Source organism: Mustela lutreola, chromosome 6 (assembly GCF_030435805.1).
Source record: "Mustela lutreola isolate mMusLut2 chromosome 6, mMusLut2.pri, whole genome shotgun sequence".
Lineage (NCBI taxonomy): Eukaryota > Metazoa > Chordata > Mammalia > Carnivora > Mustelidae > Mustela > Mustela lutreola.
The window spans coordinates 77,241,484-77,812,147 of record NC_081295.1 but is presented as its reverse complement, the minus strand read 5'-3'; the positions used below and the strand labels follow the sequence as shown (position 1 = coordinate 77,812,147).

The 570,664-nt window shown below is 35.2% G+C and overlaps 2 protein-coding genes and 2 long non-coding RNA genes across 18 annotated transcripts; 2 read left to right on the top strand and 2 right to left on the bottom strand.

The window, feature by feature from the left end:
• Positions 1–107,822: 107,822 nt before the first annotated feature.
• Positions 107,823–497,839, bottom strand: TRDN (triadin). Of its 13 annotated transcripts, none has more exons than XM_059177681.1 (38): positions 497,555–497,839; positions 447,448–447,657; positions 423,911–424,075; positions 422,804–422,836; positions 402,862–402,921; positions 388,760–388,813; positions 384,849–384,899; positions 377,227–377,397; positions 370,268–370,327; positions 345,690–345,767; positions 324,577–324,636; positions 323,483–323,542; positions 269,342–269,371; positions 260,331–260,360; positions 259,572–259,589; positions 256,188–256,220; positions 256,045–256,071; positions 253,932–253,958; positions 244,624–244,671; positions 229,739–229,786; positions 213,131–213,181; positions 189,394–189,432; positions 158,678–158,704; positions 158,160–158,189; positions 154,333–154,362; positions 152,452–152,499; positions 150,416–150,463; positions 149,145–149,162; positions 147,125–147,169; positions 144,538–144,558; positions 142,742–142,768; positions 141,941–141,979; positions 141,545–141,580; positions 140,736–140,780; positions 137,511–137,534; positions 114,535–114,576; positions 112,415–112,450; positions 107,823–109,018 (listed from the first exon to the last, which is right to left on the bottom strand). In XM_059177681.1, the coding sequence occupies exons 1-38, from the start codon at positions 497,574–497,576 to the stop codon at positions 108,879–108,881; spliced, it is 2,031 nt and encodes a 676-aa protein (XP_059033664.1). In that variant the 5' UTR covers positions 497,577–497,839; the 3' UTR covers positions 107,823–108,878. The 13 variants fall into 13 exon arrangements, 11 of the variants coding, with proteins under 11 accessions (XP_059033664.1, XP_059033653.1, XP_059033657.1 ...); XM_059177670.1 differs by having other exon boundaries at positions 269,342–269,368; positions 497,555–497,827; XM_059177674.1 differs by lacking the exon at positions 112,415–112,450 and having other exon boundaries at positions 497,555–497,827.
• LOC131833843 (uncharacterized) lies at positions 182,543–218,917 on the top strand. 2 transcript variants are annotated; one of them, XR_009354664.1, is made up of 6 exons: positions 182,543–182,627; positions 184,369–184,468; positions 191,686–191,757; positions 213,532–213,580; positions 215,293–215,429; positions 218,190–218,917. It is a non-coding gene; the product is annotated as an uncharacterized LOC131833843 (long non-coding RNA). The 2 variants fall into 2 exon arrangements; XR_009354663.1 differs by lacking the exons at positions 213,532–213,580; positions 215,293–215,429; positions 218,190–218,917 and adding an exon at positions 192,276–192,890.
• On the top strand, positions 325,112–374,088 carry LOC131833844 (uncharacterized). Of its 2 annotated transcripts, XR_009354665.1 has the most exons (5): positions 325,112–325,393; positions 340,927–341,034; positions 342,273–342,316; positions 366,146–366,240; positions 373,762–374,088. It is a non-coding gene; the product is annotated as an uncharacterized LOC131833844 (long non-coding RNA). The 2 variants fall into 2 exon arrangements; XR_009354666.1 differs by lacking the exon at positions 366,146–366,240 and having other exon boundaries at positions 325,150–325,393.
• A 3,618-nt stretch (positions 497,840–501,457) lies between the features above and the next one.
• LOC131834614 (malate dehydrogenase, mitochondrial-like) lies at positions 501,458–569,704 on the bottom strand. Its single transcript, XM_059179293.1, has 2 exons — positions 569,622–569,704; positions 501,458–501,970 (listed from the first exon to the last, which is right to left on the bottom strand). Exons 1-2 carry the CDS (start codon positions 569,702–569,704, stop codon positions 501,517–501,519), a joined length of 537 nt encoding a protein of 178 aa, XP_059035276.1. The 3' UTR covers positions 501,458–501,516.
• Between the last annotated feature and the right edge of the window lie 960 nt (positions 569,705–570,664).

Below are 570,664 nucleotides of genomic sequence, written 5' to 3'. Positions count from 1 at the left end.
GAATGGTCTCTCTCCAGAATAAGAAAGTAAGAAATTACATAGACCAAATCCTTTGATTCTGGATATAGCTAGATAAGTGATATAAGGAACAGATCAGATGGAAAAGTACCTAGAAAGATGTTCTGTATGGAACAGCAAAACATTACCTACATAAACTGGAAACATTTAAGTTGTCCCTGCTCTCAGTTTCAAGTGGTTGAGAACAAGAACAAGAACAAGAACAAGAACAAGAACATTTCTTGTTACACAACATGTCGGTTGGACTTTATTTATTTTATTTATTTTGCAATTTGCTTGACAACAGAAATTTGGCAGCCGGACATAGCCAGTTGAAATTCTGAAAATAAATAATTCATGATACCATACTGTTTATGGGAAATTAATCTGAATTTTAAACCCTTTGCTATAACTCCAAGTGATTTCTGAATAGAAAAAAAATGTATAAAAATGCTGAAAAAACTGGAAACTATAGGACAGTTATTTTTTTTTTAAGAGTATAAATCCTGCTTTCCCCAATTAAAGTGAATCATGAAGTAAATCTATTTGATATACAATATTTATAAATAGAAAAGCATAACATCAACTTAAAGCAAAACTTAACAGCAACAGAATAACTAGAATGATCACAATATTTTTTTAATCCTTTTAAATGCATAGCTGAACATGCAAGAAAGCAAGGGAAATATTCAAGATAAAAAAGTAAAAATACCGAAGCTCTAGAATCATACTGCGTGGTGGGTTTGTGGAATGAGGAAGGGGATAAGAAGTGGATGGAGGAGGTTTCTATCTTATTTTGCTCAGGTTTTCAAAGTTGAATGAGTGTTGGGTCCAAGAAAGAGATGGTAAGTCAGAAATAAGATCCTGTACTCAAATAAGCCCCTTAGAAGGATATACCATCATTAAAAGAATAGAATGGCTACTTTACCAAGGAAAATTTCCCTCATAAGGAAACTTATAAGTATTACTCTGGGCACAGGTGGAGAATAAGTATCTCTGCTGAAAATTCATAACTGTGTGGAATTACGGTTCCAACTTAAACTACATGAGTGGTCTAGAAAACCATAATCAGAAATAACGTCTAAAAAGGAATCTTAGGTATGGTACCTCTGGAATGCCTGGCAGAAGCAAAAGCACAACCATTCTGGAAGGACATGCCAAACCTTTCTTTTCCGGGACTTCCACATACAAAGGAATCTTTGTACAAGTTCGTAATACACAATTTAAAATCCACAAGGAACAAATATACCATGAGCAAGAATCATCAGATACAACAAACAGTAGCAAGTATATCACCTCCCTTAAAATTTCAGATATTAGAACTAGCAGATAAAAAATGTAAGTACATATGCCTACTCTATTTATTATTTAGTATTCTTTGTAAAGTCACACAGCTTTTTGTTTTTAATTTAATGGATTAAAAATTTAAATGTGAAAAGAAAACTTTAAAATTTTAGAAGAAAAATATAGACGAATATCTTGATGCTAGGGTCAGGAAGGATTTCTTAGCCTCTTCTCCCCCCAAATTTTAAAGAAATACATATATCCGATTATATTAAGATTAAAATTCTCTGTATAGCAAAAGATAAACTTATTCAACCTTAAACCATAAATGAATTTATTTATGATGATCTAGAGACTAGTAAAACCTATTTGCAATGAATATGTCCAACAAAGGATTTGAATCTAGAGTATATAAACTCCTAAAAATCAATAAAAAAAAGGCAGATAATGCCATTGAAAAATGAGCAAGAGATTTAAGATAAAAAGAAGAAACCTGGTAACCTAGAAACCTAGGAAAACTTTTTCCTCCCCTACAGTTTCTAGGGAAACTTTTGAACATGCACACAAGATTAGAAACAAAAATTGTCCTTCAAGGGTTACTTGTAATAACCAACAAATTGAAAACAATGTGAATGTCCATCAAGAGAAGAATAAATAGTTACATTGTGATATATTCTACCCTGGAATGCCATACAATAATTAAAATAGCTGCAGCTCCATGTATAAAAGGAATTTTGGGATTGATACCATATTCTGATGCCACTTATAAGAAATTTAATAATGAGAAAAACAACAGTCTATTCATATGAAGCAAAAGTATAAAAATATAATAGTTGAGGATGAAAATTACCAAATTCAAAATAACGATTACCTCTAAGAAGAAAAAAGAAAGTATGATCAAGTAGGGATTCACAGGGACTTCAAATATATCTGTAATATATTTTTTTTAGAAGAAGAAATATGTTTCTTTTAAAAGAATTATCTTAAAATTTCTTCTAAGTTTTGATTAATTTGGATGAGTGCCAAAGTTCCATTTTATTATTCTTTACATTTTCCTGTATGTTTGAAGTATTGTTTTAGTATAAAAAAGAAAAAAAAAAGGTTTTTTTAAAAATTCAACTCATTAAATAAATATTGGTTTTATAATCAACTGGTGTGTTTTCCAGGCCCTATGTAATTTGATTACATTAGGCCCAGGTCTACTCTTGGGATGAAAGTTATATTTCTTGGAAGCTACATACAGAATAATGTCCAGCTATTTCAATGTTCCACTAGACAAAGTCAGGGAGGTTGATCTTTATCAAATGAATACTCTGCAAGGCTGTTAATGAGTGAAATGTATTCCTCCAGATTTCTTATGTTGAAGCCTTAACCCTGATATAACTGTATTTGGAGATAAGACCTTTAAAGAAATAATTAAGGTAAATAAATGAGATTGCAAGTATGGATCTTGCTAGGACTACTGTCCTTATAAGAAGAGGAAAGAGCACCAAAGAAGAGGCCATGTGAGGACACCACAAGAAAGATGTTGTTTGCAAGTAAAGGGGAAGGTCTTAAGAAAAACAAAACCTACCAGCACTTTGATATTGGATATCCAGCTTCCAGAATTGTGAGAAAACTAATTTTTGTCGCTTAAGTCATGTGGTCTGTATGTTCTGCTATGGCGGCCTTAGCAAACTAATACAGCTGTTAAAGCATGGGAATATATGACATTACAAACCCAGAAATTGATTGAAAACCAGAGGTAGAAAAGTTAATCTAAGAAACTTCAAAAGCCAGAAGAACAGCAAATGGCCACTCCAATAAAGTTGTTAGTAGTATTGGATTGGCTAAGATAGAAATCGACAGAGACATCCAAGTGGGCCATAGCCTTCAAACATCAAGTGAACATGACTGAAGATCCAAGTGTGGATCCCATTTACAGGTAGAAATAGATTTTGTTTCAGCTGTTATATGAATGGGGGCTTTCTTTGACTTTTGCACTGTATTTGTATTATTTCTAATATAATACCCTATGAATTTTGGCATATTAGTAAATACTCTGTGGTTTAATACTCACTGACCTAGTTTGAATCCCACTTATATTTTTAGAAATCACAAACAAAAGCAAAAGACAAATGAGTAAACAGAAGTGAACACCACATCCAGGTTTTAGGTAGGACTTGGTAAAAGTTAATGTCAAAGAAGTCAGTGTTTGAGTTTTAAAGTAATATTTGTATTTTTCATTTACTGCCTCTTCTTAGACATGAATAGTTTCCTATCTTTATTCCTTTGGGTGACTGGATTGTTCTGAGGTGAAAGGGAAGATAAGGTGTAAAATTTTGTGCTATGGAGTCAAAGGAATGACTAAATAGAAAGAAATGATGCTAGCAATAGCTTAAAGAACATTGGATTATTATGGAAACGGACAATGTATAGAATACCCTTAATAATATTACTGTTTTTTTTTTTAACTGTCATCCTGTGCCTGGTCCTATGTTCTGCCTTTATATTCTATATCCCATTTAATTCTTAAAACCACTCTACGGTAGAAACTAAGGTAAGACAAAATTCTCAGAAGAGGAATCTGATTTTGTGACATCAATTAATGAGCACAAGGTCACTTATCCAGTAAGTGTCAGGATCTGAATCCAACTCTGTCTGATACATAAACCTAAGTCTTTAATTACCACAAAACCACTTCACAAAGGGCAGATGCTACTTATAAAGAATTACAGTGTGACCTTTATATTCTGAATCTCTTGTGCGTTGTCAGCAATCAGGAGAGAACAAACCAGAAGCCTGACTCTGTTCTGTCCTGCATCATTGCAGGACACTTTGTACTCCAGCTTCTGTTGCTGATGACTCAGAACGGCTCACAGCTCCATAATACACCAATTAGAGCAGAGCAGCAGGCTTCTCACCAGCTGACGCTGGTCCTCAAGGTAGTATACACCAATCAGACCTATCCTCAGGGAACTCCAGAATCAGATTTGGGAAGTCTGGAAGGAGGCCAGACTTTCTATTCAATAGGATTGGGCTAAGATTCAGATGGAAATAGGAGAGAAAGTCTGCTGGAGCAGTGGAAAATAACTATGTAGCCCTGGATTGTCGATTTAGCATAAATGCTGCAATGATTCATCTCTGAGTTGATAAACGTGTTTTCCAAAGTGAGAGGCAGACAGACAGGATGCAGTTCCCAGCTAGAAGGCCTTCATTGCTGGAAGGTTTGTAGAGAGAAGCCACTGTGCCCTCGCCTCCTCCATGCTGGAAATGGATTGGTGCTAGGGGCACAGTTTTTCTTTTCAATGAAACACAGAAAAAAGGAACTCTTACAGGTTGTTTTTCATAGAATAGTTTGAGGTGGGTCCTTAGACTTACTTTTCTTGTAGTTCATATAGTGACCTTGCTTCAGTGTCATAATTAAGGCCTGCTCTGATGATAGTATTCAGAAAATGTTCACTGACTTACTGGCCTGGTCACCAATGTATTCTCAATTCTAAAAGGGAAAGAAAGGACCATGGATTCTGAATTTGAAAATATAGCTGGCATTGTTTACTCATGATCTACATGCACACAGAAATTAGGCACCTAGCCACCAGGTAGATACAGGGAAACTAACATACCTGAGTTCTTAACACATCAAGTTTACAGGTTCTCACTTATATGTTAGTGCAACCCAAGTTCACCACCACTACCACCCCCAGGCTTTCAAGAATTGCTTTATAGTTCATGGGAGAGAAAGAATGTTGCACTCACAAGTAAATACATTTATAAAGTCTCTTTGAAAGGGAAAACTAGCAATATGCATTTGAAAGGAGGTCAATTGCATTTGAAAATAATGAAAAGCAGAGTGTTTTTCAGAAGAACAAAGAGTATTACACACTGAAGAACTCTACAGGGGGTCTAATAGTGGTTTGGGGAAAAAAAACCAATATTAAGACTATTTTGTTAATGTAGTTTTTAACTTTTGAATTTGTGACGTGAAATTCTATTGATTTTGCATAAGCTAATCTCTTTTTCATTACCCAACAGTGGCAGACAGAGTAAGGTGAATTGTTAAAATAAATAATTAAATACACAGTTTAATTATGAAATATCCAAATGGCATATCATTTAGGCATTGGCCATATAGGTAAGGTTTAGAAGAGAGGTCAAGATATAAATGTACTTTATATTTATGATATTTTAAAAAAAGAGGAGGAGATGGGGCACCTGGGTGGCTCAGCCAGTTAAGCATCTGCTTTTAGCTCAGGTCATGATCCCAGGGTCCTGGGATCCAGCCCTGCATTCTGTTCCCTGCTCAGCAGGGGAACCTGCTTCTACCTCTCTCTCTCCACAGCTTCCCCCACTCAAGCTTTCTCTCCCTTTCTCCCTCAAATAAATAAAATCTTTAAAAAAATAGGAGGAGATATAAACACTTAAGGAAAAAGGGTAAATTCAAATATGTACATAGCCTAAATTGGAGCCTACAATATTCTGATATTTAAAAGGTCTTACAGCAGAGAAGGAATGGATGAGTGCCCCTAGAAGGGGCTGGCTGAGAAATAAGAGGAAAACTAGGAGAATGCCCTGTTAAGAAAGAAAAGAAAAGAAGGTATTTCAAAAACTGGAAGTTGGTGGCCAGCTTGTGGAGTCCTAAAAGCCAAGTAAGTTTTCCTGTGATTTAGCCCTTTTGTGGCACTGGTGTCCTTTAGAAGAGGAATTTTTTTCCAAGTGGCAGGGCCAGAAACCAGACTAAACTGAAGAGTGAGGTGAAGGTGAATAACTAAAGAAACATTTGCAAGAAGATTTTTTAAGAGGAAGTTTACAGTGAGATTCATCTGGAGATGTAGTTCGCTATACACTGAAGATGTGTAGCGAAAGGCATTAAGACAGAAAGGCTGCCAGATATGGTAAAAGTAGGTGACTTTGTTGGTGATCTTAGAGTTACATGAACAACTGCTTCAGGGGATAGTGCTTGATGAGTAACTGGAAGAATGGAAGAAGGGGATGTTTTGGTCAGAGTAGGATATTTGAAATGGGTACTTAAGGTGTAATTTGAGTTTCTTGAGATAGCGGGATTCAAATTGGGATTGAGCGAGTTGGTAGCTTAGGTGAAGTGGAAGATATCTTAGGAACTTCAGTGAACACAGTCAAGATTGTTGGGTGGTTCATCCACGTGGCTATTATGTTCACTGCGATGGTTATAGCAGCTAAGGTAAAGATGGAGATTGTGGACAGGTGTTGAAGTCTTCAAGGACCTGGAGTTTGGAGTTGGGGAGAGTAGTAAAGCTGGGTGATACAAATCACAAAGTTCTAGAACTTTGGATTTAGGTGTTTCTTGATGAAAACCTGGAGGATACTAATCCTACTTCTTAGCCCAACACTTAAGCATTGTGGGTGTGGGAGGGAAACGGACAAAAACACCTTGCCTGAGAAGGATAAAGAGGAAATTTTGATTTTAGGTTTCAGTTAAAGTAATTTTAAATAACAAATAATTTGGGGGAATATCAGTGGCAAATGTAAAAGGTTTAGGAATGAATGTTAGAATGAGAAATTGGGTTAGGAGAAAATACACTGACAACATTATGGAAATGAGAATTGAGGAAATGATTGAATGATCTGAGAGGTCTAGATTCTGGGCAATAACTCATATAAACAAGGAAGAGGGATATCATGCTTGGTTCTGATCTTGATCTTAGGAACTGATGGACTTAGCTGCAGTCTAGAAGCAAGGCTTTACAATTGCTGTGTAGGAGTAGGGTTCCTGGCCCTGGCTATTGTCAGTGCACTGGGGATATTAGTGCTGGCCAGCAGTGAACAATGATGCTGGAGTCAAGTGAGTCTTCACTGGGGGAAGGCTTGGTGTTATATGTTGGCAGTCGGCCTAAGTGGGTCTGGCTAAATTTCTGCATTGTGTGGACATTCTCAAGGACTGGTCAGAATTTCCCATGCCTTTTGAATGGCTAGAATGGCTAGGGCCAAATACTCTTGAGACAGCCTGAGGGGTTCCCACCTCATCTGGTTGTGATGATTGTTTTCTGGCATCTCCAGCAGTGTGTGGGTCAACGAACACAGGTTTAGCACTATGATAAAATATACCCTTAATTTTATATGCTGCAAAGCACAATTTTATGTTATATGATGAATAAAGTTTGGAGAGATTTTGTGTAGTACCTGGAACATAAATTTTGTTTGAGTTTGAAATCCAGCTGCATTACTTAGAGTATGACATGGAGAAAGTTACTATCTTTCCTCAGGTTCACTCTCCCTATCTTAAAATGAGAAAAAAAGAATAAATCTATAAGGATGATCTAAGAAATCTATAAATTTCTGTGTGTATACACATAAATACATACACACATTAGTTATGCATGCATAACCTTGTATAGTTTGTGATAAATATGGGACAAATATAAGTCTTATTTTGATACGATGCTATTCAGCGGTAATATTCAAACTACTTAACAATTAGTGAGGCAGAGGGAGAGAGGCTATCTGACTGATGAGAATGCCTATTGGCCAGTTTGTGGGGTTGAAGCATATCATGATGTGTATTGGTTCTGACACTAAGTACATTGAAATAGCAAGAACAGCAGACAGCAGTCCATTCTATCTTGGCCACATGGTCTTGTGACTTTACTCAAAATGATCTGGCTTCTCATTTCACCCACTGAATTAGTAATGATATAAAATGCAAGAGGCAGTTTTTCCTATTGACAGAGTCATTATTTCAAATGTATATCATAATAGTATTTAAACAGTATTTTTTAAAATGGTTTTATAAGTGAAGAAATAGTACTTTGCCTTCTACTAACAAGTTAGAATTACCTAAAACAAGTAATGATTAAAAGCAATTGTTTTTAATATCTTCTTTGGAGAGGTCAATATATATATATTTTAAGATTTTATTTATTTATTTGACAGAGAGACAGAAGAGAGGGAACACATGGGGCTCGATCCCAGGACCCTGGGATCATGACCTGAGCTCAAGGCAGATGCTAAATGATTGAGTTACCCAGGCACCCCAGGAGAGGTCATTATTTTGAAGAGGGGAATGACATTTATTTTTCTAAGGTCTATTTTAAAAATATACTTATTTCAATTTATAACAATTTAGTTTTTTTCAGTGGGTTAGTATTTGAACAGTGGGTCTGTCAAACTACTGTGTTATTAAACACATAGTCCTTATTTAAAATTCAAATGTTATTGTGTCATGTTGTATTTATATTATATTAAAATAAAGAGTTTAGACAACTAAAAGAAAGCAAACAAACAACAAAAAAAACCTTGGCCTTCCATTTGCCCTATCTTATCCAAGGAAAGGCACTTAGACAATTGAATTCAAAGGTCAGTTTTAGACTTAGGTAACTCATTGGTTCTCCATAGCAGTTTGAGTATAAAAACAACACATGTCTATATTGTCCCTCAAAATATTGGAAGACTTTGACATCAGAGTTTCTCTCCAGACTTTGATAAAAATTTATTAAGATTTATCCAGAGCATTATTTAATCAGAACATGATTTTCATTTATATTGTTTGAATCATTTATCAGAAAGGCCATACACAGATAAGTTGGTTTATCCTTTTGTATATGAATCCTTAGAGTTTGTGGTCCCTGACCTTGAAATATAGGAAATTTTTGTCTCTACCTCCCAAACTAAGAAAGTATTTTTTTCTAGCATCTAGAATGTCACTCTAACTTTTGACTGAAACCATTTTTATTTGATATCATAATTCCAAAAAACTTTTTACATATGACATTATAATAAAACTGATTATTTGATGATATCTATCAGATTACTTCAAATAATTTATTGCCATGATTTCAACAATTTAGTCCATGAGGAATTAAAGAGAGCAAGTCTATGCCTCAGCTATTGAAAATCTATACTCAATAAATATTTGTTAAGTGAAGAAAGTTTTTAGCAACAGTTATCATTATTTTTAAATCTTTTATTTAATTGTAAATACCCTTTAAAAAGCTATTTTATCCAAATTGTGGGGAAATCACAATATTAAATATGTAAAACCAAACCAATGTAAGTAACTTGCACTTCAACTCTTGCTATCACTTCTATCAAATGACAAGAACACTGTAAGGCTGTACTCCTTTGGCCTTCTTTGTGATTCTTACAAATTGTTACAAGATTGATTGCTCTGTAGTCTACCTAGATAAATAAAAACCAATGGGCATGGAGAACCAAATTCACTGTTTCCTCTGTGACAAGCTTTTATTTGATATCACCTTAGCAAATATGTCTTGGGCATCTAATATTTGGTGGGCTTCATCTAGCTGCTAGGAATATGAATAAGAAATAGTTTGCATCTTTTAGGACCTTACAACCCACCAAGGGAGATAGACACACAAGCACAAGTGTGCGTCAAGCTTCAGTGTCATGTAGAAAAGTGGTAGAGTTATAATGTTATAATGTAAAACGGTAGACTGATGAGGAAATGATTTTTTCTGAAGAAGATAAGATAGTTGGGAGTAAAAACATAATTACAGAAAGCTGCAGGTATGAGGTCATGTTTCTGTTTGTTTTTGAAGCCTGAGAAAATCATTTTTCAGGTTGACTAGTAGAGGAAAACATTCTAGATCTAGGGAAAAGCATGGTCAAAGTCTGAAAAAAAGGCCTATGTGTGATAAATTTTAGCAATAATGACTCGCCAGCAACAGCTAAGGAATAAGACTTTGTGGGGACAGTGTGGAGGCAAGACTGTGGCCAGGTCATGGAGTTAGTGGAGCAGGTAGTGGATGAGGTAGGGAGGTGGGAGTAGTGGTGTTGCCTTTCATGCAATGGAAAGTAGAAAGCAAGCAGATGCTTTTATTCCAGAAGCTGTTCTCAGCTTTGTGATAATTCAGATTGCTATATATCTAGCTAATACATTATTTAGAGTTTATCTAGGTAAGGTATGTCAGAAAGTTGATTTTTCTTTCTCTTTTATTAATTAGTTTAGGGGCATTGGGAAACTGAATCTCAATCCAAAAGCAATTAGCAACATTTTATGAAATAAATATAAGCTAAGTTATTTTGGGGATGTATAACTTAATAATATTCCTTTGGAAAATAAAGACCCAAATATAAATACATATTTACTAATCTTTATCATCATCTTTATTTATTATTCATTATCTTAGACGTTAGATAAAATTATAATTCACTACTTATTTATGAACTATGTAATACAGTAACTTTAGGTCTTCTTTTTGAAGTAGAGTAAGATTGTTTTCTTGAAACTCTGAGATAATAACTTCTTGAGGGAATTACCTTTGAATTGCTTTTCCTTATTAATTCATATTGACTTTTACCATTGCTCTGATGTCCCATTAAATTTGAGGTAGATGTTATTATCTGATTAAATAATCCAGAGGACTAAGTAACATTTCATCATAATTCATAATCACCAAAGTACCTCAAAGTTTTTCTTAGGATGTATGTGTAAAATCACTTAAGTTTTAAGGAATGATTTTGAGGCCATACTCTGCACCATTCAACAAAGATTTATGTTCCCTAGGCAATGTTCTAGGTTCAGGACAAAACCACAGAGTCCCTGCTTTCATGAAGTTTATCTTCTAATGTGAAAACACTGTCTATAATCATGTAAACAAGTAAATGGGATAACTTCAGGTAATACTAAGTGCTATAGAGAAAATAGAGGCAGCAATGGCAAAAAGATTGACTTGGTGAAAGGAGGGTCCACTTCAGTGAGAATGGTTAGGAAGGGCTGTCTGAAGAGGGGACAACTGAGCTGATTCTAGACAAGGCAAATATGTGACAGTATGGGAAAAGAGAGGAGTGGGGAGTGTGATCTAAGCACATGGAATAGTGTGTGCCAAGTTCATGATCCAGAAAAACATTCTGGTCTATTTAGAGATCAGAATGAAGTCCAGTATTTCTGGAGAATTATGAGAGATGTGGATAATACTAGGTGATCAAATCAAGGGATGTCAGGATTTGGATTTTGGTCTGGTTGCAATCAGATGCCACTGAAGGGTTTTAAAACGACACTAAGAAGATATAAGAATGGACTATAAGGCATTAGCATAGAATTAGAGAACTCTTAGAGGCCACTAATGAGGTCTAGGTGATATAATTATCACTTACATTAGCAAGTAGCAATAGAGATGGTAAGAAATAGTAGGTAGTAGCTGGAATGTATTTTGGATGTATAATCAATAGAACTTTACTATTCAATGGAAAATGAGGTGAAAATCATCATAGATAAGGTCTAGGTAAGGACCCAAGCAGGTGGTAGTGTCATCAATCAAGATAGAAAGAATGAAAGAAAAGCACTTTGGAAGTGATATGGAATCAACAGTTTTCTTTTGATATGTTGAATTTATGATAGCTACTAGACATGTGAGCCAAAATAGGCAGATAGGTAAAAGTGAACTCACAAGAGCAATCAAGGTGTGACAATAAAAATTTGAAAATGGTGGGACATAATTTTTTATTAACATATAATGTATTATTTGCCTCAGAGGTATAGGTCTGTGAATCATTAGTATTACACAATTCACAACACTCACCCTAACACATACCCTCCCCAATGTCCATAACCCAGCCACCCTATCCCTCCCCTTCCACCCCCTAGCAACCTTAGTTTGTTTCATGAAATTAAGAGTCTCTTAAGGTTTGTCTCACTCCCTGGTCCCTTCTTGTTTCATTTTTTCCCTCCCTATCCCTGCCAGACCCCCTGCCCTTCCTCTTAAATTCCTCATATCAGAGAGATCATATGATAATTGTTTTTCTCTGATTGGCTTATTTCACTTAGCATAATACCCTCTAGTTCCATTCAAGTCATTGCAAATTTCAAGATTTCATCTTTTTGATGGCTGCATACTATTCCATTGTGTGTGTGTTTGTGTGTGTGTGTGTGTGTGTGTGTGTGTGTGTGTGTGTGTGTATCTCACATCTTCTTTATCCATTCATCTGTTGATGGACAGCTAGGTTCTTTCCATAGTTTGGCTATTGTGGACATTGCTGTTATAAACATTCAGGTACATGTGTTCCTTCAGATCACTACATTTGTATCTTTACAGTAAATACCCAGGAGTGCAATTGCTGAGTTGTAGGGTATCTCAAATTTTCAACTTTTTGAGGAACCCCCATGCTGTTTTCCAGAGTGGTTGCACCAGCTTGCATTCCCACCAATAGTGTAGGAAGGTTCCTTTTTCTCTGCATCCTCACTACCTGTGGTTTCATGACTGGTTAATTTTAGCCATTCTGACTGGTGTGAGATGGTATCTCACTGTAGTTTTGATTTGTATTTCCCTGATGCTGAGCAATGTTGAGCACTTTTTCAGGAGCATAGATTTTTTTAATGCTCTGGAGGTTAGATGAAATCTTCTAGAGACGGAATGTAGATGGAGAAAAGGAGAAGATATTTCTCTTTCCAGTTAAGATGGAAGTTGCTGTGCAAGAATCATCCTATTTGGGGCTGAGATAAAAGAGTAAGTTTATACATTGGTACTTAGTTGAAGTGGAACAAACTGAAGAGGAAATGATATGGTAGGAGAGTATCAGGTTCTTGACAAGTTTTGGTATGTTTAGTTGTTCCAAGCACTTGGGGAAGGTTCCATTTGTCTTCTCTTTGTTGGTTTCTTCAAATTGACAATCTTATTTACTAGGTTCACATACCACATTTAGGTACATGGGACGTGGACCTTCTGAGAGATCAAGCACTTAGATTCTTATGTTTGTCTCCAGCAATCCCATCTCAGGTGTTGCCATGTCAAGTCCATGATTACCAGGGCTTTGCAATTTCAATCTTGGATTTCAGGCTCTTTGGTCCTGTTACACATATATTCTCTTATATCTTTCCTTGAAATAATCATTGAATTTATACTTTGAAGCTTTTTGAATGTTGATTCCAACCTCTAAATCAAATCTCAGTGCAGAGCACCTCATTACATCATCATGTTCTTTAATCAATCAGTAGTGTTAACTTTCTGAGATGTAAGGAAGGATAATATCCACCACAGACACAACCCAAATCTTGGCTGCTCTTTTATCTTTTGTTGTGGTGGTAATGACAGTTTTCTTTTTTCATCACAGCAGATAACTTAAATAGTTAAAAAGAGGGGCCAGTATATGATGAAGTAAATGACAATGTCAGTAACGGAAAACGGTTTATATGTGCTTGGCAGAAGGGGTCAGTTGTAAGCATAAAGTCTATCAGTGACCCATTCTGTGTTTCCAAGAAGGGAGCATCATTAAAGTTTAGGCAGGGAACCTAAGATAAATGTCTCTGTTTCTCTCTCTCTCTCTCTCTCTATATATATATATATATATATATATATATAGTCCTCAAAACCTTAATTAAACAATGGTCACTCCATACAGAAAATGTTGAAATTTAACAGTAAAGAGGCTTCTCAGGTGAATCCAATTGGTCAAAGGATGTTTGCAATCACTTAGAAAGAGAAATTAACATGGATTTAAGCCAGTGACAGAGGCACCTAGACGTTTAGCTCTTACACCTCCCTCTGTATCATCCTTGCATCCAGTCCCCAAGTCATAATGGTTTGCCTTCTAAATAATTCTCAGATCCATTCATTTTTTTCTATATCCTCTTCCTCAATTCTAGCTATATGAATTGCTTCAATAACATTTTAATTGGTTTCCTGTATTTAACCCTTTCTCTTTTTTTTTTTTTTTAAAGATTTTATTTCTTTATCAGAGAGAGAGAGGGGGAGAGAGCGAGCACAGGCAGACAGAATGGCAGGCAGAGGCAGAGGGAGAAGCAGGCTCCCTGCTGAGCAAGGAGCCCTTTGTGGGACTCGATCCCAGGACGCTGGGATCATGACCTGAGCCGAAGGCAGCTGCTTAACCAACTGAGCCACCCAGGCATCCCTAATCCTTTCTCTTTTCTTTCTTCCTTCTCCTCCCTCTTTCTTTCTTCCTTCAAGATTCTATTTATTTATTTGACAGAGAGAGAGAAACCAAGAAAGGGTATACAAGCAGGGGGAGTAGGAGAGGAAGAAGCAGACTTCCCTTTGAGCAGGGCCCCCGATGTGGAGCTCAATGTGGGGCTCCATCACAGGAGACTAGGCATGGAGACTAGGGAGTGGGGAAACATATTGACCAGAGGACAATGAGGGCATAGTGATGTTGTCTACAGAGCTCCTTCTTTGCCTCCCACACAGAAAGTATAGAAAAGGAGCTATTCCCTATAACCAATAAATATCTTTAATTTTTTAAAAGGTTTTATTTTTTTATTTGACAGGCAGAGATCACAAGTAGGCAGAGAGGCAGGCAGAGAGAGAGGTAGAAGCAGGCCCCCTGATGAACAGAGAACCCGATGCAGGGCTCTATCCCAGGATCCTGAGATCATGATCCAAGCCAAAGGCAAAGGCTTTAACCCACTAAGCCACCCAGGCGCCCCACCAATTAATATCTTTAAAGAAAATGAAACTCAATTTTTTTCTCAGTGCTATATTCCATAAACGTTAACAGGAAGGGAAACCCTTATTGTGCATGGTGGCTGGTTTAAATTCTGAATTTTAGTAGTATGCTTTTTTCAGGAATAGTTATAAACATTATATATAAGCAATTATAGATAGCTTATAATTTATTATTAAAGGGTGACAAATGGAGATATAAAAGAGAAAACCTATGTTTTCCTTTAAGATAATGAATTATTTGTTAAAATGATAAGATAAACCCACATTAGCAAAGAGAAAAAAAAAGCCACAAGAAGCAGCTCTGCAGAAAGATCACTCCAGCATTTTATAAATATCCAATGTTATTTTCCTTATTTCATTTTTAAGGCTTTTATTGTGTCTACCATGAAAGCTATTTTATTTTGTTGTACATTAGAAGGAGACGAGAATGTGCTTAAGGGAATTTGATCCAATTAGTATTACATTACTGACCTTTAGTAAAGAACACACCGAATGAATTCAAGAGTAGGATTGAAATAGATAGGTTATACACTGCATATATTCTAAAGGATCAAAAGTGTAAAAAATTTTACTTTGTGATTATAAGCAAGTGCATTAGAAGGTTTTATAATCTGAATTGTTCATAGCTGTAGGACATCATTTCAATAAACTATTCTTAAGGGAGAAATATAGCCAAATGAAGCTGAACAATGTAACAAAATTAACAATATGCATTTGGTAACTACTTCCTTCTAAATGTGTTGATATCATCAAGTCTGATCTCTCCTTCTATCTGTAGAAGCAGCTAAATCCTAAAAGAGCAAATTTCTTCTACAGTTCTCCGGTTGGTGTTTTTAAAAAATTTGTGAAATTATTTTATAAATCACTTAGTAAGACATATCTTCATAGTCATTGTTACACTGCTATCTGGTATATTTTTTTAAAAATAAAATTTTAAGTGTAGATGTAAGCAAAAAAAAATCTGTCTGCAAAGTGGAGCAAATTAATTTCTCCTTCTTATTTTTCTCAGGTTCATGACAATTCAATTTTTATCACTTGGGAGTATTGTACTTGAATGAGGCCATGAAAAATAATTTTGAGTACCTAAAATAAAGCAGTTCTGGAATGAAGAGATGCAGAATTTAACAAAAGTGGACTTTATTTTACCTAGTAAATGTATTTCCAAAATTATATATGCAAATAGGGAACGATTTTTGCATGTAAGTGGTATCTAAACTTTTCTAAGTGAATGCTATTGCCAAGGGAATAATCATATTCATCCTCATTCCCACTAGCATGTCCAAATTAATCCCATAGTCAGTATCAGGAGATGTATCTACAGTAGCCCTTGCTTTACTCATAATCAGGTTGAAAAAATATCTTTGGCTGCTTTAACAATATCTTTGGCTGCTGGTTATTTGGGAACCAATCTCAGGGGGTAAGTCTTTGAAGCCCTTTTGTGTAGTGGCCTGTCTACACTCACTTCTGCTCCAGTGGCTTGAAAATCCAGCACTTACTTATTCCCTGGTGTTTTTGGATTTCATCATCCATGCTCTTAACATCTTTCCGTGTGTGCTGTAAACCCTGGAATCTACTACCCTACTCAATAACTTCACTTCAGCCATTCTCCCTTCTTTTTGCTTCCTTACCGTTGCTTCTTTACTGGATTATTAGCATCAACAAACATATATGTTACAGTTTTCCCCATTTTTAAAAAATATTTTATTTATTTATTTGAAGGGGGGAGAGAGAAAGAGCTCAACCGGGAAGAGTAGCAGAGGCAGAGGGAGAAGCAAGACCTCCTGCTGAGCAGGGAGCCTGACTTGGGACTCCCAAGACCTTGGGATCGTGACCTGAGCCAAAGGCAGAAGCTTAACCAAGTAAGCCACCCAGGCAATTTTCCCCATTTTTAAAACAAAACAAAACAAAACAAAAACAAAAAACCTCCTTTGACCTCACATTCTCTTCCTGCTGCTGCCCAATTCTTTGCTCTCCTCTTTAGCAAATCTATGTATTTCTTTTAAAGTATTCTTTGTTTTAGTAGGTACCACTTCATTACCTCCATTCTCAAACTTATTCCAGTTTTTCAGTCTTCAACTCTCTATGAAAACTGCTCTCACCAATAGGTCACCAATAACCTTCACAGTAATAAATCCCAATTCTGATCCTCATCTTTCTAGATTTGTCAGCAACATTTGAAGAAGTCTTTCTCTCTGTTTGAAACATTGTCTTGTCTTCTGGAATATCATTCTTGCTTACTTTCAATTATTTTTACCTAGGTCTGATTCATCTTCCCCACAGCTAACCCCGACATGTTCCAAGTTCAGTTCTAAGCCATCTTCTTTTCTGTAACTGCAAAGCCTCTCCTTCCTTCTCAGGGTGTTAATCTCATTTATATGCTGATGGCTCTCCCATGGCATTCTCAGCCCTGACTTTTCTCCTAATTTTGAAGGAGCAGGAGGCTGGCTGAGGACAAAGCAAAGGCTGGCGCCTTGCACCCCCCCTTCACCCGCTCCCCTCCATATGTGTGGCATTCCTCAGGCACCCCTGACTGCCATAAAACGATAAATGGTTAACTTGCAGAGATCACAGTCCTGCAAGGTAGGAGTCTCCCTTGGTTTGCAAATGTCCTTGAGATTTACAACCAAGAAGTTACCTTATCAATAGCCCTAATGTCACCCTCCCCTCCGTGAAAAACGGAAGGAGGCAGAGGTAGAAGGAAAAGTAAATGAAGTTAAATTTCTTCTGAACCTGAATCTCATTGACAAGGATGCTTGATGGCAGGAATGTGACATTCCACCAGGAGACTCCCAATTGTCTTCACTTGATAGTAACCAGGCCTTCAATATCCTGATAGTGCTTTTTTCACATGCGTGGGCTAACCGGCCAGTTCTGCTTCTGTAAGATTGCTTTGTCTGCTTTCGCGGGCGGGGGGCAGGGGGGTGTCCCCTGACCCAATTCACTGATGCCAAGTATGCCTGTTCAAACTGTCAATCAATCAGCTCAGCCCCACCCGAAACTTGTTTGTACCTGTCTATAAAAACCCTGCACCAACCCAGCTCTGGACCTCTCGGCGTTATCGGCAACGAGCGGCGCAGAGGTCCAGGTTCGAACCTGCAATAAATGACCCTTGCTAATTGGCTTTGACTCACATCTCTGGTGGTCTTTTAAGGTGGGGGTAATACTCTATTGGCATTTCAATTTATATATTTGTGCCCACAAATTCCAACTTGATATCTCCTTTAGGATACATAAAAATTATCACAGATTAGTGTATTTTAAGACAAAGTTTTGATAATTCCCTTTTGAATCTTCCTTATACTAACACAATGGCTTTAAACCGGAGGTTATTTTATTCCCAAGAAGACATTTGACAAAGACTGGAAATATTTTTGGATGTTCCAATAGGGGATGCATGCCAATGGCATTTACAATGCTCGGATGGTCACCTACAACAAAGAGTTATCTTACTTTAAGTGTATGCCTTCATTTTGTTTCCCTTTTATTTTCACACTCAACCTTTAGCACACCTTATCAACTCCACTTTCAGAAAACATGTGCAATTTCTCCTCAGTTCCCATGCTATTTCTCCAGTCTGCACAACTATCACCTTTTACCCAGAATAACTCAACTCCTGCACTAGTTCATCTCTTCTGCTAATAGAGATGAAATTCTACACATCAGCTATAATGGTCTTTTTAAAACAAAATTAGAGAACTTCAAAGACTTCCCTGCCTCAGAATAAAATCCAAAGCTTTTACTTCTATTTGTAATCTATTTATATTTGTTTTCATTTATCTGTCTCACTCTGCTAAAGATAATCCCTAAAAGAGCAGTCCATTTTTTTTTTAATTGCAGAATTCCAGAGCCTAGAAGAGTATGGTGTACATAGTAGGTTCCTAATACATATTTATGAATTGAACGAATGACCACAAATTTAGTCTTGATGACCCAGCCAGCTAGTAAGGATCTTTTAATTACCACTGTGTGGACAATATTAACTGCAGGGTAGGTCATGATGTTATATCAGAATATACATTTTTTTAAGGAGGCTCTATGCCTGACATGAAGCTCCAACCAGAGATCAAGAGTCACGTGCTCTACCAACTAAGGCAGCCAAGTGTCCCCAGAATTTACATTTAAAATGTCCTTTCTTAGCCAAATAGAATGTTTGTAGTCCTGATGTAGGGTTTTGGAATATAGGTGAGGTTCAGTGGGGTGGAGTCCAGAGCCATGACCAAGAAAGAATTCTTGAGACATCTTTGGTGCAAAATGGTGGTTTACTAAAGCATGGGGACCTGTGGAGAGAAAGAGCTGCTGTCCTGGGGTTGTAAAGGGTGACTGATTATATACTATGAGATCCGGTGAGGTCAGGAAAAAAGGAGGTTTAAAAAGGATGTTCATATGTTAAAGAACGCTCATAGGAAAGAGTTCTTGCCATTGTCAAGTTAAGGTTAGGTTTTCCCTCTAGCAAGGCATTAACATGAAGATAGTTGGGAACTTCCTGGAGGAACTTTACAATCTGGCCACTTCAAGTACCTGTCAATGGGCTGCATATTATAAGGACTTAAATTTTATCTACATTTCCTTCTGGAAGCCATTGCTAAGGCTTTTGTAAGTAAACTAAGGGAGACTCAGGTCTTGTAGGATTATGGTCTCTACAAGTTAACTATTTGTTTTTCCTTTCCTTAGCTTTAGGGCAGCCAGGAGGGCATGAGAAATGTCACATATATCCCATCTGGGGTAGGGGGTGTTGTGGAGTGTCAGCTTCTGTTTTGTCCTCAGCTTGCCTTCTTTTTCCTCATCAGTCCTATGTTAGTCCTCCAAGAAAAGAAATTATGAGTGGTTTATGAAATCAAATTCCCATTTCCCTTTCCAATATATTGAATTAGGTCCAAATTTTTTCCTATCTGAACTACTACAAGATCCCTTCACCCACCATAAGGTCCCATCTTTTCTTATTCAGATTCACCTTTCCCTGCATAAAAATTATTTAAAGGTAACTCATTGTTTACCGAATTAAGGAAAAGTTTTTATCTTCTTGGTATTTATGTCATTGACAGTATATGTTCAAATTATTTTTCCAGTTTTAGTTTTAACTATTCCTTCATACAGATTCTAAATTTCAGTCACTGAGCAACTCTACATTGGCTTTTTAGTCCATGTTTTTGAGACTCCCTGCTTTCATTTACCTTGTACTAGGTGGAATGATAGGATTCCTTTCTCATTTGCCACAACATCCCACACTTTGATATTGTACTCAGTCCTTGAAGTCCATCTCAAATAGCACTCTCCCTCATAAACACCCTCCTCTCTACCCTGAAAGTAATTTCTCTTTCCCTTGAGTGCCATTGAGCTCTGTTAGTACATATTGCATGCTCTTATCTTCCTTTACCAAGTGTTAAAATTATTTATATATTTGTCTTTTCTCTCCTCTTAGATGAAAAATTCTTAAGGAAAATGATGAATTAAAAAAATTACAACTTTTGTAAAATTTACCACTATATACTTAGACTCAATATAACCTTATAAAATGTGTGCAAGCTTTGTGTTTTCAATAGCATTTAAGTTCCTTGAGGTCTACAACTGTGTCTATTTTCTGTGGGGCATTTTACATTATATAAAATAATTTTGACTACCACCTTTCTTAGATCCATAATAAAAGCTTAAAAGTAGTTATTGAACAAAATTTCATCCAAAAGATTTTAAATGTATGATTAAGATAATAGTATTACAAATATATGTTCTTACATTTATGCTGAAGTAAATTTTGAGCTTTATTTTTAAAGAAAGACCTACCAAATACATGAGCTTACTGTCTTTACCTTTGAAAACAATTTAAAATAACATTGCTATCTTTGATGGTATTAGTTTTCCTTGTAATATAGCCAAACAAAACTCCTTCCTGGACTCAAAAGTTATCATTATCCTGATGAATATATAGAGATTTTATCCTTCTCATTTCTTTCATTTTCCTTTCCCTGCTGAGATAACTTCTACATGTTTTTAAGAACAGTGTAAACTGTTTCCTGCAGGAAACTTCTCCTGACCTTCCCAGTGTAATTCTGATTGAAGACTTTTCCTACCTTGTAATTACAATAATCATAAAATACTGTTTTCTAATTTTTCTTTGTATCAGATCATCATTGAATTTCTTACATAACTAACAAAGTTAGCACATTACAAAACCAGCAGAAGTCACTGCTTGAATATATTTTAATCACCTTGATTATATATTTAATCACCTGGGTGGCTCAGTTGATTAAGTCTCAGGTCAGGATCTCATGGGTGGTGAGATGGAGACTGCTAGGGGCTCTGTGCTGTGGGGGTGGGGAGGAGACTTCTTAAACATTCTCCTCCTCTGCTCCTCCCTTCACATATGCTATATTAGTGTTTTTCTTTCTCAAATAAATAAATCCTAAAACAAAAACAAAAACCCACAAAAAACCCCCCCAAAACAAAAATACCCTGTGTATTTGAACTGATTACCTGTTCAGAAGTGGAGTAATCATTATACCAGTCTCAAGGTTTCATTCCTGCCTGAGGGGTCTGGCCCCAAAACACATACCCTTATTCTGATATCATCAATCTTTCTCTTTACTGAATATTCTCTCCTGGTATACATATGCCAAGTCTCACCTATTTTAAACAACATACTACTTTTATACATAATTGCCTAATTGTAACCCTACTGTTCTTTCCTGCTTTCCCTTCTTTTCAAAGCCAAACTTTCCAAAAAAGTAGTTAAATTTTCCTGTTCCCTGACCCTAATGCTCCTCAAACCAAGAAATTCTGACTTTGGTCTCTGTGATGATTAATCTTATTTGTCAATCTAGTTAACCCTTATGTAAAGGTATTATTTTTAAAGATCAGACTAACATTTGAATAGTAGACTTTGGGTAAAGTAGATAACCCTCCATAATATAGATGTGTATCCAATCATTTGATGACCCTCATTTAAAAAAAAAAAAAAATGACTAACCTCCTATTGATGGCGGTGGGTGGGGGGGATCTCTGCCAGCAGACTGCCTTCAAACTCAAACTGCAACTCCTCCTTGGGTCCCCAGTTTACTTGCCTATCCTGCAGATTACTTGCTAGCCTCTAAAATTGTGTGAACCCATTCCTTAAAATACATCTCTCTAGACAGATTATAAACAGACAAGTAGACACAAAGATATGGATATACATACATGCACGTCCTATTGGTTCTCTTTTTCTGGTGAATCCTGACTCACACAGTCCTACATTACCTCTCAAATGGCTCTACTCTGCTTACCAGTGACCTCCTCTCTACCTAGTCCTTTCATACTATTTTAAACTTTTCCTACTATTTAAGTATTTTCAGACTCTGTTATCTTTTACTTCCCATGATTTTCATCAAGTCTCATAACTTCAAGTGCTACATACATATAGACAATTCCAAGATTCATTTGAGATCTCTTTCCTCAAACATATATATCACTTTATATGCTTTGGTGTAAAAAATCGAGCTCCTAATCTTTCTCTTCATTGTATCCTTTCTGTTTAAAGAAATGCTCTCAACATTTACTTCAAAATTGCAGTGGAAAACCTGTTAGTCACCCATAATTCTTCATCAATGTCTACCTCCAAACAGATACCAAATTCACTCAAGTATGTGTATGCGAGAGTGTGTGTGTGCATGTATGTGTGTTAGGAGAATTCTAGGTTTGTAGTTGTTTTTTCTCATTACTCTAAAGATATCATTCCATTATTTTCTGGCTTCCATTATTTCTGTCGAGAGGTAAAATTTTATTCCTATTATTTCTATTGAAAATAATTCAACAATTCTCAGGCTACTTTGAAGAATTTTTTTTTTTTTTTTTTTGCCTTTGGTTTAAAGCAGTTTTCCTCAGATTCTCTTAAGTATAGTCTCTCTTCTGAACAAAACTACTGTCACATTGTCTGTCCCATTCTCTCTCTTTCTACAACCTATTAATATAGGTCTTATACATTTTAATGAAATCCCATATATACGTTTTATAGCCTCTTTCTTACATATCATAACTGTTTCCTTTTCATGTTTCAGCTTGATTATAGTCTATTGACCTGTATTTTAATTTATTATTTCCTGACTAGAAAGTTGTTATACCCATCTGCTGAATCCTTAATTTTTGTGATAGTATTCTTGTTGGTTTAGAATTTATTGCATCTTGATTCCAGGTTTCTGATGACATTTTCCATTTTATTCTCTCATTACTTGAAAATATTAATCACATTCATTGTTAAGGTTGTGTCTGATGATTCTAAGTATTTATCCCTTGTGATCCTTGTTTTGTTGTCTCATCTTCTCCCTTGTTTTTCTTACATTGGTTTTCCTGATAGATCTTAATTGACTACTAGCAACTGTGTGTGAAAAATTAGGGTTTCTGGATGATTTACAGATGATTTTCTTTGAATCCTGGTAGAAAGATAGGGTAGATTACATTAATCCAACATGAAGCTGAAGTGATTAAATTCTGGGCAGTTTGTTTTTGTGTAGATTGATCTATTTCCAGTTTTCCCTTGCTTCCATAGTACTTTTTTTTTTTTTTTCACAGTGACCCTACTGATAGTTCAAGCCCACTGCCCTCAGGAATCTCTTGAATTAAATTTTTACTTTTAACAAATTGGAAGAGTGGTGTTAGATGTTTTTCAGAATAGTAAGTTAAGAATGGCAGTAATGATTATGAATGCCTTCTTTGAAGACAGCCATGAAAATAAGGAGTAAAAAATCAAATAGGGGCACTAAATCAAAAGGTTTTTATTTTCTCCTGAGAGTAAGTAGGATTATGGGGTGCTGTGAGCAGAAGGCAAAGGACTGAGGGGACACTTTGATGGAAAATTTAAATACAGGTTAAAGATAAAGATGATAACTTTTATATCCAGATTTTGGACTACCACTATATTTCCCCAGACACCTCTTGAGAATTTTGATTACCAGAACAGTCCCAGGAAAACAAATCTTCTACATTGCATTATTTCAGAAGTAGTACAGCGATATCTCTGGGTCTTGTAGAGCAAACGACAGCTGGTTTATAAGGTATTTCTTTTTTTAGACATGAGCCTATTATTCTGTTTTCTTTCACAAAGACGTGTGTGTGTGTGTGTGTGTGTGTGTGTGTGTGTGTGTGTTTCATCTGCTTAGGATGGAAAGAAAGCTAAACATATGAGAAAAAAGATACTATTAGACATGGCTTTATCAGTATATAGTATCTATATTGTAGGATTTCAGGGATACTAAGAAAGTTTCTCTGCCCAAAAATACTACATAAGCACTCGTGATAATGCTAACTTGCACTTTTGGAAATGTTTTTCTATGGGAATTGAAGATTCTTTTGGTCAGCAGGAATCTTTATAATACTCCTGGGGGAGGTTACTACTGAACAGTTGACATTTTAAGGAAAATTATCTTACTTTCTCAATTAGTGACAGTAAAGAGAGCCTGTTCTGGGACTAGAGAGAAATATGCTTTAGGTAGAGAGTGGAATTATTAGGAAAGAGAGGAAAGTAGCAAAGATAACTTGATCTATTTCACAATTTTGCTTAGGGCTGGCTCTGAAGGATGGTCTCCTATTGACACACTGTAATTTTTCAGCCTTAAAGTACAGTTCTGGAGAGAGGACCATCATACATCTAAGAAAACACCACCTCTGTATTTACACAACAGAGGTAGAGGGCAGGTCTTGTCCTGTCTTCTGTCAGAGTTTGGACTCATCTGATTCTCCAATCACACTTACAGAAGGGGTGAGTCCCTGGTAAAGACCAGGGTGCCAAAAACCTTGCCATGTTTTCTACATTTTATATTGAAAAAAGAATATAAATAGTAAAGTGATCATGACAGACAACACTCTTCTTATATCCAGTAAATACAATCTCTTCTGTAATTTACTTAATATTTTTCTCAGATTTGATTTTAAATTATCTCAGCTTCTTTACATGATCTCACCTTAAAAGTTAAAGTCTTAGTGATTTCCATAAAATTTTTAATGTGGTAAGCTGTATATAATAATACATAACTAGAGATAATTAAAATACCTAGAATATATAAACCAAGAAATTTTCTTCTATGAAAGCATAGAATATGTCATACTGTGTCCTTCAGCAAACACTGGACTACAATAGAATATATTTAAAATATTTTGTTCTTCATCCTTCATATGTTTAGAAGATTAACATTTTCCTTAAAATATGTGTTGCCCTTAACTGCTCTTTATGGCTTACTTAGCTAAATTTGATTAGTAATTGAAGCAGTGTATACAAGTAATTGGAGTTTTTGGATGTAGCTACAACCAAACTTCTCCATGACTGTTTCCCTCATTTTATTTAGCACAATAGGCCAGACACTGTGACCAACACTTTATATATTTTATTGACATATTATTTTATTGATGGAATAATCCTACAGAATAGGTCCTATATCACCTATTTTAGGTGAGGAAATGAGTCCCAGAGAATTTGAGTAAATTGCCCAAAGTCAAACAAATAACCAAAAGCAGAGTGAAATGTCTATTCTAGATTTGTCTAATTCCAAAGTTTGTTCTAACTACATTATTCTTTAGATAGAACTTAAATGAGTGTCAGATAATTTCCTTTTATTTACTTGTAAAGAGTTTTCTTCTCATCACACAGAATAATCTGGAAATAATGTGAAAAGTCTTCTCTCAGAAACATAAAGCAATGACAAGACTGTATTAAAACGGGTGCGGAGGAGTCAAGATGGCAGAGGAGACAAGAATGTATTAAAACAGGGGGGGAGGAGTCAAGATGGCAGAGGATGGCAGATATCAGGTAACAGGAGATCAGCTAGATAACTTATCAGACCATTCTGAACACCTACAAATCCAACAGAAGATCAAAGGGAGGAAGAGTTGCAATTCTGGAAACAAAATTGACCGCTTTCTGAATTGTATGACCTGCAGAGAAGTGAATCCAAAGCGAAGGGAAGATAGACTGTGGTGGGAGGGGCTGTCTCCTGGTAAGCGGAAAATCAGCAAGAAATCCTGCCCAGACAATGCTCACTTATCAAGGAGAACAACAGAATTCAAGAAGAGGAAAAAGCAAAGCATGGAATTCATAGCTTTCTTTCCATGATTCTTTAGTTTTGGAAAGTTAATTTTTTTTAATTTTATTTTTTTCTTATTCTAATTTTTTAAAAGTTTTACTCTTTCCTCTTTTAATGTTTTTTAACTAGTTTATATTAAGAATGCCTTTCATTAAAAAAATCTTTTTGAACCTTCATTATTAAAGTCATATTTTATCCTTCATTGTATCTAACTTTATTTTTTGTATACACATAGGGTTTTTTCTTCTATAAAATTCTGGAATACAACTTCTTCTAATAGGTCAAAATATACCTTAAATCTAGCACAGGGCTTTGTTCTAGTCTACAGCCTGAGCAAATTCTCTCCACTTTCTTTTTCTTTCTTTTCCTGACCAACTTATCTTATCAACTCCTTCTTTAGAATTTTTTAAAAAAATTTTTATCTTTACAGTCATATTCCATCCCTTCATCATGTTTACCCTTTTGTGTGTGTGTGTGTGTGTGTGTGTGTGTGTGTGTAGTTTTTCTTTCTTTAAAATTTTGGGAGGTAGTTTCTTCTAAGAAACCAAAGTCCTCCCAAAATTAAGTGGGTGGCTCTGTTCCATTCACCAGTCTAAAACCTGTATTTCCTTTGTTTAAATTTTTTAAATTTTTTTAATTTTTTAAAAAGATTTTATTTATTTATTTAACAGTCAGAGATCACAAGTAGGCAGAGAGGCAGGCAGAGAGAGAGAGGAGGAAGCAGGCTCCCTGCTGAGCAGAGACTCCGATGCGGGGCTCGATCCCAGTACCCTGGGATCATGACCTGAGCCAAAGGCAGAGGCTTTAACCCACTGAGCCACCCAGGCGCCCCCCTATATTTCCTTTTTTAAAATTTTTTGGAACTTCTTTTTACCCACTTTCTTCCCTCCATGATTTGGGGTCTCTTCTGATTTGGGTAATGCACATTTTTCAGGGGTCTTTGTCAGCCTTTTAGTATTTTTTTTCTCTCCCATATATTCTTATCTGGATAAAATGACAAGGTGGAAAAACTCACCACGAAAATAAAAAAAAGAACAAGAGACAGTACGGAAGGCTAGGGACCTAATCAATATGGACATTGGTAATATGTCAGATCAAGAGTTCAGAATGATGATTCTCAAGGTGCTAGCTGGGCTCGAAAAAGGCATGGAAGATATTAGAGAAACCCTATCGGGAGACCAAATGACAAAGAATAAAGAAGCCGAGCAAAAGAGAGATAAACAACTACTGGACCATGAGGGAAGAATTCGAGAGATAAGTGATACCATAAGATGAAACAACATTAGAATAATTGGGATTCTAGAAGAAGAAGAAAGAGAGAGGGGAGCAGAAGGTATATTGGAACAAATTATTGTAGACAATTTCCCTAATATGGCAAAGGGAAAAAGCACCAAAATCCAGGAGGCACAGAGAACCCCCCTCAAAATCAATAAGAATAGGTCCGCACCCCGTCATCAAATAGTAAAAAGTACAAGTCTTAGTGACAAAGAGAAAATCCTGAAAGCAGCCTGGGACAAGAAGTCTGCAACACACAATGGTAAAAATATTAGATTGGCAGCAGACTTATCCACAGACACCTGGCAGGCCAGAAAGAACTGGCATGATATATTCAGAGCACTAAATGAGAAAAACATGCAGCCAAGAATACTATATCCAGCTAGGCTATCACTGAAAATAGGAGAGATAAAAAGCTTCCAGGACAAACAAAAACTAAAAGAATTTGAAAACACCAAACCAGCTCTATAGGAAATATTGAAAGGGGTCCTCTAAGCAAAGAGAGAGCCTAAAAGTACTAGGCCAGAAAGGAACAGAGACAATATACAGTAACAGTCACCTTATAGGCACTACATTGGCACTAAATTCATATCTCTCAATAGTTACCCTGAATGTAAATGGGTTAAATGCCCCAATCAAAAGACACAGGGTATCAGATTGGATAAAAAAACAAAACCCATCAATATGCTGTCTACAAGAAACTCATTTTAGACCCGAAGACACCTCCAGATTTAAAGTGAGGGGGTGGAAAACAATTTACCATACTAATGGACATGAAAAGAAAGCTGAGGTGGCAATCTTTATATCAGATCAATTAGATTTTAAGCCAAAGACTCTAATAAGAGATGAGGAAAGACACTATATCATACTCAAAGGGTCTGTCCAACAAGAAGATCTAACAATTTAAAATATCTATGCCCCTAACATGAGAACAGCCAACTATATAAACCAATTAATAACAAAAATCAAAGAAATGCACTCAAAATAATACAATAATAGTAGTGGACTTAGTATCAGGATATAAAATCAATGCACAGAAATCAGTTGCATTTCTATACAGCAACAGCAAGACAGAAAAAAGAGAAATTAAGGAGTCAATCCCATTTACAACTGCACCCAAAACCATAAGATACCTAGGAATAAACCTAACCAAAGAGGCAAGGAATCTGTACTCAGAAAACAATAAAGTACTCGTGAAAGAAATTGAGGAAGACACAAAGAAATGGAAAAATGTTTCATGCTCATGGATTGGAAGAACAAATATTGTGAAAATGACTATGCTATCTAAAGCAATCTACACATTTAATGCAATCCCTATCAAAATACCATCCATTTTTTTTCAAAGAAATGGAACAAATAATCCTAATATTTATATGGAACCAGAAAATACTTCGAATAGCCAGAGAAATGTTGAAAAAGAAAGCCAAAATTAGTGGCATCATACTTCCAGACTTCAAGCTCTATTACAAAGTTGTAATCATCAAGACAGTATGGTACTGGCACAAAAAAAGACACATAGATCAATGGAACAAAATAGAAAGCCCAGAAATAGACTCTCAACTCTATGGTCAACTAATCTTCGACAAAGTAGGAAAGAATGTCCAATGGAAAAAAGTCTCTTCAACAAATGGTGTTGGGATAATTGGACACCCACATGCAGAAAAATGAAACTGGACCATTTCCTTACACCACACACAAAAATAGACTCAAAATGGATGAAGAACCTCAGTGTGAGAAAGGAATCCATCAAAATCCTTGAGGAGAATACAGGCAGCAACCTATTCAACCTCTGCCATAGCAATATCTTCCTAGAAACGTCACCAAAGGCAAGGGAAGCAAGGGCAAAAATGAACTATTGGGACTTCATCAAGATCAAAAGGTTCTGCACAGCAAAGGAAACAGTAACAAAAGCAAAACACAACTGACAGAATGGGAAAAGATATTTGCAAATGACATATCAGATAAAGGGCAAGTATACAAAATCTACAAAGAACTTATCACACTCATCACCCAAAGAATAATCCAATCAAGAAATGGGCAGAGGACATGAATAGACATTTCTCCAAAGAAGACATCCAGATGGCCAACAGACGCATGAAAAAGTGCTCCACATCATTCAGCATCCGGGAAATACAAATCAAAACCACAATGAGATACCACCTCACACCAGTCAAAATGGCTAAAATTAAAAAGTCATGGAATGACGGATGCTGGCAAGGATTCAGAGAGAGGGGAACCTTCTGATACTGTTAGTGGGAATGCAGGTTGGTGCAATCATTCTGGTAAACAGTATGGAGGTTCCTCAAAAAGTTGAAAATAGAGCTACCCTACGACACAGCAATCACACTACTGGGTATTTACTGTAAAGATACAAATGTAGTGATCCGAAGGGGCATGTGCACCTGAATGTTTATAGCAGTGATGTCCACAATAGCCAAACTATGGAAAGAACCTAGAAGTCCATCAACAGATGAATGGATAAAGAAGATATGGTGTATATATATACAATGGAATACTGTGCAGCCATCAAATGAAATGAAATCTTGCCATTTGTGATGACGTGGATGGAACTAGAGGGTATTATGTTTAATGAAATAAGTTAGAGAAAGTGTGATCTTCCTGATACAAGGATATTGAGAGGCATCATGGGGTGTTTGGGGGGTAGGAAAGGAATAAATAAAACAAGATGGAATCAGGAGGGAGACAAACCATAAGAGACTCTTAATCTCAGAAAACAAACTGAGCGTTGCCAGGGGATACCGGGTAGGGGGAGGGTGGTTGGGTTATGGACATTGGGGAATGTATGTGTTGTGGTGAGTGCTATGAAGGGTAAACCTGGCGATTCACAGACCTGTACCCCTGGGGCTAATAACACATTATATGTTAATAAAAAACAAAACAAAACAAAACAAAAAAGAAATTAAACCAATTAAATAAGGGGAAAAAAATAATGTATTAAAACATATTTTCTTAACCAGAAGGTTTTTGTTTGTGTAGCAGAATGAACTAAGATTCATACTTATTCATTTAGAAAAATAAAAGTCACTGAAGTAAAGAGTAACTTTGTAAAGTGGTGTTTTTACCAAGTGAAAATCCTCTTCAGCATGCTTAGTTATTTCTACTTAATTTTCTAAGAAAAGTAATTTCATGAATTTAGTGCTCTATAATTAATGGCCAACATTTTTCTCAAGGTGCTAATTTTTCATTAATGAGCAATTGCTCTGCTTGACTTGCTTTAAAAACTGAAGTATATTCTTTTAAACAATTAGGTAAAATATCTAATTGCAGTCCTACCAGAAGGTAACACTAGACATCTCTCATAATGATCCATAATTTTTGTACTAATCACCAAGGGTCATATTATACATATCTTCTACTCACTAGGCAAAATCTATACTCATAGGTGGCATTTTGTTTCTAAGCACTCTTTTTGCAAATTAATAGATTTTTCATTGTGGAATTTAATGGAATGAGGTTGATTCTCATATGTTTTTACACACTAAAAACCATTTCAGACAATTTTTTGAAAACATTTCTATATTATGTTCAAGCTTTAGAAAGCATAAACCACAGACAGCTACAAGCATATCTGCTATATTAGAACACAAAGCTAAAATAATTTCCTGATTTAATGTTTCCTTCCAGATGGAATTACTACACTGCCTCTCTTTAACATTTTCATTGAGTATGGCTGAAATTAATAGTGACCAGATCAGAATCCCAGAGTAAGAAGGATTATAAGAATCTTCAGTTTCATGCTCTAGTCCATGAAGTATGGACTGCTTCAAGTCCCTCTTGATGTGATGGTGTTTAATTCTCAAATGTTTCTTCTTCCCATATAGAAGCATGACTGAAGACTGAAATGATCCATTGTAGGAACATCCCTTTATATAAAATGTTGAAATAAAATAGAGATTGACACCCCATATCCTTTTTGGGGAGGTTGGGGAAGGAAAATTCCCTATGTTGAGCTTCTCTATTTGTAGAGGATCTCTGGTGTTTTTCTTGCCCAGGATCACTAACTCCTCTTCTGTTATTACATTACTTCACTTGATATTACTTGGGTGGGGTGTAGTTCCCATTCCCACCTCCTCGACATGAGATGTGAGCATAAGCCAGGCCTAGAAAACAGATGCTTGGCAGATAAGCCCGCATCTGGAGGATTCAACATTTGGAGGATTCCAGATCTTATATCCTTGATCACTGTCCCCCTCAGGGGCCTAGACTTTAGTCACACGCCACCTTCAGGATATTCTCCACAGTAAAATACCACCTGTTCTGTAACTCACTTGTAATTGGATATTATTAAGTAAACTTTTTATTTTGAGATTATTTTAAATTCACATGCATTAACAAGAAATAATAGGTAGATCCTGTGTACCCTTTACACAGTTTCCCCCAATGGTAACATATTGCAAAACTATTGTATAGTATAATATCATAACCAGGATTTTAACATTGAAGTAATCCATCAATCTTATTCAGATTTCCTTGGTCTTACTTTTGTATGTGTATATGCATTTAGTTCTGTGCAATTTAATCACACATATAAATTTGTTTATCCACAGCCACAGTCAATAGAACATTTCCATCATTATGAGGATCTTTTGTGTTTCCTTTTCATAACTACCCGTACCTTCACCTTACCTCTAAACATTGACAACAACTAATCTGTTCTCCATCCCTATAATTTTGTCACTTTAAAAATGTTATGTAAATGATATCACACAGTAGTACCTTTTGCAGTTGGCTTTTCTTTACTCAGCCTAATTCTCTGGAAGTTTATCCAGGTTAATGCATATACCAATAATTCATTCTTCTTTATAGATGAATAGTATTCCATTCTTTGGATATATTATTGTTTATTTAATCATTCACCTGTTGACAGACATCTCCCTTCCTGTGAGTAACTTTGAACATTTTCAAGGTTTCATTTATGATTTTTTATGGTGTTTTTGATTGCATCATTTTGTATAGTTTTCTTCGTGGTTGCTGTGAACATTATAATATGTGATTTATCATAGTCTGCTAAGTATCAACATTTTACAGTTTTGAGTAAAGTATGGACATATTCTTTCCACTTTTGCCCCATTACCTTAATCATTTTTAAATATTACTGTCTTTAGTATTAAAAGTATTATAATTTTTAATCTTAAATATGATTTAGAAATTCCAAGAAGGTAGTTTATTATATATCCTCAAATTTTCCTCTTTCTTCCTTCCTAATGCCCCAAGTTTTCTTCTTCTATCATTTCCTTTTTGTTTGAAGAAACTCTTTCAACCATTCTTTAGAGTTTGCTCTGCTAGCGACAAATTCTTTAATTTTCTTTTATAAGAGAATGCTTTTATTTTCTCTTCTTCTCTGATATATACTATGGCTGAGTATAGAATTAATGGTTGACAACACTCATCTTTCAGCACTTGAAAAATGTGATTTCCTCAATGCCTTTAGTTGAGAAAATGTAGAGTCACTCAAATTAGTGTTTCCTTATATGTAATGTATCAGTTCTTTCCTCTTTCGTGATCTTTTTTTTGCCTTCAGGTTTCGGAAGTTTAATCATGATATATCTTAGTGTGGCTTTGTTAAAGATTTATTGTGTTTGAATTTATTCAGTTCCTTGATCCTATGTCTTCTGGCAAATTTTTCCTGAAGCTGGGAAGTTTTCAGCCTTCATTTCTTTTCTTTCATTTTTTTTAGTTTTGTTTTTATTTAAAAAGATATTTATTTATTTATTTATTTATTTATCAGAGAGACAGTAGCAGTACAGAGAGCTAAATTCTTCTGATCGCTGATCACTGATCCTATCCTCTATCATCTCATTCTACTACTAAACTCATTAAGATGTTTCTTTTTATAGTTATTGCATTTTTAGTTCTAAAATTTCAATTCTGTTATTTCTTATAGCTTCTATTTCATTGTTGAGATTTATTACTTTTTTATTTGTTTCGAGGGAATGCTTGTTGAAGTATTTTTATGATGACCAAAGCTTTGTCAGATAATTCCAACATCTGGTTTGTCCCAGCATTGGTATTCTTCCTCAGGTTGTGATTGTCCTGGTTCTTGGTATGATAGGTGATTCTCAGCTAAATAGGTGAAAGGAGTCTCACAATTGGTAGGGAAGGAGACTATTTCCTTTGGCTGCTTATTGTCAGTAGGGTTCCCTGTTGATTCCTTCTTACTGGTACCATTTATTGGTAGTCGTGGAATTCCAGTTTGAGTTGGAGGAAAATTTGCATACCTGAAATGCCTTCAGTTGCTATAATGGAAGACAAGAGACACTACTCTCCACCCCCCTTCTGGTTTTGGAGTTCCTAATTAGACCATCTTCTTCCTTTCATCTTTGAGACTCCTCATGTGGTTGCTTCTTGTGTTATTTCCAGGAGCTAGAGTTGTACTTAGTGGGAAGTAGCAGGGAGAAACAAATCTATGCCATCTTCTTTGGACCAGAAATCTCTAATTTTATTTTAAATTAATTCAATTTCTTTACACAGAGTCATAGTAAAAGATAAGGTCTAAGTGATTTCCACAAATCTATCATGATGTTAACATTGATATTATATATATAGTATCATATATGTAATTTTAAATATATGAAAAGTTATAGAATAAGAATTGTAAACTGTAGTATGCATACTACATTAAGAAATATTGTGCTATAGTACTATGCATCTAAAATATTTTGGAACTTTCCTACATTATGTATTTAAGAGATTAATATCTCCTCTAAAATATGTGTATTGCTTTCCAATGATATTTATGAGATAATTAAAATTCACTTAGTGTTTGAAGTTGCAAAAGCAAGCAATTAGGTCCTATGGATAAATACATACTAGTTGGGGATGCCTGGATGGCTCTATTAGTTAAGCATCTCCCTCGGCTCAGGTCATGATCCCAGGGTCCAAGGATCTACACCACATGGAGCTCGTTGCTCAAGAAGGAGCCTAGCCTGCTTCTCCCTCTGCCTGGAGCTCCCCTTGCTTATACTTTCTCTATGACAAATAAATAAATAAAGTATTTAAAAATGCATACCAGCTGGACACAAGAAACAATTTTCTCATATGACATTGGATATGTGAGACATTAGACTTTTCTCATATGACATATGACACTGATTTTTGAAATATCTCTGAAGGAATTTTTGGGTTTAGATACAAAAGTTTGTATTCAAGTACCTTTCCTTTTCAAAAGAAAAGCAAGTCACAGAATTTTAGAATCAGAATTGTCCTTGAAGATCATATAATTAAGACATCTCCTTTTTTAGATGAGAAAATTGAGATTAAGTTAGATAAAGTTACTAGACCAAATAAACCTCTAGTAGGTTCAAATTATATCTTAATTTCAGTGCAGTTTTACACAAGCTTTAGATACTAGATACAAAAATTGATGTAATCATTTGCATAAAATTGGGATTTATTTGTCATAAACCTAGAAGTTTTGCTCATGTTTAATCCATTTCTTCTAAGTCAGTTCAATGCATTGCATATTTTTAATTTTAGATTTCTGATTTCCAAGTTCTAGTCCAAATGGTTATCCTTTTCACTTTTTACTTTCTTGCAATTTGGTAACTATTGATCAGCCCATAAATGGTAACTTTGCAAAAAATTAAAAAACAAAAACAAAAACATTTCCTTTCTGGTCAAGAGTGGGGACAAGGTGTGGCTAGCAAAGAGTGACTGGTTTCAGCCTCTTTGCCTCCTCAGCCGGTTAGCATTGTAATGAACATAGCTTTCACAACTCTATGCGATGATAGTGGGGTTAATTCTATTTGGTTGACTTTATCTTGTTTCCCACACATTTTAATATGTAGTTTTTTTTTTTTTTTTTACAAAATTCAATTCTAATTTTTTTTAAGATTTTATTTATTTATTTGACAGAGAGACAGCAAGAGAAGGAACACAAACAGGGGGAGTGGGAGAGGGAGAAGCTGCCTCCTGCTAAGCAGGGAGCCCAGGATGCAGGGGTTCATGGGACCCTGGGATCATGACCTGAGCAGATGCTTCATGACCTGAGGCAGATGCTTAATGACTAAGCCACCCAGGGCACCCCTAAGTATTTTATTTTCTTTGTGATCTTTGATCCATCAGTTTCTAAACAGTATAATTTTAAACTTCCAACTGTATAAATATCAATTTCTTTGTTAACAAAGGTTTCTAACTTAATTATGCTGTGTCAGAACCTGCTTGGTATTATACTAATTCTTGAAAAGCAGTTTAGTTTTGAAATATTATAGTACATTCTACATCATTGAAATTTTCAAGTACTGGTATGAGCTGATAAAAAATAGAAAAAAGAAATAAGAGCCGAGGCTAGGTGGCTCAGTCAGTTAAGTGGCAGACTCTTGATTTTGGCTCAGGTTGTGAGGTCAGGGTCATGACATAGAGCCCCACATTGAAGGGGCCTATCCATCTAGCCCTGCTCCTCCCCTCATCCTCCCCCTCTCCCTCTCGCTCAAATGAATAAAGATTTTAAAAAAGAAGACATTTAAAAAAATTAAAAATTCAATACTTATCAACATTTTTTTCATTCATTTGCCATAGTGGTGATGCAAATACAAATTTGGTTCAAATGTACATAATCTCAAGCAACAATGCTCAGCCTTTCCTTCATCCTCTATATTAAGATATAAAAAAGTTTAAGGCTCAAATAATACCAAATATACAGATTTCAAAAACCATCTGAGTTAAGTTATCCACTAATTTTAGCTAAGCTACATCTGAAATACAGACAAGTGATCACTATGTACAATAATGTGAAGTAAATTTTTTGAAAAATATAACTTTAGTAGAATAATCCTGAAGGACACAGAACAACAGATTGTCCGGTTAAGATATCAACCAATTTAGTTTTGCCACTTCGAGTCCATGTCCTAGAATCTAAAATTTAATTATTTTTCACTAAGCCAAGAGTTTGCTATCTCTGAAAATGTTTTTAAATTTCAAATTCTTATATCTCTATTTATTTCCCTTTTTTTATTGTATTAGCATGTTCTTCAAGATTAATGTGACATTAAAAACAATGAATGCAATCATCCTGTTTGCTGTTGTTCTTAAAGAGAATTCTCACTTCTTCACCAGGTATACTTATTATTATTATTGTTATTTTGTAGGTACTTTTTGTTATTTGCAATGAGTTATTTAAAAAATGAATGACATTGAATTTTATTCACATTTTACTGCATATATTTTTCCTTATTATTGAAATAAACATACCATTTTTACATCAGTTGATACATTTGATTATGCAAATAGATTTTAAAAAAATACATAGCTAGCTAAGTAGTTGATAGTAATGGTGGTGGTGGTGGCATGGGTGTGTTTTTTGAGCTTTAATCTTTTTTTGATTTTCTTTAATTCCACTGTATGGATTCCCTGAAAGTCATTTTCTATTTTCTATTAGTTATGCTTCTTTTCTTTCATATAATCTTATTTCCTTTTGTGTCTTTTATTTTATGCTGATCTTTTATCTTTTTTAAAATATTTATTAGATTTATTATTTTATTATATAGAACTTTTCTTGATAATTTGTATAAATTATTTGAACCTAATGTTATTTTTTTCCATTGAAGATTTTCTTTTCCTTCTACCAATTCTTGTGGGCATTAGCAACCAAGGATCACCATAATTCAATTTTAGGACCTGAGCTTATGGGGTCCACCCAGCTGACTCAGAGCTCAACTGTGGTACGTATGAAGCCAGCCAGCTTACAATTATTTTTTAATCATTGGGATGCAATTAAAAAAAATTTTTTTCCTTTAGAGAAATGAAGTTCATGATTTATACTCATTTCTTTTTCTTTTTTTTTTTTTTACCATTTTGACATATAATACTTCCCTTTTTCTTATACAATATATGTTTGATTACAGGTAAAAAGAGAAAACTCATATTTAAAATGCACTGATTGTAAATAGTTTGTAAATGTCAATATGCAATTGCTCGGAAAGAACATATACATCATTAATGGTGTCAAGTTAAAATGGATAGGGAAAAAACCCTACTCGAATTGAAACAGAAAGGTAAACCTTAACAGCTTAATGTTTTCCATAGTAATGTAAAATTCTCCCTATTGACAGATTTCATTATGGTGAAACTTCTTAAAGTACTCATATCTAGTAAAAGTTATTTGAGAACTATATTTTGTTAAACTCTTGTATTCACACGCAGAGCCCTTTGTATCTTCCATGATATTTTTATAAAGAAGTTTTGTTATTTTTTATTTAGCACAAAATTTTGTGATAATTGTCATCACGTGTTGATATTAATAGTTAAATTACATGTACTCCCTTCTGCACTGACAATTTGCTCCCCTTTGCTTCTGCACACAAAACTTTCTCCTGGAGCCCTCTTACTGAGGTCAATCCTTGTCTGGTGGCAAAATCTCTTAAAACTATTTGTCTGATATCATCTTTAAGAACTCTGCTGCTATGTTATGAGAAAGCCAAGTACATAGAGAAACAGCAAGTTGGCACCCCAGTCAACAACCTTAGCGAGGCCAGGATTTAGAGTTATTCCAGCCCAGGCATCAAATAAGATAATGAGGCTTCCAGCCCAAAGCCAGGTGAGAACCAAGTCACAGTGCAGCAGACACAAGCCACCTGTACTTTGCCCTGTCTGAATTCTTGGCCCACAAATCTGTGAGCATAATAAAATGACTGGTTTTTATTCTACTGATAATTGATGTTGCTTATTATGCGATAGATAGCAGGAACAGTAATGCTGTATATTTGTATTCCTCTAATGATCTTGATGAGATTTAGGAAAAATGGAACAAATTATCCTCTAATTACATTTGGCTGTTGAACAGTGCTTTTGAAAGTTTTGTAGCTTGGAGATTGCACCACTCAAACCGGATATTAATGTAGTGAACTTGACTTTTAGTTCAGTTCAGCTAGCATTTGTTTAGTGATAAACATGTAAAAAGCATTCTCCAAGCACTCTAATCTTGATATTATCATCTATTTAAAGGGCAAGTCTCTAGCCAAAGCAATGTTATTCAAATAATGGTCTTTAAAAGGCCACCTTTGAGTTTTAAAAATTTTAATTTCTAGAAAAAAAATGCTTTATGATCACATAAATGTCCTTTTGATGCAAACTCATTTTCAAAACCTGTGACAAATTATTGATGGAAGAATAATGCTAAATATATCTCAGAAATTTTTAACAACTTTGATCCTCCTATTATGCATGGAAGTGTAATTTGTGAAAAATTTAAGTGACTATGTAAAAGTACCTTCTATTTTTATCTGAATGCTGTTTTTTATTAAAATATATTTGTGATATTAGCAGTATTTTCCCATAGCCCTTTTACTTCACTGGCATATATTTTATTTCCCCACAGCTTGCTGTTTATACTTTCTAGCAGTTGGTCTTCTGTTACCGATTTAACTTCCAAAGGTGAACTTCCAGAGAACTTCCTTCATTGCCTTTCATAAGAAGGTTATCATCCATGTCTAATGGAATTCTGATTGAGGAAGTTTGTCCTGATAATAAGTCCAAATTGGACTTTATTCTTTCAGAAACTCAGAGGGCACTTAGCATGTCACAGTAAATTCTGTAAGTCCTGTTAAGCCCAAGGGCCCCATAAATAAAATTTTCCAACAGTATACTCAAAGAATAAATGGTATATTACTACATTTTAATATATCCCAACAGACACATCAAGAACTAAATATGAAATCACTTTATTCTGCCTGAGAACATCAAGATGAATCAGGAACCAGTCTTATATGACCTTGGAGACTGTTAAAGAAAGTTCTTTCCTCAAATGAAAACATATTTCTTATCTGTATGGTAAAGTCAAATATTCTATAGAATATAAGCTGCTTTCAAATGAGACTTAGAGAAATACAAAACTCCTTCATCAAATAAATTTAGTTCTTTCCACCAAAGTTTTTGTAAAGCAAGTTATTAACAACTCTTTGAAAACAAGGATCATGACATTACTTCAAAGTAGCTTAAAATCTTGCCCTCACATGGCATATGGTAAACATCAAATAATTTTTACCTTGAAATGAATTGAATTTCACATAGAACTAAATCCTGAGATCCACACATATCCCAATCTAATAACAATATTAATTAATAGAGGAGCCCAGATACTGCCCCACATATAAATGAATAAATCCCTCTTTCACAAGAACTTACCAAACTTCTAGGCATCTGACAGAGTACCCAACAGTTTACATCGAAGAATCTTCCTACACTGCAGTAGGAACTCAGAAGATCCCTAAAATTACACTGTTAATATAACTAATTTGGGAGAAGAAGAGAGAGAGTCTTTTGGTTCAATCTGATGTGAGGATGGCCCAGCATTTGAAGTCATGAGAGTGGCACTAACGGTTTTGGAGAATGGGACTAAAAGATGAGTGCCCAGGGTCACCTATGCATTCATTTATTCACAAATATTTCTTTAAAAAATGTATTTTACTTATTTAATAATTTATTTTAGAGAGGGGGAAGGAAGAGCAGAGGGAGAGGAACAAGCAGACTGTGCTGAACGGGGACCCAGTTAGGGGCTTGATCTCATGACCTGAACTGAAATCAGGAAGTGATTGGTTAACCAACTGAGCCATCTATGCATCCAAATTCACAAATGTATTTTGACCATCTACTATACATCTATGTGGTATTGGGTAGGGTGAGTAACAGTGGAGGTGTGGCCTTTCCCTCACAGGCTTGAAATTAATAGCTGTGATCTGGTGGGGCAACAGATACCCTACAAAGAAAGAAGCAAATAAATACAATAGTGAGGTGATTAAGATGTGAGTTTCGATAAGGACATAAGGAAAGCCTCTGTGATAAAGGATAAGAAGTAGATAACCGGGGCGCCTGGGTGGCTCAGTGGGTTAAAGCCTCTGCCTTCGGCTCAGGTCATGATCCCAGGGTCCTGAGATGGAGCCCTGCAATGGGCTCTCTGCTCAGCAGACAGCCTGCTTCCCTTCCTCTCTCTCTGCCTGTCTCTCTGCCTACTTGTGATCTCTGTCTGTCAAATAAATAAATAAAATCTTAAAAAAAAAAAAGGAAGTAGATAGTCATGGAGAGGGCCATGAAGAACATGGAGAACAACATGTGCAAAGTGCTTAAGAGTAACTTTTGAAAGATTTAAATATTTGGAAAATGATTTCAGAGTATAAGTTTTAAAGAAAGACCATAATAGAGTTTAACTTAGAATATAGTCTCTCACTCTCTTGTTTTTTAACCACTGAAAGATTTGATCATTATGCTTTAGATAATCTCTTCTCAAGTTATTTCCACCCCATGGCTTCATCAAATGACAGTGAGCTAGGAGCCAGAAGATCCTATTTGTTCTTTTGTCTTATGTGAGTTGGTTTTTGTAGAGTCAATATTGTGGAAATAGACCTAAAGAATTTATTCTGTGTAATGCATTTGGTGGGGATATTCAAATTGCAATATGTAGTATATCTATATATATGAACATATTTATAATTATTGATGTTAATTTAAGTATGTTTTGTGATACTCTTGAACAGTTTGAGAGCCTCTCAAGCAATAACATATCTCTTTATTCAAGGGAGTTCAGAACTAAATTGTCTGCAACAAAAAAATAATGATACTAACAAAATGATATAAAACAGAGGAAAATTATGAAAAAGAATGAACTGAAATAGTAGGAATGAATTAGACAAAGCTACATTGGGATTTCAAACAAAATCTTAAGAACCAAGTCTGGTTTACATCTCTCTGCTTTTTATTAGTATTTTTGTCAACATTTGGTGTAGGGGGAATCTTTTAATGCCTTATAATTTCCTTTTTTTAAATCAATAGAATTGATTTAAAAAAAGGAAGTCCCATGCAGGACTTGATCCCAGGACCCTGGGATCATGACCTGGGCCGAAGCCACACACTTAACCAACTAGGCCACACAGGTGTCCCTAACTTATAATTTCTTAGAGTTATTTTTATTGGGGAAATAGAAGCAGTGTGTGTGTGTATGTGTGATCTCAGACAGTTGGTTATGTTCTCAGGTGGTACAGATAACAAAGATCATCAGGATTTGTGCAATTTTGAATCAATTTCAGAAATCCTGGAGATGGAGAAAAATAGAAATGAAAATTGCACTGTGAAAATTGGGGTTCAATATTAGAATTTAATAACATAATTTAGTGTAACAATATGTAACATGTTCAGTCATAAAATATTCTAAGCAGGAAACTTCATATTAGATCAAGTAAAAAGAGAGATTTTTAAAGTAAAGATCAAATGGAAACATTAACATGAACTCATAACCTTTATAATAAAAAAGGATTTCTTACTTTATTGATAAAGTAATTTAAGTATTCCCTCCTCTAAGTTCACTTATCTAACATCAGGATTTATCCTTCACTAGTGCCTAGATCTGGATCTCTAACACTCTCTTTTGACAGCTACTTGGAAAATAATTGGTTCCATGTCTTGGTACATGAAAAATAAAGATCATGCTGGTACATTTTGTTTTAAGAAACAGGGAGACTCTCAGTAATTTCTGGGTTAGAGTTAAAATGCACAGTTTGGTCAACCCAAAAAAAGGGCTTTTAGTGGACAGATTTTGACCATTAGAGCATCAAGTGAAAACAATGATTATTGCCAACTGAAACATTTCCAGTTCATAAGATACTTATATTGTTGAAAAAAAAATACAGATTTTCCAAGTATGAACTAGAAGTTATTTTGCCCATATGAGTTTCCAATATTTCTCCCAAAGTCCATAAAAAGACCCATACAAGTTATGAGTTCAAGAGTGGAGCTCTGGTTAACCAGGTACATATTGAAGATACAAACATGGGTTTTTAATACAGGAGAAGAAGAGATTTCGATTGGAGGGGATGCTGTGCAGTATGTCTTGCTTTATTGTGTCTTCTCTACTGAAACTCCTGTAGCTCACTTGGCTTTTATTCGTGGATGACTATAGAACTTGTGTTCTGATTGCTTGGTCAGTGCTATATGGGAAGCCATGAGTCACAGATGGAATTGTTTGTGATAAGATGAAAGAAAGAGAGTGAGAAGGAAAGAAAGGAAGAAGGAAAGTAGAAAGAAAAAAAGAAGGAAGGAAGGTAGGAAGGAAGGGAGGAGAAAAAAGAAAAAAGGCACAACAAGACAAGACCAGGATTGGGATCAATTTTGGGAAACTGAATGTAAGTCATACAGGTTTGACTCCTTCCTACATTCCCTAGATGGTTCTGAGGCAGGGTAGGCTTTGATATAGAAGTACTGGTTCAGGCTCTGTGGATACAAACTCAAGTGTTTTTTAATCGTAATGGGGTATGGAATTGGACTAATTGGGAGTTAACTCATAAGAACAGAGAACTATCCATGAAATAAATACTATCGTGATCACTTGGGCAGGAGAGCTTTGGAGGGAGAAGAAAGTATAGCAATTTGATTTGAAAAATGTATTGTGAAAGAACCTGGTAATTTGGGGGTTTCCTAAAATATAATAATTCCTTGATAATATATTATATTAAGGAATTACTAAAACGTTTTATTGTCAACTGGACCTAAGTGAAGGTGGGGCAAGATGCTACTTAGTTTGGAAGGCAATTATTAGGGAGATGTATCTGTAATTAGATTTTCTTTAGGCTAGAGATCAATTCTTCCTTTACTTCACCTATCAAGTAGGAAGTTGACCCTAAAGAATAGATTTCAGGTGACTCCAGAAAGAGATCAATACTCCTGAAAAACACATTATGAAAGCCCCTTGGTCTCAATGTACGTATAAAGTAAGCTGATTTGTCCTGTAATGTTTTGTGTATGTACTGTGTTTTAAAGGAAGGAATGGGTAACAGATCTATTGAAAACATCATTCTGCTGATAGCAGAGCTATATTTATTGAAGTCACAATATATGCAAGTCACAAACTATGAGTAATATTTGCAACATTAAATGTGAAGAATAAATGCCCAAAATGAATAAAGACTTCTTTAAATCAACAAGTAAACCACAAATGCTCCAACAGAAAAAGGAGAAATAAAAACATGTTTGTGGAAGAAACAAAAATACCTGATAAAACAAGAAAAGTAATCGGGGAAATGCCAATTCAAATGATATTTTTTTTCTCAAAATGTTAGGAAAAATAAGAGATTGTTAGTACCTATTGCTTTTTATGGTGAGACAAAGTAAATTGGTAGGAATTTTTGTTGTTTTATTCAGGGTCAGTGGGTGGTATTATAATTGAAATATGCCTTTCTTTCAACCCAATATTTAATTTAAACTTTAAATTAAATTTCATTAAAATTTAATTTAAACTTTAAGATACTGACCTCAAAGAAAGGAATTTATAAGTTATAATATAACTATAATATAATACTATATAAGAACTTCTATAAGCATAGGAACTTATAGAAGCAGGCACAAAGTTATTTGTTACTAAGGGGAGTATAAAGTTTTAATATGTAGTCTCATCTTTGTGAGTTTATTTGGCTGAGGAGTTAAGACACGTATCTAAGAAAGATGTAAAAGCAGAATACTTAAATGTTCTAATTCAAACAAAGTGTAAGTGTTTAGAAGGAAAAAGATAAATATGATCTAGGCTTCTCAAGAAAAATTTTATGGAGAAGGTAAACTGGTTGATAAAATTGTGTCTTTAATTATTATTAAGAAGTGAGCATTTATTAGGTAGAACACAAGTTCTATGAAGGCAGTTTTTGTTTTATATGTTGGTGTTCCCTAACTCACAGCAGTGACAAGCATAGAGGGTTCAATGAGTACATGTTTCTTAAAGAAATTAAATGATATAAAACCAGGTAAAATAATGGAAACTCTTAAATAAGAAGTTTCTAGACTGAATAGAATGACAATAGAAAATCGGGAAGGAAATGAGGGAAGAAAATCGCCTCATTTGTTCCATTATAATATAGGCAGACAAGAGTAATAATATCAGCTGAATAATAACAGTGTATCATTTTGTTTCATTTTCTGTGAAATACGCCCCTAAAGTAATCTAAATGTAATAGATTAAGTAATCTAATAGATTAAGGTAATCTAGGTATTCTAAGGTTAAGGTAATCCAAAATGTCAGAGAATTTTGTCATTCTAAAAACAAAGTAAACTCAAAATAATCCTCAAGAGATCCTTTAAGGTACTATGTCCATGCATTAAAATAATGTTTATCCCCCCACATTCTAAATTAATTTCATTGTTTGCTCTTTTTATAAATAGAACAATCAAATCTGTGAGTTTACCGAATGAAACACAAAATCATCCTGTTAGATCCAAAAATCAAACTTTGCTGGAAAATTTAAGTCCATTTTTGCTCTATCAAAAGGTGGTTCAGATTTCTTTTCTGTGTTTGTAAAAGCATCGAATAAAGAAGTTTTTGTATGTGCTAAATAGAAAGACAATTACTGAACTAAAATATTGAAGTCCTTATAAATTATTTACTCCTGCCCATTTTTATTTATCTTATAAATGGGGAAGCTGAGGTCTAGAAAGGATGATTCACAGAGGTTTTAAATGAACCAGGGTTTGTCTATGAACTAGTTCTGAATATTAATTGTTGGACCCTGCAAAAGTTTATAACTTCTCTGGGCCTCAGTTTTTCCATCAATAACTAACTTTTCCTCAGTAATATTAATTACTATTTTGGTAACAGTGACACAGGGTGACACACTGTACATTGAGTGACTGGTACAGTTGGAGGTTGAGCCTCAGTTAACAACTTAGCAACAACTAATCCATTCATTTTTTCAATAACTAATAGTATTAACAAAATATTTATAAATGGAATAAATGCTTATTGTCCCAGGATAAATATTAATAATGCCTCCTATTAGTCTCAAAATTTCCAGATTAAATAATAAACTATAGAGTTATCCTAAGCTTAAAACAAATATATGTTCTCTGACGTACAAGGTTTTATTTTATTTTTTAAAATTTCTAATCAAAAGCATGTCACAAGGAAGAAGGTATATTAATACAGCCTTAAGATGGGATATCAAATTCTGTCTACTATGTTAGCCCAATTTCCAGGCCAAATCTCCATTGAATGGATAGAATCTGAGAAGTAACATGTCATCTACAACAAACCATGGAAATTTGTTAATGACAGAACACCCTGAAGCATCAAAGCTTAAGTGATATTCTTGAATAAACAGAACTCTTTAAAATCAGATGGCTAGTTGCTATGTAGGCACCATAAGCCCAAATGTCAACTAAACAAGAATATTTATTTCCTATTAAAATGGGAGTTTACTGGTTGCATATTAATATTTGCTGAAAGCTATAAAAATTGCCTAAACATACCTTAGGAATAAAATTTATTATTATTTTTAAAAGATTTTATTCATTTATTTGACAGAAATTACAAGCAGGCAGAGAGGCAGGCAGAGAGAGAGAGAGGAGGAAGCAGGCTCCCCACTGAGCAGAGAGCCCAACACGGGGCTAGCTCCCAGGACCCTGAGATCATGACCTGAGTGGAAGGCAGAGGCTCCAACCTACTGAGCTACCCAGGTGCCCCAGGAATACAAATTTTTAAGTGAAGTGCTGTCAAACCAAGATAACCTGTCATTGTCAAGTTGGCTGTCTTAAATACTTTATTGCTTCTATACGTCCATGGTCGGAGAGATAAAACCATTTTTTTTTTTTTTTTTCTGAGAGATTAGAGCCCTGCGTCCTACTGCCAGGTTCAAGTTCACAACTTAGAACAAGTTTCAGTTGTCTTCTGTATGTGGAAATGTGAATACTTTTTTGGGAAAGTGCTTTGGAGGGATTTTGTGCTAATAATTATTCTGTTAGCAGTCTATATTTTAAAAATCATCTAAAGAAAACTTTCACCTTTATCCTTCAAAAATCCATTTCTCAAAAGCAACTTTGTCCTGTTAGATTTTTCTTCTTCATTCTCAAGTTCATACTCTGATACATGGGCTAATGAATAATGATATACACAAAAGTTAAAAGAAAACTGAAGATAAGCAGAAGCTTTAAATTTTCTACATAGTTAATACTAATAACAATTACAATAGTAGCAATACCACAGGCTGGAACAACCGCATTATTGCAGAAGTCTTCATAGTCAATAGTCATTTCTTACAAAATCATTCAGAATTTAATTTTCTAGAAGAGGCTGAAACTTATAGGCACAGGGCAATAAAGGTGGAGACTAATAATATAACTCATTTTTATATGGGGCTCACTGGATATCCACAGTGAAGGTATTTCCTCATTCTCTTTCCAGAACTGGCTAGAATAAGCCTATTTGTTGCACACAAGGATTGTGAAGCTACATTTCCAACCTTTTTTACAAAATGTTAAAACTCTCTATGTCTATAAGCTTCCTAGTCCCCTTCATTTATTTAAGACTCTATGCCTCTCAGTAGAGCTGTCAGAAGAAGTTAGATTTTTTTTTAAAGGACTACACAGAAATCAGAAGCAAGAAGCCAAAACAATCAAGTTACCATCAGTTTTTAAGCAACCACATGAGGTACTGATATTGCTAAGGATCTTAGAATATGTTGACTAGAAAACAGGGAGAAAAGCATTAGATTCTGCTGAATTATTAAAAAAGGAGGCATTGCCCTCTTCTTCCAGCTAAGGGATTCACCTACACCTATTTTACAATTAAAACTTGTTTTGCAATGACAGATTTTTAATGGTAGTGAAGTTACATTATAATGAAGTACATTATTTAAAAATAGTGATTGAAATAAGTATGCACGCATAACCTGGGGATTCTCTTAATAAAACCTATGTGGTATGTGTCAACTGTGAACATTGTAGTTGCAAATCTTTTGTGTTCCTCTCTTCTTTAATTGTCACTCCCATCTTTGGAATTTGTTCTTTTTCACAAGACTCATTTCTCTCTAGTTGGAATCATTTCTTAATTAGAGGAAAGGTTGGTCAGTCCAAACTCGTATTTTAGAGAGGTCCCAGAAGGGTCAAAGAGAATTGATGAGAGAATTTCAGCCAACTCTCCTGAGGAGAACAGGCAGCATGCAAGCCTTTTCTTTTTGAAGTCTTCTCTGACTTCCCCACCTTCCTTTAGGTGATTGTTCTTGAAGACTTCCAGGACATATTCCTGTTACAGTACTTCTTGTGTAATATTGTAATTGTTTACTTATTCATCCCTCTTCCTCTTAGATTTATGGCCCACAAGGGTAAATGTTCTTCATTAGAATATTTGAAACCCTGGTACGTATTTGTGTGAAACACACAAATATTTGTTAAGGGATTAAAAATATTGATTAATCAACCCACTAATAAGGGGTTGGGGATGGAAACTCTGGTACATTTTTTTTCTCTCCTTTAAAAAAATATTTAATTTTATTTTTTTGGTGTTCTAAGATTCATTGTTTATGCACCACACCCAGTGCTCCATGTAATATGTGCAATACTCTCCCGATGTATAATTAGGGACCAGTTGAAACTATTACTAGATAATTTAATTTGCTCACTGACATCAAGGTATAACATTCTACCGTATATTCATAAGAAAAACTATTGAGAGCTTACTAATCACGTATCAGGCACCATTTTAGATACTGGGGAAAGAATGGTCAACAAAAAATTCACTAATGTCAAGGGCTACAAAATGATAGGAAATAAAGAAAATCAGGATAATAGTATAAAGGATGACATAATATGCTGTTTTTGGATTGTGAGTGAGGTGAGGTGTCTCAGAAAAGATAACTGCTAAGTAGAGACTGAAATGAAGGAGTAGACTATGTGAGTACCTCAGGGAAGAGAATTTTTAGCTTTTATTAAGAGAATAAAATGGGGAATCGTAGCATTTTAACTGAAGGCTACTGTAATATGATTTCCAGTTAAATGCTGTGGAGAATAGATAGGAGTTAGGCAAGCAGAGGATCAAGAAGACCTCTAGAAGGCTACTACCATCCTTCAGAAGAGATCTGATTGTAGCTGCGGAAAGATGGTGTGGGGGAGTAGCAAAATGTTGTCAGAGTTAAAATACACTTTGAGAATAGAACCAACAGGATGGACTGGATATGCAGTGTGAAAAAAATGAACAGTCAGGGCGCCTGGGTGGCTCAGTGGGTTGGGCCGCTGCCTTTGGCTCAGGTCATGATCCCGGAGTCCTGGGATCGAGTCCTGTATCGGGCTCTCTGCTCAGCGGGGAGCCTGCTTCCCCTCTCTCTCTGCCTACTTGTGATTTCTCTCTCTGTCAAATAAATAAATAAATAAAATCTTAAAAAAAAAAAAAAAATGAACAGTCAATAATGCCTTTAGTCCACAGCCCAGCCAAGCAACTGGGTGAATTTTATCAGTTTTATTGTAATGAGTAGTGCTGAGGAGATAAGAGTTTGGTTACTTCTGCTTAAGTCCAAGATGCAGATTAGACATCATAGTAAAGATGCTGAGTATGAAGCTGATTATGAGGCTTGAGTTAAAAATTTAAAAATTTGGTCTGAAGATAAAATTCCTGGTATCATCAGTATACTAATATTACTGGATCAGAAATATCACCACCTAGGAAATGAGTGGATAGAAGGAAAAACATCAAAGCACTGAAGACTGAAGTTATACACATGGTGATGCAGACATCACTTCCTCTGGTCATTTCTAGCCTCCTATTAAAATGCTCTGTTTTGTCTTTGGATATTTTCAATTTATTTTCTTAGCACCACTTTCCAAATCTTACTTACTTAACCACAGCTTAAATATCAGTTCCTGATGGCCTGAGGCCTTCCAGGACCCTCTAGAGAGATCACATCATCTCTATAAACTCCAGGACCACTCCTGTTACTACTTAATCTTTGTAATACATATCATATTTCTAGAATTTTTAAGTGATATTATTTTTCATGATCCATGAGGTCAGGTTATTATATTTGTCTTATTTTTAGTGTACCCAATTCCTTATCCAGTGCAAGCATATAATGGGTTCCCAAGATCTTATTTGTTAAACTCTATTGAAATGTTAACCAGAAACCAATCTCTTCTGACTTCGGAGTAAGTGGTCCATTATGACACTAGATTGATCATCAAATAGCAGTAATTGCAGATCTAATGTGTGAGTCTTTAAAAGAAACCGCAGTTCTCTGTATTCACACTTCCATTGCATTGCCATCCTGATTGAACAGTGCAATTACATAGAGTATTAATTGTCTACTAATAGGAGGAATAATGATAAAATTACATAGTACATTCATGTAATAACACCCAAATTACTGTTTTAGATTCCTTTCTAATTTGTAACCAAGTCAAGTGATGCTGGTCTAATTTTTCACAAGCACATTAGCAAATAGTGCTGGTACAAAATATTGTATTCAAATGATGAATTTAAAATATATGTTAGAATTCAGCAAAGTAGCAGGATACCAAGTTAACATACAAAAGTCAGTTGCAAAAGGAGACAGTTCAAGATGGCGGTGTAGGAAGATCTGGACGTCACCTCACCCAGTGCAACACATCTAAGCTACATGTTAAGTAATTCCAGTGGAAAAAGACCTGAAAGCTAGCTGGCCAGCTCCTTCACAACAATGAATAGAAGGGCAACATGGAGACAGGTGGGACAGAAAGACACAGTCCAGCTAAAAACCCCATACCCCACCACAGCACAAGTATGGAGTTTCTCTTGGAGAAGTGAGGGTTTTGTGCCCTGCATCAGGCTCATCAACCCTTAGGACCTGCACCAGAAAGACAAGCCTCCAAAATGTCTCGCTTTGAAAAACAATGAGGCTTCCATCCAGGAGAACCATGAGGCTGTAGGGAACTGAGATTCCACTCTTAAAGGGCTTGCCCCCAGGAGTCAGCACATAAGCGGCAGTTTGAAAAGTGCCTGGACAATCTGTGAAGTTTCCTGTGCAAATCTCAAAGCATCTGCAGGAAGAGAGGATCCTGTTAGGACTCTCCTAGAGAGGGAGTAGTAGCACAGGCTGTTGCCACTTTTGCACTACCCCTCTAACTTGTCTGTCCCACCCTTAGACCCCAGAGTAATCTAGGTTGAAGTGGAGAACAAATACCCACCCTAGCAGCCCTTCCAGAGCCAGATGGTTGACACGCTTCTCCCGCACCATCTCTGGGCCCCACCAAAGCCAGCAAACGTGCTCAACCCACAAAGGGGATGCTTGTTGAGTCCCTGGTTCTAGGGGGCAGGAAGGATTACATTTCCGGACCCCCAAAACTAGAGGGAAAGCTCTTGGTAAGTTACTGCCTCCGGGGTACTGCAGAGACAGCTGACCAAAACACACCCCCAAAACAATTAAATAGGACAAGCCTATTTACTTGTCCTAATGCTTTAGGCTGAGGGGCATGCTTCAGAATTGTCACACAGAGACTATGGAGGTACTCAGAAAATGTAGGCTGGGAGAAGCCATCTTTGCACTTTCCCTTGTTATGGTTCATTGATGCTCCCAGGGTAAAGATCATACACTCATCTGGAACCCCAGTTTTGCAACTGTTGCCAAAAGAATTTGAAAGGCAGCAGGGTTTAGAACTGTGCTCCCACAGGATTGTATCTATCTGCATAATTTAAAAGCTGCTGCCTGAGGGTCTCCCTTCCTATCAGCCTCAAACCAGAGGCTAACTGAGATTCCTCTCTTTGGAACATTTCATAGGATTTGGCAATTCCTCAACAACCAGGACCTCTCAAGAATAAATAAAGCTGCTTAGACCATCACAAGGGTGATAGAAACAACAAAAAGCTAGGGGAAAGTTAAACAAGTTTCATCTTCTACACAACTCCAGTCCTTCAGGACTGGGAAAGATAGCTCTTTAGTGTAATGTCTAGAAACAGACAGAATCAAGCAAAATGAAGAAATAGAGGATATATGGAATATATTTCTCTATTTCCATATGTGACAAGCCCACCGATAACATACTCAGTGGTACAAAGCTGAGTTTTTCATGAAAGATCAGGGAAAAAATAGAGATTACACTTTCACCACTATTACACAGCATAGTATTAGAAGTCCTAGGCTGAAAATAGAAATAAAAGGCATCTAAACTGGGCAGGAGGAAGGAAAACTGTTTGTACTATTTGTACTATACTATTTGTAGATAGCATGGTTTTATATACAGAAAACCCTAAAACCACACACACACACACACACACACACACATCTGATAAAACTAATAAAATCAATAAACTCTAAAGTACTATGAAAAGTTATGCAGTTGTCATGTGTAAAAAGAGAAATGAAGCAAACAGGTCATGAATATCCTATTGAAATTGCAGATGTTCTGTGTCCAAACATTATGATAAGGAGTTGAAGGTAAACTAAGGACAAAGCCCCCAAACTTTGGAAAATGATGTACTATTTATTTCAACTGTTAAGTGACACCAGCTTTTCAAATACCACGTTCTTTTTGGGCTTATTCTGATGTTGTTTCTGAATCTTGCAATTCCTGTTTTGGCAAACCCACTAATAAAGTAAAAAAAAAAAAAAAAATGAATATAAAGAGGAATGCAAGGCAAGAAAAAATATTAAAGTTCAAAACATGTATTTGCCTGAGGGCAGGAAAGCTTAAGCTTAAATATGTAAATTCAAACCTGCTCTAAGGTTCAACTGTGTTTTGTAACATCACAAATGGATAACTCTGATTTGCATCATGCATTTTCTTCTGTACTCTTAAGAAAGTAGCATAATTTAACAATGGATGATCAATCTTATCTAGGAAACAAAAGAAATCCATCATTTATTTATACTAAATCATCAGATCAAATACCAAGGGACTTTGTGAAGTCATTTAACCCCTCTCCTACTTTCTGGCAGAAAATGCCAGAGTGTACTCATAGTACAATAATTTATTTACTCACTGGTGTTTCCATTTCTACTTCAAAATAGTCCCACAAGTGTGCATTCCATTGTCTTCTGATGTAACTTATATTCTGAGATCATTAAAAATGTAAGCTACTATCTTGATTATTTTTGTCTTCTTTGAGTTTACAATTGTGATTGTGTAATAAAAGCTAAATTTGTTTTATCTCTTCACATAATTACCAATGACCTCGTTCCATTATAAAATTGTTTAATATTTAATATATTTAACATTTAATAGAAATATAAATAATTATATAATATGTATATGGTATAGTTTTTATGCTTAAAGTTATACAGTATACAGTCAAATTAAAATGCCATCACTATAGGAATAAAGACAATAAGTCAATTGCTAAATATTCACATTTGAAATCAATTTGACAAGTAGTTCTGTAAATAAAAGATAATATTTAATATTTTGTGTAAGGTAGCCACATAACACTCTAAGAGGTACAAATATCTGTCACTGTCTCCAGATGGTGAGCTCCTTGAGGTTGAATCCTGTCTCATTCATTTTGGTTCTTTTTCTGCCTCACCATGCCTGGCACATAGCAGGTGCCATATGAATATATATTAAATGAATGAAGGAATCTTAGATGTTGTAGCCAACCTTACTTTACAACAGGCATTGCAATCAGAACTTAATTTTTTCTGAATGCCAATTTTCCCTGCATTTGATCTAAATCAAATTTGGCTATAGATTTTTCCCTTCTGACGCTGATTGCTCTAGGAATGAATATATGACCTGTACCAGTCAGTAAGTTATGAAGGAGAATCCACAAAGATTCTTTGGGGGGAGATTTTCTTTCCTAATGAAAGAGATAGCCATATGGGCAGATTACAATTTGTTCCACTTGGTTCTTTCTTGAACTTGGGTAAATGACAGCTGAAAATGTGAACCTTGGGTGCCCAGGTGGCTCAGTCAGTTAATCAGCTGCCAGTGGCTCCGGTCATGATCCCTGAGTCCCGGGATTGAGTCCCCATAGAGCGCTCCTTGCTCAGCAAGGAAACTATTTCTCCTTCACCCTCTGCTGCTCTCCCTGTTCATGCTTGTTCACTCTCTCAAATAAATAAATAAAATTTTCTATTTAAAAAAAAAAAAGAAAAGGAAATGTGAAACTTACACCTCTGGTGACCCAGAAGGCAAGACCTCTCTGATACGCTGAGGATGACAGAGTAGCAAACAGATGGGCACTGGAGATAGTAAACGTAGGTGCTCCATGACCATTTCACCTTTCTGCACAAGCTGGGCCTTAGAAATGAATGGCAAAGAAAATAAGACTATATTGCTCCAGAGACATTTAGAGACTCACCTCCCTTAGAGTTATTTGCTCACATTTTAGGATAATAAAACTAAGGGACACCCTCCTCCCCTTCTCAGGGAGGGTGTGTTTCTCTCCTGTGGTGCAAACCCTCACTGTATGCCCAGGTGGCATCAGCTCTCACTGTGTTGCCTTATAAGGAACTGGGACATGAGAAGCTCATGAAAGATGCTGTGAGTCAGCCGTGTGCTTTCTCATCCAGAACCCCCACATTTCCTGTAAAGATAAGTACGTCTATATAGACATAACACCTAATACTGGCTCTTCTAGACTATTGCTTATACACCATATTGGTATACCAATCTTGGAGTCTTTTCTGTGAGAGATTTAGATGCCTTCATATTAAAGACATTTGTGGACAGGTGTTCTGTTACTTCCAGTTAAAGTTATTCTAACAGAAACAGAATAAATCTACTTCTCACCCAGACTCATAGGGTAGGGTAGTTTTCTTAAACTCTTCCTGTAATTACTTTAAAAAGACTTCTACCTAATTTAATCCTTTGCTGCATAGTTAGAAAATCCATAATATTCAACCAAATTGTACCCTGTTTATGCTGCCTTCGGCATAATGTTTACAAGTATAAGGTTTGTATTCAGATAGTTCCAAGTTTTCACTCCAATTCTAAAATTTATTGGCTGTAAGATATTAAATCTCTGTTCTAAGCTTTAGTGCTACCATTCGCAAAGTGAGCAGAACAATACTTACATTGTAGGGTTTTAGGATGAAATGAGATAATTTACGTGAGGTGCTCAGCAGGAAGCTTGGCATAGAGTAAGACCTTAAAACAGATTATTTTAGTGAGTGAAGTAGAAATTACACCACCACTGTAATCACTGAGAACAATGCGTCAGTTTATAATTTAGTTGTGTTTTTCAAACTATAAATGCTTAGCCCCCACCCCAATTGCTCCAACAAGTAGAGATTCTAAATTAATCCTTCAGGTATTAATTTTTACCAGTGGAAGTCTCAGTTACTGGTGGAAGTATGACATACAGCTTAGGTATACTGGGCCAAGGCAAAAGGCAAAGAATCACATGCATTAGGAAGTCTACTTAGTATTTCTAGTTCCTCTTCAGCACAATGCCCTTTAGCTATGTGTGGTAATCATCATGCTCCCATGAGGTCATTCTTTTTTTTTTTTTTTAAAGATTTTATTTATTTATTTGTCAGAGAGAGCGAGCAAGCACAGGCAGAGTGGAAGGCAGAGGCAGAGGGAGAAGCAGCAGGCTCCCTGTCGAGCAAGGAGCCCGATGTGAGACTTGATCCCAGGATGCTGGGATCATAACTGAGCCACCCAGCTGTCCCCCATGAGGTCATTCTTGTCATGTTTCTTCTTCTGGTACCTTTCTTATTTGACTTTGTTTCTAGACTTTTCAGTTTTCCTGTAATCTAATGGGGGGTACACTCTAGTTTATAAATATACTTTCAAAATATAGTACAGAGAACTAAAACCAAGAATTCTTCTCTAGGCATCATCTACAGTGAAGATAATAAAACCTAATATTTTTCTTCATCTAAATATCATACTTTTGGAAATTTGCCTACGACTTTAGGCTCTCTTTCAACACTGTCTACCATTGGCTCATACTATGCTGCTTGTATATATGCCTTCTTTAAGACAAGATCCCATAATGCACTTCCGGTATAAAACTTACTTTTATTTTCATTATGATTAGTCTTATTAGTCATTATTTCATCTTATTTAGATATCTTGTCCTGGTTCTTTTTCAAAACATATCTCTGATTACATAAATAATATTTATATAGTAGAAAATTTGTGAGAATGCAAATATAGTAAAGTATGAAAAAGGTTTTTTTTTTTCCTCAGAATAGTGATGAAACACATATCGCTCTATACATCTTTCTGTTGTTGCTGTTTTTTTTTTTTTTAAGATTCTATTTATTTTTTGACAGAGAGAGAATGAGAGAGACAGTGAGAGAAGGAACACAAGCCAGGGGAGAGGCAGAGGGAGAAGCAGGCTTCCCAGAGAGCTGAGAGCCGGAGGTGGGCTTGACCACAGGACGCTGGGATCATGACCTGAGCTGAAGGCAGGCGCTTAAGGACTGAGCCACCAAGGGCCCCATTTTTCTGTGTTTTAATGCTCATATGTATATATGCAATTGACTTAAAAGATCATATAGTTTTATTAGTTTTTCCTTTTTTTTGAATTTTTTATTTCTTTTCAGTGTAACAGTATTCATTGTTTTTTGCACCACACCCAGTGCTCCAAGCAATCCGTGCCCTCTCTAATACCCACCACCTGGTTCCCCCAACCTCCCACCCCCCGACCCTTCAAAACCCTCAGATTGTTTTTCAGAGTCCATAGTCTCTCATGGTTCACCTCCCCTTCCAATTTCCCTCAACTCCCTTCTCCTTTCCATCTCCCCTTGTCCTCCATGTTATTTGTTATGCTCCACAAATAAGTGAAACCATATGATAGTTGACTCTCTCTGCTTGACTTATTTCACTCAGCATAATCTCCTCCAGTCCCGCCCATGTTGCTACAAAAGTTGGGTATTCATCCTTTCTGATGGAGGCATAATTCTCCATAGTGTATATGGGCCACATCTTCCTTATCCATTCGTCCGTTGAAGGGCATCTTGGTTCTTTCCACAGCTTGGCGACCATGGCCATTGTTGCTATAAACATTGGGGTACAGATGGCCCTTCTTTTCACTACATCTGTATCTTTGGGGTAAATACCCAGTAGTGCAATTGCAAGGTTATAGGGAATCTCCATTTTTAATTTCTTGAGGAATGTCCACACTGTTTTCCAAAGTGGCTGCACCAACTTGCATTCCCACCAACAGTGCAAGAGGGTTCCCCTTTCTCCACATCCTCTCCAACACATGTTGTTTCCTGTCTTGCTAATTTTGGCCATTCTAACTGGTGTAAGGTGGTATCTCAATGTGGTTTTAATTTGAATCTCCCTGATAGATAGTGTTGATGAACATTTTTTCATGTGTCTGATATCCATTTGTATGTCTTTATTAGAGAAGTGTCTGTTCATATCTTCTGCCCATTTTTTTATCTGATTGTTTTGTGTGTGTTGACTTCGAGGAGTTCTTGATAGATCCTGGATATCAACCTTTTGTCTGTACTGTCATTTGCAAATATCTTCTCCCATTCCATGGGTTGCCTCTTTGTTTTGTTGACTGTTTCCTTTACTGTGCAGAAGCTTTTGATCTTGATGAAGTCCCAAAAGTTCATTTTCGCTTTTGTTTCCTTTGCTTTTGGAGACATATCTTGAAAGAAGTGACTGTGGCTGATATCGAAGAAGTTACTGCCTATTTTCTTCTCTAGGATTCTGATGGATTCCTGTCTCATGTTGAGGTGTTTTATCCATTTTGAGTTTATCTTTGTGAGTGGTTGAGTTTCATTCTTCTACATATAGCTGTCCAGTTTTCCCAGCACCATTTATTGAAGAGACTTAGTTTTTCCTTTTAACGTAATTTTTAAAACATATTTTTGGTACTATGTATGGTTATGTTCCAGCTCTGTATTAAATAAACCTTGCGTTAAAGGCAAACCATCCTTTTAACGTAATTTTTAAAACATACTTTTGGTACTATGTATGGTTATGTTCCAGCTCTGTATTAAATAAACCTTGCGTTAAAGGCAAACCATCCTTAATTTATCAAGTTCAAAGTTAAGAAATGTTGAGAAAATAGAATCACATACAGTGACTGTAACACACAGTAGACTCCTTTATTCCAAGTTGATAACACTCTATTAATCAACGCTGTTCGAACACAGGTGTGTTTTTGCATAATTAAGCTATCTTTCAACATGCATATCTCCATCATGTCCACAAGAGAGGTTTTTTTTTTTGCTGTTGTTCAATCACTTATTTGTTGATTAAATTGGTTTATCAAAAAGGAATTTAAGAAAAGTCTATGTATAATGAGAGGCATTGTACTCAGGTCCTCGAATACAAATTTATTTATTTATTATAAGATTTAATTTTATTTATTTGACAGAGAGTGAAAGAGAGAGTTCACAAGTAGGTAGAGGGGCAGGCAGAAGAGAGAGGAGGAAAGAGGCTCCCCATCAAGCAGAGAGCCTGATGTGGGGCTCGATCCCAGGACCCTGAGACCATGACCTGAGTTAAAGGCAGAGGCTTAACCCACTGAGCTACCCAGATGCCCCATCAAATACAAATTTAATAAACAACATTCTATACCTTGCAATACTCACAGTCCACTGAGAAAGAGAGATATTTAAACAAGTATCTCTGTGGCATACTAAATTCTGAAGGTATAAAATGTAAAGGTGTTAAGAGAAAAGAAAGCTGCTATTCCTAAAGGGAATCAAATTTCAGTCTGAGTTCTGGACATAACTTGGGAGAAAAGTAATGGCTGAGTAAACTATTTTAAACTATTATTATCTTGGATGACAACTGAAAGCAAAAAGAAAATGAAACATAAAATATAAAAACTCTATTGTAACCCTAACCGTAACCTTTGAAGAATAGTTGCCTAAAAAAATCAAATTTGGATCAAGTTGAGGACACTGAAATCTGAATGTACCTGACTATATCTGCAAATTGTGGTCAACAGAGAGAGGTTTCCAAAATCAAGTAACAAGCCCTAGTTTGCCAGACTAATGATGACTGACTTACAACGTCAAGGTCTGGGCTAAAAAGAACATCTGAGCTCCTTTAGCTGGCCAGGCAGGACTGAGAAATAACAACAGGGATATACCATTTTTCAAAATATGGGCCTTTATTTACACAGGGTGAAGCCTACATGGGAGTCCAAGTTGCCTTTACAGCTGTTGATCACTATCAATGAAAGGGAAGTTTGTGCTAATTTATGCAGATTTCTATTAGGAATCTAGTAGACATTCTGGTACCCTGGAAATGAGATATACTTACACATCAGAATTTTTTAAAGGAGCTCTGAAATTAAACAATCACAACCAGGCTGACATGACTCTTTAATACCCACAGTCTTAGCAATGAAGAGTCTAAAAAAGAATTGCAATCATTTAAACATAATCATCAAACAGCAGATAATACAGGAGCCTTACAAAAGTATTTAAAAGAAAAAGATAAAAATTAACTTTTAAAAGCAGAGCAAAAGAGACATGAGGAAACTTCTGGGAGGCATAGAAAAGCTCTAAATCTTGTTTGTAGTGTTGGTGGCTTCAAGTGGGTACACATATGTTAAAGCCATTTCCTACTTGCACAGAGTGTTGAAGTCAGTCAGTAGTTTAGGGTCTTATTTTTGGAGCTTACAACCCTGGACATGTGTATATGGCTACATCTGTGTGTGGCTGTGGGGCTTAACCAAAGAAACATAACTAGTAGGAAATTCGCATATATATCATATACGTCATATACATATATAACATATATATATGCTATATATATATGAATAGAATATGTACCATTCTCTACGTTAAGTGATTTATTTACATTACATAATTCTCACTACGCTTAGTGAAAACTTACTTTTGAGGAAACTAACATGTATAGTGATGAAGTTACTTGCTCATGGCTACATAGCTAATAAAAAGATTTGGGATCTATACTCAGCCTCTATGATGTTGGCAAGTACCTCCTATACATGATACCCAATCACTCTGTAGCACTTAGCAGCCACATTATAACTAGAAACAGTCTAAACTTGCTGAGGAAAGAAACAATGTAAGCCTTGTTCATATCTATTTTGTATTCTGACAAAAAAAGAAATACACAGTTATTATTTTCTCTGATGTTATAGTTGAGAACTCTTGTGTGGATTCATTCTTGGTTTTATCTCTAGAGGCCTAAGCTGTTTGGACATTCTTAAGAAAAACCTTCGTCAAAAGATTTTCTAGATGCCTGGGAGTCATATATAATACATTTGTCACGTCTAGAGCTTTCACTACTTGGTCTTCCTTGCTAAAATATTTGTAGCTCAGCTGCAATTCCAAATGGACCCTTAGGCAAACAGAACCTGCTGAATGTCACCATAAATCTCACTACTTGGCACTGTCGTGGGACTGGAGGATATGCCCAAATTGTTAAATGCGGTTTTTTGTCTGTTTGTTTGTTTTCTTTTCTTTTCTTTTCTTTTTTTTTTTTTTGAAGAGACTATTTTGTCTTTGATCAATTGTCGTAGGAACAGAAGAGAAAATAATAACGGTGTTTAGAAAAGGAAAGCGTAATCCTCTCCTTTGGGAAATGTGACCAGGCTTGCTGTGGGAAGGAGGGGTTTAGACTGGGGAACCCAGGAAAAAACAACCGCTTTTAACACGCAGTGTTTTCTGGCAGTGGTGACAGTAGACTGCGCTGCAGATAAAGTAGTCAAATTAAATCATCTCTCCTGTGACTGGACTAAATCAGGTAGGTGGCACAAATAGCAGACTTCTCTTAAGGGACGAAGCACCTTGGTGTTTCAATAAGCAAGGAACCCAACACTGGAAGACATGGGTTCAAACCTAGTTCTCCTGATTTAGCAGCCTGTGACCTTGCAATGGAAGCATGGATGCTCTGAGCCTCATGTGGTCCTCCGAACAATGATAATAACTTCCCTACCTCACATGATCTCATGAGATAAGGTATGTGAGAACACAAGGCTATAAATGACTACGTAAATTCTAATTATCAATATGCTTATGATGGGTTTCTATATGGAATGCTAATACATTTCTAGATCTCTCCTAGTTCTAAAACACAAGACTTGGATGTTGGATTCCAGATCGGTATCTAAATTTACAAGCTGAAGGTCAGACTTTATTCTATAATTTACTTTTTCATCCTTTTTAAAGTTTTACAAACTTGTATCAAATGACTGCATATTTCATAACTTATGAAAATAGCATTTAATGAAAAAACTAGGGGTTTTTTTCCCTATTCATTATTATAACAAATAAATTAGAACTTGCTAATAACCTTTGGATTCTGTATGAAGAAGGACACTGAGGACCAGGCAAACATCAGCTTTGTTGTATGACTAAAGCTCAATCATACATTGAAGATGACAAAAACTGACTTTCCTTTCTCAGAGAAATTCATGTATAATATCTGAGAATGAGTCACAGACAGACGCCTTGATGAAAACTTGGAGCGATTCACTCATTATTCAAAGACCTACTAATTGTTTCCTATGGAACAGGCCCTAGAAATTTCCTTGATTATTAAAAAATGGGTTTCATTGGTGGTCGCTAATAGATTTTACAATTAATTTTCCTTTCCTTCAGGAATTGTGAGGTCCTCAATCTGTGTGGAATCTGAACTACTTAGTTTTACCAAATTTAGTCTGTAAAACAGTACTACAAATCAAAGTTCTGTACCTTTAGATCCCATATCCTGATCTGTTTCCAGTGGTAATAATGATGATGATGATAAATACCAATTATAGCTTTTAGAAACATATGAATTCTTGAAAATATGTGGAATCATGTTGTGTAAATTATGAAATTCAGTTTATGATTCTATTTATACTGAGATTGTGTACCTCTTCTCTGAAGATAGGAAAAGATAAGCCACAAATATTCTGGGAAATGTAGTTGATTGCACTACACCTGTCAGGCCCTCTCTCCCAGGGGGTGTTTCGCATGACCAGTTGCATGCATGGGTTAGATGTGGCAGATACTGAGGAAATAGTGTCTGCCAGAAACTCCTTCATACTAAGAGTGCAGCAAAAAACCCATTGAAATGGTTCCGAAGTTTATGGGAATTATATTTTGGAGGATATAGTAGACAGACAATAAACTAATTCCAACAACTTGCTCAGGTTTCAATTTTTTAGGAAAATCAGCCAGTTTTTTTTTTGGGGGGGGGCAGTTATTACATGAACACTAATGATATGCAAACATTTTTTTTTTTTTTCCCCTGCCTGGAAATTTCTCAGTGGCTATATAATTTTGAAAGCTTTTGTCTATTTATCTTTTCTCTTTTATTCTCTGTTTTCTTTGTTTCTTTCCCATTACATTTCCCTCTTCTATTTTCCATAACACCTAGAAGATATTAGCTATCTCTGAAGTAGGAAGAGGACAAAGAACTTGCTCAAGTCAACACAAACATATCGATGTCCCCATATCTTAGCTGGTGATCTAATGTCAGGTGGGTGCAAACCTAAAAGGGCGGCCAGAGATCTGTGTGGTGGAAAGTAGAAGAGAACTTTTTTCTCCCACATGGGGAAGCTTCAGTGCACCACTGTCTTGTGGTTCCATGTGCGCCTGCTAATGTCTTCACAAAGTACAGTTAATAAGCGAGTCAACACCTGAACAAACATACCTCTAGTAAGAAAAATGAAATGAAACAAAGAAACAAAAAAAAAACACAGTAAAATCAGTGAATACATTTAAAGGAAAGAAGTAACACAATTTTTGAATTATAGGAACACCGAGACACTGATAACCCGGTGCTTTAACTATAGAATGTTTTCTGAGATACCTCTGTGCAATCCTGGTGAATACAGAAAATCAGACTGGCTCCATTAGTAAACTGGTGATAGTCTAGGAGAAATCAGTGCTTCCTTTGTTTTGTGGCCTTGGTGAACACTCAGGAGGCAGACTGGAAAAAAAAAAAAAAAAAGTCAACACCAGATGGCTCCTAACAGAGATGTTCCTAATCATTGAATTGTCTCAAGGAGAAACTCAAGGAGAAACACTCTTGAAGGAGATTGTCACTGAGATTCCAATACCCCATCTGTTCTCTGAGTCTTATGTATATGACATAAGCTTCATGACTTCAATTATAATGGCTGGAACCTAGAAATCTATAGTCCAGCTCAGCATCTTGGTTTTATCACAATCAAATTTAAGGCCATGCCTTGCAAACTACACTCACACACACACACACACACACACACACACACAGTATATATGTGTAAGGTGTGTGCATTCTACATTACATATGGAAGAGGAGAGCAAATGAAGCAGTTTGTATGCATGAAAATTTGAAATACTGGTTTATGGGTGATAGTTGTAGTGTTATCCCTGCAACAAGATCACTTCTTAATATAAGAAAACCCTGAGTCAGGCAGATCTGTAGCAGCAAACAATAATGGCTTTTTAGCAGTTTACTGTGCTGCTTCAGGGTACTTCTGTCTAAAAAGTGACCTGGAAAATTTGAAGATAAGTAATAACATATATTTGGTTCAAACTTCAGGAATGCCTATTTATATTCAGTCCCCAAATTCAAAATGTCACTAAGAAGCACTCAAAATATGCAATAAGAACTAAAACTATCTAATTTAACCTCATCCTGTGGTATAATATCACATGTCTGCATGAGTTGGTTTGGTGGACTTACTAGAGCATGGCCAAAAATACACCGAGCAATTCTTGTCCAGTTTTAGTGGATGGTGGCTCAAGCATACTATAAAGTAGTAGTGTCCTCAGTAACATGAGGAACTGCAACCTTTTTAATGAATTAACCTTGGCTGCAATAATGAAAATAAATCTGAGCTTCACTAATTATTTTCTCTTCCAGTGCTAAGTTAAAGATTTACATGCATTTTTAAATTTAGTCCCAACAATAACCCCATACAATGGCTTTTGTTGCTATCCGCATGTTTAGATGAGGAAATTGAGGATGAAATCAAGCATCTTACTTCTAGCTACACAGCTGGCAAGTGGTGTAATACAGCTCCTGAACAAATGCCCTAGCCATTGCCAAACTGCTGTATCAATTAGCATACTGATCATCTCAAATGCTATTCAATTCATTCAAGTGTATTTAATCCCATTATTTTTCAACGTTAGACATTAATTTTTAAAAAAGGAACTTTGAATCAGAGTTATGTCTTATCTTTAATGTACATCCACTTTCCCACTGTTCATGTGACTATAGAGCAACAGACAGCAGAATTTCTTTTAGGAATTTTTTTCTTTTTTAATTTTGGAATGAAGGATTTAGTGGTGTTTTCATTCAAGAAAACTTTATTGAGTGCCTATTCTGTGTATGGAAATAAAAGATACAAATATGAGCTAGATACATCAGCCCTGCAGAAACTTTCCATCCAATATTGGAGCCGACATAAACACAAAACAGTTTAGAAAGCAGGTATAAGAGAGAAGTACCAATAAAATGCCATAGGGTTTTAGAAGATGAAGAAATTCCTTTCACAGAAGGGATTTAGAGATCAGCTGATGAGGAAAGAAGACATTTGAATTAAGATTAATGGTGGGTCAGATTTAGAGAGACAACGACAGGGAGTGCTTTTTTTTTTAAATTTTTTCTTTTTTTAAGATTTTATTTTATTCTTTTTTATTTGACAGAGAGAATGTGAGAGAGGGAACACAAGTGGAGGGAGAGGGAGAGGGAGAAGCAGGCTTTCCTCTGAGCTGGGAGCCTGATATGGGACTCCATCCCAGGACCCTGGGATCATGACCTGAGCCGAAGGCAGCGCCTAACGACTGAGCCACCCAGGCGTCCAGGGAGTGCCTTTCTATGCAACAGCAACATATGAAAAAATATAGAGGCTGGAAGATATGACTGTTTATGGGTTTCTCAATATTACCAATAGTCATCACTCATGAGTACTTCTGTGATACAGACCATGCTGTTCACTATATACATTCATTGCTCCTAAACTACACGATAACCTTGTATGATAAATATTAAGGATGTGGAATTAGAGTTTAGGTTGCTTTAGAGACTTCCCCCTAATAGTATTATTCAGCATTAGTCTGGATTCCAACCAAGCTCTGATTGGTTTGTTATATTACACTGTTTCCACAAATTACAAAAAAGCAATTTCATTATTTTGGATAGAATAGTTGAACAGGAATAATGAAACAAAATTTTGAAAAGGTACATTAGATCCAGGAAATAATAGCAAGTATTTAGATGCTAAGAATTGCTGGAAGCTCATTTGACACTCTAAGAAGTAGATATTGTTATGACTATTACAACAATCCCATTTCCAGTTGAGAATTCTGAAACATGGAGAGAGTAAATAAATTTTCCAAGGTTTCAGAGCTAGGATTCGAACCCAGGACTTTAGAATCAACCTTTTGGCTCTTACCTAAGATTAGCTGCCTCTTCAATGTTGGAGGATTGAAAATGTTGAAAAGCTGAGTAAGGAATAGGATTGCCTTTCAAAATAATAAGAAGCCCATAAAGACGTTTGACCAGAAAGGTAACAAAACCAAAGTTTATGCTTAAGATAAGTTAATCTATTATCTCTCTCTATATATAAAGTGATTGAATATTGAATTAGAAAGGAGTTTTACATGAAAATAAATTAATTTGAGGGACTATTATATATATATACACACATATATATAAATAAAATAATTTTTATATTATATAATATATATTTAATATGATTCATATATATTTATGTGAATATATGTACACACATATATATATATGCCCATATGTATGCATCTATGTATCTGTCTAGAAAAAGACTTTACCCAAATAGGATCCAGGGAAAAACCATATCCACTATTATTGCTGTTACTACATTGCAGTATTAATCACCTAGAAAAAACTAGATACCACAAATAAGTCAGAATAATGTAAAAACCTAGAATTCACTGTGAGGCAGAATCATATTCAGTAACAATATAACAAATACATGTGGACGCCTAGATGGCTCAGTTGGTTGAGCATGTGTGTTCTGCTCAGGTCATGATCCCAGAGTCCTGGGATCAAGCCCCACATCAGGCCTACTGACCAGCAGGGAGCCTGCTTCTCCCTCTCCCTCTGCCTGTTGCTTTCCCTGCTTGTGCACACATACACTCTCTCTCGGTCAAATAAATAAATAAAATCTTAAAAAAAAAACAAACCCAAACAAATATATGCTATTTGATTTAAGAGGACATGAAGTATATTAGAAATAAGACCAGAATTTCCAGTGACCCAGAAACTGAGAATTTTTAAAAGATAATGTAACTACCCAGAAGGCCACACAAACCATGAGATGACGTCTGAGGACCAAAGAAGAAAACCCCTTCTACTTCATGGCAGGGAAACCATGACATGACTCAAGAGATGAAGGTCACTGCTGTTACTCTCTAGATGCCTTTTTACCTATTTCATATTCATGCAGTGATGACTTAAATTTATTAACATTACAATTTTACAATCACTGTAAACTCGAGGAATATACAGTGGTGTAAAAAACAAAACTGGCAAAATATCTTAGAAGAAAATGCAATAGAAGAATATACTCATTAATCATTTCTGTTCCACAAATGAAGTTAACTAGAATGAAACAATCATCCTTCAAGAACTCTTAAAAATTCTGATGCATTTATCTTGGGTTTATGAATATGATACAGAAATAACCCAGAGAACAGAATGCTAAGTACTAAGAATGACTACAAAAGGTGCTGGGCTTTGTGCTGATACATCTGAGTACTTTATTCCCTCTAATCTCTTTCTTTCCATGCAATAACTGCACTCTAATTCACCATTCAACATGCAGAGCAGAAGTGATGAAAAAGTAGACTCTGCATGCCTTATGTTCTACTGACCCAGTTGGAAATAATCTTTTGTTGAAATTTCTAAACAGACAAAAATAAATGAATTGAAAAATGGCAAGAGGAAAAAACAAAACAAAACAAAGGTGGGACTGAATTACACAATCCAGAATGCAGTTATATACAGAACACAAGCCGTGAAATCCATGTTCCTGATAAGGATAGTTACCAAATTTAATTACAAGCTTTTCAAAAGTCAGTGTGACGAGAGAAATACTACCAGCTATGCAATGCACAGTGATGAAAAGATAAAAACTATCCTATTGCTTCAGAGAATTATAACCATCACTTATAAAATGTCCAGAGAAATTTCTCACAGGAATTGTCATACAAAAGGTATTGGATAGACTAACACAAAAACCTTAACATCATCTTTATAAGTGGAATATATATTACAAAATCTCCTTTTCACATTTCAAGTCAAGGAATGTAAAAATGCTATTAAGTGAGGCCTTTTATTAGCCTGCATCAAAGATATTTAGTATACTAGAAGCCACTTAGAACATTTACCAAGAAAGCAAATATAAGGTTATTGTGAAACATGTAACCTTTAAAACCCTGAAATCTTGCAGCTGAGACAGATGTCAAAGCTCTGTGATGACTGCAGAAAGGCCAACACAGGGCACTTGATTTTTTTTATGAAAATACAATTTCATAACAGTGACAATCACTGTTGGTGAAAATGTCTTTTTTTGTCTTCTTCAGCAGTGACATAACTTAGTGTGTCAAATTTAGGGACGCAAAAGAAATTTTTTTAGCACAGCATGGTTTACTACTTTATTGCTATATAGTAAAATGAAATAAAGGAACAGACTGTCTAGTATTTTAATCATACGGCCTGCTTGGTTCCAAGTACTCTTTTTGCTTATTAGCTGTCCTCTCTCTCTTTTCTTTTCCCCCCTCCTCTCTCCCTCCCTTCTCTTCTTCCTCCCTCTCTTCCTCCCTTCTTTCCTTCCTTCTTCCCGTGTCACATCATTCAACTAACATGATTTGAATGTTTAGCTTGTTTCAAGTAAGTCTTGAGAAAAGTAACTAATTAGAATAGCACGGGTTATAAGCTGAAAAAAATTGCATTTTGTAAAAGGAAGGAAAGTGGGATTTTCTAGCTTTTTCTGGGACCATCAAGAAGACATGACAGATGCATCTTCAGAGATAAATAATGGCTCACCAGAATAATCAGATGGAAACAGGATGTGATAACTCAAGAGGTTTGAAAGAACACATGATGTACTGGAAACTGCAAGTATTTTCAGTGTCTGGAGAACAAGAGGCATATGTGTAATTGCAAATGATGAAACATCATTTACATATTATTGACCTTCAAATTTAGTTTGTTAATAATGGGGGGTGATTAAAATGCTTAAAGCAGGGTATTGACATAATAATATTTCTGTTTTTGATGGTGGGAAAGTGTAGGGCAATTGGAGGGATCAAATCTGGAGGGAGAAAATTCAGATAACAAGCAAACATAGAAATGGCATGTGATGGAATGGAAGGAGCTTGGGTGTTAAAGCAGATGCTTAATTATAAATCTAGCAAATAAAAATAATAACTAAGGTTGCTATGGCACTTCAGAAATTATAAAATATTTTACATATATCATTTAATTAAGTTATTCGACTACATTTAAGAGGTTCTCAGCATCTATGGAATGTGTTATGATCTAGCTATTACCTTCAATATACTATAAAATTCTGTGTTCCAGCCAGACAATATCCTCCAGAAGAATTTTTTATTTCTTTATAATTCAACCAGGAAAGGATATTAGCTTTGTTCTCTTGGACAAGAATAAAAATATCAATCTGATGAATAAAAATTAATGTATTGATTTCTTTTTTTTTAAGATTTTATTTTATTATTTATATGACAGAGAGAGATCACAAGTAGGCAGAGAGGCAGGCAGAGAGAGAGAGAGGAGGAAACAGGCTCCCTGCTGAGCAGAGAGCCCGATGCGGGACTCGATCCCAGGACCCTGAGATCATGACCTGAGCCGAAGGCAGCAGCTTAACCCACTGAGCCACCCAGGCGCTCCTATTGATTTCTTTTTAATATAGAGTATAAATATGTGAGAAATAATCAATGTAGAGTTTAGTCTTTTTAATAAGATACTTGAAGATCTTTGTATCTTCCCTAGAACCTTAATTAACTTTTAAAAATAAGTACATCCTTAAAAGCCTGGTATATAAGGATAGGAGTTATACAAGGGAAGATAATTTAGGCCAGAAGTTTCCTTAGTGAGCAAAGAAACAAAATCAGGAAGAAATTGTATGTTTCAATTATTTTATGCTGTTGTATGAAAATAATCTGCTAACTCTATCTTTAAAATAGAGACCCACCACTGGACTAAAATATGTGTTTTCTTGTGACTTTATTTTCATGTAAATTAAGATTTGTTTTTTCATGTGAATTGAATAGGTTTTAGAATATATAATTTGTGGGAAAAGATTTTAAGGATTTGAAGTTAAAATGAGGGTCTCCAATGACCCTTAAATTTTAGAACTGATCTATTTATTCAGTGAAGAGTGACTTTGTTGTTAAAGAACAAAAGATATGGATTTCTGGTTCCAGCCAAGATGAAGAAGCCCACTGCTCCCAATTGTAATTTAAGATTCTGAAAGAAAAAAAAAAAAAAAAAAGAAGTTCTGAGAATTTGGAAAAGTGAGGAATAGCACGCAGATTAGGGCAAGAAGGCAAAACTTGAAGAAAACCCATATAGCAAGCAGTTTGGTGTTTTTATATTTTTCCACTTTTTGAAAATCCCTTTGCTTTGATGCAAGAGCAGTCAAGCTGAGGAATTGTTTAGCAGGTGCACACAGAAAACTCCAAGAGAAATTTTTTTTCTGGCTGAAGGTCTCGGGTATAAAGGGCTACTGTGAACTAGAGAATGTGGGAGAGAGTTCTTGTTTTTTTTTCTCCATTTTCTTTTGCAGCCCTGCTCTGAGGTCAAGCTCACTTGTGGACAATAGTGCTGTGTTGTTGTGGTAAAGATGTGGGCAAAGCCCTGAAGAAAACCCTTTCCTCCCAAAGAAGAAACTTGGAAAAGTGACCCCTGTTGTGCAGAACATGAGGGAACCCACATTAATTATTTTCTTTTTCACTCATTGCTCCACTCCAAAGGCTGACTCATGTGTACACAATTGCCTTACAAAGTGGGAGGGCTGAGAAAAACTTGTATTTCTGGCCATTGAACCAAGCAAGGAGGCCTCTCCCTAGAAGCCAGAGAGTGTGAGGGTAATTGTGTATGAACTGATACAAGTCTTGGGCTCACTTCCAGGCTGTGTATGTATAGAACACACTAAGGAATCACAATACAAAATCTGGAAATGAACTAAAACGTAACTCAAAGAATTGAGTTGCAAGATAAGATCCAAATAGCATAGTGAAGGTTTGAAGACTGATCTGACACTGGAAGCACTGCCCTTAGAAAGTGCAACAAAATTGGGGGTCTATATATCACTGGGCTGATTGCCTGCTAAACAAACAGATGATCTATGTTTTACAGATGTTTCAATGGGACCCAAAGCCCCATTAGTACATCATTCAAAATGTCTAGGATAAAGTTTCTCGATAGACACAAAAGTATGAAAATATGATCACTCCTCAAAAGAAAAGTCAATCAAAATACACTAACCTCAAAATAAGCAAATGTTCAAATGATTAAATATACTTCAAAGCAGCTATTATTACTATGCTCCAGGTTGTAGAAAACTATAAAAAAGAAACCAGTGGGAATTTTAGAGTTGAAAAAAAATCAGAAATAAAAAGTTTACTAGCTAGGTTCAATGGCAGAATAGAGATGAATGAGAAAAAAGTCAGTGACCTTGAAAATGGAGCAATAGAATTGATCAAATTTGAAGACTGGAAAGAAAAAAAAGAAAAGAGCTTCAGGGGCCTGTGGGAAATAGTAAAATGTTTAACATTTGTGTCATTTACTTCTCTCAAGGACAAGATAAAGAAGTGGATGCAGAAAATATCTTTGAAGAAACAATAGCTGGAGGTACCCTGAATCTGGTAAAAAAAAAAAAAAATATATATATATATATATACTTACAGATTCAAGAAGCTTAGTGAATATAAAATAGAATAAACTTAACTATATCCATATACATGATAATCCAACTCCTGAAAATTAAAATGAAAAAAAAAATCTTGCAGCCAGAGGAAAATAACACATTATGTATCAAGGAACATCATATAGAATTGATAGGCATTTTTAATTAGAAGCCATGAAAATCAAAATATAGTAAAAATAAAATAGAGTGCTGGAAAACAAAATTTTCAATCTGTACCCTATATCTATTGAAAATATCCTTCAGAAATAAAAGAGAAATAAACTTATTCTTAGATTAAGGAAAACTAAGCAAGTCTGTCATCGATATACTTTCTTTAAAAGAAATACTGTAGGAAATTTTTGCTATGATGGGAAATATCCCAGAGGGAATTTGAAACTTTAGAAATAAAGAAAGAGTAAAAGGATTGTTAAATATCTGGGTAAATGTAATGGGGAATTTTTCCTCTCTTGAATTTGTAGACATGTCAATGACTGTTGAAAACAAAACTTAACAGCATTATCTAGGGTCATTTATAAGAATATAGATGTAATACATAAAATAAGTATAACATAAATGAAGGAGTGTAAAGGGAGGAATGACATTCAATAAAAAACAGGTATAGAATTTGCACCCCAGTAGCTATTGATGTGTAAGAATAAATTGGGATTAGTGCAGTTTTAAATTTAGCCACTTATGATGGGTGTTAAAGAGGGTACTTGTGATAAGCACCGAGTATCATATCATGTGATGAACCACTAAATTCTACACTTGAAACCAATTTCACCATATATCTTAACTAACTAGAATATAAATTAAAACTTGAAATAAAAAATGGAAGCAAAAAAACACATAAATAAATACAACCAATTAAATTCTGCAGAATATCTACATGTCTCTGGAGGGACATGGATGCTAAGCCGCCAAAATTTCACTTTTGATTAGGCTTATACTCACTGGTTATGTGGACGTTTTATATTTTTGGCTATAAACTAAATGTCTTTATATTTGAAAGCATAGCAACTGCATAACTGATTGTAATTATTCCTAATCCACAATATTTTTAAAATAGCCTCTGTGTGAATAATTATTCTCTCATTGTCATTTCTTATTTTTATGCTCTGGCTGTCTCTTTTTTTTCCCCTTTGATAAGTCACTATTGGTTTGTCTCTAATGATTTGTTAAGTAGCATTTTGATGTACTTATTAGTTCTGTTTTCTATTTGATTTCTGCTTTTAACTTTGTTTCCTTTGTTCTGCTTCCTTTTGTTGTTCTTTTTCTACAGTTTTGAATTCAAATTTAAAAGATTATTTTAAATCTTTCATTTTTAATTGATAGAAGTGTTTGAACTAGAACATTTCTTTGATCATTGCTTTGCTATATCCCACAAATAGTCTTTTTCTTTTTTAAATCATTTTGGGACTGAAATATTCTAGTTTATATTTTCTCTGTAGTTAAACTTTTTTAAAGAATTTTTGTTAATTTAGGAGGAGACTTTCTAAATATTTTTGTTGTTAATTTCTAGTTTTCTTATACCATGATTAGAGAACGCTGTTACTATTTTTGCTTCATGATTTGTCAACTTAATATATAGACAGTTTTCTGAATATTCCAGGTACACCTGAAAATAAAAAGCATTCTTTATTTTTAGTGTAAAGTCTGATATGTATTCATAAGATCTTTATTATATTTATGTTTTCCACATTTCTTGGTATTATACCCTCTTTTCTTAATTGACCTTGCCTTAATTTGAGAGTTTCATGGATACCTGTCTAGTTCTTATGCTTCCTGAATTTCTGCTTTATGAAGGTGACTGCTATGTTACTTTATACGTATGTATTCATAACAAACATGACTTTACTGCAAATTATCAAGTGTCTGACTCTGCCTTTTTTAATAATTTTAGTCCTGAATTCTGCTTTTCCTCTACTGGGGACATTCTAAAGGATTACTATTCTATCTTTCTTGTTATTTAACTGGTATATCTCCTCATCTCTATTTTCAACCCTTTTGTATCACTTTGTTTTAGGTCTGCCTCATATAATCAGAATTGAGTTCAGGTTTACTTTGTGAGCCAATCTGAAAATGTTTCTTTGACTAGTAAGTTATAACTGTATATATTTATTGATACAGTAACAGCTAGTTTTAATTCTCATATTGTTATATTTACTGCATTACTTTATATTTAGTGTTATTTCCTCTATATGGTCTTTTACTATTTGATTTTTAAATTTATGTTTTTGTTAAGTAGGAATATTTACAGTGTTTATTCTACTGTCATTATTTTAAATATGGTTAAAATGCACTTATTTTCTTGTTTCCTTACTGTTTGAACTGTAAACTTTATATTGTTAGACATCTATCTATGCGCAATAATCAAAGTCATTTTCCTATTTTTTTCTTCTCTGTTTTTCTCCTGGTGAATTATATTATTTTTCACCAGAAATAATATTATTTATATTATGTTATAATATAAATATATATAAATAAATAATATAATATGTTATATAAAATATATAATATGTTATATAAAATTATATATAATATAATATATAATATATGTATTATATATATTTTATATTATATCTAATATAAGGTATATATTATATATAATATATATTATATTAAATATATAATTATATAATATATAACATTATGTATTATATTACATATAATATAATATATTATATAAAATATATAATATGTTACTATAAATAAATAATATAATATGTTATATTATGTTATAATATAAATAATATTATATTATTTTTCCATCAGAACACATAACATTATATACTATTCTTCCACCTATGCTCTATTTTTGTTTTAGCTGTAGTTCTACCTTTAAATATATTCAAGGCTTACAATAACATTTTTGCTTAATTTTTTGCCATCAGTTCTTGGTCAAATAGAGCTTATCCATTCAGAAATCAAGAGTACTGTATTTCCTAAGTTAACTATTTCTTTCATAGTCTTTATTCCTCAAATACAGTTTTTCTACCTGTAAAAGTTTTCCCTTGTGCTATTTTCCTGGGGTTTCCTTTAAATGATATTATTTTCTTACCATGTTGTTAAGTCTGATGCCAATCAACCTGATTTTTCTTTACTTGTGACTGAATTTATCTTTTCATTTCAAGTCCCAGAGGATTATTTGCAATCTTTAAGTCAAATAGTTTTGCTAGGATAAGTCTTGGAGTTGATTATTCTGAATCAATTAACTCAGGTATATGGCAAGTCTTTCAATAAGTAGATTGGTTTTCTTTTACTTCCAGAAAATTTTCTTAGTGTATACTAAAATAGCTCTGTTCCATTGTTTTATTTTAAGTTTTTAAAACTCTTCATGGACATTAGATCTTTGCCTGCTTCCCTATATATCAATTTCTCCCTGATAATATTACCTCTTACATTTTCTTCCTTTTATTTTTCCCTCTTGGGTTCTTTTTCCTTTTTTTTTTTTTTTAACAGAAGAATTTAATAGATTTTTTTTATTTTATCACTTTCTTTGGGCACTTTATAATTGAGTCTTCATTTCTAAAATAATTTTTTTGTCCTTTAATTTCGCTTATGAATTCAATCTAGTCTTATTTTGTTTAAAAATTTTTATTCTGATTTTTAAATTTTTGATTTAAACTTATTTTCATATCTCCCAATGCCTGCTCAAGGGTATTTAATTCAGATTTAAGTATGGTATTATAGTTTCATGTACTTCATGATTGCTTTGAGGAAGGCAATTTTCAGAAACTGAAATGCTTCGATTGTTTTTTTGTTTATTTGTTTTCTTCTTTTAGTAATTATGAGTGGACATTGTATGTCATTTTCTGGTCAATTTAAAATGTCTTCTGTTTTCTTGTACTAGCTATAATAGATGACATACACAGAAGATAAGGGTTTGGTTGGCTTACCAAGTTCCTGTTTCCTGAGTACACATCTGGTCTGTATATAGCAGTGCAATTTCTTTACTTGACAAGGTTTGTTTGTTTGCAGAGTAAAGATTTGGTGTGTTTTCTGATATTGTGATTCTGGTTTTGTTTCTTCAAATTTATCCCTTTCCCTGTCAAGCTAGTGCTAAGGGTTGACTTCTCTTCCTAACTCAACACCTCTTTCCCCCAGGGGCAGTGCCTTCTAGAGCAGTGTCTTATCTAGTTCTACATACTTTTTTTTTAAATTTTTTTTATTTTTTATAAACATATATTTTTATCCCCAGGGGTACATACTTTTATTCATGTCTTTTCAATTCCCCCATAGCTGGTTCTCTGGTCTACCAAGTATCAGACATGTTCTCAATAGCTAGGCCATTAGTGTGGAACTTTCTTTTTCTGGGTGGCTGATCTATGTTCCAACACCTCTGTGGCCACCTCTTCTCTTGTTTTCTCTGCAATAGAATCCTGACTCTCCAATGAGTTTAAGAAATTGGCTCTACTTCCTTCTGATATTTACTTTTAAATTTTCATGTAATTTGACTTTGTGCCATTTTCTGTCTCCTGGTTTTTCTAGTGTGAAGATTAAGGTTGGTTTTATTTCTTTCTCTTGTTTATATATTTGATTTCTTTTTTTGGAAGATGTGTGGAAAATCCACTTAGTTGCAATTATATTATAAATGTGCTGTTTATGAAGTGATGTTTTTAATATATTTAAAACTCAGTAATTGGGGTACCTGGGTGGCTCAGTTGGTTAAATGTCTGCCTTCAGCTTAGGGCATGATACCCCAGTCCTGAGACAGAGCCCTTCAACCATCTCCCCACTCAGTGGGGAGCCTGCTTCTCCCTCTCCTGTTCCCCCTGCTTGTGCTTCCTCTCTCACTCTCTCTTTCTCGCTCTCTGTCAAATAAATCAATAAAATTAAAAGAAAATGAAACAGTAATTTCCTCTTACATAAAACGCTGTTAAAACTATAAATCTGAGGAAAAGGATGAAGAGTACAAATAGGATATTTGCATTTCATTCACTTCTTCACTCCTTTGCATTTCTTGGAGAAAATATTTTTCATTGGGTGTGCTAAGTTTTTGTGAAGTGTGAACATTACTGCTGTACTAAGGTCATGACTTTTTTTTTTTTTCCCTGAGAGATGAAAAACTCCCCATGTCTTCTTTATTAAGCCTCAAATCCCTTTGATATATTGGAGTTAAAGAAATTGTAAAACAGATGACAAATGGGGCACAGGTCAATGTTAATAGAAAGGTATTTTTCTAAAGCTAATGAAGGGAGGAGGAATAAATGGAATGACTTATTCGGAAGTATTATGGAGGAAATTCCATAATTAACTGATAAGAGGGAACACAAATATTTGTTTTGAATTTTGAAAACCTTACCCACTATTTCATTCACTGTTACTATACTTGCGAGTATATGCACTGAGTATAAACGCAATAATCTTTACCATAAGAAGCTGGAACATGTCTGTCTATTAATTAAAGTTTTAGGGGCACCTGGGTGACTCAGTCAATTAAGCATCTGCCTTTGGCTCAGGTCATGATCTCAGAATCCTGGGATAGAGCCCAGCATGGTCTCCTTGCTCAGTGGGGAGCCTGCTTCTCCCTCTCCTACTCCCCCGGCTTGTGCATTCTCTCTCTTTCTCTCTCTCTGTCAAATAAATTAAAAAAAAAAAAAACACCTTTTAAAAAAAGTTTTAAAATAAAGCTGATGTTATACTTGTACTTTAATCATATATGTATGTTTAGTCAATCATATATATATATTCAATTTAAGTTCCACATCCTCATTAAACTACTACAAATCCTTAAAAAAATTTTTTTTGTTTAAACATTAAGCCACAAATAAAGAAGAAGAGAAAGAACAACAGAATTTTGGAAGCTAGGAAGCAGATGAAGAAAGAGGAATTAACAAAACTGAGAAGATAAATCCTAAGTAAACAGGGGAAAGTCAATAAAACTTAAAGTTTAAATAAAACTTAAAATAAAATAAAAATAAACTTAAAATAAAAATAAAGTTAAAATAAAACTTAAAGTCAATAAAACTATTTTTTTTTCTGAAAAATTTTCAGAAAGCTCAGAAAATGCCAATCCCAAATACCTCCAGAAATTGGAGAAGGAGAGACACTAATGTAAGGAAGATTCAGGTGAAGACTATTTGAATGAGTGGTAGAACTCTAAACCACATCTGACTGAAGCCCTATGATAATTGTCTTTTTCTGATGGACTTATTTCACTTAGCATAATACCTTCCGTTTTCATCCATGTCAATGTAAATAGTAAGTATTCATCCTTTCTGATGGCTGAGTAATAATATTCCATTGTATATATAAACTTCATCTTCTTTATCCATTCTTCTGTTGAAGGATATTTTGGAACCTTCCACAGCTTGGTTACTATAGACATTGCATGATTTAACACAAAAGATATTTGTTGAAGAGATGGGGAAGGATTAGTGTAAAGGATAATAATGCTTGTGAAATTTATAGCCATCCCCCCAAAATCATTTTCAAGTTCTCCCTATTACTTTGACTTATTATTATTGTTACTATTAGTATTACTTCATTTCTTCTTTTTTTTAAAAGGTTAATTAATTAATTAATTAATTTATTGAGGCGGGGAGGGCCAGAGGGCAAGAGAGTCTTAAGCAGACTCTCCACTGAGTGCAGAGGCTGATGAAGGGGCTTGATCTCAAGACTCTGAGACCATGACCCTGAGATCATGACCTGAGCGGGAACCAATAGTTGGAGGTTTACCTGACTATGCCACCCAGGTCCTCCAGTATTACTTTCTTTCCAAGAGAATTCTAATCATTTTTTTTTGTTTATTGCTTTTGCAATTAGCCTCATAATATCACTGTCAATAGCAAAAGAAGACAGCAATATATTGATATGCTTTGACATGAAACTGACAGAATAATTAATAGACCAAGACATTCAAAGATTAATGGTGCGATTATAAATATTGTTTATTCATGTAACATTTATTGAGTGTCTACTATGGGCTGGGTGCTGTTCTAGATACTAGAGAGAAAAGAAAACAAATATCTTATTGTCAGGCAGCTTATATACATACAATTGAAGAGAAGAAAAACAATAACTATAAGTCAAAAAAAGTCTTTATTTCTTTGTTTGTTTGTTTGTTTCTTTCTTTTTAAAAGACTTTATTTATTATTTGACAGAGAGAGACAGCAAAATAGGGGACACAAGCAGGGGGAGTGGGAGAGGGAGAAGCAGGCTTCCCGCCAAAGCGAGAGCCCAATGCAGGGCTCGATCCCAGAACTCTGGGACCATGACCTGATCCAAAGGCAGATGCTCAATGATTGAGCCACCCAAGAGCCCCTGGACTTGATTTCAGACTCACTCCCAAATATCTCAGGAAGCTGAGATCCATCAGTATCTTAGGCCAGAGTCCATATCTGTGTAATAGCATGCATAATGCTGAGTCAGTGTAAAATGATGCACAGAGATTCTAGACAATATTTATCTGTAATCACTTTTTAAAATCCAATTCAGAAAGAAATACTGATTTATAGATATCTAAAGTATAGGAATATTCATGCATATTTTCTGTTAGGATATAATAATAATTATACTAAATATGGAAAAAATAAAATTGAAGGAAGAAAATTTACCTAACACTATCTAATCTCATCTCTTAATTCAAGTAGGTTTCTTTCAGTATATGCAAATGCCCAAGGCTTTCTGATTTTCTTTCCATCTGTACTGCAGCAAGCCTAATACATGTAGAGGTTAAGTATTTATTTTGTATTAAAGGGATCTTATACTTAACTTCTCTCATCTTCAGAGGATTTATTACCATGATTTCTCATTTCATCTTATACCACTGTTATAGGTTGCATTGTGTTTCTTCAAAATTCATTTTGAAGCCTTAAGCTCCAGGACCTTAGACTGTGAATGTATTTGGGAATAGAACCTCTAAACAGATAACTGAGGTCAAATGAGGTCATGAGGATGAGGCCTCAGTCCAATATGCCTGGTGTCCTTGTACGAAGAGGAAGATGCACCAGGGATTTGTATGCCTAGAGGAAAGGCCACGTGAGGACACAGCAAGGTAGCCATCTGCAAGCCAAGGAGAGAGGCTTTGGGAGAAGCCAAACCTGTGGACAGCCTGATTTTACACTTTCAGCCTAGAGAACTGTAAGAAAATATATTTCTGTTGTATAAGCCACCCAGTCTGTGGTATTTTATCACAGTATCCCTAGCAAAACAAAACATCACCCAAAGGCTATTTATAAAGAAAATCACCTTTCTAAATAGATATCCTTTGGGTTTTGATTTTTCCCAACTTTTAAATTATATTCTGGTTACAAAAAAATTAAAGACTGTTCTGGTCATATACTCTCTTCTCATATCCCTTTACTCAGACAGTTAAAATACATTTGTGGGTGATTGAAGGCATGAACAGAATTTTTTTTTACAGAGTTCAATGATCATTAATTCAATTCTTTAGATATGATCATTCTTTTTTCTTTTATTTTACTCAGTCTCCTTTCACTCAGTCTCTGCAAGCTCTCCAACCTTCTGTGGTATTAAATAGCCATCTAAATTTCTATGGTTTAAGGTTTTTCATCTTGTGATGAAGTCATTGTCAATGTGGGATAAAGGTGATCAGACACAGGACAGATAAAGAAGCTGTGATGTATCTCCTCCAGCAGGCTGGCTTGGAAGGCTCAGTCCTCCACTGCCACTCAGGGAAAATCCTTAGTTTTCTGCTTCTCGAACTTTAATATGCTTATGAATCATCTGGAGATCTCAGTTAAAATGCAGGTTCTACTTCACTAGGTCTGGGATAGGTCTGAGATTCTGCATTTCTTTCTTTTTCTTTTTTTTTTTTTTAAGATTTTATTTAGGGGGTTCCTGGGTGGCTCAGTGAGTTAAGCCTCTGCCTTTGGCTCAGGTCATGATCTCAGGATCCTGGGATCGAGCCCTGCATTGGGCTCTCTGCTTAGCAGGGAGCCTGCTTTCCCCCCTCTCTCTACCTGCCTCTCTGCCTACTTGTGATCTCTCTGTGTCAAATAAATAAATAAAATCTTTTTTAAAAAAGATCTTGAAAATTTTATTTATTTATTTATTTGACAGAGAGAGGGAACACAAGCAGGGGGGGTGGGACAGGAAGAAGAATGCAGAGCAGGGAAACTGACGCAGAAGCTGGATCCCAGAATCTTCGGATCATGACCTGAGCCAAAGGCAGACACTCAACAACTGAGCCAACCAGGCACCCAGATTCTGCATTTCTAATGAGTTAACTGATTATGCCAGTGCTGCTGGTTTGTAGACCACACTTTGAGTAGCAAAAGATTAGGTGTTTCCTGGAGGCACAGCTTCTACTTCAATTCTCTGAGCTATCAATGAGTAAATTCCTACTGGCCCTAAAGAGCGGCCTGACAACCTGGCAGAATTAATGCAACCTTTCAAAGTGAAAAGATTACAGGTAGAACGCAACAGATCTCTGACGTTAAGTGGTGGCAACATCTTTCTCCTATCTGAAAAAAAAAAAAAAAATTGAGGGTAGTCGATTGGAACTATAAGTACATTCTCTCTCTACATCCTAACTATGGATTTAAAATTAGTGTTTGGGATGTAATGGTTGTCTAACGCTCAACAGTAAAAGAAACTTATGGTGAGGACAGATTTCTTAATTTTTTCATAAAATACTGAGTTTCAAAGTCTAGCACAGAAGCCTAGAATAATCATGGGAGTTGGTGGCTTCTGTATACAGGAGAAAAATGATCAGGCAAAGGGTGGGGGTACGAACTTAAGTCAGGCTAGGAAGAGAGATGAACTTGGCTTCCAAAAAGTGGAACCTCCATTGTTTACAGCTGAGAAGAGAAAAGGGCTAACTGCTCAGAACTATAGGAATTATTCAGGATAGCAAGGGTTGCGATTATTTTGTCCAAGTCATATATTTGGGAGCTAAAATAATTTTGAAAATTGCTATTTTCACTGGAATTTCACTGGTTTCCAGGAAATCAAAAAATGCTTCTCTAATTTTCCATCTAAAAATCAAGGTATGCTGTAAAATCTCATTTGAATGGAAGCCCAGAGCCATAAGAAAGAATTGGTGGTGTGTCTCTGCATAAAGGGTAAGAACTATGCCCAAATCCACTACTTAAAATGAATAAACAGTTATTTCATGAATATATACACATATATATTATATCATATAATATATTATATATATACATACATATATAATATTATATATATTATCAATCACTGTGATAGGTCCTAGGGGTATATTTTTATGAGAAAGATAGTTCCAGTCCTAAAAATTCATAAGGCAGTAAGAGGAGTATATCCAGCAAGTTAAGTGCCATAGGTTGTAGTTAAATTAACTATATTGAGGAGTCAATTTTTTCATTTTGCGAGAAAAAGGAAGGCTTCTTTGAGCATTTAGCTAAAAAATTGATTCTTAAAGGATAAGCAAGAATTAAGCAAGGGAAGATCTGATAAAGTTATTATTGGTTGAAAGGTGTGCTGGTGGAAGTGTCCCAGCCTGGCAAAGACACTGAGTAAGAGGAAATGGCCACAGGGAGTTGTGACAGATGAGTCTGAAAAGAAAATCTGAACATGCACAGAGAAGGGTGGTATATTCTATGATAAGCTTAGACTGTATTCTAGTGGCAATGGGAAGCCACCAACAGAAGTGAAACAGCAGTAGAATGACATAATTAGACTTTTGGTGACAGTATGGGAAATGGACTAAAGAGTCAAGACTGGAGGAAGAGAGATCACTTAGAACACTGCTATATTTACTAGGTAATCGATTAAGTAATTTGAGCTAAGGAAATAGAAGTGAAGGTGGACAGAAGTGGATGGACACTGGGAAGATAGAGTTGTCAGAACTTGGTGTGGAAAGTTGTGGCTCAGATGGAAAGAAAGGTGATAAGGAAGAAAATGTGGACACAGATTCCTGGCTTGAGATTCAATATCTGTGTAAATAGTGTTCTTTTAAAGACTTAGTTGGAACTATTAAGCCAGAAAATGGAAAAATCAAGGTTTTGAGCTATTCAGCTAAAAAATAGTAAACGGCCCAACAGTAAAAAATAACAGCACTGTTATGTTTGAGAAGTTAACATTTGCATAAATTACACCTTAGTGGAGTTGCTTTCATTCATTTTTCCAAGTCAGTCTAGCTCTGTTTGGTAGGATAGGAGAACATCTGCACCCCCTTGAGCAATTATATGAGATATTATTTGAAAGAAATAAATGAAGACATAGTTGTTTGCAACAATCAGGAATTAGGGAAGAAAACATCATCTGGAATAAAAAAAAACAACTAAATCGTGTCTGTTTCAGTGTGATGTGAACCCTCCTTTCATGAATTTAAGTCTTCAGTCTGGGTAATCAGGCAATGAATATCACTTGGTTAAACATTTTGAATGATGCTGTGTAGTCTTTTTAAAGTTCATATGATAATATGTTGTTCTCTGTTATGAGTTTCATACTCCATCACTAAACAGACACGTTGGTAGCATCTTTGCCTATCTTAGTGTCCCCATATCCTCACTGCCCAGCCTATACTTTTGCACAGTGTTTCTTGGATGTCACTTAAAAAAGTCATCAAATTACCCATTTTCACAACCCCAGACTTTTGCTGATACTTCTCCCTTTCTCCAGCATTCTGACTTCTACCGCCTTGCCTACCATCAGGTCTCTCTAAATGTTCCCAGTCCTTCCTTTTTTTATCACATAGCATAGAATAGAATTTAATACATCCTCCTCCAGGATCCTGTCACAGTTCGTGTGACCATTTTGTAGGTTTCATATCCTTATTTTACTTTGTTTACAGATCTGTCTCTCCCTCCGGACTGCAGATACTTGAGGGCAGGAACTACAGCTTCCTCATTTTGGGGTATTCTTAGCCCCTAACAATTAGTACTTTGGGTCTGGCATATAATTTATGTTTACCAAATGTTTATAAAATGAATTGGTGTAAGATTATTGCCTAATATTCTTACTGGAAGACCTACATTATAATGTATAATCTGTGAATTTTATTCCCCAAGCAACTAAAAACTAATATAGGAAATGTGCAATGGTATCTTTAAAAAAAGAAACAATGCTTGGCTTTTGCAGATAAATGCAGTAGGGCAACTATTTTAGGCATAATTCTCATAGTTAAAGCTACCTGCTAGGGTTAAAACTTTATAGCCCTCTAATGGAGAGACAAGCTGAATCACACACTCTCTTATTACGCCACCTTTCAATTTAAGGAAGTTGACTTCAACCAATCAACCATTAATCCTTCGGATGGGACCTTTATAGCACCGATGAAGTTTTCTCCAAAGAAGGGTAATAAATAAATAAATAAATAAGTAAATAAGGTCTTATCTCCTCTGTACTGATAATGAATTTTCTTGTTAAGTTCAGAATGGTTGCAGAGTAATTGGCTGTTTGCTAATTTAATTTAAGTAAACCACTTATCTGCCTCATCATTAGCATAATAGAGTTTCCCCACAGCTCTGTAGAAATCAAACTAAATGGGGAGGAAAAGGTGTTTTTAGGAGATGGCATCAGAGGCAATGAATTGTAAGAGAGCAGAAAATTACACATGCTGATTAAATTACTTTTTCTTTAAAAAACATCAGTAGGGAAATGTTTCACAATGACACCTGCTTTTTAAAAAGAACATAATAGACAAGAGATCTCCTGGACTTAAAAGAAAAATGAAGTAAAGGTGCAATGCAGAGCTTCTAAGACTGAATAAGTAGATGGATGGGAATGGATGGATTCTCTCAGGGAATTCTTGAGCTGACTGAGAGCCTTGACTAGAACCCAACCTAAAGCTGACTACTATACACTGCTGTAAAAGCAAAAGTCCAAGTATATTGGGTAGGGTTGTAGGGTTCTATGACCTATCTCCTTGTTTTGTTTTTGTTTAAAGATTTTATTTACTAATTTGAGAGAGAGAGCATGTGTGTGTGTGTGTGTGTGTGGAAAGAGAGAGAGAGAGAGAGAGAGAGAACAGGGTGAGAGACATAGTGAGAGAGGAGATACCCCGCTGACCAGGGAGCCTGGTATGGGGCTTGATCCCAGGATTCCAGGATCATGACCTGAGCTGAAGGCAGATATTTAACCAAATGAGCCACCCAGGAGCCCCTGACCTATTTCCTGTGACAAGGCCACTTCCAGAGGAAACTGAATAGGGATTGCCTAGGGAATACACTATTTCTGAAAATTCTGAACCTTCATTAAAATAATTCATTTTTCCTGGGCTTGATTTTTGTCAGAGTTCTTAATTCCTTACCTTTGGAGAAAAAATACAGATTATCTCCAAGAGGATAATGTCCTTAGCATTTTCACCTTTCAAGGCCACCAGAGCCAAAGAATAATTGTGGAGGACAGAGACAGGAAAGGAAAGTGGACTTGGGAGTATGAAGATGGGGCTGGGAAAGATGAAGAGTGGGCAGGTATAAGCATTGGCCAGTCCCCAAGAGAACCTAAAAGGTGATGCTGAATGCTGGGAGTCTCATGACCAGCTAAAGTCAAGGGTGATCATAAGAATCCTACGACTAAAGACTATCAGTGAATCAAATAGCAACTGATGGTCTTAGACACTAAAAAACAAGGCAGGATAGGCAGGTGTTTTGAGCTGGTCTCAGCCTATCAATAATCAGTGCTGTAGTTGGACTGGCCCTTGTGGTTCTTAAGATTGCAAGATGCCCTTTGGTAACAACCATTACTAAACTACACTTGGAGCCAGACAAGGAGGTTTTTGGGGTGGGCATTGGGGTTTCCTAAGGTTTCCCAGGCTCATTCTTTATTGGTGAGTTTAAAACACAAGAGCAGGAATTTCAAGCCTGTGAAGAAAAAGTCAGTTATGGCAATCAAGTTGGTTCCCTAAAACAAAGGAGTTTCAGTGCAGAGAGATTATCTGGTCCTTATTGTGGCTAAAACTGTGTTTATTTATTTGTTTGAATAGCTGTTTGAAGCAGTTGCCTCTTTGAAATAGATGCCTCAACAATCAAAATTTAAATCAGGCTCTTCTTCTTTCCAAGAAGAAGAAGAAGAGGAGGAGGAGGAAGGAGAAGAAGAGGAGGAAGAAACAACAATTGTTAAGGATTTATCTTATAGTGTGGAATTAGGATCAAAAGAAGAAATGAAGGGTAGTGAAGAAGCAGCCTTCACTGAATACCTGTAATGTGCCATACATGTGTTTTCTCATTTAATCTTCCCTATAACTCAATAAGGTATAAATATTACTAACATTCCTGTGTTATATAAGGAAATTGTTTTTCAAAGAGATTAAGTTAATTTCCCTAAGTCAAAAGGCTAATAAGATTCAGAACTAGGATTTAAACTTTGAAGAGTATATGACTTCAAAGCCAAGTGCTTTTTATTACCAGCTTTTCTGAAGTAATTGAGATCTACATTTCTAAGTGGAAGAAAAAGCATGGCCTAGTTGAGGCCTACAAGGGCAAATGGGTATATCCCGCTAGAGGGAAATAAAGGAGTAAGAGTAGATTTAACAATTATTATGCCTGTAGAGTAAATAAATGATACATTAGGTTGTTATATCAAATGCTGGCAGGAGATAGAGAAGCATGAAGACATTGACCAAGTAAGATGGAGAAGACATGAAATGCACACACACATATACAGAAACTACTTTGAAGTAAACTGCCCACTTTTTCCAAAAAGTGATTGAAAAATTAGTGATTGAAAAACTATGCATTTTATACTTAAAATAAATTAGGAATGCCTTTAAAGTAAAAATGTGTTCTGTGACTTCTGAAAGAGAAATCTTGTAAGGAAGGACTTTGTTGTGTTGATCTGTAGATAGTTGAAACCAAAACAGATAGTGATAGGACCAGGAAGGAAGGTCAAGATGGAGGAACTCTTAGTTACTCTCTTACTGGCTAAGAACCAGCCATGTATGTTTATCTCAGGAAGCCCAGGCTGGTGATAAACCAGTATGAATTAGCTATTTTTTCACTAAATATACCACAGAAGGGTTGTGTGCTTAGACTCATAGTATTTTGCATCCTGGAGATTCTGGCCTATTGTCATGTTTGAATTCTAATGCAATAAATACTTCTGAATGGTTAGTCAAATCATTTTTTTCCTCAGCACCTTCTGTCTAGCACATAACCATAAACTGTTTTATTATTTAATTTATTATCCTGGAGTTAAAATTGCAATGAATGCATTGAAAAAAATAACCACAAAGAAAGTTTTTTCATAAAATGTCATATTCAAACCAATTTTAATTTCTATTACACATTAAATTATAATAAAACCCATTATAGTTTTTTTTAGCATTCTAATTTCTATATGCTCTTGCTAATTAGGTTATTCCCATTAAGTGAATATTCTTTTAATCAACAGTAATTTCATCTCAGGGTACTGATAGTTACCCCCAAGTGACTTTACCTCTTAATTTCTTTTTTTTCCCTATGAAACATATTTTAATATGTTTACTTTGGTTTTGTCTCTAATTACACACCTAATTTACACTAAAACTTAAGGGTGTTGTATGAAGAAAATCCATTTTTACTCCTATTTCACTCATACCTTAATGACTTGGATAGACTCAGCCAGAAAAAGAGGATACCATGCCTACTTCCTTGGCCCTCAAGTCTTATACTCAACTCTCATACCACTTCCTCTTTGTGACCCTGTTAACCAATTATTTCTTTCCTTAGATGGTTTCATAGGTCTATGACAAGACAAATTTAGGCCTGAAGAGACTGGTGGTGTTGATAGACATTCTGTAAAAAAAATGTAAATGAGTTTTGGGAATTCCACTTCAACATAGTGACATCATACTTGCTCTTGAACCATAAACAACTAGAAAACTGATAAAAATATATGACATAGCTATCTTTGGAAATTGGAGAACAAGCTAAGCAGAACATCAACTCAAAAGAAAAGAAGCAAAAGATATGAGAACAATGATCACCACATCATTTTGCCTGGAGAGACTTTTCAAAGGAGGAGGATCTCAAGAAGAACATGGCAGACTTGCAGCATTAAGGAGAAGAGAGCAGATTCAGGTAGACAGAAAAGACAGGACTTTGCCCAGTAGAGTATTAGGAAGGAGGAGTTACAGAGAAAGAGTTTCAGTAAACATGCATGGAGTCAGCTGGTGAATATTAATCTATGCGTACTTAGAATGGAATTCCATGATGCAAGACAAGTAACACCTGGAGCGTTATAATCTGAGCAATTCCCTGAACATTATCTCTGTGCATTCTAATCAGACAGAGTGGAGACTCTTCACTAAATGCCCAGAACGTTTGGTGGAGACTACAGTGGGTAAAAGACTAAAGTAATGGATAATAAAGGTTGAAAGAAAAAAGCTTGAAAGAAAAAACTAATTCATAAATAACTTGATTGATTTATAGAAACAACTTGAAACACTTTTTAAAGGGAGACAATTCCAGCATTCATTGAGGTAAAGATCTAGCATTAATTCAATGCTATTAAAAATATTAAAAAATAGGGATGCATAGGTGGCTTAGTTAAAGTCTGCCTTCAGCTCAGGGTCCAGGGATGGAGTACCACATCAGAACTCCCTGTTCAGTGGGGAGTCTGCTTCTTCCTCTTCCTGCTGCTCCCTCTGCTAGTGCTCTCTCTCACTCATTCTCTCTCTGACAAATAACTAAATAAAACATTTAAAAAATATTAATAAAGAAGTAGAAAAATGTGCCCATTTTAGAACATCAGTCAATAGAAATAGATCCAGAGATGACAGATACAATGGAATTAACAGAATAGTTGAATAATGTTCATCATTAGGATGAAAATGTAAAAAATAAAAAATAACAACAACAAAAACATTTAGAGAAGAATTATAAAATATCTGAAGTGAAAAAATTCATCAGGTATGCTTATCAGCAGATTATGTATTCTAGAAGAAAAGATCAGCATATTTGTACACACCGCAACAGAAAAATTTCAGATGGAAGCATAGTGGGAAAAAGGACCTAAAAGTTATGAGTGAACCACAGTGATATGTAGGAAAACACCAATTGATCTAAATATGTGTAATTAGAATCCCAGAAGGATGAAGGACAGTAAAATATTTGAAGAAGTAATGACTATAATTTTCAAAACTGATCAAAAATCATAAATCTACAGAGAAATGTCCTCAATAAAACTGAAGCATGACAAAAACATAGACCATGATACAAAGTTATATGAAAAATCAAATTGTCAAAACAAATGATTGCAAAAAATTCTTAAAGGCAGACAGAAAATACATATAGCATATGAGAAACAAAAATGAATTCTGAAACAGAAAACAATAAAATGGCATATTTATAATACTTAAAGAAAAAATGCCATACTATAATTCTATATTTAGAAACTAAATCCTTTATAAATTAAGACAAAACAAAGATATTTGTTTAAACAAATAAAACCTGAGAGAATTTGTTGCCAGCAAACCAGCACTTAAAACTCTTCAAAGAAAAGTAGTAAGAGATAGAAGCTCAGTTGTTTTTTTGTTTGTTTGTTTAGTTTTTAATAAAGATGATCTACACTTTACATATGATCCAGAAATTCCACATCTACATGTTTACTGAAGAGAAATAAAAACATGTTCACATATGACTTGCACATGAATGTTCTAATAATCTTCTTTATTCAGTATAGCCAAAAACTTTAAACAACCCAAATGTACTTCAAAGGTGAATGGAAAAACAAATTACAGTGTAAACAATGAAATATTGCCATTCATGGACTGCTGATGAAATATTATTGAAGAATTTCAAAACAAAACATCCCCAAACAATCTGGTGTCACAGACCTTGTATTGTCTGTCATTTTTTCGTGGCGCTCAGGTAAAAATAAAGAAAGAAAGAATTGTTTATGTGTTTAAGTCAAATGATTCATAAGTATTTCTGTGCTAACATACACTTAGTGGCTGTTTGGGAAATAATATGTATTAGTTGAAAGAAAAATAACATCTTTATTTTACTCCATGAAAAAACTACATTGGATTTGTGCACCCAATGGGCACTGCATAACTTCTCAAGATGGAATCAAATTTAATATCACCATCCAATTACCTCTTTCACATTGACTTTCATGTAGTACTTACTTATTATTATTTTTTTAATCATAACGAAAAACTCAACTTCACAAAGACTTGGTGTCATCAAAAGGAATGTAACTCAATTTAATGTTGAAATTTTGTATTACTTCAAGCTAGTAGCCCACACAGCTTTTGGCAGATGTCACTATGTTTCCTTAAAAATCTGAAATATGTGATATCCTTGTGAATTCTCCAGTGTCCCTGTGTGACTCTGCATGGTTTTAGATCTACGATCCAAAAAAATAGTCAAATAAAGAAACCCAAAAAAGTATGCATGTATGCATTATATGATTACATGTATATGTATATGTAAAAAAAGCAAATTTCACTTATAGTGACAGAAAGCCAAACAGTGTTTGCTAGGAACCAAAGATTGGCACAGTTTTCACAACAAAGATGTTTGAAAGACATTTTGGATAATGTTGATGTTCTTTATCTTGATTAGTGGTGGTTACACTGTTGTGTACAATTGAGCTCTTCTCTTAAAATAGGTGTGTTCTATTGTCACATATTATGTCTCAAAATATATGTATCCCAAAAAATATATCCTAAAATATGATTTAGGGGAAAAAAAGCAGTCTTTTGAGAAAATATATAAAGTGTCTATTGGAGGGCAGTTTCTTTTAGAATAGCTAAAGATAGATTAGAAATTAGGACAACAGATAAAAAAAAATGCAGGATGTAGATATGTATATATATATAGACATATATATACATACATATAAAATCTCTTTTCTTTTACAAAAATAGCAGAGATAAAAGTAAAAGTAAAAATGAGATAATTATTTTTGGAGAAGGAGTTAGAGAAATTCATAATAGGAAGGTTTTTGGATTTTTTTATAAGACCGAATAGATAGTCATAAGCTCGGTTAAAGAGCAGCATATTTACCAACAATTTAATGTATGTTCTACCAGAGTCCAAATGGAATCTTTTCTAAAATATGGAAGATATTGTTTTTGAAATTAGCCGTTGTTAATCAAGGAGATGGTCAAAATTATTTATTCAGCCAAGATTGGACATGAAGGTACTATATACAAGTTATACGACACTTTAATCTGGTGGCTGGATCTACAAACTAAAATATTGCAACATAAACCAATATTTTTGAGCACTTTCTTTATTCTAGGCTTTTACTGTGTTTTTATTAGACTGTCATTTAAATCCTACAACAACTCCACGATATAGGTACTTTTACTGCAATCTCCATTTTACACATGATGAAATTGAGTCATGAGTTTATATAATTTGTTAGTGATCAAATACTATTATATGACTTAAGCATAGGTAATCTGATCCCAAGGTTCATTCTACTTATCTCTATGCCCAAACTTTGCCAATGATCTGTGCATGGTTCTAGAACTATGACCAAAAAATTATGTCAGGGGTGCCTGGGTGGCTCAGTCATTTAAGAATCTGTCTGTCTCTCTCTCTCTCTTATGATTTTATTTATTTATTTGAGAGAAAGAGAGAGAGATAAGGAGAAAGAGCATGAATGGAGAGTGTGGAAGAGGGTGACAGAGAAAGAGACAATCTGGCTTTATAGTCAGTGGGGAGCCTCTCCATCTGCCCCTCCTATCCTCACTCTCTCTCTCTAAAGCAAACAAGTAATTACATCTTTAAAAAAATTATTTCAAATGAAAACAAAACAAAACAAAAGGGTATTCATGTATGCACTCTATGATTCCATGTATATGAATTCAATCAGAAGACTTGATTTATTTTAAAGATAGACTGAGATGTAACACTGAATGTGGACCTGATACCTAGCTGTCAAAAATATGAAGCCCTTGAGATCTTTATCTTCTATGATTACAAACACACTTTTTCCTTGCATAGTTTTTTCTTAGGACCCTTCCTTTGTTGTATAATCTTGGCAAGGAACCTGAAATGCATAAGAGTATAATGCTTATAATGTTTCTTAAAATCAGGGCATGACCTTTACCAAAGCACTGAATGTCTACTTCAAGAAATCATCAAATATGAGGTTATTAAGACATCTTTTTAAAAGGTCATTTGATGAACTATATAAATTCAAGTATAGGATAATTATTTTTTAAAAAGGTAAAATAAGAGGGCAGATAGCATATGACAAAGGCTAATGGGGTATATAAAGGACTAAGATTTATAGCATCAAGGTTTGGAAAAAGCAAAATTTTTTCCTAGATTAGAGATATTACCAAATAAAGAGAGGTAAGAAGAAGATAGTTATTTGGAAAAGAATTTTTTTAAAAAAGGGAAAACCCCAGCAGGCAATGAAAATAGAGGTCAAACATGCTGTTTGAACTTGAGTACAGAGGTTTTTAAAAAATAAATCCAAATTCATTTTCCAGAATCTTTATTTTTATATAGGGTCACATGAACATTTTCACAGACTAGAGAAAGGGTTACACTTATTTAGGAAAAGTTATAATGGGAATGAACTATTTCTCTTCTTATGAGATGTGATAATTAACATTTATATAACTTCATCCACTTGCTTGACTGCCTTACTTTTTTTTAGAAAAAGAAGAGTGAGCAAATATAAAATTAAAAAGTAAAAGCATCTAATACTGAATTTCTATAGTTTTAAACAGATTTATTTGTTGTAAATGTGCTTATCTGATATGGAGCACTGGGTATGGTACATAAACAATGAATTCTGGAACACTGAAAAATTAAAAAAAATATTTTAAAAATAAATAAAATTATATTCTGGACCATTTAACTTCTAATGGTCCTGACATTATGCAATAATGGCTAAACCATTCCAATTGTATTCTATCATCAAGTTAAAGACTTAATAATCTGCTTCCAGAGAAATTGAATTATTTTCTTCTAGTATATAACACATGCTGGACTAGCAATCATGTAAAGAAAACATGAGGATTTTTGTCCTATGCCTAGAATATACAAAGCTAGGGAGAATGTTGCTCCACTCTAATAATAATAAAATGCCAAGAATTCTATAGAATCATAGCTTTTCTTGAACCCATAAGAGAGCTGTGGTTTACCTGCAAAAACTAGCAGGTAATATAAGGAAAGATAGTAAAATATCTCCAAGTAGAGATGAGATGTAAATCCTAGCTCACTGTGGCTGTGAGGAAATAGGGCCTCTATACCAGAGAATAAACAAACATTGCCTACAATTGCAGTGAATTGGTACCATGAATCAATAAATAGGGGTTCCATTAAAGTATATAACACCTAGCAGCCACAAACACAAGGAGAATTCATATCCCTTCATGGGCTCTTATTCATGGATCTTACATGGTGCTCTTAGAAAGACTGGGAACAGGATAAGAGACTGGACAAAATCTCTTATAGTGAGGCAGTCCTGGAAGAGAGAAGGCAGGAAAAGTATATAGCCTTACTTGGTTGTTTTGTTGCTAAGAAAACAAACAAACAAACAACCTTAAGACATAGGCAGGTAGGGCTGAAACTCTAACTTTGCCAGAGCAAAGATGAAGACAGGCTGTGGTAGAGGAGATAAAGAAAACAACAACAACAACAAAAAAAAAAAAAACAAACAAAAACAACTCACAATTCTACCCCTGGGGAGGAGGGGGGCAGGATTTCTGAGAAAGCCCACCCTGAAGCCTAGGAAAACAACTGAGTCAGGAAAAAGAAATTGTCCTCTTCCACCACCACACAGGCTAGAAAACACCAAGTAACAAGCAATAGCTGACTCTTGGTTGGGGAAGAACAAGAGCATATAGAAAGATAAAGCATTTGGAAAAGCTTAAAGAAGGTATACATGAAAATCAAGATAATCCTGCATTTAAGCAAAAATTGCACCAGAGGAATATGAAGCTGATGATGCACTGAAGGTAATCACAGCAATAACACACAAATCCAGTTCAACTGTTGACTAGGATGACTCAATCCCCCATCCTAATAGTATCAGAACATGAAACACTCCCATTTCCAGGAAAAACTACAATTACCTAAATGTTTAGGGGTGCCTGGGTGACTCAGTGGGTTACAGCCTCTGCCTTCAGCTCAGGTCATGACCCCAGGGTCCTGGGATCCATGGGCTCTCTGCTCAGCAGGAAGTCTGCTTCTTCCTCTCTCTCTGCCTGCCTCTCTGCCTACTTGTGATCTCTGTCTGTCAAATAAATAAGTTAAAAAAAACTGTTTAATACTTTATATAATATGCTAACAATCAACAAAAATTAAAAGGCATATAAAAGATAGAATGGAAAAAAAATTACTGTTAGGAGACAAAGTAATTAACAGAATCAGACTTACAGAAGAGCCAGATATTGGAAATGCCCGACAGGGAATTTACAATGAATCTGATTTATATGATAAAGAGTATAATGAAAAAGATGAACAACATGAATAAACAGCAGGGACCAGAGAAATGTCAACAGATACAAGAAAATTATAAGGAAGTCAAATAATAATGTTTGAATTCTTCTTTAAAATAAATGTGTAATATATAACAGGTAACAGAAAAGAAGAAGCCTTTGAAGGTCTTATCATAGATGCACATAGCTGAAGAAAGAACTAATAAACTTGAAGATAAGGCAACAAAAATTATGCAAATTGAAATTTTAAAAAAAGGGGGGGGGGAGAAACCCAGAACAAAACATCCAAGGCCAGAAGGCAATGTCGAATAGTTGAACCTATATACAATCCTCAAAAGGAGAAGAGAGGAAAAATATTTGAAGAGATAATGGCTGAAAATACACCAAAAATAATGAAAAACTGCAAAATAAATCACAACTAAAGAAGTTCAGAAAACAACAAGCAGGGTATATAACAATAAACATTCTTGGACACACCATCTTCAAATGCTAAAAATCAAAGTTAAAGAGTCATTCTCGAAGGCAGCCAGAGAAAAAAAGTCACTTTCCACACAGAGGGGGTAAATAAAGAATTAAAACAGATTTCATTAAGTTTGAAAAAGAGAACAATAAATATGCAAACTTTCAACCCAGAATTTTATATACTGCAAAAATGTATTTAACAGTTAGAAGATAATAAATACTTTTAAAAACAAACATACTAGGTTTAGGGAGGAATTGTATTAGTCTAAGTTTTTACAATATGCAAGAAGTGGGAAATACCTTTTGAGTATAGGTTATGATTAATGAAATATCTTTATTATAACCCAGTTAAAAGATACTAAAATAATTTTTAAAATATAAATTATACATCAATAATGAAGATAAACTGAATCATAAGAAATACGTAATTACTAAAAAAAAAAAAAAAAAACAGGCAGAAAAGAGGAGAGTAACAAAACTCAGCTGAAACAAATAGTCAACAACAGCCAAAATGCCAGGACCCTGAGATCATGACCTGAGCCGAAGGCAGCAGCTTAAACCACTGAGCCACCCAGGTGCCCCGAGAAGTCCATTTTAAATATAAAGAGATTGATAAGTTAAAAGTAATATATATATATATATATATATATATATATATATATATATATATATGTAGAGAGAGAGAGAGAGAGAGAGAAAGCACGCACACAAGTACTAATCAAAGGAATGCTGTATCTATATGAATATCAGATAAAATAGATTTTTAACAGAAGGAAAGTTAGTGATGATAGAAACATTACCTAATGTTAAATGGGTCAATTCAATCAGGAAGATATACATAGCCCAAATGTGAATGCATTTAACAACAGAACTTTATTCTTTCTTTTGTTAATTATTTTTATTAACATATAATGTATTATTTGCCACAGGGGTACAGGTCTATGAATCATCAGGCTTACATATTTCACAGCACTCAACATATCCCATGCCCTCCTCAATGTCCATAACCCACCACACTCTACATACCCCTATTCCCCCAGCAGCCCTCATTTTGTTTTGTGAGATTAAGAGTCTCTTATGGTTTGTCTCCCTCCCAATTACATTGTGTTTTATTTTTTCCTTCCCTAACCCCCAACCCCCCAGCCCTGCCTCTCAAATTCCTCATATCAGAGAGCTCATATGATCACTCTCTTTTTCTGATTGACTTATTTCACTCAGCATAATACCCTCTAGTTCCATCCATATTGTTGCAAACGGCAAGATTTCAAATTTTTGATGGCTGCATAGTATTCCATTGCCTGCCTCTCAAATTCCTCATATCAGAGAGCTCATATGATCACTCTCTTTTTCTGACTGACTTATTTCACTCAGCATAATACCCTCTAGTTCCATCCATATTGTTGCAAACGACAAGATTTCAAATTTTTGATGGCTGCATAGTATTCCATTGTGTGTGTGTGTGTGTGTGTGTGTGTGTACCACATATTCTTTATCAGTTCATCTGTTGATGGACATCTAGGTTCTTTCCATAGTTTGGCTATTGTGGGTGTTGCTTCTATAAACATTCTGGTGCATGTGCCCCTTCAGATCACTACATTTGTATCTTGAGGGTAAATACTGAGTAGTGTGATTGATGGGTCGTAGGGTAGCTCTATTTTCAACTTTTTGAGAAACCTTCATGCTGTTTTCCAGAGTGGTTGCACCAGCTTGCATTCCCACCAAGAGTGTAGAAGGGTTCCTCTTTCTCCACATCCTTGCCAGCATCCGTCATTTCCTGACTTGTTAATTTTAGCCATTTTGACTGACATGAGGTGGTATCTCATTATGGTTTTGTTTGTATTTCCCTGATGCTGAATGATGTGGAGCACTTTTTTATGTGTCTCTTGGCCATCTGGATGTCTTCTTTGCAGAAATATGTGTTCATGTCCTCTGCCCATTTCTTGATTGGATTATTTGTTCTTTGGGTGTCGATTTTGATAAGGTCTTTATAGATTTTGGATACTAGCCCTTATCTGATGTGCAAATATCTTCTCCCATTCTGTCAGTTGTCTTTTGGTTTTGTTGACTGTTTCCTTTGCTGTGCAAAAGCTTTTGATCTTGATGAAGTCCCAATAGTTCATTTTTGCCCTGGCTTCCCTTACTTTTGGTGATGTTTCTAGGAAGAAGTTGCTGCTGCTGAGGTCAATGAAGTTGCTGCCTGTGTTCTCTTCAAGGATTTTGATGGATTTCTTTCTCACGTTGAGGTCTTTCATCCATTTTGAGTCTATTTTTATGTTTTGGTATAAGGAAATGGTCCAGTTTCATTCTTCTACATGTGGGTGTCCAATTTTCCCAACACCATTTGTTGAAGAGGCTGTCTTTTTTCCATTGGACATTCTTCCCTGCTTTGTCGAAGATTAGTTGACCATAGAATTGAGGGTCTATTTCTAGGCTCTCTATTCTGTTCCATTGATCTATGTGTCTGTTTTTGTGCCAGTACCTTACCGTCTTGATGATGACAACTTTGTAATAGAGCTTGAAGTCTGGAATTGTGATGCCACCAACTTTGGCTTTCTTTTTCATTATTCCTCAGGCTATTCGAGGTCTTTTCTGGTTCCATATAAATTTTAGGATTATTTGTTCCATTTCTTTGAAAAAAAAAATGGATGGTATTTTGATAGGGATTGCATTAAATGTGTAGAGTGCTTTAGGTAGCATAGACATTTTCAAAATATGTGTTCCAATCCATTAGCATGAAACATTTTTCCATTTCTTTGCGTCTTCCTCAATTTCTTTCATGAGCACTTTATACTTTTCTGAGTACAGATTCTTTGCCTCCTTGGTTAGATTTATTCCTAGGTATCTTACGGTTTTGTGTGAGATTGTAAATGGGGTTGGCTCCTTAATTTCTCTTTCTTCTGTCTTGCTTTTGGTGTATAGAAATGCAACTGATTTCTGTGCATTGATGTTAAATCCTGACACTTTGTTGAGTTCCTATATGAGTTCTATAAGTTTTGGAGTGGAGTGTTTTGGGTTTTCCACATAAAGCATCACATCATCTGCAAAGAGTGAGAGTTTGAATTCTTTGCCGATTTGAATGCCTTTAATTTCTTTTTGTTGTCTGATTGTTGAGACTAGAACTTCTAGTACTATGAACAACAGAACTCCAAAATATGAAGCAGAACTGTTAGAACTAAAGCGAGAAATAGACAAATTCCTTATTATAGTTGGGAATCTTAAAACTTTTTTCAGCTAATAGAACAGGTAAGCAAAGCATCAATAATGAAAGAGAAAATCTGAACAACTCAAGGAACAAACATATTAATTGAAATATATAAAAATAGTTCATTAAAAAACAGCTGAATACACATCATTTCCAAGTGCACATATTCTGAACCCTATAAAAAAACATCTCAAGATACTTAAAAGAATTGAAGTCATAGAAATTATCTTCTATGAACATTACAGAATGGACGTAGATATAAATGACAGAAAGATTTATGAAAACTTCCCCAATATTTAGAAATTGAACTTCCAAACAAACCACAGATTTAAGGAAAAGTAGAAGGAAACATGGAAACTATTTTGGATTGAATAAAAATGGAAAACACACGTGTCAAAATTTGTGGAATACATCTAAGGCAGTGCTAAGTGGGAGACTTCTAGCATTAAAGCCTTAGAAAAGAAAGTTCTCAAATCAATGACATAATCTTTCAAGTTAGTTAACAAGACATAAGCACAGCAAGGTAACAACAAAGGAAGCAGAAGGAAGGAAATTATAAAGGTTACAGTAGAAACCAATAAAATTGAATATAGAGGAAAAAATCAATAAAATCAAAAGATATTTTTTGAAAAGCTCAAAAAATTGATAAACATCCAGTCAGAATGAGAAAGAAAAAAAAATTGCCAATATTAGGAATGGAAAATAGCTCATCACTACCAATACTATAGTCATTAAAAGGACAATAAAGAAATATTGCAACTTTATGTCCATAAATTCAACAACTTAGATACAATGGGAAAACTCCTAGGAAGACACAAACTTGCAAATTTCATACAGAAAGAAACGGATAACCTGGGAAATCCTGTATTTATCTTAAAAATAGATTTTTAGTAAAAATTTTCCAGCAACAACTGAACTCACAGCCCAGATAACTTCACTGGTGAATTCTGAGACAGAAATAAGAAAGAAATAAGACCAGGGGCGCCTGGGTGGCTCAGTGGGTTAAAGCCTTGGCTTCGGCTCAGGTCATGATCTCAGTGTCCTGGGATCGAGCCCCATATTGGGCTCTCTGCTCAGCAGGGAGCCTGTTTCCTCCTCTCTCTCTGCCTACCTCTCTGCCTACTTGTAATCTCTCTCTGTCAAATAAATAAATAACATTTAAAAAAAAAAAAAGAAAGAAATAAGACCAATTATACAGAAGAAAGAAAGAAATAAGACAAATTATGCAGAAATAACACCAATTCTGTATAAATTCTTCCATAAAATAAAGGAAAATGACATACTTCTCCACTCATTTACCAAAATTAACCAAGGACATTACAAGAGAGAGAGAAAGAAACCTAAATATCAGTAACTTTGATGAACCTAGAGGCAAAATTCTTTAACAACATATTAACAACTCAAATTCAGTGTGTTTTAGTGTAATGGAAAATATAGATATCAACAGAAGAGGAAGATGTTCCAGAAGTAGATCCACACAGGTATGATCAATTGGTTTTGGAAAAAATTTAAAAAAATTATATGTGGAAAATAATAATGTTTTTTATTTTTTAAATAAATTTAATAATAATAAAATAATAAAAATAAATAAAAATAAGAAATAAGAAATAATAAAAATAAATAAAAATTTAGTAATATTTTTATTTTTTAAAATAAATTATAGACTAATTCGCATTCATATTACATACTGATTCATATATTGCAAACATATGAAAATTTATTCAAAATGGATCAAAGACTTAAGGGAAAACTCAAAATTGTAAAACTTATAGAAGAAAAGATAGTGGGATGTCTTTAGGACCTTGGGCAGGGCAGTGCTTTTTTTAGATATGATTGCAATGCATGATCCATAAATGAAAATACTGACAAATTGAACATCTACTCTTGACACTGTGAAATGAATCAAAGGTCATGACACAGACAAAGGGAATATTTGCAAAATACTTTTCTAGTAAATGACATACCTCTAGAATGTTTATAAACTACTCAAAAATCAATAATGAGGAAAATCTATTTTTTTAAAGATTTTTATTTATTTATTCGACAGAGAGAGATCACCAGTAGGCAGAGAGAGAGATAGAGAGAGGGGGAAGCAGGCTCCCTGCTGAGCAGAGGGCTCCATGCGGGACTCGATCCCAGGACCCTGAGATCATGACCTGAGCTGAAGGCAGCAGCTTAACCCACTGAGCTCCCAGGCACCCAGAAAATCTAATTTTTTAAGTACAATGTATTTGAATAGACTGCTCACCAAAGAATATATGTGAATGGCAAATAAACATATGAAAAGATGTTCAATGTCAGTAATCATTAGATTAATCATTCAGATTAAAACCACAAGGAGATACCACTACATAACTATTATGATGGCTATTTTTTTTTTCGAAGTAAAATTCATGAGTACTAATTTCCCATCTGGTTGATAAATTAGAGTCACAGGGCTGACCCCTAAAGCAAAATATCTTCCTTTATAGAAACAGTGTTAAATATAAAACCATAATATAAACTTGACAAATTTCTTAAACATTTAAGTTTTTTTTATAATGTAACAATTATTACTGATAAAATAAGTTTTTATTCATAATTGAAATTATGTTCCTTATACAAGTCTACTTCATTGTATTGTGCTTTGCTTTATTGCACTATGGTGTTTTGTTGTTGTGTTTTGTTTTGTTCTTACAATTTAAAGTTTTATGGCAGCCTTGCATTGGCCAAATCTTTTGATGTCACTTTTTTCCCATAGCATTTCTTTTCTTCCTGTCTCTGTGTCACATATTGTCAATTCCTGCAATATTTTAAACTTTTTAATTATTATTACACTTGTCATGCTGATCTATAATGCTATTATGTTATTATTGTAATTGTTTTGGGGTACTATGAACTGCACCCATGCAAGATGGCAAAATTAATTCATAAATGTGTGTGTTGACTGCTCTACCCATCAGCCATTCTCCCATCTCTCCCTGTCCTCAAATTTCCCTAGTCCCTAAGACACAACAATATTGAAATTGAGCCAATTAATACCTGTACAATGATACAATGGCTTTTAAATGTTCAAGAAACCAAGAGTTCTATGTCTCTCACTTTAAATCAAAAGCTAAAAACGATTAAACTTAGTGAGGTAAATATGTCATAGACCAAAAATTAGGCTTCTTGGACTAAATAGTTAGCCAAGTTGTAAACTCAAAGGAAAAGCTCCTGAAGGAAATTAAAAGTGCTGCTTCAGTGAACACATGAATGATAAGAAAGTGAAACAGCCTTATTGCTGTTATGGAAAAAGTTTAAGCTGTCTGTATAGAAGATCAAACCAGCCATAACATTCCCTTAAGCCAAAGCACCGTCCAGAGCAAGATCTTAACTCTCTTTTGATTCTTTTATTTTAATTAAGTTTTTAAATTTTAATTACAATATAGTTAACAGTGTTATATTAGTTTCATCTGTACAATATAGTGATTCAACAGTTCCATACATTAATTACTCTGTATTCATAAGTGTACTCTTTTTTTTATTAAGTTCGATTAACCAACATGTAGTACATCATTAGTTTTTGATGTAGTGTTCGATGATTCCTTAGTTGTGTAATACCCTGTGCTTATCAGATCACATGGCCTCCTTAATGTCCATCACCCAGTTACCCCATCACCCCACTCCCCTCCATCCTGCAACTCTGTTTCCCATAGTTGAGAGTCTCTCATAGTTTGTCTCCCTCTCTTATTTCTTCCCATTCAGTTTTCCCTCCCTTCCCTAATGGTCCTCTGCACTATTCTTATATTCTACATATGAGTGAAGCCATATGATAATTGTACTCTTTAATCCCTATCGCCTATTTCATCCACCTACCCACCAACCTCCCCCCTGGTAACCATCGGTTTGTTCTCTACACTTAAGAGTCTGTTTCTTGGTTTGTCTCTCTTCTTTTTTTGTCTTTGCTTATTTTTTTGTTTCTTAAATTCCACTTACAAGTGAAGTTATATGGTATTTGTCTTTCTCTGACTGCCTTATTTCACTTAGCATTATACTCTCTAGCTCCATTCATGCTGTTGCAAATGGCTAGATTTCATTCTTTTTTATGACTGAAAAATATTCCGTTGTATAAATAGACCACATCTTCTTTTGCATTCAGTAATTGATGAGGACTAGGGGCAGCTTCCATAATTGGGCTATTATAAATAATGCTGTTATAAACATAAAGGTATATGTATCCCTTTGAATTAATGTTTTTGTATTTTTTGGTAAATACCAGTTATGTGATCACTGGATCACAGGGTGGTTCTATCTGGAACTTTCTGAGGAACCTGTTTGCATTCTCACCAACAGTGCATGGGGGTTCTTTTCTCTCCACATCTTCATCAATACTTGTTGTTTCTTGTTTGTTTATTTTTTTAAATTTTAGCCAGTTTTTATTTTAATTTTAATTCTCTCTAATTCTGTGACAGTTGAGACAAGCAAGGAAGATACAAAGAAAAAAAATTGAAGTAAGCAGATGTTGGTTCATGAAGTTTAAGGAATGAAGCCATCTCTAAAACATAAAAGTACAAAATAAAGCAGCAAATGTTGATGTAGAAGCTACAGCAAGTTACCCAAAAGAACTAGCTAAGATAATGAAGGTGGCTAGACTATACAATAGACTTTCAGCACAGATGAGAGGGACTTATAATGGAAGAAGATGGCATCTAGACATAGCTAGAGAGGAGAAGTCAAATGCTTGATTTCCAAGCTTCAAGACAGGCCAGCTCTCTTGTTAGGGGCTAATGCAGCTGGTGACTTTAAGTTTAAGCCAACATTTATTCATCATTCTGAAATCCTAGTGCCCTTCAGAATTATGCTAATCTACTCTTCCTGTGCTCTATGAAGCCTAGATGATAGTACATCTGTCCACAATATGATTTATTGAATATTTGAAGCCTGCCCTTGAGAACTATTGGTCAGAAAAACAGATTCCTTTGAAAATTTATTACTGCTGACTGACAATGCACTGATCACTTCAAACCTCAGAGGGAGATGTACAATATTCATGTAGTTTTCATGCCCACCAACACATCATCTATTCTGCAACTCATGTATCAAGGAGTCATTTTAACGTTCAAGTCTTATTTAAGAAAAATATTTTGTAAAGCTATAGCTGCCGTAGATAGTAATTCTTCTGATGGATCTGGGAAAAGTAAATTGAAAGCCTTTGGAAAGTATTCATCATTCTAGATGCCATTAAGAAAATTTGTGATTTGGGTGCCTGGGTGGCTCAGTTGGTTAATCAACTGCCTTTGGCTCAAGTCATGATCCCAAAGTCCTGGGATCAAGTCCTATATCGGGTTCCCAGTTCATAAAGAGTCTGCTTCTCCCTCTGATCTTCTCCCCTCTCATGCTCTCTCTCACTGTCTCTCTTTCAAATAAATAAATAAAATCTTTTTTAAAATAGCTGTGATTCATGGAAAGAGGTCAAAATACCAACATCAGCAGAAGTTTGGAAAAGCTTCATTCCATCCCTCATGGGTGACTTTGAGAAGTGCAAAACATCAGTGGAGGAAATAAATGTAGAAATGGTAAAAACAGCAAAAGAACTAGAATTAGAAGCAGAGCCCAAAGATGTGACTGAATTCTTGCAATCTCATGACAAAACTTGAACATAGGAGGAGGGACTTCTTATGAATGAGCAAAAAAAAAAAAAAAAAAAGTGATTTCTTGAGATAGAAACTACTCCTGGTGAAGCAGTGAAGATTGTTGAAATGACAACAAGGGATTTAGAATACGACATAAACTTAGCTAATAAAGTAGCATCAGAGTTTGAAAAGATTAATTTCAATTTTGAAAGAAGTTCTACCATGGATAAAATGCTACCAAACAATATAGCATGCTGTAGAGAAATTGCTTTCAAAGGAAGACTCAACAATGTAGCAAACTTCATTGTTGTCTTATTTTAAGAAATTGCCACAGTCACCCAAACCTTCAGCAACAACCACCCTGATAAGTCAGTAGCTATCAACAACAAGAGGCTCCACCAGAAAAATGATTATGAGTCTCTGAAAGCTGAGATGGTCACTGGCACTTTTGACAATAAATTATTTTTAAATTAAGGTAAGTATATTGGTTTTTATAATGCTACTGCATGCTTAGTACTACACAGTGTAAACATAAGTTTAATGTGCACTAGTGAACAAAAAAGCCATTCGATTCACTTTATTGTGATAGTCATTTTATTGCAGTGGTCTGGAACCTGAACCTACAACATCTCCTCAGTATGCCTGTATAAAAGAAACTGTGTCTTCATTAACTGTAAGCTAATAGCATTATAGTTTTGATTATTAGTTTGATTACTAATATGTTCTAGTTGTTAATCTACTATGGAATGATTCTGACATTTTTTATTCTAACCTGGTTAGAGTTTTATTCTCTTAGATACTCTAAAAATATCTTTGTATATCTTCAAATTGGCCTAGTGACCAAAAGATAAAAATCTTTCATTCTGGGGTGCCTGGATGGCTCAGTGGGTTAGGCCTCTGCCTTCAGCTCAGGTCATGATCTCAGGGTCCTGGGATCGAGCCCCACATCAGGGTCTCTGCTCAGTGGGGAGTCTGCTTTCTCCTCCCTCTCTGCCAGCCTCTCTGCCTACTTGTGATCTCTGTCTGTCAAATAAATAAATAAAATCTTTTTAAAAAAATCTTTCAGTCTGTTTCAAAATTTTTTTTCTATTTCAAATGATTGCCCATTTCTTTACTAAAGGTAGTAACACTGATACTAAATTATAGAAAATGTAATGGTGTTGTGGTTTCATATTCCATAGTAGATATTCCAAAACATGTAAAATATGCTATTTCTTTGCCATGTCATATAAAATGTAAAGCACAATTTTATATTACTTCTCAAATTGTGCTCTAAATAATCATCACACTAAATAATGCTTTATTTATTCATTTTTGGTTTTAGTATTATGTTATAGTAAAAAAGTGTTAGGAAGTAACCAATAAGGCAAATAACATTTACCAATTCCCACTCAACTAGCTAAGAGTTTGTAGTTAAAAGTAAAAAATATATTTTTAAGCTGGACTTATAATAGCAAATTTCAGTAAGATGGATATCAACAACACATACTGAAGTCATTTTAAGTCTTCATTTAAACAGATTATAGCAAGGCCAAGCAGTCTAGTTAAGTCATTTTAGACCTGCATATGATTAAGTTTCCTTCTTACTACACAGGGATTATAGGCTCTAACAAAACTGAATAAAATAGAATGTGAATAAGATTTATCATATATTTCAGGAAAAGTCTTTTGAACTAAGGGGAACTAAGGATTATTTCTCATCAAAGGTTCAATTATAAAGCTAAAGATCATAATGTGAAATGTGATCTTTTGATTAATATTTTTCATATAACTCATAATCAGATTAAAAGTTGGCATTATTTTTAGATATCTGAAATGTAGGCCTCAGATTTTTGTTATTTAAAATGATCAGTTAAAAAAAAATCTTTGCTTAATCTTATCACATTTCTGTAAGTAACTGTTACAAATGAAAATTTCTTCCCCATTGCTCAAAAAAGTATGGTTAGCTTCCTAATTCACATTGAAATTTTATTTGAAAAGAAACAAATGGTTATTATTGTAAAAGTCTGTGTATTTCAATCATCCAAAACCTTACCAGTAGACTGATATTAGCAAAAGAGTGTTGCCTTTTAGAACTTTCAATTTAATTCAATTTATTTTCTAGTTTTAAAAATATATATTTTTTTTTTTTGGAAATGAATGCTATTCTGGTTCTAAGGGAAATATGGCACTCAAATTTTTCTACTTCCTGGAAGTTGTATAAGACAACAAAAAACCAAACAAATGAACAAATTAAAAAAAAATCCAAAATCATATATCTTAGGTGAAACTTGGAAACAAACAAACAAAAACTCAAAACTATGTTTAAGTGCAACCAAAATAAGTGAGATCAACAAAATATATACAAGCCATTACAAACAGTGCTCAGAATCAGACTGTGGAAGAGCCTAACATTATCAGAACTCAAAACCCAGCAGTGAATATTCATTTTTCATAAAGAGATACCCTCATCCTAAATGTTAGCCTTAATTATACAAAATAGATAATGGACAAAATATGTAATTTATGATTTCATTCATATGAAGGTCAAAACAGTCAAAACAATTATTTGGTGATAGAAGCCATAGTAGTGGTTACCCAAGGGATATTTATTGACTGGGTAAGACATGAATGAGACATTTAGAGTGCTGTTAATGTTCTATATCTTAACCTAAGTGATGGTTTCATAGACTCATCTAGCTCTCCACTTGAGGTTTGTGTTTGAGATGTGTCTCTCTCCCTATATTTATTAATAGGGAAGGTGTGTATGTCCTTGAATAAAAAAAAATAATCCAGGATACATTGTTATGTGAAGAAAGGAAGGTACAAGATGATGTTTATGACATGCAGTGTTTGTGTAGGAAAGTAACAAAATGAGAATATATGTTCATTTTCACTTGAATTTGCATAGGATGGATACATAAGAATCTATAAATGTTATTAGTTGTAGGAAGTAGAGGAGTGGATGTGGAACTGAGGCAACAAAGAGATGAGATGACACTTGCCATGTATTGCTTTAACACCATTTGACTTTGAACAAGGTTAATATATTCCCAATTTTAAAAATATTTTTTCATACATGCATGTTGCAAAGATGAAAACAATAGAATTATTTATTTGTTACATTTGTTCCTCAAAATTGCTCAAATTCAAAGTTGTCTTTTCTTTTGTGTAAAATGTTGCCTTCTTTGTAAAGAATGGTGCCCTCCATTTAGATCATCCCAACCTGTCCCTAATGGCATTAAATATATACAAATTTGTCATTAAGTTCTGAACAGGAGAGAGAGAGATGCTTCTCTAAGAAAAGACATGGGCTAAATGTTTTGAGATGCAACACTTAGTATTTATTTTGACACTGCCTAGCTGCCACTGCTGAAACACCTTCATACCTTCTAACGAATGTTCAATTCCATGATCACTTTTCTGGTGGGGTTCATGAGCCACTTAGAGTTCCATCTCAGCTTTCTATTCAGAGCATCACTTTTCCATAGACCTCTTACAAGCTCTGTGTTTTCTAATTCAGTCATTTGAAGGATATTTTGCTGTCAATGATTTATAGTAACTTCACAAAAATGATGCAAAGTAGTGGACATTTTCTAAAACAAAATTATTTTTGCCAGTGGCAATGTTTCCATTTTTGTGGTTAGTTCATGTGAGTCTGACTTTCATTTGCTGCTTTGGCTTCTGCCACTTAGCAACACTCGGTCTTCAGGTTCAGGTGTGCCCATATCAACTATTTAATAACAAAACTGGAAGGGAATTTGAAAGGTCTTACCAATATTTACATGGGGCTTCCCCATAACTTTCTTCACCAAAGATGAATGTCCTTGTGTCACAGGAACTTTTATTTTTATTTAAAGATGAAAAATTGAGGGACAGAGAAGTTAAATGATGAGAAGTACTCCTGGAATCAGAATCTGACCTCAGGTTTGAGGGCCACTAGTCCACTGAACTCTACCCCGGCATATTTATTCTGAAAATACATCTGGCCTAGCAACTCTGCTCAGAGGCCTGAAGTATACTCCTGTTAAATGTTTTAAGAGTGACTTAAATTTGGTAGGGAAGAAAGTAAAATAACACCACTGACTTGATGCAAGCAGTTAATTCTTGCTGAAAGTTGATCACAGAGCATGGACATGGCAATTGACAATCTTGCAAAGTGCGCATGACCACGAGCTTACGTGATTGTGTTAAGAAACCAAGAACTTTCTTTTTTGCTATTACTATTTGCTAACATGTGTTTCTTACTGAGTTTCCATTAGAGTGTAAATGTGTTTTGGAAAGCATGTTTTTTTAATTTTTTTTTTTTTTTTATAAACGTATAATATATTATCAGCCCCAGGGGTACAGGTCTGTGAAGCATGCTTTTTAACTCTCATCTTTGGGTGACTCATGATTAATTTAAAGAGTTGTTTTTTGTTTTCTTTTTATTTCGGGTAAATATTTGAGGTCTTACAGTGACTTATAACATTTTTGCAGTTAAATAGCATGGGAAAATGAAGCTATTTATTTTTGTACACAAGAGAAAAGATCTACAGGGATGTCTAAAATGTCTTATGGACATACAGGATTAACAAGGGGAAAAGGTACAGGGTAGCAGTTACATAAGCCTGAAAGGAGTGGAGCACTGTTGTCAGGAGGCCAGTTTCTGGAAATCTATCCTGAGTTTCCACGCTTTAATAAATTTGCAAATTACAGAAGGAAGCTTGTAATGGTGGAGGCATTACATGGAGTCATGCAGAGTAAAGAATATGCAGGGAATTAGAAAAGAACACTTGAGTTTGAGGTTTAGTTCTGCTACCATTAGCAATGTGACTCTGGCCTGTCATCTAGATTAAGATTCCTTGTCTGTATCTCTAAGGCAAGTGAATGTGAATCATTCTTATGGTCCTTTTCAGCTCTTGTATAGGAAAAAGCAAGTCTTTCCACTTACAGTTACATATCTGACACTGATTATAATTAAAAAACTGGATTTTGAGATGCTGGATAAATTAAGATTGGTATTAACACACTGAGGATGTAGTTAAGGGCATTTAGGAGCTAGCAGACCAAGGATCTATAGACACCAGGCTTTGAAGCAGTCAGTGAACTTTGAGCAAATTTATGCCTTTCTCTAGGGATTAGGTTTATTTTCTCCATATGCCAGGTGAGCTAGATGGTCCCTGAGTTTTCCATCAGCAATAACATTCATTATTCTCTTTGCCTTCTTCCAGTAAAATAACCCAAGGAAATACAACTTCAGTTTCTAAAAATTTCTATGAGTTTTTACAAGGATATACCAGAATAAATCAATTAACAAGGACTTTCCATTGAAAATATTCTGAAAAAGACCTGTCTCTTTTGAAAGATGATTTATCAAACTTTATGAAAACTAAACATAAATTAAAAACCTCAGGTAGTTATTAATTTTCTATAGACCATCATCTACCAAGAGCAAGTGAAGTTTGAGGAAGAGCGTATGGTTGGGATGGGTAGCTCATATTAATTGGACAAAATGGAGGACAAAAACAATTATTAAATGCTTACATATTTATGACCATTATAACATGAATTGTAAGTGCTCTATTAAAGACAAAAACCTTTTAACCCAACCATTTATCGTTTCCTTTTAAAATGTAATGCACAAACTTGAAAGGGCTAGAAATACTTTATTTGATAGAATCATTCAAACAGATGACAGTTTAGTTATTGTTTTTCAAGTGCTATCATCATTGTATCTTTAAGCAGATAAACCTTTACAATCATCATTAATGTTGTTTACATCTTAATTGGTTTGTTTAAATTCAAATGATGACAAATTATCATTTTTTTAACTTTTTATTAAATAGTTTTTATAATGACAAAGAAAGAAACTATCATATAATGTAGAAAAGCACTCAGAGGAAAATTAGTGCCACATCCAAAATAAATCATTTCAGAAATTTATTTTGACATCATATTTGTATTAAGATATATTGTCATTGTCCACAGTACATCTGTGAGGTATCAGGTTGTTTGTCTTGATCCCTATTTCACAGATAGGGAAACAAGCATAGTACATTTAGGAAATGTTCCAAGGGCACACATGTGTCAGGACAACACGGGATATTTTCTTACACAGTCCAATGCCTAACATAGTACCCTAGAAAAAGTAAGTACTCAGTAAATATCCATTGAATATAAGAATGGATAAATCATATGAGATCTAAAAAACTGCCATATTTGCCTTTCTTCATTAAATCAGACAAGTTGTAGGAGCAGTTGAGCAATAAACGTTATCCACTTTCCCACAAGTTTCCATTACTATATGAAGGGGGTAGGCAAGATGATACCATCTGGTCAGTCCTGAGGGTGTACACTCTAAGTCCCCCAACAGAGTGTCATTAATCTTGGTTCATTATAACATTGGCTTTTGTGGTGTGAGTTAGCACACTCCAGCATGTGCCGGAGACAAACTCTTTTCACCAAAGTCACTGAAAATCCATCATTGATACTGAATGTGTTACTGATGCCCTAGCCTAATGTTATTTGAGTAAAACAGTGTTCTACATTGGAATTAAAGAACTTAGATAGTTGCAGTCCTTTAAATAAATCACTTGGCTAGTATTGGCTCTGGCTACCCCACAAGAGGGCAATTACAATTCCAGAAAAGATAACTTATTTCCTGAGTTAATTTGTCATAGGTTGAGTTGCGACTGTAAACATGATAATGGTCACATTGGCATAACTTTTAACATAGGTGTTCATATCACCAGGAGACAAAAAAGATGACAAAACCAAAATAGTCATTCTCAGTGATGCATCATCAAGTAAGTTAAAGATTGTCATTCATTTCACTTACCTAAGAAACAAGTAAGACATCTCATGAAGCACTTGTGTTTAAAATGCATTTCTTTAATTTTGATGACATTCATTTATGTATGTGTGTGTGCATATATATGTAGGTATATATATATACACAAATATATTTTTTTTGAGAAAGAAAATGTACTTAACTGTACAGAATGATCCTATTAAAGTGACATTAAATACTTTGCAACTGTCACCTGAATTTAGTGACTGATCTAAAATTTCATCCAGGTGACATTTTCATTAGGCCATAGTCTGGAAAAATCTGAAAATACTACATCTCATTTGCTTTTATTTTAAACAAATGATTCATCAGACTTGCCTAATTGGATGGTATATTTCCAATGGAGTGAATGTCCTAGTTGTAATTCAAGACAAATCAAAGATATGATTTATCAAACATTTCTACTCCATCTTACCATGTCCAAAGTTCAGAGATATTTTGAATTCTATCAAAAGGAGCATTACAAGGAACTTACAGCACTTTTTGGTTCAACTATTACCCATTCTTAGAGCATTACCACAGCTAAAATAGAAAGAGACATAAATAAAATCAAACTATTGAACATCAACTTAGTGGGCAAATTGTGTTTAGAGAGCTACATGATAAAAAGTAGTTTTGTATGCCCATAAAGGGTAGCTCCTATACTCTTTAAATTGAAAGCACAGTCTTTGTTGTCATTTAAAAATATACCTGACATCAGAATTCCATTTTGTAATTGTGTCAGTTATGTTTAAAAGATCATGATTAAGGAAACTTTAAATTAACCTGTGAGCAACCCTACAATAAGTAGAAATAGAAAAATATAAGCATCCATGCCTAGCAACAAACACAAATAACAGGTTCTTGAATGCCAGATCTTTCAATATGTTTGCTTATCATTCATTGCTTTTGCCCACCCTTTCTCTCTAGATCAGGCAGAAGAGTAAAACATTTTCAGAGAAATTCCTCAGATTCATGATTTCAATTGCCTATGCCACTGCAGACAAACAGAAGATCCTATTTTCAAAGTCTTAAAGCACTTGTAAGGGCCCTGCATGTGTGTCTATTGTCCTTGTTGCTTCTGACCTGGAGAACTTGGTTGGTCAGAGCTCTCTGAAGGACGGTGTGCAGGAGTGACAGGAAACTGAAATCCATAGCCATTGTATCCATCCAAGTAGACACATTGGAAGAAACTGATGGGGCCTATGGAACAGAGCATGATAACTTGTTAAAACAAGCAGAATACAAGCAGTAACAATGGTGAGACCCAGACAGATACAATGTAGGTGGACATGGGTTCTTCAGTTACATACCCTTGACAATAACCAGAAACTTAATAAACCTCATTGTCTCTTAGATTCCTTACATGTAAAATCAAAAACAATAACAAAAGCATCCTAGAAATGAGGTGGAAATTAAATCAGTAAATATATGTGAAGCACTTGAAATCTTTCCTGGCACATAATAAGCCCTTAATAAGTGATAATAAAAATGATCTGGCATAAGAAGTCCAAGTATGTACATTATAAGACTCTACTGATGTGCACTGAACTCAGAAGAAGTGTTAGCTAGTAATAGATTTTAAAGCATGAGCTTATCCATATGCAAAGTAACTTTTTTTCTTTCAGTGTTTTAATAAAAACCACAGAGAGCCTTGTGATTCCTGGAGTCTTGAGGTTTTCCACTCTCTCTTAGTCTAGAGGTAAGTGCTCTCCTGAGATGGCATAGTTACTTTTTATTAATGCTTCCAGATAGCAGCTCTGCCTCCAGAGCAGAAAGCAACACAGAAAAGGTGTTAAAGACAAGCAAGGCAGTGTAGCACAGTGGGTATGAGCTTGAGCTACCAATGCCCGTCCTGCTCTCAGGTAGCAACTTTGTTAAGAGTTGGTGACTCTTGGTGACTTTCACTTCTCCAAACAGTCATGGACACCTACTGACTCTTCAGTGTTTTCCACTTTATCTATTTGCCTTCTGTTAATGAACCACTTTTCCCTAATGGCTGAGAAACAGAATGACTGTTGAAATGTCTACTATGTGGAATATGGTAAATTGGCCAAATCCATAGGAGCCCAAGGGCTTATGAAGCAGAATCAAGCAAAGCATGGGTAGAAAGCAGCTGAAGGAAACAACAAGAGATTATTTTGATTTCATCTCCCTGGGTGTCAGCTGACTTGAATCACTCATTTTCACGGATAAAAGTAGTTTGTTGAAATCTCGAATTTAGTTCTTTCCTTTCTACTTCAACTCAGAATTATTATTATTAATTATTATTATTACTATCACTATTATTATTTAGTTCTAGCTTCAGGGAGAGGCAGTAACACAACCTGCTCCAACCCCCAAGGTTGTGAGTGCTTGGGGATTTGATGGGCTACTGACATGGATGGCAATAAAGCTGGGCTGCATCTAGAGGAATAGTTAATAGCTATTAGCTATTAGGAATTAGCTAATAGGAATTAACAAATATCTAATAGCTGAAGAGTCTATCAGAGACAAACTACCTTCCAGCTGGACCTTACCAGACATGGGCACAGTTCTGACACATCTACTTAATTGATGTTGATGGCTGTTAATGAAAATATCATCACAGTAGCAAATTTTAGAGCTCATTTAAAGACTCAGGTATCAGACTATAGGATTACTTTATAGTAAGATAAAAATAGGAATTTTTTTTCTACTATAAATCCCCCAATTGAACTTAAATATTTGATAACTTTTTTTAATTTTTTATTTTTTATAAACATATATTTTTATCCCCAGGGGTACAGGTCTGTGAATCACCAGGTTTACACAGTTCACAGCACTCACCAAAGCACATACCCTTCCCAATGTCCATAATCCTACCCCCTTCTCCCAACCCCCCTCCCCCCAGCAACCCTCAATTTGTTTTGTGAGATTAAGAGTCACTTATGGTTTGTCTCCCTCCCAATTCCTTCTTGTTTCATTGATTCTTCTTCTACCCACTTTTTTTTTATTAAAAATATTAAATTGACTTATTCATTCATTTATTCTTATTTAAACTTTTTATTTGGAGATCAGTATAGAGTTGCATGCAGTTGTAGGAAATAATACAGAGATTCCCATATATCCTTCACTCAGTTTCCCTACAATGGTGACATCTTTGCAAAACTATAGTACAATATTCCAAATAGAAACTTGACTTGATACGATCCACCTATCTTTTTGTATGGTGGTTTTTGAATTATGTTTTAATCTTTATTTATAAGATAAAATATTTCGACTGTTTATGTGACATAACCACAGATTTATTACCAGTAGATTAACAATTAGGAAACTACTGTTTAAACCAGAAATATGCCCAGTTTGATTTTATAGATTTTGAAATAATATGGAAAGATATTGTAAAGACTGCTTATTTCCCCATACTTCTCACAAGATGATGGTGAGAGGGGTTATAATGACTAACCCCTTTGCCTGCTGCTATGGTCCAGGCATCTAACGCAGAACTTGAAACATAGTAGGCACTTAATAGTTGTTCAATGAATCAAGTATTAATGCAGAGTAGGAGGCATTTGCTATTAAAGTGGGCATTTAGTAATTTCCTGCAGAAATACATTAAAGAAACATTTAGAATCTAGAGAATGTTCTTGATGCCATTTCCTCAGATAAATGTCTATTCTTTACTTTAAAATCATTATGTGAGTCTCAGTTGGTTATGCATCTGCCTTTGGCTCAGGTCATGATCTCAGAGCCCGTAGGTCATGGCTCAGGTCATGATCTCAGCTCCCTGCTCAGTGGGGAGCCTGTTTCTTCTGCTCCTTCTATCCCTAACCCCCATCCCTTGTGTTCTTTCTCTCTCTCTCAAAAAATAAATAAATAAAACAAATAAACTCTAAAAAAAACCCAACAACAACAATACCAAAATTATGTGAAATAAACTTCTGTTGTATCTATTTCAAACATTGCTTCCTTTAGTCTGACTAGCAATGACTTTAATGCAAATGTGAATGCAAAATGTATTGCCTTCCATTTGAAGGAAAATGTCTAATTTGGAAGTACCAGAATAATGAGAATCTTGGATATTGAATTTTGTAACTGCACATGAATGTTGATTGTGTTCTAAAATCAACAATCCTAAAGACTGAATATTAAGAGTCTGCCATATATCTGGAAAAACCAAGAAGGACTTTCAATCTTAGAAGAGAGTTTATAAGCCATTGAATTGTTGAGTCCTATATATATATATTTTTTTTCTTTTTGGTATAAAGAGGTTCAGCATATCACTTCAGCAGTCTTCTTACAAAGCAGACAGTAACATACATTTAAGAACAGGTTCAGTTAGAGTGCTCAGGGTCAGAGCCACATAGAACGTTTTGCAAAACTGCCACTTCAATCAGTATGTTGTAATTCTTCCCAACATGTGCCTGTTGCCTGCCACAAAAAGGAATGAACTTCTTTTTGAAATATAAATGACTTACTTTATGTTATTCTCCATGTCTGTGCCAAACATCCTTTTACTCTACTATTGGTCTTCTTAAGAGTCTTAAAGGGTCAAATTATACCCACTATCTTTAATAGAGAATGATCCCACAGTTTTAATGTGATTATTATCACATTATTTATTATTATAAAACTTACTTTTTTGCCTCTTTGTGGAAGACACATCTTCAGCTTCTAGTGGATACAAAAATATGAAAGTAAATGATGAGTACATCCCCAGCTATCACACACATATATAGGGAACTGAAACTGTCTAAACAGGTGCAGGATATCAAAGAAGCAGGAGTTAATGCTCCTCTTATAATATACACTAGGTTCTTATTCAGATTCTGCCACTTTCTCACAATAACATTTTATAGGTAAGAGCCAGTGGCAGAAGAGGAACCAGTGGAAGAAAAGATTGTGGTGTTCGACTGGCAGTTGTTCAAATAGGAGAACGGGTGCTGATGTGTTGGATGTTAGTGGAGGAGAGCTAGTTGACACACATTCCTTTCTTCAGAGAGGTCTTTGATGTTCAGAGTTCTAATATGGTAACAGTGAGCTGGCTAAAGGATGAATATTACAGTCAAAATCATTCTAGATTTTTGAGGGACTTAAATGTTTTTGATCACTCCTGCCAAGAAAGAACATCAGCAGACTGGTGTCCTGTATCCTTGCCTTTTCTCAACTGGCTCAAGGATTTCTCTGCTGTAGTGATACATAGCATGTATTTATCCAGTGCTGGATAAATTGAACTCATGTTTTTGAACCTCTTTCTCCAAGTTAGAAGTTCCTAGCTGGTGTCCATATTTGGGGTTTGGCGGTGGGGGTGGTTTCCTATAAAACCCTGAAATGTTAGGAAGATGTAAGTATGTGTGTGTGTTTCATCAAAAGTTGGGTTTTAGATTTCATCACGTTCTTAATGAGTTTAAAGACCTTTCCTCTCAAAGGGTGATCCATATACCAAGTTTCACTATTACTTGGAGACCGATATAAAGATAGTTCTTGGGTTCCCACCCAGATTTATTCCATTCTAACAAGATTGCCAGAAGTTGTTTTTTTGTTTTGGGGGGTTTTTTGGTCAGAAGATTTATACATAAAATAGTTTGAGAATCTCAGCAATAGTCAAGACACTAAAAAATATTGAGTTGTTTTTAATAATTCAACTTTTAAAAAACCCTAAAAATTCAGTATTCAAAAACTGTCTTAAGTGTAAATCATTTCATAAGACTCAGGTATCCATTCCTTTGTGTCTTTCCTCAAAGCACTATTTTCTACACTGTTAATTAATTCTGAGCACTACTATAGTACTTGTATTTTTATGGTAAGAATAGCTCTTAGGTAAACTCTATTGTGTACAGGAAAGTTTGAAAATAGAATAGAAAATATCTACTATATAACAAACCAAACTAGAGAGCCAGGAAACACTTCAGGGTAAACACACACACACACACACACACACATCAAATTAGTTGAAATCTTTACAATACAGGCAAACAAATCGAGTCTGGAAAGACTTGATCCAGATTATGTTTCTGGTTGTGGCATATTTTTCCAAGGTTTGTTTTTCTTTCCTCCCTCCTTCCCTCCCTTTCTCTATGTCATTACTGTTAGTATAGGCAAATTATTTCAAATTTTCTTTTTTTTTTAAAGATTTTATTTATTTATTTGACAGAGAGAGACCACAAGTAGGCAGAGAGGCAGGCAGAGAGAGAGAGATGAGGAAGCAGGCTCCCCGCTGAGCAGAGAGCCTGATGCGGGACTCGATCCCAGGACCCTGAGATCATGACCTGAGCCGAAGGCAGCGGCCTAACCCACTGAGCCAGCAAGGCGCCCTATTTCAAATTTTCTTAATAAAAATACATTTTTATTAAGGTTGTGACCTTAATAAAACACATAAAATCTTTTAAAAAAATATGTAGCTTCATCTTTGAACACTAGTGTGGTCCTCTTCCTGTTAAATAGCATCCCCCAAATTCTTGCAAAATGATAATTTTGAAATATTGTTCCTGTAAGCAAATTGGACAATACATGCATCTAATAATTACTTTTAAGTAAGCCAGTATCTAACTAGTTCCTTCAGTATGTGCAGATATACATATATATGTATTTTTTCCAAATAATGTAAAAAATCTCTTTGTTTCAAAAATAGGCCTACCATCTAAACATTACTTAGGAAAAGATGAGGATTAGATCAAGAATAGTTTAATAAAACAGACAAAACATTACATGTAGCCTTAAGAGAAAATTCGTATATATATTGAAAATCACAAGCTCACCTTTAGCTTTCTTTGAAGCTGGTACATCTTCCAAATCTTCTCCTAGAGAGTAAAAAAAGGACACATCAATCCACAGTCCATTTTCCAGATTTCCCAAAGAGGAAATTTTGTATTTAAAGATTTCTGAGTCATAGGATATCTTACTCTATGAGCTCAGCATCTAGTGTCTCTATGAATAAAAACTTCCTGACAAATAAGGCAATTTCTCTGACAGGGAGGAGGTAGGGAGGAAATGGATATCCTGCTGGGCTGTGGTCATCAGGCTGGCAAATGCTGGCTATGGAAAGAAGGGCCAGCAGTGACTCCCAAACGTGTTTCTCCTCTCTGACTCCTAAACCGCCTTGCCCAAACCACCAGTGCTTCTGGAATTTAGGAAATTTGAGGTAAATAGCTTCATATCCACAAGCTGGATCCTAAACAATCCACCCATATATTTTATTAGTAGACTGATTATAGATTTTAGTTTTGGACAATTACAGAAGCAATTAAAAGACGTTAAAAGTTGAACCAAAACTCAAACATATAAACAATGACTCTTAAGGTACACTATGTGCATTACTTGGTGTCTTCTGTACAGCCACATATAGAATAATGTGGAAGAAATTTTAGGTCAGAGATATTTCTAACATAATACAATTAAATGATCTTTAAATATTCACATCAACTTTTTAGCATTTGTAATAACTTGAAAGAAAGTTGGTTTTCTATCATTTATGCAGATTTTGTACACCAGCTGCTCACTAATAAATAGGAAAGGGGTAAAATAGGTCAGTATGCAAATTTTCTCTAATAAGAAAGAAATGTGATCTTTAGAAAGAAATGTTATTATGTAAAATAACAAAATGGGAAAAAGAAATAAAATTACTAGCGTTTTTTACAGTGAATATTTTTAAACTATTTATTTAAAATTTTATTCTTTAATTAACAACCTTGGGGGAAAAAGTCGTATCAGGACTCAGAAGCAAAGACAGACCCCGAAACAGCCATTTTTGTTTTTGTTTTTGTTTTTTTTCTTTTTTCTTTTGTTTTTTTTTCTTGTCAGGCTGGAGCAGAGTTTCCTTTTTAAATTTATTTTTATTTTTTAAAAAGATTTTATTTGTTTATTTGACAGAGAGAGACACACAGAGAGAGGGAACACAAGCGGGGGGATTGGGAGAGGAAGAAGCAGGCATCCCACCCCGAGATGTGGGGTTTGATCTTAGGACCCTGAGATCACGACCTGAGAGGAAGGCAGATGCTTAATGACTGAGCCACCCAGAAGCCCCCCGGTGCAGAGTTTAAACCAGGCAAGAACCACTACAGCTCCCGCCACAGCTTACTCTCTACATCTGGATCTCATGTATGTTGGTCACAAACTGGCTTCACTTCATGCAAGAACCTAGTTCATGGCATGATGACTTCCTCAGTCTGAGCATTCCTTGCTCCTGCCCTTGGCAGGGTCACTGAACTGTGGACTGGAGCATCCACTTGGTTTGCAGCCGTGAATTATTACAATTTCAACCTGATTAGTTTAGAAATATTTCAATATAAGCATAACTCAATTAAATAGTGGAGTAAATAGCCATGGTCTTAAACTGCCCAGTTAGCAGCTACAAATAAAGAAACGGTACAAATGGATACATGATATTTTAAAATAAGTTAATAATGATATTTTTAAAATGATATCAGAGTTTTTTAGAAGAGTCAAATAATAGTTATATTTTCATTGCATAGCGAGAATCTGCTAGCTTTTATGGGCGATGTTTAAAAAATAAAATAACACCAGGTTTTTATACACAAGAAATATAGATTTTATTTTTGTAGGTTATAGCACACTTAAGACTAAGATACTTATTCCCTGGATCTATTTGTTATCGCTAGAAAAATAAATATGGGTAGAATAAAAACCTTAGCTGCTTCTCTTTTCCAAATTCTGTACTCTGACCCAGCATAAACTAGCTACAAGTGATAAAAGCTGATAAGAAGTGAGTCACAGGTCAATTTCTCAGGCTAGCAGGGAAAACAGAAGCACAAGAAGACACATTGCAAACCCAGGGCAGTTGCTATAGAGATGCAGTCTCTGTGTATGCAACTTAACAGGAACAGAAATTTACTGAACTAAGGATAATGAATGTACTGGGATTGTCACTGCCCAGAATACAAAAAAGAAATAACATCCTTACAGTTCATTTACTTTGATAATTTGTGCATTGATTAGGTGCGTGTGGTTTGGATAAAACAAATACTTGACTCTAAAAAAGTTATAGTCATTACCATAAAGAAATTTCAACAAGTGCCAATGGAATTTTAAGGAGTGACCTGCCTTTTTGGGACGGACAGTCAAGAAAATATTTTATGAAGGACGTCTAATTTATATTTTTTTTTATGATCATCCCTTGGAAGATCAACTTGAGGAGATATATTTAAGATGAGATGTGGAAAAAGTCAAGAAATGTTGATAGGAAACATTGATAAGGCCATCCAATCTTGGAAAAGAATAGGAAAGATGCTTTGATTTTTTTCTTAAATTTGCACAAGAATAGGGAATGTAAAGTTTTACTTTTGTAAGTTTTTAGGGTCAGATCTGTGCAGATACCCCACATGAGTCTGAAGAATACACAATTCAAGCTGCTAAGAATGAATAATTTGATATTTGTTGCCTTAAAAGTCTCTGAGCTAGACAGTGCAGCCTCCAAGTCAAATAGGGAAGACAACGGTTCTTAAGCCTAAGGACAATGACTGGGAAGCAGAATCAGATGATGAGTTAGAGGCCTTGGGATTCTGTGATAAACTGAGTAAACCTGCATCTTATTTGTGAAAGGGAAGGGAAGGAAGAATTACCCATATCTTATCATTGAAACATCACAGCCATTAAAACACTGATTTTTAAAAAATGATTTGTATGCCTTGTATAATTTTAGAGCACAATGAATTTTTATTTTCACAATGAATTTTATTTTCTGCACAGATCCCTTAATAAATGGTATCTTTTCATCTAAAAATTGTTCAATAGGGAAATAATATTTTAATGTACTTTGTAAAAATAACAAGACCAGGATATGAGAGAATGAAAGAAATTGGGAATGTATTTTAATAGTCAGCATAGAAACAATGATTTCTGTGATTGGAAGTCACTGAAGGAGTTGGGTATAAATGAGGCTTTGTAGGTAGAGTTAAATGGGACTGAGTACATGTGAATGCAAAAGCTTACTATATAAGGGATAACATTAGGCTTTTTTTTTTTTTTTTTTTTTTAAGTTTGGAGGAAGATAATGGTGCCATTCCCGGCAACAAGGAAATCCCAGGAAACACTCATTAGCTGGGGATGATGAAAAGTTTAGTTTTCTAGGAGTTCAATTGTGGTGTTGGGTGGTCATTAAATTCCAAGTGTCTAATTGGGAGAAAGACAGAATGCAGGATGTCTGGAAATGTTTAGAAATGACATGCATTGGGCGCCTGGGTGGCTCAGTGGGTTAAAGCCTCTGCCTTCGGCTCAGGTCATGGTCCCAGGGTCCTGGGATCGAGCCCCGCATCGGGCTCTCTGCTCAGCAGGGAGCTTGCTTCCTCCTCTCTCTCTGCCTGCCTCTCTGCCTGCTTGTGATCTCTGTCTGTCAAATAAATAAATAAAATCTTTAAAAAAAAAAAAAAACAAGTGACATGCATTGAGGTAATAGGCAAAACTGAGTGAGAGGTCATTTTTAATGATAGTCATGATATTTAATATTTCATAACACCATCTGCTCTGTCTTATTATTTCATATGTGTTAGCACATTCAGTTCTGACAACTCCTTTGTGAGATAGGTCCTCTTACTTTAAATCTCCTGTACAGAGGGCCAGAGAGAGGTTAAGTGCTGTCCACGGCCACAGAGTGAGTTAAGTGGCAGGGCTGAACCACAGACTGAAATCTACCTGAATCAGAGCCAATTGAATGAGGATCTATATTTATTTCACAAATATTATTCCTGTTATGTGCCAGCCACTGTTCAAAGCACTTTATGGAGAATAACATATTTCACTTCCTTGGCAAATCTGTGAAGAGGGTACTATTACTCTTCCCATTTTGTACTTAGGACAATTGAAGGCTGAGAGATTCAAGTGCCCAGAGCTAGTTAGAGGGGAAAACTGGGATTCAGACTCAGGCATTCTGGCACTAGAGATTGCGTTATTAATCACTGTGCCATTCCACACCTTGATAATGATGGTCTCCTAAACCCAGTTCTCTCTGATCCTTGAACCTATGCCTTATATTGTTGAGTTCATGAACCATGAACTTGTGCAGAGCAGAAATGAAGGAGTGTCCCTTTTACAAAAATCCGTTCTCCCTCAGGGATATGAATAGAAGGGTTACTTAGCTGTATTTGAGAATGATAATGACAATGAAGAGAAAAATATATCTGTTCTGTTTGCCTAAACACTATAATTTAGGCAATCATATTCCAAAAATTAAAAATGAAAATATTATCCTGACTTTCAAATTGTAGACTCCATCCTTTACTTATATAGAAACTTAGATTTAAGAAAAACTTAGATTTAAGGAATCACAAGTATTAATGAATCCATTCTCTTATCAAATTCAGACATCTCTACTATAACAGAGTCACATGGGAGGTCTTGTTTCTGTGGTTATCATTTCAATCTTTTAAACATTTTGACGTCAAAGTCTGGCTTTTGTATAATTCTTTTATACTTATTGAATTAAGGCTACAGACACAGGGGTTCTTACAGAACTATTAGTTTATGAAAACAATAAAATTATCATGATAAAGAGGTCTAAATTTTGTATTTTCAAGCAGTGCTTGGATCTTCTCATTAACTGAAGGACTTTGTCTCAGTTCCACAATCTGTCTCATTTCACATGTCTGTTCCACTTCTTAAAAATATGTATATAAATTTATAAACATATACATTTATAAATATAGTGTGTGTGTGTGTGTGTGTGTGTGTGTGTGTGTGTTATTCTGTGACAGAGTGTAATGCCCTGAAAAAAATTCAGAAATTCTCTTTTCCCTTTGCCTGAAATTATTTCCTGAGTTCCAAGTCTGATCTCCAGCATGGATCAAAAAGAGAGTCAGAGCAGGACAGGACTTTAGGTGAAGTCCAGGAGATTAGTCTTTGTCTATATGGAGTCAAGGGTAGCTTTGGTTCTATGAGGCTGAGAACAGATATAACTTAAACAGCCAATATGTTGGCATTAAGAAGACTGTGTGTGTGCATGTTTGTATAACATAAGAACATGTATGGATATATATGGATATATATATAGCATTGATATGAACACTAATTAAAATTTGACAGGAGGGGAATTCTAAGAACATGAAAAAATATGGAGTCTAGTCTCATTTCAATGATAGGTATGGTGTATAATTGCATGTATTTTTATTTTTATTTTTTACTTGTTAAAAAGATTTTATTTATTTATTTGACAGACAGCGAGAGAGCCAGAGCTCACAAGCAGGGGGAACAACGGAGGGGGAGGGAGCCCAACATGGGCTTCATCAACCTGACCTGAAGGCAGATATCTAACTGAGCCACCCCGATGCCCCTACATGGATTCCATATATGAATTAGCAAATTTTATACTAAAAATTACAAATTTACCATTCTCCACAAGCAATTTTATCTTGTCTCCTTTCTTATTCTCCATAATGGTAGTTTGCAAATTTTTGGTTACAGAAACCCTTTACAATCTTAAAAATTAAGGACTCCAGAAAGCATTTTTTGTGGATTATGTCTATTGACAATTAATCGAATAGGAATTAAAACAGATTTTTTTTTTAACACAAGGATCCTCAAGCAAACAACTCCTTAATCATAAGAGTGATGATATTCTTACATGACATTAAGGCTTCGGAGAATTCCACTGTATACTTGTGAAAAAAATGAGAGTGACAAAGGTAAGTAATGGCCGAGTATTAATATGTAAAATGTTTCAGATCACCTGAGAGGTTTTTAAAGGTCTTACAGACCCAAACACTATTACATTGAGAAATGCTACTCTAGATGAAGAATTCTATCTCTATGAAAAACCAACATATTACCAGAGGAAATAATTAAACATAAACCTGTCAAAAGGAAAGGTAATTATTTTAAAAAGTAAGTTCATTGGTCATATAAATCAATAACAAGTCAAAGTATTTGAGAAAACAAGAAAGTAGAAGTTACCTTTTCAAGAAAACAAAATAAAACCTTATATCTCTGACACAGATACAGGGACAAAATGCAAGATAAAAACAGGATAGAGACAGAAAAACAAAAAACAAAAAACAAAACTAGACTTTTCAAAATAAGAATTATTACAGAGGAAATACCTGATTGTATTTCCAGTTACCTTTTTATTTTGTGGAAAAATTATTACATACATAACAACTGTTTGTCAAATAACTAATGCTAATTCTGCCTTAAAAGATAAATTTTAAACTAAATTGAAATATATGATGAATGTAAAATTTTTAGATTTAGGGTTAGATATCAATTTCTTGCTTGCTGGCTTGCTTCCCCTCCTTCTCTCTCCCTTTTTTCTTTTTTCTGTATTAAAACCATCCTTCCTAAATTTTAATAACTGGAATAAATATAATACCACTATCACACATATACATATTAATTAATTAGAATATTATATTTACAGTGGTTTTTAAAGGTTGATGGAGTTTTAGTTTCTTCTTCATATAAAGGGTATTATTCATCATGCATATTTTATGATATATCCTACGTGTTTATAATATAAAAATATCTGAAACTGAATCAGCAATCAAAAAACTCCCAACAACCAAAAGTCCAAGACCAGACAGCTTCACAGGGCAATCCTACCAAACATTTTGAAAAATGTTAAACTTCTTGAACTATTCCAAAAAATGGGAGAGAAAAGAAAATTTCCAAATTTATTTTATGAATCTAGTATTACCCTGATACCAGAGTCAGATAAATATACAACACACATACACACACATACACATACACACACACAGAAGGAGAGCCACAGGTCAATATCTTTGATGAAAATAAATGCAAAATCCTCAACAAAATACTAGCAAGCCCTCCTCCTCCCATATTAGCAAATCTGAATCCAACAATACATTAAAAACATTATTCACCACAATTAAGAGAACAGAAGCTGGCATTGAAAAATATGAAACTAAAGGAGAAGCAGACTCCACTAAGCAGGGAGACCAAATGTGAGGCTTGATCCCAGACCCTGGGATCGTCACCTGAGCCAAAGGCAGATGCTTAACTGACCGAGGCACTCAGGTGCCCCAAGAAATAAATTCTTAACTATAGAGAACAAATTGATGGTTACCAGAGAAGATGTAGAAGGATGGGTGAAATAGGTGATGGGAATTAAGAGTACAGTTATCATGATGTGGGGGATTTGGGTAGCTCATTCAGTTAAGCGACTGACTCTTGGTTTCAGCTCTGGTCATGATCTCAGAGTCTTGAGATCAAGCCCTACTTCTGACATTGATGTGGGGCTCTGAGCTCAGCAGAGGGTCTGCTTGAAGATTTTCTCCCTCTGCCCCTCCCCTTACTCATGGGTGCACTCTCTTTCTCTTCTCTCTCAAAGAAATGCATATGTCTTAAAAAACAAACAAAAAAAAACAGTACACTTATCATGATGAGCAGTGCATAATATATAGAATTTGTTGAATCACTACTGATTCAAGTGTTACACACTTGAAACTAATATTACTCTATGTGTTAACTACACTGGAATTAAAATTCAAAAATTAAAAAAAGACCCAAACACAAACATTTCTAAAGGAACTTAAAGTAAGTAAGAGCAATGTATGTAACAGCAAAAAAATTAATTGAAAACAGCAAAGGAAAAATAAACTATTAAGTAAAGAAAAAACAATATAAAAATGTCAACATTAAAACATATTTTAAAAAGATCAGTTTAGTTTTACAAAGTATGTATTACCTTAAACTTTTCCTGCATTTCATTCATTTAGGAAATAGTTACTCTTTCAGCAACAATAATGACAATGAGCTCTTTTTCTGTACAGGTGCTGTCCTAGGTACTTTACATATTTGCTTGTGTCTCAATATGCTAAAAAATAGGTGGAATATCCTAATTTTTCAAAAGAACACTGAGACTCAGGGGATTTAAAAGGTTTTAAGCAATGTACTTTCAAGGTATTAAAAGAAGATATAAAGCTAATATTCTAGAACTTCTAGACCCTCCCTCTTTTAACTAAACTTATTATCTCTACTCTCAGAGCACTTGGCTATGTGCCCTGGAAAAACCAATGCAGTGCTACCTGGAAGTAATTTACAGTCAAGTGGAAAAAATGGACTAGTATCCAAACAGAGAGAAAATATTATGGGTTGCAAGGTAGTAAATGACGATCAGCAAAATAAGTGTGAGAAGTTTTCCATGGTGGAATGGTCACTTCTTCCTACAGAGATCAAAGAAATTTTCTGGAAGCCATCCTGTGGGAGATGGACCTTGAGGAATCAGGATGAATCAGAGACAGACAATAAAGGATCCTATGATCAGAAATGGGAAGAAAAGTCCAGGAAAAAGGAATGACAGGATCAAAGGATGGAGGCAAATCAGGAACATGGAAAGTGGAACTGGTTTGGTATTTCCCATAGATATAGACAGTGATTATAGAAAAAATATATAAAATGTAGTTTAAGATTGGATCATAGAGGATTTAGACCCTCAGGCTAAGAAATGTAGACTGTATTGTAAATTTGCCATGAGGAAATATTAAACACTTTTGTATAAATGGCCTAATCAATTTGAAATTTTGGAAAGCTTGATCTATTTCACAGACATGAAATGGAGGAATGACAGAAATCAGTATGGGATGGGCTGAAAAGACACTGCAATTGTTCAGAAGAGAAAGAGTCCAAGCTAACATGATTTGGCAACTGAATTAGAGCCAGAAATGAAGAGTAATTAGTCAAAGTAGAATTTGAGGTTTTAGGTTTAAGTGACTGAAGAACGGAAATCATATGGCAATTCCCCTTAGGATTTGCTGGGGTTGAGGGATAGTGAAAGAAAAAAGGTAAGATAGGAAGGTCAGTTGTAAACCTGTGCAGACAACAGGTGAAACCGGGAGTTGAAAATGTGGGGCCAGAGATGATAAGGCAGGTTAGGCATCACAACAATTTGGAGTCTTATTCACAGAGGTGGATAGCAAAGTGGGATGACCTCGTCGAGGAAGACTGTGAAGAGGAGGAAAGGGAGTTCATAAGTGAAGAAGTAATCCTCTGGAAAAAGAAAAAGCCACAGAAGCCCATACTGAGCAACTATGCTCAGACTGAAGAAAAGACTCTGGTATTACGAAAACCGAGAGCCAAAACATTTCAAACAGGACAAGAGACCAACAATGTTGAGTTCATCAGAGAATGGGGGAGAAGTGAGAAAGATAATTAAGCTCAACAATGAGGACTTCTGGCTTGAGCTTGAAGCGTGTCCTTTGAGAAAAATCTTGGAGTGCAACATTCGGGTTGCCTGAAGGACAGGTGGGAGACTTATTTCAGAAGTGTGATTATGAATGAAAGCAAAAGTACAACAACTTCAGGAAGCAGAAGGAGCAAGGAAAATTTCCTCTGAGACAAAAGTCTGAAGATATCTGCAGGGGAAGAGAGGAGGGTTTCTTAGAGCAGGAACTGAAGTTGCAGGATGGAGGGAGCCAGAATAGGGGAAGGCAAGAAGGGAAGACGTCAAGGAGAAACAGAGTGATAAATCTTGGGTGAGAAGCAAAGCTTCCTCATCTGAGCACGGGAGCATAGGGGTGGGTAAAATAATGGGAAATGTTAAAAGAGATTGTAATTTGGAGAGAAGAAAAATTTCAAGGAATCCACATTGATGGTGTAGATTGTGAATTTTATTTTTCTTATTTTTAAAGATAAAATCTCCTGTGTAGTGCCCAGCCTGCTCTGTGTACTCTTAGCAAGCATGATAAATAAATAAGAACTACCTAAATAATGCATGCATGTGTACCAGCAGTTACTGCGTGTTTATTTCTACTAGCAATCTATTCTGATTTTTGCAGATTTTCAAGAAATACTTAGAGGTAATATAATGCTGGGATCCTAAAGCGTTGACACAGAAGAAACTTTGCATGGATTTTGTTTTTCATTTTGCTCTTATTTTATCTAATTCACTGCATCACTTTGTCTCTATAAAAATACCACAAGCTTAAGTTATTTTCTCAATGGATTTGCTTAATTATGCATGAATGGTTTAATGGAATATTACATTCTAAGAGTTAACATATTTTCAAGAAATCAAAAGAATCCATGGTAGTTCAAAGCAGCAGTTGATACCCTGTTTATTTTCATTTTCAGGTGTGAAAGTTTCCTCTATACTATTTTTTAAAATGATCACCTGAGTTTTAACAAAATTAACTACTTCACTGAGCAATATCCACAGAATTCTTGAGATTGACCTCAGGGGGTAATAAAGAATGCGGAGACAGTTCACATTTGAAATTTTGCACACAGGGAAGCCAAGGGTGTTCAATAAATGTATGCAATCCTCTCTGAGTGTCTGTCCTGTCAGTCTGAGGATGAGACATGACTGTCTTGAGGGCAATGTCAGAACAACTTAACATCACCAATAAATGAATGAGGCCACATGGCTGGTACCCAAAGACTAATAATCAGCAGTGACAAACATTTGACCAAGTGTGCCTTATACACAGACTTTCTCTGAGGTCTAGCAAAAGGAGTAATCAGAGTTGGTACCTCTTCAAAAGTTTCAACCAAATTACTGCTCCATTTTTTTTTTCCTCCTGAAGCAAAATTTCCATGAAGATAATCACCTTACTCTAAAAAGCAAAATTGTTTTAAATCCACCCCAAATTGAGTAAGATGTTTTTTTCTCATTATGATTTTACCTTACCATGTTATCCAGTTTGATAAGCTTAATAAATGAAACCTGTTCCTAAGTAGGAAGAATAACTGAGCATGGCATAATCATTACCATCACCATCATTATCCTCATCACCCTCAAGGATGGCAATGAATAAACCACTTATTAGACACCAATTATTATTTATGCACCTATCATTTATCTTCTTTAATCACCCCCAAATTTCTATGAGGTAATATTATTAATCCATATTAAAAAAAATAAGACTACCCAGCACAGAGATGTTCTGTAGCTGTCCCAAGTGTACACAGCTTTTAAACACTTTCCATGTTATCAGCCACTACCCAATGATGACTTCAGTATTTCTATCATGAATTTGGTGCTGATTTGTTTTTAACAAACACTACATTGATGTTAGTATTCATTAGCATTCTATTTCAGCAAGTGATCTCCAGTAGTATTTCACCCCAACAAGGGTTGCCCAACAAAACAAAATGAAACAAAAGTCATTGTATAAAATGATCACTTTTAGGGACAAAAATATATATCCTGAAATAAGCTTTAAACTAAATGCTATAGGAAGGTATATTTTCCTTTTTCAAAGGTTTGTGCATATATGTATTAAGTGAGAATGGATTTGTTTTAAAGAAGATGAAAGTTAGGATTCTATGATTAAAGATTGTCCAAAGTCTTAATATCACATTCTATACAATTGCCTGGAACTAAAACATTAGAGTTTCACTTTTTAATTTAGACAGGCAAGGCATGAATCTTGTTAAAATAAGGTTTATGGATAATATTCAAAAAGCAACTATTGGACTCTAATTCTACTGATAAAATAATGGACAATATTAACTACAAAATCATAGTTTTTGTTTCAGTGCTGGGCTCAGAGTACATAAAGGAACCCTCCAGAATCTTCCTTCCTGCCCTGAGAGGGGAAAAAGAAAACCTGCTGATACATGAAAGTGTAGGTCACCCTGTGGGCAAGTGGTTATATTAAAACTGGAATTCAGAAACTAATTGTGCAAAGAACAAAATGGGGGCACAGACCCTGTGAACCTTTGCTAAGCCAGGGATGGCAAGATGAAAATGTAACTGCCTCTTGGGTTTCTGAGAAGATAGTGACAACACAGTATTTAAATCTTTTCCAAATCCCCTTGTAAAAATAGATAGTGAGACCTGTGGACAACATTTATAACAAAACAAAATGAACCTTAAAATGCATGTAGATTGGAACAAATAGTCAAAACCTACCAAGTATTAGTGTCTATAGGAGAGGAAGTAGGAGGAGACAATAGGGAGAGAACCCTTAAACAGCCAGTAGGTATTTTCTGAGAAGTGAGTATTGACAAATTGTTCAAGAGCAGGTGAGCAAAAAAGGTTCACCATGAGGTCTGATTGCAGGTACGATGAGGTACCCTGTGACCATGGGAAACCTAAGAGCCAGGGCTCACTTCCAGGACAGGATGCCACAAAAGGTAAGAAACTGCTAGGAGTGGAACAAGAGTTGTGAAGGACAGGGAAAACAGAGACAAAGAAAAATTCGTTTAGCTAAAAGTGAGTATGAGCTGGGATGCCTGGGTGGCTTAGTCAAGTATTTGCCTTTGGCTCAGGTCATGATCCCAGGGTCCTAGGATGAAGTTCCACATTAGGTTCCCTGCTCAGCAGGGGGGTCTGCTTCTCTCTCTGCCTGCCGCTCCCGGTGTGTTCGCTTTCTCTCTCTAACAAATTAATAAAATCTTTTTTTAAGAAAGTGAGTATGAGCTCATAATCAATGTTCCAATCACAAAAAGAAAAAAAAGTCACGAAGGAGAGTCTGAAAAAACAATAAACAACTTTATATAGCCAACTACTTCACATACTGAAATTTTTATGCTCAAACTTTAATATAGGTATAAAATATTTTAAGAAATGAAATATGAATTCAAAATAAGGCCAAGGAATAGGATATTATGAAAATAACCAGTAAAACTTTAAAATTAACTATTGTAATAAAAATATAAATTATATAAAATCTCACTGGATGGGTTAAATAACATTATATAGAGCTGAAGAAGTAATTAGTGAATGTATGTTAAAAAGTGATCAAATTACACTAAAGACAGCATAGAGAAACGAGGAGATGAAAAATTGAAGAGATCTTGAAAGAAGAGCAGGTGTGCATACCTAACACATTAATAATCAGAAGAAGGAAAAAACAAAGAGATAATATCTGAAGAAATAATGGCTATGAATTCTCCAAACTGCTAAAAGAAAAAAAAAGACACCATGTTTTCTGGAGGAGTTTCACTATAAAAAGAAGCCCTCACTCCATAAACTATAGTGAATCTGCGGTGGATCAAAAGCAAAGAGAAAATATTTAAAGAAGAGAGAGAAAGGATAGATCACAGGGGAAGAAATGACAATTCAACTGGTAACAGAATTCCCCTGGCTTTGTGGAGGAAGAGAAATCAATACAGTGAAAAAATATATCAAAAATGCGCAAACCACCTAACCAGTGACCTAGATTTTGTGCCTCACAACAGACTTGGGAATAAGGGTGATTTAAAGACATTTTCAGATCAATAATGACTGAGAATGCTTTCCACCAATAGGTCTTTGCTCATGACACTCCTAAAGCAGATGCTGCTAGAGAAGCATGATGTTGAAACCAAGTGAGAGATGCAAGAGAGACGGTAGCATTGGTTCTGAGGAACTTGTAGGGGAAGATAGACACATATAGAATGAAGAAATAATACTAACAAAATCTGACATTCAGAATCTTTGAAAGGTTAGAATTTAAATATTGAACAAAATTGGCATGAAAATCAGCTATCAATGAGATTCAATCTAATCTAAATACTCAAACAGCTAGGGTAACTGAGGCAGAAGATAGAATTAGTGATCTAGAGGACAAACTGATAGAGAAAAAGGATCAGGAGGAAGCCTGGAACAAATAGCTTAGAATCCATGAAAACAGAGTTAGGGAAATAAATGATGCTATAAAAGTTTCAGCATCAGAATTACTGGGATCCCTGAGGGGGAGGAGAAAGAAAGAAGACTAGAAGATGTAGTTGAACAAATTCTCCATGAATTTTTTGCCAATATGGGAAATGGAACCAGCATTTGTATCCTAGAGGTAGAAAGGACACCCCCCAAGATCAAAGAATCTAGGAAGACCTTGAGGCACTTGATTGTAAGACGGATGAAACATAATTTTAGACAAGGGCTTTTGAGAGAAGCTAGAGGAAAGAGATTCCTTACGTACAGAGGAAGGTCCATCAGAATAATGTCAGACCTGTCCACAGAAACCTGGCAAGCCAGAAAGGGCTGGCAAGACATATTCAGGGCACTAAATGAGAAGAACATGCAGCCAAGAATACTTTATCCAGCAAGGCTGACATTCAAAATGGATGGAAAGATAAAGAGCTTCTAAGATCTATAAGTTTTAAAAGAGAATGTGACCACCAAGCCAGCAGGACAAGAAATATTAAGGAGGGTTCTATAAAAGAAGAAAGAACCCAAGAGTGTCATAGGACAGACTTACAGAGACAATCTATAGAAACAAGGACTTCACGGGCAATATGATTTCGACAAAAACTTATCTTTCAATAATGACTTTCAACGTGAACGGCCTAAATGCTCCCATAAAACAGCACAGAGTTGCAGATTGGATAAAACGACAGGACCTGTCCATATGTTGTCTACGAGAGACTCATTTGGAACCTAAGGATACATCTAGACTGAAAGTGAAGGGACAGAGAAGCATCTTTCATTCCAATGGGCCACAAAAAAAAGCCGGGGTAGTGATTCTCATATCAGATAAGTTAGATTTTAAACTAAAGTCTGTAGTCAAAGATAAAGAAGGACACTACATCATTCTTAAAGGGTCTATCCACCAAGAAGATCTAACAATTGTAATATTTATGTCCCCAAAAAGGGAGCAGCTAACTACATAAGACAACTGTTAATCAAGATAAAGAGTCATATTGATATGAATACATTAATAGTAAGATGTGATGAAATTTAAATGTTTTAGCATCTTCTCTTGTTGAGAAGAGGGGGTTTCGTAGCAATTTTATTCTTTGTGTATAGTAAAATGTTAAGGGTGACCATAAAGGGAGAAAAATAGAGTGTCATCTTCCAGATAAATAGAGACTAGAAAATGGAAAATAAAAACACATTTAGGGGAAAATGTTCAATTTGTAAAAGACAAGAAAGAATATAAAGAAGTGTTGAGGACATGAGAAATCTAAAACAACAGGCAAGATGGTAAAAACTAGTTGAAATTCATCAGACTAAAAGTGAGGGTCATTTGGACTGAGTAAAATAAAAAGTAAATTTTAACTATATGTTATTGACTGAAGACATATCTGAAACAAAATGTCATGAAAAGACATAAAAATAAAGATTTGTAAAAAAAATTCTGAAGGAAAGAAAGCTAGGATCATTGTAATACTATCAGACACACTTCACTTTAAAAAAGGTCATTTTATTTACAAAAGGATCATTATATGGAATATAGAAGTTACCATGGGGCACCTGGTGGCACAATCAGTTAAGCATCTGCCTTTGGCTCAGGCAATGATCCTGGTGTTCCAGAATTGAGCCCCATATCAGGCCCCTGCTCAACGGGGAGTCTGTTCTCCCTCTTCCTCAACTCTACCCTTGCTCCTGTTCTTTCTCACTCACTCTATCTCTCTCAGATAAACAAAATCTTTAAAAAAAGAAGTTATCATAAAAAGATAAATGTTTAGCTCACCAGAAAGATACAATGAAGCTTGTATAGAACTTATATAACAGCTCCTGATATAAAAGTTGATAACACTACAGGGATAAACTGATAATTTTCCATGATAGTGGGAGATTTCAATATAGTTTATTCAATTATTGATACTTCTAATATCCAAAAAATTAATGAAGATACAGGGTAATTGAAAAACAATGAGCTTAACTCAATCAGTATAGAATCACGCTTCTGACATTAGAAAATGGCCATTCTTCTCAATGACATGGAATATTTACTAAAACTAATAGTATATTTGTTCATAAGATAGAGCTTAACATATTTTAAGGAGTAAACCATTTTCTCACAGCACTATATAGTTAAATTTGAAGCTGGTTAAAAGAGGATGATTTTATAATTCCCACAGGTTTGGAAATTAAAGAATAAGTTCTAAAACTTTCATGTAAAATACTATAGAATTTGTTATGATGCAATTAAGATATGCTTGCAACTGAATGAGAATGAAAATGCTACATATAAAAGTTGTGGGATCCTCTGAAGTAGCATTTAAAGTTACTACCTTGTAGTAAAGCTTGAAATCAGGCAATGTGATGTTCCCAGTTTTGTTTTTCTTTTTCAACATTTCCTTAGTAATTTGGGTCACTGTGATCACCAAGACAGCATAGTACTGGCCCAAAAACAGACACATAGACCAGCAGAACAGAGTAGAGAGCCCAGATATGGACCCTCAACTCTATAGTCAAAAAATCCTGGACAAAGCAGGAAAAAATGCACAGTGGAAAAAAGACAGTCTCTTCAGTAAATGGTGCTGGGAAAATTGGACAGCTATGTGTAGAAGAATGAAACTCAACCATTCTCTTACATCATACACAAAGATAAACTCAAAATGGATAAAAGACCTCAACATGAGACAGGAATCTATCAAAATCCTAGAGGAGAACATAGGCAATAACCTCTTTGACATTGGCCACAGCAACTTCTTTCAAGACATGTCCCCAAAGACAAAGGAAACAAAAGTGAAAATGAACTTTTGAAACTTCATCAAGATCAAAATTTCTGCACAGCAAAGGAAACAGTCAACAAAACAAAGAGGCAAACCATGGAGTGGGAGAAAATATTCAAAAATGACGCTACAGACAATGGCTGATATCCAAGATCTATAAAGAACTCCTCAAACTCAACACACACACACAAAATAATTATGTCAAAAAATAGGCAGAAGACATCAACAGACACTCCAGACACTCCAAAGAAGATATACAAATGGCTAACAGACACATGAAAAAATGTTCATCATCATTAGTCATCAAGGAGATCCAAATCAAAACCAGATTGAGATACCACCTTACACCAGTTAGAATGTCCAAAATTAACCAGAAAGTAAACAAGAGGATTACTTGGAGAGGTAATTGGAGAGTATGTGGAGAAAGGGGAACTCTCTTACATCATTGGTGGAAATGCAAGTTAGTGCAGCCACTTTGGAAAACAGTGTGGAGATTCCTTAAGAAATTAAAAATAGAGCTACCCTATGACCCTGCAATTGCACTATTGGGTATTTACCCCAAAGGTACGGATGTTCATAGCAGCAATGGCCACAGTTGCCAAACTGTGGAAAGAACCAAGATAACCTTCAATGGACGAATGGATAAAGAAGATATGGTCCATATATACAATGGAGTATTATGCCTCCATCAGAACAGATGAATACCCAACTTTTGTATCAACATGGACGGGACTGGCAGAGATTATGCTGAGCGAAGTAAGTTAAGCAGAGAGAGTCAATGATCATATGGTTTCACTTGTGGAGCATAAAGAATAACATGGAGGACATTGGGAGATGAAGCAGAGAAGTGAGTTGGGGGAAATCAGAAGGGGAGACAAACCATGAGAGACTGGACTCTGAGAAACAAACTGAGGGCTTTGGAGAGGAGGATGGGGGGGTTGGGCGAGCCTGGTGGTGGGTATTAAGGAGGGCACATATTGCATGGAGCACTGGGTGTGATGCATAAACAATGAATTTTGGAACACACACACACACACACACACACATTAAATAAAAAAATAAAGTTATTGCCTTATGTGCTTATATTAGTAAAGGAGAAATGTAGAAACTATTAACATAGGCTTCCATATTAAGATATCTAAAAATAAACACAGAAAAACCTTAAATAAATTAGGAGCAAAGCAAATATCTATTGATAATATAGATTAAAATGTGTATATTCATAAAGTAACATACTATACAGTAGTAAAAATGAAAAAGCAATAACTACACTAAAACACTGATGAATCTGAGAACATAACATTAAGAAAAAAATATCAGAATACGTCCTACAATTTGATATATATGAGAGACCAACATGTGATGAAATTAAAAAAAACAATCACCTTAATTAGTCTGAAAGGACATAAATAAATTGATTTAGACATGAATTAACCATTTGTTGAATTCAATCATTTTAGAATAGATCATTAATTTAATTATTTATGAAAGGGAATTATGGATAATATCAACATAAAGCAAAGCATGCTCTTCTTGTGTTTAAGAATTTATGAAAATTAGTTCTTTTTGCCACTACATTATAATTTTATAATTCACAGACACATTAATAGTTTGTCTTAAAAAGTGAAATATTCTTTCAAATGGGAAGTACAGACTTATTAGTAAATTCTGGCTTTTTCAAATTCTTGAAAAGTTTCAGTGTAGGGATATATAATCAATACAAAATAGGTAACACTTTATTATGTCAAATGATATGCTTTGGTTATGTTTAATTATATTCTTTCAAAAGAAGTCTTTAACCTAAGTTATATCAAATGTGTAACTTAAAAAATGCTATAAAACTTTACCTCCTTGTTTAATTTTATTTTCCTAAAATATTTATTTATTTATTTTGAGAGAAAGAGAATACAGGTGGGGAAGGGCAGAGAGAGAGACAGTCTTAAGCAGTTACAGCACTGAGCTTGGAGCCTGGATGTGTGGCTTGATTTCAGGATGCTAAGATCATGATCTGAGTGGAAACCAAGAGTCATAGGCTTAATGGACTGCACCACCCAGGTGTCCCTCCTTGTTTTATTTTTAAGCATCTTGTGCTTATTTAAATTTTCCACGCAAATTTCAAAATAGCTTAATTCTGATATCTAAAATTTTCACCAAACTTTTAATGTTAATGCAAATTGGATATTAATATACCATATTTATGCAAAAAGAAAGAAAATGTAGAACCAAAAAATGAATGAGTGTTTTAAAAGTTAGAAAGCTTTACAAAGCAAATAACAAATATAAACTATAAAGGAAGTTGTCTAAAACATGGAAATCCTTAGTAGTCCTCTGCTGGGCTTGAGTTTCTTTAGAAAGTAATTAACTTCTAGAAAAGATTCAATTTTAAGTATATCCTTAAAAAGTTAAATTCATATCTTTGATATCAAAATTAGATCCCAGGGGCTTTATGATGATTCCAAACCTGTCTATGCAGATAATTTTGGTGAGTTATTAATGACAAAATTCTCACTGTTCACATTCTGAGACTCTCAAGAATGTTCTTACTGTGCCACTTCTTTTAAAATACTCATTTTAGGGGCATCTGACGGCTCTATCCGTTAAGCATCTGACTTTGGCTCAGTCCTGGGATCAGCTCCACACTCAGCTCTCTCTCTCTGCCCCTTCCCCTGTTTGGACATGCTCTCTCTCTCTCTCAAGTAAATAAGTAAAATATTTTTAAAAAGTACTTATTTTTAGGGGAAAACCAACCTATCTTTACTTAAGTTTACTTAAATGTTGACTACCAGACAATAAAAATGAAAGAACTATAGGTTTCCATAAAATTTTTTTTCCTCAATGCCCCATACCCACTGTTGTAAATACACTGTCAATGTCTCAGCTATGTCAGGAGCCCTGAATTATTCTGGGTGCTAGTCTTCCCTTGGCACTATTTACCTTTTAATAATGTATGTTTTCATTCTTTTGTTTTATTTCACATTTTGCCTTTGGGCAACTTCCTGGGAAGTAATGTTTTTGGATGTACGGTTATTATTTTTTTTTTCAAAAAGTTTTCAGGAGACTTAAAATATTAATATAAAATAGGTGTGCCATTTAAAATTCAGAAATGTGTTCATTTTGCTTTTAATTTTTAAGGTAATGTATCTAAAATATAATACAGTCTAACATCCCTTGGTGTCTTCCTCTGAATTCCATGGAAAGCAAATTATTCACTATATATTTACCATACCTACAAAAAATTCAGAATGAAAATCAAATGGACATTTAGAATCAGAAAGCTACATCCTTTTAAAAAAAGAAAAACACCCACAAGAACAAGTTATCAATTAAACCGTAATTTTCTGTGAATTATGGAAAATTTGATTTTGCAATGTCACTTTCACTAGGACAACAGAGATGTTTGTGTATTGCTGATTTTCATCAGTATCCTCTTTATCCCTACAATAAAACCTCAGGTAGTTGAGAATCCAATCCACCCGGATGGTTTCAAGCATCTCAACCAGAGTGAACCAGAATTCAGGAAACGATACCTCCATTCTGTTTTATACTGATCCTATCCCACATATTAACCTTCTCTTCCTTCCCAGCCAAAAAATCTGGGAATGAAGTACAGTATCTGTACATCTAGTACGAAAGCAGAAAAACCAGCCTATCAGAGGTAGAGGACTTTGTCCCAGTCTAGAAGACAAGAGATGCAGTCACTGGAGTAGAGTTAGAGAACATGGGTGGAAGGGAACAATGGGCTCAGAGCAAAAGCTATTTGTGAACCTCCTTTATGAACGAAAAATAATGACTGAAAGATAAAAAGAAGTCTGGCCAAAAATAAATACACATGTACATAATGTTGAAAAGAGTTCAGAAAAAGGACAATGGATCTTCAGCTTAAATGATCTTGCAGTATGTTTTAATTTAGAAATATCTGAAGGTTTTGATGATTGTCTCCAAAAAGGTATGATAAAAAAAATATGCTATGCAGAATATAATCTTCCTGTGTGCAGCAACCAATTTACTAAAATGTATCATCTCAAAAAATGTTTAAAAAAACTAAAAAAAAACCATAAAATGCATCATCACATGATATACTTCGATATTTATTTCCTATAATCCATAAGAAAGAGTAGACCTTTTTTTGGTCACACTTTTCTCTTTTCAGTTACAACTCTCATTTCTTTTTTACTTCTTATTTACCTTATTTTTTCCCAACAATCCCATTTAACTCCCTTTTATAAAGTAAACTACAGTTTTCTGTGGTGGTAAGTCTGAAGTCCTCTGGCCTGCAGGATCTCTACCTCATGGACGTGTTTCCATTACTGCTCTTCCGCTCTCTGACACTAGCCCTTAACTCCAGCCAACTCTTCTTTTGATGGCCTCTTCACACCATGGTTGTTGTGGTTGCTGACTTTGAAATAATAGAAAAAATATATATACTGGCATCTGCCCTTGGTTCCTGGCATAGAGCTTCTAAAACTCCTGAGTGATGGAAACATTTTTGTTCCAATGAGACAATGCTTGGCGGGCTCCTGAATGAGGGCTGGTCACCAAAAAGCCATGATTAGAAGCTGGAAACTTTTATTCCCACTCCTCATCTTCCAGGAAGGGGAAGGGAGCTAGAGATTGAGTTAATGATCAATCATGCCTATGTAATAAAACTTCCATTAAAAAATCTCAGACATATGGGGTTCAAGGAACTTCTGGGTTGGTAAACATATCTACAAACAAGGAAAGTGTCTCACCCTAAATCCTATGGTATCCTTTATCATATCACTTATTATATAATAAACTAGTAAATGTGATTGCTTCTATGAGATCTGTAAGTTGTTCTAGTAAATAATTGAATCCAAGGGAGGAAGTCATAAGACTCTCTGATTTGTAGCCATTTTGGACAGAAATTGTGAGTAACTTGGGGACCTTCTACTTAAAATTGGCAACTGAACTAGGGAGCAGTCTCAACCCTAAACACAAAGGTCTGAGCCTTTACACTATGAGGTCTGTGCTAACTCCACGTCAGTGTCGGAAGCGACTGAATGACACCTAGCTAGTGTCACAAAGAATTTCTTGATGTGGAAAACAAAAATCAAAACACAAAAAAACCATACATCTGGTATAGGAAGTGCTGGGAGTGTGGTAACTGCTTTAAGAGTGAAGAGACAGGAGAAGTGAGTTTTTCTTTTACATCACTTCTCTCTTTCTCCAGTTATTCAAAGCTAACCATTCTTCAAAGTACAAATTCTGGAATCATGTGCTTCATGAAGTATGCCCTGACTACCTTTGGCTATAGAGGAAGAGTGTAGAGTGGGATTGTTTCTGAAGGGCTTACCTGAGGATCAAGTGAGAGCTTTGCTCTGCATCAATAAGACAATTCTGGACCCTTGTAATCACTCTCCTTTTTTTAAATCCCTGAAGCAAGTCCTTGTGGGGTTCTATTGTTTTCAGTTAAAGCGCTTTGAATAAGGAATTATGGCAAGTACCACATTTAACCATTGTCTCCTACCGTCCTCAATAGTGGTGGGCACAGTGGAAGCACTCAATAAATATTGAGATCTGCTCTGTCCAACACAGTAGCCACTCATCACATGAGGCTTTTGGGTACTGCAATGTGACCAGTACAAACTGAAATGTGCTATACATGTAAAACACACACGCAATTAAAAAAATAGTGTAAACTATCAATATATTTCTGTATTGATAGATATTGAAATAATATATAAGGAGTTAAACATTAGAATTATTTTTTAACCTTTTTAATGTATCTAGTAGAAAATGTAAAATTACATGTGTTGTTTACATGATTTTATACTAGACGGCACTGATTTAAGATGGTGCTTTTTATAAAATCAGGAAATATGGAAGGAAGATTTCTATTTCCCAGAATTTTAGGAGCTTATAGGAAAATTTACAGTTTACCCTGTATATTTAGAATGCCTATCTGTATGTAGATATTGGTATTTTAGGGGGTGTTTTCTGAGAGTTTTGTCTATTTACAACATACGAGCTTAGATCCATTCCTAACTATGTCATTTTTCTCAGATATAAAATTATATCTAAGTTAACAAACATTGGAAAACATCAGAAAATAAAACATCGTAGCTCAACCATATATGCTCTACAGCAAATCTTCAGTGATTGAAGGTTTAAAGCAGAAACAGGATTATTTTATTTCATTCTACTTCAATCGCTGAAAAAAAATCATGTATTGGAATGCAAGTCACTTTAATCTTCAAGCTTGAGAACATGATAAAATTTTTCTGTTACAAGTCATTTCAAATAACATAGTTTTTAAGTTTCACATAACTAAGTTTAAAAGTTAAATGCCTGTCAGAAGGCTTAGTATGAAATAACTCAATCTCTGAACACATTAAAAACATAAATATTTTATGAATTTCAGCTGGAAATTTATACTGCATGCCAAAGAGAATTTATCATCAATACAAGAAGTACTTACTTGATACTCTTGCAGGTTTTCCTGCTAAAAAAAAATAAATAAATAAAAATAAAGAAAACCAGTTTTGTTTAACTCAGATAAAATGCAAAGACATTATATGTTGATGGGCCAAATGAAAGTACCTAACATCTTTTGACTTTATTATTTAAGAGTTAATGAAAGAATACAATTGCCTGAGAACATGCATCTTTGAATATATTAATTGCTTTTACATGAAATATCAGAAAAGCTGTTAATCACTGTAGATGTCACAACATATTATGCTTTTTAAAAACTCTTGCTGGGACACCTGGGTGGCTCAGAGGGTTAAAGCCTCTGCCTTTGCCTCGGGTTGTGATCTCAGGGTCCTAGGATCAAACCCTGCATTGGGCTCTCTGCTCAGCAGGGAGCCTGCTTCCCTTCCTCTCTCTCTGCCTGCCTCTCTGCCTACTTGTGATCTCTGTCAAATAAATAAATAAAATCTTGAAAAACAAAACAAAACAAAAACAAAAACAAAACTCTTACTAAAATCAGCAGGATCTTTTTTAAATTAAGTGTCTTGGTTCAACTCAAATTATAGTTAACTTGAGTAAAATTATTTTGTGTGATGTAATTAATCTAAATATTTGTTTAAAGTTTCCAAATTCCATAAACTGTATTATTGAGAATTATTTTCCTTTCAAAGATAATAAGGACGAATAACTGAAACTTAAAAACAGCATGCAAAACCGGTTTAATTTTTCATAACCTTTTGTCTGTTAGTATCAATGAGAAGCCATAATTCTTCAAAGTCTTGGGCTTTTTTTTTTACATTAAAGTATATGTACCTAGGACAAAAATATAAAGTAAATCTTTTTTTTCTTGAAAAAAAAAAGATCGGTAACATCTACTTTCCACTAACATTAGTCTAACTTTTTTTTTTCATATAGTTGACACATAATGTTACATAAGTTTCAAGTGTATAACTGAGTTTATACTCACAAATTTATACATTATGCAATATTCACTACAAGGGTAGCTACCATCCCAACATTAGTCTAATTTAAAGGGCTGGTCTTGAAAATACATATTTTTAAATGCATCTGCATTACATGATTTATTTTGAGACTTACAGAGTTTCTAATATAAACCCAAGAATTACAAATTGACAAAAAATTTATTGGCATTAGTTAATGCCGGTATTTTTTTTTCATTTGAGATATTTATGGTTTGAGTGATAATACAGTCACATGCCTCATGTATGAAATTACAAAACAACATGTTATTTTCCTTTAAAAATACTATCATTGGCTAAAAGACAAGAACTTAAAAAAGGAATACAAAAAACATTTATTGAAATATAATAACCATCTTTTGAATGAAAGAATGAATAAGAATGTGCCTGTATTCTCAACTAGCTCAGGGTTAGTCTTGTGCTTTCATATATAGTAATTTGTCCTGTGTATTCATAATATGAAAACCTTGGAAATGATGGACTCCAGATTGGTAAGAAGGTACTGTTCATCCAATATCTAAGTCCCTTGTAAAGCCCTCTAGTTATAGTTCGAACAGACTACTCCTTTGGGGATAAAGTTGGGTACATTTACAGTTTACCTTCGGGCTGCTCTGATTAGTAGAAAGCTTCTCCTCTCTTATGTGAGCCACAGGGTGATGTGGTAGTGAACTGTGATTGAATGAGCTCGTTAAGTCTTTAGTGTCATACGTGGAACCAAATCCTTTCCCTACCATGTAAACATTCCGAGATGTTAGACTTCCTTCATCATGCTTTAAATTGGGCATTTGTAAATTGGGCATGATTATTGGGCTTGCGCTGAGGAGTAAATGAATTAATTATAGCGAAAGTAAGTGCCAATGAGTTTTTTTAAGTAACTGGTATCTTCTCATTCTTCTGGCTAATTATCTTAAAAGATCCTAAGCGATATCTTAAAAGTTAAGAAAAGAGAAATAGAAAATCTATGCCCCTATCTGCTCCTACAAATTTGGTTTTTTATTCTAAATTTTATCTTCTAATATTACTGATATTTATATGTCTAAATTACTAATGAGTATATGTCTAAATTATATGTCTAGGTATGTCCTGCTATTGCAGGTATCCATAATACAGTAAACAGAAAGAAGGGACCAGTGAAAAAAATAAGCCTCATTTCCCCTTCCCACACTGGAGTTCTATACATTTACTATGAACGAAAACAATTGTTCAATTATGGCATGTTTACTTAGAGTCTTAAATTTTTTTTTTTGTGACAAATAGCATTTTAATAATTTTTTATTTTTATAAACATATATTTTTATCCCCAGGGGTACAGGTCTGTGAATCACCAGGTTTACAAACTTCACAGCACTCACCAAAGCACATACCCTCCCCAATGTCCATAATCCAACCCCCTTCTCCCAAACCAGAGTCTTAAAATTTAAAACATTTAAATTTTATTACATTTTGAATTAATTAGTTTAAAATTATATCTCCCAGGCTATAAAATTCAGTTGTAACATCCATTTACAATTTTTTGATAGTCAATATCACCAAAAATGGTCATTCTCATTTTAGGTAAAGGACATCTTCCTGCCATGCACATGCAGGCATTTTCCCTCTACCGACCACTTTTTGTTTAGGTGGAATTAATTTAAAGGGCTAAATTTAGATAATAAAAATATATTTATGATATTGGCTATGTTTTTGTAAAACATAAAATAATTCTCAGCTATATCTGTTTTTGCCACTCTATCATTTTTGTCCTTATTATGCATACTATGAAAGTCTTTTGTAACAGAGAAATTTATGTTCTGGTATGTACTGGATTAGTTTATTGACTGTTTATGTTGTTAATGTTCCAACTTCTTCACACTTGCTAATTTTCCATTGAAATGTAAACTTCCTGCTAGATTTCCTACCTGTCCACTTCCTCTACTATTAGCAGAAGTGTATAAATGCTAGACTTCCTTGCTTTTAAAAAATTCAGTGTTAAGGGACGCCTGGGTGGCTCGGTTAAGCAGCTGCCTTCGGCTCAGGTCATGATCCCAGCATCCTGGGATCGAATCCCACATTGGGCTCCTTGCTCAGCAGGGAGCCTGCTTCTCCCTCTGCCTCTGCCTATTATTCTGTCTGCCTGTGCTCGCTCTCACCCCCCCTCTCTGATAAATAAATAAAATCTTTAAAAAAAAAATTCAGTATTAAGTGCAAACATAATTTAGACACTGCCATACCAACTTAGCATTTGAATATTTACAGAGTTAATTCAAGATTACCTTTTGTCACATTGTGTGATTGAAGATTTTCTTTTCTTGTTGAGACTGTCGATAAGGAAAATGTAAATTAAACTACGAAGTTTTAAAGGGAACGTTCATGAAAATTTTGACTGACTTCAACTAAGATTTGGGAACATGGGAATAATTTAAATATTGTAAATATTTTCTCAGGGTGTTTTAAACAAATTTTCTCTTCTGCTAACACTTAATAAAAATAAATATCAAGAGTAGAGATTGTTTGCTTGCATAAACAGAGATTAACATCATTGCAGGGATTATAATATTAAATTAAGGACAATCCATGTATAATGGGTCATTCCAAGTGACTGAATTCAGGTATAAACCAAAAAGACGGAAACAAACTAACAAAAAACCCAACCTTATTATTAACAGTCTTTATGATATGTCTACAAATGCCTTCCTCTTGATCAGTTAGAATATTTCTTTGATAAGTAAGGCCTTTGTAAATATTTCAGATAACTTCATTATCATATTATATTTTGTAGTTTACCAAATAAATACACCCAACGTCAAAAACACAAGCCACTTTGTGATGCTTCTAAACTTGTTGTTCACCAAAGGCACAACACGTGAATGCACACTTGCTGGGAAAGGCCTGCTATCCACTTGTCCTTCGACATGGCCATTACCACATATCCACTGGCTATTTTCCACATTTCTTCTTTTAATCATACTAGCACTCCTCATGTACACAAAAGTTTTACTTTAAAGTGATATAAATAAGCCTCAACTCAACAATTTTGGCCTCAGGGCTTTGCATTATGCTTCTCCATCTTTTAATAAATTACCTTTTTCTTCTTTAAGATGTTTCATTTCCCCTTTTTCTGTAGAGAAAAATAAAAGGTAATTTTGAGTCACATAACATTTATTCATAGGTCTTCCTGAGGTCTGGAATTAAACTTTGGTTAGTCAATATTCACATCAGGCATTATATGAAAAGAATTCTACATTGTTAATTTAGAAAGATCAGAACTTATGTTTTTATTCTCTTTAGCTATCTAACAATAAGTGATACCTACACTCTTGCATGGAAAATTCTACAGTGAACTGCATTTCTGATATGTGTTTTAAAATCTCTAGCTACATTTTCCAGAATTGTTTTTAAATGATAACAATTATATATTTTTTTATTATTGTGTTTTTACTGTTAGTTTGGTGTACATGTCTTTAAGTGTCATCTTTACCTTTACTTTCTTTTTCAGATTTTTCAGTTTTCTTCTTCCCTGGGTGGGGGGAATATAACAACAAGAAATCATCAGTTCAAAAAACATGACTTTCTTACTCAGCCTTGAAGTAAACAGTTGGAGATGGGACTTAATCCCAGAAATGGAGGGGGTTATTTTCAAGATGTGGCGGAAGAGTATACCTCCTGTGTGTGAGGACATATATATTTTTGTTATGATTGGTTATTTGGCTTATACTCAGTCACCAGGATGGCAGAGCCCCCTCCCCTTCTCTTTCTGTCTTTGTTTTTATGTGCTTTGAAGGAAAGCTAGAGCAGGCCCTGCATTTATTAAGTGTAAACTAGTAACAACAGGAGAAACATCTACATTTTTAATTGTTTTCTTTTCCAAAATGAGAATTAAACTGATGCTCTGAATGCTCAAAAAGTAAGGTATGGGGAAAAAACAATGAGAGTCGCAAAATATCTTGAAGCAAAATGTGGACACACACTTTTCAAAAACAGTTTCAGTTGATTAATGATTTTCTTCAACTGCAGTTATCAGACAAGAGTGAGAAGAAAACCAATACGTAATGAGTAACAACCACGTACGTAGTGGGAATGTGGCCTATATTATCTCATCTAATACCCATAACGAGCCTTTTGGGAAATCATTTTCTCTGTCCTACAGGTGAAGAGACTAGGAATCTGAGCTGGTTAAGGGATTTTCCCAAATGTAACACAGCCAGACAGAGACTCAAATTTACATACAGATCTGTTCCCACAGATCTGTGTTACCTCCTTTGGGAAAGTTAATATTTACCTGATTCTGTGACTTCTGATGTTTCCTCTTTCGGAGAAGAAGAAAAAATATTGTAGAAAAAGAAAAGGAAAGAATAGTTTTATATTTCAGTAGCAGACAATTGAGCTTTATCTCAAGGTATTTCCTATTAAATGCTACTAGTAATGACAGTAAACACATATGCTCAAAATGTCAGAGAAATGCACTAATAACCAATATCTGAAAACTGTAACTAGAAATCTATTTTGAAATTAGAACTACTCTACATACCAATCTAAAACATTCTATGCCCGTACAGTAGAATTAATCAGTTTGAAGTCCTTCAGTTGATTTTCTTAATTACAAATTACAAATTATTAATCTTCACAGACTTGATCTTCATATATGCATGCATGCAAACATTCATTGAATATTTATAAAGCAACTTCATATATAAGACATTACACTAAATGCAATTGGTGGGGTTGTGGGATGAGGGGGAAAAATATCACAGAAAGAAACTCAACTCACAGTGACTACTGTCAGAGTAGTGAGACAAGATATAAAATGCTACTTATTTTTAGTCTATGATAATCAAAACTAGCCTCACTTTTTGTTCTTTTAGTTAATGCATACACCAACGATATTTTAAAATATAACATGGCAGGTTTTTAAAAATATATTCTTTCTCACAGTTCAGTTCAAGTGAGAACATTTCTATAAACCTGATCCATTTAATTATCAGTCTTCTGTAACTTCTCTGGAAGCTATATCCAAAATTCAAGAAAAATTGATTAAAATATTTTATAATAATGAAGATGAAAATGAATAGCATTTCATAAACAGAACAGTATTTACAAGAGATTATAGTGTTACATCATGTTAGCATTGTAGCTTTGACTTTCAATCCTTAATTTTTGCAATACTTTTCATATCCATAGCAATAATAAAAACTAAATGTACTAGAGATTTTCTCCAATCCGAGGGCAACGTTTAATATTTTAACATCAAATTCAATTAGAAGAAAATTGTAGCGGCATTTGTAAGAACTCAGTCATAATGCTCTTAAAGAACCAGGTTATTCCTTGGCATTTAAAAATTTTAGATGCAACTCTAGATATACTTTTGTTTGAAATGCACATATTTTTACTCCATGTTAAAGTCTGAGTCATAATTTAACCATATTAAACAATAATTTCATTTTTATGAAATTACATTTTTATGAAATTTCATTTTTATGAAACTACATAAAACTTCATAAATTTTCAAAAAATGTTGCATTCGTATTACTGCTTGGAATGTCAAAATAAAACAGAGATTCTGAAATACTAAAAACAACTTACCTTTAGGCTTTGAAAAAGTAAGATAATAAAAGACTAATGTGCTAAGATTCAATAATCAGAGACAGGTATCATGTATTCTGAATTTTTCTTAACCCAGTAATGACTATTAGAGGACTCTCCATACTGTGTTTACTCAATACATCTTAAATCGAAGTATGTAAAAGAGAGATGAAACCACTTTTTCCACACAGGCATTAGTTATCTTGGTAAATATATTAATTACACAGGCGTGAAAGCAGGAAACATTTTTGACATTCCCTCATATATCCTGGTACAGTGTAATATATCTAATAGGTGCTCAATAAAGTCATGTTCAGGGATCAATGAATACAATAAACACAGTATTCTTTGTCAATCAGAATCATTTACATAGGTAATGGCATACTGGCTATTGCATTAATAAACATACTTTTTTGGGCTGCATATACAATGTAAAGTGATAAAATTAAAGTAATTAAATAGAAAATTCTTAAAATTTTAAAGTGGTACACTTACTTGAAGTTGGTTTAGGTTTGTCTAAAAAGTAAAGAAGAAAAGAAAACCAGCAATCATTTTCTACCTATAGGTAAAATACCAGCCCTTTATATTTGTATTTCTGTCTGTTCAAGTTAAAATAGGAATAGGCTAAACATATTGAAATGAGCAATAGAAAATGAATTTTGAATAATTTTAAAGTTATATTCCTAATGAATTCCCTATAGAAGAAATTATACAGCTTTCAAATATAACATCTTCTCTGATTTGATGCAATATGAAAGCTCACAATAATTTGAATGCCTTATTATTTCTGAATAACATAAAATGCACATTATGGCATCTTTTTAGAATACATGTTAATATTAATATTAATTATTTAAGTCTCCCAATCCAGCATTTTAAATGAAGAAGCTGATTTTATAAAATGTCAGGAAGAATGGGGGCACCAGTGTGGGGCAGTGGGTTAGGTGTCTCAGTAGGTTAGGCATCAGATTCTTGGTTTTGGCTCAGGTCATGATCTCGTGTTCCTGAGAACTGATGCTGCACTCAGTGGGGAATCTGCTTCTCTCCTCTCCCTTTGGCCCTCCCCCTGCTTGCATGCTCTCTCTCTCTCAAATAAATCTTCAAAAAAAAAAAAAATCCTTTTTAAATAAATGAAATAAAATCTCAGGAAGAATAAATGAGTGGTATGTGAAAAACACAAACTGTATTATCTAAGTATATGATCTCTTTATCTGATATTCTTTTTCTTCTGAAATTATTAACTAAAAACATTGATTATGTAGTCATACACCTAAAGACCCATTTATTCATAAAAAAATGACAACATATGGTCATGATTGTGAAGAATTCAAATCATTCAAAATTGTGTCAACTAATTCTAATTCATTAACTGTGGCAATATAAATGAATCCAACTTATATCAGAGAACAATTAGAAATACCTATAAAAATTACACTGGATATACCACTTCACTAAAAATTTTACTTTAAAAAATTTTACTCCAAAAGTAAATTTACAAAACTAGATTGGTAGACATATTTATTATTGAGTATCATTACAAAAGCTTGTTAGACAACTTAAACACACCAATCAGAGATTAGTTAAGTAATTTGTACAATTTTACAATAGAATACTATTAATGTAGAAATTCTTCATGTGCTGAGATTAAACAATCTTCAAAATATATTAGGGACAGGGTAATTTACAGTATTTATACAAATCTTTGTGTAAATAAAAGTGGGGATATATATGTTTATTTGTGTGTGTATATATATGTGTGTATATGCTGTGTGTATGTATGTATGTGTGTGTGTATATATATATATATATATATATATATATATATATATGAAGATGACAAGAAATAGCAGCAATTACCTATTGGATATTTTGGGAATGGGAACTGGTAGAATAGAAAAAGAGAGAGGAGAAGGAGGAATATTTTCACAGCCTCTTATAGTATATGCCTTAGTGTTTGAACCATCACAATGATCATATTTTTAAAAGTCAAATAGTAGGGATGCCTGGGTGGCTCATTTGTTAAGCATCTGCCTTCAGTTCAGGTCATGATCCCAGAGTCCTGGGATTGAGCCCTGCATCAGGATCCCTGCTCAGCAGTAAACCTCTTTCTCCCTCTCCCATTCTCTTAGCTTGTATTCCCTCTCTCACTTTCTCTCTCTCTGTCAAATAAATAAATAAAATCTTTTTTAAAAAATCAAATAGTGAGTGGTGCCTGGGTGGGTCAGTTGGTTACGCATCTGCCTTCGGCTCAGGGCATGATCCCTGCATCCTAGGATCGAGCACCATTTTGGGCTCCCTGCTCACTAGGGAGCCGGCTACTTGCTCTCCCTTTGCCTCTCCCCTTGCTTGAGCTCTCTTTTCAAATAAATAAATAAAATCTTTTTAAAAATCGAATAGCAATTTTTTAAAGAATTAAGCTAACATTTTTCTATTTTATATTTAAGAAAAGATATCAAGTTGAAATTCATAATTAGTTTTCAGTAAAATGGAATTTGTGTAATTTGTCAAGATATTTTACAATACTACAGTGAATCAACTTAATCAGTATGATGAATGATATTAATATTGACAACAGTGAGAGGGGCTTGTTAATCATGAAGGCAATACTATTTTATTAATAGTGCTATATTATAACCATAAGAGACTCTTAACTATAGAGAACAAATCGAGGGTTGTTGGCAGAGAGGTTGGTGGGGGGATGGGCTAAATGGGTGATGAGCAAGGCCCTTGTGATGAACACTAGGTGTTGTATGTAAGTGAAGAGTCACTGAATTCTACTCCTGAAACAAATATTACAGTATATGCTCACTAACTAGAATTTGAACAAAAACTCAAAACAAAACAAAACAAAACAAAAACACTGCTCTATTACAATAGCATGATTGACAATCCTATATATGTTGGTTATAATATTTAGCAAAATGTTTGACTGTCAACAATAACATGACCCTTATGTCAGATAAACTAGATTTTACTAGAAAACCATAAGACTAAACAGTACTAGAAATAAGATGAAAAGCGCTTGTATGTTTTAATTTTTACTTTAATAAAAATAGTGAATTCAGACAGAATATAAAAGCACCTGTTTTTGTAGATGGAGATTCTTTTTCTTGGTGTTCACCTTTTTCTAGAAAGAGAAATTAAAATTAATTGGCAATCTGTGGATTGTGTAGCAGACATTTCTTAGTTATGTCTTTGCAAGTGATCGTCAGTTTCTGCGGGAAGCATGCCCTCAAAGTCATTTGCATGTTGGAACACAGAAAGAACATTGCCATAGAAACGCATTATAAACATGGTTAAGTTCATCCTCAGGGTAACCTGTAAGATAGTACATAAGGTTCTAGCCCTCTTGGGGCCATGTGGTGTAAGAAGAGGATAGAATATGACAAAGAAGAGAATAAAAAGAGGAATTTTCTTTCTCTTTCAAAGGTAGAGTCATTCCTTGCGGATACTTAAAAATAAAAAAATGACATTCGCCTTTGGCATCTTACAAATCCCCATTTTTACCCTTCTGATTCCTTCTAGTTCCTTTCCTGCCAGGTCAGAAGCAATTTGTGCTGGACACTGGTTTCTTGTTGAAAATTTAACCTGAACCAACCCTATATCACAAAGTATCACATTTTGTGTTTTCATTTCCCTGGACCACCCTCTCTTTCCAGATTAATCTCAACTGAGTCTAGAAAAGTCAAATGGAATCAAATGTGTAATTAATACTCCTCTTAGACCTCTGAAAAATATTTGAAATAAAAATAAGAGGGCTTTCTCTTTCATTAAGAGTGGAATTTCAGATGGAGCCAATACAGACTAGAACGTATGTTGAGAATAATTGGAAATAGAGCCGATCACTGCCAACAATTAGTTCTTTCTGATCACCCCAGGGTTAGTCCCCTGAGCTATTATTGATGTTTACCTGTCCTTTTCTTTCGTCACTCCTGAATTTGGAGATTCTAAAAGTACTACTATTTTCCCCCAACATCATGCACCAACAGTGAAGTAGGTGGCAAGATGCAGGACCTATGTTGTTATAAGACTAAACTGGATATTTATAAATTATCCAGAATAAAACGTTCATAACTCAATTTGCATAAATATTAATATTAAATAAGCATGCAAAACAAAATAAAATTGAAAAGCTGATATTCAACTTTTTAAACTGGCATAATAATAGCACTGCAAAAGCATAATTATTACAATAACAATAATAATATCAAATCCATCTTTAAAACACATGCAATTGGTTCTATAATGTGAATATATTCTATTAGGCTCCATACATTTGCACCTTCTCTCTTGAAACCACTTATATGGTCTCCTAACTGGTCTCACCAAATTCATCTTTGGCCTGTGCCAATCCATTTTGTCCTGAAGGATCTAGGGAATATTTGACCAACATGCTTTCACTGTAGTTGTGTTTCATAAATACACAGCAGTGGAGGACCAACATCACAATCTAGACACAATTTTGGACTTAATTACTACCTGTGTGACAGTGAACCCATGTTTATGCCTTTCTGAGACCAAGAGTTAGCTTTTAAACTCTCTGCCACTGTAATCTCTGAATCATTCCTGAATAGTAAAATGGATGACCTTTTTACATTCATACTCATGCGAGAAGTCCATGATTCTCAGGAAAAAATGGCAATATGATTATAATCTCATGGATTTCTAACTACCGAAGTCTACCTACAGTACAATTAATGCTACTTAAACAAACCAAAACCAATATGGGGTTCATAACACCGATGATTGAAATGATCATTTCATTTTCCTTTGTTATTCATTATGAGTGTTTGAGAGCTAGCCGGTTCACTCTAACCTCTCAGTGGTATTTTATAGTCTAGATGGAGTAGCTCTTTTAGGAATAGTTACATAGTGATACAACTTCCAAAGATTTCTTCTGTATAACTATAGCAAAGTATTAATTAGTAGTGAAAAGCAAAGATGTCAAGTCAAAGCCATAGCAAAACATTATTTTATCATCTATACAGGTATTTTAGGTTAAGGCAACACTAAAATCAGCAATTAAAGAAAAAAACAAGCAAATTGTTAAAGCTGAAGTAGCCAAGCCAAGCTTTTCAGACTTTATTCTTTTCATCTCTTACTTGCTGGTTTGGGCTTGACTGTGGATAATGGAGAAAAGTAAATGGCACATTGATGAGTGCAAACCATTGAAAAAAAAACTCTTTAGCTTCTGTATTTATTTCTTCTTTGCTTTAGGTTCTCATATTAAGCTTAAATTAAGCTTATTCCATTCTCTCTGAGCACTATTATTTTACTCTCAGCAAATACATCAATCACACTGCTTGCTGAAAAATTATGACACACAAAAGGTATGCAAAATTTAAAACAATCTGTATATTGGCACACAAGTACATTGGGCTAGCTTCTTGATAATCCCCGAATACCCATATATCTAAATGAGATCCTCAGTGAGCCATATTAAAACCTTAGAGAGCAAATTAGAGGAATGCTGAAATTATGAGCTTTGACAATGGCTTTAATAGAGTACAAGGAACATGTCAGGTGATGTGTAAATGACCTTATAAGGTTTCTTTCTTTCCTGTGTGTTAATAGTCTATAATTTTATAAATAATTAGTTCTTTCCTGAATTCTATTATATTTTCCTCCAAGAAACTGTATTTAAATCCTGATTAGCATGATTATTTTAGTTAAAGTGAAGAAATTACTTCACAGACTTTTTTTCTTTGGAAATGATTTTTTAAATAAGGAATGGGACTCCATAAACTGCCAGTTACCCAGGTAGATAGAATTTCCACCTTGGAATTCAATGGAAGAGATTCAGTGGTTTAGGATGTCAGTTGAGATGACATCCATTCATCCCTATAGTAAAGAACTTCAGAATGTTAAGTGTGCATTACTTTTTTCTTCTCACATAAAATACTGAGAGATAGACTGTTTTAAATATTATATGTTCTGTATGTTCATACAACCACATAACTATCTGTAGAGCCCTCATTAAAGGATATTACTCTATCTAATGCATGAAGAGCAGATCTCATAGTTTCAGATTCCTGTGATTTTACTATTTGAGGAAAGGTGGTTTTAAAATAAGATTAAACACCTAGCAGTATATGATTATCAATGTATTACTTGGATTACCTCATGAGTTATGTGTAAGTTTAGATCAATCACAAATAATTGAATTACATCATGCTAGTACTTCACTGTTAATTTTATTGACTATATTTTTCAGCTATTTACAAGAATTCACAGTCTTGGAATTTATGGCACTAAAACTTACACACTTCAGTGATGATGATGATGATGATGTGTGTGTGTGTGTGTGTGTGTGTGTGTACCCACATAACATAAAACTGATACACAGAAGGAAAAGATGAAATATTTTATTTACCTGTTTTTTCTATTGTGGTAGCTTTTACCTGCTTGACAACTTTTTCTTCTGTGATAGGAAAAAATGTTAACACAAGTAGAAAATTTAAATGCCTCGGTATAAAACAGTGACATATGTCAACTTTGATATTTTGTTTTCTCTTTGAAAGAACACCGATCATGAGAAAAACTTAGCTGTGTTTTTTTTTTTCCCCCAGTAAAGCAGCAAGTGATATCTTCTTTTCAAATTGGATGGAGCACAAAGAAAACGTGTTCAGCTGCAGACATTCTTGGCAGCTGTCCTTCATAACAGTCTTCCTAATTGGAATTATCCCCTGTTCTGCCAATACATATGCTACCCCTTGATTTCCCTGTTTTTCACTGTATTTATCTACACAGGGGTTGTTTTATAAAACAATAATCCTTTTTTAATAATCGAATTTGAACAGGAAGAAGCAAATTTTTAAAAAAAATTTTCCTGGGCAAGAATCCTTCCTGGGAACCCAGGGTTAGCGTAGTGACCCAAGTTTTATAGTACAAAGCTGGGGAAAGGCAAAAGGGATACATTTATGGGATGTCTTCTGTCCTCTATGCCTTTATAGATGTAGTCAAAGAGATTTGGGTCAGCGTAGAGAGATGATTGCAGTGATCCTATGTAAAATTAAACTTTTCAAAAATGCAGCAGTGGGAGTGAGTCCATGAGAATGTTTCCCTGAGAAGCAGAATGTAGAGTATGAATATTACCATTAAAATAAAAGAAAATGTGCCCGGAGGACACTGTGCTTGCTGTGCTCTCAAGACTGAACTCTCTCACTCTGTATTTCAGCTCAAAATGACTGACACTTGGGACAGTCAGGAGAGTAACAGGGTTTTATTATTCATTCAACGAGGAGGTTCTAAAAGTTCTTTCTAAGATTCTGCTTATGTCAATGGAGACAGTTATCCTGGCTCTTCATATTCCAGGTCTGCTTTTTCTATCCCTATTGGTGTCTCCTATACTTTAAAGCATAGGGAAATGAATCAAATGGACTCAAACCCCTTTTAAGCAGTTTTTCTACAGTAAAAATTTTGAAAGTGTAATAAGATATGCTTAGAGAAAGAACTTTTCTTTTTTTAAAGATTTTACTTATTTATTTGACACAGAGAGAGAGAGAGCAAGAAAGGGAACACAAGCAGGGGGAGTGCAGAGGGAGAAGCGGACTCCCCACTGAGCAGAGAGACTAATGCAGGGCTCAATCCCAGAACCTTGCAACCATAACCTGAACTGAAGGCAGACTCTTAATGACTGAGCCACCTAGGTGCCCCCGAAAGTATGTTTTTAACTTATTAAAGATTCTGATTAACCACATTCATAACTTTGGGTAAATATTTCAGCCTGGAATGAAGGACAATTTTCTATAGAATAACTGAGGCTTGGGATTGCCTCCAAATTAAACTCATATTTAATTAGCGTAAACAAAAAATTAAAAGTTTTTATTCTTAAATAAAAAACAATTTGTAAATTTGTCTTGGTGAGTTCTGTATGTCTTTTTATGACATACATAACACACTGGCTTACCTTTACTATCTCCAAAGTATAATTATGACCAGGAATGAAAACCAAAGGAAATGAGGCAAAGATGGAAGAAGGAAGGAGAAAAGGAAGCAGGGAGAAATGTTGATTTCTTTTTCATGGGGTTTTTGGAATACAAGATGATCATGCTTGCATGAGCCATTCTGGATTACAAGTTTCCCAAGGATGTCTTGCTTCAAACAGGACAGAACAAAACAAAGTGTAGGACTCATTCATTCACCAGAGTGCTGGCAGTGATGGTTTTCATGCTCAGCTAAATCTCTGATGGGAAGGGATAGACTAGCTGTCTAGTTATACCTGACAGGTCAAGTCCTCAGTTAAAACACATTGTGAAGATGACTAAAATTGGAGATGTTCTAGAAGTTGGATGACTTAAGACACGAATCATCCCTGAAAAACTTTAGGTTACACATTAAGCTCTTCATCCTGTTGAAACTGGAACAAAGAGAAACAATTTGATAGTATGGATACCACCTGCATAATACCTGGTTTTGCATGAGAAACAGTCTTTTCTGGTTTTGCTATGTCTTGTTCTGAAAATAATAATAAAAAAACTTTTCAGATGTTTAGAAGCTTTGTAAGTTAACATATGGTGATTTTTTTTTTTTTCGTTTCATAGGCTAGTTATTTATTAAGCAGAAAATAACAGACAGATTTCAACAAATGTGTCCATGGAGAAAAACTGTTTCTAAATTTTCATGTCATTTTAATTTGTATGAAAAAACCTGAAGGTTTCGGTTGCATGAAACAATATACCAAGAATTCTTATTTACATTTAAGCACTTATAATTCCAAAACATAGGCTGTAATAAAGCATAAATGCCAAAGTAGAGAGAGCAAATATACAATACTGAAAATATTTAAAATTTTCTTGTGAAGATTTATTTTGACAACATGAAATTAATATATAGATCCTATGTATTTGAGTTTCTTTTAGATGAAGTTCAAAAGGAAACATTCATGTATGAAAGAAAAAACTAAACTCAATCAAATTACATGCAGAATTGTGATATTTTATAATAACAACTAAAAGCTTTAAATGGCATGAGGCCTAAGTAGAAGTTTTAAATGGTGTGCAGCTTCTGGTTTTAAAAAAATATAAGGAAAATGCAAAATGTTTCCATCTGGTAACATTCATCTGCAGGAAAAAAAAAAAAAAAAAAAAAGACAAAAAACAAAAAAAAACAACCAAAAAAAGAAAAACCCAAAAATAAAAAAAAGGAAATCAGGAAAATAAATCATAAGGTAGTATTTAGGGAGTGTCTGGCTGACTCAGTCCAAAGAGTATGCCTCTTGGTTTCTGGGTCATGAATTTGAGCCTCATGTTGAGTGTAGACATTATTTAAATAAATAAAAAATTTAAAAAATAAAAAAAAATAAGACAATAGACATTTATAAGTCTTAATACATTAAAAATATGTTATTTATAAGAGCAACTAGAATCTAGCTTATGATCAGTTGCTAGGTATGTTTTGGTGAGAATTAAAGGAGCAAGATAGTATGGTACATATACCTTAACTTGGATTCTTGAATTTGTTGATTTTGAGGAATTCTGCTGTGTAATTTTTTATAGTGAAGAAATAGTTTCCATAGAGCCTGAGGGTTTTTTTTTAACTTGCCTCAGGTCAGTAGCTAGTTGGTATCAGAGCGATGACTTAAACACTAAATAGCAATGTAAACTTGGAAAGATCATCCTGATTTTAGCTCAACATTACCTCTTAATAAAATGATTGTTAGTCTGGAACAATATCTTAGTGGGAGTTTTGAGTAAATCAGACATGGGCAGAATCCTAGCTCCAACATTTATTCGCTTGAAAATCTTGGAAAAATAACTTATTTTCTGAAATTAGTCTATTGAACAGTTTCCACAGACATTAAATATGAAAAGTAATTGACCTATTGCATGTCTTTCATAATGGTATATTAGAAATAAAAATAGATAGTATGGGCTAAACTCATAATAGATGTTTAGTAAGTTCTTGTCATTTTTCTCTTCAAATCCCAGTAGCCTATGATTCTGTGATTTTATAACTCTGCTATGTCATTGGAAATAAGTCTACAAACTAAATATGATCACATTAGGGTTTTAAGGACTCCAAGAGATGTCTCCTGAAACCTAGAGTGTGTGCTGCAGTCCATTAAAAAATATATTCTAGATGTTCTCACATCTCACATCTCACATCACAGAATATCCCCATTCTCAGCTAATCCAGTCCTATAAAAGCATATTGAGCAGCAAAGTAGGAAAAATAATGAGGCTCTGGGAGACTCTGTAAATCTCCAATGGTGAGTGGTAAGCCTTTTTTAGTTCCAAAACGAAGGCGATATCAGTTCTGTATCTATTTGAGAATAAAAAATATTTTTACCTGATTTTGCTTCCTTTTTAACTTGTGACTCTTAAGGGAAAACAAAAAGCAGAAATTTCATAATCTGGAAAAATAAACTAAAGCATAAACTCATTTCTGGAAATTATATTATTTTGCTTACCATAATTAAAACGGCAGAATTTTACTAAAAATTATTTCAGTTTCCTGCTGGTTTGTTAGTGCTGGTCTATTAAACACGCAGTAGTTAAGTTCATGCAATGTACTTATCTGCCATTAAGCTGTTTACTACTGCTAATTGATTTTAAGTTGAATTTTCTATGTTTCTTTAAGACGATTATTGTGGAGTATAGTTTCAGTGTCAATGTAAATGATTTGATGGCAAGAATAAGAAGAGTAACTTTGAAATATATTTCAGTGAGTACTCATAGGAGTTAGAAATTTAGACACCTAGTGTTACGGCTTGAATTGTATCCCACAAAAAGCTATGTCGAATTCCTTACTTGACATACCTCAGAACATGATCTTATTTGGAAATAGGGTTGTTGCAGATGTGATTAATTAAGGTAAGAAAAGGTAAGAGCAGGTCCTTAATTAAGGACCCTTAGTGGGTCCTTAATTAATCTAATCTGTCTGGTGTCCTTATAAGGACAGGAAAAGAGAGACAGAAATAGAAATACAGAGGGAGAAGAAGCCTACGGGACGATGGAGATAGAGCTTGGGGTGATGGATCTACAAGCCAACAAGCTTCAAGGATCACTCACAAACACCAGAAGTGACAAAAAACTGGGGAAGATTCTCTTCACATGTTTCAAAAGGAGCATGGCTCTGCCGACAACTTGACTTTGGGCTTTGAGCCTCTAGAACTGTGTGAGAGTAAATGTTGTTTTCAGCTATCCAGTTTGTGGCGCTTTATTCCACCTACCCAGGGAAACTAATAAATTTGATACCAGGAGATGGGGTGCTGCTGTAACAAAGACACATGCATGCAAAAGTGCCTTTGGAATTGGCTGATGAGTAGAGGCTGGAATATTTTTGAGACACTTGATAGAGAAACAAACAAGCAAACCCTACATTGCCTTGAAAAGGATATTGGCAGCAATACTGACAAAGTCTATTCTGCTGAGAACTTAAGAAAGTATTAAGAACGATAAAGAAAGTTTCTGACAATTTAGAAAATATATATACCCTCATCAAATACATATATCAACAAATCATTGCTGGAAGTAGGAAAGTTAAATGTGCTTCTGGTGAGGTCTCAGAAGGAAATGGGAAACATGTTATTGGGTTGTGCAGGGGCGATTTTTGTTATAAAGTAGCAAAGAACTTGGTTGAATTGTGTTCCTCCGTTAAGTGACAGTGGAACCACGACACATAGGGTCAATGAAGTTGAAACTAGCAGAAGTTTTGAAACTTGTTTTTCAGAGAATGGTTTCTTCTAGTTAGCTATTATGTTTTTCAGACTCCACTAACAAATCCACTAGCTGTCTCAATAGTTGACTCAAGGTCAACTGAAAAGGTTCCAGCCTACGAATAAGCAAGGCTCTGAACTTCTTCCTTAGATAACAAGACTAAGACCCCATCCAGGTTATACCAGCACTCAGAGCTTGCCCACAGTTCTTTTTCCTCATGCTAAGAGGACCTCCTAATTTCAAAGGCTGAACTTTGCCTTGTTCTGGTGTTTTCTCCACCCCAAAGTGAACATGAGATGACGCTACATATATGTTTGCTCAGTGCACATGCTCCAACTTCCCTCATGAATAATCATAACTTTCCCCATCCTCTTCAACAATATGTATTTAATCTACCACCCTGAATTTCCCCTTTAAAACCCACTGCTTCTTAACTAAGAAACTGGGAGATGGTCTTTGGACCTCAGTCTACCATCTCTCCAGCCCCTTGAATAAAGCAAAGTTTCCTTTGCAACCAGCATTTTTTCTGGAGTATTGGCTTTCAAGTTGTGAGCGCTGAGCTTGGGTTTCAATAAGACAAGGTAGAATTTTTAAGTGAAGAACATAGATATTTAGCCAAAGAAATTTCCAAGTAAAGTGTGGAAGGTGCAGCCTGATTTTTCCTTGCTGCTTATCATAAAATGTGAAAGGGAAAATAAATTTAGGAGTGACTGTTAAGCAAAAGGAATAAGTACTTGATGATTTGGAAAATTCTCCACCTATCCAGACAGCGCACCCCAGACACAGGACCAAGAGAGTGGCTGGACAAACTTGCAGATCCAATCTGCCACCTCAGCAGAAGGCAGGAATGGAGATATAGTTGATGAGGAAGGATCTGTGGAGGACCCTCTTGTCCAATGGCTTGGGTCATCCTGAATTGAATGTAGAACTGGTCATGTTTTTGAGAATTCCATACAAGTAAAAATTATGCTGCCTGACAGAAACAAAATGAAGGAATAACAAGTCTTAAGAGCAGAGTTGCAGATTCAAAAACCTGGGTAGATGGGAACTCCTTGGGTAGAGAGGGCAGGGCTGCCACCCAGGTGAGCTAGAAAGGCAGACCCATCCCACTACCAGGCCCAGAAGACCATGTATTCAGCAAAAGAGGATATCCTCAGATCCTGACATCTAATGGAATTTTCCCTGCTATGTTTTGGATTTACTTGGGACCCATAACCCCTTCTTTTCCTTTCTTTCTTTTTTTTTTTTCCTTCCTTTTTTGAAATAGGAATGTCTATCCTAGCCTGACCCACTGTTCTGTTTTGGAAGCAGATAATTTGTTTTCTGATTTTGCAGATGGAGAGGAATTTTCTGCAAGAAGAATCATACCCTGGGTTTCACCCAAAAATGTTTAAGATAATGAGATTTGGGACTTTGAGTTGATGAAATGTTGGACTTAGTTGTTGCTAAAATGGTTATGACTTCAAGGGATGTTGGAATGAGCTATATGTATGTGAAGGACATGCATTTGGGGGGGACCAGAGGATAGGCCTTTACGGGTTGAATTGTGTCCTCCCAAAAGATAAGCTGAAATCCCAACCTCAGTACCTCAAAATGTGACGTGATTGGGAAATAGAGTCTTTATAGGTGTAATTAGTTAAGATGCAGTAATACGGGAGTAGGCTGGGTCCTTAATCTAAAATGACTGGTGTTCTTACAACAAGAGGAGAAAAGACACAGCTAAAGACACAAAGAAGAAGATGTCCATGGAATGATAGAGGCTGAGATTGGAACAATACAATTTCAGGCCAAGGAACACCAAGAATTGCTCACAAAGACCAGAAGTCAGAGGAGGCAGGGAAGGGTTCTTCCTTACAAGTTCAAGGGAATAATGGCCCTGCTGACACCTTGGTTTCAGATTTCTCCCTTCTAGCACTGTGAGAGAATACATTTCTGCTGTACTGTAATACCTAATTTTCTGGTATTTTATTTTTTTAGAACAGCCCTATAATACTAATGGTTGGGAAACATGAACCAAAGTTTAATTGTTTTGAGAATCAGATTACTCCGTGTTCTTTTAAAAAAAGTTTCTACTGCATACTGTAGCCCTCAGAAATATTTGTCTCATTCAGGAGCTCCCAAAAAAACAGAAAAACAACAGGAGCTGTTTTTCTGACAGGATTTTGTGTCCTGTAGGAATCCGCAAAACTAAGAGGTTCTGTGGGACTCAATTCAATTAGTCAATTGCTTCTTCTGAACCAGATCAAATTCTCTCAGCAGTTTCTCCTTTATGAGTAGAATTTTTTCTAGGAAAAGGTGGCATAGATAAATATTATGTTCATCTTATTTTAAAGAGCTGACAAAGGATAATATTTTTATATAATATTTGCACTAGGACACAACTTTAGCAAAGAGGTAATATGCTACTCAGTATAAATATGGAATGCAAGTATGAATCTATACATAAAATATACATACCTGGTTTCTCTTCCTTTTTTACTTGTGGCTCTAAAAATATAGGTGAACATTAATAATGATGATTATATAAAGATATTTTTCTGTACTCATGCATATTTCTTTTTACATATTATTCATTGTTTTTTAATCTGCCACATTTTCTTCTTTTTATAAATGCAGTAAATTGATACAAACAGACAAATAAAGGTTCTCATTATCAATCACAGTAAGAATTATTTTGAGATAAAATGAAAATGTTAATTAAGAATTTTATGAGAAGTTAACAAAAGGCATTGTTTTATACCTTCAGTGAACAAAGATTGAAGGAAAATTTTAGCACAGCATGTTCTCAGAAACACAAAGGATATTAGAAATACAAAAGATATTAGAAATATGAGGATTTGAAGCACATGGTCTACACAAAATAGTTAAGCTTTTGGCTTTAAGCAAAATACTCAACTATGAAATCAGGGGATGAGTAAAAGCATGCATTTAAGATTTATTTTATTTATTTATTTTTTGGCATGCACGTAACATACGTGGAGTCCTAGGCTTGACTTCTTTGCCTAGAAAAAGTTTTAAAATGATTAAAGATCAGGTCAGTAAATTGTTATTGAATTGACATTGAATTTGATAGAACATTATATATTTGAAAATCAAAATAAAACAATAAACTCCAACTGTTTTTCTTTATTTAAATTCTACAGGATATGTAATTTAATGTCTACACAAAATCACTAATTTAAAAAGTCATTTTTGAATAATAAAACTCTTAGTTTAATTTTATTGCACCATTAAAAATAATTTGCTTGCAAGCTCTTGCTGTGTGCAGTGTTAACTTTTATTTTTTTTTATTTTTTTTAATTTTTTTTTTTTAAAGATTTTATTTATTTATTTGACAGACAGAGATCACAAGTAGGCAGAGAGGCAGGCAGAGAGAGAGAGGAGGAAGCAGGCTCCCTGCCAAGCAGAGATCCCGATGCGGGACTCGATCCCAGGACCCTGAGATCATGACCTGAGCCGAAGGCAGCGGCTTAACCCACTGAGCCAACCAGGCGCCCCCAGTGTTAACTTTTAAATCTAATATTAAAATAGAACACAGAATTTTATTTTGAAAAATTACTCCTAATTCTTTAATATTGAAGATAAAAAATATAAGAAATACTATTTTCTTTTCCATTAATATTATTAATGTTATCTGTCCCAGTATAATATATTAAAAATGATTGCTACTGAATTTGAAACTCCAGATGACTAGAAATATATGCTTTTATTGCTTGTTGGATCCCTAGTAAGGACTGGCAAATTTTTTATTAAAGACCAGATAGGGATGCCTGGGTGGCTCAGTGGGTTAAGCCTCTACCTTCAGCTCAGATAATGATCTCAGGGTCCTAGGATGAAGCCCCACATGGGGCTCTCTGCTCAGCAGGGAGCCTGCCCCCTCTGCCTACCTCTCTGCCTACTTGTGATTTCTCTCTCTGTCAAATAAATAAATAAATAAAATCTTAAAAAAAAAAAAAAAAGACCAGATAGTGTATATTTTTTAACTTTAGGCCATATGATTTCTTTCACAACTATTCAGCTCTGCTGCTGTAACACAGAAGCAACCATCAACAATACGGAAACGAATAGGCATAGCTGTGTTCCAATAAAACTTTATTTACAGAAAAGATTGGTGGTCAGTCTGTAAGCTGTTGTTTGTCAACCTCTGCCATCTCCATAGTCAGTTTTAATTTTCCTTGTTTTTTTTTTTTTTAATCTCAACAAAGATTTCAACAGTAAACAAAAGCATCTTCCTTCTATCTATATTCCTCTATAAATATCATCCAGTACCTTTCCAGCATTGTTCAACTCGGGTTTTTGGAAATGTCATCTTTATTTGCTTTTTCTACTTCCTGACTCCCATTTAATTAATCCACTAAATTCTAGCTTCAATTTCCACCATTTTATTTATCAAGTCTCTCTGGTCATCAGTTCTGCCCCCACCCTGACTGCCCCACTTGCCAATACCAATAGATAAACTAACTTCATCAATCACTTTTTCCTCTTTAAATTCCTATTCACTTGACTTATTCTGATTAGTCCTCACACATAAAACTATAGAAAGCAGACAAAAGTGTAAAACAGTGGCTTTAAAGATATTGGACATAAACAACAAAGGACAGCTATTTTTAAGTGATGGGAAAAAAACGAGGTTTGTCCTATGATTGTCCCAGCTTAATGCCTTAAGAGAATAATAAGGCTTTAGCGCAGGAATGGAGCTAAATTGATGAGATGGAGCTAGGAGTCTGGAAAGGCCAAGACAGCTAGAGATCACAGGTCAGAGTCATGTAAAGTAGAGAACTGCAAAGAAAAAAGGAGATAAAGTTTTGGGGATTTGTGAAAGACCCCTTAAATCTTCACATGAGCACTAACCAGCATAGGCTTACAAGGAAATTACTTAAAGGCAGAGAATGAAACAATACTGTAGTTCTTTACAGTAAGGATTAATGTTGGGTAGTGTCAGTCTTCCAAGTTTGATCTTGAACTTCAGTATTGTGTTGGTGGCTGTGAGTTATTTTTTTCCATTCCACATAAGTTTTAGAATCAACTTTTCAGCATTCACAAAATAATTTGCTGGGATTTTGATGGAAATTGTATTGAATCTATAGATCAACTTGGGAGCAACTGACATCTTAACAACACTGACTCTTCTACTTCCCAAACTTGCAATATCTCACAATTTATGCAGAGGTTTTGATTTTTAATTTTTTTTCATGGGGTTTTGTTCTCTTCACTTTTTATTTGGCTACCCTCTACTTAGGCCTCAGCTCAACCATTTCTTTTTCAAAAAGCCTTTTATCTAAGGTGGTTGGGCTGCATTCCCTTTTATGCACCAATATGATTTTTTAGAACTTTTGATCATTGTTAATCACAACCTACTATATATATTAACTTGAATGAATACCTTCCCTTCTAGCCTGAGATATCTGAAAACAGATAATGTTTATTCATCACTGAATCCAAGGAACTGGTACAATACCTAATATATGATTACATAGTGTGCACTCAATTATACTTTTTTTCACTAGGTAAATAAATGAAATAATTAATGAGAACAGGAGAAGGTAAAAAAGATGGAGAAATGAGTCAAGAAAAATGAAGTTAGGGAAATGTATGAATTCAGGAATTACATTAGAACACAAAATGCATGTTAAAATTATTACATACTTTCTTGGACTTGGCATAACAATCCACCTCTCAGCTTTCTAATACTCAGGCAAGGATAAAAAGTGCAATCAGTTATAAAATTCAAAATGTTTTAAAACATAAATAGTTTTTAAGGAGAATTCCTGGCATAGCAATTTCTGGTACTGTTACCTGAGATAAATTTGTTTCATGTGCTCTCGGGGGGGGGGGGGGGAAATAGTATAATGTAGTATAATGTAAAAAATAATATCTTTAAAAAAATCCCTATCATAAATATGTAACAGTTTTTACAAGATTCCACCCTCTGCTCTCCTATGGACCAATTATACTATACCAAGCACACTCTAATAAGAGAAATGTTATTTTGGGCCTAATCAGTATGGCTTAAGTGTACAGCCATATACTCTGCCTAAATGCAAGCATAAAAGCACAGTTACATTAAAATCACAAACATGCAGAAATTGTATGCAAATATAAGGTTGTCCAATTATGCCCTTGAAGCCAAGCCAAATTAAGAAAATCTTCACTTGTAAGTTCTACTCATTCCCATAATCAGGTTGTGATAAATACTGGACAACTATTAATTCCACAAAGCTGTTTAATTAGAGATCATGAACAGCAGAGAAGGTCAGAGGGAGAAACATACTCCCCCCTGAGCAGGGAGCCCAACATGGAACGAGTTCCCAGGCCCCTGAGATCATGACCTGAGCCAAAGGCAGACTTAACTGACTGAGCCACTCAGGTACCCTCAGGGTTGTTTTTTACATATGTGTGTGTGTGTGTGTGTGTGTGTGTGTAGGTTAAAAAATATATATATAGGGGTGCCTGGGTGGCTCAGTGGGTTAAGCCGCTGCCTTCGGCTCAGGTCATGATCTCAGGGTCCTAGGATCGAGCCCCACACTGGGCTCTTTGCTCAGCAGGGACCCTGCTTCCCCCTCTCTCTCTGCTTGCCTCTCTGCCTACTTGTGATCTTTCTTTTTCTTAAATAAATAAATAAAATCTTTAAAAAAAATAAATATATATATATATATTTTAAGTCAACTTCAGTTGCTGCTTGTATTATCTCTCTAATTATTCTACTCTTCCCTTTACATTCTGCCTATATTTCATTGTGTTCCCCCAAAAGTTATGTTGAAGTCCTAAGGCTCAGTACATTGTGAATGTGACCTTATTTAGGAATAGGGTTTTTTCAGATAAAATAAGATGCTGTAATTAGGTAGGATAGGTCCTAATCTAGTATGACTAGACTTCTTATAAGAGAAGCAGAAGAGACACAGAAACGGACATGCAGAGAGGAAAGGAAGATAATGTGAAGACCCAGAGGGAGAATACCATGTAATAACAGAGGTGGAGATTTGACTGATTATTCTTCAAGTTAAAGTACACCACAGTCTGCTGGCAATTCCAGAAGCTATGGGAAAGGTATGGAACAGATCCTCCACTAAACCTTCAAAGAGACCATGGCCCTGCCTACACTTGGTTTTTGGACTTCTGTCTCTAGAATGATGAGATAATAAACTTGTTATTTCAAGTCACCCAATTTGTGGTACTTGTTACCACAGCCCTAAGAAACAGATACACTATGCCAGTACTTTAGTCCAGCCCACCACTGCCTCTCCCCATAATCCCCATGAACATCCAACCTGACCATGAAAACATAGGCTTACTCCCCTCACTCTTCTTTCAACATTGGAGCCAGAGAGATTTTCCAGAATGCATGTGCAATCATTTCACATATCACATCTCAGCCTGTAGCATGGACCATCTTTGTGAACTCCAGCTGCCTCTGCCTGGTCCGTGAGGTTATTAATGAACCAAATCTCTGTATCTCATCACCCTCTTCTCTCTCTTCACCATTTTGTACTCTACACTCAAGACATACCGAAGTAATGTGTTTCTAAACACTCTCTTAAGGTGTCTTTTGTCTCTGAGCTGTCTTTTATGTTGATCTCCCTGTCTAGAACATTCTTCCTCTTTTTATTTATTTATTTTTTAAAGATTTTATTTATTTGTCAGAGAGAGCGAGCACAGGCAGACAGAGTGGAAGGCAGAGTCAGACGGAGAAGCAGGCTCCCTGCGGAGCAAGGAGCCCGATATGGGACTCAATCCCAGGACGCTGGGATCATGACCTGAGCCGAAGGCAGCTGCTTAACCAACTGAGCCACCCAGGCGTCCCTTCTTCCTCTTTTTAATCTGACTGAATCTCATTAATTATTCAGATATTATCCAAAAAATAAGCTACTCTATATAGCTTTCCTTTAATCCCACAGAGTGATTTGGGTGCACCTTTCATATTCCAATATTATTCCCTCTCTTTATATATATTTTAACACTAATAATACTGTGTTGATTTGTGTTTACTTGATTATCTCCTCCAATATCCTATAACTTCCATATAAACAAGAATTATAGTGCTTTGAAAGCTTAGCATGCTTCCTGAAATATTGGAATTTGTCAATAAATTCTAATGAATCAACTACATTAAATGAATATCTACTATGCAAATATTCTATACCCACAACTGAGTGCAAATCAGGACTGTAAGCCTCTCACCAGAAGCCTGCTAGGGCACATGCCTCACTGTGAGGCTATGAGACCATTGCTGCTGCCAAGTTAGAGGCTGACCTAAGGAAAGACCATTAATGGGTTATAAATGGGTAGATTAGCTAAGGGAACAAACTTATACATTCTAGAAAAGATACCTTAAATGCAAAAAAAAAGTAACTGGATATAACCAAATGTACAGTCTGCAAAGTCCTAATAAATGGAATTGCTACCTTTAAGTCACACCTCATTTGACATTCTCTTCAAGATTAACTTGTTACTTCTAAATAATTGAGGTGAATGCAGTAAAAGTTATTTACTGATAATCCTATTAAATATTATATGGGATGTGAAATAATAAATCTTAAATTATTCATGCAATGATTAGGTAACAGTTCCAATTGCTCCTGATATCCAACTCTAGGTCGTGACCCTAGCTATGTCATCTTCAGGAGTCACATACGTTTTCTATGTTTTCTATAATAAAAAGCAAGTGTGCCTCCCTCAATGGGGATCAATTCCTTAAGATACAAGCAAAAACAAACAACAAAACAACAAAAACAAAGAAAAGAAGAACAATATACATCCTTGTGTTATGTCATTGGATATTATATTTTCTGATGTATCTAATTATTATTTGATCAGAAATAAAGTATTTCTGACACAGTAATATATTATTATCTAATACACCAATAAATTGTACAGACTTTTGACTCTCAAAGAAATATTAACAGTCAAGTTTTATGTGTGCATCAATAGCCAAGGGTTTATATCGAACCCTTAGTGTAGCTTAGTGTAATAACAATTCTGGGTCAAGAAATGGGCCATAGTAATGTCAATAAAGACTTTTAAATTATCTGCATTTTAACATATTTTTATCTAAGTTGATTAATTATTAATATTGATCAATAATGGAATAATTTCATTAAAGGACTTTTTAAAAAAAATTTATTTATTTATTTAACACAGAGAGAGTAGGGAGAGAGCACAAGCAAGAGGAGAGGCTGGCAGAGGGAGAGAGAGAAGCATGCGCCCAGCTGAGCAGGGAGCCCAATGAGGAGCTCCATCCCAGGACCCTTGGGATCATAACCTGAGCTGAAGGGAGACGCTTAACTGAGTGAACCACCCAAGCGCCCATTTAATGATCTTTCTAATTCACATATCCACAAATACTTAAACATCTCTTAAATATATTATCAGATAGCCATCTTAATTCACTAATGAAGTAGCTTTATCTCTATGCTATGTTTATCTTAAACACTCTAACCACCTCTACAATATGATGGATATACAACATAACCAATCAAAAGCCTACTCATCATGAGGTCATTTTGACTTTGAATTTCAAAACTAAGAAAAATAAAACTCACAAGCAGAAGTTGGAAACTGCACTTTCATGAATTTATTCAAAAAATTCATAATTTGATTAATATCACAGAAACTGCCTCGTTATTGGAGCTAATGAGGAAATTAGATCCCTCCATATGGATTTACTATAATTTTAGTCAAGACAATTCAGTTAAACATCATAACATTTGAATTTTGTGAAATGCTTAAATGTAGTATTATTTTAGACATGTAAGTATGAAGACTTCAGAAAATTGTTACTTACATAATCTAATTGAGTATCATTAAATAGACCATTAAATTTTAATATGAGATAAGAATTTGATATAAAATCAGTAGGAGCTTATAAATTTTACAACATGTAATGAGAAAGCCTTTAAAGTGGAGGGATCTTAGAAATCATCTCAACTACTTTCTTGTTTTCCAAAATAAATACACCAGACTTCACAAAATATACACGGTGTATGTGTGTTATGTTTCTGGGCATTTTCCCTCTGAGATATCCTTGTCAGTCTAGGTCCTAGAGAAGCAGTTCCCAAACTGAGTTTCCTGGAGCAGCAACAGCAGCAGCAGCATCCGCAAACTTGTTAGAGGTACAAATCCTTGGGCTTTACCTTACACTCACTGAATCAGAAACTTTAGGGGTAGGGTCCAGCAATTTCTCTTTTATCAGCTTTCTTGGTGATTTTAATGATCACTTAAGTGTGAGAACTATTATCCTACAGGGATAAAGTAAACATTTCAAGATATTGATGAGGGAGCAGGAGGCTGGCTGAGGACACAACAAAAGCTGGCGCCTTGCACCCCCTCTTCACCCACTCCCCTCCATATGTGTAGCATTCCTCAGGCACCCCTGACTTCCATAAAACAATAAATAGTTAACTTGCAGGGATCGCAATCCTGCAGAACAGGAATATCCCTTGTCCTACAAGATGTCCTAGAGACCTAAACAGGGAGGTTACCTTATCAATAGCACAAATTTCCAGAGGCAAATAACTCTTGGTTCCTGAAGCCCTAATGTCCCCCTCCCACCATAAACTGGAGGAGATTGGGGTAGAAAGGAATGTAAATGATGGCCGGATCATAATGCCCCACCAAGAATCCCCCATTATCTTGATGTTAGTGCCTGACCTAAAGACGACATTGATCAAGCCATAATGGCAAAGACTCCCCCCCCCCCGGCACCTTGTAGACCCTCCCTAGCATGTGAGAACTCTGTCGAAATCCCCCATTCCTTCACCACCTCCCCCCCAACCGTGGGGTATATAACATGCCCACCTTCATAACCCGGGGCAGCAGCAGCTCTTCCTGCCCACGGGTCCTGTCCCCGTGCTTTAATAAACCACCATTTTGCACCAATGACGTCTTAAGAATTCTTTCTTTAGTCGTCGGCTCCGAACCTCCTCACCCCACCGAACCTGACTTAGGTTCTGGGACTTCATCAATATGAACCCAAGATAGAGTGCATGCGAGACTGATTTTTTTGAGAGCAGCAGTGAGGAAGCTCACATGCACATGTGCACGGTGGGGGAAGGGCAAAGGGAAAGGGAGAGAGAGAGAATCTCAAGCAGATTCCCTTCTGAGCTCCAAGCCAGATGTGGGGCTTGATCTCACAATTCTGAGATCATGAACTGAGCCAAAATCACATCAGCTACTTAACCAACTGAGCCACCAAGAGGCTTAAAGACTGATTTTTTTAATGACTTGTAGTAGTCAGTGGACACAAAGAACAGAAGGATTAGTGCTAAGAAGTCTTGATAGTTAAATCTCACCACTAAACTCTAAATGTGTTTTCAGCGTTATTGAGATATTATTGCCATACTACATATGTAAGTTTAAGGTGTAAAAATCTTGATGGTTTCATACACATATATGTTGTAAAACAGTTCCACAACAAATTTCAGTAACATGTCTATCACTTCACATATTTATCTCTTTTTTGTGTATGTCATGATAACATTTAAAATGGACTCTTTTAGCAACTATGAATTATATAATACAGGATTAACTGTACTCACAATACTATATATAATATCCTCAGAAATTATTCATCTTATAATTGAAAGTTTGTAGCCTTTGACCAATATCACACCAATTCCCATATTCCTGAACTCCTGGCAACTGCCATTCTACTTTCTACTTCAATGAGTTCAGCTTTTTCATATTTCATATGTGAGTGAGAATATACAATACTTGTCTTTTGCATTTTTCATGTATAAACTTTATTACATTGAGGTACATTCCTTCTATACCCAACTCATTGACAGATTTTTTTTTTTAAGATTCTATTTATTTATTTGACAGAGATCACAAGTAGGTAGAGAAGCAGGCAGAGAGCGGGGGGAAGCATGCTCCCCGCCAAGCAAAGAGCCCTATGTGGGGACTCTGGGATCATGACCTGAGCTGAAGACAGAGCTTTAACCCATTGAGCCACCCAGGTGCCCCCTCATTGATAGATTTTATCATGAAAGATATTAAATTTTGTTGAATGCTTTTTCTGCATCTACTGAGATAATTATATAATTTTCATTTTTCATTCTATTAATATAGTTTACCACATTTATTTATTTGTGTATATTGAACCATTTTGCATTCCAGGGACAAATCCCACCTCCTCATGGTGTATAATCCTTTTAATGTGCTGTTGAATTCAGTTTGCTAGTACTTTGTTGAGAATTTTTGTATTATATTCATCAATGTTATTGACCTATAGTTTTCTTTTCTTAGAGTGGCCTTATCTGACATTGATATCAGGATAATATTGGCCTCATAAGATGAATGGGAGTTTTCCCTCCTTTCAATCTGTTTGTAAAAGTTTGAGAAGGATTTTCATTAAATCTTTAAAGGTTTGATAGAATTTATCAGTGAAACCATGTGATCCTAGGCCTTTCCTTGTTGGGAGGTTTTTGATTACTGATTCAACCTCCTTCTTATCAGTCTGTTCAGATTCTCTATTTCTTTATGATTCAGATTTGGTGGTTGTATGCATGTAGGTATTTATCTACTTTTCCTAGTTGTTCAATTTGTTGACATATAATTATAGGTGTCTCATAGGATTCTTTGTGTTTCTGTGGTATCAGAATAATGTCTGCTCTTTCATTTATAATTTTATTTGTGTCCTCTCCATTTTTTTCTTGGGAAAGATTTGTCAATTTTGTTTACCTTTTCAAAGAACCAACTCGGGCTTGTTCATTTTATCCCTATTGTTTTTCTGTTCTCTATTTTATTTATTTCTATTCTAATCTTTATTACATCTTGCCTTCTGGTAACCTTAGGATTAGTTTATCCCTTTATTTCTGATTTCTTGAGGTCAAAGTTAGGTTGTTTACTTATGATCTTTCTTTTTTCTTAATATAGATGTTTATGTCTATAAACTTCCCTCCTAGAACTTCTTTTGCTGCATCCCTCACATTTTGGTTTAAGTGTTGTGTTTCCATTTATATGAACTTCCAGTTCATTTGTTTCAAGATATTTTTTAATTTCCTTTTTGATATCTTCTTTTTTCCATTGGTTGTTCAGGGGTGTGCTGTTTAATTCTACACATCTGTGAATATTCCAGTTTTCCTCCTGCTGTTGCTTTCTAGTTTCATACTATTGTGGTTGGAAAAGACACTTGGTATGATTTCAATCTTCTTACCTTTTCTAAGAATTGTTTTTTGACCTAACATGACCTATCATGAAGAATGAACTTGAGAAGAATGTATAATCTGCTGCTGTTGAGTGGAATGTTTTCTATATGTCTATTAGGTGCATTTGGTTTAGGACACATTTGACATTCAATGTCTTCGTATTGGTTTTCTCTCTAAATTATTTATTCATTGTTGAAAGTGGAATATTGAAGTCCTCTCCTAGTATTGCATTGTTGTCTATTTCTCCTTTCAATTCTTTTAGTATTTGTTTAATATATTTTGTTGCTGCGATGTTGGGTGCATACATGTTTACAATTGTTTTATCCCCTTCAAAAATGACACATTTATCATTATATAATAGCCTTCTTGCCTTTTTATAGTTTTTCTTAGTCTATTTTGACACAGCATAACTACTTTAGGTCTCTTTTGGTTTCCATGTGTTTGAAATCTCTTTTTCCTCTCCTACATTTTGAGCTTATCTGTGTGCTTAATGCTGAAGTGAGTCTCTTGTTGGCAGGCAGCATATACATTCTTTTGAATAAAGAATTTAATCCACTTCCATTTAAAGTAATTATTGATAGGTAAGGACGTAGGAATGCCATATTTTTGCTTTCTCTTTTTTGTATTTCCTTTGTTCCTTTCTTTCTTGTTTGCTGCCACTCTTTGTGAATTCATGATTTTCTATAGTGGTATGCTTTGAATCTCTTATATTTATCTTCTCAGGTATTTCATGTAGTGTTTTGCTTTGTGGTTACCATGGGGTTTGCATAAAATATCTTATAAATATAACGGTCTTTTTAAAAGTGATAAAAGCTTGCCTGCAATTGCATATAAAAACTCTCCCTTTTTATTCCCCATCCTCATATTTTATGTTTTTGTTGTCACAATTTACCTTTTTTTATATTGTGTATTCATTAAGAAATTATTATAGCAATAGCTATTTTAATACTTCTGTCCTTTAACTATTTGATATAGTTACTTGTACCAGTATGTTTTATATTTTCATATATTTCCATGTTACTAATTAGCATCCTTTTATTTCAGCTTGAATTCCTCTTTTCAGCATTTCTTGCAAAGCAGGCTTAGTGGAGATAAACTCCCTCATTTGCTTTTTTTTTTTTTTTTTTTTTAATATAGGAAAGTCTTTATCTCTTCTTCATTTCTGAAAGACAACTGTGCCAGGCAAAATATAAGTGGTTGGCAGTGGTTTTTCTGTTAGCACTTTGAATATATTATCTCACTCTCTCCTAGCCTGCAAGATTTCTGCTGAGAAATCTGCTGATAGATATAGAGGTGTCCTCTTATATATAAATTTTTTTTTCTTTTTCTGCTTTTAAAATTTTCTTTATCTTTGATTTCAGACAGTTGCATTATAATGTGCCTTGGAGAAGATCCTTTTGGGTGGAAATTGGTCTGTCCTATTAGCTTCATGAACTTAAATGGTCAAATCTCTCCCCAGATTGGTAATATTGGTAATATTTTTAGCCATTATTTCTTTAAATAAACTTTCATCCTTCTCCTTCTCTTCTCCTGAGATTCCAGTAATGCATAGATTGTTGTTTTTTAATAGTGTTCCACAATTCACATGGGCTTTCACTGTTTTTCATTCTTATTTCTTTTTGCTCACCTGAATGGATGATTGCAAATGACTTGTTTTCTAATTACTAATTCCTTCTTTTGTTTGGTCAAATCTGTTATTGAAGCTCTGTATTGTATGCTTCAGTTTAGTCACTGCATTCTTCAACTCCAGGATTTCTGTTTGTTTGTTTTATAATGGTTTTTATTTCTTTCTTGAACTTCTCCTTTAGTCCGTGTATTGTATTCCTAATTTCATTTAGTTGTCTTTATAATTTGTTGTGGTTCACTGAATTTCTTTAAGAGGATTGTTCTACATTCTTTGTCAGGTAGTTCCTTAGGGTCAGTCATGGAAGCTTCATTAGTTTCTTTAGGTGGTGTCGTATTCCATGTTGTATTCATGATCCTTCTGTTTCTGTGTTGGTATGTGCATATTTGAGCAAGAAGCTACCTCTTTTGGTCTTTACAGATTGGCTTCAGCAGGCAAAGCTTCTCACCAGTCAACTCATCCAGAGATTCTGGGTATGATATCTCATGGTGTCCGTGGGCAGGATTACTACTGGAGTCTTTGGGCAGGCAGATCTGGTATCTGGTTTAGCAGGTGGGCAGGCCTTGTGTTTGGGTCCATTGGGAATAGCCTGGTGCCGGGATCTACAGGGGGTTGACTATGTGCCAGGGACCACTGGGGTGGGTTGGCATCTGAGTCTTGGGGACTGGGCCAGGGCTGGGATAGTTTAGGAGTCTGGTTTCACAGAAGCCAGCCTAGAGGCTAAGGTCATGTGAGCTGGCCTGGTCCTGGGCAGGACAGGAGCCTAAGACTTTGAGATCCAGTCCAAAACCCAAGACCTCAGAAAGCCACCCAAAATGACCTGGTGCTTAGGGAGGGCAGGAGCCTGGGGTTATAGGAGCCCTGTTGGGCTCTGTGTCTATTGGGTTTGCCTGGCTTGGGATTAGGCTAGGAGTCTTGATCTATGGGAACTTGCATAGAGCCTGAGGCTGCAGGTCCCAGCCTATGCTGGGGCAGGCTTGGATCCTGGAGATTGTGGGAGTTTGCCAGTGCTGAGATGGGCCAGCAGCAGATTCATGGGATCTTCTAGGAGTCTTGTGCCTGGGTTGCTGGCTTGAGGCTGTGGGAACTGGTCAGGTCCAGGGTGGTCTGGGTGCCTAGTACCATGGCAGCCACCTGGGACCTTGAGAATCAACCTGGTGCTGGCACAGGCCAATGCTGGTGTCTGTAGCAAAGTTGAGTACTCTCTTCACTCTTCTTCTTCCATGGGGAGGATTTCTCTTTCTGTGCTAAGCTGACTAGGTATGGAAGAGGGGATGGTATTCCTCATCTGGAATACTTAGCTCTTGTGAAAGTATTTTTGTGTATAGACAGTTTTCAAATTGATGTTTTGAGGAGGGAAGGGACACCAGAAATTTCTATACCATCATCTTGCTCATATCATTCCCACATGTTCTTTTAGCTCTTCTCATGATCTCATACATTTAGTTAAGAGACAATATTGTATCAGTTTAAAATATTAATGTAACTTCTCGGGAAAACACATGTGCAAATACATGAATGAAGTACATGTGTATGTCTGTTTGTACATTGTCAGAGCCTATATATTCCCTAAGGTCCATATTTAGAGAGCAATAAGTGTAAGAACAGTGTAGATCATTTGTTGGAGGAGAATTCTATAAGGCAGTGGTTCTCAAACAATAGCATAATCTGGGAACTTACTAGAAATGTACATGCTGAACCCCACCCCTGACCTCCAGAATCATAACCTCTGGGGGTGAGCCCAGCCCTCCAGGTATATCAGACACACATTGAACTTTGAAGTTGCTGATAACCATGAGTACATTTGTTAATACTATTCATTTAACAAAATCTGTGGCTATTTTTTTTTTTTTTTGCAGTTTTGAGTTCCAGCTAATTGTGTATGTTACATTTCAGTAAATAAGGCTTAATTAGAATCAAAGAGAAAGGTTTCAATCTACTGAGACATAAATGGATAAAGCCAAAAAGAGAACATGCTTATGTGTTTCAACTTTTCAATATATATGACAGTAATATTCTACTTAGATGCTTGCGATTGAGATCTATAAAAGATGTGATATGAAATCAAATTCATATGATGCCAGAATTTTTTATTTTTACAAAGAAAACAAACCATTGTAATTCTGATGTTTTCATGGAGATAGTAACTGGCTCCATATCACAGAATATGTTTCAAATAGTAAGAAGCAATATAACAGGTATCTACATACATGTATTTATCTATTTACAGGAATTTTAGTTTTCTTATAATTTTATTATGGCTTTTATATTTTTGTATTTTTTCTGTTTCTTGAATTTTATTAAAAATGAATGAAATTATCAATGTAATATTTCCCATTTCTACTTCTACTATGCATTGACTTTAAAAAATGGTCATATTCAATGAATAAAAGAGAAAGTAGAAGGAAAAAAGGAGTAAAAAATATTCTAAAATATAAGACACATGAATGATAAAAATCAAAGCAGTTTCAAATTACATAAAAAAGTAAATAGCACATCTATAATTATAAATACTAAGGAATTTTTAAAGTAACATCTGACAAAAAATAAAATCTTGACCTAATATAATCAGAAACTCTAAATGCATAGTGTGCTGGGGCAAGCAATAGATAAGAGGTCTTACGGGTTGGGTTTGGTTCTCACTCAAATACTCTTTTGCTGTGGAAACTTGACATGGCCATTTAACTTCCTCGGTTTTTCATTTACAAAAAGAAGAATGGAGGAAGTTAGATTAGATGGTTTCTAAGATCTCATTCAGGTAAAGTGATACAATTATGTTAAGTATTAATTTAAATCTAAATAGTAAATCATTTACAAAGGAGACACAATTTAGATAATCAACTTGAAAAATTGCAGCATTAATTTCTTCTGAGCTTATTGCTCTTTAGTAAATCTGTTTGCTCAATTCCTAATAAATTTTCTGCTGTTGAAAGCATGTTTAAGTCCAAAGAGAGAAGAACAAACTTTGTTTCTAAAACCAGTGCCTCTGTTCCAGATAATGTATCTATTTACACAGCTATTTATTAGTACAGAGCAAAAATTGACCCTGATGTAGATTTACATCTTCACCAGAAAGAACTATCAGACAGGCACTTTACCTTTTCAACTGAGTTGAAGATTAATATCCAAACTTTGTACCATATATATTGAATAAGCAAGCCATTTGGAGGAGAATATCATAACAACACTTACAGAATGCTTGAACCCGTTCAGTAACCTTATTATATTTTACTAGAAGCCAGTGTTACTCAGCTACATGTTTTATGAGATTTTGCAATCTTTTAACTAACAAAATTAAAATGGAAGTTTAAACGTTAAATATATTATAAAACTCTAAAAGAAATTGCTGTCTGACTTGTTTATGAATTTGAGTAAACAATCTTCTTTTATCAGTGGACATGTTTACATACAGAGGTGATTTTTTTTTAATCAAATATACTATTTAAGTACTTGGCTAAAACAATACCATATTGTCATTTATCTAATATTTACAAATATATTTTTAGATATTTAATGTAAAATTGTGTGAAGCTTAGCATCATTTATGTAGTACTATAAATCTGAAAACTAAATTACAAATAATGCTTTGAACATTCACCTTTAATCTTCTAAAAGCCACTTGGTAAGCAAGGATGGCCTCTGACAATTAGAACTAAATTTCTGGAAGAATTTTTAGTTTATGTTAGGACTGATGGAAATGCAATCTGGTGGTAAGAAGTTAAAACATTGTTCATGGTGTCCTTTAATCTTAAAAGCAGCAATATTTGACAATATATTGAGACGGAGCTTAGAAAGTTCTTTACGGTTTATCATATTAAGATCTGTGGTAATATGGCCTCCTAGATACATTAACCCAGTGACATTCATACACAGAAATGACTTTTCATTCTTTATTGGTTTTGCACCAGGCTAAATTTTCTAGGTACCAATTATGTCAGCTTTCTTGAGGCTGTATTAAATAAATTTCTATGAAAACTGTTTTGTTATTCAAGCAGCTACCCTTGAACATTCCATTCACAAGCCATCTATTATCTTATATTTTGCCTCAAATGAATGGTGAGGGTACCTTGGGGAGGGGTCCCACTCCTTGATGTTCAAAGGGATTTAAAATGATGTTGATTTAACAGTTAGTAGCCAATGTTTTGTTTGCACCATGATTAGGTGTGAAAGATCAGAGGAAGTTAATAGAGAACCAGTAGAAAGATAGAGAAAGTTAATCAGAACCATTACTTTGAAGCCTTTTTAAATTTTTGATAGGAAACTTAATATAACACTGACAACACATCATGATTATTCAATTATTCAATCAATTATTCAACCATTCACCTAGCATTTAGAGCAAGCTAAGCACTCCAGTATCCAAAGAATATTTAGCCTATAAGGTTTACCTATTAATTGAGAAACTGAATTCTTATGAATGAATTGAATTCTGGTGACAGTCATAGTAATTAGATTTGGTTGAGATGCCATGCAAGGTATCTCTCTTTAAGAGCATAGAATGGATATCAGTTCTGATATTATATATATATATGTACATACATATATATATTTCAAAAAGTTGGGAGAATATAGAAGATATAATGATAAACGGGTTTACTCTACCACTGACTCTCATATCAAACTTCCTAAGAAAAAATCTTTTCTCTTCCAAACACATTCCGCATATTGGTAAATGACACTACATTCCATCTACAATTCCAACCAGAAGGTTGGAAGTCATCCAAAATTCTTCTCCATGCTTTGTTAGCCCTATTCAGTTCTTAACGAGCCCTGTTGATTCCATTTTCTAAATGTATCTTGAGTGTACTTCCACTTGTTCATTTCCTTCTCAGTTCCTGCCTCTGTTAGAGACTCAAATATATCATTTTAATTCCTCATCATATCATCCTATGTTTTTGCCCTCTTCTTGCTACTTTTCCCCATACCATGCTTATTTGTCAAGTCTCGGATCAGCTGTTGTCTCCCTCTGGAAGGCTTTCCTGATCTCTTTCCAGGAAGAGTTAGATGCTCTTAATCTGTACTCTCAGCATCGTAATAAAACCATCATCTCTGTACATTGTAATTATTTGCAATACTTTGTAATTATTTACTCATTTGTCTTCCACAAATAAATTGTGAAATTCACTAGGCAGAGAGAGTAACGCAACTATCATCTTTGTATTCTTAGCGCTTATGCACTGTTTCACAGTGTCAACAATAATTGTCATTAATGAACAAGTGACAACTCTATGTAAATGGAGGGTTACTCTATTGAGTAATGCATGCAACTAAACATATTCCCACTAATGACTCACTGGAGATGCTGCTAAAACACCTGAAAAGGGTTTGCAAGAAAGAGAGAGTTCCTTTAACTCTGTAGCTCTTCACTGAAACATACCATCAACAGAAATCTTCCATTTTTTTCTCTACATAGGAGATTTTTCAAAATTATGTTGTAATCATCTTGCTTTGGGGTATGAGAAAATAAAATATGTCAGAGTTTGTGTATGGAATTTTTCATTAATGTTAGTTATAGTTATTTCACCTATGAAAAGGAGAAAATTATACCATGTTTAGGTGTGACTATTGGGCAGTTCTATATATAATATGTATTCCCAATAATTTTCAATTGATTAGCACTATCTGGCTTAAGGATGTTTTAATTATTAAGATTTACTCAATCATATTACCCTAACATCACTGCATCACATCCTGATACCTTAAATGGGTCTTAGGAAAGAAAGGAGACAATAAGAAATTAACTCCCACCATGCTGAATCCCACAAGTGAAATTCAGTTCTTATTTTAAAAGTCAAGGCATTGGTAAAGTACAGGGTGGGGATGGAGCGTTTGTGAGAAGGAAAGCTCAGCAAAATGTCTAAACTTTGATGGGCTTGTCTAAAGTTGTCAGGCCTGGCCTCAAAGAAACCATTATATCTGCCATGTTTGTTATTGGTCACATCAATCTCAGTTTCTGAACTTGAGAATATTCTGTTCTGAAACCAGAAATGTAGGAATAAAAGAGACCGTAGTTAATATTATTTCTTTTCTGTTCTTCTACACTCAAATAAATAGTACTATGTTTCTTTCTCAACATGTTTTATGTCATCAAGAGCTAAATTTGAATAGCATATGAAAGAAAAGAAAAAACTCCTCATGTTTGTCCACAAGAGGCAACTGAAACATTCCTCTTGGAATATGATTCAATTATTAAATATCAACCCTCCTTCAAGCAGCTCACAAGTGTGAAACAGTCATCATAGGCTTGAGAAATATTCCCATGTGTGAATGTTTTGTTGATTCACTAAACTGAAAAACCAAAAGAATATTTGATCTAAGAACATAGTTTTGAAAACTGGATGATAAACTGTGTTACAAATAGTAAACAAGCATATCCAGTCATAGGAGAAAGAAAGAAAAAAAAAGATTGAGACTAGGTTTAAATAATTAATAAAACTAGCATATCTTACAATAGCAAAGAAGAGATAAACCAAACAAAACATTAACATGAGGGAACTGACTCTTGTAAATTTTGCAATATTTTGTCAAAGTAACTCACAAATTGACCTGGAATCAGAGACCTTTCTAATAGAGTTGACTTCTTAACAGGCAAGTGTCTAAGAGGCTTTGAGTTTTTCTTTTAATTTAGAAGAGCCAGACCATCATCTTCTTCTATGGCAAGTTATAAAGACTTCTGCAGTGTATTGCTTTTGCCTCCCTGAAACATCTCAATTCAAGTCTCATTACCACCTTCCTCATTACCACCTTATCTCCCTCAATTAGCTTTTAGATTGGGTTGCAACTGAGAAGGAGGATTTTCAGTGACAATTTTATAAAAAGGACTTAAAAAGAGCATTTTTTGATGCCCATAAACTACAGAAGGAAGAAAATCATTCTGGGTGAAGGCTGAAAACTAAAAATTGACTTCTGGGGAATTCTAAAACATATACTGTAACCTCTGAAGAAAATGACATATCTAAATAGTGGTTAATAACTCTTTGTTTATACTAATGCATAAGTACAGTTTAACAGTTTTAAAGGAAACCATCTCAGAGTCCACAGTCTCTCAAGGACTGAGGGTTTTGGAGGGGAGGGGGTTGGGGGTTTGGGAGAACCTGGTGGTGAGTATTATGGAGGGCACCAATTGCATGGAGCACTGGGTATGGTGCATGATAAACAATGAATTTTGGAACAATGAAAAAGACTTGAATAGAATAAAAAATAAATACATGAAACCATTTTCTTCTCTTAATAAAGACAACTTCCTTAGGAACCACACAGCATGTGTCAGCTGAGAAAAACTGTACCTGTCATAGACTGATTCAGAAGCAACTAATGGGACTATGTTTGATTGATTGAATTGACTAAGAAATATTACATCCCCAGTCTCCAGAAGATAGAGTTTGTGTAAACAATTTAAGACATAGTACTCAAGTCACCGTTAAAAATAGAAAAAAAGGAGAAGATTTTAGTACAGAAGTGGCTAATCAAAAGTTAAGCATGACAAAACAAAATTTTCTTTCCTTTTGGTAAGCCATAGAGCCAATGATTCTGTCTCAGATTTTGAAAGACTATATTAAATCTTCATTCTGGAAACTTGCTGTCTCCCGTACTTAGGAGTCTAATTTAAGATAACATGTTAAATATTTATTTTGTGCCCAAAACCATGCAAAACATTTTAAATGAAATACTTTAACATTTATAATAAACCTCATAAGGTCAGTTTATCCATTTAGTAAATTAGGAAACAGGCTTCCAGATCCATTTGACTGTATAACTGAAATTCTTACTCATCTGTTCATTCAGAAACATTCACTGAGCTCTTATTATGTGCCAGGAACTGTTTGGGGCAGAGGAAATACATGAAACAAACTAGCAATCAACCAGTCCTAAGGAACATATAGTACCTGCCCTGCTTTATTATTAGTATCATCTAGAATTGTTGTCTAAGAATGATTTAAGGCTTATAATTCAAAATAGAAGGCTTATAATTCAAAACAACTTCAAATGTTGTATTTTAGGTTTTCTGCTCTTGTTCTTCACCCCCCTCCCTCTTCTGCCTCCTCTATCATCTCCATTATTCTGAGAATACAATGGTAATATTATACTTGAGGTTCTACATTTGGCAGTAAACTGTATCAAGGACATGTTGGCAAGAGGAAGGTATACTACATTTTAGGTTACTTAGAAGTCAAAGAGGACAATTTGTGACACTGGAAGTCTTTTGTTCACGTGGAGTGTGTGAATGAGGCTATTGACATGTTGAAAGAAGTCAGGTTCTTCTATGAATTTTGTAACCTGGGGTAACATTTGATCTTTATATTAGCTTCTTTGCCTCTAACTTGGGCAAAATAATGGATCCTAAATCATAAGATTATCATGACATCAAATTACGTTTTATATATCTGAATAAGTCCTTCTGATTATTTAATCACTCCACCAATATTAGTTATTTTTTTCATTTTCCAAGATTTGAATTAGAAGGTATCTAATAAATGTCCTTGAACATAGTAAAAAATCATTACTGTTTTCTTGATTCATTGTTTCTTTTCAGTAATAAACCCTCCCAGCATATTATAATGACACATAACTGTTGACTACACAGAAAACATTAGTCTCTGATAGAAATGGTTGTGGACTTGCTGTCTTAAAGATTTACATGAGTCTGTAGGGATAATTATGAAGTATTTATCACCACTGTCACTTACTAGCAAGCACTCAATTTTCCATATTAGTGTAATTTCAATACAATTTCTATCCTACAAGAGAATGAGGACCCCTGCCCCCTAAAATTACATTAGAATTTTCTGTCTTCTTATTTATGCAAAAAAAATGAAATTTTAAGATAGCAATGTCTGGTTATAAATAAATTACACATGTTAGCATATCTTTACTGTTCTAATTGCAACACAACTGAACATTATCTCCAGTCTTTCTCATTTTGTTTCTCTTTTCTTTTTTTAATTCATGTTGTCACTCATTTTTTAAAAATTCTATTATCTTTGCTCTACTGCTTCCCCAAATCTTTTAAGTAAATGTAAGACATAATTTCTCACAGTGCGTTTGCTATTATATTATAGAAAAGATATCATGGTTGAATAAATTTGAAAAGCATTGGGTAAAAAAAGGCTCATCTGGTTTCTTTTCTATCAGACTTCCCTAATGTGTTCATATATATGATAAACTCTAAGCATTTTTTCCAGACTTACTTAACCTCAAAATTCTTTCATGTACCAATAATTATAACTAGTCTTCTATGCAAAACACTGCCAAACACAAGTGCAAGAAATAGCTTACTTAAACTGAAGGACATCCTCCCACTCTTTATAGTTACAAAGAAAAACTTCACACCAATAATGTTATTGATATATACCCCTTAGCTGAACCGTATGAAATTACATGGTTTTTAAGGAAGAAGGACTTATTTCACGGTTTTAAAATTAAAAGTGGTACTACATGAACCCCTGTGGTAATATTATACAAATAAACAAGTAACAGATGAGAAGATCTATATTGGAAAGGAAATGTTTTGATCTTTGTGGTAAGTATTTAAACAAAATGAAATACTTTTAGGTGTGATATACACAAATCCTTTCTCTCTCAGGTCTTCAAAAAGGAAGTGAGTGCATGCCTTAATTCTTAACATTTTTCCATGCATTATTGTGTTTTACTGACACTGTAAACCTGTAAAGTTCTAAAGATGTTTGCTGCTGTATCTCTGATAGATTAGGAACCATTTAAAACAACAGTTTCTCTGATATCACATTTTACTCTCTTTTTATTTTGCCATGCTGTTTACCTAAGGAGTTCACACTTATTCCTTTTTCAGAGAAGTCTTTAAAGTAATAGTCTATAATTTTTACGAAGTATATAATGTATATTTTCTGGCCCCAATTTCTGGTCTCCAACTAAACACCTCAAACTATAGAAATTTGGTTTTCCTTTTATTTAACTCCACTAAAACTGCTTGTAAGATCATCAGTAACTATGTCATACATTCCAATGAATATTTTTCAGTTTTTATCTTACCGCAAATTTCTGTTACATTTGACACTTTGACAACTTCCTCCTCCTTAAAATTCTTTCCCTTCTCAGTTTCTGAAACAATATATCAAACTTCTAAGAGAATTCCTTCCCTCCTTTCTTAAAAAAATAAATAATTAACTCCTTCAAGCTTTTCTTCTCAATAGACTCCCAACACACTAGTGTTCTTGGTTTGTTTCCTTGGTCCTTGGTCTTGCTCCCTCAATTCCCTTGGTGGATGTCAGTAATTCTCATTGTTTAAGCCAGCACAACTTTGCCAGGAATTTCCACATCCACTACCATATTTTCTCCCCAGATACCTGATAATCATACCTGATAAATGCCTATCCCACAGGTACCTCTAATTCAATATTTCTTTTCCCCATAGATTATAAACTCTAGGAGGACAGGAACTTGACTATATTCACCTGCATAGCACAACACAACTTGATTGTGTTTATACTTGTGCTTTACAATATTGCCTAGCCCTTTGTAACTGCTCAGCAAAATATTGTATAATATATATGTCAAAAATGTACATAATATATAGAGCTTCCTTTTTTTCCCCTTAAATCTGCTACTTCTTTTGGAAATTCCAAATACAGTAAATGACATTACTTTTCACATACTATTCCAAGATAGAAACCTGGGGGTTATCCTGAATTTTTCTCATCCCCAACCCTAAATTATGGCAATTTTACTTCCTAAATACTTGTATAATAGCTCTCCTCTTTTCCTTCGTACTAATGTTCTACCAAGATCTTTTTACTAACTCTAGAGGTGTCAGTGCAAGATCTCATCACCCAGAAAACGGATTTCCTGAAACTATTGGCATCCTTTTATCTTCAATTTCTGTGGTTATTCAGCATCAGCTTTTTGAAATTCTACTTTAAGCTATACCTCATTTTGCTTAAAGACTTTTAATTGTTCCCAATGTCCTTTAGCAAAAAGGACACAACACTAACTAGGGAAGCACAGTTTTTCTGTTGCTGTTCTCTTAAGCCTTGTCTACACCTGTTCTCGACTCACTTCGTTCTGAAGTGAGAGTGAAATCCTTGTCCTACGCGGTTCCATCTAGTCGAGGCTTCCATGAATCTGCCTGTCAGAGATGCCCTGCCCAGGCTTTCTTCACCCGGTTTATCTTTACGCACTTTCTGAGACTATTCATATGCCCTTTCCTTTGGGAAAATTCCCCTGAACCAATAGGCTGGAGAAATAGAACTGTCCACTGTATTGAGAAAGCACACTCCGCACAACTTTTCCTGCTTATTTGTTTGATTTTATCTATTTATTTTTGTTACTGTTAGCTCTTTATTTAAGGATCTCTGCCTTGATATGAAATATTTCTAGAGAATTTATGTTATTCATCTTTATATCTTCAACACCTAGCACACTTTTAAATACATGGTAGAAATTCAATAAGTTTTTATTGAACTAAACAGCCTCTGATCCTACCATAACTTAGTTTCATTAATTAAATTGAGATTTGCTTATTTCTACAATTTATAGGAGCCCTGCCTATGCTTTCTGGTTAACTTAAAGGGTATATACTATTTAAGTGGTATGTGAGGTGGATAGGAGAAGAAAGAGACGAAGAAAGAAGAGAGAGGGAGGATACATTTTCTCTTGTCAAAAGATCCAGTTAATAAAGTATACACACACACACACACACACACACACACACATATATATATATATAGTAGGTCCGCTGTAGTAATTTTTAGATAGTTATTGCTTGCGTTTAGTTTACATGATGACAAACATAAATTGAATAAACAATAAGAAACAAGTTCTTTGAGCGACGTGAGCCACAGATACTTTGATGACTGATAAGTGTGAGCACATACAGCTTTTCTCTGGCTAAATCACCTGTTGTGATCCACCAATTGTGTCAGTCTTAGCCAGCTGGTAACATATACAGACAACTTACTCTTTGCATACATATTTTGCTAGCAAATACAGGTTTATTTATTCCTTTTAAGCTCAAACGAATATGCAAATATGTCCAGCACTTGTTTGCTTGTGCTGTGTCATAAGAAATAATGTTTCCTCAATCATTTCTCAGATGACCGAAGTCCAGAAATCATCCATCAAGTGAAACAGCAGATGGACAATGTCAACTACAGTTCAGTACTTGTGAGGACTTCACTGCTGGTGAGGAAAAACCATCCAAAGATATCTCCACTCCAAATTAGCCAAGTTTTTGGTAGAGAGAAACTTCATGTTTTTCTTCCCAAGACAAGGGCAGCAATAGATATCTGTTGTGGAGGCCGAGAAAACTAAGGCCATCCCACCTCAAGTTTAGCTGATGTGGGAAACAAAGGGAGAAGAAAATCATTAAAATTCCTCACCTATTGACAAGCCCTTGAAACAGATAGAGTGGCTCTCCCCTGGGGATTTAACTGCCCTCACCCTGAGATTTTGCTAAGGACAATCCTAGCCTGACCAACCCCCTACCCTGACAGGTCTGACCAGAATCCTGTAAGTCTACTTTAACAATTCCTTTAGGAAAACTTTATCTCTAAACCTCCAAGATAGTGTTGAGAAAAATTCCCAAGTATATGACCCACTGATATACATATAAAGGGTCTCACAAGATTTTTATTATATTATTATATATATTATATTATTATACCTTTCCTCAGACAACAACTAGCCCCTCAAGGTCCTGGAGACCTCGCTTCCAAAATTCCTTAGAGACTTACATCATAACCCCCTTTGTCCTCATCCACTGCCGAGTCCACCCCTACTCTGCCTTTAAAAACTCTGACTGTAATCTGGCTCAGGGTCCAAGTCCCTATGGGTATACTTGGGCCCAAGCTTAAGCTTGTTAAAATAAACCCTCGTGTGATTGCATCAGTGCTTGGCTCCTTGGTGGTCTCTCAGACGCAAAAACTCGGGCATAACATCTATCATATCTCAAATTTTAATGAACATACTAATGACTTGGGGATCTTGTTAAATTCTTATTCAGCAGTTATTGGTAAGATCCAAGATTCTATATTTCTAACAGGCAGCCAGGTGGTGTTGCTGTAGTTTTGAGGACTACACTTGAAATAGCAAGGGTATAGATGACGAACTTTTATATTTTTCTGTTTTTCATGGATTTGAAAGTACCTTCACATATATTATATCAATGAGCCTCACAATAAGTCCGTTAGATTGGCATGAGATCTGTTGTTGGTGGTTAAGAAAAGAGATTCAGCACTTAAGAGATTTGTTGTAAATCTCTTCACATCTACTGTCTCAGAGCTCCTCTTTCTAGCTTATCTTTCCTTTATTAGTCTCTTACATTTAAAAAAAAAAACCAAAACTGCCTCTACATGTCTTATACCACAAAACCAAGACAGATGTCAAAAATATATTTTAAAAAATATTAACCAATTCCTTTCTTCCCATAAGAATGATTTTGTTGACATGTTGTGGCTCTGGTGGCTTCAGAATGACTTCCTGTCTCAGAAATTAGAGAAGACTACACAGCTCACAGCAGAGATAACATAGGAGCTTAGATACACAGTTAGAAGAAACCCTTTCAATAATTATGGATACCAGATTGTATGGTAGAGGAAAATGTATGTAACCAGACCAAGGCTGGAGAACTCATGGTGCATGTTTATAAGCAGAGAATAGTGGCGGGTGGGAAAGTGGGCCACCAAGACTGAAGGCAAGGTTTGTGGGTAAGATGCTTTTAATATGGGCCCAAAGTGAAGGAAAAATATTCAAAGACAGTTTTGAGTAAACAAAATTCCGCAGATCTGGTTCTCTTTTTTAAATGTCTGTGTGAGTTCATGGGGAGCCGTGGTAGTGGTGGATTACACGAAAGGAGAGCACAGGAGGAAATATGGTGGGGGTTAGTTTGATGTAGTAGCAATGGATCTGGCTCTGTTCCCTGCAGATACTCATTTAGGAAAAACAACTCACATAGGCGTGTGTTGGATCTGTCTATGAAGAGGAGATGGAAATAAGAGGATTGAGTCACAGATTTATCTATTCAGGTAAGAGATGATGAGAGCTAAAACTATGCTTTTACCAAGAAAGGAAAAGAAAGAGGGGAGCACAAATTTGGGAGATACATAGCTTGATACCTAATTGGACACTGGGTTCTGAAAGAGAAGGAGAAGCTGCAAATGACTCCAAAGCTTAAGTCAAGGCAACTGAATGGTGACTCATGAATTTCATTTCTTGAGATAAGGAGCAACCATAGTAACAACAAAGACAATGGAAGTGCTTTGAGTTCAATCTTAAACAAAGTGACCTGTAGGCAGAATAAACAAGTGGAAATGTTTGACAGTTAGAAATACAGCTGTAGAACTCTGAAGAGTTTGTTTATGAATATTAATATTCTTGATAGTTAAGAAAAATAATTTATTACATTACTTATGCAAGCTTTTTTGTGTTTTTAATTATATTATGACTTATAATTAATATCCATTGCTTCCCGAAAAGAACACTTAGCTATTCTCCAATTACCTAATGAAATGCACGTCCTATTTGCCATCATTTTCATTGGAGGGTAAAAAAAAAAACAAAGGAATTTGGTGGCTAATAATATCCCATGTCAAAAATAAATCATTATAAATGTTGCTCCAGTATTTAAAAATGTAGTCATTTTTTTTTGTTTTATTTTTTAACAGCATTGGTTAAATGGTTTAGTTTTTGCCGACGAAAGTTTTTTGTTTAGGTTTTTTTTTTTTTTTGGATACAAGAGACAGTAAACATGGTTAAATATTGTGCAGGAGCCAGTATATTATGAAGCAAGAAAACCATCCTCTGGTTTTGGCAACGAACATGTTAGTAGTTACCTTCACATGGAGAGTTTAGGAGAAAAGATCATTCTGCAGGAGTGGCTTCCTTCATGGATACTTAGTTTTAATTTAATCTACCCTTTCATTATTCCCTCAAAGCCCAGGGGCCTTTTGTTCTTCCTCATAATTAAGCAAATTCCTTCCACTTACAGTATCCTAACTTCTCTCAACTGGGGACAGTTGTCTCCCAATCAGTATCTCCCTCTGGATTTCTTGTTCCTTCCCTCCCTGGAATACCCCACTGGACTATCACCAACATGAGAACAACAAATATGTTTCCTTGATCCTACCTGCTGAAATAAAATGTTTTGCTTCTCTTTAACCAAAAACTCCTGGAAAAAGCGGTTCACTCTCTGTCTCCACTTACTGATAAGTCCCTTTGTTAACTCTTTCTACTTCTACTGGTCTACTGAAAATGCTCTCCTAAATGTCACAAGATGACAGACTTTTGTCAAATATAATGACTTTTTCTCAGTCATCATGTCTCATGTGTCTCATGTTCTTTCTGAGACATTTATACTGCTGACTTCTCCACGTGTTCTTGTGTAAGGACCTATTTAGTCAGAGGCCTCCATCCAGGTTAAACAATAACCGTGTTGCTTAACCGTTAAACTGTCCTGCTCCCCTTCCCTCAGGGGACTTACTTAACAAGTCCTGTAAACCAGCCCCAGGTAACAAAGCCCAGATACAAGAATGGGTCAGGCCAGATGGAGACATCTGATCAGTTGGGGGTTGCATACTGTCTCCCTAGCTACCAAGGAGTATGGACCCCACCCTTTGGGAGCCTTTTGGGTGCCAATTCTAACTAAGGTGATAGGCTAGGTCAAATGTCTACTAAAGGGTAAATCGTAATTCAATTGGTCACTTAGCATCACTGTGCAGGTTTCTCTGTGTGTTACAATTTCAATGGCTACCTGTGCGTGGCCAGACCCAACCACATGGCCTTTGCCCTTAAAAACTAGTCTGTGAAACAGAGAAAGGTCACCCTCTCTTGTAAGAGGTGTGGCCCCAAACATTCAGTCTGATTCTTGATGCTTGGCATGGAATAAAGCTTTGCTTGACCTTTGCTTTATATCAGTCTCACTCCTTTAATCACGGACCCATTATTGGGGGACATATCACTTGAAAGGGTCCCTGCTTGGGACGCTGAAGCACTGTATTTCCTGGTCTTCCAGGGAACCCACTTTTACTTTTCCAAGAAGCTGTCCTTCTCTTCATTCTCCACTCCATGTTACTTTTTCTCAAACAGCTCCTTTTCCTTTTTGCCTCTGAACTCTAAACTTCTAAATTCACACATACCAAACCTCCTCTGAGGGTTCCAAGTGAATGCTCCCAGTGTCCAAGTGTCTCTAGGATATCTCTGTGTGGACGTCCCACCAGCATCTGCCCGCCTGCACTGCCTTTGCAACCTCTACGTTTGATCACCTTCTCATCTTCCATGCTTGAGACCTTGGAGTTCGGTATAACTAATGTCATCAACACCTAGTCTTTTCCTATGAAACAGCTTGATAGTTCTAAATGCAATGATAGTGTAGTACAGAGAATATGACTGTGTTTTCAAAGTGTATGATTTCATGTAACTGAAAGAATATATAACAAGATGCTATTAGTATTTTCGGGGGTTGCTAGGTTCCTGCCTTTTAAAAACTTAATTCCTAATAATTCCACACTGTAGTCATAGCTATAAATAATCTTAAAAATAAAAAATTCACTTCCTCATTGATTCTTCTCTCTACCAATTTCTCTCATCATCACTTATGATTTACTTTTTATTTATTTTTACTTTTACTTGCTTTCTCCCATCTTTAATATTTAATTACTGCAAAATCTTGAGTCAAATCTCTGATTGAAAATTCTTTCTGTAGGAGTTCACCCCACACACCATTATATGCCTCATGATATTACTTTCTTCTTCCATGTCATATTCTAAGAATCCAAACTTTTCACTTTGGCCTCCAAATCGCCCTTTCCTGGATTTCCAGAAGCCCCCTCTGGCTACATACCAGGGCTGCTGTCTTGCCATCTTCTGTTCCTCTTCCTCATTTGGTGCCTAGCATCTGCTTTGGTCCTTGGTCCTCTCCTCACAGCCTCCTGCTGATAGCAGGCCCGTCCTTCCCCTAAGCTAACTCCTTGATAGACTGACCATGTACCAAAGCTGAACCAAAAGGCAAGCATCAAATTGATTTTTTTTAACAACCCTGCTGGCTTGTTATGATGATATTCCTTTGATAGATAAAGAAATTGAAGCTCAGAAATCTTAAGTAATTTGAGTAAAGCCGTGTCCTTAGCAAATGAGAAAAGAGTCAAATTCACGTCTTTCCAGTCTAAAACCAGTGCCGCTTCCACTGTCTCAGCTGCTCTTGAATTTTCCTGAAATCCTAGCATAAATCCATCATCTCCCTGAGGTTTTCCTTGATAGATAAGACCATGGGGGGGGGGGGGGCTCCTCCCTTGAGTCCTCTAGAACACTCATCTATAATATGATTGTCTTGTAGCCATCATTTGCTAGTTCATGTTTAGTTCCTTGATTCTACTCTCTTGTGACGGAAGTAGTATCTTATCACTTGTTTGTAAGTTTTGCCTCACCAAGAACAATCCAGAATATATGGCAGTGAGGCAGTGATATTAAGCATAATATATGTTTTCAATAAATTGTTGATTGATTATATAACATATGCCATTAATACTAATTTCTCTTTCCTTTCAGGAAGTTAAAAATAAATATAACATAAAGATAGACATAAATATTTAATGCAAACTAATAATAGGAAATTTATAGTGCATATTAGTTTTCCCATTACATACTAACAGTAAAATAAGGCATCAAATACAGCGTTATGCTTACAGGAAGGAGTAATGTCATGTAATTTTTATTTGGTTGGCAATCTTTCACTGACACCAGGAAGAGTGCTAACAACAATAGGGCAATTTTTATGTGTAGTTTCCCATTTCTGTCAATATATCTAAAGCTCAGTTATAAGCTTTGATGTTAAGACTCAATATATCATATCTTTATTATGCACTTTTCTCACTGTGTAAAATTGGTCACTTTTTTCCATTTATCTTTCAGAGAATGCAGGCTTTCAGATTTTATAAAAGCACTCAAAATGGCTATGTTTTTTCACTAAAAAACCAAGAAATTCCTTTTGCTATGTTAATAGTACTTTCAAAAGGAGTGACAATCATTCAAGTTAATATTTAATATGTACATAGAAGGGTAAAACGAGTATTATATATAGGTTAAACTTTGTAGAAATGAGTATATACAAATACTTTAAGACAATGATAAGTTTGTCTGTGTGTACCTAAAACTTTCACTGTATGGGGAGATAGAGATGTAAACATTTTTGCCTATGTAAATATAGACATATAAATATCTTCATATAGATATAAAATATTTGGAATAAGGTTAGTTAGCCCTAGGAATATTGTCATTACTAATTGGAATTTTTAGTTTTATTTTTCTGCATTGCATTCTATGATGTTTCTTCTAACTGTTAACATCTGTCTTAAGGCTACCCGGCTAATCTCTTGTCCTCCCCACTCACAGAACCTGTTTTCAGAAATTCTATTTTGCCTTCTTGGTCATTGATTTGAAAATTGGTGACCAAGAAAGCAAAGGATTACCATTCCAAAGAATATTTTCATATTTAATTAGTGGGAAAGGAAGTGGTTGAATCTAATGTTGACCCATACAAAACCACTGTTTTTCCTATAAAATTAAAAAAAAGGGTTGAATAAACATAATGAACATAAGAATAAGTTTTAGGCATTTGTCGCGATCTGGCTGAAGGCAGATCTGCAATTCAAATCAAATTGTCCCCTTAGCACTTTGTAAACAATGCTCTGTTGCCCATTAGATGAATAAGGACCAGCAATATGCTAATAGTTCCAGTGCTTTGATGACATTATCCAGAAAACAAAGAATCTATTTTAACTTTAAAATACCTTCAAGTTTATTGCTTATTACATTTAAAATAAATGGGATGGGGTCCATCAGTATTTTTGTAATGTTTTGAGCATCTCAAGGCCCTACCCATCTCTGATTATAAAACTAGCCATGTTCATAACAAACAGAACATCTATTTATGTGTAATCTTATCAAGTATCCTTACCTGCTTTGAGCATCTTTTCATCTTTTTTAATATCAGATTCTGGGGTAAAACATACACATACACGAATACAAAGAAACAGGGGAAAAAATCAGCATTTGAAAAAACCATACAAAAGAGTTTTAATAGATTTTTCTCATCTGTTCTCAATTTCAATTATAGTTACATACTTTTATCAATATGCAATGAAACATTTGTTCTTAGTAAATTATAAAGTAACAAGCAAAAGGACTTGGATTTTAAAATCCACTTTGCTCAAAAAGTTTCATACTAAACATACTAAGTAATTTGGCATCTTGTCTTTAATAAGAGCTCACTTTTTATGATTCAGAAGTTCTCTAAGTAATACTAATAAAAAATTAATAAAAACCGGGGGGGAAAAGTGTGGTAATTTTTCCTAATTTAACCAATTCAAGCAATTTATTATTTTTGACTACATACGCTCAATTCATGGAGCGCCACCTGGTGGTTAATTTAATAATTTCAAATTGGTATAATTCTTGTTTTTATTAGTATTAGTTACTAATTTTACAAAATAAATTAAATTGACTTAAGTTTAGTATAATAACATAAAACCTTATCAGAATGAAGTATTTTGATTTTTTAGGAAATGATTTTTGTCTAAAAACTGCATTCCAACTTAATATCTGTATTGGATAAAGATATAGTTTTATAAACTTCATGATACCATCCCAAACAAGGTAATTGTTGACTATATTTTCACATTTCCTGGTTTTTCCTGTTGTTTAAACAATGGTTCCTAGGCCTTATAGTTCTCCTTTTTTGGCATAAAGTCTTGTTTTTATTAATGGAATGGTTCCAGTGTGTTACAATTTTTCCTTCCAATAGCAGAAAAGCAGATCTCATAGTTGTGATACTTTTTAAATACAGTCTGTGTTATCAGAGATAAGCTACCTGGATTTGTTTGAATTCTCATTTTCTGGAGTTACAAAAAAAAAAAAAACCAAAAAACCACCCACCAATCCTCATTTGTTTAACACCAGAATTTCAATAGTAGAGAATTACATGGCCATTCACACCCTACTTCCTATAATACTTGAATGCATAGCCTGTAAAAAGTGGTATCACTTTTGCTACTGTTGCCCTTCAACACGCCCTGGCACACATTCCTCTCTTTTTAGTTAACACATTTGCTGAACTGGGTAGGGCAAACACTATCTTATTACTTTCCATGTGCCTTAATGTTATATAAAATTTTGTTATGTAAGTTTTCACTTAAGTTTTATTTATTGTCTGTGTCCCCTTTTTAGATTTTAATTTCCACAAGAACAACAACTGTGTCTTGTTCACTACTGAAATAACAGCATTTGTTCAAATATTTGACACGTGGTATATGGTCAAAATTTTATGGGATGAATGAGTAAGTGAACAAAATGGTTAATGTAGAAAGACCAAATGGCTTCCCCTGGTGCATCTGTAGTCCTGGATTGATTCATCTCATGCTTCCAGAGCTAGAAACAAAATTTCAGTGTCCTAGGATGGGATCACAAACATGTTGGTCATCAAGGAGAGCTGTCTATTTGAAAGCGTTGCTTCCCACTCTACACATGGCTCTCTCCCCATCAGTCACATTGTCGTTGCTGTCTTGCAATGGAATTATCTTAGTCTTAATGTTTGTCGAGAGATCTCAGAAACATAAAAGTTGTTGAGAAGATTTTTATGAATACAATATGAGAGCCAACTTTTATCTTTTACATGGAATTTTACAAACACTCTTACGAACACCCATTGTCCAATATGCATATGCCCCTTAGACCCTCGTACTATGATGGAACGGCTGACTTTTGGTCTTGTGCAAATAGCACTTACAGTGTGACCTCACATGTTATGAGTTCATGGATAGTGTAAAAAGAAGCTTTGGGGGGGCGTCTGGATGGCTCAGTCAGTTAAGTGTCTGTCTTCCTTCAGGTCATGATCCTGGAGTCCTGGGATCAAATCCCACGTCGGGCTCTCTGCTCAGAGGGGAGCCTGCTTCTCCCACTGACCCTCCCCCGTCTTGTGCTCTCTCTCATTCTTTCTCAAATAAATAAATAAAATCTTTAAAAAAAAAAAAAAGAATCTTTGGGTAATATAATCTAGCTTTAAGAGCAAGCTCACTTGCTAAGTTTTGTGATCTTGGGTATTAAAACCCTAAATCTCAATTTTCCTACAATGGAGAAAATAATGTTGTAAACATCAATGACAATTATAAGTGATATATAGAAAGAGCTTAATTATTTTAAAATTATGCTCATAAACTCAAATTGCATGCTAATTTTCTTTTTTTTCTTACAGAATTGGGTCTTTATCCTTGAAGATTCAAGGGAGGAATTGCTGTGTGAGATTATTGTCAAAAGATTTTCTAAGGTGAGCATCACTTTTATTATTGTTTATTTTATTATTTTATTATGATATATTTTATTATTATTGCTATTATCACTATTATTATTATTGCTCATTTAGAGCTTAGTGCCTTCATTTTGTAGATGGTTTTGCTAGTGAAGGTTAGGACTTTAATTTTTTGATTCACATATGGATGCCTGTTCCTAGTCATATAAATATAATATATACATTTCTATTTAACTTTAGTCAAAAGGCTTCATTGAGTCACATATAGATGCCTGTTCCTAGTCATATAAAATGGCAACTATATATATTATAAATAAAATACACATATAAATTTTTAAAAATGTATATTTAAGTTTAGTCAAAGTCTATTTTAAGAAGTTTCAGGAAACCAAATTCAATGGTTAGTGCTGCAGATTGGGACCTGGAGGCTAGAAAGAGGTGATGGGAATTTGTATTTACACTCAAACTCAACTGTTTGGAATTTTTTTTTAAATCATTGATTATTATTGTATAATAATAAAATATCTGATTTTCAGAAACATTTGTCAGTTGAGCCCTTCATTTTGGGCTCCACATGAAAGCATTGCAGAGACATGGAATGAAGAAATCGTCACACTGCGTTGTTGATGCAGACAGCCTGTCATTTCATATGCAGCACTGACTTTTCCAGACTGTTGATTTCATCTATGAAATGTAAATTGCTGATGGGCCTGGGGAGGGGAGCTTCATTAATGATTTTTCAATGTCATCAACACTCTGCTCTCAAGGAAAGCAGGCCAACCAAAACTTAAGCGTGTATGTGATTGAGTCAGAGAGGGGCTACCATGGAGGTCAACTCCATATAGGAGCCTCTGTTTTGTCATCATGATATTAAAAGAAAGAAATCTACACAATATATAAGTCCCCAGAATCAATGTTCTTTTAAGAATGTCTCCATTTTAAGGGTCCCTGGGTGGCTCAGTCAAGCATTCAACTCTTGGATCCAACTCTGTTTGGGTCATGGTCTCAGGGTTGTGGGATCCAGACGCCTCCATTCCCACCCCTGTCCGATGCAAGCCCCCATCCCAGTAGGACTCCACACCCTGAGCAGAGTCTCCCTGGGACTCTCTCTCCCTTTCTCTCTCTGCTCCTTCCTCTGCTCTCTCTCTCTCTCTCAAATAAATAAATCAAAAAAGAGAGAGAGAGAGAATGTCTCTATTTTAAATATTTTGTAAGGAGAAGCTGAATATCACTGATTTTTCTTTTTCCACTTTATTTTGTTACCATTTTCACATTTGCTTTTCAATACATAGAGGCCTTATATATGAAATAAATAATAATAATAATAATAAGCGTTTGCAGCCAATGATACTTTCCTCAAGGCACTCACTAAATAAGTGTACTATATACATTATTTATATTTTATTTATGTAATAATAAGAATTTGTGAAGTTATTTGCTTTCTAACCCCAGAATACAAACATCATGAGTCTTGAGATGAAATTTTATTTTCTCTGCCGAATCATCATGCCTAGATCAATGTTTTTTGCAGAATAAGGTTCAGTAAATATTTGTTGCACAAATGAAGAAATTATCTTATATAATCCACCCTCACCTCTCCTATTGAGGTAAATACCACTATTACACCCACTTTAGAGATAACAATACTGAAGCTTCATAATTTGTCTAAGTACATTTCCCTAGTAAGGGGCAAAGCTTGTCTTTGAATACAGATTTTTTCCTGACTCAAGAGCCTTAAGCACTCATAAGCAAGTAGCTATAACTGCTGTTATGACAGATAGAATGAAAAGCTTTCAAACATTTCATACATAAAAACTATACAGTAAACCACCTTCTACATCTTATAGATTGGTTATATTTACCTAGGTTATATTATGTAGACAAATTACTAACATAGTTATTAGTATTCTAGTTGGCATAAACCTCATAGCCACTGGAGTTTCTGTTTTCTTCAGTCATTAAATTATGTTGTATAAATGAGTTTTCTAAATCCAGCTGGTTGAATGAAATAAATAGACTGAGCATTGATAGAAAATTGATTGCTGTCTCATATACTCCAGGAGTAGTATTCCATATTTAATGGCATGGGAAGCTTTTACATTTAAAAGCAAGTCACAAATCTATTTTTGTAAAATATACAAAGGAATTTTAGCAGTCAATTGTTTGTGGGTCTTGGTCTGAAGGAGTCTAGAAAGCATTGGTGGCTAAGGACAAAGGCATACTGCCAGGCATGCGTCCCAAATCCACCTCCGGTGCCTGTGGGACCTGGGCAAGTCGCTTTCAGTGTTTTAATGTTTACATTGATTAAAAAAAAAAAAAGATGCTGTAAAAATTAAATTGAACAGTACATGTGAAGTATTTGGAACAGCATCAGATAAAATGCAAATAGTGCATGTTAGTCTCTTTATTGATATTTTATATTTTTCTTATATTTATTTTATAAATATAAGAAATATATTTATTTTATAAATATAAGAAAAATATAAGAAATATAAATTTTATAAATATAATATATATATATTTCTTATATATATTTTTCTTATATTTTTCTACCATACTGTTAAATAAAAAATATTTTAAATAAAAAGTATTTTTTTAATTGGTTTATTAAATATTTAATTAAAAAGTAGTATTCACAAATTTATTCCGAACCCATGATTTTCACATCATTTCAGTAATCATTTGCATTTTTTGATGAAAATCTGCTACTAGTGCACACATATATATATTTAGACAATTTCACTATGGTTCTCATTATATCACTTAAAAACAATTTATATGCAAAACACACCCATACACACACCCACACACTTCCCATTTTGTTTTTTATATGAGGCTTTATGGGATGGGATGGAGAACTACTATTATTCCAAGTAGTTTGGCTTCAAAATTTGGGAATACAGAAAATTCTCACTGAACTCCTGTTTTGTCATGTCTTGAGAGGAATTGTTTTGCCCACACTCAATCTGTTTTGATAAGTAGGATTTGATTTCATCTGCTGTGGTCCAGGTAATGTCATTATGAGAAAGAAGAAATCTGACTACCTTGAGGTTTGACCTGGAACTTCTAAATTTAGTTCATAGATCTCCAAAAGAAAATACTCTTCCAAGTTTGGGTGACGTCACATGGAGAACCAACCCCTTGGCATCATCTTTTCCATGACTTTTTATCTTATCTGTGCCTGCATTTCTTTACTTCAATATCCCATGTGTTTAATGTTTTCCTTCCACTTTTTTAACCATGTCCATATGGTTTTGAAACATTCTGTATTCTCTATGCTTCCATTTTTCCTGCCTGAATTTCTAAATCAGTATCGTCTCTGTTTATAAATTGAGGAATCCTCCATGCACCCTCAAGGGACAAAGTGATGACGTTCTCAAGGAATTATGCAATCTCAACCAAATTGAGGCCTTGACGTGATCATTTTGTACTGCAGTTGGACAAAAGCAGACAGACATAAACTGACTGGACAAAAAAAAAAAATCTCTTGGTTTGAAATTTATTTTTTTCATTTGTTAACCAAATGATTTAATGTAAGGTATTTAAAATTCTAAATTATAGTTTTCTCACCTTACGAAATGGAAAATAATAATTAGCTGATGTGTTTGTGGCTAAGACTAGATCAAATAGTTTCATAATATTTGCTGAGCACTCATGTACTGATATCTAAATAGCAGATGTCCACAGTTTGATTGGATTAAAAATCTGGGATGTCTGGTCCCAGGCACCATTGGAGACCATTTCACTATTCTCTTTTCCAGCCCACTTTTTCAAGTATTGTGATATTTTCTTGGATAGGGATTTTATCTTCTTCATCTTTGGAAACATAGCACCTAAAGTATCCCCAGACTATTATGCCACTCAAAAATTGTTATTGATACAAATACAAAGCAACGTAAAATGTGGTTTCAAGATGCCAGGAAAACCTAATTTACAGGCTTCACTTTTAGGTGGTTTACACTATAATATGAGATGGAATCCCTGTCCCATTAGCTAATGCCTTACCCAGGTGGAAAAGCCTATTCAAATAGACTCACCACATTCAACACCGCTGCACATTATCTTTAGATTTTTATATTTAATTTGCCCTGGTCAGATATAATTATCTAGAGTAAGTGCATTAGCTAGTTTATAGCTGGTTATTTTTTTTCCCCCAAAGATTTGTTTACTTATTTGAGAGAGCTAGAGAGAGAAGGAGGAAGAGAGGGAGAAGCAGACTCCCTGCTCAGGAAAGAGTCTGACAGGGGACTTGATCCCAGGACCCTGAGATCATGACCCCAGTCAAAAGGCAGACACTTAACAGACTTTGCCACTCAGGTATCCTAATAGCTGGTTATTTTAAAGCTAAGCTAGAGTCTCCAGTTACTGAGCAGGGCTTTTTCCATAACACACATACATACACACAAACCTCATGCCCGCACACACATGTTCCGTGTCTGTGTCTGTCTCATCTCTCTTTCCCATTAGGTCAACAAGAAAAAACAAGTATGCTTTATAAGCTTCTGTAGGCATAGTTCTTAAATGGCTCCAGTTCGTAATGTCAGCACTTAATGCCTAACTCAATGCTTTAGGTTTTAAGTCCTGATTCTGCAACCCTTCCTTGACAAGATTCCCAAGGAGTTTGTTGCTCACAAAGAAAGTTTGCTGAGTGGGCACTAAAGATGCAAAATAAGCCAAAGGGCATTCTCCTGTCACAGCACAGAGTCAACACATACATTTTTCCTGTCTCATTCTGTCGTCATTTCATTTTCATGACCCTTTGTTTTTCCTATATGCTAAACACGATGTACTACATTTCTGATAGTGTCTCTCTGCCTTTATCTTCTCGCTCTTCGATGCCTCCCTATGTATGCCTCATTATTCTTTCCTTCCTGGAGTTTCCCATTGTGCAAAGTACACAGTGAAATAAGTGAGGAATAATTGGAAGAGGCTGCACGTACTGGTTGCCCAAATAATAGTCAGTTAGAACAACGTCCCATGATGTTATTTGAGGATGGCAGGATAGCTGGTTGAATATATTTTAGGTCATGAGCAAGTTGACTTTGAACCATTCAATGGTTTGGAAAGTTGTGCAATAACCAATTGCCAAGGCAAGTAGACATTCTTTGGTTTCTCCTTATCAAAGGGAGAGTCTGTCTCTATCTAGACTCCTCCTTGTTTCTCTGGGTACCAACATTCATTTTCTTTAACTTGAAGTGAGAATAATCTATGAAGTTAATAAAAGGTCCTAAGTTTAAATATGGGTCATCCTAAATCTCACTCCAATATGTAAAAATAGTGCATGGCCATATATGAAAAAAGAATTCATTTAGAATCTTTAAAATGAGCAGGAAAAATGAAAAAAACTTACTGTGACATTTTTAAAAATTTCCCCTCAAGGAGAGAAGCATATTAGAACATTTGCGCAAGGCAGCTTGGAGAGACAACAAAAGTAGGTATGCAAAAGGACTGTGATTCATTTTTCCATGCTACTTTGCCCCCTTTAATGAGAGCTTAAATGGACAGAATACCAAGGAAGGAATGGGGGCTTTACTTTTGTACTGTTTATATATTTCCTATACATATAGTTGTATTTATATTATCCTTGTGCATTAATATTTTGGAGGGAGAAAATGAAAATTCAAAGTGCTTGGATACATTAATCTGTAAAGACAATGATTATGATAAAGAAAATTCTGGCAACCTCAAGTGCTTTTCTTACCAACATATAACCCCTTCGCATTCTATCAACTTGGCATTTTGGGCCAATGGGCACAACAGGGAAAGTGTTAGTCTGTAAGATGCTGCTTAAGAGTGACAGAGCTACCATCACTGGTTCAATTTTCACTTTAAGAATTCTTTGGGGAGCGCCTGGGTGGGTCAGTGAGTTAAGCCTCTGCCTTGGGCTCAGGTCATGATCCCAGGGGCCTGGGAGCCTGCTTCTCCTCATCTCTCTCTGTCTGTCTTTCTGCCTACTTGTGATCTCTCTCTCTGTCAAATAAATAAATAAAATCTTAAAAAAAAAAAAAGAATTCTTCAGGAAGAAAGTAATCATGAATTTGTAAAGGCACTTAGGGACTTTTTTTTTCATCTTATTTTATTTTATTTTATTTTATTTCTTTTCCAAAATTCATTGTTTATGCATCACACCCAGTGCTCCATGCAATACATGCCCTCCTTAATACCCACCACTAGGCTGATCCACCTATGGACATTTTATGCTTTTGAATCTGACTGGTCTTCTTTTAATCAATAAATCCTCTGTAACTTTCCTCCAATCCGACCAAATACAAAAAATTGTTATGGGAAAACAACAACAACAACAACAACTTTGATACCAGGTTAAGGTAAGTCTTGCTAATATATCCCAATATTGAAGAACAAAGGAAAGTAAGATTATTTTTAGGTGTATTTAAGTCTATACTAAGTAGCTAATCCAGTGTAGAAGCCTTAGATAATCTTTTAATCTTTTTGCATCACTTTCTTCACTGTTCACATGATAGTCATAATATTTTCTCCCTAAAATAACTCAAAGCAGAATTAAATCATGTCAACATTTAAACCAGAAACAAGGCACACAAAGAAAAAAATTACACAAAATTTAAAATACTAATGTTGATTATGAAATCAAGTATTCTAGATCTACTGTCAAATTTTAAGAACAGTATCACAGCAAGTTCTAATAAGCAAAGATGATATTTGTGAATTGCAATGTTATTAGAAAAGCTTTTCAAATTCAGAATGGTGAACCAACTATATAGTTAGTAGCATTTGCTTGTTAGAATGATCAATTACAAAAGACAAAATAAATACCTGTCATGTCAGCTTAGAGAATTAGAACAATAAATAACATTAAAACGAGAACTTTACAGAAGAAAACTTGATTCTTTTTATGTCAGTCATTAGCCATCAGAACGTCTGTGGCCACTAGATAATGCAGTAGTAAAGGAACATTGGCTACATTCTGACTGATACATGTTAACATATTCTAAAAGGTGCTCTTTGGGATAAATCTCTGAGCCCAACTGCTTTTGATTCTTTCTCATAAAAGCAGAGTATATAATATCTACTCTTCAACAAACTGTCAAGATTTTCCCTGCAGGTCGGTATGTGGATAAATCAGTATTTAAATAATGTTTATAGAATCAACATTGGAACCTTCAGAATAAGACTTAAAAACTAGTGACGATGGAAAATGCATAAAATACCAACTTTTGTAAAACAAAAAGAAGGGCAGGTAGATGATTAGTATTGGCCGTCAAGATGCCTGATTATATTCATGCTAAAAAGAATGTTCTGTGTTCCTCAAGATTCAGTTTTAAACATACTCTTTACTAACTTTACTCAGACCTTTGCTCTTCTTATCTTGACTCTTTCCATCACTCATCCATGCATACCCGCACCTTTAAACTCCAAACACTGGTGAACATACCCCACAAGTGTATCTTCAACCTAATTTCCTTTTCTAAACCTCACACTAGGATAGTCAGCTTCCAACTCTACATTTCTACTCGGATGTCCTATAAGCACCCCAAACTCAACATGTAAGCCAGACTTAGGACTTATCCTAAGCTGCTTCTTTCCTGATGTCCCATGTCAGTGGTATCACCAACCCTTAGTTGTATAAAATAAAAATCTTATTAAATATTATATTTGTCAAAAATGTCCTCTTCTCTCCATTTCACCTGAAATCATCCTAGGTCAAGGTACCGTAATCACTCACTTAGATATTATCAGTAGGTGTCTTTACTGGTCTTCTGGAATCCCATTCTGCCCTTCTCCAACCCACTACCATAGTGGCCATTACAGAATGCAGCCCTCTTCCCCTATACACCCAAACATGTATAAAATACTTTTGTGTATATCCACTGCCCTTAAACTAAATACCAAAATCCTTAATATGGCTTATAGCAGGGGCTGGCAAATTTTTTCTGTAAAATACCAGATAGTAAATATTTTATCTTTAAAGCTGATCTCTGTTATAGCTACTCAACTCCAGTATTAGGGCACAGACTGCTACAGAGATAACACAAATGAATAAGTCTGTTTGTACTCTAAGAAAATATTATTTATAGATACTGAAATTTGAATTTATTATATGTTTTAAATACACCCAAATACGATTCTTCTTTTGATTCTTTTCAACCATTTAAAGATGTACAAATATTCTTATCACATGTTACAGATTTTGGCCATGAAAAACAGTTTCTCCTCATCTTCAAAATTCTGATTATCTCTTATCTTCGTTTTGTACCTCTCTTGCTAACACTTTCTACACCTCCGTAGCACTGTCCTCTTTTACAAGAAATCTGACTGTGCTGAAACACTTTTGCACTCCTTGCCCTCTCCTTTTTTCAATTCTTCCCTGGTTAAAATTCCTATTTAATCTTCATACCTCAGATCTAATGTTGTTCCACTGAGAAACATTCCTTGATTCCCCGACCTAAGTCACATTTTTCTATGCCTATACTCATAGCACAGTTCACCTTTTGTCAAAGCATTTCTCTAAGTTTTGTAGGTGTTCATTTATTTGTGTGATATCCCTCTTTAATATTCATCCCTTCTGTTAGACTTCAATGAAATCTGAAATCCAATGTTTGGATACCATTGTATTTTCTGTATATTAATACGATAAAATTCAAGATAATACTCTCAAGTGAAAAAATATTAAAGAACAATCTTGGTAGTATACACAGGGGACTCTGATTTTATTTTATTTTTTATTTTATTTTATTTTATATTTTAAAAAGAAATTATATTCATATATTGCCCGTTCTGGCTGATGATGTAGGCTGGTTCACTCGACATCTATTCTCACACCTCATTCTCTTTCCATCCTCTAATATAGAGGCTAGAAAATGAAGTACAAGAGTTCCCAAATCAGGATGTCTGGGTGGCTCAGTCAGTTAAGCAACTGCCTTTGGCTCAGGTCGTGATCCCAGCAACCTGGGATCGAGTCCTGCATTCAGGCTCCCTGCTCAGTGGGGATCCTGCCTCTCCCTCTCCCTCTGCTGCTCTGCCTGCTGTGCTCTCTTGCTCTCTCTGTCAAATAAATAAATAAAATCTTTAAAAATAAACTAATAAATAAATTAATTAATTTTTAAAAATTCCCAAATCTTCTTGGGGTTGGATTGGCCACTGAGAAGCAGTTATGGCCAGAAAGTTGTTGGACAAAAGCCGCTGAAACAAGCTTTGCTTTCCAAATAGACAAAGTCTTGTGAGGAAAAGGTTTTGAATCTCTGTCCTGTTCCTAGTGAGAACAGTTACAAAATACTTGGATGACAGCCAGCTTGCCATCCTTAGGACCAAAGACACAAACCAATGATGGTAAAGTTGGAAGGAAGTAGAAGCCAGAAGCTTGGATTCTTAACAACATCCTTGAACAATTTGTACCTTTGGTCAATTCCTCCCTTTGGTCACCTTGTTGCCCAAAACAAACTCCTTATTTGTTAAAGATCACTCTAATCAGATTTTTGATTAGCAAAAGAGGTAAACGTACACAGACAGATAGATTCACCTATGTAACTAAAAATTCATGAAATTTCTAGAATATAGAGGCAGAGTTTGATTAATGAGAAAACTGGCATCTCATAAGACTAGTGGTAGTACCTTCCCTAACATAGCCAAAGGCTACATCTTAACCCACTGAGCCACCCAGGCGCCCCCCAAAGGCTACATCTTAAGACGTTTGTATGTCATAGAGTAGTTTTACATACTATTAAGTTGGCTGCTCTGTTCTTAATGGTATATACCATTATATACCATATATTATCATTTACACATATTGTTCTTTGACTCTTAAACAAAATGACAATTATCCTGAAGGGAAAAACTATACAAAGGCTTGTTCCCCCTTTTACATTTTATATTACAATGTATCTCTGTTTAAATATGTGATGCGCATTCTTTGCTTTAAAGTTGCTTTTTCTTTATAGTTTTATAACACTGGACAAAATTCTTATTTCACTTATCTCCAGTGGATTTTATTTTACTCCATTTTATTTTATTTTTATTTCAGTATTATAATGGTGTAAGTGACACATAATACTGATAGATATTTAAAGTGTACATCATGGTGATTTAATATATGTACACACTGTGAAAGGATTTCCCACATCTGGATTTTATTTTGTAAGTATATATCTGCCTCTACGTTGATTCTGCAATTGAAGACTTGTATCATTTGGGGTTTGCAACACCAAGCACAGTGCCTAAAAAGGCCACAACCTAGCAACCAGACAACCAACCAGCTTGCCAAACACAGTAGAGACTCAAAAAATGTTTTGAGTAATATTGAAGAGTCAATAGTTGGGGAAAAACACAAAAGAAAATTGCAGGTAGAAGTAAGCTGCCTGAATTATTTCCCCCAGCTTTCTATTTCACTATAAGTGATGAAAAGTTTATAAGCAAAAAATGAATATTTGAAGTCATGTGAGAGGTTTCCTAGAGTCATTTCTTTAAATTTACTTTTCATTTCAATATTAACTTGCAATGACTATTAAGAGTTTGCTAAAGCAACAATAACAAATATTAAATGAACTTTAGAATTTACACATATTAAACACAAATTTTAAAATTACAGTAAGAGTGGATATCACAAATGCTGACTTGGAAAATCAGTCAAGATAGTCTAGGTTCCATAATGATTTCTATGATTCAATAGAAGTTGTGGAAGAATAAAATTATTTACAGATGTACCATAAAGGTCTTTCTTTATTTTGACTATTTACTTTGCTATTTTTTGAAGAAATAGTACTTTGATTAATATAAATGATAAAATATGGAATTCTCACAATACTACTTTCTGAATGCTACAACTGTAATCTTATTTATTACGCTAAATATATTACTGTATGTAATTCACATATTTGAGTTTGTTTAATATAATCTATAAACTTCTTTAAGAAAAGAATCATTAGAGATAATACAGCAAAAATTGAGTTTGGCTTAATTTTGTAGACAAAAAATTAGAATTAGGTAGCTGGCCACTTGACTTTTGTCTATGGTTTTATGTTTAAATAATTTTAATTACCAGAAAAGCTTTTACTTTTTCATATCAAATTAAATGATTAACCATCATCTTTAATTTCATATGAAGCTACCCTCCAAATTTTATGAGGCAGAAATAACTGAAAACTGTATTTTTTCATGCAAATATGAAATTGAAGATTATTAATTCTAATCTAAAAATAAATATGCAAAAAAGAAAACTGGTGTTTTCAGTGTCTTCAGATATTTTTATGATATCATGTTAAATTATGTCAGATTACATGGCAGCTGAAGTGAAAGAAAGGGATGGAGGGAAAAGCTAAAACTTTCTGACTTTGCCTGATACAAACCAAGGTTGTACTTATGGTTTATTTTGTTTTACTTAGATCAAGTATATACAACCAATCGGCAGAACACAAAAATCAGAATCTTTACAGAAAGGTTAATGGAAAGTGAGAAACCTCAAACACAGATGTCTTCAGACCAGGCAGTATACCTTGTAAAGGGCTAAACCAGATTTAACACAACTGCTATGTACCAGTTTTTCCACTGGGCTGTGCTTGAACAAAATACTTCACGTTTCAAAAATACATTCACAAGAATTCTCATTTCCTGGTGGTCATTCTTTGTAACTAAGAAACTTCCATAAAGAAAACATTAAAGCACCCCTCCAAGCACCTACCTCACTACCAAAAAAGTCTTATGCGCAATGAAGAATATTTGGAGTCAAATATGATATTCTGAGATAAGAGCAATCTTTTTCAACTTTGTGAAAATAACCCAAAAGGAGATGTTGAAAGGGTTGGAGAAAAATCAGAAAATTAAAAACACAGGAGAGTGAATGAGCAAATAGAAAGTGTAATGATTTTTGTTTTGGTTTTTTTAGTAGAAAATATCTCCTAAAGTGCTTGTGGAGTATGTAAACATGTAAAATATGGTTTGTTTGTTTGTTTGTTTTTACACCTTTAAAATGGGAACGATATTTTATCAGCTACATACCATACAGGCCATGAGGGCCAAAATCATTTGAAATAAAGAATAAAGAGCAATGGTGATGTGAGCTAATTATTGTCGTATTACCAATATAATTTGTATTTTTAAATTCCAGTGTTGGATATTTTATTCACATTCACTTGAGGATTTCTTTAAGGCAAAATTCTAGTGTGCTGCTTTTGTGCAGTGTTTTCCTCTTAAATCTATACAATTTGATTTTGTCCTAAATTGAATTCCTTACATTCATTTCTATCGAAACTAACTTCCAATATGTTGAAGTAATTGTGAATTGTATTACTACCTTCCAAAATATTATCAAGTTGGAGCACCTGGGTGGTGCAGTCATTTAAGCCTCTGACTCTTGGTTTCAGCTCAGGTCATGATCTCAGGTTCGTGAGTTCAAGCCCCACTTAAAAGAAAAAAATTGTCTTCAGAAAAAACTGAGCCACAACTTGAGCTCTGCGCTCAGCACAGAGTCTGCTTAAGACTCTCTCTCCATCTTCCTCTGTCCCTTCTGCTGCCGCAAAAAGCTCTCCCTTTCCAAAATAAATAAATAAGTCTTCAAAAATAAAATAAAATATTATCAGGTCTATGATATTAAATTCTGACTACAATAATTTTCCTAGATTACTCAAATTATTTTATATATATCATCTTAGAACTAAAATGGGGTTTATATCAATATCCTATTAAAAAGCTTCATGTAGTTTAGATAGATACCAGCTATTGCCTCTCCCTTAATTATTTGACTTTAACTATATTATGGAAATAAGTTACATTTGTCAGTCCTGATTTAAAATTATAAATCTTACCCAAGTCTTTCAGTGATTATAAAAATATTTTATGGTTGGGGCACCTGGGTGGCTCAGTGGGTTAAAGCCTCTGCCTTTGACTTGGGTCATGATCCCAGGGTCCCGGGATCGAGTCCCACATCGTGCTCTCTGCTCAGCAGGGAGCCTGCTTCTCCTCATCTCTCTCTGTCTGTCTCTCTGCCTATTTGTGATCTGTCTCTGTCAAATAAATAAATAATTAATTGATTTTAAAAAATTTTATGGTTGTTTGTTCAATTAGCTATATTAATTGATTTTAAATAAACATATAATGTATTTTTATCCCCAGGGGTACCGGTCTGTGAATTGCCAGGTTCACACATTTCACAGCATTCACCATAGCACATACCCTCCCCAATGTCCATAACCTCCCCAACCCCCCTCTCCCCAGCAACCCTCAGTTTGTTTTGTGAGATTAAGAGTCACTTATGGTTTGTCTCCCTCCCAATCCCATCTTGTTTCATTGATTCTTCTCGTACCCACTTAAGCCCCCATGTTGCATCACCACTTCCTCATAACAGGGAGATCATATGATAGTTGTCTTTCTCTGATTTCAATTAGCTATTTTTAAAATAAATAAAAGTTGACAAATTTGACATTTCAGGTGTGTTTGCTCTATTTTTTATTTATCTGTAGATTTTTAAAAAGTGTAATGTGGTTCTTTATGCTTTGTTCATTGTATGCATTGTGATACATTTTCCCATTGGGAAATTTAGCTTTTCTGTTCAGATTTGTTCTCTTTTTGTCTTAAATCCTACTCTAATCATATATACACAATGGAATATTTCTCAGCCACAAAAAAGAATGAAATCTTGCCATTTGTAACAACATATATGGATTTAGAAAGTATTCTTCTAAGTGAAATAAGTCAGAGGAAGACAAATACCATATAATTTCACTTGCATGTGGAGTTCAAAAAACAAAATAAACAAAACAAGACAGAAATAGTCTCATTAATATAGGAAACAAATTGTTGATTACCAGAGGTGGAGGAAGGGTGAAATAAGTGAAGAGGATTAAGAGATGCAAACTTCCAGCTATAAAATAAGTAAGTCATGGGGATGTAGCGTAGAGTACAGGGGATGTAGTCAATAATATTGTAATAACTTTGTATGGTGATAGTAACAAGACTGATTGGAGGATCATTTCATAATGTATAAAGATATTGATTCACCATGATGTACATGTGAAACTAATAAGATATTGTGTGTCAGTTATACTTCAATAAAATAAGCATAATTCTGGAGACTGAATTTAACAGACTTTTTATACAAACCATCCCTTGTCTATACATACATCATTAAAAATTAGGAAGAAAATGGTACAATAATAACAATTCAGCATTCATGAATAGGAGTATAATGTTAAAAAATGTATCTTTTCCAAAATTCTTTCTTTTCCAACACCATTATCTGTGACCAGGAGCTGGCTAGTGCTAGACTGACTATTTGGTACAGGATGATGAATAAAGGATACCTGAAATGAGGGGAAAAGAGAAAGGAAGCTCTTAGGTATACGCGTCCAGGGATCAAAGACTGAAATGCACATCAAGTGCTTTTTGGTGGAAATCTGAATTATTTTTCATTCATATGTATATATTCTACATGCATTTCTTCCAGAGGAAATCTTTTTGAACTGAAATTCCTTCATAAAAAAAAGTGCAAACTTATAATATGTTTCTCTGTTTCTCTCTTTTTTTTTTTTTAGTATTTCTGCTTTGCATTGAAAAAGGAATAATAACATCATTAAATGATTAAATTATTTAATGGTGTCAAACTATTTCAGCTTAGATTGTGATATAACTGTCCATTCTAATCACCAATCAGATCATGCTGAAGAAATCTAGAGTTTCTTGAAAATAAATTAGTGTTTAGGTAAATACATAGGAATATCATTAGTCTTCACAATTAATTCATTCTTTAAAATGTAGCTACATTTTGCTATCTACTGGACATATAACATTACATGTAAGAATTCTCTTATAGGGCAAAATATTCTAATTTACATATTACACCAAAACAGCATAAAGTTGCATATAGAACTGAAATAACTACTATAATAAGTGATGATAAAGCTTTAGATATGATAATATATTTCTTAAGTCAAACATAAATTCTTTAATAGGTCTGAAGTCTATGTTGCTTTAAAATACTTTTTAAAAAAATCAAGTACGCCTATGGGCTGAGAAAAAAGAAATCATGTTGTGCTTTTGTGTTTCATTAAATAACAATTTTGTTTAATTTAAAATTAATTGCAATGTTAGAAAAATATGACTTAAGGGTATTTTTTTATACATTGCTACACTAACTAATGAAGACTCTTCATGCACCCTTCATCTCTGACTGATTTCTCTGTCGGCTTTCCCCTCCCCCAACTCTCCCATAACTCTCCCGACTCCAACACATATGTTCCAACTTCACCAAAAGTCTCTTCCCTTTCAATAAAATATTGCCAGTAAATTGGGATTTTTACCATTATGTCCCTGTGCATTAATTGGTCAATAGTCCCTGTAGATCTTCTCCTCGGGTAAATATAAAAACAGGTTCCATTTCTAATATTCAGTATAGTAGGTATAGTTCATGGTTTCGCTGGTTCACTTACATTTATCTTGATAACAAGGAATATTAGATAATTCTGACTGTGACACCATGTCCATAGAAAGTACTGGAGTTAATTAGAAACGAAATATATTACGTTGGACTTAGCATATTTACTTTGTTTCAGCAGACATAACTTGGTGTACAGCATGTCAGACTCCACATTACTTTGAGCCTAATATAATGGGAATGGACTAACATGCATTATTAGAGTGCTTGACTTAGAAGATCACATTTTTAATGCTGGCTCTATTGCAAAGTATGATAACTTTGGAAAGCTTCTTGACTATATCAGTTTTATTTATCTATAAATTGAGGGCATTGGACTATAGTTTATCTCTAAGTTCCTCCTAGCTATAAAATTTGTTTAGTTTTATTGTATCCGAACTTAACCGAATGGCAAGCTATCACCGAGAATTGTTAAGTATTTTTATCTTAAATCTTTGGTTTCCATAGTTATTCCTTATAGGCTTCACCTTGGGATATTTATAAAATGCAGATTTTTCACTTCAGACTTGTAGAATCAGAATAACATATGCATTTTAAAAAGATTTCATGGTGTTTCTGACATAGCTACTCTTGTCTTTGCTGTTTCATAAGACAATTTAGAATTTTATGATAGAAAATAGTCTTTTCTCCTTTGTTCAAAAATATTCAAGGGCATAGAAAGTCGTAGTTTTAAAAGCCTGAAAATTAAATGATATATTACTTTTTTGCAAATAACTGAATATGCAGCAGTCAGGTCAATGTGTTTTTACATTTCATTATACAGTATTATCTTTTTCCTTAAGGGAAACTGGAACCTTCACTTCTTTCCCTTTAATAGGCTCTGCAAAGAAACATTGAGCGTTTGTTAGGAGCCAACATAAAAGGATTTGAGAACGCATATATAGTGGAGTCAGTAAGCTATCAGTAAGGTGAACCTGGTTGGAAATTATGTGATGTTCTCTTTCAGAAATGATCTGAATCATACAGAGACAAGGAAACAGTATAGAGTACAACAAGCCATCATCTTCTGATCATTTTCATTTAAAATAAATGTAAATTGTTGAAGAAGCTAAATTTATTCATTCAAGAGAATTGGGCTTTTGGAGAGAACAGAATTTATTTTAGCTGTAATTTTGAAAAAAAATGTATGGCTTCTAGAAGTCTCCCAAAACCATTATAATCAGCATTAGCTTAGTTTACTTCTTTCAGGCTGTGTGATTTAAAAAAAAAAAAATAAACAAAGGAAAACGCTGCATCTGTCATGGGAAAGTGGTGCTTTAGTATGAGACTCAAGTCAAACTAATTTCATGAATAAGACTGAAATAAAATACAAGAGAAAATTTATCCATAAACTCCCAACATCTTAAAAATGTGGTCCTTAGTTAAAACAAAACAAAACATCATTTAGTCTACCAGGTTCAAATATAAAGTGATTCTTATCATATCATGGGTTCCTGATGCATAAATGGGGGATGACTTGAACAGTGTCATGCTTTGTCCACATCCTATATAAAAGATAAATCAGTTTTCTGCCTCCTCTGCAACATTATATTTCAGTGTCTATTTCACTGACAAAAGTCATTTTTTTTTTTTTAATGCAGTGAGAAAGGAAGGAAAGGAAAAGAAAATCTATCCTGCCAGCCTCTGTTTTGTTCCCACCGTACGGTTTGAGATTGGAATGCAGAATATGATGGTGGCACTTGTAAGTGACTATCCCAGGCAAGCAGTCACTTAGAATTGAGTCCAGGTGACTGAAGATGGTGTCAAGAATGGACTTAGGAGTTCTACTGAAGTGGCTGTGTACCTCAAAGCAAGATTTTCCTGGTAGATAGCCTATGACCTTAACTATCCATATGTTTGCAGAATATTTTTAAATGGAGTTAGTGGCAAGGAAAAGTCCATGTTGCCATTTAACGTGGTAAGTGTAAGTAGTGCCTATTTTTTTCTATATTCCAGCATCCAAAGATGAAATCAAGAGCCATGGATCGAATAAACAGAATGAGAAGCTTCATTAACTTTTTTCAAGCTAATGGGGGTAATTTACTGCTTTTGCATTTCCGGGCTAAACCAAAAAAAAATTAATGTATTGTGAAATGAGAAGTGATCGTGGGGACAGATTCTTAGTAGGGTGGGAGAGGGTGTGCCTGGAACTTGAGAATTCAAGGTACAGTATGCTCTTTTAAATGTTGCAGTGAGACTAAAGTAGTTATAAAATCCAAGGCCGAGGCAGAGGACCGGTAAGACTGCTTTGATATTGGTGGAGAAAGAGGAAGAGGTGGAATAACAAATGTGATTTCATAATATATTTGAAAGTCACATACTTATCACCTTACGTGTGGAGAAAGTGCTCGGAAAATAGAGGTGATTTTTATCACTCGGTAATGGGAAGATGCTCTTTGCTCCCAGGCTGGATCATCTCCTCCATGGACCTTCCTATAGCTCATTTCCTCTCAGTGTCCTTTTTGACTTCAAGGGGTTTTGATCTGATTTAGGCAGCCCACAGGCTGGAACAGAAAGGGAGTGAGACACCAAATCTGACCAAAACTTCTGTACTGCTATGTTAGGAAGGATAGGGACATTGTTGGCTTGGGTTAACTATAAAGGTATTTTTAAGCCATCTGTATTGTTTTTTGGGAGCAAAGCCTTGGAGAGCACTCTTGTGTGATTTTACAAAAATGGTAGTTTCATTGTGTTTGTGAGAGAGCCTACAGGTAGGCTTATGAATCTCGATTATCAAGATCTAGAATGTTTAAAGCTGCATGGATATAAATTAGAACGCTCAAAGTAACCTGAGCAAGGAAGTTGTGAGGGAGAGGAAAAAAAAAAAAAAAAAAGGATTTTTTCAAAATCCTTTGATTTTTATTTGATTTCAAAAATCAAACAAAGGAATAACAAAATAAAACAAAGGAATAACAAAATGGTTTCAGGTTTTTAATCTTCCTATCCTGCCTCTAGACAAAGGCAGTAATAAGCTAGAGTGAGTGCCCACAATGGAGTATAAATCATTGGGGGATCAGTTTCAAAGTCCTCAGACAATGTACTTCATCTTTAGCTCTAGCTTTTGTTTGTACAGGCAGGAATGGCCAAGAAAAGGCACACTGTAGACAGACTGGAGGACCGTCCAGGGCATTGTCCTGAGCATCAGAATATAAAGAAAAAACAAGCTCCACTGGGAATCCTCTGGCATTAGATCCAAACATACACAGGCCTGGGTCCTGTGTAATTATCCTAGTTTTATGATTGGTAGCATTGTTTCTGTGTGAATTCTTTCTTTCTTATTTGTTTGTCTGCTTGTTTATTTGTTTATTTATTTGACAAAGAGAGAGAGCCAGTGAGAGAGGAAACACAAGCAGGGGGAGTGGGAAACGGAGAAGCAGACTCCCCACTGAGCAGGAACCTGATAAGGGGCTTGATCTGAGGACCCTGGGATCCTGACCTGAGCTGAAGACACATGCTTTAAAGACTGAGCCACCCAGGTCCCCTTCCAGGATAAATTTTAACGTGCACGTGAAAGTGGAAGCAGTAAGAGACAGGCAAATGTAGGCAACTTTTTAGCTGCTTAATAGAAATAGCACTAAATACAGTGACTCCAGTGCAGTAAGTGGCTTTTTTTGCAGGTAGAATTGCTTCATTCTGATTCTGCTACAGCTCAGCTTCAGTCCTCAAAGCCTCTCCAAAAACAGTAATATTGCAGAGGTTTTTAATGTCCCTGAAATCTTAGAGGTAACAATGAAATTTTTTCTTTGAATTTTTTTTTGTCATAATAAATTATATTAGGAAGATAAAGGAAAGATGGCAATAAAATTCTTCTAAAATCGTATCCAACTAATACATAACAAAGACATTTGACAACATTAGTACATTTGAACAAGAGGTGCATATGAAATAGTTCTAAATCAATAATCATATTCAGTGAACCTTTTTTTCATGATTTTCTAGTGACTGTGGAAACGTCTTGCAAATAGTAGAAACTTAACATTGAGGGAAAAGTAGTCACTAGAAAATTGCCTGCAATTGTGCATTAATAACAATAACAACAAAAATAGAAATTACAGGAGTCTACTCAGTGGTCTGTGTGGATTTGAAATCTCCCAGATAATAGTCTCCTAGACAGATTTTTACAACTACCATTTCTAGCTAGTTTAAGCTTTGACCCAAGTGAAGTCTTTAAGCAGTAGTTTAAATTTTTGATAATCATCAATATCTCAAGGTTTACTTTGGAGGTAAGCTCCAATCTTTCTTTTGAGGTGCTTTTATTGTGAACAGTAATATATGGTCCAAGTATTCTTGTGGTATAATTGCGGATTAAAATAAACGTAACCCATACTACATTAGAAGGAGGGAAGGTTTACCTTGTGCAAATTATGGTTTGCAAATCATATACATGTATGTGTATATAAATAGCCATACAGATATTTGGATTTTCCTGGTAGTATCTTTCAATAACACCTTTAGTTCTCACACAATCAAGGACAGTGTTCTCATTAATTGTCAGATAAAATGAGAGAGAAGAATAAAAAGGAGTCTCTCTCAAAGTGCACATAATCACTGGAGAAAGGAAAGACTAAACTTCTCTGTGGGAATTAATTGGAGACTCCCCCCCCAATAAGACTATTTTTCCATACAGCAGAGCCAATGTATCTGTGTCAAATAGGTTTTTCAAACTTAGGTAATGAACTCTACCCTGAAAGCAAAATGGCTCTGAAGAATACAAATATTTAAGAAAGCTATTTTAAGGAGGAAGCAGTATCTGTGTAAAATGAAAAGGTGAATTGTAGTGTCTGAAAGGCTTGACTTTGATTCTTGCCCTCACCTTTTAGCCACAATGAGATACCGAGTAGCTTACATTATCTACCTGTGCTTCAGCTTCTTTGTTTATAAAACAATTGAAATCTCAAGCACAGCTTGCTGAAGCAAAATGTATAAAGTACATATCTATGTGGCTGGCAAAAAGCTCTTCCCTCAAACAATTCTTACACTGTGCCTGGCTAATTCCTCATTCTTCTTACTCAAGTTTTAAATATCACTTCTTCAGGAAAGTCTCCTCTGATTCCCCAAACTCGATTAGAATACCCGAGTAGAGTCTCTTACAGCACCCCATATATCTCTTCCATAATTCTTTCCATTTTAATTAATTATGTAATTAACACTATAAATTCCACTGTAAAGACCACGCCTCTCTTGTACTCCCAGTGTCTGGTGAGCACATGTTTTGATTACTGTATATTAGATGCACAGAAAGTAATTATCAAATGTGGTACTTATCAGTCCATATAAAAAATTAACATGAATATTATTAGCTCTTGATACTTAAATAGGTGACATTTCTACTAATTAATACAAAACATATATGTATATCTGTATTAGATAATAAATATATGTTTGTGAATTCAGAGAGGGTTCAGTGAAAGTTGAAGTAGTCTGAGAAGTCTTGATGTTATATGTGCACATTAGTCTTAGAAAGAGGTCTGGGATTTAGATGGACAGGAAGGAAAGCCAGTCCATTGCAAAGACTGGGATCACAAAATTTAAATAAGAATGTCATGTGACTAAGAGTCTTTGAAAAGAACAATTCAACGCTCTAATTCTTGAGTCTTCCTCCCTATTACTTGCCTTGCCATCTTTATTTCTCCAGAGATAAGCAAGTGCGTGGAATGATTCTGCACTAAATACCTATTTTGTGAATGGATAGAAAAAGAGAGAATCAGAGCGCATGGTGGCATTTTCTTTCTAACCTTTACTTCCCTTCTAAATTTGCTTTTTATGCATTCCATTATTTAAGGAAAATCCTTACTCTTTCTTTTGGAAATTGTAATCAGAGCATTTCCAAGTCACAGTGAACTGGAAGAAAATGTTTAAGGGTTAAGTCAATAAATACAAGTTTTCAAATATATGAGTGTGACCTGGGCAGTTTGGGGTCACACATCTGCAAAGGAGATAACTCTAAAGTAGTATGGTCTTTTCCATATATTTTTGCTAATAAATTCCTAGTGTTATATTAAATTGAACTATTACCTTTATCCTTCAAAACTGAAGACGTCTTCATGGATTTTTCTTTTCTAATTTCTGCAAGAGGAATCATGGGAAGAACATGTTACAAGGAATCACAGAAAAAAAAAAGAAAAAATACAGCTCTGCAAGTTTCTTCATGTTTTTTGTTTTTGTTTTTGTTTTCTGAAGCTTAACAACTCAGAGAGTGGCTCTGAGTTGGTATTCAAGACAGACATATCTCCTGTTATAAATTGCCTGTAAAACATCGACTAAATGTGCAAAAGATACAAAATAAGCCCACGAATTATTATCACAATTAGAAAACTATCATAGACACATTAAAGGTAAAAATAAGATGCTGTAGGTTTTGAGGAAAGAAGATATAACAATGGTCGCTAACATTGTCTATTCACTATATGTCATAGGGAGCGTTCTCTACTGTTGACCATTCAACGTTCATGACAACCTTGTAAGGTAGGTGGATCTTGTTATTATTTCTGCTTTTCACTTAAAGGGATTAAATAGTTTCCAAGGTCACATGGCTGAGACAGGAGGACTAGAATTTGAGCTGATATTTCTCTGAACTTAACCACAAGGGCCCTGTCTCTCCCAGCTGAATGATGGGATCAGGAAAGGCTTTGGCAGGTGGTACTGAGGCGGACCTTGAACATGGAAAAGATTTAGATAGACATGGAGAAAATGGAGAGCAAGACACATTTTAGAAAGATAGAAGAGAGCAGGAGGAGGCTTGAGCTGGTCATTGGTCAGTTCGGCTGTGTGAGTCACGTGTAACCAACAGAATGCAATGGAAGTTATGCGTGTGACTTCCTGGGCTAATCATGAAAGCCAAGTTCTTTCCACCTGCTTCTCCAGGGACAACAGCTTGGAGGAAGCTGACCGCAAGGTAAGTACTCCAATCACCACTCTAACCACCACTAACTGGGTGGTTAGTACTCTAACCACCATGTTAGAAAAGCTACACACAGGCACCCTTTCAATAGGTCCTGCTGAGCCTCCAGCTTCACTGCTAAGTGAGTGTAACGTCTCAGACGTCCAGAAGATGATCACTTTAGATGACTATAGCCTAAGCCCACATTTGCCTACAATCATATGAGATACCCAAGTAAAAACTGCCTAGTTGATCCTTCCTAAATTTCTGACCCTCTAAATCATGAGCACAGTAAAACTGTCTGTGTAAATTATACCACTACGTTTTGGAGTGGTCTGTACACAGAAACAGCATTTGAAACCATCGGCTAATAAGTAACAACATACTGCAGCATGCTGTAAGTTCTCCACTGGAGCTCTGTAGATAACAGAGAAATGATTAATAGCTCTATTTTATAATTGGGAAGGTTTTCACTGAGAAGGGGCCATTTGGGTTTAGGCTCCTAAAATGAGTAGAATCTCACTAGTCAGGAAATGCCAATTTAATAGTGTACCGGGATATAGGATGTAGAACAGATTTTAAAAATACTGAAGATAGCTTCTGAAGTTTGTACATGTTTCACATGCACAAGGATAATCTGCCATGAATTGAGATACGAAATGTAAGAAATAGACGCCTTTAGAGAAAGATATCATCCTTGTTTTGAATGTATTATGTTTCGTGTGTCCACAAGATAGCCAAAAAGGAAATGTCTAGCCAATAGTGGGAAACACAGGTAAAGTGCAGATTTTATGCAAGTGTTGCAGAGAAGCAAAGCAACCTGCAGTCTCACTGATAAATGGAAACTAACAATATAATCAGTAACATGAGTTTTGAATCCCCCAAACAAATCTTATTACTGTTTACATATACTGACTTGACTTCATGAATAAATTAAGTATACAAAGGCAAAATAAACCAGAACATTAAAAATTTAGTTCTTCATAATACATACAAATTAAAAAAAAAAAGACTGATGGATTATAATGTTTTGCTTGTATATTTTAAATCCAATCTTATATAATTTGTCTATACTGAAATATCATTCACTTATTGGTAGTAATATACTTAATCTTATGCATTTTGATCAGCTATTATCAAAAGTTTTAAAATCGCACAAACTGTGATCAAAATAGAAATGAAAGTCAAGTTTTAAATAAGTTACTAGATAAAAATTATTCATTTTAAGAGAAACATACTCAATTCCAATAAGGCTAGGAATTTTTAAAATATTTATTTATTTATTCTATATATAGAGTGAGAGCACAAGAGGGAGGAGCAGAGAGAGAATCTCAAGCAGACTCCACGCCAAGTGCAGAGCCAGATCTCATGACCCTGATATCATAACCTGAGCAAAAACCAAGAGTCAGACACTTAACTGACTGAGCCACTCAGGTACCTGAGACCCAGATTTTTTTAAAGTTAAGGAATTGAATATATCTAATCAAGATTAAGAAATAGGCAATAGTATTTGCTTTTTTTCTAACATGGTCCTGTAGAAGATAAAACCCATCTATAACAACAGTGTTCTAAAGAGTTTGTTTGTTTGTTTGTTTGTTTAATGCCTGTGAAACACGCAAAACAAAAAACTGAAATAATGGACAATCTTATAACGGAGGAAATCAGCACTAGAGTTTTTCCATAGCACAAGCATAAATAATTTGAACCTCAAGCAATGTGTTTAAAGGAAATAGCACAAATAAGAATGTCTTTGATCTGACTGCTATTTATTTTTCATTGCTCTGAATAATCAAGTTCAATATCAATTTATTATTAGTGACATTAGGATATTAAAAGTGTTTGTTGGAGCATTATGGTTTGATATCAATATCACATATAACTATATTTTAAGGGAAACAGAAACTGGAAGTTTTAAAAAGCCTAACAGAATCATCAGACAATTTAAGCCCCCTGGCTGTGAAAAGAACCAAACTCAAAACTGTTAACCTTTCTTACCCAGCGAGCTTTAATCAGGTGTTCAGAAATGTCATTTTTTTAAAAAACTGTCTTTCTTACCTCTTTTGAAGATACAAGATGTCAGCTGATTTGAGATATTTTTTTCAATGTAGCAAACGTTTAGGATTTTTCTTCTAATGGAAAGAAAAGTTCTAAAGAACCATATGGAGACCTCTATTTATAAGTTTAATAATACTTGATAATTTCTGGGATATGACTATTAATATACATCACATAGCATCAAAAATATTAAAATTGTTTCAAGCACTTCTACTGCTTCCTAAAGTGATATAATATTGCTCCTAAAGTGATTTAATTGTGATTAATTGCATGGATTTTTAAAATATTTATTATGTGGATACTTTACATGCATCTGTTATTATTTTCTGTTCATTTAGACATAATTTTTGACAAATCAGAAATATTTTAGAAAAGGCATTCTATAGAATTTAATATTTTTCCAAACTTCAAAATATAATTTTTATAAATCAATACAGAGAAAAGCATTCTCAAGTTCTCTAAATGGTTTAAAAGCTGTGCTTGTAATTCCCATGAAAGAAAATATAATATATTGATGTTTATTCAATAATAATTTTGAATCCTCCTTAAAAGATGTAGTCAGAGTTTAATTTTACTGGGACACTGTCCATTAACTTTGTAATTAAATATGACTTGGTGGAAAGCTATCTTTAACTTTGTCTTTGTCCTAATGATACATTTAATCATTCCCTATTCTGTGGGCTACAGCACTTGACACATATAATTGCAACATTTTAAAATGCTTTTCTCTAAATATCTGTTCAAAAATCTTTAATTAAAAATGTTTCCAATTCAATTATATTTACATGTTCGTATCTTTTTTGTTTTAACCTTGGAACCTTCATTGCATTTCTTTCTTAATCGTACATTTTATTAAAAAAGAATATAATTTTGTGACTGATATTATCATCTACCTGCAATTGGACAGCTAATTGAAGAGCATAATATGAAATATGCTTTGAATGACATCTGGACAATGCTGTCAGAACTTGGAGACTGTGCTGAGGTGTTCCTCAAGATATTATATATAAGGCAAATTAGACTATTCTCTGAAAGTTAAGCTTCATAATCAATACAGAGTGGGAAGAGTGAGTGAGCTCAGAAAGTACCAACTACATAATACTATAAATACACCTCCGAAGGGCTTCCTTGCATTACTCAAGCGCTGTGGAGATCTCGGCAAGCGAGGCTGTGTTAATAATATTAAAACTGTGACATAGACCACAGCATAAACATTCAAAACAGCTAACAGATATAGAACTTGTTCAATACACATCTTGCAATAACAATGGGGGAGAAAGTCTTGTCCAATGGATTCGGTATTTTAGTCCTTTTGATGAGCTCTTCTCTGTAATAGTACAGTTTTTCAAATTATCTTAGTTGAGGGACTCTCCTGAAATCATCTAAATATCCCTTGACATTAAATTCTGATTGAACTTTATAACTGTGATGATTTTAGGCTGTACAGTTTGGCTGCAGAGAATGGACCCTTTGTACATGCCTTAATATTCTGGTCCTCGTTACACATTAATAATCAGAATACTGATTGGAATTCTGGAAAGTACCTCAGTGGGGTGCATTTTAGTCATTTTTGTTCAACTGTGCCCAGCTGTTTTGGGAAGATCAGCAATATGCAATGATTTAAAAAAGGAAAATAAGCACTTCTTTATATATTTGGGAGCTGAAATAAACTAGGACATTGTAGGCACAGAATTAGCTACAGAGTCCTGAATCTACTATAAAAGATTTTGTTTTTCATGGAAAACTTTATTAGTCATTAATTTTTTCTCATGTAATTATTTTCCAGCCAGGATGCCAAAGTTCTCATGTTTGTTTAAAGAAAAAATATTATTACAGGGATACAATTTGCTTGGTGGCAGGCAAAGCTAGGTCTTGGTCATTCTTGTGTTCACATACAATGATGAAGCATTATTTTATACCCTTAGGCATTTTACATATGATCTTTCTATGAACTGAATGTTTGTGTCCCTCTGAAATTCCTATGTGGGAACCTAAAACCCAATGTGATGGTATTTGCAGGCAAGGCTCTGGAAAATGATTAGGTCATGAGATTAGAGTCCTCATGAGTGGAATAGTACCCTTGCAAAAGAGATAAGAGATAGATGATCTCCGTCTCTCTTTTTCTCTTTCCTCCATCAGGTATATAATCAGAGGGAATCTGTCTGCAAACCAGCAAGAGGACTCTTACAGAAGCCAAACTGACTGGCACTTTGAACTTACACTCCCTAGTCTCCAGAACTGTAATAAACTTCTATTTAAGTCACCCTGTCTGTGCTACTTTTGTTACAGGAACCTCGAGTTGCTCTCTTTAATTTCTCACTCATTCCAGTGAGTTAGGTATTATCTACATTTCATAGATTGACAGCAAAAGCTAAGAGGCAAAAACTTGTCCAAGGTCACATCTACTAAACAGAGGTGGGAAACTTGAACCCAGACCATCAAACTACAAAGGTAGAGTTAAACTACTAGACTATACACTAAGAGAATAGTGGGTTATAAACTAAATAGCTTGTCAGATGCCCCTTCAGAATGAATAGTGAACATGTTTGCATCACCACATCACATCAATTGTTCTCCATAACTACCAGATTGCCATAGCTTTCCCAATACTTCTGAAGGCAGACCATGTCATCTGATACATACTAAGAATTCAATAACTATTTATTTAAAAAACTGATAAATTTGTCAATTTTATACTGACCACATTGTATTAGGAAAATTACCTTTCGATATTTACATAAAAACCTAATAATCATTATAATCATCTTTTATGGTTAGTTATTGCCTGACTTTTAATCCTAACATAGCTGTTATCAACTGAAATGAAATAGCTGATATTTGACAGTTTTATCATCAAAAAAAGCATATATTCCAATCTAATACTTACCTAGCATTTTTTTTCCTGGAAGTTTAAATCTAGCATTTTACTTTTTGTTGTATAAGAAATATTGGATGTTGAATTTCCCAAATTGGATAATCTCATATTCCCTGTGCTCCACTGATTCATCCCTCCCTCCTCCAAAACCTCTGACAACACTAAAATTTATTCCATCTCCGTGGTTTTACCTTTTTTAGAATATCATGTAGTTAGGGTTATATAATAAGAAGACTTTTATGACTGGCTTTTTTTTTCACTTAGAATTTGTTTCCTCTGTGTCTTTCTGTGACTTGATAGCTCATGCATTTTTAGTACTATAAAAAGTAGCATTGTATGGATGTAACAGAGTTTAATGATCTAATCACTTATAGAAGAGTGTATTTGGTTCCAAATTTTAGCAACTATGTATAAAGTAGGTACAAAGATTTGTTTGCAGGTTTTGTGTGGACACGAGTATTTAAGTCATTTGGGTATGTACTAAGATTGCTGGATTGTATGGTAAGAGTACATTTAGTTTTATAAGAAACCACCAAACTGTCTTCCAGAATGGCTGTACTATTTTGTGTTCCCTCCAACAATGAATGAAAGTTCCTGTTGCTCCACATACTCCCCACATTTGATGTTATTAGTGTTTTGGATTTTGCCCTTCTAATAGGTATACAGTAGAATTTCATTGTTTTAATTTGCAATTTCCTAATGATGTATGATGCTGAACATCTTTTCATATGCTTTTTTGGTCATCTGTGTATCTTCTTTGGTAAAGTATCTGTTCAGATCTTGTGCCAATTTTTTTAAAAGGAGTTGTTCATCTTCCTATTTTTTGCATAACTGTCCTTTATCAGATATGTATTTAATAAACATTTTATCTTATCCTATGTCTCGTCTTCAAGTTTTCATAATGGTATCTTCTGAAGAACAGACATGTTTAATTTTGATGAAGTCCAACTTACAAATTTTTAATTCATGGCTTTGCCCTTGGTATTGTACCTAAAAAGCCATTGCCAGAAGCCAAGGCCACCCAGATTTTCTTGTTATCCTCTGGGAGTTTTACAATTTTACATTTAGGTCTATGATCCTCTTTGAGTTTTTTTTTTTAATTTTTTTAAGATTTTACCTATTTATTTGACACAGAGAGAGATCACAAGTAGGCAGAGAGGCAGACAGAGAGAGAGGCAGGGGGAAGCAGGCTCCCTGCAGAGCAGAGAGCCCGTTGTGGGGCTCAATCCCAGGACCCTGAGATCATGACTTGAGCTGAAGGCAGAGGCTTTAACCCACTGAGCCACCCAGGAACCCTGAATTTATTTTTTGAGAAGGGTGTAGAGTCTGTGTCTAGATGCTGCTGCTGCTGTTGCTGCTGCATCTCTTCCCCCGTCCCCTCCCCCTTATTCCCCTTCCTCCCCCACCACTTTCTTCTCCTCCTCCTCCCTCTTTTTTTTTCTTCTTCTTTTCTTCCTCCTCCTCCTTCTCTGCCACCTCCTTCTTCTTCTTCTTCTTCTCTACTTGTGGATGTCCAATTGTTCCAGCACTATTTGTTGAGAAGATTATACTTTCTCTTTGGAACCATTTTTCCTTTATTGGTCAAAGCTTAGTTGACTATATTTTTGTGGGTCTATTGCTGGGTTATTCTGTTCCATTGATCTATTAGTCTACTATTTTGGCACTGCTATTTAGTCTACTTTTAGTAGTAGTCTATTAGTCTACTATTTTAGCACCATGCTATGTTGGTTATTCTCGCTTTATATACAGTTGAAGTTGAAGTAGTGGTGTCAGTTCTCCAAATTTGTTTTTCTATTGTCTTAGCTATTTTGGGCCTTTTCTTTTTCCATAGAAACTGTCTAATAAGATTTTTGATAGCTACAATATCAGTTTGTCAATATCCACTGTCATTTTACTATGATTGCATTGAATCTATAGATGAAAAACTGACATCTTAACAATTTTGAGCCTGCCTACCATGAACATGGAATAATTCTCATTACTTGGTTCTCTCTTTTTTTTTTTTTATTTGAGTTTTGTGGTTCCCCTCATATAAATCATACAAATATCTTGTTATAATTACATCTAAATATTTATTTTGTTATTTCTAATGTAAATGGTACTACATTTTGAACTTTGTTCATTCTGATTTTTTATTGCTGCCATATAAAAGAGCAACTTACTTTTGTGTATTAATCTTGTATCCTGAAGACTTGCTATAATTACTTACTAATTTCAGGAGGTTTTTCTTGATTCTTTGGAATTTTCCACACAGATACTTATCATATGAGAACAAAAACTGTTTTATTTCCTCCTTCTTAGTTGGTAAGTTTTAATTTCCCTTTCTTGTCCTATTGCATTAACCAGTACTTCTAGTACAATGTTAAATAAAGGAAGTGAGAGGGGTATCCTTGCCATTTTTCTTATCTGGGGGAAAGCTTCTGTTTTTCATTAATTCTGACATTAGCTGTAGGTTTTCTGTAGATATTTTTTATCTAGTTAGGGAAGTTCTTCTCTATTCCCAGTTTGCTAAGAGTTTTAATCATTAATGGGTGTTAGATTTTTTCAAATGATTTTCTGTTCCCATTAATAGGATCATGCATTTCTTCTTCAGCTTGTTGAAGGATTGTGATGGATTATATTGATTTTTCAAATGTTGAAACAATATGCATACAGGAATAAATCCCAATGTTTAATTTTTTAATTGATTGTTTGATTTGATTATATATTAGAGTTCCTTGATTTTTTTATAAAGTTCTTGTCTAAAAATACTTTAAACGTTGTTGTATATATGTACATGTAAAAGAAAATTGAAGTCCCAGACTTTCCAAAACAATTTAGTTGAGGTAAAACAAAAGTTAATGCCATTAAAAACAAACAAACAAAACACCTGGAAACTCTCCTTCCTACAGTGCTTGTTAGTGTGATAAAGTGATCCCCTGCAAAACAAGGACCCTCATTTAGGTTCCTTCACTTGGGAACAATATTTTAAAAGGAGGACTCATTTTTGTATTTTAAAAAGATAAACTCAATTTATTCAGTAAACATTTATTCAGTGCCTCTTTTGTGCTGGGAGCTGGAAAAGCATAAATGGTTGCAGTGAGTTCAGTTAATGTCAGAATGCATCTACCTGGATGATAGAGACACATACACAGGGATCGAGGCCCATAGCATATAGATTACCAAACATCCCCTGATGGAAAGAGAAAATATTTCACAGAAGTACTGGAATTTGTAGTGGATTCTGAAACTAAATAAGAGGTTTGTCATTAAGGAGGAATTGGAAAGACATCTCCAACATAAGGAACAACATAAACAAACCATGGAGTGTGAAGGTTCATGTGGCTGAATTGCTGGATATTCAAAGTAGGAGAGAAGCAGTGAGCAAAAGCTTGAAAGTCACATGGAGAATTGGTGGTGAAGGGAACTATAGTATCCTACCAAAGATTTTAAATTTATATCCTTCCTGTGATAGTCTTTGAAGATGCTAAGTCCAGATATTCTTTCTAGTATTATGCCAATGTAATTAATAAAGTTTTGTTCATAAAAGAACATTATACATAATAAACTGACCAACAATATGTAGAAAGTCATTGTCATCTTATTTGGAAATAGTCCCACCCACAGTTGTGTTATCCACATTCTCCTGTCTCCAGAGACAACATCTTCTGTTTCAACATTTATAGTTTCTTTGTTACATGTGTGTCAAGGACATAATTTCTATATCCTGTGTGCCATTGTTACTGACACTTATGATTAAATAACATTTAGAGAATCTTCATTTCATTTAATTAAACATCATGCTTTGCTCCAGAGATACACTTTTTGATTCTTAAGTGTGATTTAAGCATATATTTTGAAATGTAAACGGAGTAAATATTTCAAATAATACAATTCCATTTAGTAGATTTACATAGTATTTTTAAGCATTTTCATTTTTGAATCTGAATCTGACTTTCATGTATTTATACTTTTGTGCAGATTATACTTACAATCAGAAAAATAAGTCTATCTTCAGAATTTGGGACAAAGTGGAAATGCTTCAGACATAGTAAATATTTTTTATAAATGAGAATTAGACAATATTATGACTGGAAGCTCCACTAGAGATTGCTTAGTGAAATAAGCTTGGATTATAAAAGAGGCAGGTAACTAGCCTAATGTCACAGAATAAACTATGGGAAAGGCAGATAGCTTATTTTGAGATAGATCTATACTCCACTGTTCAAACAGGTTAATATTTTTAATTACCATTGGCTTTTATCAGTTATTTTTTTCAAGGACCAACAGGACAAGTGCTAACTTCAACTTAAGAATTGTTCACCATGATTGTTATTGCCAAGAGTTTTAGGACAATTGATGCTGTGTATGGCTTTCCCGACTAGAATCTTTATTCTAGTATAAGAAAAAAATGAAATAAAAATCCAAACTTTATAAGTTACAATAATGAAAAAAAAATTTCTTAACTTACATTTTGCCATTTTTGAATTCCAAAGATCTGAATTAAATTTTCATTTTTTAAAAATCATTTTTCAATCAGTTTATACTACATTATTATTCTATTAAAAATTGGGCAGTAATAGTCAATAAGACACAGGTAATTTTATGTAGAATAGTGATAAAATTTTCATGTTCATTCCTGAAATTATTTGACCAAAAATGTATAATTTCATTCACAGCAAGGAGAAAATAACAATGCACGTGGAGTCAATGATTTCATATGATTTCTTGCAATATGACTTTTAGAGAATGGGGCTAACCTCCATTAATTTGTTATAAGATGTAGCATAACAATTAGTTTTTATACAATTTTATTCAAGGTAGTGTATGTCAATTTTTTTTCCTAAACAAGTCTTTAATGGAAAATTAATTTATAAATGAAAGAAAAAGTCAATGAAAGGAAAAAAAACAGGAAAAACCCTTGTTTTGTAACATATCAGCTTAGAATATACATTCTATTGAAGATTTCTAAGGGAAAAAAGATCCAATCCATATGTGGTTTCAAGATAATAGCAAGAGCAGAACAAAATATTAAAACAAAAAGGCATAATTAGCAGCTTGATGTTCTTGAGCTCATAAAGAGGCATTTTCTTGGTGTGTTGTATGGTGCATTTCCACAGTCCTTTATATAATCTAGCCTAGAATGTCAATGGAACAAAGCTGATTTTTCTCACTGTTGAACAAAATTTTAATCTTCAAGTATTTATGTTAAATAATTAAAAGTTGTTTTTACATGCCAGTGATGGTAACTGAAATTGTATATGAGAAAAAATGGGATTTGTAAGAGAATTTCACTATGAAAAGCATGGAAACAGACTCTTCAAGATTAAAGGATGTGTGTTTTTTTGTTTTGGGTTTGTTGTTGTTTTAAATGGAGCCCAAGATGGGGCTTGAACTCAGTGTAGGGCTTGAACTCATGACCCTGAGATGGTCTCATAGCATCACCTCCAAATCTCATCAACAGCATTGGCACACATTGCTCTCTTACTGGGCTGAAATTCTCTTTAGCACTGAATGGCATTCTTATCAATAAATGTGTGAATCATGTAAACCAAATGTTGCATGGCAGATTACAGCACCCTGCGGGAGATCAATGTAACAATACACATTTCTTTAAATAAATGTTGTTCTGCTGTGTAGATAGGATTTAGATCTGTCTAGTTATTAAAAAGATGAGGAGAGTGGGGAGGAACATAGTGAGAAAGAAACTAGAAAAGAATTTCCAATTCATAAGATAAACTAATTCTGAGAACATTCCGAAAGTATTAAATAAAAGTGAGAAGTGAGATGCGCTATGTGAGCGAGTGAGGTATATGGAGAATTGCCAAAGGTTCTCTTGAAGATATATAAAATACGTAAATAAGCAGAGTGCACTCCTTTCCATGTGTCGTAAAGCTCTGCATGTAAACCATCTTCTCTCTGTAGCCCACTTCATGTTCCTCACACCCACTCTCCAGCGCCTAGCCTGTTGTGGGCGCTCAATAAATATTAAACAATCAAAACACAAACTGTTGTGAAAAAGTTTGGAATTCACAGGAATCAATAGTATTGTTATCATTTAACATTTATTGAGGGTCAACAGCATGACTTAGTCCACATGTGCAAATAAGTTATTTTATAATCACATATTAAGCAAATAGTTAAATACAGTTTGTGTTAACTAAACTTCCAGTTTTACTCCATTGGTCTGAAATGCAAAATTGTTTCTTTTTAAAATAATTTTGACACACCGTGAAATATAAACATTAATTATTTAAATAAATAAGTTTCTCGCAGGGAAACCATTACTCTTAGATATTATTAACATACACTTTGAAGTATGAGATAAATCTACAATAAGTACACATCACGTATTCTAAATAGACCAGTGCATGTACAAAGAATAGAAGAATCTGAAAAGGTGGACGATGACAAATACACAAAGCTGTAATAGCATTTGGGTTTCCCTGCTGTTATGACAACTTAAAACACTAATACAAATATGTAGGGCACCCTTGTTTACAAAATAGAATCAAAGGCAAAGAAAGAAACTCTTCAGGCGAACACAAATTAGTGTGCTTCTGAATTTAGAAACATTTCTTAACGTGAGGCAAGATATAATTTTTTATTACAGGAAATGAACTGTATTTGATACATTTATGATCCATAGTCTCCAGTTTTATCCTGAATAAAATGACTACTAATTGTGCTCAGATTTATTCTTGTGACTAATAGGCACTTAAATTCTATTTAATCTTTTTTCGTGAATATTTTTCTGTCATGTTTCTACTTAACAATTTTGAAGTGATTTTTAATAGCTAAGAGAATGGAAAACTATATTTAGTATTTCTGAGGTGATTTTTTCAGTTTGATTTTAGGATTCTCAAGTATCTATAAGTACTCAAGTTTATGGTATGTTTTTCCTTAACATTTGAATATCAGAATCTTAGAAAAGAAAGTACTTCTAGACTAGCCTTCCCCTAAAGGAGAATAGCCTCTATATCTTGGTGTAAGGAACACACTGCTTAAACACATGGTTGAATAGAAAATTTTTACATTTGGAAGGACTAAGAGATCATCTAATTCTGTTCCACAGTTGTAAAAATAAGAAAAACAAGGATAGGCCTAATGTTTCTATATTTATACTCATATATTGGCTTAATTGGGCATTGTTTAAATTTCTCCTTCATTTTAAGATTTTTAAAAAAAATTCACAAGAGTTGCAATTATTAAAATTTTATTTTTCAGTGTTTATCTGTACAATGACTATTCACCATATGCAGTTTTATTTATGTGAGAACACCATTTACAAAGATCATAATAATATGGTGTCACTAATGAATAATGTATATTTAATTATTATTTTTTCTCTACTAGTTCCATTTTAGAACTGAAGAATTTAATCACTTATGTCCTGGTTTCTAAAATATGGCAAACTTCACTCTTGGAAATCATATTTTGATTAACTAAAATATTCTTTTAATTGAACAATATTTAGAGGAACAGTTCATCTAATAATCTTTTCTTTAACAACCCCTCTGTATTCATTCAACCCACAGATACTCATTGAACACATACTGTATGCCAGCACTGTTGTGGGCTTCTAGAATAGACTGTTAGAGAAGACCTTAAGTGAACTCATACATAGGTGTGAATGAAAGAAAAGGAAAGATGACTTGCAAGTGATCTAATTTATTACTTTTTTTTTTACCTTTTTACTGTTGGATTTCAGTCACTTTGAGGGAAGAAAATTAAAAATGAGGAGATGTTGGGACTTCAATCTACAATTCAGATCTTTTAAAGTTAATTATCTGGTGTCCTTCCCTGCCCAAGTAAGTAGCTAGCCCCTGGATGCTTCTTTAGAGTGTCTCTATTGCTCATCTGGCTAGTAACAAACAAATATTGCTTAATGTTTTCTTCTGAAAGAAATCAAGATTGAAAAAGAAAGGTAAATGGGATTTAGGAGGCAGGTCAATTTTGAAAGTGAATAACAAGGAAGAAAATGTACGCTATAAGAAATTATGTCAACAAATGAATAAATTAAGCTTAATGAAACATGATGCACTCTTTCTAGGTGTAATATACAAATATCTAAATATAAGTCCTCCTATGGTAGAACACAGCATGTAGCAAGTGTTACAATGTTTTATCTTTGACTTTCCTTAGCTCTCACTATAAGAATAGCAACACTTACTGTGTTAAATATTTGTATCTCTTGATGCTTCTAGGTACAGCCTATTCTAAGGAGGAATAGTTAATGATGTGGGGTGTGTGTGTGTGTGTGTGTGTGTGTGTATGTGTGTGTGCACCTTTAAATGGAGAAATTATTTATAAAGTGTTTCTTAATACTCAAAATTCTAGTCCAGCCAATTTAAGATCTTCACAAAAAGAATAACTAAAAAAACAATTAATCATGAGTTAGAGATAAAATCGAGTTCCATTTTTGGACTTTTGCAGAAGTTAGATTAGCCAAATTTCTACATCTTATGTGATGCAAGGTCTAGGTTACTAAATTACATTAACATGAAATTCATTCCACCTTTCACTATGTGAATTTCTCATAATGTAAAGTTAAGCTTAATCAATGTTTCCTAAGCACAATTACAATTCAGACTAAGTTCAGAGGTTCAGTAGATGCAATTTTATATCGATCACCAAGTATATTTTCGATTTAGTAAGAATTTTGAAAATCATATTTTTCCCCAGTACAAGTTCATGATGCAAACTTAAATGAATAAAAGTGACTCTTTAAGAACTATTTAATTGTATTTCAATGCATTATAAACTGGTTTTAGATTATACTTCTGAAGATAAATAAACTGCATAAGGAAGAGAAGTACACAATAGATTTAGTGTCTCATCTTATGAATAACTTTTAGAATACTCTGATGAAATCTGTAAAACGTCATTGACTTATTTTCACATTAACTTTTGATTTTTTAAATCACAAATATATTTTTCATATCAATTATTAGTCATACATATATCATCTCAAAAATATTCAATTTATCCAAATAAATTATCATGTTTCTTATGATATATTGAAAAATATGAGGCCATCGCTTTGCAATATTTAAAACCAAAATGATTTACTAAGTCAATATTTAAAAAGCCATTGAGAGAACCTCATTTTTTTAATGTAAGCTAAGAGCCTAAGCTTTTACGAAAAGGTGTTTTTAATAAAAAATTAATTATAGAATTTTGTGAAGAAGTTAACTTCACATCTCTAAGAGCCATATCTAGTCTCCTACCTATTTGAGGAAATATTACAGAATTAATGAAATGGACACCAACATGCAGGTAAGAAGAAATAAAAAATCTGTGTTTAAATACTTATCTCTTAGGTGCTATTACTAGTGTGGGCATTTTATATTCTAACCAGTCTTCTCAATATGCTGTGGCTATAAAAGCAAATCTACAAATGCCAAAGATGAGCAATCAACACCTTTATATAAAAAGAAAAAAACTGTGAAGCTTAATGAGATCAAAGTGGTTTGACAGTTTATCTCACCTGATTTGATAAGGAAATATGCCTAAGTAAGGACTATGCAATTATCTAAGAATTTTTATTCTTCATATCCTTTCCCATATTTTCTCATTTGAGCTCCACATCTTGTTGAATAGACAGTTCAGATATAATTAACACCCTTTTATTTGTTTGTTTATTTATTTATTTATTCATTTATTTTTTTCAGAAGAAATTTAGGCTCAAGGCCTTGCCTAAGTGAACAAGTTAAAGTTGGGATGTAATCCTCCTATTCATCTACTTTATATATCAGAAATACCCACATCAGAAAGAACTTGACAGAAACTCTCTATTGAATTGTAAAATTTCACAAAGCCCTCAAAAGCCAAAATTAATTTGAAAATATTTTCAGTATAATTGCAATCTGATTTTATTTTGAAAAGCCCAAGGAAATAAATTTTTAACCAATTATTTAACTTAATTGAATCTGAAACCTTAATTCACTTATCTGAAATGTGAGAAATTAAAGGGTTTTCTTGATATATCTGTGTCAAAAATAAATACTTTTCATATGAGGAATTACTCCCAAATTTAAAAGGAAAAATTATTTTGATTTCATTCTTGACAAAATCATTACTAGTTCTGATTTTATTACAATAAGTAATAAGTATTACAATAGATGAAAAACCAAAGGCCAGGGAATCATAATTAAAGTTATTAGCACTCTGAGCTCTAACAGAAGGCCCAACATCACTTTACAAGTTTTAACTCTACTGTACTCCTGCATTTTTCTCAAGGATACTCTAGAATAATATATTTATTTCGTGGCTACATAAATACAACTCAAAATGTATTACTTGTAATATTCTGATTTTTAATATTGAGATTTCAGACTTCTTGAAAGAATCAGTTGCTGAAGTTATAATATAAACTCAAATAATTTACTTTTGATTTTTTTCTTTAAGTTTTACATATTCTTTTTTAAGCATGAGAAGTTACTTTTGCATAAATAGAATTATGTCATCTTTATTCTTCAAACTATGATCAATGGGGTGGTGTTAAAACCACAAACCAAACAGAAAAATGTCTACCAGTTACCTCAGATCATTTCCTTATTCCCAATAATCTTCAGCATTTTCCCTGATATAATTAAGAAGTCTGTGGAGTTTTCCTGCTCTAAACTTATACTCAAAGTTTAGTTATACAAAAGAACAAAAACCCAGATTGCTGCCTCACATTCTCCCTGGAACAGAAAAACATGCAAGGACAGTGATAGAGAGTAAGAGATTTAACAATTATTGTCTTCCTCCTGTCTGAATCCAGTGCTTTCCTCCTCATGTTGTTGTCTTTCTAAAGAAGATAATGTCAACCTCCTTCATTTTTTTTTACCTTGCTCCACTGTCTTGGTTGTTTTCTCTTCCTTCTTACCAGGTACAGCTGCAAAGCAGAGATAACGTTAAATAAAAGTTCCAGATGGAAATGCTGCTTTTGCTCAAAAAAGCATTTTGTAACTCATTCACTGCCAGCTCTTTCTTCTAAACAAGCTATTTCGAAGCTTTTCAACATTTCTCATTTCTCTATAAACCAACTGAAACCTATTTTAAATCTAATGTTAAAGAATTAGAGAAAAAAGAAATAATTTCTTGCCTTCTTCTGACTGGTTTTTCCACTCTTTTCTACCTTCTTCTTTTATATTCTGCTTTGACAAACAAGGTCTACGAAGAATTCTACTTGACAGGACTATGATTAATCGACTTACAATTCAGGTTATTGCTGGAGTCATTCAGTGTCTTGAAAATGTCAACTAAGATGTTCCTTTAAATTCAAGCTTAACTTAGCTTAACCAACTGAAAGAAGAGTGTGGTCATGCTTGAGATTCATTTAAATATGAAAGTCATCCCAAATCACAAGTAACCAAAAGAGAAATAAGATTATCATTTAGATGCTGTTTAACCTAAACTATTCTTTCTCTAAGAATCATTGCTCTCAATAGAGTACTCACTGTTAACCTATTTACACATCAAAACAGTAGCAATTATTCATACAAAATCAGTATTCCTTACTGAAATAATTGACTCAAGCAAGGATCTTCAGAGGACACTAGCAGCCATTTGATGAAAGATGATTAGGGGACTGAATATTGCCATTACAACCAGGTATTAGCCCACAGAGTTACAAGGGGAAAATGCAACTTTGAAACAAAGCAATGTGATTGTCACCAACTTAACCATTGATGAAACTCAGAACCATTGGGACATCCCAATGTCTGGGACATCCTCATCATCTGGCTTCTTAATGATATACAGTGTGATATATATAAATCAGTATTGCCCTCTGAAGTATTCTTGCCAAAGCAACTGACTATCCAACTGGATCCACTTAAACCAATGATTTAGTTTTCAGTTTAATCTAACATAGGATGTAAAAAAGTATTGAATAATATTCTGAAGAATTCACCAAAGCAATCAAAAATGTCTACAGTGTACCTGGCCATGATCTCTTAAACAAACAAACAAACAAACAAACAAACAAAAACAAAAAAAAACAACAAAAAAAAAAACCAAAAAAAAATGATATCATGAACTAGAGAAGGGAGAAAAAGGTAGCATAACTTCTTTTCAGAAAACTTGCTGAATTTACCCATTAATTATAATAGTTCAGCCGTAGATCCTTTTGATTGTTTCAAGTAAATAGTAGTTTCATTTGTGAGTTTTATTTCTTACTTTCCTATTTTTGTACACATTATTTCTTTCTCTTACCTTATTGCACTGGCTAAAATATCTAGGACAATGTCTAATAGAAGTGATAATAACAGACATCCTTGTCCTAATTCTCAGACGGATTTTTTTTTCATTTTTTCTGAGAATATTGGCTAATGGTTTTATATTTCTTATCAGATTAAGGAAGTTTCTTTCTACTCTGGTGATGTATTATATTAAATGGATCTACTATGATGAATGTAATTTCCCTTTCTTCTATTATTCTGATTGATTACATTTTTTTTCAAACTGTATTCCTTAAATAAAACCAACTTTATTATGTTTTATCTTTCATGCACATTATCAGACTTGATCTCCTAATATTTTGCTATGATCTATGTCTCTATGTTCATAAAAGAAGTTAGCTTGTATTTTTTTTCTCTTTTTTAGTCCTTGTTAGGTTTTGCAATCAAGGTTATTCTAGCTCCATAAAATGAATGTTTCCTCTTTTTTCTATTCCCAGAAGGTTTAGAGTAAGATTGGTGTTAATTTTTCCTTAAATGTTTGAAAAAATTCACCAGTGAAGCTATCTGGCTAGAATTTTCTTTGGGGAAAAATTATAGTTTTGGATTCAAAATATGAATTTCATAAAAATTTTCAGATTTATTGTAAAATATTCCTATTTTCAATTCTCTGTAAGATCTGTCATGATGTCTCCTGACATTGTTAATTTTCTGATGTTTCATGCCTTCTCTCTTTTTTCTTAGTAAGTTTTCATGATTCTATATATTTTATTAGGTTTTATGGCAAATCTAATTTTGACTTTTTTGCTTTCCCTATTGTAGAACTTAATTTACTACTTAATTACTTCTTAATTTACTTAATTTTATTATTACTTTTTAAAAATTTGTCTTCCTTCTAATTTATTTGGGTTTAATTTTCCATATTAAAAAGCCATTGGCTTTCTTGATATTCAATTTTCAGCCTTTCTTCTTTTCTAATGAATATTTTTAAAGAGTGTAAATTTTACCCTACTACTGTTTAGCTGCACCCCAAGTTTCAATGCAATATTTTCATCATACTTTAGATCAACTTATTTCCAAATTTTACTGTCATTTTTTCTTTGACACATAGGATATTTAGACATGTATTGCTTACATTTCTATACTATCTAGTATTGTTTCTAACATAGCAAGTGATTGATATGTTTTTGCTTAGTGATTAAATGTATTAGTTGACAAATAGTATGTCTTAATAAGAAATGTCCTGAGTTGAAAGTGAAAATGGGTAAGCTTTGGTGTTAGTAATTTTCCAGGAATAGGATGGATTTTAGGTGTAACAAAGGAGCAGGAAAGCCTTAGATACACCTGGAGGAAAGTGAACAAATTTTGCTGAAGTGGAATGTTCCCACAGAGGAGATATGGAATAATTTAAAATAAAAGATGAGGCCAATTACAGAAGGCTTTGAATTCTAAACTAGAGTCAGACTTTACTATGCATATTTTAAATAAAGGAGCTAGTAAGATGTGTGGTACATTAATAGAAATAAAACACTGAAAATCTGTAATTCTAATAGAACACATGGGTATATAATCTTACTCATAATTATTTTATCCAGAAGAATCATTATAAATATTACATAGCAAATTTATACTTTTCAGTTTATTTTATTTTAATCCTCTGAAAAGTAAATGTCTCTCAGCAAACAATTTGAATGTGACTTATACATAAAGACCAAGTTTTCTTTTCAATGATTGGTTCCACATTCATATTAAATAGAGGAAGATAGTCCTCTAAAGTGGTTTTTGTTACTCAGAAAAGGTCACTGCAAATGTTGATTATCTGTACAGAAACGAACACATTTTGCATGAAATGATGATCCTTTCACTTCTACTTCTGATGTAAAATTCATCAAGCCTAATTCTGTGGAGAATAAACTTTAGAAATAAATAGCTCATGTTAGTAAGTGGATTTCCTAACTGCCTGGAATCAAAAGAAGACCTCAGTCAATTTCTTTTTCTATACTACAGGGTACCTGAAACCTCCTTTAGTGCTGAGAGAAATTCTCTTTGCTCTACATTTGGAAGGATTTACTTTAAGGGAGGAAAGCAAATTTATATTGCACTCCTTCAGAGATCCCTACTAATATAAAGGAAACAAAGTAACTAACATTCTTAGAAAGTAATGCCTGGATTAGAGATAGTCCTGAGGTAAACTGTGAGGCTGAGAAATTGGTTTCTGTAGTTCCAGGTTTTTATTTCATTATTCATCTCCTCAGTTTTCTTTAGGGACTCAATTCTCCAAAACAATTTAATCTCTCCTTTCTTGACCCTTATCACTCATGAAGGCCCTGATGTGTTTCCATTAGCAGTAGGGCTTGTACCTAGGCAGTGAGGCTTCCTTGGAAATGGTGTATGTTAGAATCCTGGTAAAGAAGTAAGGAGTAGGAAAATATTTATTGTTTGAAATGTCCCCCACATGATATTTATACATTATTTCTGGGATGCAGGCCTACAGTCTTAGCATGATAAACTACTATTTCCAAGGAAATAAGAATGTAATGCTATCTGTGCTGAAAGTTTGCTCAGATTTTGAGTTTACAGCCTAGGGATGTCAATGATTGAAACAATAGAATAAATCATTAATTGTGGAAGAAACAGTCTTACTTCTTGGATGTAAGGATCCTCAGATATATATTATGGTGGAGAAACAGAAAAGAGAGACTTATCAATTCTTAGATGATGCTAACTGACCAATGTATTCATAAGACCATTCCTTCCTGATACCAACTTTCCTGAATTTTACATTATATTCCTGAATTTGGAATTATGAGTAATATGATATTTATTGCAGCATTCAAAATGAGACATGTCTGAAATTGAAGTTGAAAGGGAAATAGGGGTTAGATTTCGGGGTCTCATGTCATTTTAACAAGGTTGGACTTTATTTATTTTATGACCAACTTGGAAAAAGAGGGTTTTACACTGAATGGCTTAGTCAGTTTTATGACCTTGATAACTTGGTTGTGATTGTGGGGAAATTCTGGTAAGATCAATATTAGTGAAATAAAAATCAAAAACCTAAGGACAATAGCGAGTTCAGTACTGTGGTTCAAGCATGATATAATGAAGGCTTAAATTAAAATGGAAGTCACAGTTATGAATAGGAGGAAATATATTCAAGACATATTTAGAGGATAAAATCAGCAGAACTTGGAGACTCTTTGAATAATCAGGTGAAGGAGAGAAAGATCACCCCCAGTTTTCTAGTGAGATAAATGGTAGATTATGGTTTCACCAATAATAATAAAAAAACAAGTTGGGAAGGGGGAGTGAGGTGTTTAGTTTAAGACAGGTTTTATTTGAAGATGTTTATTGGACATTTGAGCATACAAACTTGAAATTTTCAGAGAAATGCCTTTTCACAGCAATGTCCTGAAGTGGCAACATACAATCGGGTTTCTTTAGGATACAGGTCAGACTTTCAACCTTGAAAGTTGATCTATTTCACAAAGAGACAGGGTAAAATGAAAACCCCAGAGTGTTAAGAATGTAATCTGGGAACACTAATAATTTAAGAGTCAGCAAAGAAAAAAAAAAAAAAGTCAGACGTAAAGGTCACAAGGCAGACATAAAAGGTCAGATGGTATGTGGAGAACCAAGAGAGTATGTTGCATGATAGGCCAAGAAAACAGAAGTTTACAGAAGAGGCAAAGTGGTTTAATACAATTAAGAAACCTAGTAATGTGAGTACTGGAATGGCTCCTTTGGTTTAGCATGGATAGCATCAACAGCATTATTCAGACCATCAGTGGCTCAGTAGAGACACTCATGCATGAGGTAGAAACCTCATCCTTGTGGGGAGGGAGAAGCAGTACTAGCATTCCAGTATCTGGGAAACTCGGTAAAATGTGGGGGAGAGAAATGGTAGAGAAAGAGATAGTAATAAAAAAAAAAGGAGTTTTGAAGTTGAGAATAATATTTCCAAAATAAGGAACAAAATCAATAACAAGAAAGAGGATGATGCCACAAAAAAGCACAGATGCCTGATTAAGGACAGAACTGCGGAAGCTGGTCCTGAAAAGAAGGGTAAACACTTTACCTCTGAGATCAAAAAGGAGATGGCTCTAGATTAAACAAGAACACCAAGCTGCTAACCTGCGTTTCCTTTTATTCCAAGCCATTTTCTTCAGCATAACTGCCTGTTTTTTACCTCCCCTTCCCTCAACCCATTTGTCATTCCTTAGCTTTCAAGTATGCCATTCCCCTGAAAATTCTCTTTTAAAAATCATTAATAATTAATTTTCCATTGGCAATGACTTGGTGACCTCCACCTTGTCCCTGAAATTGTTTCTTTTCCTGAAGTTACTATGACATTATAAATAATTACATCCATTTTTCTTTTGAACTCTAATCTTTCTGGTCACTTTTTCTTTGATTGTCCTCTTTCTTCCATATGTACATGTTTCCTAGCCTTCCACCCCAACTCTATTCTCTCTCTAAGCCATCTCTTCATGACAAGCTCATGGACTTTTACTGTTTCCACCACTAACCCCATGCTGAGGGAACCCACCTGTATATTGCAGTCTTGCCATTATCTGGAGCTCCAGTTTTACAATTAGAGCCTCCTATGTGATGTCACTTGCATGTGCTACTGGCACTTTAACTTAAATATGTCTAAAATCTTGTCTTTCCTCCTCAAACAACTTTTCATCTTCCTTCTTAACTTTTATAAGAATATCAACAATAGTCTTCTAGCTCCCAGTCTGAAAACTTATTATTGTCATTAAATCATTTCTTTTTTTTTTCCTTCCCAAAGTTGGTAAGTTGTCAAATTCTATTAATATCCCTCCTTTGCAATCTCATAACTGATACCAGGTCCCAATAGATGTCACCTACATTATTACACCCTAACGACCCTGCCTCTGTCTAAAGCAAATATCTGAATATTATTCCTATACTTAAAACTTTCATTAACTCTCTATTGTCCATTGAATAGAGTCCAATTTTAAAATCAGTCCCTCCTATGGCATTATTAGCCCAGGCTGTATTAATTCATACCATGTTCCCAAAACTCTTTTTCTTCCTCATATACATCCCACAATCTCCCACCATTTTGCCTGGTTCTGTTACCTGTGCCCAAGATAGCCTTCCAACGAATGATTACATAACAGCATTATTTAAGACCTAGCTCTAAAGTCACCTTACATGGTAAAGCTTTGCTTTTCCCCAGGTAAGAATACTTTTTTTAATTACTATGGAAACTTATCTGTATTGAACTCTTTACTCTATTGGCTTTGAACCGTGAACTATAATTACATAGAAAACTTTTAGGTGATAGCAAAAATTGAGGTCTAAATAACTTAGATTCCTATTTTTCAGTATTTTAAGTTGCTCAATAACAATATTAACATCTACATTTGATCTTAATTCTGGACATAGTATGTGAAACGTAAATATATGTTAAACGAAAGTGAAATGATTTGAATGTCACAAAACAAATTTAAACTAAGAAGATGATATATTGATGATTAAATACTATATACCCACAAAGAAAATATGACTTAAAAAATAGGCTTAAGCATAAGCTGACACCCTGCAACCTCCCCACTCCCACTTTGGGTTGAGACTTGTGTGACATTCTCCCAGGAATCTCCTAGTATCTTGATGTTAATGCCAGGCTAGGGGGATAAACAGCCTTAACATGAGAATGGCAAGGCCTGGGTTATCCTGTTGGTCCTTTTTAGCGTATGAAAGATCTTTTGAAACCTTCCTTTTTCCTGACCTCACCCTTCCAACTTGTAGATATATAATGGACCCCTGTTAATGAAGAGTTCTACTCTTCCTGTCCAGGGGTTCTTTCCCCATACTTTAATAAATATTAATCACCTTTTTCACCAAAAAAAAAAAAAAAAGTAGGTTTAAGATCAAACAATTTATACTGAGTATATAATTTGGCACATTGTAATCAATTTACTAAACTTTTTTTTACCATGAAAATTTTAAAACAAACACAAAATCAATAATTTCCTCTTGAAATTGCACCCATAGCTCCTAGTTCAAACCTCAGTGTACAAGAACAATTAACAACCTTTTGCAAACAAAAATAACCCTTATAATTTTCTTACTCTACTTATTTTGGAAAGACTAGAAGTTGAACATCTTGTAAAGTATGCTAAGTGTTGTGGAGATTAGGGGCTGGCTATAAATGCATGATGAAGGTATATGTATTTTCACGTGTGACCAGTTGTCAGTGAGTGGGTAGAGGACTGAAGAACTACCTGAGGAGTAAGAAAAGTCTCTTTTGACTTTACTTGTAACTTGTTAAATGGGTACAGCACTACCTGAATTTCAATCTATTTATGACAGCTTAGGAAAGAATGTAATTAATTAGCCAGAGCGATTCCATCTTGGATTAAACAGTCATTTTGTTGTTTATGCAGAAAAACTTAAACTGACCCTGCTGCCCCCCCACACACACACACCCAGGGGACTTACTTAAAAACAAGTGCCAGAAACCAGTCCCAGGTAACAAAGCCCAAATACAAGGGTGGGTCAGGCCTGGTGGAGACATCCAATCAGTTGGGGGGGGGGGGGTATGCATACTGTCTCTCTAGCTACCAAGGAGTGTGGGTCCCACCTTTTGGGTGCCGATTCTGACCAAGGTGATAGGCTAGTTCAGATATCTACTAGGGCAAATTATAATTCAAGTGGTCACTTAAAGTGTGACCTAGCATGACTGTGCAGCTTTCTCTCTGTGTTACAATTTCATTGGCCACCTGTGCGCAGCCCTGGCTGGTCGGTTTGTTTCTTGATGCTTGGCATGGAATATAGCTCTGCTTGACCTTCACTTTATATCAGTCTCGCCCCTTTAATCACAGACCCATTAGTGGGAGACCTTTCATTTGTGGGCTCTCCCAGGATTAAATGACGAGAACTGAACCAGCATCAGAATTTCTGGGAAAAGCCTCCGGAGGTAAGATCTCGGGATCCTGTCTGTCTGGTTGCGGAGCTCCAGGGTATGGCCCACTGGGGAGAAGCTAGACATAGCCATGCTCTCCAGGGCTAGAGTGGATGTGGGAACGCCCCTTCCCTCCACTGGTAGATCACCAGGGGGTTTGAGTCCCCCTAGATGGTCAGGGGGTTCAAGTCCCCCTAGACAGTCAGGGGGTTCAAGTCCCCCTAGGTGGTCACTGGGGGTTTGAGTCCCCCTAGGCAGTCACTGGGGGTTCGAGTCCCCCTAGGCGGTCAGGAGACCAAGAAAGCCCCCACTGGTGGCAGGTTCTAGGTAAGGACCTCTGGGCCTGTCGTTGTCTTTGTCTTGTCTTTTTGTTGTCTGCTGTGCTATTTGTTGTGCTTGAAGGAATGGGGCAAGCAGAGAATAAGGGGACTCTGACTTTTAATGGCTATAACTGGAGCCAACTGTGGTTAGTCTAACTCAAGACAGAGACTTCAAGGAATATTCCCAAGGAGCTGCCGAAACTCCCTTCATTTTGGGGAAAATTCCTGTCTTCTCTGGCCTGACAGGGACTGCCTAACCCCTCCTCCTTTCTGGCTGGAAAGCATGGCGTCTGCTGCTCTCTTGGAGCTGATGAGCTGTAGAACTGGAAACCCTTTCTGTGCCTTCTGGTGGCACTTTATTCTGTTCTTCACTGTCAGGAAACAAGAAGAGCACCTCCTGGACCTAACACCCGCTACTCCGGATCTTCCCACCTGGGTCTCAGGTAAACATTCGAAGCAGAGTGGGCCCAGGTGGAACTGGAACGTAAATCAGTATTTGAACTAAGTTAAGTTTGTTGGGTTAATTAGAGTGGTCATGTCTTTTGAGTTAACAGCAGTAAATGTGAAACTTCAAAGTTTTTACTTAACGTCAAATAAGCTCGTGTTATTTGTTAAAATCTGTTAACAAAGAGGTGACTAAAACTGATGGTTAATTGTCTGTCTCAGAGTTTTAATGGGTAATTGTTAAAGTAGCCTTCAAAGTCTTTGGTAACCTGAAACTTTAACCAAATGAGATAGTGCTGGTTGCTGGAACTAGGTTTGCGCTTTTGAAATCTGTTAGTAAACATGTTTTGTGCTAAACTGATTCATAAATTTGCTTTCTAAGAATTCTGTTGTAACAGTTCACAATTGGTTAATATTTAATCTTCACTAGAGATTGAGATGGTTCTAAGAAAATGTAAATGGTTTTCTCTTTGCCTGCCCAGAGTTGTAAATGAGATCTCTTTGACTCATAAGCCTTTCCCTTGATATGCTAAGTTACTCAGGGAGTACTGCTAAACCAATAACAAACCTTGGGTTGCATTTAGGTAAATGCTGTAACTACTCTAGAGGTTCTATACATTTCCTAAAGTTTTAATGTTTTGATAAGGGTCATCACTTGATATTTAACCATATCTATTCTGAGTTTTTGTCAGTTGTAATTGTTTTAATTCTCTTGTAAAATAAATTCTGCCTTAAAGGAAATTCATATGGGAGACTTTCAGGACAAATACAGGTCTTTGATAGGTTAAAATCCTGGAACTGAAATGGGTAAGAATTTACAGCCGTAAGAGCTGCATTCGAGCTAAACCAGAATTAGTAGCATGGGACTAGATGAACTGAAAGATTGTAATGTTGTGTCTCTTGATGTTTTGTCTTATTTTAAGCATTACTGTTTCTGTAATGTTTGCTCTTCCAGACTAGGGAAACTTTTTCTTAAGTTATCTGTAACTTACAGAGATGTACAAGTACTCATTTGTAAACAAATCAAAGCATTCAACTTTTTCTCCCTATCTGAACCCTCCGAAACTCAAGGTCTCAGTAAGTATTCTTTCTTCCATGGAAATCAGTCATTTTCATAAGTTCAATAAGAATCTGTTCTTCTTGTAACAGGATACCATTGGAAACAGTGGTTATTTTACCAAGGCTTTGACTGGAATGTCATATTTGAAAAAGACTCAGATATGACCAGAGAGCTTAAAGAAACTAAGGTTGACTTTATAAAACCTGGAGCCATAAAGCCCTTTGGAACTGTTGGTCTGATACCTTGCTTACAGAGTTCCCAGCAGCCTCAACAGGTGAGTAAAGAATGTCACTTCCTGGCAGGTGCAGAAACTTCAGTATACTTGGGTACCTCAGGAAGAGGAATTCACCCAAATTGACAGGTATTGCAGGCATGTCTAATGGCAAGTACATAGCTTGGCTTCTGGCCTGGAGAGGCTACTAAAAGTTCAACCTAGAGATTCCTTATAAAAAGTTCCAGCAAAGCAGATTATAAAAGATCTATATGATCACTTACTGTTCTTGCTGAGTTTATGTAAATAATTAGGCCAAGTTTGTTAAAACTGGACTTGTTTTTCAAACGACTTAGTCCTGATTTGGCTATCTCTAGAAATGAGGGTTATTTTAGAGAGAAAAATTTTATTTTAATAACACACCTTTATGGATGTTAAATTCTAGATTTGATTGTTCTTAAATGTTTATTTACCTAAGTTAGACAACTTGAGGTAAACTTCAAAGAAGTTGCACGATAGCTCGTTTAAACAATCTTGCTTTTTCCGGTCAGTCAGCCCCAGACATAAGGAGAAAACGTCAGAAAATTGAAGGATTTAAAAGAAAGAATCTGACTAAGTTAGTGGGAATAGCAAAACAGCCACTGAGGACTATGGGCCATGCTTGCGGGGGTCGAGAGCTCACTTACAGACCCTGCGGGAAAAAGGGATCAGGTGTCAGCAACAAAAGCACAGCTTTGTCAGAGCCACACCACTTATTTAGGCTTTTATCTCCACAAGGGAGTTTCTTGGGATGGTGGGCTACTGCAGGCTGTGGATACCACGGTTCTTGGAGATGGTGCAACCTCTCTATGAACTGACTAAGGGAGGGCTCACTATGACAGAGTGAACGGCAGAGGCAGAAGGAGCATTTCGGGAATTACAAACAGCCTTACTGAGTGCCCCAGCATGGGCCATCCCAGATGTTACCAAGCCCTTCCACTTGTATTTGGATGAAAAGGCAGGGGTGGCCAAAGGAGTTTTGACTCAGACTCTGGGGTCTTGGCAAAGGCCAGCAGTCTATCTTAGCAAGAAACTAGATCCAGTAGCGGCTGGGTTCCCCCCCTTACCTCCTCATAATTGCTGCCATGGCCCTCTTGGTCAAGGATGCAAGTAAATTGATTTTGGGTCAAAAATATCATCTTGACCACCACCCATGCTATCGAGGGCCTTCTCCAGACTCCACTGGACCAGTGGATGACAAACACCTGAGTAACAGAGTACCACACGACTGCAGGGAGTTCCTAACCCAAGTCACAGGAAAGCATCAGGGCCTGGATTTACACGGGTCACATCGAACGAGCTGAGGATAAGGACACCCCCCAGAGGTTGATGCTGCTGCCGATGGACCCCGCTGATCGTGGACTAAAGCTAAGACTCAAAAAAACAATGAGATCAATGAATTCATTGTTGCTTCTATTGTTAAAGTATAGGTGGGAAATATAAACAATTAGGGCTTGACATAGTATTTCTAGAAATGAGGGGCTCTGCATAGCCCTAAGAGAGAAATACTGTTTCTGGGTAAATCACACTGTAGTCATTAAAGACAGTCTGGCAAAAGAGGACATAGAACTGGCTGAAAAGTCAAAGATTTGACTAATATCTGAAGAAAAGCTGGGAATGTAAGGGCCTATTTAGCCAGAGTGATTCCATCTTGGATTAAACAGTCATTTTGTTGTTTATGTAATAAAACTTAAACTGACCCTGCCCACCCCCCCAGGGGACTTACTTAAAAACAAGTCCCAGAGACCAGTCCCAGGTAACAAAGCCCAAACACAAGGGCGGGTCGGGCCAGGTGGAGACATCCAATCAGTGGGGCTGCATACTGTCTTCCTAGCTACCAAGGAGTATGGGCCCCACCTTTTAGGTGCATTTTGGGCACCAATTCTGACCAAGGTGATAGGCTAGGTCAAATTTCTACTATAGGGTAAACTGTAATTCAATTGGTCACTTATGTGTGACCTAGCATGACTGTGCAGCTTTCTCTGTGTGTTACAATCTCATTGGCCACCTGTGTGTGGCCAGGCCCAACCACATGGCCTTTGCCCTTAAAAGCTAGTCTGTAAGGCAGAGAGGGGTCGCCTCTTTGTAAGAGACGGCCCTGACTGGTCAGTTTGATTCTCGATGCTTGGCATGAAAAAAAGCTTTGCTTGACCTTCGCTTTGTATCAGTCTCTCTCCTTTGATCACGGACCCATTATTGGGGTACCTAACAAGTTCAGTATCTTTGTTCACTCCAGTTGGATCAGACTGGACTCCAAACTATGTGTGCTTGTATTTCTACTATATTTCTACTCTAAATATCCAGGCTCCAAGTGATTCAGAGTCTGTGCAAGGCTCGGTTACTAGGAGTCAAATTTTTCCTTCTTAACTCTGTCTCCAGACCATCTTTCACAATCAGGAATTCCATAAGGCTCAGTATCTGAAATCTAACTCCATGTGAGAGACAAATAACAGCTATATAGACACCCCACTGGTCTTACCATTGGCTACCAATTTTGAAACACATGTAGCATCACTTTCGTTCTTGCTTTTAACACATACCAGTATCCTGGTCTCAAATTCACTTACTGAGCTATGTACACTTTATCCTTTCCTAGATTAATGACTTTCTCTGAATCTATATTTAGACCTTTAGCCTTTTCATGATACCATGGCATTAGCCTTTGTGAAACAACCAAGTTTTATCCACATTCCACTTAATGCCAATAAGTAAAATTGATTTGAAAATAAGACACCATGAAAGAATGAGATACATTAATATGGAATTTGATGAATTTATGGACTCTACCACTAAGGGCACATTGATATCTAGCAAAAGATATCAATGTAACATGTAATGTAATCACTTATCAAAAATGGCAACAAAAATATTAGGTTATTAGAAAAAGATATGATTAGGATTTGAGAGAGGGCACCCATTAATTTTAGTAACTCTAGCTTCTAATTATTACCTTAAAAAAAAGCATATATATTTTCTTTATTCCTTATCTAATTTTTGTTTTACCCTAGACATATACATACTAATTTATACATTAAAGTATATTTATGAACTATATTAACTTATACTATAATTTATTAACTAATATATACATTTATATTGTGTTAATTTATGTCCATGTATTCATTTATATTATATATGTACATATATAAATTGCTTGGTTTTGAGAATGTGGATGGGTTATGTGCATTTTGTATCTCCCTAGAGTTCTGATATATATTCTCTTTATAAAGCACATGCAATAAGAGAGTTTTTTTTTTTAAAGATTTTGTTTATTTATTTGACAGACAATCAAATAGACAGACAATTGACAGAGATCACAAGTAGGCAGAGAGGTAGGCAGAGAGAGAGGAAGCAGGCTCCCTACTGAGCAGAGAACCCAATGCAGGGCTTGATTCCAGGACTCTGGGGTCATGACCTGAGCTGAAGGCAGAGGCTTTAACCCACTGAGCCACCCAGGCACCCCGATAAGAGAGTTTTTTTGGAAAAAAATGTTGCGATGTTTTAGTGGAGAATGTGTGAAAAGGTATGTGTGTGTATGTATGATTATAAGAATAAGGCTGTTAAATTGTCCCTTGAGATACTTCTGGCAACACTGGATATATTACTGATTTCATTTCTATCAGTAAAACAGAACCACACATTTTAGCATTGTTCCAGTTTATTTTGAATTGGGAATATGCAAAACTTTTCTTTTTTTTTCCTTTTTTGTGTTAAGTTAGACAGCATACAGTACGTCATTAGTTATTGATGTAGTGTTCAATGATCCATTAGTTACATATAACACTTAATGCTCATCACATGTGCCCTCCTTAATACCTATCACCTGGCCACCTCCATCCCTCCATCCCCTACCCTAAGCCCCTCTGAAACCTTCAGCTTGTTTCCCAGAGTCCATAGTCTCATATGATGATGATTTTTAATGTATATTAATATTCTTAAAAATATTATTTAAAATGTCTCCTTTTAAAGGGAGTCAATATTCATACAAGTAGTTGCCTCTGATTAGACAGGGCAAGAGAAATAACTTTGAAACCTTAAATTCCAAACTTCCCAATATTTCTTAAAGCAAAATGTCCCCAAATGAGCATTTCAAGGAGTACATTTTCTAATTTAATATTATGCAAGCACAAAGTGAACATTGTTCACATAAGCTCTCCTCTTCCAAGTTTCATCTGTTCAAGCCCTGCCTTCCTAAGGCAGTATATTGAATTTGGATGCTCTCCAGATTATTGGGGCACTGTTGAGCTTAAATAGCAGCATTTCTTCAATTTTTTCAAACACTAACTTGCAATTGGACTATAATTACTAGTGTTAGTTTATCACCCTAAAGGAATGAAACCATTGGCACTAGAACACTGAAGACAAAGACTTGGGAACATGGATACCATAAATTTTGTGCAAAATAGGTCTGTTTTTGTATCAATTAAATAGTAAAATCAATAAATAGAATTCTTCTATAAGAACTGAACAATACGTTATGTTAGAAATATTAGCAGAAATAAGCTATAGCCAGGACATCTTTTTCTTTAAGCTGCAATTACCTTTTTTAGTTGAGGCAGCACTGGTCTCTTCTTTGGCTCGTTCAGTTTCTGCAAATTCAGATATTAAAGAATGAGACATGGATATAAGAAATGTCAGGTCATTTTCTTAGGCTATTGTAAGTCAAGCAAGACTATAAGTGCCCCAAAGATAAAATATGGCACCTGAGAGCAAAGCAAGCAGCAGAGAAAACCACTCTATAAAGTACTTATATATATTTTTAAGTAATGAACTCTCTTATCTCCCCAAGACACAAATCTGTAGCATTAAATTCTTGCCAGTGTAAGTAGCGTCCATAAAACAAGGTAGCTTATTTCACAAAATACACTGGAAAACTAATTAGTTTATATTCAAATCTAAAATGATGTAGAGTTGTGGGGAGGAGGACTTCAAAGGACTTCTTCATTTAGCCTTTAATTATGGGGGTGGTAAGCGGTATTTGACCTCAATCAATTAGCTTTGTATTTAAAAGATTCACCATAATATTATAGAAAATTCCAATTGAATACTTTTTCTGAGAGACATAGAGAGAGAGAGAGAAAAAAAAAATAAAAAGCCAAAGTGTATATTTGCAGTTTCTCTGAATATCTAGTGTGGAATGTAAAGGAGCTGCCTTGAAGACATAATCTGGAATGCTGGTCCTAGTACACAATTTTGGACCTCAAGTCAAAGCTCATTAAAGTTTTCTCTAATTCATAAGAAAACAAGAAAAATAACAAGGAACTGGTGAATATTTACAAATCTTCATCTACTTATTTTACTAACTTCTTTTGGTAATGTTGTTCTCCTTGGTCACCTCTAGTTTTATGTTTATTTTTATTCTTATTCGTATCTGTAAGTATCGCCCTCACTCATATACATTCAGCAGCCAGGGCTCTGGGCACCGGGGGCTCTGGACTCTGCATGTCCCTTTGCCCTCCCTGCGTCACAGACCTTGGGCTGGGAGAAAAATCAGATGTCAGAGGAGACCTTCACATTATGTTTAGGCTTTAATTCCATAATATTAGATACCAGAAGTTTACAAGTTGAGCTTAGACAAGAAGTCATGTAAATATCTTCTTCTCCAGGCTGTCTTAAGACTCTGAGTGCCAGGACTGCCCAGACCCCTGACTTTATATACTTTGCAGATAAAGACTTTACACCAATGATTCTCTAACTAGAGCATGCAGCAGAGTCACTCCGTGGGCTGTTAAAACACAGATGCTGAGCCCAGAGGTTTTGCTTCTGTGAGTCTGGAGCATGTCCTGAGAATTTACATTTCTAATCAGTTCCCAGGTGATGCTTATGCGGCTAGTCCAGACCATAGTCTGAAAACTGTTTACCAAACTTCTCCTAAGAGACAATCAAGGCATTCTTCTGTGAACCCCATCCCTGTTTACCTCAGTTACCACCATGAGTTTAGGCTTCCAGCAGAAAACAGAATTCACATTTCTTTTTTTTTACATTTCTTTTAAAAACAAAATCTTTACAAAATTCTTCCAAAGTCAACTCCCCACCATAGTACACACCCCTGCATTAGAAGGTGGTCTTTGCTTTCTTCTTTTAACTACACCCAAGCTCCTTAAGAACACTGCATCCCTGCAAGCCATCTTCTAAAATGGAGAAGGTAGGGGCACCTGGGTAGCTCAGTGGGTTAAAGCCTCTGCCTTTGGCTCAGGTCATGATCTCAGGGCCCTGGGATCGAGCCCCGCATCGGGCTCTCCGCTCAGCGGGAAGCCTGCTTCCTCCTCTCTCTCTCTGCCTGCCTCTCCACCTACTTGTGATCTCTGCCTGTCAAATAAATAAATAAAATCTTTAAAAAAATAAAAAAAAAAAATAGAGAAGGTTTGTTTTCCTATCCCCTGCATACTAAAGTGCCCGGAAGTGATGTATATATCTTCTTTACTTCTTATTACTTCTCAAAGGTTGTTACCTCCTTGCATCCTCTAAATCTCATTTCCTTTGAAATACACACTGTTAGGTTGCCCCTGGCTCTATGTCTCTTTTTCATTGTCATTAACTGACCTTATACTCTTGCTCCATCCCACGTTGAGTATTTTTACACACAGCTGTCATCCTCTCCATTACTACTGGGGGATTTCATTCAGAACAAGTCTCAGCAAACCATAAGAGACTTTTAATCACAGAAAACAAACTGAGGGTTGCTGGTGCAGGAGGGTGGGAGGGAGAGGGTGGCTGGATGATGGACATTGGGGAGGGTATGTGCTATAGTGAGTGCTGTGAACTGTGTAAGACTGATCATTCACAGACCTGTACCCCTGAAGCAAATAATGCATTGTATGTTAAAAGAAAGAGAGAGAGAGAGAGAGAGAGAAAGAAAGAAAGAAAGAAAGAAAGAAAGAAAGAAAAAGTCTCAGTCACAGCTGCACATTAGAATAAGCTGGGGGCTGTTATCGGTCAATGACTTTCAGATGTAGTAGGTCTAGGCTGGGCTACAGAGCTTTGAAAGCTCTGAGATTCTGAATTAGTGAGTCTGGGATGAGGCCTGGCTATTCATATATTTGGAAGCTTCCCAAGATAATCTAATATTTAACGAGGATCAGGAGTCATTTACACACACTGTTCATATGTCTGCTTCATCTCTGATTTCCTTGGCCTCCTCATTTCCAAACACTGGACTCCAGTTCTGTGCTCACTACCACTTGCCAACATACGCTTTACTTCTCTGCTGTCAGAATTATGATCCCCCAAATCCTATTCTCTGGCACCATTGCACCATTCTTCCCTTTACAACTCGCTTTTCCAAATAGCATCTGACTCCATCCATACTTTCATTCTTCTGATCTTACTCCTTTCTCCCTGCTCCAGATCTCTCTCATGTCCTCACTTTTACTCTTAGCAAGCTAATATATAAATGAGCCATGGTGCAATCACTCTCTTCATGTCTGCTTTTGTAGTCATCAGCTATAGTAGTCCCCCAGCCTGCTTTTATTTATTTTTTAATTATTTTTTTTAAGATTTTATTTATTCACTTTAGAGAGCGCACGAGCAGGGGGCAGGGTTAGAGGAAGACGTAGGCTCCTGGCTGAGCAGGGAGTCCGATGTAGGCACTTGATCCCAGGATCCTGAGCTCATGACCTGAGCTGAAGGCAGATGCTTAACCAGGCACCTATCCCAGGCTGCTTTTAAACTGTTAAGTGGCTAAGGACATCAGATATATATTCTTTCACTGTTCTAAAGGCAAGAAATCCAAAATGAAGCTGTCAACTGGCCATTCCCTGAAGCTATTTCTGATTCTCCTGAATCCTTCCTTGCTTCTTCTTAGCTTCTGGTGGTTGCTGACAACCTATTGACTAGTTTATAGCTGCATCACCCCAATTTCTCCTTTCTCCCCCTTCTCTTCTGTTTATATATATCTGCATGTCTCCAAATCTCCCTCTTCTTATAAGGCACCAGTCACTGGATTCAGGGCCCACTCTAATCCAGTATGACTTCATCCTAACTTGCTTACTTCTCTAAAGACCCTATTTTGAAATAAGGTCACATTCATGGGCACTGACTTAGGACTTTAACATATCCTTTGAGGGAGAGGACACAATTCAATCCATTCTATCCATTCATTACACCCCCAAACGCCCTTTATGCTTGCCGCCTGAGCAGTCATCCAAACTTCCACACTGGAGGAAGGCCCTCATGCTGCAGATCTCTCCCGAATGTCTCAGTTCAGTATTTAAGTGAGAGCTCAGCACTGACCAGCAAGACTAGCACAGAACTAGGAAGTTGTTCTCCCAGGCTAGACAACTGGCTCATGCATTCTCTCCCCTCCTCAAGCTTCCAGTATCCTGCAGCGTAGAGAGAAGCTGCTACTGAGAGATTCAGAGAGAAAATAAAAGCAGACTAGAGCACCTCCTATTTTCCCACACCAGCACCCACTTGCACCATTTGTTTTCCTTCCCATCTCAAAGGATGACCAATCCCTGCTCCATATTTAATACCAGTCCAGCCTGCATCTGCACCTTCTTTTGCCAAGTGAAGGCCTTTCTTCTTGCAAATATTACTTCTATGTGCTACCTCACCAGTTTTCCACTTCAGTGATACTTTCAGAAACATAATATGTCACTCTTGATAATTGCAGACAACCACGTCCTTCACTTATATCTGCCCCCAAGCCCAGCGGCTCATCTCTCCGTGGTCCATCACAGAGGCCAGAAAGCTGCAAAACGATGTTGCCACTTCTATCTCTTCATGCTCTGGGCTTTTAAAGCCTGATTAATTATGAAAGATATTATAGAAAGGAGAGGCATAAAGAAAATGTATCATATGTATGTGCACATTTTAAAGAATGGTAATAAAAAATATGGACACCTTTATAACATCCTGTGAGCATAAAAATAAAACATTGTCAAAGCTGTTGAAACCTTCCAATACCTCATGCCTTTCCCTTCATTTCAGAATTATTATTGTCTTAAATTTCATATTAATCATTTCCCTATTTTTCAGTAGAGTTTTTTTTAATTACATGTACTTATCTCTAAAGATAAGTACATTCACACTTATGTCTCCTGGTACACATGTGCAATTTTCTTAGAAGTGAAATTACTGGGTCATAACAGTGCATTTATATAGATCAAATTATATAGTTTAGTGAGATAACTATAAAAATTGATTTCTACTGTAAAATTCTTGTGACTTGCTTCTTTCAAAACATCGTATTGAGATGCAGTGTCAAAATAGGTAAAGCATTAGACTAGGGTAGCTCTAGTGATTTTGGAAGCTTATATAAACAAACCAAATCCTGAGTCATTTAGATTTGTCTGGAATCTGAATCTTGATAACTGAATCTGGAATCTGGAATCTTTTGTTCTTAATTAAAAGTAGAACTATCATGACAGCCAAATAACTAAATTTTCCCAAATAAGACAAACATCTAAGTTCTAGCCAATTAAATTATTTCTTGGCTTTGCTTCTGTGCCTTCTTAAACCTCTGCCCTAGCCACTGCCTATGAGCACCTCTAAATACTTTTTCATTTTTGGCACTGTTTGATTCAAATTGTTTGCTTAAATAAATTCAGTTTTACATTTTACAGAAGCCATGTTGACATGAGTAGCTGTAGTTAATTGTCAGTTTTAAATGTTGTATACTATTCCTACACACACACACACACACACACACACACACACATACACACACTAATAATTATACATCCATTCTCCTGCCAATGGACATTAGGTCATGTATGATTTTGTGCTGTTCCAAGTAACCCTGCTAAGAACATTCACACTTATGTCTCCTGGTACACATGTGCAATTTTCTTAGAAGTGAAATTACTGGGTCATAACATTTGCTCATGTTTAATTTTTCCATATAAATGCCACAATGTTTCTCCAAATTTTACATTCATACCAACAGTGCATGTGAGAGTTTCTACAGCTTCATATCATTATCATTATCAGAATAATCATTTTTCTCTTTTTTGGTCAATCTGGCATGTGTGCAATGGTATCTTATTCTGCTTTTAATTAAAATTCCATTATTCTAAGAGACTGAGCATCTTTTGATATGTTTATAAGCTATTTGTGGGGGATTCTTTTTTTTATTTTTTTGATGCTTACTTATATATTTTTGTCCATTTTTTCCCTGCTCACTATCAAGTTCTTTGTCTTGTTTTTCATTTTTGGAGTTATTTATTTTTTTGCTACTTAACTCTTGTTACTTATATGTGCTACAAATATCTTTTCCAAGTGTGTATCTTATCTTTTCTTAGAATTATATCAGTACTATTTTGAATTTATTCAGTCAGCATTGTCTGTGATTTGGGTTATGATCTTGCAATTTATTATCCAAACTGAGCAAGTGAAAGGAGGTGCTAGTAATAATTATTCTGAAATGGTATGAATATGAATATGAAGATTGTCTTAACCAACTGAGATTCATGGTCATACATGTCATCTGATCTGTGTTCTAGACCCACCTCATTAATATCAGATCTATTTTTCAGGTCCATAGATATTCCCCCAGTAACTTCCATGGCAGAGTACATAAATGAATCCTAGAGCCCTTGCCACATTTTTGACCAATATAAATTGTCTCCAACTACTCTTCTAACATATATATATATATACATATATGTGTGTGTGTGTGTGTGTGTGTGTGTGTGTAAATAACTAATGAAATTTAAAAAGGACTTTTTTTTTCCTTTTTTAAAAAGTAATCTCTACACCCAATATGGGGCTCAAACTCACAACCCCAAGATCAAGTCACATGCTCCACTGACTAAGCCAGCCAGGTGACCCAAAGCGACTTTATTTTAGAATTATTTTAAAATTCTCTGTACTAGCTTTTCCTGAAGAATGCTGAGATGTGTTAGTAGATCAAGTGATTGACATCTGACTTACATATTTAGGTACTGAAATGTAGTTAAGGTGATAAACATAGGCTTGGTGGCTGAGCATACCACAAATCTAATGCAGTGCGAATATCAAGGGAAGAAAAATGCCTGACTATGCCATTTCATATAAATTTGAACCCACAATTAAAAATGACAATTCAAAATGGCTAGTCACTTTTGGTCACTGATCTGGTCTTAGGAGCCTTTTTAGCTTAAAATTCAAACTGAGCAGAGGCTGGGAGAACATGTACATGGAATACATGATCAGAGCCCTGTGGTTTTTGATATGAAGAAGGAAATAATATATAGCAGTGTTTCCCAAGGTTTTGAGGCACTGTGGTCACTGAAGTGTCCTTGGGGGGAAAAAAGGTACACTGTGGTCAATTATATTTGCTAATCATTATCTACTATTCCCTCTTGAAGATTCACCAAGGAGAATGTTAAGGATCTGAAATGACCGAGGGCTTAAAAATCTGTTGTGTCCTCTTCCTGCTTGGAAATGGAAAAGTCATAGCATCAACTCCTATGTGGCTATCCAGCATGTGAGAAAGCAGGTAGAGCGCACTGTGGAGAAAGGCACTGGGTATGTTGAGGCATTTCTGTACATCCTATGATAAAGGAATTTGTCTTGACTTGCAGAAGTTGTAAATCTAGGTTTGGCATACCTGCTTGGTCTGAGGTAGTCTTCCTCCAACCACATAATCTCTGACACATAACTTTGTATGTAGCAGTATTAAGTGCCCTTCCACAGTACTACATCATTGAACCTGGAAGATTTCCCTTTTCTTCAAGTTCACGATAACCAGCATCCTGAACTGATACAGTTTCCAGGTGTGTCTATGTTCTCCAGTATTTTTCCTATAGTAATTTTGGTTTCCTCAAGATCTAGAAGAAATGGTTCCACAACACCAACTTAATTGACATTGTAATGGTTTCCTTGAATGAAGTGCTAATGCCAAATTACCTTTTATTTTTCCCATAGCAGTCAATCTCACCTCCCTTCTTTAATTCAATACCATGGAATTGTATCACATAAATACTTAATTTATCTTAATTAAGCTATACATCTCACTCTCATTTGCTCTCATAGTATAATATAAAATCATATCCCAAATGTTTAGGTTATATACACAAACCTATGTGTACCATGCCAAATGGGTAATTTTAGGAATTTTTAAGAGTACTTTTAATGATATGCAATCTTTACATTAGGCAATAACTTTATAAATGGTCCACTGTCTATAAAAGATGTGAAAAAATTCCTCTGTAGTATGGTTTCAAGACTGAAAAGCAATTCTTAGTAGAAGAAAAGGATGGCCACGTTGTTAATACAGAATTTAAACAATTTATGAATTATCTCTAATTTTTTTTATTGAAGGATAATGCCCATGTTAGATCTAAATCTCTCAACCATATGGAGAGTTGAGAATTAATTCTTTTGAAACTTTTATATTGGGTCTAAGATGATTTAGCAACCTAATTTGCTAATTTCCTGCAAAAGATGCTGATCTTTTCAGAACTTGATTGGATAGTGTGCTTCATAGATAGCAGAACTTACAGAGTTGTTTTACTGCAAATCAACATTTTTATCTATATGTCACATTTTTCTAGGAAGAGAATGTTTGTTTTTAGCATAATCTTCAATCTAAAGTTCTCTACCACTGCTGCAAAATTATCAGTTTTGTTTTATATATTTTCTTGATTATGCACTTCTACAGACTAAGTATTAGCATACTGAAGATTCCATAATACAGAGTTCCAATCAGCTTTACATTCAACTAAAAATTTTCATGAAAATATAAATGGAATTTTAGATTCATATTACATCTCTCAATCAAAGTCTATAATGTCTATGTAAACACTTCCAACTGTAATTTTTTAAAAGACATTCTCACTAAGTTACCCAAGATTATATTTTCTAATTTTTCTCTGATATATCCACCAATGATATACTCTATCTCAAAATCCTGGCACTAAGTAAAACATGCATTTGTTTTATGTAATAGTACCATCATTAATACTCATGCCATTCTAAACCAAATGAAAAATGTAATCATCCTTCTATCATGCATAAAACTAAGATTTGACCTAAATATTAGAGAAACAAAAAGTCTGGTTTTTTCTAAAATCAAATATATGTTATTATACCTAGAGTAATTTTCATTAGTGACAATCTTTAGGTTGTTGATCTAATGGAGAAAAACCATCAAAGAAACCAGCATTTGTCCCTAAGCATACTGTCAAAGTTAATATTGATGTAAATGCCATGGAATCAGTTATCAGTCAATATTCAAAATCTGAAGTATAAGCCTTAAAAGGAAATTATGACATTACACGAGCAGTAGTTAAAATTGTTGGGGGCTTCATTTCATTAAAGACACAATAAGGGTACCTGGGTGGCACAGTGGGTTAAGCCTCTGCCTTTGGCTCAGGGCATGATCTCAGGGTCCTAGGATTGAGGCCCTTGTTGGGCTCTCTGCTCAGCGGGGAGCCTGTTTCCCCCCCCCCCCCGCCTTCTTTCTGCCTGCCTCTCGCCTACTTGTAATCTCTCTCTGTTAAAAAATAAATAAATAAAATCTTAAAAAAAAAAAAAAAGACACAATGACTTTCACCAATAGGCAAATTATCTTGCCTACTGGTTTGGCCAAGTGATTATTAGGAAAATTAAGTCTGATGTTTTTAAGAAACTGAAGAGATCATTTATCGTGCAAAATAAGAAACAAAAATACAACTACTCAAAAAGGAGTTATGATCTGGACAAATTAACATTTGCAAATGAAAATAAATTTTAAGAAGAATAAATTCACAGAAAAGGTTGAATAATTATGTATATTATTTCAACAAAACAAATATTAATAGCAAGAAACATTTGGTAAGCCAGCCTCAAAAAATTAGCATTAGCCTTGTCTATAGCAGAAAACTTAAATTAGTAAGCATCTGAAATATGCTCTTTTCATTTTTGTAAGTTTTATTCAACATACTTGCTTTTACTTGTTTTTCACTTGGAGCTGTTAAAACAATGAACAATAAAGTCTAAATTAATTACAAGTCCACTATCTCTCTAAAATAGTTTTAAAGTTGTTTAAAATTTTTAAAGATTGTATTATAACCTTGGAAACCAAGGAAAGCATAGAACTGAGAAGGAGAAAATACAACATTGTGCCATTTTCTTTGGTATATTATAAATTTGAGCCATGAAACACAGATTTTTCTTTTTTTACATTTATATATCTTCTCTCAACACAGAATGCTCATTCGCAACTTACTCATTTTGTCTTGCCTTTTAAATTAGCTAAGAATCTGATTGTTTTTATATACAAGCCAGTGCATTTTCCTTAAAGTAGTAGGAAAAGAACAAATTATCCAATGGTTTCAATTGTTAAAATGCAGCTAATTACTGCCAAGCTGTTACACTGTAATAATACCCTGAAATGAACAGATAATGATTTCAAGCAACTTAAGTTATTGTATTTTGTCGGATTTAATATTAGACAATAGTGGTTAGCTATTAATATTCTTGAAACCAATTATACCCATTGTCATTCTGCATGTTTCTCCATGTTTATATATTTCAATGATATAAACTTTAGTTTTTTGCATACATGCACAAATAAGAATATGTGTTTGGCCCAACTGTGGGAATGTTACTCACAAATGAACAAATACTCTGTCCTCTGGGAGGTGGACAAAAACATTCTTTCCCAAAGGATAAATAGTACCAATGTTAATGTGAAATGGTGAAATCTGATCATTTCATCTTGGGAATTATTTAAAAGTCATTCCCATTTAAATTTTTTTTTTAATGTGGTTATTCTACTTGGTGTTTCTCCTTTCATTTAATAAACATTATCAAGTGTCTACTGTGTGCCTGCCATTATAATAAGCACTCTAATTTCTATTTAAAATGGAAAAAAGAAAAGGTAATGTGATTATAACAGTATAATAAGTCCAATTATAAAGGAGAGAGGATGATGCTATGGGCCCTAGTAGGAGGAATAACTAAATGGATTTGAATTGTCTGAGGAAGTTTTATAAACTTAGAAGAAGAAGAAATGTAGCTTTTAACCTGTGGTTTGCTCTGAGCTGTGGGTGTAGGGAGCAGTGGGAAACAGTTGAGCTATATTTGTAAGGCTGGTTATTTATATAACACTGAGTAAATGCAATTTCCATTTAAATACAATAAAACGGAAAGAGTAACTAATGGACATTGTATGAATTTGTGACCACCTATACACATACACACATGCATACACATATGAAAACTCAGTAAAGTTCTGTGAGTAGAAATCTGAAGGCAAAATCAACATATAATATTTTAAAATGCAGTCCATAAAATAAGATTTAGAAACTTGCCTTTATTTTCATTTGAAAAAACTAATAGGACAGACTGAATGCTAGAAACCTTTGAGAAAACCATTTGGTATTGGTACCCACTGCATTTTTAGATGTGTTTGTTTGTATGTGTGTTTTACTGATTGTCTGATTCTCAATTCAATTTTCCCCCATTACAATATAAATACATTGAGGGCAAAGTCTACTGCTGCTTTCATTGCAGCTACCCTGAGTATTCAAGAAATGTCATTAAGTAACATTTTGAAGAGGGAGTGGATATTTGCTGAACTAAATATTCCATATTTTACAAGTAAAGCAATATTGGATGCATTTACAGAAAGTGTGTGTGTGTGGTTTTTTTGTTTTGTTTTGTTTTGTTTTGTTTGCTTTGTTTTGTTTCTGTTACTTGACACTCAATAGCACTTCTCAAACACTGCTTTGACAGATTCTCTGGGGATCTTAGGAAGTTTCAGATTCTGATTCTGATCCAGGCTGCAGCTAGAGACACTGTATTTCTAACAACCTGATGCTACTGATTTACAGGACACTCATTGGGTAAGAAGAATGTAACATATTATTTGGTTTATGTTTTCTAAAACTGCATTGATGTTAACTCTATGTCAAGACCTTGAAATAAAGACCATGAAGAGAAGGGATTTCCTGCCCTTCCCTGGCATGGCCCTTACCCCCTGTCTAAGGCTGCAGCCTTAATAAACATTGGGCATCAGGTAGAAAGAACCCAGGAAGGTCAGTCTAACTCACCCGAATGTTCCTTCTTTGGTGACTTTGCTGTATCAAACAAGAAAAGAAAAAAGTCAACATTTAAGCTATTCTATTGCAATTCAATATTCAATTGCAAATTAAATAATAAAATGAAAGCAAGACAGGAATTTAAAAACGGTTACCTGGTTCCACATGTTTTTCTTTCTTTTCCTGTTCTGAAACATATTATTATTGTTATTATGATGATTCTAATTTTATATGTCCCACTTTAATTGTTTTAACCACAGAGAAACATGTATGTGTTAATACTGGACTGCAGCAACGAATAAAACAAATAAACTAACAAAACTAATGAAACAAATCTTTCCCTTTTTTCCATTCATTGAGTTCCCTCACATAACAGCACAAAAATATCCTATGTAAGAGGAACTAAAAATTTTTCATGGATAATAAACCCCCAAAACTAAAAAGAATCTATCAACGATGGAAAATAATTAATTTGCCCTTATATTAGATCAACACGAAATAAATTTTCATGTTGGATAAAAAAACGGATAAATTTTGAGCCAAAATTTATAAATGGATAAAAATGGACAGATTGCCTATGGACGTCCTCTTTATAGGTGAAATCTTCTTATATTGAAAAGTTATTTGTTTAGCTAAGACAAAGATTTTGCTGAGGCAAACTGAAGATACTAAAATAGATTGAATTTTCAATGGAAAACAAAACACGGTTCCCTTGTTTTTAGGATAAATGTTCCTTGTAGAGTCCTTATTAGATAGTATTTCTTTTTAAGAACCCATTTTTGTCAATATCATATGAGACAAAGCCTTATTCTGGCCTCAAGAGTAAGATGACACATATTATAATAAGAACTGATTTTATACAAAGTGCAAGTACTAATTTTATACCAAATGCTATTATCTGCAATTCTATTTTTTATTTTGCCTTGACAAGCTTGTCAAATTAAAAGAAGATTTTTCAAGAAATGTTTTAACATAAGTACCTTATTATCAGATTTTTTTGAAGAAAAATGGGGAGATTATTTTAAAGTTTCATTCAATGAATACATTTTGGGGACTGGAAAATGCATATGCTGAAAGAATTCTAAGAACTATATTTTAGAAACATAGAGGGCTATCAAATCTTCTAGGATCATCTCATCAATCTCTGAAGTAGAATTTTGTTTATCGGGGTCTAGTCATGTAAGAATAAGAAGTGAGTTATCCACTCACAAGGAGAATGTAGGCCGTAAAACAAATAAAAAAATGACTTGACCAAGGGTCACATATCAGAAAGAAGATATTTAGGTGACTTAGCTAATGAGAACATTACCAAAAGTTGTTCAAAAACATGGAGTAATTAAATGTGTTGTTTAATCTTTTGCTGAACTGAAGCAACATTCATGTAATATTTTTAAGAAATGGCAAAGTGATGACAGTTGGAAAAATACTAGAAGTTGATCTGGGTATGTATCAAAATTGAATTCCAGCTATATGTTATATTACAAAGCTAAAATAAGGGCCTTCCAGTCCCATCCAAAAGCCATCATATAAACAGAAATATACCTGTGCTAATTTGGAACAATGTGAAGAAAAAGGTTGTTGAGGATAATTATTATTATGTAGGATAATTCAGGATATAATTATTGAATTATCTTTAATAAATACAAATTAAGGTACCTTTTAATTTGACAGGAACTAACAAATCCTATCGATAATTGATGTTTTTTTTACTTTTTATTTTGAAAAAATTATAGATCACAAGAATATTCAAAAATACATGTGTGATGGTCCCATGTTTTGCCACCAAGATTTATTTTAAATTAAAAAAGAATGACTTCTTAATTGTGATAACTAGAAAAGTAGAAGCAAAATAAGAATATAGGGATGGAGATATACAACTGAATGAAGCAATCTTAAAGACAAAAAATCTAAATCAAACAAATTCAAAGATACAACAATCAGCAAGAATAAAAGCAAGTCTAGTGGCATCTGATGTCTCAGTCAGTTGAGCGTCTCACTCTTGGTTTCAGGTCAGGTCATAATCTAGTGGGTCCTGGGATCCAGCCCCAAGTAGTGCACCCCCCCCGCCCCTCCCCCAGCAGGGAGTCAGCTTCCCCTCTCTTTCTTCTTCTGCCCCTCCCTGCCTTTCATTCTCCACCTGAGCCTTTGAACTCTCTCTCCAATTAAAAAAGAAGCAGGATACTCTAGATGAAAAACCAGAGCAAATACATTAATTTAAAGAGAATTGTTAGTTGTTTAGAGGAAAATTCTTTTTCTTTTTGCTAATACTGCCCAAGTCGTAATCCACTGAACTTCTCAATGAAGGAAGCAGCTAGGGTGTAAATGAATGCCCAGAGTGGCATTTTTTTTTTCTTAAATGAAATATACCAGTGCTCCGAAGATTGCCAAGGAGATGCTGTGTGTCTGTGAGATCTTTTAAATTACATAGCCTGCAATAAAGTGAGGGCCTTACGGTTATAGATATATAATTTAACATCATTTTTCACATCTCTGGTTGTCCTCCATTTTCCTGTTGGTGCAATGGTTTATAGAGTGTTTCTGTATCCAAGAGCCAGTGCTCATCAGCAGCTGTGCATACACATAAATCTGAAACTGAAGGAACACATACTTCTCTATAGATAGATTGCTCCCCCTGGCTGAGTTGTACTATAATTTCATGATTCAACCCACAGAATATTTTAGAGCATTTTTATGACATAGAATGCCTCAGTGTCCTAACCTTTTGCAGGGCCAAAACATACATAAAATTTTCAAAAAAGTGGTGTATATTTTTAAACAGATTTTTTAAAATATCACTGGGATCCTTTAAAACTCTGTATTTCTGGGAATGTGATCATTTTTAATGGCTGATTGAGTAAGGTTAAGTTGGGAGCTTTTTGTTCCCATTTGTTCAACATGTCCTAATTTCTTCAGAGGAAAGCATGTTATTTGCAAAAGATACAACCTCAAGGCATCTAGCTTTACTGTTAGCAAACAGCTTTAACACAGTGTTAGAGCAACAGTGGATACTGCTGAAGGCATGTATTCCAAGCAATGCTATTACACAAAACTTACAGTGCTTTTGGGGGGAAATCACATTAAGAATGAAATGTCACATATCATATGAACATGCCAAAATACTTATGGATTACAAGAAGAAAGATAATGGGAAAGTGGTTATCAAACCAGCCTGAAAAAGAACTTCCATTTGGTCTTTTTTAAGGACTGAGAACAAACCAGATTACAGGGACTAAATCTACATTAACAGTTTTGGTTAGTGAAATGAACTTGTATTTTTGGTTATGAGGCTGTGGATATCATTAGACAACTGTATGAATATGGAAAAGGACTTTAAGAATGACTGCTATGGTTTTCAGTCCCTCTGGCCCTCAGGTTGTATATTTTTTCATTCTAAGAAAAAAACCACAAGTACAGTTCACATGCATAAAATATAAAAAAGAGATATTCAAAACTAGGAGTCTAAATATACCAGCAGGCCAATAATAATTGTAAAGAGAAAAACACATATACACAAATACAATTTACATGCATTTCCTTACTTTTTCCCTTGGGATGTTCTGTTGAAAAAAATGAAAACAAAGCAAACAAACAAACAAAAAATAACAATTGGTCTTATGCTCTTAAAACCTTCAAAGATAAAATTACTCCCCCAACAGGTTGACTAGACTATGATTTTTCCAACTCCTCTCCCCATTCTCTCTCCTCGAATTTCAATGTTGGTCTGAAGTATTGCCAATTACTACTGAAGGTGTTTCCAGAATTTGAGTGCAAAACATTGACAATGAATCAGCCTAGGATTACACACACTGTTTAGCCACTTGCAATGACTTATATTTTGCAGTCTCTTAAACACAGGTGAACACATAATCACATACAAGCAAATATGAAAGAAACAGGTATCCTTGCCAGATGAGTTATGATTCTACTCAAAACTTAATAGGAACAATTCAGTTTCTAATTGATGCTAGTGTATCCAAGATTAATTGAATTTATGCTTTCTAGTAAAATAAACTCTTGATACTGAACGTTATTCAATTTCTTGTCAAGCAAACATTTATTTGAAAACAATTACTGTGAAAAGTAAACATATGCAGTATTTGTTTTTTATTTTGCCAAATAAATCTCATAGCAATAGTGGCAGTAAAGATTTGACTCTTTCCTTCAAATTCCTTCTCTCGCTCTCTCTCTTTCTTTCTCTCTCCTATCCCATATATAGTTTTTTCTTCTATAATTGTCCTTTAAGAAGAAATGCAATTTAGTATTCATCAAATATAAGAAAAGAAAAATATTTCCAATACCTTCTACCGGGGTTTTTGTTTTCTTAGAATCTGAAAACACAAAGATAAATTATTGATAAAGTAGATATCATAAATTGACAACTTATTAGTTTACAATAAAATGCCAAATACTCTGAAATAATCTTCTATAAAGTAGACTGATCTCATAATGTATTTCTAGAATATGGGACTCAAGGAGAAAGTACTCTGTTTTTGAAAAGATGAGCATTAGAGTGAGGCAGTACATAAGAAATTTTCTGAAATAGAAAGACTTAAAAAAAATGACAGAGATGAAAGAAAATATCCACATCAGTTTTCACAGATTACATTGTACCTATCAAAGCTAATAACCTTTTAATAGAAAGTCAAGCTGAGCCAATATATGGTCTGTTTCCATAAAGATGGGCTGAAGCCTGTGAATTTAGTCTGTGGTTTCTTCATTTGCTCAATCTAAAGCCACCGAAATCACTTGCTTTGCCCTCCCTGTATATTTACAATACAAATATTCAATTCTTTCTATTGTAATGGGGAAAAAACAGGTTGAGGTCAGCTCAAAGTATACTGAGGAATACATCGTATTTAGTAGCTGTTATGGAGTAATATGTATTCAGTGGCCAGCAGACATCTATTTTATTTTTAGTCTTTTGTATATTCAGCCTAAATCTGAAAATTTTATTACTTTTTAGTATTTAGGTCATGCAACTTTCTGTTCCTATAATTTGAAAATAAAATGAGAGGGTTTTGACCCCATTTATTTTAGAATAGAGGCATCTAAAGTTTCTGCTCAGAAATATTTTATTTATCTTCTGTGGTTTTTCCTTTACCCCTTCTGTAACTTGACTTTGAAATTTTCTGGCTATTACTTAAATTATAATTGTAATAATGAGCTATAAGTTGATAATTGCAAAAGGTAGATAAACTTTTCTTTGGCTATAATTATATGCTTGGCGGAGTTGTATGCCTTATAGGGAAGTGTTTGGTACTTCACAGTGAAGTAAAGAGCTAAAATGTTTGAAGATGACAATGGGAATTTATTCACGAAAGGCAGTTAGATGGTCAACTGAGTTGTTTTATGAAAAATGATAACCAATGACAGTAATAGTGAAGTAGAAGTAAAAACTCACTTCCATAGAAACAGAAGCTAGACACACACTTTAAGAAACCAACTTGAAGAAGAATTCTGAGAAAGTCATAAAAATTAGCATGCTTTTTGATATAATAATTCCACTACTAGAAATCCAAAGAGAAAAATTCTGAATTATCACAAAAATATATAAAGGAAAAAGCATTTTTCATGACATTGTTTTATATGTGTAAATAATGAGAATATTAAACAGTACTTTCTGAACAAGATTGGAACTGATAAAGAATTCATTAACATCCACATTATAGAAAAATACAGCCATTCAAGTAATATTTTTGCAATGTCTTCTCTATGAGTTTCTAATTTTTCTCTAATAGGGGTATGTTTCATGTGTAAGGGAAAAACAAACCTTATTTTGAAAAATAATAAGTCCTTGGAACAAAAAGCTTACTTATTTACTAAATATCTATTAAATGTTATTATGTCCAGCATGGCACAGTAAAAAGAATATTAAACCAGATTTCTTTTAATATCCTTTCTTCCCTCTCAAAAAATATTTTTCTTGATATTTAGTTTCTCAGCTGGAACTATAACTGAGTAGGCTAAATTTGCCATCTAAAATGTGCTTTGCAAGCAATTTTTCATTCATTTCCTTCATGAATAATTACCCTAAACAGATAAGCAAATAATTCAAATATATAGAAAAATATTACATAGAACAATTTCATATAAGAATATGACAAATATCCTGTTATTAATATGCCCAATAATTAATAATACAGACCCAGATTCTTATAACACAATAGCTGCAATGATGAAGTGCAAAGTTCAATAATCTTTGTAAGTTCTCCATTCATTTGGCTCCAGTATGCTGGAGTAGGATTTCTACTTGCCCAGAAGGTCATGTGACTCCCACTGATTCTAGTGTACAGACAATATGGAAAACACAGGAAGATCATGAGGAACACATGGTCATTCAGGAGTACAGCTGAAAATAAAGCTTGGGAAGACTGATGAGATAGACAGGATAAAATGTGGCGGTAAGAAGATTATTTCCACCCCCACACCTCTATTCTCTGACTAGATGCTGGTGTGGGGTTGATAAGGAAAGCTGAATATAATGTGTATCTGTGAAATGTCTGTTGTTTTAATTTGCTTCCCTTCTCCCTTGTAGTAAGAATTGGTAATATAGGAGTCCCTAGGCGGCACAGTCAGTTAAGTGTCTGCCTTTGGCTCAGGCCATGATCCCAGAGTCCTGGTACTAGGTCCCACATCGGGCTCCTTGCTCAGCGGGGACCCTGCTTCTCCTTCTCCTTCTGCCTCTGTCTGCCTCTGCCCCTGCTTGTGCTCTCTCAATCTCTCCCTGTCAAATAAATAAAATAGTTAAAGAAAAAAAAATTGGTAATATAATGTACCAGACATCAATTACATTGAAATCACAGAATAAAAAATGTGAAGTCCTGGATCAGGTAAAGTATAGAGCTTATTGAGATAAAATAAAACATTTCATTAAGAAGAAATGTAAAAAGAATAACATGCCATGATCTCACCAAGTAGGTTTTAAAAATTCAATACATGTTTTCTAAAAATGGAAGCTATAATGCAATTAACTTAAAATGTCATTATAAAATAATGTCTTTGGTTTGGAGTCAACAGAGCAGCAGACTTACACAAGTAAAATACCTGCGCAACAAAAAATATAATGCTTAGAACTGAAAGATCACATACTGACCCTGAAAAGCTATTAGTACCAGCCATTAATACTCCGGCTATTAAACTTCATTATAGCCTCTTAGCACTCTTCTGAAATGGTTTAAAAATATTATAAAGGCTTACTCGGTGAATATACTTCCCTAAAGACCATATGCCCAATAATGTGAACAACAGTCTTTTATTAAGAACACTGATGCTCATAGCAGATGTGATTTAAAAGAAGTGATGTGTTCACAATCTGTTCAACTCATCATTCAGTCATCTTTGGCAATGCGCAGTAGTTTCCCTCATCCAAGGGGAATATATTCCAAGACCCCCAGTGGATGCCTAAAACCAAACCTTGTATATACTATGCTTTTTCCCTATACATGCATACCTATGGTAAAGTTTAATTTATAAATTAGGAACAGAAAAGATTAGTAATAACAAATAATAATAAAATAGATAAAATATAATATACTGTAGTAAATGTCATGTGAGTGTGACATCTCTCAAAATATCTTACTGTACTATATTCACCCTTCTTGTGATGATGTGAAATGATAAAATGCCTGTCTGATGAGATAAAGTGAGAGGACTGATATAAACATTATGACTATGTTAGGCTACTATAGACCTTCTAACCATGTGTCAGAAGGAGGGCCATTGGCTCCCAGGTGGTGGTTGAGCTCAGGTCACTGAAGCTGCCAAAAATGAAACTGTGAATAAAGAGGGACTACTGTATCAAGTATGGTCTATTATAGTTGTAAGTGATGCCACAGAATAATGAAATACCAGTTGTATGGAAGGAAAAATTAACTCTCTTATAATCTGGTAATGCAGATGATAAATTACTCCATTTCCTTTGGATAACTTGTCCCATTGACATCTTTATTCAGTTATAATAACAGATACTTTGCTTTGTTTTTCAACGTTATTTCTCTTCAGATCTCAGTTCTGAAGCCCTAACTCATACATGCATTCAACTTACTTGTTCTTGTTCTAGCTATAGTAAATGAGAAATCTAATCTGGCTCATTCTCAATGAAACTGTATCCTTCAGAAGATAAACTGTGTTGGAAAACTCAAAGGCTTTCCAGCTCCCAGGAATTCATATATGAAGTTAAGATAAATGAATGGGATCTACCTAGATCTGCTAGGCAACTCAAGTGGCCACTAGTGATCAAAATACACCTATGACAAAATTGTCAGTATTTGGCTGGGATTTCTCAGACCTAAAAAGATCACTGGAATATAACCTCCAATAATAATTTAAAAAATTCTTCCTTGCCTGGGATACGGAAAATTGAGTACCTACTCACATTTCTTGTAGATATTATATTGATCTTAAGAGTCCTAGATATTACTGATTCATTCACAGAATAAATATTTGTTAAGCAATGTGCAAACTAAGGAAATGTGCTAGTCCCAATAGGGGATCAAATGGAATTAGACATGGTCCCTTTAATCAAAAGTTTTAAAATCAATTAGAGTAGGATGAAAATGAATACCAATAATAGAAGTGCAAGGTGGCAAAAAATAAACAATGGTACAAAGGTACAGATAAATTCTGTTGGGAGATTATAAATGAAAAAGAAAGTATATTTAATTGAGAAGGTCAGACAGAGGTCTTAGGGGAAGGAGAACTTTCCCTGAGAGCTAAAAACATTGAATATTCATAGAAGGAAAAGGAAAGGGTAAGTTCTATTATGATAACAGTAGGAATGAAGGCAAGACAGCAAGTTGTATGCATAAAATCGAGAATGGCTTGATACAGATGAAGTATGTGATACATACAGGAAGAAAGTGGGTAGAAACATAATGTAAAGGCTCCACCGTGATATCATCGTGGTCCAGCACATATCCAAGTGGGTAGAAACATAATGTAAAGGCTCCACCGTGATATCATCGTGGTCCAGCACATATCCATATAGGCCCTGCAGGGGCCAAGTTTTAAACTATAGATAATGTGAGTCTCAGCAGAATGCCCTTTGATCCTTCTGGAACATAGGAGGCCAGGAAGCTGTCATGAGACAGCTTCTTATCACCTCCTGAGTTCTCCTGCCTAGAATACTCTGAGATAGGTTTCAGACCAGGAAACCATTTGGCTGTAGTCTAGAATTGACTCCTCAACACGGAAATGTCCCTAACTTGTGTTGCATTATCTGGCCCCACCTCTTTGGGTGTCACTGTGTTTTGGTGTGTAGGACAAGAACCACAATGTGTTGGCACCTTCAGCTTCTCTTGCTTTTACTGACCATGGAAGTAATGAATTGTCTCTATCTCAAAAGAACTCGTATCTTGACTGATGGAATTATTTGGGCCTTGGCTTTGTCTTTGCCCAGATCTCTAGATGTGCATATGACAAGAGGTCAGGAAACAGACTGTGGGGCTTGGATTATAGACTAAGGCCTGTAGACTATATTCTGTGGTTGCTGTGGAGCTGCTGAATATTTTAAATAGGTAACTACATGAAAAGTTTTATGAAGTCAGTTCAATATTTTGAAGGACACTATCTAGAGAAAACATTATAAGCAGAATTACTGTTTAGGTTACAAACTCTCAAACTTTTTCATTTCAGGCATCCGTTAAATTCTTTACAATTTTAAAAGACCCTGAACAGCTTTTATTTATGTAGTTTCTAGCCACTGATGTTTATAATTTTAAGAACTAAAGTTGAGGGGCGCCTGGGTGGCTCAGTGGGTTAAAGCCTCTGCCTTCGGCTCAGGTCATGATCCCAGGGTCCTGGGATGGAGCCCCACATCAGGCTCTCTGCCTGGCAGGAGCCTGCTTCCTCCTCTCTCTCTGCCTGCCTCTCTGCCTACTTGTGATCTCTGACTGTCAAATAAATAAAGAAAACCTTTAAAAAAGAATAAAAAATAAAGTTGAGGACAATTGAAAATATAAATTTGTTTATGCATTTATTTAATAAAGAATAAACCTGTTACACGTTAACAGAAGTAATATATTTTTATGACAAATATATTTTCCAATACAGAAAAAATGGTGAGATGAGTGACTTTGTGAATCTCATTAATGTCTAGCTTAATGAGAAGACAGTTGGATTTGCATATCTGCTTAAGTATTCAGTCTGTTGCAATATTGCAAATTATGTAGCCTCTGGAAAACTCCAGTGCACACTCATGGGAATATGACAATGAACTAAGCAAACGATGACTTCATATTTTAACAAAAATAGTTTTGACCTTAAAGAACCACAGACAGGGTCTCAGAGACCCCCAGGAGTCCTTGACCACATTTTGAGGACGTCTGATTTCAGAGATCCTTGCCCTGGTTCACAAGAGAAGTTAGAAAACTGACGTGAGGACTCACATAACAATGTGAGGTGAGAGCTAGAAGACCTGGAGCTGTGAATAGAGATTAGCCTTTCTAATTATTTTAGGAAAGATTAAACGAAAGAGAGTTCAGCCAAATTAAAAATTCTAGAAGACTAAATGCCAGGGGCAAAGGAGAAACAGAGGTTGAAGTTTACACCAGAATTTGTGTCTCTGTGTCTCCAACGAGAGTGGGGGCAATTACATAAGAAGAAATAGAGAATAAGCACATTTTACAGAGAAAAGTACAATTAGATGGGACTTTGGCTTTGAAACGAATGGACTGTAAGAAAGAATGTGTGTTAACAGAAGATGAGTAAAGTATCTATAAGGGGGAGAAAGAGGAATACAGGGGAAATTTCTGCAGAAAATGGCTTATAAAAGGACCCTAGTTGAATATTCAAAAATGTCGCTTACTTAAGCTAAGATATGGTTGCTCTGATGCCCAAACTCCAAAGAACAGTAAAATTGATGGGCAAATTCAGTGGAGCCAAAGGTCTCTCTTGTTAAGTTTTCTAAGAAAGACCTGATGGTACATGTGGGATAAGATTTTAACATGAAAAGCAAATCTTCAGAGTTCATTATTCAAGAAGTTCCTTGCCCCTGGTGCACAGATCATCTTTGATAATTTGGTATGTACTTCTGTTTCTGCATTTTAAAATTCACTAACAAAAGAACTTCCCAGGGCTTTCTCATTAAGCCTTCAAGCCCTCCTGATTTTCTTCTTCTCCAGGAAAGCTGTCAACCAATAGTATCTTTGAACTATACCCCAAGAGTTTGAATGTGAATAGAGATAAACTTTGTATAAAAGAAAATGTTGAAAATCCAAATTGTATCTGGTAATTTGTATTAAACATGCCCATTTGAATAGTCATATTTGCAATAGAGGCAGGAAGCCTCTGTGAAAAAGATTTCTATAATCTTACTAAGATTATAAAAAATGAGAAATAAGAACCAAGACTGTTATGTCCATATACCTCTCTGATCTGCTTAACAGGATAAATAGAAATAGAAAGTCATGAAACAAAATCAAATGACTGCCTAGAATAGCTGGACATTGAGTCTGCTCTCTTTTAGACACTGGAAACAATGAAAATTATTCTAGATAGCTGTATTTTTTTTTCTTAAACAGCATAAGCTTAGCAATTACAAAACTTTTTTCCAAAAAAGAGATAAAAGATAATCAGTAAAGGTCTTTGGAAATAATTAATAATAATAATAATAATAATAATACAGAGGGGTATGTTTTATATATTTTACAGCTGATGGTGGATATTGGATCCCTTGACTCTCCATGGCAAAGCTCTGCCCAACCTCTCCATGCCCTTCCAAATATTACATGTTGATTATAAACAATTTCTCAAAAAAAAAGAAAAAGAAAATGAGGCATCTAATCCAGGATAAATAGAATAAAAAACCCTGGAAGAATAGCAATGAGGAAAAAAAAAAACAACAACAGATATAAAGTTACAGCGATGCAGTTTGTAATTTGACTATTGTTTCATATACCCAAAAGTCTTTTAATACTTTAGTTTGAATACTAATGAATGGAAAAATAACTCTGACACTAACGTGTCTTAGTTGGCTTTATTATGATATCATGGTTTTGTTCCCTCTGAACAAATAATGACCAACAGAAATATTTTTTTCTGGCTCCTATCTGTGGACTCTTAGATTCCTGGTTAATAGAAGCAGAATGTGACTCTCAAGCTGCTATGATAATATAAAGTTCTGATGATACTAAATAAAAAATATAACTCTTTTTTTCTATTTTTCTCAGATTATATGAACACTAATTAGAATATTATTGTCATTTTCAAAGTTAGAAATATATCTTCATACTATTTTTACTAAGAAAATAAGCTAGATTCATAAACAGTAGTGTTATCTAGACCCTGTCTAAGTACTGTCAGGGTACATAAGAAACATTTCGCTAGATAGAATCACAGTGACTAAAATGGCCTTACTATTCCCCCTACCTTGCCTAAATTTTAGGCAGATATCCTCTAGATTAAGGCCGTCAACCCCTCCTGTATTAGTACATTTACTTTAGAAAACTTGCAACTGTAAATTCTTTCTCTGTTCTTTTGAAGTATAAATCTGCTACAACCAGAAATATCTTCCTCCGACCTAGGAGGCATCCTTTTGAAATGGAATCATCAAAGGATACAGTGCTTCTATATCCTGGTCTCAATGGGAGAGTAGGAGCCTAACTTCAAAAAGCAGCGATTAGTAAACACAAATGGCTTAATCACAATGACCACCACCTCACACCCCAACTGCCTAATGTCCTCCAGTACCTTTCCACTAGCTCACCTCGGAGCTTCAAAATTCTCAGGTTTTCTGTTTCATTGCTGCTGGATTTCAACTTCTATTGCAATGGACTCAAGTCCTATGGTAATCATCTTCAATAAAGTCTTCCTTACCTGTTAAATTCCACTGGGTCCAAGTTTTCTTTGATAGCAAGGAGTATTTTACTCTATCTTAGGACATTCTGAGAAAAGGTGGTGGTGCGCAGGGGATGGACTATGATTTATTTGCTATTTGCAACTTAATAGAACGAAGTAGCATCAGTTGCTGGTCAGCGTCAGACACATAAGTAGATAATAGAGTAAAATAGTCTGTATTTTTCTACACTTTTAAAATTTGATAAAACTTCTAATGGAATGGAAGTTCTGAGATTTTGTGAGGTTATGTTTTATCCCCTATATCTTAAGAAAGATGAGATTTAAAATTGTTTTAAAAAGCAGCGTACCCTTTTATATGAAGTAAGGCAGAAGAATACATTCATGAGAAACGTCTGCATAATACACATCCAGTTATCCAAAGGAAACATAGGAGAGATGGCAAGCAAAACCCAATTCTGGATTTTGGTAAATTGTTTACACAAAAGGCATAATGGGATTTTTGCATTAAACATACCTTCCTTCTTTTCATCTTTTTTAGATGCTGCTGAAATAAAATAAATAAAAATAGTGTTAAAACATACCAAGTGATCATTCTTCAGAATACTACTGGGAATATAAGACCGTATTCCATGTATTCATAAACTGAGTGGTTATCTATGCACAAATTAATCCAATTAATCCATCCAACTTCTGCAATAGGAGAATAACCTGAAAATATTATTTTATGTGAAGGTTTTTAAAAGAACTCAGATATAAGCATAAGGCCAAAAAAAAGAATTAAAAATATATTGTTCCATAGACAAGAAGCCAAATAGATAAGTACAGTATGTGTTTAGTATAAGTTTATTTTAGGTTTGAAATTGTTACATTTGAGAAAACCACAGCCATGTCTAGAAGAATATACTAGATCTATGCCAAAAATGGAAGTGATATTTCATAAATTATCTGTGTCTAGCCACTAAGAAATTATATACCAGTTTATTATATGCGTTAATGTTAGTAGTATTTAAAATGTCCCATCTCAGCAAGGGGCAATGACAAGTCCACCCCACTTTTAGTAAATGTACACCATCTTTACACAGAAAAAAGGCACAGCACGCTTCAATCACTTTTAAATTCTGACTTTCTCTGTGGTAGAACTCATCTAATCCTGGATCATGAATCTTAATCTGGATACAATTGGTAACTAATGTGTGTTACCAGAAATGACTGGGGGAGGTGCTTAGTCATTTTGGGATTGCTCCTAGCAAGATGACCCTTGGTTTGTTCTTCAAGAGCCAAACCCACTCCAAGAAGCCTTAGGCCACATAAATAGAATCAAAGATTCAGATAATCCTGCCTGAGTGAATTATAATTTGTTGGACCTCCTAGACCCAACATCTAGGACTACTTCCGGTGTTCAATCTGTGCTACAATTACTAAGGCATTTTCGTGTGCATCTTCTCACTGGGGCTTCACCTAGACCCACCTAGATTTTACTGGCTACAGAAAATTCCCTGCCTACATGCCCCTCCATCTGCTCAACACAAACCTGCCCAACAATGAATCCTCACCTCCTCCCTTAAGCTAGTTCCTTTCCATGGGACTTATTTTTGACAATTATAATCATCCCATTCACCCAGGCCCAAAAGATCAGTACCATTTTAAATTCTTCCTTTGTTTTATTCTGTATATTCTATTAAATACTATTTCTTCAAAATGTCCATATTAGCTGCATTTTTTCCCAAGTTATCGGTACAATCATACTTGTCTCATATCCTGATAATGACAATATTCTTTACTAATTATCAGCAACTTAATTTTTTTAAGCCATCTATACTAGTAATGCTATTTTTCTCTGCCAGTTTATTTTTTAATAATGCTCCAAGCTCAAGTGAATTCATCCTTCATCCATGAGGAATCCCTCAACCCCCAACTCTTACTAAAAATCACTTTGTCTTAACTAGTATGACATTTATTATCTCTACAATTCAATTAAGTACTACATGATATTCTATTTATGATATTATTTAAATTTCTTATGTCTCTAAATTATAATCTATAGCATAGGGTCATTTATTTCATACTCCTCTTTATCTCTAAACTTTGTTAAAATTTTTAAATGTACTCCCAAAGAAAGTGTGCTAAATTTTCATAATAAAGTTGAATATGTACACATTTACTCACACCTTATATAAAACTAGATTTTAGATATTTCATCTGTCATAAGGTTAAAAAAATAAATAAATGAACAGATACATTCTGGTCTTTCATCACACTGCAAGTATCATTTTCAATTTTGTTATTTTATACCCCAAAATATCAGCCTTTGTTACGGCAATACTGCTGATGATGTTCAAGCTCTGTCTCCTAATGAAGTACAGGCAAGTATTAATTATTTCTATACATTATTTAATTATGTGGCTGTGCTATTATAAAACCTAAGAAAGATCAATGGATGTGCACAGCACAAGTGACATTTATCCCTGCCGGGTATCCCTGCTTTGATGTGTCATTGCCATTTTAGTGAACAGCCCCAAAATCTTGCCTTGTGTACTCTGTTTAACTCTCAGGTATTAATGATTCAATAATAAATCTTTGATTCCAAAAGAGTATTTTCTGAGCCCACCTTGTCCAGCCTAGTTGGAATGTAAAAATAAAGAGCCCATGGCTCCAAACTGAAATTTGAAGCAAGTTTCCAGATACTTCTGCAATTTCCTCCCCTTGAATTCCTCTGATATGACACTGAAGTAACATTAAACTTCTCCCTCAAGTACTAGTTCCACAGCCACTAAAGCTCTCAGAAGCCTCAATCAAAGCAGAAGTGTCTTAGGGCAAGTGTGTCTTTTTTATGAGAACATGTATACATTAACCACAATGATTCTTTGAACTTGTAGCCATTTGCTGGAGAAAATGACTCCAAGCTGCATTTTCATGAATAAAACCCCAAAAGTGATAATAATATTTGTTTTGCCTTTCTACATCCCATAATATTGGTATATCCTTCTAAAGAAGACTGTTTCCTTGAACAACCTGATGATTAAATGAAAAGTAAAAATTGGTATCACATCTCCTAATTATCCTAGTATATGCATTGCTTATAAATGGCATTATTTGGGTCAAATGGAAGCCAGTCAACCCATCTTACCAATATTTAATATGATGATTCTGCTCATGGTTGAGTCCAGGTTAAATGCAAACATGTTCTATGTTATATGCTGAGGAGTCTGCTACAAGGGTTTTCTGCCCAGTAACAAATATAACACCATCTAAATGTATATCCTTTATTACTAGATATTGTATAATATAGCATGGGAAAGAAAGCAAGATTCTATTAGGTGAGGAGTTGGGGGCAGTGGGTTAAATAAGTGATGGGGATTAGGAGTGCTCCCATTGTGATGAGCACTGAATATTATATGGAAGTGTTGAACCACTATATTTTTCACTTGAAACTAATATAACACTAACACCGTATGTTAGCTAACTGGAATTAAAATAAAAACCTAGGGGTGCCTGGGTGGGGTAAGCCTCTGCCTTCCGCTCAGGTCATGATCTCAGGGTCCTGGAATCAAGCCTCACATCTGGCTCTCTGCTCAGCGGGGAGCCTGCTTCCCCCTCTCCCTGCCTGCCTCTCTGCCTACTTGTGATCTCTGCCTGTCAAATGAATGAATAAAATCTTTAAAAAATTAAAATAAAATAAAATAAAAACCTGAAAAAATATTTCCTCTATTAAATATTTTACCTTTTATTGCCCAAGTATGATCTTTTGTAAAGTTTTCATAGATGACAAAAGTCAGAACACTTCTGTCCTTCCCTTATGCTTTCATCAAATTACTTTTCATGATTTAAGAATAAAGGTCAGATGAATCATATTCCATTCTGTTCACTTGGGGACACACAGGAGTTAGCATAGCTTTCTCAAAGGATGTGATTTCAGATGCGGCTCTCCCTGTTTGTGCTCTCTGTCAAAATAAATAAAATCTTAAAAAAAATTAAAAAGTAAAAATAAAAAAATAACTTCATAGGACAATTATTTTAAAGAAGTACTTTTCCCAAACTGATGATTTAAAGAATCAATATTTTGGAGTGCCTGGGTAGCCCAGTCAGTTAAGCATCCAACTCTTGGTTTCAGCTCAGGTCATGATCTCAGGGTCCTGGGATAGAGCCTTGAGTTGGGCTCCATGCTTGGCAGGGAGTCTGCTTGAGTTTCTCTCTCTCCCTCTCCCTTTACCCTCCTCCCTGCTCTCTCTCTTTCTCTAAAATAAATTTCAAAAAATAAATGAAGATAAATAATTGATTATATATTTTGATGGATTATATATATTTAAAGATAAATATTGATTATACATTTTTCTGAAGTTCTCTTAAAGGACACCACTTTTGATAGCCCAAAGATATTAGTAATTGTTGAAACTGATTTTCTCAGATGGCTTATACAAACTAAGGTGATTTGTTTGTAGTTATATCTGGAACCCAATTTCTGGAGTTTTTTTTTTTTTTTTTTTAAGATTTTATTTATTTATTTGACAAAGAGAGATCACAAGTAGGCAGAGAGGCAGGCAGAGAGAGAAGGGAAAGTGGGCTGCCCGCTGAGCAGAGAGCCCAATGCGGGGCTCAATCCCAGGACCCTGAGACCATGACCTGAGCCAAAGGCAGAGGCTTAACCCACTGAGCCACCCAGGCACCGCAGTTTCTGCAGTCTTAATATAGATGAAATAATATGAAGTTATTACCGTTCTAACTTTCCTAATATGACACAAATTACAAGTTATAACTGAAAATATTGGGAAAATTTTGTATTATTTATATATCTGTATCAATCTTTCTGTCATCTATCAATCTATCAATCTATCTTTTTGTTTTGGTTTGGTTTTTGTTTTTTTTTTTTTTGTTTGTTTGTTTGTTTGTTTGTTTTAGAAATGTAAGTTAAGATTCAATGACTGAAACTTGGAGTCAACATACTAATTCTTGGGTCCTTCATGTTTCCTCCAACTACTAAAAAATAAATACTCGAAACATGTATTGTAATACAACAATATTTTCTATAATAACCCAGCAGATGGTGCTATTCTGCAATAAACAGCTTTTGCTTTTGTCAATAAAGTGCTATGCACTTTTCTTTAAAAAATGAAACAGAATGTTTAAAGTGTTTTACTGTTTATCTTGTGCCACAACTATTACAGTCCCTTGTTTGGTTTCAGGAGCTTTCCCTGGATCTTACAAAGAAAAAAGATAAATAAGTTACCATGAAGTGCCAGATCAAAAATATATTTAATCCCACAAAAGGGAGAGATTAGAAAATCAAAAACAAACACAAAAAACATTTTCCTCAGCACTCAGAATTTTTGTTAAGAAATGTGCACAATTGTTAGGAGAAATAATTAAGAAATTAGGTTTACTTGAGACAAAAAAAAAAAAATTCTCAAAACTGCTTGCCTTACTGTTGACTGACCATGGAGCATTGCATTTGTTGGGCACCTGAGTTCAAAAATCTCACATTTCTTTGTGAATTATTTCTGTATTAACAGATTTTTGCAATGGATGGAACATTAGGCTTAAATAAAGTGGCTCATAGAAGCTCATTGAGTGACTAACAGGAGGTTAAAGCCTAGAGCAACCAATATCCAGCTCCAGTCTTCGACTCAAGATGTTATCCCTTGTCCTGCTGTGCTGCCCATCATCGTTAGCATGGTCCTGGGCAGCAGTGTGTGTTGTGAGAGAATCAGAAAACTTCATTTTGAGTCTTTCTTCTTTGTTGTCTTAGGGTTTTTGTTTTTATTTTTTCAGAATTTTCTCTTTAAAGAAACAGGCTACAAAAACACAGATGATAAATATTTAAATGTATATTTAATTAATTAGCATGAAGAATAGAGGGGAAATAAAGATTTCAAAAAGCAATGCTTATTTCCCATTTCATTACATAACAGTTCATAATTATCTCCAGTAAGCTCTCGATGATTAAATTATCACTTAATATGGGAAGGAAGATTTGGTCATTTGTTATAGATCTTGACCTTTATTCCTTCATTAATCACCTATTGGTTGGACCTATTTTGTGTCAACACTAAGCTATGTGTAATGTAGTAGCTGAGATACACAGATTCTCAGTCTTTTGTTTAATTATCATCAAATGTTGGACGCCTTTGTGGCTCAGTCCATTAAGGGTCTGCCTTTGGCCCAGGTCATGATCCCAGGGTTCTAGGATAGAGTCCTGCATGGGAGTTCCTGCTTCTCCTTCTGCCTCTGATGCTCCCTCTACTTGTGCTCTCTCATTCTCTCTGTTAAATAAATAAATAACATTTTTAAAAAATTATTTTCAACTGTTGATTACACCTTATTTAATATTACATTTTTAGAGTTATAAAATAAGATTGCATCAGAATAACTTGCAAAGAATCAAAGTTTCCATGTATTTTAGGTTTTGTTTCTAATTCATGCTTTATCTTTTATTGGTGAGATAATCATTCATTTATAGCGTAACAAAGATTATGATAATGCCAATTTTTCATTTTGTTTTTATAAAAGAAATATTATTTGATTTATGTGTGTTTTTATTACCCTATTTATTATTCAGAGAAAATATTTTTTAAATATTCAAATATTCAAAATTAATTAATACTCAATATTCAATTAATATTCAAAATTAATTAATATTCAAAATTAAGTTGATTTTATTTTACCTATGATCTCTTTATTATTTTTTTTCTGGAGGAAAAATCCATGCCAGGTTCATGCTAATGTTATCTTTGTCACATCCAGAATAAACAGACTCAGTAATTCGTCAAAATTTATATATTGAATTTTTAACTAATGTATTTCCCAGTATTGCTCTAGGCCTATATTATATGACTACCATTTAGTAGTCACTTAATAAACATTGGTAAATGAAAAATTAAATGAAAGGTTGAAATGATAGGTCCAAAAGATCACCAGAAGTATCCTACATTGCTCTGGTGTTTCCTCAACATACAAGAGAGTTGTAAAATAGTTCCTGATTTTTAAAGAGAAGATTTTTTTTTTTAAATAGTACCTTAGAATTTTAAAAACTGATTTTCCTATCTTTTCTTTCTTCTTTATGTTCTCTTAGATCATGGCTCCTAAAACGATCCCTCCACAATGAAGTTTCTACCTCACCACCCGGTGTACCCAACTGTGAATTAGGGGAACTTTTCTTAGGACCTTATTACTTCTCCCGTTGATCATTCAGTTACTCTGTCAGCTGCCTCCTCGCTCAATGATCAGGGGTCAGATCATGGCTCTGACCATTCAGCATTTTCCATTTGAGTATCTTGACAGGTGACAGTCTTATCTCTCAAGAGTTATACTTTCACTAACCCTACCCAGTATCGGTCTGGCTATGTGCACGTTGAGTGGGCATGTATTAAGGGCTTATAGGCTCTGGACTCTTTTTTCTGCTATGCCGTAGCTCTCCATCCCTCCCCTCCCCCAAATTCACCCATCCACTAATGCACAGTAATACATTCTAGATACTGTTCCCAGGTAAAAGATGTTATTTAAAGGGGTCATTCTACAGACAATGTCCACCCACAAAGGAATGACTTTAATGGAGCTAATTCTCAACTCTGTAGCAGTAAAATATTATTTGTCCTCCATAATTTCATAGTTCCCAAGGTTTTATTTGGTAGTTCTTACAGTTGTATTTTTGACATAAAATGCAGTGATTTTAATAAAAATGCAGAGTGATAAGAAAATTCAACTAAAGATTAAGATAATTCTGAAATTAATAAATATTATTTTGGACTGCAAAATTAGAGAATGATGGGCTTACATTAATATGTCAGCATAATTTACTTGGGAATATTTTAGTAGAAAATTATCAGAGAAGTTAGTATCCTTAGGTTCCTAAAACATGTATTTATATAAATTGTCAAGAATCAGAGTAGCCAAATGGAACAGTCTGAGTTACAAAACTGAAAAAATATTATGAGTCTGCAAATGTCTTGTCAAGTAATCTTTAAATATTCATTTACTATAAACTTTTCATCTATAAGACTCTGTTCATCCTGACTTTTTTAATATGAAGTGTAAATCCAGTTTCAAATGCAACTAGTATAAGTTTCACATAAGCTTATTTTTTAAAAATTTTATTTTTAAGTAATCTCTATACCCAATGTATAGATCTTAAACTTATGACCCTGAGATTGAGTCGCATGTTCTACCAACTGAGCCAGCCATGTGTCTCTTAGCATAACTGTAAAGCAAATGGACTGCTACACTGAGTTCAGTGCTGGTCTTTGACTAACAGACAGTAGATGAAAAATAGTATTGTGGTGATCTTACTTACATTTTAAATATTTTCTAAGCATCCTCCAGTTCCCTCAAAATAAATAATTACATTTATAATGTTTCTATTCTTTTTTTTTTTAAGAGATTTTACTTACTTATTTATTTGAGAGTGAGGGAGACAGAGAGAATGACTGGGGGGAGGGAGAAGGAGGCTCTCTGCTAAGCAGGGAGCGCAATGGGGCACTCTGTCCCAAGACCCTGGGATCAAGATCTGAGCTGAAGGCAGATGCTTATCCTACTGAGCCACCCAGACACCTCTATTGTTTTTATTCTTTAAAGCAAGTTAGGGGGCGACTGAGTGGCTCAGTAGGTTAAGTGTTCCACTCTTGATTTCAGTTCCAGTAGTTGTGGGATCCAACTCCACAGTGCTCCGGGAAGCCACTTGTCCCTCTCTGCTGGTCCCTCTCTCTTTGCTCCCTCCTGTCTGAGTCCCCCTCCCCTTTGTCTTGAATATGTGTGTTCTCTCTGTCTCTGTCTCTCTCTCTCTCTGCCTCTCTCTCCCAAAAATAAATTTTAAAAAATCTTAGAAAAACAAAATTGGAAGTGATCATTTTCTCTTTCAAAAATAACAATCAATAATTCCTAAGTAACATTTAAATCCCTTCACAAAACAGCAAAATAGAAAAGAAAGCTGAAAGAAAGAGAGGTGAGTAATCTGACAAAGGCAGGCGAATGAATGGCAGTAGGTGGTAAAGTAGTTAATGGTTTCTAATGACTTAGTCTTCATCCTGGTCATTTCTCCATAACCAGCCCACTGGAGTCAGCAATACAGATTTCTGTTTCAGTGATTATATTTTAATTATTTACTCACAAAACTCTAGCTTCCTACTAATCTGTAAATTCCCTGTGATTACTGTTGAGTTATTTATTCAATTTCATAACTCAAGCACCTAGCAAAATACTGGGAAAACTCAAAAACATGTAAGCAATTGATTGCATAAAAAATCCAACTATAAAAGTGTAAAAAAATCTAATTGACCATTTTGGAATGAGTCATTAAATTTAGGGCTTTGTTTCATTTTTAAGATGATAAAAACTAAGTCAAACTCTTTTTCTCTTTGATCATTTATGAAATGATATGTAGAAAGTGCTTTAACATTAAATTTCAGAACTTTATTTTCATTACATTATAGTGTGACCTTGACTGAAGTTTGGAATTTTTTAGAATTTCACTATTTCAAACAAATTTATAACAATTTGCATGGATTTGGAAATTTAAGAATTCTGTCTAAAATAATGACATGAATCAACATTTCTTTAGGACCCAATTACAAATCAATTTTCTTTCATTAATTTTCTAAAAAAAAGAAAAAGAAACAAGTCTCCAAAGCCATCTCTCGTTAATTCTAGTAGTGGGAATCATTTAGATTGTTCTTAGGTAAGAAAACTGAACATAGAAATGTTGAATAACTTTTCCACAAATTAGGAAAAAAATAAATATTTACAAGTTCAGCAGCTAAACTTTGAACCTGCAATATGAAACCTTGATCCATTAAAATATTCACATTCTTTTTTTGACTAAGATACTAAACTCTAAAGTCAAATCATCTGGCAGTCTAATGAACTGCTAAATTAAGCCTTAAATCATTGTTTTCTATTCTTATAAAATCTAATTTACTATTTTTAGATGTAGATACTCCTGAAATAGAGAAAGGTTAACATTTAAGCCAAAAATTACTATATGCTTAAAAGGTCTTAAGCTAAGCCTCTTGTACTTCATAGCTCCAGGAAAGCATTTCAGAGGCATTGTTTCATCTGAGTGTGACAATTACTCTATTGAGATGAAATTAATCATGAAGCAGCCTTTGGCCATCCAGTCTGACCAAGGGGACTGAAGCCTGAAAGGAGGGCCTATTTGCTGCCAGATATGCAAATTGCAAAAGGTGCACAATGCAGAAACATGAATAATTTATCAAAATAATCTGTTATTGCTGGAGGTTAAAAATCTAAATAAACTGGCAGCATCATTTACAATAGGTAGCATAATTTAGCTTCTCTTATTCCCCCAGGAAATTTTTGTTTCATCAAGCAATGTATTTTGTTTTAGAATCAAAGTAGTTTTTAACTTAATATCTTAGCATTACAGAGTTTAATTGAGAAAGAAAATGATTATTCAATGTCTGCTAAAATATTTCCTTGATTTTTTCTTAATCTTTTTAAGAAAACATACTATCATTTTGATCAAAACCATTCTAAGCATTTCTTAATTTGAAAAAAGAGAACTTTGATGTTTTTATTAAATGTAAGTCAACATCTATTTATAGTTTCTACACATAGAATCAGCTTTTCCTTTTATTATTTGGAGAGAATAAAGCATAGGGAAAAAATCTTGAAATCCAGTCAGAATGTTCACTGTTAGAGTAATGTACATTCCCCACTCGTGGCATCACTTGGTTGTCTGGATTGAATGGTAAGAAGGGAATTTTAAATTTAGAGCTGAAGACCTAGGTATTAATTTATTTAAATGACTAAAAGAAGGAAACTTTTTAGGAAAATAAACAAATGTTATAAATGAGACACAGATCATTTGTCCTTCTATCCTAAAATAAATGTGTCTATATATATGTGTGTGTATATATATGTGTGTGAATATACATAGGGATGTTAAGGAGAGGGCTGACTCCATTAGGTTAAGAAAAAGATTCCTTCCAGACAGCTAGTAAAACAATGACATGCAGTATTATCATGGGAAGATATGAGGTTGCATTCTTGGAGATGTCTCTAAGACACCTGTCTTAGAGGAGTCCTAGATAGATCTGCTTAAAGCAGAGAGAACCCGAGCTGATCACTCCAGGGCCCTTTCTACCTTCTAGAGCACCTTTCTAAAATTAGAGACTATCAACACTAATACACTACTATGAGCACAAATACACTAATAAGAGGATTTTAAAATGTTACCTATATTATGTTTTGATAGCAAGTATTTTTATTATTTATTTCTTTTTATTACTGAGCTTACATTAGTAGTCCTCCCTTACCATGAAACAATTATTCCTTTGTTAATATTTTAAAAACAAGCATTCTGACCATCAACCTGGACCTGTTCTCTTAGGAGAAGCATACACTTCTTAGTACATTTAAAACTCTAGTAGCTAGGGTTCCTGGGTGGCTCAGTTGGTGAAGCATCTGCCTTTGGCTCAGGTAATGATCTCAGGGTCCTGATCAAGTCCCACAATAGGTTCCCTGCTCATTGGGGAGCCTCCTTCTCTATTTCCCCCTGCTTGTGCTCTCTTTCTTTCTGTCAAGAAAATAGAAATCTTAAAAAAAAAAAAAAGACTCAAGTAGCTATTTGATGTTTTCATTGAAATGAATGTTTCAGAGTTTAGAAAATTTTTGCTTTCCCATTATAAACAATTTATTCCTTTAGCAAGGATTGCTTTTGCTTCTTTACACAAAATGAAACAAAACAAAACAAAATTTAAAGTCAAGATTTTTTTTTTTTTTTTTGAGACTAAGGAATTTATTGAGACTATAAGCTCAGGTGCCTGGGTGCCTCAGTGGGTTAAGCCTCTGCCTTTGGCTCATGTCATGATCTCAGGGTCTTGGGATCCAACGCCACATTGGACTCTCTGCTCGGCAGAGGGAGCTTCCCCCTCTTTCTGTCTGCTTTTCTGCCTATTTGTGATCTCTCTCTCTGTCAGATAAATAAATAAAATCTTTAAAAAAAGAGCGAGAGGCTATAAGCTACTTTATTACACACACAGACACACACACAATGAAAACAGAATTTCTGACTCTTCAGCCACACTTCCCAGTTAAAATTTCAGTCTTAAAAATTAAGTGAGGTACTATTGGTAGTTCCTCTAATTCATAACTTACATATAGAAGGGGAATGGTTTCCTCATTAAATGATATCATAAAACAGAATGATCTCAGTTCAGCCCTTAAAAAATACCAGTAGCTATTGTTCTAACATTACTAAACAGTGTCTATGAATATTATCATACTGTTTTTCACTTTTCTAGAAAATAAGAAATGCACACTCTTTTTATCTAATTACCCAATTTGGAAATGTTATGTAAACAAACAAAATTGTAACTGTAAATGTAACCTTACAAAAAAAAAATAGTAAGGATTGTGAAGGAAAAAACTGAGAGCAAAGACTGTTTTATTCTTATTTGTATCGTCAGCCTCTAACAGAGTTCTTGGCACTGAGAAGGCATTCAGTAAATGTTTTTGCATGAATAAATGAATAATGATTAGGAGACAAGGTGTTTGAAAGATCATTGTTATATACCTGAAAATTGTAAACCAAATGGGTAGCAATTATCTTCATACAATTGCCCAGACTCATTGAGTCTTTTTTTTCTCTACAGTACTACAGATGTCAAAATCTGAAGATGTTATAATCAGCTTCAAAGAAAATCTAAGTTTCTTATAAAAATAGCAAGATTTATAAAATGCAGATTTATTACACCGATAAGTTAGAATGATTTCCAAAAAGAAGGAATCCTTAACAGAGTGCTAAATAAAGAAATCTGAGGGAGAATTCAGAAGTGTATTTTTAAGCAAACACATTCTACTAAATTTTGTTCTCAGGTTGAACAGAGTGTAGGGAATGAACAACACCCAATTTGACATTAAATGAGAAAATATTTCTCCAAATAATTATTGAAGTCTATCACTCATTCTTTCTTCAATGCTTATTGCATGTGTGCTTACTGTGAACAAGGCACCATGACATTTAAATATTAGGACTAGTTCCACTCCTTAAGGGCACTACCTGAAAAATGCTAAACAAAGGGTATAATAATCTGAATTTTAGTATTGGCAGTTTTTTAGGAGGCAGGATATAGATAACTCTTGAAGGAGAAATAGAGTATAGAGCCACAAAAGGGATGAGGAAAATAAAGGTGCAATGTGAGATAATTGCTCAATCTGGCTGGGGCAGAAGAATCTGGTTGGTGTACGTGAAATGTGAACATAAAAATTTTAAAAATGTTTCAGTGTAAATTATGGTCAAAATAATTCACCTTGAAATCTCAGTAAATAGATGTGCTCTCTCTTTCTTTCTTTTTTGTTTTTTAAAATATTTTATTTATTTATTTTAAAGAGAGAGAGAGCAGGAGAGAGAACATAAGCAGAGAGAGGCAGAGGGCAGAGGGAGAAGCAGATAACCTGTTGAGCAGGGAACTCAACCGAGGGCTGCTCCCAGAATCCTGGGATCATGATCTAAGCCAAGGGCAGATGCTTAACTGACTGAGCCACCCAGGCACTCCTCAAGTTGTTTTTCCATTGAGAAAGATAATCATAATAGGGTATAAGAAGAAGCCAAATAATGTTGGTTTCAACAAGGTCAAAGAAAGAGGATGTTTTAAAAAGGAGGAAATAAACTTCAGCATTAACAAAAGAGAGGGAATTTCTTTTGTTACCTAGATAGTCCCTGGCAACATTTGTGAAAATGAATTGGGATGCAGACCAAAGAAAACCTACTTTTTTGGTGTCAGTCTCAGCCTCTCCATAACCCATGCTGTGACTAGACTGGCCCTTGTGGTTCGTATGATGATGGCAAGATGCCCTTAGAAACAACCATCAGGGAACTTTGAAAAAAAATGAACAACATTTTGTTACATAGAAGTTTTGGAAATTACATAGCATATTAGAGGCCACACAATGAGGTTGCAGGGGAGAGAGAGAGAATGCGAGCAGGCAGGTCTGGTGTTCTTGCTTTTATTGGTGTCTCCCTGGATGGACCTTAAGAAAATTATGCTAAGTTAAATAAGTCAGGCAGAAAAAGACAAACACTACATGATTTCATTAATATGTGGACTCAAAAAAAAAAAAAACCCAAAATGAAAAAATAAAACAAAATTCATAGGTACTGAGAATGGAAAGGTGGTTGCTGGATGGGAGGGGGATTAGGGATTGGGAGCTACCAGTGAAGGTCATGGGGTACAAGCTTCAAACTACAAAATAATTTATGGGGATGTAATGTACAGCATGGTGACTATCGTCACAAATATTGCATTACATACCTGAGGGTTGTAAATAGAGTGAATCCTAAAAGTTCTCATCACAAGAAAAAAACTTTTTTCTGGTAATTTTGTATGGTGATGTCTGGTAACAAGACCTACTGTCCTGTTCATCTTACGCTGTACACAAATATCAAATCATCATGCTGTGCACCTTACACCTTAAGTTATATATAATGTTTTATGTCAATTATATCTCAGCAAAAAGTCTACTAATCATAGGGTTTTGCATGCACTTTCTTTTCTTAAAAATAGTCCAGAAGTGTTCCCTTTTGTCTACATCCTAGTCAAGACTTGTTAATTCTTGTCGTTTTGATAATAGCTGTTCCAACAAGTGTGAGGTGAAATCTCATTGTTGTTTTGATTCGCATTTCCCTGATGATTGCTGATGTTAACCATCTTTTCATTTGTCTGTTTTTAAGTCTGAACTCCTCCAAAACACTGACTTTTTGCTCCCCCTGCTGCACATTTTATGCTTGTTTCCACATCATACTTATTTTTAATTAGTGTTTTTTAAACTAGATATTCTATAATTATTTGTACTATTTTTGTCTTCATGTTATCTTTGCAAGTAATTAATCTACCTTTGCAATATAGCTACTTTTACCAGTAAGATTTATACTTTCATATGTTTTCTTGTTATTGATTAGTGCCCGTTCTTTCCAGCTTAAAGAAGTCTCTTGAACATTTCCTGTAAGGCCAGATTAGTGACATTGAATTGCTTTTGCATTCACTGATCTGGAAAATCCTTTATCTCTTCTTCAGTTCTGAGTGATAACCTTGCTCAGTAGAGTATTTCTTGTTAGATTTTTTTTTTCCCCCTTTCAGCATATATTTTCTTGGCATATATTGTGTCATTTTTCTGGTCTGCAAACTTTCTGTTGAAAAATTTGCTGATAGAGTCTTAAGGGAATTCCCTTGTACCTAACAAGTTGTTTTTTGTCTTGCTGCTTTTAAGATTCTCTCTTTAACTTTTGACATTTTTGTTATAATGATTCTTGGTGTGGATCTCCTTGGGTTCATCTTACTTAGAACTCTCTGGGTTTCCTGGATCTGGATGTTTGTTTCCTTCCCAACATGAATCCTCTTCATATACAGTCAAAACATTTTTCTAAGTGCTGCTTTTATATGAAATGTGTCTGCACTCAAAGTCTTTAAGAGTATGATCTCAGTTCTTGTTCGTGAGGATGCAGAGAAAAGGGAATCCTCTTACACTGTTGGTGGAAATGCAAGCTGGTGCAGCCACTCTGGAAAACAGCATGGAGGTTCCTCAAAAAGTTGAAAATAGAGCTACCCTATGACCCAGCAATTGCACTACTGGATATTTATCCTAAAGATACAATGTAGTGATCTGAAGGGGCATATGCACCGGATGTTTATAGCAGCAATGTCCACAATAGCCAAACTATTAAAAGAATCTAGATATCCATCAACAGATGAATGGATAAAGAAGATGTGGTGTGTATATATATATATATATATGTATATATATATATACACACCACATCTTCTTTATCCATATATATATATATATATAATGAAATACTAGGCAGCTATCAAAAGAAATGAAATCTTGCCATTTGCAACAATGTGGATGGGACTAGAGGGTATTATGCTGAGTGAAATAAGTCAGAGAAAGACATTTATTATATGATTTTATGACCTTTATTATATGATCTCCCTGACATGAGGAATTTGAGAGACCGGGGTGGGGGGTGGGGGATAGGGAAGGAAAAAATGAAACAAGATAGGATTGGGAGGGAGAACAACCATAAGAAACTCTTAATCTCACAAAACAAACTGAGGGTTGCCGTGGAGGGTATGGAGAGGGTGGTTGGGTTGTGGATATTGGGGAGGGTATGTGATATGGTGAGTACTTTGAAGTGTGTAAGCCTGGCGATTCAGAGACCTGTACCCCGAGGCAAATAATACATTATATGTTAATAAAAATAATTAATTAAAAGAGTATGATCTCAGTTCTCAATAGCCTTTTGGTCTCTGGATCCAAGTCCTATTGATTCTTTCTCTGATGCAGATACCAAGGGTTGAGGTGCCTTATGGAAGCACAAACCCCTCACTTTCCAGGGAGAAGCTCCAGATTTGTGAGACTTCTCCGATTGTGATGGGGTTTTTGGTGAGAACACATCTCTGCCTCTTCTACCTATATCAATGTGTCCTTTTTATAGTCTGTTGTGAAGGGGCTGTTAGGCTAGTTTTCAGGTATTTTTCAGAGAGAATTGTTTCATGTGTAACTGTAGATTCAGCATGTGTGATGGAAGTGGGCTCAAGATCTTCCTATGCCCCATGTGGATCACCCCATTAATATCTTTTAAGGATGAGGAAACCGAAGAAAAGAGCCACTGAATTGTTTGCCCATGTCACACAACTACAAATTTGTTGGGATGGGATTTGAACCTAGACCATGAGTCTTTAAGACTAATATTTTGAACCCTGATATGATATGATGTTGTCACTTCCTGCCTGATTTCTGTTGGTAAGATCTATGTGACAAATTTCTTATATTGCTATAATTTTCAAGTTTTTAAAGAATTTTGAATTAATTTCAAAGGAGACAGTCTTACTTTTACCTTCCTTAAGATTCATTTTACCAAAAATTTCATATTTTACCATGCTTCTTCCCATGTTCTTTTATCCTTTAAAATAGCACATATTTTCATTTGATAGTTTTATTGTTTTAGTTTATCATTCAGAGAGAGAGAGAATGTATTGTGTATATCCACATAGAGGGAGTGGCATGAAGGAAAAATGATGATGCATACAGAAACTCTATCCTCATGGCATGCGTAGATTAGGGAGAGAGATAGAAACATATGTGACCAAAGTAAGCATAGAAGGGATAGATGCCTCAAGGAAAGTCCTGGTGAAGTGCTATGCAGGCTCAGAGGAGGAAGAGGAGACTTGTACTTTGGGGAACAAGAAGTTTCCAGGAAATGATAGAATTTGAGGTTGGATGGGAAAGGGTGGTTGGATGTGAAGACAAAGAGAAAAGTAGATGAACACAAATAAGGGCCAGCTCTGTTTTGTGTCAGGAGTTACTAAAACATGCTGTACTCCTATGAGTGTAAGCAGAAAGAAACTTTGTTCTTTCAATAACTACTACTGCAAATTCATTCTCTAGACTCACTTTTTATCATCTCTTGGATACACTCAGGAAAAGTCCATACAGCTTTCTTGGTCATGTTCAGATAATAAAACAATGGTCTCTTTTTCTAGGCATTTAAAACATCCGAATTTGGTATAATATCAAAGCTCCCAACTTTGATCCCAGTTAAAAATTCTACCATAGGGACCCCTGGGTGGTTCAGTTGATTAAGTGACTGCCTTCAGCTCAGGTCATGATCCTGGAGTCTGGGGATCAAGCTGCACTGGGGGTGGGGGGGGGCGAGTGGTCCCTGCTCAGCAGGGAGTCTGTTTCTCCTGACCCTCCCCCTTCTCATGCTCTCTCTCTCTCTCAAATAAATAAATAAAATCTTAAAAAATAATTTAAAGATTTTCTTTTTTTTTTGTATTTATCTATTTGACAGACAGAGATCACAAGTAGGCAGAGAGGCAGAGAGAGAGAGGGGGAAACAGGCTCCCTGCTGAGTAGAGAGCCCAATGCGGGGCTTTATCCCAGGACCCTGAGATCATGACCTGAGCTGAAGGAAGAGGGTTTAACCCACTGAGCCACCCAGGCACCCCTTAAAAAAAAAAAAAGATTAAAAAATTGTACCATATCTCAGCTTGAGCTTGCCCTGAGCTTGGAAGCCTGAAAGTGGGAAGGGTGATGTGGGATTCCTGTACCTTTTCCTCACTCTGCCCTTCACTGTGTCTTCCTCCCTTCCGGGGTAGGAGCACAGAGGAGGAAATAGGGATAAAGGACACAATCCTTACCTGACTGGCTCAAGTGTAACTTGAGTTTGGTGCAACTTGTCAGATGCCCCAAACTGATAGACTCTACCTGTCCTGTGGCACTATTTTGGGTTCTTTGAAATCCCTCCCCTGGAGCAACCTGATTGCTGGTTCTTTGTGATGGAAGTCCTTTGTTAGCTAGGTGCTAAAGAACCCCTGCTAGGGATCACTCAAAGACAATTTCTCATCTTAGACTTTTCCAGGTGTCAGACAGGTACCGATGCATGAATCTGCCTCCCCCGGTCCCCATTTTAGGGGACACATACCAAGTTTTCTGAAGCTCTCTAACTTGATTTAAGATAAAGGAGAAATATCATCATTCTCTTTCTCTCTCTCTGAGTCTGCAGAAAATGCAGCACAGCAACATCCCTAAACCAATGTTTTCATCTTCACTGTGAAAGATTCATTCATAATATTGAACTTTTAAAAAATGTTTGTATAGGAGAAAATATAATTTTTCAGAATTTTGAATACAATGCCCAGGAGTTTCTTAAGTCCATATATAATACGGTTATTTGTTCTAAGTACCCTTTCATGCTATTAAATATAATATTTTCTTTGACTGAATAAGCCATTTTTGAAGATTAATCTGTCTGCTGTGAATACTTAATGTCTATATTTGGTTTCTCATGTAAATCACCATTTAAAAATATATCTCTGATATTCATTAAGATACACAAATATAAAGTATGTACTATTTCTACAGAATTTTGATCTTTATGGAACATGTAATGTAAATTCATCAATAAATATGGACTAAAATAATGATTGCTATCTTAATTATTGCCCCAAATCTAGAAATTGATACATCTATAAATCACATCTTGTCCACTCAAAATGATAGAAACATGAAAGTCTATTTTTTGTACATCTTATAATAAATCAGTTTCAATATTAATATCTTATTAATTAAAATATGTAATTTTTGTGATTTATTTTAATTAGCTATGTATAAAAAAGTTATATGCCATTAATTTAAAATTTATTTCTGCAATGAAAGACAACCATATACTTCTTATTATACACTTCTCTCTAAGAATGATGCATGTTATATTTCAAATATATCAGTAAATTTGAAAATGTACTATGATCTATAAATTTAGAAAGTTTAGAAATTCCTCATTTGGATTATAAAAATAGATCTTTCATTTTCAGTTTCCTATATTTAAATTATATACTAGACAATTTAATTTTTTAAATATTTCCCAAACTCATTAAATATTAACCTTACAATTCCAAATTTCCTTTTTTTTTTTTAAAGAAAATCTCGATTTTTAATGAGATAAAGAAACTGGAAAAAGAAACTGAAAAGTAGTAATTATTATTTATATGAGTATATGTGAGATTCTTCTCAGTTAATAAGACTTGGTTTGCTCTTCCCAAGAGTCCCTGAAAAAATTTACCCTAGGATTAACAATGATATACCACTATCTATTTTTTAGCGTGTTGAAGCAAAACAATAAAAATGTGTTCACCCAGGGCAGTAGAACATGTAGTATTAATAATATCAGTAGTAGTAATATTCGTAGTAGTATTAACAGATCTTGACCCCAGACTCTAATTTCTTTGATCCAAAATTGAGATGTATTTACTGTTTTCAATCATTGGTATCAAATACCTTTCTATGAACCATTTTATTTTTTTCAAATTGCTATCAGTTACATTACATATTCATATAAAGAATATTTAAATTTTATGTTTGCACACCAAAGATAATTACAGAGTATCAAATTAACTCAATAATTCTAATACTAAAATTTTTAGTATAAAATTTTCAAGTCAATGAAACAAATGCCTGTATTTTGAGGATTGTGTCTTTTTCATATTATATTTTGGGAATACACAGATTTTTAACTTTAGGAGCAATTGCAGATATAGGAGTTAACTACCATCTCAAAACAATATATAATTTAATTTTTAGGAAAGAATGCCAATGACTGCTTGAATAAGATTGGGCATACATACCACAGTTTAAATTCTACAAATATCAGATCTATGTATTACTACCTTCAGATCTGTTTCATATCTAAACTGCTTATTTCTTTAAGATCTTAATTTTAAAATCATCCCATTTGTAGGTCCCAATTGTGTTCATAGCATGCTATGTTCTTCATGCATTTCTTTATTATTTGCCATTTATTGAATTCAAAGTTACCATTGTTCTTATCAATACGCAAGAGAAACCGTGCTCTGTTTTCAGATATTTCCTCAGTGTTAGATCTCAAGAGAGACTCTGAAAGATTGTTTCTGTGTTTGAGCCTAGCAAGTTTCTTTTAGCTGAGAAAGTGGTTTATAACACTGAATGTAAATCACATGAATGATTTTCTTACACCAAATTAATTTGTTTAGCTATTCTGACAATATTCTAACATACAACAAAATCTAGATTTTAAAAATCCTTTAAATGATCCAATTCTAAAATTACTAAAATGCATTATAGACTTTAAATATTTTTTTTTTAATTCTAGGAATAATTCAAGATCAAATTTATATAGAAGCAATCAATTCAATAAAATCAAATGATTTTAGTCAGCTAAAAAAAAAGTAGAACTAGGAAATCTTCTTCTATTTTTGGTTAAGATAAATTCTGCTATTATTTGAATATTTTATTTTTTTAAGAGATTTTATTTATTTATTTGACACAGACAGAGAGAGATCACAATTAGGCAGAGAGACAGGCAGAGAGAGAGGGGGAAGCAGGTCTCTCTGCCGAGCCAAGAGCCCGATGCAGGGCTCGATCCCAGGACGTGAGATCATGACCCTAGCCGGAGGCAGAGGCTTAACCCAGTGAGCCACCCAGGCACCCCCATTATTTAAATATTTTAATAGAGGTTTATATTTTAAATATTTAAAGTTCTTTGGGATAAACATGTTCCTCTTATATCAATATCATTGTTTTTATTTATAATTAATGTGATTTTATTAGTCCTACTTTTATGCCTAATGAGATAGGTAACTAAAAGAAAGCCTTGGAAAACTACTATTTTGGACTTCTTATGTGAAATAATGCATTTCCTTCTTGTTTAAGTCAAACAATATGGGATTTTCTATGAATTTGCTCTATAGAAATTAGCTGTTAATATAATTGTGGTTTTTAATGTTTTATTGTTTTTAAGCCAGAATCATTTGTGTTAAAAGATTTGCCTATGTTTATAGAACCTAACAAAATGATTCATTGGAAACTTTTTAGAAATTATATTTTCTCTTCATTATATATGCACCTAAAATAAAATATATAATAATATGTAATATAAAGTTTCAAATTTTATATTAAATTTTATAGTTCAAAACTTTAAGAAAAAATGACATTGTTTTTGAAAAGAGGTGATAAGACTTGGAAAGATGTTGGACCAGAAATCAGAATACTTGTGATTTAGTTCAGGCCTGGTTGTTTATCTGATAAGGTTATGACACAGATCAAGTGAAATAATTTATGTATCCTCTTTAAAGGCATTCCATTCAAACATAAGTACCTTGAATAAACACATTGCCAGCCATCTTCTGCCACCTGAGATTCCTTTATTTTAGAGTTCTAGATTAATTTCAATAACTGACCATTTGAGCCACTTGTTTTTTCTCTTCCTGTGCTTTAAAGTCCTAGTACTATGCTTTAAATTCACCAATAAAGAGTAAGCTCATAGGGGCGGTCCAAGATGGTGGTATGCAAAGATCCTGAACTCACCCTCTCCCACAGATGCAACAAATCTACATATGGAACAATTTCTGCTGAAAACAACCAGAAAACTAGGGGGATATCGCTTCCTCAACAAAGGATAAAAGGGCCACAATGAGACAGGTAGGAGATGCAGATGCAGTCTTACCAAAAACTCCACCTCTGGAGCAGGGAACCATAATCAGGAAAGATCTCTCAAATCCAGAGCTTTTCCCTGAAGAGTTCACCCTCACTAAACCAGCCTTACAAAAAATGTTCAAGGGACTTATTTAAGTTCAAAACAGGGACACTAATTAGTAACAAGAAAACATATAAAATGTAAACCTCAACAGTAAAAGTAAATATATAGTAAAGGTAGTGGCTTAATCACTTACACAGCTGGCATGAAAATTAAAAGACAAACATAACAAAAATCACTATAATTATAGCAATCAGGAGATATACAAAATAAAAAGAAAATAAATAAATAAATAAAAATTTAAAAATTTAAAAATCTGACAAAAACAAAACATGGTTTAATCACCCAAAAATGGGTAATTAAAAATGTTAAATTTTTGAATGTGTTCAATTTTAAACTGCTATATTGCTTTAAAATAAATTGTTTTATATATTTAACATATATATAACATATATACCACATTACATATATAACACATATATAACATGTATAACCACATAGTATCATATATATGACATAACAATTATATATAATATATATAACCTATATAACATATATATAACAATTATATATATAACATATATAACCACATAGTATCATGTATATGACATAATATATATATTATATATTATATATATAATTATGTCTATATAATTTATATACATATTTATATGTATTGATATGTATTAATTTATATACATAATTTATAATTTATATACATAATTATATATGATATAATATATAAATATATGACATGATATATATATTGTATATTATATATAGTTATATATAATTGTTATGTCATATATATGAGATACTATGTGGTTATATATGTTATATATGTATATATATAATATATACATAATATATATAAAATATATAACAACATTTTATATATATATACATATATATATATAATTGTTGTTATGTGTGGGCCTCAAAGTGAAAACACATGTTATACACAAAAGATAATGAGAAAAGAATTGAAACATAATGAACATTAAGAAAGTTATAAAACCACAAGAGAAGAAAGAACAGAGAGAAATTACAAAACAACCAAAAAACAATTAATGAAATAGGAATAAGTACAAGCCTATCAATAACTACTTTACGTGTAAATAGACTTAATTCTCCAACCAAAAGACATAAAATAACTGAATGTATAAAAAACAAAAAAGACTCATTTATATATTGCCTGCAAGAGAATTACTTCATACCTAGAGACATGCACAGACTAAAAGTGAATGGATGGAAAAAATACACCATGCAAATGGAAACCAAAACAGAGTATCTGTACTTATATGAGACAAAATAGACTTTAAAACAAAGACTGTAATAAAAGACAAAGAAGGATATTATATGATGATAAAGCCACTCCAGGAAGAAGATTAAAATTTGTAAATATTATGCACCAACCATAGAAGTACTTAAATATATGAAGTAAGAATTATTAAAGACCTAAAGGGAGAAACTGACAGCAATACAGTAATAGTAGGAGACTTTAATGCCCCCACTTACATCCAGATAGAAAATTAATAAGGAACTATCAGTCATAAATGACACATTAGACTAGATGGATTTATAAGATATACAGAGAATATTCTACCCCAAAGTAGCAGAGTACACATTCTTCATTCTTCCCAAGGGCACATGGAATATTCTCCAAGATACATCACATGTTAGGCCACAAAACAAGTCTCTATAAATTCAAGAAGATTGAAATTCTATCTCGCATCTTCTCCAACAGTAACAGTGTGAAACTAGAAATCATTTACAAGAAGAAAACTGAGAAAAGCACAAATATGTAAAGATTAAACAATATGCTACAGAACAACCAATGGGTCAACAGAAAAAAATCAGAGAAATTAAATATACCTTAAGACAAATATATAGAGAAATAAAAATACTAAAAAATATGGGATGAAACAAAAGTAGATATTAAAGGCAAGTTTATAGCAATATAGGTCTACCTCAAAAGCCAAACAAAAACATCTCAAATAATCTAATTCTTCACATAAAGTAATTAGAAAAAAAAACCTAAAGTTACTAACAAATAACAAAAATCAGAGCCAAAGTAAATGAAATAGTGACAAAAAGACAATATAAAAAATTAATAAAACAAAGCAGGCTCTTAAAAAGACATACAAAATTGAAAAGCATTTAGCTAGTCTCAGTCAGAAGAGAAGGAAGGACTCAAATGAATAGAATCAGAAATAGAAGAGGACAAGTTACAACTGATACCACAGCAATACAAAGTATCATAAGGAAGTACTGTGAACAATTACACACCATCAAGTTGGACAACCAGAATAAATGAGTAAATTCCTGGGAACTTACAATCATCAAAGATTGAATCATGAAGGAACAGAAAATCAGAATAGGCAGATTACTCATCAGGAGATTGAAACTATGATCAAAACACTCTTAGCAAACAAGAGCCCAGGACCAGACAGCATCATTGGTGAAATCTAGCAAACATTCAAAGAATATTCAGGCTTATTTTTCTCAAACTCTTCCAAAAAAATGAAGAAGAGAGAATGCTTCCAAACTCCTACGAGGAGCACTACCCTGATACCAAAACCAGACAACGACATCACAGGGAAAAATAAATAAATAAATAAATAAATAAATAAATAAATAACAGGTCAGTATCTCTGGTGAATATAGATGCAAAAATCCTCAACAAAATATTTGCAAACTTAATTCAACAATACATTAAAAGAATACAAAAATCATGAACAGGTGGGATTATTTCAGAGATGCAAGGGTTGTTCAACATTTGCAAATCAACTGACATGATACATCACCTTAAAAAGAAGGATAAAAACCATTTCAGGGAAACTGGTGGCTCTGTTGGTTGAACTCCAGACTATTGGTTTTGGCTTAGGTCTTGATCTCAGGTTCATAACATCAAACCCTGCTTCAGGCTCTGTTCTCAGTGGGGAATCTGCTTGAGATTCTCTCTCTCCCTCTGCTCCTCCCCCTTTGCTCTCTCTCTCAAATAAATAAATAAATATTTTTAAAAAATCATATGATCATCTCAATCGATTTAGAAAAAGCATTTGATAAAGTCCAACATCCACTTATGATTAAACATAATCTCAACAAAGTGAGTATAGAAGTAACATATTTCATATTTCAAAATAATATATGCCATATATGTCAAGTTCGCAACTAATATAATACACAGTAGTGAAAAATGAAAGCTATTCTTCTAAGATCAGGAAGAAGACAAGGATGCCCACTCTTGCTTCTTTTATTCAGTGCAGTATTGGAACTCCTGGCCAGAGCACTTAGACACCAAAAAGAAGTAAGAGGCATACAAATTGAAAAAAAGAAGAAACGAATTTTCCCCATTTGTGAACAACTTTATTTTGCATATAGAAAACCCTAAAGATTCCCCCTTAAAACTGTTAGAACTAATAAATTCAATGGGACAACAATGAACTAAAAGGTTTCTCCATAGTAATGAAAACCATCAACAAAATGAAAAAAGCAACCTCTTAAATGGCAGAAAATTTTGCAAATCATTTACCCAATAAAGGGTTAATATCCAAAATACACGAAGAACTTATACAACTCCATAACAAAAAACAAATAACCCCAATTAAAAAATGGGCAGAGGACCTGAACAGACATTTTTCCAAAGAAGATATATAGATAACCAGAATGCACATGAAAAGATGCTCAACATCACTGATTGTTAGGGAAATGCAAATCCAAACCACAATGAGATATTCCCTCACATCTTTCAGAATTGCTATTATCAACAGGATGAGAAATAACAAGTGCTGGCAAAGATAAAGAAAAGTAGACTCTCATGCACTGTTAATGGGAATGTAAATTGGTATAGCCACTATGGAAAACAGTATGGAGGTTCTTCAAAAAATTAAAAATAGAACTACCGAATGAACCAGAAATTTCCCTTCTGAGTCCCTAAAGAAAATAAAACAAATGAAACAACGCTAATATTAAAAGACATATGTGTCCCTATGTTCATTGTGCCTTTTATTTTATTTATATAGCCATATGGAAAATGACTTAAGTGCCCCTCAATAGATGAATGTGTATAGATATATATGTATGTATCTGTATACACACACATAACACACATCCACATCCACAATGGAATAGTACTCAGCCCTAAAGAAGAGTGGGATCTTACCATTTATGACACCTTGGATGGATCTTTAGAGTATTTTGCTAAGTGAAGTAAGTCAGATAAGAGAAAGACAAATATCATACACTTTTTTTTTTTTTACTCTATGTGGAATAAAAAAAACACACAAAAAAAACAAATGAGGAAATAAAACAAACACAAACTTATAGATACAAGTATAGAATAGTGCTTGTCAGAGGGAGGGGGTGTTGGGAGAAAGTGAAGGGTGTCAAGAAATACAGCTTTTAACTACAAAATAATTCATGGGGATGTAATATACAGTATGGTAACTATAGTCAATAATATTGCACTGCATACTTGAATGTGGTGAAGAGTAAATGTTAAAATTCTCATCACAAGAAAAGAAACCATTTTTTGTAACTTTGTATGGTGACAAATGGTAAATAGACTTACTGTGATGCTCATGTCCTAATATCTACAAGTATCAAATCATTAGGTTTGATACTAGTATACTGAAACTAGTATACTGTTATATGTCAATTATATCTCAATAATAAAGAAAAAATATGTTAACAAATGATACTTGGTTTCACATTGTTAATACATAAGTTATTACACTGAAAATGCTTAGAATGGACCTTGAAGATAATGTTTAGTATCCATTTGCTCTGTGTCATTTATTTTGTTCATCACATTACATGTATGATATTCAATCACTAAAGTCTCTGAATATAATTGAAGCATCTGTATTAATAATAGTAACTAATAACTTGAATAAGAAGTCATATTTTATGACCTTTAATATAAAGTGGAAAACTCTGATTTCTATGTCTTAGAGGAAAACAATATTAATATGAGTTATTTTGCAACTCATATATGTAAATTAATTCCTATACTTTACAATTTCAGAAGTAGTCATCCACACTCCTTGTTTGAATTTACATGGCAGAATGCATTTTTAAAGAGTAATATAATTAAAAAAGAGTAATATTCTCTGATTTTAAAAGATTAATTTATTTATTTTGGAGAGAGAAAGCAGGAGTGGGAAGGGCAGACAGAGAGGGAGAGAGAATCTCAAGCAGACTCCACACTGAGCATAGAGCCTAACTCGGGGTCAGTCTCACAACCATGATATAATGACCAGGCCAAAATCAAGAGTTGGATGCTTATCCTAATGGATCATCAGGCACCCGAGTAAAAAGATTTTTTTTTAAGATCTTTATTTATTTATTTGGCAGAGAGAGTGATCACACGTCGGCAGAGAGGCAAGCAGAGAGGGGGAAGCAGCCTCCCTGCTGAGCAGAGAGCCCAATGCGGGACTTGATTCCAGGACTCTGAGATCATGACCTGAGCCAAAGGCAGAAGCTTAACCTACTGAGCCATTCAGGTGTCCCCCAAGTAAAAAGATTTTACATGTGATTTATAAGACTTTAAAGTAGGACCAATGCCATGGTAGTCCAACAGACAGTCTTCTCCACAAAAAGAATCCAAGGTTCGAAGAACTCTGAGAAGTACTGTATACAAGATGTTAACTTTCTAGGATTACACCATGATTTAACATGCTCCAGACAGAAATTCTGTAGTAGTGAAATGAACTGTTAACTCATCCTTGATGTTAGAACTCTTCTTTGATATAACATCCATTAATGAGGAACATACCTTAAGTGATGTTACTTCTAAGAAAGCAAAGAATATACATTCCTTGCTATTCTCTAACACTAATTACAATAATAATACTACCCAGTCATTTGGTGATTAAGTCAATAGATACATATTGAGTACGTATCGTCAACTGTGCCTGTGTTGAATATTTTCAGTTTACAAGGCTCTCTAACATATATTCTTCTATTCAGTCAACAAGATGGAGAGTTGCCAGCAATTTAGCTTTCATAGACCCTCAAAAGCAATGTAGATTGATGAAAAGAACATAAATATTGTACTCAAAAAGGTCAAGCTTTGAATCCCAGCTTTGCCATTTACTATTTTATACCCTTGAGCATGCTTAGGTTTTCAAAGGCTCAAATTGCAGTGAGGATTAAATGGGGTGACATATGTAAAGTACCAAGCACAATACTTTGAACATAATAGGCACTTGCAAATGTATGCTTTCTTCACAGTCGCTTTTGAATGCCAGCAGAGAAACAAATTCTGGGTATGGACAGTATTTAATACACCTTAATTTTGAACAGAAGCATAATATTCACTTTGCATTGTGCCTAGCTTTGTCAGTTAAAACATAGAGGTGATTTAAAAAAAAAAAAAAGGCAGAGCTCAGATCTAGTGAGAGACAATTATATACCCAGTATGTGGGCTACATTCCATTACAGGGGATGAACACTTTATTATGGGAACTCATGAGACCAGGGGGCTTGTACCTACCCAGAGGTACAGGAAGGGATGAGATTTTATGAAAGTAAGAACTAGATGCTTTCATGTGAATAAAAGTAATTCAAAAACGAACAGATGGAGAGGTGAAGATAAGGGTTCAAACAAAGAAAGAAGCCTCTGAAAGACCTGAAAGCATGAGAAAATGGGATGATTTAACTGATTAGACATAATTTTGTGCAGGAAAGTGGTTATCAAGAGATGAAACTAGAGACAGTTCACAAAAGGCATTGAAACCCTTACATTCGGATTTCATCCTAAAGACAAAGTATTTAGACAAAGCTTCGACAGGTTTAAGTAGACAGTGAAATAATCAGATATGCAGTCAATGAGACCATGCAGTGCAGAGTTTGTGGTTAATGTGAATTACAGACTGTGGAGGACCAGCTGAGAAGAATAAAGCAGTGTGCCAGACTAGAGCTAACAGTGGCCTGAGCTAGAAGAACAGATGGCACGTATGAGAGAGACCTGATAAGACATGTCTCTATGCCCAAGTGTACGCAGTAACCCACAACACAATGTGTTCCTTCTTCTGACACAGGCCCCTAGGGTCAGGGCAATAAAAAAACTATTCATGTATTTGCCAAAATTACCAAATAATTTTACACAGAAAACTAAAAGAATGATCAACAAAGAAACAAAATGAGTCAAGATATATTAAGCCAAATTACAACACTTACTGTATTTTTAACTTATTGTAGTTTCTCATTCATTGAACCTAAAATATGTTACATATATTTACTGTGTATCCACACTATATGGCTAAGGAATTTATAACAATGACAATAACAATTAAATACAGATCAATGGAAAGATATGTTTGTGCTAATTAAAACTACAGTTATTTATGCATAATTTTGCTGAGAGTGGGTTACAACATTGTTTGTACATATCTGATGGTCATAAATATCATAATTGAAAAGGTAGCTTTGGGGGGAAATAGGGTGTATAATTAAGAGGAAGAGATGAAATAAAGAAATGAAAAGGCTTAACCCTTCTAAAGCTCACATCCTTTATTCCTTTCCTTTATTGTTTCTAAATTTTGCTTTTAACAATGTAATAAAATGATATCTATTGGCTGTTAACATATTTCAGCACTGTGCTAGGCATTTTGACAATCATTGCTCTCCTTTCTAATGTAGCAGAAGGCCAAATTTGAGATTTATGACCAGAAAGGTCACTGGAGACTGTCCAAAGAACATTAAATAACAGATAGGTGACCTTTAATCTGTATGTTACTGATGCTATATGTAGTCACCTCTGCTCCAACACACAGACACACACCCTATCATTTTTAAAATTCAACTCTTTACATACAGAGTTCATGTGAATGAATTTTGTGGAAATGAAAGAAAAGTGCTGGACAACATGAGGAGTATTAACAAGCCAGCCTACTAACTGAACAAATTAAGTATAAACTGGGCTCACAACCAGAGGTGATCCTGAGCATATAAAGCTCTGGTACTTTGAAGACAACAAGGGCAGGCTTTGGATTTTCATGGGGCATATGGACATTAGATTCAGTTGTAGCAGCTTATGAGAGCCCGGTTATATTTTCAGAAATTTCTCCAGTTGATTGATTTCACATTGATAGCTACATATTGTCCATGGTGGGATTATTTACACCATGGGAAGGAGAAAATCCTAACTCAGTGCTATAGTTGTCTCCCAAAAAGCCAGACTGACAGTGCACTCTGGAAATTTACCCAACTTTTAGGAAGTACAGGAAACCTAACTGACTTCTGTGTTAACCAAAATTACAATTTATGTTCTGTGTCTGTGATCTCAGATAAAGGAGGAAGTGGGGTGGAAGGCAAAGAAAGGGCATAGTGAATTTAAAGAGGAGACTGTGCTGGTTAATGTGGCACCACTAGCCACATCTGGCTTTTCAAATATAAAACAAAATAAAAATAGGAATTACGCTTCTCAACAGCATTGGTCATTTTCAATGTTCCAAGGCACATGTAGCTAATGGCTACCATTTTCAATAGTACAGATATGGAACATTTCTATCAACACAGAAAGTTTAATTGGGTCAGTGCTAATAGGCCATCTAATTTAAGAAATATCACATTTTGGGGGGAGGGGGGTTTCAGAATCTTCAGTCATTTTGGTATAGCTTCCTGATGAAGTTGTAAACATCCTTCTTGGTCTTGATATTCTTTAAGATCCTGATCATTACTGATTATATGTCTTTATTGAATGTTATATGAAGTTTTTAGAAGGGTGCAGCTGAAAACTTACAAAAATCTAACATGTAGCTCTTAAGAGTTTTCATGAACGGATATTTTGTAATAAAAATGTTAGAAGTTTAAGTTAAATAGTATCAGTTTTTTAAAAAATACATCAGAAAAATAAGAATTCACATAATGTTAAAAACTCATAAGAAGAAATAAATGAAGAAAATGATTGGGACATTAGCAATTACCTAATTTAAAATTTGACAGCTTCTAGTAGGTTGGAATGCAAAAAAATTGTTTAAAACATTCAATAACTTTGTTCAAGCATTGCACTACCTGTGTTTACTTGATGGAGAGGTGGGGGTTGGGAATGAAAAATCACATTATGTAGAAAACAGGATTTTAAAAAAGCAATATAAGAAATCAAAAGATAATAAATAGTATTTAGTGGTGAAATTTGATTTAAAAAAAAATTTTAAAAAGTTTAGAACCTGTGCAATGAGATTCTGTGAAAACATCATTTCAAGGGTTTTAGCACATAGTGCTCAACAAATTCTCAGTGCTGAGGGCAATGGAAGAAGTGACGGTAATCACATAAGCATCCCAGGCTCCTAACTAGTGGGTCTTGGGAGTGAAACTGCTGACTGAGGGAGGGAATAGCTTGCTGAGCCAAAGCCTGAACTCATCATCCTGTATTCACTCCTAAAGAGATTCTCAAAAATGTTTCAAGTGCAGAGATCTAAATATACCTGAACTTTCTCATAATCAAACCCTCAAATTATGGGTACTGCTCTAATTGGGAGTATATCTGAAATAGTAACTTAGTGAAGTACCAGAAAATAATGATTATTTGAAAATGAGAATTTTTTTAACAGTATAGTATAGTACTATGACTCAAAGTTACTTAAGAGCAACTAAAGCACTCAAGAAGAAGCATTAATTCTCTCTGGTGAGATTGCACTGATGACTTCACAGCCTGAAAAAAAAAAAGTAAATTCTGTAAGAATAAGTAGGGCATTGTAAAGAAATTTCTCAACAATGAGTGATATTGGATATAGCCAGCTGGCAAGTGCATATAGGTCCCAGCAAGCAGTCTTTTCCACATAAAATTGTTATAAATCTTATTGACTTTGTAGATGTGCTGGCCTATTATGAGAGCAAATGTGTCACAAACCATTGATGAATCACATGAATGGGCTTCCTACAAACAAAGAAATATTCAAAAGTGCCACAAGTCAATCTCTTTTTCAAGGATGATGAAATCCAGGTTGTCAGGAAATGGTGAAGTTCATTTACACCATGAGTCTCTGCCAGGTCAAATAAGTTAGCACTGTTAGGCGTTGGTGAGTAGAGGTCTTTGGGATCGCTAGGGGTCCCTTGTATTCAGTCCATTCTCTCCCTTTTAATCACCAATGACAAGGCACCTTTTCAAAAGTTTTACTACACATGCAATGTGTGCATGATTTTTTCTGATCTTCTAGCTTGCTACCCGATAAAGAATTAAAATTAATTTCTCAAGGCTTAATTTTGGTGAACCTATGCTAGGTCTTTGTCATTCGTACTTACCCTAGGTCAGAATAAATAATCTTTTACTAATACTTTCTGAAGTATGGACCAAGGTTAAAAGGTTACAAGATCCTTTTTACAGAGTTTTTAAAAATTCTAGAGTCCACTGAAACTTGACTAAAATACAAAATAGATTGATTAAAAAATTTTTTTTCTATGCAGGATCTCCAGGAATACTTAGAAATATCTGTGAGTTAGAGAATTAAAATATGTGAGTTAGAGTTAGCTGGCTGAATAATTCGGAAGGAAGAAGTATATATGAAAACTAAATTTAAAGTGATACACAGCACATAATAGGGAAAAAGCTAACATATACACATTTAGTGATTTGTATAATGGTTGTGTCAAAATTTGTCTCTTTAGGGATCTTGTTCACAAGTAGTAATGAAGAATCTTTTCATTATAGCTGAGAAATGGCTACCGTAGGATAGCATTACTACTGACATCATTCTCCCTGGTAAAAATATAATGACAATAATATAATTTTGAATATCATTCCATTTTCCATATATCTACATACAGAAACTTTAACTTAAATCAACTTTTAAAATAGATATACAGTTAAGAGGTAAGCTCAGATAATTTCAATATTTTTCCATTTATTCATTCATCCATTCATTTTGCACTTGTTAATCTATCATCTACTCTGAGCCAGATACCTCCCTAGGCTCTAGAAAAACAATAACTAAACACCCAGAGGCTTACCCTCGCGGAATTTCAATAATTCTCAGTCATGCACATGTTTTTGGAATATGCTGGAATAATGCTTATTACAAAGGAGGTAGTCAATCAAATGCCTCCTAAATAATCAGACTAAACCATCCTTACAAGCTAGCTTTTTTCATAGGTAACTTTTCCACGAGACACAATGTAACCTTCAGCATACCCAGCAGTAAAAACAAAGCCCATAATAATGATAAAAATAATCATCATGTATTGATTGCTTATAATATGCCAGATACTGTATAAGGCGTCTTACCTACATTTTCTCATTAAATCTGCACAACAGCCTCTTGAACAGAGAACCGATAGGGTCTCTCCACAGGAGGAAACGAGTGATCATCAATAAGCTTGTAGAGACTATGCCAAAACTCAAAGCCAAGTGGGCTGAGTCCACAACCCTTGAGATAAACTGCTATGTAACGTTAAAATATAGCTATTTCTTTCCTGTTCATTCACTTACATTTATTAGGTGAATGCTATGTAAAAGAAGTCAGTAGGTTAGCCAAATAATCACACTCCAAAATAACTCCTACAATAAGAGGATATGATGTAGTTTCTTTTTCCCCTCTGGATTCAAGGAGATTATAGTCATATACTTGAGAAAGGTTGATGGTACCTCACAGATGAATAGACATTAGATTCATTTTAACTGAACAAGAATTTATCTAATACTCACTACATGAAGAGAATTACATATATAGACCAAAATAACTGTTTGTTGGACTAAACTAAAAAATTGTTCAAAGCACAGAATAGCATCAGCCAGTACTTTAGCAGAGTTTTAAAATTCATTCTTGTTCTAGATTACTTAAGAGATAAACTCACCTAGGGCAATGAGTATCACTGAAAGCTTTATTACCCTTAGGCCTAAATGCTTTCATTTTTGCAGATACTCTAAGATAGAGAATGATGTTCACAAATGTGGCCATCAGATGGCACTAGCCTTTTCCTTTTCTGAAGAGAAGACTTTTATATGCAAAATTCAGTGACTGCAATGCCATTAGAGGTAAAGGGATAAGGCAAGAGGCAATTTAAACAGCTTTTCTAATCCACAGAGAACATGAGGAATATTTGTATCATTTTTTCTAATTTTTTTTCACGTGTGTAATTGCTCAAACTCATCTGTACTCGGACCCTTTGAAAGCTCCTGACCCAACTTGGGATAAAACCCTTTATAATGCAGATCTCCAGGACTCTGTGTCACTTCGCCTCTTATCACTCTGACCTTGCTTATGCTGTTCCAGTCACACAGCTCCTTTCACTGTCCCTTTATCTTTGGGGCATTCATTCCCTCTTTCCTTTGTATGGAACTCTTTCCACTGCTCACTCCCTCATGTAGTTCAAATCTCTGCTCAGAGAGCAACACCTCAGAGAGGCCTTCCCAGACTGCCCTGTGGAAAACAGCACTCATAATTCCTTGCCCTCATAATTCTTCATAGCACTTATCACTCCCAGATATCATGTTACATTCCCTTTATTGTCTGTTTCCTTTACGAGACTGTGAAATTCGTAAGGGCAGGGACTTGGTCTTTTTACCATTATTCTTAGCTTGGAGAAGGGTGACTCTCATGGTAAGACTCAATAACTATTCACATAAGCAAATGAATTAATGAGTGAATGAATGAATGAAGGAACATCTAGGGAGAATGGAAATCCATAAATCGTTGGCCAAAAATGCAGATTCATGGAACGCCAACATCATTTTCAGACTTTCGTTTCTTCTTATACCTGTTTCATAAGATCCGTTACAATATATTACACTTTAAAATTGTATAGAGGTTCCTGGGGGGCTCGGATGGTTAAGGATCCAACTCTTGATTTCTGCTCAGGTCATGATCTCAGGGTTGTAAGACTGAGCCCCACACTAGGCTCTACACTCAGCAGGAAGTCTGCTGGGTCTCTCCCTCTCCCTCTGCTTCTCCTCCACGGGCCATCTCTCCCTCTCTCTTTCTTTTTCTCAATCTTTAAAATAAATAAATAAATATTTTAAAAGTAATAAAATAAAATTTTCTAAATTAACAGGATAAGCATGTTATGCACACCTTTCAAATGTAAATATTGTCGGCTTAAACTCCTATATACAAAATTATCATTTTATTACTACATATTTATTCGGATATTAATGTTTTCTGACCCTACCACCAAAATCACAGAATGCGATATGATTTTACTTCCAACTAACTGAGGTAACAATGGCTTTTGATGTTCAGGCTCAAGGAGACAAGTATTCTTTATATTCTAATGCATGAAGGCTAGGACAAAGGTATATAAATAACATTGTATGAGGAGTTATTTTTGTATTGTTTTGCAACTGGAAATATGGTCATAGAAGCTCCTTTACTACCTATATAAAGCAAAACCAAAAAGGTCAACCAATGAGAAGAGAGAAGACATTTTTTTCCTCCTTTCCTCATGTATCTTTGCCCTTTTGTACTGTAAATTGCAGGGGCTGGTATTTAAATGCACAATGTCCAAGGCAAAGCACATGCATTCAACCTATGCTAAAAGACAGCGGGCAAGGGGCAAGAAGAAAAAGACTACCCTAATACCTTCCAGGGCAAACTGCCTATTACTCGTACCACCTCTCTGGTTTCTCCTAGTATAATACTTGCCCTGTGGACAAAGAAGAAGAAGCAGCTAAAGGAGCACTTTCCTTCCAACGGAATAACAGTGATAGTCCACCTCTGAGACCAATCACCCCTCCCAGCTGCCTTTGTTAAGCAAAGACACCAGAGATGATGATCTGAACCATTTCATCCCTTAAATCACGTTCGTAACAGCAGCTATTTTTGTCCAAGGCTAATTCTACATTTTGCTTATTTGGCTCTCACAAGTAAAATTACTCATCCAGGACTGGGTAGGTGTAATGCACAAATGGAAGCAGGATTCAGACACTAATAAGGACATGCTGTAATAATTCCGACCAGAGGCAGCTTGTCATAATGGGCAGGGTAAGTGTGACAGTTATTTCCCCGGTGTAGGAATACAAGCCAGCTGGCAAGGAAGGTGGATGTTCACACTATTGTCCTCCAGCAACTCAGTAGGAAAGAGACTAAAAAAAAACCAGTTTGTGCTCACATCATCAAACGCGTCCTCAGTTGTTGTTTCACAGATTGTGTGTGTGTGTGCGCGCGCGCGCGTGTGTGTAGTTAAACTAAGCAGCTGACAGACAAGTTATTTCATCTAAAAGTTGCTAAATCCAATCATAAAGTTTTTTTTTTTTTTTTAATGTTTAAGTTTAGAAAGAGAAAGTAAGGATCATTTACCCAAGCTTCCACTCTTTTTCTCCCTGTTCCAACCTAAGTGACAGTGACGGGCATTCTCCCATCACCAACACTGGCACCCTAAGGGCGGTGATCATCACCTCTTCACACGTATCCAGCGCCCATGGAAGAGCCTCCTGGAACCTCATGTAGTCTGACAAAGCCTCTTCTCCTAACACACTCCTTCCTCCAGCCTGGTCCCCAGCCTCCGCAGACAGCCTCTGATGCTATTCCGACCTCTTGGTTTATCAAGAAAAAACCAAAGCCTGAAACGATGAGAAACTTGCTCAATGTCGTAGGGCTCACAGTAGGATTCGTTAAACCTTGCATTTGGGCTTCTGACTCCCAGCAGAGGATTCTGTTTCAGTGTTCATGACCACTTCCTTTATAAACCTTAATGAGTGTTTCCTTTACCTGTTGTTGTAAGAGCACTAACCCTGTCAGACCAGGTCCCACAACCAGGTTCACAACCTCATCTAAAACTCACAAAGGCCCCAACTCCAAATATCTGCTCATGGAGAGTTAGGGCTTCAACATATGAATTTGGGGGTGCCAAAACCTTCAGTCTCTAAAAAGAGACACGAGAGAGCTTTCTCTCTCCGTGAGCATACACTAAAGAAAGGATATGTGAGCACACGGAGTGAAATTGTGGCTGCTTAAAGCCAAAAGGAGCCTCAGAATGAAACCCATCTGTCTGGGCACCTTGATCTTGCAAATGATAGCCTCCAGTACTAGGAGAAATAAATTCCTGTTGTTAAAGCCATCCATTTTACTGTATTTTGTTATGGCAACCCCAGCCAACTAATATACCTGGCAGCATAGGACCATTTTAAAATGCAGATCTGTAGACCTCATACCAAGCCTTCTGAATCATAATGCCTGAGGAGGTGACAGAGTCTGATGTATCTGAACACTGTATCGGAATATCTGGGAAACAGTAATTTCCAAAGCTGGGATGCAACGGTCTATACTGGATATCTATAAAAACGAAAGGGAGTGTGATTAATAATTACCCCAGCACAACAGAGGCAAACTGATACGTATGTCATCTTGACCTTGGGGACTCCGAAAATCCCCCTGCCACCGAGCTGCAGATAATTACTGAAGTTTTGACCCTGGGTTTGGAATCCGAGAGAACGGAGTTCAAATAATGATTCATTCTCAGATAAGCGGTAGGAACTTCTATTCTTGAAAACAAATGAATATGTGATCTGTTTGCTCATCTGTGAAATGTGGGCGGTGATTTCATCAGTTTATCTTCAGCACCTGAGGGACGGAAACATTGTAAGCAGAAATGAATGTTGGCATGAATGATCAAATCTAATTTGAAGGGGAATCCTGAAGTTTTAAGGAGATAAAACAAGCAAAGTGCTGGGAATTTAATAGGTAGGCAATTAATGTTAGATCATTCCCCTTTGGCTTTAGTATATAAAATGACAACTATCCCAAGTGACCAAATTTCTGTCTTTGCTGCCTTCGGGTAAAATTCATTTTTTAAAGGCTGATATTACAGTTGTAAGAAAACAAATGGCTTCCATAAAATTTAGAAGTGACTCTCATCTGTCACGTAATAATGGCCAAGGATGGCAACTCAGATACAAGCTTCCTTTCAAGTCCTTTCCCTGGTTCTACTGTTTCCTTGAAGAGATGCCATGACTTTTCTAACAGAAAAATTGTCTATTATTATCTCAAAACAATTAACACAAAAACTTTTGAATTCAGTGAAGGTCAGAGGATTAATAGGTTTTATCTGCAATGTGTTTGAAAAGCTAATTAAGACTCCACATACAGCAGAGGAGACTGGGAATACAATATTTAGCTTTTCTCCACATGACCACAGTGAACAAAAGTGAATAGAGAAAGACAAAGTGAATGTGGAAACTTCACTGACAGGAGGCAAAGCCTTTTTAAAGGAAATAAAATTGAAAATGCTTCTCTTTTGATGGAAGATGCTTCCTTTATTTATTCGCTGAACACATTCAGCATCTGCTTTGTACTGGCATTATTCTAGGTGCTAGATATTCAGTGTTGAACAAAACAGATATGATCTCTCTTACTTTTTGATTTCGTTTAACCTAGTGACAACCAGATTAACAAAAAAATTAAAAATTTACAAAACAAAACTTGAATTGTTGGTAAAAAAAAAAAAAAATGGGAAAGAGGAAATATTCTTTGCCCCAACACATTATTTAGCATCAACTTAACCAGACATCTTAAATCCTAACATGAAAGCAAGTGTGTTATTAAAAGTCGTGGAGACAGGAAGAAATCCATTTTCCTCTGGTTCTTTTGCATTTATTTATGAACAACGTTTTTCCAGTTAAAAAATGAGGAAACAGCAGAGATCTCAAAATTCTTTGGGGAACTTTGTCTGCAAAAAACCCTTTTAAATAAATAGTAATCTTTTCTTCCCCTTGCGCTGAACCTCAGCATCCATAAACTGTATTAATTTCCTCTATAAAGATTTGAATGGTTATCTCTTTCAAATACACAGTCCTGGATCAGGTCCTCCTGACCTCTCACCAGCACTATTTTCAGAGATCTGAACTCTATAATATTTATTAAAATAGCCTTCTAAATATTTAACAAGTACTATTTAACAACTACTAACAAGTGTTTCTTTTGTTCTTCCTACCCCGACAAAACATTGGCAGGTTAATATTTTTAAACATATATATGATTATGTCAGTCTCTTGCATTTATATCTTCAATGGCTCCTCACTATCAGCCAAATGAAGTATAAATTAACTAGATGTTCCTTCAAAGGCAATCATAGTCAGCCACCTGCAGATCAGGACCTGGCTTCAAATTTCCAACTCTTCCCATGCTCCTCTCTCCCCATGCTTTACCTGGACTTTTCTTCATTCTCTCCCACTTAATCTATGTAGCCTCTTTCAGGAGCAATGAAAGTATTCTTGCTGCAGGGTATAGAGAGATTGCATGAGACTGTAGGTAAGAAATAAGTTGATGAGAGATGAGAAAAGAGAGGTCAAAAAAGAAAGCCATGATAATAATTTTATTCCTCCCCTTGGACTTCCCAAGCAAGGTAACATAATAAATCCTTTTTTTTTTTTTTTTAAATAACTGGTTTGAACTGAATTCATCATGATGAATCAAAGACCTAATATGTTCCCCACAAAGTAGTGGGCGCTCCAAATATTTTTAAAACAATTGAAGTGTTCACGATCTTCACATGAAGATTTCAATGGCAAATCAGTATTGTTCACACAATTTTACATGGAGTCATTTAAGATAAAATCATTGAACAAAATTGTGCAAAGTTATGTAACAAAACTTAAAGCTAATGAAAGAAGAATTTGATGTCTTTCAAGATTTAACCACCTAAGGCTAAGTTCTAGATTACAAACCCTCTCATTAGCCTTTTTTATCACAATAATGACAATTATCATAAGTTTTAAAACCTCCTAAATTTCTAAGAGATACTGCAAATAATAATACAGAGGATAGGGCTGTTAGAAAAAAAAATAACAAAAAGGTGTAACAAGAATTAATTATGAATTACCATGTAACAGAAAGGAGAGTGAGTCCTTTCTAACTACAATAATTAGAGAAGCTAATAAATGTAACAGCATTATGGAATATTTTGTTATCTCCAATTTGTCTTGGGCTGACTCACTGTGTTTATTAATAGGTTGGAGAGATAAACATGTAGTTAATTTTATACTCCAGCTATAAAATGCCATCTTTTCAAATTGAAAGTCAAAAAGAAAGGCAAGTTTAAACTCAGAATAGAATTAAAAGAATCATTTGGGGGTTGTTTTCTCCTTTATCTATAAAATAAAATAAATGAGAGTCACCCTGCTTATAGTCATAAAAATTTTAAATTATAGTACCATAATGTTTTCTGGCAACCAACTGCTGAATTGAAAAACACAGCTTTATTTCTAAGTCTGATTAAATAAAAAATATATGTGTATATATATATATATATACAAATATATAAATATACTCTTTAAAGTGGGACACCATATAACAAGCACCTATGAATAAATATCAGAGATTTATTTTTCTGATAAGAATTTGTGTAACAAGATGAGATACATCAAAATCCTGATATGATTTTTTATCCACTCCCATGATTTAATAGTTTTTAACTTGCTACAACTATTCTAAACCTGGATGGAGGTTTCATTTGGTAATGAGCATGTAGGTTGGAAATGATAGAATTCTCACACAAACTAACTTGAAAAAAAAGAGGAATTGATTAAATGATGTAACCTAATTGCCGGAGGTCAAGTGGATGGTGGTTTCCAGGGATACCTGCATCCTGGGTTTTAAATCCCATTAAAATTCTGCCATCATCCTTTCCTCCACTTCTACTTGTCCGCATTATTTTCAAGATTGTCTGTTACAACAAGGGTTTAAGTGTGACCGATACATTTCCTGGGCTCTCATTACTTAATTTAACCATTTAACAAGAAGAGAACATCTTCTTTTTGTCTTTTTTAAAGAGTCCGTGAAGAAGACTTCAGTTCAACTAAAGTCATTGGCAGGTGAATCAGTGATGAAGACTTGAACCCCCACTTGAGTAATGTGGATGAGTTAAAGGAAAGAGCCAACGTCATATGAGCAGGATGAGAAGAATAGGAAAGTACCAGAGGGGAGGATTTTAACTGCCTACTGCCACTATTTGTCAACACGGTCTTTCAACAGGCAAGAACATACAGTGTTTTTTGGTTCTGTTTTTTTTCTGTTTTTGTTTTTGTTTTCTTTATTTGACAGAGAGAGAGATCACAAGCAGGCAGAGAGGCAGACAGAGAGAGAGAGAGAGAGGGAAGCAGGCTCTCTGCAGAGCAGAGAGCCTAATGTGGGGCTTGATCCCAGGACCCTGAGATCATGACCTGAGCCGAAGGCAGAGGCTTAACCTACTGAGCCACCCAGGTGCCCCGAATATAGAGTTTTTCATTGATCATATGTATATACTCCACCTAACTGAATTCAGTGGCACACCAGGATACTTTATACCTGGTATTACTGATGCATCAAAATGAATGAAAACTGTCCCTTGAACTGCAGTATTTAACTCCTTCCTGCCTTACCTCCCCTTCCCATTCCTAATTGGTTATTTTGGTCTACTTCCTTTATGCTGACTTTCACACATCCAGTCCTTCTGATGAAGGCTAAATTCTTTCCTAGCAACCATTTTATAACAAAGTTGAAATCCTGGCTTTTGATGTGTCTTATATTTTTACAAGCTCTCTACACACAAGGAGGAATAACTCATACATTAATTAGCTTTCTGCCTGTGGTTTTATTAAAAGCACTTGCTAGCTAAAGACCTCACACATTGATTATAGCTGTCATTTTGATAAAATTTGAGTGAGGCTAAAATTCAGTTGGAACAGCAAATTAAAATTTGCACATACTTGTGAGACCCAAAAGCTAAAACTATAGGTTCTGTTGGAAATGAAAGAAATTTGTTCAAACACATTTGAAATGACAAGGGCATGTGGTTAGAAACTCAGTTAATGACCTTGCTGCATGAGAAATGCTACCCTGCAGTTATCTTCAGCCAGTGGTTCATGGACAGCCTTTTGCAGCATTGTGGAGAACTTAGATTTAACTCTGAGTGAAACAGAAACCTCCGTAAGGTGAATGCAGGTGAAGGTAGGGTCTCTATTGACCCAGGGCCCTGAGTAGCTCTGATGGTTAGAGCCCCTCTCTCAATACATAGCATTAACAAGAAATAAACTTCATCAAAGTTGCTGGAGTTTTTAGGGGTTTTGTTGTTGTGATTGTTTTAGTTAGTGTAAACTTACTTACATATAAGGTGTGATTCTTAAAGATCATGGGAAAGGATCAGCTACCAGACATATTTCAAAAGTGAGGGTGACAGGATTTAATAATTGAGGATGAGGTTGAGGAGAAGAAATAAATGAGTCAAATGTGATTCTGAAGATTTGGGTCTAAGCAAAATACAAACAAACAAACAAAAAAACAAACAAACAAAAAAAACAAACAAAAAAAAACCCCACAACTATGTGATAACTCACTGTTAAGAAAAAGCTAAGTGTAGGGAGTATATTCTGGTGTATGTATGAAGGTTTGAGTTTGTGGGTTTTTTTGTAAACTATCTTAATTTGGGGATATCTAAATTGTATTTTAATGAAAATGCAAAATAAGAGAAGAGATAGGTATGACGTTCAGATAGACATCAGAGCTGGTGACATTTGGGACTCATTATCACAAAGCTTATTAAAGGTTTTATCACAAAGGTATTAAAACTATGGGATTGTATGAGGTCACATAGGAAGTAAGTACAGAGAAAGAGAAGTCACTTAGATTTGAGCCCTGGAGTGCTTCCACTTTTAGATACCAGAAAGAAAGGGAGGAACCCAGCAATAGGGACCAGGGAAAAGTGACCAGAGAGGTTAAAAGAAAGGAAAAACTATGGTCCAAGAGGCTGAGCTAATAGAGATCAGCTGCCAAATGCTCTTGAGAACTGAGGATTCATAATCAGATTTGGTAATGCAGAGGTCAGTAGTGACTTTGACAGGAATTGTATGGGGACTAAAACTTGAGTACACCAGGTACATGAGATACTGGAAGGAGAGTGTAGACAGCTCATGAAGAGTGTTGGTCTAAAGGAGATCCGAGAGATGGGATGCACTAAGGGGGCGTGCCCCATCAACAGGAGGACAATTTTTTTTTTTTTTTTTAAATACATAAGAGATGGAATAGCATGCTTTGTGCTGCTGAGTATGACCAGCCTAAGAAGTCAAACTCAGAGCTGGAGCAGCCAACATTCTTGAGTCAGGAGAAGGGGAAAGCGTCTTATGCACCCATGCAAAGGTTGTTCCTATAAATATGAACATTTAAACTACTGCATTGCATTCAGCTAAGAAAGCTAAGGATACAAAGAGACTGATGAAGTATGTTAGTTGAACCAATCATCAGAGCTCATGAGCGCTCTCTTCTAAATGTTATTTTCTTAGAGAACTAGGAAGCAAGATATTCAGCTGATAGAGAAGAAGGGTAAATAGGTGGAGGTTGAGAAAAGGGGAAATGTTTGGAAACAGTCGTTTCAGAAGGAAGAGAGTGAACTAGTCGTGAGATTCCATTCTCAAAAGGAAATAGAATCCCAGAGTAGCATAGTTTCAAAGGACTCAGCATGAGCTCAACGCACGTCCACCAAGCCCGTGCTGCCTGTGAAGCACAGTAGGAAGTAGTATAAATTCCCCAGAACTTTGGTGCATATACACATTTTTAGGGAGTAGAGGGCCCAAGTATTTTATCATATTCTCTTCGTAGACTTGTTTCACATGTTCAGTTCCGTGTATGTTTTTTGTGGTTTTTTTTCCACCTTTGTCCTCTGATTTATGTAACTTAAGTATATACCTACCTCTACATCCGCATAGTGTCTTTCAGGACAACTATTTTTATCTGCTCTGCTCTTGATGTATTTTAGCATTAGCTTTTTCATTTGTTCATCTTTGTGACCTTATATTCTAAGATTAATATAGCTAACAGGATATGGGCAGTGACTAACATAATTGTTATACTTTTTCTTGAGACTGAAATTATTTTGTGAAAAACAAAAGAGCCCTTTTAACTGGGGAAGTATTATATATGCTCCCATGACTCCTTCAGTTAAAGAGGAAAATTTCCTAACAAAATTTTCTTGTTGTCTGAAGCTTTTTTCCTGTCTTTGGCACCATAAGTAACTATTACACGATCTCCTCTACCTTGAGTTTATGGTCAGTGGAATTTTTCCACTGAGCTATCTTGAGATATTTTTACTCTGAGGACAATTAATCATCATTCATATATATCATATATTTTATTTCCCTTTTTCACAGTCCTGGGTTTATGTAGACATCAATAACACGTTCTTTGACTAGACTTAGAATAATATTTTATGCTATAGTAGACAATCAGGAGAGTGTAAATTCAAGTTATATTTAATGACCATTTGCTATGACCTCAATTCCTGGAATCAACTCTTAACCAAACTTTCATTTCTTTATAACTAAACCAATTAGGAGATTTTGACAGATGACCAAATTTTAAATCATGATAACAAAAACCTTCATTTACAAGGTTAAATAATCTGGACATCATTTTCATTTAACCTGATATTTAATTTTGGAAAAACTGAGTCTGATCAGTCTCTTTAAATTCAATACAATCATTCTTCTTACAGGAATTACCTTCACAGATCCCAGAGAGATACCCACTCCTCTTCTGCTTGAATACTTGGAATGGTAGACTTCACTTCTTTTTTTTTTTTTTTTTAAGTTTTTGTTTTGTTTTATTTTATTTAATAATCCCCTTTACACCCAAGGTGTACTTGGGGCTTGAACTCACAGCTCCAAGATCAAGCGTCTCATGCTCTTCCCACTGAGACAGGCAGGCAACCCCTAAAAGATTCTTTACATAATCTTGAATATCCCACAGTGTCTTTCCCTACCTTTGACTGATGAGTCCTAATTTTCAGAGGTAATAAAGAACAAGTCTATATCAATTTTTAATACAGCTTTGATGTTCTCCCTGGTTTCTTGTTTCCATTTTTTAGTCCCATAGTACTCTTTTCTGAATATAATCTGATTTGTTTTAAAAGATCTTTTCTAAAGTTTTTCATTTCATTATATTCAAAGATTCTTATGCAAAATACAGTGGAAAGATTTCACTCTTTTCTCTAGATACAATATTTTAGTTAATGAAATCCGCAACTTCATTTGCTCTTGTTTTCCACACTATACTAAACTATGTTGAGTTACTTTTTCTAAAATACTTAAGTATTGGCCCCATAGATGGCAACTAAAAAAATTTGTCCTTTATTCTACTCTATAAATAAATTTAAAAAATTAAAATCACACATATTTCCCCTACCTAGAAGTAGATTCTTGATGAGAACTCTTATGTTTTATTTTATTTTGTTTTGTTTTCCCATGTAGTGGCTACTCCATTTTATTGTGGTTTTATTACACTAATTTAGTTATAAGGGAATCAATCCTCCCCTCCAATTTCAGTCCAAATATCTTGGACAAAGTTCATTTGTTCTGCTCAAGGGATAAGAAGTAACCCTAACCTAAGACAGTTATTTCTTCATTCTCACCACAAAGGTTAGTTCAGAAATGAGCCCATAGGACCAGTTGTATTCAAATCAGGTTTTCTGTTTGAGCTCTCAAGAAGCCAATCTATTACCCCATCCCCACCCTCCCATCCCCATAGGACATAAACAAGGGAGGGTATAGGGCAGGGAGCACCTGATGTGGCCAATTTGCAATCATTTGAGCCAATACCAAGGGATCACAGTCTAAAAAAAGGAGAGATAAATCTCATTTAGATGGTATCATTTTACCCCTGGGTCAAGCTGACCTTGAAGAGACTTTACTCTAGAACTGTAATTGGATAAATAAATAAATTCTCCATTTTAAATGGCCTGCCACTTGTAAAAGCAAGTATCCTTGGTGATAAACCACTGTTAAAATTTTATGTGTTCCAATCTCCATCCTGTTTAAAAATATGTTAAATGCATCTAGGTCAAATGCCTAACAACATAAGTCTGTGGCATTCCCGTTCTAAATGTCTAATGGGCAACCTACCAGGAAGGAGACACAGTTTCCATAATCATGCCTTGCTTTCAGTGTGAGCTCTTGTATCTGCCCTATCTGGGCAGTGCTCACCGTACATTATAAATGTCTAGTTATTTTCCTCTTTTCCAGGGTCTTTAAGAACAAGTACCTTGTCTGTTACACTGATCAATCACCAATATTTAGCAGATTTCCCTGCCAATATTATGGCCTTAGTAAATATTTGTCAAGTAAATGAAGGAAGGTAAGTGGGATTTCTATAAGAAAAAGAATTAGAGTCACAATATATCCTCTCTATTTCTTTCCTTGTTGCTTATGCCTGTCTGCAATATGACTCAAACTAATAAGGGGGAAAGGAAAAGAACAAAAGGACAAACATACTAAAGCAATCCACAATCATCATTTTCTAGAGTTGGCAAAAATATATGTGAGGGTTGCAAAAGACAGTGGGATTGATTTGGTGAACTCCTACTGCCTTTCCTAACTGATAACCATGGCCAAGTTACTTAACTGCTCCAATTCTGGATTCTATAAAATGGGCATTGTATTCCCCATTTCAAGCATTGTAAGGATTAAATGAGAAAATAGTGAATATATTTAACTGTTACTACTTTGCAAATGCTGTTGAGAAAAAAATACATATTGGCACAATTTGCTAAGCTATTTCAAAAGTTTGCTTTTGGTAAACTGGGAAAAGCTGAACTTGAAGGAAATATCATTTTAATGTTTTTTAGGCTTTACTTTCAAAGAATGAAAAGTCTTATAGATTTAAAGGACATATAATTTTTAAAAATTAGTAGATATTTCACATCTATATGCTTACATGTTTATCTTAGATCACAGGAAAACTCAGATTGTATAATCCCCAACAAACTGATGAAAATCCCTCCATATTTTCTAATGAAAAAAAATCTTATTTCTAATTGATATCTTACTTCTTATACCACTCTGTCTAATCTTATTAGAATTTAATTTCTGGTGTTTGCAAGAGAACACTTTGTTTTGATGTCAAATTAAATTAATTAATTTCTTTTTCTTTCTTTTTTTTTTTTTTTTCAGAAAATCCATTCTAAATATAAAATGTGGTTAAAAATAATTTATATACTATGGATACAGGAAATACTTAAAAGATTGATATGCCCATGCAAAAAGAGAAGAAATACTTGTCTATTTACTGATTTTTTTCTCATATGTATCTTAATCCTCCCTCTTGAAAGTACTTCACAAAATGCAACACAACTCAAATTCAGGGCTTATTTTCTTTCTGTCTTCCCTGGGAGGATATTTCTGACTCTCCATAGCAAGTATTAAGAAGATTGAAATTAGTTACTCGTATACCGGTCCTTTTTTTCCAGGCCCAATATGTTTTAATATAAACTCTTTCCCTTTCTGAAGTTTAAGATGTATTTTGAATTCTTTTTTTAAATCCAAATACCTTGGCTTCATGTTAGAATTGGACCCAAACACACTTCTGAATTGTTCAAACCGAAAGCTAGAACATAGAGGATTATCTCCTGAGATCCCACAGCATGGGATGATATTACCTCTCTCTCACCTTCTCTGAAGCAGTTCAGTTCTAGGCGGCTAATCCAGATGTGATATAAGAGGTAATCAAAGCTATCATATTAAGTAACAAGTCAGCAGACATTCCTGTATTGTTCCATCACAAAATCCTTTGCCCTCTAGAGAATAAGCAACTATTGTCTTACATCTCTGTGATTACAAAACACTTGAAAATATATTCCTTTACCTTTAAGGCAATTCAAGCATTGTAAATGTTTTTAATATAGTCAAGCTGCCAAATCCAAGTTGGATTTGCAACCTAATCTATATGGGAACAAAATACTAACTTGAAAGGCACATACTGTTGCCTTATAATTACAAAGCACCCCTAAGTCAAGGCTGGGAATTACTAATTGGATCCGGTCTATTTGTGCCTGATTTCCCATTATTTACTTCAGTACATTTTTTAATAATTTCATTTACAGCATGCATTATTACAACTACCCTGATATCACCCAAAAGTGTGTGAAGTATCTGTTTCTTTGTAACTTGATATTAACTGGTACATTACTGCAAAATTTGTAGAACTCTAGAAAAAAATAATCTAGGTTTCAAAGTCTTTAGCAAATAATACTTAGCTGATATATTTGTCAAATTCTTCCCAAATACATATATGTAAAATACAAAATTCAAATACAGGATAACTTTCTAAAACCAAGTACTTTTCAGATAGAGAGGAAGAGATTAAGTGAGCATATAAACATACAATAATAGTCTCAAAATACAAGTCTGGAAAATAGAAATTTGCTTTTTTAAACTAAAACTTAACAGTGAAAGCATATGAAAGATATAATGTTTATTATCTTACCCAGTGATATCTGTACATATAAATATTTCAAGGAAGCTACTTTTAATTACATATAAATTTATTTTAGTGGTCTGTAATCTGCCATGTAAATTATTTTGAGCACTAGTAGCTAGAACAATCTGTTACAAAAGATTCATAAAGTAAAATAGATGCTCTTCTATGTCTGGTAGGCATAAAATTTAATGACATATTCAAAGCTATATGCTTCTGTAAAGTATTACCTACAATCTCTCAATGACAAAAGTAGACTTACATAGAGAAATGAAATAAAATAGTCAAAGATTTTAGTTTGTGCAGAATTTAATTGTATTTCCCCGAAACAATAACTGGAAATATGCTATGGAAATAGATAGGATTGCATTCTTTAAAACAGCATAACCCTTATGAGTTTTGTGGGTTTTTTATGAATGAATAATTCTTTAAAAACATTAAAGTATCTCTCACAAACTTACCTGTTACCAGTCAGTGAGCATCAAGGACATTTTGATATGTTTTTTCCTAAAACTGAGGCTTTCAAATCAGACTGTATTTACTATTGGAGTTTTAGTTTTATCACCAGAGATGCCTAAACTTACATTGTATATCTTGCAAGTGCATGCTTCTTTTTATAAGGTAATCTAGATAGATTCTTCTTCCTAACTTGAAAACACCAACATTTTACTACTGGAGCATCTGTGGCATTATCTCCAAGAAGCAGATTATTTTTTTCACCCATGTGCCCATCAAGCAATGAATTCTAAATGATCTCTTAATCTTCCACTTATCTCCTGTCCCTTTGAACATCAGTCTTTCACACTGTGTTTTTATGTCCATAGGCTCTAAATTCACCTCCCAAAACAAAGCTAAATAAGATCAAAAAAGAGTCTTTACCCTTTCTTTCTAAGAGGCACAACTAAAAAACCAGGACTGCTTTCTACTCCATTTTAGCCCCGCCCCCGCAGTCTGGCTTTCCTTCGTCCCATAGGAGGCGCTCTCATCAATCCTGCCCTCCAGTCACGGCTTCTGAGTAACAGTCACAAGGTTGATGACTTCGTGATTCTTGAACCATTCATTTCTAAAATGTCTCTAATACTGAACTCTTTTGCTTTTCCTTTAACCTCTCCAGCAATTCCTTTCAGCCTCTTTTGCTTTATGTTCCATTATCTAATCTCTCCATGTTGGAATTCCCCAGGTCTTGATTCTGTATTCCACTTTCTTTTTCTTTTGACACAGTCTCTCTGGGTAATCTCATTTATTCCCAGAGCAATAACTATGATTGATACGGATTTTTGTATTTATAGTTTGACTTCAGATTCCCCTCGGAGATCCAGACCCATAAATCTGACTGCTTCTTCAGAGTATATGGGTTAAAATCTTGACCCTGATATTTTCTAGCTATGTGACCCTGGGTAACTTACTTAACCTCTCTGTGTCTCAGGTTATTCAATTTATAATAAGGATTATAACAATCTATTTATTCACTTATTGTAAAGATAGAATGTGTTAGTATTGTAAAACAGTTAAAATAGCTCCTGATACAAAATGTGAATGATATGTCATAGTCACTTGAAACTTAACATACTTCAGAGGAAACTCTTGATTGTTTCCATTATAGTTGCTCCCCATATAGGCTTCCCCATTTCAATAAAAGCTATGATCTTTTAACTGGTATACCTCTTCCCTTTTCCCTCTCTTACCCACTATCAAAATGAGTATATACTTTGTATGAAACATAAATCAGAATGTTTTCTTTCAAGTGTTTCCTATTACACTTTTAATAAGTACAACACTTATATATGTCCTGTGGGTTCTGACTGCTTGTACTTCCTCCCAGACATATTGCATATATACATATCACACATACACACACACACACACACACATACACACCATATTCACATTTACATGTTGCATAAAGATGCATGCATTAATGGTTGGATCCTTCTAATATATCATATTCCAATTTAGATGTTGTCTCTTAGATAAGCCTGCTCTGACAAGCTTATCTATTTAAATAGCTCCCCCGCTTTCTGCTATTACCCCAAATTTGTTTCCCCTGTGGGCCTTACCCCACGTTGTACTTATGGACATTATGTCCACTAATTCACTGTGTGCCTCCCTTATCAAACTGTAAGCTCCATTAGGGCTTATGTTCATTTATCTACCTCTGTGTACTTAGCACCTAGTACCATGGCTGGTAAGGAGTAGGCATTAAGTGAATGTTGCTGGCAAGAAGGCATGCAAGAATAAACGAATGAGTGAATTAGCTTTTTTCTAGCAGCTATTCCAGAAAAACTAGTCTGGTTTTTCAATATCTTTCTTGTAATTTATATTCCAATTCAGATTATTCTTGGGGAAAAAATCATGTTGCAAAGTGTGATAATGAAACATCATTTTACTCCATTATCAGTTATCATGTCAAAATCACCTTCATAATTAATAGGCTCATAAACATTACAGGGTGGTAATGAATTTAACTCCAAAAAGTGTAAAATAACTTATAACTCCAAAAAGGCCGATCTGAGAGAAATAAATCATACTTCTGACCCATTTCTATAATGGTTTATGTGTTTTCTCCAAATTATAATTATTGCTTTATAAGGAAAAGCAGTTGATTTTTTTTAACCATTATCATCTCATCAAGCACTAAGAAAATTATTTCTTCAAAAATGTTACTTTTGTGACATAAAGAGAGGAAGAATATCCATGTTTCTTTGGTCTAGGGTTTAGGTAAAGAACAACACAAATGAGTTTAAGTATGTCTCCTAGGCCCTTCAAATTGCCACATTCTTACCATGCTGCTTGACTGAGCCATCTTTGTACAATTCAGGTCTTCAAAAACCTTCTCTTATTATATGAGTTTTATCTTATAAACCATGTCTGTATCTTACATAGAGACCTTGGACAACCTCTTTCAGCTTCCATTTTACCCTCCTTCCTTATGGAAAACATGGAACACCAAAACCCCACCTCTTCCCAATTCCCTAGCAGTAGATGTAATTCTACCAATCAGACCCACCTCCAGGAGGCTGAAAAGCAGAAATGTGGCTAAGGTTACTTGGATGTGAGTCAGTTGCCAAGACTGGTGTCAACATTCCCAGGGTCTAGTCTGTGGATAAGAGGCAGCTTCGGTGACTGAAGCAGATTTCTGACCAGCTGGCGTGCCCTGGTCTCAACAATCCAGGAGCAACCCCTTGACTGCTGTCCTTCCCGTACTTCCCATACTTCGCCACCTGTGTACACAACAATTCTGTACAGGAGCCCTTCCGTCTGCCCTAACTTAAGCGCTGTGTTATGTCTAACGCTCTGACATAAGCATAGGGAGATGGTTTTTAAAAGTTTTTATTTTCTTTGTTTTTCTTCATGGTATTTAGGCTGAAACCTATCTCATAAGACTGTAAAAATATCCTGGAGACTTTTTTCCCCATTTCACATAGCATTTTTTTAAGTGGCAGCTATTTGTCTTCACAAGGACAATTTGAAATATATACAAAACAAGAGATCATTGTAATAAACTCTGATGCACCAATTACCTAGTTCCAACCACTATTCATTTGTGAACTGACAATTTTATATCATGCAAAATCCCATCCACATTTTCCCTAGCCCAGATCATTTGCAAAGTGGGATTTACCAGTTTCAGGCAGCAGAGGCTCATATATCATAGAATTTAAGCCTTAGGTTCATTTGCATCTATGTAATTATAATATATAAATATAATAAAATAAAATAACAATATAATAAATAGGTAACTTTATATGTTACATAAGTGTAAATAATATAAAATTCAATATAAATATAATAAAATATCACAATAAAACCCATCAGCATCTACGCATATACTATGCTTGTAAATTTTCTACTCTTTGGGGTTAGAGTAGTAGCATCAGACATTCCGCCATATTCTTCCAACTGCTTTAAGAAGAAATGACGTGTCTGCTCCAGCTCCTCAAGATTTCAGGTTATTTTCAATTTCTCTCATTATCTCTGGAAATTACTACTTTCACATTGCAAACTTGCTGTTTTTAAACCATATTGCCTCTCACATGAAAATACAGCTGGAGAACTATTAAACTCTAAAAAGAAACAGAAGTTAAATACCAGTATTGGTTGAATCTCTGTCTGTCTGTCTGTCTGTCTCTCACACACACTCATACACATACACACACACAATTTTGAGTATTTGGGGGTCAAGAGCTTATAAACAAACAATTTATACATATTTCCATGAGGAAGCTGAACTAATTTTTAAGGCCAACAGTATTTTGTGTCATCAAAAGTAAAAATGACAAACACACACATGGACAACTGGTTCCAAGAAGGACAAAGCTGTTTTTCAACACTGGCTGAGCAGCCCTCCCCATGTATGTTGAGCAGCCACCCAGGACATTCTCTGTATTAATGGATGACCCCATGAGCACTGGCCTTGTAGGAAGTGAGTGAGTGAACCCTGACATTGTGGGAAGTGATATTGGCAAAACCAGTTCTCTTGCCAGTGGTATACAACCTCACTTTGACATGACTGCTGGGCTAATTTCACGGGTCTCCCAGTAACAGAGAAACATCGAATTTTCCTATCACTCACTGTATATAAAGGTGTATCGCCTTTCTCCTAAAAAACTGAAACCAAACTAAAATGATAACCACACACATCACTGAGTTTTGGCGAAAGTATTTTTCTGAATTTGCATTTGCAAATGTATAACAAAAACTTTGAAGGTTACAATTCAAAACTTCCTTCTGCAAATACTTGACAAAAACTGATGGCCCAGAAAGGAGAACCTCGTTTCCCTTTAGCACCCAATCACAGCCCAGATATATAGACCCCAGCAACCAAGTTCTCAGTATCATCATATAGTCAGAATTGCATTTTCTCTTTCTTATGATAAGATACATATTTCACCAGGGAATGAGGAAAGTTTTAAACCAAACAAAATCAATGAGTGTTCCATAATACAACAGACTCTACAGTAAGACATCCTTAATAATAAAAATTTGAATGCAAAGTATTTGGCAATGAGCTCAGACTCACAGAACACCTGGAGGTCTCTTCCTGAGCATTTCATGAATCATATACCATCATGCAACTCTTAATATTTAAAACTTTTTTTTACCCTGCATGATGTTGAGGATTTCCTGCAATTCCTATTTGCTACTTTTTGCCATCTAGTTTGACATCCTGTGGGCTCCCTTTCCAGGATCCTTCACCATTACATTTTCCCCCCCGACAGAGATTTTATACTTCCTAGGAAAAAAAGCTTTTTACTGATGCCATCCAATCTTTCTCTCTGCACACAATGGCTTACTTTGAAGTTCTCTCTTCAAATCTCCTTCACTGAAGCTGACCTACTGCCTCATTTTCTAGGGCATTGTTTCCAGCATATTATTACACAGAGAAGATCTGGAAACCTCTTTCACTGTAAGTGTTAATAACTGAGAAGAATTAGTTTGCTACCCTGTATACACAGGCCCTCAGAAATTTGCATTTTAATAGAGGACAATTCCTTCATAACTCAAAGGAATGGAATATCTCTAATGGTGGAATTTCAAGCATCACTGACACCAGTAGAGGAAATATTTGGGATGAGAACACTTAACACCAAACCATAATATCTCATGATACAAGACAACTATCTTTTTCACCTAGACTTAAGCTTAACCTGAATAGAAGCCGGTATTCATGTTTGAACAAGAATTAAAGCACAACTAAATATAAAGCAAAAATCTAAGCTGTTGAACAATACTATTTCTTAATGGGCTGCATTGTTCTCTCTGAGCTTCTTAGCTTTGCAAAATGGTGTTATTATGCTCTGTAGCTCTTCTCAATTTCATTATGTCTTCACCAGGATGGCCTTAAAGTTCTCTTCAGCTTCAATAAGCTTTAGACAGACTTCTGTCTGACCTTAGGCTCCTGCCCTCCCTTTTCTTAGAGCATTTACTGCAGAAGACTTGTAATTGTAAATTCTTTCTCTGCTCCTTTGAGATATGTTTTTCTAAACTTGAGAATACCTTTTTCAGGGATAAGGGAGCCATCCCTTTGAAATGCAGTCATCATCGAGAACAATAGTACCCCAATCGCCTAGTTTCTTTGGAATAGTAAGGATCTCCCTCCTTTGGGGTGTCTTGCTCCAAGTTGTAAAAACACACTCCTGTCATTAAGTCACTAAGAAAAAAGTTTACTTTTCTTTGAGTAGGCCAATTAGCACACACAGAGGGCTTACAACTCTCCATCCCTTTGCAGCTCTTAAAAATCCTCCTGCTTTTTATTTCAGTGAAATTGAGTTCAGAATGAGTTGTGACCTCCCTCCTCTATTACAACAGCCTTGAATGAAGTCTTCCTTGCATGCTTAATTTTGTCTAGTGCAATGTTTGCTTTGACGGCCTGCACATAGAGAGATTTAAGTACCCATACCCAGTTTGTTTATCTTTTCCCCAGATCCTCTCATGAACAAGCATCATGAACATAACCTAAGGAAACGAAGTACAATACCTTTTTTTTTCACATCCACGGCAGTGTCCTTATCCGTTTTCTTTTTGACATCTTCTTTTTCTGGTAATAAAATGAGAAAATTAGAGGCATCTACCTGGTTAATTCTCATATATGTCAGGGCACACATGACAGCCATCATGGCATCCAACACATCGTCTACAGAGTAATCGGAAATCAGTGCCGTAGTCTTGCCAAACATGAGTAAACTAACACCTTCATGACCGAAGACTGGCTCTGGTGTGTTTTCTCTTCAGGAAAGGAGAAGATTTTTGCTAAGCTCAAAATATAATTTCTCATGACAATGGAAACTTTAAAGATTTTATTTATTTATTTATCAGACAGAGAGAGTAAATTTATTTATTTACTCAGACAGAGTGGCAGGCAGAGGCAGAAGGAGAAGCAGGCTCCCTGTCAAGCAAGGAGCCCGATGCAGGATTCGATCCCAGGACCTAGGATCATGATCTGAGCCGAAGGCAGCAGCTTAACCCACTGAGCCACTCAGGCGTCCCGACAATGGAAACTTTAAATATCATTACTAATTATGGCTTAATTCAATAGTTTTTTCTGAAAGTCATTAAAAAGAGTATATAGAAAGTTCTCTGGGCTTATCAGGCCACCAGAAGCATGTCAGAAGCTCAGAAATCTCTGGAGATCACGTGGGATTTCAGAAGTACCATCTGAAAACAACCGTCTAAAGGAGTGACAAGATACAGCAAACCAATCAACTACTGTTTCCCCCTATACATTCAGTAGTTGTCCTTTGAGAGACACTTTTTATTTAACTGAATGAATAGGAATGCTGGTATTTGTATTTGCAGTCAAATGAAGTCAATTAGACTGAGCACCACTCCCAAGGAAGAAAAAATTCCATCAGTAAAAATTTGTAAAAAAATATTAAGGCATGACTTTTCTTTTTAAATATTTATTAATTTCAACCTTATGTGGAATTTTTATAAATCTCAAGAGTGCTTGTTAATGACAGTAACAATAAAATTATTAATTATTATTCATTCTCTCCTAAAAAACAAAAGCTTTGCCAGTGGCATTGTAAAGGGATACTAATTGACTTCTGAATTAGTTTTTAAATTACTTACCTTTCTTTTTTGTTTCAGAAGTCACTTTCTTCTCCGCTTTCTTCTTTTCCTCTTCTTTCTCTAGAGAAGAGAATTTAGTACAGAAAAACCAAGATTTGAATGAAAACTTACTGTTAAATGAGTTCTGCCTCCAGATAGTTTTGTGACTTTGAGCAAGTGATTTAATCTCACTAAACCTTATTTTCCTCATTTGTAAAATAATAGTACTTCCCTCAAAGTGAGCTGATGTTTACAAAGCACTCCACACAGTGCCTGGCTCACAGTAAATGCATAAAATTGTAGGTTGCTAATATTGTTTATAAATAATGAACAAGATAGTTTGAGCTTTCCGAACCAAGCAATTGCCTGGTGCCTAAAGAAAGATAGTAATATATGACATTAAAACCTCATTTCTAAGGAAAGATACTGCAGGTAAGCTAAAAGAATATTTTCGTTGTTGTTTTCTTTTTGCATGTTCAATGTCATTAGAAATAATACACTAAGCCATAAATGATATCTATTTTGATTTAACTATTTTTCAAATCTGCTTCTTGTCAGCAGGCCTTTGGAGGCTGGTGACATCTGTCTGGCAGTATGCTGGGGACATGACTTTCACTGCCCTTCCTGAGTGGTTGTATCAACGAGGGTGCTCAGGTTTTTGCACCCAGAGGTTGCGGAAATTCTGGGTGCCACAGAGATCGGCATGTGGTGCCTCTAGACTTCTCTATAGAAGATTTCTTTTTCAGAGATCTGACAAAGTCTCGGTCTGACAGCAGAGGGAACCTCAAATGCCTCACTGTAGCCAGGTAAAAACTGGATATCCCTGGACATGGTTCCGGTAAGTGTACTCATTTCGAAAAACAGAGTCCTGCAGAAGTACAGAGTTCTTGAAATGGAATAGTCAGTCTTTTTAGTTTAGAGTAGGGTTCATGATGGAAACCAACTCATTTTCATCCTCAATTAGTAGTACTATTTACCTTACATTTGAAATATCTTTCTCTTTGTCACTTGTCTCTCATCGCAAGTATAGATGCCAAGCTTTCAAAGATTTTCAATACCCAGAACTATTATGAGATTGTTTCTATGCTGAAGAAATTCAATGCCTAGTTCTAGTGTGAACGCTGAAGTTGTCTACTAATGATTGCATCTTATTAAATATAGGAATTAATTCATTCCCTTAGGTGTAGAGATTTTTTTACCTACAAGATCAAAGACAACACTTTCAGTGTTAGAAGTATAATTTATAAAGAACCCCTTCTCATGACTTCTAGAGATAAGCTCATGTCGTAGGAAGAAATAGATTCACACTCTGTCTAAATGTGTCTGTGGTGTACCATCACAGCTCATCCAGTCAGAAGGAGAAAGTTGAGAAGTCCAATTTTGATAGTTGCAGAGTTCCAAATAAATCAATTGAATTCCACTTGCCTTTTCCTAAAGGTTTATGCATATTAAATATGTAAATCGTGTTTCAAATTCTGAATAAAGATACTTTTGATTTAAGTATCATTACTTTCAGCTTGTCTGGGAGAAATTTTACATAGCAGTGTATTTTCCATCTTATCTAAAAAAATGCATATGCCAGGCAAGTGAGTTGGCATCTGCTAAATGTTTGAGTCAGAAAATGGGTTAATTAAAATACAGATTGCTTGTAAATATTTCTTAGCCCACATCAGACATCAATGCTGGAGTCACAATAAGATCACAACTCAGGATCCAAGTTTCAGTTTCCTAATGTAGAGGAATAAATATTTCATTTAAAAGTTCATGCCAATTAGTTAATCTTACACTGAACTTCAGAATGAAAGTCGATATTTGAGGTCATAAGATGAAAGACGTTCTTTTCTTTTTTTTTTTTTTTTAAAAGAGGATTCTCTTGTGCAATGAATCCTACTCTTTAAATTAATATAACTGGAATTTTATTGTGGTGATACAGTATTCTTGCCTTAGTTCAGATTGAATTAAAGCTTCCATTTACACTCTGCCTGTGATTATGGCCATCCACTGAGAGAGTCATGAATAAAAGCAGAAGTCCACAAAAAGCAGGTATAAATAATGTACTTTAATAACATTTTTATGAATTAGACCTTTAAGCTGTCATTATGGGGCTTACTTTATTCATGGTGAATTCATTTAAAACATCAACTTCTGAAGATTCTGCATTTCTTCAAGCACTATTGTCTCTATTCTATAGGTGACTTGGCAGCAGCAGAATTAGTGGAATTATAAAAGACACAACAATTTAATTATATCCTGCTTAGAAATAAAAGTAACCCATGTTTCTTTTATGAAAATTCTCCTTCCCCAACAGTCAACAACCTGCTATGCACACAAATATTTAATTTCCTCCTCACCCTCTCCTCCAAATTGTTTTCTGTTTTGACTGTGGCAGCTAGAGAAGAGTTAGAACACTTAATACCATTGGCTTTCACAGGAGTAGCAATTAAATATGTCTGTAGCCTGTGAACTTATCAGTGTACTGTCTTTCTCTGGCGAAAGTGTCATACGTCCTGAAATGATGGCTCTATCTGGCAGGGATCACAGGGAAGGCTGGTCGAGAGAGAAATCCTTTCCACAATGAGCAGCTCTGAGCCACAAATATGTTATTAGCTTCTGCATAAATTAACATCAGATGAAAGAAAAATTAAATGACTTACTTTTTGCTTTCTAAACCCTGACAATGGGCTTTTCTCTTGCTTTAAAATGTTTTTATGCCTTCTCAAAGCCAGAAAATGAACAATAGTCAATTAGAACTATGAAGCTTTCTTAGATGCCTGTTCCCGGGAAAACAAATGCAAATGTGTAATTTTTCATCTTATGTTTTGTTAGTCCCTCCTCTTTTCCTTTCTACTGTAGAGATTATCCAGATTTAACATGTCAGATGGGGGCTCCTCTTCTAGACCTCTCTGGCCAGGATTGATGTATTCTTGGTTCCAGTCAAGTAAATAAAGGTGTGTTTCTTCCAAAACAATGCCCTCCAACACATCTTGTCACTGTCACCTTATTTCTTTAGAGTGGCAGAGGCTGGCTTGGAACCCGCTTGTACCGTGATCATGGGAAACTTCACACAAGCAGATAAGTTCAATGACACCAGTGATTATTACAGTTCTCCACTGTTATCTTACAGAGACATGAGGCAAGAGAGAAAGCACGGGTGCTAGCGGGAGTGACCTTGGTCTAAATTCTGTCTCTGACCCTTTCTGGTCGCAGAAAATTGAGCCATGCACTATGACACACTGAATTTTGTTGTCCTCATTTGAAAAACGAGACCAATAAAAACTACTTTGCTGGCTTGTTGCGAGGAATGGAGACACTAACCTGAAGTGCCTAGATCAGAGGGGATGTTCATAAAATAGAGTTGGCAGCGAGTAGCTGTTATGATACTTTAGAAACAATAAAACTTTGACCACATATAATCTTCAGTAATTTCTCTAGATAGGACATTTATTGATCTATTTGAGTAAATGCACACTAATATTCTTTTTTTTTCTGTACGAAGGCACAGAATACTTTATGAATAAGAAACTTCATGAATATAAATAAAATAAAATTGAATATTTTATGTTGAGAAACTTCAGGAAAAAAGGAAATCAGTAGGATTTTAAATATTATGAAGGGGTGCTGGGATGAAATGAAGACGTGGATTCCGGTCTCAGCTTCTGTGTAATTAGTAGCTGCTGCCTTGTGCAGCGATGAGTCCCTCTTCCGTCTTCAACCGTAAAAGGCAGGGGAATGAGTAGAGTGTTCAGACCTCTCTCCATCCATTTATTCCTTCATTCTTTAAATGAAGCATGCTTCTTCTTGCATTTACTTCTCAATTTTGCTGGGAGCAGGTAAACTCAGAAAGTTTTCGCTTTGTAAATAGCTACTAAAAGTTCTCTGGCTTTGTTATGGCTTATAAAATGTTAAATCCAGAGAAAAGTCCATTTTTAAGGCTTTAAATATATGTGTATGTTATGTATCTATATATACACATATATATGATATGTGTATATTACATATATAGAATATGTGTACATGGTGTCAGGTGGGGATAAGGGTCAGGAAAAAATAGTGCGTCTTAGAAGATTGGAAAATGAAACGGTGGAAGGCAGCATTGTTTTTTGTTCTGTTCTTTTTTTTTTTTTTTTTTAAAGGAAGAAGGGTAAATCTTTGCAAATGGGTAGGATTTGAAGAGATTCATAAAAAAATTGGGAGAGTTTTGGCTATCGAGATTTTTGCAGCAGAGGAAAGCTATCTGCCAAGACCTTGATCATGGACTCTGTTGCTCATGGTAAAGATGGTCCCATTTTATTGTAAGATAAGAGACCACTGAGAGATTCCAAGCAGAGAAATCATATGATGCTGAGCTCTGTTTCAAGCGGAAATTTGGGGGCTGCTGGGTGGTGTTAAGTGCCCCACTGGACTTTGTGATCATGTTGTAAGGAAGAAAATTAAGAAAGTAAAAGAATTCAATACAAATATTCTCGTTCTTTTTTCTTTGTTTTCTTCCTCTGAATTTTATTTGGGACTCTTGAAGGAATGTAACATTATAGAATGGTGCTAGGAGTACCTCACTTTACATTGTAATTAGGTTGCTATGGCAGCAAAGCTCTTAAATTAAGGACTTCACTCGAATTATCTGGCATAACTAAACTGGCCTGTCAGAAGCTGAATCCATTATCTTTGCCTTGGCTTTTCCTTTAGTGATAGCTGAATTATTCTTGGAGGCCAGCTCTTCTCATTATCAACTATTAAAACAAATGATTCACAACCAGCAATTCAATAGCACCTTTCACTGACTACCCAGAGACTCTTAAAATCACAGTTTGCTCCGTCAACAGACGTTTGTCCTCCCTCATGTCAACCCCCTGGCCAGGGTCTATGGTTTTAAAAAATTCCTTCCAGGAACTCTAGGTATGGGAATAAGAAGCAGGAAAGTTTACAGTTACAATAAGGACTTTGAAGGATATTAAAGGTAAAATCTAAGGGAACCACCACAGAGGCCCCAAACCAAGGCCAAGTGAAAGTATAAATCTACTTCTTGGGGAAGTAAGCACAGACGGAGTCTGAAATGGTCTGGCTTTGATGGAGAGTGTCAGGTGTCAATACCAAAGCCCACTGAAGACCCAGGGGCAGAGACTGCGGGGGTCCCATGGACACTGGCTGAGAACTCTTAGTGATATCTCCCCACTAACAACTGAAATATCCCAGAGGACTCCCGATCTGATCACTGTAAATCAGAACTTTTTCAAGAGACCCTAAGCCAATTCATGAAGCCTCAAAAGGATCAGAGAGAAGGGATCTCAAAATTACTTTATGTGGTCATAGTCAGGCAAAAAAAAAAAAAAAAAAAAGTACTTAAATTTGGTTGAAATGTTACTTATTTTAAGGTAAGAGGAAATTACACTAACAGATAAAAGCACATGATCTCACGGGCATCAGCATTGACTTGGTCCTCAGGTGAAAAGTCTATACATCCTGTAACCAGTGAGAAAAATCACTCATCAAAGAGCCACTTGCCCAACTTCCCAAGTTCCAGAAATGACACAAGTGTTCCAAACTAAGCATAACCGCACACCCTGTTCTCACTGCTGCAAGTAAAAAGTGAAGCTTGAGGTAGACGTATTCTATCAGACACTTGCAAGTGAACTGACCCCTGGCAGGACAGAAGTTCCTGCTTCTACTGCATGCTTTCCAACAGCTTTCAGCCCCCTCACAGCCCAAGTGCTCAGACATAACCACAATTATTCTCTGTTTTTGAATTTTGTAGGCAAAAGAGAATGCAAAGTGATACATTCTTTGATACATTTCAGATTGCAAAAAAGTATCTTACATTAACTAAACTTGATATTTAAAACAGATAAGGTAGACTACCCTCAAACCTTTCAAAAATGATATAAAGGTTTTCGATAAGTGTGGTACTTTTGAATGGGTTACATTTATATCGATGAAGGTTGGCACACCTATTTATTTTTTTCACTTTTCTATCTAGAAGTGAAAGAGCAAAGGTAGCCTCAGAGTGTGTGTGTGAGAGAGGGAGAGATGAGACAGAAGGACTCTGGTTTGTATTTTTCCCCTCCATGCTTTTATATTTCAGAAAGCAAGTGCTCAAAATCTGTTGACTTTCACTAAGTGAGAAGCTCTCCATCTCCACACACTTCTCTCTGGGTAGCTTCATAGACTGTAATTGCAATTTTTGTTGTTTTCTTCTTTACCATGAGCAACAGAGTCCATGATCAAGGTCTTGGCAGATAGCTTTCCTCTGCTGCAAAAATCTTCTCGAGAGCCAAAGCTCTCCCAATTTTTTATGAATCTCTTCAAATCTTACCCATTTGGAAAGATTTACCCTTCTTCCTTAAAAAAAACAAAACAAAACAAAACAAAAAAAACAAAAAAAAACGAAGAGAACAAAAATCAATGCTGTCTTCCACCGTTTCATTCTCCAATCTTCTTGTGGTTTTGCTTTTGTTTTATTGGCTGTTTTTTGTTTGTTTGGTTTTGGTTTTTGGTTTTTTTGGTGTTGCTGAATTTGAAGCCTTTGGAAGAACTCTTTTAACACTTTTAAAGTTTATTTTTATGTAGAATCATTGTTTCCTCAAGATCCTTTATTGTAAACATTTCCAGTGTGTTTTTCTATAAGGATAAGAAAATCATAAAGGTTCTTTTCTAATACCTTTCATTTTCACTATCATATTATTTCTAAAAGATTATTTTTTTCATATCTTCACCTTAATTTTTTTTCTTACATTTATCTGTATTTAGAGATGGATTGTAAAAGTACTCCACTACATCGGGAATGTCAAGAATGCCTAGAAACATCACATAATTGAATTTAGAGGAAAAAACTAGTTATCATTCAAAATTGAAATATACATCACTTTATAGTGCCATTTCAAAGATATTGCCATTTTTATAGAGAAGTTAGGATTTGATTTACTGCATAAATTAAAGACTTAATAGTTATTTGCAAAAGTATTTTGACTTGGAAATTACTAGAAGTTAGATATATTGGGCACATGTACAAGCCTGATTTTTAATCAAAACGTTTCAATTAAAAAATATGTCTAATGGACATCTTTAAAAAGGAAACAAGTATCCTTTCAGAGTGTACAACTTTAAAGTTCTCATTGTTTTAATATGTTGAATTCAGGTTTATTTTACTTTTATTCTTTTATTTAAAAATCACGTATGTTAGAAAGAATTTTTATCCAGAATACATAAGAACACTTAAAACACAATAATAAGGGTGCCTGGGTGGCTCAGTGGGTTAAGCCTCTGCCTTCCGCTCAGGTCATGATCTCAGGGTCCTGGGATCGAGTCCTGCATTGGGCTCTCTGCTCAGCGGGGAGCCTGCTTCCCTCTCTCTCTGCCTGCCTCTCTGTCTACTTGTGATCTCTCTCTGTCAAATAAATAAATAAAGTCTTTAAAACAAAACAAACAAACAAAAAAAACCCACAATAATAAAATACAGCAGCTCAATTAAAACAAAAGAGTATAATAAATCATTAAATATGATACACAAATGTCTAATAAACATGAAAACAATACTCATCATTATTAGTCATTAGGGAAATGCAAACTATAACCAAAATGAAGAATTTCTTTACTCTGGCAAATATTAATCCTTTTTACTATCTCCATAGTTTGCCTTTTCCAGAATGCCATATAATTGGAATCACACCCAAATTTCCAGATTGCATTCTTTTAATAAGTAATATAAATTTTTTGAACTTTTAAAAATTTAAATTCAATTAATTAACATATAGGATATTGTTTGTTTCAGAGGTAGAGGCCTGTGATTCATTAAGGAGGGCATGTGATGTAATGAGCACTGGGTATTATGAATTCAAGTTTTTTAACTCACGGGCTACATAAATTTCATCATCTCTCACAAACTATACCAAACGAGTAACAAAACCTTTTGTTTTCTCCTTCCACATATAAGGTCTATTCTAGTAGATCAAAAATTTGGGGGGATGCCTGGGTGGCTCAGTGGGTTAAGCCTCTGCCTTCCGCTCAGGTCATGGTCTCGGGATCCTGGGATCGAGTCCCGCATCGGGCTCTCTGCTCAGCGGGGAGCCTGCTTCCCTTCCTCTCTCTGCCTGCCTCTCTGCCTACTTGTGATCTCTGTCTGTCAAATAAATATAAAAGAATTAATTTTTTATGTTTTAATGTTAAAAACATTAAGTCCCCCCCCAAAAAACAACCCATTAAAGCCATTTAAAATACACACCTAATTGAAGTGAGCAACCCTCTCCTTTATTATGTGAACAATTGTCAAGACTCTCTACTCCATTTAGCTAAAACCAACCTGACTTTAAAGACTCCTTTTGTTGTAAAGAGGAAGAAAAATATCTTTTGGAATTGTAACAAGTTAATATACAAGGAAGAAACATTTAGGTCAAACTAACAGAAATAACAAATAAATGTTTTTTAAAGAAAAACTGGTACTTACAAATTAGAGCTTTGGAAGGACCCAGTTCTTTTTTTATAAAATGCTTTATGAGAAAAATTTGCTGGCGTGGGAGGGTTTCAATCAGAATCCCATAAGAAAACTACTATTAGATCACTTTCATTCACATTCACAACCCACGTCATCCTTAACTTCCTCTCTGGTCCTTTATAGATCAAAATATGGGGGAAAAAACTTTTTTGATACCATGATAAAAAGTTATGAGAAAATCCTGAGACAACAAATAACAGATCCTAGTTAACAAATAGCTCCTTTTCTGTGTTCTGCTTTGTGGGTGCTACCCTTGGCTACCCAGAACATATAAATTCTAGGAGGGTCAAATCAGACAGACTACCCCCCATCCCCAGCTATACTGTCAGATGTGTACAGAGAGAAAAAACTTCTCTCAATAGGAAAAAGTTAATGGTTTTCAGAAAAAGTCTTTTTAATAATCAATAATGGTAAATCAAAACCAAATAACAAGGGGAAAGTTCTAAGTTTAAAGATGTAAGTTTCTCATGGAAGGTATTTGATGTCTACTAAGATGTATTTATAGTTCATGATCCATGGGAAACCCATTTCTTTCCATTCTTCCTTTCCTTTTTCTTGACCCTCTTCCATTTGTTTGGTTTTATCTTTCTTTCTTGTAAAGATGTTTTATTATTATTTACTTGAGAAAGAGAGCACGAGTGAGGGTGAGGGTGAGAAGCAGACTCCCTACGAGTGAGGGTGAGGGGCAGGAGGCCAGATGGAGGGGCTTGATCATAGGATTCTGGGATCATAACCTGAGCCAAAGACAGATGTTTAGCCTACTGAGTCACCTAGGCGCCCCAGTTACATATTTCTTTTTTAAAAAGTTTATTGGACAATCAGTTATTAAGGCTTACTACTTTTCCACAATATTAAAGGTGAATTACACTGGTTCTAACATGTTAACTCAAATAGAACTATGTTACTTCATGTTCAGGCCTAGCACAGTGTTGCAACTAAAAGAAACAAGAGTCTAAAGTTCCAGGAAGTTTTGAAGATAAATTTAAATCTTTCCTGAAGTCTTTCAAATAGCTAATGTTGTGGGACCCAAAGCAAGGTAGTCTGAAGACTCATTCTTTTATTCAAGCTTTCCAACCCTCCCTCATGACACTTCTTCCCTCCCCGCCGCCCCAAACACTTCTCTCTCCCAAAAGCACACTAAAAACTTCCTCTAGCCCGTGCTGGATCTATTTGCTTTTCTTGGCTTTTCTTTCTTTCTTTCTTTCTTTCTTTCTTTCTTTCGTTTCTTTTCTTTTTAAGATTTTATTCATTCATTTGACAGAGAGATAGAGAGACAGCACAACTAGGCAGAGTGGTAGGCAGAGGGAGAAGGAGAAACAGCTTCCCTGCCAAGTAAGGAACTGGGTGTGGGGCTTCTTCTAAGGACCCTGGGATCATGACCTGAGCCACCCACATGCCCCTTGACCTCTTTTCTTATTGTCCAGATCTTTTCTTTTCTTCTGGGGACTAACCCTTTCTGTTTCATCATAAATACATTTAATTCTTTGGATTCCTTCCAATTTTTCTGCTTTCCCAGCATATTCTGAGCAGAACACAAACACTTGGGTCCTGACCAGATAACCCTAGAATACTCCTTAGATGTTAAGGTAGAAGAGAAAAATTGAGAATATTTATGTTAATATTTGTTCATCCATCACAAATGTAAGTAATCATTTTTTAAAGAATCTTTTTTAAGCCATTGGAAGGTGAAAGTTGAATAAACAGTGTTGTACCAAAGTTAATTTGTTAGTTTTGGTAGATGAGGCACAGTTATGGAAAATGTGAACATCAGAAGAAGCTTGTTGAAAGGCATACAAGAATCTCTGTATTATCTTTATAACTGTTCTATAAATCTTAAATAATATAAAAATAAGAAGTTTAAATATGTTAACATTTTCCATAACCATGATTCATGTATGAGATCCTTGATATACTACTATACATTGTCAATGAAAAGAGGATATAACACATGAATTTTTTTTTTTGGTCCAAGAATATCATGCAACTAGAGATCCCCATAACAGACTTCAGGAAATGCTGTGCTTGGATTAAGTTTATGACACCAATGTCTCTATCTCCTCATTTGGAAATTCCAGACTCCTACATCCAGTGGTCCACAGGAAACGACCATTTGTAGGAACAGAGCCTAACTTGCTGCCTGACATTTGGCACAGTGTTCATTTTTAGTCCAGATCCAATCTCCACACAGATCTTTATGGACTGTGTTAATTAAGCCCCTTGCCCTCTAGATTTGGGTTATTTTTGCTTTATGGGAGCAACCTGAAGAGACAATAGAGCAGGAAAAAAAAAAGAAAGAGTTATTTTCCAACTCCCTCCTGAGCTCATTGAGGATATTACTCACATGATTTTACAGAGTTTTGATGGTGTGTTCTCATAATGAGGGACATAGCTCTCATTGAGCATCTCTGTCTTAAGCTTTAGGCTTTGTAAACCACTCTATTCTCCTACCTCTTCAGGTCCAGGCTCCCTATTTTTGCTAGCCCTGAGATGCTTCACGGTAATTCTGCAAAAACCTTTATAAATACTACATTCATTAAACAGTCTTAATCACCAATTTTGATGTGCCAGGGACCCGGATACACTCAGCAAGCCCCAAACTGAGCTCATTATCTCTTCCCAAACCTGTTTTTATTCTTAATGCCATTCATTTACTCAGGTCAAATAAGACTTTAACAATCACACTCAGCCCTAACACTTAATCACTAGTCTAAGATAATGGAAACAGACTAAACCTGGGTATGTGACACCTGGCCTCCAATTCCAATTACAGCTGACCCTTGAACAACACAGGTTTGAACTGTATACGTCTGTTTACATGTGGATTTTTTTTAAATAAATATAGTATAGTACTGTAAATATATTTTCTCTCATGACTTTCTTAATAATATTTTTCTTTTCTCTAAGAATACAGTAAATAATCCGTATAAAATATGCCTTACCAACAGTGTGTTTATGTATCAGTAGGGCTTCTAGTGAACGGTAAGTTATTGGTAGTTAAGTTTTCACAGGGTCAAGTTATACACAGATTGTCTGCCACAAGGGGAAGGGCCGGCACTGTCCCTGACCTCCGCATTGATTGAATGTCAACTATATATCACTGTTATAGTTGTGTTCTCTTAAGCAATTTGCTTGATTTTTCTGATCTTTTCTAAATTCTAGTATATGTGCTGCTGAAGCGAGCACTGATCTCTTCTAAATTCTAAAATGATGTGAAATCGTATTCACTGCTTGGCATTGTTTTGAGGGTTAAGGGGGATTGTTTAAAGGAAAAGGAAGGTAATTTTTCCCCAGGAGCAGTAGGCTTCTTGTCTCATCTCCATACCCCCAATCCGCACCTCTCAGCCATCCATTCTTTCTATAGCTGAGATGGTAATCTAAAATGCAAATCTGATCATACTTCTCCTTCCTCCAATTGCTTTAGCAAGCTCATGGAGTCCATGAGGGCATGTAAAATCTTTAGCTATGTATGCAAAACTTTTCAGGATATGACCTGAAGCCTGTATTAAGAAATTATATAGAGTTTCACATATATTGACTAATGTCATCAAGACAATTACCTTCTGTAGAGACCAATTTAAGAACTGCCATAAAATTAATAATTTATTATACATATTGTAGAACCTTCATGATTAAAAAATGATAATAAGGGCAACTAATGTTTGAGTATATAACTCTGCTAGAGAATGTGCTAAATTGGGGTGCCTGGGTGGCTCAGTCTTTTAAGCACCTGTCTTTGGCTTAGGTCATAATCTCGGGGTCCTAGGATAGAACTTTGGGTTGGGCTCCCTTCTTTGTTTTTCCCACTTCTTCTGCTCCTTCCCTCTCCCCTGCTCGTGCTTCCCCCCTCTCTCAAATACATAAATAAGTAAAATCTTTAATAAAAAAAGAAAATCTGCTAAATCATTATATACATTTTTTCATTCAGTTGTGTTAGCAACTTTCTAAGTTAGATAAATAGTGAAAGTAGTTTAGTTTATATATTTTATCAAAATTTATAACTAAAGGTCAATTCCATTAAAAATTGTTGAAAGATATAAGTTTATTTCAGCACAAAACAAAGAAAAATATTATATCGGCCTAAAGTTCAATAAAATTTATTGTGTCATAGATTTAATGGAATAAGAACTGGGGCCAAATTTCTATTTTATTATTTTATACTCTTTGCTTCTCAGGAAGCAAAAGCTCACCGAAGAGCTAAGGTGATAAAGTTCTTGGTTTAATAGAATTGTAAATAAAACATTACTAGCTCCTGTAGAACATTGTCCTCGGATGCAACCTATGGTAAGAAATAATCTTATAATAAGTTTCTTATAATGCTCCTTTCTCCTCTACACAAATCCCACCAACTCACTTTTTATGACCCAATGCAAGTCTTGTGATTTCATTGCATGGCCTTGCTTTACTCATATCTCATCTTCCTCCTAACTTTTACAACCTTTACAACTCACTTTTGTACATCAGTAAATAATGCTTCATAGTAGTATGCACTGCATTGGGGCATGTCTGGTTGCCCCAACAAGTAGTCATCTCTATCTAGACTACAACCATCTACGGTAGCTATTTAATCACTATGCTAAGCCATACAGTCTTCCCTTTGCTCTTCAGGCAGTTTATTATCAACTCACCAGCCTGAAAACAATAAGCTTGAAATCTCTAGGTGAGAGCAGAAAGGGACTCAAGAGACCATTCAAGTTCTGGTCCCACACTTTACAGGTGAAGAAATGGAGACCTATCTGTCAAAGATCATACAACTGACTAAGTGTCAAAGCTGAGGTTAAGAAGATGAGTCCTTGGTCTCTCTCTAGAGTTCTTTTGCCCATGTATGGGAGATGGCATTTATGATATTATTTACAATTGCCATACTAAGTACCAGTTCTGTATTTATTCAAGAAGATGACAGGGTATATGGTATTTATTCACCTTATATTTGGCTTTGTTTATACAAATTGTATACTTATAATGGTTATTAAAAGTAATTTAAGGAGGGGCTGGGTGTTTTAGTAGGTTAAGCATCTGACTCTTGGTTTCGGCTCAGGTCATGATCAAGCCCCTGTCGGGCTCCCAACTCAGTGGGGAGTCCGCTAGAGATTCTATCCCCCATTCCATCTCCCTAAGCCCCTCTCCCTGCTTGTGCTTGCTCTCTCTCTCAAATAAGTAAATAAAATTGATTAAAAAATAGGTGACTTAAGAAGATATATTCTTAGCAAGAGATCATGTAACTTCTTCTGTCCACATATTTGTCACAATAGAAAAGTTGTGGCAATTTTACATTAAATATCCAGTAATTCCATGTGGGTGGAAGTCTTTTATTCTCCAGACAGCAATGACAACAAAAAACATGATATTTTGGGGAGGTGTCCATGTTAAATAGTGGGAAAGAAAAATAATCTTTTCTCATTATTAAAAAATAATGGGATCATATCTGGTAACTCTGCTCATACTAAGATTTTATGAAGTAGCTGTTTTGGGTGATGGGGGTGGGGATTTGTTTAATCACTGAGGATTCTGTTTGAGAACAGTGAGGGGCAAATCTTTCCTGAGAAATACAGTTCTGATAAACACTGGATGATAAAGTGGCTCTCACGCTAAAAGTAAGAATAACCTGTCATGTTAATAAAACAGTTGCCATTTCATTCAGGGGAAGAACTCAATAGATCAGCTCCCTTACTGAAATAAGTGGTTAGCTATAGTGACTCTCAGACCTTGAAGGCTTTTCACCCCCAGTGGAGTTCCCATCAGACATGGGAGTTCTGTCACAAAACATAGTACTTTTTTGAAAGAATGTGAAAATTCATATTACATTTAAGTTAGTCCCTTTTAAATTATGTCCATGATTAAATACAGATTGACAATGCCCAAAATGATTACTTAAGGTGGTTATTAGTTATCTGTTTAATGTAATTGTAGCCAATTTTCCATGGCCAAATATATTCTAAAAAAATACAGTAGGAGTCAAAGGAAACAAGTGATTGAAAAACACAATGAGTCTTCATACCCAAATATCTAAAGCAATCAAAACTTCATTATCATGTGTGAAGCATGTGATGTGGGGAAAGGAGTGAAACTGAAGGAAAGCAAGATACAACCTCAAGGAATGAGACAAAGAGTCCAACATAAAGCACACCAACATATCTAAGAACGAGTTGAGTGCTGTGAGAAACTCATTTCCTTATACTATGAACACACAAATAAGTTTTTAAGGGTCTCACAGATGTGAAAGCAGTTTTACTCATAACAAGGTCCATGGTTTTTCAAAAGTTAGTGATAAAATTGCAAATTGTTTCCAATGTCCCGTGAACACACTTAATAACTCATGCTATACATAAGCTCTACTCTTTGAAAACAAACAAAAAAAATGCCGAGTATGCTTAAGCTCCTACATTTTGACCTGTTATATCTGCATTCCTCAAATCAAAAAGCACACTTCAGTGCCCCAAGTAAGTTCCTTTTTCTCATAATGCCATTTTCTTGCAACTTAGTCCTAAGGAAGTTCCAGACTAAAATAGTGCATCAAGGACTGTGCATAATCAGCCTCACTAAAAACAGCTTGATTAATACTAAATATGTCCTAGTTCCTAATCAATTATGTTAATGAAGTCGCGGGCAGCACATCTGCACGCCCTGACGAAGCCCATGAGCTCAGCTCTGCCTGATAACGTGGCCTCCTCAGGAAGCTGCTCAGTGCGTGTCCACAGTGTGAAAACTCCTTTGGGAATGGAAGGGAGGTACCAGCAAAAGCCTCATAATATTGCAATATTGTTATGTTACCAATTTAAACATCGTATTGGTTTCCAGGGTGAAATGTCAAATTAAATCACTCTTTAAACATAACAGTGGAAACCTAAGTGTCACACTTTACAAATGACACATCCTTGTCCAAGTGACAAACCGATAGGCAAAACATTTGCTACTTGGTGTTTTATGAACCTCTAGTAGGAGATAAAATGGAGTCAAACACTTGAATAATCTATCAAAATCTGTCGCAAATTGGGGAATTGGAGTTGTTTGATTTATGTCTATCTTGCAACAACAACAGAATTAGAATCCAATGAAACTTAAGGTGACACTATTATTTATAGGCTCTCCCTTGTCCTGTGAACACTGGGGCAATGAGAGTCTCTTGTCAGTTTTGTGTCGAATTATCTCCAGTAACATAAGCTTATACAGTCCAAATGCCAAATGAAATGTGAGTCTGATGTCTCCCTTTTTCTCTCTCTCTCTCAGCTGGATTCTAAAAATTTTTTCACAATAATCTGCTTACCAGCTAGGTAAATGACATAGAGTAGTTGCCAGTGATTAGATTACTCCTTTTGTTTTATTATTTTCAGGATGAGTCCGTTATATTTGAGGAGAGTTAAGACTTTAAAAAGTATTTGATTCCTATCAATATCAAGCATTTATAAAAGATGATGCAAGTTGGGAATTTATACTGGTGTGAAATTACATACAATAGATAGGCAAAATGCAAACCACTGAGCATTTAGATATTTCGACAACTCTGATTATATGAGGTAAACATTTAAGCTGCTTTGCTACTAACTAGCTTTAGAAATTACCGAGTACTATGGGACTGAATTGTGTCTACTCCAAATCCATATGTTGAGACCCTAACCCACGTATGATCGTATTGGAGATCTGGCCTTTAGAAAGTAATTAAGCTTAAATGAGGTGTTAAGAGTGGAACCCTGATCTCATAGAACTGTCATTCTAAGAGGAAGAGCTACCAGCCCTCCCTCTTCACCATGCGAACATAGTAAGAAGCAGACATCTGCAAGTCAGGAAGTAGTTTCTTTCCAGAACCCAACCATCATGGCACTCTGACCTTGGACTGTGAGAAAATAAGTTCCTGTCATTTAAGTCATCCAATTTGTGGTGTTTTGTGTTGGCAGCTCTTGCAGACCAAGACATTAAGGGTTGATCAGGAATTTAAGAAATTGTTATATCAAGAGGAAACAATCTTCACATAATTACCACACAGAAATTGCTCCTGGAGCCAAGTGAGTAAATGGGTCAAGCAGATGCCTGGAAGTTGATGGAGACAGTAGGAAGCTCCCCTTAGTCAAGAGAACCACACTTGAAGTCAGTAAATAAAAAATCTCTGTGAGCCAAATAAAATGTGTCTGTAGAAGTTTAGGACAGAGGCAAAAATTTCAAATTTTGGACTAGCCCTGGGCTCTTCTTTAAATATTCAAGAGCTATTACTGATTTGGAGTCTTGGAGCAAGATTTTACATGTACTTTACATTAAATTGTGATCTCTAATGACCAAGTGAATTCCTTTTTTTGATGGGTACTGATATAGAACTGACTAACAGAGGATATGGGATTTTTATTTAAAATTTGCAACTACTAATTCATTACATTTGTGTCGCTGGCCAAATAAAAATATTTCACATACTATACAGTAGGTTCTTATAACCTGTAAGTATAATGTAACCTTTCCCCCCATTCCCACTGGCATTTCTCTTGCTCTCTTATAAGTCTTTCTAGAATGTTAAGGTACTTGGCTTGAAAACTATTATTCTCCCCCAGATAAGCAGCAGTCACAATTTCTCCATGAGAGGCATCTAAGCCATTCTGAAGGACATCTGGCCAATTATAGGACATTCAGGTGACTAATACTAAAGAAAAGCATTTTTAGAAATATTCATGTCTCAGAAGACATGAAGGTAGGATCCTCAAACGCTGATGTCCGCATAGTAATATAATAGAAAGAGCCTTGGGCATAGAACTAGAAATTCAGGGCTGAAATCTCAGACCCGCTATTTACTAACTTAGCATGAATAAATAAACTCCAAACCTACCTTTGTTCATTGTTAATAATGTCTATATTACAGGGTTTTGAAATATCAAGTGTAAAATGCACATAAGTACAGAAAACACAATATTCTAAGTAAATGTGAGTTGAAGAGAGCAGAGCTACAGGTGTGACTTGGTCAGGATCTGGCCAGAAAGTGCATAGAACATTCTGAAGTCAGAACACAACCTAAGGAAAACATCGCCTGCCCAACTACCCAAATTCTTCCCTGGCTGTTGGTTATATGAAACATAAATATATAACCAAAAAGGATCATTGGGTTTGTTGTCAATTGGATAATGCATCTCTCACCAAAGCATTCAGATTAAATTTTATTTATTTATATTTGAATCATTAATTATTAAGTAAATTATGCATTATTAAAATTAAAGTATACTTATTTATTTGAGTTTAACTTAATTATTTTAATTTAATTTAGATAAACTGGAGAAAAGACTATTTGAAACAGGCTACCAAGTTTAGGTGTCTGGTGTAAAACAATGGGCTGAATCTGTAAGGCTTTTTTGTACATGGACATAAGCCAAAGTTTCTCTGAATTTAACGTGTTCAATACTCAGTTGAGGACCTTTTAAAAATAGAGATTTTTTCTTTCTCTCTGAATTGCCAAGAATCTGATTCACTAGATCTAAGCTATGGCGGGAATACGAATTTTTAACAAGCTTCATAGTTGATTTTGGTGTAGTGATCTGCAAACTACTGTTTGTGGAAAGTTGCGTTAAGTCAATAAAATGCAATAGAAAGAGAACTTCCTAAGTTCACCAATATCAAACACAATAATAAAAACTGCAGTCATTATAGTTTTATTCTGTCTGTACAATACCTCTCTGTGATAGGTAATACGAGTGTCAGAATTACATCAATAAAGAGGCTGAAACTATAGTTATCACATTTAAGTTCATCCAGATAAGTAAACAGCAGAACCAGAATTGGGATCCAGGTATGTGTGATTCCAGAGCACGGGCTATAAATTACTATACTGTTTTTAAAGATACAGAGTTCCCACCATCTCTCTAAGAAGCAAGAAATGACCAATAATGCCTGGGTCCCCTTCATAAGAGAGGTTTGTAGGATACATGAAATGGACTAACTTCTCAGACATTTCTTTTTCATTACTGGATATTCATTTGGGAATGAGATTTGGGCGATAGAAGATACACAAATTATAGAGGAGAGGACAGGTTACATATCACTATTATATATGATATATATAATTTCAGATAACAGCCATATAATATTTTCTTGTGTTCCAGATGCCAATTTAGAGTGGCCTGCTCAGTAATTCTACCTGGATGTCTCATAGGAAACTGTCATGTCCCCATCTGTCCTGAATCCATCACCTTCCTGTTTCTCCTCCCCAGGCCCATTTTATTTCAGTGGTTTCTTGGCTCAGTGAATGGCGTTTCTGTCTACCTGGATATCTAATTCAGAAAGCTGGAGTCATTCTTATCACTTGTTGTATCTCAGCATCTAAATTAATCAGATACTTTCACCAACTGGTTCCTTTTCCATATACTTTTCTCATCTATCTGCTTTCTCCATCCATTACACCAGTTTAGTTCCTGCTTTGCAACTTGGCTGGACTATTTTCTCTTCTCAAGTGTCTGTTGCCAATCTCATGTCACCTCTCTAATCCAGCAGGCTGGCAGTCAAACTGATCTTTTAAAATGAACCTGTCTATACCATCCATAGGGAATTCCTTGTCTTCTATAGAAAAAAATTAAAATCTCTTAGCTGAGGAGGAAATACTTATGGTTGTATATGCACAGACTCTCTCTGGAGAAAAGAACATCAGTTTCCTATAAAGACAACTGGGTAGTTGTTGCATAGGGCCGGGCAGGAGATTTTCTATCCTATATCATTTCTGTAACTTTTAAATTTTGAACCATGTCTCAAAAATTTTAAAAGGAAATACAAATTCCTTAGCTTGGTGAAATAGCATGATTTTAGAGATTTGCAAAAGAAATACAAACACAATGAGAAAAAAAGGAAGAAAGAAAGGAAAGAAGAGAAAGTTTGGATAGACCAGAATAGAAAGTGTTGATAAGTGTATCTGCAGGCTGAGTATATTGCAGGTTTACCTTACTATTCAATGTTCTATAATAAGAACTTTAAGATACAAATAAATCCGAGGCTGAGCTACAAGGCACATCACAAGCTGTCTTTTGCATGCCTTTTTATGAGCTGTCCCAGATCCTCTCCATGACTTCTTTCTCTCCATGCAGAGCTACTTCTGCTCCTCTGGACCAAATGCCTTCCTTTCCCATCTCCATGCCTTTGGATATGCCAATTCTTTATTGGTAATATTCTTGCCTTTCTTGCTCATTCTTCCCTCTTCTTGAGACTTTAGCTCCATAGTGACTTCTGCAGAGAAGCTTTCCCTAGAGTCCTCTTCACCTCTTCCAGGAAGAGCTATGCCACAGTGCTTTCTCTAAGCTTCCTTTCTCTAAGCTTCCACAGTGCTCATTTGGGAATGGGGTCTGGGGACTTAATTTTTGGTTCTTATTACGTCGTGTAATCAGTGCACCTCTTAGAAGCCAGCAACCAGGGCACCTTGTGCAAGCTGCATGCTTTATACTCCTCTGGCTACACCTTTCCCTGGGTCTAGGAGTCTGTGGGGGCAATAGGGTGTGGCCACCTGGGTTTTTTTCTCTCTTACACTCCAGATCCTACTATCCTGAATTTTCCTCCCTCAGACAGTTCTTTCTCTGCTGCCAGTGACTGTTTGGGCCTCCTGCTAAATGAAACTTCTAGTCTCAGAAGGAAACCAAAGAGCGGCTGTTTGCTAGATGGAGTTAGAATTTGGACAAGCAGGGTGGTGTCCCTTTCAGGTTTGACAGAGCTGGGAGTGAGTGGAAAGGTGCTAGGAGGGTCTGAAGGAGACCTCTATCTGTATTCTTGCAAAACACTAATGGTGCACTGGGCTTTGATTACTTATGTTTTATATCTGGTTCCTCTTTAATTACTTTTAACTTTATGTCTGTAAACTTGAGTCTTAGTAGGACAGGAACTATTTTTTTTTTTTTTTTTTTTTAAAAAAAAAAAAAAAAAAAAAAAAAAAGGAACTATTTTTTATTGTACTCTGAATCCCCAGTACTTTAGGCAATGCCTGATGTGATCTCATTGTTGGGATTTAATAAATTATAGTTGGATGAATAAGTAAAGACAAATGATTTTGAACTTCTAGCAAAATTAGTTATGGTGACATTTCCCTCTTCTAATTTTGCCAGTCCTGAAGCATTGTATTTTGAAGAACAACTTACGAGTGGTAGTATTAGCTACTAATTTTATAAAGCACTTGTAAACTGGTACACACACACACACACATACACACACCCCATTTTATCCTCACACTGACTCTGTGAGGTGAGTACTATCTTGCCCCATCTTATAGGTGATAAAACTCATGAAGAGTGAATTCAAATAACTTCAAAAAATTTACTCAAATGATCAGAGATGAAAATCAGATTCAAACCCAGAAACACTGGCACCAGAGTCTTAAGACACTAAATTGGTCAAGTTGTGGTAAAAGTTCAAGAATTGCAAGGCATATCCTTATCCCTTTGTCCCTGTACTTTCTGCTTTGGTTTCCAGAGTATGAAACTGGCCATCCCTCTGGAAGCTGATAGTTACCAATATAAAATCTGAAGAGGAAACTTTTGGTTTTCCAAAAAGCAACAAGTTGTAATTTCAAGAAAAATAACCTGCAGCTAAGACATACTAAAACTACTTGAGAAAATATGGATTTTGTTGTTCCTGCTGTTACTGTTTTGTTTTATTTCTCTACATTCTATTTTATCTACAATAGAGAAGACCTTAGGAAAAATAAAATACTTGCCTTCCAGAGGAGGTGATGCCAGAGTGGGTCTGGAAGCTTGTTCTGTTGGTAATGGAGGTGGTAAGGCTGGGCTTTGGCCTTTGCACACAATGTAGGAGTAGGTATTGGAGGGGAAAAAAAGGTATTAACAAAAAAAAAAAAAAAAAAGGTATTAACAAATTTAATATCCATGACTAAAATAGCTAGATCTGTCCCCAACATGCATAATTCATATTCCAAAGTATAAATTCATATTATTATGCAATAAGAAATGTGTTATTAGGTGAGATCTTTAAGTGGATACATACACAGATTCCGTTATCTTCAGACCCATTTCTGAATATATTACTTTTCATAGATGTATATACAATGTTAAATATATCTACTGGACTTCATTAATGGAAAATCTGCATGCAATCAAATAAAGCAATTTATTTTCAATATGCACTTTAAATTATGGAAACTAAAAATCACAGAAGCTGAGAAGACTCCTAATATAGAGAGAAATCACCATTTTTTCATTTAACTAAAAATTCTCAAATGATATAATAGGGCAATAAAAGAAGGTTAAAATTCATGGGCCTTTTGATATTGAACAGGTACATTTTTTCCTGCCAAAATAAATGACCTGCAGTTAAGTAAATAATGGGCCAAAGGGAAAATATATTCAGTTTTATAGAGACTTGAAAGGCTCCCTCAAGTCTCTGGGCTTATTATGAACTGTATAAAAACCCACAGTCATTTCTGAGTGCTTCCTTATCCCAAGTGACTTCTTTAATTAACCAAAACCATCCAGGCCATGAACTGTAAACATTAACTAACATATGATCCCCTATGAAATGCTTGCAAAATGTTTTATCATTAATTTTCATTCCAGAAACTTCTGCCCTGTGTTTCTTTTAAATCCAGGAATTGACGTGGGCATGTGCACCTTCTAGAAATCTCACTGACAACTAGATATTACCAAATGTCAGCAGACCTGCCTGCTTACTGGAGGTTTTCCTTTTTTAGAATTTGTCAAAATTAGTTTGCTCTGGCGGGTTGTGGATTAGCAAGCAGAGTATTTGGATAGGCACACACGCCACGTTCTGTACTGGTGAGAAGGGAAGCAGCCCGAGCCCTCACGCCACACAGAGGTTAGTCTCCACTCTTTAGAGGATTTCCTTGTTGTTAGACCTATCCAGGGTGATTCCTGAGCATGTTCAAGTATGCATAAAAGGACATCGTTTCATAGCATGCAGGCCATATCCCTAGAAAAGTATCAATCCATATTATCGTCAATTTTTTTCCCCTCCTGAGAGCAAAGATTTGATAGAAACAGATTGCAACATGCAAGTTCCTCTTTCATTGCACAAGGAAAAGGTGAGGCTGGGCACTCTAAAAACAATTTGATTTCCATGATTTTTCCTAGCTAACATTTATACACTGCTCACTCTATGCTTAGAACCATCACAATCAGTTTTGATATATTAAGTTATTTAATCTTCACAAGCTCCTTAGGATGTAGGTGTATTTTCACTTTACCGTTTGAAAACTAAAGTGAACAGGTTTTCAGGCCATTCAGCAACTAAGAAGTGGAGCTTAATTTCCATGGAGGCTTAAAGCTGCTTTCAGACTGCTAAGGTCAGAAAAGGGTCATCTATGACAAAGGGGTCCGTGACTGCAGGTGGGACAGATGTCTGAAGCTTCCACACTGAGTCTCCACCTTCTGTTTAAGTCAAAGGGATATATACTTGTAAATACCCATTCCCAAGTCTTGCTTGAGAGCTGTTCTTGAGAAACTATTTCTAAGGTGGGTTGATATATTGTAGCTCTTAAATTTAGGGATAATCTAGATTTAGAAAGGAGTTAACTAAATGACTAAAGCTTAAAATACAAGTGACCATGAATATAAATCAATTATTCCAAATACTGAGGCTTTCAAAAATATCTTCATAGAATGGTTCCTGTTCAATCTAGATAGCTTTACCCTGTCATATACTTTCATGAACAGTGATGATGGAAAATCCCAATCCTTTATAGTTTTGATAAGCTTTTTAGAAATTTATTTCAAAACAAAATTCTTTCCAGGGGAATTATTCATAATTTATACTCTAATGTATTTTTAGATTTTCCTGGAGGAACCATAAAGTCATTATTTTATTTTAAAAACATTTTCGTGAGCCCTTCTTATGTGCCAATACCAAAACCATTAAACTCCAGCTCTGCCTTCAAGAGGTTTCTAATATACTGACTAAAATAGACTTAGATCATGATAATAGATCGCTCTACTAGAGTGTGGTGAGGGGAAATAATACATACAGAGGGGATGTTGCAGAAAGACCCCTGGAGAAAATCAACTGTGACCTGTATTAAAGACTTGACCTGGGTTTGCTGGTGACAAAATGAGGAGAGGAAGGGATTCCACACAGAGAGAATCTGGTGAAAACAAGGCATGGGTGCTAAAGTATGGAGGACTCTTAAAACAAACAAACTTTCTGGTGCTTTCTGCAGCAGAAAGTGTAATATCTAGTCTATAACAGAAATTCCCTATGACTGTGATCAACTATAGTATGCTCCCTGTGATGGCTGATTGTATCACTGTGAGGCAATGGACACAGCCAGGAAGCAGGATCAAAGAAAGAGAAAGAAAAAGCCAGAAGTCTTCTTGCCTCATAGTGACAGCTCTGTCACCTTGGCAGGGCAATTATCAGTTCAGACCAAATGTCTATTGTGGTAGGGAGCACCGTAACAAATCAGATACGTCATCCTTGAGCATGACGCCTGACTGAAAAATCTTCTTTTAGGTTCAAATAATGTCAGAGAATATTATTGAAATCAGAGACCATTTTATGTATGAGTAATATATGATAAGTTATGCTAATATAATGTTATACTAATAATAGAATCTTATAATAAAGAGTGCTCTTTACTATAAAGACTATGTTTAAAGTCAAATGGTGAGAGTTCGTGTATGTGAGAGTTTCAGCTTTATCACTTACAGTCTGGATAAACTTGAAAATTTCCTAAAGTATCCAAGCCTCAGTTTAGGGCCTTTATAAAATGAGGAGAGTTTTTAGTATATGTGCTGCCAAAGCAAGCACAAATGAGGAGAGTTTTTAGTGCTGTTACAGGGATTAAGTGATGCAGCTTCTAACACATAGTAAATACTCAAAACACTAATTTTTTTCAATAATGAACTTATAATTTATATCCCATCTAATTACACAAGAGGACTTGAAACAGACTTTGCAGTACATAAACAAAAACATAACAACAGATAAAATTAAACATGACAGAAATAGAACTCATTTATAGGAAAGAAGCTTATAATTTTATTAGGAATATATTCCTTTGGAATTTCTGAGAACTGTTACTCTCTGAAGGAACAATTTAGGTTGCTGAAATTTATGTTAGAACTCTATAAAGGTGTCCTTCATTTTACAAGCTATTACCTGAAAATCCCTCTGACATTCGAACACAATGAATTGGCTTTATTTTTGTTTCTTGAGTGATTTGGGCTGGGCTATTTCCATAATACCTGAATGGCACATTTGTAAGCTGCCAATATTGTATTGTTCTGAGTCTTTTCTCACACAAGTGAATTTGATTATTTTGGTTTAGTCAAATTCCACTGAGGATAGTAGGCAGTGTGCATTCCTTCTAATGATCTAAGTTACCAATGTTTTCTTTATACTGTTAGAAACGATGAGTGGAATTACTCAGAATCTCAAGTCAAGCAGGAGGCTAGGAGCTGAATTCAGATAGCATGAGGTAAAAAACAATGCACTATACTAAAATTTAATTCGACTGGCTTCTTTATCAAAGGATATTCCCCACAACATTTCTATACAACTAAAGCCTATCCCCTAAATCTTGAAACAAATGTTGAGGAGATGTTTTCCTCTAATGCCTGATAGATATTTAATTCCTAAGGCCACTATTACATTCTCCTGGAGATACTGAGTACATCCAGAAGATCATAGACTCTTCGAAAGGCTTCTGTACTGCCAACAATGAATGGTGATAGATTCTGGGATAGAGAAGGTGTCATTTTAATAAGTGGCCATTGAGTTAAAATTCACTTACATTTTTAAAAAATACACTGTATAACATAATTACAGATTCTTATTCATTCTTTCAGTTTCATAAAAATCAGTTGTGAATCTATGACTAACAAGGAAGTGGGGAGATCTGAATTTAGCAGGAAAATGATGGTTAAATTTGCTAAAGCAATAATATTAGTTGTAGGCATTGCACAATGTTCTTTGAGTATTTTTATAACATGTGGAATACCATTTTTAAAGTTTGGAATTGAACAAATAGTAAAATTAAATATGGTTTTATATCTTAGTCTGAGACATGTGATTGTGCTAATGTCCTTTATTAAAATAGGGACATTTTGATCTTCAAGTCTCCTTACCAAGTGTCTTTCCCTTGCCTTAGTTTTGGGAGGGGGATCTGAAGGATTGGGGGTGTCAACCATTCCTCCCTTTCCCCACCCCATCTGTTAAAACAAAAATTTTAGACCATTTGTATAATAATCCCAGGTTTGTGCATTTGCCCATGAAACGAGGCTCTCAGCAGTAAAGAACCACCTGAAAACGTTCAGGAGTTCGTATGAGGTGGGTGGATCAATTTGGTATCTTTATACCTGCCACGCATGAACTGCTAAATTCTGCAGAGCTACTTTGCCTCCCTTGTATGTGGTCTTGTGGAGGGTGGTACTCAGGGCTAATTATCACTTAACTTGGGTCTCCGTTGTTTCAAGGACTTAGAGAACAATCATTTCTGTTCCAGCGGGGTTTTTGTTGAGTATTCATGGGCATCAGCACAAATGAAATCACTGGGGGAGCAGAGTGAAGAGACATAGACCCTGCTGTTAAGGAGCATAGTGGGGCAGAGATGGAGGGAGAAGGGCAAAACACAAGCAAGGCCAGTAATTCCCGATCTCAGGAATGTCGAGCTATCCAAACAGAGTGGTGAATCAGACAATGCCTTGGGGAAGGAGATCATGCTAAAGTGGACAGAAAAGGAAGAGCAGGGCTACCGTGAAACTGGATTTTGCTAACTTATGGAGCTTTGTGCAGATTAGAAAAATTCATGCTTTTTCAGCGCATGCAGTCCATCACAGCAAGGTTTGGCCAGGAAAACCTACTTAAGAGACAAAATTAAGAGACAGCTCTTTCCTGGGCAGTTGCAGCTCCAGTCCAGGGCCTGCTGTCTTAGGGTAGGGGAATCAGAATGGGGGTCTATGTGTAAGCATACAAATTATGCAAATGCATAATATAGGAAGTGGCCCTGCCTCCAAGCGGAACACACTGCAGCTCTGACTTAAATACAATAGAGAAAACTTCAGGAAGATGTCTGATAAAAGGCTTCTTGACGTGATAAACCTAAGCTACGGACCAGGCTGCTTTGCTTAAAGGTCATTGGTGATGGAGAACAGAGACAAGCTCATATCAGAGTCTTCTAGGCTGTTCTGTTGAGTTTGGATTTGTCCTAAGGGCAACGGTAAGCTTTTTTAGGGCTTTAGCAAGGCATGTAGGTTTTTAAAAGATTACTGACTGTTACATGAACAAAAACAACGTAGAGAAAAGGATATGACAGGCAGCAAGAGATCAGGAAGAGACTATTGAAATAACTCAAGTGAGGAAGTGACGTGGGTTTGGATTAGTTGGGTTGAGGTTCTATCATTTATGCAACTAGTATTTATTGAATGCCTACTGAGTACCAGGCACTTTCTTTGGATATAGAGTTATAGCAATGAACATCACCCATTTCGCGGGGCTGAGATTCTAGTGGACAGGCAAAAAAATACTAAATAAGTAAGTAAGATACAAATAAGTATCCTATCAAAAACGTATCAATAAAGAGTAATAAGGAATGCTATTCTGAGTAGTGGATGGTGTTTTTTAATATATGATCAATGAAAAACACAGAAGCTATAGGTAAGTGGATGGATTCAGAGTACATTTTGACATAACCCAACTGGACTATTAAATGAATTTAGGGTAGGAAGTGAGGGAAAGAAATCATTTCACTTGAGCTTCTGGGAACAAATAAGAATATCCATTTACCCAGCTAGGTGCTGTTATGGCACTTGGATTATATATACAGTTTTTAGTTTGGCAGAGGTCTTGTGTAGAGGACACTGAAGTAGAAGCCCTAGTTACTTTATTGGGTCATTCCAATAATATATCTCATTGGTAATTAATTATCAAGGTTTTTTTTTATGATTTTAGAAAAGTTTTAAGCAATGGATTATCTAGTAAAAATTGGCTACACAACACTACTATAAGGGTTTTAAAACACCAAAAGCTTCAACTTTTTAGATCAAAGAACTTCCTTCAGGCCAAAATGTTTCTATTGGAAAGGTTTCTTTGCATCCTGATAAAAAGCTTCCCTAATATTTCCATGTGTTATATATTTGCATATTCACTTTGATGGAAAGCATGGAATAGTAGCCAAATGCATATTTCATACATTCTTTTGATTAAAAATGATAAAGGTAATATAAGTGTTTTTTCCTCTTCATCTCCAATTTATGAAGTAGAAATGATTTTCCATGGAATAGTCAACTAAAGAAAGGAAATAAGATTCAAGATCATATCACTGTTCTATTCATCCTTATACCTTGATTATGATGGAATACTTGATGTTTGGGACCTAACAAAAACAGAGGCACAGAAGCATGATCATAGAATTTTGGAGTGTAGGAGAGACCTTTAAAATCAACTATTCCAACACCCTGGTTTTTTGAATGGAAAAAAATGGTTTCTGGAAGTGTAAATAGCTTAACAAAATCATGCACTGAGAGGAGATCCAATTTAAGATTAAGGTTTTTTCCCACTCCTTTTATGTTTTCTATTTATTTACTATCTATTCAGAAGGCTAAGATAAATGTCAATTATCTCATCTTTTATCATCAATGATTCATAACCCTCGAAAGATCTGTAAGTATTTATTTCATACTATGAAGAGTTTTATAGTTTTCTTCAGTGGTCATGCTATGTTTAAGCTTAATTAGATGCTGAATTGACCTCAGGGAGCCCATCAAAAAGACTCACTACTTAAATCAATCTTTTTGGTAACCTGACCTCATTTCCACAATTCTAGATAGACTTTAAAAGTAAGAGGCTTTCAGAATTTTCAGAATTACTGTTTCCTCACTTTTCTTAGTTCTTCTAATTACCAAAACCATAAGTCTTTGAAATCCATAGCAAATCATATTTGCAAGCAAAGTCAACCAAGGGGCAGAGAGTAAAGAAGGAAGATGGAGACAAAAGGGTAAAATGAATTCTATGTTTTTAAGTGCAAAGGTCAAAGCTGGGTGGGAAAGAGATTAATGAGGCAAGTTAGATGGACTTCAGTCTCAATGAGAAGAAATAAAAACTTAGAATGCACTCACGCACTTAGAATGCAAATATCCTACTTGTTATCTAATCGAATATCTCTGGGATTGTAAATTCTCAGTGATGAAACTTCCTAGAACCTGGCTTATTCTGGTGATTCCTCAGAACTTGACTATATTATCACCTCCCTTGGTTCTCTTCTATGCACGCCCCTCCCAGCTCTACACATTCCCAGAGCAGCCAGGATGCACTTTACCTTCTGATCCTCAAGGCTTATTGTTTGTTTATTTACAAGTTTGGGTTTTTCTTCCTTCCCATCCACCCCCCCTCCATTTTTTTCTAATCTTCACTAGACTTTGCACAACTTAAGGACAAAATCTAGAATAGCAATATATACTTGGGAAGGGAAAATGAATAAAGGAGAAAAATGAATGACTAAGGGAATGAGTGAATCAGTAATGTCACTAAATGCTACTCTCTCACACTCTTTCTAGAATGTTTGCATATGAACAGACTGAAGAATAGCTTCTTTAGTTCTTGATTGAGTGCAAAATATTTCCAACAAAATAATGAAATTTTATTTATTTATCTATCTGTTTATTTAAAAATCAATCATAGTTCCAGACCAAAGCATTTTCTTTCTGTGAGAATCTTTACCTATTTATGAATGAAACAACAATCTTTCCATGAAAGTGATACATTAATGTGTTTAACTATGGCTCGTGAGAAAAAGTGGGCTAAAGCCCAAAGATGAGGAAATGTAGCTTCATTAAGTAGTTCAGTCAAGAAATACTACTTGCAATATATTCTGAATATCTGCAGGTCCCCTTAGGTGGAAAGAAAACTATATAGATTATCCATTGAGGTATTTTTCAGCCCAAATATCTCTGTACCTATAGATGTAACATGAACGGTGTTTTAGTGCCAAACATTGAAGTCTAAAGTTGAACAACTTGTTAAATTCACCCAAGCGACTTAGAAATTGTCTGTGCTGCTCTTTGCCCAGCAGCATGTCATCTTTGTGTTTTGCATTTATTTTAGAAATAGTATATAGAGAAAGAATGAGTAAAATATATAACAACATTTAGAATAATAGTAAGTGCTAAATAATTTAAATTAATTATGGGCAATTATGTTGTAATAGTATATATAGTCAATGATATCATTTTATAAGAATTAAAAAAACATCTTAAATGCAGTCCTCTGTCTTATAATAAAGTGATATTATAATGGACATTTTAAGTCTTATTCATTTGAAATGACTGAAAGTACAAATAATATACGTTTTTGACATTGGCTATGTTAACTCAATATTCAAAGTAATAATGTATTCAAGTTAGGTCTCTGAGATGCTATTTTCCAATGTCAAAAATATCTAACATTCTTTACCAAAATGGGGATGCCTAGTTTCTAAGGTGTTGAGTAGTTGGAGAAGCTATAGAATAAAAACAGGCTCACCTAACTAGAAATCAACTTTTAGCACTTTTGTTTACAATAACTAACATATGGAAACTGTCCAACTATCCATCAATGGATGAATGGATAGAGAAAATATGATATATGTATATACTGGAACTGGAATCTATTTATCTATCCATCTATCATCTATAGAATGGAATATTATTCAGTCATAAAAAGAAGAAAATTCTGCCATTTCCAGCAATATGGACTGACCTGGAGGCTGTTATGCTAAGTGGAATAAACCAGACAGAGAAAGACAAATACCATATGATCTCACATATGCAATCTAAACTTATAGAATTTATAGATACAGAGAACAAATTGGTGGTTGCCAGAGGTGGAGGGTTTGGAGGGGGGGTGGTGAAAGGAGGGAGGAAAACCTAAAGGTACAAGCTTCTAATTATAAAATAAATAAGTCCCAGGAATGTTACATAGAGCATGGTGACTATAATATTGCCTATAAATTGCTAAGAGATTAGATCTTAAGTGTTTGCATCATAAGAAAAAGAATTGTAACTATGTGAGAAAATGGATGTTAACTTATTGTGGTAATCATTTCACAATATATACACAGAGCAAATCATCATGTTATATACTTAAAATTAGTATAATATGTCAATTATCTCAGGAAAACTGAAAAAATATTAAAAAGATCTGAATAAACTATATGCTTAGTTAATTTTAAAAAATCAACCTTTTTCCATGGTAAATATTTAAAATGTGGTATTTATGTGTGAATTTTAAAAACGTAATTGAGAAGAACTAAAAATGCATAGTTTTCGAGATAAATCACAACATCTCAATAATAAATCTCACAAAATCTCAATTTTGAATTAAAATCAAATTGAGTTAAAATCCCAGGTTTCATTTATATCACTAGGCATGATTCTTCCCTCACATATTAACATACAAACAAATAATGGGCTATTGTTCATTTAATTGAACTGGACATTGTTGTCAATACAAAAGAATCAGTTCTAATAAGGTTATTGTTTACCAACCAGGTAATCATAATATAGCCTGTATCTAAATATGAGTACATTTAATGTGTCATAGCTCTCAAGTCTAAGTGTAATAGTTCAGGCTTTATATTCAGTATTGTTTTTTAGAGATTGAGCACACTTTAGAGATTTACTCAAAGATGGAAAATCAAGTCACACCAGATTATTGATCATTGGGAATATGAGTAACCAGAAAAATGCGGAAATGAGAGAAAAGATGGCTCCCAAGACAAAATCATTACACTTATAGATCGTATTAAAATAATTTACAAGTAGAATAACCAATTCACTTCTTAAGAGATAGGAGGCTTGACATTTTTGTAAACTATCTAAACAGGAAGAACAAATAATGGCTCCTTCTGTTTCTTGTCTTTTCTGGTTGTTTGACTTTAGGATTCTACCAAAGAGGTTATTGACAGAAAGCAGCTGGCACAGTTGATTGCTAAATCAATTCCTAAACTGCTCGAATCTGTTGTTTTCATTCTTGATAATTTAAGGACCCACCTACAACCTTAGAAATAAGTTTATTCTATGTTCTCCTCCATCTCAATTTGCAGTCATTCTAACCATTAAGAATAAAATATGCCTAAAAATCTAATCATGGAGCTGCGTGATATTTTATCAGGCCTGTGGCCAGCTTAATAGAACCCCAGGAAATTTAAAAATAAACCATATCCAAGATTCCTTCAGTAATTTTGGTGAAAAGCTATTTATGCTCTTAGGTGTGAAGTCCCAGTGCCCTCTGCCTGGGGTTTCCAAACCAGATTCTTTTCAATGACCAAACAATAAAGACATATAAAAGTTACCAGAAGATCGTTTGCTTTCTTTGGCCGTTGTACTGAGAACATTTAGGAGTGCATGTCAAATTTGCATTATATGAGAAAAGACATTGTGAGTTTTTCTTAAATTATAACTCTTAGAAAACAGAATGAAGGGGGGGGAGACTTAACAGGCAGTGACCCCCATTTTAAAATATATTTACAATTCTCCTGTTGCTCCAAGTTTTGATGAGAACTCAACGAGATAATCCATGTCCAGAGTTTAACGCAACCCCTGACCTGGAATAGCATGAGGATTTGGCAAGTGGTAAATCTTTCCATTTTCTCCATCAATATTGTCATCATCATCATCTCTGATCATCCTAAAAAATCCTGAAAGGGTAGGTAGCTGCAGGAAAGTATAAGTATTATTGAGCTTTTCTTCGACTCTAGGTAAGCCATGTTAACCAAGGCTCTTTGTGATTTTCCTTTCCTCATATCCTCAAATGCAGAGAGCTACTTTTTTAAGCTATTGCATGGCATTTGAAAAACAAAAAACAAACAAACAACGAACAAACAGTGTTGTTTTTCTTTTATGCAGGGATCTCATTCATCTAAAATAAAATCAATTTGGCATTTTTCAACCAGCCTGTTTAGCTATTTCCACACCACACAATACTTGCCAAAAGGAAGGGATGTTGTGACTGTCCTACCCTTATCCTCCATTTGTGGGAAATCTTCTTCCTTCCCCTTCTTCTTCTTCTTCTTCTTCTTCCTCTTCCTCTTCTTCCTTCTTCCTTCTTCCTTCTTCCTTCTTCCTTCTTCCTTCTTCCTTCTTCCTTCTTCCTTCTCCTTCTCCTTCTCCTTCTCCTTCTCCTTCTCCTTCTTCTTCTTCTTCTTCTTCTTCTTCTTCTTCTTCTTCTTCTCCTTCTCCTCCTCCTCCTTCTTCTTCTTTCTCTTTCTTTTCTTCTTCTTCTTTTTCCTCTCCTTCTTCCTCTTCTTCACTTTTGTTTGTTTGTTTGTTTTGGTTAATTGTCTCTGACACGTGCAAATATTCCATGTTCACAAACAATTCAAAGAGATGTGAAAAGCTTGAGGACAAATTATAGAACCAATTAAAAAAAGACCTTCTGGTTTTGAAATTTATCTCAGAAGGAGACAAAGTATTTGTCGTTTTGTTTTAGCAGAGAATTCTCTACTGGGTGCTTTAAAAAAGACAATAAAACTCCACACCTTTTCAACTACAGGCATATAACATAAACTTAAATATTTCAATACTTGCACTTGATAGATAAAGGATAAATGGTAACATGTTGATAATTACTGTTTAATAGGCTTTAACACCCAATTAAATTCACAAATATATTCTCCCTTGAATGACACATTTGGAAGTCATCCAACTTCCCTTCCTGTTTTAAATTGTGTATAATTGATACTATTTTGTCATTTAAAACAATACACACTGCTTATCCAGTGACTGTCAGGAGGCTATTTATAATTATACAAAAAAATAATATTCCTCTGTGAGAAAATCATCATTAATATAATCCTATCATGAATAATGGAAAATGGAGGCCATTTACTTCTTATGTAACTGTTTTATGAGTGTATTAAATCATCAGGTTGTTTTCTATAGCATGTTTCAAAATGACAGTATTGATCCTTTTTCTATATCTATTTTCTTTCATTCTCTGTATGAGATTCTAATTGTTAAAAATGAGTCTTAGCCACTAAACACACACTCATTACCTAAACACTGTGGATGGTTACAATAGAAAGTGATTTGAAGGTGACAGTATTTCTTTCAGGAAAGCTCCATGTCAACCATGAATCAGAAATACTGAATAAAATAGAGTAGTGGGGATTTAAGAGGTGTAATACAAATAATTAAAGTATGAATGACAAAGGATACACACTAAGGGATAATGGGGTCTAATTTGAAAGGATGCCCAGGCATGTAGAAGCCATCCATATGGTGAGCTATTACTTTGTTCAGTTTCTACCCTGTATTGACTTCATACTTGGTATTGTTAATTAAAAGTACATATAACTATTCTACCCCTCTGAGAGTGAGAAAGTCGACTACCTAAATAAAAATAAGTAATAAACTCATTATAAGTAATTGATAATAAAAATCACAATGAGGCTGTAGGTAAGCATTGAACAAATATCAAGACTACACTGTTAGGAAGCCTATCCTAACCTCTGTGGCACTCTCCTCTTTAGACATTTATATTGAGTATAATCTACTGATATGATTTCGTACTTAATTGGTATCTTCTCCCACTTTTCTCCCCTAGCTGCTCTGTACTGTTCATTGCTTTCCTTGTAATAATCTGACTAGATTGTTATCTCCTTCTGCTTTGAAACTCATGTTATGACCACTATTATTAAGTATATACCATGGATTTAGTAACTGTTGGGAAATTGATTAATAGGATGACTTTGAGCATATCAACGGGGATATTGATGAGCATATAAATAGACAAAATATATTATCTTCCAGTGTGGTATAATTATTACTACTATGTGGTAAGAACAGTACTATTTTGTCTTAACATAGATTATGTTAGAAAACTCAAATATAAAATATACCAGAGGCTACAAGAGCAGTCATAGGGCTAATTCGAAAATGCTGAGCAACTGTTGAACATCAAAATGTTGAAACTGGTAGCATTAGTGTGAATATTGCAAAATTCATCATCGTCTTCATCTTGCACAAACATCCTAGTACAGGAAAAACAAGCTATGGATGAGGAATATTTGTCCATCATCTCAGTCTCTCTGAAAGCATTTGTACTGAACTTCATAGTTCACAATTAGTTATACCAAAATAGGTATGGGACATACTTATTATTTCCATGTTTAAATTAAGGCTTGCTTTAGAAAAGTGATGAGCACTACATATTCATTTGAATGTTTAGAAAGTCACAGATTCTCCATTCTTTGCCTACTGGGCCACCCAAGTGAACCTTAGACTAGCAGGGGGGGAATATATTCACATAATTACTGAAATGCTTTTTTAATCTGCACTCTTGCATATGAACTGACAGAAAAGATTATTACAAGACATGACACATTAATAAATAACACCTAATTAGTTTGATAATTCTTTGATTAAGCCTTAATTTTCCTTGCTTTTCATGCAGCAATTCAAATGACTCTGTATTAGTTGTTCCTTTTTCAGACTATTTTAGAACATGCTTTGAATAGTCTCTGTAGGTTACCTGGGGAGGGATGTATTTTTGTCTGACAGCAGGTCCATGCCTTTAACAGTGACAAGGCTAGACCAAAATGACACTTGAATCAAAGTTTCCTCACAGCAAAGATAATTCCTCTAAATTCTAGCTCCGTATTCAAAAGGGTAAGAAAGATATGAGAAATGAGAATGTGAGAAAAATGAAGCAGGCTTTCATTTGGTTCTCTTTAAACGGACACAGAGAAGTGAAGCCATATGACTTGGTATTAAGAGGACAGCAGTCTTTTTATTTACTAGCTTTTTCCCAAAACCTATAGCCCCTTTATCACAATGAAGCTGCTTGAGACAGTAAAGCAGTGTCAGAGGTATCACAGCTACTCAGAAGTGCTCACATCCACTTCTGGGCCCATACCAGCTATTTATAGTTACAAGAACATTTCGTGGATTGATTGTGACAAATATGAAAATCTAATACATTTATCTTGAATAACTGCCACTGGCTTCAGATAATCAGATGCAAACCTCATGGGAGTATGCCAAGTCCAGGAACTATGCACGTCTGTAATTAAGTGTAGGATTTTCCCCCTTTTCTTCATTCTAATTCTTTATGCTGCCTACAGTTTACAGATGGATGCTGCAAAGCCAGTCTCTGTTAATTCTGAGCCTCTGTCTCTAGAGATACTACCAATAACTCCTTTAAGAATCTTTACACGGGGTCTATTTGCAATGCTTAGAAACCCGTCATCTTTTTAAATAACAAGATTATTTCTAGGAATGAATAAAGAGGGCTGCTTTGGGATGATCATCAATAATTTTTTTCATTGAGATAAATATTAAGTATCATGAATTCAATTCAATAAAAATATCATGGATCTGGCAAAGTAGGAGACAGTAGGGATTTAAAAGCAAATGTTTCTTAAGGATATATATAAGGCAGAAAAGAAAGACAGGCTAGGGAGAGAGTGATAATGATATATGATAATTAAATCAGAAAGATATAGGGAGTAGTGAGTAGAAAATCACAATTTTGCTGTATTTGGACATAAGCACCACCCCCACCAATACTATACACTTAAATAGTGCTTCTTATGCTTTCATAGTCAGGTAGTCTGTTCAATGTTTGTGGCAATGCAGGAATTAATCTGTATGTTAACCCTAAAAAGTAGAGTCTATTATCCCACGTTAAAGAAGAGAAGTAAGCATCCTGCATATTTGAATCTATGGAATCAGTATCTATAGAATGTGCTGGATTCTAGAACTCACCTAAAACACACTTAAATCAAACTCATTCTATGCATATCATGAAAGATTTTTCATATAACTCTCAACATAACACTGTAAATTATATATTGTTGCCCACATGATGTAGGTAGTAGAACTAAGGCCAGAAGACATCAGGTGGCTACGACGGGCAAAATCGGTGTTATATTATGTGTTGATGTGGATCTGAAGAAATGGCTTCCTCTCCCTAACAAAATTCTACTGGTGACATCCCCTAGATACGTGCTCAATGACTAAAGAAGAGCTGACACTCAGGGAGCCACAGACTTAAGTGCACTTTGACCAGCTGCTAATGTATTCTGCCACAATCTTCTCAGCCTCATTTGACAGAGGAGGAAAAAGGCCTACAGAGATTGATTAATTTGATGAAGTCATATTTCAAACAAGGGGCAGGGCCTAAAACTGAAACCACGCAGTCTGACTCTGGAGCCTCTGTGCCTAACCCCCAATTTCACTGCCTGAAATGTTCATGCATTGGATGGCTGGATGGCTACCTCTGAAGAATCAAAATAAAATAATGCAAAACAACAAAAATCAGCCAGTGGAGGAAAGGAAATTATGGTCCCTTTCTGGGTTATGAAGAGGTCTGTTCTAACCCTTTTCTTACTCCACTGTGTTCTTAGCAAATACGCATATTTCACTCTTCTCATTTACATCTAAACCTCATTTAAGTTTCTACCATGTGGGCAAACTTTGTCAAAATAGTTTATAGCCTGTTGAGTTGCAATATTAATTTCTTAAGTTACTTAAACACAGTATAGGATCCACCACCTATAGGAACAATGACTTAGTAAATTTGTCCTTTCTTCCTTTAAAACCATGTTTTAGGCTCATCAGCTTTAGCAATAGTTCATAAACTTTATTCCATTTCCAATCCCTTAAGCAGATGCTGCCTGATCGCACTCTGAAAGTCTGGTTTCACATCATTTTTCTTTTTAAAAATTTTCAGACTCTCTTCCACGCCAAGTTTCATCTTTGCCTGATTGACCGAGCATCTGTAATGTCACTACAAACCTATCACTTCTTACGTTGCTGATGTTTTCTCATCTTCATTTATCTTGTTGTCAGTCTGATATCCTCATTGTCACACAAACACATCAATTTCCCACGCACTGCCATGTCACATCCCATTTGTTTTCTCTTCCATTCATATCCAAAGCAAGGCCTGTGTCTCCCTTAGCCCTTAGTCAAATACTATCCGTCTTTCGAGTTCTAGATGCCTATTGTCTTCCCTGACATCAAGAATCACAGATGTCTCTCTGAAATGTGTAACATTTAGTGTCAGTATTATGCAATCTAACTCCCAACTTTAACCTTTTTCTATCATTTGTTAGTTTCTTTTTCCCTTTCAAATACCACCCGCTCCACTTGTTAAACTTAAAGATCATCCTTTGGTGTTCTTACATCCCCTTCTCTGCCTGGTCTGGGACTGCTGAACGTGCAGAAGGTATTCAGTTATTTGTATGTCAACTTATTTCATTCACTTTTGGGCAATCTCATTCTACCACTGAGCTCTCCCTTTGGTTATCTAACTGCAGATAATTTCAGAAGTTGCTGTGAGTCTTCTCCTACCCACTTAAGCCCCCATGTTACAAGAAGGGATTGGGAGGGAGACAAACCATAAGTGACTCTTAATCTCACAAAACAAACTGAGGGTTGCTGTGGGGAGGGGGGTTGGGAGAAGGGGGTTGGGGTTATGGACATTGGGGAGGGTATGTGCTTTGGTGAGTGCTGTGAAGTGTGTAAACCTGGCGATTCACAGACCTGTACCCCTGGGGATAAAAATATATGTTTATAAAAAATAAAAAATTAAAAAAAAATCTGACTAAATAAAAAAAAATTCTTTCTTTTTTTTTTTTTTTAAAAAAAAAGAAGAAGTTGCTGTGAGAATCTAATGAAAAGTATGTGAGAGTACCTGGTATGAACCTTGGTATTTAGCAGGTGCTTAACAAATGATGTTTGGATGGGAATCTTCAGATCGTCCCCTTTTGCAGCTAAAGACTATCTGTGGCTTTAGGAATAGAAAATGGGTTCCAAGTCTCCTCTCCAGCCCTGCCCATTCCCATGAGTTTTGACCGACTCTCTTCCTTTACTTCCTAGTTGGGTTTTTTGTTTGTTTTAGATTGTCAGGCCAACAACCTCTAAAAAAATCTTACCTTCCTCTCCTTTGGTATTTATGATAATAAAGCCCATGATTTTACCTCTGGGATAGCTCTAAAATCATCTTAATTCCCTTAATCACATCTCCCAAGATCAACCTTCACTTCTTCTTCTTGAACACATCTTAACTGGTCTTTCTAATTCCGTTTCCTCCAATCCTTCTTGTATAAATGTTTTCAATTCTGTTTCTCTTTCTAGGTTCCTTGAGTGTCAACCAAAGTGAACCATTTGCTGTTCCCCATCTCTGCCTAAAAAGCATCCCTGCTTTGTAGCCTAAAGCTTTAGGCTTTAGAATTAGTCAGGCTGGATTTGAATCCCCTGTCTGCACTGTATTTGACTTAGACAAAACACTTAAATTCTGTCTACCTCAATTTTCTGTTCTGCCAAACAAGGATGATGATATACTCCTCCCAAAGTTTTATAAAGATTAAATAAGATTATTCTAAGAAACTAGCAAAGAATAAATACTCAACAGCTGATAGTCACAAAAGAACACTTCAATATTCTGTGCCTAAAGTGTTATCCCTTCAGTCTTTATATCTTTATCCTTAAATTCATGTAGACACAGTCTAACAATGTCTTAAGACCCATCTTGACTTTTCTTGTTCCATAAGATCTCTGCTTTTTCACACAAGAAGCATTCTTTTTTGTAGTATATTTTCATAGTAAAAGAGAAAGTAAAAACATGTGGGGAGAGGACATGAGCATATACTTTCTTATTTCATCATCTTAAAAACTTTAAGAAATGCATTTTAATAAAAAATTGAGACTCAAAAAAAAATTTTTAACACAAGGAAAGTGTTTAAATCCTGGCTTGTGTGGTCTTCACATTTACATTCTCACCAGTGATTCTCAGTGTGCTATCAGGGTCTATTGAAGTTAATTATAGTTTTTGAGTTTTGGTTTGGTTTGGTTATGAGCAATTGTAACTACTTGTGGGGACTGATTTATCTTGTCTTATTTTTTTTTTATAGGTTTCCCAAAGACGAAAAAATTACTTTATTTTTTAAACAGAAAAAAAATATAAATAAAATTTATTCTTATAAATAAAAGTATAAAATTATTTTTAAAGGGAGGGGGTGGGGTTATCGACACTGGGGAAGGTATGTGCTATGGTGAGTGCTGTGAAGTGTAAACCTGGTGATTCACAGACCTGTACCACTGGGGATAAAAATACATTGTATGTTTATTAAAAAATAAATAATAAAAAAAAATAAAAAATTAAAAGAATTATTTTTTAAACTCATTCTAACTTGTAATTACCATGTGACACCATTGAACAACTTTAAAAATCTAGGACGCATGATAGAATCTATATAATCTTAGTTTTTACCCTTATCTTGGACATTTCTATTTCATCAACTTAGGAATTATTTCATTATTACTCATCAACTATTCCCAGCAATGCCACAAATGACTAAAATAATAAGAAAAAATAGAAAAATTATGGAGTTGCTTGGAAGGATGTTGCAATTGCAAAATAAACCATCATTATCTCATCACCATTCAGTTTCCTTATTGTTATGACTAAAGTAATGCACCATCACTTGAGAAGGTATAAAAGAAGTCTGGAAACATTCTTATGGTCTACTTTTAGTTTCACTCAACATAGTTTAGAATTTAGAAGTTCTATTTTTTATCCATAACTACAAAGAGAAGAAAATTGACAGAGATACTTCAGTTATTAGATGAATCAGAAGGCAAGAATGCAAAAAGAGAGGCAACAGTATGTTAAACTTTAGTGATTAAGGTGAAATTGAAATTGATCACTCAAATGAAATCTCAGACTGTGAATTTTCATATAACAATGAGTTTTCTCAAGAATCAATGAGTGTATAATTCATTTCAAAAGACAGAAAGGAAACATGGTATTCTCATCCACTTAGTCTTTCAACCAGAAGGACTTTATCATGCAATATTTTGTGGCAAGAACCTAGCCTATCTCATCTGTTAGAAGGATATGTTACAGTACTTTTTCATCTTTTATAAAAATCTATGTGACAAAATTTGTGATTTTTAAGTGGGCAAATGCTAAAGAAAGATAAAGGAGGTATCAGAATGAAATTAATAATGTATGCAAAAAATCATTGGATTTATCATTCTAAATAATGTTTATTAGTCTAAAAAATGTCTCACAGTAATAAGATGGAGATGATACTTTTTCAATGAAATTGAGTCTCAAAGGTTTCAAAAACTCAACTGCTACATTTTGATGATCCAAACTCTAAAAGAACCAAAAATAATATTATGCTAGAACTTATTAAAAATGTTTGAAATCTGGAACTGGTATCTATTAATGCATATATTGCAAATTTATGAATGAAAATTAATGGGCAGTTAGTTCATTTCTGAAGATGTTTCCAACTTGGAGTACATACACCTTCAAAATCAGGAAACTGATGAAATCAATTTTTAGTTTGCCATGTTTAAGCTCTTATCACAATTTTCACTATCCCTTTATTCTTACTTCCATAAACCATTTTTAAAATGATTTAAAATATTAAAAAAATTAAGAGGTCCAAGTGGTAAGTGGAGATAACTATTGTTCCTAGTATATTGAGATTAGCATGTACATTTTCTAAGCCTCTGTTGCATGCTTATCAACTTATCCTTGGTTTTAAAGTTATGTATGCCATGTCTTATCTCTTTTCTGGACTATCAACTTACTGAGGGAATTCAAAAAATATTTATGGAGTTAACATAAAAACTCCCAAACTTTTATTTTGTGAAAATAATTAGATGTTTGAAACTAAAGTGAGTATGTTTTCATGGAACAGTATTTTTTAGAGAAAAGTAAAGCAAGGCTGAATCTTACCTACTCTTTCCATTATAGTCAATTGAGCTCTGAAATACATTAGATTAAATCACTAAATAACAGTGACTATAATGCAATTACATTTGACCTCTTCTCAGCAGGATCAAACCAAAAATGCAGTTAGGCACAACTGAAGTTCGAGAAAAAGATCTTAATAAAATGAGAGTACCAACTTATTCCTTAAGGCTCTTTCTGGCTGTGGACTTAAAACCCATAGAATTGGAATACGAGCTGCCAAAGAATACCTTATTATGGTCAGAAAAGATTTTGATAGGTGAATACCTTCAATTTTAAGAGAGTAAATGACACAGAAAACAGAATAAATTACCTTAATACAAATTCTTGGCTCAAGTAAAAGTCAGATAGCAGCCAGAATTTCAATGGTTGGGATAACTTCTAAGTGATAAACTTTAACTTGTATTGAACTTTAATCATAATGGCTTTATGATTATGATTTTTTTCATACAGAGATGAAAAGGTGAAGAAGTGTTAAAATGACTAAGCAAAAACTAAGCAAAAAATATGAGGCCTGTTTCCTGCAAGGATTGGTTTCCTTATCTGTGGTAAATATAAAGATATTTGTGAGCCATGTGATTTTTTTCCTTGTTGAAATTTGCCTCTTGTTTAACTCAGTTGACTTTGCCCAGCAATGTATGCAATTCATTTGCCCCAGGAGGACCTTGATGAAGAGGAAATGTGAAATGCCTAACAAGATCATGAAGGTTCTTTTAAAGTCTACATAAATGAATGAATTTATGGGTATGGCTATCACTTAAGAAAAATGTGCTTAGTAATGAAGTATTGAAAAGGAAATTGGAGTTACTGGAAGGCTGATAAAGATAAAATATCTAGAGTCATTTATCTTGACCATCAGTACTATCAATTTCTAAAAGCAAAACAAAAAAAAATATGAAACACCATAAATTGAGTTTCTATGTAGCTACTAATGTCTTCTTTGACCAGTTTTCATAAATCTCTCATAAGAAAATGATAACTAGACTACATTAACCCTAAAAAGGTGAATCATCAGATTCAGGACAGCCACCTTAGGAGAACAGGATCCATCTCCCTCCATTCCCTCCTCTCTCTCTCCTTCCCTCCCCCTCTCTTCCCTAAGACTGGTTAGGGACTATTCAAAACATGTTCTATAACATTGACCATGTGCACAATCAAGAGATCTAATGGCAGCATTGTTAGATCATTTAAGAGCAGCAGAGAGAATATTTCTAGAGAAGGGGGCACCTCAATATCCATAATACCCCTAAAATTATACATTGTACATATACATCTACTCCAATTTCCCATAGGGCCAGCCTTAGTAGCATATACTCACTTTCTAGGTTTAAATATAATTTTTTTTAATTTTCCAACTTAACGTAGAGTGGGTCAGTATAGGAGAATTTTAATTAGATACTAAAAAATTATACGATCCTTACACTTTATGCTGGCTTATTGAGAAGGTCCCTGTATTTGAGGTGGGGATTGTTACTAACCATAAAATAGTGCATATTCACTACAGATTTAAAAAGAACAATTCAGTTCATTTTTAGGTATATCTTAGCTAGAAAAAAAGTGTTAAGACTATCTTTATTAGAAGTATTTTATTTAAAGGGATAGAAAGGCAAAACTTGGGACTTGTGTCATAGTGTCAGTACATTTCATTAGTAAGGTTTTGTAAAACTCAACTGTGATTTGGGTTACTTTTGAGGATGCGGCAACATTATATAAAGGAAGTACTTTATCCCAAAGGGAAAAATCAAATTATAGTTTTAAAAACTCATTACCAATAATTAATAATGAACTCTAGCTAAATAATAACAGGTGTTCTACTAATCCCAAACAGAAACAGATGGAAGCACAAATGTTTTATAAATACTGGATACATGCAGAGCAATAAACTTGGCAGGAATTGTTTTATTCTCTAATTGTCAGTCAGAGTCGAAGTCTTATCACTTGCATTTTCTCTAAAGTAGTATGCCCAGATAAATCTTTTTTCTCATTCCTTATTTTTCAAAATGCAGACCATATTTTGTGCTTTCTTGCTCCATCTTATGTATTGTCTCACCAAGAAAAGTAATATAAATGTTCTTTCTCTACACCTATGAAGTTTCATAGAATTTATTAAATGAAACAATAGGCTTACCATACAGGTTTCCCTTCTCCAGCTTCTTCCTTTCCACCTCCTGAAATGCTGAAATACAGTATTTCCGCAGAAATACTGATCTACATATTCTTTAATTTCTTAGACATTATAGCAATCAGCCTACAAAATCATGATTGTAGGTAGTTGAAACAAATTAGAAAGGCAATTTTAAATGTAATAAATGATATTAAGAAATCTAATCCTATAGCACTTGGGAATGATTTCCAGGAGTTAGAATATTAGATAGTGCTGCAGGTCTAAACTCATGGCTGTTTAGAAAATGTTCACATAGGACTTTAGAAGAGCTCTCCCTGAATGGTTAATAGCAGAATTCTCCTTAACTCCTCCAGAGATGGTTTCTTTGTTCCTTCTTAGCTTGATCTGTTGCTGAATTTTTGGAAAGAAGTTATCAGCTTTGTGACTATTAAACTCTTAGCATCCCTCACTGACTTTGACAATGTATGGTTCTCTCTGTCCTGTGATTTTCTTAGAATTTGTATTTTATGATCAATTAGTAGCTCTATGAACCATTTGGGGGCATGAGGAGCACATTATTTCCCTCAAATAATGGAATTTAAAACTCATGCTCATTAGAACATAGATTTGTGGTACATACAAGTAAACAGTTGATCTCTTCAAAGCAATATATGTGTAGAATATAGCTTTCTTAAACTATCACAGTTAAATAAATTGGTCAGCAAATCTGTTAAGCTAAAATTGACTTAATGATGTATATAGACTGACAGTCACCAATGTTGTTTCTTTCATGTGGGATATTCACTCACACAGTCTGTGCTATATTGAATGATTTAAAGAATAAAGTTATATTAGTATTTTGCGCATCTACTTAGATGCTTTATCAACAAATTTACAAGCTTGTTACTGTAAAGAATACTTTAGAGTTACTGCAAGGACACTAAAGACCACGTGGAGTTCCATGATTTGCTGAAGGGCCAATACTGGAAAAGGAAGGGGTCAAGAATTACATCTGGATCCCATCCTTTTCTGTCATTGGCCCTTCAACCAAATGTTCAAAGCCCTGTTTTTTCACTATATCATACTACTTTCCTGGATGTTTCCATCTAATTTTACTATGATACCATACACATATCTTGACAATCATTTTTACCAAGTGAGTTATCATCCAAGTGAGTCACTATATTTTTCAGTGTTTTCCCTCTCATTTCAGTTTCTAACTCAGTAAGAAAGTAAAAAAAGAAGAGTAAAAAGATTAAGAAAATGAAGAAGAGGACAAAGAGTGGAAATTAACTTGAATAAGCTACTGGGATTAATTTTCTGGAGAACCAAAATTCTCATGATCTTTAAATTTTTTAGCATCTTTAGATTTGTTATATATATTGTTTTATATGTATTTGTTATATATATTGTTATATATATTGTTTTAAATATGATTTGTCCATTTGTCAATACCTGCATAAATGTAATCATACATTTTGGAGTGATCTCCATAAAAGTAGTTTAGAGCCAATATATAGTTTGCTTTAAACAATCAGCTTCAGTTATTCTAACATAAATTAGCCCCTTCCTTAACAATACCATCTTCTTAGAATTGTTTCCCCAAACATAACATAATAGTATCCATCTTTAAATCTGCAAAAGGCTTACTATAAGCAATCAAGCTATTCATTATTAAATAAGATATTAGTAAAGAATCCCTGGTTATACTCTGAGCAACAATTAAAGATAGGAGAGATGATAGATAAATTGCTTTTAGGAAAAATATTTCTCCATTGTGTTGACTATCTCCATCAGTAATAGATCTCTGGAATGGCTAACCCTGGTTCAAGTGAGAAAAAAACATTTTTTAAAAGAAATTAAATATCTGAATTGTGATGGATTTAATATGAATATTTTTCACTATTAAAAAAGATACTTTTGGGGCGCCTGGGTGGCTCAGTGGGTTAAGCCGCTGCCTTCGGCTCAGGTCATGATCTCAGGGTCCTGGGATCGAGTCCCGCATCGGGCTCTCTGCTCAGCAGGGAGCCTGTTTCCTCCCCTCTCTCTCTCTCTGCCTGCCTCTCTGCCTACTTGTGATCTCTCTCTGTCAAATAAATAAATAAAATCTTAAAAAAAAAAAGATACTTTTATGGTCATAGGTCTTATATAAGGTTTACCAGAAATAAAATGATTCAACTCTTCACTCCAAGATATTATTAAAGATATTAGTATTTTTTGTATATAAAGATATTAGCATTTTTTTTAAGCTTTCAACTGAATTCATTTGCAATAGGCCATGCAGTAGTAGAAAGTAAAATTAAAGGCCATAATGCCAGTTATTACTTGTGGTTTTTACTGGTTTTCTTCTAGATCTACACATGCATTATGCAATTTTTAAAAATGAAAATACAGTTTAGTACATAAAAAATCCAACAATCTTAGAAACAAAGACTGTTAAAACAGACAAGTACAAAAACTGTTTCCAATACCTGGTTTTAAATCCCCATGGACAAACATGTCAATCATATATCGACAGAACGCATACTGATCTGACAGAGTAGAAAGAAAAAGAGCAATGAAAAAATGTCATCAACACCTTTCTTTCTTCTAAGGGGAACTGGCGTAACAAAACAAACAAAATAGCACAATTCTATTTTAGTTACTACAATATTTTCTGTGAAGGAATAATTTGCACTCATATGAACACACAGGGAAAAAGACATAATAGATATAAGGTTCAATTTATTCCATACAAAAAGAATAACCTTAAAAAACTGAAACAGACTAGTTCAGGGTAATATCATACAGTTGTTCTTTCTTTTAATCAAAACGTTTTCCATCAAATTCATTAAAAAAGTCATCATATTAAAGCAATTTTTCTCATTGTTCATATATACACTTCCAATTATGAAACAAGTTTTACAAGAGGAAATTATTTCCAACTTGGAACATTTTACCAATTATTCATTCCAAGCCCTTCTGCTAATTGTCTAAATGGAGCTATAGAACGTTTTCTTGAAAAGGCAAGCAGGAAGATTAACTCCTTTGCAATGTGTTAAGGATTCTGCATGGAAAGGCTGCTCAATTAGAAGAGTATGTGCAGGATAGACTTTCAGCATCACAGGATATCATTGTTAAGCTAATTAACTGAGTTTTCTTCATTGAAGCTATCTTGTGATCTTGACTAGTCTATGGTCTATGGAAAAAGTTAAGAAAAAAAAAAACAAAGGATTTGTATATTTTGGCAAACTTGGTCAAATGATTTTAGAGTTCTTTTTTTATCCCCTTTTCCCTCTAAATTAAAGACATGGCAGTGAACTTTATGTTCTCACATAACTTTAGATTCTGCTGAGGTCATTCCAACCTAAATTTTAGTTGGTGTACTATTCCATAAGTTTTACCAGATCGTCTTTTAAAGCAGGCATATTATGAAATTAATCTTGTTAAAGGTGATTTACATTTTAATGTTTCTAAGTAGGCATTTTATTAATCTAACAACTCCAAAAGTAGCTTTAGAACCAAGAGTTTATTCAGTTTACACATCACACACCCTTAAGTGCTTGAAATCGTGTCTATCAAACATGTGAACTAATGAAACTTACTACTATATAATAAACACACATACAATGATTTTCATAGACCTTATTCTTTTTACAGTATTAACAATATTTTTAGAATAATCCATTTTACTATGAAATTCTTCCAGGTCTTTGAAAAAATAAATGTAGTTATTACAGTAAATGTTAAAATATAATCCTTTCATTAGTACCTAAATATGAGTAAGCCAAAACTCATGAAGTTTTAAGAATTTGCGTGTGTTGGTTCTTGAATTACAGTACATTTTCCCACAGGTGAGGTGGGAAGTTAGAGGGAGGCTAGTTCTCAGTTCAAGTCCAGGAATCTATTTGTTCCTGGATGTACTAGATAATAACCAGGGTTTTTGAAACCAAGACACAGGAACCCTATGACACAGGAGAAAAGATTAACATAAAGAGTATTTTCTCTTTTCTGGACATAACTGTTTTCCTGAGTAAAATTCCAAGCTAGGAGATTTGGATCAAAGATAGAGCAAAACATAAAGTATATTTCCTTTTTATGGCAAATCTGAGGTTGAATAAGGGAAGACTTCTTGAAATTTGGATCAAAGATAGATCAAAACATAAAGTATATTTCTTTATGGCAAATCTGAGGTTGAGCAAGGGAAGACTTCCTGGAATTTTTAAGCTTTCTCCTTTGTTTCAGTACCTTAAGTGACTATACTCTTTTTAGATTTGTCCTTCCTACAATGCAGAAGTAGTTTCAAAGGGCAATTTAAATATCAAAAAGATGGGGCATGTGTCTAAATCCTAGAATATGCATTTTTAACAAACTCTTCAGAAGATCTAATTAGACTATATTCCAGAATCATTGATATAAAATACCTCCATTTTTTGTTTCTTTCACCATGATTCCTAGTGACACTATAGCTTTCAGCAACAGCAACAGAGAACATGTGTGTCTGAGAAGCTGAGAATGCAGCTTCCTGGAATTTGAAGGGTTTGGGCCATCCTCCAGAATGAAATGTTCTCTGCCCCCAAGTTATGATGGCATATTTATGCACATTACATGTAGAACAGTATACTGAATTAACTAAAATCTTCATGCTTCGGAGTTTTTTTTTTTTTTCCCTTAACTGAGGGCTGACAGTAAAATAAAACTCTTTAGTTTCTATGTTAGAGTATTACCAAGGTAAAATGCTTACATTTATTATACCAATATTTTCTGGCTCCACAAGTCACTCATTTAATTAATGTACTGTGCTTTCAATTTAAGAAAGAAAATTCTTTATTCATTAAAAAAATGTCTGGTTTTTTAATCAAGAAAATTGTTTGAGTTACAATTCTTAGGATGTTTCTGTTTTATTTGAGTAAAGTCATGATGTTGCGTTCTAATAGCATCAATAGGAAAATGAGAGTATTTTTTACAGTATTTTAAGTTGAAAATTTTGCTATTTGCAACAACATGGATGGAACTAGAGCGTATCATGCTTAGCGAAATAAGTCAAGCGGAGAAAGACAACTATCATATGATCTCCCTGATATGAGGAAGTGGTGATGCAACATGGGGGCTTAAGGGGGTAGGAGAGGAATCAATGAAACAAGATGGGAATGGGAGGGAGACAAACCATAAGTGACTCTTAATATCACAAAACAAACTGAGGGTTGCTGGGGGGAGGGGGGTCGGGAGAAGGGGGATGGGATTATGGACATTGGGGAAGGCATGTGCTTTGGTGAGTGCTGTGAAGTGTGTAAACCTGGCGATTCACACACCTGTACCCCTGGGGATAAAAATATATGTTTATAAAAAATAAAAAATTTTAAAAAAAGAGAAAATTTTCAAATATTTTAAGTCAGGATGCGAATTTCCATCTGTCCTAAGTGTTGGCCTTAACAACATGTAAGAATTCGAGGCAAGTATATGTTGAGCAGCCCCCAATGTGTCTGCTTCACCTAAGGATAAAGCAAAACCAAGCCTTCTTGATTTGGAAGATTGCTTTCATAGAAATGCTTCTTTAAAAATGCAACTCTAGGGGCGCCTGGGTGGCTCAATGGGTTAAAGCCTCTGCCTTCGGCTCAAGTCATGATCCCAGGGTCCTGGGATTGAGCCCCACATCAGGCTCTCTGCTCAGCAGGGAGCCTGCTTCCTCCTCTTTCTCTCTCTTTCTGCCTCTCTGCCTGTGTATGATCTGTCTGTCAAATAAATAAATAAAATCTTTAAAAATAAATAAATAAATAAATAAATAAATAAAAATAAAAATGCAACTCAAGCATTAAACTAGGAAAATTTTTCTTAAATAAACATGAACTGTTCTATTATGCTAACTTTCATAGTTTTGTGATAACATTCATATAATTTCATATTTGGTCACCACTTCTTAATTTTTTTCCCCAAATGAACATTGTTTAAGAATAACACATGCTGACCACTTCTCTCCTCCTCACAGAGGCCTGATGGGTGTCATTCAGCTGCTGCCCTGCCCGTGTTCCTTGTGGAGTGGCAGCTGAGAGAACATGCATTTTGGGTGCAGAACGTCAACAGAAGGGAAATTGTTAAACAAACAAAAAACCCTCATATGAGCATGGGACATGTGTGGTCTTCTGCTCTATGGTAAATTCATATTCGCTATATTCCCTCTGCCTATCAAAATTTTGAAATAGTGATTGAAAAGAAGACGATGAAGGAGGAGGAGGAGAAGGCAAAAGAGGAAGAGGAGAAAAAAGAATAGGAGGAGGTAGCGGAGGGGAAAGAAAAGAAAGAATGAGCATAGCAGTGGGGATAGCAGTGGGGAGGTTTGGTTGTTTTGTTTTTTTTTTTTTTTCCTTGCCCATAGATTTGCCACAGACTATAGATAATCAGAGAGCAATTCCTGATCATGTCAATCTTTCTTGCCCAACTTGCAGTAGATTAAGATTGGTCCATAAAAACTAGATTATGTGGTATATAAGTGTGTGTATAAGTTTATGGTAGGCATGTGCATACCTACGCATCTGATTCCAAGCACTTTACATGGAAATGTATCATTTAAAAATACATAATATTAAGAGTAATTACATGTGAATATATTTTCATGTATACTTTATAATTTTAAAATTGCCAGTAAGTATGTGTGCTTCATGCAAAAATCTGTTTCCAGTGAAAGACCTGTAGGTCCTATTTATTTACAAAGAACTATTTAGAAATCTATCTGAAAAGGACTCAAATTGATTAAGACTAACTTAAGCTAAGCAAATAAATAATCCCTTACCCAAAGGAGAACTTACTCAACTATTTTACTAAATCATCAATACAAGAGTCTCAAAATCAGAGCCAACTCACAAATAGATTATTTAAAAAACATGCAATCTTTGTTTATCATGTTTAGTGGAAACCGTAATGTGATTCGGTTTTTTCTAAATAAATGTTCTTGAATCTTTGTTAATTTAAAAAGAAATATGTTTATGTGTCTGACCAGGAACTGGAAGTAAAGTTTTGATTATTTACCTAATAATACAATTATTTAATTGATGGTAGCTGTCTTAATAGGAAGCCTTATTTTAGCGAATGCATTTACTTAGCTGATAAAATCACATTTATGCTTTTGTTTCTAACTTGACGTGATATTTGAATGTCCTTTTAACATTAAGTGAGATAAATAGCTTTTATGTGGAAATAAAAACTGTATATTGAAAATGAAAATGGTAATAGAATGCTATCTTTAATAATTCTGATTACTGATACAAATGAAATACAATCTATGTGACCTAGAAAATAAACATTATTTTAAATGTTCCAGTGATGTGTCTTCATCAATGAAATGTGCCCCCCCCACAAAAAAACCCAAAGATACTAAAAATGGACATCAAAAAGTTTATTCATGCTCGTAGTTGCTAGATAAGTATTTTGATACTCCCATATATAAGTGGAATGAATTTTTTTATATACTGTATTTATGGATAAAAAATAAAAATATACTTGGTACATTTCAGCTGGTTTCATGTGATTCTTTTCATTTTTAAAGAGAAATCCGAAATGCAAAGTATTTTAGGACCTTGATAATCATTTTAAATAGATATATCTATGAGTCAGAAGATTAATTTTTCTTTTTCTATCACAGTAAAGTAGTCCATTCAAAATATTTTTTCTTTACTTACTATAGCTTTGTTTTCTACCCTTATTATCACAAATAACATATAGTTTTAAGAGTGATATTATATATATTATGCATTATATAAAATAATAACCAATACTTCTAATTCTCTCAAGGCAATATAATTATTCTTTAGATTAAAGAATGGTTTAGGGCTCCAAAGTTTTAATCCCACTGTTTTTTTAATGATCCACAGATTTTTAAATTTAGGTGATTTTCATTTATTTCAAAATTTTGTGGGTCACAAAAAGAAGAGTCACATAAGGTTTTTTTCTTCTTTCTTTCCCTTTTAAAAATACACTTTCAAAACAAGATGGGATTGGGAGGGAGACAAACCATAAGTGACTCTTAATCTCACAAAACAAACTGAGGGTTGCTGGGGGGAGGGGGTTGGGGAGAAGGGGGTGGGATTATGGACACTGGGGAGGGTATGTGCTTTGGTGAGTGCTGTGAAGTGTGTAAACCTGGTGATTCACAGACCTGTACCCCTGGGGATAAAAATATATGTTTATTTAAAAAAAATACACTTTCAAAAAATATGTGTCTTTTGTCAAATAAGTCAAAATTTATAAATATTACTTGCAAATTCAAGGAAAAAAGTGACTCAAAGCCAAAATACAAGAGAGGATTGGGACGGCAAATACCACATTACCTCTCTTGTAGGTGGAATCTAAAAGAAAAAAACGTGTGGAGTGCAAATTTCATATCTTGTGTCTTATAATGGTGAAAATTATTTTCAGTTACACTGTTCAAATACCTTACTCTGTAATAAAGTTTTCAAAATTTTTAATGAAAATCTCATAGAAACGATTCCTTTAATCCTCAAATATGACTATTCAAAACTACCAGAATAAAGGAAAGTTTTATTCTGCAACACCCCTAAGAAACATTTGTAGGAATAGCCCCTCCAGAGTAGATCCTATACAGGAAGCCTTAGGACTGTGTAGCAGCATAACACCCGCCAGGAATGGACTTCAGGAAAAACAGATTCCAAAAGGGAAAGAAATGTGGGACAAGCCCTCGGCTGCCCTCTGAAAACTCCATGTTTTATGTTTCCACAGCAACTTTCCACAAAGAACTTCAGGTTTATACTTCACCTCCATTTAAATGCTCTAGATCTCTGAAGTAGGGATGTAAGGCTGACATCACTCTTATGAAGAGCTGCACAGGGTCAGATATGGAGATTTCTGAAGTCATTAATTCAGTCAGGGGAAGCTAGCAAAAAACTTGGGAGTTCTTTGTCCTATAACTTCCTGCTCATTAAATTAACTGAATTTAATAATTCAACATATATTCTAAGCTATGTGCTTTTGCAGGGATACAGGAATGTATGGGTACTTTTTATGATACTTATTCTATATGATTTGAACATAGACCCCTTAAAAACCTCCCTGAAAATTGTTGTCATTATTCTTGGACTGCTCTTCTCCAAAGAGTAGGAAACATAAAGTTGCTTTTCTACCTCTTAATAGAAATCCCTTGTCTCAAGAATTTAACATTCATCCTCAACCTCCAAATAACTTCAGATAATTAAGTCAAATCCTCTTTTAAAAATGCTTCAAAATACATCCTTAGATAGGTGAACACATTTTAGCCTTCCCATAAATGAACTTTAATTCCCACTTATTGGATTTTCTTTCAGGTATATTGACTATATTTACTTATACAAGTCTTTTTATTCCCATTTGAGTCTGATCTCAGTCTTTCTGAGTTTTTAATTTCACTGTATCTGCTTCTTGCCCAGTGTTCTCTTAGCACCTCTGGCCACCTCTGAATGTTTACCTTTCTGTTCATGCTTGGACACGGCCGCAGTCTCTTTCCCCTCCTTCTCTTTGGGCTTAGGTGGAGTTTTGTGTACTTCTTTGACTTTTGTAGCTGTTGGCTTCACTTTCTCTTGTTTCCCACCTTTCACTTCCTTTTTAATCTTCTCTTCAGCCTTGGCTTTCCTCTCTTCTGTACAGTTAAAAACAAGTTGGATTATTTTTGCTTATTTAACAATACAGCATTTCATCTTTCATTGGTTGCTAAGAACAAAGAGGGAAAAAAATTTTATATTGTCTATGAAGTGACATGTTAGAGTACTTTAAAAAGGTAGCTCACTTGCAAGTTGGACACTTTCTTAATTTGTACATGAAAACATTACCTTTTAGGTATCTACCTGCTTAGCATATCAGTAAGAAGCCATTTAAAATACACAGGGGATGTATATACAGGCCTGTTCAGTGAAAGGCAATACCCCTACCAAGAAGCCTTTTTAAAAGGATATAATCACTTTGTTCCATAAATTAAAAAATAAATAAATTTTAAGATATTTTAAGAAATATCTTAAAAGTCATTCAAGAAACTGAACAGAGTATTTTTTAAAAATAACTCTTGAGAGTATAAATGTGAAATTACTTGCACTGGTAGTGACTAAGAGAAATGAAACAATAAAATCTATTAAAGGATACATCAGAAACACTCAGGCTCTAATGACTTGACTTTAAAGGAGATGGAAAGAGAGCAGAAATTGAGATGTTAGATCCTGTTATCTTAAGTCAGAAATAATAATTCTAATGACTTTAATATATCCTAGTAAACAGAAAGGGTTTTAAATTAGAAAATATGTGTTAGTTACAACATATATGCCTATATATTCTACACACACATATTCCTCATTTGATATTCTATTCATTTGGGAGGAAGGAACTAGAAATGTGAACTAATCAGTTTGTGAGTCTTTCAATTATTTTACAAAAAGCAATAATAATATAGTACACATTTGTGGGAAATTGTTTATATAGATGCTGCATGTTAGACATTATTTATTCTATGGAACCACACATAATCACTAGACACCACAGTAAGTCTGCTGCAATATGGACTCTCTCATGTCATTTGTCACGTTTTGTTTTCACTCAGTTGAAAAATTTGATGAAAATATTATAGTCAATTTTCTTGACTTTAGTACACTAAGCAATAATTTGAGACTAATATAAGATAATACCGTGAGGTCTCATGAAGAGAAGAATGAAAATGATAATTCCTGATGCTTACAAAACCAACACCATCTGCCATACTGAATTTTATTCAATGGACCAAACTTCCTAAAGACTGTGCCTCAAAAACTTCCCAGGAAGATGATGCTACTATGTTAGAAGTATGCGGATATTCCTATGATCAAATAAATTCGGAAACACTAAAATCAGTTTTTTTCACTATGAATTTTCTCAACACTAAAGCCTTTTGAGAATCTTCAAAGAGGAAGATTATTCTATGCACTGTTTTCCAAATTCCCAATGTCTCTGGGGCTTCCATAACTATATTCAATTGGGGATTTTCTTCTACTTCCTTTAAGCCATTTTTAAATCTCCTCTGCAGGCTGCTGCTCTTTCCTACAGCAGATTCATATATTTCTGCAACTGAAACCATCAGCTCTCTGAAAATGACTTTAAATCAACATTATTCCAGAACCTCATACCAAATATTTATTGGTTTCTGGCTACAGAGGAAGTTCCCCCTGAGACGCCAACACCTCAGACTCACACAATTCATCTATGTTCACCTAATGAACTCTTTCAGAGAGCTTAGCATGGCATGGGGTCAGAGCCAGTTGCTGGAGCTCTGAAGATGAGCAGAGTAAAAAAAGGTTAGGATCGCATTTAAAACCCTGCAAGACCTGGTTTTTGTCCTATCTCTCCAATCATAGCATCTTTCCAAAAGTTTCTTCCTCCACTAGACTATTTTCTCTTTCTTTAATATCTCTTGTATTTTCTACATGTCAATTATTGTCGGGTTTCTTTCTTTATATTTTCTATGTTTTCCACATATATGAATTTTTTGGCTATCAGTGCCTGTGCAACAAAGTGCAAGGTCATTGGAATTAATCATTCTTTCACCTCAGCTTCAATTTACCTCAACTTATTTTAAGGCATACCTGCTTTTCCTTGTTATATACCTTGTATTACAAATGATTGTTCACACATCTCTTTTCCCTACCAGAGAGAGCAACTTGAGGATGGGAATGATTTGTTCATTTTTGTAGCATCATAATGTCTAACATAATGTTTTTTTTCATGGAAAACACAAAATACATGTTTACTGAATTAGTACTTTTGATCAAAAAGAGAGAACAGAACATGTTTCACTGTACATATAGTACACATGTAACAGTAAAGTGTGAATATGTAGATAAGTATTTAAAGTGAACTTGACAAAACTTGAAAGATTTACCAACTTTTTTTTGTTTATACTTCTTGTGTGTGAAATTGTAATTTTTGTTACATTAAATGACACCTATTCACTTGTAGGCAGCACTTGATTTAACCTTAACTTCACAGCATGGAATTAACAATACATGAAATTCAGATCTACCTTTAAAGCCATAATAATTTATAAATGAGCAAAGATAATTTTCTTCAAGTTGACCACATTTAAAACAAATTTTTATTAGTGATTTTAAGTATAAAAATAACAAAATTTTCCTTACCTATTTTAGACATTTGTCAGTGAGATTCATATTTGAAACAAATAACTTTGCCTCACATTAAAATGGGTAAGAACTCAACAATGATGTGGATATAATGAGGTAAATACCATGATACTAAAGCAACACTTAACTGCTATTCATTTTTATCAAACTGGATAGATGTTCTTAAATTTTATGCCAAAATATTTTTACTGCTGTTGTTTCTTTTTTCTTTTCTTTTCTTTTTAAAGAATATAAGTAACATTTGGATTGAGGAGCTCACTAAGGAATGAAAAAGCAAAAAGTACTATTCCACTATGTTCAAATCATCCAGTTCTATTTAGGAAGGTATTTAATTTATGATTTTTGTCAAATAAAAAATAAAATGGTTTAATCAAAAGAAAGGCATCAATATATTTAATTCACTTGGGAATGAGTCTTACCCATTAGTGACTACACCAGAATCAAAATGTCTAATGCCAGAGTTGGGAAATCATATTATCCAATAAACATACTAATATACTATTCATTTTTGGATTTAGGATATAACAAATTTCAATTCTTATTCATAATGTTACTGCCAACTGCTTCATTTGCCTGTTCCTTAGTTTTTCTCATTAAAACAAAATTTACCACTGTCACTATTTCTTCCTTTAAGGTAACCGTGAAGATAAGCAAAAATAATGTGAACAGAAGAATTTGGACACTGCAGAATAAGTACATAGGATTTCTAACACTAAATCCTCATATCCTGGGGCAACTGGGTGGCTCAGCGGGTTAAACCCTCTGCCTTCGCTCGGGTCATGGTCCCAGGGTCCTGGGATCAAGCCCCACATCGGGCTCTCTGCTCCGCAGTGAGTCTGCTTCCTCCTCTCTCTCTCAGCCTGCCTCTCTGCCTACTTGTGATCTCTGTCTGCCAAATAAATAAATAAAATCTTTAAAAAAATTAATCCTCATATCCTGTATTCCTATAGCTCTTTGGAGTTTTCCTAGAACTTAGGGTTTGATGTATAGCAGGGATTACTATATTATACCCATTTTATAGATGAGAAATCTAGGAATGAAAAACCTTTTCCCAAACATAGTGCCACTAATAAGGCAGAAGTAGAAGCAGTAGAAGAACCAAAATGACTAACCCATTTCCCCATTACACTAAATTGCATAATATTATTCATATTAATCTCCAAGGATGATACCAAAAATGTATTTTAAGACATATGAGGGGAGATATAAATATACACAAACTAGTGAGAACAACAGTCTTCTGAAAGTGATCAACAAATAGTAACCTCCCCTACTATCCAATACGCACATATCTGGAGATCATAATTTTTCAGCCAGTTCGACAGCCTGGACCTGGCTTACCCCACTTGCTTCTCATGACATCATCTCCTCTTCTACTTCTTCCCTGTCTTTGTTATTTTTAATGAACTATAGGAATAGGCTAATCTTCACAATGAATATGAGGTTCTACACATGCACCAGGAAGGAAGTCCTGAGGTGGTTCAGAGAGTTGCCACTCTTGGACAGGCTGTGCTTGAAATAGAATATGAAATGTGCTGGGTTCCACAGGACTGTCTCTGACAATCAAAGTTTTCAGAAGGAGATTTTACTTTAACTCTGGTCATACCTCTCAAATACAATAGGTTATTTTGTTTCTAATTTAATTATCACATATTATAACCAATACCTTTTCAATCTTATTCTGTTTTCCCCAAAATTTCCCATTATGCAAAGAGAATTTCCTATGTACTTCCTATATTCCTAACATAATGTATATATACATACATAAAATAAAAAGGAAATTTATATTTGTGTGTGTATACACACACACAATTTATACATATATGTGCTGCCACATCTATCTCCCTCATAAGAATATAAGTATGTAAAGAAAATATTTGTGATTTGCAGCAGGCCAGGCTGGCCTCAAGATGGCCTGTCTGTGATCTCCACTTTTGAGTACTCATATGCTTGTGCAATCCTCTCCCCTTGAATATGGGCTGGCCTATGCATTTGTATATATATCTGAAGTAATATGTGACTTCCATGATTAGTCTACATAAGATTATTCTTGCCTTACTAGCTGATTCGCTCTCCTGCTAAGTTTGATGAAACCTGCTACATATTAGTGAGACTCATGGGGCAAGGAACAGAGAATGACTTCCAGCTACCAATCAGAAAGAATTGAGGCCCTGATTCAATAGGTCTTGAAGAACTGAATCTTGCCAACAATCATATAAATACTTTAGAAATTATCCTTCTCTAGTTGAGCTTGCAGATGGGACTGTGTCTTTGTCTAATACTTTGAAGATGACCTTATGAGACATTGTGAAGCAGAGGACTGAGCTAAGCCATGCCCAGATTTTTGACCCATGAAGCTGACATAATAAATGTGAATTGACTTCAGTTTCTAAATTTGTGGTAATTTTTTTCACAGTAGTAAATAACTAGTACAGTATTAAATAGATATCTGTTGAAGGAATAATTGATGCTTGAAAACCTCTATTTTTTGAAAGAATACTAGACTAATACTCAGTTCATTTGGGGTTTTATCTTGGTTTAATTACATACTAGTTATATAATCTGGGCAAATTGTTTTTCTACCTGAAGGTTGGTTTCTTCATCTGTTAAGTTAGGTAATTAGGTGAGATGATCTCTAATGTCCCTACTAGCTTTAAGGTTTCATATATATATGAATTTATTTTTTTTCAAATCTGTCAAACCGAAGAGAACCAAATAGAACAAAATAAATCTCTTTTTAAATTATTTTATAACTAAAATAAACTTAGTTATAAATTTCATCTTAAGACTAAATTCATGCTACCTTCTAGGAAGCAAAGTTTTAGCTTATAATCCATCTATCTTAATAAAATAAAATTTAGTAATCTCATGAAAAAAATTTAGTAAAAAATGTATCTTTCTCAAATATTTAATTTTGCATTGGGTAGATAAACACATTGAATTAGGAAAGTAGATTCCAATCTTTATTTGGATGATTAGTCCCTTGAAAATACTGAATTGAGATTACTAAATATACCAGTCACATAAAACATGTATTTTAAAATAGGAAGAGGAAATTTAAATTTAGTGGGTAGAAGAAGAATAAATGAAACAAGATGGGATTGGGAGGGAGACAAACCATAAGTGACTCTTAATCTCACAAAACAAACTGAGGGTTGCCGGGGGGAGGGGGTTTGGGAGAAGGGGGTGGGATTATGGACATTGGGGAGGGTATGTGATTTAGTGAGTGCTGTGAAGTGTGTAAACCTGGTGATTCACAGACCTGTACCCCTGGGGATAAAAATATATGTTTATAAAAAATAAAAAATTAAAAAAAAAAAAAAATAAAAAATAAATTTAGAAAATAAGATTGAAAACTATCAATTAGAATCCATTTTTTTAGCATCAAACAATTGTCAAATAAATTTAGAATACTAAATTTATAATTTAATATTTATGTAATACTCCAAAATATATAAAATTACATTGATATTCTAATTTATTTGGGAAGGTATATTGTTAAGATACTTTTGATCTTCAATGGCTTAAAATATCAGTATCAATCAAGATATATGCATTAACCTTTCTTCTTAAAATTAAATCTTGAATTTGAATCTTCTAAAATTAATTCAAAGTGTACTACTGGTCAAAAGCTGTAAACCAATTATAATGTGCTAGTTTCCTATCTCTATAGTAGTAAATTACCACAAACTTAGATGCTTAACCAATATCCATTTAATATCTCCCAGTTTCCAAAATACAAAAGTCTTGGCATAATATGGCTCAACTAAGTTTTCTGCTTAAGGTTCACAAGGCTAAAATCAAATTGCCAACAGGGTTGCATCTTTTACTGGAAGTTCTTGGGAAGATTCAATTTATTCAACATGTTGACAAAATTCTTCTCATGCTGTCTACATGCTCCCCTCAATTATCAAGCTAGCAATGAAGGGCAAATCCTTCTCAAACTTCAAATCTTTCTCTTGTGTCATATCTCTATGCTTTAAAGGTTCATAAGATTACATTGAATCTTCGTGGATAATCCAGGATAATCTCCGTATGTTAGATCAACCTTAATTACTTTCGCAAAGTGCTCTTTGCCATATAATATAATGTATCTATGGGGATGACAGCAAGGGGTAAAGGTCTTGGGGTTCCAAATTCTTCCCAACATGTGCAGAAAAGACTTTCATCTTCCTCTCACATTTTCAGAGTCCCCATTAAGTATTCAGTTTTATTATCTTTAAAATATTAAATTTTATTACTTATTTATTTTTTGAAAGATTATTTATTTATTTGAGAGAGAAAGAGAGAGAGAGTGAGTGTGAGACAGAGAGATTTCAAGCAGATAGGTAGGGTAGAGGGAGAAGCAGACTCCCTACTGAGCAGGGAATCTGATGTGGGGTTCCATCCCAGGACCCTGAGATCATGACCTGAGCCAAAGGCAGACACCTAACCAACTGAGCCACCTAGGTACCCTAAAATAGCAAATTTAAATGTAAGACAAAATTAATTTTTATGTAAAGGAAATGCTGTATGCTTGTAATTATCCAGCTCTCTGAAATCCAAACTGTAATCTTTTCAATGAAAAGAATTTAGTTATAGAAATAATAAAGGGTGGGTGGCTCTTGGTTGTCTCATTGGGTTAAGTGTCCAATTTAATCTCAGCTGAGGTCTTGATCTCAATGTTTTGAGTTTGAGCCCTGCATTAGGTTCCATGTTGGGTATGAAGCAAGCAAAGAAGAGAGGGAGTGAGGGAGGAAGGAAGGGGAAGAAGAAAGAGAGAGAGAGAGAGGAGAGGAAGGAAGGAAGGAAGGAAGGAAGGAAAGAGAAAGACAGAAAGAGAGAGAGAGGGAGGGAGGAAGAAGGAGGGAGAAGGAAAGAAAGAACGAACAGAGGGAAGGAGAGAGGGAAGAAAGAAAGAAGGGAAGGAGGAAAGAATAAAGGGAAAATTTACCTTTCTTTGTTTCTGTTTTTTCTTTTTTCTCAATTTTTTCCTTGTGAGTTGCTTAAACAGAAAATTTTATATATTAGTACATAATTTTAATAGATGTCAAGATCAAGCTTTCTTTTTACCTCAATTTTGATAGCCACCAGAATCATGAACTATTTTGAAGTAGATGACATTAATAAGCCTTATGTAGAAATAAAAAGATACCAATGTAATAATAACTGTATAAAGCCCGATTCAAAAGACTTGGCATGAAGATTTAGAAAGCATTTTGAAAGCTAGTTTCACTCTCCTTTTTAAAGTTATTATTTTAAATAGATAAAGTTTTTAGGAAAGACAGAGAGAACAAATTTAAAATAATTTGTCAAAAGATGTTATTTTATCAGGAAGAAACACTCTATGATTAATTAAAATAAATATTTAAATCAGAATTAAAGCTTTGGTTCAGAACAGTGTTTCTCAACAAGGACATAACTGACATTTGGGGAAGAATAATTTCTTACTATAAGGGACTGTCTTCTGCATTGATAAATGCTTAGCATCTGTGGTCGCTACTTTACCAAATGTCCTTCACTCTAATAAAAGTTTTTCCAAATAATCCCTAAGAAATAGCAACTTTGATAGAGAACGACCAATAAAGTATAATGTAATCACAAATGATTACTGATCAAGTGCAGCTTCTTAATTGAATAGTATTTAACATGATACCTGAAACATTATACCTTCTCATCCTTATGTAATAAAATAATAAATCAACGTGAATTTATTTCACTAACTTCTATTAAGCAAAGGAACCCTGAGACATACAGAAGTATGTGCAGATTAGCCATTGTTCAAATATATTAAACTGTGTGTGGTTTGGTAGTTTACCAAACCACCATACATTTTTCAACATTAATGTATTATTTATTGGAGAATAATGAGAATTAAAGAAATTATAGAAAATTAAATGAAAAAACAAGATATTTAATTAGACAATGGAATTAAGGAAAGAGCCAAATTCTTAGAGTAAAAAATTGGAGTCCCAATTACTTGCATTTCTGCAACTATATAATAAAAACACTAATGTCCATCAGGTTTACTTGTATTATAAAAGAAAAAATTGTGCCTATATGTGTAGTTAAAAAACTATTCTTTTAACATACAGTTGATGAATAGTTTCCCAGAATCTTGGAGATTTAAGGCAAACCTCGCAGAAAGTCTAAAGCACAATCCTCTTTTGAAAGCCAAGTGACGGTGGCAATTGCAGGGCTAAGGAAAGGGCTGGTGCACTGCTACCCACCCCTTCACCCCTTTCACCCTCCCCCGCCCACCACAGTATCAGCCTCTCAACCCCCCTGCCTTCTCCACTACCATTTGGGGTTATGGGTGATAGCTATGACAATGTTAGCTGAAGGAGCACTATGCCAAGCTAAGAAAGGCACAATTCACACAAGGTCATGGGGCCACAGTATAAGAACTTTATAAAAAGCAAACTCTTTTGATATATAACAAATCAAAGACACTTAAAATGAAGCATTTTGTTCTGCTTTCCAATTTGAAAATTTCCCTTAACATTTATAATTTAGGGGCAAAGAATTCTCAACCACTTTTTAACAAAAAATATTAAGCCACTGTGAAAGTTGAAAAAAATCGTGAGAAATATCGAATTATTTCATTTAGTCAGAGTACGTAGAACCTAATGCCAATAATTCTGCATAATTTAGTAGCAGAAGGGAAATGGACACCAGTTTCTAAAACAGATTGTGGCTATATTGAAATTCATGGATATTATTACTTAGTAAACATTAATAAAGCTATAATTATTTAATTCAAAATGTTAAATATGTGTATAGACTAAGGAAGATTGAAAAGTGTTTCAACTGATCTGATTCCTAAAATATTACAAAATATTCCAGCTAAGTGGAATGTTTTGTAGAAGATAACTCAGCAGGCTAGGCATATTGTGGATATATAAATCAGCCAAAACCTAGCACAAATAACCTACATTACTAAAACAAAAGCAAAATATTAGAGTCCTATTTCACAATATACACTGAGATGGATTTTTGATGAATTAAAATTAAATGTGAAATATGAAACTAATTTTAAAAACTTGAGGAAATATTAGTAATTATTTAATTAATCTTCAAATGAAGACTCAAAAGCAGAAACACCAAAAGAAAAAAAAACAACATATCTAGCCACTTAAAAATTCAAGAATCTAAACACAAACACACACATGCATACACACATATAGGCATGTACACATATCTATACACACAAACAGAAACCCTAACTTTAACTACAAAACCTGAGAAAAATATCTGAGAAAGTGACAGACTAGGAAAATATATGCAAATGACCTGCACAAGTATTATCAGGAGAAATGGGCGATGAGTGTGAACAGTTACATAAGAAATATACATCACTAGGGGCGCCTGGGTGGCTCAGTGGTTTAAGCCTCTGCCTTCAACTCAGGTCATGATCTCAGGGTCCTGGGATCGAGTCCCGCATTGGGCTCTCTGCTCAGCGGGGAGCCTGCTTCCCCCTCTGCCTGCCTCTCTGCCTACTTGTGATCTCCCTCTGTCTATCAAATAAAATAAATAAAAATATTTTAAAAAAAAGAAATAGACATCACTAAAAATCATATTTAAATCCTTCAATATACAAATAATAAGTGGTTTAAAGATATAATGGAAGAAAATATCTCCATTTAAATACCATAAAGTTTTTTGTGTTTTTTTTTTTTAATTGGGAAAATAGGGGCACCCGGGTGGCTCAGTGGGTGCCTCTGCCTTCGGCTCAGGTCATCATCATGAAAATAAAACCATTCCGTGAAGGAGCTGGTGAAAGAGCAATCATTCCAACTGCTAAGAGACAAGCCTATTTTTAATAGGATGAGCCCCCTCCTTCCCAGCCCCCACTTCTGGGCTTCTCTGGGGTATTGGCCTTGGTGGGGGAGACCCCAGCAGTGTCACAAATACTGGATTTGGCGTCATAGGTTGAGTTGTGTCTCTTAGACATGTGGAAGTCGTAACCCCAGTATCTATGAATGCGGTCCTATTTGGAAATAGAATCTCTAGGGGCACCTGGATGGCTCAGTGGGTTAAGCCTCTGCCTTTGGCTCAGGTCATGATCTCAGGGTCTTGGAATAAAGCCCTGCATCCGGCTCTCTGCTCAGCAGGGGGCATACTTCTTCCCCCTCTCTCTCTGCCTGCCTCTCTGCCTCCTTGTGATCTCTCTGTCAAATAAATAAATAAATCTCTTAAAAAATTAGGAAAATATCTGTTTTCTATATGGAAAGATCCCTAAGTTATATTATTGAATTATAAAAGCCAAACTATAGGACACATTAAATTTTGCGTAAAAAACCAGGGAGAAACAGTAACCTATATTATCTCATAAATGCCTATTGAGGCTCTGAAAGATGCACGTTAAAATCATCCAAGTGGTTTGTTGTGTGTATGTGTGGGTAGAATGGAAGGGGATCTGGGAGGCTGGCAACAAGGCAGAGGGAAACTTTTCACAGCGTCTCTGTATGTGTTAAACAAGGAATCTGCATTGCAGATTCTAAACAAATACATACAAATTAATTTTGTTAAAATCCCAGTCCTATAGGTAATCAAAGAATGCAAATTAAAATAAAAAAGTATATTTTCTTACCTATCAAGTGGATAAATACTTTGTGAAATATTATCCTCATTGTTGACTAAGACAGTCTCACAACTGCCAGGGAAGAAACAGATATATTTCTAGAGAGTAACTTGGTAGCAGAGTTTGAGTCTCATGTATTTTATTCACTTCAACCTAGAAATTACTTAATAGGTTCAATTCTTAGGAAAATACCATAATATAATTTTGAAAGATAGGATGTAAAGAGGAGTTCAAAGGGGGAGGGGCCAATGTGTAAGAACAGAGTAAGAATAACTCCATACCTTTTTTTTCAGATTTTTCTTTTTCTTTTACTTTTTCTTTTTCTCGGTATGCAACTGGAAAGAAACAAACAATACTTTTCACTTAAATAAAGAGAATAAATAATGAAATGTTTTCATGGCAATTTTGATGTCAAAAACTTATCTGCTGCTTTTGAAAATCTTTTTTAACTGGAGTGACTTTTTACATAGTTAGATGTTTAAATATTAAGTTAATTATAAATTTTTTATTTCTACTTTCATTTCATATCCAAGCACAAAGTTGTACCAAAAGCAGGTCTAATTGCAAAGGTAAGAATAAACCTTAACTTCCCCAAACCTTTAATTTCAATACCATGCAGTAGAAAGCTTTAAAAATTTATCATGCTGTATGCCAAAGGAGCCCAGCTCAACACTGGAGGAACATCAAAATATAAAAACAGAAATACAGAGAGATAATTTTCTGAATCTGATGCAAAGTATTATCAACGTAAATTTTACATGTTACTCTGCTACAGAAATATTCCACACTAACAATTTTTGAAAATATACTGGGATGAGATGAGAATGACACCAAATCTTTTTAAAGGAAACGAAATTTAATTTACTATGAGTTATGATCCAATTCATTAATATAAATTCATTAAATCAAAAGCTTTCTCCACAATTAATCCATAACTCTCATTAATAGAATTTCCAGTTGTCAGGCTAGAAACATGGTAGTCATCCAGGATTCATCTTCTGTTTTCCACTTCTGTTCATTTGCCAATCTCTTTCAGTCTACCTTTCAGTATTTCTCTTCCACATCTTTTTTTAATCCAATATTACATTCTCCACCAGTAATTTATTTACACAAAAATATAGAAAGCACCTGCTATGTGATAAAGATTGTTAGTCAAGAGAGAGTCTATCCTTGTCATTGTGATGTCAACAAGCTGAGGAATAAGAGAAGTTAGACAAACAACTGCAAAGGTAGTTAATTGCAGTTGGTATAATTGCCATGAAGAAAATATTCAGGGTGACATTCAGAGACTTACGCTAGTCTGTGTATTTGGGGAATGTCCTTTGGTAGAAATGATGTTTAAGGATGTTAAGGTGAAAAGAAATTAATCTAGTAAGGGGACAGGAAGGTAAAAGGGAAAGAGACTATTTCAAAATTTGGAGTAGATGGATGTGAGGGCGATCTGGCTGCGACATCTGTCACCCCATTGATCGCCAGGGTTGATTCGGCTGATCTGGCTGGCTAGGCGGGTGTCCCCTTCCTCCCTCACCGCTCCATGTGCGTCCCTCCCGAAGCTGCGCGCTCGGTCGAAGAGGACGACCTTCCCCGATAGAGGAGAGGACCGTTCTTCGGTCAAGGGTATACGAGTAGCTGCGCTCCCCTGCTAGAACCTCCAAACAAGCTCTCAAAATTTGGAGTAGAATGCCTTTCTTTCTATATTATTATATTATATCATTATATTAGAAATATAATATAATGATATTATTATATAATAATAATATCATTATATTACATTATTATTATATTACTATATATTATATTACTATATATTACATATTATTATAATATTATTACATTATTATAATAATATCTTATCTATTCCCTTGAACTTTTAGATTGAGATTTTTCTCTCTCAGAGTAACATTTCTAATAGGAAAATCTGATTATACTCTTGACCTGTTATGAATATTAGTAACCCCCCATGGCCTAGCATGGTATCTATAACATAGTAGATGCTATAGGAAATCTAAAAATATTTTATTGCTTTAATGCTTTGATATTTACTCATCAATGCAATCTCATCTCCATGAATTTCCCCTTGAACTTTACATTCTTACTCCCACACTTCCTCTTATCAATGCGCCCTTTAAGTGCTGACTCACTTGTCTCCTCCACTGCAAAATGTTCTTTGATCTCTACTTACTTCATAGGCAAACAAAACCATTTGCGTAATTCCATTTTGGCTATTAAATAATATTACTGCTGTTGTTTTTATATCTGACTCCCTAGTAGGTGAAATCTCTTTAAAGACCACACCAGGTTATTTTATTTTTGTATCCTTGGCTCATCATGTGATGTCTGCTCCATAGTGGAGTTTTAATAGATTTTTCTTTGAGTGAGCCAAATTCTAAAATTATAAGAAAAACTATTTTCATCTTCGAATACAATTCCATTTATTAATGATATGGTATAGATATTATAAACACTGCTTGCTTCTGGGCATACAAAATTTACAATTTATCAAAATTTCTTAAATAATTAAACCCAGTGAGAAACAGAAGAAAAAAAATATACCTTAGAACATCTAAGCTTTATTTTTCCTTACATTTAATAGTCCTTTTGGGTGTTTCTGAGTTACTAAGGTCAATATAAATATCTCACAAAAGAAAGAGAGGACCTCCGCATTTACACATGACCACAGGTAGCTTATTTTGGTTCTTTTGGATTACTATTAATTAAGCCGAAAACTGAAGGAGAATCTTGGCAAAAACAAAACCTCTTTTAAAAGTTCTCTAGGGGGAACCAAGTTTGCATGAGATAAGCTGTGCTTCTGGAACCTGATTGGCAGGATCCCCAGGAGAACACCTAATCTGTGTCTCTGCTTCTGTGAAAGACCAGACCTCACCCACCTCGGACAGCTGGTTGTCCATTCCACTAAAGGATTTTTTGGCTGACGTGTGCACAGGCATAAATGAAGGAATTAATACAAAATTGAAAGAGCAAGGGGGCTGAATTCAGACTCAAATTAGCATATTAATGCCTCATTCCTGTCACCCTGGGGGAAAATCTGGTTCCTCACAGTCTAAGTTTTGATTTATAGACACAATCCTGTATGCTGGAATTTCATTATCCCCCTCAGAAATGGTACCATAACACTGCTCAGTGAAACAGCTGGACCCATGGGCTCTAGGGAGCTGTTCAAAATGGCAGACAGCCACTAAAGCTTCTTGGATGAAACCTTCAAACTTCCGCAAGACTGAGCTCAGACGCAAAATTTTAAAACTTCTATCAAAACAATGCAACCACCAGTAACTGCCTTAATAATTACGCTAAGATAAAAGAAAGTAATTTGCCACAACAACCACATTTGCTTGTGGACCTCCTCTTTGCTTAGAAACTACAACCAGAAGTTTTCGTGTGGAGGAAAAAAGTACTTTCCTTTTCATCAGCTCTGTTGGCAAGTTATATCTTAGCTAGGACACTTTTAGCTCAGGACAAAATAAGCTTGTTGCACCTGCTGGAGCTTAATTTGTTTGTCATCCTTATTTACAAGAAACAAAAGTCCCTTTGGTATACTGGTAATTAAAAACAAATGGAATCCACCAGTTGGAATGGCCCTGATGTTTGGCATTGGAGTTGGCATGGCCCTGCTGTTCCTGCTCTTGCCCAGACTCTGACCTTTCTCTGACCAGAACATTCAGCTCAACTGAACTCTGCCGCAGTCTCTCGCCCACCCCATGTGGTCCCTCTCCAGCACTCTGCAAGCTGTGTTCTGTGCTTTTACAGAGCTTGGCCCTGGCAACCTGCCAGACAGGCCCTGTGTCCTTTTCTGAATGTACCAGAGCTCATAGTGAATCTGACCCTGAGGTTCTTATCCACCAAATCTTCCCTAGCAGCAAACCAGCAGGCATTCAGGGCCAGGTTGGCTGAGCTCTTTGCTGATCTCTGTGTTAGTAGTAGTTGGAAAAAATCGAAAGTTTGGTGTCAAAAATTTTTCAGTACTAATTTGCAGAGGTTTTAGCCAACACTAAACAAAATGTCCAATGTGCTTTTGGTTAGTATGTATGTCTCTGTATGTTTTTATTTATTTATTTTTGTAACTAATCGTAGAATTTCTATCCTGTGCTAAGGCAAGATGAACTACACATTCTAAGCAATAATGATGAACTCAATAGAAGAGCACTCTTGAGGAGTAGAGAAATTTGTTGAAGATTATATTACTAATTCTTCCTAAAGGATTATTTTATGATCTTTTTTTTACTTAAAATAAGCACACAATTTTAGAGCTGATAGGAACCTAGAAGATCCCTTAGTCTGAACTTCTTTGTCCCTGGATATGAAAACACTGTCTCAAAAGAGGCCATGGCAGAAAAGAACAAGAGTATTGTGAACAGATTGCCAAATCATACTCTTCCTCCAAAGCTATGCTACCTCGTCCATGCAGGTCTTGTGCAGACTAGAAACTTGTTCTTACAACCAAAGTGTGCTGCTGGCTTCTCCAAGCATGTAATACACAATCCATCCTGGAATATACACTTCTTTTTCCACAATAAAATTACATTTGTTTATGTATTAATGTGCTGATTAGGCAAATTACCCAAATATATAATGCTCATCTGATATATGCTCCAAATCACAAGATATATATTCAAATTCCAAAATACAGTTTTACTCTCGAATCTGATTGAATTGTATGGAAATTGTAATTTCCCCTTCAACTGGGACTCCATTGCTACAGTCAGAACTATAATCACTTCCTCAAAAGGAACAATTACTATGCAGGAAGTGATACATAGCTTTGTGCAGAGCCTTCTTGCCTCACTTTCCAGATTTATCTTTCATTGCTGGCAGAGAGAAAAAGAAAATATATTTGATACCTTAAAGAGTCCATTATGCATAGCTGAGAGAGGGCAAAAGTAAAAGTTTATAAAATACAGGCTCACTACATTAGTCTGTGGTCTTTGAGAGCATTTTTTATAAGAAGCCAGGATCTTTAGATACACTTGAACATCCTATCCTCTTTGGCTTTTGCTCATCATCTTCAGCAAAATCCTTTGTCAGCTTATGATTCCAGTCCTGTAATGGTTTCCCAGAAACAACCCTAAACCAGTCAATCAGGATTATTATTCTAAATTACCCTTTTAAAAATGTTCTTCTGACTCACGTGAAACTGTTATGCCTTGAATTGCATAATTTCAAAAGACGTGTTGAAGTCCTAATTTTCAGTGCCTCAGAATGTGACCTTAGTTGGAAATAGAGTCTTTACAGAGGTAATCAGTTTAAAATGGAGTCATTACAGTGGTCTTTAATTCAATAGGACTGATGTCCTTATGAAAAGGGGAAATTTGGACACAGACACAGATATGCACAAGGCGAAGAAACGGAGATGCAGGGAGAACACCATTTGAAGACGAAGACAGAGATTAAAACGGTTCATCCATAAGTCAAATGTTGCCAGCCAACCAGCAGGAGCCAGGAGAAGCATGAAATAGATTCTCCTTTACAGCTCTTTGAGGTAATCCATCCGGCTGAAATCTTAATGTTGGAGACAATATATAGACTACTGTATTTTTCAGTTGATGGTAACAAATAAATTTAATTTACCTCTATAACTGTTTAGACAATAAATTTCTGTTATTTTAAGCCATCCAGTTTTTGATACTTTTTTTTTTTTTACTGGAGCCCTGGGAAACCAATACCAATATTAATTATTTGGGTTCTCCTGCACTCTTCCAATCAAGTTCTCACCCGGTTCCTTGAAGACTGACCCTTGACCCAGCTCTTATGTCTTCCATTTTAGGTTCCAGAGTGCACATCTAAATCTTCAGCCATACATTCCTGTAAAGCTTTATCAGAAAACTACAGTCACACCTATTCAGCAACCGAGGCAGCTAGTTGTCTGCTGCAGGATATCTCTTTGTGGGGTACTCACCACAAGATAGTGTAATTGCGTGTTTGCTGTTTTAGATCTCTCACTGGACTATGTCTTATACATCATTGAATTTTTAGTGTCCAATATGGTGTTTGGCACAAATTAAGTACGATGACTAACTTAATGTGTATTTTGCTTAATGGCTGTGACCAGTTTTTTCATCTACAATAACTGCCTGTGAGGATAACCCCGTTTCCACTGACTGGCCCAATTCGATGTTGACCACATGCCATTCATTAGCATACACTTCTGTCATGTGAACTTCTTCCCCACTCCTAAGGTCAGCTCTTCACCTGAACACTAAACAAGTCAGGCTGATCTAACAAATACCTATTATTTTGGATGCCTTAAAAAACTCTCCTTTTGTCTAGGAACCATCTTCGATAATGTCTTCCCATCTAGTTACATGTTTACCAATTGGGTTCCAATCTTTTCTGGTTTAATCTAGGAGTAAATTGACATGTTTAATGGTTAAAAAAAAAAGCCTAAATGTTATCTGAAAAATAACAATAAAATTTGTAGTTGCAAAAAAACCCAAGGCAATATGCAATAAATAAAACTAAATGAAAGAAAAACTAGAGGAAAGTAAAAAATATATTAGTAATTATCTTTGGATAATTGGTTGTAGTTGTTTTTCATTCTTTTTTGCATTTTCCAAATTGTCCAAATTAATCTGTATTACTTTAATCTATATTATTATGTTATAAATTTTATTGTGTTTCCTAATTATATGTTATAAATCGTTTTTGTGTTAATATGGAGTTCCTACAAATTCTTCAACTGGTGCTGACCAAATAAATTTGACATCACAATAGTCCAATTAAAGCTGAATAATTATATACATGTGAAAATAAATATAGAAATGTCCAAAAAAACAATTGTCAGTAGGAGTCAAGTCGAGATTAACAAAACAGGGAAAATGATTGCTTCATTAATTCGTTCATTCATTATTTCAGTGTTTATTGAATGTGTTTCATGTGTTGGGTACTTTGCTAGATGTTAGAGTCATTTTTAATTTGTTATAAGCACATAAATTCAGAGCTGGTAGAAATCTGGAAGACCAATGAACATAAATCTCTTTGTTTATAAATAGGAAAACACAGAATCACAAAAGGAAATGTCAAAAATGACCTAGAGCAAACATGAAGACACACATAGCTCCTGCCCTGAAAGTCCATTTTGAAAATCAAAGAGATGAACAGACTTGCCCAGTGACTCCACAGGAAGGGGCTTCTGCCCAGAAAAAAGTGCTCCTCTAGACGCACAGAGCTGTGAGATGTCATGGAGCCTACTTAGCGAGTGCCCAACAGTGTGGCCGCCTAAGGCACAGGCAATGTAGGTAGGTCTGGGATGGGCTGGTGGGGCATCAGGGGCCAAGTTGAGAATTGAGGGGGTTGAGGAGGAAGTTGCAGAGTAGGGAAGGTATGTGGGAAAGTACAAAAAGCTGGACATTTGTATGGATATCATTGATCAAATGAAGAAAGTCTTTTATACCATGGTAGAAAATGTGGCTTTTACCTCTAACGTGCTATAATGGCAACAAATGGATTGAAGCCCATGAGGGTCATGATTAGCATGAATTTAAGGGGTAATTCAGAGAAATCAGTTAAGAAATGACTATCTTAGGGCTGCCTGGGTAGCTCAGTTGGTTGAGTAGCTGATGCTTGATCTCAGTTCAGGTCCAGATCTCAGGGTCATGAGTTCAGGCCCTACCTTGGGCTCCATTCTGGGCATGGATCCTATTTAATGAGAAAGAAAGAAAGAAAGAAAGAAAGAAAGAAAGAAAGAAAGAAAGAAAGAAAGAAAGAAAGAAAGAAAGAAAGAAAGAAAGAAAGAAAGAAAAAAGGAAGAAAGGGGGTAGGGACTAAGCACTACCCTAATCTAGTTGAGAAATGATTGTGGAGAAGATAGCAGTGGAAGTAGAGAGGTGAGGAAAGGATAAATGATAGTAAAGAGGGAGTATGACAAGGGGCTGAGCAGGACCATTCTTTGTATTGAGGAGACCAAGATGTCTATGGCAGGACTGTCACTCAAATGTCTTCTGAAATGATGCATATTAAATGTCTACTCCAGGAGTGATGAGAGAGTGTAGTGAAGACTATGGTAAATAGTTAGTGCAGGCCTCACCTAGAGACATCCAGTTGTACATTCTGTGTCTGTCCGTGGACTGTTCTTGAACTCTAGGCCATGAGTTCAGTTGACAGCAATTCTAACCCTGGCTCATTTGAATCATTTGAAAAGCTTGACTCAAACCCTGTGCTCACCTCCCAAACATTAATGGTCTCAGAATGGAGTCTGAAATGGATATTTCAGAAACAAGACCTGATAGTAGTTATTTTTTTGGTAGAAAAATATATATAATATTAAATTAAATATATTATATTATATTATTAAATATATATTATATTAAATATTATATATGTATATTTTTAAACTATCCAGACGATTCTGAAGTCCATCAAATCCATATCACCCCTGGCAACAACGATCCCTCCTTCTGCAGCTTGAATAGCCTGGGTGGATAGTGATATCTAATATTGTGACCAGTAATAGAGAGGGATGAAGACATTCTGTGCAATGGAACTTAACGTGGACTTCAAATACACTGAGTGAAAGAAGTCTGTTAGTTATCCGTGTTAAGTCAGATGAGAGTTGTGTACGAGGGTCTAGAGACTTTTCACATTCTACTTCTTTTTTTTTTTTTTTTTTTTAATTTATTTGACAGATAGAGATCACAGAAAGGCAGACAAAGACAGAGAGGATGAAGCATGCTCCCTGCTGAGCAGAGACTTGATCCCAGGACCCTAAGGTCACGACCTGAGCTGAAGGCAGAGGCTTAACCCACTGAGCCACCCAGGCGCCCCTCACATTCTACTTCTTTAGTCTTCTCAAATATCAAAATTAATTAACCATTTGGGCTCTTAATTAATCGATGTTTTAGATGAAATGTGAAGAGATTATCCAATATGAAAATACTTGAGGTATTCAGGTCATTCTCAAGTTTTTGATTTAAAGTACATGCACACTGAGTATGAATTTTTAATGAATTTATATTATAATATCTTAAGGAAATTATGTCACTGTCTTGGCCATACATAAACGTTATCCTGCTTCTAATATGACTAAAATCCTCACATATTCTCATCAGGAAAAAAACAAAAAGAAACAAATGAATAAATATCTGGCTTCTTAAAATAAACCAAAAATAGTAGAATTATTCCAATTAGTTCTGGTCCCCTAAACAATGAAACCTGAATACTTCCTCCGACCCTGAATTCCCTAATAATAACTTTACACCTAACTTTGGCTATGCTGGTGGCTAAAGTTTTATAAAAATTCTTATGACAATGTTGCTACAATAAATTTGGTAAATTTTCCCATTCTGTGATTCCTACCCTTAAATACTTATATTTTGTATTTAGCTACCAGTCCTTTCTAGTACTCTTGTTAAAGAGTAGCTCAGGGGTATGGTTATATAATGGCCCTTAAAAGTGCATCCATGTCTTAATCCCTGGAATCTGTGAATGTTACAATACATGACCAAAAAAAAAAAAAAAAAAAAAAAAAAAAAAAAAAAAAAAGCAATGTGATTAAATCAAGGATCTTGAGATAGGGAGATTATCCTGGATTATCTATAGGATCCCTACATGCAACCCCATGTATCTTTATAATAGGGAGTCAGAGGAAGATTTGAAGACAGAAGAGAAGGCACTGTGACCACAGTAGCAGAGACTGGAGTGATACATCCACAACCCAAGAAGTACAGCAACCCTAGAAGCTGAAAGAGGCAAGGAACAGATTCTCTCCCAGAGCCCCTGAGGTAGTTCTGCCCTGAAGACAATTTGATTTGGACCCTGTGAAACTGATTTTAGATTTCTGGCCTCTAGAACTGTAAGATAATAAATTTCTATTGTTTTAAGACACCACATTTTTGGCAATTTGTTACAGCAACCACAGAAAACTAATACACCCATGACATGCCGTTTGGCATTTCTACCAAAAGAATAAGTACTGTCAGGTCTCATTTCTTATTTTGTTAAGTGTAGCAACAATGGTGAGGAGACTTAGAGGTGGATACATTTTATTAAGTATACCGTGCCTGCTATGCAGGGAAGCCATCAAGCAAGACAAGTCCAGGCTCTATGGAAGTACAAGCCGATCAGTGAAATTGATCAGCAGATTTTACAAAGTCCTAACCATGAGGGTTCAGAGAACAATTCAAGATTCTCCAGCTGTGAGAAAATTCTGCTATAGAGACTTCCACACCGTGGAGCAAAAAAGAAGGAAGGAAATGAGATGAAAGATATAGTGGGGAAAGCCACGTGTTCTTAAATTAAAGAAATCTGAGATTAAAATTTGACTCTACAACTTAATAAATATGAGACATGGAGAAAAATCATTAAGTTCAGATAAACCTCAGTTTTCCTAGTTTTAAATGGGATTATACCTACCATGTTGGATTCTTCCATGAAGATTAAGTGAAACATTAGAAAGCATAGATTAAGTACAGTATTTGTTTCATAGTAGATAAAGGCTTGCATGAGATTTTTTAGGAAGGAAGGCACAAATACAGGGGTGAAGTGACAAAAAAGGTAGTTTAGTGTCGTGTTACAGAATCTTGGGATGACAGATCTTAAGTTGCTTCAGCCAATGCTCAGAAGGATGTCAAGTGGTCCCAAATATAGGATGAGAAATAACGCAGATAAGAAATCCACAAGGGATTGTCACTGACCTAATCACTAGTAATTAAGAAGACTAGTTAACTAACTGATAGATACTGTTGAAATTAAAATTTGCCAAGAATTCTTTGAATGATTTCACATATACATTTCATAATCACTTAATCTTCACAACTGTATCATACCCATTTTACATATGAGAAAACAGAGGCAACAAAAATGAGTTAATTTGTCCTGGGTACACAGGCAGTAGTTCCTAAATTTGGATTCTGACTCAAACTGGTTGATCCAAGACATTTCTAAAAGTAGGATAAAATAATGGTGACATCCTTCTTTGTCAAAATCATACACTATGCTCCTAACTTACTTATTGAATAAATATGTCTGAGTGTTTACCTTGAGTCAGGGAAATAGTCTTTAACAACCATAACTTGGACCTTTTATTTATGACAAATAGCACCACTTTCTAGAATTCCCTACAATGAATGTATATCTTTTCTTCTAAAGCTTATGTATACGTAGTTATTCCTACCTATGAAGGATGCCCAAACTGTGGACTGCCAGATGAGATTCTGACCAATATTTCTTGTCAATATTTGACATGTGGCTCTGCATTCCGCAATGATCATCCCTTCATCTGAATTAATCATGGGATGTGGTCTTTAGACTGCCTTACTCATCTCCATCTGGAAATTAGTTCTTAGAGGTTAGACAGAAATATATTCTAAAATATTTGGCTTTAAATATGAGTATATTCTGCAAAATCATTTTAAGCTATAAAATCTTCCATTAGAAACCATCACCTTGGAATGGAATGAGCATTCTTCCAGTTAACTTCTGCCACAGGCAATACTCAGTGCCTACAACTCCTCTGGCATGAGGGAATTCTCCTTACTCACCAGGGCCATTTATATCAGCAACAACTCTGTGAATGGCATCTTGGTGATCCAAGAAAAGTTAAAATGTGGCTGTAAGTTTCTTTTAAACACATGTAATAGTCCACTGAATTGCTGTATTAATTCAACTTAAGGTCACAAGTATGGACATTACTGTGTCATATTTATGAAATAAATTATAATTTCTTTTATGTAAGTAAAAACCAAGGTTAATTAAAAGGTAAACATTAACTAACATGTCAGAGCTTATACCTTAAAACCAAAGTAAGTACTTATTACCAGTTTAAGAATTAAAGGGTTTGCTCCTCAGTTCCATAAAACTGGTATATTTCCCTTAAGAAAACCATCTGATAAAATGAACAGCGGGAAAAAATAGGAATAAAAGTTACATTAGCTTCATGAATTAAAATCATTTAAATAAGGTGATAACTATAAAGTTATGAAAAGTGGGGATCAAAACTGATTCGTTGACACTTTAAAAATGAATTAGCATTAGATAGTGTATTTATATGGAATGATTTTGGGGGGGACAGCTGGGTGGCTCATTTGGTTAAACATCTGCCTTCAGCTCAGGGCATGATCCCAGAGTCCTGGGACTGAGCTCCCTGCTTGTGCTCTCTTTTGCTATCTCTCTCAAATAAACAACAACAAAAAAAAATCTTTAAAAAAAAGATTTTGGAAATATATGTTCTCTGGGTCTATACATATTATGGAGAGAGAGAGAGAGAATAGAGTGTGATCTAGCTTCTATGGCTCCCCAAATTTTTATCTCCCCCAGCTTCACCAGTACTCACCATCTTTTATTTTTTTCTTATTTTTAGTTTTTACCAACTTCTCAGGCTCAAATATTTGTTGGTATGTCTATAACCATCACAAACAAATAATACCTTGGATATATTCTGTCCTATCTTGTAAGAGTTCAAATATTTTGATAAGAATTTAAATTCCTAAATATCCAATCATATATAACCATGACTGATATGAAATGTAGCATATAGAAAACATATTCATCTACATATGTGAATGGTTATAAAACCACATTTATTTTCACTGAACCACCTGGATATAAAAGCAGGCATTTATTCCACCTGGATGAGGAAACCAAGCAGTAAAATGGACCCTTTCATTCGTATTGACACATTAAAAATAGAGAAAGAAGAAAGTACTTCTAAAGCTTGTTTAAGTCTTGAACAGTTGAAGCTCCGGTTTCTCTTTCTTGTGAAATATTCACTTTCCAAAATATATTTGGTCTATTTGGGGAATATATTCAGGTACTAATCTCTAACCCAGGCTTTGAGAAATTTATTTGAAACTCCAGCCAAATTCACTGTTTTAATTATGCAAGACTCACTAGTTTAATAAGCCCACTCTACAGCCCACTGCTCAAAGTCTTTAACAGCAGGATTCTAATAGAGCCAGGTCCAAAATGCAAATGGTGCCATCTGCATCACCATATCCACTTCAGAAGCACTGCTATTAAATTAATAGTACAGTGTACAAGATAAAACAGCAGAGACTCCAACCATGTGGAACCAGTTGAGTTTCTATTTAACCTCCAGCAGATTGAAACACATAGCCAGTTCAGTCATGGCCAGCTTAGTTAATCCATACCCAAGAGCTGTGTCCAATTTCCCTGACCAAAGGAATTGGGGGCCAAAAAAAGGGAAGGGAACAGTAAGAAGACATTAGTTCTCTAAGTACAAATATAAATGGTTTCAACTGAGTGCGTTTCACTGTCCCTGATTGTGTAAGGATTGGCTGATCAATCTGGCATAAACTTGAACATTAGGATTAAAAACATAATATCTGAAGAATTATTTAAACTCTTCACAAAAAGGAATTACATCAAGTATTAAAATGGCATTTTAATATATTCACATATTGGTATAATTTAGGGTTAAGTAGAACTTCTGTTATTTGAAAACTATTTGCAACTTTGGTTTTCATTGCAGGTGATTTTACATTAGTGAGCTTTGGCATAATAAGTATTAGACAAGATTCTATTTCTATCCAGAAAAAAATTATTTCAAATTCTGTCCAGAACAGATAGTTGTGTGACATAGAATTATGAGAATTTAATTTTTGCCCTGACTCGCTTAAAAAGCATGCGAGGCTGATCATTTGGGGAATCCTGAGAATTATTTAGAAATATATCCCTTTGAAATCTCTTGCTTCCTATATGTTTCTTTCTTCTTTTTTATTAACATATAATGAATTATTTGTTTCGGGGTACAGGTCTGTGAATCATCAGTCTTATTCCTGTACGTTTCTTTAAAGTTTTATGACTACAAGGGCCACTCCTAGAAAAGAGATGCTTATAAAATGAGCAAGACAATGCTGGCCATTATTAATATGCCTCTAATGCAAGATTGCAGTTACTGGATTCAGTTGAGTTGAAAGGAATATTAATCATCATGTTGTCACTGTCCATGTACCCCTTGAGGCTATATACGAAAACTGTGGGGCCGTAGCAGTCTGTAGGGAGGCAATATAATGACTGTATTTCTGTTCCAATGATTTTCAAGGTACTGCATGGCATAAAAAATTTAAGGTTAAAAAAAATGAACTCTGGCTTATTACAATAACATATTCAAAGAAGAAAAGTATTTACTAGTAAATCAACAATTATATTTGCAGTACTATCTTAGAAGGAAAAATCTGTTGAAAATAATTTAAACATTGTCATAGATTTTGAAGTCACTTTGAGTACAACAATTAAATATTACTTATATATTTATACCTGGAATTACCTGAGAAGTAAAGGTGCTCATTTAAACATGCTCAAAAATGTTAAAACAAGGGAACACTCCACATGAAAGTTTTCCTTTCTCTCATGTCAGTATACAAAATATATATTCTAAATAAAAATAAGAATAAACACAAAATTAAACAGTTACCTTTAGTTAGTATTTTCCTTTCAGGTTTCTCCTGCTTTTCAGTCTTATCTTTGTGTATTTCTAGGAAAAATACAGAATTTATAATTTAAAAAAACTCTACTTGACAATGTACAAAATGTAAACTATTGCTATGATCTAAACTTTAAAATTCTACCAGGGAGTCTAAATTTTTCCTAAATCAAAAAAGTCATCGTAACATATTGCTAAATAAATCACTCATTTATTGAAATAAGGAAAAAGCTGGATTTACCTCAAAATCAGTGTTATTTGAAAAAGCCTAAAAACTTACATAAATGGGGATATGTTGTCACCATTTCCAGTGCTAAAATTGATCACAAACTATAATTATGTTTAATTTCAATTACTCTCAATACAATTAAGAATCCTTAGTAAGAATGTCATTTAGATTGAGGAAGATTTCATTTTTACATATTAAATTAAGAATTTGTGAAATGAACTGTAACTACCTAATAGGAAATACATCTCAGAAGTATTGACTCTAAGCTATGTTTATAATCAGAATTTGGCATTGCATTTAACCAATAATTACTGCATGCAGATATGACACATTTCATGGAATAAGTCAGTTGTTACATTTTTTTTCTAAATATCAGGTTTTAACAAATATACTTAATTTGCTGCTAGCTTCAGTATACATACATTGCCAAAGCTTGGAAAATGAAGTTAATTGTGAATTTGCAGTTAATTTGGATAGACCTAAATTAGATATTAGAGTTTACAAATATGATTACTACCTCTGAAAAGTGACTTAATCTTAATAGCGTGGTTTTTCTTAGAAAAATGCTAATGAATTTTACTTATTTATTTATCACAACTTTATTTCACAGATGATTTGAGATGGTGCTAATCACTGTACACATTTTAAATTTTCCATTTGTAAATATGAATTTGCATTTTTGTAATTTTTCCAGAAGTCTAAAATCAAGACCACCCATTGGAAATTCCTAAGTACCTTCGGAAAAGACAGTGACTTTCCCCTGCTAAGAAGGTAAACATGACTGTGAAAACTGCCTCCTTGCCTGCCCCATGAATCCCTCATCACACCATTTACAGCGCACTCCTGCATCCTTATCCCATCCCTGACTTTCATATGGCAATAGAGATACAAAAGAGTTAAGATACTTATCCTAATCTCTGATAAAATTTCTCCAAGTTTCAAAGAAAGATCTTCAAAACCTAGAGGAATCCATTCCTTGGCTTCTCTTGTCATTTTTTTTTTAATTTTTTATTTTTTATTTTTTATAAACATATATTTTTATCCCCAGGGATACAGGTCTGTGAATCACCAGGTTTACACACTTCACAGCACTCACCAAATCACATGCCCTCCCCAATGTCCATAATCCCACCCCCCTTCTCCCGATCCCCCTCCCCCCAGCAACCCTCAGTTTGTTTTGTGATATTAAGAGTCACTTATGGTTTGTCTCCCTCCCATTCCCATCTTGTTTCATTGATTCCTCTCCTACCCCCTTAAGCCCCCATGTTGCATCACCACTTCCTCATATCAGGAAGATCATATGATAGTTGTCTTTCTTCGCTTCACTTATTTCGCTAAGCATGATACGCTCTAGTTCCATCCATGTTGTCGCAAATGGCAAGATTTCATTTCTTTTGATGGCTGCATAGTATTCCATTGTGTATATATACCACTTCTTCTTGATCCATTCATCTGTTGATGGACATCTAGGTTCTCTTCTCCATAGGTTTCCAGATTCTGCTCCATGTGTGTGTTTTTGTATGTGTTCCAGATATCTGATGGTAATATCAAACCTTTCTGAGTTGCGTGAGTCATTATTTGGGGGTAAGGTGGGCTGTTCTGTGCAAGCTCTAGTACTTAGCAGTGTCCCTGGCCTCTACTTGTTAAATGCACGTAGCTCCTCCTCTAGTCATGACTATGAGAAGTGTCTTTAGACATCACCAAATGCCCCTTGTATGGCAAAAATGAGCCCCCAGGAAAATGCTCAGTTGGCTCACAACAGTATTTCTCTTGCTTATCCTGTGCTCTTGGTTTTTAGAGTACTCCTGAAATTATGAAACGAATAGTATTGCACTGTAAATTATCATATAGTGGTATATGTAAAGAAAATTTTGATGTGTTTTTAAAGAAACATGCTCTATTTGCAAAGGCACTGTAAAGTTGTATCTTATAGGCTATAGACAATAAAGCCAACATAAGCCTTGTTTAACACACACACACACACACACACACACACAGGATTTATATCTGGGGGCTCCTGGATGGCTCAGTGGGTTAAAGCATCTGCCTTCAGCTCAGGTCATGATCTCAGGGTCCTGGGAGCAAACCCCGCATCGTGCTCTCTGCTCAGCTTGGAGCCTGCTTCCCCACGCCCCCCTCCGCCTGCCTCTCTGCCTGCTTGTGATCTCTATCAAGTAAATAAATAAAATCTTAAAAAAAAAAAAAAAGAATCTGTATCTGTAGAACTGTATAAGAATATGAGATAACCAGCCTAATCCCCTTCACTAGCTAGACCTATACTGCCCTAGGCAGTAGCCGCAGGATTTACGTGCATATTAAGGACATGATATGCAGCTCGTCCGAATTGAGATGTGCCGTAAGTCTAAGTATATACTGGATTATGAAGATTTAGTATAAAAAAGAATGTAAAATATGTCATTAATGATTTTACATTAGTAACATATTAGAATGATATGATTTTAGACATATTTAGTGTGATCATTTTATTTGTGTGACTACTTGGTTAGATTACCGTCCCAAGTCATTCAAATGAACACTGATCTAGGATTTGCTGTGAAGGTATTTTACAGAAATAATTAAAATCCCTAATCCATAGACTTTAAATAAGCAGATGATTCTGGATCATGAGGTTTCCCAGAGAGAGGAAAGAAACTGTCTGGGGATGAAAGCTTTCATCCCTGCCCATGGACTCAAGTTTGCCTGTGGTTCTCCCTGCCTGACTGCTGTCCTGCATGTTCTGACTTGCTCAGCCAGTCCCCACAATCACATAGGTCAATTCCTTGTAATGAATTTCTTAATACACAAATATATCTGCATCATCTTCTACTGGTACTCTTTTTCTGGCACTGAGACCTGATTAGGTTAAATAAGACACAGGATTAAAATTAATTTCATATTACTCTTTTTACATTTTAAATGTGTGGCTACTTGGAAACTTTAAGTTTCATATGTGGACACATTATATTACTATTAGTGCTGGTTTAGTCCTAGGAGTGGGCAGATGACCTTTTTAAAACCTTAGGTCATCCACGGGGTTAAATCTTTCACAAGTGAAAAAGCGAATTCAAAATTTCCCTGTCTTACTTCCTCCGTTCTATTCAGAACAACAGAGGCTGTGGAGAAGATTGGTGCCTTGTATAACTCAAGGCAATAAAGCAAGTAACACGCCAGAGATTTAGAGAATCTTTGGATATGCCAAGAGAGTAACCTTTAAGGGATAATTTCGTACTCCTCGTAAGGGTTGATTCAAATACAGAAATGGGATGAAGTTTTCTAAATTAAAAGCTTACATTATATGCTATATTCCTTGCGAGACAAGAAGGCTTTGAAATCGTCATTTAGAATAATATCTTTCCTTTAGAGGTAGGCGTATGTGTGTGTATGTGTCTGTGTGTGTTCTGCAGACATTTGTTGGCCACTCAGAAGAGCAAAGCAGAGGTTCTACAGCTCCTACAGGTAGGCCTTTCTGCAAGTTCAGGTGTGAAAAACCATCCTGGTTTGGTAATCCTGTCAGAGCTTCCTAGCCTAACTTCTTGAGAAATTCACTGGATGGAGTAGTGGTTTGTGGTACTACACAACCCATGTTGATCAATGGCTGTGTTTCCTGCAAGGAAGTTTGCAGACCAGAGAACAGACATAAGGAGCACAGGAGGAGCCACCTGGGCACCCTTTAGCTCTAGCTCTTTATTTATTTCTTTTTCTTTTTTCTTTTTTTAAAAATTTATTTATTTATTTATTTATTTGACAGAGAGAGAAAAAGCACAACCAGTGGGAGTGGCAGACAGAGGCAGAGGGAGAGAGAGAGGGAAAAGCAGGTTCCCCGTGGAGTGGGGAGGCCAATGTGGATGTTCATCCCAGGACCCTGAGATCATGACTTGAGCCAAAGGCAGACACTTAACTAACAGAGCCACCCAGGAGCCCTGCTCTAGCTCTTATCAGAAGGGAAGAGCTCTAAATTGTGACCAGAATTGAAATGAGCAGGAGTCCAAAAGACAAATCTTAACAAGATTGGAATCAAGAACAGCACTCATGAAAAGGCGGGGTGCGGGATATGCATTGCCTCCACCATTTTCAAAACTGTTGGGAGGGAGGTAACTCAACAGAGGAAGGTGAATCTCAACATGTTGGCTATACTTCACAATAAGTTTTTCTTAAGAAAAAATAAAAATAAAGAATTAGACTGTAAAAATGGCAATGTATTTCTGAGTATTTGTTTTTTACTCGAGGGAACTGACACAACACAATTCTGTAACTCAGAACAATCTTAAGAATAAGGTCCTAATATTTTATTTCCCTGATTCTGTACTTCAGCGTCATACAAAGGACAGCCTCATTGCTTTTGGCAGATCTTCTTATATTTCTCGCAAGGGGCAGTAGGGGTCATGGATTAAAATAAACACACATGCACACATACAAAATAAAATCTTTACAACCCATAGTGAAATATGATGACTTACACAGACATATTTTAATGGGAACATCATCAACTAATCTTTTAACTGACGATCCCTTGAAGACCATTAGTATTTCTATAGCAGCAAGCGTAGATTATACAGCTAATCTTGTAAAGGCATACACATACCTGCATTTCTCTGCTGAGAGAAGACAAAAGAAATCTATTTCTTGTGATTCAAACTTAAGGATAAATTCAATCTCTTTCTGCATATTTTATTGCAACGTCGCATTTTCTTTGGGGATTGGATTCTATGACTAGCGTTATTGCCTATGGCCATCAGATTCCTGAAGTATCCAGTGAAGTCTGAGCACAGGAGCCACTTCTGTCTGCTTACACTTAAGCCAGGAAATGATAACCATTCGGGCTCCTGTCCAACTGAGTAACAATGTGCTATCAATTTAGACTTCAGAAGGATATTTTTCTCATAAGCAGATGATGTTTGATTTGTTCCTCTCAACTGCTCTTTCCAGCTAAGAACCATTTGTATAAGAATATAAAATTAAATTTTAAAAGATTCAAGTCACTAAAAGATTCAAGTCACTCGAGTTTTATTGGCCTATGGTTTTCAACAAACTTCCAAGAAAAATAAAATTTCCTGTATTATATTTAAATTAGTGTGTTTAATATTTTCCATAGACTGGCAAATAACTCCATTTTTTGGTAATAGGACAAAAATGTATACTTGCATTAAATTGCATTTAACAACATGACACTCTCTAAGAACAGTTCACTTAAACCTGCACAAGTCCTGGATACAAGGGACAAAGAAGGTCAAAGCAGGCACCATTTACCTCCAAATGTATGTGCACTGCAATTAGATTAGAGTCCAGTGGATCTGAAGACATAATAAGTCTCAGCACCAGATGCCAGTTGAAATCACAAGCCATTTTGTTAACTGGTAAACCTTAAACTTAGAAGGCACAGAGGTCAAAGAATCTTGATCCTGGTGTGAGGACGCCCACAGGCCCTTAAGGATACAAGTTTATATTTGAATTTCGAGAATTAGAGATGGGAAAATATCATGGAGAAAGAGTGACAACTATCTCAATGTGTCAGGAGGCAAAAGGAAATTCCTTTTTCTACTGAGTTAATTGGTTACCTTGCCTAAGAAGAGTCAAGCATGTTTACTGTGTTGGAAATGCGGTAAGGGCACTAAAAGATTTACAGAATGGGCAAGTTATTTCCACAGTACGTGGCAAGCATATTCCAAACTTTTTCACTACTCCTGATTTTCCTCTACTGCTTTTCTCCAGATGTACAAGGAAGTACGAATGAAGATGAGATGCAGAAAAAAAATTAATGTCTCCTTTTTTAGATTCTTACGTTTATTCATCTTCCACTCTAAAACTAAAACCATTTGAAGTCATTAGAAAACTTGATCACACTAGGCTTTAAATGCCTTTCAAATTTTCTTTCATTTAAAGAACTCGGAAAATTTCAACTTTGGATTTTATGCTTTGTAATTCAGCGAAGATAACAATAATTATACCCTCCTCACTAGGCTGTTTTTCTAAAGTCCAAAACCAAATAAGCAATGAGGTTAGAGGCCAATGTCTCTGAAGACATGTGAAGTTCTGGGAAACAAGAAGTGTAGATATAATAATTAAATATGTTGCTGAAAATAAGTGAAAATTAGTTATATGTAAATTTTTCATTATTTCTGCATTGCAATGATCATTAAATGATTATTATAACAATTATCATTATGAGAGATGTCATAAATCTATGCTATTCTAATAAAATTAAAATATGCATTTTGTTAGGAGAATTAGACATAGATAATTTGTTAACAGAACTATACAAAAATATAGTTATCTCTGACATGTATTAAAATACAGCTTAGTATTTAAGATAATCGATGCTGGAATCCATCAACACAACTGAAATCCAATTCCTTCACTTACTAGCTATACACCTTTCATTTCTTCAAAATGAGGTTCTTAATAATATCTCCCACATACATTTACAGAAGGATTAATTCTGTAATTTTGGCATCTGTTATACATATTTATGCTGGACACCTAAGAAGATAAATATAGATTTTAGTGATCCTTTTGGTAGCTTAAAATGGAACTTTTGGGTGTAAGGGAGAATTCTCTGGTTCTCACAGTGTATTCTGTTTTCCCATAGGAATACATAATTATTAAATGGACAAAAATCTTTAAAACTTCTCCAAATTAGAAGTGGAGATTCATTTATTGACTTGATTCTCCATCTTCATCTTTAGACTGTTTAATTTTATCAATATATAATCATCTTAACTCTTTGTCTCCTACAGTTCCAGTGGTGATCATAGATCAACAGATTTCCTCAAGACTCCAAGATCAACTTTCAAATACAATTTGGCAAGATAGGCCATGGCACTTAAAAATGGGAGGGTCTCCCATCCAAGTACTAACCAAAAAAAAAAAAAAAAAAAAAAAAATGGGAGGGTCACTAACAGCAGTAATCAATAGGACATAGTAAAAGAGATTGTGCTAAATGATTCCTAAGAATGACCTTATTTTTTAGTGAAGTCTTTCTGAGTTACTTTGTATGTTGCATGTATTTTACTTATGATAAATAGTTTTTATCTACTTATAACAAAGCTTATTGTTGAATAATTAATTTATAATTTCACTTAGGATTAACATGGCCAATTTAAAGCATACAATTTTTCTTGATTAACATAAGACATTGTTAACAAATTTAAAATATTATCAATTCAAGATTTTAAAATGACAGACTCAAGAAGTTAAAAAGATAATCTCTGTCACCAAGGCAACCATCCTGATTCTTTAATTTAACAACCAAGTTTATTAAATTATTATGTGTTGTGGATTTCAGTGAATGCTTTTTATCATTGTATTTTCTCTCTATATATCAAAGCAGTAGACAATATGAAATGCCTTTTTACAATTTTTCTTATTTTAATATTGAAAATTCAAATCATTCGTTTGAACATAGAATCTCGATTTGTAAGATTTTATCAGCTGTGATTAGGACATAAAAGTCTAATTATGATGAATAAACAAGCAAGTCTAGTTATCTATTTAGTGGCTATTTAGTTATCTATTTAGTGGCTAAATAATGATTGTTACAGGAAAATATTGTATTAAATTCTCAATATTTTAGAGAAATATTCTAAATGATGTGTAGGTATTTGTATTTACTATGATTTTTCTGATAAGTTTTCTATTCTAGTTATAAAATTTTGAGGAAAGCACACTACTGACCATTAATGAAGACCATAAAGAGGAATATTTTCTTTCCCTCAAAGCTACCTAGTGTTTGTGATTAAGTTGGCATACACTTCAGATATAGTGATAGACAAATAATCAAGAAGAGTGTCCTTCGGGGATGTCGAATCCCATAAACATAAAGATGTTTGGACCTTAATTTTGTTAGATTTGATTATGTGGTAGAGTTTTGTAAAATAAGCTCAACCTCATCAAGAAAAATAGCAGTAGCAATACCAGATAGTCTTGACCTCTACAAAAAAATTTCAAAAAAATATGATGATACCTGTCCAACCTCATTTTTGTCACTAACTTAGCAATCTTAGATTAATCCATTTATCTTCTTTGAATTGTATTTTCTCCATTTATAAAATGAGATACTTTTCCCCATGTGTTCATAACCCAGGATGAGGTGGAAATGATATGATAACAAACAATAGCTTTTATAAGATAATCAGTGGTGGACTTTATGGATTTGGATGGTGTTTTGGGCTGTGTTTGAATATGTGTTTCATATTTGATGATATACTAGACAAAATCAATGTGGCTGTACATCAGAGCCATCTGGGGAGATATTAAAATGTATTCCTGAGCAACAGTCCAAACTTAATCAATTAGTCTCTTGTGGTGAGGAAACTTTTCGGGGTATCCAATTTAAATAAGCTCTCAGGTGATTTCAGAACCACAGTCAGAAGTAGGAACCACTGTCTAGACCAACATTTCTCAAATTTTAATGTGTAAATGAATTGCCTGGGGATCGTCCTAAAATGCAGGTTTTGATTCATTTGGTCTGGATGAAGCCTGCTTCTGCATTCCTAAATCACTCCCAGATGATGCTGATGCTGCTTCCTTAGAGCATACTTTGAGCTGTAAGCTGTAGTCCAGACAAAATTCTTGGTAAAAGTATTAATATATGACATCACAATTTAATCAAAATATTATAGCTAGAAAGAACCTGGACATCAGTAAAATCCAGCCTCTTTCCTTTATGGATGTGAGTTCTGATAGCCACTGGGGTTAAGTGACTTAACCATAGCAGGTTAACTGCAGAAGGGGAACCAATGCAAATATCTTCTCATCATATTTCTTCAAGTCTATCTCAATTACGTTTAAAATGTTGATGTGTTCAGCAGATGAGCATCAATTGTCAATAGTTATTCCAATAGTCTAGGGCAATGTGACAGTGATATTAATCTGGTTTGCATTTTATTATTCATGGTTTGGTATTTTTTTAATGGTAAATTTATATAGAAGAGCAGTCACTATGTATAAATAATAAGTGCAATTATCCACTTATCTTTGACTCTCTCCCTTCCTGGTGTCACCGTGCATAAAATCACTCATTTATAGAATTAATCATTTGGGTTGCAATGGTTCTCACCCGGGTTGAGAGTTAGGAATACATGGAGGAGGTTTTGAAAATACAACTGCTTAAGGACTGACCTCTGGAGATTCTGGCTGGGAAAATCTGAAGTGGGAAGGTATCTGGGGTTCCAAATTAAAAAGACATCTGTAGCTCACCTGCTAGAATTCATTCTTGTAACTGCCTATCTCCTCTAGTTTCAGCAACCAATCCTTTTCCCATCTCAGTATCAAGAGTTTGGGGGATGCCAACCCCACTCTTTACTCCCAAGGGTGGGTCTATTCCCTAGATCTTGACAAAGAGCCTGCTGCAGGTCTCTGGCCAGCTGACTGGTTCTAAGAAGGGTGTGTTACTCGACACAAATCAATGAGTCAACTACATTGTTTTGGCTGAAATCGTTGAGGAAAAGCACAGCCTCCTCTCCTGAGTTGCTGAAGTAAAATACCTTGGGCCTGACGCTTCTGGCCATCATAATTGCCAATAGGAGAGGAAAGTCTGCCTGAGAATTACGCAGATGAAGGAAAGCAGGGTCAGGAGCAAAGAGAGAAGATGTACAAATCATGTTATTAAAAAACCTGTATCCATGGGGCGCCTGGGTGGCTCGATGGGTTAAGCCTCTGCCTTCAGCTCAGGTCATGATCTCAGGGTCCTAGGATCGAGCCTGCTCAGCAGGGAGCCTGTTTCCCGCCCTCTCTCTGCCCGCTGCTCTGCCTACTTGTGATCTCTCTCTCTCTCTTTGTCAAATAAATAAATAAAATCTTAAACAACAACAACAATAGCAAAAAACCCTTTCCAGCCAACCCTGAAGCCAGTTTTACTCTTGCATCTTTCAGTCACTTGAACTGTTGAAGTATCCTTTCTATTAAGTCGGACTGAAATCAATTTTGGACCCCCATCATTTGAATCTAATGCACAGAGTTGAGAAATATTGGGGAGTTTTCTGTTTTGCCTTTTTTTTTTTTTAAGATTTTATTTATTTTATTTGACAGACAGAGATCACAAGCAGGCAGAGAGGCAGGCAGAGAGAGAGAGAGGGGAGGAAGCAGGCTCCCTGCGGAGCAGAGAGCCCAATGCGGGGCTTGATCCCAGGACCCTGGGATCATGACCCAAGCGGAAGGCAGAGGTTTCAACCCACTGAGCCACCCAGGCGCCCCTTGCCTTTTCTTTTTAATTTTGTTTTATTTTTCAACAAACCATTCTAAATGAAAACACATAATCTGGACGATGTAATACTTTAAGCCATCTGTATTCAACCAACACCGTATTTTTTGACTTTAAGAAAGGAAACCTACATAACTGGAGAGAATGGCGTCTGGAATAACAGCTTCTCACTCATACACTTCTCTAATCTGATTTACAGATAAGACCGAAGCAACCCTGAGATCAGATTTTGGTGCCCACGTCAAGGTGAATAAGAAGTGCCTCTGAGACAACTCAACTCTGGCCCAACCATTTCAGGTGTTTCTTGTCAGCGCAGGAATAATTTCAATGCTTTCTTTGGGATGTTCTTTCAGGCTCTGGTTTTACCCTTGTTATCTGTACCTACTATTATTTACCTCCTATCATCCTGGTTCTAGTTTGCTTGTCTCGATAGAGATGAGCTCTTTCTAGTAGCATAAGATACAAAAGGCACCGGGGTGCTTGGGTGGCTCAGTTGTTAAGTGTCTGACTTTGGCTTGGGTCATGATCTAGGGGTCCTGGGACTGAACCCCACATTGGGGGGTCCCCGCTCAGTGGGGAATCTGCTTCTCTCTCTGTCTCTCCTCCTGCTCATGCTGTCTCTCAAATAAACTTTGAAAAATCTTAAAAAAAAAAAAAAAGATTCAAAAGTTGCCTAACCCAGTGGATCCAGAGTTCACTACAGCTGCAACCTCAGGAAGAAGTGATTCTCTGGATCACTGACCAGATCTTCCTTCACCTCAGCCACCTCAGACTTCTTTATTGGGAGTCTACATCCAAGCCTGCCACCTGGGCTTTGTTGTGGTGGGTCTGACTGATAATCAGAAAAACAGGCAAAAGATAAAGCAGAGGGTTCCTTGTATAGCCCAAGGGAAAAGGCAGCCCTGCAGCTATGGAGTTGAGTTTGAATCCACACTTCCTAAGTGAAGAGGTCCAAAGATAAATGTATCTATTTAACAAGGTTACGAGGGCCTACCTAGTAACCAATATTCTGAGCCTATGAATTTTAACAAGTCGAGTCACCTTTCCATTTCATCTCCTCTTTTCACTCACCATATTTTTCAGGCACTTAATGTTCAGCCTGGTGTAAGCCACTGAAGCTGCCAACAAAGATGGATGCAATGAAATCTCTGGCACGGAAACTTGTCCATCTATCTTACTCCTGATGACGTGATACAACCTTCTCAATGGCCTAATCCTAAAGTCTTGAATATTTATGATGCACAAATTTCCTGGCTCTTCCTTATTCACCCTAACTGCAAAGAGCTATTGTGGGTTTCAATCAAGTGAGAAAAATACACAATGAAAGACCTGAGTTTAAATTTACTGGGTTCTTTTCAAGCCAAGGAGCTTTAAGGAAATTTAAAAACATGACTATAAGGAGAATGTAATTTGTTTTGTTCTAAGTAGAGAAGACTCTCTTCTGCTGTTGACATGCATCAGGTACAATCTCACTGAATATCAGCCTTCATACTTGGGTCCTGTTCAAACTTGAGGACAGATCCTTGTTTCAAAGAGTACATAATTAGGAAGCAAGGAAATTAACCTAACATAGTGAGGTGTTTAGTTCTTTCCTATAAGGTAAGCCATGATTTAACATGTAAGGCTACTATTCTGAAATTGAAAAACAGTTCTCCCTTCCCAAAAAAACTGAGTGTGCATAGTTCCAAATGACTAAAACTATTCTTTCTGAATTTTAAATCTAGATGTCTGAAAATGACATTATAAACGTCTTGTTAGGGGACCATTACTGTCTTCTGAAATTACATATTGCAAGGGACATAACTGCTGTAATGAGTATTCTTATAAACAGAGTTACTACAGACCTAGGTTTAACTAAGAGTAAACTGTAAAAAGGAGATAAGTATATTCATTAGGTTGCACTTGGAAATGTTAGCACAAAAAATTTTAAAAGCTTTATATCCACTAAAGAATTGTACTCTCTTACACAGAATTTACCCAATCTGAAAAGTTAACATCACCTAAGTACCAATATAGAAATGTGAAAGCAAAATCATACTAGGTTTGTGATAAACCAATACTTTATGTTGGAAAAAGAAAGAAAAATAGCAACACCTGTTGCACATGGAACTATATGTCTAACTTTGCTTTAAGAATACTGGATCTCTCCGGGCACCTGGGTGGCTCAGTGGGTTAAGCTGCTGCCTTCAGCTCGGGTCATGATCTCAGGGTCCTGGGATCAAGTCCCGCATCGGGCTCTCTGCTCAGCGGGGAGCCTGCTTCCCTCTCTCTCTGCCTGCCTCTCTGTCTACTTGTGATTTCTCTCTGTCAAATAAATAAATAAATAAAATCTTTTAAAAAAAAAAAAGAATACTGGATCTCTCTCTCTCTCTCTCTCCCCCTCTTTCTCTCCCTCCATCACTGTCTCCCTCACTTTATCTCTCCTTCTCTGTATCTGTGTTGGGAAGTCTGTGATTAGCTTTGACTTGGGAGTATTTATGAATTATTAAGAGAATTAAATTTATGTATTTTTATTATATTTCTATTTTTGCCCAAGATAGTTTATTCATTTTCAATATAGTTGTCGTTATTCATATTTTCATCCTCTTTAAGTTTAGTTGTATACGATCACCTCATCATTATCAAATTTGCAGTGCCCGAGTTATTTTATCTAATTTATTATCTGAATTACTCATCTATTCATTAAACTCTTCAATAAGGTTTTTTCAGTACATTATACTAAATAAGATAGTCTTTGACACATTTGCAATCTTACATTGATTCTGTTATTAATATGGAATAATTAACTTTATTAGGCATATCACATGAAATCTCCATTACAGTCATTTATTTTTTATCATAGTTTTTTAAGATTCTATTCATTTACTTGAGAGTGAGAGAGAGAGAGAGCAAACGTGAATGTGGGGGAGGGGCTGAGGGAGGAAAAAAAACCTCCCCGCTGAGCAGGGACCCTGAGGTGGGGTTCCATCCCAAGAATCTGGGATCATGACCTGAGCAGAAGGGAGATGCTTAACCAACTGAGCCACCCTGGAGCCCCTATTTATTATCTTATTAGCAAACATTCATTGTGAACTTTTGGGAATGCTGTACACAAAGACTTACATGTTCTCCTCTGCGTAGCATATTGCTTAGCATGTAGAAAACATTTGAAAAAGGTTTATTGAAAAACAAATTTACTGAGGGGATAAAACATGTCAGTGCTCTGAAACAGTGATTATTTAAGGTGATTTAAGTGATTATTGACTATGGTGGAACCTTGGGCCTTCATCCTTCATTCTCACTCAGAATCCTTAGGTCATCCAGAGCACAAAATTTTCATTTTCATTACAGAAACTTTAATTATTTTTCCTTTGACATTACCTTAGAAAATTTTGGGAAACTGTATCTCCTTCTATGTTTTGAATATAACTTCTAAATTTTTATCATAAGTTTAAAAAGTACAATTAATAGATTATTATAAATTTTTACTTTTAAAAATAAAATTGTTTCATCTGGTTAAAAAAATGGGGTTGATGGGGCACCTGGGTGGCTCAGTAGTTTAAAGCCTCTGCCTTTGGCTCAGGTCATGATCCCAGGGTCCTGGGATAGAGCCCCGCATCGGGCTGTCTCCTCAGCAGGGAGCCTGCTTCCTCCTGTCTCTCTCTCTCTGCCTGCCTCTCTGCCTACTTGTGATCTCTGTCTGTCAAATAAATAAATAAAATCTTAAAAAAAAAATGGGGTTGATGGACCTGATGATGGTCCATCCATCATGGATGGTACCACAATATTTTGAGATTCTTCATTATGGATTTAAAATAACAAAAAAGCTTTTTTAACATCTGGAAATTATATATTTTTCTTTTTTCTTTTTTAATTCATACATATTTTCATTCCATTTCCCTCATAAAATTTCATTCAAGAACAATATATTTTTATGATTGGGATTTTTTTCTTGACCATACTATCTACTTCTTTAGAAAAAAGTATATATTTTGAAATTTAGGATTTCTTTCATATCCTATGATTATAAGAATATGAAGGTTAATATTTTACAAATTTTCATTAAAGTATTATTAAACCTCAAAAACAAAATTTAAATTTTATTGGAAAGTCATTGCTCTCTTTATGGGATATATACAACTTTAATTAGTTCATGTATTTGTGAATATGATTTACAGATGGAATTAGGTAAGATGACAAATATAACCCTGTTTACTTTTTAAAGATATAAAGGTTGAGAAGCCTTATGAACATGTATGCACACATGCATACATATGATTTATGCATGTGCATGTATATGAAGCTACACACACATGCACCCACACATACACAGAGATGACAATTTTATTATGATAATGTTTTTTTTTTAATCTTCTTCTAAGCAATGGTAAAATGACATAGAAAATCAATAAGGAATTTATTCTCAATGATCTCTGAGCTGAGTAACTCACTAATGACTTCTTCAGTTACATTGGAAATAAAAATTTGAAAAACACACAAAAATTTGTTACTCTATTCTTAGAGTCATTCATTTTCTGAATTTCCTGGACATAAAATGATTTTATCAGACCCACCAAATGACTGCTAGATATTTTTACTACCTTCACTCAGGAGTACCTTGCATAACCAACCAATATACTCAGAAAGGATGAAGAAAAATCAAAACATTGCAAATGGTAATGAATTTGGATAAAAATGATACTGTCTTATGTACTTTTGCATGTACATCTTGCTTTAGGTATATTTCATCTAGACCTTGGATGTTACTCACTTTATTTATAAAAAACGTTTGTCATGTTAGCTAATGGGCAAATCAGCCTTTGTTTTCAAACCTCTTACTCAAATCAAATTTATTTCTCTCAAAAAATGTAATTTTGTTTTGTAATTCAAAAAATTTTAGTCTGCATCTTTAGACAATTATTAAGAAAGAATAAGTTTTGCAACACACCTGGAAGGCATGTTATTAAAGGTAGATGAAAAGACTAAAATGAGGTAGATTTAATATAATAAATTTATTTTAGAAAATAAGTTATAAAAACAAGACAAACCAATATTCTATTGTAAATTATTTTATTTGTACTAATGTCATATAATAAATAGGTAGAATTTTAAACTCTTTGTGAAACTAAGATATGATAAAGAGTTTGACATTTCAGCTATATGTGTGAGGGGGATATCAAATTCAAATGTTTTGCTTTTGGGACTAAATAAGTAACTTTAAAATATAAAATAAATAATTTTAATAATTTTGTAAGCTATCTTAAAATTGTATACTTATCAAGCAAAAGAGAATATGTATTAAATATATACATTTACATATATGTATGCATTTAAAACCAATAGCTAGTATATAGTTTTATATTTTTTATTAATAGGAGGTAAAAAATGCATATAATTAACAAATGGTGCATAATGTATTATGCATATATACATATGTACTTTAATATATGTATATAGAGAGAGTAAATTGGTTCTGCAAATAGCATATGACTTTTTTGTCAATAGGAGATACAAATTATTAAACATCTTACATTAGATGAAATAGAAAGGTTTGACTACAATTAGATTAAATGTTCTATAATGTAATTACATAAAGTACATTTTAAATTCCTTTTTGGAACAATGCAGAATAAATCTGGAAGGTATCACAGAAAGGTGGTATCTATGGGTTTAGTCAATGCATCTTTAAAAGTTTGGCTGTCTCATAAAATATCCCAGTTATATTTAAAAGAATCAGCATCAGTAACCTACACCGTTTTGGTTGTTTCAAAGTGCTCTTTCAAGCCAATGGCACTTCCTAAAAGCAAGTATTGAGAATAAATGAAAAGAATTACTTACATTTAAATTCTTAAAAGACATTTTTAGCTTTTAGTATTTCTTATCTATATTATTTTTCCTTTGCTCTCATGGGACTCTTCCTCAAGAGGAACGTGATCTTTCACATTATGCAGCTAAATAAAAGGCAAAGTCATTAAATGAAACTGATCATTGCTCGAGTCTCCTCTACTCCACCATATCTTTGTTGTGAGACCCTCCCATCAAGAAAAAGAGCTCTCCTGTATCAGCACCATGATTCTTCTTTAGCAGATGTATGCAGGCCTGGGTAGAAAGGCCTATTGGTCTTTGGGGTGAACATTCCAGCAATTTTAGGATGGGTGAAGAACATTTCTCTATGTTGTAAAGTAGAAGTACTATTATGAATTTAGATGTGTTTTCAGGCAAAACTATTTGAGGAAAACATACAAATATAATTTCATTCCTTTATTGTTACCGGCACTTGTGTACACCTGGGAAAGTGGGGCACTAGCATCCGTGATGTACACCCTCCTATGAAGAAGCTACACAACAGGAAACTCCAAATAATCAAAGTGCACCTACCATACACAACACAACTAAGATTTACAGTGGTAGTTGATTTCCATAATTGTAAGTTTTGAATAATTATATAATAAAATATAATGTTTTATAATGATTCAGTGCCTTGGATGCTCATCATGTAGTGTATGGTAATAGAATAGATTATTTTAAAATTTTGACAAGCTGAAAAATAAGATGTATAAAGACACTATGTACTATTTCTCATACCCTAAAGCTGTATTTATATATAATAACATAAGTCACAGAATTGCAGACTCAAAAATTTCACCCATATTAATAATCTGTTTAATACTCAATCCTGTAACCATGAGATTATTTGACTAGATTATCATTCCACATCAGCTTAGAACTGCAAACTCCACCCATAAATAATTGAGTTTTTATTTCGATGAAAATAGCAACTGGACAAATAAAAATAAAATTTTAAGTGCATTTAAATAAAATGCTTCATAAAGACACAGGACGGTTAAATAAACAATACTACAGACTGATAATTTAGGTCATATAAAATGGCTAAATATTGTTGAACATATCTGAATGGGAAGGAAAAGTATTTCATGAGGAGATCAATAGAAAGTCATTCAAATGGATGAAAATGAAATGGTTTAGGACACTGTCATTTTAGATTACCAAAAAATGTATACTTCTTAAAGCACATTTTTTTAATTATTTTATTTATTTACTTGACAGAGAGACAGAGAGAGAGATCACAAGTAGGCAGAGAGGTGGGCAGGGGTGGGGGGAGCAGGCTCCCTGCTGAGCAGAGAGCCTGATGCGGGGCTCCATCCCAGGACCCTAAGATCATGACCTGAGCCAAAGGCAGAGGCTTAACCCACTGAGCCACCCAGGCCTCCCAAGCACAAATTTTAAATATGAAAATGTTTTTAAAAATCCATCATAAAATGGGGATAAGCTCATAGCATCTCTTCTCTAACAATACTTAAAATCCACTTTTAAACATAGAATATAATTAGAAATGTTCTGCAAAATATTACATACTGCTTTAAAATTCTCATTGCCTCTATGACACTACAACATAAAAGCTTATAAGTAAAAAAAATAGTAATTATAATGAAATATATTTCCTTCACTCCACTTCAACCAATGTTCATTATTGCATAGCTTCTATGCCCAAGATAGGATATATAAGATGTTTCCTTAGATGTCTATTTTCTCACGCAACTTTGTGAGTAATATTATTTAAAAAATATATTTGAATGATCTTAAATCAATTCTTTTAGTAATCCTTCAAGACATTAGTGTACTTAGTTTTATTTTATTTTAAAGATTTTTTTTTTTTTTGACAGACAGAGATCACAGTAGGCAGAAAGGCAGCAGAGAGAGGGGGGGGGAAGCAGGCTCCCTGCTGAGCAGAGAGCCCAATGGGGGGCTCAATCCCAGGACTCTGGGATCATGACCTGAGCCAAAGGCAGAGGCTTTATTTAACCCACTGAGCCACTCAGGCACCCCAGTGTACATGGTTTTAAATACATATATCATTTAGATTGTTTTAACTAATGAACATTACTGACATCTTTTTCAAAAATATCCCTAACAACTATTTAATAGTTTTTCTGTTGGTTTTATAAAACAAGGTAATAATTTAGAGAATAATAATCAGCTTTGTGTGGATCTGCACTTTATGTTAATCATTACATGAAACAATTTTGAAGTAATCCCATAGGGAAATTCAAATCAAAAGGAAAGAACAGATTCTTTACTGAATTCTAGGTAGTGATTTATGGAGAATATGATCTTATGATATTCCTATAGAATTCACTTTATAAGTAAAAAAAAATTTGCTTTTCTCTCTTCCATTTCCAATTGGAATACACAGTATACATAGACTGTTGTTTCCTGATAATGACTAGTAACTCATCAGCTTAAACTTTTACTATGTTCTAGGCACTATCCACTGGATGTCATCTGTTATACTATTTCTAACCTCAAGAAGTTTATCCTAAACCTGGATTTGATGGCAGAATTACAGCTTGAGTTCTCATCCTGGATTTGTGATCAAGAAACCTGTCTTCTCCTCTTGATAACTTCCTAAATACTTTCATTTCCGACTTTCCCACATTTGGGCTTCACTAGTTTAGCTCTCATTTGTTGGACAAGTTACAAATTCAAATTTTCCAAATTAACACACACTAAGTGGATTTTGCCCCAGATAATGAGATAATCATCATCTGCTCAGACAAGGCTGTAGCTCCCAATTTAGATCCCACTGTTTGCATCTACAGTAGGTCTAAGCAGATAGCAACAGAAGCCAGCAAATTCTCCCCTGGAGTAAACGCTCCCAAAAGCCCGCTGTTGAACATGTGCAGCAGTAACTAAAACATCACAACTGTATCAAGTCTGGCTATGTGCGGGCTGTATCTCTGTGACAGCAACTATACTCAGGAATGGTATCCCTTCTCCTTATTGTCCCTTCTAGACAATTCTTACTCTTTCTTATAAAAATAATTGCCCCTGTGAGGCTCTTGCTCCACAGCTATACACCTTTTTTCTCGTCATATTGCTTCCATCTTTTGGATTTGTGATCATCCCAGTCACTTACGGAGGATCCTAGCAAATATGTTTCCACAAGAAATCTGTCTCTTCCACATCCAAGTACACCCAGGTAACTTTATTCCTTTGGGATGATACATGATACATACTGATGGGAGAGGTCTTTGCCTCCAGGATTGTTCTTTTCCATACGTTTCAAACACCCTGTCCCCTACTTATCACCTAAAGATGAAGAATATAAATAGTGAAAACAAAATAAGGAGGAAAAGAATAAAAATTTAAAATCAATACATCTGGCCATAGTGAGAATAAAAATCAGGGGCATCATCACCTTCTGGACCATTTCTGAGGCTACAGAATTCACTCTTCATTCCTGCAATTCCAAGTCACATGACTCTGTGTGTAGATAGATTTGCCATCTACTAAAGAGGGCATCAATTAAATAATCAACTGAAAAAGAGTGCGGTCAGTCTCATTGGAAAGAATCAACTATTTCTTTACCTAACTATAAATCTTAATTTAGTCATTAAACAAAACTGTACATTAAAAATAAATTAAGGCTACAAGTCATGTAAAATATATTTGAATCATGCTGAAGATCAATATTACCACATTTTTTAAAGGTGAAAACGACCAACCTTTTTGTTTCAAGGGAGGCTCCTCTATTTCTCCTAAACCAAGACAAAAACAGTAAATTAGAAACACTTTTAGCATTGAATAATACTGCCTCTCTCTTTTCCCATTTTCTTTTGTTCATTAGAAAAGCCATCTATTAGTTTTGACATTAGTAGTTCTTATATTACTTTGCCTCCCAAATTCCAGTTTTTAAGTATAAACGTTGTTTATGTACATTTATGTGAGATAGTTTTGCTTTTATGAGTTCAATAAAATCATGGCAGCAATCCAAATTATACATTATAGTTCGTATATCATGTTCATTTCAGTTCTCTATTGTTCATCTTGACCTCTCACTGGGGCCAAACAAATACAAATTCAGACAAAGTCAGAGAAAGGGCTGTAATAACAGCTTTCCTGGTAGTCATGACTGAATACATGATTTCTGATGACTAAGGCTGACCCTCAAAAATGTCATGTAAAAGATAGAATCATAAGGCTTTGTTCTTTGTTTTTTTCTATCCATTCAATAGTAGTTTACGTATGGTTGGGGTTTATTTCCTTTTGTTTACTAATATATATGAGAGAGTACATAGGTTAGTTGCATAATTATTGTGATGTTTATAATGTCCCTCCATTCCACACCTCCATTTGGTTCAATAAGTTTACTTTTGATTATGATTTTAGTAGAATTGCTTTCTATTTGATCATGAATATGACTTACATGTAGAGAACACATGCCTATCAATTATCGCTCTTATTTCAGTCTTCCTAAAGATAAACATGAGAAATAGCTACTATTTTCTCCCCAAAGAAGCATATAGATGTGAGGTTCTATTGTAAGTTTGACCCTTTATAGTAAGACCCTTTCTACTATAATGCTACCCAAATGGTAGTATTTAAATCTGATATCTTTGCCATAATGACAGATAAGCTGTAAAATGAAAGCCAAATAGAGGCCTATTTACTGAGTTTGACAGTCAGTCAATAATGCAGTTAGACCTCAGAATCGTATGCATTTTGGTTTAGCCTGACCCAAGCACTCATTTGTGTTTAAACTTCAGCAAACCACTATCATGCCTATCTAATCTTGTTTTGAGAAGTTAGGTGGGTCTCTATGCTCTCTGTACCTTTATCAGCGTCCTCATCCCCATCATCATCATCTTCTTCATCACCCTCAGACGAGATGATGTCAGACAACAAAGAAAAGAAGCCATAGACCCAGTCCGTGGTTTCTTCCACAGCATCGTGCACAAGTTTTAGAGGATCTGAGCCAATCTTGGAAAGAGAGCTCGCTAAAAGTAATTCAAAACAAGAGAAAAATTTTACAATCATTCCCCCCCAAAACTAAGAAGAGCCATTTATCCTGACTTGTGCCTTTGACACAAAATATGTCAATTTTATAAATGTAAATGTCTCTTGGCTACAATTTTTTGGGGTGCTCAGAAACAGAAACTATATTTTGTCATAGTATGCATGTGTATTCAATTAAAAAGGAAAGCTATATTTATAGTACAAAACACTATGGGGTTACCAAGAAAGAAATTGTTCTGGAGAAGTTTATAATCTAAATAAGAGTTTAATACAGGGCAAAATTAGGAATGGAATGAAATAGTGTACATCGATGTTATTCAAATTGCAATATACACCCTATGTTACGATGCTCAGGAACACAAGATATCGTTGTTGGCCCATCTTATACTGGAAAGTGTCATGAAGAAGATAGCTCTGTAAATTTTTTAGGCAAAAAATAAGTTCCAAGTATGTGTTAAGTAGCTGTTGACTAAAATAAGACTAATAGGCCCATTTATTATATCTTGTTGTGTATCAGTAAAAATCTGGAATTGTCAAGGTAGTATTTATATCAGGTTCCAGCTAGATTCACTTTGTTTCTTCTTTTCAGGCATCCCAGTACCTGAAAATTAAAAATTTATAAATTTCTAGAAACATTAGTATGTAGAATTAGGAAAAACTGAAGTCTATAAATCTTCCATTTTTTTTGATATCCTGAGAAATAGAAACTATTTGGGAACTGAAAGATTAAAAAATAAAAATGCAAGCAAATAGACGTAATAGGTATTTCTAAAATGTTGTCCTTCTTACTTTAATTACATGAAAATTACTGAGGGGAGAGAGATAGCCTTTAATATCTGATTGAAGAGGTGCTGTATCTAAAAATATGGTATAAATTGCAACTGATTTTTCATCAATCTAAATTAAATTTTAGATTTATGTTTTCCTTAATTTTAGAAATATTTTTAGTTTTTCAGGGATTTTGCTCCCTCTGATATCTTAAAAGAATAGAATTATATCAACATATGATATTATTTAAAGGTTAAAGATTCTAAAATTAGGCTTTTTTTCTGAAGGAGATAGGAAGTCGCTGGAAGGTTAAAGCAAAAAATGAAGTGATTTGATTCATGTAACTTCATTCTCTGTGTTGAGGATTGAAAGAATGCCAGGTTGGAAACTGGGAGATCAGTAAGAGCCAAATGAAAAAAGCAAGGGGAAAGATGATGGTGATTTCTATCAGGATGATAGTGTGTATGTGTGTGTGTGTGTGTGTGTGTGTGTGTGAGAGAGAGAGAGAGAGAGAGAGAGAGAGAGAGAGATGTGGTCATTTTCTGAATGCATTTAAAAGATACAGCTAATCAGATAAGCTTATAGTTTGGCTCCTGGATGTGAGAGAAAGAGAGGGGTACAGGATAACTTCAAGGTTTTTGGCATGAAAAACTGGCACAAGGGAAATGCCTTTTGTTGAAATGGGGAGGTCTGGAGAGAAACAGGGTTTTTTAGGGGTCTCATATAAGTACAAGAATTTTAGACATATCAAACTTGAGTCACCTATTAGACATCTTTGTGGAGATATAGACTTCGTACACCCCAATATGACCTACAGAAGAGAAGTCTTAACCGAAGGTAGAAACATAGGAGTTTAGTAGAGGATAGAAGGTATCCAAAATCATGATACTGAATGATATCACCAAGGAAGTGGACCCAGGAGCACATGAACATTTAGAGTACAGAGAGATCAGTCAGAGGAATGAACCAGCAATTAATTATGACAAGGAGAGATGGAAAGACAGAGACAGAGGTATATACACACATTCAGGGAGGGAAAAGCATAAAAAAAAAGAATGTGATGTCTTAGATGTCAAATGAGGAAATTGTCTTGAGGATGTGTATAGAGTTCAACTGGCAAATGCTGCTGACAGGTCAAGTAAGATGAAGACTGAGCAATAGACCTTTAGATTTAATATAAGGATGTCACTGGTGACCTTCAAAGGGCTATTTCAGTGGAATACATTCAAGACCAAATCAGAAGAATTAAGAGGTGGTAAGTACATTTTACTATAAAGTAAATGACAGACTTTGGGCAATGTTTGGAGAACATTAGAGTCATTGTAAGTTCTCCATTGTTTAACATTGTTAAAATGGAAAGAATATTCCATTTTACACTGATGAGTAAGATCCTACAGAAAGGGGAAAAGTGTGCGCTCACTTAGACAGCACATATACTAAAAAGGGGGAAAGTGATATGAGAGAAAGGATTTCTGGGGAAATTTTAACTTTTATGTCCTATTTCAGGGGATTCACACCCTATCCAAGGATGCCAAGTTACAAAATGTTGGTTTCAGGAAAATTTATCTCCATGATTCAGTGACAATATAACTTTACTCTTTGGACCTTATTTTACTGCATTCTGGAGAGTTTCATTTGAGCAAGATATGGTAGTCTGAATGATGAGATTAAACCTTAGAGAACAGAAATGGAATGGAATTTTATAATTGCAATTGAAAAATTTTAAAGAACTGTATGTAAGGAACTGGATTGTAATGGCACCAATAAATGTATTTTTTAGCACTAGTATATTTTATATCTAATGGAAGAATACGGCAAATGGGATTTTTATGATCTGAATAGATTGAGACCATTTCCCCATTTCCCTTTTTTTTCTAAATGTTCACTGAGGAACTTAACAATAAAATTCAACAAAATAGATATCGGTTTAATTATCCTTATGCTTAAATGCACTGTATATACACTCTGCAGACATGTATATTGCCTGGCTCTAAAATAGTCAAGCCAGGATGTTTTCATAAAGTCAGTTTTGCTGGTTTGAGAGCAGCCTCTGATTTTTAGTTGTGTGGACAACAACATTAAAAACATCGATATAGACGTACATATAGATAATAGATACAGATTATAGGTGTATATTAAATAAGACAGTAGTCCTCAAGTTAATTCTAACTCTGTGTCTTGGATATCACATCCAAATTATATCAATGGGAATAACACTAAACCATGCAACTAAACCTTTTATTGATGAGGAGTTTTGTTTTGTTTTGTTTTGTTTTGTTTTAAGATTTTTTATTTTTATTTTTTTTTTTATTTGACAGACAGAGATCACAAGTAGACAGAGAGACAGGCAGAGAGAGAGAGGAGGAAGCAGGCTCCTCGCTGAGCAGAGAGCCCAATGCGGGGCTCGATCCTATGACCCTGAGATCATGACCCAAGCCAAAGGCAGAGGCTTTAACTCACTGAGCCACCCAGGCACCCCAATGAGGAGTTTATTTTTTTAATTGTATTTTCTTACCTCTCATGTTTCCATGAGTTAAATTAAGTATATTACATTGAGGATCATCATCATAATAATAGTAGCTAACATAGAGAGTGTGTATTACCTGCCAGATACTACTCTTAGAACTTTATTTATGTTAATCCACATTTCCCTTTCAGTAGCCCAACAAGGGAGCTATATTATTTTATCTCTCTTTCAAATATAAGAAAACTGAGGTTTTGCTATATTGTTATCAACAAAAAAACCAAAGATGTGAATTCAAAATTGGTTCTAGAGTCAGATAGTCAATGAGAGATTCTGGCAGGGGTTTTCTTGATGTTAAAAGGGGAAACAAGGACTTTGTTGCATGGGAACATAAAGCCTAGAGCTGTTGTAGCCACCTTATAACCATAAAGACAGCCGCTGATAGTGAATCAGAGGAAGACAAAGGTTTAAAATGAAAGAATTTGAGTCCATATGACATTGCTGATGCACTGAATTGTCCAATCTTGGAATAATCGCCCTACCTCTAGAACTTCTGTTATGTGAGATAAGAAATGTTTCTCAGTGTTCAAGTCACTTTTAATTGTATCTTATATTTCTTACAGAAAAATATACCACCAGATGCGGGGGAAACTGCTCTAGGCTCCTTATGATCAAAAATTGGATTCTTGGCACTGATAAAAGAGTGCCAAGAAAGGCAAGAGAGGCAAGGAAAAGTTTAAAGTTAAATACAGTTTTTATTGGTCCTCTGTCTTTGAAGCCAAACTATAGAGATACTTAAGTTTCTAAATGGGAACATACATGGGATATTAACATTAGTCATTTTCTCTGCTTTCCTCCTAAAGAACCAAGTCCATGTTTTCACCATTATCCTTAACCATTGGTCTTACATTCTTTAAGGTATATTAGACTCGTCTTTACCTTTCAAACCCTGATAAACTTCAGCAAATAAAAGTTATAAGCTTGGGTTCTGAGCTCAGACTGACAGCATTCAACTTCAGGCCCCCTACCGCATGCCATGCCAGGGCATATTGGAGGCAGAAACAGAAGGAAAAATAGTAACAATAATCCTGTCTTTATTTAAAATCTTGATATTTTGTTCATTGCAGACTTTTGCATTAATTTTGAAATTTTAAATATTTCATTAAAGAATCATGCATCTTAGTTACTGAGTTTTTCTAAGTCCTTACATTTTGCACCCAACGTGAGGTCGTCACTCACTTCACTCTAGTCCTAGTCCTCCACCCATGGATAGCTGTATGTTGCTGAGAGGATCAGCTTTTTCCATGTCTATTAAATTCATTGATGCTGTTCCTTTTCCAAAGTCACTCTTCTACAGTCGCCCCTTCACGCCTGTTATCTTTATATTCAGCCTGCTTACAGTCCATATACCCAGTTCTGGCAAACAGTATTATACAGTGGGAAAAAATGATTTTTTCTGTGCTTCAGTTTACTGAACTGCAAAAGGACAGTAAGAGTAATAATACTAACAAGATTGTTGTGATTATTATATGAGATAATACATTCAAAGCACACAGTATGGTGCTTGGTTACTAATAAATGTCAATGTGGAGAAACAAGCAAGATTGTCTTTGAATCTTGAATGAGCCAGAGGTTTTATTTTGTTTTTTTTTTTTTATTATTATTCTGTCTGTCTGTCTTTCTTTCTTTCTTTCTTTCTTTCTTTCTTTCTTTCTTTCTTTCTTTCTTTTTCTTTTTTCAGTTTTCTAGCTGGGGCAGAAGCTTTCCCTCCCCTTAGCAACAAGCTCTGTGTATGACCTCAGCTTCAACTCAAGTCTCCGCATACTGCACCACTCTCATTTCCATATCCCTCTACATCTCTGGGTCCTAAATTCCCACTGCAGAATTACCCTCTCAACTATAGATTGCCTCATGCATATCTTATCAGAGGAAAGAACATCTCAGAGGTGGGGTAGATTTGCTCATCTGCATTTGTCGAAGCCACTCCAAAGGATGGTGATTGAATAGGAATCCTAGGCATCTTCTGACCCTTTTGCCCAGGAGTCCCTGCCTGCACCAGATGGTATTTACTGAACTTGACTCAAACTCCTGGTATATAAACTCCTTGGGGTAAAGCACCTAAGGCAGAGTAAAGGAAATAGTAAATGTTATCAATTCAGCTCTTAGAGCCATTTAACTCAAACATTATGGTGGTGCTCCATGAATATAGACTGTTACAAATATTGTTTTGTGATCATTAGGACTCATGAAAGAACTAGTGACTGCCCCTTACCTCCCAGGAAATATTCACATTTAAATATTTGGATTTAAACTGAGGTAAGAACTTCTCCAAGTGTCACAAATGTTACCCCAATTAGAAAAAATTCAATTTGTATGTATGTTGATATGTGTACTTTGAACGTAGGAGCACCCAAATGAAATTGACTAGGAAATAGAGAGATTCTTCTCTCAAGACAATTATTCAGGACTTACTATGTACAATATCCTATCCTGATATAAACAACTTCGTGCTGCCATTTACGGGCTTGCTATACAGGTGTTTCTAATTTTGATATGTGAAGAAAACTGTCTGAAAATATATAGTGTCAATTTTCCAGACCTAAAAAAAATTCCAATTTTAAGTGACTGGTTTCTCCATTCTTACTATAGATAAGTGCTGGAATACTCTTGCTTCTGTTAGTGAAAATTTGACCAAGTAAATAAAAATATTAGCACACCATGCATCATTTAATATGCTCTGAGCATATGACAATTCTTGCTTGAAGTACTGTGAAAATTACTCGGTCTTTGTTCAGGGTAAACAGAATTCTCTAGAACTTAACCAGTGCCAAACAGAGCTTCAGATGTATTTCTCATTCCCATGCTACCCCTAAGCATGGGAAGAAGGGAACATAAGTAGGTAAAACAAGTAAAAAGATAAAAAGATATAAATGTTGTGTTAGTATATGCAGAAAGCAATGGTTGTCTCCTCTGTGTTCTTAGGTTTCTTATAATCAGAAATGCAACTGAGAGAATGAAAATTCTTATTAAACATTTTAGATTTGAGGTTTGACATAATTTATAATAGTCAACAATTTCCTAAAGATGTAAGGTTAAAATCCTGATTTAATTTAGCTTATTTTTAACCAGAACACATTTGCAATGGAAAGCACTCAAAATGAACTTAATAGCCCTCTGAGTCTTCAGGCCCCAGAGTTTCCAGCATTGACAATGCTAAGTGCGGATACTTAAGAAGTAACAAACAAGAATACATGCTTTTATATCCACTTCTTAAGGTCAGTGTCCTTATCAAAGGGATATTTACTCAAGACATTGTGCTTTAAAGCATTTTAGATCAGTCTTAAGTAACTTTCAAACAATTTCTCATGGGTTAGACCATTTAGCTTAAAGTTGGTTGAACTCAATGATGTCAGAACTGCCATCTTTAATTTTTATCATCACAAGAGAAGGGCTTTCAATTTCTTATACTCCCTTATATGCCTTTTTTCTCCCATGAATTTATGGTTTTCTTATTCTCTAGTTCACTTAAAATTGAAAGTAAAGCCAACATGTGAAAAATATAACACATAAAAGAAAGTCAAGAATTCAGGAAATGTTTGAAACAGCACATGTATTCCTCCATAGTTAATCTCTAAGGTGTATTTATATGCTGCCAATGGAAGTTTGTAAAAGACACACTAACTTGAATTCCAAATCTTCCCATTATTTTCTATTGTAAATTCCTGGAGGATAGCTATATTTTTGTAAGATTCCTTCAGTTCTGAGACACTTGATATTTTGTTGTACCAGAATAATAATAATCTGTAAAAACTAACATAGCTTTTGCTTTTTTTCTTTAAGAGAGAGAATGGGTTGGGGGTGGTGCGGGGAGGCAGACAGAGGGATTGAGAGTCTGAAGCAGGCTCCCCACTGAGCAAGGAGCCCTATGCTGGGCTCAATTCCACGGACCTGAAATGATGACCTGACCCAAAATAAAAAGCCCATGGCTCAATCAACTAAGCCACTGATATGCATTGCTAACACAGCTTTTTTAAAGACAGCTTTTCCACCCAAGAAATATTTTAAGAAGAGCTCATTTCTTAATATCCTCTCTTTAAATCCAAGTATAGTATTTCCATTGTTAAGTGTTTACCATCTGCTCAGGTCATGATCCCAGGTCCTGGGATCGAGCCCCGCATTAGGCTCCTTGTTCAGTGGGGAGCCTGCTTCTCCCTCTCCCTCTTCCTGCCGATCCCCCTGCTTATGCTCTTTTGCTCTTTCTCTGTCAAATAAATAAATAAAATACTAAAAAATTTAAAAATTAAAAAAATGATTTTCACCGAAGAGTTCATTGGAGTGGAATTGCCTAACTAATAAGGATTTGGGAAGAATAAAAGTGAAATATTAAAATGGAGAGGTAGAGGCCAATGAACATTAAATTCAGCTGCTATAGTATAGGCTTGGCATTGGATACTTCTGTTGCAGTATATAATAATTTCAAGGATCTCTGCATAGACAAAAATGTGGAATTCAAGGTATGTTGAAAATTTTCTTGAAAATTGAATATGTAGGTTAAAATAATTTTTTGGATTTATTTAATTAAAACTTCATGATTTAAACAAGAAATTGTAAATATTAAGTCAACTCATTTGAGACTGGATAGTCAAGTTATGAAGTAACATGATATTTCTATAGAGCATCTTTCAGATGCTTCTATAAAGAAAATAATATGATGAAAACTCATTTTGTTCTATTTAAATGTGTGCTTTCACAAATGAGTGATAACTATGTTATTGCCATATTCAATAATATATATTTTAAAACTAGGATGTTTAAAAAGTTGTATATAAGCACCTGTCTTGAATTTCATAAATGATGCATCCTCAAAGCCAGTTTTCTCTGAGTAACTTTCCTCCAATTGGCTCTTTAACATACAGATGATTTACAGAGGTTGAAATTCCCTTGAACTTGTTATCCTTACTCCCAATGAACAGTCCTCAGAATGGTGAAATGGAAACTTGGATTCATGAAATTCCCTGGTACTTCCTTTTTTAAAAAACATATATATTTTATTTATTTATTTGAGAGAGAGAGAGAGAGAGCTCACAAGCAAGGGGGAAGGGCAGAGGAAGAGGGACAAGTAGACTCCCTGCTGAGCAGGGAGGTGGGTGCTGGGCTCAATTCCAGGACCCTGGGGTCATACCCTGAGTCAAAGGCAGGTGCTTAACTGGCTGAGCCACCCAGGTGCCCCTTCCCTTGGTACTTCTAATATTAACCACACTATGAGACATCTTTACTTATGCAGGTGGAGTTAGGTTCTGAAGGCAGAAGAAGAGCCCCTTGGGTGAAAATATGGACATAAAGTAGATGGAGCAATCTGGAGTCTGGGAGGGAAGGGATGAGATTCATGAGAACAAACTGGAAATTGCATCAGTCTTAGGACCTCCAAAACTCCCTCTCCAAAGAGAAGAAGATATCAACCTTGTCATGCTAAAAATGCACATATGCCAGAATGAAGAAGCTGAAGAAGGATTTGTTAGGAGCTGGAGCTGCTGCAGGAGCAGCCGCTGTCCCATGCAGGGAAGGTGAGCCAAGAGATCAGGACAACACGCATACTCATATTTAAAGGACAACATTTAAAAATTTTAATAGGGGAATAATAATAAAAAGATTTGCAATTTTCATTCTGGCCTCAGAATGAAAAGGAGACAGAGACAAGATTATAGGCAAAAAGAAAACACATGGCTGATACAACAATCTTGAGGAAAACAAGGCAGGAGTTCTAGAAATAGGCACAGAATGCAGAACAGAACCAACAGATGTTTAAAAGTTAAATGAGTGATTTTTGACCACTGAGTGTTTATGGATAGTGGGGGAAGAGGAAAGCTTACAAAGAGTCCCATGTTTCTGACTTAAAATCCTGGAAAATGAACTGGACTTCAAATCTAGGAGGCAGGCTTGGAAAGAAATACAACTACCTCCAGCAGGAATCTTGAGTTTACTGCTTCAACTTGATGACCTCATGCAATTAGAAAAATTGGAGAGACACTGAGGTTAAGGATGAGGAAAATAAAAATGCTTTTGAGATTCTTTTTTCCTTCAAAATAAAAAGTTTTACTGACTCTCATGGTGGGTAGAATGTATTTTCTTTAAAACATACCTTATATGCTTCGATTGTTTAGAACTGTGTCACTGCTTTTATCCTCTAAACCTTACTATCTTGCAATTTTAGAAGATTGATCCTATTATTAAATTGAGAGCCATATATTAAAGATAAGTAGACTAAATATGATGACAGCTTGCATGTCACTTGTTTGGGTAATGCAAAGTCATTGCAACTGAAGCAATGGGACAAGGTGGTAATGTCTGATGGGGGCAAGAAACAAATAGTGCCAAAGAAGAGAGTTACAAAAGTCATAAGAAGATAAGGTTTTAATAAGGACGTAGCTGTCAGTAGCTCTAATGCTAAAGGTTTAACTAAGATGAAGATGTAAAGTGTGCAAGTTGTTCACACTTAAGTTCACAATTTGTTGATTTGTTCAATGTGTTCATTAAGAAGTCAAGTGTGTATTTAAGACATTTTAGCAGAGTGATAGAATAGTTTCAGATCATCTCTTAACAGAGGGGTTTGGCTAGAGAGAGAGGAAAAAAAAAAGAGGACAGTAGCTAAATAGAGATATAGGGAAGTAAGGAAATTTAGAGAATTTAGAAAAGTTTAAGAAGTTTAGAAAACCCATAAACACTCGTGGTAAAGGAGGGAATAGACGAGGAGGTTTTGAAGATACAGGAAGGAGATGGCATTTACATCTAGCAATATTTAAATGTACAAACATTGAAAAAGTACCTTTGAGGTTCTTCCCTTCTATACACACCCAGATGCACATATTCCTTCAAAAGTAATGAGCCCATTTGAAAAGTCAGATATTCCTGGGGTGGCTCAGCGGGTTGGGTGCCTGACTCTTGGTTTTGGCTTCAGTCAAGATTTCACGGGTTTTGAGATTGAGCCCCGGAGTCTGCTTGAAGATTCTCTCCCTCTATCTCCCCTCCCCTTTCTGCTCTTTCTCTCTCTCTCCTCAAATAAATAAATACATCATTTAAAAAAAAAAAAAGCCAAATCTTCCTGAAGCAATAACTCCTAATTTGAAATAATTAAACAAGGAAGTCATTAGACTGAAATGGTTCTAATGCTTTAGCAACCAACATGAGCAAACCCAAACCTAAGACAGTAAATGCCTCAAGGTTAAGAAACCAAAACCCAAGGACAGCCAATCACAGTCAACCAGCCTTTACCAAATAAGGCAAAGGCTTAGCTACAGTCCATCAAATAACTGCCTTACTTTGCTTCCACTTCTTTTCTGTGAAGGTATTCTAACTCCTATAGGCAGAGCTTTCATAACCACATTCTGTTTGGTGCTGTCTGGTTCCACTTAATTTTTCTTCAAAATTGTAACATGTTGAATATGCCCCAGTTTATCTTTTAACATCCTAGATAAATATATTTTCCCAAACCACTGTCATTTTCTCTCTGAATCTTCTTTTCTCTTCCTCTCTATCTGGCTATCATTTCTCTCTCTGCTCTTTCAGATCTCTGGAGACTACTAGTATGATATTACAATAATCAGGCCCTCTCTCTTTTTTAGTGATAACCATGTAAGAAATAAAATAAAATAAAGGGCAGACACAAAGCTTTTGAAGTACATCAGACTCTAAAAGATAAAACTCATGTGATTTACCATTTTGAAAAAATAAAATACTTGCAGATGTTACATATTTAGATGCTTTTACACCAAAGAAAAACTAGGATCCTGATTTAAAAGCCCTTTTGGTGAGCTAATTGTTTTATTGACTGCACAAGGAAATGACTGTCACTTTTCTAATCTACATTTGAATAGTCACTGTAGCTCCAATCCTTGCCATTCAAAATCTGAGGCATGGGTATTTTCCTTCTGCTTTTTAACATTTTCTCAATTCAAATTTTCCCATACTCATCTTTACTTATAACAGATTTCAGTATTTTAGAAATGTACATTTGTATGGGACCCTAATGAAATTAAAGACAAGCAACTTTAGTTAAAATTACGTGACTATTTCAATATTTAATAGTTTCATGGCAATGTTTCTAAGTCATTCTTTGCTGTTCTTCAACTGTAACTTTTTGAGGCAATGAGGAGTGCTACAGAATGCAAATAGATGTGCACTTCACCTCTCTTTCCCAATATGACCCCAATCAACCAATTTTTTGCTGGCCAAATTCTGTTGCAAATATTTAAGCCTGGAATATTTCCAGCCTACTGGAGCTAGACCCATGTCAAATAAAGGGCATTTTATATTCTGAAACAAAATTACAAACAACTGCTGACTCTTTTACCCATGTCAAGTATCTAAATAAAATGAGTAAATCTTACTATACTTTCATTAATGAGCCTAGTGTAAATGCTATTATATTAATTGAAAAACTAGTTTGCTTTCCCCTTTAAAAAAAAAAAATGAAACTTAAAAATGAACACAGTTTCAATATAATATTATCAAGTAATAGAAAAGCAAGTTTTCTGTAGATTTACAGATTTCCAGAAATTGTTTCTAAGCTAACATACAATGGAATTAATTTTCTGGTAGCATAAGAATAGTCAAGATATCACAGTACTCCAGTTGGATGGTTTGCTTGGATCGTTATATTACAAACAACAGAACAGTGGAGAAGGGACATATTAGATTTGGGTTAGCATATCTGGACTAATTATTTAATAAACATGCATTTGGTGAGTCAAAGTTTAGTTTTGAAAACTCTTGACTGTGTTATACAGTCTCTTTAGCTCTTCTATTGCTCAGTATTAGCTGAGGAAATGATTTTGAAGTTCTTTTTACCACATTAAAATGTAGTATGTAGCGCCATGAACTATGTGCTTACTATATCATATAAGAGTAACAAACCCTTTCAGAATGGCTGGAACATTGCCTCAATGTTAAAATAAAATAGAATACTTTAATCATTGGGTTTCTTTGTTGTAATTGCTAGACTTTATGTATATTCACATGATATTTAAAAATTGGAAATCAAGTAGTCAATTCATCTTTTTGAAACATGCCTATTCATCTTCCTGAAATATTGAAATATGCTTAAGGTCATGAAGAACCAATTAAAATAGTACTAACTACAATTTATTTAATAATGACCATATGCCATTCAAAATTCCAAGTGTTTTGTATGTATTAACTTATTCAAGGTTCATAGGGCCATATGAAACAGGTATTATTATTACCTAGAGAGAATGAAGGAATTTCCCCAAGATTACACAGCAACTGATCGATAAAGCCAGGATTCTAACCCCAAATTCTAGCCTCAGAGCTTGCTTTCATTTGCTTTGGTTCTGGTCTTGAAGTCCATGTGTTCTTTTGTTTATTACTGTTTTGTGTCTTTGCTTATTTGTTTTTTTCTTTTTTTCTTTGTTTGCTCGCCAGCCAGATATGCTTAGCAAATAACTTCTGTTTAGATCATACAAATTTTATTGAACAATATGTGTCAGGTGGTAAACAGAGCAGCAGGATTATTAAAATGAATAAGGCAATTCTTTCCTTTGAGATGCTTAAAGTCCAATCAATGAAACAGACATTTTAAAAAGTATTTTAAATGTGAATACTAATATTATCAGTATCATCATAAACTAATATTTTACAAAGAAATGCTATGCTCATTACTCAGCATTCAGAGTGTAAAAAATGCTATCACCCTTTCCTTATTTATTTCCTTATTTATTCATTCATTCTTTCACCTAAACATTCATCCAAATGTTTGTTGAACTCATAGGTTATGCTAAACGATTTTAAGCACTTGAAAAATCAAGTAAATGAAATAAAGCCATTTCCTTACAAACCTAACAAATCAGTGGAGAAGAGAATTTTAAATAAATAATCACACCCTGGGGCGCCTGGGTGGCTCAGTCAGTTAAGCCTCCAACAGTTCATTTTGGCTTGGGCATGATCTCATGGTTGTGGGAGACAACCTCACCTCAGGCCCTGTGCTCAATGCACAGTCTGCTTGTCTCTGCTCCTCTCCCTGCTCTCTATCTTTCTCTATCTCTAAAATAAAGAAGTAAAATATTTTAAAAAATAATCACACCAGTTAAACATGTAAAACTTGTAAATATATACTTTGAGTAAAGAGTAAATAATATAATGAGGAAGTACGACAAAGTGACTTGATTTACACTGAACATTCAGGCAAGGTTTCCCCTCAGGAAGTGAATTTAAGCATAGCACTGAAAGATGTATAATGACTGATCCATCAAAAATTTGGGTGTTAACAGATGGTATGATTTATAATTGTACCCATCTATACGGATAAATTTATAAATGCACCATAAGGCCTCATTTGGTAAGGTTCAAATGAGTGGTATAGAGCACTGGTATCCAACTTCGAGGTTTTTTGACCTTGTAATTCACCACCAGCAAAAACCGGGAACCCAACATCAAACTGCCAACTTTTTATTTTATAGAAGAATGTCATTTAAAAACAGTGGCAGAAAAAAAAAAAAAACAGTGGCAGAAATAATATCTGTAATTATCAGCCTTTCCTAAGAGAATTTTAAGACTGAAAAATGTAGGCACCATAAAATTAAGACTACTTCTTTAAAATAAATAACTTTTTATTTATCTTTTTTGCTCATTTCATGAAGAAGCAACAAATTTCAATTAGGATCTGGAAATCACTGGACTAAAGAAACTTCTGCTTCTTTGATGTGTTTATAAACAGACTGGATTTGGATAATGAAATGTGTCCTTTTAGATGTAGGAACCAAGAGGACCAAACAGGCCTGGGACATTGAAAAGTAGGATTTGAGATAAGACTTGAATCAGAATAAGAATCACACAAAATGTCAACTGTACTTGAAAACTCAGTGCACATGAGAACTGATAAAGCCTAAAATGTTTCATTTAGTGTCTCGGTCTTCCAAGTCTCCTAAAATGTGATAACATATTCATATACAGACAGTCACGCAGACATCTCTCTCTACACACACACACACACACACACACACACACACACACACACACAAATATACATATATACATAACCATTAAATGTTAAATATATACATTCTGATTGGCTTTGGGTCTTCCCTGAATCATTTTACTCCTCTAGACTCACAGCCTGACAAACAGTGCACCTGCTTAACTGGGCTAAGTGCCAGAAAAAAAAAAAAAATCAGGGAAATTAATTTCCAAGAGCAGTAGATAAATGGCACACCTCATTAGAAAATCTATTTAAAAGGCACATCAGGAGATGTCTGCAAGACTTTCATAAGAAATTGATGCTTCCTACCATCATGTCCTTGCTGGCTTTCTTCTCACATTACTGATCTTCCTTCCTGGTAATAAGATTCAAATTCAAGTAATGCTTAATGAGTGCCTCCTATGTGCCAGGCACGTATGTTTTACATAGATTATCTTATCTATTTCTTACAAAATTGTTTTGAAATAAGTATGTGGAACGCATGCAAAAATTACCAAATGTGCTTCTTTGAGACCTCCTGGTATAGCCATATAATGATTTTTTCTTTCTTATGGATAAAGAAGCTAATAAATAATGACCCTTGTTCCTAGGCAAGAAAAGCCAAGAGTTGGGGCACCTGGGTGGCTCAGTGGATTAAGCCTTTGCCTTTGGCTTGGGTCATGATCTCAGGGTCCTGGGATTGAGCCCTGCATGGGGATCTCTGTTCAGCAGGAAGCCTGCTTTGCCTTCTCTCTCTCTGCCTGCCTCTCCGCCTACTTGTGATATCTGCCTGTCAAATACATATAAAAAATGTTAAAAAAAAAAAAAAAAAAAAAAAAAAAGGAAAGAAAAGCCAAGAGTTACTACAACTTATTTCTGTACCTTCTGACCTAGAGGAAAATCATTAATCTCTACTAGTGTCTGAGTTTGTAGTGATCTCTTTAGAAATTCTATTTTTTTTTGCATTTATTTAAAAGAAGAAAAAGTCATCTCTTTATAAATAAGACAAACAAGTTTGTAAAGAATTTCAACCAAAGTCTACACATTCTGATCCTGTAAGAGTTATTAAATCATCAGGGCACCACTCCGTTTTCTGAAAGAGCTTCCTGGCTGAGTCTGCAAAAGCTTGGGGGCAAAGCCTCCAGCAGGCTTTATGATCCTCTGGCCTCAGTTAATTAAAAAAAAAAAATTAAAAATTACCCTGCATTAATCACTTCACCATCACCACCACCCCAACTTGACCTTTCTGAAGACTTTCATCTTCCAGGAAAAAAGTACAGGCAAGATGGATAATATCTGGGTGGTCAGAATCTTGGTTTTTGCTTATTGTCCTGAGGGAAGTATTAACAGCTCTCATTCTCACTCTCACAAGTGTCCTGTTTTAGATAAGTCATCTACTGTCATCCTGTGTGGTGGCTTTGTATGCTCTTAAATCACTAAACTGTAACTACATTTCCCAGAATTCCCTTATGTGTAAGGTCTGGGTAACAGTTGGGCACCAGAGAAATTTTCATGAGCTTTAGAAAGCCAAACAGAAGGATTAGCCTTTATTTATTCTCTGAAGGTTGATGTAGGGCAGGTGCTGTTGCCACTCACGCACATTATCACCCATATGCTGGCTGACCTTGACAGGTGGCAGCAGCCGGCCGCATGTTCTCCCGTTCCCACTAGACTGCCTCCTTCAGCATCTCCAAATCCTGGCCAGGTGCTTGTGCTGTTCCGTGGTGGGAGGCACCAATTTATCTTGAGCTCATCTCATCCACATCATTGTAATTTGAGGTGGTGAGAGTCTGTCCTTGACAATTCCAGTTTATCCTTAGTCTCCCCTGTTCTATTTCCATCTGCCCTTTTCAATGATGGGGTTCAGGACATGCTTCCCCAAATAAGGCACCTTGACATATATTGAATGTTTTCAGCTGGAAGAATTTGAGAAATGACATATGCAGGAAGGACTTTCTGACATTCCCCTGAAGCGGGTCGTAAAACTCTCGTGAGGAAGGTGTCCTCCCTAAACCCAAAGGAAAGGAATACCATTTCCAGGATGCCCAGAGGAATCTGAATGAACAGCCCTTGCTGTTTCCCTCAATTTATGACACTTAGCTCCTACTCTTTCTGTCCTGTCACACTCCACCCGCCCCCTTTCCCCTTTTCATTAAACCTAGCATAAAAATGCTTGGGCTTAACTGCTTCTTAAGATCTTCCTTTCTTTATGAAGGCTCCTGTGTCTCATAAAACTTACATTAAATAAATCTGAATGCTTTTCTCTTGTTAATTTATCTTTTGTTAGAAGGGTCTTGACCAACATTTTAGAAAAGTAGAGAAAAAAATGTATTTTTCCTCTCCTATACCAACTTCCAGTTTACTGACCCATGACCTAGTGCCAGAAACACTTCAATAGCCCTACCTAGACTGCTAATCAGCTCCCATGGATGCATAAGCCATACATTAAATCTTGTATTTTTTATCACTCATCGTGACTCTACTCTACTCTGCTCCTAGTGATCAAATTCTGACAGATACACCATATTATTTTTGGATAGTGTTTGAACTTTATTTTTAGGAAGAAATGAAAGGTAGGTGGAATCTCTTTTCTAGTATCTGGTTTTGGTATTTCTTTTTGTTTGCTTGTTTGTTGATGTCCTAAAATTTGTCTCATTTGATAGGAAGCAGCAAAGTCACAAGTTTTGGTGACCAGAAAGCAAGGTGCTATTCCCATTTGACAGGCAAGGACACCAAATTCCTAGTCATGTTACCTAGCTCATGTTATAAAGTTGTAGAGTGAACTCATGTCTCTTGAAAGAAGCACATAAAAGCCAATGCTACGTATGCCTCACAGGTAGATTATTTGGGTACATCAATTCAAATTCAGAAAATTAGGAAGTGTGAAGGTTGCCTAGAAGAGAATCATTCTTTCCAATCCAGTATAGTATTTACTTACAAAAATAGAATTTCATTTCTCTATGAACAACTCCTTAATGCCTTAAAAGTGTTTAGATGTTGTGAAAAGAAGGGCCATCTGTACCCCCAATGTTTATAGCAGCAATGGCCACGGTCACCAAACTGTGGAAAGAACCAAGATGCCCTTCAACAGACGAATGGATAAGGAAGATGTGGTCCATATACGCTATGGAGTATTATACCTCCATCAGAAAGGATGAATACCCAACTTTTGTAGCAACATGGAGGGACTGGAAGAGATTATGCTGAGTGAAATCAGTCAAGCAAAGAGTCAATTATCATATGGTTTCACTTATTTGTGGAGCATAACAAATATCATGGAGGACAAGGGGTGTTAGAGGGGAAAAGGGAGTTGGGGTAAACTGGAAGGGGATGTGAATCATGAGAGACTATGGACTCTGAAAAACAATCTTAGGGGTTTGAAGTGGTGGGGAGGGTGGGAGGTTGGGGTACCAGGTGGTGGGTATTATAGAGGGCATGGATTGCATGGAGCACTGGGTGTGGTGAAAAAATAATAAATACTGTTTTTCTGAAAATAAATAAATTGAGAAAAAAAAAAAGCCAGCACTGAAAAAAAAAAAAAAAAAGTGTTTACCTACTTTTCTAAAGTGTTGGAGAGTAATTTAGAGCCCAGGGACAGCTGCCCTGTCTGGTCTTCAGAGTTATTCTCAGTATGCTTTCTTTTATCACTAGCCTTGTATTAACAATACATATTTAAAAGACATTATGTAGTACAAAAGACTCATCATAATAATATTAATCCTTAGTAAATATTTGAAATGTATAAATTAAAAATAATATAACATGAGTACCATTTACATTTTAACATTCTTATTGAAGCAAAATTTTTTTTTTCTGTGAAGAATCAACATAAAAAAGGTAGGTTAGAATCTACTAAATGGAGAAAAGAAATGAAAATTTTAATACGAGTATATATATATCCCATGCAACCAATGGTTTCAATATGAGTTACAAGTTTTATGCTGTAATTATACAGTCATTGAATTTATATTATTTGGTTTCAGAAAGTGTACATTCAAACCTGAATGAACAAAAAGTATTTGAACTTCTTATTTGAAGAATTTATATATTTCTTCTTTAGAATTTTAGCCTTATGATTTTTTTTTTCATTTCAAATTCATTGGAAAGTTATCTTCCTAGATGTGGTCTCAAGATACCAATCATCCCTATACTTCATTTTTCTTTTTGCACCTATGGTAGTTTCAATAACTTTTTGTCAGCTAGAGTATTGGACAGCATTTCCTTTTATCTAAGTATTTATCCAAATATGTACAGCTTGGCAAAATAATTTTTTAAGAGTAGAATAGGTGGTAGGGTAAGGACCTATTTAGCCAGAGCAACTCCATCTTGGTTAAAAGCCATTTTGTTGTTTGTGCAGTACAACTTAAACTGACCCTGCCCCCCTTTCCCCAGAGAAACTTACTTAGAAGCAAGTCTGGGAAACCAGTAAAATATGGTCAGCTAGTTCCTAATAACAGAGTCCAGAATACAAGGCCAGATCAGCCAGTTCTTGATAACAGAGCCCAGAATACAGGGACGAGTCGGGCCAGGTGGAGACATCCAATCAGTAAGAAACACACATACTTTTCCCCTAACCACCAAAGAATGTAAACCCCGCCGTTTGGGCGCCAACCTTGAGCACCAATTCTGACCAGAGTAATACATTAGCTACTATAGGATAAATTGTAATTCAATTGGCCACCTGCATGTGACCTAACATGACTACAATCTCGTTGGACACCTATGTGTGGCCAGACTTTTGCTCTATAAAAGGTAGTCTGTAAGATGGGGAGGGGTCGCCCTCTTCGGAGTCGGCCCTGAGCAGTCAGTCAGTCAATTCTTGAGTCTGTAAGCTGGGGGTGGTCGCTCTCTTCAGAGATGGCCCCAGCCGGTCAGTCTGATTTCTAATGCTTGGTATAGAATAGAGCTTTGCATAACTTTCACCTTGTCTCAGTCTCATTCCCTTGACCGATCAGTCTAACTTCTAATACTTATCATAAAATAAAGCTTTAAATAACTTTCACTTTGTCTCAGTCTTGTTTCGTTTAATAATGGACCTAACAGTAGCCCCCTTCAAATTGGACCCCAATGATCATTGCCTGCTGGTATTCACACCATTATGTAGTCTCTTAGGACAAGAAATGGGGTTGACCTGCGTAGCCAAAAGGATTTTGCAGAACTGATGGTATATGATTTTCAAGTTTAGATCATAAGAGGACTTGTGGCTTCTTTCTTGTTCTCTCTTGGATCTGAGAGTAGTCAATTGTCATGTTGTGAGGACACAGCAGCATTAACTTGACAGCCAAATGAATGAGACATATTGCCAATGGTTCCACTACCACAGAAAATCTTTCAGATATCCACAGTGCCAGCCAACTTCTTTACTGCATCCTCAAGATCTACCCAAAGCCTTTTCCAAACTCCTGACCTGAAAAAACTGTTTGGCATAATAAACATGTATTGTTATTTTAAACCACTTATTTTTTTTTTCTAGGATTTTCTTTGTTTATTTGACAGACAGAGATCACAGGTAGGCAGAGAGGCAGGCAGAGAGAGGGGAGGAAGCAGGCTCCCCATGGAGCAGAGATCCCAATGTTGGGCTCGATCCCAGGACCCTGGGATCACGATCTGAGTCGAAGGCAGAGGCGTTAATCCACTGAACCACCCAGGCGCCCCTTAAACTACTTATTTTATTTTTAAGATTTTATTTATTTATTTGACAGAGAAAGATCACAAGTAGGCAGAGAGGCAGGCAGAGAGAGAGAGAGAGGCAGGCTCCCCACTAAGCAAAGAGCTTGATGCAGCACTCAATCCCAGGACCTGAAATCATGACCTGAGCCAAAGGCAGCAGCTTAACCCACTGAGCCACCCAGGTGCCCCAAACCACTTATTTTTGAAGTAACTTATTATGTAACCATGGATGACCATTATAAAATATGACAAATAACATTTCATCTGATAAACATATTTCATTATTTTTAATTCTGATTTTATTAAATGTATTTATTAATTTTTAAAGTTGGTCAAAGAATGCATAAAATAAAAATTTTGTTTTTCTTCATAATGTAAAAAAATTATTTCAAAATAAAAATTTCAAGATTTGTATCCTATAAGAAAAGGTTAGCAGAGAACTTACTACATGACAGTCACTCATGTACAGAGGTAAATAAGCCAGCCCCTTCCTCAGATAAATTTAAGTTTTTGAGTGAAACAGGTAAGTAAAGAGATACTGATAATACAGTGTGTTAACTGCTGTTAATGGAACTACCCATAAGGTACTAAGGGAATGAAAGCACAGTGCAGTGAATTTTTCTTAGGAAATCTGAGAAAGTTTCACCAAAAAATGGAGTAAGTCTTGAAGGATGAATTCATCCTTTAAGGAAATGGAGGAATGAGGGGCGGCTGGGTGGCTTAGTGGGTTAAAGTCTCTGCCTTCAATTCAGGTCATGATCCCAGGGTCCTGGAATCGAGCCCCACATCAGGCTTTCTGCTCAGCGGGGAGCCTGTTTCCCTTCCAATCTCTCTGCCTGCCTCTCTGACCACTTGTGATCTGTCAAATAAATAAATCTTTAAAAAAAGAAAGAAAATGGAGGAATGAATATCTACTAGTGATATTAATATTTTTACAGTGCTTGTCATAAAGCAGGTTCTGTTCTAAGCACTTCAAATATATTCACTTCTATGATTCTCTTAATAATTTTATTACCTAGGTCCTATTATTGTCCCTACTTTATAGATGATGAAACTGAGACAAAGAGAGGCTAAGTGATTTACCCAATATCACATAGGTAAGAAGTTGTAAGATCTGGATTTAATACCAGGGAAATCCAGCATCAGAGTTCACATTTTTAACTCATTTATCACACTTGCTGATTGGGAGGGTGGAGTGGGGAGAGGGTGGCATGAGCAGAGGTGAGGAAGGGTGTATTCTTAGGGAAAGAAAGCCGGGAGAAGCAATAGTAAGGATGGCTGGAAAACAGGTTGCATACACTGAATTACATGATGAAAAGAGAGATCTAAGCCAAAGACTTGAGTTTCATGCCAAGGAATTTGTACTTTGGCAATAGAAAATACTTGGCAAAATTTGTGTTTTATGAAGATACCTTTGGAGCAAGAGTAAAGGGGAAACACTGGATGAAGGAGTCAAGAAGAAATTGAATGAGTGCCCTCAACAGAGAATCAAGGTCTGAAATGGAATAACGGAGACAGCGGTAACCAGAGAAGGGAGAGGATTCATGAGACATATGAGAGTCAGCTGGCATCCAGCATGGGGATTGATCGTGTTCAGCAGATTTAAAAGATGACTTGCAGGTTTCTTTCTGTGAGGAATGGATAGATGGTTAGGTCACTAATAAATATAGGAAACTAGTAGAGGAGGCCATATACAGAAGATGTGCCTAATAAACACTCCTTGAAAAAAGTAATGAAGTAGCAATAATACAGTGGCTCTTTTTCTCCCATGAGATGAAATGCCAATAACATAGGCATGATCAATAACACCTAGTTACAGTGGTCCAAGGAAACTCTACCATAGATTGTTAAGTGTGTTTTACATTTAAGTAATCTGATCTGAAAGTCTAATTACAAGTAGATGTTCATTTTATAAGATAATTAAGAACAAATTCCTTGCAACAGTAATTTCTGTGGTGTACTCACTAAATTATGAACTTTATAAATATGAGATTTTACAAGCAGTTCTTCAAATATATCTATTGTAAAGCTTAAAGAACTATATTTTGCAATCATATTTGGTTCCAAAATGTAAATGAATGAAATTCTAGAAAAAGAAAGAATAGACAAAATATCACCACTCATAAAGGCTCAAGGGAAAATTATCTAGAATCATGCAGCCAAGTTTTTACTTAAAACTCTAGGTCTTAATTTTATATAATGGGCATTTCAATTGTATATCCTTTTAAAAGCCTCCATTACAGAGTATACCCAAAGTATTGCTTATTTAGAGAAGAGGTTCACAGTTCCGGATAGTGTCTTTCTTTCATTGACATCATGAGACTTATCTCTACCCGATAGATAATGCTCACTTTAGCACAGCTACTAATGGTATTGCAAGAGGAATCATCTCAATCACACTGCTACATCAATAAACACAAATGATCCCGCTCTATGGATTTGCAATGTTAATACTTATATTTCTTTTAATGTAGCCACTGCTTGGCATATATACTAGGTTCTGGATAAATAATTACTTTAAAAGCATAATACCATAATAAGAAGTAGAGAGGATTTCTGATTGTACAGAATGCAATTTATGATATTTATAGTTTCAGGTCTACTGATTCTACTCCCTTTGGAGAAAGAAAATGGGAAATGGGGGTGGGGGTGAATGGTGCAAATATGTAGGAGCACATTAAGAGCTTAATGAAATGGTTTTGCTTGTCGTTAAAAAGCATACATTTATTCATTTACTTATGTAATATTCATTATACCTCTGACTGAGTCCTTCCCTCAAGGAACTCACAGTCAATAGAGCATGTCAGGTGTGGAAATAGACAAATACAATTTTAGAAGTGTCCAAATATCTTGAACAAAGTGATAAACGGTATACTCAGAGAGTGAATATACCATAAGGAAAATCTGTCTTTCCTCCGTTGGCATTATTCCTGTTTTACTCCAAACCCATAAGAACACATGGCCACTCAAGATGTAGTATCTCATTACGAGTAATTCTGGGAAAATCCTTTTCACACTCTTTATTTTCGGGAACTCAAAATAGGATGTTTTGATGGGAGGAGCAAAGAGAATTTCTGGAAAGCAAGCTTGGAGCCAGATGGTAGAGGGACATAAAAATGTTTTATACAATTTCCCACTTGTCCAAAAGTTTTTTTATTTGGTTTGGTTTGGTTTTAAACTGATAAAGTCCCTGTTGCCAAACCAGATCTTCACCAAACTTTTTAATCATTATCTTCATGGGACTGTAACATTCAGCTTGTGTTCGGCATTACAAATACAGAAATAGATTTCATTTGAAATCACGGACTGTAACACTCAAAGAAGAATAGAAGGAAATGGGGAAGAAGGAAACCAGACACTGGCATTCCCTCATGTTTACAGGGAGCTTTATTTCTCGCAGGAAGATATGATGAAAAGAAACACAGATGGGAGAGAAGAACATTGTTTCTTTTCTTCTAAAACCCACATTTCACAGACCTTACCTGAAAAGTTTTTGTAATCCACCAGGTCAAACATAACAACAGCAACAGCTGACCATGTGATTATCAGAGCAATGACCAGAAGCCAGGCTGCTGGGGAGCTGAATGTTGTCACTATGTCCTCTGTGACCGTCCTCTTCAGCACTTTTCCAGGGGATTTGGGCACGGATCCATTTTTGCTGTCGATCACAGTTGTGGTAGTAGATGCATTTCCTAATCAAACATTCAGAAAGGGAAATTACAATTTAGAACTTCATGTTAAATGTTGGTGACCAAAAGAACACACAGATTATATAAGTATATTTAAATTGTTTGTACCATTTTCTGTAGTAGAGCACACTTCCTTAGTGGCAGGCCAAACTTCCTGCCCACTGCCCTAGTATTTACCTTCACTCCGAAATCCACATGCCCTAGTGATTGGCATTCATCCTCTCCTAATCTCTGTAAATAATACCGTGGGAGTCACAAACTTTGTCATCACCTTCAATCATTTTTACTTCTCCCTTATCACCCCCTATATCCACTACCATCAAAGGCAATGGGGTTTTTGGTCAAGTTGTTTTTTAACACCTTGTTCCTTTATTTAGGTTCATATGTCAGTTCTGAATGCAATAAAAAATGTTTCCTCTGGGGAAGAAACAAAATCAATGATAAAGTCGTTCAAATGGATACAATCCTTTTTGGAATCCTGGTTTAACTGTGCAATGGACCCTTCTATTGAAGCCATTCATTTTTTATTTGTGAAGGGGCACAGAAGATCTAAGTGATCTTCTGTGGAAAGACGTTGGAAAATCTTACTATATTCAGTAAACATTTTTATTCCTGCTTTTATTTGTTTTTGAAGTCATCATGACTCTTTCCTTTATATTTTATACTAGGCAATATATAATAAACAAGCTCTCTTGCCATATGTGTTCCATAAAATACCACTTATGTGGCTGCATGTCATGTCACCTCATGGCTATGCATAATTTAGTCAAAAAGTTTTCTACCTTGGGACATGGCAGAGATTTTCATCAGACCATTAATAATTTTTATGTTGGGGAATTTCCTAAATATAGAATTTCTTAGACAAATAACATCACTTTTATATCTTATGAAAGTACATATATGTATTTGGCAATTGGTATATTTTTGAAATTTTTACGTGCTAGGAATCTCTGTTTTCTTATCCTTAACAATACTGGGTATTACCAGTGTTCAAACTATTTGCAGTCATGCAGAAGGAAAATTCTGCTTCTTTTGTAACTCTTTGATTACTAGAGATGAGCTTTTTGTATACTTGTTTTCCCTTTATATATTTTGTCTTGAGAATTTTTGGTTTGCTTTTCTATAAATGACCTCCATTCGATGGTTTAAAAAATTGCACACACATATACATGTACCTGATCAGAAGTATGTATATTTTTAAATACATGTATATGTGAATATACAAATATTTATGTTTATGCATGTATATGTATTTATACATATTTATACTCATTGCAAGAGTGTAGATAGGTATGTATATACACAAACACACACATGATAGTAAAATTTTATCTGATCTTAAGTTGCAGCTTTATCCCTCAACTGTTTACCTCTTTTTTTTTTTTTTAACATTTATTTTAGAGAGAGAGAGAGAGTGAGCCAGGGTGGGGGAGGGTCAAGAAAGAGAGAAAGAAAAACTTAAGCAGACTCCATGCTCAGTGTGGATCCTGACACAGGGCTTGATCTCACCACCCTAAGATCACTTGTGCTGAAATCAAGAGTAGATGCTTACCTCTTTATTTTTGTGTTATTTTTATATACAGAGGAACCACTTAAAATTTTTGTAGCTCTTTCATTTTATTCCTGCAAAGTTGCTGCCTTTGTATGATTGGCAAGCCCCTCTCAATGGAGACGAGGCATATCTGATTATATTGACAATCCTGGGCTTACAGGAAGTTAACTCTAGGGATAACTTAGAAATCATCTGAAACTACTGTATCATGTTACATTTAAGAACAATTCAAAACCATCCAGAATAGTCAAGTGATTCTCACAGTATTTTTAATCCCAAATTATACAGATATGTATTGAACCCTAAAGAGAAAAAATATCTCTAACAATTCAAATGTTTTTTTCCAAAATAACAGTTTAACAATATATTTCATATATTTTAAATACAGGCTACATTATTGAAAATAATTTAAGAATTACATATCAAAAAAGGAAATTTTTATTAATCATCTTCTAATATACATAAGTGTCTTTTTTTTTTTTTCTTTTTTTGAGAGGGGCAGAGGAAGAGGGGTCAGGGGCAATGGGAGAGGGTGACAGAGAATCTTAAGCAGATTCCACGCCCAGTGCAGAGCTGGATGGGGCTCGATCTCACAACCCTGAGACTGTGACCTGAGCCAAAATCAAAAGTCTAATGCTTAACCGACTGAGCCACCCAGGAATCCAACAATTACTCATTTTTAATTTTAGTTTTTACCTCTAAATTACATTTCAAATTTAAAAAACAAACTTCAAATTTTCATACTTTTTTGACACTTGGCACAAAACAAATTTCACCTAACCAGAAAGATTACTTGTTGTTATTTTAGAATGTGCTAAATAATAGCTGAACGGTTTTAGTATTTTCAAACTGAAGGGAATTCTTGGTATTCCTTGACGGTCTCAGAGTGGAATTAAAGTGTTCCCTTCAATCTTTCAACCCCTTTCTCTACCTTGCACAACTCTTCCTTTCAGTTACGTGTAGTTTTTTCATGGAAACAGTAAAGCAAAACAGGTCTGCCACAGGTTTTACAGTCAGGAGAGACTGGGATTAACTCCATGGCTAGAAGGTCACTAGGGCTCCTCACCTCTGAGCGAAAAACCTCTATATCTGAGGAATGAAGCTGGTAAGACTTGACTTACAGGTTTATGATGGTGGATAAATAAATCATGTCAATTTCTTGAAAAATTTCCTGCTACATTGAGTTATTCAATAAATGAAAATACAACAGCTGCTAAACTATCTCTTCATTATTATCAACATCATTATCATCGGTATTCTTACGGCCACCTCTGTGGCCAGTACAACCATTACTAAAATGGCAAAGAAAGACCAGAAGGGCAAGATTAACCTCAGAAAGAGTAGTGGAAGTTGAAAGACTAATTCTTCAAGAAATGCAGGCATTTGTTTCCATTTAACATGTATGTTAGCCTAAGGTATTTTCAGGGAATCAAAATGGGATGTTATGATGCCTTCAAAGACTTTCTTAATCAACTAATTTCCTTCTTGTAATACAATAAAAGGACACATACTGTAATTTATTCATATTAATGGAGACTGCCTTGCCCTATCAACAAACCAAGAGAGATGATCTGTAACAAATAAAGTTACTTTGTTGCAATACAAATGTTTACAGTGTCAAGGGTTTTGTTAAAAGAGAAAGACAAATTTTGAATCTTCGAACAGCTGTGTATATGGGGTGTTTAGAGTTTGAGTCCAGTTCATATGAAAATTTTTAGTTATTGGGGGAAGAAATGAAAATACTGCATGCAAAATTAAATGCTCTGGTTAATAAAGTGTTACTTTTTAAATGTTTATCAATAAACAATTATATACTTCTATTGATAAAAGTGTCATAAAATTCAATCACTGATTAGGAAAAAGAAAATCAAATACATTCAAGTGTATGTATTAGTAGGTATTAATAATAACCAGACATAACTAGTACAAGCATTTTTAGATAACACTAGTAAATCTAGCCCCATATTTTTAAGAGATTAAAAAGCTGATAAGGCAAATAGTGGTAAAATGAATTAAGATTTTGAAATAATTTTAGGTAGAAATTAACAATAGCATCAACAAATCTCCTTTTTTTCTGAAAATCTATGTGAATACATATCCCAAGTTCATGAACCCAATTTAGCTGAAATGATAGCAAGATGGAAAAATACCTTTAAAAAACAGATTTCACAGACTGTACTTGAGATGGATCTCAAAGAAGGAAAAATTAGAACGATCTCATATCATATCCTTTCATTGATTTTTGTGCCAAATTCCCATCACTTCTAATGGCAGTTCTGAAAATGGATGAAGGATAGGAGTGCTTCGAAGTGCAATTTAAGATCCAAGTGGGGCTATGAGTGAATCAAACCTTTGGAATAATGATTTGCAGGAGAGTAAGTGAATTACAAGTGTTTAGGAGAGGCCACCTGAAAGTTGATATGTTGCTAATCTCCAGTTTTTAAATCTCTGGAAGACTTCCCGCTACTGCTAGATGGAGAACACCAGAAGAATTGCTTTTGCACTTCAGATTCACTTCAGTGAACTGGGTGTGGGAGTGTATTTCTGCAGACAATATCATACCCACCTGCTTGGTATCTTGAAACCAAAAGAACACATCTATTGGGATTTGATACAAATTAGTCAAATCCTGGTCATGTCTTCCTTTTTCCTGGTCACATGTTTAAAAACTAAAAAATTTCTAAAAGGACAAGAATTTCTATACTTTTTTTTTCTTTTTTTATCAGAAAAATGAGAAACCATATAAATTCAGAAAGCAATGTAAGTTCAGTGTTAAAGTGAGAACTTTCATATTTAAAAGAACTGATATTATTATGAATCTCAAATTTTATTTCACCTTATAATTCTGACAAAACAAATATGGTACAGTTTTGGGGTTTTTTAAAGATTTTTTATTTCTTTGTGTAACAGAGAGAGAGAGATCACAAGTAGGCAGAGAGGCAGGCTGAGAGAGGGAGGAAGCAGATTCCCTGCTGTGCAGAGAGCCTGATGTGGAGCTCGATCCCAGGACCCTGAGATCATGACCTGAGCGGAAGGCAGAGGCTTAACCCACTGAGCCACCCAGGCGCCCAATATGGTAGTTTTTTAAATGGATGAAAATGTTAACACTAAGTGATTTTTTAGATTTTTTTTCTGTATGTATGTTTTTGTCTTCACATCCTCAAAATTTCCAATAAAAGTTAATCAAGACTCAAAGATGTTGAAAATATATTCTGTGTATCCAGCTCAGAAGGCAAAACTATAAGCAATTTGAAAGTAGTCCGAAGGTTATACTGCTTATGGAATATCATGTGTTTCCTTTGTTATGGAAACATACTAAATTGTACTTTTCATTTTCCATTCAAATTTACTGCAGAAGCCACACAAAGCCAAGAGGAATAAAATTGAGGGGAAATATAAATTGCCTTCTCTGACAGTTGGTCAAGAAATATGTGAATAACAGAGTGTGTAATCTGAGATTATTTAATGTTTGAGAAGTATTTTGAAGATGACAAGAGTTGGTTATTGATATGCTGGGAAAAAATGAGAGGTAAATATTATTGAGAAATTCGACATGGGCAATGCTCCTGAGAAGTTGGCATCTCAGAGCATCTAGGATATGTGGCAGTATTTTCCATGCCTACTTTTTAATTCCATTCCTTCTGATTTCATACACATAGTTTTGTATGAAATACAGAGAGCTAGAATCAGCTGCAAAAGAAGTGGGGACTCTGCCCCATAACATAAAACGAGGGGCTGCTTATGTAGTGATTCCAAACACTAAGATTCACAGTCAGGTTAGGCACTGAAGGCTAAATCACAAGCCTCCTAAAAGAAGTCACTTAACCTCATCATGCCTTATTAATCAGATCAAACTGCCAAATACACTTGCCTATTATTATTCCTAGGGGACACTAACAATACAATTTCTTCCAGGATGCTCAGGAAAGCCCCTATATTCTAGAATGGTATAAATAAAATATTACATTCTCATTACATGAAAGCATTAATTATGAATTTTGCATTTTCCTATGTGATGTGGTTTATGGAGTACTCCAATGCTGTATTTTTCCTTCGAAAATCTGAGAACAAAGTACAGAGAAGGAGTATATACTAACAATGGCAATGTAAAAATATGTATTACTCCAAAATTATATTAAGAATGTAATTCCCAATTACAAGAATGACCTTTACTATATTTGGATGTTCTAGAAATACACATGTAAGTAAATATTTTCGAGAGACTTCGCTAAAAATATCTTTTGGCAAATAAAATTGAAAAATGAAAAATCCATCTTTTATCAATCCTGGTGTCTGCAGAATGTCTATGTATCACATAGACATCTGTGACAATTAAATTATGTTTTTCTAGAAGTATATATAAATTGAATGAAAATAGATTTTGAGAGGCAAGATAAACCATGACAATTCACAAAAATGGCCTTTGTCAAAATAATCCTAGATGCTCTAGTTAATATATATATATATATAAAATATATATATGATTTACATATTTATATATATATGCTTTATATATTTATGTATATATGTAGTTGATAAACCATAATAAATACCCCTAGAGTAAATTTTAGAAGCCTTCAAATTCTAGGCACTTAAAAAAAAATTATTCACTGTCTTTCAAAGTAAAAATAGCTTTGTCTCACACCAGAAAGAGATCTCCTGTCAATTTCAATGAAAGGCTTAAACTGCCACCTTTTCTCTAAGATTTCTGAGATATCATCATTGATATTTCAGAGGATAATAAAGCAGCCTAATCTACCTGCAGAGGGAGCCAATATAAACTTACTTTTTTACATTAACTGGCAATTCTTCCTACCGACCCACTCTCCATACTCTTCCAGCAGAATTTCTTTGTGTAGTAGTGGAACTAGAAAGTGCACCCTCATCTAACTCCCAGCCATAGGATTGGTTCTTTAAAACAAGCCTGACCAATCAGAACACGCTCTTGGGTAATCAGACTCCTCCACATTTTTTTCTGGAGCTCTTGAATGACATTCTATTTCTGCTGTGGTCGGCAAGCTGGTGGGGTCTACAAGTTGTCCTCTATCCCACTAGTTGGAGAGTCAGTTGCAAGACGGAAAGAGGCAGATCCAGGTTCCACTGTGTAGGTTCACAGAGCCAGCTGTGTTTAGAGTCAGATAAAGGTCTGGGCTTTCCAATTTTATGGGAATATATAAAATAATTTGCTTATGTTTGTATTACTAGCCATCACAAGTTCTGAGTGATGCTCTGGCTCTTGCCATGGATATAAATAATTCTTTTCTTTCAATATTTGTGTTGTGAGGTGTGATCAGTCAGAACAATCTAAATATCAAGTTCTTTAAAATTATTTTCATTTTTGAAAAAAAAAGTTCTTAATTCTCAAGTGGCTTCATTGTGATGGTCCTAAATAAAATGATCTTTTGGTGTTTTCAAGGGCAAATTCAGATATTGAGGTGCTTTAAGAAGACCTCACTTGTGTTTGGGTGAGTAAGAGGTAGAATTTATCTTCCTAGGTGGTAGACCCTCACTGTGATCCATTCGTTCACTTTCCAGTTCAGTAGTCCTTACTGCAAATTAAAGTATATGTGTTTTCCTGTATTAGCTCAATTTTCCCCTGCCTTTTCAACTTGTCATTTTCAACTTAGCATTTACTACTTTTTCTACAAATAGGAAACTGAAATCAGAGATGAAGAACAATAATGAGTACATAATTGGAATTCATTTCTTGAAACAAAATGTGTTAAACTCCCAACATATTACAGGTAAAATGCATTGTGTTTTACCAATCCACGGTGGCCAAGGATCTCTGAGGAATTCGTTTTTTTCTATTTAAGAGAACCCAAATAACTCCACTCTTAAAATCCAACTTCTTTTTTAAGAATTTCAACTCCTTAGTGATATTTCTGTGTACTTTTGAAATAAACACTATTGTTTTTACCTGTGATTATGTAAATTTTTGATAAATAGAATGACATAAAATTATCCTGACTTTGGTATTTTTCTTTTTTGTTGTTCAACAAGGCTCTAAGATGAGAGTAAGTCATCTATCTTTAAGTAGGATGTAGTGCTTCAGCACTTTTTACACGGTGAGGTTCAAATAAAAAATAAATGTGAAAAACTTCTTAAGTTTTGCTGAAGGGAATCAGTTTTTTAAAAGTATCTTATTAAATAACCACAGTATTTCTGCATATGTAAGGCTATGCAGTACATATTAACTTCTTACCAGAGTAATAAATTAAATAAAGAACAAAATATATTTTCATGATAGATGAAAATGTTCAAATAAGAGATATGTTACTGAAAGAAGTAAAAGCATATGTGTACATCTAATAAGTGGGAAACTTAGCTGGTCAAAATAATTCAGGCTCCAACAGAGAAGGAAAGACTAGTGGGATAGAGATAAAGATGTGCATTTCTTTTTTTTTTTTTTTTTTTAATTTTTTTAAAGATTTTATTTATTTATTTGACAGAGAGATCACAAGCAGGCAGAGAGGCAGGCAGAGAGAGAGAGAGGAGGAAGCAGGCTCCCTGCTGAGCAGAGAGCCCGATGCGGGACTCGATCCCAGGACCCTGAGATCATGACCTGAGCTGAAGGCAGAGGCTTAACCCACTGAGCCACCCAGGCGCCCAAGATGTGCATTTCTTTGACTGAAAAAATATATATATATTTACTAAATAATATCAATAATTAAGCAGACACATTTTTATTTCCAATGAGGCAATTAGAACTAGCATCTGCAATGTTAATACGGTTATCGTCTCCAAAAAGTGCAACATCTGGGAGAGGTTTCTACAACCAGATCAGGCACTGGAAATAGTACAGATGAATAAAAGTGCTAATGGCCAACTTACAAATGCATGTTGATGCATCATCTTAGTCAGTGGGACCTCCCATAACAAAATACCACAGATTGGATGTCTTAAGAGAATTTTTTTTTCCCCTCAGTTTGGAGGCAAGAAATTGCGGAAGATAATGCCAGCATAGTCAGATTTTGGTGAGGACTCTCTTGCTGACTTGGAAGGAAGAAAACTGTGTCCTCTCATCGCAGAGAGAGAACAAGCTAGCTCTCTACCATCTCCTGTTATAACGGAACTAAACCCATCATCAGGGCTTCCCCCTCTTGACCTCATCTGAACCTAATTTCCTCTCAAAGGCCCTGTCTCCAAATACTATCGTGCTGGGGCTAGAGCTTCAACATGGAAATTTGAGAGTGATACAATTCAGTCCGATGCTCAAATTGGTATGCCTGGGTTAGTCTGTTAAGCGTCTACCTTCTGTTCAGGTCATGATCCAGCGGTTCTGGGATCAAGTACCCTATCAGGCTCCTTGCTCAGTGGGGAGTCTGCTTCTCCCTCTGCCTGCCATTCTCCCTATTTGTGCTCTCTCTCTCTGTCTCTCTCTGTCTGACAAATAAATAAATAAATAAAATCTTTTAAAAAATTGCTCAAATAAGTATTAATATATTTTAAGCTTAATAAACATAGCTATTTTAATAGGGCTCTATCTTTCATGTTAAAATAATGGAAATCATGGCCAAAGTCCCTTACTACCAGTACCTGCCCAAGTGGCCCAGATCACAATGTCAAATGGTACTACATATTGTTAGGTAATTTAGGGATTGAAAGTAATCAACAAGACCCATGAGATCACTTTTTAAAAGTAACAATGACTTTTTAAATAACAATGACTTTGACAGGTTCCATCAGATTTATTTTAGAAAAATAATCCATCCTCACCTCATGCATGCAGGAGGTCTCATGCAACAAGAGAAGCCAACTTAGGATATGTCTAATTTTATAAGTTTGAAGTCTGGGGACAGAATCTACAGAAAGCCTCCCATATTTTGTGAATTTGGTTTTAGGTAAACAGAAGTTAGACTCTGGTTCCTAGAAATATGATCTGAACAGGACAGACATATGATCCATAAACTATATTCAGGTTCCTTGGAGAAATTAATTTTCTAGCATTTTATGTTTGGATTGATTCATTTTCTTCCTGGGCCAAATATGCATAATTGAAACACTCCACCTAGCCCCAGCATTCCTCCTACTAAATTGCCCCATTGCCAGTGAATCAGGAACTCACTGAGATAGAAAAGACTGGAGTAATGGCATGCTATTTCAATTCAGAAAAAAAGAATACTAAACTCAGTGCTTCAGAATCATTAGCTTTTCATGATTTGTTGATTCTAATGTGTGTTTTTTACTTCCTTTCTCTTAAAGACATTTTCATGGAAATCAACGATTCCTTAAGAATTAATCGTCTCCTGCTGCTTTTACCCAACATGGAGTCATAATCCCACCATTGCAGTGTCACAATAGCTTCTACTTTATTTTCATTAAGAAAGTGTCACAGTTCCATCCACGTTGCAAGATGCTTAGCGAAATAAGTCAAGCAGAGAAAGACAACTATCATATGATCTCCCTGATATGAGGAAGTAGTGATGCAACATGGGGGCTTAAGTGGGTAGGAGAAGAATCAATGAAACAAGATGGGATTGGGAGGGAGACAAACCATAAGTGACTCTTAATCTCACAAAACAAACTGAGGGTTGCTAGGGGGAGGGGGGTTGGGAGAAGGGGGTGGGGTTATGGACATTGGGGAGGGTATGTGCTTTGGTGAGTGCTGTGAAGTGTGTAAACCTGGTGATTCACAGACCTGTACCCCTGGGGATAAAAATATATGTTTATAAAAAAAAAATTAAAAAAAAAAAAGAAAGTGTGACAGTCTCCCCTCCCTCCCCCAGCCCCCTACCCTGCTCCAACCCCAAAAGGCGCACAGGTATTCATACTCTTTTTACATAAGTGTATTCAATAATAATGATAAGGACTTCATGTAAAGCTTCTTCTTGAAACTATACTCATAAAATAAGGGGTTTCTCACATTCTCATCAGCTACGTTCAGGAAATTTAAGAGAATACAAGAACTAAGATCTAAATGTCTTTCAAGTTTACTTCTCTGGGTGAGTTTTTAGGTACTACACTTGATCTTAGCCAAAAGGCCAAGAAGTGAGTTTTTAGGTAATCATTTCATGAATCAACCTGGCTTGTTTTCTGATATCTTTAAATATAAATAAAACTGAACCTATGTTTTCTATTTATGAGGAAATTTCCATCCATTTGTTGGAAAAGCAGTAATAATTTAATAATTTCATCTTTGTTATATGTACATGTAAATGAATAAGGGTATTTTAGAGTATATATCCATTCATATAGCCAATTTAATATTAATATAACCAATAATGGAGTATATACCCACTAATTTTATTGAGTACCCCAGGGGCTTTTGAAATAAAAGTTACAAGGAAGTATCCTTATTTTTTTACAACTTTAATTATGAGTAATATAAACTGACACTTTCTATAGTTACTCCAGATTCAATGCTATTGCCATAATTTGGCTGAAAACAGATCAGTAGAAGTTTTTAAATTGTCAAAGAATCAAAATAGTAAATAATTTTGGTGAGAAAAGACATACACTTAGAATGAGCACCATTGTAAGAGGATATGATTATATTTTGTTTAATGTGGTCCCACATCATCACTAAGCCATTTGAAAAGTTTAGAACAGATCAGAATAGTATAGCCAGACCCTTCATCTTTCTGGATTGAGTCCACAAACCCCATGAAGAAAATGCAGGCAAAATATCTAGAGAGAGATAAGATTTGCTGTGTTGTTTAAAATCATTTAATCTATAGGAAAAAAGCAGCTTCCTGTGCCTTTCAAAGGACTTCTAAATGAGCTTGAAGCTCCTTTATGCATGTCTGAAAAGAACATTAAGGTATCCATGCTCATATTTTAAAAATGCAAGCAATTAGGTAAACACAAATAATACTTTATACCAATCTTTCTTCTAAGGAGTCCATGGAGTTTTAGAAACAGCTGATAAAGCTGCACACATCTATAGAATGGAGCACATATTCTCATCCTCTTTGATATGAAAGGAAACTGAAGCAGGGGAGTTAAAGAGAACCAGTTTTCTGAAGTCTACTCATTACCAGAGTTTTCAAAGAATTCGTATTGCTTAGTCCCTAATATTTAATCTTCTGAATTGTTTGTCCAAATAGACCAAATATTGATCTTAAATTTTATGTCTGGAAGATGTCTCTCATTGGCAACTCATAAAAAAGGCTTTATCTCTGGCCAATTACAGTTTTGAAACAAAACAACTTTAAAAAGCAAAGATAAAAACAAAATAATGATTTTATTTTTATCTCCTGAATTTTTTTCTGAAAATTTTTTCTATCCCCTTCACACCCTCAACATTTCAGTTTCAGTTTTACTAGGCAGAAGAGCAGTCATTTAATCGAGTATTCTAGAGATAAAATTAAATCCTTGGCACCTCAAGAGTAAGAAATAAATAGAAACTTAAGACCCTGTTCTCTAAGAACCTGATTGGTATTTACTGTGAGGTTAACTCAATGTTGGTATTAGTGCTGGGGGCTGGGAGAGAGGAACCACTTTCCTCAGTCAGGCCAGGGTAGATTCCAGACTCCAGGTGTTGGGACAATCCGCATGACAGAGAATGGTGAAATCCCCTAGCCCTTCATTTCAAATAGCTTATCTGAAGAGGAATTTACTATTAAAAGACCAGTATTTCTAACATTTAGATCATTCAGGGCAGTTATTTCTATGGAGTGAGCATTTTTATCAGCTTATTTGACTAAGCTTATTCAAGCATTACAGCTGCATTAGTATCACAAAGCCATAGCAGATTCCATAAAATAAGCTTTATAAAATTGTGGTTGCCCAATAGCATGCTCTTTTGGAAACTGCTAAGCAGCCTTCCCTTGAGCAACAATGCTCTAGAGCTATGCTTTACAGGATGTTTGAAATCCAATGTCTCTCTACCTTAGAAGAGGAGAAAAGGCATGGAAAACAGTTCAGGAAACTTTTTATTTTTTTAATTAAAAGATCACTTTTCCTTTTTAATTTTATAACAAAAGGGAAATGCATTAAATATTCAAATTTGAATATTAAACCTTTGGTTTAGCATTAGAGGAAGTTCTTCAAAAATAGCATTGATTCTTTTCCACACCTTACTTCTGATTAAATGTGCACCTATAAAAGACTCTACAGATGGTAAAAAGAATCAGATCGTTAAAAAATTTGGCTAAGACAGTTTTCAGGAGAAAATAATAATGGCTAATATTTTAGTCCCAGGACTGATCATAATTATATTGCTTTAGGCTTCTATAGCATCTCTGTTCCAGAGAAACTAAAAATTGTCACACAAGCCAGATTTCTGGAAATATATATAAAATTGTGTATATATTTTATCTATATAAAATCATGTATATATTTTATCTATATATATCTAATTGTGTGTGTGTGTGTGTGTGTGTATGTATAATTTCCTAGGAAAAGCAGTGATTTCAGAAACTACAGTGACTCATAAAGAGCATTTGGTTAATAAGCAAGGGAGATCATATAAGTGAGGTTTGTCAAAACTTAATGTGGGAAAAGGTTGATTTGTCATTTGGCAAGAAGTCAATCACTCTATCAGTTTGTTAGAGCTGTCATAACAGAGGACAAATTGGGTGACTTAAACAACAGAAATTTTTGCCTCATGGTTCCAGAAGCCAAAAATCTAGAATCAAGGTGTTGTTGCTTTTGAGAATGCAGAGGGAAAAGTCCTCCTGAACCTTACTCTGGGCTTGTAAATGGCTGGCTTCATGTTCATATGATGTTCTTGCTGTACGCATATCTATCTCAAAATTTTCCCCTTTCTATATGGATACCAATCAGATTGGTTTGAAGCCCATACTTTGACCTAATTTTAGCTCAATTACCTCTGTGAAGATCCTATCTCCAAATAAGGTCATATTCTGAGGCATTGGTGAGTTAGGTCTTCAATTTACGAATGATGGGGAGAAGTGCACGATTCAACCCATGGCAAGTTCTACATAGTCTCTTCACTCTATTTTCACCAAAAGTATCCTGTGAAAGATTAACTTAAATCTATTCTAAGGCCTTGCCATTAATGACATGTAAAAATGAAGCCTTAATCAAATTGTCAAGAAAACTTGTAATTTTTTTCTCGAATTCTACAGGTAACTTGAAACTGAAATTATTCAAGTGATGGTCTTGGTAATAATGCTCCATTATTTTCCTTCTGTTATAGAATGTTACACTTTAAAAATACATGTATGTATAAATGCCTGTATTTTAAAATATATATGTGCACATAAATTCACACGCATATACAAACACTGCAAGTTAGGCAGATGCCATCAACATGTTTTAATGAAATGATGGAATACCAAAACCCAAAGCAACTGTAATTAGGTCAGATATTTAACACAGCTACTTTTCCAAATTATTCACTTTTTCACTAAATTGAAATATTCGATTCTTTTAACCTTTCCCAGAAAATACATGCTCCCCTTATTTACCTTAGAAATGGAAAAAAAAATTGCTCTAATAATTAGAAATGCCTAATGTATGAATATAATTAAACAGAATTAAATCTTAGCTATAATATTTGTTGAATGATCCTAAGAAAATTTACTCAACAAGATCTACTGCCCTCACACATTTATAACACTGAAACTTTTTTGGGTTAATAAGCAACTTAGAAGTCATAATGTGAAATGTCAAAAAACTGATTTGGAAACATTTTTCAGTATTGTTTTTAAATTTATCAGTATTGTTTTTAAATTTATCATTCAATTCTGAAGAGTTCCCAGTAGCCAAATCATCAGATTTCATTCTCTGGCAAAAAGTCCAAAAAATTGAAACAAAAACAAACATAAATAAGCAAAATAAGGCTAGAATATGGTTCCAGCCCTGGATATGCTTACATAATATGGAAACACTGTTGTTATCTTGTCTGTGAGAACCACATTTCTTTATCCATAAAATAACAACATTTGAACCCATAGATTCCATAGAATGAAGGAAAAGCATTGATAGCAAAATAGAAACTTTTCCTGGTTTCCTGCAAATTGTTCCTCATGAAATTGAAACCGAGTATAATCTATAAAATCTAAGTCTTAATTATGTAAAGCAGAACATTTTAATGAAATCACTTATTAATTTATTCCATTGTTCATTTGTACTTTTCACAGATCTTATGAATAAAAGTCTTTTTAAAAATTCATTATTCTACTAGTGCTTCCTTCGACACAATGTTTTATTATTTTTCATATGGCACTTTCTGTAGTCACAACCTCCTCAGATTCTGTGACCTAAAGCAAGCTATTAGTGAATGGGACAAAATCAATTTGCCCTGCAATGGATCCTGATGAAAGACTGAATAGCTGCTAAGTGGACTTTTCCATAAATAGATTTGCAAATCTAAATGAGAAATTAAAAAGCATTCAAGTATTCTTTTTATCTTCTTTTAAAGATGGCTTTGGTTCTTCTGAAAGGAGAGAGTAATCAGGAAAAACTTCATCTGTTTATCTTTAAAAGACATTAAGAATATACTACAGGTCAGTAGCAAAAGGTTAGGGATGCAACAATTAAACTGGGAGCTGGGGGAGGGCTGGCTAGTGGACCCCCACCACCACCACCACACTTCCCCTGAGCATGTCATTTCACCTGTCTGCAAGCCAGTAGGTCAGTCTCTGCAAATGTAAATCGGAGCTTGGTCCCTCCCTTCCTGCAGTGACCAAAACCAGCTGACAGTGAAAACATGTGAAATTCTTCAAAGAAAAGCATAGTACTCAGAAAGGGCCATTAAGGGAATGTGATCTATAGCAAAGTCCTAAGCGCACTAGACATGCTTTTACACATGTGACACAAAACCAGCAATCTGTATAACTGCCATCTCTACTTCTGAGCCCCTGTAGTCTCTGATCACTCATCCCTTCCAATTATACACTTCAGCAAACGAAATGTCTCTGATTCCTGGCACACATTCTCCTGTGAATGTGAGCACTCTGCAACCTAGGTCTGGAAAAAACGTCACCTGATTGTCCACCTTGCCCCTTACTCCTTCAGGTCTCCACATTTTATTGAAACACAATCACACCCATTCGTTTACGTATTGTTTTTGGTCTATTTTCTATGTTTTTCTGCTATGGTAGCAGAGTTGAGCAGTTGCAGTTGAGATCATATGGCCCTCCAAATCTAAAATATTTATTATCTGGCCCTATACAGAAAAAGCTTGCCAATTCCTACTCTTTGAATTTAGGAGAGTAACTGACAAAACTAGGAACTTAAAAATAGATATTCAATGGTTTTAAAATTGGGAAAAAATAATTTAAGCTAGCATTTATTACATGTTAATCAGGCATAGAGGTATAAGGTGCAGTGATGTAAAAGTAAGGGTAATGGCTGCCTGGGTGGCTCAGTTGGTTAAATGTCTGCCTTCAGCTCAGGTCATGGACCCAGGGTCCTGGGATTGAGCCCCATATCAGGCTCCCTGCTCTACGGGAAGCCGGCTTCTTCCTCTCCCACTCCCCTGCTTGTGTTCCCTCTCTCATTGTGTCTCTCTCTTTGTGAAATAAATAAATAAAATCCTTAAAAAAAAAGAATTTTTAAAAAAGTAAGGTTAAGATGGGACAGGGCTGGATTGGAATTACTGCCTTTGCTCTTTTTTAGCTACTGGTTCACCTATAAAACTGAGATAATTAAAATGACCTCATTGAGTGATCACGAGGAACAAAGCATTCAGCACATGTTAGGCACCGTGACTAACCACTCTGTTCCCTCTCTTGTTAACTTTCCCGAACTTATTATTAATAATAGTGATAAATATTCTTCCAAATAAATATGGTTCTTTTTAAATTTTTTTTATTAATATGTAATGTATTATTAGCCCCAGGGGTACAGGTTTGTGAATCACCAGGTTTATACACTTCACAGCACTCACCATAGCACATACCCTCCCCAATGTTCATAACCCCACCACCCCTTCCCTACACTCTGGCCCCCGGCAACCCTCAGTTTGTTTTATGAGATTAAGACTCTCTTACGGTGGGGTGCCTGGGTGGCTCAGTGGGTTAAGCCTCTGCCTTCAGCTCAGGTCATTATCTCAGGGTCCTGAGATCGAGTCCCACACTGGGTTCTCTGCTCAGCAGGGAGCCTGTTTCCTCCTCTCTCTCTGCCTGCTTCTCTGCCTACTTGTGATCTCTGCCTGTCAACTAAATAAATAAAATCTTTTAAAAAAATTAAAAATTAAAACAAAAAAGAGTCTCTTATGGTTTGTCTTCCTCCTGGTCCCATCTTGTTTCATTTATTCTTTTCCTACCCCCCACGAAATATGGCCCTTTTAAAGGATTTATTTATTTATTTTAGAGAGCAGGAGAAGAAGGGTCAGAGGGAGAAGGAGAAAGAATCTCAAGCAGACTCTATGCTGAGTAGAGCGAGGCTTGATCTCACAACACTAAGATCATGACCCTAAGAATATGACCTGAGCCAAAACCAAGAGCCCAGTGCTTAACAGACTACACCACTCAAATGCCCTTAAAAACATGGCCTTTTTAAGTATCTCTCTTATGGGGAAAATTACTTCAGCTCCATCCATTCATTCTTTTTGCCTATATATGGGTTTCTGAAGTCCTGAGATTAAACTTCTTTTTCATGTATATGATAATTGAGGTTATATTATTGAGAATGTAAGCCCCAGAGACTCAGAGGTTCATTTCTTTGAAGAGACTTTACATTGCAAAGCATACGAGTGATGTTCTACTCACTCATAACTACCATTATAATAAAGCCAAGAAATGTAAACAATTCAGAAATGTATTTCTCCAACCAATGATCAGAACCCATAATGGGTAAAATCATGCATTTTCATTCATATGAAAACCTCATAGTCTTTTTAATATATTAACCGCCAATTACAAAAAGCAGAGCATTGCCATTTTTGTTCATCTTTTCTGCAGTTTGGTGCTATTCTTTATTCTAAACAGGCATTAGGGCCCAAAGGATTTTTTCATAAGGTAGTTATTTGGAGCACAAATATATTTCCGCATTTTAATTACAGAATGTTATGAAGGTTGGTTATGGTCTCAATATGCCCATCAAAACCTTTTTAATATTATGCAGCTGAATTGTTACACAAATAAAACCATAGACATTCCCATGCTTTTTTATGTGTTCGTATATTATCTACCTAAGGGATGGGAACAAGTCCCAACCAGCTTAAGCCCCAGCTCTTTCAGGCAGCCTTAGATATAAACCTCCAGGGTGAGTTAATTGTCCCTCCTGGATGCTTCTAGACCACCCTTTTTGTACATTTACCTTAGACCAACATATTATATTGCAATTACTCGTTTATTTTCCCAAGTCTCCCACTGGAATGGAAGCTCCTTGAAGCTTCTTATCTTCAGTTGTATACATCTGGTGCTCAGCGCAATGGTTGGCTCTAGATCAATGTTACTGAATTGGTGTGGTGACCTGAATATAAATGCCTCCTGCTGTTTTTTATGTACTAGATCCTCTAAACATGGGTGCTACGTTAGAGAATGAGCCCTTCTGTGCCCTTTGTGTTATCAGTCCCAGGCAGTTGTTCCAAAGGCACATTTTGCATGTGCCCCTTTATCACCAGATTATCATAGTGTGTGAAGCCTTGTTAACATGTGAAGAAATGGTGCATTTCTTTCCCCCAGTCCCCCAGAGAGTCTACAAGGGAACATCACTGAATCTCAGCCACTGTGTTTAGCTCTGTAAGAGAAAGGAGACAAGAACAGTGTTGTGCTCTTCTGGGAATGACACCTGGGTTGGATTTGTGAAGGGGAAGGATGTAGAATCAGAGAGGAACAGACCACGGGCAGAGTCAGTCAACAACTGAGTCCACTGGTAAAGAATCCTGAGAATGAGGGCTCAGGAGAAAGACAGGAGACTTTGCTACGGGAAAATGAAGAAATGGAAACAAAGTTTGGGGGGTTAGGAGGAGTAGTAGCTATTCTTAGCTTTTCAGAGTCCAAGGACTTGTCCAAGGACAGCCGCATAGGGATGGAAAATATATTCAGTTTTGTGTCAAGAACCATCCAACAACTCTGGTTATAAATGGTGAAGGAAGGAGGCTGAGGAAGAGGAGCAACTGCTGTTATAGTCATAGTGACAGGTCATTTTAAGTATCTCTGGGAGGTGTTCATAAGCACAATAACTGAATTGTCCCTTTTTTAGCTCCCTAAATTTGAGCTCTGAAAAGCAGGATTCCGCCTTAGTTCAGCACCGCTGTATCTATTGAATAGCATTATATGCATTTGTGGCTCTTTTTATATGCCTTTGTAAGTCTTTAAAAGACTAAAAGAATTTATTATTTATATTGTACATATCAGTTAAATAACTGAACACAAGTGAAAAGTTACAAATATGAAAAAACTTTTTTTTTTAAGGTTTGCTGCATCCATCTGATTTCTCATCTTTTCTTCACTTCCTCAGCAACCATTCTTGATAGTTTATCTGTGTTAGTATGAAGGCTGGCCAAGAAGGGCTATTTGACGTATAGCATCATCAAATGGGAAATGCTCCATATTAAATATTTCTATATAGATTTCTAATAACGATCTTAGTACTAAGGTTTTATATTCTCCTGGATATACAATGGAGACAGAATTTATAAGTAACAAAATGTGTTGCCATTGGTGATTCTCACATCTAAGGGCCAAAAGTTCATCAGTTCTTTATGAACAACATAATGCTTTACCTTGAAACGGGCTAAAGAAACCCAGGCATTACTGACACCTTTTATTCACCCTTGCTGCATGTCTAGCCACAAGGACTTAAGAATAAATTCGCAGCCCTATCTGTATCTTGAAAAGCAGATTTCATCATGGCAAAGACTACATTTCTTCAACATTAAATCAACAAGAGAATCAAAGAATGGTGGTCTTGGGGAAGACCCCAGCTACTTCACATGCCTCATTTGTGCTTATTATTAGATGGTATTCCTTCTTCTAAGGAGTCACAACTACTATACCAGACATGAAACCCTGTTGACTAGGAGAATATGCTAGATTTGAACCCTTTCTTGCTTTCAGACACCTTTCTGCAGGGTACAACCTAAAACATTCCCAGTCTTGATCTATCCTGACTGGGGACTTGCTGGTTGACAGGTAACAAATAACCAGTTCAAAAGTTTTTGTTTGTCTCCTTGTCGAGCTAACAATACCATACATTTGTGTATCACCTCACAATTTGTGATGCCACATTTCATAAATCATATCAACTGATCTTCCTGAAGGAGGCTGGGCAGCAAAACCCATTCTCACATTAGAGAAGAGAACTGATCCACAGAAAGATTACATGATATGTACTGGAAAATACTGGTGCCAGGATGAGATCCAGATTGTTAGATCTAGTCAATTTCAATCAACTGATCTAGAAGATCAAGAATAATGGTCAATTCCTACTGAGGTAACTATAAGTCACACGCTAGTCTGAGGGCTGGAAATATAGTTCCTACTCTAATGATGTCTATATTCTAGGGAGAAGAAATCATGCTTAAATGTGTTTTTATGATGATTTTGAATAATAGGAGATTTAAATTTAAGTGAGCTTATTACTTTCCCCAATATAACCAATGCCGAGAGTGACCTTATTTCAATCTATTATGGAATGAAGGAAAAGGAATGAACAATGCTGACAACATAGAGAAACTGAACTGTAGGAAAATCACGATACTTATCGTAAACTTTCCCTTCCCTGCACTTAGGGACATAGACTTTATAAAGGGCATCTTTTAAATAAATACTCTCATTATATCCATATGCCCTCTGGACTGTCAACTGCAGCCCACAATAAAATCTCAAAACAGCCAGAAAGAGAAACATTAAACATTATGCTATTGCCCCACAACAATGACTTCATACCGTTTCTTTAGCCAGTATGTATTTTAAATATGCATGCCATTTAGATTGATAAAAATTATGCAGCAATGCAAAATTAAATTTTGGCATTGGAATTTATTATTCAACCTACCATCAGTTCTGATTTAAATTTCAGATATTTAGAATTCAAGTATTTGTTATTCCAGAGGATACTATAACATAATGGATAGGTCATAGGGCTATTGAAATCCAATCGCAACCATAATACTATTCATTTTGACTTTTTTTTTTTTCTGTATGGTGGTTTTTAAATGTAATCAACATAAAAGAAGTTAGAAAGCCATTACAGAAAGAAGCAGCTTGTGTTTCTGTCCAAGTTTAGTTTTTCATGAATTGTAAACATAATCTAAACTATGATCACAAACATACAATTGGAATCTGGAAATGAAAAGCCTGATTTAGTCTTATCCAGATGCAATCAGGAAAAATGTAAAACTTCATTTTGTCTTTTCAATCAAACTCAATCCATATCTTATCTTTTATTGGAATTTTAGTACAATAAATTATGTTTAGAGTAATTTCTTTTCCTTCTAAACTTTCTCTTTTTTTATGCCTGTTTTCTTTCTATATAGAGATCTGTTAACTTGCCAAGTCTTCTTACTTTGATATTATATCTGATTTATTTTGCCCTATACATTAATATTATAATAAGAGCTCAATTTACGTATACACTTATTCATCCATTTATTCCCTCAACATTCACATACTTAGTAATTCATACATTCACTCATCAAATGTTTACTGAGCACTTACTTGTTCCAGGCATTTTCTGTTATGAGAATGAAAAGGACAGACCTAGATCAGCTCTCTATAATCTTTAAAGATTTGAGATTCTATGTAGTTTTCTTACTGCCACTGTCCACCTTCCATAGATCTTGAACCTTTCGTGGAGATAGTAACTGGAAACTCCCTTATATATCTACTTTGAAACTTTTTTTTTTTTTTAATTCGGATCTTTGCAGAACTCTCAACCTTGAAGCATGCATTTCTCAAAATACCAGTGGAGATGAACTGAAGTTACCAATTCAAATATCTCTAATACTACTTTTCTTAGATGCATCAGTTGCAATAATGTACTCACCCTTGCTGATATTGTCCTATATTTTTTTTAAAGAAAATGACACTAGAGTTAATATTCTTACCAAAAGAAGTAACATTTATCTGAAGTAAATTGATGAGTTCTCAGAGGAGTGCTGAAACAAAGTTGACCATTGAGTTCTTATTATAATTTGGCCTCTTTTCATTCATCAATAAGAGTATATGGCTGCTTCCATGATAGCCAAGTATGGAATATTAAAAACTAGACCAGACTGGGTTCTACCTTCCAGGAGTTAAGCGAGTGTTAAGACAGACAAGTGAAGCACAATCACAGCATTGTTTGCTAGTTCTGTGCAGATGTCATGCTTAGACCACTGTGAGAACATAGTGAGGAGGACACTTGAAGTCAGGTGGCGGAGCAGCAGGTATAAAAGATTAAAGGATTAAAGAAGACTGCATTTCAGAAATAACAAGTCTAAGCATATCGCTGAAGACAAAGGCACTTGTGGCAAAGTGGAGAAAGAAGTGAGAGAAGAAAAGACACCTCCAACGTTTGTAAAGGTTAAAATAAGAAAGTCGGGCTTTCTAACAAATAATACGGCAAGCCAGAGTTGAATTCTACACAGAAGGATCTTGATCATGTTTGTATTTTGGAAAGTTTATTTAAGTAACGGGGCACGGAAGTTGAGGCCAACTCAGAAATTCAATTAGAGGGGCGCCTGTGTGGCTCAGAGGATTAAAGCCTCTGCCTTCCCTTCAGGGATCGAGCCCCCGCCTCGGGCTCTCTGCTCAGCAGGGAGCCTGCTTCCCCTCCTTTCTCTCTGCCTGCCTCCTGCCTACTCTGTCTGTCAAATAAATAAATAAAATCTTTTTTAAAAAAGATATTCAATTAGAAAATTGTTCAGAATTCCAGTTTTCTGTAATAAGAGCTGAACTTCGGGGATGCCATGAAGAAGAGAGAGAAAAGGATGGAATTCAGAAGTATCCAGGAAATAGTATCTGCAAGATCTGAATGATTTGATGATTAAGTTGTGGGGTGAAGAAGATTAATGATGTCATAATTAGAGGGTGGGAAAGGTCAATGATTTGATTATTAGAGCCCTAGGTCTAGAAAGTAGGTAGATGGTGTCATTCACCAAGACAGAATACTAAGGGAAAGTGCGGGTTTGCTGAGAAAAATGGTGTATGTAGTCAGTAGAATAACTTGATAGATACTTGAACCAAGTGATTGCATCTTAGTTTTTACCAACTTATAATTACTAATGCATATGCCAAATGTTTACATGCACACATACATACACATACACATATTTCACCTCATGCATAAGCAGATGAGATTTATGTTATCATTGTTGACCAGATTTAGGAAGATTTAGTTGTTTACAAATAAGTTTTTATTTTTTTATTTTTTTATTATTTTTTTTTTTTGTCTATGGATTTTTTTTTTTAATTTTTTATTTTTTATAAACATATATTTTTATCCCCAGGGGTACAGGTCTGTGAATCACCAGGTTTACACACTTCACAGCACTCACCAAATCGCATACCCTCCCCAATGTCCATAATCCCACCCCCTTCTCCCAAACCCCCTCCCCCCCGGCAACCCTCAGTTTGTTTTGTGAGATTAAGAGTCACTTATGGTTTGTCTCCCTCCCAATCCCATCTTGTTTCATTTATTCTTCTTCTACCCACTTAAGCCTCCATGTTGTATCACCACTTCCTCATATCAGGGAGATCATATGATAGTTGTCTTTCTCTGCTTGACTTATTTCGCTAAGCATGATACGCTCTAGTTCCATCCATGTTGTTGCAAATGGCAAGATTTCATTTCTTTTGATGGCTGCATAGTATTCCATTGTGTATATATACCACATCTTCTTGATCCATTCATCTGTTGATGGACATCTAAGTTCTTTCCATAGTTTGGCTATTGTGGACATTGCTGCTATAAACATTCGGGTGCATGTGCCCCTTTGGATCACTACATTTGTATCTTTAGGGTAAATACCCAATAGTGCAATTGCTGGGTCATAGGGCAGTTCTATTTTCAACATTTTGAGGAACCTCCATGCTGTTTTCCAGAGTGGCTGCACCAGCTTGCATTCCCACCAACAGTGTAGGAGGGTTCCCCTTTCTCCGCATCCTCGCCAGCATCTGTCATTTCCTGACTTGTTGATTTTAGCCATTCTGACTGGTGTGAGGTGATATCTCATTGTGGTTTTGATTTGTATTTCCCTGATGCCGAGTGATATGGAGCACTTTTTCATGTGTCTGTTCGCCATCTGGATGTCTTCTTTGCAGAAATGTCTGTTCATGTCCTCTGCCCATTTCTTGATTGGATTATTTGTTCTTTGGGTGTTGAGTTTGCTAAGTTCTTTATAGATTCTGGACACTAGTCCTTTATCTGATATGTCGTTTGCAAATATCTTCTCCCATTCTGTCAGTTGTCTTTTGATTTTGTTAACTGTTTCCTTTGCTGTGCAAAAGCTTTTGATCTTGATGAAATCCCAGTAGTTCATTTTTTCCCTTGCTTCCTTTGCCTTTTGCGTTGTTCCTAGGAAGATGTTGCTGCGGCAGAGGTCGAAGAGGTTGCTGCCCGTGTTCTCCTCAAGGATTTTGATGGATTCCTTTCGTACATTGAGGTCCTTCATCCATTTTGAGTCTATTTTTGTGTGTGGTGTAAGGGAATGGTCCAATTTCATTTTTCTGCATGTGGCTGTCCAATTTTCCCAGCACCATTTATTGAAAAGGCTGTCTTTTTTCCATTGGACATTCTTTCCTGCTTTGTCGAAGATTAGTTGACCATAGATTTGAGGGTCTGGCACAAAAACAGACACATAGATCAATGGAACAGAATAGAGAGCCCAGAAATAGACCCTCAAATCTATGGTCAACTAATCTTCGAATAAGTTTTTAATTAGAGCAGCAGGATGCCATCATTGTGACTCTTGCAAAATAAGTAGCTAGATATAAGAGAGAGTAGTGCAAAAATTTAACATATATATACTCTTTGCAAGGCTAAACAAAACTCTGAATATATCGGGAAAAAAAAATAAGCTGACATTTCAGAAAAGAACATGCAATGGCTAACATTATACATTAGACATAAAATACTATTAATATGGTTCCAAACTATTTTCTAAAAAGCCTATTTAATAATAAAGAAAACAAAAAGATTCCATTCTAAAGAAATCGGCATTTATAAATTTTAACCATAGCTTAAATCAACTTTTATGCCACAATATGCTTTAAGCCTCCCATTTTATTTTTGATGGTTACTGTCATTGATTAAAACTTTTAATTTTCATTCATAGTTGCATAGGTAGATTGGGTTTATTATCAAAAACAAACCCCAGAGGCACCTGGGTGGCTCAGTGGGTTAAGCCTCTGCCTTTGGCTCAGATCATAATCTCAGGGTCCTGGGGTCAAGCCCCAAATCGGGCTCTCTGCTCAGCAGGGACATGCTTCCCCCTCTCTTTCCCTGCCTGCCTCTCTGCCTGCCTCCCTGCCGACTTGTGATCTCTCTCTCTCTCTCTGTCAAATACATATATAAAATCTTTAAAAAAAAGACAAAGTCCAGCCAAACTTCACTACTGGAAAATAGATCTTCATCATTGTTCAACTGAAGTTTATCTCCTAGTTTTCCATGAATAAATAATTTGCTAAATATATTTATAGTGCAAGCAAATTAAAAAAGGTACATTTAATGAAATTATAATGTTCAAAATGAAATAATTTCGTGGAGGGGGGCCTTGGTGGCTCAGTCTTTAAGCGTCTGTCTTCAACTCAGGTCATGATCCCAGGATCCTGGGATCAAGCCCCGCATCAGGCTTCCTGCCCCTCAGGAAACATGCTTCTTCCTCTCCCACTCCCCCTGCTTGGGTTCCCTCTCCCACTGTGTCTTTCTCTGTCAAATAAATAAATAAAATCTTTAAAAAAAAATAAAGAAAGAATTTAGTGAAGTATAAAAAGAAATATTTTCATAGCTTAAGTATAAGCTTTATCATTTCAAACATAATTAAATACTACTTACATTATTTTTATTACACATCTGAAAAATCTTTTAGTTTGATTTTATAATCTGTCTAAATGGAAACATGAATTTTACATAAAGGCATATACATCTGACCAAATACACACTTGTTAAATATAATGTGTTTTTTCTTTGTTTTTGCTTTACTCTTTGCTTTATTTGTGGTATTATCATCCCACATATTTATATATTTATATGTATTTATTTATATATATATAAGTATATGTTTATATGAATATTTCCACCTTTTATAAAAATATAGGTTCTAAATTTTCAACCTTAGTTAGGAAGTTCCTCATCACTACCCTTTTTGTATAGTTTTCTAGGTTTTTCAACCAAGAACTTTTTGTTTTATTTTTTATATTTACATCCTAATTCAACTGTAATTTACTCTTGTATACAATATAGAGATGGTATACAATAACAACATCATTGATATTCTTCTAGATGTATAACCATATCTGAATTATTAAATAATCTATTTTATCATAATTGAAATATTGTTTATTCTATATTAAGTTATATATTATTTACTAATATTTTTATTTATGTTCTGTAATTTTTTATAAATATATATTTGAATCTGTTTTTTAAAATTTTTCCAAAAGAACTAATCAAGTTTTGCAAAAATATGACCATTTCTGTATTGTTAATAATAATGAAATAAAATGGAAGCAATTAAAGACCCAACACAAAAGGACTGGTTAAATAAACAATATAGTGAACTATAACATAGTAATACAAATGTTAATGAAAATTTATATTTACTGAAAGAAAAAGATGCTCAAGAAGTTTTTATGAAAGAAATCAAATTCCAAAGCATTACTCAAAGCATAACCTCATGTAAAATTATATTATAATATTACATCAAATATATGAAGCAAACTTAAAAAATCAGAAAAATTATGATAAAAGTGATGAGGTTGTATCTTTTTCCTTTTTATACTTATTCATATTACTTTTATCCTTAGAATATATTTGTATATTTAAAAAAGAAGAAGTCTGTCCTACCAATTTTAAAGTAACTGGTTGATGAGCACCTTGAATTATTAATTACATTAGAGGATTTTAAAAAGTTGGTAAGATACAGATGAGGCAAAATTAGGAAATCAATCACTATTCTTTTTGTTCTCTCCCAACTGACTTGTTGATAGTTAAGAATTCACTTAACTATCTTTTCTAAACGGAATCCCTTCTGAGAATGTTCCCACTTTGGTCCCTGGGCCATGATATGGGCCAGTATATTACCTATGGACCATCGTGATATAATGTGCATACATCATAATTGTTCTTATATAACATACATATTTCTTACTACACTACATTTAATTCTCTTCCTGTTCCCCCCACTAGTCTCTATCACTACTACTTCCTACTATATCTAAGTTAAAAAAGAGGCACTCAGTTCATGATTGTTCAATTGGCTGGATGTATTATAAGAAACTTTTCAGATTATTAGAACAAAATTCCTACTGGAAATCCTGAAAATAACTTCTCTCATGAGTTAAATTTGCAAAATTAATTAAATGATTAATTAACATTGCAAACTGAAGAATCAAGTGTCAAACAGGAATTACAAATCATCTTACCAAGAGCCTTAATTTTTATTTGTCCTGTTGATTTTGTTAATGAACAGAATGATTCCGCCCATGTAATAGTTATGTGTTCAAAAATATACTAAAGTTCAACAAGTGGTAAATGCCAGGTATTCAAATGTTCAGTAGGAAAGAGCTGAAAATGAGTACACCAAAGAGTGACCCAGCTAAGTCATAGTCATATGCCATTCTCATTACGAAATTTTTTCCCCCTTAACACAGTTCTCAGCTTCAAACCAGGGCACCTCTGTTGCTTCACTTAGGTGGCCTAGGGTGAGCTCTGAGCTCCTGGTAAACCCCCCTCCATATGCCCATATGTTCATTTATGCCCTGTGATTTATTAAGTGCCGACCAAGTGCCAAGCACTTTGCTACATTTTGGGGATCAAAAGATGAGCAAATTTCTTTAGAGTCTCTGTTGTTATCAGGCCAAGACTAATCAGTAGCAGAAATAACTATTAAATAATTATACAAATGGATGATTGCAATTTTGATAAATGTTACAAAGGAGATATGTCTGCCCCATGAAAGCCTATATCAGGGCCTTAACCGTGGATGGTGACAACTGAGCTGAAATCTGAGGGAGGAGTAGAAGTTGATCATCACAAGAACACCAAGTTCTTCTTTTCTTTTACTCAAGGACTGGGACTTTCTGGGAACAAGTTTAAAAGAATCTGGTTCCTACAGCTTTTCATAGCATATGACAAAAGGCAAAACTGTATTAAACACCTAAGTGGGACCCCTGGAGTCTGAATACATGTAGGAAATCAGATCGAACCTTGAAAATGTGTCGAAATAAAAATGTGATGAAACATTGCATGAAAGACTTTTTTGTGGTCTCCAGAAAAAGTAGAGCAGGAGAACATTTTTCCTGGTTAAGTCAGCCCTATCCAATGGTACAGAAATGTCCCATTCTCAAAATTAGGTCACTATGGAAGCTGATTTTTAGTGACATGAGTCCTGGTCTATGATTATTATCCCTTATTTCCTGAGTGAACCACCCCCTGGGACCATGAAAATTCCTTTACTCTGTTTCTAGCTACAGTTTCTTTTAATTAAATTATTCAAGCATTTAAATGCTGGAGGAGACTGAAATGAACAAAGTCCAAATATTTTGGTCCCTGAAAGAACAATGCCTATTGTAAATAAATAAAAACATATTTCATGTTTTGGTGGGGACGAGGGCTCATCTTTCAGATTTCAGATGCAATCAGCCCCTCTGCACCAAATCCCAGATAGTTCTGACCATCTTGTCCTTTCTGGAGCCAAGATCAGCCTCTCTGGCTTTTAATGATCTTACTTTGCTTAATTTTTAACCCAGGCTCATAGGATTTAAGTCTTTAGACTAAGCCTGATTAGGAGATAGGTTTCTAACCTATTCAGCTGAGATCAGATCCTGTACTAGAGAGGGTTGTGGCAGACAGATTCTAAGAGGGCCTCTGTAATATCCACCATGTGGCATTTTTGCCTTACATAACCTCCTCCTCTTGTGTGAACACTGCCTGAGACTAGTTTCTAATCAACAAGATGCAGCTAAAGGATGTATATATAATTACCTTACATAAGATCATAACATCTGACTTGTCTCAGAGACTCTCTTTCCTGCTGGTGATCATTTGGGGAAGCAACATAACAAGAAATTAGAGACATCCTTTAGGAATCAACAGCAACTTATGTCAAACAGGGTCTTCTAGGGACCAGTAAGAAACAGAGGTCAGTTCTACTGTCACAAGGAATTGAATTCTGTCAACAACAACAGGAGCATGGAAGATTTGTTCCCCATTTACCCCTTAAACAAGACCTGACCCCAATTGACACATCTTTGTTATTGCATGGTTGAGAGTCCCTTGAAATGGAAAATCCAACTAAGTCATGCCGGATTCCTGACACACAGAGACTATGAGATACTACCTGCTATTTTAAGCTACTTATTTTGTGGTCATATTGTCAGACAGTAACAGAAATGTTATATAAAGGGGCCTGCTAATCTGAATTAACCCTAGAAAAAACCCTCTTTGCCCTAGTCATTGTAGAAGTTCTAAGAGCTGGAAGAAAGAATTAAATTACTTAGGACTTTCATAATTTATGTAAAGTACTAAAATGAAATTAGTATGCGAAAGAAAATTGAAAAGTAAAAACTCGATGTTTTTAATAATAAGATTTTACTGTAAATTCTAAATCTGAAAAAGCAAATGCCAATAATTGAGAATCAGACTGGATAGAATAAGTTACACTTTATTCATAAAACATGGGGGGACCAGGGAAAGAACAAAGAGATAATTGTCCCCTGCTCTATACTCTGTGTATGTTAGAACATTACAATTTTTATTATATGAGAAAACAAAAATAAAATAATTTTATGTATTATTGATCATATGTCTGGTTCATACATACATCCACACAGATGTACAAGTCTTCAGATCTCCCAATCTTGTATTTGATCAATATAAGAGAGATGAACTAGGTTAATATTTATGTTGTTCTGGTGTGTATCAGGTAGTATTTGGCACTCTTATAAACACACCCTGTGACCTGTCATTATAAACTTTCTATTGTAGATAATGAAACTGCTTTTGAGAAAAGTAATGTAAGGGGCACCTGGGTGGCTCAGTGAGTTAGACATTTGCCTTCAGCTCAGGTCATGATCTCAGAGTCCTGGAATCAAGCCCCGCATTGGGCCCCCAGCTAAGCAGAAAGCCGGCTTCTCCCTCTGCCCCTCCCTTAGTTTGTATTCCCTCTCTTGTGCTCTCTCCTTCTGTCAAATAAATAAATAAAATCTTTTAAAAAAGAAAAGTAAAGTAAGTCACATGGTGCGTGTAGGGGAGGACAGCAGTTTAAATCCATGACTCTGTGATCTTATGTACTTTTTAACAGAACATTCCCAATACACAAAGCTGAGGGTTAGGCAATAAGCATAAGCCCAGAATCAAGGCTGACATTCATTCTAATTCCATTGGTGGATTTGTTTGTGTTTGTTTGTTTGTTTGTTTTGGGGGTTTTGGGGTTTTTTTGATCAGGTGGTATCTTTGCTTTACCTGTTAATAAAAGTTTGAAATATCACATATACATATTCTCAAAATACACTACCATTTGAAATTAGGTTAGAAACTAATATGATTAATTTCTAATATGATTAAAGGCTAAAAAATGTACAACCTATGGAGAAGCATTTTCTTTTTCTTCTTGGCTCTTTCAGCTTATTAAATCAAAAGCTAATGAAGAACAACTTAAGATCATTGTTCTACAAGACAAAGGGTCATTATAAAGACAATAGTCACCTGCTATTTTCAAGCTTGAAAATAAAGGAAGAAAAGGTGTTAAATCTTAACAGAAGAGACTTAAGAGAGGACATCTTGACATAAGTATTTTCAGACACAAATAGCTTTCTAAGGAAAATGTTGAGTGCCCTTCCATGGAAATATTTAACCATAAGAAAGATGTTCATTTTCTTTGACATTTCTTACAGTAAAAGTATATTTCTGTTCAGGGACGGAGAAAGACTAGAAGTAGTTTCCAGGAACATAATTTTATAACATGAATAACTCTTATATTTTAACACGAAATTGTTTGAAATGACCTTGAAACCTGTTCTAATTCTATTTTCTTACAATTCTACTTTTTATTATATTGATATCTCTTTCTTATCATAAAGATCAAATCAATAACATAAGATAAAATTAGATGCACTGAGTATCAAGGGAAAGTGGTACATTTAGTGAACAATGACCAAAAATAAATGTGAAAAGCAATTACATAATCCTTCACTTAGAAAGCACAGTGCTTTCCGAAAGGTATGGGAAAATTTTCATACACTGACCAAATCTAAGGCTCATATGGTGGGCCAGCATGTGTGCTAGAAAAGAGACACATGATTTATAAATGGTCAATTAATGCCAGAGTTTTCATGAGCTAAATCCTAACCTACATTTACACTAGGAAACATTTCTAGTTCCAGTTGAAATAAACTTAGAGATTTTCCAGCAGTTGTTTGAAGATATGTATTTAAAAATATATTTGCAAGTTTTATGATTCCTAATTACTATAAGAATTCAAAATTTATCATCTTAAGGAGAGAAGAACATACTGTCTTTCAGCACTAATCAATCAATGCCATCAACATTATTAGCCAACTACTTTATTCTGCTTAATAACTTCATTTATTCAGTTTGGTTGAAACTCTTTTAAGTTAAGCATTGAGATAGCTCAAAGTCTATTATGCAGAGACACGTGTCCAATCACTTTGAAAGGGTCAAGTCTAATATCAGATACCGAGTGATGTTCAGTAAATATGAATTGGTAATAACTGGTCACTTTTAAGTGTGAAAAAGCGTCTAAAGATCATACAATTTGTATCCATTTATTTATTTATTTATTTATTTATTTATTTATTTAATAGACATATATTTTTATCCCCAGGGGTACAGATCTGTGAATCACCAGGTTTACACACTTCACAGCACTCACCAAAGCACATACCCTCCCCAATGTCCATAATCCCACCCCCTTCTCCCAAACCCCCTCCCCCCAGCAACCCTCAGTTTGTTTTGTGAGATTAAGAGTCACTTATGGTTTGTCTCCCTCCCAATCCCATCTTGTTTCATTGATTCTTCTCCTACCCACTTAAGCCCCCATGTTGCATCACCACTTCCTCATATCAGGGAGATCATATGATAGTTGTCTTTCTCTGCTTGACTTATTTCGCTAAGCATGATACGCTCTAGTTCCATCCATGTTGTTGCAAATAGCAAGATTTCATTTCTTTTGATGGCTGCATAGTATTCCATTGTGTATATATACCACATCTTCTTGATCCATTCATGTGTTGATGGACATCTAGGTTCTTTCCATAGTTTGGCTATTGTGGACATTGCTGCTATAAACATTCGGGTGCATGTGTCCCTTTGGATCACTACATTTGTATCTTTAGGGTAAATACCCAATAGTGCAATTGCTGGGTCATAGGGCAGTTCTATTTTCAACATTTTGAGGAACCTCCATGCTGTTTTCCAGAGTGGCTGCACCAGCTTGCATTCCCACCAACAGTGTAGGAGGGTTCCCCTTTCTCCGCATCCTCGCCAGCATCTGTCATTTCCTGACTTGTTGATTTTAGCCATTCTGACTGGTGTGAGGTGATATCTCATTGTGGTTTTGATTTGTATTTCCCTGATGCCGAGTGATATGGAGCACTTTTTCATGTGTCTGTTCGCCATCTGGATGTCTTCTTTGCAGAAATGTCTGTTCATGTCCTCTGCCCATTTCTTGATTGGATTATTTGTTCTCTGGGTGTTGAGTTTGCTAAGTTCTTTATAGATTCTGAACACTTGTCCTTTATCTGATATGTCGTTTGCAAATATCTTCTCCCATTCTGTCAGTTGTCTTTTGATTTTGTTAACTGTTTCCTTTGCTGTGCAAAAGCTTTTGATCTTGATGAAATCCCAATAGTTCATTTTTTCCCTTGCTTCCCTTGCCTTTTGCGTTGTTCCTAGGAAGATGTTGCTGCGGCAGAGGTCGAAGAGGTTGCTGCCCGTGTTCTCCTCAAGGATTTTGATGGATTCCTTTCGCACATTGAGGTCCTTCATCCATTTTGAGTCTATTTTTGTGTGTGGTGTAAGGAAATGGTCCAATTTCATTTTTCTGCATGTGGCTGTCCAATTTTCCCAGCACCATTTATTGAAGAGGCTGTCTTTTTTCCATTGGACATTCTTTCCTGCATTGTCGAAGATTAGTTGGCCATAGAGTTGAGGGTCTATTTCTGGGCTCTCTATTCTGTTCCATTGATCTATGTGTCTGTTTTTGTGCCAGTACCATGCTGTCTTGATGATGACAGCTTTGTAATAGAGCTTGAAGTCCGGAATTGTGATGCCACCAACGTTGGCTTTCTTTTTCAATATCCCTTTGGCTATTCGAGGTCTTTTCTGGTTCCATATAAATTTTAGAATTATTTGTTCCATTTCTTTGAAAAAGATGGATGGTACTTTGATAGGAATTGCATTAAATGTGTAGATTGCTTTAGGTAGCATGGACATTTTCACAATATTTATTTTTCCAATCCAGGAGCATGGAACATTTTTCCATTTCTTTGTGTCTTCCTCAATTTCTTTAATGAGTACTTTATAGTTTTCTGAGTATAGATTCTGTGTCTCTTTGGTTAGGTTTATTCCTAGGTATCTTATGGTTTGGATGCAATTGTAAATGGGATTGACTCCTTAATTTCTCTTTCTTCTGTCTTGCTGTTGGTGTAGAGAAATGCAACTGATTTCTGTGCATTGATTTTATATCCTGACACTTTACTGAATTCCTGTATAAGTTCTAGCAGTTTTGGAGTAGAGTCTTTTGGGTTTTCCACATACAGTATCATATCATCTGCGAAGAGTGATAATTTGACTTCTTCTTTGCCGATTTGGATGCCTTTAATTTCCTTTTGTTGTCTGATTGCTGAGGCTAGGACTTCTAGTACTATGTTGAATAGCAGTGGTGATAATGGACATCCCTGCCGTGTTCCTGACCTTAGTGGAAAAGCTTTCAGTTTTTCTCCATTGAGAATGATATTTGCGGTGGGTTTTTCGTAGATGGCTTTGATGATATTGAGGTATGTGCCCTCTATCCCGACACTTTGAAGAGTTTTGATCAGGAAGGGATGCTGTACTTTGTCAAATGCTTTTTCAGCATCTATTGAGAGTATCATATGGTTCTTGTTCTTTCTTTTATTGATGTGTTGTATCAATTGACTGATTTGCGGATGTTGAACCAACCTTGCAGCCCTGGAATAAATCCCACTTGGTCATGGTAAATAATCTTTTTAATGTACTGTTGAATCCTATTGGCTAGTATTTTGTTGAGTATTTTCGCATCTGTGTTCATCAAGGATATTGGTCTATAGCTCTCTTTTTTGGTGGGATCCTTGTCTGGTTTTGGGATCAAGGTGATGCTGGCCTCATAAAATGAGTTTGGAAGTTTTCCTTCCATTTCTATTTTTTGGAACAGTTTCAGGAGAATAGGAATTAGTTCTTCTTTAAATGTTTGGTAGAATTCCCCCGGAAAGCCGTCTAGCCCTGGGCTTTTGTTTGTTTGGAGATTTTTAATGACTGTTTCAATCTCCTTACTGGTTATGGGTCTGTTCAGGCTTTCTATTTCTTCCTGGTTCAGTTGTGGTAGTTTATATGTTTCTAGGAATGCATCCATTTCTTCCAAATTGTCAAATTTATTGCCGTAGAGTTGTTCACAACTCTACGGCAATAAATTTGTATCCATTTTTAAAAATCTAAGTCTTCATAAACAATCACAGAAATATCAGTAAAGGGTGAAAAATTCCTTTTAGGATTTTACAAGATTGAGAGTGTTTGCCACTATATACATGTGATGAACTGGAGTCGGATGTCGTACAGTTAACCCAGCATCATGAAAACTTTTCCCTAAAAGGGCTCAAACACACTGTTTAAAGGGTCAAATAAAATATAAATAATAATAAATTATTCTTTCTTTTGTCTTCTTTCACAGGATATCATTGGTTTACTTATTTTACTTCTTTGCCTAAGTAAATTAGTCTAAAATTAGTCTAAATTAGTCTAAAACCAAAAGCAGAATTTTTCTCTAAGCAGTCCTTAAATACCATAGTATATTCTTCAAGTGTGGTCCATGGACTAGCCGTATTCTCAGCACCTGAGATCTTGTTAGAAATGCAGATTCTCAGACCCCACCCCAAACCTACTGAATCAGAACCAGCCTTTTAACAAAATTCCCAACTGATTCAGATGTGCATCAGATTTGCAAGGGATTGATCTAAGTGTGTGTACCTCCCTTCCTGCCTTGAACTCGCACCATTCTTAGAATGTAAGTATTACTGTAGGGTAATACTTAGTTATGCTTTCTCATAACCTCAGATTGATGCTTTCAATGTTAATTCAAAAATATATGATGTATAAATTTTAAAAAACAAGATACGTTTGCACAATTATTCTAGAATAAAATGTCATTACTTGCTGTGGACTCTAAGCTATTATAATTAAATGTTTTAAAAATTATTTTAATTATATTTATCAAAAAATTCTCTACAACAATATTATATCTTTTTGTGATATGTTGACCAAATAATTTATTGAGTGCTTCATGACAGGGTCTCATGTGTTTTAGGAGCTCAATATTTTTTTTCAAAAATTTTATTTATTTTTTTGACAGAGAGAGAGAGATCACAAGTAGGAGGAAAGGGAAGCAGAGAGAGAGAGAGAGAGAGAGAGCAGGAAGCAGGCTCCCCACTGAACAGAGAGCCTGATGTGGGGCTCGATCCCAGGACCCTGGGATCATGACCTGAGCTGAAGGCAGAGGCTTTACCCCACTGAGCCACCCAGGCACCCCTCAATATTTATTAAAATAAAAACTCTACATTCATATCTTATTCTATGCATCACAAGTCAAATTTATGTATACATTACATTTGTATGCATGTATACTATATAAATGTTATTCAAATATCACATATTTTTGTGTTTCTTTTACCACTTATAATTTTGCTCTGTTATTATATTATTTCCTTTCTGGAAATTATCCTTTCATATTCATCAACAAAGGCATATTGCACTCTGCACTCTGCCCTGTACTGGAAACTAATGTTTTCAGGTGGAACTAAGGCAACTTTGTTTTCTTGCAAATTTAATTTTATGTTTACCTAATGCCAAGTTTCTCTTTTCTTTTACTTCAACAATTTCAATTAATCTCATTTGTCATATTTTCTTCTATTCCACACTGACCACTTTTTCTCTTTAATTGGCCTTATTGGGAAGATGGTTAAGCAAGAAGTTGTGTCAGTAGTTCATGCAAAGATACTTTAGAAGTCCGAAATGAGAGAAAGAATATCTCAGAATCTGAATATAAAAGAGAGACATATTTATTTTGTTTGAGCAGCAAGCAAAGTGACCACACATTTTTCACCCACCTCAAATAGATCATGTTTAGCTGACATGACTATGGGTTTCCATGAAATTAATCTCTGACCTGGTTTCTTTTTTAATGCTGCGTGTCAGTTTTCTATTAATAGGCTCTTATCCAGCGGAAAATGTGCATAGCTTCCTGGTGTGTGTAAACCTGTGAAGGTGAAGGATACCTATTCCAAAGAAGGACAAGATGTCCTGCGTTAAGACCTAAAGTGGACAATATGTAGTGTATATTGTGTGTAAATGACTAGATAAATTTGCAAATGTTATTGATCATAGAACAAGTCACATTTGTGTTTCATAAATGTTCATAGTATTGAATGTAAGCAGAATCACTGTAGAGATACATTTTTAAAGATTTTGTTTATTTATTTTTGTGAGAGAGAGAGAGTGAGCACAAGCAAGCAGGGGGACGGACAGAGGGAATAGCAGACTCCCTGCTGAGAAGGGGACCCTGAGATCACGACCTGAGCTTATGGCAGATGCTTAATTGTTTGAGCCATGCAGCACCCGATTGTAGAGCTATTAAGAAGGAATAAATATTGCACAAACTACAACCCTCTTTCCTAAAATTTGCAATTTTCCATAGTGACAAATAGAAACCAAAACAAAATGTCTCTCTAACTTTGCTGACTATTAAGGGGAAAATGTTACTCCTGGAAAACTCAGTTTATTGGAAGGAAAGTCAGCATACATTTCTGTGAGTTAATTATTAATTTATTATTAATTGTCCCAATAATGAGCTCTGTGACTTTGAAAACGAAGCTCCTTTTTAGCCTCAGGTCTCTCATACAAAAGGGAGAATTATTTATTTTACTTAAAAAGTGATTTACATAAAAATATTTTGTGGAAAGTAAATTTGTAGTTCTTCTATGTCAATTTTGTGCCTTCCGAAAATGTGTCTCTTAGTATAAAAGAAAGATTTACAGTAATCAGAGAGCGATTTGTTTTCTTCTGCTGGCATAACAAATAAATACAAACTCAGTAGCTCAAAATAACACAAATTTATTTTCTTACACTTCTGTGACTCAGAAGTCCAGCATGGGTCTCAAGAGGCTAAAATCACGGTGTCTGCAAGGCTACATTCATTTCTGGAGCCTGCAGGAGAGTCTCCTTATCTCTCCCAGGTTCTACAGGCTACTGTGTTCCCTGGCTCATAGCCTCTTCCCTCGTCCTTAGAGCCACTAGTGGCTAGTCAAGTCATGACATTCTGACATCATATCTCCCTCTAACCACCACCAAGAATGTTCTCCATTTTTAAGGTCTCACATGGTTAGATTAGACTCACCCAGATAACCCAGGATAATCTCTCCATCTCTAGGTACTTAATTTAATCACACTGAAAGCTCCCATTGCCATGTAAGATCAGTATATTCACAGAATCTGGGGGTTGAGGCATAGAAATTCTAGAGGGTTTTTACTATATACTATAACTAATAGTTTGTCTCTTTACCAATACACATTATGTGGGCACTTCTCCATGCAAAATGTTGCTTAAACCTGCTCAGTAGAGCAAAGTGCTGTGTGGAGATCCTACATGTTGAAATTCCCTGATCCACAACCAGGGCCCATTTTAAGCACACTAACAACAACAACAAAACAAAACAAAACAAAACTCATTCACATTTGTAAAATCTCCAAAGGATATGTAATTGAGAATTTACTTCAGTGAGTCTTTTGACAGCAGAAATTTCTTCTTTCTCTCCCTCTTCTTCTTTTCTTTCTCTTACTTCTTTCTTCTCCTTGTCTGTTCTTTCCTTTCTTTCTTCTCCTCCCCCTCCTCCTCCTCCTTATTTTTCTTCTTCTTTTTTTAAACAAGCATATCTCCAGTGACTAGAATATTTTTATAATAGTCAACATTCCTTAAACATTTTTGAATCAATAAAGTATTGAATATGTGGATAAAATATTGATAAAGTTTTAGAGGTATAACAATTTTTCAATTAAATGATATCAGAGTGGTTGAACCTTGCTGAAACAGCAGTACACTGAATGAGTTAACCATTAGTCAGTGGGTTGTATAGTGTTATAGATTTGATTTAGTAGTTATGTGGAAGATAGAGGTCAAGAGATTACATGGATGCTTATGCAACACTAACAGTTAGTGTAACAGTTATATGTTGCCGCATAACAAAACATCCCGAAGAGTAGTGGCCTAAAACAACTATAATCATTTATTTTGCTCAGAAATATGTGATTTGGTTAGGGTTCAGCAGGCATGGCTTATGTTTCCTCCACAAGTATCAACTAGGGTGGCTCATGAGGGAACTGCAGGATACATTCTCAAGATGGCTCACTCACATGGCTGAAAAGTTGGTGTTGTTTGTTGACTGGGAGCTCAGCTGAGTCTATCGGCCAAGGACATTGTTATGGGTCTTGTGCAGGGTGATTCAACTTTTTTACAGCATGGTTTCAAAAGTAAATATTCTAAGTCAGCAAGACAGACATGCATGACATTTTTATCATCTATCTTTGAAAATTATATAGTATTATTTTAATTATATTCTATCTATTGAGGTAATCATCATATAGTCTCTCTGGATTCAAGAGGAAGGAAAATAGATTCACTTTTCAATGGAAAAATAGTCATGGTCACATTATAAGAAGAGCATATGTGGTGGAAATATTGCTATTACCACTGGTGGAAAATGCTATATGCCACATTGGGGATTCAAATATGAAATGATCAGAGCTTAAGTTAAAGCAGGCACAGTGGGAATAAAGAGGAAAATATGGAATTGAGAAATGAAGAGTCCAAAATTTAGAGACTGAGCAAATGGGAAAAAGATAAAGCTCTGTAGGGTCAAAGGAATAGTTAAATGGGAAAATTTAGTGAATTTCAATACACATATGCTGAACTCCTGGCCTCTATATACTTTCATTCAATAATATTTCTTGAATAATCTCTTTTTTATATCAGGTTATGCTTTAAATGTCAACATTTGAGTTGCTACCTACACATCTCAGATAGGAGTCATTGTATATTGAGGATTACTTCTTTATCTCTGAAAAGTCCTTACTATTCTATTCATTCCTCCCTGTTCTCCCAAATACTTATTTTATATATCTTGTAGAGATATGTCAATTTCTTCCAAAAAATAGGGCATTTCTGGTAGATAGCCACTGAGATCATACTTTCTCCATGTTTTTTGACTAGATCACAATGATAATATATATACTACACAATCTGAATGTGCAAGGAATCTTCATGGTGAATTCACCATCTTACATGGACCATAATGCTATGAAATAAATACACATTGATGATAAAACCATAGAATATCAAAACTAAAGAGAATAAAAATGATCATAGCTGTATTGTTCATTAGAGCTCTTCAATTTAAAAAAAACTCAGATAGGGGCGCCTGGGTGGCTCAGTGCGTTAAGCCTCTGCCTTTGGCTCAGGTCATGGTCTTAGGGTCCTAGGATCAAGCTCTGCATCGGGCTCCTTCTCCATGGAGGGCCTGCTTCCTTCTTACCCCAACCCCTGCTTGTGCTTTCTCACTCTCTCTCTCTCTCTCACTCTATCTCAAATAAATAAATAAAATCTTTTAAAAAAATAAAAATTAAAAAATTAAAAACTCAGATAAGTTATGACATTCATACAGTGGAAACTGTGTAGCAATAATAACGTGAAATACAACAAAATAGGTGAGTCTTACAGAGTGTTGAATTAATGCAGCAAGACAGAATAATACATGATGTGTGGTTCCATTTATGTAAAGAACAAACTTGGCCAAACTAAACTATTGTTTATAGATGTGGTGGTCATAAAACTATCAAGCAAAGTAAGAAAACTATTATTTTAAAAAAGTCAAAATAGTTATTCTCTGTGGAGAAAGTATTGGAGAAAAAGGAATCTCGATTGGAAAGCAAAACCAAAATGAGAGTCACTGGGTGGGTGGCAGATAGGAATATTTTTCACAGGTGATGGGAACATTGTTTCCTGGACCAGGGACTGGTTATGCAGATGTCAATTCCACTATTGTTTAGTAAATACTATATAAATATATATGATTTATGCAGTTTTCAGTACTTACATTTTATAAAAATGGGTTTTTTTAATGTTTTAAAAAACTGTGATGATTCACAATATTGTCTTAACTCTGAACTGTTGGGGTGGCTGTTCTCTTGAATACCAAGTGGGACAGTGTTATTAAAAAATTGCGACAGTTATCTAATTTTTTTTCACTTAGAGTTCTTGCACAATTTGGCTTCTAGGTCAGTGTTAGCTAACAACTTAATTCTAAGTGAGTTTCTACAAGATTGGAAGACATATTTGTCATTTTGGTAGTGCTACAAGGAATTAAAGAAACATTGAAAGTACTTTAACCAGACATGTGGAGTTCAATACATCACAATATAAGGTGACTATGAAGTCAGGAAACATAATCCACTCTCAGGTTTATTATTTAGCTTCTTGTAAAACTGTATGAGGTAATTTTGCAAAGTACTGTCTTTCAGTTTACCTACCAGAGATGTTTCCACCTGTGCCTCTCTTCAAATTATGCTGTCAGTTCTCCACTCATTAGCTCAAGGACATAGAAAATAAGCCATCACCTTTCACTGATTTTTCTCCAGGGGAAATGTGTCGTGCCATTTGGTTTGTGAATCTCTTTGCCTCACACTTAAAATCATCGTCTTTTTTTTTTTTTTCCATTTCTACTATAGGATTAAAAGGGCAAATTTTAAAAAGCCAAATATAATTATATTTCAGGAAGGATTTCATTCTATCCCAAACAACTTTAGAATCATTGAACTAGATGGCATATTTATTACACTAACTTAGTTGGTAACTCTTAGTGGTAACCTACTCTTGATCACCTTACTTTGGTCAATGGCATGAGCACTGTAAGTCATCAGAGCGAAGAACAGGGCACTCTACTACTCTAAAGTCATTCTTTAAGCAGTTTCAATGTGTCCTCAGTGATCATAAGATTTATGAACAATAGCATGATTTTGTCAATTAAATTAAACACTTATCATTCATAAATCCAAACTAGAGTTTGTATATATTTTTATACCTGACTATTCTTCAGTCTACTGATGATCTTTTGCTCTTTCCTGCTTATTTTTCAATCTACTATATTGGAATCGGGGACTTTGTATTATTCCTCATCATGTCCCTATTGTCTGTATTAGGTTTGGTGCATAATAGGTTCTCAAATATTGACTCCAGCTGGACCTCTGCCACGACTTCCTGGTATACAAATCTGATTATAGGTTGATCATTAATACCACAGGGTCTATAATTTTGTTATATTTCAAATGGACATATTATGTTTGCTTGTTTTTCTCTAAATTCAATGCCTAATGCTTCTGCATATTTAAATTCACAAACTTGGCATTTTACCATCATTGGTAACATATAGATTTTATACCATATTCTTCTCCCCCAGGCAATTATACATAGGTTAAATAAGAATAACAATGGATAAAAATAATGGCTCCAGCACTGGAGGGCAAAGAAATGTCACTTAATAATTACCATTTTGTCTTGATGTTATATCAAATGTCTACCACAAACAGAAAATTCTTTTAGTCATATGATGATTTTATTTGAACAGGCAACAATGAACTTTCCAGGGAAACCTTGCTAAAAATGTTTCAAGGTCTAAACAAGTGGAAAATGATTCTCTCGTGTCTGTAAGCTTATAAATGCTCTAAGTTATTATAACACCCTATTTATATTATACCATATCATATCACATATATCATGCATATATTATTTTAGGAGCTCTTTCTTTCTTTTGTTTTTCTCAACACTTCAGAAACCTGTGTCGAGAGGGAGAGGATGCAGCCCATGAATAGCAGTAAGAAAACCTGTTTCTAACTAAGTTCTAGCCTCATGCTCCCCTATAAAAAGCAGGTTGGTGAACAGACATAAATTATCTTTTCTTCTGGATTAAAAGACTGTATCTTTAATTAAAGTGAAGACCACATACCCCAGCCTGGGCCACAGGTACCAAACTTGGAAATATCTAAGCCATACATATTTAAATGTAATATGAAGTACATCATAAATGAAATGGACTCTGTGGTTTATGAGGAAACAGCTCATTTACATACCAAAGAATCCCTCAGAATCCTAAATTTCATGTGCTTTTGACAGCTTGACTTCAGGCACAGAGATGTGGAGATGTTTGATGTTTAGAGAGCATAACTTGTACAGAGAGAAGCAGGACTTTATTCATTACACATTTGCCAACGATATTCTTTTCAACTTCCTTTGAAGATGGAAAATACTATCTTTTTGGACCAGAAAGTTCATCTATCTCTGCTTAACCTTCACTCGGGGCAATACGTGTTCATGTGACACCCAAATAAGCACTTCCTCTCAGAAATTATTCATGGCACTCTGATTCTTCAGAGAAAAAGTGAATTAGGGAAAGCAAAACTTAACTTGGCTGGATTTTCCTAGAACTTCGGGTTGTACAGAAACTAAACTCCACAAACTTGGAATTATTGTATTATGTTAACGCATGGTTTTCTGATGAAGGTTTTTCCCCTGATTTTCTCTTTTTAAATGTGTTACTTTAAATAGTCTGCATTTTAAAAATATATTAAACATTTCTCCAAAGTGTTTCTTTTTATTTGATGGAAGAAAAGAAGAGAATAATGATTTCAACTCCATAACTGTAAAACTAAAAGCCTAACTGGAAAATCTTAACCACCTATGTATGCATGCTCTTTTCAAATTGATATATTCAACCCAAAGGTCAATATAGACCACTTTAAAATTGCTTAGCTGCACTGTTTTATGTTTCTTTCATATTAAATATTGTTAACTGATTAAAAATTAATGCAAACAGCACTGAAGGCTTTAAGTCTCCAAGGATGCCTAAGCCTTTAGAATAATAGCTGAATAGGCTCAATTCATTTTTGTATGGGAAAAGTAGCAAGGTTTTTAAATTATAGTCACAATGATGACCAAAAACAAATAGGAAAAAATTAAGCATTTAATCTGACAAGCATAACATCTTCCATGGGTACTGTGTGCTTAAAATGTGGTAGAGGGAAAAAAAGGAATAGCTATTACAAATCATTACAAAAGCTACAACAAAAAGCTTCTTCTTTTTTTTTTTTTAAGATTTTATTTATTTATCAGAGAGAGAGAGGGAGAGAGAGCGAGCACAGGCAGACAGAAAGGCAGGCAGAGGCAGAGGGAGAAGCAGGCTCCCTGCTGAGCAAGGAGCCCGATGTGGGACTCGATCCCAGGATGCTGGAATCATGACATGAGCTGAAGGCAGCTGCTTAACCAACTGAGCCACCCAGGCATCCCACAACAAAAAGCTTCTTAATGGAACCCAGCAAAGGTTGATACTAAAAAGATGCATTTTCTGTTCTCTTTCACTGTAGATTTTGCAGCATGGATGCTTTGCACAATTTTTAAATATGTACATAAACATAATTTATCAAGAAGCATGATCTTGTAAAAAGTTGAAAGCATTCTTCTGGCCCTATTACTCTGTCTCCTATGAGGTTCCTCATCCCAACCCAGCCCCCACTACACCTCCCAACCCACCCCTACCCCAGACAACTATGGTTGAGGAGAAGAGTTGGTGCTCAAACCCACATTTCTGACCTACGCTCCACACAATTTGTAGTCTCTCACACTGCTTTTAATTATTTTAAAGCTGCCTTCTCTCAACTCTACACTACATTTTCTCTCTGATTTTCAATGAATTATGTCACCCTCTGTTTTTCACAGTCTGCTTTCCTTCTCTTTTTCTAAATTCAACTTGAGCAGGAAAGAAGATTGAGAAATTTTAGAATCAGACTGAGCAGATTTCTGTGATATCTGCCTCTCTGCCTTTCAGAGTTTCTGTGATATTTTAATAAGATAATCATACAAGACTTCCTCCTTAATACCCTGTCAATAAATATGACATTCCCTACCATAACATTTTTTTAGAACTATTCTTCCTTGCCTCATATTGACTTCTTGGGTTTTTTATTTCTTTTCAAGTTTTCACATGGACTATTTCAAAAAATGATCGGTTACTAATTAAGATGTCTAACTAATGTTACTAATAATTTTGAGAAATGAAATGAAACTAACCTCCAAATCTCATTATATTTTTAAAAAATTTTTATTTCCGGGGGCGCCTGGGTGTTTCAGTTGGTTAGTCATACACCTTCAGCTCAAGACATGATTCCGCGTCCTGGGATTGAGCCCCACACTGGGCTCCTTGCTCAGCAGGAGTCTGCTTCTCCCTCTCCCTGCTGCTCCCCCTGCTTGTACTCTCCCTCCCTCTCTCTGTCAAATAAGTAAATAAAATCTTTTTTTAAAAATCATTATTTCTCCTTTCCTTTTTTTTTCTTAAATTTAAACCCTATTTTATTTTTTCAGTGTTCCAAGTTTTGTTGTTTATAGATCACACCCAGTGCTCCATGCAATCTGTGCCCTCCTTAATACCCACCACCAGGCTCACCCAACCCCCAACCCATCTCCCCTTCAAAACCCTCAATTTGTTTCTCAGAGTCCACAGTCTCTCGCGGTTTGTCTCCGCCTCCAATTTCCTCCAACTCCCTTCTCCTCTCCTTCTCCCAATATCCTCCTTGTTATTCCTTATGCACCACAAATTAAGTGAGATCATATGATAATTGACTCTCTCTGCTTGACTTATTTCATTCAGCATAATCTCCTCCAGTTTGTTCATTATTTCCTTTTCTGCTGTTACAAATATCATGCTCATTTCTGGACCCCTCTGTCTAAGGCAAGCATATTTGGTTTCTGTTCCAGTAACAGATTATTAATTTAGACAATAATTTGTACTTACAAATAAATTTGATGGTCAGTGAATTCACGGACTCATATATATTATAAAAAGTTTTTACTAAAATTTACAAAAATTTTTACTAAAAACATCAGCTGTGTGTGTGTGTGTGTGTGTGTGTGAGTGTGTGTGTGTGTTTCCTGGCTCCTTACTAAGGGGAGGCTTCAGAATTCACAAAAGTGGACAGAATATTATAATAAAACCCTGTGTACCCATCATCAGTCCCAGTATAATCAAGTCATGGCCAGTCCAATACTACATACGTTGCATAGATATTTCCCTCTGGCATATTATTTACTAACAAGTTTAAAACATTGTATCATTTCATCCATATATATTTGAGTATGTATCTCCAAATTATATAAGTATTTTTAAAACATAGCCACAATACAGTCATTCTGCTAAAGATAATTTATTAATATCATCTGACATTCAAAGGATGTCAAATTTTCAGTTATTTCACTGAAATTTTTAAGTTTCTCTGAATCATGATCTATTAATTTTATACATTATGAGGAGTTGTTATATATATATATATATATATATATATATATATCCTATAGGTTTCCTTGGCATCTCTTTTTGTTTCCAGTAACTTCTTTGAAGGCACTGAGTTGTTTGTACCGCAGGGTTTCCCATAGCCTGGATTTTGCTGATTGCATGCTACAGTGTCGTTTTTAGCATATTCTTCATCCATCTATTTCTTGAAAATTGGAGCCTGTGTTCCTTTCATGCTTTTTTGTTTGTTTGTTTCTATTTGTGTATTCTTTTTTTTTTTTATTTTTGTTTTTGAATCAGAAGAGTTAGTTCTAGCTATCATTTTAATGGTTGGTTAGACTTTGGGTTATATTTTGTCAAGAGTTTGCCTTTTTGTGGCTTCCAGACTTTTACTTAGGAGTCTTCACTTTGTCCCCTAGTGCTGCATAAAAAATCAAACAAACAAAAAGTAACAATCTTCTCCTTAAACAACTGGTGCACAAGTCTTTTCATTTATCTGTGCCTCTTACAGTTATGGCCCTTTTCCAAATATACTATCTTGTCAATGTCAGTTTTTAAAAATATGATCATGGAAATAAAAATAATGTTCTATATGTGGTGTATTGCTTTTCTTGAACAGGATAACATAATTTGGAAGTGATTAGGGCTTGAACCTAATGCTTCATCCTCTTCCTTCTTCTCCCAACCCAAGTTGTCTTGACCTGGACCAGAATAGCCACTTGGTTTTGGCAAGATAGACACAAATATGTAGGCGAGATCTCCTCCTTCTCTTAATTTACCATCTGTTGCTCTAGATGGCATAACTTGTGTGCATAGTTAATTAGCCTGGCTGTGAATCCTCACTCTTTTTTCTTGAGAGCAACAATTGGTGTTCATGTGCTATACAGTCTGTTGAAGCAGTGCATTGTATAAAAAAATTACCATTTGTGCTCTAAATTTTGAAAGTCAAATCCTTCCACAGGTTTGTTACAGAGCAGTAAAACACAGTTGAGCTAATAGTGAGGAAACAATCCCATATATGGTATGATAAAACCTTCTCCTGAATCCTGGAGTTATGTAATAGTTTAGAAGTTGAGAGTTTGACCTAAGTTCTAATTTTTTTAAAAAGAATTTCCTTAACTAAGCGCTCTAATAAATTATAAGTTAATTATATGTAGGATCTCTGCCAGCTTGAATCTATTATGTAGAAATTTGTACTTCCTTATATTTCGGAGATCCTTAAACCCAGAGAACACAGTTACATAGATGTTATTGTAAAGCATAATTTGACTGTATATTAGTTATCTTGGCAATTTGAAAAAAAAAATCACATATTTTATCAGCTTTTTAAAAAGTCTCTTCTTTCAACAAAGCTATTAAGAATTAATTAGACTTTAAAAAAAAGAATTAACTATCAAAATTACTCCAAAGGTATTTTGCATAGGGCTGTACATTGTCAAATCAATGCTGATTTGGTGGTTGCAAGTTCACATGAAACTCATAAGGGGAGTTGACTTTGGCACTTGTCTAGGAACAACAGCCTCTGGAAAGGCTATTTATAATCCTAAACCTTAGCACTCTTTGAGCTTGATCCAGTCTGTGGCCTGATCCAACCTACTCAATCTAGCATGGGCCAAATCAGAGCACTGGCCTACCATAAGCCCCCATCAACCTCTGAAGTAACAGCAGGCTAACTACTAGTCTCCCATAGGAAGGAGAAGTAGTCAGCCTGACTCAGGTGGAGATCTGGATGTGAATCCTAGCTATACCATATACAGCTCTGTGAATTCAGGCAAATCCCTAACCTCTCTAAACCTCAAGTTCCTATTCCATAAATAGCAATGATAAAAGTATCTATCTCATTCAGCTGTCTTGATCATATAACAAACTTCATACAGTGTTCGACATTTAATGTCTTCTCAAAATATGTGAATTGTTATTATTATTACTTTTTAGATTCCTTTTTTTATTATTATGTTCAAATTAGCCAACATATAGTACATCATGTGTTCTTGATGTGAATTGTTATTATAATTGTCATTATGATTATCTTTATGAATTCATCATGGCCAGAATCAATGATATTATTTCTCTAAAATCCTTTGGCTTTCAATTCAGTCCTAGTTCTACTTTGTCTATGGCTCTGGACCTGAAACACAATTCCTTACTTAGCATTACTTCTTTTGGTCTGTCAAATGATGTAGTCTGGCTTGGTAAATGCACATAATCTATATGAAGAGCTTGATAAACTTTATCAATGTGTACTGCTTTACAGTTGAATAAGTGCCAAGAGAAGCCACAGTAGACATGAATTAAATCTTCTGACTTCCTTTAATTATCAACAACCATGGTAGACTCATTTAATCTGTATGAATCTCAGTTTTCCAAAAGTGGAGTCTAGGTCAGTGGACTAGAGCTCTCTAATGGGCTATTCTAGTTTTGTCTTTCATAATTGCTATACAGCGTTTGCTTGCTTTGTGATAAATAGAGGGGAAGAGTCATCAGAAGGTGTCACGGGCTATGGATGTAGTACTTACATTTTCATAATGTTCCCCAAAGTGGTGGCAAAAGAAATACAGCAGGTGAGAGGAAAGAGTATAACATGTACAAAATGCTAAGGGAATACCATGTACGAAAGCTCTGTACAAAAGCACACCCCTTACAAAAGACTGAAAGAAGCCTATTGCAGCTGGGACACAAAAAAGTGAGAATCACAAAGACAAAAATGAAAAGTGTGTAGGAAAGAAGTGTTCCAGAAGCTCTGGATAAGCTCAGAGAATGACTGAAGTGCTAGCCTTAAGAATTCTTAGTTGGCAGTTTAATTTTCATTTGAGAAATATGATTAATAAATCATTTGTGAAAAGGAAAAAAGTACATAATTGATGTTCAGATGATATAGATCCTATGAACTGCAAAGGCCAGGGAGCAGGAAATGACCCTCACTAGCTGGTTTTTACACTTTCTTACTAATTCAGTTATTCTTATGGGAGACTCCCGAGAGGTCTTCCAAGAATCCTTTAGATGCTCCATTGGAAGAAGATAGAAATAAAAGTTCTGTTTCATAATGAAGAATTCTCCTGTAAAAAAGTTTTATGAATCAAGTGTCAAGTCCTACAGAGAATAATCCACAGGCAAACATGACCTCCTGAATCGGCTGGATACCCACACCCCACACCCACAGGGAGGGAAGGAAACACATTCATAGGTATCTTGTTAACTTGTGCCGGGCTAAGCAAGCAGCTATATTAGGTAGCTCTCTTTAAGACAAATTAAAGGCCACATGACACAGAATATCTAAGGAATAGGAAAAAAATGTTATTTATATTTAGTTAGCAAATTCTGAACTAAAATTGGTAAAGAGTAAACCTGATATCCTCTTACAGAAAAGAAATAACACAAACTGGTTCTAATCTTGGCAATGCCATTGGCTTGAGCAAGTCACTGAACATCTGAGTTACAGTTTCTATTTCTGCAAAATGGAGATAATAATGCCGGCCTAATTGAATTGTAGGAGGTTTATATAAATAAATAGCACAAAGTCCTGAGCAAAATACCTGGTATACAGAAATCTCCCAGTAATTGTTTTTATCAATTTCTCAGTGGAAAGTACAAGTAAGACATTTCTCCTTATAAATATTGACTGAAAATCTCCAACTCTGAAATCACTGTGTGTCCATACTAATGTCTATGCAAAGAGCCAAAACCGCACATTCTATTTTTCAGTTGTCTAATTAAAAACAAACCAGAACAGCATTCAACTTGGAAGCTGATGAGAGCACCACCTGTCTGATTTTCTTACAGCTGTCAGAAGCAAATTTTAGTTCCACCTCCCAGATTTTTACCCCAACTAGAACTGGATTGTGTCTGTATTCAAAATGCTTTAGTTGTTTAAAGGGTTTTTCATTCTAAGAAATATACATATATTTTTATATTTACATATATTTTATATATGTATATATAGATGAAACAATTGGTACCATGATCAAGTAATAAAAATTTATGTTTTAGTTATGGCATAAACCTTTTCAGAGGAAGCATTGAAACAAAATATTTAATAGAAAGATAGAGTTCATCATATAGAGAGATGGGTGTGTGAAAAGAATCAGAATTTGAATTGATTTATTTTAAAATCATATTAATAAACATTTTGTGCATTTCCAACTTTATCTCTATAAATCTACCAATAGTAAAATATTCACAAATTTTGTGGTAGTACTTACAACTTAAATCTTATGTATGTGTGTGTGTGCATATTTATACACTGAAGTTAGAAGGAAAAACAAATTTAAAATCTCCATTTTAAAATATCATAAGGTAAAAATGCTCAAAATCATTTTTCTACATTTAAACATTAAAGGCAACATTTTAAATTCATTGTGGTCTTTATCCTTGCAAGTCTTATAATTTTTGCAAGGTAAGTTATCAGTTATAACCTTACATGACCATAACTATTTATAGAGGGGCAGGTGACAACTGGTACCTACTGGGGCCTTAGGAATAGCACAGAAGTTTCACCATGCAAAATTTCAGAGAAGCCCCTTCTCTCCCCCAACACACAGATCTGTCAGCCTCTCCACTCCCAAATCCATTTCTTCAATCCGTATACAATCATTGATCAAGACAAGTATCTAAAAGCAACAATTAAGTGGACACCTTGAAGGTCAATGTCACTGTTGATTTCTACCTTTTCTTTTTCTTAATTGGTACTATTGGAAAATGGTAGCAGTACCTTCAGCAGTGATCTCAGTCATGGTGGTTGGAGAAAGGAAAGGCAGGCGAAAAGTTCCGGTCAAGTGGCACTTTGCAGAATACTTTAGAATTCGAGAACTCTGATAGGGGGCTCGGTGTGAAAAACGTGAGGGCTCTTCGTTTTCCTGGCTGTTTCTGCCGCCCCTTTGTTGTCCTGCTGAACTTCGTCTCTTCTCTGCAGAGTTCTCCCCCTGGAAACAACCTGAGCCCTTTCCAAGCGGCACTTGTGGCTCAGGCAGAAGTATCAGCTTCGAACAAAAATAGCCTCATCTCCCTAGGACTCTTCAGCACTTTTTTTTTGGCACTCTAGGGGAACACACATACACACACACATACACACCCCAGCTCTTCAGCCCCAAAGAAAGTAAGGAAACAACAACAAAAATAATAACAACTACTGTCTAAGCCCCCGCAGTTTCCCTAAGATAATTACAGACCTTGGGGTCTATGTCAGAAAACATGAACTAAAGAGTTGAAAGTAATCTTATCTGCGATAGCTCAGATGTATTCTTAGTGCCCTTAATGCTCAGAACATTCTTCTTTCCTTATTTGGTGTGGGGAGGGTCCTGCAACATCTACCAAAGGCAAAGGGGAGGGCAGTCTTCAGTCATTTTCACCAGGTTGGTTCCCTGGGGGTCTAAATCCACTTAGCAGGTGTAGTTATTTACTCAGGGCCCTGACTTGAAGTTGCCACTATTAAAACCTGAGGCTTCCTTGTAGGGAATTAAAATTTTCCAAATACTGGCCAGTAAGAAATATGTAATGTGAAGTTATAGTGACACTTGAGAACTGATGAATTACCAAATCTTTTTATTCTCTTTCATACCTGACTGAAAACAAAATATTTGAATTTATCTATGCAGTGAAAGAGAGGGGAGGTGACATAAAGCTTAAAAATCTAGAGCCAGCATTGTAGTAAAAGAGGTCAATTTTCCCTTTCTCAACTTCAAGAAAATTAAAGAAAAAGGATCATAGCAGCTAATGATTAACCAAAGGGGTTGGACTGATTAGCATTTCACCTCCCTACTCCCAGACAGGTGTTAATGAGCAGAGAAATTTTCAATGGCTAGTGGTAGGAAGGGGAAGGAGAATCAAAGGGCATTGAGAATCACAAACTGCAGCCAATTTGAATAATCAAGGGGTGACTACACTTATCTTTTATTTTATTCTCATAGTCAACCTAATAAATGTTTGTAGTTTCAACTTCTAGCCTTAACTTGCTGCCTTTGGTTCTCATAATCTCTTTGATTTGTACAGTACTTCAGAGATCACAAAGGCAAGCCATGTATGTTGTTTTAATTTGGGGGACTCAGAAGAAAGTTACAACAGCTATTTCCATAGAAAACAACACACCCTGTACCCCATGTCAGCACTTTTGTGTTTGCTGCTTCAATTCCTCTCACCACAGGAAGTGTTCATATACTTGCAGAATAAGTAAATGAAAGAATCTTAATTCATAAAAGAGGAAATAATTCCAGGTAACACTCATGATTTTATACAAGATCCTACACCTAGGACTAAGTCTAGAAGCTTTTGACTCTGAGTCTGATACCTTTCCCAAGAGGAGAGACATTGTGGCAGACTCTACCATTTACAGATAATGGGGAACGCTGTGGAAGAGGTCACCTGCAGATGGAAAGATGCAGACTCCTGGAAGCATGCTCCTGGCACACTGGGTTGGTGTCTGCTTTCTAAGATGGGGGGAGGGAGCCTAAAAGCAGAGTTCTCTTCAGTTCACCTCCAAAGGAATTTCCGTTCAATATTGTCATGGTGCTTCCAAATTTGAGAAAACATAGTATTTCCCAACTCCATTTGTCAGTCAGTCACTCTTAGTAATTTACTAAGAATTCACACAGGTCAGTGTCTAAATAAAATTAGCTATCTTAGAGCAAGAATAAATCACAATTACAAACCCCTACTTAAGAAGTTGAAATAAGAATATAGAGCAAGCATACTAAATTTCTAGTGATAGATGTTGTACTTAAATCCCCAATCACTAATTTTGTGCTATATATACTAGATGAAGAAGAGTAAAAAAAAATTTTTTTAGCAAATAAACATGTGTGCAAGAGAGTAAGTTTTTTAAATCTGCTGGATGAGTTGATGAATCTTATTAGACATTAGGAAACAAGTACATTTCTCATTTTGAAAAGTTATTACAACTTTCAAATTATGTGAAACCAAATTAATGATATATACCTTTCAGTTTAACTGGAACTCTTGGAAACTTATCTTAGCCAAGTAACTAAAGGTATATACCCCATTTTTCAGGACACTCATAGAATAAAACATTACAAACAATGTATTTTCCTTTCTTTAACTTTTTTTTGGCCTATCTTTGCTTGTAAGAGGTTTTCATTTTAAAGAGATCTTACAAGTTCATTGGGCTCTTTCCTCTTTTATTTTTTTTTAAGATTTATTTATTTATCTGAGAAAGGGAAAGAGTGGGGAAAGAGGCACAGGGAGAAAGAATCCTGAAGCAGATTCCCTGTTGAGTGCAGAGCCCAGACACAGAACTGATCTCAGAAGCCTAAGATCATGACCTGGGCCCAAACCAAGAGTTGGCTACTTAACCAACTGATTTACCCAGGCAAACTTCATTGGGCTTTTTCGACATAACCTGAAAAGTGGTGGCTCTCTCTTTTTAGTAAAGGCTTCCTGGATTGGCATAAGTAGATATGTTATGCATACAGGAATAACTGACCTGATGCATTATTAACTGATGGGTCTTTATAAGTCAATGGTAAACCCTGAAAGTTTGTTCTCCTACTAAATGTTCCATTTAGTCCAAGCTGCCTCTCCAACTTATTTATACTGGTCATTGCCCCTTGTGATTTTCACTCAATATTCTAATTATTCAAATTAGTAGACAAAACTATTCTTCTTTAGAACAATGTTTTTAAAAAATCTTGTAGCTCTGTCAGCTCTTATTATAAACTAGCAATCACTAACACCTATATTGCACTTGGATATGGAAGAAGATATTTTTATTGAATTTCAGAATTTGAAAAGATTCAGGAGCCAACCGGAGGTTTTGACGATTTTAGGTTTCCACCAAAAGTATCATAAAATAAAACAAAATGAAATTAAAAAATTATTTTAAGACCATAGTACATTATCTTGTTCTGTGCCAATGTATGTGTGCTTAATGAAGTAGTGGGAAGATATATATTTAGGAGAAAATAGTTATGTACTACCAGTTACCTATTTCTCAAGCAAAAGAGATATTTGAGAGAAAGCAGACTTTACGGTTACTTCTCAATATCTTCTATTTCTTAGGAGCACCTGGGTGGCTCAGTCGGTTAAGCATTTGTCTTTTGTTCAGGTCGTGGTCCCAGGGTCCTGGGATTGAGCCCCATATCGAGCTCTCTGTTGAGTGGAGAACCTGTTTCTCCCTCGCTGTCTGTCTGCTGTTCCCCCTGCTTGTGCTCTCACTGTCAAATAAATAAATAAAATCTTAAAAAATAAAGATCTTCTATTTCTTAATATATGGATACGAAGAGCTTATAGGTGAATAAACTATACATGAATTGGTGACAAATAAAAATAAAGTAATAAAACTCTGTACAATTTTTTAAAAGATATTGTACACTTAAAGCATGACTAAATTTGTGGGATACTTAATTTGGATCAAAGTGCTTTTTACTTGAATCCTAACATAATAACAGGTATAATTTTTACGTGAGCTTAAGTATTCAGGTTCATTTCAGTAAGAGACAAAGGTAAATAACCAACCAGAATGACTTTGGGAAAAAAAGGCAGGGAGGTAGGGGACAGAACACTATAATGTAAGAAAATTTGATATTTGCACCAGCAAAATGCAAGCTACTATTTCACTGCTTCGGTTAAAGAAATGAGCACAGGCCATTTCTGTAAAGCACGGCTTTACAGAGACACGATGCTTTCACGAGTTAGGGCGACGGACCGCCGCGGGCCGCCCGCTCACTTCATGTTCTTCACGAAGTCCTCGCCCTTCTTGATGGACGCCTTCAGCTCGGGGATGGCTTCCGCTATCATCTTCTCTTCGAAAGGGGAGATCTTGCCGATGCCCAGATTCTTCTCGATGCCCTTTTTCCCCAGCAGTAAGGGCGTGGAGAAGTAGCCGCAGTCTGCCTCCTGGGACTTCACGAAGGAACACTCGACGACGCCTTCCTTTCCGTTCATCGCATCCACGAGGGAGAAGACAAACCGCGCTCCGGCATACGCCATGGACAGGGTGGCGGAGCCTGCTCCAGCTTTGGCCTTCACCACCTCTGTGCCGGCCTCCTGGATCCGCCCCGTCACGGCTGTCAGCTGGTCCTGGGGAAGGTCCACCTTGGGAGTGCACTGCGAGATCAGGGGGATGATGGTCTTCCCAGCATGGCCGCCAATGACTGGAATAAACAAAAAAGAAATGCTTTACTTTTAGTTTCATAAGTGAAGAAAAACTTCACAAAAAAACAACCTAGCTTTAGAAAGAATAAATATTGGACTTTTAAACCTTAGAAGAAAGAAATATAAAAGAAATTAGGAGCACTGAATGTGAACTTGAGAGCCATTGATTGTATTTACTTTCATCTGACCTTGAAATCCCATCACATGACCTAGAAAGTCCTCTGAAGCCCTCACTTGATAAACTTAATCTTCAGAATCACAAGAAAAGCCTCAATTGAACTATTAGTCCATTAATCTTACTTCGTCTCAGCGCTGCTGTTCACTTCATTTTAAATTATTTTGTGTTCTACTTTTGTCATGGAAATCTCATTCCATCCTCATTATTTTCTCGAAATGGCCTGTGCTCATTTCTTTAACCAAAGGTTGAAAGTCTTCCCATAAGTTTGGCTTACCATCTGATTATTTAGAAACTGTGTAATCCAGCTTGGTTCAAATGACAGAAGGCATTCCAGTGCAATTAAACACTTTCCTCTCTTTAATTCTGACTCATGGGTAGCTGAGTCTCCAATATCAGGTTTCTTTCCTCACAGGCATTTGACATTGTCAAACATTGTCTCAGAAGTTTGCCTGAGTCAGTTCAGCCTTCAGTTAACAAAGGCAGCGGTTGCCCCTTCCTTCTCAGGGATTCTATTCTCTGAATTCCTGGCTTCTGTCCACTAGCACGGTCCTCTTTACAAGGACCTGCCATATCCTGTAGTGGGTGGTCCTATGGAATCCATAATTTGGATTATTGTTTTCTGCTTCATTGTCAGTCATGTATGACCTTCAGTCTGTAGTCCTAGTTGTTGTTCAAAAGGAATTTTTTATTTATGCTTTTTAATTTTCTTACAAAAGCGTAACTAACTTTTTATTTTTTTATTTTTTTTTAAGATTTTATTTATTTATTTGACAGAGAGAGATCACAAGTAGGTAGAGAGGCAGGCAGAGAGACAGGTAGGGAAACAGGCTCCCTGCCAAGCAGAAAGCCCAATGCAGGACTTGATCCCAGGACCCTGAGATCATGACCTGAGCTGAAGGCAGAGGCTTAACCCATTGAGCCACCCAGGCACCCCATAAGTAACTTTTTAAATAAAGGATAGTATCTGCTGACTAGTTTTTAGATACAAATTTCTTTTCCTCTAAAAATAATTTAAATGAGCATTTCTATTTTCTAACTTGGCTAAAATTTACAACATCATCACCTTGTTTTTTTTTTTTTTCATTTTGATGTTTTTTGATTATCAACAATGTAATCTCTTATATCTGGTTTATCATTATTCCATGCTAACTAGAGTCACTAACTTTCTGAACTTGGTTATAAATAAGGAAATAACTTGTACTCATTATTCCATTATTCAATAAATAGATATATTATCTCTTTACTCTGCCTTGGACACTAAGCTAGGTTCTAGTGATAGATACCAAGATGAGTAAGATGGGGATTTTGTCTTTGAGGAGCTGAGAATCTAATAAGAGCTTGGAAGAAGATACACTGAACATTATAATGCAATGTGATAAGACCTAGAATAGAATAAACACTATGCATTGACACAGAAAGGGAGCTTTAATGCATTAGGAAAGGCTTTAAGAGGAGGGAAATACTGTCTTAAAGTATAAGAAATCGTTTAAATAAATAGTAGATTGGGGACGTACATCTTAGGTAGAGGGACAAGTAGGAAAACAACTCAGAAAAAAATGTAAAAGTTTACACATTATGAACTTGAGATAGTTCAATAAGATTTGGTCACAGAGCACTTGGAAGGAACCTATAGAAGAACAAACTGAGAATAAAGGAGAGTGAGATACTTCAGTATTTTACTGGCGCTTGGGCTTAACTCTAATTTAGAATGACATTGAAGTGTTTGTTTTTTTTTTTTAAAGATTTTATGTATTTATCTGAGGGAGAGAGAGACAAACACACAGAGAAAGCGACGGAGAACGCAAGCGGGGAGAAGAGGGAGAAGCAGGCTCCCCACTGATTGGGCTTGATGCCAGAAACCTGGGATCATGCCTGAGCCTAAAGCAGATGTGTAACTGACTGAGCCACCCAGGTTCCCCAACTTTGAAGTTTTTTAAGCAAAAATATGAAATGATCAAATTTACCATTTAGAAATACTGGATTCAGCAACAAAGTGATCATCACAGTTTCCTTAAGATAATTTCAGGGAGCCTTAGAAACAGAAGCCAGATTACAGAATGTGGGTAAATGAGAGATCATAAAATGGAAAGAGAACCCAAACACGCTTCAAGGAAGCTTACGTGAAAAGCAAAAGAGTGAGGTGATTAACAGAGGGAGATACAGGGTAAAGCAGAAGATATTTTTTTAAAAAATAAGACTCTTGATCATGTTTATTCTTTAAGGGATGGGATACAGGAATGAGGTGATGTAGGAGAGAGAGAAAGGACAAGGAACGTAGAGAAAGCTTCAAGCAGATGGAAGGGTAAAATTAGAGCTCATGTGGAGAGTACTTTTACAGAGAAAACAAAAATTTAGTAAAGCAAAAAGAATCAAGGTTGAGGCAAATATAGCAATTGTTGATTTGTGAAAGAGGAGAATTAGAGGATTCCAAGCCTGATGGCATTATTTTCTCTAGGAGTCAATGTCATCAGTTGAGAAACAAAGGGCTAGAGGTTAAAATGATACCTTAAAGAGAGTCCTAAAGCTTTCAAAAAGCTGAAGAGGCAACTTCTTAAGAATTGCAAAGTTCAACTGAGAAACCTGCTGGGCTTAGAGATCATAGTTTATAGTAACAAATCCAGACATGTATTAGTTAGAATCATAAAAGGTAAAAACAAAATGAAGTCCAAATACACTTCTCAAACAAAATAAAAACATCCCTATCAGGATTACAGTCCAGGCAGGGGTTCTGGATTAGTGAACAGGTGTTTTTCATAGGGTCATTTAGAAAACAAGGAAAATGGCAGCTCTGCCATCTTTATATGGCTTCCATAGCCATGTCATTCTGTTCATTACCATTCTAGCCTACAAAAAGTCAACAGCCTTTAAGGCTGTATGGGTCAAGCCAGGAAGAGACAGGGAGCACTGCTGATTCTCTTCCGGGGGTAACTTGCAAGGGGTAGAGCTAGGGCTGGCAGTGACATCCTGCTAAAACCTTCCCACGAGGAATGAAATCTCTGCATACAACTATTATTAAGTTCTCCATAGCTCTGTTAATAGAGTGGGCATTGGAACAGAAAAGTAGATGGTTGGACCAAACTCTCTAGGAAAGTGTGGTCTTCAAGAAAAGTTTATCTAAACTTCAACCAATGCAAGGATAAGGGAAGAGCAGTGCAGAGATGACGGTCTTAAAGAAAATGCATGATCTAAAAGGCTTTCATTTTAAGTGGTGTCTAAGAATTACAGTGCATATTTATAAATCAATCTTTTTGCATTCAGAATGTGGATTACCCTTAACTTCTAAACACGTGAAGAGTTGCAACACACTATGAATATTTATGTGACTGAATAACAAAGACATACCTACCAAGAATTAAAGCATTTCAAGCGACTGGATATGGAGGGCATTTGACTCACATTTTTTTAAGCAGTTTTTAAGCATCTGTTTATCCAAATCTCTTCTCTGTGTGTGTGTGTGTCTCATTTTACTTGGGGAGGGGAGTGTACAACCACCTGAATGTACCCCTGCAGAGTATTTCATCAATTCAAATTAAAGATGTATTTTACAGTTGTCACTGATATATGACTTTGAGAATATGAACTGCTGTATAAATGTTAAATGTTCCCATCCTCATGAAAATCACATTTCACCTCAGAGCTGTGTCTGATTTTGCTATTCATTATTCATTTGAAGTCAGAGTTTTCCATTTTCAATATTATAATTAATTTGAATATTGTTAAATGTTGTCACAACTGGCAGATTGCCACTTCCCTTGACCTCCTAACATGTATCTGCTCTCATTTTAAATACTTGATTTTTATTCTTAATCTCCTTAAAAACAAAACAGAACCATTTGCTCTATGTCTCTAAAAATTCCATTGAACAAAATAGATCTGTTCGTCTTTCCTCACTCCTTACCCTTCTATTTAACAGGAGTTATTTTCTGTCTTATACGCCCCCGACAGTGTCAGCCTGACTACCTGAAAGCCAATGCATGTAGGATTTGCATTAGGAAAAAAGTATGTGTTTTGTCAACTTTACATCCCACACAGAAATCGTGGGCTCTAAGTTTAGCATAGAATTTCAAACCAATATAAGTGACGCTTCATGATGGGAACAAATTGGTGGTGTGCAAGACCCTGGAGATTTAAATTCTTGTTGTCTTGGCATGATCAATAAGTAGAATAGATGGCTGGAATATAAGGAAGAGTGGTGAAACTGCCTCGGTCCCAGAATGTATCACCTAGTAGGAAAGCCTATTTGTATACAAATCAAAGGCTCAGTCTAATCATTTAGAAATGGAACTTGAGGGGCACCTGGGTGGCTCAGTGGGTTAAGCTTCTGCCTTTGGCTCAGGTCATGATCTCAGAGTCCTGGGATTGAGCCCCACATTGAGCTCTCTGCTCAGTGGGGAGCCTGCTTCCCCGACCCCCACCTCTCTCTGCCTGCCTCTCTCCTACTTGTGATCTCTCTCTCTATCTCTCTCTCTGTGTCAAATAAATAAATAAAATGTTTAAGAAAAAAAAAAGAAATGGAATTTGAAAGTTTTCTATTAAAAGGCAAATAACATTTGGAACACGAGATTAAGTTAGTGATTGGATGGCACATACTCATCATAGTCACAGAAGTCACATTCTCTAGGATTGCTCTTTCTCTCTCCCAAGAGCCTGGATACAGTCTTGAAACTCCAATACCACATTCTCTGCAGCCATTACAGTTTATCCTAGTTGGCCCTGATGATGAACTTAATTGCCATGCGCATGAGAAGGGAGTCAGAAGGACAAACTGAAAGGGTTGTGATCCCCTGAAAGGACAAATTACCGGTATTTCCAATGCCAAACTTTAAGAACCTCTAAATTTGGTGTAGGGGCTGCTGTTCCTCTGTGTTCATAAGTGCTCAGCATGATAATCTGCAGAGACAATCAATTCTGACAATTCACTATTTCATTGGAACTGTAAAAATCAGCAGTTACTTCAGCTGGTTCAAATTAGAAAGATCTATCATTTTGTTTTTGCTTTGGAAATGTTGTGGACGACAGACATGTTTGATTTAGTCACTGATTACATTTACATTCTGCTGTAATGGATTAATCTAGCAGAATCATACTTTTTGTTTTTAAAAGAAAGCTTAAAGGCAAAGGAAAGGAATAAGACAAAAAATAAAATGCTATAAGAAAAAGATTATTAAGTACCTATTCATTGGTAGGACATTTACTTCAAAGTGGAGTTGGTTTAGAAGTTTCTAGGACAGGTTCGTTTATAGTTTTAAAGATCTTAAACATAGTTAAAGGCTAATTTTGTCATTTTACAGAAGAGAGAACTGAGAGTCAAGAAGGCTGGGTGACTTGCTCACATTTACATGAATTCTTATTAATTGAGGAGCCTGAACTTGAATCCAGCTGCTCTGACTTCTGGCCCACTGCTGTTTACATTTCTCCTTTGGTGTTTTTTGTTTTGTTTTGTTTTGTTTTGTTTTTCTTTACCCAGTCTTCTGAGATTTGAACCAAAATCCCACTGTTCATAAATTCCAATTCTTTTCTATTATTCTGAATCCTAAAAAGAGGTGGATGGTTTTACATATCTTGAAATCCAGGGAGGTGAATAAATATTACCAATACTTTCTCCATTTTTAAACTCCATTTTTATCGATATATTTTGCTTCATTATTTCCCACGTTATAGAAACACTTTCCATGTAGAGGGTCAAGTTACAAGCAGGGTTATAGATAACCCCACGTTCATTCAGATTGATCAAGATTATGACATCAGAAGAGAGAGCTGTCTGTTATCAATGTCTGTATGTAAAAATTATAGAGATTGACCCTAACTAGAGCCCCCTCTTACTTACATCTATGCACATCTCCCAATCAATCCCTGTGATCAGGAGACTAGGCCTATATTCACCTCCTCCTCAAAGGATGCAAACAAGAATCTTATCACTTCATTTATCTCTGGATGATGAGCAATACTCTTGATCTAGTCTAGATAGACAGACAGACAGGTGGACAGACAGAGCTATATATTTATAATCCTGAGCCTAGAGATAAGTAATCAATTTAAATAATCTATACTTATTCATATAATGATGACAAGAGAATAACACCTTTAAAATGAAGAAAAAGAAGTAATATGTGGTTGTCCCTGGTCCAGACACAGTTTGGGAAAGAACAAGGACTAATTTGTTATTTTCAGTTCTCTTGAAAAAAAGTACACAAGAATGCCACTGTCCCATCTTGAAATTACAGTCTCTGGTTGACAAAATCCTTAACCTTCTTCTCTGTATTTTCTTCACCTATGTGCTTTCCTGAGAATTGGTCATATCTTGAGGAGTTCTTTTGTCACACAGTCTGTCAAGCAGGGGCAGTATTTTCTCTTGTACCTCCAGGTCTGGAGTAATCTTGGGACATCCTTCTGATTTCTTATTATCTTTCCCACAGGAGAAGTCTCCCTTTTCCAAAATGCACTATTTACTATACTTCTTCTTCTCAATACCATCTTTTTATTTGCCAGTAAACCTCCTCATTTATTGGCAGTTTCAGCACCTACATCAATGTCTTCTCCATTTCTATTTCTGTCATACTTCCATGTAAGTGCTGCACAAAGCCATAGTGGAGACTAGGGCAAAAGAAAAATGTGTGCCCCTCAACACACTTACCAAAATATCCTCCTATATTTTGAACCAAGCAGTAAAAGGTAATAAAATCCTACAATCAAAAAACATGACTACATATAGAGCTCCCCAATGCCTAGTCTGTTTGCACATCAATGCCTACTTCCATAAATCCACACAGTATATGATGCAGGTCTACAGGGCCCTAGGAACCATAGGCAGTTTGGAAATGATTGTGTGTATTATAGAGTGTTTGAACACGTGTTGTATGCCAGGAACTATGTCAAGCACTTTCTCACAAATGACATCATTTCATCCTAAGTATCTTCCCCACTTCTCTAAACTTCATTAGAGCAACATCTTGCTCACATAGTCATGTTGTACCTCTAATACCTAGAATAGTTCCAAGCCCTTAATATGAATTATAATAGTAATAGTATAAATATTGAAAAAGAACTTAAAATGAACTTGGATAAAAAATTTCAAATGACTTACCTCTTTCCCAATATTTGCTTGAACCCTTGAACACTGGATAATTTTGAATGGTTTTATGTTTATAAAGAGGCTTTCCTAATTGAATTAGAATATTTCTGTTGAACAAACATGCCTCAAGAAATTGGATTCAGTTTCAGTGGGTTTAAATGACATAGAGATTTTTCCTTATCTGGTATAATGGGTTTATACATGAGAAGTAATTCTACTTCTAGTAATGTCAGATGAGGTAATTAGTACCAATTCTCCCACCAAAGACAACACAAAAACCTGGACAAAATATTTTTAAAAGCCTGTATTTTAGAACTAATAAAACAATGAAGATTAGTAAGCAGTGATCCAGTGGAAATGGAAGCTAAGGTTATGGTTAATGTTATCTTAGGTTAAGGTTGGTTTTTTTGAGGTTATTTGTTATTTCAGAAAGGACAAGTACAGGTTAGGTTTAGTTTCACTTTGGATGGTCTTCATGCACTAGGAAAACAGATATTTGGAGTAAAATCTTCATGCATGCACACACACACACACACACAAATGGACTTTCTCAACACTTACTACTCAACTCCTATACCTAGGAGTAAAGGGTGAATCCAAAATAAGACCCCTCAGGGATTGCACCTCAGCCTCATGTAATATTAAATCCAGAATTCTGAAAAGCTATTTCCCTGTGATTCCTAACCAAAATGATGATGATGATGATGATAATTATGCTGATGATAATCCTCTTTGGAGGAAGACAATATCCTGGGTCACAGATTATTTCTACCAGCTATTTGCAAATATAGTCAGGAGATGTACTTGAGGTGCCTGGGTGGCTCATGGTTAAGCATCCAACTCTTGATTTTGCCTCAGGTAATGATCTCAGTGTTGTGAGATTGAGCCCCACGTAGGCTATATGCTAGAAGTGGAACCTGATTAAGTCTCTCTCTCTCTTGTCTCTCCCCACCACTTTCAAAAAAAAAAAAAAAAGTAGAAGAGGAAGAAGAAGAAGAAGAAGAAGAAAAACACATACTTAAAAATACCCAGGCAGCAAAGACAAAAGATAACATAAACCTGCGATAAACAGACTCCAAAAGCTTTGGGTATTAGGGATATCAGATATTTATATACTTACCTTATAAGCATTTAAGTATGCTTATAAGGAGATAAAAGACAAGCATGAGAATTTTGAAGGAGAATAAAAACTTCCAAAAAATGGAAATCTTAGAACTGAAAAACACAACTGAAATTAAGAAATCATTTGATAGGTTTTACAGAGGATTAGTAGAAGCCAAAGATAAGTTACAAGAATATATCCAGACTAAAACCCAGAGAAAGGTCCGGAAAATAAAATTATAGGGTATAAGACAAAGGTGTCGGGCACCTGGGTGGCTCAGTGGGTTAAAGCCTCTGCCTTTGACTCGCGTTATGATCCCAGGGTCCTGGGATCGAGCCCTGCATTGGGCTCTCTGCTCAGCAGGAGCCTGCTTCCCTCTCTCTCTCTGCCTGCCTCTCTGCCTACTTGTGTTCTCTGCATGTCAAATAAATAAATAAATAAATCTTTAAAAAAAAAAAAAAAAAAGACAAAGGTGCTTGAAAAAATGTTATTAGGTACTCAGAGTCCTCAAAAGGCAGGTCATATTTCAAGAGATAATGATTGATGGCTTTCCAAATTTAAAAAAAAAAAAGTCTTCAAGTCATAGTTTCAAGAAGCATGAAGATCATGAAGAATTAATACAGAGAACTACCCCCCTGGACACTTCAGAAAAACCTTGAAAACCAAATATAAAAGAAAAAATATCTAAATGCAGCAGAAGAAAACAAAAGAGGTTACCTTAAAAAAGGCATCTGCTGAGACTTACAGCTGACTTTTATATGGGAAATTTAAGGCAGGAGACAATAACATCTTTATAAAGTTTAAAGAAAATAAGACAACTGTGAATTCTATTCCCACCTCCAAATATCTTTCCAAAATGTAAGTAAAAAGAACATTACATTTTTAGAAGTATAAAATATGGAGGATTAATCATGAGTCTACCAGTGATCAAAAAAAAATCTAGAAGTCACTTACTGTTTAATCAGATGAATGAAAAAACTTCAGAAAAAAAATTAAGAAGCAAGAAAAAAAAGTAAGCATATGAGAATATTAGAATGGATACTGATCATATAAAACATTAACAATGATATTTTTTAAACTTTAATATAGAGGAAGGATGGGGACACCTGGATGGCTCAGTTGGTTGAGCATCTATGTTTGGCTCAGGTCTTGATTCTGGGGTCCTGGGAACGAGTCCTACATTGGGGCACCTTGCTCAGCAGGGAGCCTGCTTCTCCCTCTGCCTCCTGCTCCCTCTGTGCTCTTTCTCTGACAGATAAATAAATAAAATATTTTGAAAATAATAAAATAAAATAGAAAAAGGATTAATTACATATTAAAGGTGACATATATTCTAAAATCGTTGAGTCATTCAGAAGCTGTGTGAAAATAACAATTAGTATGAGGCTTTGGTAAGCAAACAATATTGCTTTCTCTAAAGGCAACTAAAAGAATCTTAAGGATGCATATTACTCAAGCTAATAGAAGAAGAAAAGGAATTTTTTTTTAACTCAGTATAAAAGATGTCAAGAAAGGAGAAAAAAAGAACCCAAAGCAGGAAAGATGAATAGAAATGACTAAGATGGTAAAACTCAAAAATATTGGTAATCACATTAAATGTAAAGGAACTAATGTTCCATTTAAAAAGTAAGGTCAGACTGGATTAAAGATACAAAATTCAACTGTATGTTTTTCATAAAACATCCATTTGAAATATAACAATACAGAAAAATGAAAAGGAAACAGGTAAAAAAGATGTGCTTTGTAGTATCAACCAAATAAAACAAGAATGATATATTAAACCAGACAAAACTAACTTTAAGGTAAAAACATTGCTAGAGATAAAGAAAGTCACCACCTTAAGAAAAAAAGTTATAATGAGCTAGGAATAGATAACAATATCAAATTTCAATACATGTAATAACATGTCTTTGAATCACACAAAGCAGAAATGTAAACAATGTTTTGGGGAAAATAGATAAATCCACAACCTCTCACCAAATGATTAAAGAAAGAGGACAATGAACATCAGAAAAATGTAAAAATGTAGATTTGAACAATACAACCACCATAATAGAAATGTATAATACAGTATACCTTAAACTGCAAAAATAACATTCTTTTCAAAATAAAACATATATACTTCAAATTTTCATATGCTGACCTATAAAGTAAATCAAAACATTTAAAAGAACTAAAATACATATTTTTTATTTTACTAGTTTATATTTATACTAACATATTTTATTAGTTCATATTTATACTAATAATCAATGGCAAAAAGATCACTAGAAAATCCTTATATTTTCAGAATTTAGGAAATATAAGTAATATACAAGTCAAATAAGAAATTTCAATGAAAAAATTAAAATATCTTAAGCTGATGATACTGAAGGAAAATTATCCATAAAAGGAAATTTCTAGCTATAAATGCATATGTAAAGGGAATGAGAACTAGACATCCATTTTGAGCAAGTCAGAAAGAGAAAAAATGATGAAACAGAAAATGTAGAAGGAAAGAAAGAGTAAAGAGAATTTAAGAAATTAAGAAATTGGAAAATGTAGAGAAGATCAGGAGAGCCAGTTTTGTTCTTTAAAAAGAATAATAAAATTGATCAACAGTAAGATCAATTGAATATAAGAAGCTGAAGGAAAAAATAAGGTGGAAGGGAAGAAGAAATAGAAATAATCACACAAATAATGACATAACTGTATCTCCTACAGACATTATTAAAAATACAAGAGAATATTATGAGTGATAGCATGGTTGTATTAGTTTCCCAGAGCTACTGTAACAAGCTAGCACTAACGGGGTGGCTTGAAAGAACAGAAATCTATTATTTCATATTTCTGAAGGTCCAGATTTTTAAATCAAGAAGGGTTGGATTTTCTGAATGCTCTAAGGGAGAGTTTATTTCATGAATCTCTCCTAGTTTCTGGTAGCTGCTGGTAATCCATAGTGTTCCCTGGCTCACAGCAGCATAACTTCAACCTATATGTTCATCTTCACTTGACCATCCCTTCTTTGGTTCTCGTATATCTGTGTTTTTTTTTTTTTTTTTTTTTTTTTTCTGCCTTTCCTCATAAGGACATTTATCACTCAATTTTCGGCTTGTCCAGCTAATTCAGGATGACCTCATCTCAAAATCCTTAATCTATTACATGTGCTAAGACCCTTTTTCCAAATAAGGTCATATTCACAGATACTGGAGGTTAGAATTTGAACATATCTTTCTGAGAACCACAATTCTACCCACTACACTAAAAGTTTGAAAAATTATATGAAATGGATAAACCTTTAGAAAAACACAAATGATCAAAACTATCAAAGGATATATAAAAAATAAAAAATTTAAAAATTATTTTAAAAAAACTATCAAAGGAATATATGGAAAATATGAATAGCCCCCAAAATAAGTGAATTCATTATATAAATTTTCAGAAAGAAAAAACTCTAAGCTTAGGTATCTTCTCTGGTGAATTCTATCAAACGTTTAAGGGTACATGAATGTCAGTGTTAACACAAAATCTTCTAGAGAATAGATGGAGAATTATCAATCAAAAACATGTTTTTTAATATTTTTAATATTTTAATATTTAATACCTTAATATCAAATAAAACATGAATATCGCCAAGAAAATAATTACAAGCTACCCAATTTCTTCATAAATATAGATGTAAAATTTCTAAGGAAAAAATAGCAACCCATCCCAGTGATATACAAAAGGATGAAACACCCTGACCTATTTGGGTTGATACATGAATATAAATTTGGTTTAACATTAGCAAATCATTAATATAATGCATCACATTAACCAAATAAGGGACAAAAACCCTATGACCATCTCAACTTATGTAGAAAAATTACCTGATACCATAATATATTCTCTCTTTCTTTCATAGAGTTGACACAGAATGTTACATTAGTTTCAGGTGTACAATTTAGTGATTTGACAAGTTTATACATTATGCTGTCCTCACCACAAGTGTAGCTACCATCTGTCCCGTTACATTGCTATTACAATACCATTGACTGCAATCCTTATTCTAGGCCTTTTTCAAATTTTTTTTTATTTTTTTATAAACATATAATGTATTATTAGCCCCAGGGGTACAGATCTGTGAATCACCAGGTTTACACACTTCACAGCACTCACCATATGTTAGGCCTTTTTATCCTGTAACTTATTTATTCCATAACTGGAAGCTTGTATCTCCCTCTTCCCTTCATGCTTTTTGCCCAACCTCCTACCCTTCTCCCCTCTGGTAACAATAAGTTTGCTCTCTGTATTTATCCATCTGACTCTTTTTCTTTGTTTATTAGCATATATGTGTTCATATGTTTTGATTCCACTTATACATGAAATCATATGGTATTTGTCTTCTCAGTTTGACTTATTTCACTTGGCACAATACTCTCATTCTTTGATGTATATGTGGGTATTAATAATATTAAGTCTCTCCCTTGATCTGACGAATGACCATTATCTAAAACCTACAGCAAATAACTCATCTAATCATGAAATGCTGGAAGTTTCTCTTAGGAAACTGGGAATGAAACACAGAAATTTTCACTCAGTATGGTACTGAAGGTGGTGGTCTTACTGCATTTAGGAGATAATAAAATGTTGAAATATTTGAAAAGGAAAAAGATAACTATCATAAATCATCATGTTTAATCATACTAACCACACAATCACAGTTGACATGATTGGGCACATTGAAAATACAAAATAATCTCCAAATAAACTTTTAGAGTTAACAATTTAGTGTCATAAGTAAAAACTGCTAAAACCACTTTTACTTTGAAAAAACCAGTATTAATACTAATTCTAGTCTCAAGGACATAGCCAATATAAATACAAGCACATGTACCATAAGTGTCCAAAGAGATTTGTTCAAGAGTGGTCTTAGTAGTATTGTAAGGAATAGCAAAAATCTGAAAACAAACCCAATACTCATGAACAGTAGAAATAATAAATTCTAGTATATTGACACAATGGGTCACTATTCAGAAAGGAAATTAAACAAACTGCAACTCTGTGCAACAAGATGGATATATCTCACAAGCTTAATGTGGACTAAATAAAGCCAGACATAAAAGAATACATTATGTGTGGACATCATTCCATTTGTATAAATTTTAAATGCAGGCACATGGAAATTATAATATCTGAGAATACATGCATAGATGGACAATGATCATATAAATCAAAGAGACAATTGCCACAAATGTTAGGAAAAGAGTCAGCCTTTTGGAAGAAAAATAAGATCATTATTGGGGGTGGTGTATGAGATGCTGATGATGTTCTATTTTTTTTATCTGAATGGTGGTAGCACAAGCATTTATTTGTTTTGTTAAATCACCAACATATATGTATTTTAAAATGTGTTTTCTATATTACTGCACATTTCACAATTGTAACGGTTAAAAAAAAAGACGAATTTTTCAAATTTGATTAGAAGCATCAAGAAAGCTAGAAATGGCAATAATTTATAGACGGGGCTGGGATTAGGATAAAATGAATGAGGACCTCCCCCGGGATACGAAATTTAAAGGAGTGCCAAGAACTCACTAAGTAAAAGTAAATAACATTATAACAGAAAAGTTTAAAGAATTAATATTAATGCAAGAAATTTATGATGAACAACATATCAAAATGATCCATAACAAATAACAAATAATGAAGATAATATCAATATGGACCAGGCACTTTTTAAAAAAAGATTTTGTTTAGTTATTTGAGAGAGTGGGACAGAGAGAAAGAGCATGAGCAGTAGGAAGGGGTAGAGGGAAAGGAGAAACAGATTACCCACTGAGCGGGGAACCCAATGCAGGGCTTGATCCTAGCACCCTGAGATCAGTACCTAAGCTAAGCCAAAAGCAGACACTTAATCAACTGAGCCACCGAGGTGCCAGGGCCAGGCACTACTTTAAGGGTTTTGTGGGTATTCATTGTTTTGATCCATATAGAAACCTATTAGGTAGGTGCTATAATCCCTTATTTTACTAATAAGGAACCTTTGAAACAGAGGAAAGTGGTTATTTTCTCAACATCATCCAGCTAGTCCATGGCAATGCCCAGGTCCAAACCCAGTTCAAACTCTGGAATCCAGGCTCTTCAGGCTAGAACAATAGTAGCAAATGGGGTCAAGTTGTGGCAGCTAGTGATGTACCTTGATATTACCCTGATTCCTTCCATTGAGCATATGCCCGCTACATCATAGCTAGTAAGTGATTACTGTGTTTGGAGGGAGGATAAAATTGAAGGAAGAATACTAGGGGAAATCAATATAATTCAGAATCTTCTAAAACCTTCATGAAGCCTCTCCTTTCTTGGCTAAGTGTGATTCCCCGTGGATGAGACATGCCAAGCAACTAAGAAACCTCCCAGAGTTCTCCCAGGCAAAAGATTCTGTCTCACTTCCATAATTTATGCTACTCTAGAGTTCCTGTGAGGATCTGGTCCAGTAAACTTAATATCTGATACACATAGCAAAAAAAATAGAGATTTATATTGATTAATTCAAAAATTATGTCACAGTACAATGCTGCATGTTAAAAGCAGCTTGGAAAACCATGAAAATTTTGATGTTATTTTCTGTAAGCATGAGGTCCTGGGTAGGGTTGATGTGGCCTCAGGTTTTATTTACCTTCTGAAATGCTAACTCATTAGCCAAACATCATCACTTAAACTGTTGTCTTCTGTTACAGTAAGCTCAGTGTGAGTTTTTTAAAAAAGGGAGAGAGAAAGAGAGAGAATAAGTTTGGCTAAAAATATACAAAGCAGCTATCATTTCAAAGGTGGCTCAAAAATTAATGATTCTTTGTTCCCCCAAGGTGCAAGAGTATACTTGGAAAATAGAGAAAGAAATAGAAAAAAAAATTAGGGAACAAAATAATTCCAATGAATATTAATGACAGATGGGCACTTTTTAGGCAGAGCTTTGTAGGTAGGAAGGAAATAGAATTTGTGAGAGGGTAAATTTCAATAAACAGTTATTTATAGATATGGGGAAATGAGTTCTGCTGAATTTCAATCCTTCTTAAATGGTGACAATGTCCATTTTTTTCAAACAAGTCAAGCTTTTTGAGAAATAAGGCTCGCTATAGGTTGCCAATATATCTCACTAGAACATGAAAAATTCCATTAAACAACCACCTTTAAAAAATCTTTCCTAAATAGCCAGTTTGATGGTTTCACAGAGCCATAACTCTGAGTCTATTTCCTGAATCTTAAAAAATACCTTGAAGTATTTAGCCATCCTACTTTCTGTTTTAATGAAACTATGACATGAAGTATCACTGAAGACAAATGGTCATTTCTCTGCGGGAATGCTCTGCGGTGACGAGGATGGGAGTAGAGCTGAGCAAGTGCACTGAGAAGCCGCGCTGGAACTCTCAGCACTGATTTAACAAGGTGCTAAGAGAGTTAAGGTATGACTCCAAGGTTTGCGGCCCCTGGATGGCACAGTAAGTTAAGTATCTGACTCTTGGTTTCAGCTCATGTCATGATCTTAGGGGTGTACGATAGAGTCCTGCATCCGGCTCTGTACACAACATGGATTCAGCTCGAGTCTCTCTTGCCCTCTCTCTCTGCCCCTCCCCATTGTGCTCTCTCATTTCCTCTCTCTAAAATAAATAAGTAAATCTCAAAAAAGAAAGAAAGAAAAAGAAAGGAAGGAAGGAAAGGAAAGGAAGAAGGGAAGAAAGAAAATCACAAGTATCAATCAGGGTGGGAAAAAATTAGAAGGAAGTGTTTTAAAGAGCCATGGTGGAAAAGTCACCTTTTCCAATTCTCAACCTAAATTAACGACCTGTGAAGCACATTTCTCTGAGGCTCATTTTGAAAATTTTAGAATGAAAATTAATAGACAAAATGTCAGGTCCAAAACTTCAGAATAATTTTTGTGATATTCATTTGGGTCCCCAAACCTTTCAATTCATCTCCTGCTCATTATATTTTGTAACAAAAGAAGTTATTTTTGACTGTTAGTGTTTCCATGCAACCATCTTTGACTGTTAAAGCCAGAGATGGATCTGTCAGAGCTGTCAATATCTTTCTGTGTTTGGGATTTCAGCCTTTCATCTGAACATATAAATGTAGAGCTTTTGTGCTTTGCAGTTCTGTTTTTCATGAGCCCAAATGCAAAAGAAACTGAGCTAAGAATGGCAGCTACAACTCATCTGACAAAAAAAAAAAAAAAAAAAAAGATAATGCAAAAAGGACCAATTTTTCAAAGATGGAAAATGTTTGGGGCATTAAGGTTTTGTGACTCTAGCAATATGTTCCTCTTTTCCGAATTGTTACTCATTACTGTCAATCACTATCCTACCCTAGAACTCTAGATCCTGTCATTCGCACTTCCAAATGCAAATGAAAAAAAAAAAAACGTATGCCATTTCAATCCAATTTTTTTAGTTCACTTTAATTAGTTTGGGCTTTGCCCCCTGCAAATGGAATCTAAATAAATGCAAGCAACTGGGAGACCTCACTTAGTTGTGGCTCAAGGAATGGAAGCTCCAATCTTCCAAGAGGAGAAATGGTACTTTATCCTGAATGTTGGGAGATTGCAGTGAGCTGTATACCACTCTTTCAGGGAAATAGGTGATGACAACAAGGGTGTACGTGTAGCATTCATGCAGAACAAGCATCATGGAGAGAAGTTAATGTTCTCCCTGCCACCCCCATAGATTCTCCTTCATTCAACAAACAGTAATTGAGTCTTATCCAGTTACTGTACTAGGTCTGAGGATACAATGGTAAATAAGTCACAGTCCAGCTTCAAAGACATTATGGCAGATGAAGGAGCACCAGATGAATACTGGTGAACTAGAGTGAGGTTCTCTGTGCCATTATTCCTTGCTCACTCCCAGAAGGCAGAAAGTCTATTAACAAATGACAGAATCAGTTAACAAATAGCAGAATCAGTTTTTGAGAAGCAATCAAAAATTCGCAAGTTTTGTCTTTTAGTCAATTCATTTTTTTTATTTATTTAGTATTTAAAATTATGTAATATGCTTATAGGTAATAAAAAGCTAGGCTTTTAAAAAAGATGGTTAAAGTGAAGAATCATAAATGATGAAATACATATATGTAATATATACATACTTTAAATGTTTTATTTTAACTTGAAGCATGTAGATTGGAATTCTTTTACCAATGATTTAATGTAGGATGACTGCCTTTTGTTTAAGAGTTTTCTACCATGTGGGGTTTTGCTTTGTCTTTTTTATTTATTTTTTTAAATATTTTATTTATTTATTTGACAGAGAGAGAGATCACAAGTAGACAGAGAGGCAGGCAGAGAGAGAGAGTGAGAGAGAGAGAGAAGCAGGTCCCCTGCTGAGCAGAGAACCTGATGCGGGACTCGATCCCAGAACCCTGAGATCATGACCCGAGCCGAAGGCAGCGGTTTAACCCACTGAGCCACCCAGGCTCCCTGCTTTGTCTTTTGTAAATAAATAGTAGGTACTAGTAGGCATTATCACATATTTTCTAGTTTGCTGCCTTTTTTTTTTTAAGACTTTATTTATTTATTTGACAGACAGAGATCACAAATAGGCAGAGAGGCAGGCAGAGAGCTAGAGTCCGATGAGGAGCTCAATTCCAGGACCCTGAGATTACAACCTGAGCCGAAGGCAGAGGCTTAACCCACTGAGCCACCCAGGTGTCCCTAGTTTGCTGTCTTTTAATTGGAATCAGAACTTAATGACACTGGCAAAAGTAATGAATCACTAGCCAATCCATTTTAAAGGCTCTAATAGATCTAGAGTCATATCTATGCACTGAAGACACGGAAGAGATTAGTTTATGAGAACATGTGAGTCTTCTCACCTCACAAAAACTCATAAACTAATGATCAGACTAGATCCACTGTCCACCTCACACCCCTAATGATTTCCCACTGCAACTGGAATTAACTCCAAACTCCTTGCACTAGGCGGCCCTGCATGCCATGGCCCTCAACAACCCTCTGAACTGCTCTTTTCGTCCCTCTCACTAATCCTGCTATTACAAGAGCCTCATTTCTCCCTTCAAATATGCCAAACTTATTCTCATGCCAAGATACCAGTATGTTCTTTTGGCTTGGAATTCTCTTTCTCCAAATCATTGGATGGATGCTTTCTCCTCACCAGTCAGTCATGATTCACAATTCTCTACAGTAAAATGACACCCTCTTTTCTCTCCCTGGACTCCAGTTAGTCTGACAGACTTTCTTATTTGACTGCTTTTAAAATTCGCCTGTACCTGAAATTATGTCTATGTTTGTATATTTTAATGACTACCTCTTAATTCTGTGAGTATTCTATTTTCTTCACTTTTCCATCCCTGGAGTTTCCATTATTACCCAGCCTCATAGTGGGCCTTTAAAAAGAATATCTGCTGATTGATGCACTGACCCATTTCAAGGGTTTTCTGAGATATTGACAGAAGGATGGGTAGGAGGGTTTCTATGGGTTCAAGTGTTGGGCAAAAACAAGAAATGTGTGTTAATGTCAAGATAACTTTATCTGCATACAGATACTGAAGAAACAAGTTATATATGAGCTATGTAATTCAATATGATAAGTACTCTAAAGGGAATAGGTCACACTTTAAGAGATGGTAAATACACTGAAAATAATGACATATTAGCTAAAACCTTAAAGATAAGTAGGATCTAGCTAGATGCTGGGAGAGTAAAAGATGAATGGGGAAGAGTGCTCTAAAAATTACATAGTATGTAGCAAGCCCAAAGAGGTTTGAAATCTACCAAGGGAAAAAACAATCAAAGGCATTGAAGTAATAGCATTATATTTGCATGATAGATAAATGGAAGGGCTAAGACTGAAAGCAGGGAACTGAGTTCAGAGAGCTGTTGAAGAAATTCAGAAGACAGATGATAGCTTTCTTGAACTGGCTGGATCCACAGGGGATGGATGGAATTGAATGAATCAGGAGATTTACAGGTTTTATAGAATCAATAGGACTTGGTTGATTCAGTGAGAGAGTGAACAAAGGAAATAATTTGTATCCAATTTCTTTTAGTAGGCATTTAGACGCATGGTGTCTCTAATCATTTGCATAGAGGATCTTAGAGGACAGGCAGGTTTCAGTGGACAAGATGATGTTCCTGTTGGGCTTAAATGCTCAGAGGAACATCCCTGGAGTTATCCAGGAGACTATTGGATATTCATGACTGGGAAGGTACATTTGTGATGATAATTAAAGTCTTGGGAGTAAATGAAGTCATACAGCTATAGAACACAAAGGGAGAAAACAATAAAATGTCAACAGAGCCCTGTGAGTTAACTGTGTGTTATTAATATGTAATAATACATTAAAAAAGAGAAGGGAGACAGTTATGACATTTACTTAGAGCAGCCAGAAAAAAAGAAGAAAACAACTAAGTGTGACATCACAAAAGCCAACTAAAAAACACATTTCAGAAAGAACATTCAATAGCGTCAAGTGCAGGAAGGGTGGAATCAAATGAGATTAGATTTCCAAGATGCCTATTCTTTAGGTAAAATTACTGGTTATTATCACAAGAAGGTTTTAAAGGAGTGGGGAGATGAAAGTGGTTTCCAGACTATAGGAATAGGATAGGAAAACGTGTGGGGGGGGGGAGGAGTATGGACATAATGAGGGGAGAAAACTCTCTTATGAAATTTGGCCACTATTACAAGGTGAGTGAAAAATGGGACCAGAAGGAAAGATGGGAAAACATTATGTTTATGATGGAAAGTAATTGAGAATATTTAAATGCTGATGGAAAAGAGCCAGTGAGGAAGGTGCTTTTTGAAGATACAGGAAAAGATATAATTGATGGAGCAAGATTACTGAGGAAGGCGAAGGCTTATATAAGACTGAGATAGATAAATTATAAGAAGGGACACTTCTTTGTTGTGAGGGGATTATAAAAGGAAAGAATATGTGTAGACCAAGTAAATTATAGATGTGTGGAATAGAAGAGAGACAAATAACTAAGAAACATAGGGAGAATGACAGATGGTATTGATGATGTGAATTTTTCAAGGCATTGGTCTATGTGAGTCTGTGATTTACTTCAGCAGAACCTAACTGTCTGGATATAAAAATAAAAAGAAGGTGGTTATATTGGTCAGAATTTGGGGTTTTGTTGGGTATTCAAGTGAAAGCAAGACAGCAAGGTAATTACAACTGATTGAAAACTCCAATCATCTGATCTAGGATGGACAGGAAATAAAGTAAGGAATAAAATAAATGTTAAAGTAAAGTAGCAAGGAGTTAACAGACTGGCAGAATTCCAAGGAACTGAATATTCTGATTTATCCTACTTCTCATTCTCTCTTTTTAATACATTCAAATAAAGTTTCAGCCCCACTGTTCCATAGAAATTTCGCCTGTGAAAAGGACTCATGATTTCCATCTTGCTAAGCCTCAGTGAATAATTCTCAGTCCTCATCTTCCTAGATCCCTCAGCAGCATTCGACACATGTTCATCACTCTCTCTTTCTTGAAATTCCTTTTTTTCCCTTGGGTTCCAGAACAGCACACATCTTTGCATTTCCTTTTACCTTCCCAGACACTCCTTTAATATATCACTTTCCTGCTCTATCACCTCCTTTTGAATGATAATTTTGAAGCAACCAGAGCTGAAATCATTGAACTTCTTCTTTTTTATTCCCTCAGTGATCTCACCAAGTCTTAAGATATTATGTACCATCTATTTTCTGATCGCTCCCAGATTTGTATCTTTAGCACCAATTTCTTCTGTTCTCACTCTCCTGACACTTAAAATTTATTTAGATGACCAAAAAGCATCACAAACTTAATCTTTGTAAAACAAATTATCAGTCCTCCACTAACCCCATTCTTTCTTTGATTTTTCCCATTTAACAAATGACACAGCAACTATCAAGTTGCTCAAACTACATACTAAGCAGTCATTTTGAGTCTTCTTTTTCTCTCATATCTCATGTCCAAACCATTGTCATATGTCGGTCTTTCCAGCAGTATGTATCAAGAATTCTACTTCTATCGTTACCATTAACACCCTAATATGAGTCGTTTCCTCTTCTCCCATGTACTCCCACAAAAATCCCTTAACTAATGTTCTCTTTCCATTTTTGTCCCCTTAAAGTCAATTTTTACATAAAGGTATGTGATTTTTTAATAACAGAAATTTGATCACGACTCTTTCCTGCTCAGAATTTTCCAAAGGCTTTCCAATGAACTTAGAATAAACTCCAAAGTTATTTCTATGGACTTCAAGTTTTGCAATGATTTTAATTAGTTTTCCAATCACTTACTCCACCGCTACCACACCAAATTGCTGTCTCTTTAACTTGTCCTGACTTCTAAAGTTTTATACTTGCTGTTCCTATTGCCTAGTAAGTTCTACCCTCAGTTATTTACATTACTTGTTCATTCACCTAATTCAGGCATGGAGTGGAATGTCAAAGAAATCTTCCCCTTCCACTCAAGGTGGTGGATCAAATAACTGGTCTCAGCACTTCACTTTGCTGTGTTAATTTTATAGAGTTACAACTTTGCATGGCCTTATGCTGAGCAGAGCGTATTTTTCTGCCCCTTGGTTTTGGGTCTGGCCATGTGGCTTCCTTTGCCCCAGAGGTTAGTTGTAGACTTGTCCAAAACAAAGGCTCAGTAGTGATTGCTCAGTTGGTCCTTCTCTTTTATTTCTATCTTGGCATGAAATGTGCATGCATGGATAGCTGTTGATTTAAGGAAACTGAAAAACATGGAGAAGAACTTGATCCAACATGAAACATGGAAGGAAGTCTAGCCACGTCCAACCTACACCACTAAACTCCAGCCAGTGGGCAGACACTTGCGTTGCAAGCCTCTGAACTTTTGAAGTAATTTTGTTTTGTAGCAGAATTGTGGCACGAACTAATTGTTACACTATATTTAAAAGAAACACATAGATCCCATCTCCTTCTATATGCCATTATTCCACCAGATTTTTCTATATCACTCATTTCTTTTTTTTTTCTTTAAGATTTTATTTATTTATTTGACAGAGATCACAAGTAGGCAGAGAAGCAGGCAGAGAGAGAGGAGGAAGCAGGCTCCCTCTGAGCAGAGAGCGCAATGAGGGGCTCGATCCCAGGAATCTGGGATCATGACCTGAGCCGAAGGCAGAGGCTTTTAACCCACTGAGCCACCCAGGCGCCCCTCTATATCATTCATTTCTAACCCAAATTATAATATATATTTATTTTTTATTTGCATTCCTCTCTAAAATATGTCCTTGGGCAAAGGGTCTGCATGTTTTGTTTAGCACTTATTCCCAGTGTCTGGAACCTGGTATAAAACAGAGTAGGCATTTGAAAGATATTTGTTACTGAATGAATGTAGAAAAGTTCAGGTAATGAAGGTTACTATGAGGTTTAAAAACTGTTGCTGGAATTAACCAAATAAGTGAGTTGGCATATTACAAAGCTAAAGTCTGCAAGACTAATTTTGAATTTGATATTGAAGAGGTGGAACACTTTCAGAGTTCTAGGTCACATGACAGAAAGGCAGCATGAGTGAAACTGCTGTTGTCTAGACAGAAGAATCCTCCTCCTTCCGCACCTATTATCCACCAAAAACTCGAACAGTATTACTCTGTAAGCACTCTCTTAGGTCCCTTTTTGTAGAGAAACACAACAATTTCATGACTAGGCAGAGAATTGTTTTTCAAAATATTAAAGGGACCACAAACAAACCACACAAACTAACATGATAGATACATGGGGAATTTTTTTTTTTTTTAATAGGAGAAGGGAGTGCTTCAAACTATAAGAGTAGTCCTGAAATTATCTGAATTTGTCCATTAATGTTAACAAGTAACTTGAACCTGAGAAAAACTTCCTCTTCTTACCTAATACCATTTTTCAAAGTTTCCACTGCACAACATCTGTTTGCATAATGGTTTTCCCAGTGTTCTTGAACTAAAATGTCAATTGGCAGGTAACATTTAACATTTTTAAGTGGCTTGAAACTTGGGATTTGTGCATCATTTCTCCATTTTTCTATGTTGTTGCTCTTTCCTTTTATGAACAGTTCATTTTTCTGAAGTCTATCTAACTAATGGTCACTCGTTGAGTACAGGCTTAGCATCAGAATGTCACAAAGTCTATTAATTCTAATAGTAAGTAACTCCTTACCATTTTTATGCTGGTTCTATTGAAAGTCACATTCTGAACTGATTTGGTTTGAAAGAAGGTGCTCCAACACTTTTTGAATATGCTCCCATCTCTCCATTTAAGAGTTGAAGTCCTGGAACAGAGGTGGCAATTGGCCAGCCTTTGGTCAGCTGCCCACCATGTGAGAAGAGAACAGGGCACAGAAGGCATGCAATGAAATAGAGAAAAGACCCCCAAATGAAGTAGGGGTGCTGCCCCTGAGAGAAGGGAGGTGACAGCTGCATGACCCCAATCAATGAATATTCACCATTCTCATAGAAATCACAGCTACTATTAAGGACTCAAAGGCCAAAACACAGCATCCCTCACAGGGTGCAGCTTATCGAGTTTTACTCAGTCTGGCCATCAGAATCTTCAATTTTCTCATCAAGGTTGATTTCAAGTAGTTCAACTCTCAGATGCAACAAGTGTGGCATATTTCCTTCACTTGTAGTTTTCATGAAAATGACAAAGTAATGTCTTTAAAGTAAGTGAAACAAAATTCTGGCTTTATACATTTCACCTTCTTTTTAAACAAAAAAAAAAAAATTATGGAGCTCTGTGTGTATGTGTGTGTGTGTGTAATATATACATACAATTCTGTGTATGAATATTTTACAAATATGTATGAATATATTTATGCACATACAATTCTGTATATGAATATTTTATAAAGTTATGCATCTATAAATCAGTATACATATTCTCTAATGGCATTCTGATATAAATGTCTATTCTTCTTCACTGATAAATGGATAATAGTTCTTAAGTAGATCAGATCAGAGCTCTACTCTGGTTCAATTTGGGGTATAGTCTCTTTTTTTTAGTGGTCATTTTCAGGGTATTGCCACCATTGGGCCTTCTGTTTCACAGTTGGTATCATTCTCTTTTGAGTTCAGTTGCTAAATTTAGAGTCTTTCACCCACAACTTATTTTAAATTGTGTATCTTTATGAATGGAAATGTGTAGAAAGCTTTGCTTCTTTCCAGTCTCTCCTGAATTGCTATAAGCTTGCTTTATTTCTTACTAGGAAAGAATATGTGATGCTACAGCTCTTTCTTTCTAGCCTGAGCCACCTATGGTCAATAATTTAGCATGCCTGATAACATAGGAAATCATTTAAAAATATTCTTTTGGTAGAATATCCACTTCCACTTGGGTTCCAGGTTCGAAAGTAAATGTATCATAGTACTTGGGAATGCCATATTACGTTCAACCAATAGTGCCACCAAAATACTTTCCTGATCATAGTACTCGGTCTTATTCTTGGTTAATTAATCCATTCACAATATTAAGTGTCCTATATGTTGTCCATTTTCATCAAATAGTACTTAAATTATTTAAAATATAAAGATATATGAGGCATTTCTCAGATTCTTTCCAATTTTGCTTATGCAAATTTCCTTTTGACAGCTAATAAGCCTGTTGAAGCTAACCTACATGACAATGAAATTCAAGATACTCAGTTTGTAACTACACAGTAAAATTTATTTAATTGAATTATCTTTTCCAAGAAACAAAGAGGAAGAAGTAAGGCATATTTAGACTCTAGGAACCTAATATCAATTTAGTTTTCCATGTGTAATATTTTGTTTCCATGTATATTCTCAATGTTTCGTGTATAAAATGTAACTGACTAGATTAGATGTATTGTGATTTGCCATTTGTTTTAACCTATTTTTTAAGAAATCTCATTTTGACAGAAGATTCACTTTAATTGTAGTGCATGGTTAATCTTACCTTTTACTTCACAAACATTAGAATGTCTATTCAGTAGGATTTTGAAGCCTACCTCAAAATTGTAGCATGTGACAGCATTTGACTCCTACTGGTAAGAGAATAAACATTTTAAATTATAAAATTAAGTAGTACGCTGGGGTGGCATAGTGAGTTAAGCATCTGCCTTCAGCTCAGGTCATGATCACAGGGTCCTGGGATCAAGTCCACACATTGGACGCCCTACTCAGTGGGGAGCCTGCTTCTCCCTCCGCCTCCCACTCTCCCTGCTAGTATGCATGCTCTCTCTCTCTCTGACAAATGAATAAATAAAATCTTAAAAATAAAAAAATTAAAATTAGAAAAATAAGTAGAAACCCCTGCAAAGCTCTGCAAATGTTCAGTGTGTCATGATTTTCAAGAAAATATTAAACATAAAATTGGTCTAAAATAGACATAAATTATTCCTAGGACTAGGTGACATAAGACAAAGGATTCTGATATACACATTTCAATATTCAATAAAAAAAATCTTAAGAAAAAGATGGATGGTACTTTGATAGGAATTGCATTAAATGTGTAGATTGCTTTAGGTAGCATAGACATTTTCACAATATTTATTCTTCCAATCCAGGAGCATGGAACATTTTTCCATCTCTTTGTGTCTTCCTCAATTTCTTTCATGAGTACTTTATAGTTTTCTGAGTATAGATTCTGTGTCTCTTTGGTTAGGTTTATTCCTAGGTATCTTATGGTTTTGGATGCAATTGTAAATGGGATTGACTCCTTAATATCTCTTTCTTCTGTCTTGCTGTTGGTGTAGAGAAATGCAACTGATTTCTGTGCATTGATTTTATATCCTGACACTTTACTGAATTCCTGTATAAGTTCTAGCAGTTTTGGAGTGGAGTCTTTTGGGTTTTCCACATATAGTATCATATCATCTGCGAAGAGTGATAATTTGACTTCTTCTTTGCCGATTTGGATGCCTTTAATTTCCTTTTGTTGTCTGATTGCTGAGGCTAGGACCTCTAGTACTATGTTGAATAGCAGTGGTGATAATGGACATCCCTGCCGTGTTCCTGACCTTAGCGGAAAAGCTTTCAGTTTTTCTCCATTGAGAATGATATTTGCGGTGGGTTTTTCATAGATGGCTTTGATGATATTGAGGTATGTGCCCTCTATCCCGACACTTTGAAGAGTTTTGATCAGGAAGGGATGCTGTACTTTGTCAAATGCTTTTTCAGCATCTATTGAGAGTATCATATGGTTCTTGTTCTTTCTTTTATTGATGTGTTGTATCACATTGACTGATTTGCGGATGTTGAACCAACCTTGCAGCCCTGGAATAAATCCCACTTGGTCGTGGTGAATAATCTTTTTAATGTACTGTTGAATCCTATTGGCTAGTATTTTGTTGAGTATTTTCGCATCTGTGTTCATCAAGGATATCGGTCTATAGCTCTCTTTTTTGATGGGATCCTTGTCTGGTTTGGGGATCAAGGTGATGCTGGCCTCATAAAATGAGTTTGGAAGTTTTCCTTCCATTTCTATTTTTTGGAACAGTTTCAGGAGAATAGGAATTAGTTCTTCTTTAAATGTTTGGTAGAATTCCCCCGGAAAGCCGTCTGGCCCTGGGCTTTTGTTTGTTTGGAGATTTTTAATGACTGTTTCAATCTCCTTACTGGTTATGGGTCTGTTCAGAAGAAATGGAACAAATAATGCTAAAATTTATATGGAACCAGAAAAGACCTCGAATAGCCAAAGGGATATTGAAAAAGAAAGCCAACGTTGGTGGCATCACAATTCCGGACTTCAAGCTCTATTACAAAGCTGTCATCATCAAGACAGCATGGTACTGGCACAAAAACAGACACATAGATCAATGGAACAGAATAGAGAGCCCAGAAATAGACCCTCAACTCTATGGCCAACTAATCTTCGACAATGCAGGAAAGAATGTCCAATGGAAAAAAGACAGCCTCTTCAATAAATGGTGCTGGGAAAATTGGACAGCCACATGCAGAAAAATGAAATTGGACCATTTCCTTACACCACACACAAAAATAGACTCAAAATGGATGAAGGACCTCAATGTGCGAAAGGAATCCATCAAAATCCTTGAGGAGAACACGGGCAGCAACCTCTTCGACCTCTGCCGCAGCAACATCTTCCTAGGAACAACGCAAAAGGCAAGGGAAGCAAGGGAAAAAATGAACTATTGGAATTTCATCAAGATCAAAAGCTTTTGCACAGCAAAGGAAACAGTTAACAAAATCAAAAGACAACTGACAGAATGGGAGAAGATATTTGCAAACGACATATCAGATAAAGGACAAGTGTCCAGAATCTATAAAGAACTTAGCAAACTCAACACCCAAAGAACAAATAATCCAATCAAGAAATGGGCAGAGGACATGAACAGATATTTCTGCAAAGAAGACATCCAGATGGCCAACAGACACATGAAAAAGTGCTCCATATCACTCGGCATCAGGGAAATACAAATCAAAACCACAATGAGATATCACCTCACACCAATCAGAATGGCTAAAATCAACAAGTCAGGAAATGACAGATGCTGGCAAGGATGCGGAGAAAGGGGAACCCTCCTACACTGTTGGTGGGAATGCAAGCTGGTGCAGCCACTCTGGAAAACAGCATGGAGGTTCCTCAAAATGTTGAAAATAGAACTGCCCTATGACCCAGCAATTGCACTATTGGGTATTTACCCTAAAGATACAAATGTAGTGATCCAAAGGGACACATGCACCCGAATGTTTATAGCAGCAATGTCCACAATAGCCAAACTATGGAAAGAACCTAGATGTCCATCAACACATGAATGGATCAAGAAGATGTGGTATATATACACAATGGAATACTATGCAGCCATCAAAAGAAATGAAATCTTGCCATTTGCGACAACATGGATGGAACTAGAGCGTATCATGCTTAGCGAAATAAGTCAAGCAGAGAAAGACAACTATCATATGATCTCCCTGATATGAGGAAGTGGTGATGCAACATGGGGGCTTAAGTGGGTAGGAGAAGAATCAATGAAACAAGATGGGATTGGGAGGGAGACAAACCATAAGTGACTCTTAATCTCACAAAACAAACTGAGGGTTGCTGGGGGGAGGGGGTTTGGGAGAAGGGGGTGGGATTATGGACATTGGGGAGGGTATGTGCTTTGGTGAGTGCTGTGAAGTGTGTAAACCTGGTAATTCACAGACCTGTACCCTTGGGGATAAAAATATATGTTTATAAAAAATAAAAAATTTAAAAAAAAATCTTAAGAAAAAAAATCTACAGTAAAAGTCATTGAAATTCAAGTATCTTATGTTGATGGTTTTCCATGTACAATGATATTTATTGCAGCATTAATACTAGTTTTACCACAGACAAATGTCCCAAAGGGGTTGTATTTGTAGAACTGAATCTTTAAGAACTTTTAATAATATATGTGGCTTGGGAAAATATAAACAATATGAGAAGCATTCATAAGTATATTAAGTGAAAAAGGCATGATTACTGCCAATATTTACTTAAGAGATTACAGGTTCATATAGAAACAAAGGTTGATTGAAAATACATTAAATAATTTAAAATGTTTATCTTTATGTGAAAGGGATATATATGGCTTTCATTTCATTCCTAATATTTCCCTAATTTTCTATGTGAGTGTAATTTGCTGATATGAAAAAAAAAAAAACTAGAGGGCATTATAAAACAAATAAATCCTTTTAATTTTAATTCCTAAATGTTATACCTGCATAATGAGGTTTACACAGAGTGCAATAAAAATATATTAAAATTACTTTTAAAATAAACTTAGTCTAAAAATATTCTATTTTTATATCAGACTGAATTTCCCTTATGACACAAAACCATACATTACATTCAAAAATAATATCAGTGTTAGCACTTCTAAATCCACCCCTCCCCAAAAAATCTGGGTGAGAATACCATTCATTATCTGCTTCATACATATTAAAATGTACTAAAAACAAAATGTATGCCTGTGACTTCCCTGAATGAGAACTAAACAATGGACAAACCCCCAAGTTATCTTTAGGCATATTATTTAATTTTTTTGCTAAAGCAATTTAAAACAAAATGTTGAATTGCTTTAGATGGCTGGCAAGGGGGAATTGTTTCAAAATTCTTTTTATAGTTTTTTAAAATAAACATTTCCTCTTCACAATATAATTGTTTCAATCTGGGATCATTTAGATGCAAGCAACAAGAACCCCACACAGTTTCAAAGAGCAGGATTTATCCTAAGGATTCCAAGCCACTTTCTTAAGCTTTTCGAGCACAAAGCTGAGAAGGAGGGTTGGGGTGCTGGTGGGGCCAAATCTGCATCCCATTTGCTTCCCAAGAGCCTTTGGTAGTGGGTTCTCTTCACCTCCTGATTTTTAATTTGTCAGCAGACTGGCGGTATCTATTCTCCTAAGCATGATAGCCCCAAAGGGCCCAATGTTCTTAGATTTTAAAATCTCATGTATACTGAGTCCCATTCCTAAATACGTGGGCTGAGAAACTGATTTGCACAACATGTGTAAGTTCCACCCAGGTACACACTCTTTTGCAGAGGTGGTTCTCTAATAAAACAGATGGCGCTTAGAGGTGCACATGCAGAGTATTTTATGACATACTCTGAAATGATGACCAGTAGGAAGAAGCAGATACAAGAAATGTATAATGTGGGGCACCTGGGTGGCTCAGTGGGTTAAGCCTCTGCATTCGGCACAGGTCTTGATCCCAGGGTCCCAGGATCAAGCCCCGCATCGGGCCCTCTGCTCAGCGAGGAGCTTGCTTTCCCCTCTTTCTCTGCCTGCCTTTCTGCCTACTTGTGATCTCTCTCTCTGTCAAATAAATAACTAAAATTTTAAAAATAAATGAATAAATGAAAAGAAATATACAATGTGTGTTTATCTTTATATAATATATATATTTATACAATTTCTTACTGATAAAAACAAAACTGACTCTTATTTAATACTTGCATGTTTAATATGGAAACAAAGCACCAAAAATTAACATATATCACAAAGTTTCATAACTGAAAAATACAACTTGTTTTCCTAAATTTTTTTTTTTTACTATTTTATTTATTTTTTGAGAGAGAGAGACAGAGATAGCTAGAGAGAATATGAGTGGGGTAGAGAGAGAGGAGCAGACTCCCCACTGGGCAGGGAACCCAACATGGGTCTCCATTCCAGAATCCTGAGCCAGCCGAAGGCAGACGCTTAACTGCCTGAGCCATTCAAGCACCCCATATTCTCCTGAATTTTCACTCTAAAATTGTACTTGCAAAGATTTTACAGTTAAGAAATAAGGAGATTTAAAGCATGGCTCTGGAGCTACTGTGCCAGTTTTTGAATCCTGACTCTACCATTGATTATTTTTAATAAATCGTTTAATAAACTTTTTTAGTTTTAGTTTTAAAAAGTTTTGATAAATGTTTTTTAAAGATTGATTTCTTTATTTGGCAGACAGATATCACAAGTAGGCAGAGAGGCAGGCAGAGAAAGAGGTAGGGAAGCAGGCTCCCCACTGAGCTGAGAGCCCAAAGAGGGGCTTGATCCCAGGACCTTGGGATCATGACCTGAGGTGAAGGCAGAGGCTTTAATCCACTGAGCCACCCAGGCACCCCAGTTTTAATAAATTTTTTAATAAATAATTCAATCTCTCTGCAACTCAGTTTTCTCATCTGCTAAATGAGGGTTATGACAGTCATAGGATTGTCCTGAGGATTAGACAAGTTACCATATGAAATAAGAGGACACTGGCATCTGGCACATAGTAATTTACTATGCTTTAATTATTAAAATTTTGCTGTATCCTTTGTTTTCAGATGACGGAGGCTCCAACTTTCCTTAGAGAAAGACTACTAAGATATCCATTGTTTGTAACTATAAAGTCATTTTCATGGAAGTTGATTAAAAATAAATTCTACCAGGGCGCCTGGGTGGCTCAGTGGGTTAAGCCGCTGCCTTCGGCTCAGGTCATGATCTCAGAGTCCTGGGATCGAGTCCCGCATCGGGCTCTTTGCTCAGCGGAGAGCCTGCTTCCCTCTCTCTCTCTCTGCCTGCCTCTCCATCTACTTGTGATTTCTCTCTGTCAAGTGAATAAATAAAATCTTTAAAATAAATAAATAAATAAATAAATAAATAAATAAATAAATTCTACCATAATCTTCTCTCTCAATATAGATGTTAATTATAATGCAAGTGTGTTTGTAGAAATCTGGGCACAAATATAACTTAACTATTATTTGAATGCTTTACTGATTCATAATTTCTGACTATAAAATACATATGAATGTTAAATAATTGGGGAAACAAACTAATATATAATTAAGTAGCCAAGCAGATCACTGATAAATCTCATACTTCAGTGAGAACTACTGCTACATTTTCTATTTAGTATTTTACCTAAACATTTTGTAATTTAGTTGAGATCATTCGTACATAAATTTTGTCTCTTGCTTTTTCATTTGATGTTTAATGATTTAATAAAATAATCATTGATATAATCACTTTATAATCCTATTTTTCATGGTCTTGTAAACAATCCAATTTATGAAGTGCTTACTATGTAGGCTTTTTAGGCTGTCATGGCCTCTACGAAGTCATGAAAACACTGAAAATATTTGTACACTTTAAGCAGCTATTTATTCAGTGCCTAATCTGGACACTTCATTCTACATGACTTAGCTCGTTCACATTTTCAGATTCCCCAGGGATCATTATACATAATACTCATTGCCTTTTCTACCTGCTTCCTGACCTTCCAGGCCACCATCATACATATTTTGTATTCACAACATGGATTATCCTCTCCAGTGGAATCTTACACAATGTATTTTTTTTTTAAGATTTTATTTATTTATTTGACAGATAGAGATCACAAGTATGCAGAGAGGCAAGCAGAGAGAGAGGAGGGAGCAGGCTCCCCACTGAGCAGAGAGCCCAATGTGGGGCTCAGTCCCAGGACCCTGAGATCATGACCCGAGCTGAAGGCAGAGGCTTAACCCACTGAGCCACCCAGGCGTCCCACACAACATAATTTTATATATACTTAATGATCCTATGGCATTCCTGTATGATATGATTTCGCTTGTGGAATCTACAAAACAAAACAGATGAATAAACAAGCAAACAAAAAGAATCAGACCTAAATACAAACAATAAACCAACGATTGTCAGAGAGGCGGGGGTGGGGGATGGGCAAAATGAGTGAAGGAGGGTGAGCGAGATATAGGCTTTCAGTCATGGAATGAGTAAGACAGGAATAAAAGGCACAGCAAAGGGGACATAGCCAATGATACTGCAATAGTGTTGTATGATGACAGATGGCAGCGACGCTTATGGCAAACACAGTACCATGTATAAAGTTGAATCACTAGGTTATACAGCTGAAACTGATGTCTGTCAACTATACTGAAATACAAAAAAAATTTAACCAGTAAAAATCTTCATATTAAAGATTTTACGCACATGTGTGTGTATATGTCATGTTAGTTTCACAATATTGCTATAACGAATTACTACAAAGTTGGTGGGTTAAAACGAGAAAAATTTATTATCTTACATTTTGCGGGGACAGAAGTCCAAGATCAGTTCTACGAGGCTAAAGTCAAGATGCTGAAAAGGCTGGTTCATTCTGGAAGGTCTGAGAGGTGAGTCTGTTTTCTTGACTTTTTCAGCATCTAGTGGCTGTCTGTATTCCTTGATTTATGGGTGGCCCTTCCTCCATCTACAAAGCATATCATTCTAATCACTACTTCTATCATCACCTGTCCTTTCTGACTCTGAATCCATTCTCACCCGTGTTATAGAGCCTTTGTGATTAGATTGGTCCACCTGCTTAATCTAACATAATCCCCCCATTTCAAGATCCTTAATTTAATCACATCCCCAAAGTCCCTTTTGCCATAAAGTTACCTTTCACAGGTACTAGGGATTAGGCTGTGGACATATTTGGGGTTCTTTATTTAACTTGACATGAATAGTTAGTCACTTATGCTCGTTGCAAAGCCCCACAGTACATCTGTGCTCCTTTTCTGATATTATTATGTTGATTCCTCTATTCCTAATAGCCACATCTTTACCCCAGTTATTCCTTTTGTTCTAACAAAATTTTAATCCATATGCCACACCCAACAATCAACCAATCAATTAATCAATGTAACATATCATACCTCTTTTCCTGTTCGGGAGCACATAAAGTTATTTCCAAAGTTCTAATATTCAAATAATGCTGTGATGAATATCTTTGAGCAAAAAAGCATCTGCATTTTAAATTATTCTTTCAAGAAAGATTCTCAGACGTAGAATTATTAGGTCAAGGGGTATAAATATTTTATTACTCTTAAGAATTATTGCCAAATAACTTTCTAAATATGTTGGTCTAAGTGATATTCCCATAAGTAGAGTTTGAGAGGGTCTGCCTCATGACATATTTGCTGTTGTGGAGTTTTATAATTAAAAAACAAAATCATAGCTAACTTGCTTGAAAAACTGAAATGTTTTAATTTATATTTTCTCAAAGAGTAATTATAGTGATTATTCTTTTCATTTTTTAACTGTTTCTTTTTTTTCCTGAGTTATCCATTTTTGTTTTTTAAATTGTTTTTGATTTCTTAATTTTTTTTTTCTCATTTGGAACAAAATCATTTGTGAATTCCAGGGAAAATATTTTGTTCATGTGTAATTATTTTTATTATAAACCAATTAATTCGGGGCACCTGGGTGGCTCATTGGGTTAAAGCCTCTGCCTTCAGCTCAGGTTATGATCCCAGGACTCTGGGATCCAGGCCTGCATCTGGCTCCCTGCTCAGCGGGGAGCCTACTTCCTCCTCTCTCTGCCTGCCTCTTGGCCTTCCTGTGAACTCTGTCAAATAAATAAATAAAATCTTAAAAAAAAAAAATTAAAACATGGTCTGAGCAAAAGCAAATATTTATATCCAAACTTCTTAGGCCATTTGTGGTTAGGTTTGATAAAAGCTGAATGGAATTTTATTCTAGTGTTTTTAATTCAGTTTCACAATTTCTCTCTAATATTTTTCTTTAAACACAGTAGACTGCTTGCAGAAATTTGATTAGTAAAAATATGACCTAATTATATAGTTATTACACCAAACTTGATCAATGACAGGTATATTAGTTACTTGAGCTGTAGTAACAAATTACCATAAACTGTGTGTATAAAACAACAGAAACCTAGTCTCTTACCATTCTGAAGGGCGAAAGCCTGAAATGAGTTTCACTAGACAGAAACAAGTCATGGCAGGTCAGGCTGTGTCCGGAGGCGCTCTGGGAGAATTTTCTTGGTGCCTCTTCCAGCTCTTGGTAGAAGCCCGTTTTCTTTGGCCTAGTTGCATCACTGTGTTCTCTGCCTCCAACTGCATATCGCCTTCTCTGTGTGTGTATCAACTCTTTCTCTGCCTCATTTTTTAAATATGTGATGTCATTTAAAGCCTAACCAGATAATCCATGATAATCTCATCTCAGAACTCTTTATTTAATCATATGGGCAGAAGCATCTGTTAACATATAAGATCCAGGGACTTTGATCTGAGATCTGTGGGGGTCAACTCTCAGGCCACTACAACAGCATCCTGAAAGGCCTTTAGAGATTCAAATATCTAATTACCCTTTGTGTCAAAGAGAGAAAATCTGGCAAAAATTCTCTAAGGATCATGTGTTTTGGGGCATAGGTCTCCTGTAAATCCCATAGGTGCTACACAGAAAAAGGGAGGAAGAGAGAGAACAATAGAGCTCTCTATGGAGACAGGTTTTGGTTTTTGTTTGTTTATTTTATCTTGAACTATTAGCAGCTAATAAAATGTATTGCTTCCCAGTGTTAATCAGAGAAGGACTGGAGGAAGAAATGTTAGTACTTAGAAATATTCTATTTCCCATGGATATGAGAAATATTTGCTTCCAAAAAGGGAATTCTCCAATGTGAAAAACCCCCTCAACAGCCAACTCAGAATTATAATCTTCTGATCATAGATTTAAACAAATGCCAGGAAAAATCCAGCATTACTATGGTTTATGTTTTAATCATTCATTTTACAATAACAAATCTATCTCAACAATGTTTTTCTATACTTGAAAATAAGAGCAAACTGTTTTTGTCTAGTATCTAATTACTTAATATCATAAAATATAAAAACGTCTAAAACTAACTTAATCTATGTTTCTATAATATCATGGTTTCCTAGGGCAGCTGGGTGGCTCAGTCAAGGTTAAGCACCTCCTTCTGTTCAGGTCATTATCTCAGGGTACTGGGATTGCGCTCTGAGTTTGAATCCCTGCTCAATGGGGAATCTGCTGTTCCCTCTCCCTCTGTGTTCTCCCTCTCTCTCTTTTTCAAATAAATAAAAAAATAAAAATCATGATTTCCTAATTTTATTATTTTTAAAAAGCTTATAATGTTTATATATTTTTACATATATATGGAATATTCTCCATATCTTTATTTAACATGTCATTTGGGGTTTTTTTTAAAGATTTTTGATTGTTTGGGTTTTTTTAAAGATTTTATTTATTTATTTCACACAGAGAGAGATCACAAGTAGGCAGAGAGGCAGGCAGAGAGAGAGGGAGATGTAAGCTCCCTGCTAAGCAAAGAACCCAATGAGGGGCTCAATCCCAGGACCCTGAGATCATGACCTGAGCCGAAGGCAGAGGCTTAACCCACTGAGCCACCTAGGAGCCCCCTGTTGTATTTTTTTATTATAAGGAATTCAAGTACCTCTGACTCAAACTACCTATCCTTTGGGTATCTCTGTAGTTCATAGTAATTACTAAAGAAGTTGTTGACATTTGTCAGGACCATTATCAAACACTCCAGTTGTTTTCTTCTATAAAACTATGTCTTAAAAAATGACATTTTTTTTTTAACACATAATAGGTTGTGTATGAGATAAAAAGACCATGACATACTGACAGGGAGGGCAATCTGAAAAAGGAGATATTCCTTTCCTATCTTTTCCTTCTTCGTCCAGATATAGTGGCAGTGTCTCTAGAAGTATGTTGAAAAAACTGATGGAGCATATGTGATGTAATACATGGGCAAGGGAAAAATGTTTTCAGAATAGTATCACACTAAAAATGTTCTTGAGGATGCCTTAGATTTGGGTCTTTATTTCTGCCAAATTCTCCAATGTCTGTGCATATCTTTAATCTAATAAAAGAACAAACCAATCATGGGTTTCTTTCTTGATACAGCTCTGGCAATCAATATTCATATTCACCTTAGAGACATTTTCCCCACCACAGGCAGCCATTTGCTGACATTTTGATTCAGAGATTTGCAATTGTAGACAATTGGTATCTAAATGAGTTGTGACAGCTGGAAGGAAAACTACTGTTTTAAGATTTTCTTTCATATGTCAAATCATTTCATTACTTAATTTTCAATGACACATTTAATGGTATTTTTCATCATGATAAAAGTAACACAATCCAGAAACTGGTCTTTTGACATGCAATGTATTTTGACATAAATCAAAAATCTTATTAAACTTTTAAATCACATCACGTTGTAGGTCTCTGGTTCATTGTTTCTTTATTATTGGATATCTATGATACATGAGGTTTATTCAAAATATTTGAAAACTCTCTGGCCTTTCTGTGATGGTTATTTATTTTGTAAAGAGAATGAGAAAAGTTTATCCACTAGAATTTCCTGGAAAAGGGTGGGGAATGTGGACATTTGAAAAATCTTTCTGGTTGCAAGTTTGCCTCTAGGGGTAATCCATAGTGTTGGGGTCCATTATCAAAGGAACGAAGCCGATATAAAGCAAAGGTCAAGCAAAGCCTTATTCAGGCCAAGCATCAAGAATCGACTGACCGGTCAGGGCCACCTCTAAAGAGAGCAACCCCTCCCAATCTTACAGGCTACCTTTTATGGGGTAGAAGCGCAACCCACATCTTGTTATCCCAACCCACCACGTTCGTGTGTCTCTTGCTGATTGGCTAGTTCCATCTGGTCTGGTGACTTGTTACTCAAGCTTACCCCATACCAGGAACTGTTATAAACAGTACTTTCTGAGAAGATTTAGTCATGTTAGGCCACATGGTGGCCTATTGAATTACAGTTTACCCTATAGTAGCTGTTTGAACTAGCCTTTCACTCTGGTCAGAATTGGTGCCCAAGTTTGATGGCCAAAAGGTGGGGTTTACATTCTCTGGTGGTTAGGGAGGTTGCATATGTGCTTTTTACTGATTAGATGTTTCCATCTGGCCTGATTCATCCTTGTATTCTGGTCTCTGTTATCAGGAACTAGCCGACTACATTTTGCTGGTTTCTTGGACTTGTCTTCAGTAAGTTCCTATGGTGGAGGAGGGTCAATTTAAGTTTACGGCATAAACAACAAAATGACTGCTTAACCAAGATGGAGTCATTGTGGCTGAGTAGGCCCTTACACACAGCAGTGCACAAGCTTGATGCAAATCCTAGTATTATGTAAAGCATGGAGGGTTCCATATCAGGAGTGGGGCTTTTAGATGGCCACAGGACTATGTAAACCATGAAGAGGAGATGTGCCAGGAAACTCAGAGTTAAGTAGAGGAAAGAATCAACACACTCTGCGAGATGTTCTACCTGCTACCACTTCTTTCAAATATTCAATGAAACCATAAAATTCACTATATACTTGAGAAAGAGTTTCTGGCAAGATTAGTCTAGAGGCAGATTAGTCTATTTGAATTCAGGGATGGAGACACCGAGGGAGCCAAGAAAGTAAAATGAAAGTGGAGGATTTAAGTAAGCCACCACATATCCTTATGTGAATGGTACCTTGCAAAATGCATGAGGCCTAGGGGTCACCAAGGGCTGAATTCAGGGAAAAGCCATATACCCTGAGTCAAGGCTGTATCAGTCTGTGCGAGGAAGATCTTTTGGACTTTTGGCTTACTCCTCTAAGATTTTTGAGATAACAACTAGAAATAGGAACTTAAATCACAACCTAAGTGTGACATCAAGAGTTCACCTTCCCTTTTATTGCATGCATAATCCTCGGACTGCTACCTAGTTGTCAGAAAAGTTGTTGCAACTACTCTGAAAGTAGAATTACAACCTTGGCAGAGACTGAATTACTTTATATTAAGTGGTTCAGAGAAATAAGGAAGTTTATTTTATGACTTACTGGAACGAATAAATCAGTTGCCAAATTTCAAGCTGGAAGCTGGATATTAATTTATCCTTGACCATCAAAACTTCTTTAAGAAATCAGAGTTTTTCTTCAAAGGGAAAAATTAGTATATCATGGTCGACACTTTGAAGGGATAGTCCCTATCCTAAATGTAAATTGGTATAAACACTATGGAAAATAGTATGAAACTTCCTCAAAATTTAAAAACAGAACTACCATATGATCTAGCAGTCTACTTCTGGGTATGTATCCAAAGGAAATGAAAACACTTGGAAGGATATCTGTATCCTGTAATTATTGCAGCATTACTCACAAAATCCAAGACATGGAAACAACTTAGGTGCCCACCAGGGATGAGGGGATAAAGAAAATGTATACACATACAATGGAATGTCATTCACCAACAAAAAAAGAAAGAAATCTTGTCTTTTGCAACAACAGGGATGAATATGAGACAATTTTGTTAGGAGAATAAGTCAGCTAGAAATACAAGTACTCTATGTTCCCACTTACATGCAGACTCTAAAACAGCCAAACTCATAGAGAATAGAATGGTGCTTCTCAGAGGCTGGTGGTTGGGAGAAATGGGAGATGTTAACAAAAGGGTACAAATTCCCAGCTATGAGAAGAAGTCCCAGAAGCCTAATGTACAGCATGGGGACTCTAATTAATGATACTGAAATATATACTTGAAAGTTATTAAGAGAGTAGAGTTTAAATGTTCATGACCATACACCAAACAATGGCAATTATGCAAAGATATGGAGGTGTTAACTGACCTTATTGTGAGTAATCGTCTTACAATATATGTATGTATCAAATCATCATATCGTATACCTTAAACTTACATATGTTATACGTCAATAATATCTCAATGAAGCCAGGGGAGGGGTTCAAAAAAAAAGGACTTAACGATAGCAAAATATAAATGACAAGCAAGAAGAAGAAACAAAGAACCCTGACCCACTTCACTTGATAAAACAGTGGTCTCTTGAGGCTGAATGGTTAACAGCTGGTTTTTTAGAGCTAAAAACTCATAGACATCCTAGGAGGGAATCCAGTGGCTGCACATGAAAATTTAGAATTGGGGGTCATAGTTGTAACAAACTCCTAAACTACTATGAGTGTGGTAGCCCTCAGAAATAGAGGGGAAAAAACCCTAATATTGGTGATCAACAGACAGCTCCTTGGATATACAAAAGGCCAATGAATTGTTCACTTTAAATAGTTGAATTATGTGGGATATGAATTATATATCAATAAAGTTGTTTTAAAAATGGAGAAACGATGACAATTAGAGAGCTAAGGCACAAAAAAGGTTAAAAGACCACATGAGTTCTAGCAGCCTGGTTCTAGAATCTTCCTTTAAGGGCTATGTGTATTATTTAAAGTAAACTGGGTACCTTATAGACAAAAGTCAAAAATTTAATAAGTTGACAAAATAGAAATGTATTTCTCACTCAGAAAATTCGTTGTGGGTATTCTTGTTTTAAGGCAGCTTTCCCTCAAACATTTGTTTAGGGACCCATGCCCCTATGTTGTGGCTCTGTAATCTTCAACACGTGAATTTCAAGAAGGCTATGATCATCTGCATTAAGCCAAAGAACGGAAATAACATGGAGAATGGTAAATGGCTTTCATGGACTAGTCCTGGAAGTGACGTCACTTTCATTCACATTCCTTTGCTTGGAACTCAGTCACATAAGTACATTTAATTGCAATGGAGACTGGAAAGTATGACCTAGTTTTGTGCCCACAGGAACAGTTAATGCTCAGGTGCTCAATCTGCAGTCTCTGTCACTATGTTAAACTTTCATTTGCGACTAAAGATCTGTCTTGAAGTACACTTTTTCTTTGAAGCAATCTCTTTCCTTTCTTCCAAAATTAAGGTCAGGCAATGTGGCAGAGACCATAGCTGTAAGTGATCTGGACTCAAGAGAACGTGGATGGGCATAGCGTTACACTCACTTAACAGAAGACAAAGAAAATAAGTAAGATATGCATCTAATAGTATTTATTCTTAGTGTGAGACTCAGACATAGGGACTGAGGCTCTGAGTCTAAGGTGACGAAAGTGTGGCCAAACATCCTCAGTGAGTTTTATTGACAGAGCGACCTCTCATTGACCCACCCGGAGTGAAGATTCATATAGGCTAGGCATGACTGCCCCCCAGACATAAACTACTAGGAAACATTTTCTCCCAGAAAGCATCTTGGAGAAAATCCTTGCCCAACCACTAAGGAGGAACATGAGTTAGAGAAACATCAAGTAACTACAATTCTTTTTCTATGCCTCAGATAAAAATGTGTGCAACAAAACTTGCTAGGGAATTGGTACTTTTGTTTTTTACATACAGAGAGACTTAAAAAAAATATTCCCCTGAATCCCTGAATGTTTGGAAAAGATAGAGTACCTGAATAACAGTGTATGTATATAGAGTGTTTACAAATCAGGAATATTAGAACTGGAATACCCTACAGTGACCAACCTTCTGGTCTGCTGTCCAGAGTGGAATTTTCTATTTTAAAACTGGGTTAGTTCAGGTAAATCAGAATGAGCTGGTTATCGTATATCATTTCCAAGAAATAAAAGTAGGTTTGAAGCTAGTGTGTACTTCACAGTGTCACCCTTGATGTGATTAGACAAGGCTGAGTTTTGCCTTTGGGTAGTGAATCTAGGTGTCTGGGATAGGCATAGAGACAAGGTCAGAAGGTTTGGTAATGGAGTCAGTTGTGAAACAAACAAAACTCAACCTCTAAGGGCCAGAAAAGTCTCCATAAATACTTTCACAGCAAGTCCTTATATTTCATTTATTCTTATAACCAACTGTCAACAAAACAAGAAGTAAATCTCTCTACATATAATAAATGAAAATTAAATGACTGTAATATAATAAATGAGAAGTGAAGATTTCAAACATCCCATGTTCTGCCTCCTCATTTTAGGATAATATTTTTTATCAGTCATCCCAAACAAAGTTGAAATAATTGGTAAACATTTTGGATTACAAAATCAATTAGTCTAACTAGCTTTGGGAAAATATAGCACCCATCTCTCTATTCTTCTGTGTGCCCTCAAAATGATGAAATTTGATTTCCTTGGTTATTAAATAAACTTTTGTTACCAAGCCTCAATCAGTAAGGATTTATTGAGGATCTATACGTAACTTCTGTAATATGTGCCTTTTAAAAATAAAAACACAGCTAGATGTTTCTAATGATATCATATTATAATTCATTTTGATAGTATTTTTTAATCAAAATGTAGTTCTCCTCACTAAAGAATTTCAACACGTTACCATGCAACACAATAAAAGAACCAAAGTTCTGTCAGTATTGGAAACTATTAAGTACTCAAAAATATGTATTGAACCACTTGTTTACAAAATCAAAATCTTTTCATGAGCTTTTACCTTGAAAAACTTGAATTTTATTTTATCCATTATAACTGTGTACATAACTATGACCTAAATGCACTGGGGTTTTTTAGACATACCTGTGATTACAGGGTAAAAGATGTTCTGATATATTAATATACCAATAAATTATTTTAAAGATTCATGTAAGATTTTATATGAAAATAAATGTACTTGAGCTGGTTGGGTTTGACAGCTAAAGACTTCCTATCTTTAGCCACCCTGAGAAAAAAGGATTCCAAAATATTGTAAGTTTATTAGGTTCTGGATATGAAACTTAATTTGCAGGTCCATCAGTATGATTCACTCTGATCCACAAAGAATCAAACTCTAGGTACACCAGTTTAGTAGTACCCAGTGGAGAAACCCAGCCATATCTGGCTAACAATTAATCTTGCTTTTCCAGCCATATAAATCTGTTGAATTTATGAACCATAGATCATAAAAACCATAAAATGAAACAAAGATTTACATTTCAGAAACTTTTTTCAAAAAAAAAATTAATGCAGTATTTGGATGTGAATGGGGGAAATCAGACATGCCAAAAACCATCAGGTGCCTAAGAGCAATCAATTTTAGAAGTAACATATTATAGTTTGTGATATTCAGCTCTCTCAGGTACTTTGATATACTACTGAGGAGAAAAAAATACATACTGGTAGTGTAAATTGCAGATTGAAAATACATCTCTAACCTTATCTGAAAAATAAATTATAGCCACCTGAGCTGCCCAGAAGTTCAGGGGTCAGCTCTTCCTTTCTTGATGGACTTGAAGCATTTCCCATGTCCTATATCACTGCAGTTCTGTTGTTTTACAAAATTTTGAAAGTCAATAGCTCCATTCACCAGAGGACCTTCATAACATCAGGAGAGTGAGGTCTTCTGAAAATGAATGGGAATTACTAGGCTTAGTGTTTGCTGATAAGAGAATCACCCATTCTTTTGCCTTACTTGCGTTACTTGCATTTTGCTTAAGGTGCACTTGAAATACCCACAGCTGAGAATGTGTCTCTTTTGCATTCAAATAAGCAGATGAACTATATCTTTCTTCTTCATCCAGTGTTCATTTTATTCCTTTATTAACTCTTCTTTCTAAATAGCAGGTCACATTAATTTATCCCCCCTTACACAAAACAAAAGCATTCAAGTGTCAGAAATTTACTGCTGATCCATAACCCCAGTGATCAAAAAACTGAGTCCCAGTAACTCTTAGGGGTTTTACACCTGCCTCTAATTTAATCACCTACTGTGACTGTTGCTCAACACCAAAATAACTCAAGTAGTCTTCATCTGCCAGGAAAAAAAAAAAAAAAAGGAATTTTTAAAAAAGGAAGCTTACTAAGAGAATTTCAACTACTTTGGCATATCTCTAGGAAAAAAAAAAGAAATTACAAGCTATTTTTCAAGTGATTAACATTGATTAATTCACAACTAAAAAGATCATTTGCATAATTTTAGAATATATAATTAACTCCATGATTTGTCTGAATACTTCAGACATAAAGAGTTTAGTTTTTCGAGGTTTCCCCCCCGAATCAGTTTGCTATTTATACCCATATTTAATGTAACAGAGTCAAGATACTGATGGTCTGAGTAATGTTGGGTGGAGGGACATCCGAGTGTGGAGATTAGATCAAGGAATTTGGGGTCACGGATTTGAATTCTAATCTTGACTTTGCACCTATTATATGACCTTGGATAACTCATTTAATCCCACCAAGACTTTGTTTCATTCTCTATATATTGGGAATCAAATTGCAACCTCACAAGGTTTTGTAATTATCAAATAAGGTAGGTCATACATTTAGCCCAGGACTGCATCAATAATCAGTTTCTGGTATAATTATTGTCCTGATGATAATGATAATGACTTTCAATGTATTTATCATTGCTCTTATATGGATTTCAAGGTCATGCTGTATTTATAGAACACTTCGTATTTCATTCAGTATCACAAATGGTGGACTGTAGAGGCAGTGAAGAGTGAGATCGGAAAGGCACATAGAGGGCATGTCTCTCTAGAATGTCTTCTCACTCCTTGAAAGCACCTGCCTAATGATAGCAGGGATAAAAACGCATATATGTTTTGCACTTCACATGTGACAAAGCCTTCTATATACATATCTATGTTTAAGTTAGCCTATAGGTGGGAAGCCTTACAGAGAACATCAGGCAAACAAAGAATGAACAAAAGGTACATGTTGTTGACAAACAAGAAGCAGAGAAGAGGGTAGCTGAGAAGTTGCAACTTCGGCACTAACAAGCTCCATGAATATTGTAATAATTAGCAACAGTAAGTAGATGCTAGCAATAATAAGAGCTACATTTATGCTTGACTAGCTGAGGTAGATCCAGGTTCAGCGAGGCCTAAAACTTACATGATTTGTAGGGCCATTCATAAGGAAAGGAATGCAAAAGTATAAACACAAGTTCAGGTACAGAGCTTTGAAAGGTGTCCATGTAATTGAGGGGTCCAGCTTTATTAGTTTCCTGGTAATTCCACTTCTGGTGCTTATTATTCCCAGCCCTATATTAAATCAACGAAAAAGATCTATATCAAATGATATTGAGTCAGACAAGCCTTGATCCACATCTTGGCTCTGTTCTATGCTCTGTAGCGATCTAGTCAAATTGATGAGTTTTTTTCTTTTCCTCTTTAAGTTCAATTTTTTTTTTAATTTTTAAGATTTTTATTTATTTATTTGACAGACAGAGATCACAAGTGGTCAGAGAGGCAGGCAGAGAGAGAAGGAGGGGGAGCAGGCTCCCCATGGAGCAGAGAGCCTGATGTGATTCTTAATCCCAGGACCCTGGGATCATGACGTGAGCTGAAGGCAGAGACTTTAACCCACTGAGCCACCCAGGCGCCCCCCCTTTTTTTTATTTTACAGTGTTGCCCAAGTAACTATGCTGTTGTGACGTTGAAAATACATAAATAAGTAGATAGATGAATAAATAAATAAATAAATAAATAAATGTTAAGTGATAAGTAAAGCTTTATCATTATGGCTATTATTATTCATAATTCTTATCATTTTGTTTGCAAGCAGTGGAAATTAAATGTGACTATCATCCATACAGAGAATATGTAAAAGCAGATGCAAGTTTGCTCAAGTTTGCTCAAGTTTGCCTACACAGTCCATGCTCCTAACCACAGATAATACTCTTTTTAGGACTCAGAGTGAAAGTAGATCTTCCAAAAATATCTAATATAATAAGTGACTAGTTATTTTAGCACTCTCCTTTGTTAATGTTCAAATACTTTCAAAGAAGAACTAAACCCTAGAGAAGATATTACCAATTTGCATCCCCAATTCATGACCCAAGGCCAATTCTAAATATGAAGAAAATATGGCTATAGACATGCATAGTGAAAATTCAGACACTGCATTATGATTGAGGAGTTTTTCTTGAATCTCTATGTATTCATAAATTTCAGGGTCCAGGGTATTTCTTTTTCAGCATTTTCCATTAAAGAAGATCACTTCAGTCCTAAATAAGCTTTCTTAGAAAATGAGCATTAAAATATTTTTAAAACATTTTTTAAATTACAAAAATAACAAAACTTTAAAGACCTCCAGTTTAGGAGCAATGCAGCGATCGTGTGAGAATGTGTATAGCAGTAGTTAACAAAAGACATCTTACCCAAGTCAAATTCAACATAGAATTTTGCATTCACAAGCTTTGGTGTTGTCAAAGGGCCAAAGGCATATATCCACTCATAAAAATGTATGAGACCTATTAGAAAGGAAAAAGTAAGATTTAAGCAGCATGGGGGTTTCACAAATCTTATGATACTTAGAACAGCCTGACTCTGAACTTGAAATCTATAGGTTAAAACTGTTCAGAACCATAACATTTACATGACTTATTACTCTATAAAAATTAGCCTTATTTTGGAATCAGTTGAAATTGTTTAATACATACACCACCAACAAAAAAATTACTGGAATATTAGACAATAAAAGAACTACCAGCAAATCTAAACAAAAATCCAATGTGCTATGGTAAGTGCTGTGAATTGTGAAAGACTGATGATTCATAGAACTGTAGCCCTGAATAAAAAAAAAAAAAATACATTATATGTTAATAAAAAAGACAGAAAGAGAAAAAAAAAAAGAGAAAGAGTTAAGAAGGAAAGAAAGAAAGAGAAAGATCCAGCATGAGATCTGTTACAATCCAGTCTGAAGAGGTTACCTACCTGAAGAGGATAATAGCATGGGACTTTGGAACTACTTGGGTTTAAATCTGGACCTCACACTCCTCAACACTCTTTCCCTCCTTACTAGTTAAGGATATAGACGGAGTTATTTGATGTCTGTCTCTATTTTGGCTTTCCAAAATGAACTTCTTAATAAATTGAACTCTTTGGGTTGTTCAGAGGATTGAATCAGTTACTTCTTGCAAATGCTTAGAACAATATCTGCATGTAGAATGTGCACTCAATGACTACAAGCTATAGTATGTATCTTGTTATTTTCAATGTACATTTCATTTACCATCCCAAAGTAAAAAAGAAAAAGCAAGAAAGCAAGCAAGAAAGAAAAAGAAAAGAAAAAAAAGAAAGCAGTCATATGATCAATACTCTAAGTATTTGTTTCCTTGCTTATCCTCTCTCTGGCTCCTTACTACTCTTGCTTCCTGGTTCTCAGAACCTGTATCCCACTTCCATCCTCTTCTATCCCCTTCAACAGTGCATTTAGCTTCTGATCTTGGCTTCCAACAACTCTAGTTGTGTACATGAGTCTAATCCTGTTTTTCTTCAAAGATCCTTAAGCAATTCTGGTGATGTCCAAGGTGATGTCCAAGGTGTTCTAACTCTTAACAAGTCTCTATCAATTGTACTTAACATCCCTAACCAGAAGAAGAAATTTAACATGATTTGTATTGAAAAAAAAAAAATCCAAGAACTATAAAAAGTCCTTACTGCAAAAGCTCATTTTAAGGGTATGTGAGTAAGAGAAAAGAATGTTCCTTCCCCAAATACAGATTGTATTAAGGGAGAGGAAAATCTCCTTAGATATGCAGTTCAAAATATTTTGAGCTCTGCAATTATGAATAATGGATACTAAAACTTATTACTTCCTAACAAGGAGAACATGGAACACAGACCTAAGGCACATGAAGGACTAGTACAAAAAATGTGCCCAAAGAGGAAAAAACTTGAAGGACTTTAATATAAAACTTTAAGCCATAACAAAAAGAATTTTCCATTGACAAAAAGATAAATATATTGCCAACTGAACAAAATAGAGAGGGCAGAAATAGACCCACACAGATGTTGTCATTTAGATTATAGCAAAAGAGTCAAGATAATTCAGTGGGGGAAAAGGAATATCTTTTCAATAAATGATGTTTAATCAATTTAATGTCTACATAGAACAAATAAAAGACCATCAACCCAAGTTCAAATGATATTTAGACCTAAAGATATTTCTCAGATAAAAAAATAGGGGGAAATCATTGTGACCTTGGTATAGGAGGTTTTCTTTAACAGAACAAAGGAAGCTTGAGCTATGAAAGAGAAGAAAATAATATATTGAATTCTATCAAAATTTAACACTTTAGCTCTTTCAAAGACATCATTAAGAAACCAACAGTAAAGCACACTACAAGAAAATATTCATAATATATATCACACAAACTATTTATGTGCAAAATACATGAAGAACTTTTGTAATTCAGTAATAAGAAAAATCAACAAATTAAATAACACATAAAACATTTGGAAATTGAATTAACAATAAATGATATGCAGTAAGGATATAAAAACATCTTTGAGATTATTAGTCACAGAAATTCTTTTTTTTTTTAAAGATTTTATTTATTTATTTGACAGAGAGATAGAGAGTACAAATAGGCAGAGTAGCAGGCAGAGGAAGAGGAAAAAGCAGACTCTCCACTGAACAGAGAGCCCAATGCGGGGCTCCATCCCAGGATCCTGGGATCATAACCTGACTGGAAGGCAGATGGTTAACCAACTGAGCCATTCAGATGCCTCTAGTCACAGAAATTCTAATTAAAACCATAATGCAGGGGCGCCTGGGTGGCTCAGTGGATTAAGCCTCTGCCTTGGGCTCAGGTCATGATCCCAGGGTCCTAGCATGGAGCCCCACATCAGGCTCTCTGCTTAGCAAGGAGCCTGCTTCCTCCTCTCTTTCTCTGCCTGCCTCTCTGCCTACTTGTAATCTCTGTCTGTCAAATAAATAAATAAAATCTTAAAAAAATAAAAATAAAACCATAATGCAATACCATTACACTACTTGTACGATGGCTGAAAGTGAAAGTATTGACATACCAAGTGTTGACAAGAACATGAAGCAACAGAAAGTCCCATGTACTTCTGGTCAGAAAGCAAAATGTCCCAGGCACTTTAGAAAATAGTTTGTCAGTTTCTTGAAAAACTAAAAATAAATCCGCAAAGATTTGTGCATCAATGTCCATAGCAGCTTTACTCGAAAAACTTCAAAATTGGACGTGATTCAAATGCCCATTGATGGGTAAATAGATAAACAAATTGTGGTATAACATTTCAATGGAATACTACTTAGAAATAAGAAGAAGGAAATATTGATCAGTGCAACAATGTGGATGAACTCAAAATCATACTGAAAGAAAGAAGCCAGACAAAAAAGACTATATACTTGGGATGCCTGGGTGGCTCAGTCTGTTAGACTTTCAACTCTTGATTTGGGCTCAGGTCATGATCTCAGGATGTGACAGGCCCTGGAGTCCGCTTGGGATTCTCTCTCTCCATCTCCCTCTGCCCTCCCCCAGTCTTTCTCTTCTCTCTCTCTCTCTAGAAAGGAAAAATAAGGTATATACTTCATGATCAAATTTATGTAATATATTGGTGAATGTAAACTACCTATAATAACAAAATCAGATAATGGATATCTGGGAATTGGGAGTAAAGATTGGGATAGTGACAAAATGTTCATGTAGAGATTGTAGTAATGAATTTATGGGAGACTGTATTGGTCAAAAGTTACCACACTGTATGACAGCTCTTTATTAAAGATGTATTTATTTACTTCAGAGAAAGAGAGTATGCAAGTGGGGGAGGGGCAGAGGAAGAGAATCTCAAGTAGACTCCCTATCTGCTTAGAGCCTGCATAGAGCATAGAGCCAGATGCAGGGCTAGATCTCATGACCCACAAGATCATGGCCTGAGCCAAAATCACCAGTCGGCTGTTTAACCAACTGAGCCACCCAGGTGCCCTGTATGATGACTTATAATATGTGTAATTTATTATGTAAAAATTCTACCAAATAATTCATATTACATGACAATTATTTAACAATTCTATAATATTTACCAGAAAATTTATAAAAAATAAAAAATATCTTTAGGAAAACTTGGCTTGTTTTATTATCTCCTTCGGAGGATGAATTAGAAGTTAAGACTAAAACTACTAAAATCTGTAATTTATGTATACGAAGAAGAAAGCCTGACTTACATTCTTCCCTGTCTTCTCCAAGGCATTAAACAAAAGGCTTTTGAATGGCTGGTACAGGTTAGATAGTTGGAATTGAACTGAGAGAATAATGTGACATAAAATAGCTCTTTGAGAAAGCATTGAAGCTCCATCTCTGCAGAGAAGGCTGAGACAAATTTGTTGTGGGAAGACCTGGACAAGAGTGAGCAGGAATCCAGATGAGACTTGGCTGAAGAGGAAAATAAAATTTGTAGGATTTTGATCATTTGTCCCCATTTCTGAAAGTCATCCTAAATTCAGTCGGTGGCCCAAAAAGTATCACAGTTCATAGATCAGGAGAAAACCCTGTGCTGTCAATGTTCAAGTGGGTAGAACCATGACATTACTTGAGCCTTGAAACTATACTCAGTGACAGTGTGAATAAATCACCTCCTGAGTGATTCTTTGGGTCCAAGATGTCAAATTGTTAATCTGTCTCCAGGAAGTGTTTTCCAATCACATCCCAGGATGCTTAGAAATGCTTTAGTAATTACCAGGCACATATCAGGGTGATGGCAGAGGAAGTTTAAATACCTGTATATCAGGCCCAAATTGAGACAATTCTAAACTTGGGACCAAGAAATCAGATACAGAAGTAATATTTTATACAAATTATATGTAAACTATACATAGTTTTCCATCCATAGTGTTACTTTGAGGATTTCTAATTGTTACTTTTATTTTATAAAATACTGAGTTAGGTAGATGTCTGGATCAGACAGACTTAAGCCACCGGCCAACTGAAATTAAGAAACTAGTGCTCGGAATGGTCAGACCAGGCAAGGAGCACACCTTGTAGATCCCTGTCTGAAGTAGATTTACTCCTGGCTAGTTCTAGTTCAACTTGCCTTTCACCACTGAACAGCTACAGCGTGCTCATTCCTTTGAGTTCCAGTTATTTTCTAAGTCCATTTTTGGTAGGGTTGAACTAGGTTTATCAGTTTACTGTTCCTGCAGAGTTCTAGCTTTGCAATGAAAACAAACATACACAGAACAGAAGCCACCCAAACAGAATTTCATAAAATAAAAGGATGGGATGAAATACAGAAAAAAAATCTGTCATGTGGAGAGAAAACACATACACCAGAATGGATGAAAAGGTATCAATTAAAAAAAAAAATAGACCTCTTGATTAATGATCACAAAAAAAGGTAGAACATGTATTGTTTATGTGGCTTTTCCCTCTTTAGATCGACAACTTCATACTTTTATATCATTTTACACTATTGTGGTTTTGTTCTGAAAGAACCATTCAAGCTACTTATCACAAGGGTTAATATAAATGGGAAAACAAACAAACAAACAAAAAGGAATGACCCTATGAATGACTTTTATATCAAAGTTTTCTTAGCCTCAAAGTATTACTGAGGTATTAATTTACATCAGTAAAATACGATATCTTTAAGTATAATATTTGAAACTGGGCAAAGTGCTTTTGGCTCTCATAATTCACTAGTCATATAGAATGTTGTTTTGGAAAGTACATGGGGATTTGGATGTACGCAAAAGTGCTCATTTTAACTCTGTAATTCCTTGTCTGTATGACCTTGGCAAGTTCATAATCTTTTTGAATCCCATTCATGACATCAAGATAATAATATTTACATTATGAGATTTGTTGTAAAATTTCAAGGATATTACTATACAGAAAGTATAGTAATGTCACCTTCTTCTACACCCAGAACTCAGGTTTATGTTTTTAAAATATATGTTGAGGAGTTTTCATGCTAGAAAATTAGAATAAATTTATTTTTAGAGGACAAGGGAAGCCAGCATGAATGGTTATCTATATTATCCATTATCAGAGGTCCAGGAGCATTTGGGTTATTTTCTCTTGTCTCAGATATTAAGAGGCTGTGTTGCTTCTATCCTTATCGTTGGAGAGAGAGTGCTAGAAATAGCAGTCATTCTTCCACTATTTCTGAAACTGCACCAAAATGAGAAGGAATATTAGTACACGGTGGGAAAGTGTGGCTTTCTAGATTTGGCAGTCTAAAACTGAGTATCGGCTGTGTCATGTGTCAACTCTGTGACCTTGGACAAGTATCTCCACCTTGGTGCCTCAGTTTCTTCTTTTTAAATACATCATAGGATTGTTTGGGGTTAAATTAGTTAAATACACAATGTTTGAAGAACCATGCCAGGCAAAAAGTCAGCATGAAAATGTAATTGCTGTTATGATTTCTCTTGTAGTTTCCTTAGCCTCAAGCCAACAATTAGCTTTAACGTGGAAAAGAATGTAATATCCTATTTCCATTGCTGATATTAGAAATGTAGATGTAGATAGGACATGCTAAGTATGCAACTGTTCTATACTTAAGCTTCATTATTCATTTATTATGGAAGAAGGGAGGCAAAATAGGCTTTCAAAAAATTATCAAACACAAATTGTTTTGTCATGATAATATGAAAAGTATCCTTTCCTTATTTGCTTATTTTTTAGTTTTGAGTTTCTCACTGTGCTATCCAAAAAATGAAGTTAAAAAACAAGCTATAGGGTGCCTGGGTGGCTCAGTGGGTTAAGCCGCTGTCTTCAGCTCAGGTCATGATCTCAGGGTCCTGAGATCGAGTCCCACATCAGGCTCTCTGCTCAGCAGGGAGCCTGCTTCCCTCTCTCACTCTCTCTCTGCCTGCCTCTCTGCCTACTTGTGATCTCTGTCTGTCAAATAAATAAATAAAATCTTTAAAAAAATTAAAAAAAAACAAGCTATAGTACACAAAAGATGCTTAACATCACTAATCATCAGGGAAATGCAAATCAAAAATATAATGAGATATCCCCTTACACCTGTCAGAATGGCTAAGATCAAAAACATAGGAATAATAAGTGTTGGTAAAGATGTGGAGAAAAAGGAACACTTGTGTACTTTTGGTGGGAATCTAAACTGATACACACACTGTGGAAAACAGTATGGAGGTTCCTCAAACAATTAAAAATAGAAATACCATATGATTCAACAATTCCACTACTGGATATTTACCCAAAGAAAAATGAAAACACTAATTTGAAAAGATATTTGAACACCTATGTTTATCACAACATTATTTGTAATAGCCAAGATAGGGAGGCAACTTAAGTGTCCATTGATAGACAAATGGATAAGGAGGATGTGGCATAGGTATGTGTGTACACAAGCATGCATGTGTCCACACACATACATGAGAATTACACAGCCATAAGAAAGGACAGATCTTGCCATTTGCAAGAACTTGGGTGGACCTAGAGGTCATTATTCCAAGTGAAATACGTCAAACTGAGAAAGACAAATACCATATGATTTCATTTATATGTAGAATCTAAAAACCAAAACAAATGAATAAAACAAGAAAAAAGCAGAATCAGGTCTATAAATATAGAGAACAAACTGATGGTTACCAGAGGGAAGGGAATGGAGGGGGACAGAATGGGTGATGGGGAGAGGAAGGTATAGGCTTCCAGTTATGGTATGAGTGTTATGGGAATAAAAGACACAGCATAGGGAAGACAGTCAATGGTATTGTAACAGTGTTGTGTGGTGACAGACGGTAGCTACACTTCTGGGGAACACAACATAATGTACAGGGGAGTTGAGTCACTCTGTTGTATACCTGAAACTAATCTAACATTGTGTGTCAACTATATTCAAAAAAAAAGAAAGAAAGAAAGAAAAGAAATAAGAAAACAGGATGTGTAACCAGTTAGAATGAAATTGCAAAATGAGGAGGAAAGAAGGAAAGCTGTTGCTTTATATTTATAAAACAATATTTCTGAAAAAAAAAAACCTGAGAAGTGAAATGAATGGTTGTGATTCTTTTCTCATACACTCTATTTTCTACCCATCACTATGTCCTGTCATCCCTTCTTCTGAATATATTCCAAAGATGCAGCTTTTGCCTATCTTTGCTAATGTGTTTCTGGTCCAAGCCTCTCTCAATTCTCATTGGATTTTAGGAGGACCACTTCAGCAAAATTCCTGACTAGCCCTGCCCCCAGAGTATATCCACCACACAGCAGCCTGAATGATCTTTCTAAAGTGTAAATTGTATCATTCCTCTATCCTTTTAAAAACTGTGGTGACTACCAGTTACTTTTAAATAAGAGTTTAAACTCTGTGTCATGCCCTAAAAGGTCCTCTGGACCTTCCCCTTGCCATATTCCTGGTCTTGGGTCCTTCTACTCTCTCCCTCATTCACTTCTCTCCAGGCGCTGGCTTGTTCCCTCAGCTTTGGGACACACCAGACTGTTTCCTGGACCAGGGCTTTTGCACTTGCTCTTCTTTCTACTTCTAATTCTCTCCCCCAGAGCTTTACGTGGCTACCCCTCTCTCATTATTCAGCCCTTGGCTGAAGTGTACCTTGTCAGAAACGCCTTTCCTGCTCATCCTACCTCAGGCATCATTCTCTAATATTATTTACCCTCATCATAACACATTTCAGTACCTGAAATTATCTCATTTATTTTCAGATTCCTATCTGCTTCCTTCAATTAGTTAAGCAGCTTGGAAAGAGTCCTCAGTCTGTTGTTTTTGTTTTTGTTTTTTGTTTTTTTGTTTTTTGTTTTTTGTTTTTTTTCCTTCTGTATCTCCAGCACCTAGAAACAATGTATATTTATAAATAGGCTACAGCCTGACTGGCCTGTCCCGGTACCAATATCCTTGGCCTGGTGGCAGCTCACTACTGGTATGTTACATCATTGAAGCTCATGTCCTTCTAGCCGTTACTACCTCTTCTGACCACATACATACCTTTTTAACCAAATAATTATTTTCAGGATATATACTGTGTAGCTCATAATATGAGAAAGGAAATGCATTCTCCTAAAGTTATACAAAGATCTATTAACACAAACCAGATGGATCTCTGTAATTCTGTATCCCTGACCTAAATAGTTGCCTCCATGCTTGGCTAAAGTCTTATGTCTGAAGTATGAAATGCCCCATAGAAAGATGCATGTTAGTCAAATCAATTTTCAGAAATTACAAAAGAGAATTTTATACCATGCTACATTTTTTCCCAAGGTATTTTTATTGCCTCCTTATCAACACACTATATCTGCTATGTCTAGCTAGGCCAAGCTAAGCAGAAAATGGAAATAGATATATGTACAATCTTTCTCTTAAAATCTGATAAGATCACCAATCAAAGTTGGGGCAATTTTAAGAGAAAGATACATCTACATATGTATATTATTCAAACAGACTGCATTAATGTCTACTTAAATTTACATCATGCACTGGTACAAAACTAGTGAATGTATTATTGAGCTATCGCCTTTTAGCAAACCCTATTTAAAGATAAAATGATGTCAGTCCTGTTTCATAAAAATATTTATAATTATTTGACTTTTCAAAACAAAGTTTCCAACGCAACAAGTTGCACTAGTTGTTTCCCTTATTTAGAATGTATGGATCTGAGTCTCTGACAAATAGACCTATTAGTTGTATAAATTACTAATTACACTTTGAGTTCCCATGTCTACAAAATCCCTTCAGCATCCAACCAAGAAATCCCAGACTCCTGTTTTGAGGTTAAAGAATATAGTTAATTATTTCCGTGAAAGTTAGACAAGTTTGGATGTCATCTAAAGTGTTAAAACTAAAACTCAAACTCGAGAATTAACTGTATAAAAATAATTTCGATTGTGCAGGAAAATACACTGTTAGGAAACAAGAAATTTCTCTGGGAAAAAAAGAGAACAAAGGACCAATGGGAGAAAATTGATTTGGAGGAAAGCAGCTGCATCTTCCATCTGCATTCTCACAAGAGAAAACTCCAAACATTCAATGGCAGCAGATTTTTTTTACCTCAATTGTGAACACAAGAAAAGCAAATCCCGCTTCTATAGTTGGTGTACAAGAATCATTTTTTCTGATTTTATTGAGAGAATTTTAGGTAGAAAGGATCAGACATTTAATACATTTAGCACACTGAAGCAAGGGCTCCAAGAAATGGAGGGGTCTTCTGCAAGTACACATTGACATCTGCACTGGAGAGCAGAGAGACCGTCCATAATAATCCTCCTGGGAGTTTAGATACATCTTTTAGAATGAAGTAATAGAAGATGGAAATTCTAATCACCATATGAGGAAAACACAAGTAAAATGGCATATAATCTGACTTGAGATACAAATACAGTATTTGTTATGCACATATAACTTAATGGGCTTATGGATTGAGTTGTAGAATTTATTGGAACAAAGTAGATAAATACAGTGAGTATGTAGCCTGGATTACTTAGATTTTTCTTTTTCTCTCAGGGATTGTATCTCATCTTGGGTGGTGAATTATGGCATGAAACAAGGTTTCTAGCTTCTGGTTGGTAGCACCAAACTGATAGGATGGAATATTATGCTCTCCGTCAAAGTGAAAGAGAAGAGATCTAAAAATGTGATGATATAAGAATAACAGGAATGAAACAACAAGGTGAGGCAACAGTGAAGCATCTCTCTTAACTCAGCAGAATTGCCCTAAGTCAGAAAGAAGAGAAGTTTTGGTAGGAAAAGAGGTGGCTCATTATAGATATTTTTAGTGTGAGGTGTCAGTAGAGATTTCAAACTGTCCAGAAAAAGTTACAAATTTGGAAATGCACACCCATAGAAAAAAACCAGCAAGTAAATATATTTTTAATAAAGATATTGGATTGCTCTTCATACAAAGCTTAGCATAGCTACCGTATGTGGGCATAAGGTAGATGGGAAGTAATTTCACATACTTCTTTTAGTCATCACCACAAGCATCCTATAATTTAAATATTAGCCCTATGTCACAGACAAAACTGGGACAGAATAAAATGAAAAGTCCCTCCCGAGGTCACAAACTAAGCAGAACAGAAACTGGAGTTAAAATCAGGTCTTCTCAGTCCACTTTCCTGATGATCTAGGACAAAGGATGAAGAGAAAGATGAAAAGAAGGTCAAGGAAAACACGATGAATTTATGAGTCAGAACTGAGTTAGCATGAATTTTTAGTCAACATAGTTTTGAAAGTTTATCCAGCAAAGTCTAGCAACCTGGGAATAAATTCTGAAAAACAGATGGTAGAGTGATTCACTGTTGAAGATTGGCAAGCTGACACAATGCAAGGTTAAATATACAAAAGTTTTTTAAGGTGGTAATTAATGAGTGTATCGCTGGAAATTTGGGTCATGTTTGCAGAAAGAAAAGTGAAGCCAGAGGTGATTCATAGGCCAAGAGTTTGAAAAAGCTTTGACTGCCTCCCTCCTACTATTGATTCTCAAAATAACAGATTTCCATTCTCTCAGCCTCTTTTGATTCTAGAGCACAGGTGCTTTGGAGATTTCTGAAACTGGTTCTGTAGGATTTAGGGCAATTCTGCAAACTTCCTAACATCCTCTCAATAGGTTCCATTTCTGCTTATGTTAATCCGATGTTTGTGGTTTCCTTTATTTTTTTTCTTATTGACTAATACAATATTTGATCAATTTTGGTTTCATTCCTCTGACCTCCCTCTCATTTTAAACCTTTAAAATTATAGAAAGTATTTAAAACCAATAAAGGACATGACTGACATTAAAGAAGTTGGGGAAAACTCTTAGAAGACAGAAAATAAATAACATTGGATTGACAGGAGTAGAAGAATCTATAAATTTAAAACACGTTCAGGAGGGAGCCATTAGAAAGATTCATAGAAAGAGCAGATACAAAGTGCACAAATGGAAGGAAAACTGGTTTCCAAGTACAGTCATCTGAGCAATTAATGAACTGCATTTTCCACAACAAAACCGATAGGCCAAACAGGATTCTTTCTCCTTCTTCGTATACGGAATTCCAGTTATTAAGAGCTACAGCCATCTCCAGACTGAATGATCATGCCCCAAAGAAAGTGAAGTCCCTCTCTAGGGAGGGCTTCTTAGACAAGGTAGCAGGTTGAGATAGGAGCAAGACAGGTGCCAGAAAATTGGACCTCCAGGGAGAAAGATGCACATTCATTCACCTGCACGTCTACACACCTACACACACACACACACACACACACACACACACACAGCATTTTTCCTTTATTAGAGACCACCTTTCAATGAATTTTTTTGTGTGTCCAGTGTTTATGAGGGCTATAAAGTGGTTTTAAAAGAGTGATAACTTCTAGTGGGATTTGTCAATTGTTTTGTTGACCAGTATTATTCTTCTCAAACTTTGAGAGACATTGGGTAACCTTGAAAATGATTCAGGCAAAGATTCCCAGTCCCAGCTCCCACCCTGAGTCTCTGATCATTCTGAATATGTAACAAGCAACCCGGCCTGATTTTATCATTTCGAGGAACGTTTTGTCCTCTCTCCTTCACTTCTCTCTGTGTGTCTCTCCGTCGACTCCTCCTGCCACTTACTTATCTTTTTTCCCAGTTTTCTTCTCTGCTTTCCTCTACCTTACCTAGCTTTCACCCAGTGATAGGAAATATGATGTGATTCATAAATGTCTTATCAATTTGGGGGGAGACTATCGGCACTATTTGCAAGTGCTATATGATTTATAGGAAAATAAAAAGCACTGCCACGATATCCTCAATGAGTTCTCTTACTTGAAACAGTAATGTAAGAGAACACAAGCGGGCTAAAAACAAGGAGATCGATGGTTCTCATTCCTGGTTGCACATCTCACTAGAGATTTTAAATTCACCCCACAATTCAGATTTACTTGGCTGGTTTTGGTATCAGAAACTGGTATGTTCTTTTAAGTTCCCAGGGAATTCTGATGTAGGGGAAGAGTTGAGAACCCCTGAATTAGGTTCAGTGGAAACCCATGCAAAGGTAAATGACAGGGAAAGATATGCCTCTGAGACCTAAAAACAATGGAGGGAGAAAGGGACTTTAACAAGAAGAAGGGGGAAAAAAGGATTAATTCTATGCCACTGATGGTGGGAAAAAATAGAGAGAAAGAAGCGTTGTCAGCAAAAGAGAAAGAAACCCGTGAAAATGAAAAGTGCTTCTTCAACAACTGCTAAAAAGTCAGGAGAGCTTCAGTGGAACTGAGGGTTAAGTATTTCAGGTGGATTACAAACAGATGAAGTAAAAGCAACAGTCAATGCTTCCCACTCCCAAGATAATGGAGGGATTAGAGCCCATTCCTCTTTCCAGGTTAAACCCCAGAGAGAGAAAGAGCAAATGTCATAGCATAACAAGAGATATTTTTATGAATGCTTATGCAAAGAGTGAGGGAAGAATGACTGGCACGTAAATGAATAGTTTGAAATAATAAACCTGGAAGCTCAGAGGAGATAGGAACAAACTAAACCAAAGTCAAGAGCACAATTAAGGCTAAGAAAAATCACTGCCAAAAGTGTGAAGCCTGAGGGGCCTTTAGACAGGTCAGAGATGGTTTACATTAAACATAATAAAAAGCAAAACAAAAGGAATAAATGAATAGAAAGGTTTGCATTGCCAGAAAAATGGGGGATTAGAGACTATTGTCCTGGAAGGACATGCGAAAAGGACATCTCGCAATATCCTGCTTCAACAATAGAGATATGTCTAAATTAGTTGAAGTTATTAAATATAAAAGACAGAGAAAGAACAAGTATTATTTAAAATCTGCCCAAAAAAAAAAAAAAAAACCCTTAAAGAAAAGAAAATCTCATTCTTGAGAAAAATGCAGTTAAGAAGAGCCGTAAATCCAGATAAATCAAATTATTTTACTTTATAGAGGAATACAAGATGACTAATTTTAAATTCACTTGTAAGAGAGGACATTGAAGACAAATATTGACTCTTCAATACTGAAAAATCAACTTTCTGAACAGGTCAATTTGAGATGGCTCTCCTAGAATAGAACTTTTAATTCTGAAATCAATCACATTCTTTAATTCAATGAAATAGTCAAACACACTCATCCGTTTGGTCCTAGTGAAAGCCTTCTTTTTTTCTGGTCTTCACCAACCCCTTCCCCTAACTGCACAGTCCATACTACTTGAGACAGAGAATATTTGTAATAACATGAATTGTAATAAAACATAAAATTTGATAATACATTAAATCAGCTGAATAAATTATAACACATAAATTACAGTTCTATTTGTTCTGTGGCTTTGCAAGTTTTTTTTAATCAAGCTGTAAATGTAAGAAAAAAGAAAAAAGTACTATACTCTAAAGAAATATACCATTGCTATATACAGATTAATCTTCCAAATATAATGTTTTATATTTCTTTCATAATGTGGCATGGAAAGGGGTTGAAGAGTCAGGTTGAAGAGTACTTGTTCTGAATTCCCCCAGCAGTGTAATATACCTTCTAGGGCTTTGTTTCCAATTTCTTCTATTATCTGGGTTTGGAAAATCCATTGGTTAATTTTAAATTTACCTTTTACTTCATTCAGTAACTATTGTACATCATTGACCATGCCATACTTGAAACTTTTTTTCTTGTCTTTCATGGAAATTCTCTATACTAAACTGACTCTTCTTCTTTATTAGGCCCTTTCCTGATTCTTGCAACTTTACATTCTGTGGACAATCACCTTTATATCAACAAATTTCAGTACCACTAATAATCATCCAATCTGTATCTCCACCCTAGGCCTCTCTTCTGATCTCCAGAACCATATATCCAGCTCTCTGTTGAACACGAGCACCTGATGTGAAATTTAGGAATGTTTCTTTAAGCACCTTCTCTTACCTCCAGTCCTGGCTCAATTTAAAGCATGTTTCAGTCATGTTATTGACTGTAACCCAGTTGCCCAAGTTGCAAACCTTGGAATCACTCTATGCTGAAATTGACTATACCATTTAATTTTCTGTTCAAACCAGGATATGTTTGATAATGAAATGGACACTCAGTAAATATACTGGTCGATGAGGATGTGCAGGGACACTAGATTTATCCTGCCTTTCTTGCAGCTTATTGGTCACTGAGTCTGAAAAACTTCTTGACATTTTTTTTCAAGCCCATTTCTTTTTATTCAAGTCCTCATTATTTCATCCCTAGATATTTCAAGCTTAACTGATCTTCCTGCTTCTAACATGTGTCTTTAACACCGCTGTTGAAGCTATTTTTCTAAATCCCAAAGCTGATTATGTGATTCCCTTGTTTAAAATACTTCGCAGGGCACCTGGGTGACACAGTCAATCAAGTGTCCAACTCTTGATTTTGGCTCAGTTCGTGATCTTGGGGTAGTGATATTAAGCCCTGTGTCAATCTCCATGTTAGGCATGGAGCCTGCTTTAGATCCTCTCTCCCTTCCCCACTGCCCCGTCCCACCCCACCCCCACCCCCCAGCTTGCACAGCCTCTCTCTCTCTCTCTCTTTAAATCAATCAGTCAATCAATCAATCATCCTTCACCATCTCTTGCTGTCTTTCAGGATAAAATTAGACTTCTTTATTAGAATACATACATGCAAGTCCTAATTTTTCTAATTCCCATCTACTTTGGGTATGTAATTGTTAAAAGCACAGTAGGCTGGAGAAAGCTGAAATAAGCATTGCTCCCTCCCAACAATAAGAAAAGTAACTACAAAGTCATAGGTTTCATTGAATCCATCAAAGAGCTGTGGTTTCAAGACAATGAAGCAGCCTGAATTCCAAAGAGAGACAGGCTTCCCCGAAGAGAGATGGAACAGGAATTTTCTCATGTGGAAAATAGCAAGGAATGAAAAGGCATTATTCACCATACAAGCAGATAGGAAAAATTTAGGTAACCAAAAAAAAAAAAAAAAATCAGTGAAGTCCTAAGTGCGGTCTAGTGTGACAATATATAATCTCTAGAAACTTTAGACTCAAGCAGAATATGTATACATCATCATCACTTTTCCAGGGATCTCACTTATTGCTTAAGAAAGATTGGGAGAGGAAAGCCTGGGTGGCTCAGTCGGTTAAATGGCCAACTTGATTTCAGTTCAGTCATGATCTCAGGGTCTTAGGATCCAGCCCCACATCAGGCAATGGGGGATTCTGCTTTAGGATTCTTTCCCTCCCACTACTCCTCCTTTTGTTTGCTCTCTTTCACTCCCTCTAAAATAAATAATTTTTTTAAATTAAAGAAAGATTGGGGAATAACATGAAACCCCACAGTAAGCAGACATGTAGGAGAAGATTTACCATCACTGAGGGAAAGTTATGCAAGCCCTCACCCCTGCCCTGATTTTCCTCACATATGGAACAAAAAACTAAATACCCTGGATGGGGAGGAGGGCCAGCAAACCCTGGCATCTTCAGGTGAAGGTATATTGATGCTGTGGAGAAGACAGAAAGAAAAACCCTTTACCCCAGAAAGCGCAACAGAAAAAGACCCAATTTCCCATCCTAATACCACTAGGAAAGGGGCAGAATGTACCCTCCACCCCCTGTGTGAATTCTGCTGCAGAAACAAGATAGAGTGCACCAAAAGGGGAAGGGGAATCAATCTTGAGAAACTCCCTCTCCAGAGGCTCAGGCACATAGGAGCTGCTTAAGATTGAGGCTAGGCCTGAACAATAGAGAATCTCTCTGCCCCCACCAGAAGACTAAAAGGTCCCAAGTTACAAGCTACAGGGTCTGCCTTAAATTAGGGGAAAGATGTGGAGAGAGAGAGAGAGAGAGCCCCCTTGTGGCACAGACCTTCAGGGAAAGCTGAAAACCGAGTGTGGAGCAGAAACACTTGTGGGGGTTGTGGTGGGGGGGAATTCTATGGTACTCTAACCCACATCCTAATCAGAAGAGAATTCCAGAGGAAACTGCAACCTGTGGTACACTGATGATTAGCAAAGCCAACACAAAATTTAAATTTGACTCAACACCTGACTCGATTGAGTCAGTACCCCACACTAATGGCCTAAAAGAATGAGTGCTTGCCTCCAAGTATAAATGTTATTTGCTTGAGTTTCTACTGTTTTGCACATGATGTCCAGCATGTAATAAATAATTATGGAATGTCCGAAGAAGCAAGGAGGAAAAAATGTAGCCATTGTCAAGAGATACAGTAATCAAAACAAACAAACAAACACACACACAAAACCTCAGAGATGACCTGGATGTTGGAACTATCAGACAGGGACTTTAACATAATTTTATTCATAATCATCAAAAAGCAAAACAACAACAAGAATATCTGCCAACTGATGAATAGATAAACTAATTATGGATCTCATGTAATGAAAGCTATTCTACAGTAGAAAGGAAAGAACTTCTGATATATGCCACCATATGGGCGAAGAGCAAATGCACTTGTCAAAATTCCTAGACTGTCACATAGAAAGTGTGAATTTTACAATATGCACATTTTACCTAATAAAAAAAATCTGAATTTGAAAATAAAATCAGGGGAAAAAATGCAGACTGCCTGTATGGAATCCTGGCTCTACGGTTTATTAGCTGATCAACTTGATCAACTTACTTAGCTTTTCTCTGCCTGCATTTCTACATATATAAAATAGGGGTAATGTTAAAGACAGTATACTTCCCTCATGGAATTGTTATAGAGGGTTAAAATATGTAACATTCATAGGACAAATTACAACATCAATATTTGGTATTATTTTTAATTTTCCAACCTCACCTCCCACCAATGTTACACATTAGCTTTGAACCAGCCATTCTGAGCTATTCTAATCCATTCTGCTCTTTCATACCATATGTCTTTGTACTTGCTGCTTTATCTGCCTGCACTGCCCTTTTGTACCTTATCCATAACTACCAGCGGTAGGAAACTTCTCATCCTTAAAAATGGAGTTTCTGTATCTTATTTGTAGGTCTCCTCTGCCATTTTCCACTCCTATCCAAGTGAAGGAGATTGATTCCTGCCCCCTTTATGTCTGTTCACCTAATGAGTTCATAGCATGACATATGATAAATGGCCAATAAATATTTGAATGAATGAATGGATAAAGGAATCTACTATGGTTCACTTCAATATGGCTATTTGATAGCACCAAAAAAAAAAATGCTCTTTGTTGTTAACTATTAAAATAGCAAGATTAAAGGAGCATCACAGAGAGAAGTTAGCTGACATACCAGAGCATGTGAAGTCAATCAGAACAATAGGACATGATGCTCTTAGAAGCCAGAATCTGCAAGAGGCAGGGGAGTCCAGAAAGGTAAATGATGGATTAGTGATCATATAAGTGCAGGTGTCATAGAGGTGGAAAGAAAGACCCATAACAGACAACTAGTGGTAAATGATTAAGCAGAATTAAGATCTCAGAATCAGGCTACAAAAAGGCTTTGTGGGAGTCTGTTTCTATAGGACTGCTGATAACTGAGGCCCCCAACCTTATTAGTTTTATTAACTTGGCCTAAATTAAACTTGGACCGCTTAAGGCTGGACAGCTGGATTTGTATTTTTCTTGGAAAATTCTGGTTGGCCCTTATCATGAATTTATAGAGTGCCCAGATCTGCTTTCACCTTTGTTTTATTCTCTGGGTGTGGCCGTCTTTTAATATTTCTAAACCCTTGCAGGAGGCTTAAGGGGGTTATTGGCAGTAGTGCAGTCACTGATGAGACTTCTGAAGACACCGTATGATACAACGATGCAGGTGCAAAACTACGTAATTGTGAGATGATGATGTAGTTAAAGAGGCAGAGCACTTTAGGAGCTTGAGTATTCACAACATTTCATCTGAAAACATGAAATAGAATATGTTAGTTCATATGCTCTCTGCAATTAATAAAACCCCGAAACGGCTCTCAGAGGGTGTTTGTCACCCCTAGTGGTATCTTTGCTGAGGACATGCCAGAAAAAAGCGTGTGCTGGGACGAAGGAAGCAGCTCTCATGGACACTCCCATACATACCAGAATTCTCGTTCTACCATTATTTGACACTTTGCTCCCAAATACACTGTAATCCCAATAATTTGGAATTACATTTTTATCCTGAAGAGTCATTCCCCAATGTCAAGTAGTCACTAAGTTGCCAAACCATTTTAGGTCAGTATTTTGCAGATAACCTCATCTGGATGAGTCTTTTGATTCTCTGTTATACAGTAGAGTTCAAAATAGTCTTCTCTGCTAAATGAAGTATTTGGACAGGTAGACTAGGTAGTATTAATTAGTTAATTAAGGAAATTAATTAATTAAGGGAAATTAATTAGGGGAGATTATTAATTAATGGAAATGCCTATTTTTTAAATTTTTATAAATACAAATGTATATGTAAGTTGTGATCCAAACTCTTGCTATCTGATCTCAGGAATTAAATCTATTTAGAAAGCAAAATATACTTGTATACCTTATCACTTTGGGCAGATTTCTTGTGTAGATTAGTATGTAACTTTTGTTTATTCTTTAAAGTGCAAAGTGTTTATTCATCTACTCTTTAGGAATTAAAGATGAGTGAGCTTTTCTCTGTCAGTGTTGAGTTCATAGTCTAGGGTAAGAGGGGTTGACTGCCATGTTGAAGGGCAAGTGACAATATTACAAAGTAATATATGGTTAGAGCTAAGCCATCAAGATGTCATAAAGTGACCCTGATTTTAAACCAAGTTTATCTCCCAATAAGTTTCTTCTTGTCCCAGCTAAATTCAGTCATATGTCAATGTGTCTGGGAGCTATGAACTGTTAGCTACTAGAAGTTTAACAAAGAAAGAAATATGAGCTGTTAGCTACTAGAAGTTTAACAAAGAAAGAAATATGCCCATAACAGTTTAGGTTACCCAGGACATAGCACTTGTAGAAATTTTCCTGGGATGGAATACTTACAATATGAGCAATTTTTTTTAAATTTATTTGACAAACAGAGATCACAAGTAGGCAGAGAGCAGGCAGAGAGAGAGGAGGAAGCAGGCTCCCTGCTGAGCAGACAGCCCGATGCGGAACTCGATCCCAGGACCCTGAGATAATGACCTGAGCAGAAGGCAGAGGCTTTAACCCACTGAGCCACCGAGTCACCCTGAGCAATTTTTTTGTATATAAAATTTACTTCTGAAGAATTAAATAGAACAATAAAGGAATTATTAAATCTAGGTAATGATATGCCTGCTAAAGTGTCATGTGAGCAGCTATCATTGAAATGCATCCCAAAATAAGATGAATTATTGGATATTTAGGGGCATGTATGTGGTAAATTCAGTACAGCACAATATTAACTGTAGAATCTCAATGGTGTAATGTTACTGCATGCTTCAATTTTTAATCATAAAATTTGGGGGGAAAAATAGCCAGGTCAAGATTGGGATCTCAGAAAAGCCTTAATAAGATTCAGCTCAATAAATTATAGCACATAGTCTGAAGTCAGATACCAGATTGACAAAAAAAGAGTTATTGCATCTGTAAGATGAATGTGAAAATTAGATTCTAAGATGTAATCTGGGGTTAAAGTCAACAAAAGTCAACCAAAAACAAAGGCTGACGTTCATGGGAACACTCATGGGCAGATGTTACTATCATTCTTTTCTTCTTTCTTTCCCCCTAGACCCTGCCCCTGAGAGCATGTTTTTGTCGAATCTGAACGCCCGATCTTCTAAACCTCGTATCTTGTAAGCATACTTGAACAGAATTTACCTAATTAACATATATTTTCTGATTGTATATAATGCATTAAAACAGGCAATCATGCTTCATGATAAGTTTCAATTGGATAAAACTCAAAATCACACTCTATCCTTAAAAGAAATCAGTCCAATTGGTTAATAAGTGCTCACAATAAGCAATTTTCTATGATCATCCTCCCCCCCAAAAAAAGTCCTGATTGGGAAAATATGCTTACTATAGCAACCTCTGGGTAGCAGTTACGTAAATTGTTCTTCATTTTTCATCTGACAATACACAAAATTGTTAGATTTCTATACTTTGTATGTAGTTGCGTATCCTTCTTTAAACAATTACATGACTTGGGTCACAGGACAGATAAACAAAGGCAAAAATAGGAGCCATGCTGAAAAATTGACAGAATTACTCTCCGTAAGTCCCTTCTAGCTATGAAAAAACTCCAGAATGTTTGGGATTTAGTACAATGTTAGTTTCCTGAGGATAAATCCATGTTACATTCATTTCTTCATCCCCATTCCGAGCCTGGTACAGAATTGATTTCAGTAAATGTGGTTTAATAGATGAGTGATACATAAAGCAAATAGAAAGTGAAAGCATTTAAAAGGAGGTGAAGAATCCAAATTGAGAGAGGAACAGTGCTAAGATTAATAAATATCTTTGGTAATAGAAATAAAAGAGAAGATATGAGATATGAGAATAACACGTAAAAATAGCTTTGGTAAGAGAGGTGATTAAAACTGGACAAAGTTTAACTTATTTCTAGAACTAATGTTAAAGATTTAAAGACTTACATTCAATTCCAACATACTATTACTTCTTTTTTCCATCCCAAATGCTGTTACCTATTTCTGCCTCCCAATATCACAGTGAACTGAACAAAGAAATGAGCAAAAATTTAAGATAATTATCTGCAAGAGCAGCAAAAACTAGAAAGGTCTCTTCAAAAGGCCTGAAAATTTGATTAATTTCTGGGAGATAGGAGGCTTGTCAGCCTTATAAGATAAGAATGTTGTGCTGTCAGCTCATTATCCAACTTAAGCAAAAGCTGTTCAGTGAAACAGTGGACAGGTTTCACTCAGTAAGTATGTGTGTTAGTCCAGGCCCTGTGAGAAGCAAGCTAGGAGGGAAAATGGGACAGAATCCAAGGGAGGCTAAGAGAGCCACCAGACCATGATGCAAATCTGACCCTGAGTGAAGGACACAGGAAAGAGAAAAGCAAGGGTGGGTGGAAACATCACTGACTGAAGGTCATAGGAAAGTTCAGCCAAAGTTGCTGCCAGAAACATCCTGCTTCTCCCAGGAACAGGCCTGCCTTTGAATCCCTGCCATAGTCATCGGCAAGTGCAGCCTATGGGAAGTGTGACTTCCATTAAAATGTGGCCACAGTCAAAGCACAGCTGCTGGAGATCTCATGGAGCTTGGCTCCCTGCAGTCCCAGCCCTGAGAGGAGCATCCTCATGGCCGCCATGGAACACCCTTTGTTCCACTCCACTCGGATACAAGGGAAATCTCCTCCATGGTTCCCATGGGCCTCTCCTCCTGAGGGAATTTTTTTAGTAGCTTCAATAATTTGAATTTTGAATAGGAAAGTTGATAAGCAGGACTTTTTTTTAAAAAAAAAAAAAAAAAAGAAGTTGTATGGTCAAGAGACAAGAATAAATCAAACAAACAATATGAGATTAAAATTGTGTAAATCAGATAGTAAGTGCTATTAGAACTCAGAGAGGTAGGAAAGCTGGAAGGAGAATGATCTGTAAAGGATTCGGATCGGGAGTGTGAGATTTGGTGAGATGAAGGGAAAAGGGAAAGACATACGTGATAAGATAATGAAGGAAGCTATAGAAACTGAAGGGAAAGTGATAGTTTTGTAATTTGGAAGGGAACAACCAGTATAGTACAGAGGATGCATGCAGTGGTCTCTGTAGTTGATCTCAAGTCCACCATTGTTCCTCATCGTTTCCCTCCTCCACTATTTGTTTCAAATTCCTCTTATCCCTTGGCTATCACCTTAGCAGGTCATGGTGTTCCATGGTGGTATGAGTCAAATCTTCATTACTGAGGGCAGTGAGCTCTTGACAATTAGCCCCCATCTAGGGTTGCTGCACGCATCCATCCCCATCCACTGTTCCAGTGGGTTAACAGAGCACCAAGAGGTATCCAAGCGGATCGCCTTAGTCCCACACTTATTTTTGACTGACTCCACTTGTTAAGAGTAGCCTTACCTCCCCCTGGGATCAGCATCAATTTCCTATGCCGTTCAGGTGACTCCTTGTCTTGCCTGCTGGCTCCCGGCAACAAGGAGTCCCATAGGCCCTGGGAGCAGCCACTCTCACTACCTCAGTGGTACTCACGGTACATACTTGCCCTAGCAAAGCTTCCTAAAAGGCACTGCAACTTCTCAGTCAGAATCCATTGCTTCTTGCTAGATGAGACAACAATTTCTATTACCGTAAGTATTACTTCTGTGATAGGGTTCTAACTTTCTCTTTTAAATTTGAATCTTAATGCCGTAAAATTACTTACTAATGAACTGTATCTGTTCCCTCTGCCCGAAGCATATTCAGGTGGTTGAAGGAAGTAAATAAAATAAAATAACGCATATAAAGAGTAATACAGTTCTTGGCACAAAGTAAGAATAAATAAATATTGAATCTTTATTCAAATCTTTCCCAGTGATAAACCATAATACATATATATGCATATATATGTATATATATACACATATACTGAACAACTTACTTAATATTGCTATCATAGCTCTGTTTTTCATTGAACACATAATAATGGAGGGCCAATCTGTGTCACACACAGCACTTGGCACGGGCATGAATAAGACAGGATTGCCTTTAAGACATTTGGAGTTGAGCCCGATGCTCTCATGTTCCTCTTTTATACACATGCTATAAAAATGCCATGGCAGTTCACGTCTTACACAAATAACTTAGCCCTTGCTGCTTAACAAAACATTAAAATGTCCTTGAACATTTAAACATATTATTATTGAAGTGATGACGTTTGTTTTTTCCCAGGGAAAATTATAAAAAATGCAT

Excerpts from the sequence above, each read along its gene's own strand:
- TRDN (XM_059177681.1), bottom strand. The coding sequence starts at position 497,576 with ATGACTGAGATCACTGCTGAAG. Across the intron at positions 144,559-147,124 it reads ATCTCCATCTACAAAAACAG|ACAAACCTAAACCAACTTCA; the intron begins GTGCTTTTATAT and ends TTTACTTTTTAG. Across the intron at positions 137,535-140,735 it reads ATCACACAATGTGACAAAAG|CAGGAAAACCTGCAAGAGTA; the intron begins GTAATCTTGAAT and ends ATTTTTTTTTAG.
- LOC131834614 (XM_059179293.1), bottom strand. The coding sequence starts at position 569,704 with ATGGGGGCTAATTGTCAAGAGCTCACTGCCCTCAGTAATGAAGATTTG. Across the intron at positions 501,971-569,621 it reads GAACACCATGACCTGCTAAG|CATTTCTTTTTTGTTTATTC; the intron begins GTGATAGCCAAG and ends CTAAAAGTAAAG.